General features: G+C 43.6%; 1 protein-coding gene across 1 annotated transcript; it reads right to left on the bottom strand.

Annotated features, from left to right (window-relative positions):
* Positions 1 to 84393: 84393 nt before the first annotated feature.
* On the bottom strand, positions 84394 to 376487 carry GPM6A (glycoprotein M6A). The gene is made up of 7 exons (XM_054989939.1): positions 376426 to 376487; positions 137258 to 137450; positions 116405 to 116561; positions 101719 to 101872; positions 100596 to 100672; positions 97703 to 97768; positions 84394 to 85312 (listed from the first exon to the last, which is right to left on the bottom strand). Exons 1-7 carry the CDS (start codon positions 376427 to 376429, stop codon positions 85160 to 85162), a joined length of 804 nt encoding a protein of 267 aa, XP_054845914.1. The 5' UTR covers positions 376430 to 376487; the 3' UTR covers positions 84394 to 85159.
* Between the last annotated feature and the right edge of the window lie 63425 nt (positions 376488 to 439912).

The following is a 439912-nucleotide window of genomic DNA, read 5'->3' on the forward strand; positions in this document are numbered from 1 at the left end:
AAGATCCTTTGATTGATGGCCCAGAATTGATACTGTGTTAGTGCCTCCCCACTGGTGTGCTGAAAGAAATATCCCAGGGTGTTGCACTGCTTCTCCAAATATCTTTCCTTGTCTTCAAAGGGCAAAGCTGGGGATTCCCCACAGCCCTTTGGACCATTTGATGCCCCTTGCCCTTCTTGGACCTCTCAATTACCACCCTCTCCTCCTCCAGCATAATCACAACTACAGAAACCTGCAGTGCCCTTTGTGATATCCCACTGAGCTCAAGCCAACAACTCGCTTGCTCACAAGGCAGCATAGAATGCCAGCAGGGCTGCTGCCCTAAAAAGCAGCTTCTTTTATTCCTTATCGCAGTGGAACCCTTGCCATAACAGGATCAACAAATCAGGAGTAAATGGTTGTCTCCTGTCCTGAGCCACCAGGGTCTCCATAAACCAACCCTCTAGAATCCTTCACACTCTGAAATCCCCTGAAAAAATCCCCTAATCTGACAACTTTGGCCTTAAAGGGTAAATTCATCAGATAAGGGCCATTTTCACACGTCTTTCCCCCTTGTGGAAAATCGTGCAGAATTTACAGAACGATAGCATCTTCGTGGCACAATTTCTCATCATGACTTCATTTCCTAGCGCGATGACATCATAAATTGTGCCATGAAATGGAGTCATGATGGGAAATCGTGCCATGAAGACGCCATCATTCCGTAAGTTTTGCGCAATTTTCTGCGAGGGAAAGACATGGAAAGCAGCCAGGATTTCAGAATTCTGACCACCAAGTGACTCTGCTTTAAATGAACCCAAAACTGCTGGGTGTGCCTGACAGGTAAAGGCCAAACCTCACCCAAACCTATCTTCTTCTGAAAAGTTTAATGAAATAAATAAAAAAAATAAACTGTCAGAGAAGCTCACTGAAGTGATGGCCTAAACCTATTAACAACAGTCCATTGGTTATTTATTTAATATAAGAATTACTAACAGGAATCTACATTGCTGCCTATAAATTACTGTGGTATATTTGAATGGGATAATCAGATAATCATTGTAGTTTTCTTGCTGGCACTATGTCACTGTGCTTGGCCTAGCTGTGCATATGTACTCACATACAATCCTCTCTTCTCCATATGACATCACCAGACCGGGATCTATGCACAAGCTAAGAAAGTTACAGTTTAGGGCCTCATACTATGAAAGGTCACTTCAAGTTGATGTAGTTCAAAGTTTCAGCAGATTTTAATCTTGCCCTGAACATCACAAGCTGTATGTCAAAGGGCCACAGATTTGATAGCAGTGAGTAGGGTTTCTAACTCCAAGTTGGGAAATTCTTGGAAATTTGGGGGTGGAGCCTAAGGAGGATGGGGTTTGGGGAGCAGATGGAAGGGGAGAGAGACCTCAACAGGGTATAATACCATAGAGTTCACCATCCACAATAGCCATTTTCTTCAGAGGAACTGATCTCTGTAGTCTGACAAACCTAGAAGTGACGGATCGGGGGGTTTATCATCTGAAGTATGAAGGGCTCATGTTTAAGGAGAAAATGTATTTTCCACTGTATTTTCCAGGTTATACATTAGAACTCTAGTGAACTTTCTTTCAGCTGTCCTGAACATTTGAACCATTTTTTTGTTTATTCAAAAATATCTTCAATTGTTCAAGGCAATTCATTACAATTGCCAAAGCAATGAAACAAAACAATTCCTTAAAATCAATAAGCAAAAATTTTTAAGCAGCAGTAAGATAAGTCCAACAGTCTTTATAAGGTATGCTCGAATGCACACTGGTTCATGTTCTGCTTGCCAATTATTAGCAGCAAGATAATATTTTGCTGGAGTGTTCACAAACAGTTTAGGTCAATTCATTGGATTACTTTAATGTGTTTAAACTCTTATACAACCAGACAGGAATTCTAGTTCCCCTCATCTCTCACACATCTGTCCTCATTGCTAACTGTCTGGCAGTCAATTGTGTAAATAAAAAAAATCAGCCAGTGATCATAAATTGAAACTCTTTTTTTTAAAGTCTTATTATTCAAGTGTTTATGTTAATGTTATTAAGGTTATTTTACATATACATGCTTTCGCATATCTTTATGAAAGTTGTAGTCTTCCATGTCTTGTAATTACCCAACCCTACCATACATGACCCTGGGAAAAAGTTATTTCATGTACAACACAGACTGAGTGGCTTACAAGGCAGAAAGAAAGGAACTGAAAAACCACTGCTACTGTGCAGTCGCATGGCTGTTTGTCATCTGTTCAAGCCAAATGGCAAAGTGGAAATATCTGAGACTCAGCTCATGAGTAGAGATGGGCATGAACACGAAAAAAATGAACATTATGTTGGTTGTTCATTGCCATCCATGAACAGGGACTCATGAACAACCATGAACATGGCCCTGTTCATGAACATGTTCGTGGTTAGCTGTTCATGAGGGCCAGCAGGCTCTCCTCCAGCCATCATCCAAGTTAAGATCCCTACTGGACCACTCCCAGAAACCTGACCTGAGCAGGCAGCAGGAACGGTACCAATAATAAATAGCTTGGCCCCAGAGCCTGGCAGCAGCCCTGGAACTTGAAGGGGTAGATCCCTACTTCACAACTCCCAGAAACCTTACCTGAGCAGGCAGCAGGAAAGGTACCAGTAATAAATAATAGCTTGGTCCAGAGCCTGGCAGCAGCCCTGGGACTTGAAGGGGTAGATCCCTATCCCACCACACACAAAGAAAATTCAAGCTCCAATGCATTCTCTTCTATCAAAATCACAACAGCCACTGTCTCTCCACTGTCTGCAAAGTCAGAGCTGGGAGCCCCCTCGTCCCTGCTCTTTGCTCCCTTGTTGTAGCAAATTTGGAGCTCCACACTTGAAGAGAAGACCTACCTATCAAGTTAAATTGGGCTTAGATTGGGGTTTCCAGGGCAACAGCAAGAGTTCAGACAGAGTTCAGACAATCCCTGCCTAAGTTGCCAAGGGAATTGATGGCAGGTGCCAGACTGTCTGGCTTGATGAACAGCAACGAACAGCAACGAACGAGGCTTGCAATGACCACCTGTTCGTTTAGAATGAGACCTCACGAACAGCTTGTTCGCAAACAGCAGATTGGGCTGTTCGTGGCTTTTGATCTTCCCTTTCTTAAATATTTTTTTTATTGAACCTCCTACATCCAGTTAAAACAACACTACTCCTTTTAAAGATGTAGCTTATTTGGATACCCATATAAATGTGTATCCATAACTGCATTCCATCTCACATCATGCAGATACTATAGACAGCTCAATGCTCCATCACCAAAACTAGTAGTAAAAAAGGAGAGAGACTGGTTTCCCTGAAAATTGCAGTTAGCTGTCAGGTTGCACCCTGGCTATTTTGAGACTGAACATAAAGCCTTTTACTTTTTCTGTTTATCTGTACTGCCCAAAGTTGCATCCATGTTTGCCAATGTGCCCTGAATGTCTGCTGATGATGAACGCACGGAGTTCATTTTCAAGAAATCAAACCACCTGTCTGCTATGAGCATCACAAATGAAGTTGTACTGTGGTTTGAAATGCAAGCCCCTAGAGTGGCTGCTAGAACTGTACTAATAAAACTAAGGTTGAGCAAAAACTTAAGTAAAAACATTAATGGCTGCAAGTTTCTAGTCCAATGAAAAAATGTCTCTGAATTTTTTTTTTAACAATTGGAATTTACCCAGTTCTGTTTGCATACATATGAATCACTGATTTTTTTCAAATGTTTGGTTTAATTAGGCTTTAGATGTCACAGATGGTGTTTTCCTTGAGACTGCATTCGATTATGAGTTTTGTAGTCTGGTCTTCTGGCACATAACAACAGAAGAAAGCCAACAAGTGATGTTCAAATCTTTAAAAGAGTTCTCTTAACTTGAAAATATAATATCGTGGTATTGTATTATAGTACAAAATATGATTTCTTAAAACCAGAAGTATTTTCTAGTAAAACTTCATTGATCGTGGATGATCTTGGATTTTTTTTCCTCCTCACTGCAGCCCCTGTCCTGCATGTCTTTTACGTCCATGAGCATCCCATGATCCTCACATAGTCCTTCTGAGCTATGCATAAAAGGGACCCCTTCCCTTTCGTGCCAGTAGAAAAGCTGATGGGTTCGAATCCCTTTTTTTAATGTTATGCTGTTTCAACATCGTTTCATCACGAAGGATATAAGATGAATATCGGCAGTAAAAACAGCCTTCTTACTAAGTGACTGTTTAAGAACAGGTTGATTCTCTGACCCATTTCCCAAGATTTTGCACTATATAGCTGGTGTACTGTCTTCATTGTTAATCATAATCCTCTTAATGTTTACAATTATCAAGTTATTTTTTTTCTCCTAAGGAGTTTGAGAATTTTGGATTGTAGTTTAAGTTGAAATATAAATATATTTATATTCAACAAGACTGCACTTCCCAGCATTCATTTACAGCCATTCACGGCACAAGGATCCATCAATTCCCAACTTTGAGAGAGGCCTGTTTGCACCAGTTTTCTACAAGGATATCATTTTGTTACAGTATGCAGCCTATAGTAGTCTTCTTTCATGATTGCTCTGTAACTCAGGTGCCTGTCAAGATAAATCCACAGAAGTACTGGCACCTCCCTGTAAATAATGGGGTAAAGAAAAATTGGTATGAAAGGTTAAAAAAGGCCTGTGCTGAATGAAAGTACTGAAACCCAGAGCCATTATTTTAAAACTAGACTATACTTCAGAAACATCAAAGAAAGAAATAATGTTATAATCTTGATCTTCTAATGATACCATTGCCATCTTTCAGAATTCATTACCTAGATGTAGTGATGGCTGTTACTGTAGTTGTTGTTGTTGTTGTTGTTGTTTTAAAGGAGTAGGTAAATTCCTGGAGAATAATAGCTTCATGTGGGTAGCCATGTTGGTTTGTAGTAGCAGAGCAAAATAACAACAACAACATTCAATTTATATACCACCTTTCAGGACAACTTAACACCCACTCAGAGCCATTTACAAAGTATGTTATTATCCTTACAACAAAACACCCTGTGAGGTGGGTGGGTTGAGAAAGCTCCGAGACCAATAGTACCTTCAAGACAAATGAAATTTTCCCAGGCATAAGCTTTCATCATGAGTCAAAGCTCACTTCATCAGCTACCTAGTTGATGTCTGGAATGATCTCAGTCCAGAGGAGCTGTAACTGGTTCTTGGATACCCTTTCACTTCCCCAGCCCCTTGCTCTGCATGGAGTGGTACCATAGTGGTGGCTGATGGGTTCAGGACCCATTCTTCAGTGAGGAATGACAACAGCCAGGAGTCATGAAAACAGCCAGGAGGATATCTTCTTCTCTCCCCACTCCATTGAGGGGTGTAGTGGGGCCTCCCAGTCTGCACCTGGGTGTATTCAATAACCATAGCCACTGATAAAGCTACTTTGGTTCCTGAAGTCAATAGACTGCAAAGATAAGTCATGTGCACTGATGAGAGAATTACTGTGTTTAATCAAGCCATCTTAGCTGGACATTCCCTAACTAACCACAGTAAGTGAAGTAGAAAAAGCAAGAGTCCAGTAGCACCTATAAGACTAACACAATTTGTGGTAGGGAATACGCTTTCGTGAGCCATAGCTCACTTATTTAGATACATCTGAAGTTAGTCTTATAGGTGCTATAGGACTCTTGCTCTTTTCTGCTGCTATAGACAGACTAACACGGCTACCCATCTTGATCTATCTCCATGGAAGACACAGTTAGTGAAGTGACACATATTCAGGTGGTTATACTAGCCATGATCAGTTTAATTAAACCATGTTTTCAGTTGATATCTGAATCAGGTCAGTGTATCTTTATTGATAAGCTGTGCTTCTCTTTACCTTATGTATAAATATTGAGTTAGAAATAGACATTACACAAGGGAACTGTGTTTCCCTTCGACAAAGAATTAATGGATATAAGTCTGACATCAGAAACGAAAACATTCGAAAATAAGTGGGGGGACATTTTAACCTTCCAGGACATTCAGTTGCTGACCTAAAAGTAGCAGTTATCTTGGGCCATTTCCACACGGCTTATTGCTGCTCATAATAACCCGGAAGATCGCGCAAAAAATGCGGAAGATCGCGTTTTCTCGTGCAAGATTTGCACGATGTCATGTGACATTGTGCAAATCTCGCGCGAGAAAACGCAATCTTCCGCGTTTTTTGCGCGATCTTCCGGGTTGTTACGAGCAATGGCAAGCCGTGTGGAAACGGGCCTGCAGAGGAATTTCAAATAGAGATTAGAAGAGAGACTGCTGAATTGCAAGTGATAACGAAGCTCAAGACAATGTACCCACCTGGACTGAATCGAGACACAGACTTCCTGGCTCATTACCAATGCTCATTTCTCCACAACCACTACCCCTCTGCATACCCCACCCTATTCAATCACTCCTGCCATTGTCATTCACTGGCTATTATCATTCAGCTTCTGTAACCACTCCAGTCTCCAAGATATAAGGACAGATGGACTCACATTCTAGCTGTATCTGAAGAAGTGAGCCGTGACTCGCAAAAGCTCATACCCTACCACAAATTTTGTTAGTCTTACAGGTGCTGCTGGACTCTTGCTCTTTTCTAGTCCTATAACACAACATAGTCATCTTTTAACATGGTTAGCAGAGACCCTATTAGCTCCAGCAAGCTTTTTCCATGGTTGCAAAAGGGAGGGGGGGATCCCCTTTGACAATGGGGCCTGAATGGGAGAACTATAGTAAGGAGGAGAAGTTAATATAATTGAGTGAAAAAGGTGTCTGGATCCAACCCATCTACTTTCCCCAGCTATGCATGGTAGAAAAAGGAGTAGGATGGAATTATTGGTACAAAGAAGAGTGCACAAAAGGAAGAACAGTCTCGGAAAGAGCAGGCTATTTTTTCCTTAAATCCCAATGCCAGCCAATGAAGGATGACTGCTTAGTTGTACTACATAGCCCAAATCCAGTAACATTGAGTACATATGTTCTTCTGACAAGAAAGCGAAAACAAATGAATCTGGACAGCCTCTTCTATTAGCGTAGCTTTAGGCTGTTGAAGGTTCTATAGATGCTGAAGCAGATTAAACTTTCTGATTTGTCTGCCAGATAATCGTTTACTTTGATGTTTGATGTGTGAACTATTCTTTCTTCTGATGGTTGAGAGAAAATGTGACTATTAAAGCTTAAAAAATCATAGCCCGGATAATACAATAGATGTCATTTGCAAGGACATCACCAGTCAATCTGAAAACACTTTCCTCATTTCTGCCATAACTATAATTTTACTGCATGCACAATCAGAAATCCTTTTTTTCTCCTTGACAGCTATTTTCCAGGTCTTGAGAACAGCTTAATGCAATAATATGCCACCATTTCACCTACCTGTCAACGGAACTGCAGCTTTTCACCTACCTATCAACTAAAGTGCATGCAAACTTCATAGCTTTTCAAGGTTGTGATAGTCATATATAATCATGGCGACAATCTTGATGAAAGCCACGAAACCAAAATTCTACCCTCCAAAAGTGGCCCAGATTTGAGAAGGCCATTCTGCACTCCTGACTTCTGCCCAACCAAGTGGAAGTGGAGAGAAGTAGGTTTGGCTGTGGCTGGTGGAAAGGGAGAGCCCGTTGAGCTGGTGCTACATGCCTTAGGCACATTAATGGAGGCTGCACAGAGGAAGGCCATAAAGGGGCCAAAATCTGCTCTGCTCCCCCTTGACCCAGTAAGCAGAGAAGACACAGCAAAAGCAAAGAACAGGGACAGAACAACCAAGTGGAAGTAGAATAAGTACAAGGGGAGCTCTCCTTAGGGCTTCAGTGGCTTCTTGCTCTTCTGGCTTGACACAACAGCATGTTCTGGCCAGGAAAAACGGGGGTCCTAAACAGCCTCCTGAGCATTGACCAACCAGCATCGGTGAGCCAAGCCTGCTCTGTCCCAGTCATCCCCCAACATGTCCCAGCCATCCCCCAACATGATCCTTGCTGGTCTCTCTTGCTGCAGATCTCGGGGGATCTATTTCTTACTTCTTATTTCTTTTTTCATCCTGGCTATATCTTACATTCATATTGGACCCAGTTACTCTGTGTTGTAGCTGGCTCCCCAAATGTTATTTTTTCACCTCTTTCAACCACAAGAGCTAGAAAGTTTCTCTCAAACAGTCAAACTTTCTAAAGTGTATGGAATGAAAAAGCAATCCATAGAAAAGATTGCCCAGATGAAGAGCTAGTTCACAGCTCAAAATACAGTTGGAAAGAGAGAAGTCTTCCTTGTTGCATACATTCTGCCCGTTTTCCTGGGACAATCTCTATTGTTTGACAATAATCTCTAGCGAGACAATTTCAGCTGAGTGCCCATGTTAGGCTGCATTAAGAGAACAATATTCATGTCCGCTAGCACCTAAGAGACCAACAACATTTTCTAAGGGTATAAGATTTTGTGAATTGAATAGAAATGAACTTTGACTCACAAAAACTAATACCCTGGAAAATTTTGTTGGTGTCTCAGGTGGTACTGGACATGAATTTTGTTCTGGCAAGACACTATCCTTATTTTATCTTCTGGGGAAATGCTGGGGATACAGTTTTTTAAAATGCTGCTATGATGCTCATATATGCAGAACTATCCAGGTTTGTTCGTCCTGCCTTAGAGGTTTAAAAGAGAATGTTGGAAGGGGGCATTTAGTACAGTTTACATGAATGGGAGAGGAATACACATGGATGCAAAAAAGCCAGTGCTATGCGTCCTTTTCTCCCATAGATGTATACTCAGGCAGTAAATATAGCCAAATAGGTTTGCATTGCATCTGTTCTGAAATGTACACACTGGGCTGGAGTGGCATCGTGAAATAAGATTCTGGGGTCCCCGGTCACCTTGGGGACATATGAAGCTGGGCAAGGTATGCAGTTTTCCATGTTAATTTGGATTGGGTCTAGATGGTCTGGGCAGAGGCAGAGATAATCTTGCTGATAATCCAGCACTGGCTCTGGCAGTACAACCAGATCTATTGTGAATAAATTTTCTATTCTATTCTATTCTATTCTATTCTATTCTATTCTATTCTATTCTTCAGTTGTTCTCTTTTTAAGAGAATATTGTTATGGTCAGTTTACTAATACACTCTGCTTTGGACAGGTTATTGCAGAGTAAATGAATATAAACACGAGAAGGCAATGTCAGATACTTTCCAGCATTTCACAGATGAAAATTCAACTATATAAAAGACTGTGTTCCAAAGAACTCACTTCCTAGCTTGGTGCACCTCTAGAGGGCGCTGCCATGGAGGTAAACCTAGAAGAGGCAGCCCATCCCTCAGAGAGCACACCGTGGTGGGAAGCCCAAGCCAGAATCAGGCACAGAGCAGGTGGCAAGGCCTGCCCTCTGCCTTCACCCAGCTGGGATCAGGAGCAGAGCAGGTGGTAATGCCTACATCCTGACCTCACCCAGCTGGGATCAGGCATGGAGCAGGTGGTAATGCCCGCCCCTGACTTTACTCAGCTGGGATCAGGCAGGTGGCCCACACCCTGACTTTACTCAGCTGGGATCAGGCGTGGAGCAGGTGGCAATGCCCGCCCCCACCTTCATCCAACTGGGATCAGGAGAGGAGCAGGTGAAAATGCCCACCTCCCACCTTCACCCAGCTGGGATTAGAAGCAGAGCAGGGGGCAATGCCCGCATCCCACCTTCACCTAGCTGATATCAGAAGTGGAGCAGGGGGTAATGCCCACCACCCTTCACCTGGAGGGAGTCAGGTGCAGAAAAGGAGGCAATGCCTGCCCTCCTTCACCCATCCAGGATCAGGTGTGGAGCAGGTGGCAATGCTTTCCCCCTGCCTTCACCCAGCCAGGATCAGCCCTGGAGCAGGAGGTAATGTCGAACCCCTCTTCATCTGGCCAGGATCAGAAGCAGAGCTGGCATCTATGCCCATCCCCTGACTTTACCTGGCCGGGAAGAGGCACGCAGCAGGAGGCAATGCCCACCCCCTTCACCTGGCCAGGAGCAGGCACAGAGCAGGTGGCAATGCCTGCCCCCTTCACCCTGCTGGAATCAGGTGTGTAGCAAGTGGCAATATCTGCCCCCCACCTTCACCTGGCTGGAGGAGGAGGCAATGCCCGCCTGCCCACCCTCCTCTTTCTAGAGCCCATTGTATTTTTTCCCAGAAAGGGCTTTGTTACTAGTAGGGACATGTTTGTAATTCCTTAATACTCATATCAAGGATCATGGTTCATTATTACCCACTGCTGATGGCTTTACTCCCGTTGCTGTAAGCTGCATTCATTTACTCTTGCCTTACACCAATCACTTGTCTTACTCTAGTTTAAAATCCAGGAGGGTGTCTGTTCTATTAACTAGATATACTTTTTTAAAAAAACCAAAATGGTCATACAATAGGTGCAGTTCAAAAATATATTCCGGCAGCTACAGTGTGAGAAATGGCAAGCTGTGCACTGCGAGGTGCCTTAGCGTTCATTTGCATGAATATGCATTTGCGACTCTGCATCCGCTGCCTACTCTGATACTGAACTTTTAGAAACATCATGGAAGGAGATGAATCCTGAAGAAAAATTGCTCTAGCACTGCACTAATTTCTTTTACAAAAGGAACAAATAGAGATTTATCTACAAAGGTAGCACAAAACAGGGGCTTTTACAGATAAACGGAGACTGTTGGAGAACATGGAGGATATTTTTCGGTGATATGTTAGTAAGTTAGTGAGGACCAGACTGCAATTCCATGCATATTTCTTTGGGTGTAAGTCTCATAGAACACAGTGAGTCTTATTTCTTGCTAAATTTGCGCAGAATAATGCTGCACCTGTTAGAAATATTTACATTCTCTATTTTTAAGAGTGAAATTTTAGAGAATTTGTTGGTGCTTCTTACTCTGTTTAATGTTTTGCCAGACAATACATTTTAAATCACACCAAACAAATACGCATACTTGGAAAAACTGTTCCTTATAAATATGTGAAAACCAGAATGAAAAGGTTTTCAGCAAATTAAAACCAATTACATTGGTTTTAAAAATAGCTGGTCCTGTAAAGTTTGGCTGTTTCCAGAAAAGATGGCAAAAAAACGGAAGCCAAACAGCCTGCAACCATTTTGAAAACAGAGACATCTGGAGTGAAGGGGGAAAGCCGGCAGCGTTCAGTGAGTGGGCCGTCCCTTTATGGATGTGTGGAAATGGCCTTTGAAAGGAAGTTACGAGGGAAAGAAGAACAGAATGAGGGGAGCTGAAGGGGTAAGCTCTTCTGCAAATAGAACAAGGGCTGTGATCATTTCTGCTGATTCTCTCTTGCTGCAGCCCTTTGTTCTGTGGCACATCTCATCTCACTCTCTTCCCAGAGGTGAATGCTGCAGGGGTCACAGGAGACTGCATAGGGAAGGAGGAAAGATCTATTCCTTAAATGCCCAATCCATTATAAAATGTAAGGGTTTCATTCAGCACTTCATTTAGCCCTGAATTCGAGACTATGTTTTTGCACTAAAACAATTCTGTTTAATATCTAGTGCTTATGGGCACATGATATCCCCCCTTAAGCAGTGCAAGCAGTTTACTAAAAAGTATTCATGCAGAAAATACGTAGTATTCAATTTCTGGATAGATGTTAATTAACAGAACTGGATTGCTTGCCAGAGCTAATGAGTTTTTCAAGGGCTTAGATATTCTGTTTCCAGTAGGTCTGATTAGAACAGATCCTCTCACAACACAGTACTTTAGCTTTTGAATTGTTTCCATCTCTTTATTTATTATACAGAAATACGGCTTAGGTACCCACCCACCCCCAACATCAGGTACACACAGCAAGAGTCATCATCATGCAAGCGCTGGAGCACATTGTGTGAATTGGAGCATGTGAGATACATGATGTACGTGCCAAGTCCCCTCCTTCCACTGGGCAGGTATAGGGACCTGGCAATCCTACTTCAGACTATAGTCATGAATAGTTCTCTAATATCCCGGGATAAGTTTCCATTCTGTATTCCTACCGAAATATAAAATGTCTTCAAATAGTTATTACATCTTGAAGAGGCCAGCACAGTATCATAAAGAGTTACTTCCATTTAGTATTTGAATAAAGGTATATATAGAACACAGTGCGGTTTCTTCTTTGGATGTGCTCAGCAGCATCTCTCTCTCTCTAAGAAACACTGTTGATGAAATATATAATCCAAGGAAAAATACATGTAAAAATAAGTCTTGTCCTGGAACATTAAAACCTTCCAGAATCATGTATAGTTCTGACTGAGTTTAGTGGAACCCTCAGTGCCTCGGGGGGGGGGGGGATCAAGTATGGGGTTGCTGTAAAGAGGGAAATTGGTGAAAATCCCTTTCCCTCTCTTTTGCAATTTCAAGAGCTTACTACAGGAAACAGCACTTAGGGTCTAAGCCTATATGATCAGGAAAAAAAATCTTCTTATTAAAAAGGCCATCCTCAAACAATCACTGCAGACAAAAAATTGAGCATGTGTCTCCACCAAGCTATCATTATATAAATATAATTTGTCATATATTCAAATCACTTGTGACAAGCGCATTAGGCAATGGACTTGTTGCAGAAGTTCTCCCTGTTTTCAATAAGATCTTGGGATTTCATGAGAGAGTAAAACACAATGTGCCCTAATCAGATTTTTTAGGAGGTGTGTCACTTTCCATAACTATTTGTCTAAGGAAAAATGCTCTCTATATCACATTTTTACCCCAGCATTCCTCCAATGATCTTCTCCATTGCCCTCACAACAAACCTGTGAGGTAGATTGGGTTCAGAAAATTTGACTGGCCCAAGATCACGTAACTTAGTTTCAAGGCAAGTGGTGATTTAAACCGCAATCTTTCAGGACCTAGTCTAAGTCTCTAACCACTATGCAATACTAGATCCCAGTGATTATTAATCAGCACTAGAAAAAACATTTTGACATTAGAAACTCAGGATCCCGGGTCGCTCTCCAACCCTCTGCCCCCCCCACTCACCTGGATGGATGTGGGGAAAGGCGGGGAAACAGGCCACCTAGACAAGTTCCCGGGGTGGGACTGATGTCATCACACTGCCCCATGAGTGCTCCCATGCTTCATAGTGGGCCGATTTGGGGCCCAAATTGGCCCTCTGTGAAGCACACATTTGCTCCCACCCCTGTGTGATGACATCACTTCCCAGCACACACACAAGGAGCAAAGAAAAGTTGAGTGCCAGGTTCCACCCCCTTCCACTGGGAGGGTAAGGGGGCCTGACAACCCCATTAGAAACATACCATGGTATGTTAAAAGCAAAACCACTACATAGTACCCTTTTCATGGGAAAATGAATTTATTTGTGTATATAGCTTTGTATATCAGTTTGCTGGAAGCTGTAATATAGAAATATACTGAGGCCTGGCTTCCATGTTCAATTGATCTATTATCCTTGCTAACACTTTCCTTGATAATGACAATTTTTGTTCTAAACTGTGACAATCTGAACATTAGCCAGACACATTATAAATATGTGTGACTTGAAAGATCTCATGCCGTTTGAAATTTTGTTTACTTATCTTTCAAAACCAGACAATCACTTAGCACCACGTATTTATATACAAACTGTATCTGTGCTAAGACAGTGCTGATTACAAAGGAAAAAAGGCATGAAGAAGATAGCTATGGGAAAAATACTTATTTAAAAGCACAGATATAACCTTAACTTTTACCCTTTGAAAGAATAACTGCAAGATAGTAGATTAACAGTGTACTCCTAAACAGAGTTATACTCTTCTAAGTCCACTGAAATCAATGGATTTATGTGGGTATAACTTTGTTTAAGACTGCACTGTAATAGCACAAATCTATGTAGTTACTCCAGTCTAAGCCTACTAAAATCAAAGAGCTTGGGGTGTATGTGTTGATTTTGCATAGGATTGCAATGTAAATTGAAGAAAAATGCATTTCAAAATAAGTGGATTAAAAAGTGTAAGGTAAAAGGTAAAGGTGCAAGCACCGAGTCATTACTAGACATGGGCACGAACAGCATTATGAATGGGGAAAACCTACGAATAGCCCGTTCATCTGTTCTCGAACAAGCCATTCGTGAGGCTCCATTCTAAACAAACAAGTGGTCATTGCAAGCCTTGTTTGTTGCCTTCGTTAGCCATTCGTCAAGCCAGACAGTCTGGGGCCTTTCAATCAATTCCCCTGGCAACGGCAGGAACTGAACTCTGTCTGAACTCCTTCTGTCTTTCCTTCTGGCTTTAACCCTTCAAAGTACTTCCAGCAGAGAGTCCTGTTTTTGCCACTGTGAAGAGAAAATGACAACAAAGGGAAGGACCCGTGTATCATGCCCTTCCCAGGGTGCAATCTCTCTGAAACTTGGGGGGGGGGGGTCTTTGGAGGACAGTGAGGACTATGTCCCCTGCAAGTTTGGTGGGTATTGGACATTGGGAAGGTCAGTTTGTAACCCCTCAAAGTAGCTGCCTTCCAGCAGGCAGTTCCGTTTTTGCCACTGTGAACAAAAAATGACATCAAAGGGACACATGGATCATGCCTTTCCCGGGGTGCAATCTCTCTGAAACTTGGGGTGGGGGTCTTCAGAGGACAGTGAGGGCTATGTCCCCTGCAAATTTGGTGGGCATTGGACATTGGGAATGTCAGTTTGTAACCCCTCATATAGCTTCCACCAGAGCGTCCCGTTTTTGCCACTGTGAAGAGAAAATGACAACAGAGGGAAGGACCCATGGATCATGCCTTTCCTGGGGTGCAATCTCTCTGAAACTTGAGGGGGTCTTTGGAAGACAGCGAGAACTATGTCCCCTGCAAATTTGATGGGTATTGTTTGTGGTTCAGTTTGTGGGGTGTTTAAAGGGCCCTGCTCCTTGCACATGGTAGGAAAGGGCCCTTTAAACTATCAGCTGGCCTACCCTGCCACCTGCCAGATGATAGTTTAAAGGGATCTTTAAGGGGCCATGAACAACGAACAATGAACATGTTTGTGAACATGGTCATGTTCATTACTGTTCATAGTTCATTGTTCATGGATGGCAATGAACAACAAACAGCTTGTTTGGGTTTTTTTTCCATTTGTGCCCATGTCTAATCATTACTGACCCATGGGGGAACATCACATCACGTTTTCTTGGCAGACTTTTTACTGGGTGGTTTGCCATTGCCTTCACAATCATCTATACTTTACCCCCAGGAACCTGGGTACTCATTTTACCAACCTTGGAAGGATGGAAGGCTGAGTCAACCTTGAGCCAGCTACCTGAACCCAGTAAAGGTAGTCCCCCTGTGCAAGCACCAAGTTATTTTTCTTGGCAGACTTTTTACAGGGTGGTTTGCCATTGTCTTCCCAGTCATCTATACTTTACCCCAGGAACCTGGGTACTCATTTTACCAACCTTGGAAGGATGGAAGGTTGAGTCAACCTTGAGACGGCTACCTGAACCCGGCTTCCTCCAGGATTGAACTCAGGTCATGAGCAGAGCTTGGGCTGCAGTACTGCAGTTTACCACTCTGCGCCACGGGGCTCCTTATAAAGTGTACTATTGCTGAATTTATAGCCAACGAATTTTCTCGCTAGTTTAAAATGACTTGCTTTCCTTTTTATATAAGCATGAGGTATTTACAAACTGTGCTGATACTGAAGGGCCTTCAGTACCTCTCCAACCAGGGTGAGGCTGTGTCAGTGTGGTACAGTGCATGTTATGTGTTGCATCTCTGGTTAAAAGTATCCTGGTGCTGGGAGCAACCTTCACCTGAAATTCCACAGAGCCACTGCCATTCAAAGTAGACAGTACTAATTTTAATAGACCCATAGGCTTAACTTGCACATGAGGCAACTTCATGTGTTCAGTGTTCTTATTTAGCCGCACATTGAATCTGGAGTGAATTTGGAAGATACAGCTGAGGGCCAAGCTACAAGTGACGAATGACACTTGAATGGCAAGTGGATTGAGTGGAGGGCAAGTGAACAGGGAGAAATACACTTGCCGTTCAAGTGTCATTCATCACTTGTAGCTTGGCCCTGAGGCAACCTATCTATAACCATTTTAACAAGTAAACGAATCTTGATAAGTTTCATCAGATTTCTCAAAAGGGAAGGAGACTATCGGACATCTTAGTGAATTTGCAGTTTTTAGAAGTCTTAAATTATTCCTATCATTCATGCAGTATGTGGGATTTCACTGCCTTCCAAAATGCTTGATAAGTACACTGGTTTTCTTTCCCACTGGAGAGTATTTGTTCTGGTTTTAATTTGTCTTTCCTCCATCATTTACTTTGGTATTTTGATATATAATTCTTTTCTCTCAATTTCTATTTTCTTCCTTTAACGGCAGCAGTAAAAAAAAATGCTGAACAGCCCCCCAAAAGACAATATTAGGATCTGCTTTTCACTAATAATGATTCTCATGAGAATACATAAATGCCTTCTGACAGTAGTTTGGTGGATTTGCTCTACAACCTCCCAGAAAACATATAACTCAAATAAAATTTCTCTCAGTAGTTCCAATCAATTGGTTCAAGTCAAGTTTATTATTACAGTCTGCGACCAGCACATATAAAACCATTTGCAAATCAGTTTAAAAACAGTTGAGACTGGATACGGGAGAAGAACAATGAATAAATATAAGAGTAGAAAAATAAGATCATCATAAATTAGTTGTTTAAAAGGTTAAAATACATTCAGTCTGCCTTACGTGATTTATGTTGCTTGTAGACCTGGGCACAGAATCTTCCTACTTGTTGTGTTTTCTGGTGATTCCGATCAGACAAAAGATAATCAAGTTTGATTTTATTTGAACTTCCAGGGAATCTTTCTAATGGACTGATGGTTTCTGCTCTAATTTTACTGTGACTTGGGCAGTTGAAGAAGATGTGCTCCATTGAGTCAATTTCTCTTAGGAGACAGGTCAGAGAGTAAGGGGCTGCTTTAAACTTTCCTTCCAGAATGGCAGAGGGTAGAGTCGAACTTCTAGCTAAAGTAAATGCCCTTCTGAAGTTACTGGATTCAAGAAAGTAAATATAGGCTGCAGGAGCAGCAATATATTTAGTAAATCAATTGGTTCCAATTTTGTTTTTTAAAAAACTGGCAAAACATTTGCATCCATTTATTGAGGGCAATCTTGTGTGTGTGTGTGATTTGCTACTAAAACACTAGTTGATGTTTGATGCTATTAAGGGATGCTGAGTCCCAGCAAGAACATGCCAGGTGCTCCTTTGGTTTGAGTCAGACAGCATTTGGGCAGGAGACAGCCTCTCGATGATTCTGCACCAGCTGGCTCCTAGCCCAAAGCCAGCCAGTCATTTGTGCCGGCTGCACTTTTGGGTATGTTGGGATCCTGGATAAAGGCAAGCTCTTCTCACTGACATACCTGTAGTGACAACAGTCCATCGACTCTTCTTACAACAGCATCACTTCTGGAAGATAAAATGATGCAGCACTCGGCCCAGCCCTATTTTCAGAATGGCCTTTGGGCAAATCTACTTGCTAACTTGTGGAAAAAAACAATCTGAACCACTCACATAGAACTATTTATAACATTTATATGCCACCTCTTCATAGGCCTGCTGAAGGTGGCTCACAACATAAAAGATAAAGTCATAAAACATAGAATTTTAAAAATCAACAACTTTAAAAACTGGCCAATAAACCCCCAAAATAGAAAAACACATAAAACATTTGGCAGCCTAAACAATCCATATAACAGTCCACAGGCTAGATGGAGATTACAAAACCAATCAGAGCAGGGTAGGCACCAGGCTAACCACGGCGGGTGGAGTGGGGGCTCATGTCACAGGAATAGTGCAACTGCTTAAAAAGCCCTAGAGAAGGAAATGTTTACCAATGAAAATTTAAAAAATTATTTCACTTCATGCATTCTGAAAAGTGATAGAAACAAGAAAAATGCCAGAAATAAAACATTGTTGCTTTTTTACACTAACCGCTTTCCTGCCTTAGCATGCTGGAGATAATAAAGGAGCACCAAAACTTTAAAAGCCAGCTATTAAGGTGATCTTTTAAAATAAGTGCATGTTGATAAATGTCTGGAGTTGTAATGAGCTGGTATGATTTTGATCTGTGATTTTTACAAATTTGAATCCAACACACTTTTAGAACAATTAAACGTTGAAGTTTAAGCAAATATTAGAACAAATAAGCACAGCCTGTTAAATATCTGGTGAAAATTTTAAAAAGCCTTTTACAATAACTTTTTAAATTTCGTTTTATTGGCTTGCTATGCAATGTCATAAGAATGCTAATTGCCTCCTATGGGACAGTTAATAGGACAAAACTACATAGAAGGCATCTCTGCAATTAACAGGGATTTATGAGGATATCTTGTATAAAATAAGTTTTTTAAAATGCAATAAAAGACTATTTTTGATAGCCCAAAAATCATTGTGTACTTTACCACTGACAGAGCACCAGTTTGGTGCAGGGAGCAGCCAGTTTGGTGTATTAGTTAAGAGCAGCAGGACTCTAATCTGGAGAACCGGGTTTGATTCCTCGCTCCTCCACTTGAAGCCAGCTGGGTGACCTTGGGTCAGTCACAGCTTCTAGGAGCTCTCTCAGCCCCACCCACCTCACAGGGTGATGGTCATGAGGATAATAACAACATACTCTGTAAACTGCTTTAAGTTGTCCTGAAGGGCAGTATATAAATCGAATGCTGCTGCTGCTGGTGGTGGTGGTAGATGATGATGATGATGATGATGATGATGATGATGATGATGATGATGATGATGATGATGATGATGATGATGATGATGATGATTCCCTAGCAAGAAGGAGAGGAAAAGAAAGCCCTATAGTGAAGAATGCATCATTTATGTCCCCTTCTGGATTCCTTTATGCCCCCCCCCCCACATTCTGAACAAGTATATTTACAGCGCAGTTTCCAGCACCATTGAATAGACCTCAGTAGGCTTCTTAGAATAACATTTGTTACACCAGATTCTGCTTCAGCAACTTATTGGGTAGCCCTCTCCAGACTAGGTACTGCTTCAGATTCACAGTTGGGCTCTTGAGTTTAATATTCAGAAGCTGTTTCCTCCTTACATCCAGCTTCTGCACAACACAACCATATAATATGTCCCGCACTTTTTCATTCCTGAAAAATAAAATGAAAAAACAGACCCATTTACAATCACCCAGAAGCAACAATAACATTTCTGTTAGTCTGAGCTGTAATGAGAAGTACTGACTTACTGTACGATGTCTGCAGTCACCCTGGAGAAAACAAAGTTTGCTATTAGCCTAATGAGGCCATAAGGGACAAGAGGAATGTCTCCCTGTCACTGATACATTTTTTTTACAAGTACTACAAGAAGATAGAGAAAATAACCACTAGGCAAAATCCCAAACTGGTTTAATGAATGGGATTCTGTGCAAGGGTATATCTTTGCTCTATGGGAAGAAAAGGGTCCATAGCACAGAATATAAAGTTCCTGGTGCTTAAAAAAAAAAGTTTGGTGCAGAGGTTAAGAGCAACGGGACTCTAATCTGGAGAGCCAGGTTTGATTCCCCCCTCCTCCACTTGAAGCCAGCTGGGTGACCTTGGGTCAGTCACAGCTCTTCCAGAGCTCTCTCAGCCACACCTGCCTCACAGGGTGATTGTTGTGGGGATAATAATAACATACTTTGTAAACTGCTCTGAGTAGGTGTTAAGCTGTCCTGAAAGGCGGTATATAAATCGAATGTTGTTGTTAAAACCTAAGTGGGCTGCAGCCAAAACGGCTATTGCTTCAGTGTGGAAGGACCCTAGACCTCCCTCTCTTCAACTGTGGTACGATAAAATTTGAGACCAATACTATATGGAGAAAATAACATATCAAATACAGTGTGCTGACTCACCTAATGTACAATCTGATTTCTGGGAGGACTGGTTACCAGTCTTAGATCATATGATCACGAAAGAAGCTGGCCCCACGAAGAAGTATCCGTTAGATCCATTTCTTTTTTAAGGCATTAACTATTACAAAACCTTTACATTCTTAACTCTGTATTGTGGTTATTAACTGCTTGAAAAAAAGAATAAATGTGAATGTTATAAGCTTTCCTGTACTGTACTGACTAGTTGTATGTTGTTTATAGTTTGTTGTAAATTTTGTTACAAAAGAAGAAAAATGAAAAATAAATAGTATATTAAAAAAAACTTGTGGGCCAACAAACAAGGTCATCTGCTGATATTACCCCCTAGCACTGTTATTTAGAGCTTTGCTGCTTTGGGATATGGAGGTTCCCTTTAGTCATCTTACAGTGGAATCCTAAGCAGAGTTACTCCAGTCTAAGCCTATTGATTTCAACAGACTTAGACTGGAGTAACTCTCTTTAGGATTTCACTGTTAGCCACTGATGGACCTATCCTTCATGAACCCATCTAATCACCTTTTAAAGCCATCTGTGCCTGTGTCTTGCACCTCATCCTCTGGTAGCAAATTCCACAGTGTAATTCCTCATTGAGGACAGAAATATTTCCCTTTGTCTCTCCTGAATCTACTGCTCACCAACTTTTTTGGGTGCCTCTGCGTTCTTGTATTAGGGGAGAGGAAGAAAAAGTTTTTTCTATCCACTTTATCCACCCCACACGTAACTTTATAAACTTCTATTATTTCCCTCCTTGCCTTTATTTTTACATAACACAAGAAGTCATGTAGAGGAAAGGTATAAGCACATCAGAATGTAAGATGGCCGCTGCTAATAAATGTCTGTAATTCATAGAATTACTAGGCTTTTAGGATAACACTTGGGAAACACAAATCCTTTCACATTTTAAGAATGTAGGCAATATTTAAAATAAAGGTTGCTAGTTTTCACCCAGATTGAATAAGTCCCATTGCAATCAGTAGGATTTCAGCAGCCAAACTGGACAGGGTTGCAGTTCCAATCCATATGCATTTTATTTATTTATTTAAAATTTATTTAAAATGTTTCTACTTCACAGCGCTCAAGGCAGCTTACAATGTAAAAACAACAATGATAAAAATACAGAAAAATAAAAAGAATCTGCCTCGGGAGGTAGAATGAGCACTAGGATGGATTCTCATAGGATTAGATGGTTCTGATGTCCTGAGGGGTAAGCAGGAAGAGGCCAGGTGCTGCCCTAGGGGCCAAGCTACAAGTGATGAATGACACTTGCCTGGCAAGTGAACAGATTCACGTGTATTCCTCCCTGTTCACTTGCCATTCACTTGATCAAGTGGAGTGCAAGAGAATGGCAAGTGAACAGAGAGGAATACATGTGAGGGCGAAGCTACAAGTGACGAATGACACTTGAACGGCAAGTGTATTTCCCCCTGTTCACTTGCCCTCCACTCAATCCACTTGCCATTCAAGTGTCATTCATCATGTGTAGCTTGGCCCTGAGTCTGTTCACTTGCCAGGCAAGTGTCATTCATCACTTGTAGCTTGGCTAGTCTCTGCAGCTAGACCAGATTGCACTGGCATTTGCCTAACCCCTTTTCTGTATTCCAACAGCTATTTTTATGTAGACAGTAGTTATATGGCTGGGAAAGGGGCACGTACACCGCAAACAGTGAGAAAGAAAGTGACAGACGGTTTCACATCTTCTGGCTTTATTACCTTGCTCACTTTAGATAACAGGTCTAGAGGTTATGAGATTGCTGGAGATAATGGCAAAGAAGGTTATTTCACTTCAGTAACCTGTAAACAGTGAAAATGCTGGAGAAACGAGTGTATTTTTGCTGGTTTATTTTGAAGAATAAAATGGAATTTTCCAGCTGAAACCTTTTCTGACCAGGCATTGCAGGCTGCCATATGAAACTCTGTCTTTGTTTTATAGTTCACTAATATACCAATCAAACGTATCTGTTTCTGTAATTGAACCCTGGGTACTTCTCACAAACCTAATGTGGCACTAGACCCATATGATATTTTAATTGGTAGTAGTTGAATTACCTACAGTGGTGATTTTCAGTGTAATATTGGTTCCATGTTTCAGTTTATGGCCATTTTCACAAGTCTTACCGGCCACGCAAAATCGCACAAAACTCCCGGAATGACAGCCTCTTCCTGGTGCAATTTCAGAGTCATGACAGGAAATCGCGCCAGGAAAATGCCGTCGTTCCAGGAGTTTTGTGAGATTTTGTGCAGCTGGTAAGACATGTGAAAACAGCCTACATTTTGTTCCTGCCTTGGCCCCCTTTAGTGGAGCAGAAGCTGCAAGCTGCATTCTTTTATTTATTACCTTCATTTATACCTCACCTTATTCCTCACAAGACAACCAAAGCAGCTTACATATATATACGAAGCTGAATCTGGTTCATTATTTAACCAGCCAGGAACAAGCAGACTGAAGGGCCCCCTGATATCCTGCTCCAGGGTGTCCCCTGTCCCCCAGGAGTAAGGAGGTGAGAAATTTGTATTCCATGAGGAAATATGCCACGGGATTCTAATCCTTAGGGTCCCCAAGGAAACAAGCAGTCAAAAACTAAAACAACTTGAAAAATACATTATATACAGGGCTTTTTTTCAGCTGGAACACAGTGGAACAGAGTTCCGGAACCTCTTGAAAATGGTCAAATGGCTGGTGGCCCTGCCCCCTGATCTCCAGACAGAGGGGAGATTAGATTGCCCTCCGTGCCACTCGGCGGCGCAGAGAGCAATCTAAACTCACCTCTGTCTGGAGATCGGGGGTGGGGCCACCAGCCATGTGACCATTTTCTCCTAGGGCAACCCACTGAGTTCCACCACCTCTTTTCCCAGAAAAAAGCCCTGATTATATATAACAATTTAAAACAATAAAACAAAATACATGAAGGAGGGTCAGTGAAGGAACACAAAAGAAAACAAATCTTCAGCCACTGGCTGAAAATCAAGAAGGATAGGCTGGGAGGAAATTCCTTAAATTTGATGCTATGACCAAAGGCCCTTTCTTTGGCCGTAGTGGCTGGGAAGGTTCATATGAGAACAGGCTGTCCTTAAGTCATGTTGACCCCAAGTACCTTGGCCCTGAAGCAGATTGGGAGTTGATGTAGATGGGACAAGATTGGAATGATATGGTCCTAAAGGATCCGCTCCAGTCATCATTCTTTTCACTCAGATGTGTGTGGGAGAAGGGTCTGTGTTGCATGTAGTTCTACACGGATAATTCCCCCCCCCCCCAAATGCCTGCTATGTTACCCATTGCAGGATACGTATGTCCCCTGAGGTAGTACATATGAAACATCTGCCTTTTCCTATCTACACAGCAACAGTGTTGCCTATCACTGGTTTGGGAGGAAGTATTTCCACCCTCTGTATCTCAGGGTATGTATCTTCCCTTTGGCTCTTGAGCAGCACTAAGCAAATAGAAGCCCCTGCTTATATAGAATCAAAACCCTGCTCAGGCCAGTAAGCTACCAATGTGATTGGTGTAAACACTTGGACAATCAGACCCATCTGCTCAGTTTCCTTCAATGGCAGGATTTGTATAAACCATAGACTTCACCACCATGTTGCCTTACATATTATCTGTTGTTTTAAATATGTGCTCCCACGAGCTACCTGTGCTTCATTTTGCCTAATATCAGCCCTAGAATGTTTCAGCATTTTTGTTCTGCATTGGATTCTTACTAATGCTATGTATTTGTAAATCTGAGTTTATTTACCCTATGGCATTGTTTATGGAAGTGTCCTTGAAATTGACTGTAATAGTCTCACACTGTGTAATCCGCCTTGATTCTCAATGAGAAATTACATGAAGAAGAAGAAAAAGAAGAAGAAGATCCTCAAATCCTTAGGAAATCCAGGCTGATCCAGAGGGATATTGAGTTTGGCCTAAGTTCAGCTGTGATGGCCAAAAGGAATCTTGCTTATATGGTACTTCAGCGATATAGTGAAGGCTATGGATGAACTTGCAGGTGAGAAGATACAGGCAGCATATCTTTGCTGGTGACAGGAATATAATAAAGTTGAAATGCAGAGTTGGTTTTGTAATGAATGAATGAAATAGCCTTTTATGTCCTTGTCCATGGTGATGAAAAAGGGATGGACAATTAAAAAGACTGCTTTGATAAGAATGTGATGGATAAGGAGGAAGTGTAATTGGACAATACTGGTCACTCTGATCCCTCGGAAGAAAATAATTGGATGGTAAATATTAATATTTGGATAAACCAAAAAGTTGTCACTACTACTACGAGTGGGAGGAGCTGCTTCTGATCAATGAGCAAAAAGCATAAAACAACAGAACAGATCATGGTCAGACCTTCCTCTATTGATTTCTCCAACTTTATTCCATCTTCAACCAGGGTTTCTTTCTGTCTCCTTCCCACCACAGTCATTCATCATAAAGTTTTCATATTATACAGGTGACTTGATGTGCCTGCAGATACATGCACTCTTCAAAGTAATATTTTCCTGATCACACATTTACACCTGCAATTCTGTAGGTGATACAGAGTTGCCTGTGTCACTGAATCTTCTGGTTGAGGATATGATATAGCATGTGGCTCTTGTACGGATGACTTGTTGGCAGAAGATCTTGTATTGCCATCATCCCCATTTGGTATCTCTGAGATTCCTCAGGTATCTCTGGAAGGATGGATTTCTGATTCCATCTATTTGTCCCTTAACCTAAGTGGCATGTGTGTCACAGATGTATTTGCCCCGTGCCAATAGACATGTCCTTTCTTGAGGAAATAACTGGGCATGGACACATGCTGAATCACCAGCATGACAGCTCTTTGTCCTGTCTATCATAGTAGTATTTAGCTTGACTGTATTTTCATTTCAGCCAATGTGTAACTCTTTCTGCAGCTTTAGGTTCTAATAATGCAAGGCCTGTAGGACTGTAGAACATGATCACAAAGAGGTTGGGATTTGTGTTGTCCTATGACATATTTTTTCTGTACTTTTATAATGTCTTTATTGTGAGATGAGAATCTCACTAGATGAATTCATTTCAGCTTCTACTGTAGCCCGTTAGCTTTGAATAAGCAGTGGCTCATCTGTCTGTTCACAACCAGTGGCAAGGCTCCCCAGGGCAGAAAAACAGCTATGTACATCCCATTTCTTTTCTGTACTGTGTATTTATTGACTAGTGTTGCAATCCATATAGCACATTGTTCCATTATTTTGATGGTGCACCTTGCCCAGTCTTAAACTGCAGATACATGCAGTGAGGGATCACTATAAGCTGTGCTTATCTGCTATGAGTTCATTTTATTTGTTTATTCATAACATCCCATCCATCCTCCAAAACTGCCATTAGACGTCCCGACTTCTAAAAACACTTCTTTTTAAAGTCACCTTATTCATCATAATCCAGTGACTTTTGCATAGCAATAATGTAAAACTTATCTTGAAGCCCATAATATACCAACATATAATAAAAGATATTTCTTGCAGTGAGTATACTTTCATTAGATTTGCTGTATAGCAATGATATTTTGAAAACTGTGATAGACATGATGTGACTGTTGAAATGATTCTAATCTGAAATGTGAGTAACTTACAGTAATGAAAGTGAGCAACTGGAAGCCAGTGATGTGGAATATGTGAGATGAGAAAATATTGCTTCAGTTATGGGAAGTGTTAGAATTTTATGCTCATTGCAGGATGATTGCAGGTGCATGGCCACTTCTGAGTCAATTAAATTCACTTAAAGCCTTTTAATTTTATTCTATATTGTCATGTGTGCTAAAGTCTCTCTTACAAGGTGCAGGAATTGTAGAAAGCACATAATAAAGGCAGGAAGCATAAAAGTAAACAAATAATGGGGGATTCCGCGTGATCGATTTTGATCGGACTTTCTGAGCAGTCGTGCTGCAGTGGAGTCGTACGAATCCACCGCTCCCCGATTCCACATTAAGGCTTTTGTTTCACATTGATATTTCATTTCATCATGCTCAAAGTCCATCATGCAGAATTTGCCAGTATAAAAATCGATTCCTCATTGCTTTTTGCAGGGGGAGTGTCAACGGACGTGCATCTTCTTCATTTCCGCTCCCCCGCAAAGAAAGTTGCTACATATAAACATTGCATCAAACAAACACATCTGATAGGTCAGAGCATTTCCCACCAATATCGTGGAATGAGTATTGGTTATTGACATTTGGAGGGAAAATGGTTACCGATGACCCCGCTTTCCCTGTGCCACAGAAGCTGTCAGCTGTCAGCAAGCAACATGTAACAAATTTGGCACGTTGAAAAATGGACCCGTTATTGGTCAGCTGTCGTTACATGACACAGGATGTTTCTGCATAGACTTGCAGAAACGTTGCAACGTTTTTTATAATTTTTGTTAAAAAAAACAAGAGGGGAAGGGAAAGGTAGTGGGTGTGGCTTAGAAAACATGATTGACCAATCAAATTAAGTTAATTCGAAGGGTGACAGAGAAGGGCAAGGGTGGGGAGAACATCGGATAAAGAATTTCGCATGATTAAAATCCCTAATCTGCTGTGAATGGACAAATAAGTCGGGGAAAAACAGGATGGAAAAAAAGCCAGACAAAACCTGCAGTGACTTTGAAGCTGCTGCTAGGATTGCCTTCCCACGTGTGGAAACATAAAGAAAAATCAAGGTCATTTGGAAGCTGAACAGCGGAAAACCACTAGTGTGGAATCACCCAATGAGTGGTTACAATCACTATAGTTAAAGATGTATTGAATTCCACAAAGGGGAATGTAAGAAGCATTCTGATACTTATAAACGTGTACCATACCAGAGCAGCAGACTTTGAATTTCCAATAAAATCTCTTTTTGAGAGTTGTGCGTGTCCAATGGCCACTATATAGAGTTGACAATATTCCCATCAACATAATCAGAAACTACCTATTATCCCTCCCTATGGATGCTTTGAAATTCTCCATAGCTAAATCTCTCCCCCGGAATTTAGAGGTTTGGATTACCTAACCTTGTTTCCATAATGGAACCAATGCATTTGGAATTTTCCATTCTCTTGTTTTCATTCCTAAATTTTATCCATAACACTGCATGTATGCAGCTTCCCACAGGTTTCAGTTTCCTTCAGTATCTTTCCTCCCTCAGTGTTACTGAGGCACATGTGTGCACAGAACAAATGCTGCAAAATTTTTGATGGATTTGTATGTACGATTGTATCAAGATTTTTTGTGTGAATTTGACATGTTTTACAAACATGCAGCAGTGTATGTCCAACATCACATTAAAAACTCTTAATGCAATCATATATGGTCACGTCAAGTTTTCACATGCAAAAACTAATAATAACATCAATAATAATAACATTCGATTAATATACCACCCTTCAGGATGACTTAACACCCACTCAGAGCAGTTTACAACGTATGTTGTTATTATCTGCATAACAAAACACTCTATGAGGTGGGTGGGGCTGAGAGAGCTCCAGAGAGCTGTGTGACTGACCCAAGGTCACCCAGCTGGCTTCAAGTGGAGGAGTGGGGAATCAAACCCATGCTCTTAACCACTACACCAAACTGGCTCTCAGAGCAGAATTCAAGCTATGCACCAAGTGCAAGCTATTTTAGCCCCTGAATATAATTGTCTTGAAGCATTGCAAATGTGTCTACAGGAATTATTGTTCAATAGAAAGAAATATGAATGCAAAATAAAATTGTCAAATGCTCCAAAACTGGGTGACTTCACTAGGATTTGTTGAAATAATACTAGTAGTAAAAATGTATTTGTTTCACTTGTTAACCATAATAAAGTAATAATTTAAACTCATAATACTAGTAGTAATAATACTAGTAGTAAACATTTATTTGTTTCAGTTGTTAACCATAATAAAGTAATAACATAAACCTATGGGACTCGTTTGTTGCTGTTCGTTGCTGTTTGTCAAGCCAGACAGTCTGGCACCTGCAATCAGTTCCCATGGCAACTCAGGCAGGGATTGTCTGGACTCTGTCTGAACTCCTGCTGTTGCCCTGGAAACCCCAATCTAAGCCCAACTTAGCTTGATAGGCAGGTCTTCCTTCGAAGTGTGAACAAGAGCTCCAAATTTGTTACAAGAGGAAAAGACCAGGGGGGAGGGGGCTCCCAGCGCTGGTTTTCAGGGAGAGACAGCTGCTGTTAGAGAGACATTGAGTGTATTGAGTGTATTGAGTGAGTGAGTGAGTGAGTGAGTGAGTGAGTGAGTGAGTGAGTGCGTGCGTGCGTGCGTGCGTGCGTGCATTGGAGCTTGAATTTTCTTTGTGTGGTGGGATAGGGATCTACCCCATCAAGTTCCAGGGCTGCTGCCAGGCTCTAGGGCCAAGCTATTATTTATTATTGGTACATTTCCTGCTGCCTGCTCAGGTAGGGTTTCTGGGAGTGGTGTAGGGATCTTGATGGCTGGAAGAGAGCCTGTTGCCCCCCATGAACAATGAACAATGAATATGTTCGTGACAGGATCATATTCGTCAGTGTTCATTGTTCATTGTTCGTGGATGGCAATGAACAACGAACACCATGTTCGGGGTTTTTTTTCCTGTTTGTGCCCATGTCTAGTCACCATTTCCTGGACCTAGTTTACCCATCTGCCTCAGAAGAATATTTGGCTACTGTATCTTGTGTCTACTCTAATCAATATTTAGATCTGAATATGACATCGTCAACCCCAAGGAACCTAATGGATCTGGTAACCCTAGTTGGAGAAGAACCAGACACTCTTACTAGTCAAATAAACGTTTTAATTTGTGTGTTTTTCCCTGATTACAGTGTGTCTTACATTTAGTGACCTGGGTAACATATAAGTAGAAGTTAAGCTGTCCTGGTGAATATAAATACTGGCCTTGTGAAGATCAGGTGGGCCAAAGAATACATCTTCACCACATGTCAGAGAGTCCTGAAAATTATAAAGAGAAGCTGTGGTCAGTAAGATGTCTCATCCTGAGGGACTTGGGTGGAGAATTTATTTATTTTTAAATAAGTGAAGGCCTATCTCCTTCAGTTTTACTGGAAGCAGCCTAGTCTGACAAAGGATTGGGTGCAATGCCTGTTATGCCATTACACTATTACAGCACAAAGAACTAGGGACAGGGGACATGAACAGTACTGGTAGAGGTTCAGCTATCAACTTCACTTGGAGTTTGAAACAGGAACATCCTGATCAGTGCGCTGGTACTCTTTCTGACTACTTGATGCTGCACAAAGGAGAAAAGGTGTAAAAATTATCTTCTCCGATTCTAGTAGGGCTTCACTCTTCAGGTAGCCCGTTGGTTCTTTTTACTCAGCTGGCTATAAAAGCTGCCAGGTGAGGTTTAACTCTCTGAGCAACAAACAGAATCTAACCTTGTTTGTAAAACATCCTTGTTCTCTTTAAGCATGTGCCTCACAGACTTCCAACTTTTTTGTCTTCCATTCTTTCTGCTTGCTGCCTGCTTGCATCCCTGTTCCAGTGGAACTCCTGTTCTTAGAACCTGGAATGCCTGCCTCTCACAAATGGCATTCTCCCATGTTGCTTTATGTTCCATCTTCATCCCAGCTCTGGTTCCATTGTTACCTAATGCTGGTATTTGCTTGTCTGGCAACATATATTGGTCCAGCTGTACTCAGTCAGTATTTGGGGATGAACTTTTTTAAAAAATGGGATAACAGCTGATAGGTGGCACAGCATACCAGTCAACTATACATTTCCTATCCACACAGTGCACACAACGTATAGGATGCAGGTGTTAGACCCCGAATTGTGAACTGCCAGAACAAAAGTCATTGTGTCCAGTAATGAGCAAGATAATATCTGTTTTGTGTTCTCTCCAGCCAGGTAAATTGCATACTCTTTCAGGATATTCATAAGGCTACTCATTATTCCACAAAGAAAAGCATTTCTTCTGCATTATTCATGAGAATCAGCAAACCTTCCACGCAACCACTGAGAGTGTACTATCACAGCTCTGCTTAAAATTCTCTGTCTTTCCCCATTTCTGCTAACTTCAGCTAACGCTTAATCTCCATGTCTAATGTAAGAATCTCTGACTAAACCAGGTATTGCTATGCAGAAGGGAAAATAAGTGGTTTATCTTACATCTGCTGAAGAGATGATAATGACGTTATTTCTGTGTTTGTATTTTTAGGGCATGTCTGTGTCTTTCTGATAAACACATTGTTGATATAATGGAATAGTTTATTTGATCTGCACTTCTGATTTCCTAAATCCCCAGGTTTCTCTAATGTTGATTTAAATTTACCTATTTTCACGTTCCTAATCAACTAGCAAGTAAAACTCCAGCAACACCTGCGAATCTTCCCCATTACCACCTTTTCAAGAGCAATTCAGGCTCTTATTTCTTTACATATTAGTGAGTAATTAAAAATTTATATATACACCATCACCTAGCATGCAAATGCTGATATAAGAGTCTTATATTCCTAAGGTTTACCTGGAATTGTGCCATTGAATTCAGTAGGACTTACTCTCCAATGAGTGTTCTGGAATTTGAACTTTGATATTTGGAATTCAATGGAAAGTCTGGAATGCAGAGCTTTGCAAAAAACGTTGGTCATCCTGACTGTTAAAAGACTATGTATGAAGAGAGGAGGATGCAGCTGCTTTCAGCTCTAGCTCACATAGGAAAAATCTGCTCCCTGGATTGCGTACAGCACTGATAATCTATTAGGCTGAAGGAAAGATGCTCTGAAGTCATTGATTGAATGAAAGTACCGTCCATGTCCACACCCCAGCAGGTATCCTCTTCCCCCAACTCCAACAGTTCACATTTGTATTACTCATAAAAACTGTTATCACTGTGATGATCAAGTAATGGGTTGAAGAGAGGCGAGGTCATCTCTGTCAACCAGCCCATTAAATTACCATTGCAGGGCTGTATAGAAACACTGATATGCGGGATCACACGTATTGTTACCAGAACTGCTCTTTATTATAATGGGGAATTAGCTTTAGCAGTCTGTAACTTAAAATTAGCGCGGATCTTAACCTATGTCTACGGAGGTCCCGATCCCAGACACTCAAGTGAAAAAGAGGCAGACTACAAATAGGTTCAAACACGTGTATTTTCTAATAGTGTGGCGTAAGCCTGAGCTTGCACATACATACAAGAAAACATACGAGGACTAGGAAATACAGAGTAGGAAATACAGAGACTTTCTCATTAGCTGGTTCCCAACGATGGTAGAGGGAATACTCACTTATCCTGAAGCGAAGCAGAGACACAACAGCAAGGGTGGCCCAATGCCAGCACTGGGACCACAGACGGACAGCGAGGGGTTCTGGATAGGATGGCACGAGCACCGAGTGGTCTGGGAGACCAGCTTAAATACCCCAAAACGTACCCTGGGGCTGGTGCTGTACTTGGTGGTTCTCACAGTTTAAAACAAAGGTTCTAATGGGCTACTGAATGGCTTGGATGGGCCACTTTGGTAATCAGATTGTGATAAGTGACACCTCAGGAAGAGGGGACAAAAGAGGGAGGGGGAAATCCAAGTGGGCTGAAAGGATGTTCCAGCGGACAGGGCTTGTCCTGATGTCATCAGCTCTGGAATGCGGAGGTTTCTTTGAGATGCATTCTCTAAGTGCTTGGGATGGTCGGCACTTAGTTCCTTCTCCAGGGCGGCTCCTAAGATATGCAGAGCGGGGCGAGGTACTCTCGCTGCGGACGTGGCGTGCCCGCTTCGCCGAAATGGCTCCCCAAAGCAGTCTTCTTCCCTGGGTCTTCTGGCTGCCTAAGAACATGGATGCCGGCTGGGCATAGCTGGGGCTGGTTTGCAGGCTGCCCGGTAGCGAGGGCAAGCTCGGGGACCGACCCGCGGGAGGCTCCAGGCGGGAACTGACCAGGGAGCGCCTAGCCAGGCTCGCTGGAGGTTTCCCCGGCAGGCGCCCGGCTGCTAGCAGCGGCTTGGGCCCATATGAGGCAGGCTTCCATGGAGGCAGGGGGAACAGCACATAAAACACAGTCCAAAGCAGGGAACAGGCACGGTCCGTGGCAGATGGCAATGCAGGCACGGGGCACACTTGTAATGAAGTCCAAACACACACTGGGAAGTCCAGATATAGGTCTGGGCAGGGCTGCCCAGGAAAAGAGTCCTTTGTGCAGTTATCCAAACATGGAGTCAGTAAACTACACAGTCTATTGCAGTAGCAAGGTAGTAAAACAGCAGACAGGAAACTGGCACGTGTACTAGAGCACACACGTGCAAGGCAGTCTTTGGTGCAGCAGTAAAACAGCAACGCAGGAAACTTTAACACAGTTCATGGCAGGCCTTAAAGCAGGAGAGGGGGCCTACTTGGCAACAGTATGAGCCTGTATACACACACACATACACACACACACACACACACACACACACACACACACACACACACACACACACATACACACCTCTCCTATGTGTGTCTGGCATTTTCAAGCTATGTCTGCATAATCCAGCAAAAGTGGTTTAGCAGGTTCTCAGTAGTCTTCTAGACCATTTTTAAAAAAATCTTTAAGAGAAAAGATGGTACTTCTTTGGCATGGGTTTATATGACTTACACAAACAGCTACCCCAGGTGGACAAGTTCCTCTGCTAGCTCATGAGGATTAAAATGCTACTTAGAATCTTCCACAGTAAAGCCTACAATCTCTTTAATTTGAAGAAACTGAATTTGTACTGAGTCTGGCCTATTAAACTCAGTGAATCTAGATTCCAGTAGTACTTTTTTAACTGAGACGAAAATCAGATAGTTTTTGTTCTCTCAGTAATCATTGACAGATGTCAGTATCTATGCCGTGGCTATCTCCTCCATGTGATTCAGGACTTCGTGGCAACTGTAACTGACAATCATGGTGATTTTGAGCTGTATCAATGGCCTCACTTCCATAGCTAGATTTGACTGCATGCCAGAACTGTTATGCAATTTTAATTGGGGTTATCAGTGGACCACCATTAGTAGGACAGATTGCAGTCTCTGGATTCTTTTGACCTCTCTGTGTTTGGGTGACCAATTAAAACATTCAGAAACTAATAGTTCAGTTAATTGACAAAATTTGCTTGTTGGTAACAGTCTTTCTCTCACTGGTCTAGTGAATCAATTGAATGAAAATCTTGCTCAGGCTACACCAAGATATAAAAGGTAAAGGTAGTCCCCTGTGCAAGCACCGAGTCATTACTGACCCATGGGGGGACGTCACATCACAACATTTTCTTGGCAGACTTTTTACGGGGTGGTTTGCCATTGCCTTCCCCAGTCATCTACACTTTACCCCCAGGAAACTGGGTACTCATTTTACTGACCTCGGAAGGATGGAAGGCCGAGTCAACCTTGAGCCGGCTACCTGAACCTGACTTCCACCAGGATCGAACTCAGGTCGAGAGCAGAGCTTGGACTGCAGTACTGCAGCTTACCACTCTGCGTCACAAGGCTCTTCTACACCAAGATATAGCTACACAAAAATTCATTTGGAATGTGGTGCTGGAGGAGAGTTTTACAGATACCATGGAAGGCCAAAAAGGCAAATAAGTGGGTTCTAGACTAAATCAAGCCTGAATTCTCCCTAGAAGCTAAAATTATGAGACTGAGGGCCAAGCTACACATGACGAATGACACTTGAACGGCAAGTGGATTGAGTGGAGGGCAAGTGAACAGGGAGAAATACACTTGCTGTTCAAGTGTCATTCGTCACTTGTAGCTTGGCCCTCAGGCTATCATACTTTGGCCACATCAAGAGAAGAAAAGACTCTCTGGAAAAGTATCCGAAGAAGTGAGCTGTGACTCGCGAAAGCTTATACCCTGCCACAAATTTTGTTAATCTTATAGGTGCTACTAGACTCTTGCTCTTTTCTACTGCTACAGACAGACTAACATGGCTACTCATCTTGAAAAAGTCAATAATACTAAGAAAAGGTGAAGGCAGAAGGAAAAAAGGAAGACCCAAAATGAAGTGACTATACAGGAAGCCGTGGCCTTCAGTTTGTGAGATCTGAGCAAGTCTGTTAGTAATAGGAGGTTTTGGAGGTCTTTCATAAATAGTTTCACCATATATCAGAAGCTGCTTGATAGCACATAACACACACCCACACCAAGATGCCTTCTTAAGAGGAAACAGCCTCCAGAGTCAACCTGGACTACTCAGAACTCTGTGATATGAAATCACAAGGGAAACGTCGAAGTGCAGATAGGGCAAACCTGGGGTCATACGTGACTAAGCTCAGCTTAAAGCATATTTTTAAAACCATTTTTCTCTGCTGCTGTGTGTCAGCAGCAGAGCATCTTCATGCAGTTCAAGCCCTATCACACTCAACAATTCAATGGAGGGAAACTCGCTCTGTGAGCAATTTGCTAAACATTTTGCAGGTAAAATCTTATCTGTCCTCTCTGACTCCCAGGTTGATGCGAGTCTGAAAGCGGTATCTGAATGAGAAATATTGCCTATATTTGGACGGAGGGATTATGATTCTGCTCATGTCCATAGACTTCTTCATAGTTTTGGATACAAAAGGCCATACAGTCTTTTAGTCCCTGTCATGTCACATGGCTATACCTTCTCAGGGCCACTAAAAGAAAGGAATTGGGAGGATAATTTTCTGGGGACCCTTCCCATTGGTGACTCAGAATGCCAGGAAAGGGATGTGCCTATAAGTTCAGCAGCCCTTTAATTGGGGTTGGTGGGGAAAGAGCAAGAGGAAGCCAAACTCTAGGCCAGTCACTCTCAGGATAAGATGGGAAGAACCATGTGGACTGCCTTGAATTCCCTGGAGGAAGGATGCGATGTAAACGTGAGGAAAGAAATTGGGGGAAAGTAAAAGTTAAAATGAGGGAATGCACATAAAAATAACCAGTGATGAGACTATTCTTTCCATCAGCAAGTCACACAATCTGTTTTCAGATAAAGTTTGGGTGGGATCTAGATAGTGTGAGGGGAGGGAAAGGAAATCTTTGTTCGGATTTTCATGGTAGCTTTTGGCAGTTCTGAAAATTCTCCAAAATACCTCCTCTGCAAACTATGACATATTTGTCTATCATTGCAAGCTTTCCAACAGTTTAAGAAGTTACTTTTTTAGAATGCTTTTATAGAAAGGGTTAGAGCCACACAACTGACCTTTTATCCAGATTTTTTTGGGGAGGTGTTCATTTTGACTATGCTGTTCTTTATTTCTGCTTTGTTCTCCCAGACTCCCAGACACACCTGGGGGCCCAGGTTGTGGGCGATGTGGGGTGATGCAAGCAGGGAGACGGCATGGTGGCCACCATGTTGTAGAGGGGCAGGGAATGACCGGGGGCCAGGGGGGCACAACCTGGCACATTTGGTGCAGGCCCCTGATCTGGGAAGCTGTCCCCTGTCCCTCAGCACTTGGCCCATGGCAACATCCCGCCCAACCCTCCCTTTCATCACAACTTTGGAATGAGTAGGCTGCATATTGGGCATTGGACACCAATCCGTTTGGGAGAAAACAGGGCCCTCAGGCTCAGTTGCCCTGTTATGGGGATCCCCATAAGGGCTCTGGGTAGTGAGGAATGGCTGGTGCATGCCCAGTCAGGGGCTGTCAGTCCGCCTTACTCCCAGGTGGCAGGGAATGATTCACACAGGGGTGTATACCCATGTGGCATCCCACTGACTATCATCCCATGGTTTCCCCCCTCAGCAGGGGTCTGAGGGGGCATGTAGGTCATCAGCTTGGCAGGCGGGTCAGCCAATGCTCGGATCCGTGCCCTATGTGCGCCTTTGCTCCCTGAGATGTAATCTCAATAAAGTTGTGGTCTCTTTACCTCCAACACAATGTCCATGTATTTTGTCACCGTGCCCCCTCCCCACTCTCCTCCCCCACTTAGCACTCACCTGCAAATGTATGTCACAACATTCAGTTGTATTTATTATTGTTTTGAATGGGTTTATAATTATAAGATGCTATTTTGAGGGTCAATAAATGTGGAATAGAGATTATACATACATACATACATACCTACATACATACATACATACATACATGTCTGCTATCCCAGAAAAATGAGACAATTTCAAAATTCCATAATTTCTGCTGTTTATCAGTTACTAAAACAGAAATTTTAGTAAGGCTCTTTAAGAGCCTCTGTTCTAGCTAGTGTCCTCTGTGTGGCAAGAACCAAAACGAAACAAACTTTTTGGTGGGGAAAGAGGATTTGTTACAGACCTGTTTCCCAATTTTGTTCTGCTATCCTGGAAGTCACTTTAACGAGCTAAACCAGTAGTTCCTCTATTTTCAGCTCTTTTTTTTCATTATGTACACCCCCTAGAAATTACCACAAGAATTCTTATTAAAATTACTCAAGAAAACAATAGTCATGTCAACTTCATGAACACAATTCACTTATACCAATAAAGTGTTCTGTGAAATCCAATATCCAGTTTCCCAGGAGAAAGAAAATCCATAATTCAAGTGACTAAAAATATGATAATCTACTGCCCTAAAGCCATTATAGTAAACAAAAATATTGACTTGCGGCTTGAATAATATGCATCGCTTAAGCTAAAATCACTTTTGTCTATTGTTTACTGGAAAAGGAAGATTTTCAACAATGTTATTGCAGTCCTGATTGTTTCTTTTTGCATTTTTTCTTTCTTTTATGACATTGTACTTAGTTTTACATTTTACATTAGACACTGTGCATTAAACAGCACTTGTACAACCATTTCTATGTAATTGACTAAAAACTGACAATTGTAGCCAAGAAATTATGGCCTCTTTCAGATCAAACCTGAGTAGCAATGGCTAGATTTGTTTAGCTCCTCTCCTCTCCTTGTCCTTTAGATTGCATTATCATTTCTCTGTGGTTGTTCTCAATTGTCTCTACAGCTGTTCATTGATCACTTGTTTGTTTATCAGTTTCATTACGTTTTCGATATTTTGTAAAATGACTTGAAAACTATATTATTGAGGTGAAATACAAATGTTTTAATGTTTAATGTATACATGGACTGAAAAAGCTGGATGCTCTTATTTATATAATTTATCTATTTCCTCAGGGATCGGCCAGGTCTCTTCAAATTTAGGATTTAAAAAAATAATAATCCTGAGGAATTTCTTTTACCCCATTTCATCCCTGGGAGCCCTTCTTGTGCTGTTGGGAAGGAAGAAAGATATTTATAATTTACCTTCCAAAGTTTATTAGAGGGTGGGACAGCATTTTCTGTCCATGAAATCATACAGAGCCGAACGGATTAAGCCCCTTCTCCTTCTCGGATATGGATTTCATGTTCCTAACATTGCTTTTTAAAATCTGGAAAGATCCAGGCATAGATCATCCAGCATTTTATCGTTTTGACCTTTATTTAGTGCCACATTATTTCATTCTTTACATTTGTTGAAATACATCTTAAAACACAGATCACCGTATGAGACAAGGTCAAGGAAGATCATGTCTAAAAATGAACATGTTCATAAATTTTATTCTCTTCACAGCCCTTCTAACTTCATATGATGTTAAAAGGCCATTCATCAAGTTGAGTTCTGTCGACATGCTGTCAGCATGAGGAACCTTCAATACAACATTTCAGAAGAAGGAGGCATATTATAGCATTTTTTTCATAAGTAGGATATTGTATTTATTGCACTACTTTTTGTCTGCACATTCAGTTTTAAGAGATTGTGTCATAAAGTGCTTTATTCTATCTGTTTCTAGTGTTCCTTAGCAAATGTCTCTCTCTCCATACAAGCTCTTGTGGCTTCTAAGTTAATCAGGACAAGGTCTACTTAGAGACCCTCACCATAGTAGATAGGGAGAGTCTCTGTTATGAGACATTCTTACAAGTCATGGTTATTTTTATCCTAGTTCTTCTACAAGGTCATTAGTTTTATTGTTTGTATATATGTTATTTTATGATTTTAGTATGTGTATTAAAAGTAAGAATTATAGGAAAGCTTAGTAATAAAACCACCTGCACCATGAGTGCTTGGAAATACTGCCTCCAATGAAGTAAATGGTGGCTGCATTGTATATATTTTAAAGCTCCATGCAAGTATTTTATAACTCCTTGTGTATGTATAATATAGGAACAGGGTTGATTAGAATTTTTTTGAATTTCTATTTTGTTATACTATTTAATGCCCTGACCTGGATAGCCCAGGTGAGCCCAGTCTCAGAAGCTAAGGCCTTGGTTAGTAATTGGATGGGAGACCTCCAACGAAGACCAGGGTTGCAGAAGCAGACAATGGCAAACCACCTCTGTTACTCTCTTGCCATGAAAACCCCACCAGGGTCATCATAAGCCAGCAGTCTCCATCACCATACTATTTAATGTGTTGTTATGTTGAGATTGAGCAGTGCTAGAAATTCATGTCTTGTATGAAACAATTAGGGAAATATTAGCATCTGTTTAGGCTAATAGTGAGGCTGGAGCCTAGGCGAGGAATACACAACACATGATATTGGGATAAAAAAGGGTGCATAACTTTATTGATTACAGCCATTGGAACATTGGCATAGGCAACAGATCCACTGCATTGAATGGCCCAGTCCTCATTGCTTAGTGGACTAGTGCTATCAAACTTCATGTAAGTACTAACCATTTGTTTGACTAGTGGTTTGGAACTGTTTACAAGATCATGTATATCCAGTTACTCCAAACTAGAGATGGGCACGATCCAAAAAAAATAAACGATCCAGCTGATCGTGGATCGGTGCCGGCGACGATCCCAAATTAACGATCCGCACTGATCATCTCCCGTTCCCGAGCCGTGGATCATGAATAGTGGATTATGAAGGCCAAAGTGGGGCTCACTGCTATTCCCAGCTATGTGGGAAGGTGGATGGTGGCGGCGGCCGTTGGCCTGGCGGGCACGGGGAGGTGATGATGAGCCGCCTCCCCTCAGGGGGCAGGGGGTCTGGCTGCTCACCGGCTGCTCCGTGGTTGGAAGGAAGCCCTGCTGATCAAGGAAAGCTGGGCTTCCAGTGGGGTTTCCAGGGTGACAGAAGGAGGGCAAACAGAGCTCAGGCATTCCCCTGGCTCCGTTACCTGGGGAATAGATTGCTGGTGCCTGAGTGTCTGGATCCCCGATCCGAGCCCGATCGCCCCGATCCAAGCCTCTCCCGATTGCTGGATTGTTGGCCGTGGCCAATCACGATCTGCCTTTTCATGATCGCGTGATCACCATTATTGTGGGTTTTTTTCTATTGTAATGCAGATCGTGCCCATCTCTACTCCAAACCCTTTATCAAAGAAACACAGCATGACCAATATCCAAACTGAAGCTCAGTGCACTGAATAAAAACATAGTAAAATGAAGTGTTCTGTGATTAGGTATCTAGGATTGCTAAAATAAGGAAGGCATTCTTTGCTTCATCAAAAACTTCATCAAACATACCAACCCGTTTATTCTTAGGTAGAAATGAGCAAACATTTAATCTGCATTGAATCAATGTTTATAGTCTCTTCCGTACACTGAAGAGGACATGCTCATTCATAAAATGTAAAGGCATTTACTTTTCATTCTGCCAAATCAAACATATGGCTGGGCTGATTTCCAATAAACATTGCATCTAGGTTAATACTAGACAGGAATACTGTCGTGGCAAAGCAAGCAGCACCTAACTACTCTTTTTATGTCTAAAGGCAAATGAATAGTAGAACTATAACAGCATTATTGTTATAACCTGAAATATAAAAATGTGCAGATTCTTTTGAAAATTTGAAGTGACATTTAAATGACTCTAGGTCAATTCTGGACAGTAATACCTTTCCCTTATGTTCAGCTACACAGGCTGCCAACCTGCCTTGTGCAATTACACAGTTGTGACCAAATTGATCTTTTGCACTATAGAAATTCAGCAGCAGTGGAGTACGATTGTGCACCTGCACATCTTGTACGATTGTGCACATATTGCATCTTGCAATCCTTTTTCATATACCTTATTATTGTGTACTGAGCCTGGAGCTCAGAATGATTGCAGCCCAGAGTGATTTCAGCTAAAACAATGTTCTTTATTGCAAGCCAGAACAGACACATGACAGCAGATACTACTCACTAGACACACACTCTGACAAGCTGAACAGAAGCCCTCATTATATACACAGAAATCCTGCCCCAATAATAGCCAGCAACCAATAAGAACACATATTTTAGGATGTCATCATTTGTATAAACTATATACAATGTAGTGTGCAGGCAGGCCACTGATTGGTCTTTATTTGAGAGGACCGATTGGCTGCTGCCCCTGGAAAGTAACCAATGAATGTGCTTGTGAATGTACCCAATGAGAGTTAAGTGCAGGCAATGTAACCAATGGGAATGAAGTGTGTTAGGAACCTTGATAAGTACTGAAGCTCAACACAGTGCATAACATTTAATATGAGACAGGAGAGGCCTTGTCCGGCCTAACTCAGCCCAATACATAACACTTATAGATATATTCATAAAATTAATACTTTGTTTTGAACATTTATGCGGGGTTCAACTACACTTCAGATTTCTTTGAAGTGGGTGTAACTTTCAATGAATGAAGGAGGATTTGGCTTCCTGGATCTTAGTGCCTAGCATCAAGCATATTTGTTAACATGTACAAATTATCGCTCCTCTCAAAAGTAAAGATAAAGGAAGCTGTGGATCGGATTTAATTATCCATTTGTATCAAGAGTGTTTTTAAATCACAACTGGGATGTGTATTGTGGTCACACTGTTGATGAAGGTGTTGCTGCAGGGGATTCTTGTTTTTGTTTTGATCTGGCTACCCTGGCTGGCCCTTGCCTTGTTAACATCTGCTGAATGGCATTGGCAATATTTACATTTGCAACATTGGTTGGTGTTAAAATACAGCCCAGTAGAATGAGTGCTTGATAATCTTCCCTACTTTTGGATATTTTTATTGAATCAATATAGAAAACAAAACCTACCATATTTGTATATAAATATTTGAGGTCGGTCAGTGAATATGCTACACAGTCTTAGAGATGAATGGAATTATGAGCTGGAGTGCCCAATTTTACTAAAACAATAGGATAATGCTTTAAGCCATATACCTGTTGCTGCTGTGGATCTTAAGTTGCAACTTAGCAAAAAAAATGTTTATTTATTTGTTTGTTTATTTGTTTGTTTATTTTTGATTTATATTCTGCCCTTCCCACACTAGCAGACTCAGGGTGGATTACAAACACATACACATTAAAATACATAAAAACATTAATGTAATTTAACAACCATAAAAACATCCAGAATTATACAATTTAAAATACATATAAACATGGACATAACAGCACAAAAATCCAACCTACCCAGCCTTAATCATCTCCAGAGCATCTTAGCAGTAAAGGAGATTACTAAATTGGAGTATTGGTAGTGGGGAGGGCCTATTCCACCATCAGCCTACCAGGAGTGCTCTGCCTAGGACTGCCCATATTCCTGGTGGAACAGCTCCGTCTTGCAGACCCGGCGGAAAGACAAAAATCCTGCTGGGACTTGATCTCATTAGACAGAGAATTCCACCAGGCTGGGGCCAGGACTGAAAAGGCCCTGGCCCTGGTCAATGCCAGGCGGGCCTCCTTGGGGCCAGGACCTTAGCAGATGTTTCTCACTAGAGCAAAGAGTCCTCTGGGGTTCATATGGGGAGGGGCGGTCTTGCACATATGCCAGTCCCAGTCCGCATAGGGCTTTATAGGTTAATACCAAAACCTTGAACCTGATTCAGTACTCCACCAGTAACCAGCGCAGCTGACACAGTGCCGGCGTTATATGCTTACACATCGGCAATCCTGTGATGACACACACTGCCACATTTTGCACCAGCTGTAACTGCCGGTTCAGGTTCAGGGGAAGCCCTGTGCAGAGTGCGTTACAGTAGTCTAACCTAGAGGTGACTGTTGCCTGGACCACTGTAGTCAAGTCGTGGGACAAAAGATACGTGGCAAGCTGCCTGGCCTGTCGAAGATAGAAAAACAAGGACCTAGCAACCACAGTGATCTGGGCCTCTATTGTCAAGGAGGCATACAGGATCACCCCCAGGCTCCTGACTCTCGGAGCCGGCGTAAGTACTGCCCCATTGAGTGCAGGGAGCCAGGGTCCCAAATCCATGGTTCCACGACTCAAGTACAGGATCTCCATCTTTGCAGGGTTTAACTTCAGCCGACTTTGCCGCAACTATCCAGCCACAGCTTCAAAAGCATGCTCCAGGACATCTGGGGCAGATCCAGGCCGGCCATCCATCAACAGCTATAGCTGAGTGTCATCTGCATATTGGTGTCACTCAAGCCTGAAACTCCGCACCATCCGGGTGAGGGGGCGCATATAGATATTGAACAATAATGGGGAGAGTATCACCCCCTGCAGCACACCACATACTAGAGCCAACGGGACAATAACTTATCCCCTAGTGCCACCCTCTGTCCCCGACTGTGAAGAAAAGAGATGAGCCACTGTAGTGCTGTCCCCTGAATTCCCACATCAGCGAAGCAGTGGGTCAAAAGGTCATAATCGACCATGTCAAACACTGCTGAACACTGGACACCACAGTGCCTTTTTATTAAAGGTTTAAGCACAGTGTCTAATTCACAAGAAGCTCTTAAACATATTCTCTGGACATGTTCAGTCATTCAGCCCTTCGGGGAACTATTTGCCTACTACATTGGAAAGACAGGAGCCCACTTCCTATAAATAATTGGATTGAAGAACTTATAAACTTATCAACATTTGAACGTATAGAAGGCAATTGTGTGAGGACTTACTTTTAGATATTTGGAAATCTTTTATAGATAGCTATGTATATATTTGCCAATAGAGTTTTTGTAGTCAGCATTGTTTTCCTTTTTCTTTCTTTTCTACTGTCTGCTTCTACAGGGAAGCAGCAATATCCAGGTCACACAAACAAAATGTAAAGGTGTTCTTGAGGTAAAAGTCTAGGTAAAGTAGATAACACCTGAAGCTCCATGTGAGCAGAATTTTTTTAAAGTGTTGGTTGTGACCAGAGCCCTCCTGAGGTATAAGCAGGGCTTTTTTTCAGCTGGAACGCGGTGGAACAGAGTTCCGGAACCTCTTGAAAATGATCACATGGCTAGTGGCCCCACCCCCTGATCTCCAGACAGAGGGGAGTTTAGAGTGCCCTCCGCGGCGCTCAGCGGCGCAGACGGCAATCTCAGCCATGTGACCATTTTCTCTGAGGGCAGCCCACTGAGTTCCATCACCTCTTTTCCCAGAAAAAAAGCCCTGGGTATAAGTTTAATGTCACATAAAAAGAAACTGAATTAAACATCCAAGGCAAGGTTTAAAACAAACAGCAAATCATTACATGTATCACATCTGGATTCAACTTCATGTCAATGACCCTCATGACTAAGGGCCAAGCTACAAGTGACTAATGACACTTGAACAGCAAGTGTATTTCTCCCTGTTCGCTTGCCCTCCACTCAATCCACTTGCTGTTCAAGTGTCATTCGTCACTTGTAGCTTGGCCCTCAGTCTTCCCAATCTACCAGCTAATAGTAAATGTAGAATTGTATGAGCAGCTCTGCTAATAACTATGTAATAGATTTGCTTTCATTGATTCAAGTTTTAATAAAGTGTTTTTCATTGCTCAGTTAACTAGGGCTCTAGAGGTAATGTTCCATACTTTTGTAGTACAAGATTAACCAGAATGTGACAGAAAGTATATGCTTAATTAAGCCATACTTGACAGATAAGCAAACATAGTGATGTATAAATTACATACTGCATGTATCCAAGCATTCATTAGTGTCTCTGAGAGCCTGCGAATTTGCAGAACAATATCTTTGATGGAGTTTCCTGCCAGAATGTGTTGCTTCCTAGCTATTTTGCAAAGCACCAGCGGATGCTTAACTATGCACAAAGACATATACAATGTTAAACACCAAAGAAATTGTTTCATTTTGTGAATCAGAGAAAGTAGATTTCATGATATAATTTTATGGGTTTGCATACAACCCATGAGTACAGGGCTCACCATGTACTTCTGTCGATTTGTGGCTGATAATGTATGCGAGTAAGGTTAATCGGCCTTTTGCTACCAGTCTATGGGCTCACTCTCAATGTGACCCTAACCCTTTAACAAATGTAGCAAACAGTAATTGCAAAAAATTAGCAAGTAAAGGCTAGTTATCCTAAAAGTGCTCTTTTCTAATGGCTGCTTAGCTATCAGGAAGACAGCTTCTTTTAATAACGATGGAGTCCTGGGAGCACTTGTGGAAGAATACAATTAAGATTACAACGTGCATGAATATTAAAGAAAATGTGTATAAGATGATATACAGATGGTACCTAACACCAAAAAAAAATGCGCTGGGGAATGCTAATATGTCAGACAAGTGCTGGAAATGTAAAAAGCACGAAGGATCACTATATCATATGTGGTGGACATGTGAAGTAGCTAAACAGTATTGGGGTGAAATAATTGAAGTAATAAATGAGATTTTACAAATACAAATAAATAAGAACCCAGAATTGTTGCTACTGAACTTGGGAATGGAGAATGTTCCAGTGCAGCACAGAACATTGTTATTTTACATGACAGCTGCAGCAAGATTATTGTATGCGCAGAAATGGAAAGTGCAAGAAGTACCTACTGTAGAGGACTGGATTTACAAATTGCTGTACATGGCAGAAATGGACAAAATGACAAGAAAACTTAAAGACCAAGACCCAGAACAATTTATGGCAGACTGGGCGAAAATGAAACAATATTTGGAGAAAAAATGGGATGTGAAAGGAGAACTGTGGCAGTTTGAGAACTTTTAAACTATGATACTACAAACAGAAGAGAGAAGTGACTTTACCAATAGAAGAAATGTGTGTTTATATTAATCTAAGCTAGGATTATAGTTAACCATAGGAGGGGTAGAATTTATAACTGATACTTAGAAGTGGGATTGATATACTAGAAAAAGTAATATAGCATACAATAAGGGAAGAGGAAATTACTTAGAGTAATAAATGTTATTAAGTTAGAATATTAACTTAACTATCATTAGGTTTGAATTATGGTTAAGTATAAGATATGAGAAGTATGCTGTTAATTATGGGAAGAAGTATTAGTAAAATTAATTTGATAAGTATGTTAATAATTTTGGGAAGAAATATCAGTAAAACTAATATAGTATGTATAGATTATAGAGTAATTAGGGCTTAGAGTAAGGATTGCTATGTAGGGATGCTTGATTGTCTAATATAGGATATGTTAAGTAATAAAGGGGGTAGAGGGTTGGAAAGCTGTTGGAAGTCAAGAAGGAGGGGGGGAAAGGGTGGGGATTAGGTTAGATTTAATCAGATAGGGTTTAATTGAAATATTGTTTGAAATTATGCTCACCAATAATTTTTTTTTTTAAGGAAGACAGCTTCTTTAAAAATGGCTTCTGAGCATTGGAAGGGGTCAGGGATAATGAGAGCTGCCAAAGCAAAAGGAACAAAGAAAACTTATTTGCAGTCTACCTAGGCTTACTTGAGCCCACTTAAATCAAGGGGCTAACATGTACTTAATTTCAGGAGCCATTATGGCCTGGAGATGCAAGGATTTGGGCTACTAGAGAGTTTGAGCTGTTCCAATTTATTTTAGAAGAATAATTTCCATTCTCCATTCTTTCCCTTGCACTCAAGCTTAAAAATCAATAAATGTTCATCTTGTGCCTGTAAGTCACATGTAGTGCTGTTGTGGGTACATAAAGTCATGATAACAGAAACAAAAGCAAACAAATATAAGTTATTTGTGAATGACTTTACCTTTTCCTCCATGCTCAAGACTAAAAGTTACTACTTTGGCAGAAAGATTGCTAGTTTTGGTTCAGCAGCAGACGAGAAATCTGAAAATTTTATTTTGGGTTAATAAATGATTATGAAATTTCTGAAGCTGTGATTGGACATCCCCTCCCATTACATTAAAGAATTATTCCTTCTTCCTCAATGGATTCTGAAAACAAGGACATGACTGAACACCTGGACTTTTGCACATACCTGAAAGAGGACGTTCCAGCCAAACAGCCACTTAAATAGAAAATATTTGCTGGAATGCCACCAATATCCAAGTTCATTGGCAGATAGATAGACCTGTGATAAGATATGGAGAGCCTTTTGTCCATCAATATGTCTATTTCCAAACCACAACAAAAAGAATATGATTGACAGAGCTGCAAATAGAGCTAGAGACAGACCTGGGGGGGAGGGGTCTAGAAACCGGGCAGAAAGAGTTACAGAAAAATATGAAAATTAAAAAAAAATGTAGGATTATACCTCCCCAAAAATAATTAAAAAAACAAAGCCTGTAGCTTCAAGAAAAGAATGTCCACTGAACTCTCAGTGGCTGATGAGGGTTCCTAGGCAACCACAATAATATTTCCAAGCCCTCAGAACCTTGGTTTCCGTACAGAAAAGCAATGGGGGAGGAAGCAGGAGTAGACATGGGTCAAAATTGTGATGTTCCCTTTTGCTTGCAAATCAGGAATACATACTCTCTCAGGTTCTTGATCGTAGGTTCACATAGAAGAGATGGATGTATTCAAAGCAACATCCAAGAAGATACAGGGACAGGAGCAACTGGTTTCAGGACAAGGGAACTCATACAATTCTAACAAACAAACAAAATTAAGGAGCAGGGACTCCACCTCATGAAACTAAACCAACACATACACAAATATCAGAGGGGGAAAACAGACTGTTTCATTTGCTTGAGGGCTGGTGACCTTTTCTTACATAGCATTGACAGTTCTTCTGTTACAGTTGGTACTCTCACTGTTAAAGACATTCTGTAAGATCAGCAGGTTCAAGGATATATTAATTTATCAAATGATGGGTATATTGTGGTTAATGTTAGCTGAATTAAGAATGTATAAATATGCAAATATTCACCAGCTATTGTAAAAAATGTGAATATACAATATAAACAAGGAATTCTGCAAATTGTCCAGTGTTGTGGCTTTCATGTTTCATGAGGAAATGTGTGCATCTTGAAAGTGAAAAAAAGGTATTTCATACATCATCTAGTCTATATGCATTTTCTCATAAAGCAATGTATGCAATGCATATTCCAACATCATTGCATGGCTATGAGTATTTCTGTCCTTATGTTTTAGGATGTTTAGAGAAAGGCAGATTATAAAGGAAGAAAATAAATAAAATTTCCGCAACATATTAACAGGTAATATATTCAATTTTCTATTAACATTGCTAATATGTGTACAGTGTCATCGATGTGCAATGAATTTGTACAATAGCTGGTATTTATTAACATTTTCTATATGTCATACTCCCCGTGAAGTAAAATTCCATACAACACAAATCTTAAACATCTGTAGTTTATCAAAAATATTTTAAAATAAATTCTGAGAGATCAACACTCTAGATGAAATTAATGTCTATGGAAATTAATGGGAAATTTGATAATAATTATACTCTATGTCATTCGAGAAATACCAAGACATTTGTTCTGAATTCTCAGACACCATTGCTCATTCTTACAGTATCAAGCTTATGATGACATCTTCTGGCCATGGCATATTAAAATAAACTGCCAAAATCTAGATATACATGTTCTTTTTTTAAAAATGGGTGTTGTAGTTGTTATCCTCGGCACCCCTTCTAATTGAGACTTATACATGGGACACCCCAGGATCCCTTGTTTTCATGCTGTCTCGGTGCAGGGAAAGATTTCCCAAATCTACTATCAAAAACTTGTCTTTTTGCAAGGCAGGAACTTCCCCAAGGCCTTAGGCATTTTCACAGACAAGCAGCCTAACTGCTTGATAGCTCTGGAGAACAGCAAACAATGGTATTTTGTCTGACATTTTCAGAACTGGCCACAGGAAATGACCCAAGTTTACAGGAAAACAACCAGAGCATCCCAAATCCTTTTCTCACACAAACATCTGTAATGATTCAATTATAACCCAAGAAGGGCCATCAAAACACATCTATGTCTTTGTCTACAATCAATAAGCCAATCTTCCCCTCATGTAAACCAATCACCTGGTGACTAGCAGCCCCCTCTTCTTCCATAGGACCATATTTGGGTATTTCTCACCTAACCCCAATTCACCAATAAGCAGCTCTGCCTGATACACTTGGTCCCAAACCTATGCAGAATTCTTATTGGACCCTAGTCAACTCAAAGATACAAAAATTCAAAATTCATTAAAGTGGCATCTCAAGCTATGAGGCTGCCTCGTCCTTAAACCGCAGAAGTGGCAACAGAGGCATTTTTAAAATTCAAAAATAACTAAGCAGTTTATTAAATTTAATGGGGAAAGGTTAGGTGAAGTCAGGAGTTGAACTTTTTTGAAGCAAAATTCAACCTACATACATCTAGATCACTGAGGTGACATTCAGAACATGCACAGACTTCAGTTTTTAGGCCCTTCACTGTTACTTAAGGCTTCTGTTAAGCTCTGTTTCTCTTGTTTCTTCCCCCAAGCACTTGAGTCTACCTTCCTTTTAGTATTCTCCTTCACTTATGGGATTAGGAATAGAGATGGGTATGAAACGGGAGGAAAAAAGAACCCTGGGTTTTGTGGTTTGTCACGTTCCACAAAACATGAACCAGGAACTTTCACGAAATTGCCCCATTTCATGAAACGATTCGTTAGGTTCGTGATTCATAAGATCCCGAGGATGGACCCCTTCATACCCAGAGATGCCAAACTCACAGAGAGATTTCAGCAGGCTCTCCTCCAGCCACCCTCCAAGTAGCTCTCTTTGCTGACTTTTCTCTCCTGTCCTCCCGCTTTCTGCTGCTGCTGGAAGAAAAGTCAAGTGGAGTGGATCTGCTTGGGTTTTTCTCTCTTCAGGTTCTCTTTGCTGACTTTCCTTCTTGTCCTCCTGCTGCTCTCACATGCCCTCTCCCCGCCTCCAAGTTCTCGAAGGAAAAGGTGAGTAGAACGTGTTAACTGACCTTCTACAGCCAAGTTAAACCCTGGCCTGCAAGAGAGTATCTTTACTAGTCTGGACTGGGAAGACACCTCCAATGGAGAAGAAAAGAAATAGCCAATTCATAAGGTTATAAAATTTATTCAGATCAAGGCTCTTCAAAAATCATGAAACAAGTCTCTCTGAAAAGTCATAATATGGAGCTCTAATAAGCCAGATTGTAACATAGGAGAAACATATGAATTACATAGAGTACAGCATAGCACAGCATAGTCTAGCCTAGCCTAGCAAAATATCTCACCAATCCAAGATGTCTGAATTGAGGAGAGAGTGTGTGTCACCTTTCTTTCTGGGCGGTGTACGTGCAAAATAGAGGTGAAGTGGAGAGGAAAGTGTAGTTTCTTTCCTTCCCCCCTTTCTTACCTCTGTCATGCTTCTCATGTCTATCTTTACACTCTTTTGGGCACATCTGCCCACCTCTCTCAACCGATCAGATCTCTTGGAGTCTACCTCATCTTTGGCAGGAAAATCCCGTACTTTTGCAAAATTTGCAAAATAACTGGGTCAATTTAACCTATTTCAGAATTTGCTGTTGTTGCTCAAATTATGACAACTCATTTCAAAATACAGCAGCAAAAATTCTCTGGGTTAATTTGACCTGTTCCTTAAGTCAATTGTGTTCCATTGCAATGTCCATTGCAACATATGACTGTATAAATACCCCATTATGACTCCCTTTAGTTATATAACTATATTGGCAGCTTATATGATTAAATATGACTAAATATGAATATACCTATATATGGATATATGATTATGATTCTGTATTAATAAGTATATATGCATATGCATATTTACATGTATATGTATATGAATGGTAGCACTTTACTTGTATTAATGAACATGACTACATAACTCTAAATGGAGTTTAGCAACCTATATTATAAATTCGGACTAAAATCAACTTTGCTTCGCTTTCCATCAGAAAGAGATGTTCTGTACAATTTTGGGGCTTTCCTTTTTAGCTATTCCACTCTTTTTCTGTGTATGTGCATGTCAGCAAACCAAACTTGGGGATTTCCACTGGAATAGATTTTGAGTACTCAATTTTAAAAAGTATAAATCTTAAAAATTGCAGAGAGGGAGAAAGCAAACTATTAAAATTGTCCCCAACTTCTTCTCAATCTAATTTTCTCAGTCACCATTTGAAGTCTCCCTCTAACTACTAAAGTAAGGTCTGGTTTCCAGAAATCATAAACTCCAGTTGGAGATTTAAGTGACCAAAGTTCTCCCAGGCAGTTCGCCAAAGCAAATTAAAGCCACTTCACATTTCAATTGTGACCTGGGTCTTTTTGTGACCTGGGTCTTTTGTCAATAATATTCACAACTATTTGCACAGAGTAAAGTTTGCTTACAGTTCCAGAGCAAAGTCTGCTTACAGAGCAAAAGTTGTTTATGCTGCGTTGTACAGAGACCGGCTCAAAACAACATGGCTACAGAGCAATATATTGAAGTCACATCTATAGGCTTTGTGTGTTAGGCCTTGTCCATAGAGTCTAATGAGCAGATCTGCTCAGGATCTGCTCTGGGGAGCTTGGGGGTGGGGTGGGTGGGAAAGCATGTCAGAGTAGCAGGAAGATGGGACGTAGAGAGTCAGGGAAGGGTTCCTGAAGCTGGCAAGCAGCGAGCAGAAACAGAAGGAGCTGCTGAGGCTGCTGCTGCTGCTACTCCACCATCTCATTCTTAAAAACGGAGAAGGGAAACAGAGAGGGGAAGGAGTCTCCAACTACAGTTTCCAGGTAAACTTGCCCAGGCCTGCATTGTTCAGCTGTCAGGTTGGCAGGGAGAGCTGCCTATCAGGGTTATGTGGGCTAAGATTGGGATTCCCTCGGCAACAAAAGGTCTGCAGACATTCCAGGACTATGTTGCCTAGGGAATCAATGGATCAGCACCAGCCTGTCTGGCATCATGAAGCATTCATGAATTGAACAAATTGGCCAAAAAAGTCATGGACTTCGTGAAAAATGTGTCCCCATGAAATGTATTTTCGCGATACACGAATCGGCCCAATTCATCACAAAATTTGATTTGTATTTCGATTCATGCCCATGTCTAGTTAGGAAGGCTGGTCCTTTCTTTTTAGCACTCCAATCCCCCTCTCTGTACACACCAGTGCTTTTCTTCAGTCCTCAACTGAATCTGGAAGTCTCAGGCAGTTATCCACCACACCCAACCAGGGATTTCTCCTCTCTCTCGAGCTGTTTTCCTGTTTCAACTGAAAAGAAACAATCTTCTCTCCTTTAGAAGATCTTTTGGTTTTGTCCCATTTGGGAGTCTACACTTACTACTCAAACCTCCTGCCAACTTTCCCAGTTCTCCTGCCGGTGTGGAAAACTGCTCTACCTGAGGACTCCATCTCTCAACTCTCCATACAGAATATTTCCCTCTTTCAGGACTCAAAACCCTCCTCTTTCAGCTCAGCTACCCAATCAGAGGCCCTAGAGCAGCCTGACACAAAGCTCTCTGATTCTGAGAGGGATTAACTCTTTAACAGTTCTGGAAATGTGTGTGTAACGAGTCCTTCCAGGCTTCTTTAAAACATGCAGTCTACCACACAAGTGTACCATCTTGGTAGTTGGTTCTGCATCTGGATCACCTAGCACCACAATTTCTGTGTGCTGCATTTCCTTCTCCAGGATAGGTGAAACATGTTTTCTTCTCTCCTGTTCTGCTTCCCTACCCCAGTTTGACTTCTTAACCATCCCATTCTAGGCTGTCCTGTCCTACTGACAACTAATTATTTCCCATATCACCTCATACTCATTTAGGGACTCCCTTTCTTTTATCCAAGACTCCTTCCTCATTTAACTCACTGCACGTTTGGGTTCCTCCTGAACAGCTTTTCACTTATCTCCTTTCTCTGGGTTTATTTACTCTGAACTAGCCAAGCTGGAAGAACATAATTTTGGTAAATTGCTTACTGTTCAGTAACTTTTGCCTTGACTTCACCCTTCTTTGACAAGGAGAATAAAGTTGCTTGCTGGGTAAGTGCTTGTTTTGCCAAGAGGCAAGAGATACTTTTCCTCTGAGGGATTCAAAGGCAACAAAACACACAAGTATTGAAGCAAAACATAGATTTTTTGAGGTTACCTTAGTGCTTCACAGAAAAGAAATGATCAGGCTATGAATAAAGTAGAGAATGCATGTTCATGCGTTTCATGCTCCTCCAGTTTTTTGGAACCCCAAAGAAAGATGGGTGTACCCTCACAGCTGGCTGGTTTGCCCAGTGATGCGCCACAATTTCAGCCTGCACTCAAGGCTCTATGTTTCTCTAGGATTTTTAAAAAGATGTTAATATTTTCTATGACTGAACTTGGGAGGGGAATTTACAGCCAAATCTAACTTACAAAAAATATTATGTGGCAGGCATTCAAGGTATGGAGTGACACTATCCACCCTATCCTCCCATGCCTCCCAAATGAGCTAACCAGGTCGCTGTGATTAGATTAAAAGAGAGAAAACATCTTCAAGCCTGTGAGGATTTATTTAGGCCTGACTTGCAAAGCAGTCTGGCAAAGATGGAGGAATCATGGTACACCACCACTCCTTGGATTTACACTGGTCTTCCACATGTGGCACTACATTCCTTCTTTCCACTCAGGGGGTTTATTGTGCTAAATTTAGACCCGTATCTATACTAACAAGGCCCAAACAATTCTGTCTTGCTCCTGAACTCATGTTTACAGTGTTTTCATGTGTAGAGTAAGCTCTCCACACGATGGATTTGGCTAACATAGTCAGGTGGCATTGAAGCAAAGGGAAGGCTGACACTTCCAGAGCCCTCACATACATACACATACACAAACCCCACACAGAAGACCATCCCTATACACACACTCTTTCCTTCCCCCTTTCAATTTTGTTTGAATAAAACTAAAATATTTTAAGTTTCATAACTAAACCAAATGGTTGATAGTTTTTTCTCCTTAGACCAGTAATAGGTTTTATAAACATATACGTTTGGCATATATAGTGCAATTTACTGAATTTCTGTTTGTTTGCATTTTCCAGAGAGGGAAAAGCTGTTTTTGCCTCCATGGCTTCGAAATTTCTGGAAAATTTACTCCACTAAACTGAATTTCCAACGCTTATTCCCATTATGATGTGCCATTATATCTGATGTAGCCTTTAAATAAAATGTAACAGTACAGTGAGAAGAGTACACTAGGGCTGAATCCACACACCCTTGGAGCGTCCCGGTGTTGTGCTACATGTTTGCTAAACACCCGGAAGTATAGTGTCTTTCTAGTGTGATTTCTGAATCGCTCTAGAAAGACGCTACACTTCCGGATGTTTAGTGAACATTTAGCACAACACCGGGATGCTCCGAGGGTGTGTGGATTCAGCCTAGGAAAGAGAGTCCTCAGATAGATTTACAGGATTGAATGTTTCTCAAAACAAGAAATTCCATGCCTAAAAAATAGATGTCTGAGCTGAGAGAACAACTTTGCCTGTGACTTTGACATTCAGCTGTCTATATGTGACATTTTTTTGTATGAATATGAAGGTTCATTCAGTCATCTGGGCCTCTATCTGAAATAGCACATCAGGTTGACCCTGGTGATATCTAAACTACAGATTAATGCTGTCAGACAGGAATTTTTAGCCATAATTTCTGTGGGCAACAGAAGCCAATGGACCATTTAATGAGAAATCAATACAGTGCAGCTATTTTGTTTTATTTGTGTACGTGAGTTATTGAGCAGGTAAATCTGAAAGGCCAATGCATCAAACTCTTTGTATGGAAATCAATGTAATATATTCATTTCAAATATTTCTTTCTCACCTTTCAACTCTGCAGTCTCCAAGGTGGCTACCTGAATTGATATGACCCAATCAAGGTTAAACCAGGGAATCCTATAAGATGGGACAAAGGGGGTGCAAAGAACTCTGTCTGTTCTCCATCATCCAAGTGACATACCTGTTCCGTATGGCAAGAGGACAGACCAGTCAGCTGTCTTGGATTCTACTGGTTGCATATTCAACAGCTATGGACTGGGTTCTCCTTGTTGCCATCAGGGAATAAGGAGTGTCTTCATGCCATTGCTGGGTTTATGGCAGTACATAATGCCCCAGACTGCTGCCAATGACCAGGCTACAAGTCATTTGTAGTGCAATCCTAAAAAGATTTGTACCAAACTGAGAGCCAGTTTGGTGTGGTGGTTAAGAGTGCAGGACTCTAATCTGGAGAGCTGGGTTTGATTCCTCACTCCTCCGCTTGAAGCCAGCTGGGTGACCTTGGGCTAGTCAGTTCTCTGGAGCTCTCTCAGCCCCACCCACCTCACAGGGTGTTTTGTTGTGGGGATAATAGTAACATACTTTGTAAACTGCTTTGAGTTAAGTTGTCCTGAAGGGTGGTATATACATCGAATGTTGTTGTTGTTGTTGTTATTGCTGTTACTTTTCTAAGCCCAAAAACTTGACTAAAATTAGAAAGGTATAACTAGAATAAGGATTCCACTGTTGTTTTGATAAGTTTACTTCATTTAAAGCTTCACCTTCCTAAGCTTAGATAATTTAAGGTTACCTAGTTGAGTGATACTCTGCACAGCCAAAATTTAATGCTGTCATGATTTATTTTACTGACAAATCCTTAAAATGACTGGCAAAAACCAATAGGAAAATTTGTCCTGCCATAGATATGTCATGATCTCTTGACCACTTGTGATACAGAAGTATTGATAGAGTGATTTGAAGGAAGGGAAAGAAAGATTTGTTTTCAGCATTTCAGCAAAGGAAATATAAAAGAACAATAATGTAAAATGTTTAAATCTTGGTTTGAAGTCAACACTGCAACAGCCCCACTGTGTGGAGATCTTTCGCTACTGTTCACTCACACAACAGTTATTAATGTTTTAAAAATATTTATTCTTTTCAGAAACCATTTTTAACTGATCTACTAAAACCTTTTGCGCCATGGCCTTATGGCCTCAATGTTTGCAAATGTTTTCATATTTCATTTTCTGTGCCTGCCAAGTTGACATTTCCAAAGTGGCCACTCATTCACGAAAACTTATACCATTATAAATCTATTTAGATGTCACAAAGATCCTGGTTGTTTTAAAATATATTGCCAATATTACACTCCGCAAATCACTCTCTCCAGATTAGTCCACCATTTCCTAAAACATTCCCGAAGTTCTTCTGCCAAGGATTTTGCAGGTGCAAAAGTTGGCTACAGAATGGATGAGTCAACTTCTATTTGTTTTCCTGAGTAACACTGCAATCCTAAAAAAGGGCTCTGGGGTCAATGAGCTTAGAAGGATATAATGCTGCTAGGTTTGGTGTGAAATACTAAGAAAAAATGTACAAGTCAGCTGTACATTTTTTCTTAGCAACTCCACTCCCCAGAGGTTATGTTTTTCCCCACTGGGAATTAACATGTAAAACACAAACACTAAGTGGAAAAATTATTGCCTTTTCTCCAGAGAAGGCTCCTCAGCAGTCAGGGTTCATTTGTAACTGAGGTTGCCAGCCTCTAGGAGGTAGCTGGAGATCTCCCAGAATTACAACTGATCTCCAGTCGACAGAGATCAGATCTCCTGGAGAAAATGGCTGCTTTGAAGGGTGGACTCTGTGGCATTATACCAGCTGAACCCCTATCCACCCCCAGCCTCCATTCCCTGTAATCTCCAGGAATTTCCCAATTTGGAGCTGACAACTGTCTTTACCACAGCTGACAGGTTTTTACCCAAGTACTACACTGCTCTTTTAAACATTCAGAGACCCTGGCGTCAGAACCAGTACCAGAAAAGTTAGATTTTGGACAGGCCCTTCATAGGGTTTTTGTTTACTTCCTTAGACACATTTCCTACTCTACCCATACCCCAAAATCCTAACTAAAAACCCTAAAGAAAAAGCTTAACTTAGCGTTTTCTCTTATCCAAAGCTGCAATTTCCTTGTCCAAGGGAAAATGTATCACTTCTCCCTATTTAAGCTGAGGCAGCTCACTTCCTCCCACCCAGTGACATTCCAGGGTCTCTGATTGGCTAGACAGTCTCTGGGTTTGCTTGATGGCAGAATGCCAGAATTGGTTCAGAGCCCTGCAGAACTTGGGGGCTTGGTTGCCACACTTTCCTTGAGCCATTTTTCTTTTGGATAAAATTTTTTAAGTGGCATAAATTTATAGGGTGGCGCTGGGGGAGACACTGTCTGCATGCCAACTGTTGGAGTGCAGCATCCCACAGGGGGCGATACTCTCTCCCCTGGGCGCCCCCTCGCCCATTTGGTGTGGAGTTTCGGACTGGGTTGTCATCAATATGCAGATGACACCCAGTTGTATCTGTTGATGGGTGGTCGACCTGACTCTGCCCCTAACTCTGCTCTGGAGGCTGTGTCTGGGTAGATAGAACAGAGCAGGCTGAAGTTAAATTCTGCAAAGATGGAGGTCTTGTACTTGGGCTGTGGACTGTTGGAGGCAGGGATCTTTCTCCCAACCTTTGGGGGGGGGGCACCACTTGTGCCCATACCATTGGTTAGGAGTTTGGGCATGATTCTGGATTCCTCCTTGTCTATGGAGGCCCAGATCGTGGCTGTGGCTTGGGTGGCCTTTTTCCACCTTTGGCAAGCCTGGCAACTGGTGCCCTACCTCTTGGCCCAGGACCTAACGACAGTGATCCATGCAATGGTCACCTCCAGGTTAGACTACTGTAACTTTCTGTATGCAGGGCTGCCCTTGGGCTTGATCCGGAAACTTCAGTGGGTCCAGAATGCTTCTGCACATGTCCTAACGGGAGCTTCATGTAGGACACACATTGTGCCTATCTTGCAGCAGCTTCACTGGCTCCCAACAAAATTCCAGATCCAGTTTAAGGTGTTGGTTTTGACCTATAAAGCCCTAAATGGACTGGGACCAGCATACCTAAGAGACCGTCTCTCCCTGTATGTGCCCCCAGAGAGCACTTAGTTCAACTGGAAAACATTTATTGGTGGTCCCTGGCCCTAGGGAGGCTTGGCTGGCCTCTTCCAGAGCCAGGGCCTTTTCGGTCCTGGACCCAACCTGGTAGAACTCTCTGTCTGAGGACACTTGGGCCCGCCAGGATCTTGTATCATTTAGGCGGGCCTGTAAGACAGAGATGTTCCACCAGGCATATGGTGGAGGCTAATTTTAGCCCATCATTGCCAAGTTTTCCACCGGTCTCCCTCTGCAAGGGGTATGGAGAGTCCACTCCCGCTGGTTGCCCCGAAAGGGGCACAGTATTTTATCTGTTTTTATAATTGATTTTAAGTTGTATTTTAATCAATGTTGTACCTCACCCTGAGCCCACTTGCAGGGAGGGTGGGTTAAAAACAAACAAACAGACAGACAGACAGACAAGGACTTTCTGGAGTTCAGCTCATTGCCTCCTGTAACCCACCCCCAACTATCTCCTCTTTCCTCTCCTAGGCACCCCACAGCTTCTCACCTTTTCCTTCTTCTCTTCTTCTCATCCAACAGCCAACCTATCTTTACCAGTTCTTATTTCAGCTTTCCTTCCCTCCCCAAGGACCCTGTCCTAGATAAAATCTGGCCAATTTGCATAGTAGCTGCCAGGCACAGGGCTGAGTTGCCCAGAGACTGACGACAGCAGACTGAGTTGTATGGTAGCTGCTGCTGCTGGGCTGAGTTGGGTAGAGTCCAGCACTGTAGTGGCATATGCAGAATAGTGTGCTTTTGAGGCATTTAGTGGTGTGCCACAGTTCCTCCACCTTATGCCCAATGTCTTCGTCAGATGCATCTGACGAAGAGAACTGTGATTCTCGAAAGCTGATGCTACAGTAAAGTTGGTTAGTCTTAAAGGTGCTACTGAACTCTTTTCTATTTTGCTACTACAGACTAACACGACTAACTCCTCTGGATCTATGACAGCTGGACAGCAATAATTCCAGTTGACTAAACAATAAGTAACTAAATAGTTGCCCTCAGAATCTGTTCTGCAATGACCATAGCATCTGTAGTTTTCTAGAAACCAGAGACAGAAGTGCAAATTAGCTGGTTAGTTGCCCTGGCTTGATTTCCTTTTTGGTCTTTCCTTCCATCAACTTCATGTCTCCCCCACTTATTGTTTCCTATCCTGCTTCCTTTAGCAGGTTTAGCCAACTTTCATGCCTGACCGGCATGCTTTTCTTTCTCTCTCCTTGCCAAAAACTAACAGCTGTTGGGAGGATTTCCATAGCCTCCTTTCCTCAACTGTCCTCTTCATTTTTCCTCCACTCAGACTGCCATGCGCTTTCAGGATGCTGCTTGTTGTTTCACTGCCTACTTTGCCCTCCCCTTGATCCCAAGGGCTGTACCCTTGAGAATGGAATTCCACATTGGGAAGGACTGGGAAGTCTCTCCTCCTGGGCCAAGCTTCATCATTTGATAAAGACCAAAACAAATCCCTGCTAAAATTCATAAAGCTAAATGGACTATGTAGTTCTGCCATTCGTTTCCAGCTACGCCAGGCCTCTAATTCTCCAGCCAAAGAACATTTTAACTCTCCTTATAGAAATTTGAATCTGAAAATGACAGCTGCATTCTTAAAGCACAGTTGTGATGGAAACTTTAGAAAGTTTTCAACTATTGCTCTTAAGGCTAAAGAGATGGATTCAGAGAAAACTGCAAACAAATCCTCCCAGTATTTAAAGAGTGCCAGTATGATGCAGTGGTTAAACCATTGGACTAGGATCTGGAAGTCCCAGTCACACACACTCAGCGTAACCTACCTCAGAGAGCTGGGAGAGTAAAATGGAGAAGAAGAATGTAAGCCACATTGAGTCCCCAGTGGAGAGACACAGAAAGAAAGAAAGAAAGAAAGAAAGAAAGAAAGAAAGAAAGAAAGAAAGAAAGAAAGAAAGAAAGAAAGAAAGAAAGAAAGAAAGAAAGAAAGAAAGAAAGAAAGAAAGAAAGAAAGAAAGAAAGGGTAGCTATGTAATCCCAGTTTGGATCAAGGTGATGATTTTAAATCTTCTCTACCCCAATCAAAACTCGCCCTGCACACACATTCCCTTGAAGAGGGAACAAATCCAAGGCACATCTCTTTATCTACCATTACACAGGAAGGAAGGCTTAAATACATCCCTCCAGCTCCAGCCTTGATCTGAATTTCTAGTGCCAGCAATCTCACAGAACTATCTAATAATTTACAAGACAAAGTTTAGTAACTTATAAGAAGAAAGAAAATAGCTATTATATTAGGGAAACTGGAGATCAGTCTGGAAAGCACGCTAGGGGCAGAGCCAGTGCAGCTCAGCTCAGTGCCATCAGTTACATAATCCATTATGACATTATTCTCTAAATGCAAGCTTTAATGTGTGATCCATCTTGTGGCCGCTAGATGTTGGTATTTTACAAGTTTGCATGTATCTCTCTCTCTCACACACACCCCGCTGCCACCCTTGTTTCTCTACTTCGTTCTGTTGTTAAGCCATTTTCCTGCCACCATTAACATTCAGAAAAATCTCCCTCTACAGAGACAGGAAGAATACCAAGCATGAATCCATTCTTCAATAGCTTTGTAATACCGTCAGTCTTCACATTTTACACTGATTAAGCACCAAAAGCAGCTGATATTTTTTTGAAGCATATATGCAGGGTTTTAAATCCAGGGGGATTCTGAAATACAATGCTGAATTATTCCTCCTGCCTTTTTCAGAGAGCAAGCATAGAACTGGTTTGCAAGAAAAAACGCCTTCTGAATTATAATTAGAGCACAGAAGTACATCAGACTGAAAACAACCTCGCAATTTATCATACTTATTGGAGAACACAATGCTGCAAAAGATATTGTCCATTTTAATTTTCTGTTTTGAGAAATAATAATAATATACACTTTGTATTTGGGATCAATATGCAAGTGTCTGCTTTAGGTTGCTCTTCATTTATTCCAACTGTTATAAATACCCAGACTCTAATGAGCATGTTCTACAGTCATTCAACAGCTGCTGTAACAATGGGTGGAAAATATATTGAAGTTCTGGGGTATAAATTTCATTCAGCGGCAAAAATGGTGTGCGATCTGACTAAAATCAAGCAATTTTTGGCTCATTATTTCAAAGGGCATTTTAAGCACAGACTTAACCCCCCACTGCAAGCCACTTTGATTATATGTGATGCCTCCATGTATTTAGTGTCCAGTCCAAAAACTGACTATAATTTGAAATTGGATCAAAGCCATTTATTGCACCAAGATTAAACAGAGTATATCACTCCCCAGGTATAATACATATATATTTCATGTTTGTTCTTAAACAGAAGTATGTGGAAGTCGCTAGGGTGTCACAGTGTTCTGCCAACTTCAAGAATATTTTGTATTCCATCAAGCATTTGAATCCATTTACAATAGGGAAACGGTGAGGAAGTTGGTGGAGTTAGCAACAGAGGAAGGAAGTGGGAATAGAAATTTAGTGCAGTATGGAATGGAATGCAGCTGGAATGCAGAATGGAATATTAGATACTAGATAAAGTGGAATTGGACCAGAACTGGACACATTTCTGTGTCTGGTCCATTCCTCAAATGTCTATTATTTCTCACATCGCCTACTAGTCTACCAAGAATATTGAAACAGCAGAGGTAGACTCCTAGAGTGGATTTTCTACAGCTGTTCTAGGACGCAATCTCAGATTCCTCGACTACTCTAGTCTAATCAGTTCCTGACTGCCCCAGTCATGAGAACATATGCTCTTGATACACTATCATCATGCCAGATGCAGAGGGGTGTCCTAAAGAAGGTCAGACCTGTCCTTGGACTGCATTAGCTCTCCGATTCTGAACTGATTATGCACAAAGAGATGAACTAAGCCTCTTTGCAGATAGTGGGACCTATTTCAGAGCCTGCTAAAATTTTGCACAGATGAACCATTTCATTCCATTCATCCCCAAGAGGGCATTCAGTTAGCTTGGATCCAAATATTCTTTGCTCGTTTGTCCAAAGAATAGTAAACAGTTTTATGGCCAGCTTGAGGCCTCTGTGTATCAGTTTAGCTTTCTTTCATAGTGATGGATCTAGGGAGCTAGATTTTCAATCTATTCAGACTTTCACTCTATGTTTGTGATTTTAAGGCCAATTTGAGCAGTGTGATGTAGTGGTTAGAATGTAGTAGTAGAATCTGGGTGACCCCCATTCTGCCAAGGAAGCTTGTTGGGTGACCTTGGGCCAGTCACATGCTCTTAGCCTAACCTACTTAACTATTGTTGTGAGAATAAAATGGAGAACACTGTAAGGCACGTTGAGTTCCCATTGGAGAGAAAGGTGGGGTATAAAAGAAGTAAATAAAGAAATGATTTTTTTAAAAAAAAATTGAGGCCCCAGTTAACAACAGTGATACGAAACCTAACGTACGGCAATTTGATCCTCTCCTGTACTTCTTTGTTTCACATAAAAAGAGAGGCCACTGCATGAAGGCCATATCCAATAACATACTCTCTAATAAGGTTGGCCATATCCACTTTATTTTCACAGTGGGCCTTTTTTTTTTTTTTTTGAAGTACCACAGCTGCAATTAATGTTCTGTGACATTTAGTGCAAGGAACTTGTAGCAATTGCACAATGGCCGATGATCTTTTTGGCTTTCCCCTCTCCATAGCAGCCTTTTCCAACTCTGAGGAAGTTTACACCCAGGGCCGTGGTACCTACATTTTATGAGGACCAGGAAGCTGCAGTGGAGAGGAGTAAAGTGGCAAAATCGCTTTGTTCTTCCTCGTATGTGAGCAAAGCTCAACTCATGCAAGAGGAGCTCGCTGTCTCACTGGCGGGCGGGGTTGTCACCACTGTGAAGGATGCAGTGGAGGCGGTCAGAGCCAGGATGGGGAGGAGCGCCCAGCCCACGTCTGGCAGCATCATGGTCGGTGCCATTCTTCCCAGGACTTCGGCAGGACCCGCACATTTCCCACCCACCCTCCGCTCAATGGAAGGGAGTGAGGACTGTCACAACTTTATGGGTTTGGTGGGTTTGTGGCATTGGGCTGGCTCCCAATAGGGTGAGTGGGCCAGGGGTCTGCTCACCCCGATGGATTGGAAGGAGAAGACCACCTGGCATGTGCTGGCGGGAGATGACACTTGCTGTGTTGGGCCAGCATGGGACTGGCGGAAGATGCATTGGTCCGCAGGATGGCCCTCCGATGCCAATGGGGATCCATGCCCAGATGCTGGGCCAATGTTCCATCTAGCTGTAATCAATAAAGTTGTGGCCATTTTCTAACCCAAGACAGGTGTCGTGTGAGTCATTTGAGCTGGAACGCAGACTGACATAACACATAGGTGACAAAAGACAGAACAGAATGACAATGCTACCTTCCCCCTCTCCATTGCAGTCTCTTGAACTGGATGGTTTTTACACTGTGCAGGTCCCATGACTCCAGGAGTAAACTTTCCCGGGTTCAGAAATGGCTGCTTGAGGGGAAGGAAATTCTGGAAAGATGAACAACCATCAATACCATCTTGTTACTGGTCATGGAATCCCACTCCATAGCTTTAGAAAACAAAATGAACGCCTCTTACTCAAGGGCAGAACACAGTAGGAATGCCTCGTTTCTAGGACTCAGAGCCCTACATAATGTATTACATCTGCATTTTCAGAGAATACGGTAGATATCTTCTGTGTCAGATTTCTCATAACCAAATATTATGAGGAACACTGCAAGGCTATTGGCAATGCTACTGATGCTACTATGATAAAAAAAAAACAAGAACAAAAGAGGGGAAATATTTTTACAAAGTATTATGCAAAAAGAATTATGGGAAGCCATTACTGTTTGCTTAGAAAAGAATGTAAAAGGAGTGAGCGAATATATTTCAAAAAGATCTGAATGGGAATGAGAGTGTTTGGAAACATTAACTGATGATTAATTACTTTCCTTTTTGATAAATGGTACTTGACTTTTCTGTCTTGTATAAGCAGAAGCTCCTTGAAGGTGATGCATGATGCTAGCATTTATACTAATTTGAAAAGCAACAGTTTAATAATTATAGCACATAATAATTATGCTGAATAGTAAAGAATGGAAGCTGCTGATGTATTCCCTGGTGTATTTTAGTTTTCCCTGTATGTGGTGTATGGAAGCATGTAGTATCAGATCATATTTGTATAAATGTCTCTCCGTTTCTTAAAGTTGCTCAGAATTGATTAAATAAAGGGAGAAAGGTTTTAGGGTAAGTCCTAATAAATGTCAGTATATGCATACCTGTACTGATCTAATCTCACGCGCTAGCAACATTATTAACTTCAGTTTGTCTTCCAGTCACCAACGGCAACCTCAAGGGGTCTGCATTATGAGATTACTCTCAAGATCATAAAGGCCTGAATGACAGTTACTATATCAAAGTCTGAAAAAAACATGACAGACCTTAAACCAAATGTCTCCTGCCATGAATAGTATTGGAATGGATCTAACACAACTTAAGGCTGCATCAAATCTGAATCCTATCAATGATGGGCTTTCCTATTCTCTCATTCATCCCTCGATCACTTGTGTTTGCCAACCATGATAGTAGCATTATCAAGATTTAGTATCAGTAAGCTAAACAGCATCTATTCTTCCACAAGCCTAGATATTAATTGCACACTGCTGGTTATACGGAAAAGAAACTAGAGATCATCAGTATGTTGATAGCACTGAATGTAATGTCGGAGAAAAGACTGAACTCTACAAGACCACCAGTTAGATGAGAGACAACCAGCAACTGACGTCTTCTAGGAGTTTCCAGAAAGAAATCAGCAAAATCCTCTGGAGTGGTCTTCAAATACTAGATCCTTATGTTCTATGGCAGTGGCAATCACCCCACAGTTCACAGAGAGCCACATTCATAATAACCAGCAATCAAAAGAGCCAACTGACTACTGTATGCTCTATGTGCTACCCCACCAAACACACACATACAATAATGTAAGATATAACTGTTTACATTACTGGAGTACCTCTGCATATGTAGGGCTATCTCACCCCACTAGTATTAAACCTTAGGTATCCCTTGGGTATCTGGAGTGAGGGGGGAAGGGCCTCCATCTCTGCGTTCCCAACAGCTCCTCAGCATGAAGCACAACAGCTCAGGTGAGAGAGCCAGATTGCCAAGGTGCTCAAAGGAGAGCAAGCTGGTAGTGGAGAAAACGGCATATAACCACCCCCGGTCCATCATGGCCAGCTTGCTCTTTCAGTGGTGTTGTGATTTTACAGTATTTTCTCTGAAGGCAGCTTGCTTTCCTCCTGGCTGTTGCCCATGTGACGGGGGAGAGAGATCTCTGTGACCCTCAATATGGGGCATATCCCATCACTCACCTGGTAAAGGAGATACCACCTTTCCCCACATGTGGATGTGGGTAGCAGAGCACACAGTGAAGTCCAGTGAGAAGAAATATAATTTAAGATAAGTTTGTTTAGCGAAAGAAGAGTTTCATTTCAGAACTATTTACAATAATATATACAACAAACTGAGAGAGACGCATATTCATCACTTATACAGGAGAGAGAGAGACAGTTTCTGTAACAGACATTTTACAACTGACTCAGGGCCAAGCTACAAGTGACGAATGACACTTGAACGGCAAGTGTATTTCTCCCTGTCCACTTGCACTACACTCAATCCACTTGCCATTCAAGTGTCATTCGTCACTTGTAGCTTGGCCCACAGACAGAATAGAATCTTCACTCACAGCAGGGAGGGGCTACATCAGGAGCTAAATATAAACAAACTATACAATATATCAAACCCATCACTCTGCAAGCACCCTGCACATTCAAATGAGGCCACATTGTTTTATTCCCAGGTACGGATCAAAAGGGGGGGCAGGGGGGGTAGTCTGCCCCCAGCGCTGCCAAAGCAGGGGTGTCAGGCACTGCTGCCAGCCGCCGGGAGCGTGCCAGAGCTGGCGGCGGCTGCAGGGACTGCTGAATGGAGGGTTGGGAGGCTGTCCTTGCCATTCACCTGCCCCACCGACGGGGTGGCTGGCTTGCCATGCACGCAGGACAGGGAGCACGCGGCAAGCTGGCCGCCCCATAAGCAGGGCAAGCAAATGGCATGGGCAGCCTTCCAGTTCTCCGCTCAGCCACTCGCGCTGCCGCCGCCAGCTCCACAGTGCACCCTGCGCCGGGGCGGCTGGCTTGCCGCATGGGCGACATGCCTCTGGGCCCTGCGTGATGATGTCACAGAAGTGACATCATCACATAGCCCAAGGAGCGCACGCGCACTGCGCATGTGCGAGGGGGGAGGCAGGACTTGGGTTGCCCTGGGCACCAGCAACCCTAGATCCGGCCCTGTTTATTCCTACCACCCAAGCATTGAGATAAGAACATAGAGGCTGCAGAGAAGGGGAGGGAGTGTTGGAGCAGACAGCCACTTTACTTCCATCCCTGGAAATGAGGTCCACAGTTAAGGGAGACTCACAATTTACACATCCTTCAGTCCTTCCAGAAATGACTGTTTTACACTGGGAACCACCTGCCACCAACAAGTCCTAATGGGGAAATTATTTTGCCTCGTTTTCTAATACATGGGAAGGGTCGCCACAGGTAACATGTCAAAGAGTTGTATGTGGTTTCCAAGCCACTTACTGCTATTCTGTGGTATTAAAGGCTTGTAGAATGGTTAAATTCATTCACCTTGTTATCCACCTCTGAACTGTAGACCAAGGTTGAAATATGGTTTCATTATCACAAGACTAACAGCAAAAGACTTGCAGGAATTCAAGAATTTAAAATCACCTGTTTACAACTCTCTTGCCCAAGAAGCTGAAGCTGGACAATAGGCCATACTAATCCAAGAAATTAATACTGAAATATTGTTTTCAGAACCACTGAATATTTAAATGTGTTAGATATATCCCGTTCCTAACTGAAGTGTTGACTATCCCAGTCAGTAAATATATCCCAACCAAGTATCTCCCACTAAGAAAATTCCTGTTTGAAAGTAATTAGCCAAGACCTCTACATCTTTGGTAACAGTAAATTACTGTGATCTATACAGTAAAACAATCCTAAATCCCTATAAATAAATCTTTTGCAGGAATTAGAACAGGCAGGCCTTTCTTGGGTTTAAGTTAGTACTAGTCCTCAGTTTAGCCAAATATGAACAATATTGGGCTGTAATACTGAAGCTTTTCTTCTACAGGTTAGCCAGGGCACTGGTAATATGTCCCTCAGGATCAGGAAGTATATCTTCCAGAATTCTGAGAACTCTACTGGCTCTTTCAGAGCGGGACCACAAGTGACGCCTGACACAGGTTGGACACTAGTCAGCTTCCCTCAAGTTTTGATGGGAAATGTAGGCATCCTGGTCTTGCAGCTTGACTATCTGACTGCTGTCCAATGGACTTTTCAACTGTCACTTGTCCAACATTCTGCCAAGCTGCCTACATTTCCCATCAAAACTTGAGGGAAGCTGACAAGTGTCCAACCTGTGCCTTTTGTCACTTGTGGTTCCACTCTCAGGGCCAAGCTGCACATGACGAATGACACTTGAACAGCAAGTGGATTGAGTGGAGGGCAAGTGAACAGGGAGAAATACATTTGCCGTTCAAGTGTCATTCGTCATGTGTAGCTTGGCCCTCAGTCTCCTGAGATCTAAGTAGGCTCGACACAGCAGTGTTAGGAATATAGGGATAATAGTGTCTTTCCAAAATCCCAATCACTGAAGGCAGTGTAAAGTATCATATCCAACATGTAATAGGTTCCTAATACAACCTTCATGCAAAAACTGTAAAACATTAGTATAAATATATATACCTAATTCTCAACATGATCAAATCTGCAGATGCATAAATCAAGAGATAGGAGCCACAAATAGACAAGATAGATTTTTCGCAAACCTTTAAAGGCCCAAGGTTTGCAGAAAAATCTGGAATCTGAAAAAAAAAAGTGCATGGGTGTTAATCCCCCTTCCCTGATAATAGAAGTAGCATTTGTAGCTTTAAGAAAATTAGTGGCCCTTGTGATTGTTGCTAGACAACCACAACAGTATTGTCAGTCTTCAGGCCTTGGTTTCTGCAAAAGGCAGAGGGAGGGGCACAGCCCTTTCCAGAGCTGTTTTGGTCTTTAAAGGAGGATTTACATGGCCAGGTCTGGCAGCAAATATAGGACGACTTTCTCAGGCCTTGCTGCTTGCTACTGTTCAACAGCAGCCACCCCCAAAAGCCAGAGTGGTATTGTAGCTAGAGTTTCAAAGTAGGTTCTGGAAGACTCATATCACTACTATGCCATGGAAGTTGACTGGGTGACCTTGTGCCAATTATACATTTTCAGCCTAATCTACTTCACAGGGCTGTTGTGGGGATAAAATGGGAGGGGAGGAGAATGATGTAAGCTGCTTTGGGTCCCCATTGTGAAGAAAGGCAGAGTTTAAATAATGTAAATAAATATAGCTGAAGATGGGGGCAGATAATGAGTAGGTGTTACGAGCCCCTTTATTTCTCAGACTTTTCCTTTAACTCTCTTCTTACACCCTCTGGGTAGATGGTGGCCACCAGGAATTATATTCCCAAATAAGTAATTTAAATTTCCCTTTTAATAATGTGCCCAAGCATCAGGCTCCTTCGTGGGACTATGTGACCCTGAGGAAAGGAATGGGATGTAGGAATAATATATACTCTGGGATGAAAAACAAAACCAAAATGAACTTTTATTTTTGCAAGAAGCGTATCAGTTTCACACTATTATTTAAGCATGATGGTTTCAAAGATTGTTCTCAGTTCTTTAAGTTTCTTTACATTGGCACAGTCACACAGATTTTCATAAACTTTCTGAGGTGCACACACCATTTGCCTGCTTCAAATAGATCAATCCCTCACTCAAATACACATAGATTTTCTCTCAGGCACACACACAGTTTGTCTGTCAAAACCAGAAAGCAGGATGAATGTTCTCTTACAGGCAAACACAGTTCAGGCTTCCACACAGATTGCCTAAATGAACTAGAATGAGAATCCCCTCAGGCTGCACACAAGTTGCTTGCTTTGCCCAGACTGAATCTTCTCTCTCTGCTCAGTAACTAAGCAGTTCACTCTGCACACACCCTTAGTCATCAACCAATCATCTCTCACTCATCCCTCTCTTTCACCCCCATTCATCTTATGTACCACACTAAATATTTAAATACACACACAAACACACTTAAAATCATTACAGTAGGGTTGTGGGTGGGAAGGAGAGAAGGATGCTGGGAAAGGTGAGGAGATTAGTGTTGCCAGGAGGAGGGAAAGAAGAAATAGTATCAAGAAGAGGATTCAAGGAAAGTGAAGTGCCTCCCACAAATCCCTACAGGTTCTCCACAGCACAACTGGGCCTGGATGGGCATCTGGCCCCACTCAACTGTGCCATAGTATTCTCATGTAGTGGCTGACAGGGGAGGGAACATATTTGCTTTATCTAGGGCCGGCGCCAACGTTTTTGGCCCCTGAGGCAGCTTCAGGAGTGTTGGTGTGTGTGTGCTTTGCACACATGCACACATGCACCTGGACTGCATGATGATGTCACTGCAGCTGTGTGTTGGTGGCGGCGGCAGCACAGAGCAACTGAGTGGGAGAGATGGGAGGCTGCCCGCTCAGCTGCCCCACACTGCTGCCACCAGCACATGCTCCTGGCCGGGCACAGCAGCTGTAAGCCAGGCATGACAGGTGGCCAAGGTGGCGCGCGTGCATCCTCCCTCCGGCTCAGTAGCTCCACATGCTTCCTCGGTCGCCTGCCACGCCTGGCCCGCAGCTGTGTGCCGCCGGCGGCGGCAGCAGCAGCAGTAGCACAGAGTTCCTGGCCGGGCACAGCAGCATGGGGCAATTGGGCTCTGTGGTGCATGCCCCCACCCCTGGCACCCCCTCCGGTGCCCCCTCAGCACCTTAATGATTGAGGTGGCTGCCAGCCTGGCCTCAATGGGTGCGCCGGTCCTGGCTTTATCTTATATGTTAAGGCAGGTCATGTGCTATTAATCTTTGATTAACATTGATGGACTTCCGGTTTGGGATCCATGGAGGTCTAACGCAGCTCTAAGTGCAGAGCTGACCGGGCTGCCGTTTCAGCGGCCGGAGGGGCACAAATAGCCCCCGGCCACCTGCTCTCAGGCGGAGAACAGGCAAAGAACGCTCAAAGACCTCAGGGCGTGTTGATCTCGGGCGAGGGGGGGTTCTGCGCTAAGGATTCTCTCTCGACCCTTGAGGTCCCACCCTTTGACAGGTCGGCATAGATCTCTGCGGCAGACCCGGGGCCAGTGCGGCTGGCATAAGACGTTCGTGCCCAAGCTTCAACAGGGGGAAAACAAACGGAAAGAGAACTTAAGATTGAAGCAGTGATTACAACCCAGAAAGACGTTTGAAAAGGTAAAGATCACTATCTCCTGAATTGGGATGGATTGTTAAAAGTAACGAAGTTTTAAAAGGACTTTTTAAACTGCAACAGACTTACTATAAGGAGGGGGAAACCCGGCAAGAAATAGATTCCAAAAAGGACTAAGTAAAAAGAAGTAATTTCAGAAAAGAGACATTTGTTTATCATACCTGTGGTTGAGAATCGATAGCAGGCTGTGGGAAAACTTCTACCATCGCGAGAGCTGCAGCGGAGAGTCGGGAAACAGGAAGTACGTAATAGTGATAGAGTCGCCAGAAGGAGACGGCCCCTACTGGAAGACAGGAAGAAGGGCATCGCCATTTTTGAACAGGGAAGGGCTTTGGCTTCAGCAAGGGCGGAAGTAGGACATCTTGGATTACAAAAGGGTACAGAGAAACCATAGAGAAAAGACGCCCGACATTTTGGATTTTTGAAGCGATTTTTGTTCATTTAAAGGACCGGGACTTTTAAATTAATTAAAAGGACTATCAATTTGGACGCCACGGAGCTAAGAAAACGTGCAGACTCGTGGGAGCGAGGTAAATCAAGCCCCACGATGTCGAAGAAAGAGTGGCAAGCAGCCATAGAGAACTTGGACAAAAAATTTTGTGAAATGCTAAAGGAGCTTAAAGAAACAAAATTGGAGTTGGTGAAAGAAGTCAAAGATGTCAAAGAGACAGTTAAAAATGAGCTGGCAGAAGTAAAAAAGGGAATGGAGACGATACAAACCGACCTGCAGGCAGCGCAGCAAAAAGTTAACGATGTGGAGAAGGCGATGGACAACCTTACAGAGACGCAGCGAACGGACATGAGAGTAATGAGGGGAAGAATGGCAGTTGCGGAGAGTAAATATATGGAAAAGCAGCTGAGGTTTCGAGGTTTGTTGGAAGTAGAAGGAAAGACAGCACAAGAACAGGTGACTGAAGTGTTAGCTGAATACCTGGAAAAGGAGGAGGAGGAGGTTGTGGCTTTCCTAGATGTGGTGTACCGAATAAATTCCAGATTTGCAACCCAGAGAAAGGTACCAAGGGATGTGATAGTGCAATTTACGACAAGGAATGTAAGGGAAATGATAGTGACTAAGCAATTTCAAGATCCATTGATAGTTGATGGCAAGACAATTATCATCATGAAGGAGTTACCCAGATCGGTGCTCTTGGACCGGAAAAAATACAAAGTGTTAGTCCAGACTTTGAAAGACATGAAAGTAAGATACAGATGGGAATTACCGGAAGGGATATCTTTTGAATTTGGAGGGGTAAGAAAGCGCATCAGATCTGAATTGGAAATGGAAAGGTTCATGATGGACAATGAAAAAGACTTACCAACAACAAGGCCTTGAATATGGAGTGCAAAGTTTTATCGTGGAATGTAAATGGACTTAACTCACCTAATAAGCGAAAAAGTATTTTCCACTGGCTATTAAAACAGAAATGTGATATAGTTTGCTTACAAGAGACTCATATTAGAAATCAGGATGTAAAATACCTTAAAGTAAGTAAATTGGGCATTGAATTTGTAGCAGCCTCAAAAAAGAAAAAAAGGGGAGTGGTACTATATATAAAAGAAGAGCTGCAACCAAAGGTGATAATTAGAGATGGGGAAGCCAGATTTATAGCAGTGGAATGCATTTGGAACTTAAAGAAAGTGTTGGTGATTGGAATATATGCGCCTAATGGAGCTAAAGAGTGCTTTTTTGAGGATTTAAAGAAGCAACTAGATGAACTTTCATATGATCAGATAATACTTGCAGGAGACTTCAATGGAGTTACGAATTTGGAACAGGACAAGAAATCAGCCACTACACAAAAGAAAAGAGGACTATTACCAAAGACTTTTTTTGGATTAATGCAACAGGAAGCGTTGGAAGATGTGTGGAGAACGCAGAATCCCACAAGCAGACAGTATACCTTTTTTTCTGCAAGACATTCTACCTTATCGCGTATTGATATGATCTGGGCCTCAAAGGACTTAGTACTTTGGACTAAGGAAGTAGAAATAATGCCTATGGTAGGCTCAGATCATAACCCAATTATGTGGAAATTTGGAAAAAGAACTAAGAGAAAAGGATGGAGAATAAATGAGGATTTGTTGCAAGAGGGAGAAAATATGGAAATGTTGAGAAGGGAGACTAAATTCTTCATACAGTACAACATGAATCAAGAACTACCAACCAACAAGGTATGGGACACGTACAAAGCAGTAATCAGAGGTGTATTAATGGACTTAAATGGAAGACTTCGAAGGAAAAAAGAGGAGAAGAGACAGGAGATTATGGAAAAAATAAAAGCCAAAGAAATCCAGTTGAAGAAAAGACCAGGGAAAAAGAAAATATATCAGGATATTAAAATCCTTCAGGAGCAGTTGACGGCCATGAATAATAAAGAACTGGAATGGAATCTTAAAAGACTGAATCAAAAGTCGTTTGAAGGGGCGAACAAACCTGGGAAATTTTTGGCATGGCAATTGAAGAAAAGAAAGGAGAAAAAGATAATAAATAAAATATGTGATGACAATAAAGTACACCTGGAACAGGTCGCTATTAGCAGAGCCTTTTATAAATTTTACGCTAAATTGTATGATAAGAAAGAAGTGAATAAAGATGCGATAGCCGCATATCTGGAGAAAATGAAGCTGCCAGTAATGTCCGAGGAGTGGAGAGTTAAACTAAACAGTGAAGTAACAGAAGAAGAGATAAGGAAGGCAATACAGTCAACAAACTTGGGAAAAGCGCCAGGGCCTGATGGACTCACAGCTAAGTTTTACAAGGCAATGGCCAATGAACTGGTACCGTTTTTAAAAGAGGTGATCAATGGTGTTATGAGGGACCAAAGGATCCCAGATACCTGGAGTGAAGCAAATATATCATTGATCCCGAAAGAAGGACAGGACTTGACCAATGTTAAAAACTACAGACCTATCTCTTTACTTAATAATGACTACAAGATTTTTGCAAAGATCTTGGCGGAGAGAATAAAGGGGTGGCTAGCCGAAGTTATTGGAGAAGAACAAGCAGGCTTTTTACCAAATAGACAAATTAGAGACAACCTAAGGACAGTCATAAACGCTATAGAATACTATGACAGGCGATGTGATAAGGAGGTTGGTTTCTTCTTTGTAGACGCTGAAAAAGCATTTGACAATTTGAACTGGGACTTTATGTTTGCCACCATGGAACAGCTACAAATGGGGGAAAGGTTCATAAGAGCAGTGAGAGAAATTTATAGAGACCAGAGTGCAGCAATTGTGGTGAATGACGAGCTGACTAAAAATCTGATTATTGGAAAGGGTACAAGACAAGGTTGCCCGCTATCCCCATTGTTGTTTATTTTGGTTCTTGAAATTTTGATGATGCAGATTAGAGAAGATAATGCAATCCGTGGTATAAAGATAAAAGACTTTTCCTATAAGGTCAGAGCGTTTGCAGATGATATAATGTTAATTGTGGAAGATCCAATTGAAAACATGCCTAAGGTAATAGAAAAAATAAAAGAGTTTGGAGACTTGGCAGGTTTCTATGTAAACAAAAAGAAATCAAAGATTTTATGTAAGAATATGATTAAACAAAAACAACAGTTATTAACGGAAATAACAGACTGTGAGGTAACAAGTAAGGTGAAGTACTTGGGAATTGAATTGACTGCAAAAAATATAGATCTATTTAAGAATAACTATGAGAAATTATGGACTCAAATAGAGCATGATTTGATCAAATGGAATAGGCTGAACTTGTCATGGTTGGGAAGAATTGCAGTAATCAAGATGAACGTGTTACCAAGAGTTATGTTTCTGTTACAGACGATACCAATCATTAGGGACTCCAAGCAATTTGATAAATGGCAGAGGAAAATATCAGAGTTTGTGTGGGCAGGCAGGAAGCCTCGAGTGAAAATGAAAGTGTTACAGGATGCAAAAGAAAGAGGGGGAATGCAACTGCCCAACTCGAGACTTTATTATGATGCAATCTGTCTGGTATGGTTGAAGGATTGGATCATGTTGAAAAATCGCAAACTGCTGGCCTTAGAGGGATACAAAAAATTATTTGGATGGCATGCATACCTATGGTATGATAAAGTAAAAGCAGATTCTATGTTTCTGCATCACTATATTCGGAGAGGCCTCTTCACAATTTGGAAGAAGTACAAAGAATACCTACAAGAAGGAATTCCCTCCTGGGTGGTTCCATATGAAGTAATAGATCCAAGAACGGTCGATAATGAACAACAGTGTTTAACGTATAAGGAGATAACTCAAATAGAATCCTCTAAAATAAGAATAAGAACGCAACAAGAGATGTCTCCAAACTACGACTGGTTTCAATATAGACAAGTTAGAGATCTTTATTACTCAGACTGTGCGAAGGGAGGGATAAGGATGGAAGACTCAGAATTAGAGAAAGTAATTTTACAAGAAGACCAAAAGGAAATTTCTAAGGTTTACAAAGTGTTGTTAAAATGGTATACTGAAGATGAGACAGTCAAAGTGCAAATGGTGAAGTGGGCTATAAACTTTAACAAAGAAATAACAATGGAGGCGTGGGAATACTTGTGGAAACATACATTGAAAATCACGACATGTACCAATATTAAAGAGAATATTTACAAAATGATTTACCGTTGGTATCTGACGCCAAAGAAGATTGCGCTAGGGAACTCGAATATGTCTAATAAATGCTGGAAATGTAAAAAACATGAGGGATCAATGTATCACATGTGGTGGACTTGCGAGGTAGCTAGGCAGTACTGGGGGGAAATAATAAGAGTAATGAGTGAGATTTTACAATTTCAAGTTAATAAGAACCCAGAACTCCTGCTACTGAACTTGGGAATGGAAGACATCCCAGCACAACATAGGACATTGATATTCTATATGACGGCAGCAGCCAGACTTTTGTATGCGCAGAAGTGGAAAGTACAAGAAGTGCCAACTACTGACGACTGGATTTACAAATTGCTGTACATGGCGGAGATGGACAAAATGACAAGAAAACCGAGAGACCTTGATCCATGGCAGTTTAACACGGACTGGGGAAAGCTGAAACAATATCTGGTGAAAAAATGGGAGGTGGGAGGAGAACTGTGGCAGTTTGAAAATTATTGAGGTACACAGGAGGAGAGAAGTGACTATACCGAGGGGGTGGAGAGTTAATGGAAAAATTCTAAGCAACTTTATATGATTTTTAAGTATTATATTAAGTAGCAATAGCGTTGATACTATGAGAATTATTGGGATAGAAATTAACTAATCTATATTTTTTGGAAAGATAACCGTATAACATAGAGTGAATATATACATACATACGTAAATTCAAAGACAGGTCTAATTGTTAGACTTATGGTATATGTATAGATAAAGAACAACATATAGAACAGAAGCCTAAGTAAATGACAATAAGTGTGTATAATAAGTATGTGTATAGAAGTATTGGAATTGATGTATAAAGGGGGGCAAATTGTTTGTCCCATATTGAAGAGAATAGAAGGAGTAAGATAAAACACAGGTTATCAAAATGAATATTATTAGTAGTTTTAATGAAGAAGATAGATTAAGAGGACTTTATTTATATGACAATTTATATGACAATTTATATGTGAAAGGAAGTGGAAATAGTGCTTAGAAGAATCTGAAAGTATATTATAATAAACAAATAAAATAAATATGAAGGAGCAGAGGGAAAGTGGATAGGGGGTTGGAAAACTGTTGGAAGTCAATAAAAAGGGGGGGAAGGGAGGGGGTTAGAATTAGAAAAAATTAAAGAATGTGATTATAATTGTTATTATATGTTTCTAATCCAATAAAAATTCTTTTTTAAAAAAAAATCTTTGATTAACATTAAGTGCATTCATATTATATCAATTTTTCAAAGCATATGAAAGTAACAAGCAAAAAACTTATAATAGAAAAAACTTGTTCTGAGTGTGCATCTTGCACATGTATGTGTGACCTAAAATCAGGACAAATGCAGATCAGAAAGTAGCTTTCACAGCAGATTTCAGTGTTTGACCAGTCATTTCTAGATCTTCCTAATGAGACACTCTGCCCAGGATGTATCTAGGACTCTATTATTTCTGGTCATTCTGCATCAGATGATTGCATAAAAAGGGTACTGGATTTGCTATGATAGCTCCAAAATAGTTATAACAGGATGATATTTTTAGTATTTTCTTAGTAGTATTTCCTTATAGTATTTTACTTCTCCTATAAATGGATTTTTTCTATAGATGGGATTTTGTTGAGAATTGAATTGTAACATGTCAGTTGTAGAATGACAGTTTTCAGAGGCCATCATACAAACCTGACAACTAGAGGTCCATGGAAATAAAAAAACCCTTCCCCTCCAATGGTGAGCAATGTATTCTTGTTTATATTAGTGAAGGGTATGGGTTCAAGAGTCACTTGTTCTCCTAAGAGATGACCATTGACAAAGCTAGTGCTTTGAGGAAATCAGACCTAGAACATGGTAAAGGACAGAAACCAGTGTGCCTTAAGAAGCCTGAATGCAAGATGGCCCAAACAGATTAAGAGGAATATTGACCCTGAACACAGAATGTACAAAAATAATGTGAATAGTCTATGAAATAACAATAGCAATTTCTTACTACTACTGAAAAATTGCAGTCCTTGTAACATTATAATTACTTTTCAACTTCACCGCCCTATGTAGAAATTCAACAAATTGTACAGACGTTGGCAAAACCCGAGGCTCTGAAACAGTTCTATACTCAAATACTTGTTCAATGAAGCAAGTAAGTGCAACTCTGAAAAATGTTTATGTATGGAACTAATAATTGGAAAATCAATTATTGGTAGTGAAGTTACTTCAAACTAAGATCTGTCTTCATATTGTTCAGTTTCTGACACAGAAAATAACTTTCAGAGGATCCATGACTGAAACATAAAACATTAAAAACTGGATACTGTACAGCCTTATCTACTATTTCCTTCGAAAGAAATAAAAAATAAAATGAATTCTACTGTTAAAAAAACATTAAAAATGAGTTCAGAGGCCAGATTTTTTTTAAAAAAAGTTTTCCACTATTCAACTTCTGCACCGAAAACAATTACCCAATTATTGAGCAATGACATGATATAACACGCTGTAAGTATATACTATATGTGAAGCATGAGTTACTTTCACATTTACTTCTGTCTGCTATATCATTTCTATACTGAGCGCATCTGTGTTTCAGCCACTGTCAATATATAGTACTAAAATTATTAGTGGAGTGCCACTGTCATTATTATTGAGTTTTCAAATGAAGCTGTATCCTCTGTAAATGTGCAGAAAAATAAATCCACAGAATACCGGAGAAATAACTGCCAAAGCTCTGTTTCCAGTTTATTGAAATAAGTATGTTTGAATTCTGAGCATGTCCTGTTGAAGCACACCAAAAAAGTTTCAAAGTAAAGGAAGCCTAGAATCTGAGCTGACAGCTGGGGTGTCAGTTAAATGAGATAGCACTGCGAATATGGAAGCTGGACCCTAGCTAGGTCTCAGAAAGAAGGAAATAAAGCAAGGGAAGACTCCTTCGGGAGGGATAAAGTACACAGACTTACTGTCAGCCGCCTCTCTGACCACCCTACTGGGCTGCCCCTTCGCCGTCCTGCTGGGTGCTCAGGGAGACTCACCCTAGGCTTCAGAATTGGGGAGGGGGTTGCTCCACCTGGTTCCCCCTCATACCTGCTGAGCAGTGACACACCTCCTGTCAGGTCATGCCAGCTACTTTCGTCCCGCCCTCACTGGGAGATTCCCCTTTTAAAGCACCTTGTTCCTTCCCCCTCACAGGGGGCACCCAATCCTCCGTGGCATTTAGCCTGCCCCTGTCCAGCTTCCTGGTGGATGGGGGAAGCGACAGGTTGGAATCCTCTTCCTCGAGCCTTGCTGGCCCCTCCTGCCAATCCAGCAACCACTGGGGCTTTATTGGGAGGTCCATCCTCCCTCCACTCCCAGAGGACTGCTCTGCAGCCCCGGCACACTCAGCCCAGATGCAATAGGCGTGGTTGTGTCTCAGCCACTGTACTGCTGGCAGAACACTAGAGGGACCTCCCCCAGTCATTGGGTGAGTTCTCAAGCTGCCACCTCCCCCGGTTCATCCTTGTGGGGCAGATGCTCTGGCTTTGGCCACTGCAGCACTGTCCTGCTCCTGGCACTGGGCATTGCCTCTCCGTCCAGGCCTGCAACAGATCCTCCGATGCTGCGGAAAACTGTGGCTCATGTCTGGCCTCTCCCTCCAGCCACTGCCCACAACTTTGCCTAGCTGCCACTCGGGACATCTCTGGGCTTGGTGGGGCCAAGGCTTCTCCGGGCTCATCAGGGACCCCAGGGCAGGGATGGGTGGCTGCTGGCTCTCCTTAGGCCGGGAGGGTAGAAACCACCCCAAGTTTTGGGGCTGGTGGACAGCACCCCTCCCCCAGGGTCTGGCATCTTGATAGGTGGTGGGTCCTCATAGAATCATGACATGTAATTTGCGTTCACATGGCACTGTCCTGGGAGCTGCTCGAGGGTGAAGCTGAAAGAATGAAGAGAGAGATACCAGCATAAGATGAGTGGGTTGTGCTCCTTCATCCTGGTCATGCACAGGAGCAGGACATGATCTGTAACTAGGGTAATGTGGTTGTGGGACAGATAGAACTTTATGGCCAGAGTTTCTTTCTCCATTGTGACATATTTGGTTTCAGCCGGTTGTAACTTCCTACTTATAAACAGTATTGGGTGTTCTTGTCCTTCTATGATCTGGGACAGGATGATTCCTAGTCCTGCAGAAGAGGTGTCTGTGTGGATCAGGAAGGATTTCCTGAAATCCAGATTATGTAACTTTAGTGAATGAGATAACATTATTCAGAGGACCTCAAAGTTCCATTGATGGTCGGGGGTCCACTATATGTCAGTGGGCTTGTCCTTTTTTAGGCCATCTGAGAGAGAGCTGGCCTGGCTGGAGAAGTGTAGGATGAATTTGTTGTAGTAGCCGATCAAACCCAAGAAGCGCCACATATGCCTTTTGGTTCACGGCAAGGGGCTCTGTTCCAAACATTGTCACTTTCTCAAGTGAATACCCCACCGATAAGTTAGGCTAAGCACATTAGTTCTTGGAAGCCTACCTGGCTCTTCTGGAGGTTGAATCACAATCTGGCAGCCTTCAGGGCCTGGAGTACCATTGTCAGATGTTGGAGGTGGGATGTCCTGTCCAGACTGAATATAATTACATCATCTGTGTAGGCCCATAAGAAGCCCTGACAGTGTGCTAGCACATGGTTGACCAGGCACTAGAAGTTGGCCATGGTCCCATGCAGGCCAAACAGCATTACCTTGAACTGAAAGAGACCTTGCGGGGGTGAAAAATGCCATTTTCTCCTTGTCGGCTGGAACCACAGGTACCCGCCAGCACCCCTTTCTGAGGTCCAGGGCTGATAGGTACTGCGTGGTGCCCAGGTAGTCTATGAGGATGTCTGCCCTAGGCATGGGGTAGACGTCAAACTGCTATCCTGTTGACCTGGCAATAGTCAACAAAGAACCCATCCAGCTTCAGCACCAATATGATGGCGCTCTGCCAAGCGCTGTGGGAGAGTGTGATTATGTCAAGTTGGAGCATGTCATCAATTTCTTTGGCCACTGCCTCCCACTGTCACTGTGTTAGGAGCTGCCAGAGGGTTTGTACCACTTGCCCTGGGGGCATGTTGATGGTGTGAGCTGTAACAGAAATATGGCCAGGTTTCCGGGAGAAAACTCCCGGGACTTGCTGCAGTACTCCCTGGAACTGGGCCCACTGGTCAGCTGTTAGCTCTTCATTTATCAACAACAGGTCCTCAGGTGCTTCCGGATTGGGATCCGGGGGCAATTCTTCTGCCGGGAGGTCCAATAGGTCTTCAGCCAGCTGGCAGGAGAGGGCCTCCCACTCCAGCCAGGTCTTGAAGTCATTAACGTGTAACCTCTTCCAGTGTTGCTTTTGTGGCCTACATTGCACCTCATATGAAAGAGGCCTGAGGAGTCTCGTGATGGTATAGGGGCCCTGCTAGGGGTCTCCGTAGCTTGTGACCATTACCTGCTGGTTTACCAGGACCTGGTCACTAACCCTCAGGATGTGGGCCCGTGTTCCCCTATCATAGTATGACTTTTAGGCTCTCTGCAAAGCCTCCAGGTACTGCCAGGCTTCCTCTCATGCTGCTTCTAGCCTCTCCTGCAAGTAACAGACAAAGTCAGATACTGGCTGGGGCTCTCCCTCCTCCCTGGGGTTCCACTATTCCTCCATCAGGTCCAGTAACCTGCAGGATTTGCACCCATCCAGCAGTTCAAACATGGTGAAACCTGTAGAGGCTTGGGACATCTCCCAGATTGTGAGCAGGAGGGGGTCTATGAAGAGGTGCCATTGGCTGGGCTTATTGTGGGCCAATTCATGCAGCATAGCCTTCAAGGTTTGATTAAAATGTTCCACAAGCCTGTCAGTCTGCAGGTGATAGATGCTCATGAAAATCTGGTGCACTGTGATTATCTAACCCAATTGCTTTTTCAGGATGTCTGTGAATGGCTTGCCACAATCTGTTAAAATTTCTCTCAAGGTGCCCACTTGTGAAAAGAAATGGAGCAGAGTGCAAGCCGCCCCTGTGGTCCTCATATTGCAGAACAGTGCTGCCTCTTGGTAACAAGGTAAAGGACCGAGTCATGAGCGACCCACTGGGGGACATTGCATAAAGACGTTTTCTTGGCAGACTTTTTGTTACAGGTTGGTATCAGGTGGTATAGTTCATCAGGATCAGGAAGTACCGGAACTCCCCATGGGGTTCCCCCTCATGGGGTTCACGGTAGAGGACCTATAAAGTTCATTGTGAACCGATCAAAGGGATCTTGCATTGCTGGGAGGGGGACCAAGGGGGCCCATAAGGGTGGCTGGAATGAGGCCAGCTAGCAAATGGGGTATGCCTGGCAGAACCGTCGGGTGTCCCACACTATGGTGGGCCACAAGAAGTGAATTCTTGGCCTCCTGATTTCTCACCCAAGCATGGTCATGGGATGAGGCTAGGACCTCCGCCCGATAGACCAAGGGCACCAATAGCTGCATAACACACACACACCCTGCTCCCTGGTTCCAAGCAATACCATACACCTCCTCTTGGAGCACCTGTAGAAAATGTTGGGCACGCAGGGCACCCAGGATTACTTCCACACCCACTGTCACAGTGTTGCATAGGAACTCCAAGGTTGCATCACGTGCTTGCTCCTCCACAAAGTGAGGGTCCACCTTCGACCTCATTTGATGGTTCCAGTTGCCCTAGCTGGCCTTCAGTCTCTCTGTTGCTTTCTCAGCCTCTGCCAGGGCCACCTCCAGCAGCTACCCTGGTACTGTTATCAGCTCCTGGATGATGGGCTGGAAATGTGGGGTATCCCACCACAGGAGAATTGGGTAGGGCACTACCTGGACTCAGACCAATTCTACCTTCTGGGTGTGACCACGGTAGGTCATCAGGGCCTGTACCACTGGGCACTCCTATGCATGCTGGAAACTCCACTATGCCTGGTGGAAACAGGCAATAGTGGCTTTCTGTACAACTGGAAGGGAAGGGGGCAACAAACAAGTCCAGATCACAAACACAGAGCTGCCACCATTCAGCAAGGCCATAAGGCAGCAGCCAGTCACACTCACCAATACCAGTAGTGGGGGGAAGTGCAGCTGTCTGGTTGTCACTTGCATGGCTGTGTCCCACCCTAGGTCATATTCCATCAAGGGGTACTCCTTCTTCCAATGGCCCCACTTCCCACAGGTGAAGCACAGGGCACTCTCTCCTGCTTCCCTGCCAAACCCCAGGTCCCTCCTGCCTGCCCTGGGGGGCCAGGGGCCAATGGCTGGGCTCCCCTGAGGGGGCTTCTGGGCTTACTCCATGGAATGTGGCAGAGTAGTGGTGGTTAGAATCCCTTCTGAGTGCATCCTCCTTGAAATCTGGCAGCAGCAGGGGCTACCCACATACACACACACACCAGGCAGTTGTTCCTGCAGCCAAGCTCCTTGATGGACTCCTTGGGCTCTGTAGCCAGAAAATTCTCACAGACGATGGTGGCATCCTGCAGGTTGGCAGGTGTGCTACAGGCTACCCAACTTTGTGCTTGAGCTGGTATCACCTGCAGAAGCTGCTCTAGCACCAGCTGGTCAACTATTTGTTGTCCTTCCTCAGTTCTGGGTTTCAACTACCGGTAGCCAGCATCACAGCATATGGTTACAAGGGCTCGCCGGTGATCAGATCTCCAGTATACTAGTGCCTGGAACTTCTGCCTGTATGTCTCAACCATTATTTCATATCAATCCAACATAGCCTCCATAGTTTGTCATAATCTGCCCTCTCCTCCTTCATAAGGGCTTTCAAGGCCATTTAAGCCTCTCCCATCAGTTAGGACCCCAGTATGAAGTCTTAATGCTCCTTCTGCCATTGTATGGTCTCCATGGTTCACTCAAAGGCTTCTAAGTACGTGTCCATGTCATCCTCCAATCCCAATTTGGTGAGATGAAAGGGAGGAATATGGCTGGATCCTGGAGGACCTCCACTGAGTCCCAGGCCTCTGGCCTCTACATTCAGGTCCACTCAGCTTGTTCCAGTACTTGGCATAGGTCCAAAAACAAGGCATCGTGCTGCCAGGGCATTGCGCTGCTGCTTGGCCACCTCATGGAGCAGCTGCCCCTCATGTTTTGCCAATCATTTCCCAAACTGAGTGAAGTCCATTTCAGGCATAAACTCAGTTGAGGCCTCCTCAATGGGTGGTTTGGTTGCCTGGACACCAGGGGCCTGTAGTGCCAGGGGACATAGTAGGGCCTGGCTGCTGGTCCACCCCGGTGATGGGGGAAGGTGTGGTAGATGGTGCTTCATAACAGTGCAATTGCTCACATTCTCCACTGCTTTGTGAGCCACCACTCTGACCGCCTTGCTGGGCTGTCCCTCTGCCGTCCTGCTGGGTGCTCAAGGAGAACTTCTCTAGGCCTCAGAATTGGGGAGGGGAGGCATTTGCTCCACCTGGTTCCTCCTCCTACCTCTTGAACAGCAAAAAATCTCCCACCAGGTCACACCAGTGACCTCCCCCAACTTCACTGGTAAGTTCCCCTTTTAAGCACCCTGTTCTCTCCCTTCCCAGTGGGCATCCAATCCCCCATGGCACCTAGCCCATCTCTGTCAAGGCACCCGGGGGGTGGAGGAAGCTGGAAGCCCATTGCTCAAGCCTCCTCCCCATCCAATGCCCACTGGTGCCCTGTTTGGAGGTGTTGGGCCCACCCACTCTCTAAAACCAGGGGACGGCCCTCTGGCCCGGAGCGGGTTCAGCCTGGCTGTGATGGGCATGGCTGCATCCTGGCCATTGCACTACTGGCAGAGGGCTGGGGCAGCCTCTCCTGGTTGTTGGACGAGAACCCAAGCACCCAGGATGGTGTTCCATTGGCTGCATGGCCCCGCCTCCCCATGCGGGGTAGGTGCTCCAGCCTTGGCCATGGCGGCGTTGTCCCACTCCTGGTGTTGGGCATTGCCTTTCCAGTCCAGACTTAGACCTACAGCCGGTCCTCTGGCACTGTGGGAAGCCGCAGCTCATATCTGACCTCTCCCTCCTGCAGCTGCCCACCCCTCTGCCTTGCTGCCACTTGGGGTATCTCCTGGTTGGGTAAGTGGACTTGGTGGAGCTGGGGATTTTCCAGGATCGTTGTGCCCCCTGAGGTGCGGATGGGTGGCTGCCAGCTCTCCTTGGGCCAGGAGGGTGGCAACCACTCCAAGTCCAGGGCGGGCAGCAGTCGCTCAGGACACCTACAATAAAAACAGCCCAAAAAAGCATGGTGGTGGAAATGCAGACAAAACACAATTCCGTAGCAGTTCCTGTGCCTCTGAAGTTGCTGCGTCCGCTCCAGAGTTCTGTCAGCACATTCCTGGAGGAGTGCATAAAGTGGTATTTTTCTAGATACTAAAACAAATGGCAAAACTTTTGCTTGCTCAAGATACCTATGTGAATAGGGAAACATATCTTTAAAATACAGCTGAAAAGGGTTATAACAGATTATTGGGTGAACAATTTCTCAAAAATGCCAGTTCAGAAAATACAAAAATAACAACTTAGAGTGTTGTTATTTCAAGAATAGAACAAATTTGCTCACTGGTTGTTTTTTTTTCAACAATAAGACATCCTTCTATGAGGGAAAAATGATGCAAGGACAACTAGTAAGTACACAAAGTACACAAGTGTATTTATTACATTTTTGCAAGCACTTGGGTCTACATTTCAAAAACGCCACCATCAAGCTGTTGGCACATTTATGTACAAAACAGATTAATTGTAATGCCTGCTACAAAGCATTCTTTGTGAAAATACAAACTCTAATATCAGAGAGAAGCCAAAAGCATCAACATCATTACATGAGTTTAAAAGACGTTGTTTTAAAAATCATCACAAACTGTTGTAAGACACATAACTGAAACACTACAATAGAGAATCAAAAGAGGTTCATAATACTTTCTGCAGAATTGTAAATACCGGTACTGCACATATCAGAATTTGTGATCCCTGTAAGACAGTAAAGTGTAAAAAATAAAAATAATAAAAAGAAAAGAAAAAGTCCAAATCAACTAATACTACTTGATGCATAAACATGCCACAAGTAACTATAGTATTACCCTCTACTTACTACAAGAATTGTTAAAAATTACCAATGATGCATGACTAGTAATAGTACAAAGAAGAGTTTTACTCAAGAACTTTTATTAGAAATGCACTTACACTGAAAGAGAATTCACAATGGTCCAATAAGTGCACAAAACTAGCTAGAATTTTTTTTAACACTGACAAAAATGTCTTGTCAGGATACATCACTTAAAAGACACTTTACAGCATTCTTGTAGCATTAGAAAGAGGCAAAAAAATTAAAAAAACACCAATTTTGGTCCAATAATACTGATTTTTTTCCTTTTTTGTCATTTTTTTTGTTTTATTTGATACAGGTACTTCCTTCAGATTAACATGTCTGACTTTTAATATTTTCTTACTCAAAATAAAAGTTCAAATATATTACTAACACTTCCAAACAATAGCTCCAGTAGCAGCCATTAACCTCACTTTAACATAATACAGGTAAACCAGATTGTGTGTAGGAAAGCTAAGAAGCCAAGCTATTACATTTATGGAAGCCTCTTTAAATATATCACGTACAGTTAATGTATAGTTCATACAGGTGCAATCCACTTAAATTTTTTAAAGCAGGTAAAAATACTTCTGACTCTTAAAGATTGCTGTGTTATAGATATATCACTTTCATAAATGTAGCTTAAGCAGCAATTGGTCACATCAGCACAGGAAAAGCTCCAATTCAGCATAACCATTGTGGAATTACAAGGAAATCATTCTGCAGAAACCTACGCATAGCTCTATGGAACATTTGTCTATACACTGTAAGTCTTGAAAGATCACTCTTGAAAGATCATATGTTTTGAAAAAGACAAATGGCCATGCATTACAAGCACCACTATCTGCATGCTCACAAGAGAAAATAGGAATAGCCACCAATGAAATTTTAAAAGAGAGAATACTCCGATAAGTACATCAAGAATCATACAATGTTAACAAAGATAAGAAGCACTTCTTTTTGTGTTTTTACCTACTCTTACAAATTTAGAAATTGCACCTTTGATTGTTTAAAATGTTCTCAGGACCCTTGGTCAAGATGCTCGCTGGTCCACCTGGCAAGATTTCCAAATCTGAAGGAATGTCAGCAGTGTGCCTCCTCGAGAAATTGTACATGGTGTATAGTGGTCCCTTTGAAGTATACCTGTAGTTAAAGTACTTACCGAAACTGAAACTAAAAAGTATAAAAAGCTATTTTCGTTTCAAAAACATATAAGAAACAATGCAAAAAGGTGTTATGCATAACACATACAAAGTGATTTTAAAAAATCAAACATATTTCCGTATTTGACAATAGTTAGTATTCTTGATTTAACAGAAAAGAATTGGTTTAGGATTCAGGAAAGGCTGTTTCAGGAGCTTTGTAGTAGAGACTGGTCACACAAGCTATTAACTAATTAGGAAACCAAGTGCTGGTCAACCAAGAATTGTACAGGGTGGTTTATGTGCCACCCAAACTACCTTTTGTGAGAAGCACTTTTCATTTTGTTTTAAAACTGAACAAATGGGGATGGCCTTTAGTTAAACAACAAAGCATTCAATGATAGAAAGGAAGAGAAGATTTTTCTTATGTGTATGCATTGAGTCGCTCTTTAGAACGGGTAGAATGGATATCGTGAAGCTCTTGTTCTTCCTTTGACTTAATATCCTCATACTTCTGCATTCTGCAAGCATCTTTCACATAGGCCCAGTTGGCAGACAGAACCATAAGGTAGTGAACCTGCAAAAGGGAGAGATACAAGAGATGTTACAGAGTGCCTATTTATGTCATATCCAGGGCTTTTTTTCTGGGAAAAGAGGTGGTGGAACTCAAGACCGCACAATGACATCACTTTGGTTCATCTGGAACAAGGGGGGAGTTTTTTAAAGTTTAAATCGCCCTTGGCGAAAATGGTCACATGGCTGGTGGCCCCGCCCCCTGACCTCCATACGCTGCTGCGCAGAAGACAATCTAAACTCCCCTCTGTCAGGAGGTCAGGGGGTGAGGCCACCTGCCATGGGACCATTTTCAAGAGGTGCCAGAACTCCGTTCCACCGCGTTCCTGCTGAAAAAAAGCCCTGGTCATATCATACCAAAAGTTATTCACAGTGTTTTTGATGCTATTAGTCTCTGCAGCTGGGGCTTCCCTTGCCTTCTTTGGTCTTTGCTTTGTTTTCAAATACTGATATTAAATACTATCGCCTGTGGTAACCCCTACTATTTTGTCATTAATAAAGTCAGTGTGCTGACATCACAGATACTCTTAAACCCAGGGCCGGTGCCAGAGGTTCTGGCGCCCGAGGCAGTTCACGCGCGAGCGCAGATGACATCATCACAGATGTCATCACTCACCGCAGGGGGGCTGGGCAGTTCGCGTAGCCCCAAGCAGAGAAGCTTCAAGCTGGTGCTGGGGCAGTGCGCGGAGGCTGCTCTGTGCACCGCCTCAGCAACAGCTCACGGCTTCTGCGCCCGGCTGGGGCAGAGGAGCGTGCAGCGGAGCTGGCGTGGCTGCTGCAGCCAGCCAGCCAGCTCCGTGCTGCCGCCGCCACGCACCCCAGCTGGGCGCACAAGCCGTGAGCCACTGCTGGGGTGGCGCCCGGAGGCTGCGGCCAGCTGGGGTGTGTGGTGGCGGCGGCAGCAGCACGGAGCTGGCTGGCTGGCTGCAGCAGTAGCTGCATCCCAGTCATGCCAGCTTCGCTGCTCACGCCTCCGCCCCCGACACCCCCTCCGGCGCCCCTCCAAAGCCTGCGCACCCGAGGCCACCGCCTACCTGGCCTCCATGGGCGCGCCGGCCCTGCTTAAACCAAATCACATGGATCATTACAGCCAATCAGATTGAACAGCTTCATGGCCAAATAGCAGCATTATAAGGGCAGTGTGGTGTTTATGACAACTCCATTCTTGACGCAAGGCAGTATTTTAGACTGTCCCAAGATAACCACAGGCAAATCTATTCAAAAACTTACAGTGAATGACAGAAAAGAGGAAGATCTAGAAGGAACTTATATTGTGGATTACTCTAAGTGTGCAGAGAAGGAACTTCATTAAATTTTTGAGCTTTTAAAACCATGCTGCCTCCTGAATTTCAAGCCTCGTCTTATGGATTCAGCAGGCAGAGAACAAGGAAAAGAGTACCAAGCAGCAGCCAGAGGTTCAAACTGGTGCCAAACAGCAGCAAAACCACACGAATGTTCTGCAAAATGAGTACTTTAAAAAAATGCAAAATTAGATAATATTTGATGCAGTTCTAGTCTCTTGTCATTTCCTCAACAAAGTTAGCTCTCCCTTTCCTCTTGCTTTGTGTCAAGTAAAGTAGCAGTAAGAATTATATAATCTGAATTATATAATCTGGGGCACACCTTATTTCATGAAATGTGGAGGTACACCATGAGCCAAATTTATAGGAAAGTGCCTGTCCTACAAGGAATTGTCATTCTTACAGCCTTTCCCATAAAAGGCAGAAAAGTGCAAGATCATGGAGCCGACTGCAGAAGAATGATCGCTCCTTTGAAGTCAGTGGTTTGTGGTTTGCAGACTGTCTATTCCAGTCTAATTCATTGGACATCATCACTGAACGACTCCTATGTAATTGAATTTTACACTTTGGTGAGTAGCTTTGAGCATTATGCCAAGACTTGTTGGGCTTGAGGCGGGGAGGGAGCTCCCTTCAGGAAGGTCCTAAATATAGACATTCACAAAGTAGAACTTTTTTCTTATTTTCAGAAATTCCCAAAGTTTAAACATCTGAACTTTTTTTCATATAAGAAATCTGTCTTCCCAGCCAGTAGTGATAATAACAACATACTTTGTAAACCACTCTGAGTGGGCTTTAAGTTGTCCTGAAAGGCGGTATATAAATCAAATGTTGTTGTTGTTGTTGTTGTTGTTATCCTGGAGATCTTTCTTTCTCCGGAACTGAATGTATACTGGTTATGTGCACTATTATTGTTTGTTTTTACCCCAGAAGGATTGGGTACCTTCCTTTTGTTGTAGGATAATTGCATTGCCCCAGCACAAAAGAGACAAGGCTGCATTACTAGAAAAATGTGGTTCTCTCCCAGCCAAATTCTTCTCTTGAGTTCTGGATTCTGTGTGGACTGGTGATGTGGGTTCCACAGGGATCAACTGGACAATGCTTGTGGCAAGCAGTACATCTCCTCATTCCCATGTCTGTACATTTCATATTATTTAGAGCATTTTAAAATATTTTGAGGTTGAAAGCTCGTCCATTGTAGCACCAGGTAGTGAAGCTGTTAAAGGGAAGATTGCAACACTAGCACAGCTACTCATAGTCAGTCCGTAACAATGTACCATCTTTCCTTCATAATGTTTACCTTGCTTTTTCAGGCTGGGCATTTTTCATCTCCATTCCTGAACTTCTAACTGATACCAAAGTTCTACATGATAAATCCTTGTCTGTCTCTTGTTTTACTTGAAGGGAAGTTTTCCTCTCCTACACTCAAATTCACAAATCCTAGATTTCTTATGCAATTATTTATGCACCCTGATTCCCCAGGAGCATTGATCTCAGTGAGCTCAGTACATCATTGCATTACTTCAGATCTTTGCCTGGAGTCTCATTCCCTGTGATGGTTGCAAAATGGACAAAAGATAAACACTGGCCATTCTGCAGAAAGCAGAACCATCCTCATATGCTGACCAGTCTCTCAAACTACCACATATGCAGAAGATCTTGGGTGGGGGTGGAGTGGCAGCATGAGAATCTGCTCCCCCTGCTGCCTCTTGTCCCTCACTGGCCTTGCACTGCTTTCCTTCCGTGATGCGGAGCCTCCACTCTGTTCTGGGCCAAGCAGCCAGTCCCAATGTGGGCATCTCCACCACTCCTTGCAGTTGTTTCTGAAGTACCTTCACTGCTTTCCATCTCCTCCACGGCCAGTAGCCCAATCCAGATGCATTGGGGAGAGGCACTGACCCCACTCACCTACCGCTTCCTGTCTTCCATAGGCTTTACGTCACTTTCCTGCCACAGCACAGAGCTTGCCTGTGGCCAAATAATTCGGCTGTCAAAGAGAGACTTCCCGAATGCAATACGTGAACCAGCATAGCCGGATTAGACAAGTTTGGCATAAATCCAACGATTTAGCCTGTTCATTTATCCTGGATTGCATATTCTTATAAAAGGCAAATAATATGTATGTGAAGAAAGACCATAAATAAATTAATGTCATATGACATCCCTTGTTAGCATATTAATTGCAGTACAAATAGCCCTTAGCCACAGGTGCACCCACAGTTTGCCTGATTAGACCGAATTGGGCTTTCAGTTTTCCACAAAGCTTGTCTGATTTAGCCATAATCCTTTCTCAGAAAAACACACAGACACTCTCAGGAACACACAGTTCCATTGAATTTAGCAGAATAAATACTTTTTCACAGAAGCACACAGTTCAGGCTCCACACAGGTTGCCTGAATCAACTAGAATAACCTTTATCGAAGGTATACAAAGGATGACTGGAAAACGTTTCTTGGGCACTGACTAAAAACTGCAGTTCACTCCATTCCCTATGGAATGGCTACCATCCAATCAGATTACACTCCACTCACCCATCCAGCCCCCCTTCTTTCCTCAGAGGCCTGTATTTTATCTAACAGCAACAACTTTAGAAAGCCCAATTTAGCAACTAGGATTACCAGGTGTCTGGTTTTCCCCCGGGCAGTCCATTTTTTATCAGGCTGTCTGGGGGAAATGCAGTTAAAACACTGGACATATAAATGTCTGGTATTTTTTCCCATGGGGGAGGAGCAGCTAGTGGCTAGCCTGGGGGAGTGGCTGACAGGCCCACCCAGCCTCCTACACTGCCCATACCGCCTCCCCCCTGCTTCCTCCTGAGTGCCAGAGAAGTATCCAGCCAGCCCAGTCTCTTCCTGTGCTTGGGAAGAGGTGGGCTTGCTCACCCCCTCAAGCACCAGAAAAGCTCCTGGACGGAAAAGTGCCCAGCTGCCCAAGCCTCCTGCACCTAGGAAGCGGTGGACCCATTCACCTCCCTGAGCGCCAGAGAAACATCCAGCGAGTGAAGTGGCCAGCAGGCATGCCTGTCCATCAGGGCAGCAATAACGTCAACAAAGTGACATCATCACGGAGGAGTAGGAAGCACGCACGTACAAAAAAAATATTTTTTGAGTGACGGGGCTCCTGTTCATTTTTGGGGAGAGACCGACTGGAAACCGTATGAGCAAGCAGAAATAAAATCCAAATTAAATACCTTACATGCAAAACATTACAGTGCTATCTAATTAATTAGCAAGGAAGTGGCATGTTTTAAACCACGAATCTTGCCCCTGCATCAGAATTCTATAGCATCTTGACAAAAATGGACATAGTGACCCTGAGAGATCTCTGTCTTTTGGTGCTACACCTCTAAAGATGCCAGTCACAGCTGCTGGCGAAACGTCAGGAACTACAATGCCCAGACCACGGCGATACAGCCCAGAAAATCCACAACAAATATCGTTCTCCGGCCGTGAAAGCCTTCGACAATATAAAAATGGAGGTATGTCACATTAGTGATGAGACTATGAAAGGCATTCTAAACTATGGTGTAAAGTGTCTATACACAAATCTTTTGCATACTAAGACATTTATTTTCAGAGCAAGAATGTGTCTCTGCTCTACTTCCACTACACATAGAAAATCTAGCTATCTTCATCCATAGAGTGATCAAGGACTAGGATCATAGACAAAGCCACCTGTAGATTCTGGAAATGGCATTTCCCCCAACCAGACCATGATGTTATTAAGGTCTCTGTGGCATTCTGGAGAGCTCATGTAGAATTCTGTAATTGGATATTTTCAGTCTGCTGATGATACTACTTTATAGTTGCCTGGTCGCCTCACCCTCCTGGCAGAAAGGAGGGACCCAGTACTCACCTTTCTTAGTGGGGAGGGGGCACAGCAACCACCGTTCTTGGTGTGTTTGTGTACGGGCAAAGCACACATGCTCCCAGGAAAGTGGCATCATTGCGCAGGGCCTAGGAGCACTCCCATGCTTTGCAGTGGGCCCATGAGGGCCCCAAATGGACCCAATTTGGCTCTTTTGGGGACCAAATCAGCCAGCTGCGAAGAGCAGGAATGCTCCTGGGGCAGCATGATAACGTTACTTTCTGGAAGTGACATTGTCATACCACCCTGGGACTGCGCCCATGGGGGCTGTTCCTCCACCTCCCCCCCCCGCTAGCTAGGTGAGCATTGGCATGGGGCGGAGGGTGGGAGTGGGGGATTCCCCTCCCCCACCGTAGGGACCTAGCAGCCCTATATAACTTCTGTGTTTCATTAACTGAGTATCCAGGAGCAGCTGTCACAATTCTAAACCAGTTCTTGGAAGTGCATAAAAATTAACAGTGAGATTAACTAGAGTCTTTACTCAGCCTCTGTTCCAGGCGCCTTCATTCTGTGATACTGAAGCAGCTGCTTCCAGGAACAGGGCCTGATAAATAGACTAGAGTCAACATTACTGGTGGTGTCTCAGGTGTACCTGGACCTGAGTTATAATTCTGTCCAAGAATAGATGATAATATTTCACTATTTATGGCTCAGGCATTTTCCCTCAGCTTTATAGGACTGATAATTTTAAAAATTATACAACAGTAGAATTAATCTAAATACAGCCTCAAAAGGCTTAAGATGAAGACTGGATTTGGGGGGTGGGGGGGATTCAGGTAAGATTAGAGAAAATGCAAAGTTGTTATAGGGGTGAGGAAACTGATAAAGGATTATCATACACAGGCCATTTCCACACACTCTTAAAATGCTGGTGGTTTTTCTCACTCACTCCACACATCTCCAATTTTAAAGTGGAAGCAGGCTGTTTGGCTTCCGTTTTTTCAGTACCTTTTCTGAGAATGCAATTTCCCACACTTTCTTGCACCCCTGAAAAGACACTGAAAAAATGGAAGCCAAACAGCCTGCTTCTGCTTTGAAATCAGAGACGTGTGGAGTGAGTGAGAAAAAAGTCTACATTCGGTGAGTGAGCCATTTCTTTAAGAGCATGTGGAAATGTCCAGAGTACAGAATCTAAATATGTCACATTTAATTCAGAACTATCAGTATATCCAACAGTCCACATAGCCCTATCACAGATACTTAGATCTGCTGATTAGAGCCATCTTAAGAAGATAGATTTCCCCCCCAAGAGAGATCCCCCCCCATAGATTTGCAGAAAAATCCATAATAAGATAGGGAGCCAGCCCTTCCTGCCAAAGCAGTTCTCTGTAACTCCCTCCAAATCAATGGTTTGGGAGGGTGGGGAAAGAGAACCACGAGCCTCCTCTGACAACCTCTGCCACTCTATCTCCCACATGCTGCTGACTTCCTACCTCCACCATCACCTGAAGGGGAAAAGGAGGAGCAGAATCCTCTGCCATGCCACCCCCTCACTTCTGCCACCATGGCAGCTGCCGCCACTGCCGCCACCACAACTTCGGTTGAGTGGGAAAGTACTATGTTGCATGTGTGTGTGTGTGTCATGCAGCTGCACAGATGAAACAGCAAAGAGGGGAGTGGCCAGGCAGGCAAGCTCAGTGGCAGTAAGGGTGGGCAAATGAGCCATATGCCCCCTCAGCACTGCTTCAAAGGGCAGGTGAGGAGGAGCAGTAGCATCTCCCCCCCCCATGCCCCCATTGTGCTGCTGTTCTGCTGCTGCAGAAGCTTCTGGCACAACATGAGCCAGACAGCTGGGCTGCTGGGTAAGTTGAATAGAGTGGCGGTGGGGCACATGGGCGGGCAGCCAGAGCAGAAGAGGGGGGGGGGCTGCACCAGCAAGCATGCACAGTGATGGGACAAGGACAAATGAGTGAGCCAGTCTGCCCAAACTCTGGCTGAGTGACAGAGAAAGTATGGGGGAGAAAGAAAGAAAGAGTGAGGAAAAGTAAGTGCGTGAGAGAGACAGAGTGATGGAGAGAAGAGGTGGAGGAGAGGGGAGGAGGCAAAGAGAGGGGTGGGATGGGATCCCTGCAAGTTCCTTGCAGTCTTTGCTTGTTGTCTGTAATAAGGAAGACATTTCTATAAAATATTGATGGTATCTAGCTACTAGTAAAATCAATCATATTTATCAAATTAATATCGGAAGAGGGAAATGTGGATCTCTAGATGCAGGCTTTTTCCATGGTTGATGGATATATTAAAAACCTTGGATGAAAATATTCAATGTAATAGCTGAGTTGACAGGTTATATATCTCCTATGGAAGATAACATAATTCTGTTCTGGTTTTTTATATGATGTGGTTAGGCCAGACTATCTGAAATTAGTTAGAAATATCCTAGCAATTGTATTATTGAAAATCAGTGCATGATGGAAGACTTCTGAAACCACATCAAGAGTGGAAACAATACAGAGAAAATTAAGAAGTATTATCTATCTTGAGTGCATGAAGATCGCCTTTGGCAATCCATGTTTGTCTGTTAATTATTCAAATCAATTTTGTATTCTATTTTTCACATCAAATGTCTTTCTTAATAGGTTTTTAGGATGGTGGTGGTGGCTGAATGGTGGAGGACATTCTTTGCATGCAGAGGGTTCTCGGTTCAGTCCCCAGCACTCCCAGTTAATGAATCTCAGGTAGCAGATGCTGTTAAAGACCTTTCAGTGCCTCGAATTCCTAGAGAGTAGAGATGGGCACGATCCAAAAAATTTTAACAATCCAGCGGATTGTGGATCGGCTCCAACGACGATCCCGAATTAACGATCCACGCCGATCATCTCCCATTCCCGAGCCGTGGATTGTGGATCATGGAGGCAAAAGTGGAGGGGCGCCCCGCTGTTCCCAGCGATACAGGAATGGTGGGTGATGCCAGCGGCATCTGTGTTTGTGTTTGGCTGTCTGTGTTTGGCCATCAGAGCTGCCTATCAGGGTTTGCAGGGATGAGATTGGAGTGCCCATGGCTACAGAACACCCCCTTCCCCCTCCCTCCCCTGCTTAAGATGTGTATAAAGCAGTGTTTCATGAACTTTTAAAAATGTCTTGATTAAACAATTATAACTATTTTCATTGTAATGCAAAGCAGCATCAGGAGGCTGCTGTTGTTCAGCAAATGAAAAGTGGGGAGGTTAACCCATGACTTTCCAGCTGTTACTCTGATCAAAGTTTTCCTGAAGCTTTTTTTGTCCCCTGCAGGAGAAAAGACAGGAGTCGCCATACCTTTTTCCTATAGAAAGAAAGCAGTTCATGCAGCAGTGTGGTCAACTTCCAGGTGGGACCTGGAGATCTCTCAGAACTACAAGTGATCTCCAAATGACAGAGATCCATCCCCTGGAGAAAACAGTAGCTTTGGAGGGTAAACTCTATGGCATTAATAAATCCCTCCCGCCCCCTTCCCCCTCCCTCCCCTGAGTGTCTTCTCCCAACTTGTGACTGCTTTGCTGCTCCATGGTTGGAAGGAAGCCCTACTGATCAAGGAAAGCTGGGCTTCCATTCAGGTTTCCAGGGCGACAGAAGGAGGGCAAACAGAGCTCAGGCTTTCCCCTGGCTCCATTGCCAGGGGAATAGATTGCTGGCGCCTGAGTGTCTGGATCCCCAGTCCGAGCCTGAACACAACGATCCAGGCCTCTCCCGATCGCGGGATCGTTGGCCGTGGCCGATCACGATCCGCTGGGCCATGATCGCGCGATCACCATTATCATGGGGTTTTTTCGATCATAATGTGATTCGTGCCCATCTCTACTAGAGAGCCTCTGCCAGTTAGAGCAGCCAATACAGAACTAGATGGACTGATTATCTTTCTCAGTATATTCAGCACTGTTGTAGCTAGTTTGGTGTAGTGGTTAAGAGCGCGGGACTCTAATCTGGAGAGCTGGGTTTGATTCCCCACTCCTCCTCTTGAAGCCAGCTGGGTGACCTTGGGCCAGTCACAGCTTCTTGGAGCTCTCTCAGCCCCACCCACCTCACAGGGTGTTTGTTGTGGGGATAATAATGACATACTTTGTAAACCGCTTTAAGTGGACATTAAGTTGTCCTGAAGGGTGGTATATAAATTAAATGTTATTGTTATTGTTATTGTTATTATTATTATTATTATTATTATTATTATTATATTTACTTTATGTTTATAAACAGCATTAGGTATATCTCTTATTCATTTATTTATTAAAATATTCCTATCACATCTTTCCATATAGTTCAGGGCAGCTTATAAAACAAAAGTTTGGTGAAGTGGTTAAGAGCGGCAGGACTCTAATCTGGAGAGCTGAGTTTGATTCCCCACTCCTCTGCTTGAAGCCCAGCTGGGTGACCTTGGGTCAGTCACAGCTCTCTCAGAGCTCTCTCAGCCCCACCCACCTCACAGGGTGATTGTTGTGGGGATAATAACATACTTTGTAAACCTCTCTGAATGGTTGTAAAGTTGTCCTGAAGGGTGATATATAAATTGAATGTTGTTGTTGTTTTGTTGTTGTTGTTGTTGTTATTAAAGCCCAATTTGCATTTGAGTGAAGTGTACTGAAGAAGAGATATCACAGGTATTCTGGGATTTCCAACTAACAGTTATAGTGTACTGGTGAGATTTTCAGTCTAGGAACCTGGGAAACCCTGGTTCAAATTCTGCCACAAAGTTGACTGGATGACCACAGGAAAGTCATTCTTGGAGGGCTTAGGGATGTGCAATTCAGGTTCAAAATTCAGCAAAATTATTGAACTTAAATATGCATTTCAGTTTATCGAATTTATTGGTAAAATTCGGTAAACTTCAGTAAGCGCAATAACGCTGTTCCTTTGCTAAGGAAAACACTGTTTTTAACCAGATTTTTTTTGGGGGGGGGCAAAGGGAGGAGGTGAGTCGGAGGCAGGAGAGGGAGAGGGAAGGGAGCAGAGAGTATGAGTGGCCTATCCTTGCAGCAGTTCTCCTTCTCTAGCCAATGGGATTTTCAAGAAGGACAGTGCCTTTTTAAAACTGCTGCAAGGAGTTAAATTAGGAGGCTTGCCTCAGTCAGCCTCCATCTTGCTCTGGCTTGGAGATTGAGAGAAGCTGCCTGCTTGCTGCTGCTAGCTGTCTCTCCAGGCCTGCTTTGGGCTGCGACTGGATTCTGCTGTCAAGTGAGCAGAGTGGAGTCCTGGGTGCTGTCTGGTTTGAGTCATAGACTCACTGGTCCAGAGGAGTTTGCCATGTGAGTCTGTAGTAGCAAAACGGCAAAGAGTCCAGTAGCACCTTCAAGGCTAACCAACTTTATTGTAGCATAAGCTTTTGAGAACCACAGTTCTCTTCATCAGATGTACTGGGTTTTTTCTCTCTTTGGGGAAAGGGGGTTGCCCTGGTTTCTGGGAGGGATAGGGGGAGGGGGAGAAAGGGTTTTTTTTTTTACTTTGCATTTTAAAAACTGCTTTTTTGCTGTGTTTGGGGGGGGTGGCACTTTGCTTGGGCTTTTGTGTAAGGGGGCTTTGATTTCTGGCATAGAAGTTTGGTTTGGTCAGATGCTCAATTGTTGTTGGTTGTTCTTCTGGGGGTGTTTGTTGGGCTGCTCGGTTCAGTTTGTTAACTTAATCTAGTGGTGTTTGACAGAGTTGTGAAGTGTGAACTTTTTAAAAGTGTTTTTAATATAGGCTAGTGGTAGTTTTCCTTATAAGGAATAATGGAGATTAGGGATGGCTGGGGGCACCTTCTTGGGGGGGACCATAAAATGGCTCTCCGGGGTCCGATCTTCATGAAAGTTGGGAGGAAGTTAGAGGACGATTAGGAGTCGGTCACCTGCTAATTAAGTGGATTTTGCTTTCAGAATGCCACCTCCAGCCTTCTGGATAGCCCCATAGTTTTCCCCATAGAGACTAATGGAGATTGAAGGTGGCTGGGGGCACTGTTTTTGGGGGAGGCAATAAAATGACCCTCCGGGGTCTAATCTTTATGAAACTTGAGGGGTCATTAGAGAAGAGTTAGAGAGTTAGAGAAGAGGTAGGTCTGTTGCAAATTTGGTGAAATTTGGTCAAAAAATTACCCCCCAGGCCACCAGAAATTTCTGAATTGAGTTTCCCATAGGAAACATTGGCTGAATTTTACTGAATTTGCTCTGTATTGCCAAACTGAACTGGAGAATGAATTTGGTGTTCCCCAAATTCTGATTTTTTTCCAGTTTGGTATTACTGAACCAAATCAACTGATTTTTCCCCCTTGCACACCCCTAGGGGGGCTGTTATAAGGATACAATGGGAGAACACAAGTCTGACACGCATTTTAAAAATGCAGAAAGTTCCATGGCATATACATACACATACATATGTTAAAAATTCATTCTTCTTCCTTCCAAAATATAGATGGTACCATAAACCATGGCTGGGATGTTTCTTTGCCCCTCTTGCTAAGCCTAAACGCTTCAGAGGGGAAAGGTAGTCATCTTTTCTTTGGTTCCAAAGCCTGGAACACAGAGGAGCCCTTTCTTTAACCCGTCAAAAGCCATCAGAAAAACCTTGCAGAGTTCCAAGGTAGTTTTATTCAAAAATTAAAAACTACTGCTTAGAAATATAATATCTTTATTAAATTATTAGTTAAACAAAAGCAATTAAAATCCAGTACAGTCTCAGCAACAAATCAATAAAGCTAGCTGTTCTAAATAATACAGCTTGTACCTGGAGCCCAAGTGTTAAATCACTCCACAACATACAGCAATTGGCTGAGCAGCAGCAAAGCATCCAGACCAATAGTACATAACTTTTGGTAGAGATGCAGGGGTGCTTCATAACAAGATTCACAGGCAACAACATAGTGGTAGGTAAGTTGCATACATTGCCTGCCTTTTTGGTCAGTTAGTTGCTTACAAACTGACTCCTGCTAAATTATAAGTTTCTAGCTGCTCTACCATATGACCGGTGTTAACCAATGGAACACCTTGCTTTAGAAAATTTTTCAGAATTGTCATATCAGTGCTCTTTCATTTCCCCTTCTTACCCTGAAATCAATTAGCGCAGTTATCCTAACTGGATGGCCTTGAGAAGATAACAGGGAACAAGAGAGCCTTATTCTTAAGTGAACTGAGCGCTTAGTTTCCAAATTAACCCTTACATAGAATAGGGCTCTATTGCATCATACTGGCACATTAGATTTTTTACCATTTAATATCAAGCACAAACATAAAGGTATTTTGTATTACTTGTGATTTGTACCATGAAGGTAAAGCTTTCTAAATCTTACCATGGCAATGACTGCTGCTCCAGCCCCGGCAAGTGCCACTATGAACAAATGGAATGTCATGTTCAGCTGCAAAAAGAACAAGGAAAGCAAGTTGCAGATTTAAAACACCCATAAAAATCTATGTACGTCAAGGACCACAGTGCACAGTTCGCCTTGTACAGTAACTCTTGCCTTAATGTTGCTGTTCTGAAGAATTAAATTATTAAACTAAATTAAATTAAAATTAAATTAAAAATTAAATTAAATTACTCATTATTGAAATGAGTAAGCATTTCCTATTTTCTTTGCATTATACTTGAAGACAATTCTTAAAAAATGTAACTTTGCAATGCAAAACTCCTAATATGGTTGTGACTAGAGATGGGCACAAACAGCATATGAACAAAAAGAAAGCCACAAACAGCCCAATCTGCTGTTCGCGATTTGAACAAGCTGTTCATGAGGCCCCATTCTAAACAAACAGGTGGTTGGCCGTTTCCACACACGTTGAATAATCCACTTTCAATAAGCTTTAGTTATCCTTTAGAAGTGGATTTTTTGTTCCACACATGGAAAATCAGTTACAAATGTTCACTAAAGCGTATTGAAAGTGGATTATTCAACGTGTGTGGAAACGGCCGTTGTTGCAAGCCTCGTTTGTTGCTGTTCGTTAAGCCAATCATTCTGGCACCTGCAATCAATTCCCTTGGCAACATAAGCAGGGATTGTCTGAACTCTGTTTGAACTCCTGCTGTTGCCCTGGAAATCCCAATCTAAGCCCAATTTAGCTTGATAGGCAAGTCTTCCTTCCAAGTGTGGAGCTCCAAATTTGTTACAAGAGAGCAAAAACCATGGGGGAGGGGGGGCTCCCATCTCTGGGTAGTCTTTGCAGACAGTAGAGAGGGAGAGACAGCTGCTGCTGGCATTTTGATAGGGAGAGTGCATTGGAGCTTGAATTTTATTTGTGTGTAGTGGGATATACATCTACCCACCCTCAGGTTCCAGGGCTGCTGCCAGGCTCTGGAGCCAAGCTGTTATTTATTATTGGTACTTTTCCTGGTTCCTGCTAAGATCAGGTTTCTGGGAATTGTGCAGTAAGGATCTTAACAAAACTTGGATGATGGCTGGAGGAGAGCCTGCTGGCCCCTACGAACAGCCAACCATGAACATGTTCATGAACAGGGCCATGTTCGTGGAATTGTTAACGGTATTGCTCTAAAAAAAAAGAGTAATTTTGGAAGTACAAATGACTTAATTAGGTGGTATCGTTCTAACCATGAGGGTGTAATCCTTCCCCATTTATGTAGATCTGCTTTAATTTGGTTGATTGTTTTGATGTGGTTTAGTTCCATCAATTGGTTAAGGTTATTAGGGATGGTTATGCCTAAATATGACATTTGCTTATGGTTCCAGTGGTACTGACTAGATTATTTGATATGTGTAACAGTGTTTGCGTGGAGAAATATTGGAAAGAGCTGTGACTTGGATTGATTGACTGTAAGGCCCGAAATTGAGCCGAATTCCAGTAGTTTATTTTGGAGTGGGTATAGAGAATCTATGGCATTTGTAATATATACAACCATGTCATCGGCAAAAAGGCTTAATTTATATTGATTGTTCTCTATGTTAATTCCTTGTATTTTGGGGTCTTCCCTAATAGCTATAGCTAACGGTTCGATAGCCAACGCAAATAAGATTGGTGAGAGAGGACACCCTTGTCTCGTGCCTCTTTGGATTAATATTTTGTGGGATAGATTATTGTTATTTGGGCAGTTGCTTGTGAGTATATAGCATTTATTATTTTGAGGAATGTCTCTCCAAATCCCATGCAGTGTAAAACTTGTTTTAAGTATGCTATTTCTAAAGAATCGAACGCTTTCTCTATGTCCAAAGATAGAAATATTGATTCTAATTGTTTTTTTTGACTGTGTGAAATTAAGTTGAGTGTCTTATAGATGTTATTAGTTAAATCTCTGTTTGGAATGAAACCTGATTGATCTTGGTGTATGTAATGTGTAATAAATGAATTCAACCTTTTAATTAGTATAGCTGTTAAAATTTTATAATCTTGATTTAGTAATGAGTCTTTAGTTGAGTCTTTACCTGGTTTAGGGATTACTATGATCGTTGCAGTGAGCCATGATGGGGGTATTTGTCCGGTATTTAAAACTGTGTTGCAAGCATGCATTAGTGGAGTAGGGCCATGTTCGTGGTTGTTCATGAGTCCCTGTTCGTGGTTGGCAATGAACAACGAACATCATGTTTGTTTGTTTTCTGTTCGTGCCCATCTCTAGTTGTGACCATTTGTTGTAGACCATAACTAAGAATTTCTTCAAGTATGTGATCCTTTCAGAAAAGGCTTGACATCAATAGATGTAATTATTTCCCTCACTTACGGATACTTGTATATAAAACTGACACTGGACAATTTAAAATTAGCAATGTGGTATGCCCCACTCCTTTCCCGTAATTCAAAGAACCCATAGCTCTGTCGTAATTCTTCATGGGAGTTGTTTGTGGTATCCTTTATTTCTTGTTAAGGAAAAGGAATCAGTCTGTGGTTGTAAATGTAACCAGAGAAGTGATGGCATTATGGGTGTGATCACCCAGAAACAATGTTGTCAATGGGACCAAGGTGGGATGCATTGTAGGTCACAAGACATGCCTGTCTCCTCCTCCCATGATGCTGTCCTCACTTTCTGATGTCATAAGCAGCAGCTAGTTCGTTCTCTTGTGTAGAGAGATGTCCCTGGTCTTTCATCTTTACAGCACTTAGGCTTCAAACTCTTTAGCAGGACTTGTGGTAAAAATGCTTTCAAAATTAGTCAATTAAAATATTCCCTTCGAGCGTTAACAAATTAGAAGTTCATTTCTTTTTATCTCCATTGGCCAAATCTTTAGCACTTTTACTCACCTCAGTAGATTCACACATTCTTACGAAATTTTCGGATGTGGAACAGATCTTCTTTTCTTCTCCAACTGTTACAATACCTAGAACAGACATACATTGAATACAATTGTTTAAACCAGTTAAATAGTTACAGCTATCTGCGCAACATTTTAAAAGAAAAATAGCAGCCTTGGGGACTCCAATTTGGATTGTTGTTAAACTCGTTACCGTTGCATGGTTTCACCTTGACATTCCCCTCCCCCAGTTGTTATTTGGGGATGGGGTAAAAAGAATATTTTAAAATGCTTGGCAAGATCCACCCACAGCACCTATCCAAATCTGACAGGTCCCATAATTATGGGGCAGCCACAAAGAACTCCTCTTAGTATGGTAACAAAACTTGCTATACGGTCAAGATGCTGCTGTCCAGGTTAGTGTAAAAGATGCAGTGGAGCTAATGCAGAAGATACACTGTGCGAAAAAATTAAGGATTTGGTGCATGAAAAACTGCCTCAAGAATTAAGCTTAAAAAGCAACACATACAAAGACTGTGAGATGTGGACCGGTTAAAAAATGATCAGATCAGATCAGATGTCGTCAGCAGTGGCCAACCTACCACTACACTGAGGGCCAAGCTGCAAGTGATGAATGACACTTAAACGGCAAGTGAACATACTCACAGACATTCCTCCCTGTTTGATCACGTAGTGACTGAGTGGGGGGCAAGTGGAGTGCAATTGAACAGGGAGGAATGCCTGTGAGTCTGTTCACTTGCCGTTCAAGTGTCATTTGTCACTTGTAGCGTGGCCCTGAGACCATCCAGCAACCAGCATCCTCAGACTGAGGCAGTAAAAGACCTACTTTGCAATCATAAGCAAAGTTATGCCTTTCTAACACCATTGAAATCAATGGAATTAGAAAGGTGCAACTCTGTTTACAATTCCACTGTTAGCTACTCCTCTCTGGCATTTACCTGCTAAGATGTTGCCTGTCCAAGCCACAAGCTGTTACTCTTACATCCTCAAGCACTATCTTGTGCACTGACAATTTACATTTATTGAGATGTGAAGCTACTCAAGGTTTATTATGGTAATTCAAGCATGTCAATGACTGCTTTATTGATGGATTTAAGAGATCTTTCACCTACCAAACTGACGGAGGTCCAAGCAGAGGGTTGCCCCATCCATTGCAGTGGTGTTTTTGCAAATAGTCCACAGGTTGAAGTACATGTAAACAGGCAGAGAGGTGAATGCTGTGACTCCCAGCCAGGCAAGCATGAAGATGTATGTCAGCATGATGAACTGTAAAAAAACCGGCACAAAATGAGAAAGTCACAAAACTGCCATTTGAAATCTTAAGAAAGAAAGGAAGTCACATTTTAAAATGTTGCAAACAGCCTTGGTGGCTGTCTAAGTGAATATTTCCTCCATATTAACTTCTTTTATTTTTCCTCCATATTAACATCTTTATTTCCTCCATATTAACTTCTTTTATTTTTATTGGAAAAAATACAAGGATATATCACAATTGCCTTAATGCAGTACGTCATGGTGAATTAAAGCAAGTAGACTTTTTGAAAAAAGAAAGTTGAAGCCAAATATATCTGAGATATATTCAAGTTACTTCATGACATAGCCACCTATTTCAGGTTTACTACTTATAAATAAATAAATAAATAAATAAATAAATAAATAAATAAATAAATAAATAAATAAATAAATACATACATACATACATACATACATACATACATACATACAGTTTGGGGACCTTCAAAAATAGACAGACGGTGTACAAAAGGGAGAAGAAAAAGTCCTTGCCCCTCTCCCCCATAACTGCTTCCCTGCTGGTCCTTGGTTACTTCCCCCCTCCTCAATGCCTTCTCTGACCTCATCTTGACTTCCTTTCCCATCAACTTCTCCACTCACTTTCCCCCCATCCCTTGCCCTAAAACCTGCATTCACCTTCCTCTTCCTTCTCCCCACTCTGTTCCTTTTCACCTCCCACTCAACCCCTTTACCTTCCCATCTCTCTCATATACATCAACCCCACCACCATTCGCCCTTAAAGGCTTTTCATCCAACCTCTTCTTGCTACCTGCCATCATGGTGAGCAGGAGTGCCCAGGCAACAGCCTCACTCTCAAAGCTCAGGATGAGGCTGCTGTCTTGTAGATTTTCTTATTGCTCAGTTGTTTCCTTCCGGTTTAGAGGAACATTAGTGAATAAGAACAGACGCCACTCTCCTACTGCAGAGGCTCCACTTCAAACTCAAGGATAAAGGGAAACAAGTGATGCGCCTGACTCTCATTCTCATTTGATCAAGGAGTCATGCTGGCATGCTGTTCCCTACTGCCAGGACTCACAGATGTTTTTTTGGGGGTAGTGTGTTGTTAAGATATTTAAAAATGTTTTTACAGTATATTCAGATCTACCTTAAACATATGAAGTTGCCTTATACAAAATCAGACTCTTGATCCCAGGGCTCATTTTGAAGTGGAACGTGCAGGAACGCAGTTCCAGTAGTTCTCCAAAGAGATCACATGTTGGGGGTGTGGCATATGCAAATCAGTTATGCTAATGACACACTTCTGGTGATGTCAAGGGGTGTGGCACATGCTTAAGAGTTATGCTAATGAGTTCCTGCAGCTCTTTTTCTACGAAATGACCCCTGCTTGATCCATTTCCCTCAGTGACATCTACTCTGACCAATAGGTCTTTGCTAATACCTGTCCTTAAGATTATTTAACCACAGATGCCCATGGGACCTTGAGCAAGAGAGGCAGATGCTGTGCCACAGGCCGTCTCCACAGACTCACTCCTGCTCCCTTCACTATTATTTCCCACTTACCTAGCATTTCTGCACATTGAACCGCCATTTTTCAAGCGTATGGAATGATTTGTTTCCATTAAGCCCTGTATTTTACTGGCACTCTAACTCTTAAACATCCTGTTGGTTAGTAAAACTTCTATTCACCTTATTATAAAAAAACATTGAATTTGGTTATGTAGTTGTGACAAAAATCTAATTAGGAGTGATCATTTGGACTGTAATTAGGTCATCAATTACAAATTTAAACAATACCTAATTATCAAGAATTTTAAATTGACTTGGGGAAGCTTGTGGAATGTGGTGGAAGAAGGATGTCTTGGCAACTGTGCAATGTTACCTTTCCTTCTGTATACTTTATGATTCACCATAATGTCTAGTCTAGGACTGCAAATCATGTGGGGACTGGAGATGTCCTGGAATTACAACTGACCTCAAGACTGCAGAAATCAGTTCTCCTAGAGAAAATGGCTGCTTTAGAGGGTGAATTCTACAGCATTATATCCCTCCACTCCCTCCGCTCAGCAAACCCCACTCCCCCCTGGCTCCATTCCCAAATCTCCAGGAATTTCTCGACCCAGAGTTGGCAATTCTAGTCTAGTCCCACACAGTTTACCAGCATACTACCATTTTTAGTGCACACTGCTAGGTGAGATAAATAGATCTTCCATAGCACATCACTCTTGCTCACACTTCTAATTCTTAGGATGTGTTTGAATTTATTTCTCACATTCCTAATTTCTGCTGCAAAGATGGCGCAACTGCAGCGGGAGGTGCGATGCATCCAAAGTCACAGTTTCTAAATTAGTTCATTCCTTCTTCTTCAGAAACTCATATATTCCTTGCTGCATTATTAATTAATGCCAATGTGATTGATTCTTCCTAGTTTGTTTTCCTGCCAGTGACTGATTTTCAGGAGTAAAAAAATGAGACTGATGGGTGCAGTGTGCTATTAATAATGAATCAGTACCTAGCTGTGCAATCTCTCACACACCTGTAGTATTGGTAATTAAATCCACAGCAAAATGTATACACCCTTTACAAAAACAGGAAGAAAATGATTTTTGAAAGCCCGCTCAAACACTTGCTTCAAAGGAGTGCAAGGCTATAGAAAGTTTGGTTTTTGTTCCTCTGGATGAGCTATCTCAAAGTTGCTAATATTCCATCCTAAGTATTTGCATAGGTATATCTGCCTATGATACTGATGTAATGTTTTTACTGATGTTATGTTTTATCTTATGCAAGGACCTAGTACTGGCACACAACATAGTATTCGGTTAGACAGTTAATGCATGTATTCATTTATTGCATTTATATGCCACCTCTCCAGGGTTCTGCTTAAGGTTAAAGTTTAAAAAATACCATTAAGATATAATACTATCATTATAAAAAACAAAATAAGTTGTCACAGGCAAACCATAATATAAGGACAGCTTTGCACATTGCAGCTTTCAGTAAACAGTGACTGCACTCATACGCTTTGGCTTTGGACTTCATGTTGCCATTCCTGAAGAAGGAACTGGAGCAACTTTCCTCTGGAAAGAAGTGGAGTTCATGACTATTAGCCAGAGACCAGTTTGCCTCAGAGCTAAACTACATGAGACAAATTACCCAAGGACACTCAAGTGAAAGGAGACGCAATGTTAGCGGAGAAGCATAGTTTGAATTTTACCTCTCACTACAGAGCCAGCAAAGATCACTCTTCAGAGAGTTTGTTAATTTCCTCTTTGCCTCCCCAAAGGCTCTGTTAATTATTAACAAATGCTCTGAAGAGTGATCTTTGCCAGCTCTGTAGTGAGAGGTGAAATACAAAATATGCTTCCCAGCTAACATTGTGTCTCACTAGAGCGTCCTCGTGTAATTTGTCTTGTGTGGTTTAGCTTTCAGCCCACATGAATGGAATATGGTATGAGGCTTGAAGGGTGGGGCTGAGGTGGCTCAGCCAATCAGAATGGGGCAGCAGAGGATGCATCTAGCTACCCCTTCCCTCAGCCAGCATTCGCCTGTCAGGGGAGGTGGATGAAGCTGGTTACCTCCTGGCATAGGAGGTTGTGTAGACTAAGATAAACAAGGCAGGTGAAAACTGCCAGCTAGATTTAGAGCCAGGGTGGACTTTCCAGGTGGGGACCTAAGGAGGGTGCCTAGTGCAGCCTGCCCTCAAAATAGGCAGCTTATGGTATACATGATTAATGGAAACCAGCAATTTAAAGTTAAAGGTTAATGAACAAACTAGTTGAACCCACATAATTTTCATATTTTTATTGCCTCGTGTCATATTGGAGTGCTGGAGCAACAAGCCCATGTTGCTGCATAATGCAACTTGTAAAGGCAGGCTAAAACCCATCTCCTGTTTACTAATGCTTTGCAATTATTTACCATGCTCCAGGATTTTGTGATCTATTACACCAAAACAAATATATCCCACAAGCCACATATTATGGCTTGCAAGCTGCTTGACAATCCATCCTTCTTTTCCAGATCCAAGACAAACAAATGGTTCATAAAGCCCAGGGGAGCCACCATATGTGGCTAGTGGATTGCATCTGACTTTGAAGATCACTTGTTAGGCAGGCCTAAAAAAGGTACTAATTCTCACTCTCTAATTCTAAAGGCTTTGTATGTTGCTTGATATAAGACACTGTTGTGGGATTCAAACCAGGGCACCAGCATGCTACTGCATCCCGCATAAAACCTCCTCAGATGCATTTTCCCTCCTGATCTGAGAGCCAATCTACAAGTGACGCCTGACACAGGTTGGACACTTGTCAGCTTCCCTCAAGTTTTGATGGGAAATGTAGGCATCCTGGTCTTGCAGCTGTAATGGAGAGCCAAGCAGTAAAACCAGGACACCTACATTTCCCATCAAAACTTAAGGGAAGCTGACAAGTGTCCAACCTGTGTAAGGCATCACTTGTAGCTTGGCTCCAAGATCTGGCACATAACTCAAGAAGCCAGGCCCAAGATCACAGGCCTTATAAGATCTAGGCTACCTCCTCAGTCTGGACAGCTTGCTGGCACGTAAGGACCTATCGAGACTGAGCCTAGCACACCTGACTCTTTTCTTTGCTTAGGCCAGTCTGTCTTCTGGGAATTAAAACCTGCATGCCTTGGATTCTGCTTCCTGCCTCTGCCCCTTGCACCTCTGAATGGAGGTTCTTGGCCCAATCTTGATTCTGCTTCCCACCTCTGACCAGGAACTCGGAGCTAAACTACAAGAGATGAATTACACAAGGACGTTCACATGAAGGGAGTCACAATGTTAGCTGGGAAGCTGAGTTTTAAAAGACAGATTGGAAGGTTCTGTCAATTTCCCCTCTCTAAAGAGTGGCAAAGATCACTCCTCAGAGGGTTTGTTTATTTCCTCTTTGCTTCCTAGAAGGGGAAGTGAAACTGGCAGAGCCTTCCAAAGGCAAAGAGGAAATTAACAAACCCTCTGAAGAAGGACCTTTGCTGGTTCTGTAGAGAGGGGAAATTGACAGTCTTCCGATCTGTCTTTTAAAACTCAGCTTCCTGGGTAACATAGCGAATCCCTTCACATGCGTGGCCTCGTGTAATTCATCTCTTGTAGTTTAGCTCTCAGACCCTGGACCTTCTCTGAGTTTTGCCTACTTCTTAAGGCACTGCTCTTACTTTTCTATTGATGACGAAAATTGATGTTAAGTGGGCACAGAACTCTGTGTTACCCATTTCAGCTATAAAGCACCATAACAGAGTCAGAGTCAGCCGCAGTCAGCTTAAATGCATTAAAAGCCTCTCACCTGCTATAAAACTGAGACGAGTCCTCCTAGTGCAATAGAGATATGCAAGTCTGCTAGGTTTGGAAGCTAGGGTGCCAACTGCCTGGAGAAAAATGTCCTGTCCCTTTAATAGAGGCTTAAGACAGAGCAATGGACAACTGAAGCTTTTTACAGCATAGAGGTAAATAACATCACCTGGTAAACAGCTTCCCCTTAAACCTCTATTAAAGGGACAGGACATTTTTCTCCAGGCAGTTTGGCAACCCTAATTACAACAATATAACAACATTAAAAAGTTACACTGCCTACTTAAGAGGCAATCATTAAATCATCAAAGAACTGAGCCTTGGGTAAATTAACTGAAACACTCCAAAAACACAACCCTGAAATGGCAGAGTGCTTACTCTCTAGTTGTGAGAACTACACTTAGCAGCTGAGCCTACGAGACTGCAGTCTACTTATTATAAGGATAATTACTCATAAGAGCAGCATTACCACAGTGACGAACAGCCCACTGGTAAGACAAAAATAGGCTTGCCAGCTGCGAGTGAATGTTTAGAATTATGCATTCATTCTATGAGCAGTGGAAATTTCACTCAGGCTGCTAATATGAAGAATCAGGACAGAATTCTCCCAGGAAAGGTGGAAGCTGAGAGTCAGTCAAAAGGGCCTCTCTGGTATGGGTTGTGTGCCTATCTTAGCCAGATTATTTCAGAGGTTCCTCACAGCTTTGTTCATATCTGTAGCTATCCTGGATTTCCCCCCATCATTTCCCTAATGTTTTTCAAAGCTCATTTGCACTGATGTTTCTCTTTGATACATATCAGAGGTGTGTTTTTTCCCCTTTCCATCAAGTATGGTCCACTTTACAAGGTGCCTCCCACCCCACCTCAGTGCCATTGTTTGCATGGACCTAGAGCAGAGAAACAGCAGCAGGGAGACAGCCAACAAGAAAAGGAGACTGTTTGCTAGAGCAATGGGGACAGAGCTGAGAAAAGCTCCTGTTCCTTCAGAAAGAGGGAAGAGTAGCAGCCAAGAGAATGTGCAGAGTTGTGCATCTGCACAGATTATGTGTGTTATGTGCCTTCGAGTTGCCTCTGACCTATGGCGACCCTATGAATGAAAGACTTCCAAAATGTCCTATAACAACAACAACATTCGATTTATATACTGCCCTTCAGGACAACTTAACGCCCCCTCAGAGTGGTTTACAAAGTATGTCATTATTATCCCCTATAGAGGTGGGTGGGGCTGAGAGAGCTCCAGAGAGCCATGACTAGACCAAGGTCACCCAGCTGGCTTCAAGCGGAGGACTGGAGGAATCAAACCCGGCTCTCCAGATTAGAGTCCCACACTCTTAACCACTACACCAAAATGGCAGTACACCAGACTTGCTCAGATCTTGCAAACTGGAGGACGTTGCTTCTTTTATTGAGTCAAGCCATCTCGGTTTAGGTCTTCCTCTTTTCCTACTGCCTTCCACTTTTCCTAACATTATTGACTTTTTCAGAGAATCTTGTCTTCTCATAATGTGACCAAAGTATGATAGCCTCAGTTTTGCCATTTTAGCTTCTAGGGAGAATTCAGGCTTGATTTGATCTAGAGCCCACTTATTTGTCTTTTTGGCCATCCATGGTAGCTGCAAAGCTCTCCTCCAGCACAGAGACCCATTAAGATTTGTTCCTTTTAAACCACAAAGACAAATACCCAGCAACAGTTTTTAAAACGCCAACATCCTCCTTCAGGGAGGAGAAGATAGAAGTTAGTGAATTGGTTTCCAGCCAATCTGTGCCAAGCAGAACAGATTTCTGCTGGACACATACAAAATTGTTTTCCCCTAAGTTCATCCAGGAGAGAAGACTGTATGTCTAAAGAAAATGTAGTGGTTACACTTCCACATATAGTCACATCCATTAGTGTAGACACTTAAAAATGTCAAGTTATCTCTGAGACACTTCTCTTAAAAAAATAATAGCACTTGCAAATTAAAGCAGCAATCTCTATTGTGCTAAAAAGTTTCGATTATTACTAACCTAGAGGATTTCATAGAGGACCTCTGCAGATGTTGTGAGAATCAGCCTGCTGCAGTGGTAAAAGTGTTAGAGTAGGGCAAGGAAATCCTAGATTCAAATTCCTATTCATAAAACTTGCTGGATGACTATGGCCATCTCTCAGCCTAACCTACCTTACAAGATTGCTGCAATAATGAAAAGGTAGAAATGACCCTGGAAGATAATTTCAATTGTATTCCATTCTCTAGTTACTTGTTGCATTAAGCTCTGGTTATCTTAACCATACCATTTGTTTAAATTGTTTGCTTAAGGAACATTCCAGCTAGCAATTATGGCATACACACAAGTACATTTGTATATTTCTTGACTATGCAATATCATGGCACATTCACAGCATCAAGAAAAATTGTGGCACGTGTTTAGTCTACTTATGTCCCACATGATGTTAATGTTCTTAATACGCATAATATGCCTCCCTACTTAGGACTCAACACTAGAGATGGGCATGAACCAGAAAAAAATGAACCATGTGGTTCATGGTTCGTCAAATTTAATGAACCATAAACTTTCACGAACCTGCCCCTGGTTCACGAACCATTTCATTTGGTTCGTGAAAACGCCACATCCAGGTCAGAAAATTGTCACTTCCGGGCCAGCAGATAGTCACTTCCGGGTCAGCAGAAGGTCTGCAGGAAGTCCATCCCCTGTTGCCTAGGAAACTGATTGATCAGCACCAGGCTGTCTGCAGTGATGAACCAAAAAAACAAACCAAATGAACAAGCCTAAAGTTTGTGATGGTTCATCAGAAATGGGATCTGACGAGCCGCTGGTTCGCGAACCACAAACCAGCCTGGTTCATCATGAATTTGGGTTCATATTTTGGTTCATGCCCATCTCTACTCAACACTCAACAACAGCATAGGACAGGATGGGGGAAATCCTAACTCGAGGACATTCAAGTATATTCTACATGTCCTTGGAGGCACCATGAGCCACCTGAAGCACACACATTTTATACACACACATTACCAGCACTGGTAATGTTATTTTAATAATCCACATTTATAGCCAAGCACCTATGAATCCCACAGACATCAGGAACAAATATATGTTCTTCCTGGACACCAAGGACATACAAGAACTCTATTTTAATAAGTGAATGTAACTGCAGTAGAAGTACTATGGAATTCTACATAATTGAATATGTTGCTGTACATATTCTAGGAGGTACACCAAAATCCAGAACAAATTCATTTCAAGATGATTCTGTGGTTATTCCTAATAAGATTGTAATAATAAACAAATAGTGGACATTTAAGGCATATTCTGGCTATGGTGAGCTCAAGTGATTAAAATATTCAAATTCTTACATAAGGGCAAAATCTAGCCAAAGAGAAACAGTTTTAAGTCTTAATGACATTCTTAGTCTTTAACGATTTTAGAGGAGCAAACCTAAGTAGAGCTACTGCAAAGTAAATGTCATGTAATTCAACGGGGCCTATTTTCAGGAAAGTCTACATAGCACTGCAGCTTAATGAAATCAACAGAAGTGAAATTTAAATGTGGCTGTAGCATTCCCTAATGTTGTCCTTAGTAATGCTGAGAAGTAAATCATTTTCCTCCCCTCCTGCCAAGGAAGGCTGCTGTGTAACTCGAAAGATATTCAAAGACCCTGGGTTGGCTCCAAAGCACTGCCACCAGAGTGAAGCTGGCATAATGGAGTCCACTGAACCCCTTTTTCCAATTCTGCTGGTGTGGAGGGGATGTCAAGGGGAGAGTGGAAGGGAGGGCAATTAAGACAATTGTCTTCTCCACCAACAGAAGACAGGTTGTTTTGCTGGACGAAATGCCATTACTCTTGTGGAATGACACCTTTCGATCCAAACCAATGTCCCATAGGAGACCAATTTCTTGTTTCAGATTTTTTTAAAAAATATGTTACAATTGTTCCTTTAAAAAAAAAAAGCTGAAAATTTAGATCCCATGAGACATTTAACTTTCTCCAGGAAAAATAAAACTTAATAAATGACAGATAGCAAATAAATATTTTCAAAGAACTAAGAACTTTGCTTCTAATGTTTTTTTTTAAAGGGGGAAATGCAATTTAGAAATGACTATGCAATATAATTCAAAGCTCTGAATAAAATATAGTCTAATCATTCACATTTGAACAAAAAATGTATTACACAATGCTTTTGAAAGGAAACCATAATTTAAAAATTAAAATTAGATCCCTGTTCACCAAGTTGTTGAGTAATATTCTCCAAAGCACCAAGAGAACATGCCTAAAACTTATCAACTTATCACATTTGATTGATGTGAATATCTCAAAGGAAGATAAATGTGACCTATTCAACGTTACACAGAGAGATTGCAATTTTATTAATCATCAAGAATTTCTGTGAACATATGTGAATAAGATAATTAATAACTCTGCAGTAAAAGCAACTCAATTAACTGGGAAAACTAGTAAGAGACCAAGGCACTGTCATTATTAACTGCAAGAGGAAGTCCAGATACCAGCAGAAAAATCCAGTGTTTATTTTGCAAATGGCATCTGGACCAAACACAATGAGTTATGTAGAAGTATGTTAATAAATGAGAGAATCATTGCGGAAAAATAAGAAAAATGAATGAAGCATTTGGAAACTTTAAAAAGTAAAATTTATGTGCAACTTATCTGTGAATGCACTATTCATGAATGAGTGCTTCCAGTGAATGCCTCAGGAAAATTACACTGCAGTTGTCTGTGAATACTAAAAAATACAGGATACTGATTTGCTTGTAAATCTTAAGACTAGTGAATAGACATGGGCACGAACAGGAAAAAACCAAACATGGTGTTTGTTGTTCATTACCATCCACGAACAACGAACAATGAACAATGACGAACATGACCTGTTCACGAACATGTTAGTTGTTTGTTGTTTGTGGGGGCCAGCAGGCCTTCCTCCAGCCATCAAGATCCCTACCACACCACTCCCAGAAACCCTACCTGAGCAGGCAGCAGGAAATGTACTAATAATAAATAATAGCTTGGCCCCAGAGCCTGGCAGCAGCCCTGGAATCTGAAGGGGTAGAACCCTACCGCACCATTCTCAGAAACTTTACCTGAGCAAGCAGCAGGAAAGGTACCAGTAATAAATAATAGCTTGGCCCAGAGCCTGGCAGCAGCCCTGGAACTTGAAGAGGTAGATCCCTACCCCACTACACAAGAAGAACATTCAAGCTCCAATGCCCTCTCCCTGTCTCTCTCTCAAAATGCCAACAGCAACTGTCTCTCCCTCACTGTCTGCAAAACCAGAGCTGGGAGCCCCCCTCCCCCCTGCTCTTTGCTTCCTTGTAACAAATTTGGAGCTCCACCCTTGAAAGGAAGACCTGCCTATCAAGCTAAATTGGGCTTAGATTGGGGTTTCCAGGGCAACAGAAGTTCAGACAGAATTCAGACAATCCCTACCTAAGTTGCCAAGGGAATTGATTGTAGGTGCCAGATTGTCTGGCTTGAGGAACAGCAAGGAACACGGCTTGCAACAACCACCTGTTCGTTTAGAATGGGGCCTCATGAACAGCTTGTTTGCGAACAGCTGATTGGGTTGTTCATGGCTTTTTTTAGTTCGTATTGCCGTTCGTGCCCATCTCTACTAGTGAACAGCTATATACCAACTGAAGCATTTTGATGCTTGTATACAAATATAATATTTTTGCAGTGCTGCTTCTCAAAATTATTTATTTATTTAGTACCTTTTTATCCTGCCCTTCCTCAGGAACTCAGAGCATATATGATAATTAGCACTCCTTTATTTTATCCTCACAACAACCCCATGAGTTAGGTTTGGCTGATAAAGAGTGACTGGCCCAAAGTGACTTGGTGAGTTTCAGGGTAGGTAGAGATTTGAACCTGGGTTTTCCAGGTCTTGTTCCAACACTCCAACTACTACACCACTCTCAATCACATTCATTATCTCCATTCCTGGGGAAATGCAGGTTAGGATAGCTATCTGACCAAAAGTAAAGCAGTATTAAGATGTTGGAACTGACAGACTTTAATATCATATGCTTAAGTTGAGGACATTGTATGGTTTCTGTTAGACCTTTCAATGACATGATTAAGATTCGACAGCAAGATAATAATAATTTTCATTACTTCATGACTACAGAACTGTCACAAAATTTGGGCTAGACATACAGATGTGAATTTTCATTATTTCTAACATCATCATAATTTGTAATAATCCATGAACCATGAACAGAACTTAATTTCAAATCATAATCCAAGTAAAACTCATAATGTTGGGTCCAGAGAGCATTTCCACTGCTGTGAAGGGAAGATTGGATCCCCTTTGACTACCCAAAAAGCTGTGTTGTGGTCATGGGACCTGTATGTACAGTAGCCATATGGAATGGGGGCTGTAGAAAAGATAACAGATGAAACTGAGTGAGAAAGCTGGTTGAATCTAACCCATAGGTCTATGTCTAAGTTAAAATGTTCAGAATCAGGCAGAAACCTTTCACATGGTTAGTTATTTCAGTTACCTGAATTTTTATGCTAACTAAAGGACAGACCTTCAATTGTTTTATTATTATCTCCATTAAACTACCAGGATGACGGACAAGTATGTCCACTTTCTTTCCCATACAAACATCAGTGTAATGTTAGTAGACTGAGGGATTGTTGCCTCTGTATCAAATTATGTTTTTCAGGTATACAGACATTAATGTCTACACCCAAATAGATTAATCAAGAAGTTTATTATTTTGGAGGCATGGTGTCGACGCGGAGGAGGAAGGACGCTTAATGCAAGAGCTCCATCTCCCCCACCCCAATTTCTCTTTTAAAATCATCACAACAAAAACAAACACACTAATTATGGGAAAGCAGATGTCCAAGAAAAAGAGGCACCAGGTAAAAGTGATAAAAAACTTACAGAGCTTTTTTCTGAGCTGGGAAACAGCATTGGAGTCAGGGAAACAGCAGGGAGAGGAAAACAAAATGGTGGGTGTAACTAAAACTGCCGAAATAAGCCCACCCTCCCAACAAGACAGTTTTACTGAGCTGATAAAACAAATGGAACAAAATGCGCTTGACAACATAAAAATGCTATCACAGCAATTTACAGCACAATTTGCTGAAATTAAAATAGAAATAAATAAGGCGACTCACAGTACAAATAAAGCGGTGGAAATAAATAACGCAGCTCAGATAAAAGTCAAGGCTTCAACGTAAAAATACTCATCATCAGGAAAGATCATTAAGATTGGAAATGGCTATAAGACAGAGGAATGTTAAATTTAGAGGATTTAAAGAAAATATTAATACAAATGAAGAGTTGCCAGTCTTTCTGGCCTCATGGCTAACAAAGCAGCTGCAGTGGAACAAAAATGAAGACGAGGCTCCAAAAATAGAAAATGCTCACAGAGTGGGATCAAGGAACAGTGGAAAGAATAAGTTCCCCAGAGACATCATAGCTACATTTCAGAAAGGGATCATTAAGAAAAAGATTCTTGTGACAGCCAGAGCAAGGGGAGCACTAGATTACAATGGAACCCCAATATTAGCCCTCACTGATCTACCACCAGAAGTACTGAGCAAAAGGAGAGAATTGAAAAGAATAACTGAAGCACTAAGGAAAACCCAAATAAACTATAAATGGAGCAATCTTGTTCATCTAGAGGTCACACATCAAGAACAAATCTACAGAGCTATTGATCAAGATTCTGGAGCACTTCTTAGAGCTGTTGGAATTGAGTCCACAATAGAAGTGGAGAGAAACACACAGAAAAGAAGAATGCTGTCTGCTTTATCTCGCATTAAGAACAGTAAAATACCAGTTCGTTTGAATTAGTGGATTGTTCTCAATGCTCAGGACATAATTTTTCATGTTGTGGAATAAAGAAGCATTTAATTAAGATATCATAGGGTACTGGGGTGGTGGGGGGGATAGGGGGGTATTGCATTTAACCATCATTGTCTTTTCCTGTTTTCGGAATTGTTTTTTTTTAATACCAATAACCTGTTAGGTAACTACCTGCAGGTCATCGAGTCAGGAGTGTCTGTATGTTGGGGTGGGGGGATGGGGGAAAGGGGGGTGGAGAGGGAGGGAATGGAAAGTCAGTAGTACTTTTGGTTGTTAACTATCTTTAGGGGGGAAAGAGGGAGGGGGAGGGAAGGAGGGTTTTTTCTAGTAAAGTTGTAGTGATCTAATGATAGTTACATATTATTGCCTTTTCTCTCATTATTTTTAAGTTCAAGTTTATGACTAAAGTTTGATTACCATGTTGTGAAACATTTTTTAGACTACTCACTAGACAGAAATCTTGTGCATTATACCACGAATATCTTACTATGAACATTTATCTATTAATATCTTGGAATTGATATTTTTAAAAGCTTTGTAACTGTTTGTATTTGTAAGCATTATTATATAAAAAATTTTATATATATATATATATATATATATATATATATATATATATATATATATATATATATTAAAAAAGAAGTTTATTATTTTATCAGGTAGCTCAGGAAAAAAAAATTTGTAGCAACTATATCTATATTATGTATTCCTTTAACTGGCACTTTCATTGATTTTAGTTCATAAAAATTGCTGGCTAACCCTATTTCTTTCCCTGGTCTGAAGAAATTTAATATTCTGAGGTGCACAATCCTAACACCCATGAACTAGGATAACTAGGAGAAATAAACAACCCCTTTACTTTTATAAAAGCTGGAGTGAGGATGGCTCGCCTGTGCAATCTGGGCATATTTTCTTCTTGTATTGCTTCCTTATTCATTATGTAACAGCTGATGTGATTGTGCATCTATTCTAACACCACAGTCAAAATGCATGCATAGCAAAACTTCCAAACGCAATCCCACAGAAAGAGACAAAAGAAGGGATATCCCCATGCTTTATCTTTAGCAGTCCATGCCTGAGTCCTTGTGATCTTGGTATGTATTTAATTAACTGCTTCAAGAAAGCAATATGCTATTAAGTAACAACTCGAGTGCAAAAAGAGATGAATGAGTTTTTGGTGATTGCTTTGAAGGGATGTTGATCACCTTCCCGGTGCGTACACATGTACCAAGCCTTTATGGTATATGTGTGAAATCTATACTTTTAGGGGAAAGATGTATATTCTTCAGAGACACACTTTTCTGTTCACGAAGACTTTCCAGCTTCGTATGAATAAGTTAAGTCACTCTCACCCAGCTGAAATTATCAAAAATATTCAATGCTGTCATATTAACATACCCAGGCACTGACACATCTGCCGCAGGTGGTGATTTTGAAATCCCCATAGAGATCCTTGATGGCTCCAGTTGTAAAGAATCCCTCCACCATCAGCAAAATGCCATAGACAAAGAAGGCAGCTGCTACTCCATAGATCACATACTTGAAGATGTCAATCCTGCATAAAAAGAGCAAAAGTTATTCAGATTAGCAGGGTTTTATTACTGATTCTGAAATCAGGTTTAGGAATCACACAACCAGTAAAATGCATGTGCAAGAAATGAGATGCTTCCCACTGAAAGTTAACAGAAACATTCCCTTAATATAGAAAAAGAAAAAAGTGTACTGCACTTGTTGGAGTGCTCTCCTACTTGGGAATGCCCTGGTGTTCTACCCAGCAACATTTTTCTACAGGTCCATCACTGTGTGTATCTTATTGCGCTTGAGGAAAAACTCAGTGGATCAATGGTTTAGACTAGGAGGGGGTCTAGTGGTTGATGCTGATTTTGGTTAAGTGTGAAAACAGCTACTCCAGAGCCTCTTTTCCTCACCCTGCCCTGAAAAGAACAGCGTGCATTTGTGCATGTGCAGCCAACATGTGTGCAATGGATCAAAACTCATAAAAATGGGGGGGGGGACCTAAAGGGATCAGTTCCAAGCCAGCATCAGCCAACCTGGAACAAACAAGTAATGAAACGGAATTATTACAGAGACTCCCTCAAAACTGAAATGGAAACTTTCTTGGTGTACACCCCTAGTTGCCAGCCCCCCACTACGTATAGGTGATTCCCGCCTCCATCTTTCACTCTACACCCCTGTTCACCTGGTCACAGGTGGTGAACCAGGATCCACCAGAGCATACAGTGGAATGGCATGCACATGCACTCTGGAGGCCAAAGTAGGGATCCCAGGTCCCCCAGTGAAGGCTGGCGATCCCCTGCTCCCCACCATCACTTACCAGGACAATGGTGAGAAGCACAGGAATGGGCTTTCCAGGCACACTCCTGGGGTGATGCAACAGACATTGCGCCACCACGGAACCACTCCATGCTTCACAGTGGGCCGATTTGGGCTCCAAACGGGGTAATTTGGGCCACAAACAGGCTGAAATCGTCCCACTGCAAAGTGCAGTAGTGCTCCCACCCTGCATGATGACATCACTTAGTGATGTCGTTGCGTGGCCCTGGGAGCACATGCATGCATGAAGACATCCTCAAAGGTGAGTGCTAGGTCCCCCACTCCTGCCCGGAGAGTAGGGGGACCTGGCAACCATATTCCAAAGGCAAGGTTACAATGCTCAGAAAGCCCTGCCTGCCTCTGGTCACCAAACACCTTATTTCTGCAACTTGGGGCTCAGATAGCAGAGCTTGAAAAATGGATTTCAACTGGTGAGCTGGACAACAGGGAGAATGTAGTCCTTCAAGCACCCAGGCCCCAAGCCATTTAGGCCCCAAGAACCATCATTTTGAATAGTGACTGGAAGCAGATGGGCAGCCAGCATAGATCTTTCAGTACAATACTACTTTCAGCAAAATGTGCTACACACCTTCGATTGTTGAAATATCTGCACTGATCTGGGGGAAACACACAACAATCTTTCAAGACATTCATCCAGTTGGCATGTTTGTCCCTATCAGGGTGACTGTACTCTTATGTCTGTAGAAATAGAGTAGACAGGATCTATATTCTCAAAGTCCGAGAGACCTGTAGGCCAGTCTTGTTTTGCTCATTCCTAACTGATGACTTGGGCCAACAGAAAGGAAACACAGGAGCCACCCCGTATTTTGCAAGGCTGTTTCAGTAAATGAAACTACTGCACAACCCAGGATTTTCCCAGGGACTCGGGGCTGACTTCAGCATACATCTTGGGGGGATGAGTGAATCCTTAATTCAAGACGGCAGAATGGCAAAGAAGCTTGGTTGATCACTCTGTCACTTGCTCAGCTTGCCTGTCAACATATAACGAAGTGAGTTTTTCCAAAGTACAAACCTTTCTGCATGAGCCAAGAACATAAACAAGCACGTACAGCACAGAACTCAAAGCCAATGCCTCATAGTGTTTGCAGCAAGTTTACTACACACCCCTTCTTTCCCTCCTACCCAGATGAACAATGTTTAAAGGAAAATGGAGTATATGAACATATGGGAAGCTTGTTCTCAACTATATTCCCAATTGTGAGGACACATGTTTACCATACATCTACATTACTCTTTAAAGTTATAATGTTCATAAAAGTGATGAGTCATTAGCAATGTGACATAACCCCACCCCCAGTACTTTTGGACTTTTTGGATTCAGATTTTAGGAAAGACATAAATACCAGTATTCAATGGCATTTGGTTCCTCTGATACCATTTCAGGATTCAAGTTTGGGTTTTTCCAGGATTCCACAATTATTCAGGTTCAATTATTCTCTATGAAGTGAACCTTCCTTGGGTGGGGGCAGGGGCCAAGCTACACATGACGAATTACACTTGAACAGCAAGTGAACAGACTCAGGGCCAAGCTACACATGACAAATGACACTTGAATGGCAAGTGGATTGAGTGGAGGGCAAGTGAACAGGGAGAAATACACTTGCTGTTTAAGCGTAATTCGTCATGTGTAGCTTGGCCCTTACTTGTATTCCTCCCTGTTCACTTGCGCTGCACTTGATCACTACGCAATCAACCAAGGACCAAGCTACACATGACGAATGACACTTGAACGGCAAGTGGATTGAGTGGAGGGCAAGCGAACAGGGAGAAATACACTTGCTGTTCAAGTGTCATTCGTCATGTGTAGCTTGGCCCCAAGCCTCACTACGTGATCAAGTGGAGTGCAAGTAGAGCGCAAGTGAACAGGGAGGAATACATGTGAGTCTGTTCAATTGCCGTTCAACTGTCATTTGTCACTTGTAGCTTGGCTCTAAGTTTCAAGCAAATTGGATCAAAGGGTCCAATTCTATGGGTCTTTGAACCAGGTGCTGCCAGTCATCCCACTTGCAGAGCTGTGAACTGGGAAAAGGAAACAGTCCTGAAAAATGTCCCTATCCCTACAAATGATGGAGGGAAGGAGAAGGAACCAGCTAGACTCATACCTCTGCATACATGAGAATACATTATTCTCTATGGTGAGTTACTGTTTTTCAACCAAATGCCAGGGACTGAACCTGGACCTTCTAAACGCCAAGCAAATACTCTACCACTGAGGTACAACCTCACCCTAAACTGGGAGATCTGTTAGGAAGACTGATGTCCTTTTTTTTTTGGAATGCTACATCATGGCATTTACATTCCTATTATCCACTACTGAACTATACAAAATTAAGCATTAGAAGTGTTTGAAGGTCTCTATTGCTATTTCTCCCCAAAATACTGCAATACTGTCTTGTCTTTTTAAAGTACCACTGGCATTTATTTTTAAAGTTTTCTCTACAGAACAGATGAAATAGAGATTTTTTAATATCCATCTGTACAAGATAAATGGAGCACAAATTCAATCAAGTTTTAAATTAGGGTTATGTATGCAAGGAAAAGGGGATTATACTATTTATTTATTTTAAAAAATTCTATGCAGCTTTCTTGCCAAATAAGGTCTCCATAGCAGCAAAAATTAAATTAAATTTAAAATAAATTCTTCAACAGTGATGGAAAGTGCCATCAAGTCATAGTTGAATTACAGTGACCCCTACAAGGCAATAGACTAACAGAGGTGGTTCGCCATTGCCTGGCTCTGCAACCCTGGTCTTCATTGGAAGTTGCCCATACAATTACTAACCAAGGACATCTCTGCTTAACTTCTAAGTTCTGATGAAATCAGGTTTGCCTAGGCTATCCAGGTCTGGGCAAACAATTCAATAAAACATATTTAAAAAGAAGCATGCATAATAATGCAATTAAAAAAGAGGAGCAAGATTTGAGTCCAGTAGCACCTCAAAGACCCAACAAGATTTTGGGGTTATAAGTTTTTGACAGTGATCTCAAAAAGGAGATTTCAGTGATCTCAGAAAGAGAGCTTTGTCTCTTAAAAGATTATACCTCAGAAATCTTGTTGGTCTTTAGAGTCCTATTGGACTTCTCCCCTGAAATTAAATGAAAAATTAGTGGGGGGTATACCAAGCAAAACAAAATGTCCTCGGTTGGCAGAAGATAACAATACATGTCTGTAAATTGCATCAAGAATATTCAAAAGAAGCAAAAACAAGTGATCGTTGAATGGGACTGATCCAAATGCTAGTAGGGTGAGAATGGACAGGGTATTTGTTTAAAAAGAACACAGAATCAGCTTATGTTGAACTTCCAGGAGACTGTAATGGTTGGCAGTGAACAGAGCAAGCCAGTGTCATTTTCAAATTATGTTTTAAGTGCTAAATTTCTTTATAGTTAATATTAAAATAATTTTTTTTAAAAAAAAATTTATTGGGTTAGAATCCGTTATTTTTACTTTACATTCAATTTTCCCCAAATTTTTCATTTCTAACCCCCTCCCTTTCCCCCCCTTTTGTTGACTTCCAACAGCTTTCCCACCCTTTGTCCCTTTTCCCTTACTTCTATTAAATTCCTCTATCTAAAACAGATATACATTCTCCATTATATTAAGCAGTACATCCTTAACTACTTTTCTTGTTATATACCCAAACTGTAAGTCTTTGTTTCCATCTTGGATAAACAATTTATCCCATTTTCCAGTTTTAAATATTTCTATATATCATAAACCTATATATCATAAACCATAAAAATCTTACATTTAAATCAAACAATTTGACTTATTCTCTATATATTACTCATTCTATCTTTTTATGGTAATTCTATATAGCTCATCACATAGTCAATCAATTTGACTCTTCTGTACATTCAGTTTGGTGCATTATATAAATCTTATCAAAGAAAGAAAATATTGTTGGTTACTCAATCCTTATATTTAAACCTTATCATTAATTATTTTCTATCCATATTCTATCTATTAACCTATATATATCTATATGTATATCAATCTGTTAATCTAACTGCTTATAAATTCACATTTATCTCTTCCTCCCCCGGTAAAGTCACCCCCCTCTATTATACTTTTGTTATACTTCAGTAGTTCTCAAACTGCCACAGTTTTCCTCCCACCTCCCATTTCTTCTCCAGATATTGTTTCAGCTTCTCCCAATCTGTGTTAAACTGCCCTGAGTCCAGATTTCTCAGTTTTCTTGTCATCTTGTCCATCTCTGCCATATACAGCAATTTGTAGATCCAATCTTCAATAGTTGGCACTTCTCGTACTTTCCATTTTTGCGCATACAAAAGTCTAGCTGCTGCTGTCATATAAAATATTAACGTCCTATGATGGGCTGGAATTCCCTCCATTCCCAAGTTTAGTAGCAGGAGTTCTGGGTTCTTATTTATTTGAAATTGTAAAATTTCACTCATTTCTCTTATTATTTCCCCCCAGTACTGCCTGGCTACCTCACATGACCACCACATATGATAGAGGGAGCCCTCATGCTTCTTACATTTCCAGCATTTATTAGAAGTGTTCAAATTCCCTAGCGCAATCTTCTTTGGTGTCATGTACCAACGATAGATCATTTTGTAAATGTTCTCTTTAATATTAGTACATGTCGTTATCTTCATTGTAGTTTTCCACAAGTATTCCCATGCCTCCATTGTTATTTCTTTATTAAAATTTATAGCCCATTTCACCATCTGTGTTTTAACTGTCTCGTCCTCGGTATACCATTTCAACAGTACTTGGTATACCTTGGATATTCTTTTCTTGTCTTCTTTTAGAAGGGTCTGCTCTAGTTCCGAATTCTCTGTTCGTATACCCCCCTTTACAGAGTCCGAGTTATATAAGTCTCTGATCTGTCTATACTGGAACCAGTCGTAGTTAGGTGATAGTTCCTCTTGCGTCTTTATTCTAAGTTTAGATGCTTCAGTTTTAGTTATTTCTTTATACGTTAAACATTGTTGTTCATTATCAACAGCTCTCGGATCTATCACCTCATATGGAACCACCCACAAGGGAGTTCCTTCTTGTAAATAATTTCTGTACTTCTTCCAGATTATATATAGACTTCTCCGTACAAAATGGTGCAGGAACATCGAGTTGACCTTTACTTTGTCATGCCATAGGTATGCGTGCCATCCAAATATTTTTTTATATCCCTCTAGGGCTAATAGTTTCTTGTTCTTTAATGTCATTCACTCTTTCAACCAAACTAGGCAGATTGCATCATGGTAAAGTCTCAGATTGGGCAGTTGCATTCCGCCTCTTTCCTTTGCATCTTGTAAAACTTAATATTAAAATAATTGATCACAGAGTTGCTTTATTATGTAACGTGCATCCTTAATGAAAGGTTAAAAGTGTCTCTTTGAATGGTTCAGAAGTGCCCTTTTGAGTGTATTTCCTCCCAGTGGAAATCCCTTTTTAAAGGGGCTCAGTTCCTAGCATGATAGCAGTGTAATCCTAAGTAGCATTACTCTAGTCTAAGACCACTGAAATTAATGGGCTTAGACTGCAGTAACTCTGCTTAGGATTGCACTGTAAGTGAAGTACACCTTTCAAATTATTTACTGTGACAATGAGAAAATGATTTATCGTTTCCACGATAAATGCTGTAGAATTCTCCTATTCTACAGCACTGAAACAAACAATCTGTAATCTTCTATGACATTTTCCAATTGAACCCATCATAGGTTGTGACTAGACATGGGCATGAACAGAAAAAAAATGAACATGGTGTTCATTGTATTGTCGAAGGCTTTCACAGCCGGAGAACGATGGTTGTTGTGGGTTTTCCGGGCTGTATTGCCGTGGTCTTGGCACTGTAGTTCCTGATGTTTCGCCAGCAGCTGTGGCTGGCATCCTCAGAGGTGTAGCACCAAAAGACAGTGAGTTTTTCCAAAACCTCTGAAGATGCCAGCCACAGCTGCTGGTGAAACGTCAGGAACTACAATGCCAAGACCATGGCAATACAGCCCGGAAAACCCACAACAACCATGGTGTTCATTGTTCATTGCCATCCATGCACAACGAACAACGAACATTGACGAACCTGATCCTGTTCATGAACATGTTTGTTGCTTGTTGTTTGTGGGGGCCAGCAGGCTCTCCTCCAGCCATTAAGATCCCTACCACACCACTTCCAGAAACCCTACCTGAGCAGGCAGCAGGAAAGTTACCAATAATAAATAATAGCTTGGCCCCAGAGCCTGGCAGCAGCCCTGGAACCTGAAGGGGTAGATTCCTAGCCCATCACACACAAAGAAAATTCAAGCTCCAACGCACTCACCCTGTCTCTCTAACAGCAGCTGTCTCTCCCTGAAAGCCAGAGCTGAGAGCCCCCCTCCCCCATGATCTTTGCTCTCTTGTAACAAATGTGAAGCTCCAGTCCACACTTGAAAGGAAGACCTGTCTATCAAGCTAAATTGGGCTTAGATTGGGGTTTCCAGGGCAACAGCAGGAGTTCAGACAGAGTTCAGACAATCCCTGCCTAAGTTACCAAGGGAATTGATTGCAGGTGCCAGACTGTCTGGCTTGATGAACAGCAGTGAAAAGGGCTTGCAACGACTGCCTGTTCGTTTAGAATGTGGCTTCACGAACAGCTTGTTCACGAACAGCAGATTGGGCTGTTCGTGAGTTTTTTTTAGTTCATATTGCTGTTCGTGCCCATCTCTAGTTGTGACCTGAAGAGTGAAAAAGTGCTTTACTGAATCAGGACAATTAGAAACAATAGCACTTATCTCTCAAATTAATAAGCTTGCAATAGGACTCACATCTCAGATTAAAAAGCTTCCTGATTATTAAAAAAATGCTGCTTCTACAACTATCAAGAAGAAAGGACACAGTAGTTTGATTCAAACAGCCATAACCATGATTTTTAAACTTATTTTTTACTAGTTTGTGAAACCAAGATTCAGCTTACAGACAATTATTCAAATCTTGGGCCATTTTCAGATGTCTTTAAAATAGCGCGATACTATGGAAGGCTGCCAGCTTCCTTTTGCGATTTCCTCAGCTGCATCATCACTGCCTGCCTCCATTTTGTAAATGGATGGCATCAAAAATCGCTCGAGGAAGCCGGCAGCATTCCATGAGTATCGCGCTATTTTAAAGATGTGAAAACGGCCTTGGTTTGCCTCCACAAGTACTGGTTTCTTGTTCTTCTCTTGCTGTCTGGAATGGTGATGCCAGAACAGAATGCAGGATTTAACCAGGATTAAGCTGGGACATTTCCATTTCAGACATCATGTAAAACCATACTGAAAGCAAATATGACTAATAAACCAATTTCAGGATCAGGTTTGATGGACCTAATTAACCACAGTTAGCAGAATGGCCTGCATTTGATCATACAAAGTTAGTTTAAGTAAACCATAGTTTCGTTCAATGTTTGTACTAATCCAGCTCCCCACCCTTACCATTAGTACTGAGCCTTTTCTGATTTTGCTATATCCTAGAGGATTAAAAGTTCAAACTATTGCATGGAATGGTTTTACTATTTTTCCAGTCACGGGCATTAAAAATTAGAAATCAGACAGCATGAAATTGGAAATTTTCAATGGAAACTGTGTTATATTTTTGATTGAGAATGTACCATATTCTAAAAAAAAAGAACAGAAGCTTAACATTTCAATAAAATACCCAGACTCTCCCACTTTTATGACATTCTAATTGCTAACAGGAAACAGTAAAAAAAACACGTCGTATGTCTTCATATCCTATACAGTGAAATGCAAGATATTACCAATATTTTATTATTATTATTATTATTATTATTTATTAAATTCATAGTCCACCCTCCCCACGAACAGGCTCAGGGCAGATTACAACATACAGATAAAAACACATTAATACATTGAATGTATATCGAATAATAATAAAAGCCAGATTTAGCAGCATAAAAACAAACTCTACACCATGTTCCTAATATCCCAGGATGGTATTCAATCCACCCTTCCCTGCCAACCATAAGGGGAAGAGAGGGGTGAAGACGTGAGTTGGGACAGATGACTCATATAGCCCCCATATGTGATGACTCATGTAGCTCATATTGAAACAAGAGAATTGCTCAAGTAAGACCTAATTTTCTCTGAAGTGATAAATCTGTGCGGGCTGTACTACTTCAGAATGCAGGTGAGGACTCACATGCTTACAGCCACCAACAATGATGAGTCCTTTTCTGTACAGAAACTTCTCTGTATTTTCAGCAGCCGCGGGCCAGGCACGGCAGGCGTCCAGGGAGGCATGCGGAACCTCCCCAGCCACCCACCGCACCCGACTGGGAGCGCAGGCAGCCTCCGCACACTGTCCCAGCCGCCCGACGGCCAATGGGGGTGGCTTGCTGCATGACGACGTCACATGCAGTGACATCGTCATGCAGTCCGGGGGCACATGCACACTCCATGCATGTGCACGTAGGGGCAGCCACGGGCACCAGAAACCCTGGCGCCGCCCCTGCCTATAGCAAAAGAACAATTTTAATTTGGCTATGAAGAAAAGCATGCTGGGATGAGCTTTGGCTGCTCCCTTCCCTTATTCTCCTTTTCCTCTACCATGAATTGGCCTTGTAACTTGCAAGACTAGCAGTTTAGCTGCAGACTGTGCCAGATAAGGGTGTTTCCGGGATCATGATTTATAACAGGCGATGGCCTCCACAGTGTGCCTTTGTTCTTCTAGTACTCTGCATGCTTTCTCAAGAATGTACCTCTTTTGGTATGTGAAAAGATAACAAGAGGTGCCCCAAGAGTGTCGAATGTAACATATAATGGACTAAAATGACCTGTCAATCTCTTAGAGTTTCTGAGTAGTTATTATCTTATTTGTGTAATGAGAAACTTGATTATTTTGAAGATCTTTGATTTGTTTGTAAGAACCTATATACGATAGCAGGCATGGCCTGCGTGACATGCATTGTTCGAAATTTATTTATTTTATTATTTTATTTTATTTTATTTATGTCATTTATAGTCTGGTTTTCTCACTGAGACTCATCTCTGCTTTGCATCAGCTTATTTGGGTCTGTTTACTCTAATAAACTTTTTCTTATTTTGCCGTGATTAGTGGGGTGCTGAAATCAGTTTTGGGGTCTCCGTGAACTGAGAAGTTGGTGAGTTCCCCTTACAGTAACATCCCCATCATGCATAAAATTGTCTTAGCTGGCTGCTTGCAGGGGCTTTATCTGTTAAGCCAAACTTAGGAGGTTTTATAAGGAGAGAGTTTTGGGGGAAAATCATTACAAACAGTGATGTATTTTCTACCAAAGCGATGGTAAGTCTTCCACAGAAGGATTGATTATTGAGACAAATCTGGCAATAAATGTTAGATAAACCACAACGTGATTAAATATATTATTGACCACAGTGAATTCTGTTATGTAATCAATTTTGTATTGCTGATACTGAGAGGCAAATGCTGTGCGGCAGAGAGAAACATTGTCTTAATTTTATTATATTTCTTTATTGTTCAGCCAACATCTAATGCTTTGTGTCATGTAGCATTCTCAGAAAGAATCAGTTCAAGTGCTTGGGTACAGATGTTTTCCCTTCAGAGAATAGGAATGGTCATGTGCACCCAAAGTTGATGTGGAAATCTGCACTGAAACAGCTGACTGCAGCTTCAGGGTTTATAGTCCATGCACATAAGGGATCTGTGAGAGCAGAACCACAAGTGACAAAAGGCACAGATTGGACACTTGTCAGCTTCCCTCAAGTTTTGATGGGAAATGTAGGCATCCTGGTCTCACAGCTTCGCTCTCTGACTGCTGTCCAATGGACTTTTCAACTGTCACTTGTCCAACATTCCATCAAGCTGCCTGCATTTCCCATCAAAACTTGAGGGAAGCTGACAAGTGTCCAATCTGTGCCTTTTGTCACTTGCGGTTCTGCTCTGAGTCTATAGAGAGTTTCCCTCCATTGCAGTAATTTTGAACACAAGTTACTTCCACAAGCCAACTAATAAATGTTTATAATATAAATTCAAACATGAACTATAATGGCAACTGTTACCTAAAAAGACTATCCCAAGCAATTCTAAACACATTTACACACTCCTAAACCCATTGAAGTCAATAGACTTGCAGGGGCATAACTCTTCTTAGGATTGAACATAAGAACATAAGAACATAAGCAAAGCCATGTTGGATCAGGCCAGTGGCCCATCCAGTCCAACATTCTGTCACACACAGTGGCTAGAAATCCAGTGCCATCTAAAGGACTGTCAGTGAGGCCAGGACACCAGAAGCCCTCCCACTGCCTTCCTTCCAGCACCAAGACAACAGAGCACCACCTCCCCACAAAGAGAATACCATCTATCTCCTGTGGCTAATAGCCACTGATGGACCTCTGCTCCATATATTTGTCCAGCCCCCTCTTGAAGCTGGCAATGCTTGTAGCTGCCACCACCTCCTGTGGCAACGAATTCCATGTGTTTATCACCCTTTGTGTAAAGTAGTATTTTCTTCTATCTGTTCTAACCCGACTGCTCAATAATTTCATAGAGTGCCCACGAGTTCTTGTATTGTGAGAAAGGGAGAAAAACACATCTTTCTCTACCTTCTCTAACCCGTGCATTATCTTGTAAACCTCTATCATGTCTCCCCTCAGTCGTCTTTTCTCCAGGCTAAAGAGCCCCAAGCGCCTCAATCTTTCCTCATAGGGAAAGTGTTCCAACCCTTTAATCATTTTAGTTGCCCTTCTCTGTACTTTTTCCAGTGCTATGATATCTTTTTTAAGGTGTGGCGACCAGAACTGTACACAGTACTCCAAATGAGGCCTCACCATCGATTTATACAGAGGCATTATGATACCGGCTGATTTGTTTTCAATCCCTTTCCTAATAACCCCTAGCATAGCATTAGCTTTTTTTATGGCAGTCGCACACTGTGCTGACGTTTTTAGTGAGTTATCTATCATGACTCCAAGATCTCTCTCTTGGTCAGTCTCCGCCAGTTCAGACCCCATCAACTTGTATTTATATTTTGGATTTTTGGTTCCAATGTGCATTACTTTGCACTTGGCTACATTGAACCTCATTTGCCACATGGATGCCCACTCTTCTAGCCTCGACAGATCCCTTTGGAGTGCCTCACAATCCTCTCTGGCTTTCACCACCCTGAACAATTTCGTGTCATCTGCAAATTTAGCCACTTCACTGCTTAATCCCAATTCCAAATCATTAATAAACAAGTTAAAAAGCATTGGACCCAATACCGACCCCTGTGGCACCCCACTGCTCACCACCCTCCACTGTGAGAAGTGCCCGTTTATACTCACTCTCTGTTTCCTATTAATTAGCCAGTTTTCGATCCACAAGAGGACTTGGGATTGGATGCATCTGTTTTGCAGGTCTGAATCTCAGAACATGTACCGTCTTTAGAACAACACCTTCAGAGTTACCACTTGAAATGAAGTTTTTGAATGTTTGTTTTAAAAGATAATTCTAAAACATGCAGAATAGTGAACAACTACTCAACATTTTATTTTTTTGTCATTCCCCATCCCCTGCTAAAAGAAGCGATACATTAACTCCCTGGGAATAGAAAGAACCACTGGACATGAACTGGATTTTAACAAATCAACTGAACTGAGAAAAAATTGTTATCCTTGATTCCTATCTATGAATTCTTCACATTTTAATCATGTCCCTTGCTTAATATTTCATATATAGTTCTTCTTACCCAGAAAAACTTCATAAGGATTGTTGCTCCCCACCCACCCACCCCCCATTGGTTCTGGCACCATACAGCTTCGATTTAGGCCCTGATTTCTGCACATCTTTTTTGTCTTTAGTTTGCTTTGGGTTTTCATCCCCCTCCCTTCTAGTTCTTTTAAGAACACTTTTACCCCAATCTTTTTCTGGAAGCAGATTTTGATTCAATTTCCCCCTTGTATGTATTGTTTCTTCCACTTTTGTTTGTCCTGCCAACTCCCATCCATCTCTAACCCACTTTTCAATTATTGAATGTTCTTCATCATCATGAAACCGCTCCTCCTCCCATATTATTTCCACCTGGTTGTTGTTTTAATTGTCATTTTCATAGTGTTATATTGACCTACTCATGTAATAATACATGCAGCAAATTATCTGAATCCACAGCATTCATTAAAAAAGAAAAAAAAATTAAGTCTCTAACTTGTTCCCCTGAGGAGATATGCAAGGGAAGGGGCTAGAGAGTTACTTTTTAAAGAAATGAAATCTGGGAATTCAGAGAATCTGCTGCATATATTGTTATAAAGGTAGTGGTGCAGTGGGTAAGAGTGCAGGACTCTAATCTGGATTCCCCACTCCTCCACTTGAAGCAAGCTGTGTGACCTTGGGTCAGTCAGAGCTCTTCCAGATCTCTTCCAGATCTCTCTCAGCCCTACCCACCTCACAGGGTGTTTGTTGTGGGGATAAGAATAACATACTTTGTAAACTGCTCTGAGTGGGTTTTAAGTTGTCCTGAAGGGCAGTATATAAATAGAATGTTGTTGTTGTTGTTGTTGTTATAATATGAAAATGATTTTTTTAAATGCAAAATCTGGGTGGGCCCAGGGGAGAGGGGTGGCCACTTCTGGCACCAAAAAAAGCAGCATGGTTTGAAAAGGTGGTGGAGCTCTTTTAGGCTCCCCGATGCAGACTTCCCCATGTGCTCCTTTTTAATCTTTTTAAAAAATCAACCCTTGTAACTACAAGTTGTTTAGGTTGGTTTTTAATTATAATAATAATAATGTTTATTGCTTTTCCAGCCGAAGCCATAAGCCATACAAACACCAACAAAATATGAACTGTACACTTGAACATACCCAATTCAATGTATTGTCGAAGGTTTTCACGGCCGGAGAACGATGGTTGTTGTGGGTTTTCCGGGCTGTATTGCCATGGTCTTGGCATAGTAGTTCCTGACACAAATATAACACGCAAGGAGAGAAATGCCATCAAGTCCCTCAATGCAGATCCAGACATCATCATTCTACCAGCTGATAAAGGCAATGCTACAGTGATCATGAAAACAGAGGAATACAAAAAGAAGATTAAGGAACTCCTGGACCCCTCCACCTACAAAAAACTAAAACGAGATCCCACCTGCAAAATCACCAGGCTAACAAATGCGCTGATCAAGAATTCCTCACTACATCCCGACACGCACAGAAAACTATGCAAGACAGAAGCACAGCCACCTAGACTATATGGACTCCCTAAAATACATAAGGATTCAGTCCCACTCTGACCCATTGTGAGTGCCATTGGCTCACCGACATATGAATTAGCTAGACATCTGGCCGATCTCCTGCAGGACCACATCGGGAAAACCTCGTCTTACATCAAAGATTCAGCAGATTTCATCAACAAAATCAGTTCTCTGAAACTCAATCCACAAGACATACTTGTCAGTTTTGATGTTGTATCCCTGTTTACCAAGGTTCCAGTAAAAGACACTATTGCACTTATTAATCAGAATTTCCCAGAGGATGTAACAGCCTTATTCCATCATTGTCTGACAACCAGTTACTTCCAATGGGATAACGAATTCTATGAACAGATGGATGGGGTGGCCATGGGGAGCCCTCTCAGCCCAGTTATAGCAAACTTCTACATGGAACATTTTGAAAAAACAGCTCTAGAATCAGCACCCCACAAACCTAGTGTATGGTTCCGGTTTGTGGATGATACATTCATCATTTGGAGCCATGGGGAGGAAGAATTGATGAGGTTTTTGAATCATCTCAACAACATCCACCTGAACATACAATTCACAATGGAGAAAGAAATCGAGGGAAAACTCCCACTCCTGGATACTTTGGTCACCCGCAAAGCAAACTTTCAGTTAGGTCACAAGGTCTACAGGAAACCAACTCACACTAATCGGTACTTACACAAAAACTCCAATCACCACCCCCGACAGAAAAGAGGCATAATGAAAACATTAGTGGATCGTGCAAGACGGATATGTGAGCCGCACTTTCTCAATGAGGAAATTAATCATCTAAACCACACACTTCAGGCAAATGGCTACTCCAGAAATGAAATCCGAAGAGCAATCAAACCCAGGATGAATCAAACAACCAAGGAAAAACAGTCTCCTACAGGAAAAGTGTTTTTGCCATATATCAAAGGAATTACTGATCAGATGGGAAAGCTTATGAAAAAGCATAACCTTCAAGCAGTATTCAGACCCACCCGAAAAATACAACAGATGCTACGATCAGCAAAAGACAGTAGAGACCCTCTCACGTCTGCAGGAGTATACTGTATACCCTGCAGCTGTGGACAAGTTTACATCGGGACCACAAAGCGTAGCATCCAGACAAGAATAAAAGAACATGAAAGACACTGCAGACTTGGACAACCTGAAAAATCAGCAGTGGCTGAACATAGCCTAACTCAAACAGGGCACAGTAACTTATTCCAGGACACCAAAATACTGGACAACACTTCCAACTACTTTGTCAGACTGCACAGGGAAGCCATTGAAATTCACAAGCATAAGCAAAACTTCAACATGAAAGAAGAAACCTTAAGAATGAACAGAGTATGGTTTCCAGTTCTGAAACACACCAGGCTAACAAAACACTCTATACCCGAAAATAGCCCTGTAGAGAAGATTAGCACATCAAGCACCAATCCATATGCAAAAGAACCTCCTCAGGATACAGTGAAGCCTCCCGCCATTAGCATTCCACACCCTGGGAAACTCTTACAGGATGACTCAGCTCAACCCCACCCCTCCTGAGTAGATATAAATGACCTGCCAACATCTTTTCCACACTGTGACACAGAGATCTCTGTCTTTCGGTGCTACACCTCTGAAGATGCCAGCCACAGCTGCTGGCGAAACGTCAGGAACTACAATGCCAAGACCACGGCAATACAGCCCGGAAACCCCACAACAACCATCAATACCCAAGTCACATAGACATAACTCGTCATTATCACTTTAAACTATCTAAACTCATGAAAATCTTGTTTTTTTATCACCGTGGCTAGAAAGGAAGCCACTATAGCTGAGGTTTGATTTGAAGGGAAGCTTTTCTTTTAACATAATAGGAATAATAAATCTCTCTCTTTCCTTACTCCACATAGGGCAAAAAACTATTATATGATCCAAGGTCTCTAACTTTCCTTGTCCACAGTCACAAACTCGTTCAGAATAAGGGAGTCCAGAGAAACTACCAGAAAGCACTTTAGAGGGGAAGGCGTTAAGTCTAGCCAATGTGAAGGCTCTGTGTTGAGCTGGAATCTTTAAAGAATAGCAATAAGATGGAATAGCCTCTGGGGGTGAAAGTCTATTCCGAACATGTACGTCTGGTTCTCTGAAGAGTACTGCTGTAATCGAGATCCTTTAGTTTTAATTTTATAACTCTTAGGGCCTCATTTGTCTGTAAAGATGTTATATCAATATCCAGAATTTTTAGTTTCTGGTTAATTAAATTAGTTCGGCTACTCTTATAGGTAACCTGCGAGATCAAATGTGCAAAACCTCCTTTCCCTGAATTGTCCTTGTAAATTTCCTTGTTTAAGAACAACTTAAAGGCTGTAATCCATGCTCTCTTCTCAATTGAGGGTTGGGCGAATTCCACCCTAAGTGCAGTACCTGCTACGCATCTTGGGACTGCCGCTATCTCCCTCAAAAATGTGTGTAGAGGGGTGTCCAGGTTGTCGGATACACCTTCAATCCACACTCCACACCCATAAAGTATCTGTGGGATAACCTTAGCATTAAAAATCCTAATAGCTGCTCGTATATGTTTTGCTCCTTTGGAGTAAAAGAATTTTTTAATTGCCATTGATGAAATGTTTGCGGCCTTCAGAGCAGCCTGAATATGTGGTTTCCATGACAGATTGTAATTAAAAGTGATACCAAGATAACTAAAGGAGGGGACTCTCTCCAAAGCCCCTCCCAGTACTCTTATCGATTTGGAGCCGTTATGGAAGGACCTGGAAAATCTCAGGACTTTTGATTTAGCATAATTAACTTTAAGTTCCTCATTATTACAATATGTGATAAATGCGTTAATTAGTGATTTTAAACCTAATTCTGTTTTGGAGATAAGGAGAGCATCGCCTGCGTATAAAAGAATCGAAATTGGAGTATTTGCTAGATAAGGGGGGTGTCTGGTATGTGATTTCACAAATGGAATCATATCATTAATGAATAGATTAAATAAGGATGGAGCCAGCAAACAACCTTGTTTCACACCTTTATCGGTTTGAAAACTTGGAGTTAATTGACCCTGCCAGTTGTACCTAATTTGGGCGGAAGTGTCAGTATATAAGTTCATAATTAAATATAAAAGTCTTTTATCTATTGTAGATTCTGACAATTTATGCCACAATCTACAACGATTAATAGAATCAAATGCGGTCTTCAAATCCATGAAGGCCGCATAGAGTTTACCGCCGGGGGGTGCCAAATATTTGCTTGCTAGATGGTGTAAAACCAAACAATGATCCATAGTCAAGGCCCCTGTATGGAAGCCTGTTTGTTCAGGGTAGAGTACTGCTTCTTGATCCATCCAATCCATTAACCTATCAAGAAGTTGTGCCGCAAAGATTTTCCCTGGAATAGAAAGTAGACTTATAGGACGATAGTTATGAGGGTCGGACCTATTACCTTTCTTATAAATTGGGAGTTTTTAATTATATAAAACAATTAATTAAAAAAATCAACCCTTGTATTGATATAATGTTATAACCATACGGAAAAAAATAAAAGAGGGAGGTGCAGTGACGTCACCTATGATGCCACCAAAGATGATGAAAATCCTGATTATTTAAGGCATGTGCAGAACACAATAAGCCACCTCCACAGCTATAAAAATGCAAACAAAGGCAGGCATGTGGAAGAACCATACCCAAACCAATTTCAGTGCTTGGGGATCAACTGCTAAGAAAATCAGGAATAAGTCAAGTGTGCAGAAAAGCCTAGAGTTCTAAGGTCCATGACTTCAGAAGGCGGTACACTTGCTTAGGACTGCAGTCCATGTCGCTGCACTAATTGCTTATCAGAGACTTATCAAGTTAACATTTACTTATAAATTTTCTATTGCAATATTTGTACCACTCCTAGCATTGCCAACTACAGCTTGGGAAATTCCTGGAAGTTCAGGCGTAGTGCCTGGGGAGGGTGAAGTCTGGGAATGGGAGGAAGGTCGGCAGGTTGTGATACCACAGAGTGCCTCCTCCGAAGCTGCCATTTCCTCCAGGGGAACTGATTTCTGAAGTCTGGAGATGAGCTGTAATTCCAAGAGAATTCCAGGCTCCACCTGGAAGTTAGCAATCCTAACCCCTCTTCTCCTCTTTGCTCAAGTGGAGTAAAGTAAAATGGGTTTGCTACAGGCATTATCTTAAATGCAGATATAACCCAACATTTTAACAACCGCAGTTCAAGCAAAAGTAAGAAGCACTGGTTAGGAAACAGCAAAGAGGCATGAATTCATCTTCTCTTCAGTTAAGCTGCTACTGTGCTGAGAGAACAGCACAACCAAATAAGGCACTTCAGTGGTTAACGAGGAACTAGTTCTTTATAAAACTATCTTTAAAATCCCGGAAAATATTAGAACATGTAAAAAAAAATACAAGAATGGTGATCAATTTCCAGTTATCCCTTTGAGGCCTAGTGTCTCGGTGTCTTTTATATGAAAATTGTAAACTGGCTACAACTGAAAGCAAGCTGTCTCTTACTGACTCTCAGATCTGCAAAACTGTTATAAAGCTGCATAAAGGACACTGCTGGAAAATGAAATAAGACAAATTACTGCATCAATTTTCTATTTCAGAAAACAGAAGATAAAGACTCTGTAACACAAAACTATGGTTTAGTATAACTTGAATTAGTTTGTGAAACCAGGATTCTGCTTGCAGATGATTGCTCAAATCCAAGTTTGCCTTTACAAATGTTGGTTTCATTACCTTTAATCTAGCCAGGCTTCTCCAAAGCTGGGAGTGAATGAGCTAACAGGGAGGAGTAAGACAGGTTTAAGCAAAGATGTCTACATTCACACATCACATGAAACCAACAGTGCTTCCTCTTCTTCCTGTACAAAATAGTCTTGTGCATATTCTGAGAACACTTTACAGTATAATTTATTCACACTAGGGCTGTGCATAACGGGAAAAAATGAGCCGAAAATACACACAGAACTCGCTGGTTCAGCACATTAAAGCAGCTTCTAGAATGCTGAACCAAAACTAGGAAACTAAATTGTAACAAGTCCCTCTCACCAAGATGTTTGTCTTTCATTTCAGTTCGTATCTTCCAGAAGCAAGCAGGCACTGGACTCACCTCGCAGGACAGCAGCTTGTTTTCCTGAACAGTGTCAATCAGATCCAAGGGGAGAGAAAACTTACGTACTTAATTAACTCTGTTGGTAGGAAGGGGGAATGAGACCAACGTGCTTGAGTGCATCTCTCCTCCCTCTGCCCCTGCCCTGTGTTGCTACCTAGGAAATGGCATTTTCTCTCTTCCTGACAATAAGGTCCCAATAAGGTCCATCCCCATATATCAAGTTTGTAAAAGTTTGGAAGGGAGACTTCGATCATAGGCTTCAGTTTGAAAGACACTTCCCTGGGAGTAAACACTATTGAATAACATGGGACACTACAGTATGCATGCAAAATATTATGTCTTCCTTATGCTGCCACCACACAATACAAAATGTCGCTATTTAAATGGTGTTTTAATATTTATACAGATGTAATGTTTTAAATTGTTTTTAAATGTTGTTAGCCACCCTGAGCCCGCTTGCGGGGAGGGGGGGAATATAAATATGAAACAATAACAATAACAATAATACTTACCTTTTTTAAATTGCTTCCATAGTCTTTCAGGGCTCTGTTTTTCTGAGCCAAATGGCAAATGCGTACTTACTCCGCTATTTCAAAAACAAGCCTGCCTGCCCCCAGAGCAAAAGGAAAATGTAAAGAGAAAACAGTTCTGTTTGGGAGGCAGGGGTTCAGCCAATCACACTGCCTGCCTGCACTTGGGCAATGGAGAAGACTGGCAACGAGAATGCCCTGTTGTGTAGCAGAGCAGAACACTGAGCATCAAAAGGAGGGATTTAGATTTGCCCCTACAAAGCACAAGGAAACTGCAGCAACAGGCAACAACAGAATGCAAAGATAAGAAGTTGTTGGCAATATAGAAAAAGGAAACATGTAGCAGGCTAGTCTTTAACGTTGCTGCACTGCACTAGTTGGAGCGCCCTCCTACTTGCGAATGCCCCACTTCTCCACCTGCCAACACTTGCCTTCTACAGGTCAGTTGTGTGTGTTTGTGCTCTTGCGTTTGAGGAAAAACTTAATGGATCAATGGTTAGACTAAGAGGAGGGCTATTGCTGATTTTGGTTAAGTGCGAAAACAGCTGCCCCAGAGCCTTGTTTCCCCACGTCCACCCCTTGAAAAGAACAGTGTGTATTCGTGCGTATGCGGCCAATGTGCATTCAATGAACCGGAACGGAAAAAAATAACTGGATCAGTTCAGCACCAGCTGACCCGGAACAAACTAGTAATGGAATGGAGCCGAAACGGATATGGAAACTTTCTTGGTGCCCACCCCTAATTGGCAGCTCTCTGGCCAACCAGTTGCCCTAGAGGAACAACAAACAGGTCTCAGAGACAAGGCCTTCCCTGACATTGCCTCTTACCACTGGCTTTCTGAGGTTTACTGCCTCTGGATATGGAGGTCCTGTTTACTAACTGCAGCTAGTAGCTTTCTATGTAAGTGCAAAGTTATTTGGGAATTACTAGAAATATTGATATTGATATAAATATATATTGAACGGTCATCTAATGGGTTCAGAAGAATTTCAAATAGTCTTTTATATTCACTCTGTCGTGATGAATTGGGAGAGAGAAGGGATATTTTCAGCTTCTTTCGTAGCAAGGTAAAAGCAAATTTTCAAGAGGTTAAGTTGGGACTTACATGGTAAAAACATCAATAGTGTCCCCAGCAGCTCTTGCCATATCAAAATAGGTTTGAAGGATGTTGACAGTTCCCGAGAGTGCTTCATGACCACAGCCGCAGAAGAGGGCGACTCCAGCGTACAGCAGGATGGTGGCGATCAGTGAGGCGTAGGGAATGCCCCCCAAGCACTTGATGCAACACTCAAAGCACCCTGCGCAAATGCAGAAAAGAAGAACACGTTAACACATTTTAATTTTTCCACTGTCCCAACACAAATTCACATTTTTTGTAGTCACAAGCACTACATATGCACTTTTTAAAACATGAGTCTGCAGGGTCCGTCTTAAGTGTGAGCAAGATTCTGAGCCTGAAGAAAACCCATGATATATAAAATGTGCATTTTGTTCCAATTCTATACGAATTACTATTATTTGATTCTTCTGATTTACATAGAAGTATTAAATATTGAACATGAGCCAGTTTTATCTTGTTCATTGCAGGGCAATGAGAGAAAAACAGGCAAAGTAAATTGGACACGAGTCTCTTGCTGTTTTCTGTAGACATGCAAAATATGGACAGCCATTACTGCCAATGGGGAAGAAGAGGGTTCACTTTATGCCTTGTAGGTAACTGCAGTACATACGCCTTTCTACCAGTAACAATCTAGTTGCTATCATTGGTCTACAGAGGAATAAAACATGCACTACTTAATGATAGTGGTGCAGAATGTACATGAAGCTTCTTTCTTATTGGCTGTCTTTTAGTGGGAGCAGAAAGGAAGTACAGTGTATGGCTATCACTCTGTGCTGGAGCACCTTGTCTGGGTGCTCTGCGCGCACGCATAATGCGCACGCGCTCCCAGAGCTGTGTGATAATGTCACTTTTGTGACGTCATCACGCAGGGGCAGGAGGCATGCCCGCCCGCATGGCAAGCCGGCCGCCCCAGTGCCTGGTGAGCCGTGGAACTGGCAGCGGCGCGGACATGCACTGGGGCAGCCGGCTGGCTTGCCACACGCGCAAGACCTCCCAGCCCTGTGCTCAGCCACCCACGTGGCAAGCCAGCTGCCCCAGCGCACGCCCTTGCCACCGCCAGCTCCATGGCTCACCAGGTGCTGGGGCGGCCGGCTTGCCACATGGCCAGCTGAGCGCAGGGCTAGGAGGCCCTCCGCATGGTTTGCGTGCCCCGCTGCCCTGTGCTGCCTGCGCGGCAAGCCGGCTGCCCCAGCGCCCGATGAGCCACAGAGCTGGCAGCGGTGGCAGTGGCGAGGGAGTGCGCTGGGGCAGCTGGCTTGCTGTGCTGGTGGGCTGGGAGTGCAGGGCTGGGAGGTCCTGCATGCACGGCAAGCCAGCCACCCCATCGGCGGGGCTCTCCAAACCCTGCACTCAGCCTCCTGGGCGGCTGGCAGCCGCACCCAGCGCCCCCTCTTTGGCAGCGCTGGGGACAGGCTACCCCCCCCCCCAAATCCAGCCCTGCTATCACTCCATTGTTTCCTACTTTTGTAATTCCATTTTCTGCTGAGCCTTTTTGGTTTGGGCACGGTTTCTAATTTTTGTAATCTAGTCCTATTGCGTTGTTCTTTGATTTCTCATGATGACATTGTTTTACACCATTTAATCAGCCTTGAGTCTCAGTCAGAAAGATGACCTATAAATACAGCAAGTAAGTAAATAAAAATGACAGGGCATGAAAATAAGGCTTATTCATTCTGTAATGCTCTTGAGTAAAAGGTAGTCCATTCAAAGGAGGATTTCTAGCAGTCTTCTATTGCACCTTTACAGATATATAAATAGACAAAAATTAGCAATGACAATGTTTTTCCAGATCTCACTGGATGGTTCCTGCTATTTAAAACATTTGTTGCAATGCTGAGAACTCAATTTATGGCACTGGGTCTACTCATGTGAAAACTTTGCCTTGAAGTCACTCTCTCACACAGAGAGAAATATCTGCCTTAGGTTCAGTTAAATGAAATATACTTGCACAGGATTGCTTAGTAGCCACCAGCCTTTCATTAGTCCCTCAGTATAAATATGTTAGTCCACTACTTTTCCTTCTATGAAACAGAGCAGTTACTACTACATCCTGAATTCTTGATGTCTACTCCCTGTCCATCCCATTCCCAGCCAGTTTGGTGTAGTGGTTAAGAGCAGCAGGACTCTAATCTGGAGAACCAGGTTTGATTCCCCACTCCTCCACTTGAAGCCAGCTGGGTAACCTTGGGTCAGTCACAGCTCTTTCAGAACTTTCTCAGCCCTACCCACCTCACAGGGAGATTGTCGTGAGGATAATAATAACACGCTTTGTAAACTGCTCTGAGTGAGCGTTAAGTTGTCCTGAAGGCAGGGCCGGCACACCCATAGAGGCCAGGTAGGCGGTGGCCTCAGGCGCGAGGGCCCTGGAGAGGTGCCGGAGGGGGTGTCGGGGGTGGAGGCACGTGCCGCGGAGCTGGTGTGGCTGGCCCTCAGCTGCTGCAGCCAGCCAGCCCCGTGCTGCTGCCTCCGCCATCACCACACGCCCCCAGCTGGGCACAGCAGCCACAAGCCACTGCCGGGGTGCCGCAGGCGCCAAAGACCCTGGCGCCGACAGTGCCTGAAGGGCAGTATATAAATTGAATGTGGTTGTTGTTGTTATCTTGCTTACATGTCTCTTACACACGTCCAGCTTCTTACTGTAGCTCTCACATCTTTTCCTCAGGTAAGATTTGCAGTAGTATTTGTGAGGTCCTGGAATTGATCCCAGAGCCCTAAATTCAGACTAATGTGATGAGGTGGGATTTACGTTGTTTCAACCTTCCTAGAGCTGTTAGCAGAAGGACATAATCCAGCTGTAATGGACTAAAGATGTACAAAGATGCCATTTTTTGTTTCTGTTCATTTCACATGCATTCACTCCATCTGTTTTCTTTGCTAGTTTCCCCATTTCATTCATTTATTTTACCCTGTTTTATCCCATTATCCCAGCATTTAAATGAAAAAAAACAGGTATCATTTTTTCTCTCGAATTCCATTACTTTGATTTGGGGAAAATGCAGTTTTATTGCGAGATTGCAGTTTCATCATCAGATCTGGGGTTTGATGTCATTCTGGTCATTTGTTTCAGAGTGTTCACATGCTTCACCTTTTTAAAACACACACACATATATCTCCAAAAGTGTAGTACAGCCAAGGTTTCCTAATTTATTGCAACTATAGTCTGTCCAGTGATATGGTTAGCAAGCCCAGGGGTTTTTGCATTTCTGTAACTTGAAGTCCATCATTCGGAATGAACATCAAAACCACACTGAAAGCAACATACTGGTAAGAACAGTGGTCCATCAACTACAGTCACTTGTGTTCAGCATCAACCAGTTGCAGGAACATAATCGAAATCATGCCTAAACCAATCTCAAGCCAAATGGAATCTGCCTTACTCCCAGCAGTATGCTAGAAAAAGAGCACGTCATATAGACATGATGGCCACAATTCAAAACACAGCAAAGAACACTTAATCCCATTGAAATCAATGAGTTTAAGTATGCATTTTGTTATTGGCAAGATGACTCCATGCTTTTAAATTTTATCGAATTCATATGTCCGACTAATATAACTTGGGTTTTTATACTGCACATGCCAGCTTGCATTCCAGAATTACTTCAGAGGAAATAAATCAACTATACATTAACAGTTGGAATGTTCCTTTCAATGTATAAACTACAGCACAGTGAATATATGGACGAAGACCATTTCTTTCTTTCTGTTCTCCAAAAGAGTATTGTAGCAAAAAAATTAAATCTTGCCTCTTTACTACTTTGGTGTCTCCCTGAGGATTTTCTGTCTCTGTCTCCCTGAAAGCAGTTAAATGATGAATACATCTGGACTGGGCTCAGGGCTGCCAAACTCTCCCTGGGTTGTAGGTTAATTCTCGGAAATGTGATTTCAGTGCTCTCTAATGATCTGAGCTCAATTTAGTCCTGCTAATTAAATGCCTAAAACAAATCAGAAACACACACATCAAAATCAAATCAGTTGGACTGAAGACTCCAAGTCAAAAACGAGGCACTTTCTCTTATCCTCGGTCTCAGTTGTTAAGGGGCATTCTGATAAATGGAATGGGTTGTTTCTTAACAGTTGGTGTTTGCTTATTTTCAAACATCTGTCACCGTTATGAAAATGTGTGAGAAATAAAATCTGAACTTTAAGGTTGTCTCATATCCTTAAAAAATAAATAGGAGAGAATTTTGATAGATTTATTACATATCACATTTATTGGCAGAATTCATATCCTGGGTTCAGGTCCATATTATGATTACATTAAGACGAATCACTGAATTGCCTTTTTCAATATGTTCCAAAATTATGAAAATATGTTTCAGCTCACATTAGGGTTGTCAAGGTCCCCTTATCCTCCCAGGGAAAGGAGGGGAACCTGGCACTCACCTGTTCTGATGTCTTTGGGGCAGCGCAATGATGTCACTCCTGTGAAGTGACATCATCATGCAAGTGCTGGAGGTGCTCCAAAGGCAGCATGATGATGTCATTTATGGGAAGTGACATCATCATGCAGGGGCTGGGAGAGCTCCCGGGGTGGTGCAATAATGTCACTTCTGGGAGTGACATTGTCACACCACCCAGGGAGCATACTTGGGAGGCCTATTCCCCCACCTTCCTTCCCACCAACCAGGTGAGTGTTGGTGAGGGGCAGAGAGTGGGAGTGATCCCCTGCCCCCTTATCCTCCCAGAGAGAAGAGGGGACTTGGGATTCTTAGCTCACATTCTCTAGGAACTTTCCCTACGATATTTTATTTCCATGATACATCTAAGTAGGTGTGTGTCAGATATGCCAACCCTAAAAGTCAATCAACTTACCTAGCATTAGTTCATGTAGATTATATCTGAGGCAATCAAAGGCTTCCCTGAACAACTCCCAGATCTCTCAATATCCTGAATTAATGGAACCTACCTGCCTAGGTTTTTTTTTTTTTATGTTTACCTCCATTTCCCAGGAAACAGCATTTCTTCCAGCCAATCTTAGCCCTGCAACCAATCAGGAGAGTTGCCTTGGCCAATCATGCAGTCTTTCTTGGAGGGGAGGGAAATTTTAAACTGCAGCCCTCCCTATACATTGGCCATTTGGTGGCACATGTGTGCTGTAGGCATTGCTTCTTGCATCTTGGAAGAGATGCCTCCCTTGGATTATGCTAGCTAGCCCAAGCTTTGCAACATACTGGACCAATTAATTTATATTACTACTAGCTAGCCTTTCATGTGAACTTTTCTCCTCAGGAATAAGGGGGGCAATATTTGGTTAATGGAGTAGGGAGTCTGAGAGAGATATTATTTTTGTTGTTTGGGGTTACTTGCAGTTTAAGATTTGATTTGTTCTTCTGCCTTTCCTATTCTGCGTTTCTGATGAGTTAATTTTTTTATTGCGGCTCATTTTTCTTGGTTTGTCGGCTTTTCTAGTTGCCGCCAGGGTTACCTATTTTCCATTTTTTAATATATTATTGATTTTGAATAACATCACATTTTCATTGCTTGGGTTCGGGCAGGAAGGCTCCCAATAAACCAATTTCAAAGCAACATCAGCTCGCATCAGTTAAAAACGCTTCTATTTCTCAGCAACCTAATTGGTGGGGTAAGTGGGCTGCCTCACTAAGCTGACACTCTGGAAGGACTACTTTTATTCACAGCTATTAAGTTTGGCTTTAAAAAAACACAACTGCTCTGGGAAAAAGGCAGCCATTTTCGCACTTTACTATGCAAAGAGGATGTCTGGGGGCAACTTATTCAAGGACCTGTAAAATCAGATCCCTTTGTCTAATTCACTTGGAACCAGTAAGTCTTTAGAAGAGAGAGTGGACTAGATATTTTGATACTGGCCGTTTTTACACGTCTTACCACCATGCAAAATCACGCAAAACTCCTGGGACAATGGCGTTTTCCTGGTGCAATTTCCCATCACGACTCCGAATCGCACCACAAACCGGAGTCATGACAGGAAATCACACCAGGAAGATGCTATCGTTCTGGGAGTTTCGCTTGATTTTGCACAGCCGGTAAGACGTGTGAAAACGGCCATTATTTGATGGGTGCCAACCTCACTGGAGATGGGGACGGGGAAGGGGGCCACTCTGCTCCTGCCCCCACCTGAGGCCCAGCAACAGTGGCCTGTCTTGTGCAGGGGGGCATTTTGAGGCAGCCCTGAAGCGCTGCGTCCCTTCCTGATGTAGGCACAGAACAAGCCAGCGCTTTGGTCATTGCTTGAGGCAGCGGAGTGAGGCAAAGGGCACTTGCCTGGGGCCCAAAGGCTCTGCAGGGGCAACATGTCTGTCATGAATTTCCCTCTTCTCTTTCCCGGGAGGGTGTGAATCTTCTTGTCTGGCTGCACTGCTGCACTAGGCCTCCCCCCCCCCCGCCACCACTGCCTCATTTTTTATCCTGACAGAGCAGCCTACGAGGTGGTCTTATTGTGCAGCTTTCATTATCCACATAGACATCAGCTAATTTAATACTAACTAGTGTCATCTGAGTTTATATACGCAAGTGAGTGTATCTCAGAGGTGCTATACATGTTAAATCTTTCTCTGTATAGACTTAATGAAAGAACTGTAGAACATAAAGTACTGACAGACATGAAATTATGTATTTTAATTTTAAAAATGTTAATGTGATTGGCGGTATGAGGTTTTCTTGTGATCAGAGCGTTATTCTTTTACACTATCCACTTATATCAATAAAATTCAGTCATGCATGGGCTTCGTGGAGATTGAAAAGGAAGAATCTAGGCATTTACATTTTCTTTGGTAGACTGTTCCATAATTAGACTAAATGTGTAATTTGCACATTAGTGATCCACTGACATTTAGTGGCTAAAACCATATATCTAGGAAGTCATTTCAGATGTTTGTGGTAGGGATCCCAGGTCCTGGCCGGTGTGGGGGGGAAGGCAGGGGAACAGGACTCTTGGGGTTGCTCCTGGGGTAGTGTGACATCACCATTCACCCCAGAATTGACATCATCATGTCGCCTCAGGTGAGTACTAGGTCCCTCCCTCCACCAAGTAAGGGGAACTGGCAATCCTAGTCTGTGGAGAGGGTGGAAAAAATTTACTGAGAGGAAGGCTTTTCAGCAAGTTATAAAGATATGCATTTTGATCTATTCAAATCTAAATGGCACTAAGCTATATAGTTTATTGTAATTGGTCTGATTACTTGTTTTACTTCCTCACCTCATATCCAGCACAATAACATTATGAAAACAGAGAAAATATTTGCTCTTCTTAAAACAAAATGAATCAGGTTTCTGACATGCATACCTAGAAACAGACCCATTTCATTGCTTATGGCTATAATCATTCAGTGTGAGGAACTGATGAATTGGCCATAAATACTGTGTATCTATGGAAACATCATATGTCTTCTAAAACACAGCTTCTTTTGCCCTTCCTAAATAGAATTCATCTCTGTCCCTTAGCATGAAGATGTTGTCAATTGATTGTTTAACAATATTACTTACACTTTAATATTTGGGGGGGGGGGTTGGCTAGATCATTAAGAGTGCTGAGAGACTTGACAAAAAATGTAAATGTTGAATATGCAACTTATTCACAGGAGTGGGGTTTGAGTTGGGTTTAAGCAGTATGCTGGTGTAACCCCCAAGAACTAGTTGGTTTACCCCAGAAGGGGTGGAATCAAAGTATGGAGCTTAGCAACAGAGAAAGGGCTGGTTGCTAGGTGGCTTGGAATGATTTTCTGGGCTTTTATCGCCTTGTATAAGGCGACTGCAAAATTTGTGTGAGAAAGTTAATTAGTAAAGGGGGAGATAAATTTAGTTTAACTGGTATTATTGTAGTAATTATGTTGTTACTAGCAACAAAGCCCATTGTGGGAAAAAATACAACGGTCTCTAGAAAGGGGAGGGCGGGCAGGCGGGCATTCTCTCCTCCTCTGTCACTGACCCCAGCCTGATGAATGCAGTGAGGTGGGCATGGCCACCTCCTCTGCACCTGATCCTGGCCGAATGAAGGGGGAGCAGGCATTGCCACCTGCTCTGCAAATGATCCTGGCTGAGTAAAGGGGGGGGGGCATTGCCACCTGCTCCACTCCTGTTCCTGACTGAGTGAAGGGCCAGGCATTGCCTGCTACTCTGTGCCTGATTCCGGCTGGGTGAAATGGGAGAGGCATTGCCACCTGCTCCGTGCCTGATTCTGGCAGGTTGAATGGGGGGAACATTGCCTCATGCTCTGTGCCTGATCCAAGCCTGGTGAAGGGGGTCGAGCATGGCCTCATGTTCCACTTCTGATCCCAGCTGGGTGAAGAGGGCAGGCATTGTCACCTTCTCATCGCCTGATCCTGGCCAGGTGAAGGGAGGTGGGCATTGCTACCTGCCCCACTCCTGATCCCTGCTGGGTGAAGTTGAGTGTGGGCATTGCCTCCTGCTCTGCTCCTGAACCCAGCTGGGTGAAGGCATGGGGTGGGCATTGCCACCTGCTCCACTCCTAATTTCAGCCAGGTGAAGGGAGGAGAGGGCATTGCCACCTGCTTTGCTTCTGCTTTGAGCTGGGCAAAGAGGGGAAGGGCATTTCCACCTGTTCTGAAGGCAGCGTGCAGGCATTGCCACCTGTTCCACTTCTGATCCCAGCTGGGTGAATGCGGGGGGTGGATATTGCCACCTTCTTTGCTCCTCATCCCAGCTGGGTAAAGGTGGGGGGGCAGGCATTGCCCCCTCTCTGCTCCTGATCTGAGCTGGGTGAAGACAGGGAGCAGGCATTACCACCTGCTCCACTCCTGATCCCAGCTGTGTGAAGGCAGGGGGCAGGCATTTCCACCTGCTCTGTGCCTGATTTTGGCCTGGGCTTCCTGCTGTGGCACGCTCTCTGGAGGTCTGGCTGCCTCATCTGGGCTTCCCTCCATAACAGCACCCTCTGGAGGCATATCAGGATAGGAAGTGTGTTGTCTTGAATACGGTTAGCCTTTTATATAGTAGGATTACAGGACTATATTTTTGAAGCTGCAGATTGCAGTCTAGTTACTGTGAGTCAAACTACATGTGCAAGTTTTTAAGGATTGTGTCTCGGTTCCCCAGAAGCTGTGCAGATTGGCTGTTAGAAAATAAAGGAGAGCCAAAATAAGCCTCAGAACACCACTGCATGAGGAGGAAGGGCTCCTGCCTCCCCCCTCAAGCCGTTTTCCAAAGTAGTGAGGGAGGTGCTCTCTTTTTGCTGCTCCACATGGAGTATGCTGTGCACATGGAATAGTAAACACAGGAAAATACTCTCCTCCGTGTGACTGTGTGTCTGTACGGAATTTGAGTTGTGTCTGTGGAACATGGACCCAATTCTTTAAAAATCTGCACATCTAGTTTGACCTTGTGTTATCCAATTTGCAGAAACTGAATCCTTCTGAAAGAGAAGAATCCTGCAGCTTGGTGCACTTGAGAAGTGGGACTGAACTCTCTGCAAAGTTCATTGCTATATTTATGCATTAGCTACATCAGTTTTGTTGCATGGCTCTGTGTTTTAAAATTTTGTTTTAAATCAATTTGTCTTGCAAGTTCTGTTCCTGTATTAGCCCCATAGAACCCAAAAAGAAAGAAGTTATACTGGCCAGAACTTACTCATGTGATCTTGCATGCACTCATTGTTTTGTTTAAACTGTGCTGCTGTTCATGCAATGCTGCTATGTATAGATAGCACAGGCTATACTAACGTTATACACAAAGTAGCCATGAGTTCAGTATAAACATGTAAGAAACAGTGGGTTTGCAACTTGCATTTGGACAAAATCAAGCAGAGTTTGTGGAGTTGACCAGAGATGAAACAACTGGAGGAGGGAGCGCTCTCTCTCAGAATTCACTGCCTGCTGACACAACATCTGTTCGCTTCCAAAATGCTCTGCTTGTTTATCTGTAAACAAGGCAACTATTACAAAGACATCATGAATCTCAGAGCTCTCATCCAACAATATTTAAATCCAATAGTGTTGCCTCTGCAATTTCCTGTCACTCATGGAATTGGGGGAGACATAGCAATGTAATGTAATTCTCATTAAATTACAGCTCTGCTTTAAAAAAAAACAGCAATTGAATCCTAAATGTGAATGATCATAACTTTTCTGCTGAAACAATGTGTACCCTTATATCGTAGAGTCTTTTTTTAAAAAAACAAAAACATCAATACATTCCTGCTATTACCTTAAGAAATGAACAAGGTGTGTGGGAATGACATGATCAAATAGTTTTCTGATTTTGAGTTTTCATCTGAAAACTGATGAAAGGTGGCTGTGCTTTCTTTTCCAGTTAAAAAAAAAAAACCTGCAACCAGGGCTTTTTTTCAGCAGGAACGCGGGGGAACGGAGTTCCAGAACCTCTTGAAAATGGTCACATGGCTGGTGGCCCCGCCCCCTGATCTCCAGACAGAGGGGAGTTGAGATTGCCCTCCGTGCCACCAAGTGGCGTGGAGGGCAATCTCAACTCCCCTCTGTCTGGAGATCAGGGGGAGGGGCCACCAGCCATGTGACCATTTTCTCTGAGGGCAACCCACTGAGTTCCACCACCTCTTCTCCCAGAAAAAAAGCCCTGCTGCAACTATCTTGCTGGAAATACATGCACCTTGATGCATTCTGAGGGGAGCTTTCTGGCTTCCAGCCACTGTATATTTTTTCCTGATATGAAAACCAATCTATTTTCAAAAAGACATACATTTTGAAGCTGGAATCGTTAGTAAAACAGAAGGAAGCTGTGTCTGCAAATGTATCCTAATGTACCTATTTTTAGCTTTTGTTTTGTATATAATATGCCCAAAGCACACCAAGAGTGGAAATAAATTAATCAATATAGTCAACAACTAATTGCACTGCATATATTTCATTAAACTGAGAACTCTCACTTATGGGGCATTAATGGTTATGAAAATGCACAGAAAATTGTGTTGTGATTAGCTTTTATGTGTTTGCAGTACATTAAGTTTTATTGCAATTTAAATGAGACATCCTACTCCCACAACTAACAAACGCACAAGATATGAACATTTGGCAATGTCTGCATGTAAGGTAGATTAGTCAGCCACAATGCAAACATCTTATGTACTAAGATCCAAGTCACCCTTGTCTGAGGATACTTAAATCCAGAGACTGGAGCCATAAACAGACAAGACAGATCTTCCTAAAGACCTGAAAAATGCCCCAGGTTAGTAGAAAAATCTGAAATATAAAAAAATACATTGGAGGTAAAAAAAAATCCAAAATGATAAAAGGAACACCTGTAGCTTTAACTAGATGCCTTTAGTAGCTGTTGCTAGGGAAAATAGGGTTGCACTTACCTGTAACCAATGTTCATCAAGTGGTCTTCTGTATGGGCACACATTAGGACTGCACAAGTGCAGGCCAGCCGTAGAAAAGATTTCCAGATCTTTCTAGAAGATTGGGAGCATTCTAGTCGCCATTGTGCTTTCCCACCAAAACCATCACATGACCAGAAGGAGGGATGTTATTCTCTCCGATGTCTCCATGCCGCCACTGGAGACCCACAGAAACTAAGGTTCCAGAGAGTTCACAGTGGGGCAGGAGGGAGGGATGTTTGCCGGCACAGAAGATCATTTGATGAACAACATTTACAGGTAAGTGCAACCCTGTTTCATCTTCATGGTTTCTGTGCAGTCCCGCTTTGGGAGAGCAGCAAGCTCACTGAAGCAGGTGTGCAGATCTCCAAGTAAGAGACCTTAGAGGACTGCCTTCCCAACATATCTTAGCATATCACTGACATTCACCCAGAGGTCCTTATAAAGATGCAGGGAGCTCTCTACAAGTATCTTTGCCAAAGTACAAATGTGGCAAGAAAAAACAACACTCTGATGGAAAGAGCTGCACTAGGCAAAGGGCACTGAATGTACACTCAAGACAGAGTGTGATATACTCTACCAACCACAAAAGGAAGGGTTGTGTGAGGATGCTGCCAGGTTGCTCTGGAAGCCTGAATGATTAATACAATAAATAGCATTTTGAGACATTAGGACTGAAAGCCAACCCCTGGTCGGGAATCCTAGTCAGGGCATTGGACACATTAAAGTTGAGAAACTTTATGAATGGGGGGGGGGGGCATAAGTTAGAGCCCACGGTGTCTTCATTCCACAGGTGGAAGTGCTACATACAAAAATGAAGCTCCGGGAAGGTACAAAAACTTAACAAGAAGTTACACTTCTATTTGAAATACCTTTGGAAATCCCATAAGGAAGACGAAAGTTTAGAGTATTTGAGTCCCAAATGTAATTAATAGCACAAGAAGCAGGGTCCAAATCCTGCTATTCAGAACATCATAGGAGTGACATAGTTGCGCTGCCCCAGGAGTGTGCCCAGGATGCCAGTCCCCACACCTCCTACCTCACCCCACCAGCCAATTGAGTGGTGCCAAGAGGCCAAGGGTGGGAGCAGGAAATCCTCCACCCCTCTGGGACCCAGGATCCCTAATTTTAATGCTGTGGAGTCTTTATCATGTTTTATGTCAGTCCCTGGGTACTAGAATCTGGGGTAAGTTCCACCAGGTTTTACTCATGTGTGTGTAAGCTGGCTGAAGGACTGCTAGGGAAGGCCTGTGCTAGGCCTTGTGTTCTTTTCTTTGTTTTTGTTGAATAAAGTTACACTGTGTTGACTAAAACAGACCCTCTGCACATTCCTAAATGACTGCTGAATCTTACAGCAATGAAACTGAGAACTCTGGGAAGAGCCAGCACCATTCCCTGATAGGCGAAAGGGAGTGTGGGCATACAGGGAAAGTATAGGAAAAACTGCCTTCAGAAAGGGTTGGGCTTAGAGGTACAAGTTTATCATCTCTGTTAAAACAGAAGCAGCCAAGAAGCCCCAGCCATCATATTGATGGTTCCAAGGCTGCTGTGCTACTGTGTTAGCTCTGTCAACCCTTGCCTCCAGAGACCTCACCTCAGAACCAAGGACAGGAGGGATTCCTTGAGTTAGTTTTGGCCTTTGAGGGAGGACTCACTGGGATCAGGCCCAAAAGCAACCACCAGAAGACTTAATACCACAAGACTGTTCAACTGTAAGACCCCTCTCTGCCGCCACAAAAGCCAGTGTTGTGTAGTAATTACATGGCAGCATGTAATTACTACACTGACTCTTTTTTGAAGAGTCAGTGAGGCAACAATATAAAGGTCATGAAAACAAAAAAGGGAAGGTGTTCTCATAGTAAAAGCCTAGGTAACATAGAGAATACCTTCAGCTTTGTGGAAGTAGAAATAAAAAGATTGTTGGTTGTGACCAGAGCCCTCTTGAGGTATAAGTGTAAGGCAATGTAAGGAGGAGCTGAATTGAAGGTCCAAAAGCAAAGATTTTAAAAGGTTATAAAATAAAATCATCACAATTCTCAATGCAAATTAATATTGGCATTAAAATAATCACCATGTTACAATCTCTCTCATGATGTACTTATCTGTAACTCTAATCTGGCCCTCTGGAATGGCCATCTACCCATCTCTTGACCACTATCAGCAGGTATGAGTCACACATGACACCAAAGGAACTCAATAATCTACAACCAATCCCATCCCTCCCTTCCAGTTTCATCACTTAGTTTTACCCTTCCCTGCTCATGGCCTGTAGCCAAGCCTGTCTTTCCCTATAGCATCTCCTCCTGGCTCGTGACTATGGGTGTGCAATCTGGGATTTGTGACCCAGCTAAATAGCTGGGTTTATGAGGCATAATTTGGCTATGCTGGATTACATCGGAGAATTCTGGACTGGATCTGGGAAGCTCAACTCTAATGGACCAGATTTAATCCCGAAAACTACTTCTCTGTGCTTTTTTTTCAGGCATGGGGAAAGGAAGGCAAGACCATCTCCTTCAGCCCATGCCCTAACAGCACCCCAGGCTCCTGGCTGGTTTCTCTCCCAGCCTCTCTGCCTGCTGCCTCCTGCCTGTCTTGCCCTACTGTCCTGCCATGGCACAGATCTTGCCACCACATCACACTGCTGCCCTCTCACTCGCTGCTGCTCCACCTCTGCTGCCTGCTTTTCTATGTGAGGCAAGGGCCACACAGTCCTCATCTTGCAGGGGAAAGCAGACAGCCACAGCAGGGGTGAAATAACAGCAACAGAGACGGTAGTGGAGGGAAGTGAAGGCCAGCAGGAGACAGGAGGCAGAGCGCTCCTCTACACCCCCACCTGAGCTCCAAAAGAGCCCTTCAAGCTACCACTGGTTACCTTTTAAATTCCGCAGCTCTGGTGAGTGTCAACCTCTCCCCCCGGCTTCAGTTTGGGATTCTCTGGTTCAGGATTCTCCAGAGTTCTCTAGTTTGACATTGGATCCCTTGCTGTAGTTTGGTTCTGTTGGGCTTTCTTGGTTCAGCTTGCACTGGAAGTGGGACTTGTATTGGGGCTGGCTTTTGGCCAGGAGTTGCCTTTGTTTCAGGTTTCTCTTTGCCTGGAAAACCTTGGAAAAGTTTCACGCATAGGAAACAATTGCGAGTGGCTGGGGGCACCACGTTCTGAGGCCCATAGAATTGGAACCGGGGTCCAATATTCCTGAAACTTGGATGGAGAGGCTTTAGTGGACAATCAGGGCCATTTCCACACAGCTTATCTTCCCTCAGAACGACCCAAAACATCGCACAAAAACATGGAAGATTGTGTTTTCTCGCGCAAGGTTTGTGCAACGTCGTGCAAATCTCGTGCAAGAAAACGCGATCTTCTGCATTTTTTGCGCGATGTTTCAGGTCGTTCCGAGGGAAGGTAAGCAGTGTGGAAACGGCCCAGGTGGGGTTTGCTTGAAAAATGCACACACCCCTCGGATAGTTTTCCCCATTGGGAATAATGTCCAAATAATTTGTGATTCTCTAATCCTACCAAATCAGATTAGGGAATCGACCCCAGATATCAGTGATACCAACAATTTTTATTTTTGGTGCACTTCCCTACTAGTGACACCTTCCCTTCTTATCCAGAAAGGTCTTCTTCACACATTCCATAACATCTTTTGGTCTCTTTATAAGCAACCCCTACACCTCTCTCTTTTCTCCTGATTGGTTTTTCTGAACTAGCTGTGTGGTAAGAACACGATTTCAATCAAAAGTAACTTTAATTGGGTATTTGCTTAAAGTTATACAACTGAACACTATGACTGTACAAAAGTGAATGGTTTTTATTGAATTGCTGCAAGTAAATTGCTACATGTTTTTTTCATTGAATAGTTCAGTCTCACTGTCTTATACTGTTACTGTTTTTTTCACTTTGTTATTCTGTAACTTGCTTATTTTCTGGTTAAATATCTCTCCCTTTCTCCCTTTCTTCTTCCCTGGGAACTGGGAAACTGCTGTTCCCTCAATAACTCTTTTTATTGTTGTTGTTGTTATATTTATATTTATATCCCGCCCTCCCCGCAAGCGGGCTCAGGGCAGGTTACAACAGAAGATAAAATATACAAGATAAAATCACAATAAATTAATACAGCTTTCTAATAAAACACCTGCTCACCGTATAAAAACCATATAACATCTGATGGAGGTGGAGGTGCAGCTTAACCATGCGTGATCGCTCATATATGGTAGATGGTCAATACCCCCTACAGATATAGATGAGACTGGGAGAGAGGCTTTTTTGGTGGAAACCCTGATGGCCTCAACCATACACCTGGCAGAACATCTCCATCTTACAGGCCCACTCGAAGGAGACAAGATCTTGGCAGGCCAGGGTGTCCTCAGAGAGAGAGTTCCACCAGGTTGGGGCCAAGACCGAAAAGGCCCTGGCCCTGGTTGAGGCCAACTGAGCCTCCCTGGGGCCAGGGACCACCAGTAGGTGCTTACTGGCTGATCTCAGCACCCTCCAGGGAGTAAATGGGAAGAGACAGTCCCTCAGGTAAGTTGGTCCCAGTCCATTTAGGGCTTTATAGGTTAATACCAAAAACTTAAACCTGATCCGGAACTCCATGGGAAGCCAGTGTAGCTGCTGCAGAACTGGAGTTACATGTGTCCTGAAAGGCACACCCATCAAGACACGGGCAGCAGTGTTCTGGACCCACTGTAATTTCCGGGTCAGACTCAAGGGAAGCCCTGCATAGAGCAAGTTACAGTAATCCAATCTGGAGATGGATCACTGCATGGATCACTGTTTCCAGGTCACGGGTCGAGAGATAGGGAGCAAGCTGCCTGGCCTGCCGAAGAGGGAAAAAAGCAGGCAACTGCCGCGACCTGGTTCTCCCTTGATAAAAAGGAGTCCAGCATCACACCAAGACTTCTGACCTACGAAACGGGCACAAGTGGTGCGCCATCGAAGGCTGGAAGCTGGATCCCCCCCTCCAACATCCCATGACCTATATACAGGACCTCTGTCTTCAGAGAGGCAGAGGGGGGACTGCCCTCCTTCCTATTTGTGCATTTCTATGTTTTTGTGTGATTATATTATGTTTTATTTAATTGTCTTAAATATTGTGCATGTATTTTAAAATGATTTCTAGTGTCTGAAAAGTTTTAATAATCACTGCCTTGGGGGCCTGGAATTGAATAGAAAGACAGCACAGAGATGTTTTAAATAAAGAAATCAAATAGACTCCATACCCAGAATCCATGTCCAGTTTTACAATCATAGAGGATGCTTTCAAATGCTCACCACAAAACGGGGACTGATTTGGATTGCAGTCCCTCTTCAGCCTCTCAGTCATATTTAGAGATGGGCACAAATTGAATTACAACTCAAAAAACCACATGGGCCAGATCAAAATTATAATACCAACCTCAATTTCATATCTGACTCATTGTACAATGCTGTACATATATCATACTGCACTGTGATAGATTTATTTTTCAGTGAACACTATAAATCAGATTGTATTTTGGCTTCACTGTAGCAATCTTGTGCCACTGCCATTAACGTCAATTTATCTTCTGCTGAAGAACTTTATAGTGGATTCCAGTTCTTTCACCAAGCTCTTAAAGGCTTATCTGCAATTGAACTTTACCTCAGATCAGTACTAACTGGAAAAAAAAAGTAACACATGTCCAATGTCCTTATGCGCTGCGGTTTCCCACAACTGATCTGACTCATCTACACTGATAATCTTCCCAACTACAAATGGGTGTGTGTATGACATCCGTGTAGTAGAACATATTGACTGTAGCCCCGGCCTTATTTCACCCATACCTGCTGCTCAGATTCTTGGTGCTATTACTTAAAACAAAAATGGAATGTGACATCTGTATTTTTCTTCCTGAGAGCAATAGCTTGGCTGATTCCCTCAGTCTGTAGCTACCATCACTGAAGAATTTTGGACCAGCTCCTACTACTAAGGTAAAGTGGATCACCTCATAACCAAAGAACATGCACTCCTTCGGTTTGTAAATTTACTTCCCAAGAACCTTTGCAGAGTACGCGCTCTCTACACCCACTGGTCTGCTCTAAAAAGTACATCTTTGGGTCCTTAAAGCATTTTATGTCTATTCCTGATTTTATTATACCTCCTGAATCTCCATGCTGCTTAAGAAAGCACACTTTAAAGCACACTATAGTTATGTCTGTAGTCCTTGTAGGGATGCCATGTGCCTCCAATATTGGACAAAGAGTAATGATTGGTAAACTCTTGCTAGCTTGCCCAATACTTAATTCATTTCCCCCTAGCTTTTCCTAGGAACTTTATATAGAATGTTCTGAATCTAAATGATCTGCCTCGGCCCTCCCTAACAATACTTGCCCTTTCAAAAAAACGCATGCTAGCAGAGAGGGAGAAAAGCCTTTCGAAGGCTTGAATACTTCTATGGGAGTGTACACTGGAGTCTAATGTCATCCTTCTTAATGGACTGAGCTGAGGACGATTGGGAACTCCATGTTCAGCCTCTGTAGCAGTAAAAATACACTCTCCATAAATATCCAAAATATAAATCAGAAGCCTTCCACACTAGACCTTCCTATCACTGCCCATCCTTCCAGAAGTTGTTCTGGGCATGAGAAAGACCAGAAGCAGGAAACAAAGCAGGGCAGGGGTCCCCAACTTTTTTGAGCCTGCAATTACCTTAGGAATTGTGTGGCAGGGTGGAGGGCAGGGCACCACTACAAAATGGCTGCCACAGGAGGCAGAGCCAAGTGCACACACATACACAAGAGGAAGGGAATGAGGAATATAAACACAGAGAGAGATACCAAAGAGCAAGATTCAGGTCCAGTAGCACCATAAATACCAACTAGACTTTGAGAGTCAGAGCTCCCTTGGGGGGGGGTGGAATAACACATGCACACAAAGATGGCCATTGGGGGGAAGGAAAGATAAAACACAGAGAGAGAGAGAAGACAACCACTGGAGGAAGGGAAGGGATATAACTCTCACATTCATGCACATACACAATCACATAGATTAGATGACCAAGGGAGGATAAACACACACACACAAGACTACCAAGGGCAGAAAGTGGGAGATAAAAACAGCAAGAGAGAGAGAGAAGGTGACAGAAAGGGATAAAACACACACTCTTACAGAAGGCTGCTGGGATGGTGGGGAGATAACACACACAAAGAGAAGACTAAGGAAGGTTAATGAACACAGAGACAGAAGACAACCAATGGGCGGAAGGAGGGATAAAACACACACAAAGACTGGGGGGAGGAGGAGGATAAAACACAAAATGGTTCTGCCTTCACAATGGCCTTGCATACTTTCCATGGTGGGCGTCTGGTGAAGTACCTGCAGATTCTATGGTACTCGTGGGTGCCATATTGGGGAGCCTTGGAGTCGAGAGTACCGGCATGCACCATTATGAGCCAGCCCTCCACTCTGAGGGCCAAGCTACAAGTGACGAATGACACTTGAACGGCAAGTGTATTTCTCCCTGTTCACTTGCCCTTCACTCAATCCACTTGCCGTTCAAGTGTCATTCGTCATGTGTAGCTTGGCCCTGAGAGTGTTTGGGCTCAGCTCATAATGACTTATCATTTTCCAAATTTTATTCCTGAAAGAAAATCATTCCAAAATGTCAGTGCTCTTAAGGTTTTTAGGTGTCAATGGTTTTCAGTAGTCCCTATGAGATCTTTCCAGATTTCCCTACTAAATTCACATGGTATGGTTTCCTCTATAGCTGTCAGGCAGTCCCCAAATCACAGCAGCTACCCTTAAAAGTGCAGTTGTCCTAAATGGAAACAGATTTTTTTTAAAGGAGAAAATGGGAGAGACCCAAACTAATAGAAACCCATTCATATCTATGCAGTCCTATTTCTATAGCACAGAGTATTTCTTACAGAGGAGCACAAAGGAGCAGGCAATTTGCTGTGAGGGCATTTTAAATGATATAAACAAACACTGAATCTAAAAGTCCATTTTCTTGGAGGCACAGATATTCCCCAAGGCTGTCCTTGTTTGTCCTATCCACTTCATAGAAGACCTACTGACATGGTACAACTAATGTAAGGAAACGCTGTCACTTTCAGAGAATGTGTACGCCAACATTGCTAAAATGTGCCATCAAATCACAAGTCACATGTACTGCAGACAACGTGATCTAATCTTCCGAGTGGATGTGCATGCTCTGAACTAACGCTCTGGCCAGGACAATTACAACAGACTCGAAGACATATATTTGCACTCCAAGTTTTGGGAAGACAAACAGGATAGAAGGAGTAGCCAAAGAATGAAAAGCATCGTTGCAGGGACAAAAGTTGACTGCAACAGAGCCATGGTGATCATCAGAGAGCAGAGCAGGGACCTTTTTTTGTCTGCACACCATGCAATTGCAAGCACAGTTACAGGACAGGGTTTTTGTGTGTTCACGTTGAATTCCGGAAGCCTTGAACTTCCTGCTTCTTTGTGGAATGTGTTGCCAAACGCAGCCACTGCAAAGTTGGCAATAGTGTTTAGCATTGCTAGGTTCCACATGGCAACCAGCAGCAACCAGGGGAAGACTTACTGTGTTTGGGAAAGGGCTTGCCAGCAATGGGCTGATGTCACTTCCAGAAGTTACATCATAATGTCTCTGGGCCTGCTGGAACTTGTCTAGTATTCTATAGTTTTTGATGTGATGTGATGATATCACTTCCAGATGCATGTGGAGTGATATCATCACATTGCCACATTGGCCGGCCTCCCATCATTTTCCCACTCTTTTTTTTCTCCCACTGGCCAGTGTATTGGCAGTGGGAAGCACAGGTTGAGAGTAGGGATTAGAGATGGGCACAAACAGAAAAAAAAATGAACATGATGCTCGTTGTTCATTGCCATCCACAAACAGGGACTCACAAACAACCACAAACTTGACCCTGTTCACAAACATGTTTGTAGTTAGCTGTTCATAGGGGCCAGCAAGCTCTCCTCCAGCCATCATCCAAGTTTGGTCAAGATCCCTACCGCACCACTCCCAGAAACCCTACCTGAGCAGGCAGCAGGAAAAGTACCAATAATAAAAAAAATAGCTTGGCCCCAGAGCCTGGCAGTAGCCCTGGAACTTGAAGTGGTAGATCCCTACCGCACCACTTCCAGAAACCGTACCTGAGCAGGCAGCAGGAAAGGTACCAATAGTACATTATAGCTTGGCCCCAGAGCCTGGCAGCAGCCCTGGAACCTGAAGGGGTAGATCCTTATCCCACCACACACAAAGATAATACAAGCTCCAATGCACTCTCCCTGTCTCTCTATCAAAATGCCAACAGCAGCTGTCTCTCCCTCTCCACTGTCTGCAAAGACTACCCAGGGCTGGGAGCCCTCCCCCTCCCCCATTGTCTTTGCTCTCTTGTAACAAATTTGGAGCTCCACACTTGGAAGGAAGAGCTGCCTATCAAGCTAAATTGAGCTTAGATTGGTGTTTCCAGGGCAACAGCAGGAGTTCAGACAGAGTTCAGACAATCCCTGCCTATGTTGCCAAGGGAATTGATTGCAGGTGCCAGACTGTCTGGCTTGATAAACAGTAACGAACGAGGCTTGCAACGACCACCTGTTCATTTAGAATGGGGCCTCACAAACAGCTTGTTCGCAAACAGCAGATTGGGCTGTTCATGGGGTTTTTTTTGTTCGTATTGCTGTTCATGCCCATCTCTAGTAGGAATCCCCCGTCACCCCGAGCTAGTAGGGACCTGCCAACCCTAATAGCGTTCCATCAGGTTTTCCTTTCTCAGGGCAAATAAGGCTGATGCTTTTTATGTATTTATACTGGTAAACTCTTCTGCATCCCAATCAGTGTAGACACCTTAAAAGGCTATGCAGCAAGTTGGCCAATGTATGGGTAACCTGACTTTGGTTGCTCCAAACACAATAACTTCCTTGCTAATACTTGCCAGTATATGGGGTGGGGAGTGGGGGACATTATTGGAAGTAAAGGCCTGCTTGAGAATAGGATGACTGTGAGAAGTGAGCATGGCCAGGAGGGGTATGAAACCTGGAGGAGGACAGCAAGGAAGACCTGGAGGCTTCACAACTTGGGCAAGGAAAGCAGACCAGGCTCAGTCTGAGACCATGAGTTAAGTTTACCAATTCCATCTTGGGAAATTTCAGGAGATTCGGGGGCAGTGCCTGGGGAAGGTGGGGTTTGGGAAGAGGAGAGATCTCAGTGGAGATGTCATTCAATAGAGTCTGCCCTCCGGAGCTGCTATTTCCTCCAGGGGAACTGATGGTGTTGCCAGGTGGCTGCAGGTGGCACTTTGCCTCTCTGCCCTCTGATGACTGGCAATTGACAGGAGGAGGGTGACCATCAGTAGAAGGCCCAGACAAACAGTCACCTGAACACTCCTGTGCCCATGCAGTGACATCACTTCCAGGTATGCTGGAAGAAATGGCATCTGAAAAACTGGCCCAAAACATCGTGTTTCTAGTCAAACAAGAAGTGATGTCACTGCTCAGGGTGCAGGAGCACAGCCCTCAGAGGGAGCTCTCTCAGCATCCAACCCTGAGATAATGGTGCTGTGGCCAGAAGTGGCGATAGCATCCCCTGGGATCTGTACTAAAGACCAGGCCTAGGCAGCCAAGAAAGACAACAAACACTGTTACATTACATCCTTGCTCTAATCCAGGAGCTCTGTTAAAGGGAGTTTACCAAAAGACGTTTATCTTATTCACCTGTGTCTGATTTGCATGATTATGTTTTATTTTGTAAGCCACCTTGGGCGATGGCTCCCTCGAATTAAAAAAATTCTCAGCAAATAAATAATTTATTGTTGGTATGGCAGAAGCAAACAGGTTCTACACACAGAGGACTACATTACATGCCCACACAAACATACATGCATAAAGTAGGGTTGCTGGCCATCTCACTCCTGGGAATCTCATATGTTGCTTGCTGGCACCTGAATGGCTGGTGTGAAGAAACCAGGGGAGTTGGGGGTGCAATGGTGTACTGCCAGTGTGCTAACATCGCGAGTGAAGGACTCTAGGATTTGCAAAAACGGTATGGTTTTATCATAGAGTTTTTGTAAATCCTGCCTCCCCAGACACACTGGGAGCCATTCTCAAAATTCCATTTGGGTCTCATTGGGCTTTTTCTGTTGCATTTTTCTGGGACTAGTATGCCCCTCTTTGGCTCTGGAAATTATATATGCAATAAGAACATTGTGCATATAACTAACATTTGTTTTTCCTTGGAAGAAATTAGCTGCACAGAAAATGGAAAAACAAGTGATTTTGGTAATAAGGACAGTATGTTTGATATACTAATAGAAAGAAGCAAGGGTGTGATTTTAGGGAGATACTGAGACAGCGTGGACAGCAATAAAAAATTGGCATTTGCCAAATATGGCTGCACAGTGCTTTCTTTGGTTACCAGTACAGCCCAGAAAACAAATTAGAAAATAATGGATTTGTAAGGGCTAATTACTTGAGGGACTGCAGAATGTTTATAAGTGTCTAAAGTAGCCAGTAGCACCTTTAAGACTAACCAATTTTATTTTAGCATAAGCTTTCGAGAATCAAGTTCTCTTCTTCAGATGCCTGATACAGAGACTGGTCAAACACAGAAGAGCAGAGGGAAGAGGCAATTAGGGGGGGAGGGGGAGGGAGCAATCAAAACATTCCTTTGCTAGTATATGTAAACATCTCCTTTTGGTGTGTGTATCAGTTGGCTTCAAAGGAGTTTGCCCTGTTAGTTTGTAGAAGCCAAACAGCTAGACCATCCAATTCCAATGCAGTATGGGCCTTCGATAGCCACAGCTCTCCCTGCCAGATGCATCTGACAAAGAGATCTGTGGTTCCCGAAAGCCCACGCCAGGTACCACTGAGCTCCCCCAGACCCCACCTCTGTAAAGGAAATCTGTTACCTGTGGTAATGTGATAACCATTCATAGTCCTTATTCAGTCCCAGCTTGACAGAGTCAAATTTGCATATGAATTCCAGTTCAGCAGCCTCCCGTTGGATTTTGTTTTTGAAAGGTTTCTGTTGAACTACAGCAACCTTTAAGTCTTTGATGGAATGTCCTGGTAGGTTGAAGTGTTCTCCCACTGGTTTCTGGACGTTTCCATTTCTAATGTCAGATTTGTGTCCATTTATTCTTTTGCGTAGAGGTTGGCTGGTTTGTCCAATGTACAGAGCAGAAGGACATTGTTGGCACATGAGGGCATATATCAGATTGGAGGATGAGCAGCTGTAAGAGCCAGAGACAGTGTAGTTGATGCCATTGGGTCCTGTAATTGTATTCCCTGTGCCACCAGCACACCCAGCTATTTACGGGACACCACTGACTTCCTCAGGAAAATACAGTCCATTGACAACCTACCTGATGACACCATCCTAGCAACCATGGATGTGGAGGCTTTATACACCAATATCCCACATGCGGATGGACTGCAAGCCATACGGAATATTATCCTGGACAAAACCACAGCACACCTCGCCACTGAACTTTGTCACTTCGTACTCACTCACAATTACTTCGAATTTGGTGACAACTTATATCTACAGATTAATGGCACAGCCATGGGCACACGCATGGCACCACAATATGCTAACATATTCATGGCGGACTTGGAACAACGCTTCCTCAGCTCCCATCCACTGGAACCACTACTATACTTAAGATTCCTGGATGACATCTTCATCATTTGGACCCATGGGAAGGAAGCTCTTGAGAGATTTCATCAAGACTTCAATAACTTTCACCCTACTATCAACCTAAGCCTGGACCACTCTACACAACAGGTACACTTCCTGGACACCACTGTACAACTATATAATGGACGAATAAATACCACTTTATACCGGAAACCAACAGACCGATACTCATATCTACATGCCTCCAGCTACCACCCTAAACATACCACTCGGTCTATTGTCTACAGCCAAGCCTTACGTTACAACCGTATCTGCTCCAATGCTCTCGACCGAGACTCACACTTAAGAGATTTACAACAAGCATTTTTGGGACTACAGTACCCACCAAATGAAGTGAAGAAACAAATCAACAGGGCCAGACTAGTACCCAGAAACAGCCTACTCCAGGACAAACCTAAAGGAACTAACAACAGAACACCACTGGTTGTCACCTATAGCTCCCAGCTCAAACCCATCCAACGTATCATCAGTGAGCTACAACCCATCCTGGAAAATGATACCTCTCTCTCAGAAGCCCTGGGTGGAAGACCTTTCCTTGCCTACAGACAGCCCCCCAACCTTAAACGACTTCTCACTCACAACCATGAATCAGCCAGCAGAGTCACCAGCACAGGTACCAGGCCCTGCAACAGACCCAGATGCCAGCTCTGCCCCTATATCTACCCAGGGAATACAATTACAGGACCCAATGGCATCAACTACACTGTCTCTGGCTCTTACAGCTGCTCATCCTCCAATCTGATATATGCCCTCATGTGCCAACAATGTCCTTCTGCTCTGTACATTGGACAAACCAGCCAACCTCTACGCAAAAGAATAAATGGACACAAATCTGACATTAGAAATGGAAACGTCCAGAAACCAGTGGGAGAACACTTCAACCTACCAGGACATTCCATCAAAGACTTAAAGGTCGCTGTAGTTCAACAGAAACCTTTCAAAAACAAAATCCAATGGGAGGCTGCTGAACTGGAATTCATATGCAAATTTGACTCTGTCAAGCTGGGACTGAATAGGGACTATGAATGGTTATCACATTACCACAGGTAACAGATTTCCTTTACAGAGGTGGGGTCTGGGGGAGCTCAGTGGTACCTGGCGTGGGCTTTCGGGAACCACAGATCTCTTTGTCAGATGCATCTGGCAGGGAGAGCTGTGGCTATCGAAGGCCCATACTGCATTGGAATTGGATGGTCTAGCTGTTTGGCTTCTACAAACTAACAGGGCAAACTCCTTTGAAGCCAACTGATACACACACCAAAAGGAGATGTTTACATATACTAGCAAAGGAATGTTTTGATTGCTCCCTCCCCCTCCCCCCCTAATTGCCTCTTCCCTCTGCTCTTCTGTGTTTGACCAGTCTCTGTATCAGGCATCTGAAGAAGAGAACTTGATTCTCGAAAGCTTATGCTAAAATAAAATTGGTTAGTCTTAAAGGTGCTACTGGCTACTTTAGACACTTATAAACATTCTGCAGTCCCTCAAGTAATTAGCCCTTACAAATCCATTATTTTCTAATTTGTTTTCTGGGCTGTACTGGTAACCAAAGAAAGCACTGTGCAGCCATATTTGGCAAATGCCAATTTTTTATTGCTGTCCACGCTGTCTCAGTATCTCCCTAAAATCACACCCTTGCTTCTTTCTATTAGTATATCAAACATACTGTCCTTATTACCAAAATCACTTGTTTTTCCATTTTCTGTGCAGCTAATTTCTTCCAAGGAAAAACAAATGTTAGTTATATGCACAATGTTCTTATTGCATATATAATTTCCAGAGCCAAAGAGGGGCATACTAGTCCCAGAAAAATGCAACAGAAAAAGCCCAATGAGACCCAAATGGAATTTTGAGAATGGCTCCCAGTGTGTCTGGGGAGGCAGGATTTACAAAAACTCTATGATAAAACCATACCGTTTTTGCAAATCCTAGAGTCCTTCACTCGCGATGTTAGCACACTGGCAGTACACCATTGCACCCCCAACTCCCCTGGTTTCTTCACACCAGCCATTCAGGTGCCAGCAAGCAACATATGAGATTCCCAGGAGTGAGATGGCCAGCAACCCTACTTTATGCATGTATGTTTGTGTGGGCATGTAATGTAGTCCTCTGTGTGTAGAACCTGTTTGCTTCTGCCATACCAACAATAAATTATTTATTTGCTGAGAATTTTTTTAATTCGAGGGAGCCATCGCCCAAGGTGGCTTACAAAATAAAACATAATCATGCAAATCAGACACAGGTGAATAAGATAAACGTCTTTTGGTAAACTCCCTTTAACAGAGCTCCTGGATTAGAGCAAGGATGTAATGTAACAGTGTTTGTTGTCTTTCTTGGCTGCCTAGGCCTGGTCTTTAGTACAGATCCCAGGGGATGCTATCGCCACTTCTGGCCACAGCACCATTATCTCAGGGTTGGATGCTGAGAGAGCTCCCTCTGAGGGCTGTGCTCCTGCACCCTGAGCAGTCTTAAAGGTGCTACTGGACTCTTTTTGATTTTGCTACCACAGACTAACACGGCTAACTTCTCTGCATCTATGTCTAAAGTAGCACTCACTAGGAATATGAGGAGGAAACAGAAGGATGTTGTACCTAAATATCTGGCTTTTTAAGAAATCTAGATTTTTCCCCATCTACTATAACAGACTTCCAATCAATAAACTGAGGTCAGAATATATCCCATTTCAGCAGTTTTCATTGAATTTTGCAAATTAACACGGCATCTTAAAAGAGGTAGACATACCACAGAAACATTCTGAAAGATTAAAGGATAGCAGTGAAAGTACCTGCTACTGGTAGAAATATAATCAAGGAATGTCACTTTTGGAGAAGAAAATGTGCTCAGTACTGTTATTTCCATTAGAGTTAAGGGTATGGAATATTATTAAATGAGAGAAGCAGAAAGATAGGATAACTTTACTAGACGGTAAACCACCTTCAGTTTTAGAGATTAAATGTCAGTTTAATAACAGTTAACTGTGAGTCGGAATCATTTGAGTGTAATCAAGGTACTACCACAATGAGGTCTAGAACCAGGGACTTGAGTCTGTTATAGTAATCTTCCCAACTACTAAGTAATAGGAAAGTATAAACCTGGTATATAGGTAAAAATAATTTCCATTCATCTTCTCCAACACCCTTTTAAAACACATTTTCCGTGGTGGGTAAATTGCATATTATGCTCCCTTTCTGCAGTAATTCCTTTTCTTTTGGCCATTTGGTGGTAATTTTTCACTGTGTTGGTGAAAGCCTTTGGGTTTTTTTCTAAATAGAAAGATTTTTTGTTTTTATTCTGTTTTATACAGGCCAATGATACTCTAAATCACCACTGCTGCTGTTTTATATTGTTACTCTTGCTAGTTTTACTTGTGTTTGTCTTTGTTTTATCACTGCACTATAGTGTTTTTAGGATTTTACTAGGTGTAAAGGTTTTTGGCACCCTGATGTGGAGAGCCCAGGCAAGCCTGATCTCATCAGATCTCGGAAGCTAAGCAGGGTCGACCTTGGTTAGTAATTGGATGGGAGACCTCCGACGAAGATCAAAGTTGTAGAGGCAGGCAACGGCAAACCACCTTTGATAGTCTTTTGCCATCGGGATCACTGTAAGTCAGCTAGGACTTGATGGCACCAAAGGTTCACAGCAAGCCTGCCTGGATCCCCAGCTGCAAGTCACCTATCCAAGGGCTGCTTCCAATCAAAAGGCAAAATTCCGAAATACTGGCAAGTGAAGCCTCACTAACCAGGATAGCAAACTGCCACCAGCTCTTTCTAACCCACAGCTTAAGTCCAAGAGGCAAGCCTTCTGAGTGCAGACAAGCAAAACCAACCCTGCAAGCTGCAGACTTGATTCAGAGAATAAATAAATAGGTGGCTTATGGCAAATCAGCCATAATAATAATTAGACATGGGCATGAACCAGAAAAAAACTTAACCATGGGTTCATGGTTCGTGGGGTTTCCACGAACCATGAACTGGCATGGAACTGGCCCAGTTATGAACCAGTTCGTGGTTCGTGGGGTTTAAATGCCCTTTTCTGGCAGGAAAAGGGGCTTTTAATCTTTTAAAGGGCCCTTTCCTGCCGCTTGCAAGGGGCAGGTCACTTTAAACTATCAGCTGGCAAGCGGCAGGGGGGACCCCCCCCTCACCAACTGCCAGCTGATAGTTTAAAAGGTCCTTTCCTGCCGCTTGCAAGTGGCAGGGCACTTTAAACAGCCGTGGCTGCCATTTGAGGGGCAGGAGGGCCCTTTTGGCAGCTGGCAGGTGCGCAGGACAGCAGAGGAAGCTGAAAACGGCCTTTTTGCCCCTCAAATGGCAGAAAGCTGATAGTTTAAAGGGACCTGCCACTTGCAAGTGGCAGGAAAAGTTTAAATGGCCATTTCCCCCAGGGAAATGGCCATTTAAACTGGCCCTTTAATACGAACCAAATGAACCAGTAGTCCAGTTCATGGAAGTTCGTGGAAACGAGCTTCCATGAACCCTGGTTCGCGAACCCCGAACCAGGCTGGTTCGTGGGTTTTTTGGGTTCGTATTTAGGTTCGTGCCCATCTCTAATAATAATCAGCCAATAGGTGGCTTATGGCAAATCAGGTACTGGATTCAGATTGAAGCTGCAACAGTTAATAACTCCACACCAATATAGGTAAGGGAAAATTATTAAAGAAAATGCAGAAGGCAAATTAAGCAAAAAGCAACAACAGGTTATTTAGATAGACTAGCATACAATTGCAAACCTATTCTAGATGTAACCTTTCAGCAAGTCTCAAAATCCAAATGAGAGCTTTAGGCTCTTGGGTCCAGAAATCCAGAGCCAAAAGCACAAAGATTGCTACTAACAGGAATCCACCAGTGGCACAGCATTCAGAAGCAGCAGCAAAAGGTTCCTCCAGGAAACTATGTTCCCAAGGAGGGGGAAAGATAGACTAAAAGTCAACTTTTTAAAGACCAGCCACTTGCACCAGGTCCAGATAACTTAGCCAGTCAAAAGGCACTTTACCTGTGACAACAAGCTCTGTAGTTACCTGCACTCAGAGGCGGAGCAGGAATTAATCACTTTACTCTCATAATGCCACACGTCCACAAGCAAGAAGGCTAATGCCAGCCTCCTTCAACCTTTGTCTTTGAGAGCTGGTACAACTTTCTACCTGTGGCTCGAGGCCTCTTATCTGGCTGGAACGGAGAGTGCCGACCAGCCAAATTCTCCCAAAAGAAAAAAAAAAAGCTCTTTCTCCAGGACTAATAAATCCACAGCTAGACCAAAAGCCTGAACTGAACAAGAAACCAATTAAATAAATGAGTTTCTTTGCAGTAGATATTTTATATTTTGTCTATATTAAAATGATGAAAATATGGCAGTATAAAAATAGTAACAGACAGACAGACACAGACAGATAAACAGATGCATAAAAGGATAGGCTGCAACCCTAGGAGAAATTTGTTCCCCATCAGACCTACAGTAAGTGGAGCCTTCCCAGACTCGCTGTATGTAAACCAGTTGCTGCTCTGGTCAGCTGCCAAACGGCAATGCTGGAGGGCAACAGCTGTTGAGCAGCTGCTTGGCCTGCCCTATTTTCATTTTATGCAGAGTAGGGTTTTATCCTAATTTCTGTTCCATGCAGCTGATGTTACTAGGCCTTTGGAAATCTTAGCTACGCCCATGAGAAAAGCAGAATTATTTCTAAAATTTGACAATACCAAGATTCAAAGGCCTTTTGTTCAAATTTAACTCCCTAAGCTTCTCTAAGGTGGCTTTGTAACTTGGTTAGGCTGCTGCAGACCACCCAGAGAACCATCAGGCCTGTTTCATTTTCAGAAAATAGGTGACGTGATTAGGCAGGCCCTCGTGAGGAGAGAATTAACACTGGATGCGAGAAAGCAATTTCAACAGAAGTCTAACATTCCTACTACCGATGCAAATATAACTATGGGTGTTATTTACACACACTTACTTTGCATGACATGCTCGGAATATCCCTTTTTATAATGTTGCACAGGAAACAAGAAAAAAAATGTTTGAATTGATAACATCTCTATTGATCCTCAACATAATGTACTTCTCAGAAGCAAGGGGCAAGCTGCTTCATTTGTTTGACCTAAGCATTCATCTCAATCTACTGCTCAATGAATATTGCTCCCTTCCGGGATGCCAGTGATACTCCGAACTTCATCAGTGCCAAAATGCAGAGAAACACATTCAACACTAGAGGTCAGCATGTTGTGGGAAATCATCTTCCTAGATCTATTATGATTGCAGTTCCCTGGGTCTCTCCATAAGAGGCCTCTTACAGGGGGATGCTCAAGTGAAAAGAGACACAAAGTTAGCCGGCAAGCTGAGTTCAGAAGGAGGGAGGCAGGTAGGAGGGGCTAGCAGAGATTAAGACAGAGGGGATGTTTCGGAACTAGGCTCTGTCAATTTCCCCCCTCTACAGAGCCAGCAAAGTTGCCTCTCAAGGGTTTATTTCCTTTTTGCTTCCCTCCCACCAAGGCTCTGTCAGTTTCACCTCCCCATTAGAATTTCCTCTCCCTTTGCTTCCCTCACGAATGCCTGTTGATCTCCGGAACAACATATATCAAGGATATTTGAAAAGGGTCAACAGCAAGGATGATAGGCTCAGCAAAGGGTTCTTGCAGATGGTGAGAAAGATCCTTTGGATGCTTTGAAGGGGACTGGATCTGGCACAAGGAAATTGGCTCAGGTCTCAGCAGTTGCCAGGTCCTCTTTTTTTATCTACGATGGACCAGGCAGCTTGTCCCTTACCTCTCAGTCAGCGACTTAACTACAGTAATCCAGGCAACGGTCATGTCTAGGCTGGACTACTGTAACTCACTCTATGCAGGGCTTCCCTTGAGCCTGACCCGGAAACTGCAGCTGGTTCAGAATGCAGCAGCACGTGTTATTGTAGGAGTGCCGACAGGAGTGCATATAACACCTATATTGCACCAGCTGCATTGGCTGCCAGTGGAGTACTGGATCAGGTTCAAGGTTTTGGTATTAACCTACAAAGCCCTATGCGGACTGGGACCGGCGTATCTGCAAGACCGCCTCTCCCCATACGTGCACCAGAGGATGCTCTGATCAGGAGAGAAGCATCTATTGGTGGTTCCTGGCCCCAAGGAGACCTGCATGACCTCAACCAGAGCCAGGGCATTCTCAGTCTTTGCTCCAGCCTGGTGGAGCGATCTGTCCACTGAGACCAGGTCCTGGCAGAATGTTGTCATTTTGCCGGGCCTGTAAGACAGAGATGTTCTGCAAGGCATATGGTTTAGCTTGGGCTTGGCCTCCACCGGCTGAAAAAATAGAGAAGAATAAAATCTGAATCCCTCCCTACTAGGGTTGTCCACCACCTTGTCTAGCTGTGCCTGCTGCTATTGATTGCCGCCATCTGAATGTATATATTATATGTGAAGTTTTAAAAAATCTATTTATGGTTTTAATTGTAAAACTTAATTTTAAATGTGTTTTAAAATGCTGTGATCTGCCCTGAGCCCTTCGTGGAGAGGATGGAATAGAAATCCAAATAAAATAAAATAAAATAAATAGCAGTTTCTCTCTCTCTCTCTCATTGGACTCTTTATTTAGCAGTTGTCTGCGAGTTGTCAGCTCGGCACAAGGGACGAAATGAAATAGAGATGCAAAGAGGAGAGGCGCTTGGCTTTCCTCCATGTTGCCCCTGTTTTGTCTGTCGGTGCTGTGCCAGGGAGACACTCTCTGCTCGCCCCTCCTGTCTGCCTCCCTCCTTCCAAACTCGGCTTCCCAGCTATCATTGCACCGCACTTCACTTGAGTGTCCTTGGGTAAGTCACCTCATTTAGAGAGGTTCTACAATTACTTTCAGGATGTCTTGGGAATACCTGCATTATAACTACCTTGTAATTAGAGATGGGCATGAACAGCAATACGAACAAAAAAAGCCACTAACAGCCCAATCTGCTGTTCGTGAACAAACTGTTCATGAGGCCCCATTCTAAACAAACAGGTGGTCATTGCAAGCCTTGTTCATTGCTGTTCGTTGCTGTTTATCAAGCCAGACAATCTGGCACCTACAATCAATTCCCTTGGCAACCAGAGGCAGGGACTGCCTGAACTCTGTCTGAACTCCTGCTGTTGCCCTGGAAACCCCAATCTAAGCCCAATTTAGCTTGATAGGCAGGTCTTCCTTTCAAGTGTAGAGCTCCAAATTTGTTACAACAAGGGAGCAAAGACCAGGAGGGAGGGGAGCTGCCAGTTCTGGCTTAGTTTGCAGACAGGGGAGAGAGAGAGACAGTTGCTGTTGGTATTTTGATAGACAGAGTGCATTGGAGCTTGAATTTTCTTTATGTGTGGTGGGATAGGGATCTACCTCTTCAAGTTCCAGGGCTGCTGCCAGGCTCTGGGCCAAGCTATTATTTGTTATTGGTACCTTTCCTGCTACCTGCTCAAGTAAGGTTTCTGGGAGTGGTGCGGTAGTTCCAGGGCTGCTGCCAGGCTCTGGGGCCAAGCTATTATTTATTATTGGTACCTTTCCTGTGTCCTGCTCAGGTCAGGTTTCTGGGAGTGGTGCAGTAGAGATCTTGACAAACTCGGATGATGGCTGGAGGAGAGCCTGCTGGCCACCATGAACAGCCAACCATGAATATGTTCGTGAACAGGGCCATGTTCATGGTTGTTTGTGAGTCCCTGTTCGTGGATGGCAACAAACAACGAACATCATGTTCGGGATTTTTTCTATTCGGCCCATCTCTACTTATAATAGCTGACCTATGGGTTAAGAAGTTGACACAACATTCCATCTCCATTAATACATTATATTAATGTATTCTTTATAATAACCACATAAACTGTAAAAGTTGTCCACATGGGAAAACAGATCAAGTAAACATTTTTTTTAATTAAGGCATTTTTGCCTTACTGTTGCACAAAATGTAGACAAAAATATTTTAAAAATGAAAAACTACTACAATGATTAGGAATAATCCTATTGAGTAAATATAAACCAGCATGTTGCTGAATACAATGGTTACCAAAGATGGTTATAACAATACTTCATCTCCTACCTTTCTCCTTGCTGTACTGTACTCTCTGTGGGGGAATTTTTAGGGTTTTCTAGCATGAAGAGGGCTCTCTTACAAGGGAAACAGATGCTTTTTTCTCAGAAGTTAGAAAATATTCTGTTGGTGCTGATAATTTGTCACAGGTTCTCACAATCTCTAACCTTTTATGTACAAGTTATTTGCCCCCATTTGGTACTATACGGTGCTGGATTTTTTTCTGATTTACGCACAGCATTTGATACTTTCAGTGGTAATGTCAACACTATGCTGGTGTTTGCTTGAGTTTAATGGATGCTGGTTTATTGCAATTTTTTTCTCAATGCAAGAACATGCCGTGTATACCTCCATGCAGATGTTTACATTCGCTTTCCCTCAACCCACCCTCGACCTGCCCCCTGGTCTGTTTGTCTCCTCTTATCCCTTTCCTCCTCCTCTCCCTTCCCCCCCCCCCAGCTCCTTCGGGGTGCTCAGTCTGTCCATCACGCACTGCAATTCTCTCACCTTGTTTTAGATATCCTAAGGAGTGTCTCTCCAATCAGCTCCTACATTCTACCTGTATATTAAGGTTCCCAAAGTCCAGGTGGGGCCCGAAGCTCTCCCAGAATTACAACTCCAAAGGGCAGAGATCTCCAGAGATCAGTCCCCCCAGGAAAATGGCTGCTCTGGAAGATGGACTTTATAGTATTATATCCTGTCGAAGTCCCTCACCTCCCCAAGTCCTGCCCTCACCAGGTTCTTCCCCTGCCCACCCAAATCTTCAGGAATCATTGTGGAGTTGACGACCCTACTATATACATGTAATCTAAAGGTTTCTGGATGAGTGGAAGCCCAAGTCATCTCTGCTACATAGATTACTCTGCTTCCAATCATAGCAATCAGGATCACTCAGAGCAAAAAATGCAAAATAGCAAAAAATGGCAACTATACCATGAGGAGATCTTGAATAAGCTAGAGTTGTGGGAGGAGAGAGAGGAGATGAGATTGTCAGGCAGGATGTTGGCAATTAGTTGTGTGGGTGTGCCTAATAGAAAAAACTAACCAAAACTACGGTATGCTGAATCGAACCCAGGAAATGAGGCTGTAACAACTCCCCCCCCCCCAAATTTTGTGTGTTTTATTTCAGTATTTACTGAGAAGATGCTGCATAGGCAGGCCAGGCAATCTGGGGCCATCTGGCACCATCTTGTTTTCCTTAATGGCAAGTCTGCCTCCACTCATCATGCAACCAATTGGCTCCAAAGAGGAGAGATGGCGCACTTTGCATTAACTTTGTTGGAGGGTGGGGTGTGTGCACAGAGCGCATGAGTGCATTTTTCCCAGCCCTTCCCAGGCAATGGCATTGACATTGAATGAGGAATAGGGATTAAAGTTTAAGTTTCCTACCATTATGTGTGCCAGCCAACACTTGCCTTCTTTGGGGTCCATTGTTGTGTGAATTTTCATGTGCTTGAGGAGAAACTCATTGGGTTTTTCCAATTAGAACTCTTTTTCCAATAGCAATGGCGGGGGGAGGGCTGTGTGGACAGTTTAATATCAGGAAGAAATCTGTCACAGAGGTGGAGGTGCATAATGCATCAAACAAAAACAGGCCAAATAAATGAGCTTTCAGTTCTGAAAAAATCAGGAGCAGGGTGAGAATGCAAAAAGAGTCTCTCCTAATCTTCAGTTATCTGTCTCTATTTTCATGACAAAAGGCAGGGAGGGGGAGATAATTTTCATTTGAAATAAGTCAACATAGTGGATTGCTTAGGAAACAACCATTTCATTATTTGGATATAGTTTTAGTACTAACGTGCTCAGATTTTTTAAACTGTCAAAACATTTCACAGAAAATACATTTAGAAGATTCCCCCCTTCACATAATTTTTCTTTGCAGAAAGTATATATTATAAATTTGCACTATGTGGCCGTTTTCACATGCACCCGTAAGCCTCCGGAAGATTGCACAAAACTCATGGCATGAAGCATCTTCCTAGCACAATTTTCTGACACTATTCCCTTTAATGTCACGATGATGTCAGAAATTGCACCATTAAAGGGGATCATGACAGGAAATAGCGCTAGGAAGATGCTTCGTGCCATGAGTTTCACGTGATCTTCTGGAGGCTTTGAATGTGTGAAAACGGCCAGTGTCTGCTCGTATGCACTGGTGTGAGGAACTGTGCTTGTCCCCATGCAAACAGGCCTGTTTAAGTCCCACAACCCTCGTGCCATATCTTGTGTATATAGACCTCGATCCCTATGGTTTTTAATCCATCATGGTTTGCCTGTAATAAGGTCCAGAATTTTAATTCCCACATGTGTCATATAAATATATCACACAGATTTCATTACAAAATAAGGACCAGGAGGTCGGATTGCTTTTATGCTTTAGTTATATAATCCACCGTACAGTGCATTTGTTGCTACTGGCAGCACTTTGTTTAAAGCATTCCTACTTCTAAAGCTTTAGGCCAGGGTAAAGAAAGGCTACTGAACAACCGAAGTGTAGAAGCAAAGATTAGTATCATCAAAATAAATGGAAATGCATTTTACTACACTATCAAGCAACTAATAAAATATTTACTACACTCCATCATATAACAATAATAGCTGCATACTTTAGCTACATCTAAATTATCAGCATAGCAATTCTTTGTGAAGAGTGTGTTCAGTTTTCAGCTACACATTTGCTAATAAGGAATACAACTTTAACAGATGCTATAAACTATCAGAACTACCTTTACCTTATAAATTTTATGTTAATACTTCCAAGGCATATATTTTCCACTGAATTCTGCCTTCATATGTTAAAATGGATAATGAGCCCCGTGGCACAGAGTGGTAAGCAGCGGTACTGCAGCCCAAGCTCTGCTCACGACCTGAGTTCGATCCCGGAGGAAGCTGGGTTCAGGTAGCCGGCTCAAGGTTGACTCAGCCTTCCATCCTTCCGAGGTCAGTAAAATTAGTACCCAGTTTTCTGGGAGTAAAGTGTAGATGACTGGGGAAGGCAATGGCAAACCACCCCATAAAAAGTCTGCCAAGAAAACGCCGTGATGCGACATCCCCCCATGGGTCAGTAATGACTTGGTGCTTGCTCAGGGGACTACCTTTACCTTTACCTATGTTAAAATGAAACCACTGAATCCAAAGGATATTGTTTGAATCTTTAAAAACTTTGGATTGCATTTTGAAAATTCTTAATTAAATAAAATATATTATTCCAACAAATTATAAATGGATTCTATTATTTCTCAAAATGGTACATTGTGAGAAATTCCTTTCTTAGTTTTTTTCCCACCTACATAAAAGGTAAAGTGAAGCTTTTCTTAACTACTCCAAGATTCTAGAAAAGATTATTTCTATTATTTGAGTTCAGTGCAAATGATTCATTTCAACTAAGTGATTATTTAGGGTTGCCAGGTCCCCTTACCCTCCCAGTGGAAAGGGGGGGGGGACCTGGCACTTACCTTCTTTCTTTCGCACATGATTTGGGCTTCAAACTGCCTAAACAGGTCCAGTACAAAGCACAGGAGTGCTCCCGGGACCTGTATGATGCATCTCTCTCAGGAGTTTTTCTTTCACAGAAAGAGAATTAGAGGGCGGATGGCCCTCTTTTTATCCACTGCTAAACAAGAGAGTCCCACTGCTGTACCCGATGTGGAGATACGAGGGACAGTCTTGCAGTGGGCTTTCTCTTTTCTCCATGGTCAAGGGCAGAGGGTGGCACCTGGGGACAAATTGTCATCCCACCACCCTTTGATGCACAGGGTTCCACAGGGAGCAATACTCTCCCCATTACTATTTAATGCTATATGTGCCCCCTTGCTCAGTTGGTGCAAAGTTGGTACCATCAGGTGCCATCAATAGGCAGATGACACCCAGTTGTATCTGATGATGGACGGCCGGCCCAACTCAGCCCCAGATGTCCTGGAACGTGCTTTTGCAGCTGTGACTGGCTGGTTGAAACAGAGTTGGCTGAAATTGAACCTGACAGAGACGGAGGTCCTGTACTTGAGCCACGGGGGGTTAGGTTCAGGAGCCAGGACTCCAGCTCCTGTCCCTTGATGGGGCACCACAAACACCAGTTCAGAGGGTTAAGAGCCTGGGGTGATCCTGGGTGACTCCCTGAAAATGGAGGCACAGGTCGTAGCAGTTGTTCATTTCCATCTGCGCCAGATCAGGCAACTTGTCCCATACCTGTCAACCCGTGATGTAACTACAGTGATCCAAGCAACAGTCATATAAGGGCCACAAGAGCCAAGCACTGGCTCATTCCTCCATGCACTCCCTCTCCTGATCTTTGTACATTCATATGGAGTCAAGAATCATCATAATTGTCAGATGACCAACTAGCCTCTTCTTAAATACCTGCAAGGAACGAAAGCCCACCACCTCCTGAGAAAGCCTGTTCCACTGAAGAACCTCTCTGTCATGAATTTGCTTTAATTTTAACCTGTTGTTTCTGATCCAACCTGCTGGGGCAACAGAAAACAACTCTGCTCTAACCTCTATGTGATAGCCCTTCAAATACTTGAAAAGTTTCACCTATCATATCACCTCTCAGTCACCTTCTCTCCAGGTTGAACACAGCCAGTTTCTTCAACCTTTCCTCATACGACTTGGTCTCCAGACCCTTCACGATCTTTGTTGCCCTCTTTTGGACACATTCCAGCTTGTCAACATCCTTCTTAAACTGTGTTGCCCAAAACTGAACACAATACTCCAGGTGAGGTCTAACCAGAGCAGAGTTAAGCTATACCATCACCTCACATGATCTGGACACTATACTGCTGCTGATACAGCCTAAAATAGCATTTGCCTTTTTAGCTACAGCAACAAATTGCTAACTTATGTTCTGTGTATGATCTACTAAGATCTCTAGATCCTTTTCACATGTATTACTGCCAAGACAAGTCCCCCCCATCCTATAAGTGTGCCTTTGATTTTTCCAACCTTAATGAAGAACTTAACATCTATCTTTGTTGAAATTCATTTTGTTGGTTTTAGCCCAGTTTTCCAGCCTGTCTTCTGTCTCCTACTGTGTTTGCAACCCCTCCCAATTTAGTATCATCTGCAAATTTAATGACCATCCCCTCTATTCATTCATCCAAATCTTCATCCAAATGCTGAACAACACAAGCCCCAGGACAGATCCCTGAGGAACTCCAGATGTCACTCGTCTCCAAGAAGACGAGGAACCATTTATATTACCTCTTTGGGTACAATCTGTCAACCAGTTACAAATCCATCTAACAGTAATAGGATCCAAACCACGTTACCAACTTCTCAACCAGGATATCATGTGGAACCTTATCAAAAGCCTTATTGAAATCAAGATAAACTATGTCCACAGAATTCCCCTGATCCAGCAAAGTAGTAACTCTCTCAAAAAAGGAGATTAGGTTAGTCTGGCATGACTGGTTCTTGTGGCTCATAGTAATCATAGCTGCCTTTTCTAAATGCTCAAGGACTGACTGTTCAGTGATTTGTCCAAAGACCTTTCCAGGTATGGACATCAAGCTGATGGGTTGATAATTACCTGGCTCCCTCTTTTCCCACTTTTTGAAGGGACCCATATTTCTATGGGCTGTCAGAGGCAGGGAGTTCTCTTCTTGGGCCAATAAAAAAGTAGAGTGTCAGCCAAAATCCCCACTAAAGCCAGATTTAGCCTATAAGCCCCTTTCCTTAGAATCCTAGAAAAACAATGTAAAAATGGCAGTGTGTACAAAAATAATGTGGGGTGCAAAACAAGAATTCAAAATAGGGAAATTCTTCATTGATCTTACACTGAGTTGACAGGGTACTAGGGCAGATGTCCAAGGTATGGTATATATATGCTGATTCTCACCTTCCCCCTCCTCCAGTACTTTTCTCTGCATAATGGAGTTTGTGGCTCAACTGAAAACTCAAAATAGGACATGCCTATTTTCTTTTGGAACTTAGAGGTCCATCCGCAGCAATATTCTCATACAACAAAAAAGGGTTTTGTTTATTTACTAGGAATTAAAATTCTAAGTCTTTTAGATGTGCACATTGTTATTTGGTCTCAAGCACACCACTGTAGAAGCAGTGTGTTAAAACTAGAAGGTTGTGTGACCATAGGTGATAACCACAGCAGAGGAACTCACGTTCTTCAACATCCACTCTAATATTTAAAATATTAGTGATATTTTGCTTTTCTTCTAGGGTAATATAGAATAATGATAACCCCATTTCGAGAACTTTTTAAAAGTTGAAAAGTGGCTGATAAATTTGCTAAATAAAATTATATAAAAATATGGGGGAAACTTCAAGTAGTCAAAACTCAAGAGTAATTGAGATGCAACTAGCCCAGAGCCTGGGTTTTCAGTTTGGTTATGTTTTGTACAGAATGAGTGTTAATTACTCACTATAGTCTTATATTAATCCAAGATACTCTGCATGTTATCTTTTGCAGAATGACTGACAGACACATCCTAATAGTGCCTCTCATATTCTCCCTATGTCCTTTATTTTCAAAATGCAAACCTGGGAGAAGTGCTTAAATATGATCAGAAAATTATCACTCTTTGAAACAGACGTATCTTCTAAACTGCTTGTGATGTGATTAAAAACATTAGAAGGGTAAATGCAAATTATTTTAATTCTGCTGCATCTGATGGATCAGCTGATTCTTCTGGCAAGACGGTGAAGAGCCCTTCTTGTTTGTAGATCAAAACCTGAAACTTTCCTTCTTGCTGAAACAGAAAAATGTGAAATTGACAATGCTATGGGGCTTACTGAATTAATTTTTGTTCAGAATAATTCTGCAAGATCAGTAGAAAGCTACTCATAGCTAGAAAGCTATGGAAGGGTTTGTAATTTAAAATGATACAGTTCCCCAAATGAACTTCCAATATGCCAATGGATTTCTACCAGATGACCCACAGAATTTTTTTCTCAGAAACACACACCATGCCAGGGAACTACTCCATCCCAACTAGGGCTAATTCAGATTATTACATACTGCTCTTTTCAGAACATCTCAGCCATTCCCAGGGATGCCGTAGGGAAGAGGAAGTACAAGCTCAACAAATGCAGCTCTGAATACAGTTGCTGTCTTTTATTAGGGATCGGCATGAGTGTGGCCACTGGAAAAGGTGATGCAATGCTCATATGATTTGCCTCTGGTAAACAGCAGCTACATTGAGAATATGGCAAAGATTAATCCTTTCATATGGCTGCTTCTTTAGGGATAGATGTACCACTCGGTGTGAAATTATGAGCACATGTCTGAATTGGCCACTGCCATTGCCCCATGTTAGTTACAGATCTGACAGTACCTATCATCTGTTTCCGCAGGATGATGGTCTTAAATCTTAAACCCATCCCGCCCCCCCACCCAATGCAGAATGGTGATTGTGATGTCAAAGCTGACAACACCAAACATTTTGTTCAAGCTTAGCATGTGTAGGTCTCAGCAACAAGGATGCATCCCAGAATAAAGAGATATGCATGTGCAGTAAACTTCTGCATGTGTGCTTTCTAGTCCAAATATGTGTGTGCATGGAAACCCTACTGAATTGGGGCAAAGGTGTTTTTAGGCCATGCAGGGTAAAAAAAACTTCTGGACAGATACAACACAGTAGTCATAGAGTTGTAAAAGTGAAGGGCTTTAACCTATTACCTAGAACACAAGGGCAGATAACTGTTCAGGCACAGACTAAGATAATGTCTCAGAATCAATAGCACTGTTATCCTTGGATAACCACAGTGTTATTCCCAATACTTTAAGGGTAGAGAGATAACTAGAGAAGAGGAATACATAAAGTAGCGTTGCCAGGTCCTTATACCCTCCCAGTGGAAGGTGGGGGACCTGGCACATTCCTCGTGCCACTGCCATGGCACGTGCATGATGATGTCACTTCCAGGAAGAGACATCATTGCACCAGCCGCAAGCATGCTCCCATGCTTTGGCTCCCATTTGGGGCCAAAACTGGCCGCAGCAAAGTGCAGTCAGCATGACAACATCACTTCTTATGACAACATCACTTCAGGAAGTGATGTCATCGCACCCCACTAGAAGAGTGCCTGATATGTGCTTTCCTGGGTTGCCTGCCAGTGGCAGGTGATCTCCAGGGAACATGCCACCTTCCGCGAAGCATCAGGGATCAGTGGACAAGGGGGCAAACCCCCAAGAGATCACCCGCCACCAGCAGGCACCTGGGAAGCTTAATATGAAGCAAGATGCAATATTTCCTTTTACTTTCTAAACAATGGGAATTGATGTAGCATAACAAATCATTTGTAAAATTGCAAAAAGCCGGCCGTAAGTTTCCAGCTTTTTTGTCATAAAGATTCCTATAGCTTTACAGTCTGCAATAATTGTGATGCCCAGCATCGAGGGTTTCCAAAGCTGTTACCATCCCTACCAACCTTCTGCAATTACCCATCAGATGTTCAACCAGACAACAGATGTAGTGATCTGAGCCAATGAAATGCCGTAGGGCAGCAACTTCAATTAGGACAACGACAAGGATCAATTTGTGATCTCCAGGTCCCGCTGGTGCTCCTGGGAAAAACTAGCAAGCTCTCAGAAGGCAGCAAACACTCTGATGTGGAGATATGACTAGAAAGACTATTTCTCTATTTGTATGTATACCTTCTCTTCATCTTCTAATGCATTCCCTTAGAATCTGGAATTTAGTCATAGACATTTTTAAATGCCAATAAACAACAATACATTAAAAAATTGTCTGGAACTGAAGAGACAAGTGACAGTATTACGGCTGAAAGCCAAAGAGCATTTTCACCATGGCAGAATGGCCATTAAAATTACAAGGATTCCTGTAATTACTTGAACAAACTTGATATTGAAGCTGCCTCAGTTTTCTAAGCCTATTAACAGTTTTGGATTCTTTCCGCTCTGAACAATTAAACAGAAGAGATTTAATAGACAATAAATATTGCATTAAAATTAGCTTTTCTGATATGGGAACATATAAATAATTTCAAAATAATGAGTGTTGCTATTTGAACACCAATGGTGATGTCAAAATACACCTATGCTAATTTTCAGAAATTTCGTACTGTAGGGTTGGGGGTGAGTGAAAAAGTACACTGTACACTGCAGATTCCAAGTGTAGGGTACAGGCAGATAGCAGGACCAGGTCACACACTGCAGAACCACGGAGGTTTCACAGAGAAGGCAGACGCTGGGTACTGTTTTGGGGGAAAACTGCAGCAAAGCCAACAATATCCATGTCAACAGGAAAGTCCAGATATTCCCAGTTCTGCCCACATTGGCATCATTTTCCCTGCCCCAATCCCCCACAGCAGCCATTTTGTCTCTGCTGCCAAGGGGATTTTTGTTTTTTTTAATTGCCTACTGAATATCATTACAGCATTATAATGTTATAATAATCTATGTTATAATGTTATAACAATCTGAGAGCCAGTTTAGTGTAGTGGTTAAGAGCGCAGGACTCTAATCTGGAGAACCGGGTTTGATTCCCCACTCCTCCACTTGAAGCCAGCTGGGTGACCTTGGGCTAGTCACAGCTCTTAGCTCTCTCAGCCTCACCCACCTCACAGGGTGTTTTGTTGTGGGGATAATGATAACATACTTTGTAAACCATTCTGAGTAGGTGTTAAGTCATCCTGAAGGGCGGTATATAAATCGAATGTTATTATTATTATTCATTGGGTCCTCTGAATCCCCACCTCTCATTTAAAATAAAAGAGTAAGTCTCTAGTCCCTTTCATTGTGGAGATATGTCTTTCCCCTTAAGAAAGCAAGCAAGCAACCAAGCTGGGAATTTAGAGTAAACAATAGACAAATTGTTATAATGTTACAATGATATTCTGTTCAGTTGCCAGTTTTAAAACAATTTAAAAGCTTCTGTGATGTGTGTGTGTGCGGGGGGGGGGGGGGTGCTGCTCCCGGGGGACTGGGGCAGGGAAAGTGTGGGGAAACCTACCATGTGGAAGCCCCATTGTCACTGCTCTGTATTAACTGCAGCAGCAACAGGGAAACCACAAAAGCCCATCCCCCTGAGGAAAATACTATCAACTCAACAGGGTCCAACACACAACTGAATGCTAAACTAAACATCATGATGAAGGCCAGCCACATCTGTCTTTTACCTTATGTCCTATTCATGAAGAAAGCAAGAAGTGGAGACTTATTTTAACCGCAGAAGGGGCATGAGAGTGAGGGAAGCTAAAACCATATCACTTCAAGCCTTAGATTCTGCCAACCCAACTGACTTCCCATATCTAAACTGCTGAAGCCTCGGATTATGCCATCCATCAAGGACCCCTGGAAAAGTAAACTTTTTTGGTTGAGAGCAGAGATTCATACTTCCCACTTGAAAGGTCTAAGAGCAGAAGAACAAGTCATAAACATGAGAATCCCACTGTAAACAAGACCCTCACATTGAGAGCCAAGCTACAAGTGACGAATTACACTAGTACCATGGTTCCCAGTTCCACAAACCCATCTCATTCAAATCACATTTGGATTTGTGTGTTTCCCTTCCTTTGGAAGTGACAGGTGAGGACAACAGGCCAAGATGCAAACACAATTGGATAGGAAGGGGGAAACTTGACACAGGTTACTGATGTTGGTGGCAGTCCTATGTTCTATGTAACATGTAAGTTCCTTTCTGAGGGCCAAGCTACAAGTGACGAATGACACTTGAATGGCAAGTGAACAGATTCACGTGTATTCCTCCCTGTTCACTTGCACTCCACTTGCGCTCCACTTGATCACTATGTGAAGCGCAAGTGGAGTGCAAGTGAATGGCAAGTGAATAGGGAGGAATATACATGAATCTGTTCACTTGCCAGGCAAGTGTCATTTGTCACTTGTAGCTTAGCCCTCAGTAGGCAGTGCAAGCAGGAGTGTAGGCAGGACACAGTTTCACTTCCCCTGCTAGAAACCTGCAGGCCACCATGGCCTACCAAGAACCTTGCAGAACCAGGCCACAACAACGCCCTGGGCCTAGTGGACAAGCACAGCTTTTAGTTGTTATATCTTTTCTTCCAAGCCAAGTTACCTTCCCTACAGTTATGGTTAATAAAGAAACCTTCAATTTTAAGGAAACTGGGTGTTTTGTTGTTTGCTCCACTAAACAATACAAAAGATCGTGGCTTGGGGTCTTCATCATAGGAGTGCCACTATGCATACATGTACCATCACATAACTGCACAATAATATAGCCAGGGCTTTTTTTCTGGGAAAAGAGGTGGTGGAACTCAGGGCAAAGCTACAAGTGACAAATGTCACTTGAACGGCAAGTGTATTTCTCCCTGTTCACTTGCCCTCCACTCAATCCACTTGCCGTTCAAGTGTCATTCGTCACTTGTAGCTTGGCCCTCAGTGGGTTGCCCTCGGAGAAAATGGTCGCACGGCGTGGAGGGCAATCTAAACTCCGCTCTGTCTGGAGATCAGGGGGCAGGGCCACCAACCATGTGACCATTTTCAAGAGGTTCCGGAACTCCATTCCACCGCATTCCAGCTAAAAAAAAGCCCTGAATATAGCTATTCACAAGCTGTACACTTAGATAAAATCTCTCACACATAAACCCCCTACCCCATTTTTTACATGGACAGAATCACACAGAAACATGCAATTACACTCCTGCAAACTTTCAGACTCTGAAAACTTAGCTGTGAGAAGTTGTAGGCCAAGAGAATGCTAGTCGCTTGCCATTTCAAATTCACAGTACAAAATGAATGAACTAGTCCATGATTGTTGCAAACCTATTTTTATTCCCATTTGTACAGACAAAAGAGAATTTTATCAGCTTTTGTTCAGGAAAACAGAGGAAGAATCCTGGAATTGGGGTTGCGAGCCTCGAGGTGGTGGCTGGAGATCTCTCGGAATTACAACTGATCTCCAAGTGACAGAGCTCCATTCCCTTGGAGAAAATGGATGCTTTGGAGGGTGGACTCTATGGTATTATATCTCACTAAGACCCCTCCCTCTCTGCAAACCGTGTGCTTCTCAGGCTCCACCCCCCCACCCCCCAATCTCCATGACTTTCCCAGCTCAGAGCTGGCAACCCTAACCTGAATGATGATCAATCTCAAGATGCCTCTGTCATTATGAACTATCATGAGATTTCTGTTCCTCCTGTAATAATACTTACTTTTACCATTCCCTTGTTAGATCTTTGAAAGTACTTTGCATTCCTCTTTTTGCTACCATCAGTCATAAGAACATAAGAACATAAGCAAAGCCATGTTGGATCAGGCCAGTGGCCCATCCAGTCCAACATTCTGTCACACACAGTGGCTAGAAATCCAGTGCCATCTAAAGGACTGTCAGTGAGGCCAGGACACCAGAAGCCCTCCCACTGCCTTCCTTCCAGCACCAAGACAACAGAGCACCACCTCCCCACAAAGAGAATACCATCTATCTCCTGTGGCTAATAGCCACTGATGGACCTCTGCTCCATATATTTGTCCAGTCCCCTCTTGAGGCTGGCAATGCTTGTAGCTGCCACCACCTCCTGTGGCAACGAATTCCATGTGTTTATCACCCTTTGTGTAAAGTAGTATTTTCTTCTATCTGTTCTAACCCGACTGCTCAATAATTTCATAGAGTGCCCACGAGTTCTTGTATTGTGAGAAAGGGAGAAAAACACATCTTTCTCGACCTTCTCTAACCCGTGCATTATCTTGTAAACCTCTATCATGTCTCCCCTCAGTCGTCTTTTCTCCAGGCTAAAGAGCCCCAAGCGCCTCAATCTTTCCTCATAGGGAAAGTGTTCCAACCCTTTAATCATTTTAGTTGCCCTTCTCTGTACTTTTTCCAGTGCTATGATATCTTTTTTAAGGTGTGGCGACCAGAACTGTACACAGTACTCCAAATGAGGCCTCACCATCGATTTATACAGAGGCATTATGATACCGGCTGATTTGTTTTCAATCCCTTTCCTAATAACCCCTAGCATAGCATTAGCTTTTTTTGGGCAGTCGCACACTGTGCTGACGTTTTTAGTGAGTTATCTATCATGACTCCAAGATCTCTCTCTTGGTCAGTCTCCGCCAGTTCAGACCCCATCAACTTGTATTTATATTTTGGATTTTTGGTTCCAATGTGCATTACTTTGCACTTGGCTACATTGAACCTCATTTGCCACATGGATGCCCACTCTTCTAGCCTCGACAGATCCCTTTGGAGTGCCTCACAATCCTCTCTGGCTTTCACCACCCTGAACAATTTCGTGTCATCTGCAAATTTAGCCACTTCACTGCTTAATCCCAATTCCAAATCATTAATAAACAAGTTAAAAAGCATTGGACCCAATACCGACCCCTGTGGCACCCCACTGCTCACCACCCTCACTGTGAGAAGTGCCCGTTTATGCTCACTCTCTGTTTCCTATTAATTAGCCAGTTTTCGATCCACAAGAGGACTTGGCCCTTTATCCCATAGCTACTGAGCTTACTTAGGAGCCTTTGATGAGGAACTTTGTCAAAAGCTTTCTGGAAGTCAAGATAAACAATATCTATCGGGTCTCCCTTGTCCACTTGTTTGTTCACTCCCTCAAAGAACTCTAACAGATTGGTGAGACAAGATCTTCCCTTACAGAACCCATGCTGAGTTTTCCTCATCAGCTTTTGGTCATCAATGTGCCCACTAATTTTATTTTTGATAATAGTTTCCACCAACTTACCCGGTGGCCTGTAATTTCCCGGATCTCCCCTGGAACCTTTTTTAAAGATGGGGACAACATTAGCTACCTTCCAGTCCTCAGGAACTGGAGGACTGTACTTCTCCTTCTCTCTCTTTCTTCTCCTGATTTTACCAGTTCTGTTGCCCTTAGGGTTGCCAGATCCAGGTTGAGAAATTCCTGGAGATTTGGGGAGTGGTGCCTGCAGAGGGTGGGTTTGGAGAGGAGATGGACCTTAGCAGGGTATAATGCCATAGCGTCCATCCACCAAAGCAGCCATTTTCTCCAGAGGAACTGATCTCTGTTGTCTGGAGATCAGCTGTAATTCCTGGAGATCTCCAGTCACCACCTGGAGGCTGGTAACCCTAGTTTCCCTGAACACCATCTGTTGCCCTACCCCCCAAACAGCTGATGTAAAACATTAGACAATAAAATCTATTATCCTCATACCGAGCATATCTCATGTAAAAACAAAATCCATGTAATACCTTTTATTAGGATCCAATTATGTGTCGATTTCGTTGGTCCTAATAAAAAGTATTATACAGATTTTGTTCTTGTCTTTGGATTTTGTGAGGACCAATTTTAGTGGTTTACATTGTTTTTTATACCATCAATGCCTGTGGGGGAAAGCCTTTATGCCACAATTTATTCTGTTTTCTGCTGATACAGAGAATAAGCTGTTCAATGTACAATAATTTGAAATAACGTCTTTATTTTCCACTATGTACTTGTTAGTAACATCTTTCGGGGGGGGGGTCTTCTAGGCAATTCTCATTAGGACTGCCAGTCCCTCAGTGCGGGCAGGGGATCCCCTGGTCCCAGATACCACCCCCCACCACTCAGCTGGCCAGTGGGGAAAAAAGGACCCGGAGAATGGGCCCAGGAGGCAAAAAACCTTCCACGCCAGCACTTCCAGAAGTGATGTCATCACGCCCGGCTGTGGGCATGCCCCTGCACTTGACAGGGGGAAAAATTGGCCCCCGTGAAGGGTGGGAGCATGCCCACCACCAGGTGCAATGATGGCACTTCCAGAAGTGACGTCATCGTGCCTGCCAGGAGCATGCATGCATGAGAACAGGAAGGTAAAATGCAAGGTTCCCGCCACTCTCGCCGGGAGGGTAAGGGGACCTGGCAACCCTAATTCCCATGCCTTGTAAATGTTTCAAAGGAGTCAGTGTAAGATCATGAAGAACTACATGGAGTGATACAGGATTTGTTGTTTCTGCTCGTCTTGCTATAGCCCCATGATTAATAGCAGTGACCAGAGAAAACAGAGGACTGGGAAGAATATCTAACCGGGAGTGGGGTTGCTTCTGTAACTGCCAAACAGAGGCTGGGCCACATTTTTATCAGCTATCAGGCAAGGAGAGGCCCTGCGCCCATGGAAGATCAGTATCCTGTAAAAGGGCAAGAGTACTGTAAATGTCAACAGCACTAAGCAAGCAGAGCTACTTTCTTCCAAGCCCACTGACTTTAATAATTGTGGTTTGGCTACGAATCAGCACTCTGCTGGTTCGAATCCCACAACTGCCATGAGCTCAGTAGGTGCCTTGGGTAAGCCACTCCTCTCAGCCCCAGCTCCCCAGCTGTATTGTGGGGATAATAATAACACTAACTTGTTCCCCGCTCTGAGTAAGGCACTAATTTGTCTAGAAGAGCGGTATATAAGCGCAGTTGTTGTTGTTGTTGTTATTTATAACTCTGTTTAGGACTGCACTTTTAGAGGCCTGGGGAGAAGAGCTGAATGCACAAATCTTAGTGCCTCCCTCTTCCTCCACATTTATTCTATTATTTTTAATTATGCATTGAGTGCAATTATGGCTGAAAGGCAGTCTATAAATACAGCAAATTAAAAAAGAACTTGCGTACACTTTAAAAGGACATGACCAGTATTTTATAAGCAGGCACAACTTAATATAATTTACCAATCTGCTAATAGGAAAACAGAGTATGAATGCAGATTTGATTCAGGGCCAAATCATAAAATTACTTTTCAGTTAGCAATACTGATGCTTTTGGTAGGGACCCTTGCCAGGAGAAGAATAACTTTCAATAGTACTAAAAGGTGATGTTATTTTCAGTTAAAAGACAACTGGAAACCAGATGGAAATATACGGGCAAATATGATTGTGGAGAGGATTACCAGGTCCTTTGGAAGCCAAAACAGGTGACGGAGGAGCTGTGGGCATTTACCACACACATGTACTCCCATGATATTAGAAAATGACATTTTTGGCACAACACAGAAGTGATAAAGGGACGATTCTCTAAAAAATGATTTTCGAGAATTATCTCCCATCATGACCCATGTCACATCAGAAATGATGTCATTTTCCAGTTACACAGAAGTGTGCATGCCTGTTTTGGCTGCATGCCTCCTGGGCAGACTGCACATGGTCAGCCAGCTGGGCATGCACAATACTCTTCTGACCAGATGAGCAGTGGTCAGGGCAGAAGCTGATGGTGTCTGGGGGCAGGGAACTGGCGACCCTGATTGTTGATGCCCATACGGGTCATCTAAGGATTCGATAGATCCTTCTCCCTCTCCTACAGCTCTGTCGTGGTAATGTGTGCAAGACTGGGCCATTCATTCAACTATGATCCATGCTTAAAGGCAGTAGTTAATGCCAATCTTCTCCCTCTCCTCACAGGAACAGAGATTACTATCAGCAAAGAAATGATATTGTCACTGCATCCCACCACATATACATGGTGGATGTTTTTGCTTGTTATTTTCTGCTGTCAAGAATGGTTTAATAAACTCTGTGGAGAGCTTCATCTATAATGGATAAGCAACTAAAGAGAAAATACCAGTGAGATACACCTCGACTTCTGGAATAGCTCCTCCAATAGAAGATGCATGAGTTGTCCCTACAGGAATGGAGCAAGTGAAAATGTGCAAATCTATCCTTCAGAAAGTGAGACACACTTGTATCTTCTCTTTTGACATTTCGCAGTTATAAGCAAACCTAAACTGACACCCAGTAATAGCGGGCCCAAGAATAAGCACTTCTAGGTGTAGCCTTACAGATATATTCCAGTAGTGAAGTTAATTACATAAAATTAACTTCTTGTTTGCAGCTGGCATTAAAATCTTGATGGCAGAATTTAAGCTGGAATTGATACCTTGAATTTACATAGCTCTCAAACAATTGCAGACTATTGCAGAACTTGTAGACTGTTATAGTAATTGATGGTTTAGGTGTAGACACTAGGAGTAGAAAGAGCAGAGACGACACAAAGCTACCAAAATACTACTATGGCACATATATAACAAATTCCACATGACTTGGTATACGGGTAACCGAGATGTATATTGTTAATCGTCAGCTATTGACCTGTTCCCTATTTGCACAGGAAGTGCCATTGGCAAGTGCTTTCTGTAACAGATCAATTAGGCCAGACGTTAGTTTCTCCATGCATCTGTATCCACAGACTTTTTAAAGTGGATTTTCTAGCATATGAGCTAGCAGTGTATGTCTGTACAAGAATTATTAGGCACTAGAGGTAAATCTTACTTCCCCAACTTGCAAAGAATTTATATAAACCATCTTTTATTTTATATTACAACACATATCCTCCAAATCTGCAGTTCTTCCTGGAAGGATGTGAATTTTCTTTATAGACAGTTTAATGGTAAAGATCAAGAGCTTTAGTCTGAGGCATCTCTGAAAGGCCCAATTCAATTGACTTCTCAGAGCTGGCAGATAAAAGGTGCTCATGCTGTGTGGAGGTGAACGTCTGACAGCAAATAAGAAAATTATTCCTGAATAAATATGCATGTTTATAGGAGAGGCAAAAGAAGTTTGTGTTTTGTGTAAAAAGTTATCCACCAGAATTACAAAGACCAGGGCATATTGTCAAATGCACAAGGAAAAAAAATACCAAAAAGCCAACTGTCCAGTTCTTTGATACACACACACATACGCTTCATTTCTTTTTAAATATTTAGAAATTTGGCACAAGATCAGCAATAACTGAAAAAATGCTGCTCCAGAAATTGTAAATATGCTCTTTATAAAATAGCATTTTAGAACTGTAAATGTATTTAAAGTTTACAGTTCTTAGACACAAATTAAGTATTTATACTTTTTTGCATAAACTTCACACAAAGATACTGACCAGTATTCATTTACTAATCCCTTTGAGACAGATAGTATAGGTTGATTTTTTAAATGAAATACATGAAAATAAATGCAGGTGGATAAAGAGAAAGTGATGTCATATTTCACAAGTGATGTCATATTTCAAAAGAGATAAAAATACATGCTGTTCATTGTACAAGTCATATGCTCAGAGCAACAGCAATTTGTTTTTTCCAGAAATGCTAATCTAAACCTTGGGAAGCCATTGGCTGGAATATGATCTGGGCCCCAAATCAGCCTACTATGAAGCACAGATCCTGTGCAATGATGTCACTTCCCAGAAATGATGTCATTGCTCCAAACCTGGGAGCACACACACTTTGCATGCATGCAAGGAATTTAAAAAGGTGAGTGCCGGGTCCCCCCTCTCACTGGGAGGGTAACGGGACCTGGCGGTACACTTGGTTGGCAAAGCAAACTGCATTGTGCTGAAGTTTTCTGGTGCAAATAAATGTGGGAAGAATTAGTTACTAAAAGGCAAAACCGGAAAAACCACTGCAAAGATCTTCAAACCTAGTCCAACCGATGAGAAAGCTATACTTTGCTCATTCACTACCTTGCCAAAAAGGAAATGTAAAGATGGGGGTAATCTTCTACTATATCTGGAATTCTAAGAAAAGGAAGAAATATCCTTCTAATACTCATACTGGGTGACACATATGGTGGAAAGGCCCAATGGATCTGTGGCCATTGATATACTTCAATAATTACTTTTTGATCAACTGAGGTATTATGCCAAAACTGAATTCAACATGGAGCACTGGATGCATGCAGCCTGTCCATAGGGTTACCAGGTTCCTATACCCATGCAGTGTGTGTGTGTGGGGGGGGGGTGACAGTTATCTCCTCATGCCAGGGACATGATATCTCTTCGTATGTGCCTGCACAACATCATTCCTTGAAGAGGTGTCATCACAGCAGCAATGGGAGTGCTCCCACACTCCGTGCAGGGTCAATTTGGCACAGTAGGGCCAAAATCAGCCCCAAATGAAGCACAGGAGTACTCCTGCAGCCGATGCAATGACTTCCCTTCTAGGTGTGACATCATCACGCCACCTGGAAACGTACGCGCTGCGCCTGTTCCGGGGGTGCCTGCTGGTGGTGGGCCACCTCTGGGGGCTTATCACCTCCTGCCAATCACTGGTGGATTGGCAGGCAAGGGGGCAAACCCTTGGGAGTTTGCCTGCCCCTGTCAGGCACCTGGGAACCCTACCTGCTCACGATGTGCAAACCAAAGGCAGTCCTTACAAGTAGTTTTCCAAGTCTTCCAAGTCTTGTGTTGTATAAAATATTGGGGAAGGGCAGGAAAGCTCAAGTGAATGGCACAAGTGAATTTAAACATATCCTACAACCATTGCTCAATACAAATGGCTCAATAATTCTAGTATTTTTTATAAAGGATGTTGCAAAATGTAAACAAACAATACTATAAAGCTATAGCAGAAATATGAAATGGATACATATTTTGACTAGAAATAATGAGATACTAAGAGAGAGCTCCGCTCTGCCAACAATAATCTTTACTCTTAGAACCAATTATCTGAATGACTTGAACTTGTCAAGGCTGGAAATGAGCAGCCATTATATAATTCCTTTCACCAAAAGTTTTGGATGACATATAGAGGCAACACTATATAAACACAACTGCTAATCTGCTTTTGAATAAAACGAATAGAATTAGTGAAGATAATTCATAAATTGGTTTTTCTGTCGAGGCTCTGAAAAGTTATTTTTAGAAGTTTTAATTTTTTAAAAATTATTCCCTATAGCATTAGAATCACTCTTTCAAACCTTCCAGTTTGACTTAAATGAATTGTATCTTTTAAAAACAGGTCCTCCTGGTTTAGTTCTTATACCGTGCATGTAGGAAGAGAATCTCTGCAAACCTGATACGTTAAAACCCACCATTCTAGGTGAGTTGTAGAAAACACTGTAATATCATTTATTCGTTTCGATGACCTATGTCCTTAGTAAGCAGAACATCTAATTCCAGGCACTGCACACAATTTTCCTAAAGACATTCTAGTGAATATTACTTGTGAAGGAGAACTGTCATTCATTTACAAAAAAATACATAAGGGGACCTGTCCAGTAAAGAGGCTATCTTGTCTCAATTATATTCATTTGTAAAACAGTCTCAGGGCCAAGCTACACATGACGAATGACACTTGAACAGCAAGTGGATTGAGTGGAGGGCAAGTGAACAGGGAGAAATACACTTGCTGTTCAAGTGTCATTCGTCATATGTAGCTTGGCCCTAAGATTCATGTAGAGCCCTGGGTGGAAGACCTCTCCTTGCCTACAGACAGCCCCCCAACCTTAAACGACTTCTCGCTTACAACTATGAATTGGCTAGCAGAGTCACCAGCACAGGTACCAAACCCTGCAACAGACCCAGATACCAGCTCTGCCCTCATATCTACCCTGGAAATATAATTACAGGACCCAATGGCATCAACTACACTATCTCTGGCTCTTACAGCTGCTCATACTCCCATGTGATATATGCCCTCATGTGCCAACAATGTCCATCTGCTCTGTACATTGGACAAACCAGCCAACCTCTGCGCAAAAGAATAAATGGACACAAATCTGACATTAAAAATGGCAACATCCAGAAACCAGTGGGAGAACACTTCAGTCTACCAGGACATTCCATCAAGGACTTAAAGGTCACTGTAGTTCAACAGAAGCCTTTCAAAAACAGAATCCAACGGGAAGCTGCTGAATTGGAATTCATATGTAAATTTGATTCAGTCAGGTTTGGATTGAATAGAGACTATGAATGGTTATCTCATTATCAGAAGTAACTGACTTCATTATCAGAAGCCAACTGATCCCATTGTCTGAAGCTACTGATTGCATCTACTCCCCCCTCCCCTCTCCACCTATATATCTGACCAGTTTCTTCTTACCCTCCATGCATCTGATGAAGAGAACTGTGGTTCTCAAAAGCTTATGCTACAGTAAAGTTGGTTAGTCTTAAAGGTGCTACTGGACTCTTTTCTATTTTGCTACTACAGACTAACACGGCTAACTCCTCTGGATCTAAGATTAATCTAATAAGAGATAAGAGATTTCAAAAGAGTCTCCCAGTATGCTCAATGACTCTCTAGCTCAAACGATGTAGTATTTATTTAAATATGTAATCCATACTCTATCTAAAGTTCATAACAGGTAAATCATTTAAAATGTACCAAACAGCCACTGGAAGTATTGTCAAAGGCTTTCACGGCCGGAGAACGATGGTTGTTGTGGGTTTTCCGGGCTGTATTGCCGTGGTCTTGGTCATGCCAAGACCACGGCAATACAGCCCGGAAAACCCACAACAACCATAGCCACTGGAAGGTAGTTCAGAGATACCGTAACTGACTGAACTATTTAATCAAACCTATACCTAAAAGCAACTCATTGGATAAGTTACTGTGCTTCTGTTCCCAGCACAGAATATCCCATACAGAAAGAATCACTGAACAAGTGCCTGTCAATAGTTTTCAGCCCAAACCATCATAAGTTATATACATCCATCAATAATCTTTAACCAGATGACAAAGGCGAGCTCCTGAAGAATGTAGCAATCAAATCCCCAAATTAAGGAGGCGTAGGCGTAGTTCTGTGCCAGGGCTGCAGCGCTTCAGCCACAAGGGAGAACCCACATGATGGATTGCTCCCACAGAGGGGAAAAAAATCCCACACAGAGAAAACTACCATATCTGGGACAATCCTAGGATACAACACTTCTTGACATCTAATTTTCTATAAGCACAATCATGAGGCCTCATTGTGCTGCCTGTGCCCATGCGCCTGTGTACCTGTGGTGCCCCTCATCTGCTCCCTAAGGACTTTTGTGCTATGCCAGCAGCTGAGCCCAGCAAGGCACGATGAGGCCACAGCAAGAAGCACCTTCCCCTGCCATTCCCCTGACAGCCCCGGCAGCATCCCCTAATGGCCGCACTGCCCCCATTGGCAAGCAAAGGCGCAGCCAATGCACAGTCCACGATTCCCACTGCCTGTCATCACCTCCACCCCTGCCAGAGAGTAGGCAGACAGGGACCCCATGCCCCCGCAGTCACGGCACCCACATAGAGGCACCCAGCTGAGGAGAAGCCATCCAGAGGGGAGCCACCCTCCAGAATCTCAGGCAGAGGATTTTTACCAGTCCTACTAACTGATATCCTTTAACAGAAAATGCCAGAGCGTGAATGTAAGACACTGAAGCATTAAAGCATGTGCTCTGCTGTGACTTCTCCTTCAGTGTATTTCAGGGAAATCTGTCATTCCGTACATCATGTGCGTTCTTTCTATTGCCACAGCACAAACATTGTGCCAGTGATCAACGCATACACAATCTCTCACACAGTACACAGAAGAATTTGTTTTCCAAATGAGCATTAGCGCTACTATGAGGTATGTGGTTTTATGGTCAAGTAATACTACAGTCTGAATACAGAACAGTGTAAGTTTGAGGAGCTCAGCAGGACATGGTTTCCATAGCAACCGAGCCACATAGAAAGGTGCGGTTAACTGAGTATATATAACCAAAGAAACAGACATCTTACATTCACCAAAATATTTAAAAATTTATTTTTCTAATATAATTAAGCTCTAGAACATACATTTTAAAGCAGACTAAAGGAGACTTACACAGGAAACTAAATGTTTGGAGTAAATAATCATAAAATTCAAGAAAAATGTAGTGCAGGAGACATGGATGTGGATAGGCTTTTAATATCAATGGCAGACATCTTTTCTCCCACCACGCTATGGCCATGGTGGCTATGTAGAAATTAGGTAGGTTACCCTGATAACATGCATGCCTCTCTTGGTGGCCGGCATCTGTCCACTGCTCTCTAAGCCTCAACTTAAAGGTGACTTACTCTAGCTGAAATAAATTCAGCACATGCAGGGTCTGGAATTCACTTGGATTACTTCTTAAACTTGTGAAGAAGATCTGCTCTGTTTACTAGCCATGGCAGCTAAAAATTCAGAGGAGGTATAGCTCTAATTAACAAATGCAGGTGACAGATAGTAACGGTTAGCTTCATAGAGGCACCTCGTTGAATTCTTAACTGGCTGCTGACACTGTAATGTTCTCTAAATTTATTCTTAGGTTATGATTTCCAGGTTAGGTTAGTAACACATATGTGCACACACTCCAGAATGTGCTTTCAATCATACCGAAGCAAAAATCCCTCGCACGCATTCATCCATTCGAGTGAGCAAATAAAACTCCTTTTCACTTCCTTGTAAATAGGCAAAAGATGCCTGGGAAATAAGAAGGAACCTTCCTTCGCACTCTCAGCACTTCTTCATTATGGAGTAAGCAGCAGGGATGAGCTGGTACTACTTAAGAGTTTTCACAAGTGTATGGTTGGCCATTACAGAAAACAGATTGCTTAGATGATTTGATCCAGACTAGCAATTTTTATGTTCTCTCAAACCTGACCTAACCACCTTTGTTCTGCGTACCATGTTTCTTTGGAATGCAGGTGCTTTTCACAGACCTATTTTCACAGCTCAGGTGTGTCTTCCAGCCTTTTTGCAATTGCCATACATGAACTGCTATGGCTAATGCCATGAATGAAATGCTATTAATGTAAGATACAATGCAGAAAAGAAACCTAATGCATATTATAACCAAAGTAGATCTGCACTGATATGATGTGCTAATTCATGCCAAAGCCAACGTAAGTTTCATATGAGGTAAGAATACCCGTAAGTTGGGGCTAGATCAAGCCATCAGAGGCATGCAGAAATTGACATTCACTTAACATGCAGGGTGTTTCTTTTTTAAAGCCCACCTATAACTTAATTGAAGATGAGGCAACTTATAGTATTTAAAAGGGTAGGTAAAGGTAGTCCCCTGTGCAAGCACTGAGTCATCACTAGAGATGGGCATGAACCGGAAAAAACCCGAACCATGCGGTTCGTGGTTCTTCAAATTTCACGAACCATGAACTTTCACGAACCTGCCCCTGGTTCACAAACCGGTTTGTTTGGCTTGCGAAAATGTCACATTCGGGTCAGAAAATCATCACTTCCAGGCCAGCAGAAGGTCACTTCTTGGTCATCTACATTTTACACCCAGGAAACTGGGTACTCATTTTACCGACCTTGGAAGGATGGAAGGCTGAGTCATCCTTGAGCCAGCTATCTGAACCCGGCTTCTGCCAGGATCGAACTCAGGTCATGAGCAGAGCTTGGACTGCAGTACTGCAGCTTATCACTCTACACCATGGGGCTCTTCATAGTATTTAAAAAGAATTTAAAATGCATAGTAAATTTATAAAATATATTTATGCAACAGGTTAGTTACCGTCTCATTCCTGGATCAAACTAATATGGACAGCTTTTAGAAATGGTCTTGAAGCGGTTTCTAGAAGCTGTCAGAATTATGCTCTGATGGACTTCCCCCAGGAATTTTGTGCCACAGCACCAGGTAAGCCACTAAGAAAGCCTGCTTCTTGCTGAAATTGTTCTGATCTCAATTATGGTACTTAAAACAGAGTACCCAACCCCAATCTTAGTTGACAAGCAAACAAATCAAGAGAGGCGGTCTCTGAAATATGTAGCTGCCAGGCCCTCAAAAGCTTTGAAGATCAAAGACCTCCAATAGATCCCAGCTAGATTGCCAGATGGAGTCTGAAACAATACCAGGCACTGGGAAGAGAGGGGCACACTAACCTTTCTGTAATATTTACATACACTGTGGTACATGCTCTTGGCCAGCACAATGATGTCACTACAGGAAGTGACATCACTGGTTGATTACTTCCACCCCTCCCTGCTGGCTGGCTACTCTTGTAGTGCAGGAGGCCAGCTAAGCGCCCGGGCTGGCCACTCCCAGGTGGTGCTGTGCAGCTGCAGGAGGCCGGACTGCCTGGCTGGGCACCCCACTCCTTTTGGCGCCATGCAAGAGGCTGGGCAACTGGGCAGCTGGCCACTTCCCAAGCCTGTGGCAACACTGCACACCTGCAGGCAGTATCTAAGGTATCTAAGAGTGCCTTTTTCAGTTGCATCTGGCTATGAAATATCTTCCTTCCTAGACTCAGCTCATCTGAACATGTTGCTCCATGCTACTGTAACCTTGAAGTTGGGTTACTGCAATAAGCTATACATAGGGCAGCCCTTGAAGAACTTAGAAGCGGATAAAAATGTACTTGCTTGTTTGTTGACTGGCTTGAGCTGATATGAATATCAACACTGAACCATGGTATATTTGCTGGTAATGTATTTCTGAGTTCATGTCAAGGTACAAGTAATATGCAATCTGGGGCCAACATACCTGAAGATCTGCCTTTCTAGGTATGTGTCTGTGTGCTCTTTTAGACTTCCTTTCATTCTCTGCTGAGAGTCCCTTCCTCTCACATTCTTTGTTTGGCCTCTACCTGGAATCCAGCACTTTCCTCCATTGCACCGCCACTTTGAAATGGCCTTCCAGCAGCACTGCTCCAGCTCCAGACCCCTTTCTTGCTATCCTTTAGACAGCATGCATGTTTCAGAGAGCTTACTGCTGATAATAGTACAATTTGTTAGAATGACGCTGCAAACTTGGAGGAAATTCTGAATGTGTTATTAGGATGAGCTTGTCTTTGTTTTTATGGCTACTGGTTTTACAATTTTAATTTGTTTTTGCATTAGTGTTTTATTGTTTTACACACTATTGTCAGTCACTGAGCCTCTTTATTAAAGTTGGGATAGAATTTTTAAAATAAATAAATCCTACAAACATAATATCTATGTCTCATCACAGATCTCATCTACAGGAATACAACACAGCACTTCATTCCTAAAGAGTAGTTCAGACAAAGAAGTGTATAGGATACAAATTCAGGCGGAGCAAGAGAAAAAAAAGAAAAATATGACTATACTTCAGAATAAATGGTTCAGAATGGAGGGAAATCAGACCTAGTTCCCAGAAAAGCCAGGTGCATATAATCTATAATATCTGGATAACATTTATGTATGGATCTACAAAGACAGTAGTATTTATATACACATACAACATTCTCCCCTCTATGAGACATGGTAGGTAAAAAAACTCTAACAGGTCCTCGTCCCATTTCTGTCTTTTCTGGGGAATCTCAGGATTGGGACCTATCCTGTAAACATAAGCCAGGTGCCTATATGGGAGGAAATTTCTGTTTCCGTGGGCAGCTTGCCCCAGCTGAATCAGGGTCATGATCAGGGGCACTTTCCTTCAGCAAATATTCTTTACAGTTGTGTTTCCTTTTCACCACCCTTGTATGAAAACAGCAGGAGTCAAACCTGCATCCTACATCTCCCAACTTACCCAAACTCTCATATCCCAAAGAAATTCCATGTGCTCTTCCTACGGGCTTGGAATGACTTGGATAAAAGTGATTCTTAGGCATCGTCAGGGCTTTTTTTCAGCTGGAACGCGGTGGAACGGAGTTCCAGAACCTCTTGAAAATGGTCACATGGCTGATGGCCCCACCTCCTGATCTCCAGACAGAGGGGAGTTTAGATTGCTCTCCATGCCACGGCGCAGAGGGCAATCTAAACTCCCCTCTGTCTGGGGATCAGGGGGCGGGGCCACCAGCCATGTGACCATTTTCTCCGCAGGCAACCCACTGAGTTCCACCACCTCTTTTCCCAGAAAAAAAGCCCTAGGCATCGTGACAGTCCCATGTATCGGACTGACTTCCCTGGTGCCCAGCCTAGAATTGAAAACTCCTAAGCTGCACAACAGCTCACAACAGGGTGTAGAATGGCAAATAGCGGTAATGAAAGCAGCATATTATTGACTAATGAGAACTTTACTTGTGCTACTGAAATACTGTACATAATAAATATGAGTGTTAACATTTAAGTAAATGTATGAGTCAAAGCATAGTCCCTATAGCAGTACACCCACATGCTCCACAGCCATTGAAGGTAAGTGTAAACAACGCTACTACCAACACATGCACATTGGATTCATACTTTTATGACAAAACAAATGAATAGGATCCCAGTGAGACTGGGAGAGCACAGACCACAGTGCGAAAGCACATTGGCACCAGACAAATACTAGATGTTTAGAAAATACTAAAGGACCTCAGAGAGGAAGACAGAGAGTCATACTATTTCACATATTTAACTGTACGGATCCCTAATATACTCATACTGAGAAATGCAGAGCACAGCTCCATCCTACATGTGAAATATGTAAGACAAGCTCATAATGGACCAGATGTCCGATTCCAAAGACAGACAGGAGACAGCAAAGAAGCAGTGGGGGGTAGTACTTAGCTTTTCCCCAATCACCACTTTTGCTAAAAAAAAATGTCTCTCCTCCACCACAATCACTTTTTCAAAGAGTATGCTTGTAAAATAAAATGCATGCTTGAAACTTTGGGGAGGGGGGGGGATAGCTTGAAGGGATTTGTAGAGGCAGAGCACCATTTCCCCCTAACAGTTCTCTAGTCCAAATCATCCCTTCCTCATCCTTTCTTGAATCTTGATCCTATAAACATGAAGTAGAGTTCATAATGCTGGCACAAACTGAAACAGGTTATTTCAGCTACTGAAGAGATTTTTACATTAAAGACTCTGTCATACTGCAGCATACACATAAAGCAAAAACCGAACCTTTTGTGAATGCATATGGACTGATGGCAGCTAATGGCCCCTCTGTGAGCCATTTCAGCATCTCAGCTGAAACTTGAGAAAACCATCTCGCTCTATCCAGATGCCTCTTCCAGCTCTCCAAGTTACAATGGCCTCCATTAGCAAGATAGATTTTTCTCCCCTTTGTCTTAACTCTGGCCTTCCCTTCTGCAAGAAAGCCCCCAGTCACATGCTTTTTGCAAGCAGATGGCAGCCTCCATTCAGTACACACAGCCTAGCCACCTGCTGCTCTGCCCTTAATCACGGCTGTGCCTCCAATGATGCCATCTTCCTCTGTGTGTGCAATTACCGACCAAAATCACAGTGTTTTAAGACCAACACAATACTGCAACAGAAATTGGCCAAGGCTTCATTGCAATGAACTGTATTAGCTGGAATAAACCCTCATTTATAGTCTTCCTGACATAAATATACTATTAAGGCCACTGTAGAAAGTAATATTTCCATGGTCTGCTCCATTTCAAGACCCTAGGAATACCTCCTTCTGAAAAGGTACAGACAGAGAAGCATATAATCTCAGTTATTCAGAAAAAGCTTGGTCCGTTTCAAAGCATTTAATCAAGGAGTGAAACAATGAACACTTTTCCATATTTGTTGCACGACTCTATAGCAGTGCAATCCTAAAGAGAGCTACTCCAGTCTAAGGCCATGGGTCTTAGGAGGATCTCTGCTTAGAATTAAAATTGCACTACATCAAGATGGGTAGCCGTGCTAGTCTGTCTGTAGCAGTAGAAAAGAGCAAGAGTCCAGTAGCACCTATAAGACTAACAAAATTTGTGGTAGGGTATGAGCTTTAATGAGCTACTGCTCAGTTCTTCATATTGAACTGCAAGTCAGTTAGGAGTACACAAGTCATATTTAAGGTTACATATTAAAATTATGGACATAAGTTTAAGGAGACTTATTTATTGGTGAATTCACTTGACTTCAATACATAACTGGTGACGCACTACCAGCTCCACCACTGAAGACTCAAAAAAGAAAGTTCAGTTTTGATCAAGAATTCTGTTAATCCCTTAGCATTAAGAGAGTCTGGACATACATAGATTTTTTACTTTTTTGAAAATGATAACAGGACAATTTTAAAAAGTTGCTTTCTATTTCTCATGAAGCTGGGGTGGGGGGAATTCAACATTGATCCCCAAAGCCTGGGTGCAGAATATATTCATTTCATGAGGGGGCTTTGAGGAGTGATTTTTTGAAAAATTTGGGTTGCTCACGGTAGCTAAACAGAGCAACAAAAAAGAAGCTAAAGCAGAGCTTTTTGAAATGTGTGACCAGACATAAAATGTAGATTTTATGTCAGGGTGGATGGAGTTCCAAAAGAACACATGTGCAGTTCAAAATCTCAAGTCATGTAAAAGTTGTAGTATATAACATTCTTCTGTGTTAGTGCTATTAGACTTGAAGTTCTCAAGATTTTCTCCAACTCAATGTATGTTCTAAATGCCATGAAATTGCCTGTAAACAAAAAAGAATGTGTACATACACAAGGAAAATGCACAGGTGTGTTGTAGCTGTGTAGGGTTACCAGTCCCCCAGTGGGAGTGGAGGATCCTCCGCTCCCAATCTCTGCCCTCCCCCCCTCCGCCACCACTCATCTGGCCTGTGGGAGGGAAGCATGGGGAATGGGCCCAGGAGCTGTTGCACCAGAAATGACATCATTCCTGGTGCAATAAGGAGGCGCTCTGGAGCATGTGTACAAAGTAAGTTCTCCCCTATGCACTCCCCACAACGCCCCTGTCCCCTGGGTTGGGCTCCAGCAGACATGGCAACCCTATGGCTGTGCATATTTTATGCTCAATTTATAGACAACACTCTGTTGTCTATAACTTTCCTTTTGAAATTCCTGATACAAAGCTTTGGTTAGACAAGCTCAGGAATTGCCCAGCTTCTTTTTTTTCCCCTCCCCATGGCTTGTTGACTATTCCATGGAACCTTAAAAATCACTCTAGTGCTAGAGTACTTTTGCAGAGTTAAAAATAATCTCAGGCTAACAGCATATTCTTTGATATCATTTTACATAGAACTTTTCTATGAATTAATAAGACAATAATAAGAATAGTCAGGGGTCATTTCTTAGAAAAAGAGCTGCAGGAACTTATTAGCTTAACTCATTAGCACAAATTTGCATATGCCATGCCCCTTGACATCACCTATCCTGGCTGTTTTGGACCCAATCCTGGTCATTCAGGGCCGAAATTGGGCCCAAAATGGCAAAAGGGGGCTGAAAATGGCTGAAACAGGGCCTAAAATGGTCAGGACTGGGCCACAGCTGAGCAGGAGAGTGATCCACCACCCGTCAGAAGCCCAATCCTGGCTGTTTGGGGCCTGATCCTGGCCATTTTGGGCCCCGATCCATGCCGAAACGGGCCCAAAAATGGCCAAATATCAGGTGGGCGGGGCCACCTGACATGTGACCTTTTTGGAGAACTACCAGAACTGTGTTCCTGCGCATTCCCCCTCAAAATGAGCCCTGAGAATAGTTCATTTGTATACTGCTGTATTAGTCAGATGACCACTCAGAGCAGTGAACAAAATCAGTGTCATCAGCCCAACAATACAGCTGGGGAGCAGGGGCCAAGAGGAGTGGCTGACCCAAGGGCATGTGGAGAATTCATGGCAGTAGTGGGATTCGAACTGACAATGTGCTGCATCACAGCTCAATTATTTAACCTCTGGGGACCAAGACCAAGATAATCCACTCTGGTATTCCCCATCACTATGTATGGATGTGAAAACTGGACAGTAAAGAAAACTGACAAGAAGAAAATTTATTCATTTGAAATGTGGTACTGGAGGAGAGTTTTGTGGATACCATGGACAGCTAAAAAGACAAATAAGAGGGCTGTAAATCAAGTCAAGCCTATCAAGATAGAAGGCAGGAGGAAAGGAGGACTTAAAATGAGATGGCTTGAAGCCATGTCCTCCAGTTTACAAGATCTGAGCAAGTCTGTTAATGATAGGCAGGGGTCATTTCATAGAAAAAGAGCTGGAGGAACTCATTAGCATAACTCATTAGCATATGCCACACCCTGTGACATCACCAGAAGTGTGTTATTAGCATAACTGATTTGCATATTCCACACCCCCTGACATCACCTATCCTGGCTGTTTTGGACCCAATCCTGGCCATTCAGGGCCAAAATTGGGCCCAAAATGGCAAAAAGGGGCTGAAAATGGCCAAAAAGAGGCCCAAAATGGTCAAGATCAGGCTGCTGTTGAGTAGGAGAGTGATTCACCACCCATCAGAGGCCCAATCCAGGCCAAGTCGACCCCAATCCAGGCTGAAACGGGCCGCAAATGGCTGAGAGTCAGGTGGGCAGGGCCACCTGACATGTGACCTCTTTGGGGAACTGCCGGAACTGTGTTCCTGCGCATTCCCCCTCGAAATGAGCCCTGATGATAGGACATTTTGAAGGTCTTTCATTCATAGAGTCGCCATAAATCAGAAGCAACTTGATGGCACATAACACAAACACACACATGATAATCTGACTCATATAAAGGTCATAGGAGTAAAGCAAATTTGTACTTTGAGCCAAGTAATTACAAAACTAGTTAGTGTCATTACAGAAAACAATCAGTTGAGAATGTTGCAGCCTGACCATTGGCGGAGACCAGGAAGTGATCCTGATATTACAGCCATTACACTGGCTATCACTCCTCCTGAGAACAATTCAAGATGCTTTTGTCCTTTAAAGTCCTTCATGGCTTGAGATCGGGGTATCTGAAGGACTGTCTTCTCCCTTACATTCTGCCCTGGGAAGTAAAATTGACCAGAGAGGACCTCCTGACAATCTCATCTGCTAAAGAAGCTCACTTGATGGTTACAAAAGAGAGGGCCTTCTCAGTGGCAGACCTATGATTAGAACAAGATCCCCAGGCAAGTAAGCCTGCCCCTTCACTATCAATCATCAGAAAGCAGCTAAAGACTTTTAAAATTTAGGACTGCTTTTAATTAACTCTGGTTTTATGTTATTGGCAGTCCTAAATGATGTTGTTTTTAAATTTGTGTTTATCTGTGATTGTTTTTTGGACCCCACCAATCCGTCCAGTTACCTCCCGGTTTCGAATCTCCCATTCCTGGGTAAGATAATTGAGCGGGCGGTGGCAGAGCAGCTGCAGGTATACCTGAATGACTCCTTGCTCCTGGATCCATTTCAGTCTGGCTTCTGCCCTGGCCACAGGGTGGGGATGGCGCTGGTCGCCCTCACAGATGATCTTTGTTGGCATCTGGATCAAGGTGGATTGGCACTGCTGATGTTATTGGATCTGATGGCAGTGTTTGACATGGTCAATTATGATGTCCTGACCTACTGCCTCAACAGTGTGGGAATACGTGGGGCCATCTTTAATGGCTGGTCTCTTTTCTCCGTGGTCAGGGACAGAGGGTGGTGCTTGAGGAGCAGATGTTGCTGAGGTACCCACTGGTATGTGGTGTTCCTCAAAGGTGTTCCTCTCCCCAATGCTATTTAATATCTATAAGCACCCCCTTGCCCAGTTAGCCCAAAGTTTCAGACTGTGATGTCATCAACATGCTGATGACACCCAGTTGTATCTGCTGATGGACAGCTGGCCGGATGCCACCTCGGATGTTTTGGCCAGGGCTTTGGACACTGTGACTGTGTAGATGAAGCAGAGTCAGCTGAAGTTGAACCCTGTGAAGACGGAGGTCCTGTATCTGGGTCGGGGGTTGTTGAACATAGGAATCTAGCTCCCAGCCTTAGATGGGATGCCTTTGATGCCTGCATTGATGGTGTGGATCCTGGGTGTGATTCTGGATGTCTCCTTGTCTATGGAGGCCCAGGTCTCGTTGGTTGCCAGAACTGCGTTTTTCTATCTTTGGCAGGTCAATGCCACTTGCTCCCTACCTCTCTGCCCATGACCCAGCTACAGTAATCCACACAATGGTCACCTCCAGATTGGACTACTGTAACTCACTCTACACAGGGCTACTCTTGAAACTGACCCAGAAATTGCAACTGGTCCAGAATGCGGTGACGCATGTCCTCATGGGAACTCCATTTAGGAAACATATCCAGCCTGTACTGTGCCAGCTGCACTGGCACCCAGTTGAATTTTGGGTCAAGTTCAAGGTGTTGGGGTTAACTTTTAGAGCCCTTAATGGACTGGGACCTACATATCTTTGGAACCGTCTCTCTGTCTCTCTCTCTCTGTATGTTCCCCAGAGGGCATTACGCTCTGTAGATAAACATCTGCTGGTGGTCTCTGGCTCCAAGGATGTTTGCTTGGCCTCAACCAGGGCCAGATCCTTTTCAGATCTGGTGGAACACTCTCCCAACTGAGACCTGGGCCTTGTGGGACTTATTACAGTTCCACCGAGCCTGTAAAACGGAGATGTCCTGCCAGGCCTATGAGAGTGGTTGAGGAGCTGGTGAATGCGAACTATCTTGCTGGTCCCTTGCCTGTTTTCCTTTGTCCGCTCCACTTTTTAATGAGATCAAATGTTTTAAATAAATAAATAACAGAGTTCAATTTGTGAAGCCCAATTCTGAATTAGGTGAAGGGGTATTCACCCAACATTTATTTTTACATTTTAGCAATCTGTCTATCACATCCTTTCCTTGCTTGCCTTAGCTTGCCCATACTATATTTTTATTCTCCTAATTGGACAGATTCTCCTATTTAAAGGAAGCCTTCTAAGGTTTCTTTGACATTATTTCCTATGGTTTCATTGACATTTCAGCCTAGCAAACTCTTGGACTTGTCTGTACTTCTGTCATTGGTAGCATATTTTATTTCAGTCTGTATTATGGCATCCTGAAGAGATCTGACCTTCCTGAGCTTCCCTTCAGCATCCTTTTAACTAACCTAATTTTTGAGAAAATCCACCTTTTCATTACATGTAGCTGTTGAACTTTCTAGATAATATTCCACTCAATTTTATACTCTGAACTTAATTGTGTTGCAGTCACTGTTCCTGAGCAGTTCAGTAATGATTACATCTTGCTTCCACAAAAGCTAGATAACAATTGGGATTTCCTCCTCTTCAGAGCTTTACAAAAACTGTGAAACTAGGGAGGCCCACTATCCTTCTTTGCAGTTGCTCTTGAAATTATAAAAAAGGTTGCGATACATCCAACAACTGAAAGAAATGTTTAAGAAGAGTTGGATTTATACCCCTCCCTTCACTCAGAGCGGTTTACAAAGTGAGGGGAGATAGAAACTTACTTAAGGCTAAAAAGGGGTATATTTTACTGTATTTTATTGGATTAGCATAGTATATTTACAGGGGAGTATAATTATGAGTAATAAGGTTATAGGGAGTATATGTTTTTTTTAAAAAAAAGAGGTTTACAAAGTGTGTTATTATTATCCCCACAACAATCACCCTGTGAGGTGGGTGGGGCTGATGGCCAAGCTACAAGTGACAAATGACACAGGTTGGACACTTGTCAGCTTCCCTCAAGTTTGGATGGGAAATGTAGGCATCCTGGTCTTGCAGCTTGGCTCTCCAACTGCTGTCCAATGGACTTTTCAACTGTCACTTGTCTAACATTCCGCCAAGCTGCCTACATTTCCCATCAAAACTTGAAGGAAGCTAACAAGTGTCCAACCTGTGTCATTTGTCACTTGTAGTTTGGCCCTGAGAGAGCTCTGAGAGAGCTGCGACTGACCCAAGGCCACCCAACTGGTTTCAAGCAGAGGAGTGGGGAATCAAACCCAGTTCTCCAGACTAGAGTACTGCCGCTCTTAACCACGATACCTAACTGGCTTCAGAATGCTCTCTAAAGGTCCAGAGAGGATCTTATTCCTTATATCCATCAATATTGGCGAGTTCAACTGAAGTTGCTGCACCAATTTTGGGGACCATTTTCCAGCCTTAACATTAGCAAAACATCCTCCCATATTGTTCGAACAAGAACAGACTGTTGACCACAAGTTCAATTCCATCCGTTAGGGTAGATGGCCACTATCAAAGGAGTTTCTCAACTAAAAAGACCTAATACAATCAGAGATAAAGGATGAAACCAAAAAACAAAAGGTTAATCAAACTACACCTCCTGCATGAAAGATAAGTAAAATCCCCTGCCTTATTGTATCTAGTGTCTCCATTTACAATGATTAAACACAATTTACTAGCTAACCAGATCAATTTATCACAGCATCTTTTGAAGACTGTGGGTGCAAGAAAGAGGAAAGTTTGATCCAATGACCAAAATTCTAAACCTTGAAAAACCTCCAAAGATGTGCCAATATTTGCATTTAAGTCCCTGCCCGGGATAACTGGAGTATTGGGACAAAGTATTTCTGCATGATGGCACGACATGGTAAGCTTATCTCTATAGAAGTTACAGTTTCTCAGGCAATGCTGCGGGTGGGGTGTAGGTTTCTCATTCCTCCACTGGGGGCAGGGGATCCCCTACTACTACCTCCTCACCCCCTCCCATACTTACTTGGCCAGTGGGGGGGCGCACCCCCCAGGGTGCCCCCCTGGTGGCGCAGTGCACCCCCAGGTGACATGGCACGCCCTCATGCCTCACCATGGCACACTCCTGTGCACTGCAACAGGCCCGTTTGGGGCCAAATCTGGCTCGTGGGGAAACGATTCAGCCCTTTACCAAGTGCAGGAGCACTCCTGGGCCACCCGTTAACACATGTGATGGCATCACTTCCTGGAGGGAAGAATGCAGCAGCCTCCAAGGGGTAAGTTCCAGGCTCCCAGACTCCCACCAGGGGACTCAAGGGACCTGGCTACCCTAGCGGCATGGGGGTACATAGGCATTATTAACAATGACTGCTGTGAACCCACATAAACTGAGTAAGTGAATGTAACTGAAGAACGAACAATTACTGGCTTAATATGGGTAACAACACTTTGTAGAAATAAACTCACCAACCCTCCCCCCCTTTTATCTTTAGCTGACATGGCCTGATAAACAGGCTAGGTTATTTACCCTGGTTGTTTAGCTGCTGGGACTACCCTAGTATGTTTGCATTTTGAACCTCCTCCTCTTTGTCCCACATTTCAGCAGCCACTTTAAACTTATTGAAGCATTGTTAAAACCTGGTTGTGGACAAAAGGTATAGTTCTACAGTTTCTACAGTTTGGGTTTTTTTAATGTTTAACTTTAGCTTTCTTTCGTAAATGTGTTACCCTGCTTTAGTTTTCAATACAAAAAAGATGTAAATACATGAGCAAACAGCACTTTGACTCCATAGAGTGAAACCAACTTTCACATTACCTTATTAGCATATGTTGCCATTAAGCGCTTTCTGCTTCAGATATGAAACTGCCTTAAACAGGGGCAGACCCAGGGCTTTTTTTCAGCGGGAACACAGTGGAATGGAGTTCCAGCATCTCTTGAAAATGGTCACATGGCCGGTGGCCCCGCCCCCTGATCTCCAGACAGAGGGGAGTTTAGATTGCCCTCCACACCACTGAGCAGCGTGGAGGGCAATCTAAACTCCCCTCTGTCTGGAGGTCAGGGGGCGGGGCCACCGGCCATGTGACCATTTTCGCTGAGGGTGATTTAAACTTTTAAAAACTCCCCTCTTGTTCCAGATTAACCAAAGTGATGTCATTGTGCGGTCCTGAGTTCCATAACTGAGTTCCACCACCTCTTTTCCCAGAAAAAAAGCCCTGGTCAGACTATTTGTCCACAAAGCTCTGTATTGTCTACTCTGGCATAAGCTCTCTAAGACTTCAATCAGAGGATCTTCCCAACCTAGCAATATGAGACCCTTGTAAGTGGTGATGCCAAGGACTAAATTGGGGACCCTGAAGATGCAAAGTGTAGCTCTGCCACTTAATTATGTACACTCTCTATTTACTTGGTAAAAAAATACATATTTTGATCCATCCTCCACAATTAAACTGATGCTTCATTCATTTAAGAAGCTATTCAATTAATGTCTCTGTAACATTGCATTAAAGAGCTGTTTTAGTCAGTGGAAAAACTGCCTGCTAAATGTGGAGTATGTCCTCTACTTGCCTTTTTAATACTATGATATGATTAAACAAATATCTAAAGACATCTTTGCATCCACAGGAATGAAGCTGGGTTCTTTAATGTTAAAAAGAAAACTCTTTTAAAGTACAGCCCTTAGGCAAGCTTTTCAAATGACAGGAGCTAAGAAAAAATGAATGACGTACCAGACTGTTACTTGACACAACGTACCAGGAAATAATGCTCTGCAGCCCACTGGAGGGAACAGGAACTGGCCAAGAGCAGAGTTTTGCATGGTTCCCATTCATTTCACTAAGGCTTGCACGGAACTTGCCTGTGGATTGTGAGTCCATTGTCTACAGCACTTCATCCTTCTGCTTTGGATATAGCTGCTAGGGGTATGCATCTAGAAACTTTCTTTTTCAGTTTCAGTGCTGAGGTTACGAACAATCGCATCTCATTACCGGTTTGTTCCAGCTGGACAGTGCCAGCTCAGAACTGATCCATGTGGGGTTTTTTATTTCATGAGTTTCGGCCCTTTGCAAGCATGTTGGCCGCACATGCACGAACGCACATTATTCTTTTCAAGGGGGTGAGGCTCTGGGGCAGCTGTTTGTGCACACAACAGCATCAAAATCACACTACAGCAATCAAAATCCTTCCTCTAAACCTTTGACCCACCGAGTTTGAGAGCACGCAACAATGAGGTTCTGTGTTTATGGACCCCAAGGAATGGGAAAGGAGTGTCAAGGCGAGTTTTGGGCAGCTGTGCATGCACGCACACACTGTACTTTTCACATCATCCAAAAACCTATTGATCCAATGAGTGTGTCCTCAAGCACATAAAAACTCACACAAAAATGGACCCCAAAGAAGATGAGTGTTGGCAGAGGCCGAGCGCACAAAATGGCAGGAAGCAAGCGGTGCCAACATGGAGCGCAAGCAAGGAGAGTGCTCCATTGCCAACAAGTCTGGCACAGCACAACAAATTTTTTAAAAAAATAATTCTTGCTTTAGTGACAATGTTACCTTTGAGTCCTGCAGATATGCCACATTTCCCTGTGCCTTTTAGTTTCATTCTAGGATGAGGGACCATTTGGGTAAGTTCTGCAGGAGCTCATGCTGGGACGGGATGCCCTGTTTAAACCTGTCAGTTGCCTGCCTTTTCTTGCATTGTGCGTAAAAGGGCACAGAAAGGGAGGGCTAGATGTTGGTTTTTCCTTCACAGGAAGGGAAGTAGAAGGACCATAGCCCTCTTTCCCTCCCTATTTTTTACTAGTAAAAGTAGGAGACTGGACAGGTTGCTGGTTAACTCAGAGTTGGTAGGTAAAGGTAAAGATAGTCCCCTGTGCAAGCACTGAGTCATTACTGACCCATGGGGGATGTCACATCATGACGTTTTCTTGGCAGACTTTTTACAGGGTGGTTTGCCATTGCCTTCCCCAGTCATCTACCCTTTACCCCCAGGAAACTGGGTACTCATTTTACTGACCTCAGAAGGATGGAAGGCTGAGTCAACCTTGAGCTGGCTACCTAAACCCAGCTTCTGCCAGGATCGAACTCAGGTCGTGAGCAGAGCTTGGGCTGCAGTACTGCAGCTTACCACTCTGGCCAATGGGATTAAAAAAGGAGGAATCGGAGAAACTGAACTAGAGAGTCCTCTTGTTGTGCCAAAAAAATTTAAAAAGCTAACTAGATTGGTCCTTCCACATGGAATACTGATCTGGAAAGACTTGAGTGTACGAGCCTGTGTGAGTGTGCAATACACACTACTGCCTCCTCATTATTTAACACTGGGTTAACAACAGTTTTCATCAGAGAAGCCCCAACAGCCTGCCAGAAAGCTTTCTGAGAAAGATGAAATTCCTTCTGGTGCTCCTCAACCCGCTATCTTTGGAGGTCTTCTTTAGTTACAGTGAGTGACCCTGGGGCACCATGGAACCTAAGTGAAGGCCAGCTGCAGCCCACTGAAAGGGCATGAACCAGCTCCATATGCCTGGAACATCATGGCTCTCCTAATTGCCTTTTCTTTCTAATTTACACCCTAATCTGCATAAAATGACTGGCAGCCAGGAATTCAGAGAATGAAAGAGACCCCACCCTTCTCAAACTCATGTGGATGTTGCCTGACCAGCCTTTCCTTGCATTGTGCATAAAAGCACACAGAAAGGGATGGCGATGATGGTGCCATGCCATCTGCTGCTCCCCTCCCCAGTGCAAAGCAAACCTTTGATCCCCACATGCCACTCAGTGCCAATGCCATAACCCCATTGTCTAGGAAGTGCTGAAAAAATGCACTCATTTGTGCCACGCGCATTCCCTTCCTGCCAATGGAATGATTGCTAAAGGCTCGGTGTCTCCTCTTTGGAGCCAACTGGATGCATGATGAGTGCAGGCAGACTTGCCATTAAGGAAAACAAGATGCTGGCAGACAGCCCACCCCACTGCCTGCTCTGCTTGTACAGCCTCTGCGCAATAAGCACTGAAACGAAACACACAAACTTTTTGGTGGAGAGGGGGTTGTTACAGCCTCGTTTTCTAGATTTGGTTCAGCCTTCCAGAAGCTGCTTTAATGAACCAGTAAGTTCTGTGTGCATTTTCAGCTTCCCCCCCCCCATTATATACACCCCTAATAGCTGCTGCTCCATTGCATTTTTAGGAGGTAATCACCCAAGAGGGCCAACATTTGTTTCCTCTTGTAAACTAACAATGTTAGGGTTTTTTTTAGATTTTTCCACTGTCAGCAAAAGCAATTATTTGGGGGGGGGGGGTAGAACTATAACATTGCAAAGAATAATATTTTCTAGAAGTATATAGAGAAGTCACAGGGAAAGGGCTGAGAAGAGGGAGAAAGGAGAGAAAGAGTTGAAAGGGTGGAGAACACACATGTGACAGTGTTATTTTGAAATCATGGGTCCGGACCACAGGAGAAGTGATTATAACAGAGTGCAACTCTATCCGCATTCCCAGACAAGAATATAATGCAAGTGATGCACAGGACAATACTGTGTGCTTCAACAATACCCAGGGTCTGTCTGCAATTCAGTGTATAGATAACTGTACCAAAAAACACTCAAGGTGTTCAGCCTGGCATGCATAATGCTGATGGAGTCCAGGTAGCCCCAGAGGCATAACGATTCCTAAATAATAAATGCATGTGGTGAAGATTAAAAGGAGGGACATTTATGAGGGTTGGCAGGGACCTGGAGTCCCTCAACAGGATCTCCTGGTGGAGTATTGAAAGCCAGTACTTACCCCAGTGCATGTGTGTGCTCCTGGCTCACATGATGACATCACTTCTGGAAGTGACATCATCACACGGGGTCAAAGGGTACCCCGGTCAAAGGGGGCCCTTGTCCCAGCCGGTGTGGGCTGTTCTTGCTGCGACTGCGGCCTGCTCTTGTTCAGTGCACAAAGGCCACTTTGGCAAGAGCAGCTGGCAGCAGTGGTGAGAGTGGGCGGTGGCAGCAAGACTAAGAGTGGCCTGCTCTTGCTGCCCATTCTCACCGCTGCTGCTGTGTGCTACCTGCTCTCACCACTGCCATCTGCTCGTGCCACCATGGCGCCTGTGTGTCCAACGAGAGTGGACCGCAACAGCAAGAGTGAGAGCAGCCTGCTCTTGCTGCTCTCACCACAGCAGTGGTGAGAGCGGCCTGCTCTTGCTGCCACTGCCCGCTCTCCCCGCTACCCGCTCTTGCTGTGCAGGAGTGCACCCCCTACCAGGGGGCGTGCTGCACCACCTGGGGAGCAAACACCCCAGGGAGCACACCCGCCATCAGCCAGGTAAGTGGGCATAGGGAGGAAAGGGTGGGATCGGGGGACAGCCCTAACATGTATAAAGAAACACATATGTAATCTTGGACAGTGTTTTCTTATCCATCTAGAAATTCTGGGCAACAGTGGAGGCATCACACACAACAGAGTCAGGGAAACTAAATTGATTCCATGTATTGATTCCATATTTCTTTCAGAAAAAAGAGCAGGGGCCACTGTCAGTTATAGATAGAACTGGACTTTGCTGATCACAGCTCTGACAGTGTACAAGACAATGTGCATATCACAATACACATGACAGCTGGAGGACATGTCAATTCTTGCATTGCAAGTTAAATCAAAATTAATAGAACGTTGTAAAATATCAAAGTTGCAATGACAAAGTTGCTGTTATCTGCCCTGAGCCTGCTTGCGGGGAGGGCGGAATATAAATATGATAAAATAAATAAATAAATAGAGCCAAACTACAAGTGACACCTGACACTAGTTGGACACTTGTCAGCTTCCCTCAAGCTTTGTTTGGAAATGTAGGCAGCTTGGTGGAATGTTGGACAAGTGACAGTTGAAAAGTCCATTGGACAGCAGTCAGAGAGCCAAGCTGCGAGACCAGGATGCCTACATTTCCCATCCAAACTTGAGGGAAGCTGACAAGCGTCCAACCTGTGTCAGACGTCACTTGTAGTTTGGCTCATAGTTAATCTACCTTTTTGCTAGTGCTTTAAAAAAATATCTGCCTAGCCTGCTTGCTCCTTCTACTAATTAATATGTACAAAAGATCTCAGACTAGGCCCAAACAACTTTTATTTTTATAACAATAGTTTATGGAAGGTTTCCATTATGCTAAAAAAATTTGCTCCCTCCAAGTTGTGCGTTTATGACCTAACAGGCTCAGGTAACCAGCAAAATCTGGAAGTATTTTATGTGCCTGGTGTGTGCAATAATCTCATGGTGGCCTTGGTTCAGCCTAAGAGGGGTAAAATGCTGAATAGACTAGACAAGTGTCTATACAGGAAGATTCCTGAGTGTAAAATACTTCTAGCTATTTTACAACAACACCCAAGACTGTTTCCATCAATATGGAAAGACAAGGGAAGTGCATTTCCAGCCATTTCTCCAACTCCATCCTCGGCTTCTCTTTCTTGTCACTCAGCTTATTGCCTTCGTTACAACATGAAGTGTAGGCTGATCAATTTTTCCAAATTTTGTTTTGAGTCATCATTTGACCTTTGTGTGGTTGGGTTCAGGCTCTTTTCTGCTGATTTTGATCAAGCGCTTGATTTTGTTTTAAGAGCAAGCTCATTCTTTTGTACATTCCTTAGAGTAGAGTCTAGGTAAAGACACGCGCCCCCAAGTTTATGCAATTTCCCCCAATCCTCTTCCAGTTCTGCATCTTTCATCCATCAACTTCGTGGACAGCAATGTCTCCCCCCAGGCTAGTTGTTCAAAGTCTGTCAGCTCCCTGTTACTTATCCCTGCACTGACTTTTTCACCCCCATCTCTGTTTTTATCTTTTCTCATCTCCCTACCAATCCCTTCACCTCCTTTGCCTGCCTCTCGCTTCGTTCTTCTCTGTGTTCCTAAATAGCTTTAACTCCCCTATCATACTTATAAAATTGTCTTTTCAAGGATGTTGATGTTTGTTTTCCAGAATGAAAAGTTATCACAGTCCAGGCCTGAAAGCGCTTCTTTCAGTTCTATTAGGTTGGTGAGGAAAAATACCCTGCATATGTTCTGAGACACTAGAACTTAAGTTTCAAAGATGTGTGATTTGGCACTGTGAAAACAAGTCTTGGAGCTGGATGGAGTGTATAATAACAATAACAACAACAACAACAACAACAACAACATTTAATTTATATACCGCCCTTCAGGACAACTTAATGCCCACTCAGAGCGGTTTACAAAGTATGTTATTATTTCCCCATAACAATCACCCTGTGAGGTGGGTGGGGCTGAGAGAACTCCAGAGAACTGTGTCTCAACCAAGGTCACCCAGCTGGCTTCAAGTGGATGAGTGGGGAATCAAACCTGGCTCTCCAGATTAGAGTCCCGTGCTCTTAACCACTACACTAAACTGGCTCTCAGTTGATTATTATATTCAATAATAATCAAATATCCCTATATGGTTAGAAAGACAAAGCCTGCTCTTTCCACATCCAGCTCCAAAGCTTGAATGGTTTGAAAAGTTTCTTCTTCAGGAGGCTTTCTGTACTACATCTGTTGTCTGCCTAAAGTATGAAGTAGGAATGCCATACATTTCGCAGTTGAACATACCCAGTTCAACAATTACAATCAGACTGTGAGCTAAGCAGAGAAACATTCACACTGAATAACCTGATCAGGTGCCTGTTGGTCAGAAGTAGGGGTGTGCAATTCGGGCATATGATACCCGAAAAAAACCCGAAACAACCTGTTTCGGGTTGTTTCGGGTTTTCCCAAAACTTTTCAGAAAACCCGAAAAGTTTCGGGTAATCCGAAACAGTGATTTCCGAAACGTTTCGGTATTTCAGCTTGTTTTAGTAATGCATTTCAATGGGAAAAAGCCTCCCCCAGGCTTCCCGGAAGCCTGGGGGAGGCATTTTCCCACCAAATCAGGCCAAACTTGGTGGGGACCTTCTTCTAACTCCCCTCTAACAACCCCCAAGTTTCAGAAAGATTGGACTTTGGGGGGCCAAGTTATGCCCCCCCAAAACAGGTCTCCCTATCCTCGTCTAAAAGGGAAAGGTTTTTGCTTGCTGCTGCTGATCTCTTAGGTTGTGGATGCTGCTGCTGATCTCCATGTTTCCTATGGGGGGAAAATGAAGAGGCAGGCTTGTCTTTCTGGGGGGGGCATTTTGCATGCAAAATGCCCCCAACCCTCAGGGGCCCTTCTCCTACCTTTCCTCCCACCCCCCACCAAGGCTCAGCCTGCTCCCACTTGGGGGGCCTCCCAAAGTAGGTTCTCTTCCTCCCCTTTCTTCACTATTTCCAGCTGGGAAATAACAGAGGCTTGTCTTGCCAGGGGTGGCATTTTGCATGCAAAATGCCTCCAACCCTCAGGGGCCCTTCTCCTACCTTTCCTCCCACCCCCCACCAAGGCTCAGCCCCAAGGCTCAGCCTGCTCCCGCTTGGGGGGCATTTCATGGCCTCCCAAAGTAGGTGCTCTCAGCCCCCAAAGTCCACCCCCTACAGTCCCACACATACCCAATTCTCCCCCAGCTACCACACACAGATCCAAATCCCCACAGTAGCTCCTCACAGGCCCAAATCCAGCCCCAGCAGCCCCACACAATCCCAGGAACAGGCTGGCCAGCCTTCTCCCTTTGTTTCCTATGCTGTGAACTATAACACTCTGTTTTCCAGAGCAAATGTGCACAGCCCAGGGATGCCACAATGGTGGACACACTTCTGAGTGCCAGCTTGTCCCTGTGAAAGAGCACCTGAACCACAGACACCCTCCCTCAAATTCCCCCACCACCTACAGAGATGGCTGGCCAGCCAACCCCATTGTTCTCTATGATGGGAACCAACTGGACAACAAAGGATAAAACACGAACAACACAATGTTTTTTTAAAAAAAAATTCTCACTTTCAAAGTACAAGTAGGCAAAGCATTATGACACATTACACCAGCAGTCCCCCACACAGAAAAATAACACAACTCACAACTCAGAGAATCACAAAAACACAATTCCTGTCAAAAACACTTTATTTCTTGAACAGCTTTAGGTTACATAGCAGGGGGGCGTACCAAAGGGCATGGCAGCAGTTTCTTACACAAAAATAACACAACTCACTTCACATTAAAGAATCACCCCCCCAAAATGCTGTCAAAAGCGCTTTATTTCTTTAACTGCTTTAGGTTACACAGTAGGAAGGCACAACAGGGCATAAAAGCAGTCTACTACACAAAAATAACACAACCCACTTCACATCAGAGAATCACTCAAACACAATTGTTGTCAAAAAAGGTGAAGTGGGCTGTATTATTTTGTGTAGTATGCTGCTTTCATGCCCTGTTGTGCCCTCCTACTGTGTAACCTAAAACAGTTAAAGAAATAAAGTGTTTTTTAAAGCAATTGTGTTTTCAGGTGATTCTTTAATGTGAAGTGAGTTGTGTTATTTTTGTGTAAGATACTTCTGGCATACCCTTTGGTATGCCCCCCTGCTGTGTAACGTAAAGCTGTTCAAGAAATAAAGTGTTTTTGACAGGAATTGTGTTGTGATTCTCTGATGTTAAGTGAGTCATGTTATTTTTCTGTGTGGGGGACTGCTGGTGTAATGTGTCATAATGATTTGCCTACTTGTACTTTGAAAGTGAGAAAATAATTTTTTTAAAAATTTATTTTGCGTTGTTTGTGTTTTATTCTTTGATGTGCAGTTGGTTCCCATCATAGGAAACAGTACAGCAGGCTGGCCAGGCTTCTCTGTAGGTGGTGGGGGTGTCAGGGGGTGGTTGTCTGTGTGTCAGGTCAGGTGCTCTTTCCCAGGGACAAGTTGGCACTCAGAAGTTTGCCCACCATTGTGGCACCCCTGGGCTGTGTGGAATTGCCCTGGGAAAGAGAGTTTAGAAGTTCCCAGCATAGGGAACAAAGGGGGAGGGCTGGCCTTTGCCAGCCTGTTCCTGGGGTTATGGGTGTGGGGCTGCTGGGGGTGGATTTGGGTCTGTGAGGGGCTAATGTGGGGAATCGGGATTTGAGTCTGTGTGTGGCTGCTGGGGGGGAATTGGGTTTGTGTGGGGTTGTGGGGGGTGGACTTTGGGGGCTGAGAGCACCTACTTGGGGAGGCCATGAAATGCCCCCCAAGTGGCAGCAGGCTGAGCCTTGGTGGGGAGTGGGAGTAGAGGTGGGAGAAGGGCCCCAGAGGGTTGGGGGGCATTTTGCATGCAAAATGCCACCCCTGGCAAGACAAGCCTCCCCCAGGTGGAATTGGTGGAGAAAAGAGCACCTACTTGGGGAGGCCATGAAATGCCCCCCCAAGTGGGAGCAGGCTGAGCCTTGGTGGCGGGTGGGAGGAAAGGTGGGAGAAGGGCCCCTGAGGGTTGGGGGGCATTTTGCATGCAAAATGCCACCCCTGGCAAGACAAGCCTGCCTCTTCATTTTTCCCCCATAGGAAATAATGAAGAATTTTAGCAGCAGCAAGCTAAAAATACGTTCACGTTTCAATTTTTTAGGCGAGGATAGGGGGACCTGGTTTGGCCCCCCAAAGTCCAATCGGTCTGAAACTTGGGAGGTTGTTAGAGAGGAGTTAGAGGAAGGTCTCCACCAATTTTGGCTTGATTCGGTGGGAAAATGCCTTCCCCAGGCGTCCGGGAAGACGGAGGCATTTTCCCATTGAAAAGAAACCCGAAACAACCCGAAACGATACCCAATCCACTAAACCCGAAACGGCTTGCCGTTTCGGATTTAGCTGTTGCCGAAACAGATTCTCGTTTTGGGTATACCCGAAATGAGAATCCCGAAACAGTGTGCCTTTGCACACCCCTAGTCAGAAGCCAACTCACAGTTGATTGGGGAATTAGCTGTATGCTGGGTTCTGATTCTCCCCCTCCCCCAGAAAAATAGCTATACAGTAAAGATAGATCAGAAGTGATCAGCTTCTGATCTCTTCATTGCAAAAGGGAGAGAAGAAAGATTATTTTTCTTCCTCTTCTCCAAGTTGGGAAAAGGCAGAAGCAATGTGATTGATCTAGTGATTATAAATGGGAGAGAAGAAAGATATCACTTCTCTCTTTTTATCTAAAGCCCAAGCAATCCACTCCATTTCTCTGCATCCCAAGCTGATATTTGGCATGGGAAACATCCGTTTCTTTCTCCCTATACCACACTGAGAGCTGGGGCAGCAAAGAACATTCAGATCAAAGTGAACGTAGTATGGTTCACCATTAGGATTCTAAATGGTTAAGGGACCAATCCTCAGAGTCAAGCTACAAGTGATGCCTGGCACAGGTTGGACACTTGTCAGCTTCCCTCAAGTTTTGATGGGAAATGTAGGCAGCTTGGCAGAATGTTGGACAAGTGACAGTTGAAAAGTCCATTGGACAGCAGTCAGAGAGCCAAGCTGCAAGACCAGGATGCCTACATTTCCCATCAAAACTTGAGGGAAGCTGACAAGTGTCCAACCTGTGTCAGACGTCACTTGTATCTTGGCTCTCAGTGAGTCTATTCAGAAGTAAAATAGAAAAGAGTCCAGCAGCACCTTTAAAACTAACCAACTTTACTGTAGCATAAGCTTTCGAGAATCACAGTTCTCTTCATCAGATGCATCTGATGAAGAGAACTGTAATTCTTGAAAGCTTATGCTACAGTAAAGTTGGTTAGTCTTAAAGATGCTACTGGACTCTTTTCTATTTTGCTACTACAGACTAACACGGCTAACTCCTCTGGATCTATTCAAAACTAAGTCACATTTTATTCAATGGGTCTTGTTCCCAAATGGCATCTTAAGGCTACAATGTTAAGGATAGCTGAAATGAAAGGGATAATGAAAGAGAGCCAGTTTGGTGTAGTGGTTAAGAGCACGGGGCTCTAATCTGGAGAGCTGGGTTTGATTTCCCACTCCTCCACTTGAAGCCAGATGGGTGACCTTGGGCTAGTCACAGCTCTCTGGAGCTCTCTCAGCCCCACCCACCTCACAGGGTGTTTTGTTGTGGGAATAATAATGGCATACTTTGTAAACTGCTCTGAGTGGGCATTAAGTTGTCTTGATGGACGGTATATAAATCGAATGTTGTTGTTGTTCTAAATAAGCCTTTCTAAGACTGGGCTCTTGAAGTGGAATTCTAATACTGCCTACTTTCTCGGCAGTAAGTCCCTTTAAAAACAACAGGGTTTTATGGCCTTCACAGAATTGTGCCTAAATCTGCTCTTAGGAGGATAGACAATTTTCATTCCAAACTAAAGCTAAATTGCAAAAGAGCAAATGTTGGGAACTCCCTAAGATTTGCAACCTGGAGTTCTGCATTGAGGAGAAGAGATAAAGGCAACTACTCCAAAGAAGACCAGGGTTGCAGAGGCAGGCAATGGCAAACCTCTCTTGCCTTGAAAAAACATAGCAAGGGTCACCTTGACTTGAGGGCACTTCCCAACACTACTGTTGGAACAGCTAAACCAAAGTCAGTAGACTACAGAAGCCTACTGTGTCTCTTCTGAACTTGCTTTACTGTACAATAATCAAGGCTGTGCAATGAGTTTTCTTCCCCACTTTATTTGCCAGTGGCAGACATAAAGTGGAGGAAATGTGTAATTAATGTGTTTATATAATAAGCACTGCATTCTGTCTGCAGAGTATATAAATAAGGCTGCCTGGATTTCGGGAAGTAGCCCTTGGATATGGCAACATATAAAAGGAAAAAAGGGCATGCTTTGAATGATAAAGAGGCTACCTCTGCCCTGAGAGTGGGTTGAATCTAACCAGCTTTTCCATTAGTGATGGAGGAAGGGGTTCCCTTTGAGCACCCAAAAAGCTATGCTAGGAATCATGGAATCTATGTGGACAAAAGACATAAGGAAGGGAATAAATTCAGACTGAGTGAAAAAGCCAATGAGGAGGGAAAGGAAGGATACCTGGAAAGAGGAGGGAACAAGGAAGGATTCTTGGAGTGAGAGCTGGAAAACTATCTTTGTTTTTGAGAAGGGGAAGAAACATAGAAGGATCTTTGGGGGGGAGCAACCAGAAGTATCCTTTGCAGGGGAGAAATGAAGGCAGGGGGACTGGGGGACTGGGAAAACAGCCTTGTTCCACCCCACATCAACACAATCCACAACATTTGGTTGCAAGGCCACCACTCAAAAAAAAAAAGAACGTTTGAGAATGAGATTGCCAACTATCCCAACCTGGCCATAATTGTGCACTTGCCTAATTAGCAAGACAGTTCTCACAATTATTTGCTTCATTTATAGTCTGCCTTTCTCAGTGAGACTCAAGGAGCATTACACTTCTAAAAGCAATGAATTAGGGCATTTGAAAACCACCTTTTGACCAAATTCTCATGTGGTTCCACAATCAAGTTAAATTAGTTTTCAGTTCTTATATCTCTATCACTTAAAGTTACTGTGATATCTATTATAGATTTCAAAAAATATTTCACATATTTATGTAGGTAGAACCACCAACGTACATGGCATGCATAGAGTATTGCAAGTTTTCAAAAAGTACAGCCACAAATGTCTTCATCCTGAAGACCTTATAGTCTAATTGTAACTGTGTGTAAATGAAAAAAAAAAAGATGGGTTAGGAGTAAAGATGGGCACGAACCGAAATACTAATGAAAGTTCATCATGAACCAAGCCAGTTCATGGTGCACGAACCAGCAGTTTGTCATAGCCCATTTCTGACAAACCGTGACAAACTTTAGGCCAGTTGTTTGGTTCATTTTTCAGTTTTTCACTTGAGGTGTGTACCCCCTCGGGTTTTCCACTCTGATTTTACCAAAAGCTCAAAGCAGCACTTTTCTTGCCATTTGCAAATGGCAAGAAAATTGTTGCTTTCAAATGCCTGCCATTTTTCAGCTGATGTGAGGGGGATCCCCCATCAGCTGAAAAAAGCTGCCAGCGTTTGAAAGCAGCAACACTTTTTTTGCGCAGTAAGAAAAGTGTTGCTGCTTTCAAATGCCTGCCGCCAATTTTTCAGCTGAGGGGAGGGGTCCTTCCTCCTCCCTTCAGCTGAAAAAAACTGTGGGCATTTGAAAGCAGCATTTTTTCAGCTGTCAGCTGAAAAAAGCTGCCAGTTTTGAAAGCAGCAACACTTTTCTTGCGACAAGAAAAGTGTTGCTGCTTTCAAATGCCCACAGTTTTTTCAGCTGAGGGGAGGGGGGAGGGACCTTCTCATCACCCTCCCCTCAGCTGAAAAAGTGGGATGTTTGAAAGCAGCATTTATTCAGCTGTTGGGATTCCTAGTTCACAAAACTGTTCGCAAACTGGGCAAATTCATGGTGGTTCGTGGTTTGTCGCTTTTCATGAACCACAAACCACCACAAACTGCCATTTTCCCAGTTCATGCCCAGCTCTAGTTAGGAGTGAAGGAACAAGAATAGTAAAGGTTGCATATAAGTAAATGCAGTTGTATAATTTGAGCTTAATTTCAGTTAAGATTCATTCATGGGTTAAACAAAATATTTCATAGAAGTGGGCTTTGAATTTCAAAAGCTTCTTTGATTGCAGCTATATGATTCATATAATACAGTTATGATCTAATGTAAAATTGCCATTGCTATGATTAACTATACCTTTAAATAACTCAAATAATATGTAAGGTGTACGATCATGGTGGACTAATTTTTTAAAGGTACTCTACAGCACTAAAAAAAGTCTTATCCTAGAACAGAACTTAACTAACATTACACTGGAGTTAAGAGGTATACAAGTAAAATACTACCTATCGAAAACGTAATTGCTTTTGTGAAACACCCCCAAATGAACTCCCTTCTCTATGAAGAGCAATCCATGAGAACAGAAAGCTTCTGCAGAAGAAATCCACACAGAGAACACCCAAGAGCAAGTACAGTGTACTAGTGTCAAACAGAAGAGATGTTTTTAAACATACCCAAGGCCAATGCCTGAACTGGTGCTAATGAAAGGAAAATCAGACCAGTCACTGGAAAAACTGTGTCAAATAAAAATCAAAAGTCTCTGATTGGTACAGCATGTTGTCAATCAACGTGCAACCAAATCAATTACATGGTCAGTGCATCCAACAATTTACAGCTAACTGATGCAGTTCAAAAATATAGATGACAAAATACATCAAAAATGAATCAATTAAGTGAACAGGGAAATAAATAGATGAAGAAGGTCTTGATTTTTATCCTCATTGTCAGAGGAGTGACTGGATTTGAAAGCTTTTATTTCCACTGTAATTATCAAATGGACTTGTCCTGCCTGTCTCTTAATACAGAAATGGTCAGTACAAGGAGTGTAAAATGCTATTTGGATCCCCATTGGAAGAAAAGCAGGAAATAATCCCTAAACAAATACAGGCACATGATGGCTTCTGAGAAATACACAGATAAGCTGATCTTAGATTCTACTCAACATGTTTTTGCATATAATCCCTTCCAAAACTACGTTAGATACAAAGAATATTTCTATGAATTTAAAATACAGCATTGTATATGTATCAGTACATCCTCAGCTTGTAATCCTGACTAGGGGTGTGCACCAGGAAACTTTCCATTTCAGTTTCGGTTCCAGAATAATTCTATTCCCTTAGTAGTTTGTTCCAGGTCAGCCCATGCCATCTTGGAACTGATCCATGGTTTTTTTGTTTCAATCTGTTACATGCACATTGTCCACATATATGCAAATACATGCTGTTCTTTTCATGGGGGTAGAGTGGGGTAACGAGCCTCTGGTGCAGCTGTTTTTGCATTTAACCAAAAACAGCATCAACTATTAGTCCCCCTCCTAGTGTAAACCATGGATCCACTGAGTTTTTCCTCAAGCACAATAACAAACACACGCAACAACGGACCTGAACAAGGTGAGTGTTGGTGGGTGGAGAAGCGGGGCATTCCCTAGTAGGAGACCACTGCAACAAATGCAAATCATTCTTGCTTCATGTTTACTTTTTTCTTTTTCTATAGTCCCAATAACATACCACCTTTGCATTCTGCAATTGCCTGTTACTGCCATGTTTCCTTGTGCTTTGTAGGTTTGTTCCCACAACGATGGGTGAATCTAAATCCTTCCTTTTGATGCTCAGCATTCCACTGCAAAACAGGGCGTTCTCGCTGCCAGGGGGAGGGGAAGATGCACTCATGCAGTGCACATTGATCTCATTCCCCCTTCCCAGCCACAGAGATCTGATTGGAGCTGTGCAGGAAAACCAGCTGCTGTCTTGCCAGATGAGCCCAATGCCTCTGTATTGTTGGAAGCTACAAACTGAAATGAAACACACAAACCTTTTGGTGGGAGAGACTCGTTACAAATTAGTTTCCCAGATTTGGTTCAGTGTTCTGGAAGCTGCTTTAACAAGCCAAGCCAGTGACTCCTGATTGTAATTTCAGCTTCCTTTTCCCATTATGCACACCCCAAATACCGACACGCAGATTCACTGTGGTAATCTGGGACCCAAGTCTTCCCGGGGTACTCAACAAGCAATTTGCTTCTCCATTTGCTTGAAGGAAGAGACCATTTTCTATGCTTGTCTCTTGGCAAACACAGGAGCTCTGTAACTCAAGATGGGTAGCCATGTTAGTCTGTTTGTAGCGATAGAAAAGACTAACAAAATTTGTGATAGGGAATGAGTACTACTGGACTCTTGCTCTTTTCTATTGCTACAGGAGCTCTATTTATGCCTGATGTGCACCTAGAGTAAGTGTGACAGTCTTCAACATTTCATCTGACTGGTATATTCGCACACTGAAGATATATACTGACAACAAATGACTTAGATGATAACAGTACGGGTAGTGCCACTGTTGTGAAGTGAAGCAGAGAAATGCCCATATGTGCAATGCAATGAATAATTGTATTTAACAAAATAATGTATAGCTGGCTGAGGGTGAGGTCAGGAACAATGCCAGGACTTCAGTACCCTTAAGCTCTAGAGATAAAGTGAATCAAAGCAGTTCCTGCTGGTATTTATTTATTGGTAGGAGCTAATGAAGATCACCGTGCAGAGGAGAGCAACACTGATCTTCATTAGCTCCTACCATCAAACAAGTCATGAAACTGTCTTTAGGGCACTCCTCAGAATGATCCGTTGAGATGGCTGAGAACATAAGTACAGGATGAAGAGAATCAAGAAATTCACTCAGAAATGGACCCCACTTAAGTTAAATTTTCCTTATAATACCGATCTGATTAGCCACTTAAGTGTGTTGGTGATTAAATCAGTAAGAAATGCAAAACCTCTAAGAGAAGACAGGAAATCTGACAGCTCAGTAAGCAAAGAACGGCATCGTTTTGGCATCTGAACAGAATATTTTAAATAAAGAGATACATGGAAGTGTCTCTTTCATACTCATATTATAAACATTTCTTAATTTGAATCTTGAAGTTTTCAACATCAAGTTTCATTCTTTCAGAGAAGTTCAATATTACTGCATTTGCATAAGCATCTACAAAATTGTAAAACCCAGGATTATCAAATAACAGAGGCTGGAAATTTACTAGACTGACCAGCAAACATTGTTGTGGTGAACCATTCTACAAAACAGTACCCATGAAACTCGTCAAGCCACAAATGCCCTCGTAGTTACTGGGAGATAATATTCTTCCTGATCTTCTTACATAAATTTAAATTTCATCAGCCATCAGTTGACGGACTGACTATCTGCAGTTACCCTTATGCTTTCTCTCCCATTTCCTTCTGGGTGAAAACTGCTGACCTTAAACTGCAAAGTTACATCAGTGATGTCAGCAGCAACATCTGCTGCAGCAATCTGAAGCATTTGGCTGGCCTCTGTTGGAACCAGAGATATAGGCCATTTCAACACATCCTTAAAGGGACAGCCCACTCACAGAACACCAGTGGCTTTTCTTCTTCACTCCACACTTCTCCGATTTCAAAGCATTAGGAGGCTGCTTGGCTTCCATTTTTTCGGCACCTTTTCGAGGACACAGGAAAGTGCAGGAAATTGTATTCTCATAAAAGGCGCCAAAAAAATGGAAGCCTAACAGCCTGCTACTGCTTTGAAATCAGAGACTGAGTAAAGAAGAAAAACCACCAGGGTTTCATGAGTGGGCTGTCCCTTTAAGGACGTGTGGAAACAGCCAGACTTTGGAGGAAGGCTTGGTATAATCTATCAAAGCTGTTTTATGTTCTTTGAATTGAAGTAGGAGGAGAAGAGGAAGGGGACGTACATCAGTATTAGGAGTAGACATGGGCACAAACTGAAAAAATTTAACGAACTGGCGGTTCATGGTTCGGTGCCAACAATGAACCCAAACCAGCAAACTGCAACGAACTTTTCCCATTGCCGAACCGGTTCGAGGTTCATGGTTCATGGGTGTCAGAACGGCCCCTGTTGGAATTAGAGAGCCCATATTCCCGGGGAGTGTTTAACAAGCTCTCCTCCAGCCATTACCCAAGTTTGGACAATATTGCAAGAGGGATCCAAGCTCCAATTAAACTCTCTCTGTCTCTCTCCCCAAAGGCTAGCAAGTAGCAAGCAACAGCTCTGTCACACTCCACTGCTCGCCGAATGTGAAACCCAGCCTGGGAGCCCACTGCTTTTTATAAGCTGAGGTCCCATTGAGCAACACAGGAGGTCTGTGGTAGGCTGTCAGAGCTGCCTATCAGGGTTTGCAGGGATGAAATTGGAGTGCTCATGGCTACAGAACACCCCCTTCCCCCTCCCTCCCCCGGGTGTCTTCTCCCAGGTTGTAACCACTTTGCAGCTCCATGGTTGGAAGGAAGACCTGCCAATCAAGGTAAGCTGGGCTTCCATTCGGGTTTCCAGGGCGACAGAAGGAGTGCAGACAGAGTTCAGGCATTCCCCCAGCTCCGTTTCCAAGGGAATTGATTGATGGTGCCTGACTGTCTGGCTTCACGAACTGCGGAAGAATGCACTGAACCGTGCCTCTAACGAATGCTGGTTTGTTGGCCATGGACGCTCACGAACCGCCAGATCACGAACGAAAGATTGGGCAATTCATGGGTTTTTTTGGTTCATAATGCAGTTCGTGCCCATGTCTAATTAGGAGCCAGCTGGATAGCAAGTCCTTCCTGGCGGGGAAGGGGCGATATTGTTGTTTTGCTGTTGCTATTCTGAAAGTGTGCATAATTATAATATATTCTCTGCAGGAGCACTCTTTCTTAAAATTGCCTCCTGATAGCAAGGTTCTTTCAGCTACTGTTGCCGGTGTACATGCACACACTAGGCACTTCTCCACGGCAGAAAATTTAGACATCAAGAGAGGTTTGGGGTCAAATAGCATTGTACCCCAAATAGCATTTTTAAAAATAAAATGTAAACCCTAACCACACCAAAGAGCTTCAAAGGAACAAAAAGATGAACCTTCACTCACTAAGAATCTACAAAGCTGCTTGGCAGAAAGTTTGTTACTCCCTTCACCACTCCAACTCAATCCACTGAACGGTGCTAGGTAGACCTCTACACCTTCAACAGAGGCTTAACTATGTTCTAATTCCCCTACCCCACACCAAAACCTACTGCTCTTTGTGTGGTTTCTACTTCTTAGGTGAGGGGGAACCCTACAGTCAAGCTGATTCTTTCCTGTGTTACTGTCCTACTTTCATACTGTATCAAATACAAGCGATTTTGCGGGCACTTAAATGTGGTTGCACATAGCATTTCCATTATCCATGTTATACACTCAAAATTTAAACAGAAGACACTTTCGGTCTTTTATCATACCTCTTGAATGAATTATTCACATCTCATTTATGAATACATTTATTAGCACAATATAAATAAATTACTATAAGGCAATGCATTCCAAAGGGACTTCAAATGAAGAATTTTGGTCCTGTTTTTTCAACTTCTCCCACTCTTTATTAAAAAATAATTTGACAATACAACCTTCTTTGAATTGATTGAAAGTGCCTGTATTCATTTCTCTAAGGGAAAAAATGTATTCAACCCTGCTTAGAGACCATTTTATAAGAATGGATGGGGGGAGGGGGTTGCCTTTCTACCTGAACTTCAGGAAGTTAGGAGCAAAAAAAAGTATTGTGACAATATAGAAAATTCAAGGGAAAATTTTATCTGAAATCTTGTGTGATTATCACAGTACAGCCAGAGAGGGCAGGACTTTCCAAATCCAATTGAATCCAAAAGGAACTGGAGAGTGGGACTATCCTATAAGGCAGGGAATCAGACTAAAGTAGAATAAGTTGTCAGATTGGTGAACAGGAAGAGCTGATTGACTTGTACAAAGTATAGGATTGGGGATCCTGATGAGTAGTGCTGAGGGGCAACCCTAAAAAGCGTTGGGCGGAAGCTCTTTGTCTGCTGGTAGCAGTCTTTCAGTGAAATCCTAAGCAGAGTTACTCCAACCCAAGTCCACTGAAATCAATGGGCTTAGGCTGGAGTAACTCTGCTTATTTCACTATTTTTGTTGTAAATCGCCTCCCATATTAAGCAAAAGTTTCGAAGTCAAGCAGTTGCCTGAGAAGTGGAGATCTCAGGCATGGAACTGTAGATTGATATTGCATCAGCAACTATTACAACTACTCTGTACAGACCAGAAGGTGTGCAGCTAAATCAGATATCATCATTTGGGCCTAGAAGCTCGATCATAGAATCATAGAATCATAGGGTTGGAAGGTATCTCTAGGGTCATCTAGCCCAACCCCCTGCACAATGCAGAAAACTCATAACTACTTCCCCTCCCCACACCCGCCGTGACCCCTGCTCCACATCCAGAAGATGATGTGATATTGCTGGGGATTGGCTTTCCGATACACTGCAGAGAGTCAACCAAACTAAGATAGGTTGCTGGAGCAGTCAAGCGCTCTTCCTTAGTTGCTGTCCTTGCAGCAGAGGGTGAAATACTAACAGGTGTGGACAGGGTCTAGGGGGGTATATTCAGATATGGTAGAGAAAGTCCAGATTGGCATATGGCATGTTTAATACCTGACAATTCTATATCAACAAGGTATTCGGAGCAACCTAAATTTATGATAGTTTTTGAGGATCATTGGATTCATGTCACCTCAGCAACAGCCTTTATTCTTCTGTGCATTCCAATAGGGAAACAGCATTAAACCCTTGAGGACCGGATTGAATTCTGAGGAAAGACTAAAATAACAAATGTACAGCTTACCTAAACGATGACAAGTGAGATGCATGTTAACCAAGCAGATTTCTTCCTCTCTCCCTGTCCTACTGCCCATATCTGAAAGGTGTAAACACCAAGTAGGCAGAAAAAAAATTAAGTATATGACTAATGCAGTGAAATTAAATAAACATGGGAAATGTATGGTTTAATATGGTTCAGTTTCCTGAATCTGTGGAATGTTCTCCTTTTAATAATGGCATGGAAGGGCCATAACTGGCATGATGAGAAAATTGCAGTCCACTTTACAAAACTGGGAAAACAAAAACTGTTGAGCAAAGATTTTCAGCCACTGGACTGTGTACCAAAATCCAGTTTATGTCCTATCACAGCCAGCAACCTTCTATAAATGTTCCACCATCCCCAAGCCCTTTTTTCCCTTCAATGCTCTAACATTACCTTCCTCCAATAGAAGGGAAATGGAATAGGAAACAAGTGCAAAACTTCCTCAAGATAATGGATAATGGCCAAGTCAGATTCATTCTGTCTGACAACACAAATAGAACTGACGTGGCCTTTATATAAAAAGAGAGTGTCATATTAAAAAGCCTCTTTCCGCTGTTCTTCCCCACCACAGGTTCAGGAACTCTTAGCACATGACAAATACTTTGAACTTGTTATACAGGAAATAATCCTGCACTTCAAACCACAGACAGGGATTATTTAGAGGCAACTATGGGAAATGTTTCAGGTATGAAGATAATATAATATTAGCTGGTGAATGGCAGCTAACTTGCAAATTGTAATTTACACAGTTTAGACAGAGAGACCAAAGGCAAAACCAAAATCCATGTAACAAGCAGAATGTGTGTAGACAAATTTATAAATTTAAACCATACAGATCATCACTCATTAAGGAAAACATAGGGATTCCAGGATCCATTAATCCATCTTCCGCCATAAAATATAATGCAGTGATTTTTTTAATGCTGTATCTGTAAGGTCAAGGAACAACAAAGCTGTTAAATTGACCTTGATTAATGCACAAAACATTGACTGAGAACTGGAGAGAATTCTTTTTAACACTGATTAATCCCCCATATGTTACCAACTCAAATATTAACGTATTGAAGGATCCCAAACCTCCAATGGTTACAGTATTCATAAAGAGGGTGGGGGAGACAACAGAGCTGCTTACAGACAAATATTAAAGCCCACACATACACTCAGTGAGGAAAAGTGGGATGGGTTACAAAGAATCTGTGAAAAACGGTGAAAATTAAAAACTGTGCATATGGTGTCATGCATCAAACCCAGAAGGTGATACCATGCATTGCCCTGACAGCCCTGGCGCCAATCAATTGCCCTGATATATATCTTATATGCAGGGCTTTTTTCAGCTGGAACGTGGTGGAACGGAGTTCCAGAACCTCTTGAAAATGGTCACATGGCTGGTGGCCCCACCCCCTGATCTCCAGACAGAGGGAGATCAGGGGGCAGGGCCACCAGCCATGTGACCATTTTCTCCAAGGGCAACCCACTGAGTTCCACCACCTCTTTTCCCAGAAAAAAAGCCCTGCCTATATGTAATGATGTAAGGTTGAACAGCATGTCTGAGACAGGTACCTCTTACAGTCGGTGGCCATCTTCTTCCAATTTGTGTATAAAGATTCTATGGCTTGTTCAGGAACAAGATAGCTTTCAGTCCAGAAATACCAGAAGTTCAGTTGATTAATCTAATGTGAAGTGTGTCACTATATGTAAAGTGGTGTGATCCTTTTCAGAATTCTGACCCAACGGTACACATAATTTTCTAAATACATGAAAAAAAAGAGGCATAACTATATAAAGGAAATGAATATGCATCTATGGCTAAACTAACTTCTTATGTATAACAGTTAACAGACCAACACTGGAATTTCAGGGGGAAATGAGAGAGTCCTTTGTATTTGCAAATTAAGAAAAATTAAGAATAGTTAATATGGACATAGACTAATTATAAAACTAAGGTTTTAAAAATGTTGAATATAAAATGAGAAGTATAAGGTTGAACAGAGAATGTTAAGCATAAAATTTTTGGCATAAGTTATTAAGGAGAAGGAGAAGAGTAATATTTTGTAATTTAGTTGTGCTGTTTATATATCTTGTCTATGCTTTTCTTTTACTATACTATATGTATATTATCTAAGCTTTTTATGCACATTCTGCTGTTTTTTTCTTTTTAAATACATTTTTAAAAGAAAATGAGAACAGTAAATATGCAAAATTGTCAGATTCATATAAACACAATTTACTCTCTCTTCTTTTCAAGATTACATAACGAGCTCTCCACAAAGAAGTGTCCATTTGCCATCTTTCTTCAAGCTTTCTTTTTAGTATACTTTGCTGCAGATATGTCAGCTACTATGAAAGAAACAAGGCACAAAAGCATAATGGAAAAGTGTTTTAAAGATGTAATGAATAATTCTTTTCTTGTATCAAAATGCTGCTTTTTCACAGATAGAGTGATTCATGAATATTCATGAATCAAACATCAGTCTACCACCACAATGGCAGAAACATTATTTTACATATGGGAAATCATAAATATATGGAGAGCTCAATCATAAATCTCAGACACTGATGCAGTGAATACTTGCTCAGTGCTGATACTACAGCAAAATCAACAATTGCCTGTACACATGCATTCTCTGCGGGGGCCCCACCTTATGGAATGGCCTGCCTGATGAGGTTATGAAGGTGAAATGTTGACCTTCTTGGCTTTCTGTAAACTGTGCAAACCTGAATTGACCTGGAGAGTTTTTTATACAAGTAATAGGGCTGTATTTTAATGAAATGGTCCAGAAATATGCTTTAATAACGGAATGGGGACTAGAGAGAGGCACAAACTGAAATACGAATAAAAGCTTGTGACAAACTGCTTTGTCAGAGGGGTCGTCAGAGCCCATTTCTGATGAACCACCACAAACTTTAGGCTGGTATGTTTGGTTCATTTTTTGATTTGTCACTGTGGACAGCCCTGGCACCAATCAATCAATTTCCTAGGCAAAAGGGGATGGACTTCCTACCGACCTTCTGCTGACCCAGAAGTGGCCTTCTGCTGGCCTGGAAGTGACAATTTGCTGACCTGGATATGACGTTTTCACAAACGAAACGAACCGGTTCATGAACCAGAGCAGGTTTGTGAAAGTTCGTGGTTCATGGTTCGTGAAATGCAATGAACCACGAACCGCACGGTTCAGTTTTTTTCCGGTTCATGCCCATCTCTAATAGGGACTGTTGACTATACTACTGCGTATAGTACTTACTGTTTGTTGCTGTAACTGTGCTTCTACTATGTAATTTCTACATTGTTTAACGTATTGTGTTTAAATGCTTATGCTTTATTTCAGCTTTGTTTCAGATCTGTTTCAGATTTCTGCAGTCCAAACCCTATTGCATTGTTTATGGGCTGTCCCAGCCTGTTGATCATATTGACTTACAGTGTGCAATCCACCTTGAGTCTCGGTGAGAAAGTAAGACTATCAGTAACATACATAAACAAACAAACTAGCACAGCATAGCTAGCTGGTATCTATAATCTCTCAGTAGAGAAAAGAGATGGCAAAAAATGCCCAGCTTCAAGGAGCCTGCAGGAACACTGCCAGTACTCATCAATCATGGAGCGGCATGCTGATGATGCGCCCAAACAAACAAACAAACAAATTAGCCCATCATAGCGATCTGGTATCTACACTCTCTCTGTAGAGAAAAGAAACAGCAAAAAATGCCTAGCTTCAAGGAGCCTGCAGGAACACTGCCAGTACCCATTAATCTTGGAATGACATATATGACATAAACCAGTGTGGTGTAGTGGCTACAGTGACAGACTAGGATGTGGGCAACCCAAGTTCAATTCCTCGCTCTGCCATGGAAACTGACTAGGTGACTTTGGGCAAGTCACACTCTCAGCCTAATTTTCCTCACAGAGTTGTTGTGAGGAAAAAAATGTGAGGATAATAATAACACTGACTTTGTTCACTACTCTGAGAGTGGCTCTAATCTTTATCTGCCCACCAACATTATTTATTATTTATTATTATTATTTATTTACTTAATGGATACCCCACCTTACTCCACAACGAGGAACCAAAAGCAACTTACATCACTCTCCTCCATTATATTCTCACATCAATCCTGTAAGGAAAATTAGGCTGAGAGTGGCCATTTCCACACATGTTGAATAATGCACTTTCAATGCACTTTCATAATTCTTTAAAAGTGGATTTTTTGTTCCACACATGGAAAATCAGTTTCACATGTTCACTAAAGAGTATTGAAAGTGGATTATCCAACGTGTGTGGAAGCAGCCAGTATGTGACTGGTACAAGGTCACCCAGAGTAGTGATTTGAACCTGGGCCTCTCAGATTCTTGTCTGAGACTCTAACCATTACACTACATTGAGTTTTGTGGGGTGGTTGCTGTTAAATAGTAGCAAGCAGCCAGTCCTGGATTGGTCATGCAAGTCACATGGTGGCAAATTATCCACTGGTTGCTGGTGCACCTGGCCCCAATGAGCCCTGCCTAAAAGGTCAAAACTGCTCTGACCTTTGGGACAGGCCTCTAGAAAGAGGCCTGCCCCCTTCCTCAGCTTTTTGATTTCTGGAATCTGCTTGGAAGCCTCGCAATATTGTGTGTACGCCTAGCAACAGCTACTGAGGACATTCCTTTCTTAAAGATAAATACATTGCTTTTAGTATAGGGGAGGAGTTGGGTTTCACAGAATCACAGAGTTGGAAGGGGCCATACAGACCTTCTAGTCCAACCCCCTGCCCAAAGCATCTCTGACAAATATTCATCCAGACTCTTCTTGAAAACTGCCAGTAGAGCTCACCACCTCCCTAGGCAGCTGATTCTACCTTTGAACTACTATGACTGTGAAAAGGTTTTTCCTAATATCCAGCCAGTACCTTTCTGCATGTAATTTAAGCCTGTTGTTTCAAGTCCTATCCTCTGCTGCCAACTGGAATAGCTCCTTGCCGTCCTCCAAACGACATCCTTTCAAATATTTAAGAGAGCCGTCATGTCCCCCCTCAATCTCCTTTTCTCCAAACTAAACATTCCCAAGGCCCCTAAGCCTTTCTTCGTAGGCCTCAGTCCCTAGACCCCTGATCATTCTTATTGCTCTCTTCTGCACCCTCTCAATTTTCTATGCATCCTTTTTGTAGTGAAGCCTCCAGAACTGGATACATTGGGTTTAACCCCCTAATGTGTTTTTTTTTTTAAGATTTCAAATTTGTCTGCAATCATGGGGATTTTTACAAGTTTGTAGGAAGATCTGTCTGGTCTGTTCATGGCCCCAGTTGCTGAATAAACATAGATGTGGCTGTGTTGAGAATTAGATATACTGATGATGGAGGAGATATGCTCTGTCTACAGAGACCCACTCCAGGCAGCATACAACTAAAATGATAGAAAAAAATATGCAACTAAAAATAGCTAAGACTGTTAAAGACTAGCCAGTGAATTAAAAAAAAAAATTCCTGAGCATCCTCATGATATTGATAAGAACGATTCTTAGGCCAAAAGCAGAAAATAAAGCAACTAAAAACAATAAACCCCCTAAGCTAAAAGCCTGGATAAAAGAAGCATTTTGGTGTGGTGCTCAAGTAAAGAAGTGAGATATGAGGTGGCTCAAAAAGAAGGGCATTCCAAAGGCAAGGTGCCACCACTGAACAAGTCCTGTCTCTAGTTGCCACATAGTTCATCTCTCCAGAGAGAGGCACCAAAGCAGGGCTTAAGAAAAGGCTCATAATTGGTCAACAGAAGAGGAGTAGTCCTTTAAATATTCTGGCCCCAAGCCGTTTAGCACTTAAAAGGTAAGAACCAGCACTCTGAATCGCACCTGGAAACAAATGGACAGCAAGTGTAGATCATTTCAGCATAAGGATGATATAACTGTAACCAAACACTGACTTTGCATTTTGGATAAATTGGAGATTTCATAACAGGTTTCAAAGGCCGTTCCATAAAACCTATATTACAGTAATCTAACTTGGATATGATCTGGGCATGGATCACTATGGCCAAACCATGTATTTCAAGAAACAGCTATAGCCAGCTTATCAGTGGAATATGATAAAAGGTGCTACATCCCACAGAGCTAACCATAAGCCAGGACCCAGTTTCTAACCATAAGCCAGGACCCAGAAGCAATCCCAGGCTATTAATTGACTTACTCCTATCGTCAAGTAGCTTCTCTTAGCCATGAGTGTGTGTATTTACGCAACAGTCCACAGTAAACTCTTAATATCTCAACTTCTCTAGATTTCTGAATTATTGGTAACTAGTTTAGGGTTTCCAGTCCCCCGGTGGGAGCAAGGGGTCCCTTGCTCCCAGCCCCCAGCCCCCACCTCCACTCACCTGGCTGTCAGGGGCAAAGCACAGGTAATGGGCCCAGGAGCTCTGGCGCACACTCCAGAGCTTTTCTTTGTTGCACCGTGAACAATGTCATTCCCAGCATGACAAGGAAGGGAAGGCCCCCGGGGAGGTTTGATTTGATGAAAATCGGTCCCCAAACCCCCCTGAGCCCCATCCCCACCCCATTTCCTGGGCTGAGCTCCAGGGGACCTGGCAACTCTAAACTAGCTTTATGTGTAATGAAGCTGATCTCTATAGGGACAAAGCATTTTTGGTATGTTTAATTCATAACTAGGATCTTGAGCTACACTGGAAATGGAAGCAGTATCATTTTGTTCCTTTTTTTCCTTTTACTGGCATTTGACACTATTAACCCATTTTATGTTCATTGTTTGTGATTACTAGTCTGACTAGTCATTTCTTTGACTAGTCCGACTAGTCATTTCTTTCGTTTCAGGATCAAAAGAAGTATCCAGATACGAATTGTTTTTGAGATACTTCATTTTTTCTGTTTACTTCATTTTTTGTGTACAAAGTCTTGTAGGTTTACAAGAAATATATATTGTATATTTAATTGTATATTCAATTAAAGCAATATTTGTCTTCTTTCTACCCTCTCTTTTGCTTCATTCGAGAACCACAGGCAGCTGACTCCTCTCTGCGCATGTTTAATCGACCACTATGGTTGTCATGCCAACCAGCAAAGAAAATTCTAAGCCTACACTTGGTATTTCAATGCAGTGACCCAATTACTGTCTGTCAACAAACTCACTGGGACAATAGCAAGTGTAAAACATTGCTGAGAATAAATCCCAGAGACTAAACTATAAAATGTCTGGAACCAAAATCTTAAGTCAAGTTTACAGGTCAAAAGACTATAAACAGAGTTAGTGGTAATGCTTCTTAATCCATCAAATGTAGTTGCTTTTTAAAGAGCATTCCTTCCTCCCCACCCTCTCCCCACACTAATAGTAATCTCTGTCCAATGTCTCTTTTGGAAGGTTCTCAGAAAGCAAAATGCCCCATAACTCAAATTTGCTATGATATGTTGAATTTACAACATTTGGTAAGCCCCTTTTGTTCTTGAAATCGGAGGACATTTATCAGCATCAATTCTCCACACAAATACGAAAGCTAGAAGTAAATGGTTGTGTTTGTGCTAGAGAAATAAAACCACAGACTCTGCCTAAGGTTGCCTGGGCAGTGTTTTCATTCTTGGTAATAAAGAACATTTGGTTTTGAAAAAAACTAGCGGCATGGCTATTTATAGTAATAGTTTGTTAACATTTTGATTCTAATGGATATGGGTAAAGCAGATTTTCCAAGCTGCAAACCATCACTGCTTTCATTTAGTGATCTTTTACAGCATCTATGTTCAACCTTACTCTTCCATTGTTAAAAATCTGCAGATGGATTATTCTAAATAATTCAGGTGAAAAATATCACGCTGGAAAATGAGTTCTACTTTGACTAAATCCAAATCCACAATCATAAACACATATGCCTCTCTCTCTCAAACTGTTTTGATGTAGAACAGAATAATCAAAAGCTTTGACAATGGCTCCTACCATATATGAGTAAGTGTCAGGGAGAGCTAGAAGTGGGAAGCATAGAGAGAGCTAGAAAGTTCCCAGCTGAATGGTTATCTCATACATGAGAATGGTTTTATGTGAGCAGCCATGTTGGTCTGCAGTAGAGGAGCAAGATTCAGGTCCCATAACTCCTCAATAGATGTCTTTACACAACCCTTCTCTTAGCATTACTCCTGCCACACACTTTTTCATTTGTAAAATGGGAATATGAAAGTTGATCAAAGTTGTATGTTTATGGAGATAACGTCAAGTGCTTTGGCGTCTCAAAGCACTATGTAAGAAGCTTAATATTACTTGATTTTCATTATAGTCATGAAATGTTGTCTGCTGGGGGTGGGGGAATGGTGCCCACTGCTTTACTCATGCCAACATAACAGGAAAGAAAGACTCAATGTTCTTCCAATTTTAATTTTATTTCATTGTTCAATCAGTCTCCTCAATGAAAACATCTTACCTCAGGATCACTCAACCAGAAAATCAGCCAATTAACATTGTAGAGACCTAGAAGTCACTGGCTGAATTAAGTAGTGTTCTGTCTTTCTAGCTTTTTTTCTGGCAAAGAAAAAATGGACTTAAAATCGCTTTGATTAAAATGCAGATAAGAAGTGTGTTATACCCTTGAAAACCTAGGTTATAGGTCCAAGAACACAGCAACTTGCGGAGAAGATAAACTAAAAATGTAATCATTCGAAATAAATTCGTCTGTCCTCTGCAGTGGATATCATTGTAGCAATGAATGATAGCAGATGAACAAATAACAAGATTTAAAACTAGATGACACAACACCAAAAATAAAAGGGACATTTAAATAGGATGTCTAAAGAATGCAAACAACTGGAATGTGGAGCTGTTGATTCATCATAACCAGTTAGATCAGCACCTATCATGAATGGAAGCAGGACTCCTGGACTCACCCAGAGGCCAGCTTGTGGCCCAGGGCAGAGGCTGGAAGAAGGCATGGGAGGTGTTCTCCTTTCTTCCCCTTCTTTCCTTCTAGTTGGCCTTGTGCAGTGGTGGCGTATGGGTGGGCTCCTCCACCCACATTTTTGGACCTCAAGGGCATGCTGGCCACTTCTAGGCCAATACCTGCAATACTCTGAGGGTGGGGTTACCCAAGCAGACCAGAGGGAGAAAGTTTTCCATGTAATCCACTAACAGACATGATAGTGAGGGCCTGTCACAGTGCATGAAGCAGTTCGCTCTGGCTTCCCCACCCTTGCTCTACTTATGGGCGTACATGGGTGCAAAGTGGTCTGCTGGTTCTCAGGTTGTTTGTCACAGCTTTTGGCAAGTAGTTTTGGGTTTGGGGCCCAATGCATATGGGGGGTACACAGCCTGTGTGCCATCTGTCTCTCATTTTGGGGGTCCCCTTAAGGGATCTTGTGGTGGAACTATTTGGAGACATGCCCATCCTGGGAGTCATCATCAGGCTTCATTCCCAGGTGGCAGGGAATCCACAAAGTGGCTTGTGCCCAGATGGGACCACATCCCCTGCCACCCCACGGTGGTCTCCCAGCAGGCAGGCTGGAAGGGGTGTCATCAGACAGCAGGTGAGTCATCAGTGCCTGGATCAATGGCCTATGCTGTACCAATGCTCCAGTGGCTGTAATCAATAATGTGGTGTTTCACTCCACATGGTGGTGATTTTGTTCTCCTTTGCCCCCACCCTCTTTGTCCCTGAGACTTCAATGGGAAACTTGACTCAGGGCCTTCAAAGCTGGAAGGGGATGTTGATATTAGCAGGGCTCATTCCGAGGGGGAACGTGCAGGAACACAGTTCCGGCATTTACCCAAAGAGGTCACTTTCAGGTGGCCCCACCCACCTGACTCTCGGCCATTTTGGGCCCATTTCAGCCTGGATTGGGGCTGAAACAGCCCGGATCGGGCCTCTGATGGGTGGTGGATCCCATTCAGCAGCGGCCCAATCCTGACCATTTGGGGCCCCTTTTTGGCCATTTTCCCCTTTTTGCCATTTTGGGCCCAATTTCGGCCCTGAATGGCCAGGATTGGGTCCAAAACAGCCAGGATAGGTGATGTCAGGGGGTGTGGCATATGCAAATCAATCATGCCAATAACACGTCCGGTGATGGCAAGGGGCATGGCATATGTTAATGGGTTATGCTAATGAGTTATGCTAATGAGTTCCTCCAGCTCTTTTTCTACGAAATGACCCCTGGGTATTAGGGGAACAATAGTTGGGTCTGAATGGTGCCAGGTGTACAGAGAACCTCTGTCTGGGGGACTGTGATGACTCTTGACAGCTGAGACCATATTGCTTTACCTACCCTCTTTCACTCCATACCACACCCCTTGGAGATCCATGAATGAAATAGAAGTTGTGCTTTGGGACTTTCCCACCTCCTACTGTAGCCACTGAGCCCCCCCCCCCCAATTCTGTTCCTGGGTGTCAGGGGAACCTGCTAGGTGACAAGTAGAGCCTGTAGCAGGAAGGAGAACTAAGTAAAACTATCATTTCCTTCTGACAAAAGAAGTGTCCCTTCATAATCAGAAATCATTACATCTATCTGATAAGCATATTCAGCAAATACAGCTTCACCTAGCATGAATATAGCAGTGATGTGAAAAACAACATTTATTGTGGGCTTTTAATGACTGCTTTTAATGACTGGTGTTGATCAGCCATTAAAAGCACAGTGATTAAAAGCAAGAACAAATATTTTATTTATTTATTTTCTTTATTTAAAACATTTCTTTGCTGCCTTTCTACCCAAACTAGGGTCTCCATAGCAGCAAGGGAGTTTGCCAAATATGCATGTTAGATTTTAGAAGGGCAAACTTTAATAAACTTAGAGATATGATAAGAGTTATTCCATGGACAAGAATGCTGGAAGGGAAAGGAATGAGTGAAGGGTGGGCTCAAACATTCACCATTCCAGCAAGATGGAAATGTGGCAGGGAATCTAAGAAGCCAATGTGGATGAACACAGAGCTCTGTGATGAGCTAAGGAAGAAAAAGGAGATGAACAGGCTGTCAATTAGGGGACGTGGGAGCCAGGACTTTTCAGGCCTGGCTTCCACCTCGTGGAACTCTCTGCTGACACGGGGACCTGCCAAGACCTTCTATCTTTTCGGCAGGCCTGTAAGACAGAGATGTTCTGCCAGGCATATGGTTGAGGCCATTTCTATTTCTATGCTATCTGCTGTGCCTCTCCTCCAGTCTCTGGTTGGAATGTTGTACCCCTCCCTCCCTCCTTTCCCCTCTCTCCTCCCTGTGTAGGCGGGGGAACTGTTGTTTGATGAAGACCATCATCTTGGGGATTAAAATCTGTATTTTATGACTGTATGTTTTTATCTGGATTTTAACTTATATATATATTTATGGCCAGATTTATTTGGTTGCAGGCAGCCACAGCAGAGGCAGAGCAGCAGAGAGCAAGAGGTCAGCCAGCAGTGTGAATGAGAGGGCAGCAGCAAACACAAGAGGGTAGTGGCACAAAGTGGAGGCAAGCTCCATGTTGTGGAAGGAAAGTGGCATGACGCTAGTGGGGAGAGGAGGCAGCAGGCAGAGTGGATTCCCATACCAGTCCTCAATCCCCACCCAAGCTCCAAAAGAGCCCTTCAAGCAGCTGCCTGCTGCCTTTAAGCTCTATGGCTCTGGTGAGCCTCCACCCCTCCCCCTTCAGTTTGGGAATCTCTTCTTTTCCATTGGGGTTCCCTGTTTAGACAATGGGATTCTCTCGTTGGGAGTCTCTAATTTGACATTACTTCCTCTCTTTCACTTTGGTAGTGTTGTGCTTTGTTGGTTCAGCTTGCATGGGACTTACGTTTGGACTAGGAGTTGCCTTTTGTTAAGGTTTTCCTTTGCCTGGAAAACCTTGGAAATGTTTCCCCCATAAGAAACAATGTAGAGTGTTTTGTTCATGGGCCCATAGAATTGGACCCTGGGATCCAATATTCCTGAAACTCAGGGGGTCTTTATTGGACAAGCAGAACTAGGTTTCCTGCAAATTTGGTGGAGTTTTCTTGAAAAATGACTCCCCTCAGCCCCTGGATAATTTTCTCATAGGGAATAATAGCCAGATAAATTGGGGATTCTCTAACCAGAGTAGAGAATCTGACCTGGATTTTAAGGATACCAAAAAAAAAATTGGTATCCCTGAAACCCTGATCTGGATCACCTAAATTTGGGAGGGATGCACACCTCTAGAATCTAACTTTTCTGCAGAACTAATTTGGCTGCAAAGGACATATTTAATAATTTTATAGATGAGACTGAGATACTGAATCATTTGCATATTATAATATCCTTAAGTGGCATATCAGATGAACAAATATAGAAATAAAGGTTAGGTAGAAGGAAGTTCTTTCTTTCCAAAAGTGATAACAACTCCAAGAAAATCTGTTACAGTACCGTCCTAAAGAGAGAGACACTTTTGTGTTGAAGTCAGTGGGCTTAGAAGGTCGTAATTCTGCTTAAGATTGCATTGCTAGTGCTCTTAATTAAAAAGTGTCATCATCATTGTCTGCATTGTAATTCAACCTGTGGTTGGATACATAACGAAATCCCCGTCTTAAGGAAAATACAGACATCAGGCTGCCAGGTCTAGAGCAAGAGGCCAGCATTCACATTTCCGTTCTCCATCTTCTTTCTATAGCTTTTAATTTTCCATTGATTTTCTTCCTTCCCTCTTGTTTTGTCTCACCTCTCTCCATTGATAAAAAGGTGCAGCTGTTCGCACCCCATGTCAAGCTATTTTATTAGTAATAATCTATTCAGTGCACTTAATCTGCAATGTGCCGTCTTGAGCTTGTCTCCATAGCAACCTTGTAAAACTGGTTACTGTTGAACATGTTTTACAGACGGGGAAAACGAGGATTAAAAACAGGTCACTACATGAATCCATGGCTGGGAGAGACTCCAAATCCAGGTCCAAGTCAAACTGTCTAATATACCAAGGCAGTCTTCCTTCTACTACAGAGCCAAAGTCCAGTCAGAGAACATTGATCCATACAGCTCAGCATTAATCATTCTGACTGGCAACAGCCAAGAGTATTGTAACCTGAATTCAAATCAGGGATATAATAGAGGAAAAACTCTCCCCTGCCTAGCATTGCTATTTCAATCTGAATTGCAGCTCTCAATGGCCATTAAAAAATTAAAATTAATTAAAAAATCAAACATGTCTTCTTTGTTTCCACCCTGTAATGTGTAGGTAGAATGGAAAGTATTTTATATGTAAATGGGACCTAGCTGGCAATAAGATGTTGAACTAGATGGCAAAATGATTCATTGAAGAACAGCCTGACAACCAACACGGGGTGTGATGCTGGCGATGTCACCAACATCACTAAATCATTTCCAGAAGCGACTACAGGTAGCTCTAAGTTTTACTATAGAGTCTCCAGTGATTCCTAAAGCTACCCATGATTACTTCTGGATTGTACCCAGAAGTGACATATCGGCACAGAGAACAGCAGAGTCGTTATTTTCATTGTTCTCCCACTACTGCTTGGAACAACAGCAGACAGCAGTGGTGATTGGCAGGAGCCCTCCCACCATATCAGGAGGCCTGACAACCCTACAGCCAATCTAGTGTCACATAGCCAGTGTGATAACACAACATCATCATATACCAATCAGATTTCAGTACATGATGCCATCAAAAAGTCAATCAAGTGTTCTGGCAATGCTTTCTGCCTTCAGTCTGAGCTGGCAAACCGTTGTTCATATTCACCTTCATTCATACACTCCCTCCCACCCCAAATCACCAAGAGGGAGAATATTTTTCTTAGCCACTGAAAGCATAAATCAAGAAGGTTCCTATCTTCCAGTTTAACCCTAGGCATACAAAACAAATGACAACATGGTGACAGTAAGCCATGAAGAAATTTAAAAATCAATAATAGTGTCAATCTCTTTGCATAAGCAATGACTTTGTTCTGCTAAGTCTTGTTCCAACAGAGAATGACTTCAGTCTAAGTTTTTCAAAGAGGAATTCTATCACCATCATAAGACTATGGAATGGACTAGCTAAGCCCACAAAGGGCTCTGGTTTAGTTTCTAACGCTGATGAATACACAGTCTAAAGAAATACAACTTAAAATTAATGTGGGTGTTGAATATAAATGGCTGTGCAGTTGATCCCAGCACTGTCCATAAGTTAGTTTTTGTAAAAGAAGGATATGCTATTCTAAAGGAACATGATTGGCTCAAACTCGGCTAGTGTGGCTCAACAGACTTGTGGACTGGGTTGTATCTCTTCTAGAGATGGGCACGAACAGCAATACGAACTAAAAAAAGCCACGAACAGCCAATCAGCTGTTCGTGAACAAGCTGTTCATGAGGCCCCCTTCTAAACGAACAAGTGGCTGTTGCAAGCCTCGTTCGTTGCTGTTAGTCAAGCCAGACAATCTGGTACCTGCAATCAATTCCCTTGGCAACCAGAGGCAGGGACTGCCTGAACTCTGTCTGAACTCCTGCTGTTGCCCTGGAAACCCCAATCTAAGCCCAATTTGGCTTGATAGGCAGGTTTTCCTTTCAAGTGTGAAGCTCCAAATTTGTTACAAAGAAGCAAAGAGCAGGGAGGAGGAGGCTCCTAGCTCTGATTTTGCAGACAGTGGGGGAGAGACAGTTGCTGTTGGCATTTTGAGAGAGAGACGGGGAGAGTGCATGGGAGTTTGAATTTTCTTTGTGTGTGTTGGAATAGGGATCTACCTCTTCAAGTTCCAGGGCTGTTGCCAGGCTCTGGGCCAAGCTATTATTTATTACTGGTACCTTTCCTCCTGCCTGCTCAGGTGAGGTTTCTGGGAGTGGTGCTATAGGGATCTACCCCTTCAGGTTCCAGGGCTGCTGCCAGGCTCTGGGGCCAAGCTATTATTTATTATTGATACATTTCCTGCTGCCTGCTCAGGTAGGGTTTCTGGGAGTGGTGTGGTAGGGATCTTGATCGCTGGAGGATAACCTGCTGGCCCCCATGAACAACGAACAACGAACATGTTCATGACAGGATCATGTTTGTCAGCGTTCATTGTTCGTTGTTCATGGATGGCAACAAACAACCAACACCATGTTCATTTTTTTTCCTGTTCGTGCCCATGTCTAATCTTGTCTATGCCATTTCTAAATAATACATATTTTCCAGCTTGTTTTAACCTGACTCTTATTGAAAGGCTCTTATGGTTTGTATAACTCCAGTCCAATTCAACTTAAAGCTGCAAGAAAGAATTTGAAAAGCACTGCCAGGGGCTAGTTGTGTTCACAGAGTTAGTTCAAAGGTTGCAAAAGCTTACTGCATTCTCAGGTCTCTTTTAATATTTATGAAGTTTTCACTGAATAGAAATTCAATCTAATTGCTTAATTCTTATGACAACAATCATTCAGGCAGCCTAATCAGTTGCAGGTTCAAGTACTTCTAAGATCAGCTGAAAAGATGGTCACAGCTCCAGCAGATGGCTTGGCTAGAAACAACTTTCTCCTCCTCCCACATATGGGTGGAGAACATTGTCAACATTTAGCATGATCCCTCACTGATATCAAGAACTGATTCAATGTCAATTTGCTAAAATTTGAACTTCATCAGTTACTAAAATGTAGAGCATTACTGTGCTGTTCAAGCACAGGTGCTGTCCGAAGAAAAAGCAAAATAGGGACCAAACAATGTTACATTTTGTAATGTAATGAATTGGATCTAGGTCCAGCTACACAGCCACAGCAGAGAATGGCATTTTAAAGATCGGCAGGGCCAAATCAGCTCAGGACAGTAGTATTATTCTTCAAGCTTCTCTACATTCTGAATTACAAATAATTGTCTTTAGTTTGTATGTTCCATCAAAACCTTCAGGTTCAAAAATTTTCACTATCACAGCAATAATGAAGCGGCAGAGTATCAAGATTTTTTTTAACTGAGCAAATACATTGTATAAGAGTGTCATAACATAGCTTTGTACGTCTATTATGTTACAAGCACAGGGTTGCCAGGTCCCCCCCCCTCAAGCTAAAATTGGGGAGTGTGGGGGCCGGGGTGACAGGGACTTACCTCTGCACATGTACAAAGCATGCCCATCCACACCCCCAGGCAATTACATCATTTGTGGCACAATGCAGAAGCAACAAGTCACACCAGGACTGATTCAGTAAATATTGACCCCAAAATAGTATTTGGGGGATGATTTTTAGGGAATTGATGCTGGCGTGATCTATCACATCCAAGCTATGCCGGAAATGACGTATTGCCTAGAGAAGTGGGAATACCTGTGCCTGCATCCTTAACCCGCTTTCCTCCATTTTTCCTCTGTTTCCCCCTGCTAGCCAGGTGAGCAGCATCCCTGTACAAGCATTTTCAAGCATTTCCATCCACTATTATAATATGTTTCAGTATTGTGACATCAGCCCATAGATTCTTGGTGTCACTCCTTTCTAAGGACTTTTCCCGTTCTAGTACTTCCCAGTACACATATCCCTTAGCATCATCGAGCGTACAAAGAACAGCAGCATCCCAAAAACCGCAGATGCAAACTGACACAATTTAAACTGACGTTTTTAGCAAAGAGGTTTATATCCCCTCTCCTTTGAAAAGCCACATACTTTGAAAAAGTCACCACAGGTATTAAAAACATTAGTTGTTTGGGTGGGGAAAAGACAGCTAGTCAACAACGGAGTAGAAAGAACAGATCTTAGAAACTTTCTGTTTTATTTCTTTTTAAAAATCATCTAAAGTACACTAATGTGCTTACAATAATGTTCACGTTCAGTAATTCTCAACAGACCAACACAATTTTCCTATTCTGTTTACGAAGTACTGTTTCCATTATATTAGGCTCACCCGTGTATGTCTTTTCCCATTTGTTGGGTTAATTTATTACTGAATTTATGACTCATTCCAATTTCAGGAAGCATTATTGTCCATGGAACCAATTTATTAGGTTTTACTCTACTGTAAGGAAAATTTTGGTGTGACAAACTCTATTATCTAAAGGCTACTTCTAATCCAAACAACTGGCTTTATGAGATGTTAAGAATCCCTCCTATCATTCACTTTAATGACTGGAACATTAAATATTTCTTGTAACATCCAGGCCATTGTATAATTCATTGTCCCAGAAGGATGAGAAAACAGGCTTGTAAAATTATCTCTTTAGCAATAAAGCCAAGCAATAATCTGCACTTTTTTGCCCTTGCCAAGTCATGAGGAAACAAAGGCTGGGTGATTCTGAAGCGCCAATGCTTGCAAATATCTTGAGGAAATAAATATGCCTTGTCCTCAGCTTTATGTACACCAACATGAAGAAATGTGAAACATCAAGAGAACAGGCAAGATGGAGAACAATGAAGTCTCAGGATGTTGAGCCAAATAAACAAAGACACATTTAAAATAGATCTGTTTGAACCTTTGACAAAAGACAACTGCAAAAATAAACCCATTGCAATGTTTAGATACAGGAGAAATAAATTTGGAAGAATGCCTTGGGAAGACTATGCATTCAGACATAGTTAGTCAATACACTCAGGGCTTTTGTTCAGTTGGAATGCAATGGAACGGAGTTCTGGCACCACTTGAAAATGATCACATGGCTGGTGGCCCCACCCCTGATCTCCAGACAGAGGGGAGTTTCGATTGCCCTCCGTGCCAGTGACACGGAGGGCAATCGAAACTCCCCTCTGTCTGGAGATCAGGGGTGGGGCCACCAGCCATGTGACCATTTTCACCCCTTGTTCCAGCTGACCCAAAGTGACATCATTCTGCAGTCTTGAGTTCCACCACTGAGTTCCACCACCTCTTTTCCCAGAAAAAAAGCCCTGAATACACTCAATTCATTTGCACCATATCTTTGTGTTTACACTAGGCCACATCTAACCTGTCAAGGCCTTGACCAACCTCATACAACCATCTCATGAATTACTGATAGGGTATTCATTGCAATTTTTTGTTCTCTGACCATAGATCATAATTACAGAAAAATTGTTAAAAGAGTTATATCAAACCCTTTATAAACCTATTTATAACTGATGACAATAGAGAATCTTCCTTCAGCATTATGTTATACAAAAAGTGACCATAAAAATAATTAATGGAAGACAGACATTTTATAATTATAGAGGTTGAAATTGCTCCCTTCTGTCTCTTCCATGTGAACAGCAGTATTTGCAAGATGCAGATGGGAGTGATTTTGCCCCCTTCTCCCTCCTCAATGCAGCTTCCCAGCACACATGACTATTACTCCATGCAAATCTTGCAATCATGGGAATCAAGTTTCGTGAGGTCTAATGGGGGAAGGGAAGAGCTGGGAAGATCCACAGCCACCATCACTTTTTGCTGATGGATCACTAAATCCAAGCCATGATCTTTCCACACTCCAAAGGTAGAAGAACAAAGCACCAAATATGTAAAAGACTTCATGTCCTTGGAATCTTTGGTGTAGTGGTTAAGAGTGGCAGGACTCTAATCTGGAGAATCAGGTTTGATTCCCCACTCCTCCACTTATAGCCAGCCGAGTGACCTTGGATAAGCCAGAGCTCTTCTAGAGCTTTCTCAGCTCCATCTATCTCACAGGGTGATTGTTGTGGGGATAATAATAACATACTTTGTAAACCACTCTGAGTGGGCATTAAGTTGTCCTGAAGGGCAGTATATAAATCTAATATTATTATTATTTACTATATTCAATGAGGCTTACTCTCAGGTGAGCATGTACATAACCACAACCTTTACCTGTTTAATAAACTATCCATTAATAGTGCAAGTGTGAGGAATGGGCTTATATCCAAAGTTCATTACTTTTGACTGACAGTAATTAATCTCTAATGATTCTGTTTACCATAAGTGCTCAGCATCCTGAACATCCTTATATAGTGCATTATCATCTGAGACATTAATACCATATCAATATATCTAATTCTCAACACAGCCTCATCTGTGGATACTTAAATGAAGCCACAGCAGACAAGATAGATCTTTCTATAAACCTGAGAAAAACCCCAGGTTTGCAGAAAAATTTCAAATCTAAAACAAAACAAAACACAATAGAAACTGTGCTCCAAAATAATAGAAGCTGTGCTCCTAGCTTTAAATCTGTAGGATTTTTGTTCAGAGGCACCTTAGAGAATAGCAAGATTTTCAGGGCATTAATTTTCAAGAGTCAATAATAATAACAAATAACAACAACAGCTGTGTTTTTGGCTCCCTTGTTCAGATATTAGCATTAAAGAGAGTCAATGCTCTTTTGTTCAGATACTAGTTTTATCTCCCTTTTTCAGATACAATCTTTAAAGAAACAGATGGCCTCAGTGGCTGTTGCTAGACAACCACAACAGCATTATCCTTCAAGCCTTGGTTTCTGTCAATAATTGGCTGGGGAAGGGGGCAGGGCTTTTCCCAGGGCTGTATTAGACTTTAAGGGAGAACTCATTGGGATTGGGCCTAGCAGCAACCATTGGACAGCTTCCTACTACATGACTTATATGACTTACCCAGGACTGGTTGCTTGCTACTATTCAGCAGTAGCTCTCCCTATGAAAGCCAGTGTGGTATAGTAGTTAGAGTTTCAGACTAGGATCTGGGAGACCCAGGTTTCAATCCCCATCCTGCCACAGAAGCTCACAGGAAGACCTTGGGACAGTCACTCTCTTTCAGCCTAACTTACCTCAAAGGACTGTTCTGAGGATAAAATGCAGGAGAGGAGAATGATGTAAAATGCTTTGGGTCCCTATTGGGAGAAAGGTGGGGTATAAATGAAGTAAATAGATAATAAATATAGCTGAAGACAGGAAGGTAGAAAAAGGTGGCTGGTTGGAGTGTAGGAAGGAGAGAAGGAAGCAGAGAAAGGTAAGAATATGATAGTTGAAGGGAAGTGGGAAAGACGTAATAGCTTGGGGGAAGGGATACAGGAGGAAATGTAGTGCCCCTCACAAGTCCTCATGGGTTCCACACTGTGATAGAGGGCACAGCCTGGTGGCTAGTACCATGTACCTGGGCCATAGTTTTTTCAGGCAAAGTCTGCTGGGGGAAGAGAAGGAAGGAAAACTGAAGACGGAGGAAAGATAAAGATATGTTGGCCGGTTAGAAGAAAAAAGTGAAGGAAGCAGGAAAAACAGTGAAGTGATAGAGGCTTTCAGGGAAGGGAAAGAGGAAATAGTGTGTGTGTTGGGGGAGGTCAGATGCTCTCCTTGGAAGTTCTTCTAGGTCCCCCTCTTGATATAACAATAATAATAATAATAGTATTTTCTGTCCCCCAGATAATCTGGGAAGAAGTAGTGGCTTCTGAAGAAAAGAAGGGGTCAGGATGAAAGTGAGCAGAAGTCATACACTGCCCACCAAAGAATGAGTCCATGTGGTAATGTTAATTTTTTATTATTTAAAAGAATTTATATTGGTTAATTGCATAAGATTCAGAAAGCTGCTTACAATTTAGCACTATGATTTTTTTATAAATAGTTTTTACAGATTGCTTATACATGTATAAATAATGTATTAATAAGGCAGATTGTTAAAAATTTTCCTATAAGACTGAAAACAATTAGGCAGACAATGCATACAATGATATGATATTTGCTGAAGGGGGAGGGTATGTGGCAATAAGGGAAGGTGTTATGTTGGAAGCGTAGGCAATACAGATGGTGCAGACAGCGCACAGCTGTTTAATGGAGGGAAAAAACACCCTGCATTCAAACAAATAAAAAGGCTCGGACATAATTTTCCAAGTGCCCATAGCAGCTTTTCTGCTGCCTTCAATTTTTAATGACTGGACCAGATGGGGGCAAGATCTAGGCTGAGTGACCCATTAATAAAAATATAGCTTGCTTGCCATTTGACTATAATCGTCTTGTGGCCTTGATGTGCAAACAGTTTTGTAAACTCATCACAAATTATGCAAGAATGGAGCATTCTTTCTTAACAAACACTACCAAAGATTACATCTAAATGTTCCTAGTAAAGAAGCAGAATAGTAATATTCAATATTAGCATCCCCATAAGGGACAAACTTAAAAGTAAAGGGACCGCCTCTTGGTTTTTAAAAATAAATAAATAGCTTTCTAAAATGCTGACATTATGGGTAGAAGAAGAGTGAGCGTTACTTAACCCTTTCTCCTCCGTGCCCACCCAAAATTATGTACTTCCTACCTATGGGGGGGGGAATCCTGTATATTTTTTTTTCTTAAGGAGAGAAAAGTATCTTGGGAAAGGCAAGCCGTGGAATGGATAAAGCAGCCCTTTCTCTGTCATTTCTCCACTCAAAAGACATCAGGAGACTGTTTCAGGCATAGCCCTAAATATACTACTATGGCCGTTTTCACACGCACTTGTAAGATCACGTGAAACTCATGGAACAAAGTGTCTTTCTAGCGTGATTTCCTGGCACGAACCCCTTTAATGGCACGGTGACTTCAGAAATCATGCCATTAAATGGGATTGTGCCGGGCAATTGCGCTAGGAAGATGCTTCGTTCCGTGAGTTTTGCGTGATCTTCCGGAGGCTTTGGCCGTGTGAAAACAGCCTATATCTAGCAAAAGTCTTTCTGTGATAATAGCATTGCCAGAATACAAGCCAAGTATCCTTTACCTAAAATCTTTGGATCAATATGTTCCAATTCTGCAAACCTATCAAAGCATCTTTGGGACAGTTCATATTTGCAGCATCATACATGCAAGATTATGGGACCATGCCAGACAAGGCAGTGTTTTCTAAGTGTTCATGTAGGAGCTGCCATTTCCAATGCAGCATCATTTCTGAGTTGAACCTTGAAGACAGCTGTATCTTAGCAGTAAAACACAAAACTCTCACATGGCTGACTATGACCACTAGTTCTCTGATTCTCCAGCTGGAACATCACAAGTAGCAAGAGAGAGGAAAATATCAGTCTAAACTGTTGGCAATCTGCTGCCAGTTAAAGTAGACTGTACTGTGCTAAATGGACCATTGGCTCACCTCCACCTGTGTGTACGGTAGCTCCTTATGCCCTCTGCTCCCTTTACCTTTGCTTGTGTGCTGCTTTACAATTAAAGAAGGACAGAAACCTTCACAATAAAATGAAAATGGGAAATATAGTAACCTACACTTTTAGGGTTGTAGCATATGATTAGACATGGGCATGAACAGCAATACGAACTAAAAAAAACCCAAGAACAGCCCAATCTGCTGTTCGTGAACAAGCTGTTCATGAGGCCCCATTCTAAGCGAACAGGTGGTCATTGCAAGCCTCGTTCATTGCTGTTCATCAAGCCAGACAGTCTGGCACATGCAATCAATTCCCATGGCAACTCAGGCAGGGTTTGTATGAACTCTTTCTGAACTCCTACTGTTGCCCAGGAAACCCCAATCTAAGCCCAATTTAGCTCGATAGGCAGGTCTTCCTTCCAAGTGTGGACTACAGCTCCAAATTTGTTACAAGAGGAAAAGACCAGGGGGGGCTCCCAGCTCTGGCTTTCAGGGAGAGACAGCTGCTGTTAGAGAGACAGGGTGAGTTCATTGGAGCTTGAATTTTCTTTGTGTGTGGTGAATAGGGATCTACCCCTTCAGGTTCCAGGGCTGCTGCCAGGCTCTGGGGGCAAGCTATTATTTATTATTGGTACCTTTCCTGCTGCCTGCTCAGGTAGGATTTCTGGGAGTGGTGCAGTAGGGATCTACCCCTTCAAGTTCCAGGGCTGCTGCCAGGCTCTGGGAACAAGCTATTATTTATTATTGATACATTTCCTGGTGCCTGCTCAGGTAGGGTTTCTGGGAGTAGTGCAGTAGGGATCTTGATGGCTGGAGGAGAGCCTGCTGGCCCCCACAAACAACAAACATGTTCGTGACAGGATCATGTTCGTCAGTGTTCATTGTTCGTTGTTCACAGATGGCAATGAACGAACACCATGTTCGGGTTTTTTTCTGTTTGTGCCCATGTCTACCTATGATTCCCTTCCACCAAATTTTCCTTGACTTCTTTCAAAGAAAGACTTCTCTTTGTCATAGGAAGTCTTTGTCTATTAGAAAATAGTCGTTCACCATTGGAAGAAGTCTTTCACTGTTGAAGGGGGATATAGTGGAAGAGAGTCATAGGATTCAACTTAGCAGAAGGTAGTCCTAGGATCCAACCCATTAATCCTTTTATAGATCCAGAGGAGTTAACCATGTTAGTTTGTAGTAGCAAAATAATAGAGTCCAGCAGCACCTTTAAGACTAACCCACTTTTTTGTAGCATAAGCTTTCGAGAGCCACAGCTGTCTTCGTCAGATGCATCTCATCTGACAAAGACAGCTGTGGCTCTCGAACGCTTATGCTACAATAAAGTTGGTTAGTCTTAAAGGTGCTGCTGGACTCTTTACTATTAATCCTTTTAGTTCCTGAAGCATTTTAAATTTAAGCGGCACATATTTATCACTCTCAACGGGAACAGGATTCAGAACAAGACCTAACCAGTGACTGTTCCTCCTCAAAGAAGACTATTTGTAATATACTATTCTGCAGAAGAGTTTTATTATGTGAGGTACTGTTCACAGCAACCTGACTCAGCATGCTGTTACCAGCAGCTCTCAAGTCGTTTCACTGACATAAGCCTCAATCACCATTCATTCCTTTCTCTTACTTCAGTGGAGTCAGAAGATGTCACCCAAGCTCATCACTTTTTTTAACATGAAAAAAGTACCATTTTATGAAAGGCTACAAAGCAAAGGAGGGTTCCAAATTTTCACAGCATTTAAACTACCAGGCTGTCCCTTACCGCAGTCCAGGGCTTTTTTTCAGCTGTAACGTGGGGGAACGGAGTTCCGGGACCTTTTGAAAATGGTCACATGGCTGGTGGCCCTGCCCCCTGATCTTCAGACAGAGGGGGGTTGAGATTGCCCTCTGCGCCACCGAGCGGCATGGAGGGCAATCTAAACTCCCCTCCATCTGGAGATCAGGGGGTGGGGCCACCAGCCATGTGAACATTTTCTCCGAGGGCAACCCACTGCGTTCCACCACCTCTTTTCCCAGAAAAAAAGCCCTGCAAAAATTTGGCACTTTTTGATCAATGAAGCTGTTTGTTTGTTTCTATGAAGCTTTGAAAGCTATGAAGCTTTCGAAAGTTGTAGCACTCAAAGTAAAAGCATTTCTATACCAGATTGCAGCTTATTGAATGAAACCACTTTTATATGGCACCAGGGCTTCATGATGATCTACTTCCCAGTGGGGAAAAAAATTCTGCCCTTCTCATCATATTCTGACTCCTCTGGGCAGTACATACATAGATTAAGAATGATTTATGTGGGGCGTGGCACTGCTTCAGATGAAGACAGCCGCAGAAACCTGAGCTCTGCTTCCTCCTTGAGCCAATTAGTATAAGAAAGCAACTCATTTAAGCAAGAACGCTCAAATAATGGGCAAGCACAATGCAGAAAAGAAAAATGCAAATGGCAAGTCAGCTAAAAAGCTCCAGGATTACTTTCCTGCACTGTTGCAGCCTGAGACTCAAAACAACGCTGGAGAAGAAGCACTCAAAATGGTGTCTGAGGCAAATGCAACAGGTAAAACTTTGTCTGAAACTAATCTGCCCTTGTTGCTGCAAAAAATGGAGCAAAGCATCTTGTATAAAATTACAAATTTAACCGACCAGATCTCAGATATAAAATTGGACATTACTAGAGCCATTCATAAAGCCGATTGTGCAATGGATATGAGTACTTCATTGCAAAATGAAATCCAAGCCTTGCAAAAGGACAATGACTTAATGAAAAGCAAAATTCAGTCCCTAGAACTTTCAAATCGCAAGCTTCATCTTAAGTTTAGAGGGATTGAAGAAAACGAAGCAATAAATGAAGATCCTGTAGCTTTCTTGAATAAATGGCTAACAAAAATTCTGAAACTCAGAGATCATACTGCCCCTCTAATTACCACAGCACATCGGCTTGGTTTGCCAAACAATCCACGAAGGAAAAGCCCCAGGGACATTTTAGCAACTTTTTCAGACGGGAGTTCAAGAAGAAAGATCTTAGAAATGGCCAGACAACAGAACTCACTTACTTATAATGGGTCTTATTGTCTTTGTTGATCTGCCGAAAGAAATCCTCAACAAAAGAAGAGAACTTAAACTGATCACAGAAACTCTTAGAGAAGCAGGAATTGAATACAGATGGTCAAACTTTACAAAGCTCCGAGTCACACACAAAGGGAACACTTATCTGGCAGAAGACCAAGAATCAGGTTTGACCCTGCTGAAGAATATCAGTCTGTTGATACCCATAGACCCAGAGACTATATCTCTTAAAAGGAAAAGATCTCAGCCTCCTACCCCCCAAAAGGGTAGTAAAATTCCAATCAGACATACTTAATAGTCATTTTCCTCATTGTAGCCTGCTTATAATTTTAACTTTTCTGCATAGAAGCCTCTGTATATATTCTAACAAATACAGTGTTCTAGTTTACTAATTAAGGTTCGGGGGTGGGAAAAGTTAAGCATTATGTTATTTCAGGTTCAGCTCCAGAAAGTATTATGGCTCTTCTACCTTGGTAAGTGATACCAAGTACCTGAGTGGGGTATATACCCACAAGGTATAGAGAGCTGTTTAAATAACATGATCAAGTGATTTAAGTTTAACTATAATTCTTCTTTTTTTCTTAGTGCATAACACTTGATAAGTGAATCTAGCGATTTGTATTTCTCTTTGTAGGGGTAGGGGGAGGTTAGGGAGGGAAGGTTTGTTAAGGATGGAGGGAGGGGATGGGCAATTTCAGCAGGAGGGAGGGCAGACGACTGTTTACATAAATGTTAAGGCATGTTGGTAACATTTTCCAAATTATTATTTTTCATAGCTCTAACTATAATTGCTTTTAGATGTAGAATCCTTGTGACAGTGTAATGCTAAAAATCTTTGTACAATATTTTATTTTGTTATTGAATAGCTTCCCTTTTGTTGTTATTGAAAAAGTTAAAAATATTTTTTTAAAAAAAAGAATGATGTATGTCTTTTCAGTCTAAGATACATTTTCTGATTCGGCTTTTTAAAAGAAGCTTGTAATTTTTCATCTACTGAAACTGCACATGAAGGAAAATCCACCAGTCATACTCAGGGCTCAATTCGGATAAGGTAGAAAATATAGCGGAACAGAACATGCACAACCAATTTAGGGCTGGCTTGCATACAACCGCAGTACATATGTTACATAAGATGATGACTAGGCATGCTAATATAAGCATGGTTGACCTGTGCTCTGGGTCATTAGCCATTGGATTGCAAGGTGGTTTTATTCTGAGATATTTTAAATGATTAATATGTATTTTAATTTCTTCAGTGAAAACTTACGGTAATATAAGCGGCAAGACACAGAAGACAATATTAGGCTTGTGCTGCCTCCTCCAACATTCATAAAAATGTGAACCAAATAAGACCACGAGCAGGCAATACTGAATTATCCATTGGCTACAAAAAAGGTCACAGATGGAACATGAGGCCATGTGGAGATTTAAATGCTCAGATACCAATTCACATTGACAGTTATCTGCATGAAAGGAGAGGGTGTATGAGAATGAAGTACACTTCCCCTGCCTAACTAAATGTATAACTTGCATACCAGTGTGCTACATGAATCAGTTCTAAACTAATATCTAAACTGGTACAATACAAAATACTTTTACTCTGTGGTGTTGCAATTAAGCCAAATTGCTACTATTGCAGCAGGTTCATTACACAATCACAGTTGCGCAAAAGCAGTTTGTCTTGCACCATTCACAATTTGACAACTTTTCTTTCCTAACAAATCAGTGAAAATGCATGGGATGGTTATGTGGCTGAATAAAGGACTGTTGTTTCCAATAGAGACAACAATTGTGACATGATGGATTTAGCATGTAAAAGGGTTGGATAGGAATTTTGCAGCACATATAGTAGAAACAACAGGGAAAATAGTAAAATGGTTATAGTCTCATGAAAGGAGTATTTAGTAGCTTAGGCAGTGCTCGATCATTGTCATATACAAAAAAGGAAGGATTCCTGTTTGTGGATTTAATTCTCTGCCAACTGCTTTCCCACAGTCAACTTTAGCATGGAGATTTCTTTTCTCTCAGCCCGTGCAGGAAGAGGAAGAAGCATGTCTCATGATAGCTGATATACACATGTCTGTGTGTGTGAGACTTTGAGGTAATGGGAAATGTTACATTAGCAGACCATTCACACAACAAATGGGTGTACTATCAATAGGAGGTGGTGATACAAGATAGATTACACTACCTCACACCATCCTTTGACCGCTGCTCATTTCTTTGAACGGTACACATGTGCATACAAATGTTACAGAGTACACATGTGCATACATTTCTTTGAACGGTACACGTGTGCATACAGATGTTACATGCATGTAGGATCTACAAGATTTGATGATCATATAGGGATGCTCATCCCCCGCCCAGAGCAGGGAATCTCCTGCTCCCAACCTCCACCCCCTGCCCCGCTTACCTGTCTAGCAGGAGGAACGTGCCTCCTGGAGGTATGCTCCTGGGTGGTGCAGCGCACTCCTGTACTCCGCTGTGGCCCAATTTGGGCTGAATTTGGCCCAAATCGGGCCGGAATTGGGCTGCTGTGGAGCTCTGGAGCACTCTCACACTCTACAGTGGCCTGATTTGTGACCTCTCCCCCCACAATGATGTCATTTCCCAGAAGTGAGGTCATTGCACACACCAGGAACAACGTCCCTGCAACGATGTCACTTCCCACAAGTGATGTCATCACACACACATGAAAGGGAACAACTCAAAGGTAAGTGCTGGGCCCCAGACCTCCCACTGGGGGAGGGTGTTGAGGGACTTGGCAACCCCATGAGCATACATGGGGAGAAGCAAGCAGAGCAATCCTACTCTCCCTTTCCACACATTGATTTGTTGCATGAACAGCCCAGGATGTTGACTGAAGTGGGATGTAGGGACTGTATCACTTCAGTCTTGGCCCAGCTACACTGGCTCCCAATCTGTTTCTGGGCACAAGTCAAGGTGCTGGTGCTGAACTTTAAAGCCCTCAATGGGTTTGGGACCAACATACCTGAAGGACCGCCTACTCCCTTATAAATCAAACTGACTTGCTTCCGATGTCTCCTTCTGAGATTCATCTTCAGAGGCCCTGCTTCAGTGCCCCCTCCTTCTGAAATTGGGCCACAGGTTGCGACTCAAGAGAGGGTCTTCTCTGTAGTGGCACCAAAACTCTCTCCTCAGGGAGACTCACCTGTCCCCTGTTGCCATCTTCTAAGACAATTTTGTTTCTTTTGCATCCCTCAGTGACCTTTCCTTCCTGCCCAGTGTTTTAATTGCTTTTTTTGGTTTTGTATGTATTTTACCTCTGGTTTTAATTGTTTTAATGATGTTATGTTTGATGTTTTTAAAGATGTGATTTTATTAAGTATGTTTTAATTTGTTAGTTGCCTTGGAGGCCCATATGAGGCCAGAAAGGCAGAGTACAAATTTTATAAAATAAATAGAATAAATTTGCAGACAGACCAAAAAAGTATTTGGGAACTTTCTTTACACAATCAGCATTAATTTCACAACTGAAGACAACAATCCAAAGAAAGAAATTCCTTACACTAATGAATGTTTTATGTAAAATATACTGTCAGATTATCTGCAATATATCCATGTGTTGTTTTGCAATGGATTTGTATTGCTGTTAACAACAGCAGAATTTATCCCATTCTATCACCAAGACAACAGTAGTACTTTTTTGCAGAAACATATGAGCAATGGTGAAGATGAAGAAGAAAAATGGAAAGGGAAAGACTAAGAAGAGAATTCATGACATTATCAAATGAAAAAAAGAAAGAAAAGCTCCTTTATGAATGCTTAGAGCAAAAATTATCAGAAGCATTCACATAGAAAATGGAGACAAATTAGGGGAAGTGTGGATCCCCTATGAAAAATTAATATGGACAGAGTGCTTATGAAGACATTTTCCCACCTGCCACTGTAATGCATTCACATGTAAATTTAAAAGCATTATTCTTGTCCTGCTGTCTGCTGTCTTGACTGTGTTGGGGGACTTTGGTCAGAGGACAGAAGGAGGAATAGCACTGGAACAACCACATAAATGAACCATCTGAATGCCATGACTATGATGGAGCGCCACTTATGCCGGTGTTGAGACTGAGGATCCTGGGTGTGGTCCTGGATGCTTCCCTGTCTATGGAGGCACAGGTCGCAGCGGTTGTTCGATACTCATTTTTCTATCAAAGACAGGCTCGACAACATGCCCCTTACTTATTGACCCTTGACCTTATGACAGTGATCCAGGCAATGGTCACCTCCAGATTAGACTACTGTAACTTGCTCTATGCAGGGCTTCCCTTGGGCTTGATCCAGAAACTGCAGCTGGTTCAGAATGCAGCTGCACAAGTGGTTGCCAGAGCTCCAATCATGGCTCATATAACACCTATCCTCCATCAGCTGCACTGGTTACCAGTTGAGTACTAGGTCCGGTTCAAGGTTCTGGTGTTGACCTATAAAGCCCTATGCGACTGGGCCCAGCATACCTTTGGGACCACCTCTCCCCATATGTTCCCCGGAGGTCACTTCGATTAGCTAATGGTCCCTGGCCTCAGTTGCTGATGGTCCCTGGCCTCAGGGAGGTCCGTCTGGCCTCTACCAGAGCCAGGGCCTTTTCAGTCTTGGCTCCGACCTGGTGGAACTCTCTGTCTGAGGAAACTAGGGCCTGGCAGGATTTGTTATCTTTCCGCTGGGCCTGCAAGATGGAGATGTTCTGCCAGGCATTTGGTGGGGACAAGACTGTCCTCTCGCCGGCCATACCACTGAAGACTGTCTACCACCTATGCAGGAGCTCATAAGTGTGATGCAGGGCTTGATGTAAGAGCCAAGCCCTGTGCCTAAAATGCTGTATTTTAATATTTATATCTGCCAATTGAGAAATTTTTATTGTATATGGAATAGTGTTTTCGTGTTTATTTATAATGTTTTTATTGTTTTTAAACTGTACATTATTAATTGTATGTTGTCATACCGCCCTGAGCCCGTCTGATGGGGAGGGAAGTCTAGAAATGCAATAAATAAATAGATAGATAAATAAATAAATGAACCTGTGAACTGTGGAAGTGATCAACAGTTTAAACAACCTACACTTTGCAGATATTCAGCAGTAGCTTTGCAGCTCCGAGCACCACTCATTTCTGCTATATTAAGATTAGCAGTTATTGCTTGCCACTACTTGGTATTTCTGCCATGGCTTAGAGCTGAGCTGAGCTCCCAAACACTGCATTTTATTCCCTCTTTGTCTGTAGCATTGAACAGCTTGCAGTTCAGCCTGCCAGTAGCTGTATTTGGTGACTGAGTCATCTTGCAAGGCATTCTCAGAATTACCTCATAGGGTTGACTTATAGGCCTAGACTTGGATTCTGCTGAAAATTTTTGCTGGCTGAAGGATTTCCATCAGTGAAGCATGATTTCCTTGCCACCTGCCGAAGCCCAAAATGCTGCTCCTGGGGATGAGTGGCCCATAAGAACAGCATGAGATGAGAGCTGGACATAGGGTTGCCAGCTCTGGGCGGGGAAATTTCTTGAGATTTGGGAGGTGGAGCCTGGAAAGGGTGGGGTTTGAGAAGGGGAGAGGCCTCAGCAGGACATAAAGCAATAGAGTCCACCCACCAAAGCAGCCATTGTCTCTAGGGGAATTCAGTACTGTTGCTTGGAGATCAGTTGCAATTCTGGGTGATCTCCAGCCACCACCTGGAGGCTGGCAACCCTAGCTGGATATCTGTAAAAAGGGGGGTCAGCAAATATTCCCCCACTCCATGCATTCCAACCCCAAGTTTTCTCCCCATGGCTTGCCATCGCCATGCATTAGAACAGGGACCGAGAACCCTCAACTCTCATGCCAATCAGTAGCACGGCTAACCTTTTAAATCTGGGGACAAACATGTACCCCTGAGGAGCTGGTAGTCCCACTATATTTTAGATTGTTTCCTGTGTGTCTAACCAAGTACAACCCTTTCGTCTCTCCCTCAGTCTTTCGTTTGCCAGCAGCTCAACATTTTAACAGGATAGGTCATGGGGGGCATTGCCTTTCAGGCCTGTACTAGTTCCCCACAGAACTGTCTCATCGTGATTATGGTTCAGATCCCCCAACATGCATGTGTTCATCACTATGGCAAGCTGCGTTGGTATCAATTGATGTCAATGCCAACAACAGTCTTGGATCCCAAAAGACACTTATACCATGTGGAGAGTCCTCCAATTTCTATCAGTCAACTCTACCCCCTCCATAACACAGACAGTATCATTCTGGAGGGACTTCAGAACCCACAAGAGAAATTTTACAGAAGTGATGTCACTCACTACACAAGGTGGGGGATGCACACATGCTTCACAGCAGGCTGGTTTGGGGTCCAAATAATCCGTTTCGAACAGCAGGAACACTCTCAAGGTGGTGCAATGATGTCAGTGATGTCATTGCACCGGACCCAGGAGTGCACCCAGGAAGTCTGTTCCTTGCCTTTCCCCCCTGCCAGCCAGGTAAGCTGTGGCAGGGGGGTGAAAGGTTGGAGCGGGGGATCCCCCATCCCCACTGGGGGAATGGGATTCCTACCAGTACCCCTCTGAAGAAGACACTTCACACATTTGTCAGAGTCTACTAACAAACAAGTATGTATGAATATGAGCTTTAGGATTTCAACATGCAATGGATTTTGATGCTACTGTGCTGCAAAAACTGCAGTGCAAAACTATTGTTTGCTTAAAGTGTGGTGTCAGAGTCCAGCACTGACACCTTCTGATCATTAAATGTTACAGATTCCAGCATGTGTTGCCTGAAAATCCTGATAAAGGAAAACACAGCCACATACTTCTAGTAGTATCAACACGTTGTGATAAACAATTGCCCTCAAAGTGAAGCCAAATAATTCAAAATTGTGCCCTGCATTCTAGTTAAGAGCAGTGCAGTATCATCATGACTGTGAATAATGAATGCTCCATATATCCACCAACACCAATCTTCAGGCTTAACTTAAGTAGGAGATAAAAATAGAGTTGTTTTTCCTTCTCCCTCCTATGAAACATCTTAAAGAAAAGACGCTGCTGACAGAAGGTTTGTGTAATGTTTTTTATTCTTCTGTTCCCAAAGTCCAGACACAACTGTGCCAGTTATCCTCATTCTACAAAAACCCAATATTTTATCTTTCAATTAATGGTTTATTTGAATTGTAACACTAAAGTACAATACATCCTTTACAGTACAATCCAAAACAGATTTGTATCCTTTCTAAGTCTGCCGAAGTCAATGGGTTTAGAAGGGTATAACTCTGTTTAGGATTGTACTGTTAAATAAATAATACAGGAAGGAATAATTCTCATACAAAATCAATATATAGGTTTACACACCTTCAGTATCTTGTGTTATACAAATGATTCATACAGAGCCCTCTATTAATTCGAATATATTCAAATTGTGTTAAAAAAATACTGGAAAGGAATCACAGAATCCTCCAAAAATACAAATTAAATCTATAGATTCAGTTAAAATATATCAGTTACAATGTTCTAATAATCTAAACATTCCTCTTTCAAACAAAATACTCTTGAAATGCTTGCCGTTGTTATTCATCATACTTTGCAAAAATGAATGGGGAACCAGTGAGCACGAAGAGTGTGTGTAGTGGTTACTAGGGGTGTGTGCTTCGGGTATCCGATTTGGGTAAAATACCCGAATTGGGCTTGATTCGGAAAGCTTCAGTATTTCCGAATTGGGGCCTGCATGCTGGCCCCAATTCGGAAATCCTGAATTAAAGCTTCCCAAAGCATTCATAATGCTTTGGGAAGTTTCAGAGCCCTGAAGGGTTAAGTTTAAAGGGCTCTTTTGCAACCATCAGGAAAGGGCCCTTTAAACTTTCCCATTCTCTACCTAACCCCCCTAACCCCCATTTACCTGGCACCATGTTGGAGGAGGCAGCCCTTCCGCCTCCCCGTTGGCCTCTGGTGGCAGCAGCAGCTGCCCTCTCTGCTCAACAGATGGCCGTGGAAGCCACGGCTGCAAGGCAGCTGCAGCGGGGAATGCCTTCTGCCCACATGGCTGTGCTGGTAGGCCACGGTGGTGGTTCCAGCCTTCTGCCCAGCTAGATAAGTGGGGTGGGGGATGGGGTTTAAGGGTGGAGTGGGAGTTTAAGGGTAGGGTGGACCTCCCCCTCCCCATCACTTCAGTATGCTCCTAACCTTTATGGAGCATGCCAAAGCAACTTAGAAACCCGGTTTTTCCAAAGCTTTTTCCCACTTTGGGTAAACCCAAAGCGGGAAACCCAAATATTTTTCAGATGCACACTCCTAGTGGTTACAGTGTTGAACTAGAACCTACGAGACTTGGGTCCAAATCCCTACTCTGCCATGACCTTATCAAGGTGACCTTGGGCCAGCACTCATGCTATCAAGTTATCTACTTGGCAGGGATGTTGTGGGAACCAAATGGGGAGGGAGAACCATATGCCACTCAGAACTTCCTGGAGGAGGGCACAAAAATGTGCAGACCAGTAAGAGTCAATAGATCTCTAAGTATGAAAATAGTTATGCAGCAATTGCATTTAGAATTACTGAGATAGCAATCAGTCAACTGACAAATTTATTTTATGTAGAGACTTCTTAAGCTTTCCCACTGGTGGAAAATGGAGGAAGGGATTCCCCTCCCCCTTTGACCATCAAAAAGGAGATCGTAGGAACTGCATGAACAAAAGCCATCTGGAATGAGAATTGGGTGAGATTCAGTGAGAAAACTAGTTGAATCCAATACAAAGAAGGAATATAGCTTTGATGTTTGTATTTGTTACTCAGGCTATAAACGTTGTACCCATAAAGTGGTAAAACTGGAGACCATTTCCAACTTGACAAAGAATTGTCTGCTTATTTCAGATTAATACATGAAGGTGATCAGCAGAGCCAGTTTGGTGTAGTGGTTAAGAGTGGCAGGACTCCAATCTGCAGCATCGGGTTTGATTCCCCAGTCCTCCGCTTTAAACCAGATGAGTGACCTTGGGTCAGTCACAGCTCCCTCAGAGCTCTCTCAGCCCCACTCACCTCACAGGGTAATTACTGTGGAGATAATAATAACATACCTTGTAAACCACTCTGAGTGGGTGTTAAGTTGTCCTGAATAGTGGTATATAAATCAAATGATATTATTATTATATTATCTCACTTCCTCAAATTCTGTGCCCATTGGCCCTGTTCAGCCTCAGTCCCCTTGTCTCCTTCCCATTTGTGGCACATAGCCTTTCTGTCCTAAGCTCTGCAAAAAATTTATCTCTCGACAAAGCATTCCAGCTCTGTCTTTCTGGTAAGGGCTCATTGGTGCTTGCCAGCCTATAGATATCCTCCTAAACTAAAACCCCAGATTCGATCAGGATTGGGATCAAAGTTTTGAGGAGCACCCAGATCTCAATATTTTAGAATTCATTTATGAGCTGCCTTCAATGGCCCATGTGGCTCAGTACTGCGTATTCTGACTAGAGATGGGCATGAACAGCAGTACAACAAAAAAAAAGCCATGAACAGCCTCATCTGCTGTTCATGAACAAGCTGTTTGTGAGGCCCCTTTCTAAATGAACAGGTGGTCATTGTAAGCCTCCTTCATTGCAGTTCGTTGCTGTTTGTCAAGCCAGACAGTCTGGCACCTGCAATCAATTCCCTTGGCAACTTAGGCAAGGATCGTCTGAACTCTGTCTGAACTCCTGCTGTTGCCCTGGAAACCCCAATCCAAGCCCAATTTAGCTTGATAGGCAGGTCTTCCTTTCAAGTGTGGAGCTCAAAACTTGTTACAACAAGGGAGCAAATAGCAGGGGGGAGGGGGGTTCCCAGCTCTGACTTTGCAGACAGTGGAGAGACAGTTGCTGTTGGCATTTTGATAGAGAGAGTGCATTGAAGCTTGAAATTTCTGTGTGTGTGGTGGGATAGGGATCTACCCCTTCAAGTTCCAAGGCTGCTGCCAGGCTCTGAGCCAAGCTATTATTTATTATTGGTACCTTTCCTGCTGCCTGCTCAGGTAAGGTTTCTGGGAGTGGTGATGGCTGGAGGACAGCCTGCTGGCCCCTACAAACAGCCAACCACAAACATATTCGTGAACAGGGCCATGTTTGTGGTTGTTTGTGAGTCCCCGTTCGTGGATGGCAACGAACAATGAACATCATGTTCATTTTTTTCCTGTTTGTGCTCATCTCTAATTCTGACCTGGAGAAGTTTTCCAGGATCAAAGGTAGAGAATTTCCAAGCCGCATTAGGATTCTTTTAACTGAAGACAGTAGAGAATGCATCTCAGACTTTAGGCACATAAAATAATACATTGCTATAGATGGAACTATTAATTTCAATAATCCAGTTGCACAGCAGCAGGAATTCAAAGCATTAGGTTGTATCCAGCCAGTTTTTTCACTGACTCTTACCCAATTTTCCTCCTCTCTACAGCCTCTCTCCTCACATGGGTTTTTGTTTGTGCAGGTCCCATGATCCCCGGCATAGCCTGTTTGGTGATCAAAGGCAACCCCTTCCTTCCTTTTCCAGCAGTGGGGGAACTGGTTGGATTCTTTGCGGGATTCTAACTTGGATTAGGTACAGGCTTGGGCCCGAAAAGAATCAGTTTTAATTTTGATACACAGCTTTTTTCTTCCTCTCCAAATCCAGATTTGGAATGGAAAGATCTATTGTGTAGATCCCGGATTGCTTCCTCTTCCCTTCCTTTATTAGGTAAAGCAAATATGAATGGCTTTATCTGAATAGAGATGGTCTGGTGGGAGGGGGGACTGTTAACTGTGAACAGATCGAATGCGCTGCAACCCAAAGGCAGTTAGGATGGAGTAGGATGATATAACCCATTTCAGTTTCACTGATGACTATAAGACTCAAGAAATGCATAATCACGAATCCTCCGTTTAGTAGGTTTATGGACCGTGAGAAGATCGTCCCATTTCTTTGAAGCATCATTCATGATTCTATTTAGGGAGGTACTTCATCTAGCTGTGACATATTGGGTGTGTGTAAGGAGGGGAGTTGCTGTCCTTTGGAACCTCCGATGCAGCTGTCCTGCTTCTTCTTCCTAGATTTCTTGCACTAATCTTATCCTTCGACATACAGATATTTGGTGCAATACTCCTTGCCACATCACTCTTGGCACTCAGCTATGGCTGGAATATAAAAAACCATTTTAGGCATGCTGAAGGGCTTACACTAGCGGAATTCATTTTTTTTAAAAAAATGGTTATTTTAAAGCCATATCCCAATGATACATGGTATCATTCAGCCTTCTAATCCATACTGTTCCAAAAGCCATTTCCTGTGCTGCCGTTCAAGGAACACCAGTCCAAAGTTCACTGGGGCATGCAGAACTAATTATAAAGTACTTTGGATTTTGGTCAACTCCCAAAATTGTATGGCCCTATTTATGTGGAGATACTTCCGCCTGCAAAAACGGAAATTTAGATAACGTTCTATGGAAGTCTTGTCAGATCCCCTGCTATAGTGACAAAGCATGCCCACGCCCACTAATCACACCAGGAAATGACGTTGTTTCCAACATGATGCAGAATTGACAGTTTGCATCAGGGGCCAGTTCTCTAAAAATCGGCCCGCACTACATTTGGGGCCGATTTTTAGAGAACAGGCACCCACTACAACCTGTCAATTCTACATCATGCTGAAAATGACATCATTTTCCAGTGTGAGGGGCACTGGAGTGCACATGAGAGAGATGTACCCCCACCTTCTCACCATCACCCCAGTTTGGCAATTCTGAAAATTGTGGGTTTTATTGTGACCTGTTTATTACAGACATTATATTTATTACAGATGTTATGTTTATTGCAGATACTTGTTACTTTCATGCATTGTGTTTACCTCTCTGAGTATACACACACACTCAAGAGAAAAAATGTATGTAGAAAGGTGAAAGAAAAGTACTCTAAACAAATAATGGTCTTACAGCTCTATTAACAGCATTTGTATTATCTGGTCTCCTGTGTTTGTAGCCTGTGCCAAATTGATATTTCTTTTAATATCAGCATAGAAGCCTCATCGCTATCTAGTATAACTCAATCAAGACCTAACAAAATGACATTGTAATCCTAAGCAGAGTTATTCAGTCTAAGCCAATTGAAATCAATGAGTTTAGACTGGAGTAACTCTGCTTAGGATTGTAATGTTAATTGCAATCAATAGGTTTAGGCTGGGTCAATGGGTTTCGACTGGAGTAACTGCTTAGGTTGCACTGTGAACAGCAAAACAGGAGGAGTGTGAGCTATCAGCAAATAAAAATGACAATAAATGCATCATTGATGGATTGATTTGCAACTCATTCAGACATGTACCCTTTAACTCATACTGATTCTTCTTACTTTAAACCAAGCTAGAATTATGCAGAAGAAATACATGGTGACTTAACACTATGACATATACTGCATAGGTAATTTTTAAACTGACTGTCTAATTCTTAGGTAAAATCACATCGCTAGACTAATTAAATTTAGTTTCACACTGAATGCCGTGATTGCATCCCTCCTTGTAAAAATGATCAATTAAAGATATGAGGCAGATAGCTAGTCATCAGTTTTTAAAACACAGCACATTATTTTAAGGCTTCATTTTTATTTGTCTCAGAAGAAAATATACAAGGACATCTTTTTCACATTTTTAAAAATGAGAGATAAAACTGAACCCTGAGGAACTCCATAGGATAAATCCTATAGGGAGGACCAATAAGCCACCCTGTATCACCTTCTCTCCAAGAACGAATGAAATCACTGCAAAGCAGTACTTCCCAGGGACAGAGAGACTAGAAGAATATCATGATAGTACTCAAAGGCTGCAGTCCTAACAACACCTTCCAGGGAGTAATCCCCTTTAACTAACAGTGCAGTTACTTCTTAGTAAACCCACATAGGATTGTTCCCAAAAGCTGCTGAAAGACCCAGGAGAATCACCAGGTTCACACTCCACACACACACACACACACACACACACACACACACACACACACACACACACGGCAAAGAATGACAACTGGGACAACCAAAGCAGTCCCAAAACAAGATCTGAGAATGAACTTCATTCAAAGATCAATGGCAGCCGACCTTTTACCATACACTCAAGTATCTTGCCCAATAAATTCAAGTTAAAAAACAGGATACAATTTCCTAATTCAGGCCTGAGCACCTTCAAGTAAGGAGGAACATTTTCCTCCATCAAAGTTTACAATTATACTCATTGGACGGGCTAGTTTCTCATGACTGATCATAACCTTTTCCAAAGGGTAGGTTTCAAGATAGCATAATGTGCCACAGACCAAGTATATTAATAGCATTCACAGTTAAATAATCTGAAATTCATCCATGCAACTGCAGCTAAAGCTTTCAAAGTGGAGAAGGGATTCAAAATAAGGAGTCCAGTGGCACCTTAAAAACCAGCATTTATTCCAATATTAGATTTCATGAGTCAGAGCTGAGTTTTTGGACGCTATGGAAAGGAAATCATTTTGGAGATATTTATAAGAAAAATCACGCTGTGTGTTGGGGCGGGGAACTCAGACAGATTTCATTACTAATGAAGCATCCAAGTCCAAACAGGTACAAATGATTTTATTTCCAATGTGCCTTGTAAATCAGCCAGAACTGGTTGTTGAGGGTTCCTGTAGGTAGTCTCATAAGAACCAGGAGGAGCTCTGTTAGATGGTGCTGTGCAGATGCAATGGTGGCAAAGCAGTAAGATTTCTTTGGCAACAGTCCACATAAAAGGTCCTGACACTGGCCTAAGCTGTGTTTGATTATGAATTTCTGCAACCTCCACTAAGTTTATTAAGCCTATCCTCTCTCAAATACCTCTTCAAAGTACCAAGGAGCTACCTTTATTCTCCAAAGGTGGTGTCTGGGAGCAACAGTGTCAATTGACCACACCAATTCTCAGTTCTAGACATAAATCCAACTCTGACAAGAAGGCTCATCAAGTCAGCTGATGACTTGTCAAGATCATCCTGAGAAACCTTAGTCTTTGAAGGCAGAGTGTTTGAGTAAGTCCCCCATCCCAACAGAAGCTGGCAAAAGCAGCTATTACAAACTTAACAACAGAATTGGCACTGGCTTCCCCATCCATAGATTTCCTTCCTCCATACCAGAGCAAAATATTAAGTCAAGTCTATATAGAGGTCAACATATACATTCTGATTACTGTCACATTGTCCATTAACATCAAACAAGGAGGCCTCAGTGTGAATTCTGAAGTCCTGCAGAACCTGAGACTGCCTCTGTAAGCCCTGCTAGGAAGTCTTAGACAATGGAGTGTGAAATAAGCTAGGAAAATCCCAGTCAGAGCCCACTTCCAGGTATATATGTGCAGAAAAGAGGTGGGCAAGGACTGGGAAAAATTCATGGGCCATAGAGCCGTGGTCCATCATGTTTCATGGACCTCAAACTTTTCATGGACCCACACTGGTTCACAGACCGGTTTGTGGGTCTATGCCTGCAAGTCAGCTGGATAAAAGGGGACCAGCCTGGTCCGTGTGAAATTTTGGTCCATTTTCCAGTCTGTGCCCACCTAGTGCAGAATAAACAGGTGATCATGGGAACTCCACCCTTCTTGCTGAACATGAAGGTGGATTACAGAATTATAACATAATGCAATAAAACTGGATTACACAGTTAAAGCACAATGCAATAAAGACACTATGATATATGAAATAACAATGCAGTATGAAGGGGAACAAAAAAGGAAACTGCTTAAAATGTTCATAGGCAATTAAAATGGTAAACCTTTTACTAGTGGGGCCAACTAGTTGGGATATTCCTGGAGATTTGGGGGCAAAACCTGGGGAGGCTATAGTTTGGCGAGGAGAGGATGCTCTATGGGGACTTGATATCATACAGTCCACGCTCTGAAGCTGCCATTTTCTCCAAAGTCTGGAGAACAGTTATAATTCTAGGAGAACTCCAAGGCCCAACTGGAGGCAGACAACCCTACCTATTCCCCTCACAAAATGTCTTCGCCTATACTAAATTGGACCAAGTGCTAATTCGTTAACCAATTCCAAATAATTTAATTTATTTTTATCCTACCCTTCATCCAAAGTACTCAAGATGGAATACATGTTTCTCCCCTCCATTTTTATGATCACATCAACTCTACGAGATAAGTTAGAGTCAGAACACACGAGACAACATACCTAGATTCAACTCGTGTTCTCTTACCTAAAGGTTTGCCGGGAAGTGTAGGCATCCTTGCAGCTTAAAGTTTAGCATTTACAGTGCAGGTGTCCTTGCAGCTTAAAGTTTAGCACTTACAGTGCAGGCGTCCTTGCAGCTTAAAGTTTAGCATTTACAGAGCAGCGAGGAGGGAAGTGCAGGTGTGGGGCGCCTTTCCTCCCACTCTCAAGGTGCATCACGGCATTTTCCCTTCCCTTCACCCGGCCTGGCCCTGCAGAGTGACGCCTGGCTGTACTGGGAGACTTTAAGCTGCAAGGACCCCCGCACATCCCTCTCTGCTGCTCTGTAAATGCTAAACTTTAAGCTGCAAGGACACCTGCACTTCTCCCTGCTGCTCTGTAAATGCTAAACTTTAAGCTGCAAGGATGCCTACACTTCCCGACAAACCTTTAGGTAAGAGAACACGAGTTGAACCTAGGTATTTCATCTCGTGTGGTTTGACTGTTAGGCTGAGGCTGTGAGATAAGTTAGGCTGAAACTGTTTCAAGGTCCGAACCAAGGGATTTCACCAAAAGTAAGAATCTGACGCTGGGTAGTCCCAGGACCAGTCCAACACTCTGAACACTACACTGGCTCTCCACAATGCCAGCTTGGTGTAGTGGTTAAGAGCGGCAGGACTCTAATCTGGAGAACTGGGTTGAGTACAGTGAAGGAAGCTACGCTACAGAAAGAAAGTCTATTCCCCACCCCCTCCAGTAGACAAGCATTCACAGTTATGGCAGGCTGGCATAACTGAGGTCAGCAAATATAGTACACTCAGTTCAGATTTTGATTATCTGCTGTCTAGACACATGTTCTTGTTGACTATCTCTGTATTTTGGACATAGACTGTAAAATAAATATATAAATTCTACCACACTAGATCCAGCAACTCTAGTGTGGATTATTTGTTGCTAGGCTTGCCAGTTCCCCAGCCTCTACATCTCCCTATTGTGATCTGTTACTTCTGTGTTGTGCTGGGAATGATGCCATTCCTGGATGGAAGCTTCAGAGCACACATGTGCTGTGCACACACAAAATAAGTGACCTCCCTGTGCTACTCATCCCTGCAACCCTCCCATCCCCTGCTTTCCCTTCCAGGGGACATGGTCACCCCATCTGTTGCAGATAATATGAAGTCTTGTTGAGGATAACAACAACAACAACAACAACAACAACATTCAATTTATATATTGCCCTTGAGGACAACTTAGCACCCACTCAGAGCGGTTTACAAAGTATGTCATTATTATCCCCACAAAAATCACCCTGTGAGGTGGGTGAGGCTGAGAGAGCTCCAAGAAGCTGTGAGCCTGTGACTGACCCAAGATCACTCACCTGGCTTCAACCAGAGGAGTGTTGGGTGGAAAAAACACAATGAATTGAATAAACCTAGCATGGTTTGTCTGTGGGGGCATAGGAAGGATGGGAAAAGATTGGAAGGAAATTTATGTCCAATGGCTCCATTGGGTAGAATTTAGTGGTCTATAAAACAGGGACCCTTTCTCCCTCTGTCTACAAATTGGAACCTTTATTCAAAGTCACTAACAACTTCTTTCCAATTCTGGGGAGCAGGGAAGATTACAAGTGAGAATGTAGGTTGGATAAAGAGTTGCCAAATCCAGTCTGGAAAATTCCTGGAGGTTTAGAGGCAGAGCCTGGGGGGGGGGGTCAGAACTGATGTGCCACAGAGTCCACCCTAGATATCAGGGTAACTGATATCTATCGACTGGAGATCAGTTGTAATTCTGGGACAACGCCAGGCCCACCTAGAGGTTGGCAGTCCTATTTAGATCCCATGTAGATTTCTGCAGGTGCAGATTATCCTCCTTCGATGGCCAGTGCCAAACACCTCCCAAAATTCTACTCCTGGGGGATAGGGGACCCCGCAGGAATAGCTTGCCGGGGGAAATCAGAGATCACTCATAGGGGGGAGACCAGCAAAAATCTCACCCTGTGCCTGTGGAAATTTATGTATGGTCCAACTCTGTACTCTCCATTGAAACCAATGTAAACATTACCCAATGTAATAACATGGGATATAACTAAGGCTGCCAACCTCCAGGTGGGGCCTGGAGTTCTCCCAGAATTGCAACTGATGTCCAGATGCCAGAGATGCCTGAATTCAACGGCTGCTTTGAAGGGTGGACCCTATGGCATGGAGTGAACTTATACCCCAGTGAGTTCCCCCCCCTAACCAAACCTTGCCCTTCCCAGGCACCACCCCCAATTTCCAGGCATTTACCAACCAAGAGCAGGCGACCATAGGCACAATGCATGGTGTAAAAATATTAAAGAACCTGAACACTTCTTAAACCAACAGAATGAGACAAAATAAAAGTTCAATTACTATCAGAAAGGGAATGCTAACAATTCTACACACGTTTATTGATTAACTGAAAATACATAATATGTGAATCAAAGTCTGGCATCTTAAAGATTCTATATATGAGTTACCATCCAAGCATTTAACTACTATGGAGATTTTTCTATCTCATGTTCTATGATTACATGATCTTTTCCAGTCTGAGCTTCTAATTGGTTAGGAGATTTCAGTTGGAGACAGATAATAGAGGAGATCAGATGACATTTAATAATAACAGTAATAACTGCACTTACATACTGCTCTTCTAGATAGATTGGTGCCTCACCTAGAGTGGTGAACAAGTTAGTGTTATCATTATTCCTCCAATACAGCTGGGGAGCTGGGGCTGAGAGGAGTTGCTTACCCAAGGCCACCTACTGAGCTCATGGCAGTAGTGGGAGTCAAACCAGTAGAGTACTGATTCGCAGCCGAATCACCAAACTCTGTGCTACAGCAGCTCAGTGCCTCGAGTCTCCCTTTAAACCTGAACTGAATGCTGCCTAGAACCTTGCTTCTTCCTCCTGTTCTTCCACCTGCAGTTCCAGAATGCAAATGCAAGCATCTCACAGCCAAAGAAGGAAATGGCAATAGTGGGCAGGAGAATGAAACAGCAGCAGAGAGCAAAGGAAACAGTAAGAAAGGACAGCATTCAGAATCTCTGGCCAACATTTAGTTTGGTGATATGTCTAGAGGTTCACATTTGAAGAAAGGCTGTGAATGCATTCTGAATATTAATTTTATCTTATATCTACCTCCTGATCAGAGACCTATTTTGGACTTTTTGTGGATTTCAGCAAATGAGAGCTTCCTAGGGTTGCCAGCTCTTACCTGTCAACCAATGGGAGACCAGGGGGCAGGGACATGGTGGTGAGCAGCCATCAGCAAAAGTGTCACTTCTGGGGGAAAACCTGGAAACTTGTCCTCTCTAGGAATTGCCAAAAGCTTTATGGTTTTGCCATAGAGTTTCCAGTGATTTCTATAGAGGTGAGATGTCATTTCCAGGTTTCCCCAGAAGTGACATCATGCCATCAGCCCATCAGTCATTTTATTTTATTATTCTCTTGCAACCCTTTGAGCAGCAGCAGGAAACAAGAAATGAGGGCAGGTAATCCAGAGGACAGACAACCCTAGGACTTTCTACTGCAATCTACCTGATGTTTCTTTTCCATCACAGCTGTCAGACTACATTACCATCTTATCTACTGCAGACCTGCATAATTTGTGACCACCCAAATTAAAAGTTGCACCCCCACAAGGGTTACAGCAGTAAATATCTTATCTTGGGCTGCCTGCTGAAGACTGATGGTTTCCTTCTTCTAACAAGAGGAACTGCTGGTTAGAAAGACTCCGGGGGACATCTTTGTGTCCCAAGAATTGCTGGAAAACAATCTTGAGCCTCTCCAGGATCCTCTCACCTGTTGTTTCCTGGGTGCCTCAGGGCAACATGAATTATTTTGTCACAGAACAATGGCTGTCTCTACCGCACCAATAGGATTCTGAGATGGAAAATCAGGTTGCATTGATATTCTCAGGCTTAAGGAAGAATGAAACAGAGGTCAAAAAGTACACATACACTCAGGTGCACATTTTCTAAGTATCATTCCCTTTCCTAGCAATCTTTTTGGGTATTAAAGGAACATCTTCACTTTATCACCAATCTGAGTCTTGGCAAGAATGGTTATGGAGACACAACCTAAATTTACTATGAAAAATGTTTGCTAGTCACTGTCTGAGAAACTAGTAAATCCTCATTCCATCAATGTCTTTTCATGGTTGAACCAACATGTTCTTTGTAGCTAAACTTGATCTGAATCCAGAATTCTATCTAGTTGCCACATCTATTCTTTGCCATGGTTCACAAAAAGGAGAGGTGAAATGTGATCAAGAAAGGAATAGGCTTTCTAACATTTAGATACAGAAAAATAAACTAAGCAAATTTGTCCACATAGCTTGGGGAAGTTCCTAGACATATGGATAATCAATCATTTTGTTAAATTAGATCATTATTCAGATACAATTAGATACAATTATTCAGATACAATGTTTCCCAACCTGTGGGTCAGGACACAAAAATGGGCCCTGAAGCCTCTGAAAGTGGATCGCAGGCCAGCCATCTATATTGGTGGCTCCTGCCCTTTGACCCTTTTCTTTCTCTCCTTCCTTGCCAGCCTCTCTCATTGCTGCTTTCCCCCCTCCCTCTTTGTGACAATAATGGAGGGGGAAGCTGTCTGGTAACTAGTAACTTTATAATAGTAACTGGAAGAAGGGCGATAAAAGACTGGAAAGTAGATGGGAGCTGTTTGGCACATGGGAAAGCAGGAGGAAGAGAGAAAGTAACATAGGCTCTGTCTTGGTGCTGCTCCCTTAGCAGCGCACCTCTTGCCCATCCCCCTGAAGTGCTTCACTGTCCCCTACCTGCTGTGGGAGATGTATTACACTGAGCCACTTGCATACTGAGCCACTCAGTGGCTCATGTATTACTTGAGCCTCTTTGCCAACATCTACCATCTTCCCACATCTCGTCAGCCTGTCACTCTCCCCTCCCCCAGCTCCTTCTCAATCTCTTGGGCCAGACCTGGATAAGTCAAACAAAGTAAATTTGGACTTGCGGGTCATCATACCAAGAAGTTTGGGAACTACTGATCTACAACACAGGGCTAAAAGACCTGATAACTTATAAATTATTATTAATGAAATACATTATTCTGTAAGCTACTAATGTAAACAATGTCATGGTCTGTAACTAGACATTGTTCTTTCTGTTTGGCATCAATATGTTAAACGGCTTTTGCAGAATTAATGTTAAACCATCAACATGCTGCAAAGCATATTTGAATCATTTCCATTATACAGGTGGAGGGAAAAAATAGGTATAACTCAAGCAAGGGTTTCTAATTCTAAGCCCTGTGTTTATTGGCTTATCTGGCTGCTACTTCTTCCACAGTTGAGGTCCCCAAAAATCAAAACAACAAAGGCACACTGTCAGATTAGGAAAATGCTAGTAAAACAACAAAAGGCTGTGGTTTGATTACTGGATTTCTGCCATAATATAAAGTGTACTATCCAAAGGAGTACAGACATAAGCAGTGGCCCATAAACTGAACTGAGCAGTGACATTCTTAATATCAGAATTCCAGCTGTACTGTTTTGTACAGTTTATTGCGAGCAAAAAATAATTGCTGGAGAAATAAAATGTCACATGTTGCATTATCAGCATCATATCTGGAAGCTTCGTCAACATAACACTAAATCATTTCCATGATGGCTGCAAGCAACTTCTATTGCTGTGGTGCGCAAGGGAAGCTCAAAGCATTCTGCTGGTGTGAGGAATGGAGGATGTGGTAGGCAGCAACACAATTTATACTTCAATTGATTTTCAGGGAAGAGGAGAAAGGAGGAAACAGTTCCAGCCAAGATGGCAGCAGGAGGGGGAAAAAACGGTATGATTCTGTCATGACTAACTGTTCAAGAACATTATGCAATGGAAAACAGAAGCAATTCAAGAGACCACAAAAAGGCATACCATACAGGCTCAAGGAAACAGAAAATAATACACACAGGCAGCTGTGCAAAAACTCTTCTAGAAAGAAATGGCACAAGGTTCTTGCCTCTTCCAATGCACAAGAGAGTCCTTAAATCATTGTAAAGACCTAGTAGCCAATATGGGATTGCCACAGAAGCATCTTTCCAGTACTGAACACATTTTTCATCTTCTCACTCAGACCCTCAGATAGATGTTTTTGCTTGATGAAAAAACGATAATCGGTAATCAAAAAGGGAAAGACTAGGCCATTTTTTTTGCTTCCCTATTCCTCAAGCAAGACCAAAGCAATGGTCTCCAGATAAAATTAAAATAAATGTTATCTGCTTGTGTTTGTGATCACAGCTGGACTTCACTAAAGAGAAAAGGGTTCTTAACACATGGCATATTGTGCATATGAAAAGAATCTGACATGTTAGTTCTTGCAACCACAGTATTAATCACACTATTTTGAGTAGACCAGTGGCTATTGCAAATGCCCCTCATTTGAAAAAGGATAATCTCATATTTGTCAACTTGTTAATAGAATCCATTAACTGATACACGTTGCTTGTTGTTTTTATGAGGATTCTCAAAGGCTTCCCTTAAGGTAAAGCATTTGGAATCTCTTTCATTGATGATCAGATAGAAACTCTTAAATCTAATTTTCTCTTAACAATAATCGTGTGCCATTTCATAACATGTGACAGATGTGACCCTTAAAAACTTAAAACAATTACCTCAGAAAATGTACTTATTTAAAAAAACGTGAACAAATTTTTCATGGCATGCCTTTGATTTTTTTTGTTAGCATAGATCACATGAAAATGATCAAATTGCTTATGCATAAAGAATAAGCAAACACATGTGGTTGTATCTGAGACACTGCAAATAAGCTTTCAAAAACATGGCGTTTTGGACATTTGGGGAAAAACCATGCAAGAAATTCCTGGTAGAAATTAGAAAAAAATTTTACACATACATATATATAAACGCATCTGTAATATTTTGCTGTGCTGAGACTTAGTAAACACTGAAAGGCTGTGTGCAGTCTAAATGGGTCAAGCCTAATGAGAGAAGCATGACATCTCCACATGTAGAGAGCAGATTGAACACAGATCTGAAACCTGGAACATGGAACCAACTGAGACACCAATTGTTTGTATGTAATTAATATAAAACATTTTCATCTGCTCCCAAAGCCATCATCAATTTCTGAAATCTATTTTATGATCAATTGTGTTTACAAAGCACACAGGCTTCAGCTGCGCTAGCATTACCACTATACTGGCTATACAGAATGTCCTCTTTCTTTAATATGTCTAAGTAATCCCAGTGTGCACATAGCAACCCAAAACCCACTGATGTTACAGCACAAGACTGTGGTGGAGAAGGCGGGGGAAAGGGAACTTCAAATGGTGTCAAAATTCAGGACTATCACCCCACAAGTCAGTAAGAATGGTATGCCCTTTGAAAGGTATCACACTCTGAAGTGCTAGGAATGTACAATACTCACTAGAGATTATATATGTAAAATAATATATAGGTTTTCTTTAGAAACAAAAGAAGATGTGCTTTGCATAATCCGAATGAAAGGAAATGTCAAACTGCAATCTTTCACCATTTCCAACCTTTTTTTCTCTCGCTACACACCATATAACAAGGCGCTTCCAACAGATAAGCAATGGAAAATAGGGAGAGAGAAAGAAATATAGGCAGCGCTGCCAGAAATTTACAAAATATACTCAGTGTCTTTGTTTAGACTGGACACCCATTCAGAGGTGCACATAATGGTCACTTTGTTAGCTTTCTAAATGCAACTAGGTACAAATGTGTGCGAGTAGCTCTCACATAGTTCACAGTGGGCTCCCTTGACCCAGCTAGACAAGCGTGAAAACGTGAAATAAATGAAGGTTAACAAAGACTGGTCTGAGAAACAGTTCACATTAAATGCTTGCAGCAATGTGAGGGTTTTACATACGGAGCTGTGCTGTGAATTCCTTAATCTGAAAACATTTGCGAGAATTTTGCAAATCTTCACAGCAGAGCTTGTTGCAAGAAGCAAAATGACATTTAAGGGGGGGAAGTGGAGAGAGAACCCATGTTTCCCATCGTCCTGAGGATTTCCAGCAGCATGCAGAGACAGAGAGAGTAAATAGGAGGTAAAGACCCACTCACAGAAAGCAAACAAACAGCAACTGCATCACAATACCTTTTTGTGTCTGTCCCTCTTCCATATTTTCTTCCATGGCTACCTTTCTTCGCTAGGAAATGCTGCACAGGTATAATCAAAAACCTCACTCAGATGGTGGGAAAACAGTGAATTTATTCCCCCGGAAAGCTCCAAGAGCAGTGCCTTAATGCAGGTCCTCAGATCTTAGCTAAGGCTCCCCTCACTCTACTTGCTTGCTTGGAGACAGGCTGTCAAGTGTAATTTCATTCAAATTACTCTTCCGTGAAGATTATCAATTTTTCTTCTCAAAGCTGTCCATTGTATACCACTGTAAGCAGGTATTCAAATGAAAAAGCCTGCGATTTGGGGGGAGGGGGAGAAATTTGGTAGGGGTCCCAGTAGTAGTAGAACTGTGATTCCTAAGGCTCGCTTTGCATATAAAACAGGGAGAAGAAATTGATGTTTGCATTGAAATCTGTGCTTTAAATTGGAAACAGGCTGCACTGCGAACAGATGGAGGGGTGTCTTCCTAACATGAAGCAGACCATGAACTCATAATTCCCCCTATTTGCTACCAAAGTGGGAAAGCCCAGATGCCTGTAGCTTTAGTTGCAGCAATACTGCAATTCTTGTTTCCCTGTTACACAGAATGCTAATATTTCTTTTCATTACCATGTCCTGCTGTGCCTTTTCATTAAAAGAATTTTGAAATAGACCAAAACAATTCAAATTTGAGAAAGGATTCTGCAGGGTTTTTTTTTTAAATGTGTCCACATTCACATACATATACACATTATGTGCTCACACACACACACACACACACACACACACCATCTCACCCCCCCTTCCGACCCCCCAGCAAATCTGGGCCCAAAAGTACACAGATATGAAAATATTAATACAATATTGTACATTAAAATCATCGTCATTTTGATGTAAAGATGGCATATATTTTAAATATAATGATTTTAATTAAAATAGTTAAAAACTTTCATCCTGCATAAAAACATTATATGATCTGTATGGTACAAGTCATTGAAGGTGGTCCCACTTCAGTGTGGCGTAAGAAAAACAGCCGTGGCGTGGACTGCTTACGAAAGGCAGAAGGTTACGTAGCTCATGGGGGTACCCCCTTGTTTGGGGAGGTCTGCAGTCTGATTTGGAACACAAATTGATGGAATTTTGCAATCAAAATGAATTTGCATTCGCTGTGTCATTGGCTGATACAGAAGCTCCTTGAATGAGAAAAAACAGAGCGAGGGACCCCTTGATGTTTATTTTATTAGATTTCCAGAAAGCACTGATAACTGCCTATGAAAAACATTTTGCAAAGATGAATAAAACATAACACATCCCAAAATGGTCTTTTAATCTAACGGTTTACACACTTTTCCTGTGGGAATAACAATGGCTACATTTAGATGCAACAACAAATGTTGGCTTGTTGTTATGAGAACAAGCCTTAGAAGTCCTTGGGTTTGGACACCTCCCTCCCTTCCTTCCTCCCTCCCCTTCCACACCTCATGGATTAAAGACTTCTTAATTCTCAACAGACGGTATGCTGGGACCAGCATATCTGCAGGACCATCTCTCACCACATATTCTCCGGAGGGTGCTCTGTTCAGTCGACAAACAGCTGCTGGTGGTCGCTGACCACAAGGATGCTCACCTGATCAGGACCAGGGCCAGGGCCTTTTCGGTCCTGGCATCAACCTGGCGGAACTCTCTGTCCACTGAAACAAGGGCCCGGAGGGATTTACTATCATTCCACTGGGCCTGCAAGACGGAGATGTAGCACCAAGCATGTGCGTGAGGCTGAGGTACAGATGGGCTCCCTTGCTGGTTTCCTGTTGGGGGAAGATTGGAAAACTCCCTCACACCAGTTTTCCACTGATATATTAATATTGCCTGCTCATTCCCATCTCATGGAATGTTTTTGGTTGGAGGTTGAGCTATATGTTTTTGCCACCCAAATGTGCTGTTGTATTGTATTTCATGCTCTGTATTGTATTGTATTTTATGCTCTGAGCCCAGTTGTGGGGAGAGCACATAATAAATCTAATAATTTTTTTTTTAAAAAATTATGTCTGAATCACAACCTATGGTTTCTTTCTTGCCTACATACTATGATTCTAAACCATGGCTGCTTCCACACACGTTGGATAATGCACTTTCAATGCTCTTTAGTGATCATTTGGAACTGGGTTTTCGTGTGTGGAACACAAAATCCCTCTTCTAAAGGATAAGTAAAGTGCATTGAAAGTGCATTATTCAACGTGTGTGGAAACGGCCCATGTTTCAATCCTGGTTTGGGATCCTGGCTTGTAGGCAATAAACCATCCACAGTATATGATTTATACATAATACATAAGCAAAATACTATTACTTGTTCTGAACCAGGAAATCTTCAATGTCCAAGAATGGCTAGAGAAGAAGGTGGTGGGTAGGAAGAATGAGAGTTTGAAGACTCCAAAAGTTCATTTTTGTAACAACAAATCATGGTTTGTCATTATGTCTGAATGTAGCCAATGAAGATAATTTCTGTAGCTGTACACAACAGAAGTAGGAGTCACTCACCTGATTTTTTAGAACAAATCTCTTCTATACTTATGCAGATAGGCTTTTAGGGTTGCCAACTCTGGGTAGAGAAAGTCCTGGAGATTTGGGGGTGGTGGGGTTTGTGGAGGGGAGAGACTTTAGCAGGTTATAGGCCATTGGCTCCACCCCCTAAAGCAGCAATTATCTCCAGGGTAACTGATCTTGTAGTCTGAAGGTCAGTTGTATTTCTGGGAGATCTCCAGGTCCTGCCTGGAGATTGACAACCCTAGGTATGATACAGGGCTGACCTCAAATACTAACAATAACTTCCACAAATCAACACAGCTGGTGCTGTGATCTGCCCCCTACTATAGGCATGTTCAACTATCACTATGCAACAACTTCATTTACTGTTTTGTTGGGACTCGAGACATATTACAGAATTATAAAAAATAATTCAAAACAGACCATAAAGGGTTCCCAAAAGTAGTGTATAATGCACCGATATGGAGGCAAAGTAAAAAAATAAATAAGTGGCACTGCCGTAAAGCAGATTTTACTTACCCCCTGTGTCGGGACAAGAATGCAGCAATAGCCAGGACCGGCTCCAGCATCGCTGGCACCTGAGGCAGCTTAAGGACTGCCAATGTGCACCCGCGCACGCGTGCTCCAGACTGTGTGATGATGTCACTGCATGTGACGTCATCACGCAGGGCTGGGTGCGTGTGGGGGGGGTTCCAGCCTTCCCATTCAGTTGCTCTGCGAGCCAGGCACAGCCGACCGCCCTGGCTGCCGGCTGCACCTGGCCCACAGAGCAACTGAACAGGAGGCTGCCCGCTCAGCTGCCCCACGCTGCCACCGCCAGCACACACTCCTGGCTGGTGGTGGTGGCGGCAGCTCCGTGGCACATGCCCCTGCCCCCGGGCCAGCACCCCTCCGGTGCCTTAGCACCCTGAGGCGGCTGCCAGGCCGGCCTCAATGGGCGGGCTGGCCCTGGCAATAGTACAAAAATCAGCAGCATGTTTGAATCAGATAATCTAGTTCCGGAACAGTCACTGTAGGGGACATACCAAACACACACTCACCAGTCCTTCACCCCACCCCTGTGACTAGCTTGCAAGTAAATTGTCATTTGGCAACAGCGCACTATATGGAATCAAAAGGACAAGTCTTGGTGGGTCAGGTACCACCCATGAGGTTTTTTGTTACCAACTCTGATTTCTAGATTACGAGCAATATGACGTTGTTTCTGCAAGTGACCTCCAATGAGCTTTCTACGTGTACCTTGAAGATACATGGCTTTTCAGGGAAATAAACTGGAATCTAGAGTTCTGCAAAAGGACACACCATTATGGGGGCGGGGGAGAGAGTTGTTTACCATTTCCCTTTCCGCACATCTTCCTTCCAAAATCTTGGGCCTGTTTGATTTTTAAGAAATACATCAGGAAGACAAATGCTGCACCTGCATGTTGTGCATGGTAATCTAAGGGTTGTGCCATCTTTAGGGGCTCAGATCTGTATCCAGGAGGCTGCCTAATTTACTTAAGCTTAATGCCAGCCTTGTGTGTCACTAATCCACAATGCGATTTTCAACAGTATGGATTGCTTCAGGAAAAACACATGTGAAGCCACAGGAGCAATAATGAAATTATTCCTTGTCACGGACTCTTATTAGTGTGCGGATGCACACTTCTTTTTCCTACGCAGATCTGAACTCCATAAGTAAACCATGATTCGCAGCTACTACCAGGCAGAAATAGGTAAAAATGTAGTGACATACTTGTTTCACTTATATAACAGTAATAATGAATAGTGAAACTAGCTTACATTGACCTTGTTCATTTTGTCTTTTAATAGGTTTCAAAACCGATCTGTATGATAAATAATAGGGGTGTGCAAAACGAAACAGGCAAGCCCGAAATCCATCCCAAAATTGCTGTTTCGTTCTGTTAAAGCAACTTCTAGAAAGGTGAACCAAATCTGGGAAACCAAATTGTAGTGACATCCTATCACAAAAAGGTTGTGTGTTTCATTTTGTTTCAGCTTTTATTTTGCAGCAGCAGCAGCAGACGGGCACTGGGCCCACATGGCAGCATCTTGTTTTCCTTAATGGCATTCACCCATTGGATCCCAAGGAGAGCAAGCCCTTACATTATTAATTCTGTTGGCAGAAAGGGGGAATATGTGCAATGTGCATGAGGGCATCTCCCCCCCATCACTTCCTGGACAATGGCATTGTCTCCTTGCCAATCAGTCCTCACCGGCGGAGACCCCTCCCCGGCCATCAGCTTTAGAAACATTTGGAAGAGGGAATGTGCAAACTTCAATCATAGACTGCAATTCTAAAGACATTTACCTGGGAGTATGCACAATTGAATAGGACTTACATCTGAGTAGACCTGTTTAGGATTGCTCCCTATCCCAACCGGTGAGCCATTCACCTACATTGGCCTTTCAAAAACAATCCTGCCTGCCCACAGCTAAAGGAAAACTTATGGGGAAAATGCAGGTCTCTTTAGTAGGGGTGAGGATTCATGCCGTCCTGCCTCCAGTTGCGTGATGGAGATTGGCGGTGATTGTTGCAAGAACACTCCCTCATTGTGGGAACAAAACTACAAAGCACAAGGAAACATGGCACCAACAGGCAACAGAAGGATACAAAGGTCATAATATATTGGCACTATAGAAATAGGAAAAAAATGAACAAAAAGACAGATTGTTTTTAACGCTGCCATTGCCAAGCTACCCCTTTGCTAGCCATTTCCCACCATAGTGTGCACCCATCAACACTCAACTTCTTAAAGATCTGTTGTTTTGTGCACACCCTCAATGAATACTCTTGCTACTTCTTAACCAGTGGTGCTCAGTCCACGGCTTGCAGAGAGTTCACATTGACAGTTAACGCCAACCCAAAGAGCCATATTTACTTGCATCCATAGTTTGAGGCCTGCACCTCAGGGAGGTTCCCAGTTTACCTGTTCTTCTGGCAGCAGCTGTTTCAGAGAAACCACATGCCAGTGATAAACCCCACCTGGCAAGGTACTTGCCCAGTTTCCTGAAACATGGGGCTAGTGGTGTCACACTGGGGAATAGTGCTCAGAAGAGCCACAACAATAATAGCCCACAAATACAATGCAAATGAATACAATGCAAAGTGCTTTGCAATTTTTTAAAAAGTCTAATACAGGGTAAGTGCAAAAGTAGGAAGCAGCACTGACCACCATTCCATTTTTATTTTATTTAAAACTTTTATTAGCTGCTTCTCCACTTTAAAGCATACAATCTAAAACAGAAACAAACATAAAAATACATCTGACACACAGTTAAAAACACCAGTACATTAAAAAGTGGCTAAACAGAACCCATTCTAAATAAAACATATGCACTCTTTATCTGGGCTCCTGGAAAGTGTCAGTGTTTGCTGGTAAACCACTGAACACACTCCCCAAAAAGAAAGGGCCAATGGGTGGGAACATTTTTGGGAGAGATACTACCTGTTGCGTTTACCTCCAGATCAACATCTTACAAAGAATCGGATACTTTTTTTTTGAGTTCATGCCATTTGCCCCTACCTAGGAGCTTTGTGATTTTTAAAGGCTTTTGGAAACACCAACCTCCAACCACCTGTTAATCTGCACAAAGAACTACAACATCATTTATTTGTGAAGTTAATTGCAATACTTTTTATTTGTGAAGTTAATTGCAATACTGAACATAATTCTAATGGGATTCATGGGGCCCCCAACCCCTAGATCATTTAAGACTATTGAACTGGAAGCACAGATAAACTGCAGACCTGTTGGCAAATTTTTTAAAAATGAAAGTTAACACGTGCCCTACAGATGCATGGCTAACATCCCGTGGCTTTTCTGTCTTGACTGAATAATTTGCTACAACTAAATTTATACAAGAGGAGGGTTGTAAAAAAGCTTGGTGGATCAAACAGAGGGAAGGAGATCGGGCATTTCTGCCTCCTGTTTTTTTCTCTCTCTCTCTCTCTCTCTCTCTCAAGACTAGGAACACATTCTTCAGTTCCTCACTGCTTTGTTCCTTAGAAATTATGGATGAATGGAATGGAGAAAGTATGGTATTCTCCTCCCTCTTTTGGAAGGGCCTGTCAGGTCCCTATGTACACAAAGCATGCAAGATGTATGGGCTGCAAATGCATGTATAACTAATTAAATCCTGCATCAGGTTGGAGAAGAAATCTGGAAAGTATGGACGGTATATTTTAGACTGCTACAGAACACTTTAAGTCCAAGGCAAACATGGAAAACGTATGTTAATATTATGTACTATATACTGTATCATGCCACTTAAGAGAATCTGACTTTTCTCCCTAGCAAATCGGAGCACCAAAAGTTAGTCGTTTAGAATGAGAGTGACTGAAAACTTGGCCTATGCATTGTTCAATTATTTAGTTCACTGAACTTTCCAATATAGCCTAATTCTTGTCTGATCTGAGCTGCAACCATTTCATCTTCATCCCCATACTGATCCCAGCCAGATACTCCGCAGAGCAATCAACCATGCTAGTAACCTTGATGAAAAAAGTGTCACAGAACTGACATAATGACATAGTCATCTGCAATCAGTGTTCAGAACTTGTTTCTCTCTGCCAGTTCGATTTGTACATATTATTATTTTGAGTTAAGACAAGCAACCAAGAAATCTAATTCCTCCCTCTTTGTCATTAAAGGCTTTTTTGTTTTTTGTTTTAAATTGATTTACCATTAAAATGTCAAAGACTTACATATCTACATTCAAGTTTTATAACCTCTGACACCGTTTCCTCTGGAATTTGCAGACAATTATTATTTTTATTTTGGTTTCCAGTCCTGAAAAACACCAGGCTAACAAAACACTCTACATCCTACAATAGCCCTGCAGAGAAGATTAGCATATCAAGAACCAATTCATATGCAAAATAATCTCTTCAGGATACAGTGAAACCTCCCTCCATTAGCATTCCACACCCTGGGAAACTCTTACAGGATGACTCAGCCCAAACCCACCTTCCTGAGTAAATATAAATTACCTGCCAACATCTTCTCCACACTGTGACACTGAGACATCTCTGTCTTTTGGTGCTACACCTCTGAAGATGCCAGTCACAGCTGCTGGAGAAACGTCAAGAACTACAATGCCAAGATCATGGCTATACAGCCCAGAAAATCCACAACCATTTTTATTTTGACTTACCAGAAAACAAGATGGAAGTGTTTTCAGGAAATGTTTCCTGCAACCTTTGTTGGGCCATTAAAAAGTCTTTACTTTTTAACCTTATTGGGTTCATAGATTTGCCCTCTCTGTTGTAATCTTATACAATGTACAAACAAAGGAAATTGGAAGTAAAATTATGAGAGCATCAACTTGCTCTGTCTTCTTGTGAAACTATTTTCTCCATTTGTATTCCAACTTTCTGCCAAGGGAGCTCACCTTTAAGCAATCAAATTAAAATCCTTAAAAAAAATAAACTTACAGTGCAATCCTAAGGAGAGTTACTCCAATCTAAGCCCATTGAAGTCAATGGGCTTAGACTGGAGTAACTCTCCTTAGGATTGCACTGCAAAAGTACAAAATTAAAACTAATCAAGAAATTAAAGCAATTAAACACTTCATGTCCTCCGGACATAAATTTTCTTACTCACTGCAATTTCTAATAGCTTTACAGGAACAACTTTTCAGAAATTTTATTTGGCTTTTCATATAATAACAACAGCAACATTCAATTTATATACTGCTTTTCAGGACAACTTAATGCCACACTCAGAATGGTAAATGAAGTATGTTGTTATTACCCTCACAACAATCACTGTGTGAGTTGAGTGGCGCTGAGAGAGCTCTGAGAGAGCTATGACTGACTGAAGGTTACCCAACTGGCTTCAAGTGGAGGAGTGGGGAATCAAACCTGGCTCTCCAAATTAGAGTCCTGCCTCTCTTAACCACTACCCCAAACTGGGTCATCTTTTATCAGACTATAATTTTGTACCAATATCAGTTAATTTCTTCACTTGGATTATTTCTCCCTGAATAGTTATTTACCCTGTTTATTTTACTTCATTATTTTGCTTATCTGTTCAAACCTCTGTCCTCTCTCATCATCTATGCTGTGTAACTGCTAATTCTTTTGATTTATGATAGGGTTCACACCTAATCTTTCTTCTTCAATTCTTCCTTTTTCCCTTACACAAATAATTTACACTTGAAAGGTTCATGACAGAATTCACACCAAACCTCTCTGCCTCAACTCTTCCTTCCCCCCACCCTGTACTCGTCTCCATAAGAAGAATCTCCAGTATGATCTCCCCTTCATAGATCTAAAGAATTGAGTTGCGGCTCATGAAAGCGCATATTGAAATAAAGTCTTTAAAGTGCCACTGGATTCAGTGTTATTTATGTTAATTGTTTCAAACACACTCAAAACAGCTTACAAAAGATATAAGCATTATTACTGAAAATAGATAATTAAAAAAACAAAACACAGAATCAAAAAGTCACCTGGTAGAATTTTTAGTCAGCTAAACTGAAAGGCAGACAAAAGTGGTACACCATGGAAGGGTGAAGAGACCAGACTCAAGAGGGCTTGTGGAAGAAGATGTGCATGCTCTCTACAAACGATACTAAAATACATTCTTATTACGACTCATGAAATCAGCTGTCTGTTTAATTTTTGCTGCCAGTTTTAAATTGCTTTTAGCTATATGTTATTTATTGTATATTGTGTTGTGTTTTAATCGGGTTGTGATCCACTCTGGGCCTGCATTGCAGGCAGAGCAGACTATAAGTCTAATAAATAAAAAATAAAATAATAAAATTCGCACTATTAACAAAGAAAAAATCTAAAATATTAATATTTCATTTGCATCTATTTATTACAATCAAAGATCAGACAACATCAACCTAACAATACACTCTGCACACAAATAAATATTAGTATCACAGATCTACATAGACTCATTGGTCCAGAATTGTAGCCTGCAGGTAGCTCCATACTGAAGGTATTCCAAACTAAACAAAAAAGTGTTCACCCACTGGCAGAACATGGCAGCAGAAGAAGACTGATGGATCTCCCTGGGGAGAGAGCCCCAGTGTTTCTAGTGCCACAACCGAGAAGGATCTCTCCTGGATTGCTCCCCATTTAATTTCAGAAAGCAGAAAATCATCTTGGGAATTAATTGGAAACACCCAGCCTCTCATTCAGAAATAGATCCCCTGGGGAAGATAATATTCTCCACCAAGCAAGGCACACGTAAGGGAAAGAACTTCCAGTTCTCTGCAGAGTTACTCCAGTCTAAGCCTACTGAAATCAACTGGCTGGAGTAACTCTGAATAGGATTGCAGTAAGAATCCTCTTTGTAACGCCCTCTTTTTCCATGACCCTGTGACAGAGGGGAATATGTGCAATAGGGAAATGTTTGCATTAGGTAGAAGATATCAAAATATGAGTTAGGGAAATTGATGCTACCAAAATCAGATAAAATTTGTAAATTTTGCAAAAATCAATGCAGCCTTCTATACGGCAGGAAAGTTGACATTTCAGTTCATTTTAGTGTGGCATTGCTGATTTAAAGTGCCACTGGCTAATGTAAAATGATCAATGGGAAGCAGGAGGAGCTGGCAAGGACCATTTAGACCAATAATTCTGTCTATAATCTATACTCTCATTAGCACAAGACAACCCCAGACAGCAGCCTGCATGCATTCTTCAGCAGTTCTGGTTATTTTACAAGCATGTGACACAGGAACTCAAGACTCCTCAATGTGTCTATGCCAAAACTATACATGGACTGCTCTTTAGATCTAAGGAATTCAGCTAAGGCAAGGGCCCCCAACTTTTAAAGTTCAAGAACACCTTTGTAATTCTGACACAGAGTGGCCACTGACATGAAGCCAGCTACAAAAATGGCTGTCATAAGAGGTGGTAGGTAAAAGGTAAAGGTAGTCCCCTGTGCAAGCCCCGAGTCATTACTGACCCATGGGGGGACGTCGCATCACAATGTTTTCTTGGTTTGCCATTGCCTTCCCTAGTCATCTACACTTTAACCCCAGGAAACTGGGTACTCATTTTACCGACCTTGGAAGGATGGAAGGCTGAGTCAACCTTGAGCTGGTTCTTTGAATTCGGCTTCCGCCGGGATCGAACTCAAATCGTGAGCAGAGCTTGGGCTGCAGTACTGCAGCTTACCACTCTGCACCACAAAATGTTGGGGAGTGAGGGTGCATATAACTCTAATAGTAACTCTTCTACATTTCAGGCAGAAGCTCTGTTTAACAGGATTCCTTTTTAAATCAACATATTGTTTTAAAATATTTTCTTGCATACACACAGCTTCCTTTCAGTCCTGCAGTGAAAATCCTTGTGCTGTGGTGGCAGCTGTTGCTAAAGCAACTTTTAAAAATCTGCCCAATCAGCTGTCCAATAGCCTCTCAGAAGCACTGCTGAGGAAAAGCCTCACCTGGCCTCACATACTTTCTAAAAACATTTGACAAGTGCCGAGGAAGGTGTTGGCAGGCACCACATTGGGGACCTCTGAGCTAAACTCTGGATAATTTCAACTACCACTAATACAGGCAGTGGCAAAATTTCCTTTTAAAGTTGTAATATTCCAAAATGAATGTATAAACTTTTCAAAATTATATGCAGCAGATACAGCCAATCACAGGAAGAGGCAGAGGAGCAGAGCATCTGCCTGGCATGCAGAACATCCCATATTCAATCCTGGCATCTCCAGTTTAAAAAGGACCAAGTAGAAGGTGATGTGAAGAACTTCCACCTGAGACCCTGGAGAGCTTTGATGTTCAAGCAGTCTGATGCAGTATAAGGCAGTGTCATGTGAGTGACACATGACTCTGCCTTCTTATGCTCCACCCATTTGGGGGGAAAATGGAAATAAGCGTAATGCTTTCTTTAATGTAAAACCAAACTAATTTTATCATCAAACATCAAAAAACACATTGTCATCATGCCATGTATCCATCTATCCACAGATCTATCCAGCCCCCCTTACCCAGCTGGGATCAGGCGTGGAGCAGGTGGCGATGCCTGCCCCTGCCTTCACCCAGCTGGGATCAGGCATGGAGCAGGTGGCGATGCCTGCCCCTGCCGTTACCCAGCTGGGATCATGAACGGAGCAGGTGGCAATGCCAGCCCCCCTTCAGCCACTGTATTCTTATGCTCCATTCATTTACTGTTCCACTGAAGGGAATGTGGATCCACCCTAATAATCTGTCCATTACAAATCATGAGATCTGTCCTCTCGTATCCTGAAAGGTTTGAGGGGCAGCACAGATAAGTCATCTCTCTGGGTCTAAGCTTTGAAACCACATCATAAAAAACTGTTCTGGATGTCTTTGGGGCTCATCTTTCCGAATGGATTTCTTCCCATCTTTTTCACTAGGGGACAAGTAAAGGTTTTTAGGTGAGCACAAAAGGGGAGGCTAAATGCAACATGGTATAAAGATCACTGCACAAAAGCCTGCTGGCTGAGCTGCTCCCAGGAGGGCTAAGAAGATTTGCAAACCAGCAGAGTCCATAAATGTTCAACGATTTTGAAAGTCAGCATTAGAGGATTGTGATTACAAACCTTTCATTGTAGAGAAGTTGTAAAAAAGAAAATCAAACTGTGTTCACAGCAATTTGCTACCAATCATTTTATACATTCTAGTAGTGCTGAAAGGGCAGTTTGTCTCTGTTTTTGAAGTGGGACGCTAAATGACAGCTGAAAGGTGTTTAGAAAAGCAGTTCTGGCTTCATTTTCCCTGCTGTAAAGGAATCCACCCAGGGGGGAAAGGGGGAGTATGGATGGGCAGTGCTGTCCACCCCTCCACATTTCTACAAAAATTGTATGTACTAAAATTTTTGTTCTAAAGTTATTATTATTTCTGCTCTCCCCGTGAATGGGCTCAGAGTGGAATACAACATATATAAAATACATAAACATGTTAATTTAAAACCAGATTAAAAACATCAATAAATACAACAATACAACTTTAGAACAGGACAGCAGCACACATACTGCCTGACCCAAACAGCAGTCTGTGGGGCCAGATGGCCAACTACTCGATGTTAACAGAACAAGGGGTAACCCCTCCCCCCATGGCAGGAGGCCAGTTTCACGGCCCACCTGCCTCAACCACCACATGCCCAGTATAATATCTTTGTCTTACAAACCCAGCAGAAAGATAACAATTCCTGTTGGGCCCGGGTTTCCACAGACAGAGAGTTCCACCAGATGGGAACCAGGGCCAAGAAGGCTCTGATCCTGGTTGAGGCAAGGCAGACCTTTTTGGGTCTCGGAACCACCAAGAGATTTTTCTTCATTGAATGGAGTGTCCTCCCAGGAACATAAGGTGAGAGGCAGTCCCGTAGATATGCTGGTCCCAGTCTGCTAAGGGCTTTAAATGTTAAGACCTTGAACCTGGTTCAGAATTCCACTGGGAGCCAGTGCAGCTGGCGCAATACTGGTGTTATATGTGACCCAAACATAGTCCCGGTGAAAACACATGCCGCTGCATTCTGGACCAGCTGTAACTGCCAGAGCAGATGCAAGGGTAGCCCAGCATAGAGTGACTTACAATAGTCCAACCTGAAGGTGACTGTTGCATGTACCACTATTGCTAGGTCGTGGATCTAGAGGTAGGGGGAAAGTTGCCAAACTTGGTGGAGATGGAAAAACACCAATCTGGCAACTGCTGTGACCTGGGTCACCATAGATAAGGAGGCATCCAGGACCACACCCAATCTTCTCACCACTGGCACAGGTACAAGCAGTGCCCCATCAAGGGCTGGGAGCTGGATTCCAGAACCTGACAACCCACAGTCCAGGTTCAGGACCTCCATTTTAGTAGGATTCTGTTGCAATTAGCTCTGCTTTAACCATCCATTAATAGCCTCCAAGGTCTTGGCCGAGTTATCTGGGATGGTACTCGGTCAGCCGTCCATCAACAGATAAAGTTGGGTGTCATTAGATTAGAGACTATATAGCCAAACCTGACTGCTTAGTGCCATGTTAGTTAACCTAATGCATTGATTTATCTTACGTAGTTTTTTCCACCCAAACAACAGCAAAAAAGACAACAGGATTTCACTCTGTGAGATGGTTCAGCATCAGATTGAGCTTCAGCTGAATGAAGTTATGTCTTTTGGAAGTACAGTAGTGCAATGTACAAGCGTGTTGCCCTCCTCATCCCGTAAAGCCTAGAAAAAGACAGCAGGAGAGCTACAACTGCAAATTTATTCCCTTATCAGAGAGTGACAGAGACTATATAAAAGAACAGTTTATAGACCTCACACAGGCTATTCACTCACAGAATGTGATAAGCCTTTTTTCTCCTCAAAAATCTTTGTTATTTACTTACTGCCTTTGAATGAATCAAAGTACTATAACAATAGCTTTACAATACAACAGCATCATTCATAAGTTCAAAGTAACTTTAGATGGAGGAAGGCCAAAAATAGCAGTTAGCTAAGTACTTTTTGGGACATATCCAAGCCCAGTTCCCTTTATTAACATGAATTGGAAATCTCTTAGTACAATGTGATTAAAAGAGCTTTCTAATCTGAAAAAACCAAATCACATAAATGGATTTAAGATCAGTTTTCAGAAGGTAAAATCTCCCTTTGCACATACATAGAAAGAGTAAGGCATGGGTAAATAAAATAAAATAAAATAAAAATAAATAAATAAATAAATAAAAACAGCATATTATGACAAATCATTTTTTAGAACTGTACTAACATAAGCCTACAACAAACTAGTATCTGTTAAAACATCTTCTCTTTCTTCTTATCTACCAGTGGTTGATAGGTACATGCTAAAAGTGTAGCTAAAACACTGTAGCCCAAATTCAGGCCTTCCCTTAATCCCTGGACACACTAATAATTGAGACCACTTTGGTGTAGTGGTTAAGAGCGGCCCAACACTAATCTGGAGAACCAGGTTTGATTCCCCACTCCTCCACTTGAAGCCAGCTGGGTGACCTTGGGTCAGTCACAGCTCTTCAGAGCTCTCTCAGCCCCACCCACCTCACAGGGTGATTTTATTTATTTGTTTGTTTGTTTGTTTATTTATACCCCGCCTTTCTCACTGAGACTCAAGGCGGATTACATAGTGTGAGATTAGTACAATCAGTAGCAAGGACAAGGGCTGTGAGACTAATAATAACACTTTGTAAACCGCTCTGAGTGTGGCATTAAGTTGTCCTGAAGGGTGGTATATAAATTGAATGTTGTTGTTAATTTTAAAAGCCTACAGTATTCAGGTGTACTTATAATAAAGATTAACAGGAGTGCCCAAATCTGTTGCAGGTCCTATTATTATGCCTTTATGACACTACTGCTGTTCAAACAACACAATTTCCTCTGTTTACTGTACAAATTGTGTTTTCTGCTTTCAACTTTGATTTTTTCCTACCTGTCTAGTAGTAAAAACTAATATACGTGCACTAAAATAGTATAGGATTCAGCAGTCTGTGGCTCTCTTTCTTTAATATGAAAGCCAAACTACAAGTGACGCCTGACACTAGTTGGACACTTGTCAGCCTCCCTCAAATTTTGATGGGAAATGTAGGCATCCTGGTCTTGCAGCTTGGCTCTCCGACTGCTGTTCAATGGACTTTTCAACTGTCACTTGTCTAACATTCTGCCAAGCTGCCTACATTTCCCATCAAAACTTGAGGGAAGCTGACAAGTGTCCAACCTGTGTCAGCCGTCACTTGTAGTTTGGGTCTGAGGGCCAAGCTACACATGATGAATGACACTTGAACGGCAAGTGTATTTCTCCCTGTTCACTTGCCCTCCACTCAATCCACTTGCCATTCAAGTGTCATTCGTCATGTGTAGCATGGCCCTGAGATGCATTTGTAATTTTGGTTGTAAAAACTGAGGTGTTTGTTTTAAAAGTAGGAATTCTTAAATTTCACAAATATACCGAATGCTATATGCTAACTAAGTACACATGATGGAATGTATCCAACCATGCAGTTCCTCTGGTAGAATGGCAATTCTTTTTGCAGAAGGGTTGTAGAGGTTTCCACTAATTCCTCCCTTCTGCCTCAGAACCCTCTTTGCCTTTAATGTTGTTCTTGAGGGCCCACTAACGGTTCGATATTAGGGGGATCAGTGAAGTGCTGAAGGAAGGGAAGTGGGAAACTCCAGTTCTTCAAGACGTGAATAGATGGATACATGCCAATGTGTTTTTTGTTGTTAAAGCAGTAAAATAAGTTTAGTTTTATAATAAGGAAGCGTTGAGTGTATTTCCATTTCCCCCCAAATGTCCACTTTTTATTTCCATAATGATTTCCACCCCATACTGAGGATATTGCCATCTGTGGCCATTTCCACATCGATTATCTGCCCCAAGTTCAATGCTTTTGGGAAGTGGGTACCCCCCACACACACACTTCCCCACAACATTGCGGTACATTCATGCAGCTCAAAGGATTTTTCTGGCTTTTCTCCAGTCTTTTTCAGACCTATTTTTCTCTAAAGTTTTGGGAAAGATCACTGTAAATCTTGGATGGCTGTTGTGTGAGTGGGAGATTTTGGATATTCCATACTATATAGTTAGGGTTGCCAGCTCCAGGTTGGGAAATTCCTGGAGATTTGGGGGTCATACCTGGGGAACAAAGTTTTGGGGAGGGGAGAAACTTCAGTAGGGTATAATGCCAAAGAGTCCACTTGCTAAAGAAGCCATTTTCTCTAGGGGAACTGATCTGTATGGCCTGGGATCAGTTGCAATTCCAGGAGGAGATCGCTAGGTTCCTCCTGGAGGACGGAAACCCTACACATGGCAGCTATTTGCCCTGGCCATGCCCCTGCAGCATTCATTTCCTCCCCCACCCATACCACTGAAGGGGTTAAAAATTTGTATTAGAATAGAGTTATATTGATATACCAATGTAATAATAGACAAAGCAGCTTCCTGGAATTCTCAGCTTTCATTTTTAAAAAGTCAGTCTTTAGTTCCTTTTCCTGTGGAGCTATAGGGAAGAAAGCATATCTCTGCAAGGGAAAGAGCTTGTTACCTTTTTAATAAAATAAAAGCTGGGAGTTCAGAGAACCTGCTACACCTATAGATGCAAGGGTATATTATCAATATAATAATATTCCAGCGTCATTTTTAAAAGAAATTGCAATTGCCCTGGTGGCCCAGGGGAGGGGGGGCACTTCTGGGGTATTGAGGCAGGGAAACTGTGTGGAAACCTGTCGTGTGGAAGCCCGGTTACTGCTGACCTTCATCTGTATTCTGAAGCTACACCAGCAATAGGGAAACCACAAAAGCCACTTCAGTTTCATTTATTTCCATTAAAAACATACAAGAAAATATGTAATAATCTTTCACAAAAAAGGAGGTAGGTTTGGCCTTCTAATAATAATGACCAGCTCTAGGATTTATTACCTGCCTCTAGAGATATGAGCTAGGATGTCCTTAGGAACATTATCCCCAGTTGTACAAAAAAACCACTTCATATGACCCTTATCTGCCCTGATGAACATCACATTAAATGTTTATTTTACAGCCTTAGCTGATAACTCAGCTCATCTTAGATAGTAACAGCCTAGGTAAACAAATTTCACAAGGGGAATCTACTTGGCTTCAAATAAACATTACAGTTCCCCTTTCTGTTTATCAAAAATGGTGAACATGCCAAAACTCATCTAGGCCAGCTGTTTCCCTTCCTAATATTTTCTGTTTATCAAGGGCAATCCCCATAATAGATATCTATAATCAGATTCATGCCCTGGAGTGCTCAGTCACATATTTTGTGATGTAGACGTGACTTCACCATTTTTTCCATCTAAATGTGCATACCAGAAGTAGGTGCAGATATTCATTTCTCAATGTTGCAAACATGTTTAAAAAACACAGCCTGTAACTATTCCCATGAAACTGATACAACTTCATATGTAAGTGTGGAGCAGACCACTACAATTTTAACAATCTGGAAATCATAATCTATATCCCAGAACACCTATAAAATCTGCTACTAAGTTGTCACCCCTAAAGACTATCCCAGAAGGTTTGGTTTTTTTTTTTATGATGTTATTTCAGATCAGGCCAGGACTTATATTCTCTTATACAGCCTTTCCTTTTCAATTTCTCTCCAGTATAAAGAGAAGTTGTTGAAAATGATTCACCCCTAAAAGATTATCTAAAATATATATGTTCAAGCAGATGTTGGTATTGTCAACAGCCTGGTGCAAATTTCATACAAATGTGGTAGAAATGTTCCCATGCTGCAGAATATTGGTCAAAAATCATTGATCTCTTGAAGTAAAGCTTAGGCATTGATATACAAGCCTCCACAGATGTATGGTTATTCAATAATTTTTAATCTGTTGCAAGAAGGTTTCAGGATATTTTTTTATATGCTGCTTCAGTAGCCAGAAGTAATTTTGCCCACTAATAGGGCTTTTTTTCAGCCGGAACACAGCAGAACTGCATTCCAGCAACTCTTTAAAATACCCACCACATAACTGGTGGGCATTCGGCTGTTTCGGCCATTTGGGGCCTGTTTTGGCCCAAAATTTATTTATTTATTTATATCATATTTGTATTCCGCCCTCCCCACAAGCGGGCTCAGGGCGGATAACAATCTTAAAATCATTTAATAACATTCCATATTAAAACATTAAAACATCACATAAAAATAGCAGCACTCTTTTGCCTGGCAGTAACAATACAACTAATAACCAACGATACAGCAGTACAACTGGATATAGCAGCACAGCAATAGCAGCTGAAAAACAAACAGTGGTGAGCAACTTTCACAGGGAGGGAGGTAGATGTTGCATCCTCTGGCCATTGGAGGCCCAACCTCAGCCATGAGCCTGGTGGAACAACTCTGTCTTACAGGCCAGGTGGAAAGATAGTAAATTCTGCCCAAACTAGCCCAAAATGGCCAGGATTGGGCCGCTGCTGGACAGGGGAGGGCTCTCCCACGCAGCAGCGGCCTGTTTCAGGCTGATTCATGCCCGATCCTGGCCATTTCAGGCTGGTTTCGGCGATTTTGGGCCCAATTCGGCCCGAAACAGCCAGGATCAGGCAGCTGCCAGGTGGGGAAGTGTTCCCACACATGGCAGCAGCACATTCGGGCCCAATCTTGGCCGTTTTGGTCCAGTTTCTGCCCAATGCGGGCCTGAAATGGCTAGGATTGGGCCACTGCCAGGCAGGGGAGGGTTCCCCTGTGTGGAAACAGCTCGTTCCAAGCTGATTCAGGCCTGATCCTGGCAGTTTGGGGCCTATTTTGGCACTTTGGGGCCTGTTTTGACCCAACTTGGGCCCAAAATGTCCAAGATCAGGCTGCTGCTGGGCAGGGAAGGGTTCCCCTTTGTGGCAGCATCTCGTTCCAGGCCAATTTGGGCCCAATCCAGGCTGTTTCAGCCATTTGGGGCCAATTTCAGCCCGAATCAGGCCCCATGTGGAGCATGGGAGCGCTCCTGGGGCGTCCACCGCCTGCGTAATGACATCACTTCCCAGAAATCAACATTTATTCTGATATAATTGGTTTATTATGGGTCTCAGTATTCTGTAAAAAAGCTAGGAAGACAGGATTCTTTTCATAACATAACACTTTAGTTTACTACGGCTGCTTGACAACGTACACTTCATAGCCCACTCTTTACAGTTATTCATACTGACTTAAAAAATGTTCCAGTGCTCTGATCTTTACGTAGTGCAATTAAATAAAAAAATCGATGTGTTCTACTGCCCTGCAATCCTTGAGTAGGCCCACACGTTCAACAGCTGGCACAGGTGAAAGTGATGATGCTGCAGAAATCTCTGACGGCAATCAAAAGTGAAACTCCATAATAGCTTGATTGATGGAACAGCTGGCATTGATTGGCTTCACTCTCACACAAGCTGCCAGGCTTGTAGATTTGGCATGTTCCCAGGTGCACTTTTGTGCTGAATCTTCAAGTGGCCAAAGAGCTGATCATCAGGGAAAGGTAACCCAGAGGTGGGCTAAGTCCATGAGTTTGATAAACAGCAGCGTAATTATCTGTAAGACTGCTAGATTTGAAGAACTAGGACTATACAACAACTTCCAGATAGCAAATGAGGGTTTTCTAATACACCTGGAAGCTCCACCCACCCTGGTGCATCAGTGAAGACCTGATCCTACAAGTATTTAATAATAATAATAATAATAATAATAATAATAATAATAGCAACAACGATGACGACGACAACAACATTTGATTTATATACCGCCCTTCAGGACAACTTAATGCACACAGAGTGGTTTACAAAGTATGTTATTACTAGCAACAAAGCCCGTTGTGTCAAAAAAATACAATGAGCTCTAGAAAGGGCAGGGTGGCCAGGTTGGGCATTGCCACCTCTCCCGTACCCCGATCCTGGCCAGTGAGGGCAGGGCACCTGGGCTGGGCATGGATGCTTTACCCGCCAGCTGGGCCCGATGGGGATGGGAAGGGCAGCACAGGGGCATGGGGTCTTCCTGCTGCCTGCAGGGGCGCAAAAATAAAAAGTGAGTAGTCACCCATATGGCTCACCTTTTATGAAGTAGGATTATCCCCAGAACAATCACCCTGTGAGGCAGGTGGGGCTGAGAGTGCACTGAGAGAACTGAGATTGACCCAAGGTCACCCAACTGGCTTCAAGTGGAGGAGTGGGGAATCAAACCTGGGCCGATTCCAGACGACTAAGCAGAAGGCGCTGCATGCCGCCATGTTCCGGATTGCGATGGGGGAAATGCAAAATATCGCATTTTCTCGTGCGAGTTTGGCGCGACGTCGCACCGAACTCGCGTGAGAAAACACGATATTTCGTATTTTCCCCGTCGCGATCCGGAACATGGCGGCATGCAGCGCCTTCTGCTTAGTCGTCTGGAAACGGCCCTGGTTCTCCAGATTGGAGTCTCTCTGCTCTTAACCATTACACCAAGCTGGCTCTCATCAGAAATCTTCTAGAGCTGAGCTAGAGTAATAGATGAGTTATGCTGCTAAACAAGCACACCATCATCTAAATGGAGCTTCTGTTTGGATTCACCAGACTTGTTCATAGTGTTCACAGGGAGATCATTGCAGTTCAATGAGCATGCAAGGAGTCAAAAAATAAATCTCAGAAAAGATTTTGTAGCCCTTGGATACAGTAAGGTTCAAATTGTTGCAAAGACCAACCCGTGACTCTCAGGCAAAAATAGTTATGCATTCTTTCAGAATATCTACTAGGAAGTGCTGTGTCCTTATAAGTCTGGGATGTACTAGTTTCTGTAGCAGGTTCCATCTCCTAATCCAAGGAGGCTCAGGTTCTGATACTGCTAGGGGAAACTGAAGATTTCATTGAAATTATTTGGATGTTTAATTGTTCATTAATGATCACTGTCTAGTTTTGATGTACTGTTTTTAGTGGTTTAAATTATTGGCAACTCCCATGGGAGCAAACCTGCCCAAGAGGTGAATGTCCTCCTTCTGCAATGGGATACGGGTTGCAGGGGAAATAAATAAAAATCAGATCACTGTTGTTGACATTTTAGAGAGGAAACTGAACATGAGAGATCATGAGATGTCCAAGGTCATAAAAGCAATCTGTGATAGAAATGTGGGACTTAACCTAAGGATACCCAGATCCTGCATGGGGACGGCAGAATGAAAATTGAAAATAATATAAATATTAAATAAATAAAGTGCAAATGTGCATGCAGTGGAACACATTGTTGAGTAAGTCACAGTGGTTTGGAATGGCTAAAACATGTTTGTTTCACTGCTGTTTTTTATACACCCCCAAAATTTGTCTTTCCATTCAGCCAGAAAACCTCCGTATAATAGTTAGAAAACCTCTGTGCTTTTGGAAAGTCTTTGTTCCACACTACGTTATATGTTCTGTAAGATGACCACAGGGACTTGCAGCCACACAACAGCTGTGAGTTCCCTGTGAGATCTCAATTTAGAAGAGCTGCAGGGGCCCAACCATGAGCCTGGTTGGGCCCCTGCATACTGGAGCCATGATGCAGAGGGAGGAGAGGGTCTGTCTCTCCACATGTCAATTTTCCCAATGCAAAACAGCCCCAGGAGAGTTATTTGCTACATGGGGGTGTCATTGGGTCAGGAAAAGAGCATGGAGGAAGTAGGAGCCTCTTCTCCCCCTGTGCCATTGTCCCAATCTAAATCAGGCCCCTGCGGTTCTTCTAAATAGAGTTCCTATGAAGAACTCGCAGCGGGCGATCAAGTGGTAGATGTAACGTGTAGTTTGACCCTTAATGAAATGTATTCCCTTTCCATGTTTTATGTCGTTTAAAGCAGCACTCTATACTAGAACATGTCCATCTAAAGAATAGAAGGAAGAATTTAGCTGTCCAGGCTTGTAATGACTGAAACTACACCTGCATAAGACAACACTGAGTGCAACAGACAGACAAGATTCCAAAAAATAACATAGGCTTAGATTATTTATAAGCATGTCTACCTTGGAAATACTACTTCCTTCCTCCGACAGAGTGAAGAGCTATGAGGATACCTGTGTGCATGTTGATGAAGCTCCTATATTACCCACAATGTAATAAGAATATGCTATGTGATTTTTTTTAAAAATTAAATCACTTCTCCACATACTCCTCTCCTATTCCCAGTGAACCAGTGAGTATTAGACATAACAGAGCCAAATTTGGAAAGGATTTTATTGCTGCAGGGCTGTGATGACTTATCTTACATAACCATACATGTTTGAAGTTTCTAGAGTAGACAGGTTAAAAAAAAAACTGCATGGGTTTCCACCCTTCAATATGACTCTCCAGTTAGCAATTTTGTGAAAGGCTACTCTGTTCAGTTGTACTTGTACTGGCACAGGTGAAGTTGAAATGTTTAAAAATACATTCCCCCTTAAAACTACATTGCCTTTTTTTCTCTATCATGAGGGAAAGCATTGTCATATAACCAGTTATGCTCCCATGCATTAAGATGTATCCCCTCTCTTCACCCCTCCCCCACCAACAAATCCTAATAGACATGAAATTGAAACAAGGGGGGTTGGTAAAGGAGGTATTTCTGTTCTTCTTGGTGTACAAGGATGCTGTCTAAAATGAACTTGCACCAAGAGCCTATAAAAGGCTTATATAAAAAGCAAAGCACAGCAGATCAACCTACTTGAAAATCTCCGTTGCCATGACAACAGAAGCACAGTATTAAAGGGACAGTGTACCATTTCAAAATCTGTTTGTCAAATCCGATGTCTTCTCTTTGTAGACATCTTTGTATAAAAATGAAGCCTTTTTTTTGCACAGTCCTTTTGCAGCATGTTGCATAAAACACCCCAGCATGTTTTTATACAAAAAGAGTGCATGTCTTCAGCAGCACAATGTATCTTATGAACAAAGAAGAAATACTGTCTTAGTCTTGAATGGGTTAATACATTTACTGTGTGTGGGAAAAACGAGTACTTGGAAATGAGAGAGAGATAAGCTGGATACCTAAAGACAAAAATCTAATATCTGTCTACTATTTACTGCTACATAATGTGTTAAAACATTTTGTGCTGATAATTCATTTTGTTGCAGGTGCATAATTGACACCAATTTTAACACATACATGTTTATATATACAAATACATGCAATACTTCATAGTCATGGCATTTATATTCTGCTTTTTGTAAACCTGGAGCTCTAAATGGGGGTACATCAGATTCCGTGCGTCTAATACCTGCTTAGCTTCAGCAAGACTGCTGTACCACGTGCCTTCTAAGTAAACCACAAGACCGTATGAATGTTTGAGATCAAGTCGGTTTAAGAAAGCACAGGCAATCCACATCCACCTGAAACTCTTTCCCAATTCCCCTCTTGTGGCTCAGTGTTTCCATAAGTTGACTTCCTCATTTCATAGCCCCACTAGCCATTCACACAGAACTCTGAATTTTTGACAAAGTGCTTTATTATCTTTTATTGTGCCCGCTATTGCCTCAACTCTGAAAGCTGCCTTGATATTTATTCAAGTACAAAATAGAATAGAGCCAAAAGGTGCAGTTCAGGTCGATTGTGAACATATACTGAAACTTTTTGAAATCCAAGATCCCTCTCCAGGGGGAACAATTCCTTCAAGGTAAAACAATACATTTCCTGGGCATATACACGCTGCTTGTTATGTTTTGTTTGCAAATTCTAACTAGAATATGTTTTTCTATATTGATTTCCCTTCACAATTTAGTCTCTTTTTGCAGATGAGAAAGAAAGCCAAAAGACAAGAAACTGGAAGTAAACGGGCCTGATCTGTGCCAAAATGGCCTCAAAACGAGCCCGATTTGGGCCAAAATTGGTGCGTTTTGGGCTGCTGTGGAGGGCAGGAGAACTCCCACGCTCTGCAGCAGCCCCGGTCCAAGCCCCTGGGGAAGTGTGGATGTACTCTAGGAGTCGCATGATGACGTCACTTCCCGGAAGTGGCATCATTGCACTTGTGGGAGAGCATGCACATACGCACGTGTGCACCCCCCACCATCACAGCTAAGTGCAAGGAGCCAGTCCCCCACCAGGAGGTTGAGAGGGCCCGGCAACCCTATCCAGTGGTGTGGTAGGGTTGCCAGGTCCAGGTTGGAAAATTCTTGGAGATTTGGAGGAGTGGAACTTGGAAAGGGTGTTGTTTGGAAAGGGGAGGGGCCTCAGTGGAGTATAATGCCATACAGCCCAGCCTCCAAAGCAGCCATTTTCTCCAGGGGAATTGATCTTTGTCAACTGGAGATCACTTGTAATTCCAAGAGCTCTCCAGCCACCACCTGGAGGCTGGCAACTAGAGGTGGGCACGATCCAAAAAAAAATACGGATCAAGCTGATCGTGGATCGGCGCCAGTGACAATCCCGAATTAACGATCCACACCGATCATCTCCCGTTTCCAATCCATGGATCGTGGATCGTGGATCGTGGAGGCAAAAGCGGAGGGGCGCCCCGCTGTTCCCAGTGATACAGGAATGGCGGCTGATGCCGGCGGCATCTGTGTTTGTCTTTGGCTGTCTGTGTTTCACAGTCAGAGCTGCCTATCAGGGTTTGCAGGGATGAAATTGGAGTGCCCATGGCTACAGAACACCCCCTTCCCCCTCCCTCCCTTGGGTGTCTTCTCCCAGCTGGTGACTGCTTTGCTGCTCCGTGGTTGGAAGGAAGCCCTGCTGATCAAGGCAAGCCGGGCTTCCATTTGGGTTTCCAGGGCAACAGAAGGAGGGCAAACACAGCTCAGGCGTTCCCCTGGCTCTATTGCCAGGGGAATAGATTGCTGGCACCTGAGTGTCTGGCTTCCCAATCTGAGCACAATCACCCCAATCAAGCCCCGATCCAGCCCCCTTCCCGACTGCTGGATCATTGGCTGTGCCCGAGCACGATCCACCAGGTCCTGATCGCGCGATCGTCTTTATCGTGGGTTTCTTCCTATCGTAATGCGGATCATGCCCATCTCTACTGGCAACACTACATGGCTGCCACCGCTAGGCATGCTTCCTTCTTTCCTTCCCATCCACCAATCAACCTACCTTTATTTCTCCCTGTGTCTTCAACTTTCGCTCTTTCCACCCTCCTAACAGTCTCTCTCCAGGAGAAGTCTGGCTAGGCTGTGTGATGGCTGGTAGTGGGCCAGGTTGCACAGTAGCCAGCGCTGGACCAGGCCAAGTGGGGAAAGTTGTGTAGGAGGCGAATGCCCTGTAGCAGCTGCTCAGCCTGTCCCTGATGAGTCCCCTTCTGCCAGAGCACATGTCAGTGGGAGGGCAGAGGGCTTTTTTAGAGCTGTTTTGGCTTCCCAGTCCACTCCTCCCTCCCCTACAGCTTTAATAACAACATAATAATAACATTTGATTTATACTGCCCTTCAGGACAACTTAACACCCACTCAGAGCAGTTTACAAACTGTATGCTATTATTATTCCCACAACAATCACCCTGTGATGTGGGTGGGGCTGAGAGAGCTCTGAGAGACCTGTGACTAACACGAGGTCACCCAGGCTTGGCAATAATGTTGTGGTGGTCAAGCGGCTCCCGTTAGCCCCTGAGAGTTCCGCGGGCATTCTTTTTTAAAAAGCTACAGACATTTCCCCCTCTGTTATTTTGGAGAGTTTAACCCTGTATTTTATTATTATTTTTAGATTCCAATTTTTCCTGCAACCCTAGGACTTTCTTCAGGTTTGTAGAGAAATCCTTCTAGTCTGTCCCTAGTTCCATTTTGCAGCTCTGAGCGGAACTACAAGTGACAAAAGGCACAGATTGGACACTTGTCAGCTTCCCTCAAGTTTTGATGGGAAATGTAGGCATCCTGGTCTTGCAGCTTGGCTCTCTGTCTGCTGTCCAATGGACTTTTCAACTGTAATTTGTCCGACATTCCACCAAGCTGCCTACATTTCCCATCAAAACTTGAGGGAAGCTGACAAGTGTCCAATCTGTGCCTTTTGTCACTTGTGGTTCCGCTCTCTGTCAATCATATCCTCTATGGTGCAGTTTGGAAACAGATATATTGATATGTTTTAGAATAATACTTTAATTTTATAGCATTACTATAATCTTTCTATTTACACATTTGGAACTATTAATCAAGTAAAGCTAGTTTATTCAAAGAAATTTATTAGTGATATTAACACATTATATAGATTAGTTAGATATGTCAGCCCTCTTCTAAGACAAATATTTGGAAGTTTTTCATAGTCTCTTCCCCCTCCCACCCCCAGTCTTGTACTAATATCATATTTCAAACTGATGTGAGGAAGAGAAAAAGTGCAGAGGTGAAACTGTACGATGCTACTTTTTCAAATTTATTAATGTAACAAAACAAACTGCCAATACAATCCTTAACTGTCTACTGAGAAGTAAATACCTCTGTGTTCAGTGGAACTTATTCCTAATATGCATGTTTAAGATTGCAACCTGTGTTCCATCACCTGTTTGAGGAGCCGGGGCCAGTTACCTATCTTTTTAATAGCTTTATTTGAAATTAACTATATATAACCAAATAAGTCCACAGTGTCTGTTCCATATGATTGCAATGCCTTGCCAAATTAAATCTATATGAGAAAAGTATTTTTAAAAGAGTTGTTAACTTCATGTTCAAATAAAGTCTTAACTTCATCCACAAATGACCTTTGTGTTGGAGTCCTTTTTATCTTCTATACCACAGCCAGCTGTAATTTAGCAGCAGTAACAATGTAAAAAAAGAAGAATCCAACATGTACTAGGGATCCCAGACCCCCAGTGGGGGCGGGGGATTCCCCGCTCCTGCTATCCCACCCCTGCCCCCACTTACCTAACTGGCAGAGGCGCGCACACCTTCCCTGCGGGCTCCCCCGCGGCACTGGGCACTCCTGTGTGCAGCAGCCACAGAGACCGGGCCTCAGTTGGCCCGGATCGGGTCCGCTGCACAGCACGGGAGTGCTCCTGCGTTCCACAGCGCCTGAAAACGGGCCCGAGCCATGGCAAAACAGGCCCATTTTCAGGCGCTGCAGAGCGCAGAAGCACTGCTGCGCTCCACAGCCCGTTTTGAGCCCCTGGAGAGCCTGGATGTGCTCCCAGGGGCTTTGCGATGATGTCACTTCTGACATGACATCACCACGCTTGTGGGGGCATGCACACATGCGCTTTGTGCGCATGCACCCCCTCTCCCCCAAGGTAAGTGCCAGGCCCCTATCCCCCACCCAGAGGTTAAGGGGGCCTGGCAACCCTAAGGTGTACACATCTTGCAATAGGAGAAGGAAGACAACTTCTCTCCATTAAACCACTGAAATCTTTCATAATCTACGTTGAAATGTTTTGCAGTTGTTAAAAAAAAATATTGATTTGTCAGTGGCTAGAGGGTTTTGTGATAAATTTCTGAGCAGCTGTTAGCATGGAGAGATTTGAGAGTTCTCACCATTTCCACCTCGTGCCTTATGCTCTTTGCACCTTTTCAAACTATACATGACATAAAGAGAGATTCTTGTTTTTTACCGTGCAAATGATTGCACGAGTTGTCATTTATGTGGGTGGTGCCCTCCGCAGTACACTATGCACAGAAAATATGCCTGTGTCATATGCATCTTGCAGGACTGCTGAACAGAGAAAGGTGAGCCCTGTGCCCAAGGTGCCATATAGCAGTGGTTTGAGCAGCCATGGTGTTTTGGAGAGGCCGTTTGGTCCTCCATCCTGTTGCTATGCTTGCTATCCTATCTGCCTGCAACCAACCTGGTTGAATGCTTGACCTGGTGGTTTCTACCAGGAGCAGCAGTTGGTGATGATCTAGTGGACGCTGGAGCCTTCATGTATGTTTGCCCCAGTGAATAGCAGCTGTCCAGGGCTGTTTCAGGTGGGCAAAGGCTTTAACCTCCCATCTCTTATGATGCTGTCCCAGTTGGGATTGGGTTCCTGAATTGTAAGACCCTCTGGGGGTCTGGCATCCCTACCACTGGACCTACCATGGCCCAGAGCTGCTGAAGGCCACCATGCCACTGGGCCCAGCCCAGCACTAGAGACTACCACTGCACAACTGGGTGAGACTTTTCCCACAAAAAGGATGCCAGGGAAAGGGTGGAAAGCTCAAGACAGGGGAGAGGAGATAAAGGCAGGTTGGCTAGTGAGTAGAATGGAGAAAAAGAAGCAGTAAAAGGAAAGAAGCTATCAGTATAGGGTTACCAGCCCCCGTGGGGATGGGGAATCCCTGCTCCCAGCCTCTTCCCTCACCACTTCTCACCTGGGGGAGGCATAGGAATGGGCCAAGAAACCCCCTACGTGCACTTTTGCACATTCTGGAACATTTCCACGTGACTCTGGGAACGACATCATTTCCAGCTTGACATGGGACGGCTCCAGAACAAGGTAGGTGCTCCTGTTGCACCCCCCACAACACTCTCTCCCATTCCCTGCTTTGAGCTGCAGGGGGACCTGGCAACCTTATAATCAGTGCTTTCAGGGAAGGGAAAGAAGAAATATTGGCGGAGGGGAGAAAGTGGAAAATTAGATGCCTTTGCAATTTCTTGCACATCTCCCACATGTTTTTTTACATGTGTGATTTATCATGTTGAGAAGTTATCATCTCATTAATATTAAGCTTTCTCGGAATTTCCATAACCATTTGGGCAAAAGACTGTAAAATTCATATTGCAATTATTGGCCTGTCAGCAATTCGATGAGTATTTTATTATATTTTTTATTTTATTTGTTTCATTTATACCTCACCTTTCTCTCCACTGAGAACCCCAAGCTATTTCCATCCCCTCTAATTTTTATTCACAATAATCCTATGAGGTAGGTTAGGGTGTGTGACTGACCCAAGGTCACCCAGCAAGCTAGCATGGCAAAGTGGGGATTTCAGCTATTTCCATCCCCTCTATTTTTTATTCACAATAATCCTATGAGGTAGGTTAGGGTCTCCCATTTCAGCCTGACTCTCTAACCACCACTATACCAGACTGGCTCTCTGGGCTATGACCCATTTTACAGATAGATAATTGTGGCTAAGACTGCACAATGTAAGGGCGCCAAATGATCCCCAAGTTTATGCTCCTAAGTTTGAATCACAAGTGCAGCCTTTGAGAAGCATTGTTACCACCTTTTCTTTCTCTTGGGTAGATTTTGCCTTTAATCTTTCTCTTACACCCTCTGGGTAGATTGCTGCCACCAAAAATATTATATTCCAAGATATTACATTTAAATTTCCCCTTTAGTAACATGCCCAAGGGTCAGGCTTTTTCGTGGTACTATGTGACCCTGAGGAAAGGAACGGGATATAGGAATGACAGATACTCTGGGATATAAAAAAACAAAACGTTAAGTGATTCCGCACATGCTGGATAATGCACTTCCAATCCTCTTTATAGATCATTTGGAATGGATCTTTTTGTGTGCGGAACAAAAAATCCACCTCAAACGATTGCCTGCTTTTGATATTATTTTCTCTCTCAATTACAAGTAAGACCTTTTCTCAGGCCCACACGCAGTTTGCCTGCTTTTCTTTTTCTTTTTGTTAACAATTTTTATTGGATGGGTCAATACAATCAAATTAAAATACATGTACAATTCATTTAATTTCCCACAGCTATATTTCCCCCTCCCCTCCCCCTTTTCCATGTTGACTTCCAACAGTACTCCAACCCCCCATTATTATTATCACAATATTTCTATACTATAGTTGTTCTTGTCTCATTATTGGTAAAGATCTTAACTATATCTTATCTTACTTAATATCTTTAAAACACTTCAAAAGACCATAATTGTCCCTTAACATCCCACCTCTTTTCCATATATATTTTTAGTTTTTTCCAATCTTCCAAAAACCTTTTCGGATCTTGATCTTCCAAATTTCTTGTTAACTTGTCCATTTCAGCCATGTACAATAATTTCCTTGTCCATTCTTCAATTTCAGGTATTTCTTCTTTCTTCCAGTATTGAGCATATAACATTCTTGCTGCTGTTATCATATAATATAACAATGTCTTATCATTTCTATTAACATCTTCTAAATGCAAAGATAATAACATTTCTGGGTTTTTAACAACATTATACTGGAGTATCAAAGACATCTCAACACAAATTTTAGTCCAAAAGTCTCTAACCTTTCGGCAAGTCCACCACATATGAAATAGAGAGCCCTCATGCTCCTTACATTTCCAACACTTATTGGATAGTTGTTTATTGGCTATGGCTAATTTTTTCAGTGTTAAATACCATCTATATAGCATTTTATAGCCATTCTCTCTTATACTGGTACATGTTGATATTTTTAACGTGTTTTTCCACAATTGTTCCCACGCTTCCATCGTTATTTCATTATTACAATTTATTGCCCACTTTACCATCTGTACCTTGACTGTTTCATCTTCTGTGAACCACTTCAATAACAATTTATACATTTTTGAAATTGCTTTAGTATTATCTCCTAACAAAGGTTCTTCAAATTTGAAGTTTGCCTGCTTTTCTTAACTGAATGTTCTTTCACACACAGTTCAGGCTTCCACACAGGTTATATTTCTCTCAGACAACATACACAAGCTCAGGCTGCACACAGCTTGCCTGCTTTCTCCTCACTCAATATTTCTCTCAGAACTGCTTAAAAATACTCAGGCTGCACACAGCTTGCCTGCTAATACCAAACTCAACACTTTTCTCAGAAATACTTAAACATGCTAAGGCTGCACACAGTTTGCCTCTCTTGCTCTGACTCAATACTTTTCTCCATTCTCAGGGCCAAGCTACAAGTGACGAATGACACTTGAACAGCAAGTGAACAGACTCACACATATATTCCTCCCTGTTCACTTGTGCTCCACCTGCGCTCTACTCGATCACATGATCGAGTGGAGCACAAGTGGAGTGCAAGTGAACAGGGAGGAATACATGTGAGGGCCAAACTACGAGTGACGCCTGACACTAGTTGGATACTTGTCAGCTTGCATCAAGTTTTGATGGGAAATGTAGGCAGCTTGGCGGAATGTTGGACAAGTGACAGTTGAAAAATCCACTGGACAGCAGTCGGAGAGCCAAGCTGCAAGACCAGGACTCCTACATTTCCCATCAAAACTTGAGGGAAGCTGACAAGTGTTCAACTAGTGTCAGGCGTCACTTGTAGTTTGGCCCTTAGTCTTCACTTGCCGTTAAAGTGTCATTTGTCACTTGTAGCTTGGCCCTCAATCTAAAACTGCATTCACTCCACCCACACTTTCAGTCATCAACCAATCATGTCACTCACTCATCCCTCTCTTTCACCCCCACTCTTCCTCTATACCACACCATGCATTTAAAGACACATACACACATTTACTTAAAATCATTACAAGCATCCAAAAGCAACACCATATGACTTTGTATCTAAAATACGGTTTTTTCAAGATTCAGTGGCTTCTGTTGCATTTTACATTCAAAAGCTTTTACCAAGTCTCATCCTCAAAGCATATCACTGAAAGCAAAAGAAATGGGGACACAGACTGAACTCCGATTCAACCCAGCTGGTAAGTAGAAGACAGGAGCAACAGAAGCCAGCAACAGGTGGGGCAAGAAGATATATTATACAATGCTTAATATCTAGAGTAGAGGAGCTGGAGTAGACTTGGAAACATCATCAGTTGAGCTAAAAACCCATTCCCTAATCTGAGACTGGGGGAAAATCTCCATAGTTATTCAGTAGTGAGGAAAACTAAACTCTGCGCTAGCTCAGGAACAATTACATCTATTCTTAATTTATGTTCTGCAGAACTGAATACTGGCACTGAAAACTGCTATCAGGGCAGAATGCTGGCATAAATAAAGCCCTTTTCTGATTAAATAAGATGTACGGAATCTGAGCACACTCTACTAAATAGAAACTGACTTCTAAATTGAGGGATAAATTGGATTGGAGCTCGTGGTTGAAAGGAGAAAGCGGAGGTGGAAACTAGTAAGCTCTTCTCAAGATCTTGTAAGCAGAAACCTGAGCAAGAAGCACTGTTGGGAACAATTTAAAACCACTCTTGGGGAACAGAACACCTTACCAGATCCATCACCATGCTACAACTTAGAGCCAAGCTACAAGTGATGCCTTACGCAGGTTGGACACTTGTCAGCTTCCCTCAAGTTTTGATAGGAAATGTAGGCATCCTGGTTTTACAGCTTGGCTCTCCATTACAGCCGTAAGACCAGGATGCCTACATTTCCCATCAAAACTTGAGGGAAGCTGACAAGTGTCCAACCTGTGTCAGGCGTCACTTGTAGCTTGGCTCTTAGGTAAACGTAATGAGCAAAAAGAAGGAAGGCAAGCAAGATACAAGGACAACTGGTAAGCAATACTTAGGGGCAGAAATGATCAATATTAACCCAACTGGAAAGGAAGAACACAACTAACTTGAAGTAGCCAATCCAGCTCCACTATAATGGGAGGGGGAGGTGTCAGTATTTTGCTAATCTTATGATCTTTCAAACTTGCAGAGTTATCTAAGAGTACATGGCATAAAATTTTATGGATTCTTATTGGATTTTCTCTCAGTCTACACAAAAGTGCTCCAGCACCTTCAACTGTTGCTACAGCAGTCTTCTGATCAGTGATCTATCACTACTACCACACAAAACACTCACTGTAAATGCTGCTGGGTTCATCTTGTATTATATATAAAAATAAGTTTCAGATGGGCAGCCAAGTTAGTCAGTAGGATAAGAGCAACATTCAGGTCTTAAAGACCAACTAGATTTCCAGAGTATGAGCTTTCAAGAGTCAAAGCTCCCTTGATCTTCAAAAGCTCATACCCTGGAAATCTAGTTGGTCTTTAAGGTGATATAGAACCTGAGCAGGGCTTTTTTTTCTGGGAAAAGAGGTGGCGGAACTCGGTGGGTTGCCCTCAGAGAAAATGGTCACATGGCGGGTGGCCCCGCCCCCTGATCTCCAGACAGAGGGGAGTTGAGATCGCCCTCCGCGCCGCTCGGCGGCGCGGAGGGCAATCTAAACTCCCCTCTGTCTGGAGATCAGGGGGCGGGGCCACCAGCCATGTGACCATTTTCAAGAGGTTCCATATATATATATATATATATATAAATGAAAACACTGAAATAGTGTATCAAACTTTAGTCATCATCACCTCCAACAAGGTTTAACTTTACTATAAGTAGCTGTTCGTCGTTGTATTGCTGTCAGGGTTTTGTCTTCCAAGCTAAACAATTATTTCATAAAACAGAACATCAAAGGATATGGTTACTTGAGGAGCAAAGCTTTGGAGCCTGAATTGGCTATCTCCTAGTACTGAACACACTTCCCTGATTGGCTGGCCCAGTACCTGTGTTGAGCTTTCCCAAGCGGCTGTCAAAATATGTTGATATAATGAGTTCAGCTCTAAAGTGGAAATTTGTGTAATGTTTGAAAAAACATAAATAATATATAATAATGGAAGATTTGCTGGCTGGCTTTGCTGGCTGGCTACTGCTGTGCAGAACATTAGTATGTCAAGTTATGTGGCTTTTTTATATTGTAAAGACATTGGTTCATTTCATTATACTCACAAACATTCTGTTCTTAGGTTATTATTTTTTCCTTCTAATGCTGAAAACCAAGAAAATAGGAAATGCTATTTGTGCCAAAGTTTATTTGTCAACTAACAACTTCGACTAATATTTAGGCTGCAATTCCATGCACATTAATTAGAAACATATCCGAGAGCACACATTCCTTCCAAATGAATATGCGCAATACTATTTTTTGTGTTAGCCATGATTAAAAATTTTCCATACTTGGATTAAACCATCAGGTGGATCAAGCTTGCCTCACATCAAAAATCTATTCAGCCAAATTTTTAACTTATTGTAATTAAAGTATGTTAGATATCCAGTGCATCATGTAAAACCAACATGCCTCCTAAATGGGTGTGGGCTGGTCTCCCTCTGTAATGATTGCCTGTTTAGATGTTTCAGGAAAATCATACCAGAACACACATCATTCTCCCATTCAGTGGATTATTCAGTCTAGACCCGAAATTTCTAAATTTTTCATTTTCCCTCTAAAGGGAAGCCACACAATACAAAAACATTAGTTAGGACACAGTTTGGAGCCTTTACTGTGGTCCCCACTTCAATTATTCATGAGCATCTTTATGAAGATCCATCTTATGCTGTGTATGATTACAGACACCCAGGGCTTTTTTTTCTGGGAAAAGAGGTGGCAGAACTCAGTGGGTTGCCCTCAGAGAAAATGGTCACATGGCTGGCGGCCCCACCCCCTGATCTCCAGACAGAGGGGAGTTTAGATTGCTCTCCGTGCTGCAGCGTGGAGGGCAATCTAAACTCCCCTCTGTCTGGAGATCAGGGGGCGGGGCCACCAGCCATGTGACCATTTTCAAGAGGTTCCGGAACTCTGTTCCACCACGTTCCTGCTGAAAAAAAGCCCTGCTTACACCAATACACCACCTGCATGGGCATGGGAGCAGTGGACACAAGGGAAGTTGTCCTTGCATGTTCATATCAGGCTCAGCATGGTCATAGCCTAGGCTAGGAAACCAACATTCATTTGTTTAAAATATTTGAGCCACAACTCAGAATTTAAGACTTACTGAGAACATGGAATTTAAGTGCCATGGACTATGGACTATGGTTGTTATAAAACAGCAATTTCACAGCAAGCATATAAAAGCCCAGTTGTAACATTGTACATAGCAAGATATCCCTAAGTGTCATTTTCCTCGTTTTGACAAAAGTATACATCTTGCTTATTACTATAGATTTTAGGACTGGCGAGAGGTGGTAATCAGTGAGATGCTATAGCAAACAGATGGAACATCTAATTTGAGATATCTCACCAGAAAAAAGTGCAAAGCTGGCAGGATAAGGGAGGGGAAGCACATACTCTCCAACTACGAAAACACTAATTATTAAGTGTAATTGGTCAAAGTCTAAGTACTGCTGAATGCCAAGGGATTTTTTTTCTCTTGGCTTATAAAACACCCTTCTTTGCACCATACAAATTGCTATTACCAAGTGAAAATTACGTTTTAATTTCTGGCTAGCAAGTATTTTCCAATTTGACACTCTGCTGCAATTTTGCCATTAATTAGATGTTTGTATAGGTTAGCAACACTAGAAGTTCTGCAATCCCAAAACATGGGCTTTGATAATAAACTGGCTAATTAAAATGATATCCTATATGCCAGAACTATGCTTTAGTTTTTATATTTTAAGGACAGCCTGGTTTTAAAATAAGCTTCATGAATTGTAAGGTGCTTTAAAAAATGAATAGCTGAGTTTTGTTGTTGTTGCATTTTTGTAATTCCTGTTCTTGCTCAGCCTTGTAGTATTTATATACCTAGTTGCCTTAGAAAATGAAATGGGAACCAAATCACATAATCACATCATCATTTGATAGATTTGCCTCCTTGGGTGCTGCAAAGGAGGTCATGCTTAAAAGATAATGGGCAACAGATTTTTTTTATGCAACCAAGTGAGCAGGAAATAGTTACCATTATTAGATGAGAAACATGGCTACATGAGTCAGTTGTTATGGTGAATTCACACTTAGAGAGTCAACATATGGTTGACTTATTAACTCTTAGCGAAGTCTGCTTTTGGGAGTTGTTTGAAGTGGCAAAACCTCATGAAAATTTAAATCCGCCCTGAGCCTGCTGGAAATGTGTGGAGGGCGGAATAAAAATTGGAAATTAATAAAAATAAATAAATAAATAAATAATATAATGGATTTTAATACTCCTTACTTTATGAAGGGATAATGACAACTATGAAAATGCACTCAAATCTCTTGTAAATGACCCGCTTTCAAGACATAAAACCAAGGGCAAAGTCTAGCCAAAGGTAAGCGCTTCTATTCCCCACTGAGTTCTGTAAATGGATGTTTAGCTTATGCTGTTATCCTAAAAACAATCCACGCAATTTATCTTCTGGCTTCCTAAGGGCAACAAGAATAATGTGTACCATAACACTGAACTACATACGTAGCAGTTTTTCTTCTAACAATCCAGTAACTGAACCACCACACATCTGTCAGATATTCATCCTGTCCCTCCTCCCAAGTGATTAGGACAACATGGCTTTTCTCTGTTTTATTGTCACAACAACCCTGTGAGATAAGTTAGGCTGAGAAAGAGAATCACCAAGATCACCCAATGAACCTCATGACTGACCAGAGGCTTGAACCTGGGAATCATTAATTCTAGTTAACCACTCTAACCACTACATAACAATAGTGGCTACTTGTCACAACCTAGCCAGAGGCAGCAGTCCAACTGAGGAACAGGCAGGCGAGTAGTCACAGCAAGCAGAGGGTCAGAGCCAAGGTGTCAGTCCAGCAGACAAACGGGAGTCCAACAAACAAGCCAGGGGTCAGAATCAAGGAGTCTGTCAGATGGAGGAGCAGCAAGAGTCTAGGAGGCAGGCCAAGGTCAGAGTCCAGTAAGTCATTCAGCAGGACAAGGTACAAGGAGCTTCCAGGCACAAAGCTCTGGTTGCAGGGAGTGGTGAGCAAACTTGCTTCCATGCTTGGCTTCTTCAATTCTCTCTCTTATACTGTCCTAGCAAGGAGCAGGTGTTGTCTCTTTGCCTGATAGCTCCAGCCGGTGTTGAGCCTGCAAATGAGCACTCCTTCTCCACTCCCATAGAGCTGCCTTCACTTTAGTCTTCTTCTTCTCTGCTGGCCCAGGGTGCTCAGGCTTCTCTTTTGCTCTGGGGGAGTCTTTGTTTCCACCAGCCTGCGCAGAGGTTTCTGGCTGCTCCTGCTGAGTTTCCTCTGGAGCAGCAGCTGGCTCTGGCTCCAGAGTAGACCCTGCTGGCTCTTCCATGGCTGGCTCTGGCTCCAGAGTAGACCCTGCTGGCTCTTCCATGGTTGGTTCTGGCTCTAGAGTAGCCTCTGCTGGCTCTTTCTGCTCATCTTCTGAGGAGGACTCTGGGGCAAGAGGTAAGGTGGCCAGTTGAAGCTGAGGCTGACTCATGACACTACTGACTATTTCACAAGGATATGTATGGTTGGATCCAAATCAAATTTTCCATTAGTGAAATGGAACTTTCATGCCACTACAACACCACTGACTTTCACAAAATGTTGATCCTGGCAGACAAGGGAGCCTGAAGGGTGATGTGAGGGCTGATAACTAAAAGGGGGGACCGGTGGAAATTGCCAGTTAAACCCGAATCCAACCCATAGCTCCTAAAGTGTGTGCACACGGGAAACATTTGTAAAACTTTCAACATATCTTTACAAACATAATCTGTATTTTTGAAAGGGTGAATGGATCCCACAGTAATATAATTTAATTATATTGAGATTCACCCCTCCCCCCCCAAAAAAATATTAGAGATAATAGAACATCAGCTTTGCATGAAGAATTTCCCAAGTTCAATCCCCAGCATCTTCAGTTTAGAAGATCAGGGAGATGATGTGAAAAAACTCTACCGGACTCCTAGGATAGTCATCGCTACTCAGAATAGACAACACTGATCTTAATAAATGGGCTGACTCTGTATGAAGCAGCTTCATGTGTTCAAAACACAAAATGCTTATTTAGACCCTGAGCATACCAAAACACGTCAAAATTCCACTTTTGTCTCAGAACATAAATGCCTCATTGTTTGGCTTTCCATAACTATGGCTGATTCCGCACACGTTGGATAATGCACTTTCAATGCACTTTAGCAATCGTTCAGAAGTGGATTTTTTCTTTCACACATGAAAAATTCAGTTCCAAATGATCTCTAAAGAGGATTGGAAGTGCATTATCCAATGTGTGCAGAATCAGCCAATGTATCATAGATCCAGAGGAGTCAGCCATGTTAGTCTGTAGTCGCAAAATGGTAGAGTCCAGTAGCACCTTTAAGATGAACCAACTTTATTGCAGCATAAACTTTCGAGAACCACAGCTCTCTTCATCAGATGATTCATAACAATGTAAAAATCAGAAGAAATAGCAATTTCATGTACAGAAGCAAAAGGCACCTCCATTTGTTTTATTTGGAATGCTTCTTGCTAGCCTTCCATTTCACCTTGATCTGTGAGAGCATTCTCTCAGGAATTTTGATTCCATGATAACATCCCCTGAATGATGCAACTAGCTTGATTTAAAGTAAATCCCATCAAGAAAAAATAAATTGTATTCTGTCACAAGCTTCAAAAAGCAAGAACTGGTTACAGAGAAAGCAACATCGTATTTTCTAATACCTAAATTCCAATCAGTCAAATGCCAAAGTTACCATTATACAATGTTACGACAACCTGCAATTCTTTTTCTAACAAAGGCTGTCTTTGGGCTGGTTCAGATGTTCTAAAACTCTACACCTGGAGGAAGAAACATACAATTTGCCACAAAAGCATAGATTGTCATGTCCTGGCAGCCGTTACTGGGAATACCAAGCAGAAGATATAAATCCTCCGTGAGAAACCAGTATCTACAATCCAGTATACAGATATATGAAAATATATTTTTAATTAATTTTTTCTTTAAAGTGTAAATTGCTTTCAGTGAATAAATAATACTATTACCTAAATATAATAAATACAATATCTACTTGATTGTAGATATTGATTTCCCATGGAGGATTTATATCTTCTTCTTGGTAACTCTACTCCGGGGAGCCCCTTTATTTTGGGTGTGTTACTGGGAATACAGCAGCCCTTTTTTATTTTACTCACTGGGAAGCAATTTCTGTCACTGAGGTTGTTCTGGGTTAGATGCTGTTTTCTCTGCACAGCTGCATATCAGCATATTCAAGAAGGATATTATATCTAAAGTCGCCCTTTAAATATCAGTTACTTGGTAAGGTAATAGAATACCTGAACAAGTAAGTAAGTCATCCATAGAAACAGACATTTCCCTTTCATTAATACTGTCATGCAAAAGGGGTGCCTGACCTGATCTTGACATCCACTGAAGCAGTGTCAACCTTCAGAATGTCAGCATGCTGTGTTTCAATGTCTCATACTTCACTCTGCATCACTGTGGACAGATACCCTACATTAACCTGACATTTAAGATATTTTGCTTCTCTTCTTCGAGGAAAAAAAATCCCTTTCCACCCATGTAACGCATTCTAAAATATATTGTATGGGGGTAGAACAATGGGACAATCCAAACTAATGTCTTTGCCATTGCTTTCAATGGGTTATGTAGGGGTTTACACTCAGATATAAGTTTAACCAAGCTGAAAATAAATCAGAAATCAGCTGTTTCGGGTTGGTTCGAGAACACTGAAAATGACCAAACAGACTCCCAAATTCTAGGAGTAACTACAATTTATCTCTCTGAATTTTGAAGTGTTACAGGTTTTGGTTGCTGGGTTCCAAGAGGGACAGAGAGGAAGCTAGTCCACCAAACAGCTGTTAGGTGATGTCTCCCTCTTTCTAAATTTTAAAGGGTTGTTATTTTCTAAGGGAAACCTGTCCTCCAAAATCAAAAGCCGGGCCTGCCCATAGAAAATAACGGTCCTTTAAAATTTAGAGGGAGACATCAGCAAACAGCTATTTGGTGAGACCAGCTTCTGCTCTCTCCCTCCCTCCATGCTCCTACTGCCTCTGAGGGATGATTGCTAAAGTCCAGAATTTTGGGGACCTGAAAAAAAACCTTGAAAAAAAATCCCCAAATGATAAGGAGAGTCCAAAAAATTCAGGATACTGAAAAGTCCCCAAATCCAGATCTGCAAAGTTTTCATGGGTACACACCTACGGACATGGTCACACGACTGACACAATTAGGCTATTTCAGGAACAAAGAGATTCATTTACAAGTTCTATGAACAATTTGGGGAGGGGAGGTGCCAAAAGGTTAATGCAAATGAAGCAGTGAGTGAAGGTGCAGACAGATGGTGTAATCTTCCTGTGAGAACTCAGATTCTAAAATTAACACTATTACACCCTCTTGCCTTATATGCCACGTTATTTATTGACTAATCCTCCAATATTTTTTCTGTAGTAAAAAACTGATAATGTTGTAGTAGTGGATAGCATACATTGGCTTTTGTCTCCAAAGGTCTTGCACTGTTTTGACAAAGTAGTTCAGAATGACTCTACTTTTCCTGCAAAAGTATGTTCTAATCTCCTTTTGTCAACAGCAGTAGCAGATCTCAGAGCACCTAAATATGCCATAATTTTTAATGAAAACGTGCCAAGGAATTAAAATGGAATGAGAAATTAAAAAGTTGGCCTTTATGGGGAGATTAGCATCTGAAAATGTGATCAACTTTCATATTTCATTTTTACTGTAACCAGGGCTTTTTTTTCTGGGAAAAGAGATGGTGGAACTCAGTGGGTTGCCCTCGGAGAAAATGGTCACATGGCTGGTGGCCCCACCCCCGATCTCCAGACAGAGGGGAAGTTAGATTGCTCTCTACGCCACTGAGAGCAGTCTAATCTCCCCTCTGTCTGGAGATCAGGGGGCGGGGCCACCAGCCATGTGACCATTTTCAAGAGGTTCTAGAACTCCATTCCACCCTGTTCCCGCTGAAAAAAAGCCCTGACTGTAACCATGACTTCACTAGAAGCTTACTACAGCTGGCTCCAGAATCCATTTGTAGTGCCAAGACTCAACCCCAGAACATGTGAAGTAAGTGCATAGTGCTTTTGTCTCACCACTTGATAACCATTCCCAACCCAGATACACCTAGGGATTAGAAAGAAGTACTTTCAGGACTTAATTCTATAAAACAAAATGTTATGCTGAAGACAATCTGCGTGGGAAAACAAGTTGGTTTTTCTCATCGCTTTATTTTAAAAATTCAGCATCAGTTAGACCAACAAAACTGAAGTAGCATCTTATATACTAATAGCCAACAGGACCTGATCTGTGGATACTTAAATCCAGACATTAACAACCTCCTTGTAGGGCCTGGAGTTCTCTCATTACTATAACTGATCTTCAGACTACAGAAATCAGTTCCCCTGGAGGAAATAGCAGCTTTGGATGGTGGACTCCGGCATTCTACTGACCTCCCTTCCCACCGCAAACTCTGCCTGCTTCAGGTACCTCCCTTTCAGCCTGTGCAGTAGCTGCTCATTCCAGTGCAGTTGTTATTTTTAAATTATTTTTTAAATTATTATTACACCTTACACTATTTCTACCATTAGGATATTTGTTTGTTTGTTTGTTTATGTCCGTCATTTATAGTCTGCCTTTCTCACTGAGACTCAAGGCGGATTACACAGTATGAGATTAGTATAATCAGTATCAAATACATTTCAACACCGTATCAAAGGCATTTCCATAAACAATACCATTGGTTAAATAAATACAAGTTCAAAGATATAGTATTAGTAAGAATCCAACACAGAGTAGAAAAAATACTGAAGTAGAACATAATCAATTCTAAGACTAACATTAGACAACATGGAGCACTGGTGGTACATAGGAGTATATATTTAAAGCAACATAATATGCAAGGCAATATAGTGTAAAAAGCCCTTTTGAATAGTTCAGTTTTGCATCGTTTACATAAAACCAGGAGAGTGGGGGCTCTTCTGACTTCCTCAGGAAGGTCATTCCACAGGATAGGGGCCACCACAGAGAAAGCCCATGTACGGGCTGCTGCTGACTTCACCCATGTGCAGCCTGGCACCTGCAGGAGACGTTGTTCAGATGAGTGAAGCTGCCATGGAGGAACATAGGGAGGGAGGCAGTCCTGTAGGTATGCCGGACCAAAGCCGTGAAGAATTTTGTATGTAATAACAAATGCCTTGAACTGAGCATGGTAATTGATGGGTAGCCAATGGAGCAACTTTACGATGGGAGTGATGTTCATGCTCCTACTCAGTCCTGTTAACAGTCAAGCTGCAGCATTTTGCACTAATTAGAGCCTTCTAGTTAATTTCGATGGGAGACCTATGTATAGAGCATTACAATAGTCAAGCCTTGATGTTACCATAGCATGGATCCAAGTGGCCAGGTCAGCCGTGTCAAGATAAGAAGCCATCTTCCAGGTTAGAGTGGGGTTGTAGTAAGCATTTTTTGCCACTGCCTTAACTTGTTTTTCTAGTAATAACATTGGATCCAGTATAACCCTGGCTCTTAACTGAGTTTGCAAGGGTCAGACGAACTCCACCGAAAGTGGGGAGTACAATATCCTTCAAGATCCCAACAAGCATCACTTCAGTCTTGTCTAGGTTCAATTTCTTTTTTTTCTTTTTTTTAATTTATTGGTGAGTATACTTGTCAAATTTAATACATACATTCCCTCAATATCTAATTAACCCTATCTCCCACCCTTTTCCTCCCCCCTCCCTATCGACTTCCAACAGCTTTCCAACCCTTAACCCCTCTTATTACTTAATAAAGTCCCTCACTCTAAGCACATTCTAATTTTTCCCCCAGATATTCTATCGTATATATCAAATATCCTGTCAATAAAGTATACTTCTATCAATTATACTATCAAATATTCTGTCAATTCTGGCTGGGTTCAATTTCAATGTGTTGTTTTTCAACCATTTCACCACGGCTCTCAGGCAGTGATCCAAGATTTCTACAGCATTCTGTGGGGACCTGGATAGTGAGATATAGAGTTGGGTGTCATTTGCATATTGATGACATCCAATTCCATAGCTGCGAATGAGTTCTCCTAAAGGTTTTACGTAGAGGTTGAATAACATGGGAGATAAGATTGCGCCCTGTGGAACCCCGCAAGCTAGTTCCCATTCTGGAGATAGTTGATCTCCAATGGCCACCCTTTGAGTCCGCTCCAAGAGAAACTATTTAAACCAGTCCAGGGCACATCCTTTGATGTCCACTTCTGTTTCTAAACTCCTCAACAGGATGGCATGGTCTACTGTGTCAAATGCTGCAGATAGATCCAATGGAAGCAATACGGAGGCATGGCCTTTGTCTATATTCAGATGGAGATCATCCACTAATGCTACTAGTGCTGTCTCTGTCCCATGCCCTGGTCTGAAACCTGACTAGAAAGCATCCAGAGCGCTAGAGTGATCCAAGAGTTGGTCAGCTACTGCTCTCACAATCACTTTGCCCAGAAAGAGCAGATTAGAGACTGGGCGATAATTGGCCACATAATTTTTTCTAGGAATGGTTTTTTAAGTAATCCTGGTGACGTGGTAAACTAGCACTAATTGGCACCAACTGAAAAAGGATTGCAGACATACAGTTCTGCCAACATCAGTAAAAAAAGGGGGTAGATGCAGGTTCAGGATGACAACGAGCAGAAACTAGAAGTGCACAGAGATCCCTAAATGGTAAGTCTTGATTCAAACAGAGTGTTTTCTTTTTTACTCTTTACTTTTTAAAAATTGGAGGCTATGGCAGATGAGGAAGGGGCAAATATTGCTGCAAAGAAATATGGTGCTGGAGACCTAATAGTGTCTCTCCTGTTAGTCCTAGGAGTGATGTCTACAGAAATATACCAACATCGTGTTTTTTTCTCCATGGAAACCAATTAACTAACTGAATATCCAGAAATCTCACAAGCCAGAGTAGGCTGCCCTACTGCTAACTTGAAAGCAACGCTGCCTAGGTAGGACTTTTCACAAGGATGACCTAGTTGGTCTATGCAGAACAGTCAGTGTTTGACATTAAATGCTCTTGAGCATGGTGTTAAAACCTCTAGCGCACTTTATATTACTATAATCTAAGATGATGTTATAAAAATGCCCTTGAGAGAATGTCCTTCTCCCCTCAGAAATCAGTCTTTAGCAATTTATAAGCCATAACTGTGTGTTTCTCCACACTGCTTTAACCACAAGACCCTCACACACAACTTTTTAAAAGTGTTATTAATGTGAGGTAGATTTTCTATTATAATGAAGTTAATGGCCACTCTCTCCACGTAAACCAATAAAAGAGCAACTATTTAAGTCTTGCGTGCTCTAATTTCATTTTTCAGTCAGGAGAAGAAACAGCTGGCATACATTAGTGCCTTCATGCATTCTAGACGTAAAAGCATTTAACAGAGAGGAAGGGGCTTATACTTTATTACTAAACACACAAGTCCCGAAGAACTGCTGTGGCATAAAACATCTATATCAGCACCCATTAACATGATGGTGAAGAGCCCCATGGCGCAGATAGCCGGCTGAAGGTTGACTCAGCCTTCCATCCTTCCGAGGTCGGTAAAATGAGTACCCAGGTTCGTGGGGGTACTGGGGAAGGCAATGGCAAACCATCCTGTAACAAAAAGTCTGCCAAGAAAACATCGTGATGCGACATCCCCCATGGGTCAGTAATGACTCAGTGCTTGCACAGGGGACTACCTTTACCTTTTACCATGATGGCAGGCTGAGAAGCAGTAGAATTTGGTGGATTGCCCCCTGCAGCATTTCTCACTAATGAAGGCAGCAGAATGGTTCCAAATAGCAATAACATTTGTTCAACCAGTTCTGTCACAAGGAAACTGAATCAGTAGGCCGAGCTCTGTGAATACTAAATTGAGCTCTTAGAAACTGCAGCAGTCACCCTTTGCCAACAGAAGAAGAATTTTAAAGTGTTTACAACTTACCATTGTACAGTTATCACTTCTGTAAATGCCCAGAGCACAAAACTATGCCAAACCGGCATTCATTTCCCAATAAATGTACATTAATGCATAGCATGAAAAGTACACTGTAATAAAAAAATCAAAGAATATATTGACTGTTATAACACCACCTTTTTATTTTTAGGTTAACTACACAAAGACAGATACAAACTGGGCAAACGTTCAGCTAACTTAATAGAGGACTGGTTCTGCAGGAAGACAGAAGCAGCAGTCACAGAGGTTCAGGGTGAATGCGAGCTTTCTTTCCCCTTCCTGCAACCAATGGAACATATCATTACCAAAGACTACAAGGTTACAGGCTGGGGTGGCACTAAATCAAGGCACAGGTGCTAAAACCTGATTGATCAGCATCCTCTTTAGCGCAGAGTCAAGCGAACCATTTGCTCTAAGAGTAACAGGCCACAAAGGGCCATGCAAACATAAAAAGTCTCACTGTTATGGCGCAACATTCTAATGTTACTGACGTCCCCCTTTCTTAAAAATTGTAAAGGGAAGAAGAGATCAAAAGAGCCTTAGGACAGGGGTGCTGCAGTGTTCTCTAGTGACATTAAAAACTAGTGGACAACCCAGCACCTCAGTAAGGCAGATTTCCAGCACAAAACCTGTTCCCCGTTGGCTTCAAAGTAAGGATCTCATTCCCCTGGTGGGGGCAGGGGACCCTCCACTCCCACCTTTCTCCCCCTGCTACTGCTTACCTGTCCGGCAGGGGGAAAGGCAGGGAACGGGCCTGCTGAGCGCACACCTGGGGCTGGCACGACGTTACTGATGTCATCGCGCTGCCCCAAGAGCACTCCTGTGCTTCTCAGCTAGCCGATTTGGGCCTCAAATGGGCCAAATCAGGCCCTTTTGGGGTCCAAATTGGCCTGCTGCAAAGCATGTACCCTCCCCCAACTTGCACAATGATGTCACTTTCCAGAAGTGATGTCATCTCGCAGGCATGGAAACGTGCGCACTTCATGCATGCGCGTGGAGCACGCCAGGGCCAAGAATAAGGTAAGCACCAGCTCCTCCACCTCCCACGGTGAGGGTAAGGGGACCTGGCAACCCTTTTTCAAAGTGTTCTATGTCACTGTGCCTTCATCAACAGTCTGATGTGGAGGAATTTGCAGGCAATAATGTATTTCTTTTCTATGCTGCAAAAAGCTCTGGCTACTGATATTTGCAATCAAACTGTGGTCAAAGGCAGAAATATAGGCCAAACCATTTTTTTACAGGTCATTTCAGAAACTGGACATCTATTTAACAGGACAAGAGAGCAGAGAAAATGAGACTAATAACAGGTTATGTGCACTGCACTGCAGTATATTGAAGGGAGGTGTAGTGAAGGGAGGTTTAGTGCAAGACATCGCAGCCATCATTCTAGGACTCAAGACACAGGCAGGGCAAGGAGGCAGTTAAAGAATGAAGAAAATAATACACAGTGATTACAGAGAGGCAAAGTTTTATGCTGGCGACAGAAATTCAGTGTTAAACGTAGGATGAATTACAAACATTGATTTAAAATAAATCTTTACCTGCGGGCCTCTGTTTCCACAGTAATTCATAAACCTTACCATGCCTTGGACTATATTACATAAGAAACCAGAGAATGGCCACAGCCAGAGATAACATGGGCACTTAATGACATCCTACAACCTCATCTCTACCCCACTTTCCTTCTCAGGTTTCGGATGATGAGCCCTCTTCAGATGACAAGGAGGTCATGGCGGCTAACCCTGAAGAGAACAAAATCCCAGAATACCCCTCTGTACCTGGGCCCTTAGACACCCAGGACTCAGGCCACCTTCTGAGATCATGGCTCATGAACAGGAACCAGACATGGAGGCCACAGGAGAACTCATCAGCAAAACCCACCCTTCACAATGAGTCCCACAAGCACCCCCAGAACTCTTGAAGCCGAGGAGACAGAAAGCCCAGGAGTACCCGGTTAGCTGCTCAGGACCTCTCCTCTACTAGACATGGCATGAAACGAAAAAACCCAAATCATCTGATTCGTGGTTCGTCACTGTTCCACGAACCACGAACTTTCACAAACTTTTATCAGTTCATGAATTGGTTCGTGGTTCATAGTTTGTGAATTCAAACACCCGGTGCCGGCTTCTGAAGCTGGTGTGGGGTGTTTGAAACTGACAGACCCCTTCTCCTGTCATCCCAAAGCAGCAGGAGAAGTCTGTCAGTTTCAAAACACCCCATGCAGGCTCCATCTGATTGGGTGAAGCCAGCAAGGAACATGTGAAACTGACAGCCCTGTTCTCCTGTCCCCTGAGTGGCAGGAGAACAGGGCTGTCAGCATCACTCACCCTGCACTGGCTTACGCCATCGGCTGAACCCAGCATGGGGTGAGTGAAACTGACAGTCCTGTCCCCCAAGTGGCATGAGAACAGGGCTGTCAGAATCACTCACCCCGTACTGGCTTCAGCCCATGGGCTGAACCTGGTGCAGCGTCTGTCAAACTGACAGCTCTTGTTCTCCTCCCACTCGGGTGGCACTCGGGGGAGAGGAGAACAGGGCTTTCAGCTTCACTCACCCCACACCGGCTTCAGCCCATTGGCTGAACCCAGCGTGGGGTGAGTGAAGCTGAAAGCCCCGTTCTCTTGCCACTCAGGGGACAGGAGAACAGGGCTGAACCCAGCGTGGGGTCTGTCAAACTAACAGGTCTTATTCTCCTCCCACTTGGGCAGCAGGAGAACACAGCTGTCAGCTTTACTCACCCTGCGCCGGCCTCAGCCCATGGGCTGAACCTGGCGCAGGATGAGTGAAGCTGACAGCCCCCATTCTCCTCCTGTTTGGGCGGCAGAAGAACAGGAGCTGTCAGCTTCACTCCCCCCATGCCAGCTTTAGCCCATGGGCTGAACCTGGCATGGGGTCTGTCAAACTAACAGCCCCTGTTTTCCTGCCTCCCAGGGTGGCAGGAGAACAGAGCTGTCAGCTTCACTTGCCCTGCGCCGGCCTCAGTCCATGGGCTGAACCCGGCTCAGGGTGTGTGAAACTGACAGCCCCCTGGGCTGAGAACAGGGCTGAGAATGGGGCTGTCAGTTTCCACACCCCTCAGCAGCGCCCGCCTGTCTGGGGTCACGAACCACTCATGAACGTGACAAACTGGGCCAAAAAGTCATGGGATTCGTGGGAAACGTGGGCCCATGAACTGCGTTTTCCCAAACCACAAACCAGCCCGATTCATGCATTTTTTTTGGTTTGTATTGCGGTTCGTGCCCACCTCTATCCTCTACCCACAAATCTTGTGATGACCAAGATCCATCATGAGCTTTAGCAGGATGCTAGATTAAGTCCAGATGTAAGTGCCTGCAAAATTCTGGCCTTGATGATATCTGTATGCTCTTGCCTCCATAAATAGGCTCCCTTCCTGGGTGTTTGGGATAATAGTTCCATTAGAGTGTGATATTGCCTATCGTGACTCTGGCTTGCCTGTGTGTGAAGAGCCCTGACCTGTTCAGCAAATCCCATTACACAATTCTGCCTTGTCATCTACCATGTCCATTCATTTCTCTAGTACTCAAAATGGCGTACAGACTAATTATCATCAATTTAGTAAGCCTCTGTCCAGTGGAGACTTACATGGTTGAATGCTCCTAATTTTTTAACAAATCCTTGCTCTTAGAAAACTACCATGGTAGGTAGAAGGCAGGATGCTACCAACTTCAACCAAATGTTTGGTTTTCAGTGTAAAAAGAATTTTGTGTATAGCTGTTACATGAATCCTCGACCTGCAGTCCTATATAATGCAGCTCTGTCATAGCTTTACCATCTCAGTGACAATTAGGTTTAGAGTTTCACATCGTACATTCCTAGTTCTCTCTGGCTACATTAAAGTGCCTGCAGAGAAGATCTCTTTCTTATAGGCTACTTAATTGCAGCATGGAAGACATGTTATTTGGTTTCTCTTCTAGATCTCGTGAAAGAATGAATCACAGAACATATGTAAAGCATTCCAAATGCTTGAAACATTAGAATTTATATTATTAAACAAATAAGACTGAGGTTCTTGATTTTATATATAAATATATTATATATATACTCTCTCTCTCTCTCTCTCTCTCTCTCACACACACACACACACACAATATTAAAATATATTTAATTAATATTGCCCTAAAGACCAAATTAACTGATGAACCCAGCTGATAATTAAAAGTTATGCATGCCAAACCCCAATCTGTGGCATTCCCAATATACCATTGTTAATTACCAAGGCTGTTATAGAAATGGATAAATTTTTGATAAGCATTAGAATTTAATATTCATCTGATATAAATTAATTAGTGTCTGTGTCCTGTTTAATTTGTGACAGAGGCCTAAAGCAGTTTAATATCATTATCACACATTCATAGAAACGCTCCCTTTTAAGTCCTGAAGTTGATTAAATACATTGATGCTTCTTTTTCTGAAACCTTTTGTAATCACTTGCTATGCATATATAAAATACGTTTATTAAATAAAAGACTGCTACCTTTTAATAATCTATTACCTTTGTCTTTAGGAATAAAGTGACAGGGGTAACATTTGCAAATTTATTACTTTTGTCTTTAGGAATAAAGTGACGGGTAAGATTTGCAAGACTCAAGTGATCGGTAAGATTTGCAAGTAAATTCCTAAACAGTTATTCTAGTCTAAGCCCATTGATTTCAGCAGGCTTAGACTAGAGTAACTCTACTTAGGATTTCACTGTCAGCTATCTGTGAAACTAGCATTGGTAGCTTTGTAATGTGGTACCAAAATGACCAGTTCTGACTCTCTTGGTTTGGAGAAACTGATCTTTGGAGTATTTGACAAAAAGAGCTAGTAAAGGTGAAAGGTTCCATGTTCAGAACCCACTAATTTAACTCACAATTTCTATCTTTACCCCTTTTGACTAAAGACTTATTCTACGAGCAAGAGACGGCTGATTATGGTGTCTTCTGTGAAGACAGTTTTAGGTGGGTAGTTGTGTTGGCCTGTAGTAGAAGAGCAACTACTACCAACCTGAAACTATCTTCATAGAAGGCACCACGTTCAGCCACCTCTTGCTCTTCTACTATAGACCAAAATTACTATTCTAAGTTATGCTTGAAGTTGAATGCATGAAACAGCTTCATACTGACTCAGGCCATTGGTCTATCAAGGTAATTATTGTCTATTGTGACTGGCAGCCACTCTCTCTAGCACTCTCTCTAGCATCATCTTTCACATTACCTGCTACCTGATCCTTTTAAATGGAGATGTCGAAGACTGACCCTTTTTTTCTTACACAGACACTCATTTGCCCACTTCCTTCATCCACGGAAATGGGCAAGCCCCATCTCCTGAATCTTAAGGCCCATGGAGGAGATGCCTACAATTGATAAAAGATATTGCCACTTTTTGACACAAAGAATAGACAGATCCACAGAAATCAGACTGTAAGCTTGTAGCATTATCTATGTTTTCCTTTTCTATATCATCCAGGGATAGGAATAATTATGCTGCTAATGAAGGAATTACTATAAAGAAATAAATAGAGCTGCCAGTTACTAATTGGAAAAATTATCCAAAAATAGGATTCTGGCTGTAAAGATGGTAGCCACTGTAGATAGCAATCCAAAACATATGTAATTCAAACATTTCCTTACTAAGCTCAAAGAGTGCCAATGAAAGTCTCATTAAGTGATTTTCTTGAGTGGCAACTAGTAAAAATGCCTGTCAAGCTATCATTTAAATTTAAAGATAGCCTAGAGAGCTAAATAGATGAAATAAGATATGATCAAAGGCAGGAAGAGTGGAGAAAGGAGTAATTAGACTCAGACCACAAACTGCAGTCTCATTCAAATAAATCTGAGAAGGTAACCTAGAGGAGTATAGCCATAACTCTTCAATTTAAGCAGCTCGTTTACAACCCTTTTTAGTTCCACCCCCTTTCCCCTTTCTCTGGGCTGGGAAAGCATGTTAGAAAATGGTTCCGCCTTAAGGGCTAACAAGATCAGGATTGGCCCACAATAATACTCCAAGTTTCCGACGACAAAGCAACAAAGCAAAAAGTAATCTGCCTTTAGGTTTCAGTGAACAGTGGAAACCACAATTTCACTGATCCTGCACTGGGCAGGGGGTTCGACTAGATGGTCTGTATGGCCCCTTCCAACTCTATAATTCTATGATTCTTTCTGCTATATGGTAGACTGATGTCATTCAGGTATTTATTTATTTATTTATTTATTTATTTATTTATAGTGTGCCTTTCTCACTGAGACTCAAGGTGGATTACACAGTGTGAGATTAGTACAGTCAATTTCAAGGCTATTTCCATAAGCAATGCCATAGGGTAAATAAACCCAATTTTACAAAGACATAGCATTAGTACGAATCCTAGACAGAGTTGAAGAAATGCTGAAACAGAACATAAGCAATTCTAGGGCTGACATTTGACCACATGAAGCACAAGCAGCTCATAGGAACACATATTTAAGACAAAGGGTAGTTTACAAGTAATAATATTATAAAAGTGATTGATAAACCATTAATAAAGAATACAAGGAAGTGAGAGATTGAATGGGCACTCATTCATATCAAAGAGATTCTGTGTGCAATTCCCCAGCCCACGCTGCAAATGTTTAGCTTGGTAAACAAAAATTTGAAAAGCCTGATTCCCCCCCCCCTCATATTTTTACCCAGACCTTCACACCTCTATTCTTGGCCCTTGAGTCTTTGCCTCAAGATCACAGCCTGGGGCCTCCAACAATCAAATCAGTGAATGAGGACCCTCACAGGGCTTGTGTGTGACTTGTCAACTGTACTGCTTGTCTGATTATTTGATTATATTGTTTTACCTGGAAATTTCTGTAAGCTGCTTTGAATCCCTTGGAAAGAAAAGCAGCGCAGAAACCTAAATAAATCAATAAACACCACCTGTTCCACAATACCTTCCTGTCAGAGGAACTTCATGGTTGGATAATGCCACTGTTATCTATAAATGTGCCCGGGAACAACATTTTTTTTTTAAAGGTACAAAAAAGGTTACAATTGTCACTGAAAGGTCCTGAGGGTTTGATGCCCATTGTCCACCAAAATACTGAAAAACAACACTGAATTTGTTTATTGGATTAACCACATCCTACCCAAAGCTTGGAAAATAAGACATTAGTGAAACTGCTTAGAAACATGCCTTGTCACAATCAAAATCTTCTGTATGGCTTATTACTCTCCATGTGCTTTCTAGGTACAATTTATGGGAAAGCCTTACTAAAAAACATTTTCATCTCAGGGTTATACAAAGGGACTTAAGAGCAATTCTGAACATTCCTTCCTTCCTTCCTTCAGAACCCTGCCTTGTAAATAGTTCTTCGACAGAGAATATAGCCTTGTGGTAGGAAACAGATTAGCACATTTATTTTCTTTCAAGAATATTTGCAAGGGGTTTTTAATATTCTCCTTTTGCAAACTACCATCTGTTTCATTCTAATCTAGCTACAAAGCTACAGAAGACAACCAATGTATGATGACCCTTTTCCTTGAAAGGGTAAGGCCCTCGGGCACAGTAGCCCAGCTGCTACTGCTCCAGTCATGTAAGGGTGAGTTTGCCATATTCCAAGACAGAGGATACTGTCTGTTAAGGGAAGGAACAAACAGGTCATAAAGTTTAAAAGAACACAACTTTAATAGGCTCTTAACACTAAGAGCCAAGCTACAAGTGACGAATGACACTTGAACAGCAAGTGAACAGACTCACGTGTATTCCTCCCTGTTCTCTTGTGCTCAACTTGCGCTCCGCTTGATCATGTAGTGATCAAGTGGAGTGCAAGTGGAGCACAAGCGAACAGGGAGGAATACACGTGAGTCTGTTCACTTGCCATTCAATTGTCATTCGTCACTTGTAGCTTGGCCCTAAGTTACAAGGGCATGTCATTAAACACTCAGTTTGGTTCAAACATATATTAAAGAGAAAAAGGTTCAGTGAAGACACCTATTACCACAGATAATCAATAATAAAATAAATTTCCAGGAATAATAAGCATAACCCCCTCGTGCTGTGATTCACCGAAGGCTGAAATCATTGTCCTGCACCAAAGAAGTCCAAGCAAAGTAGCACAGATTGTGAATTCTTAGAACCATTACAAGCAAGCTTTCTGCAATCTAGGGGACTGTGGATTGAGGCCACAGTTTCGAAGGCTCAGGTATCTTTAAAATCCATTACACATACTACAGTACTAAATAGAGTTACACCCTTCTAAGTACACTCAAGTCCATGGTTATACTGGCATGTTTTTTTTAAAAAAAACACAAAGTAATACAACAGAAAATTAATAAAACATAGAGATCATTCATGACACACTTTTGTTCTCAGACAAAAGGAGCTGTGGAAAATGTAGTTTCCGTGATGTTCAGTTTCAAAATACACGTATTTATTTATTTATTTATTTGTTTATTTATTTATTTTTATTTTGTTGGATTCATATCCCGTCCTTCCTGCAAGTGAGCTCAGGGTGGGTCACAACATCATAAAAACCACAATTTAAAATACAATAACTAGTTAAAATTATAAAAATAAAACCCACAGATTTCATTAAAAAGTGGAGTGGAACAAAGGAAAACAGGCAAGGGACTAGCAAGATAGTTCGCCAGCTCCTCAATCACTCTCATAGGCCTGGCAGGACATCTCCGTTTTACAGGCCCAGCAGAACTGTAATAAGCCCCGGAGGGCCTGGTTCTCAATTGGGAGAGCATTCCATAAAGCTGAAGCCAGAGCCGAAAGGGCTCAGGCCCTGGTTGAGTCCAAGCAAACATCCTTAGGGCCAGGGACCACAAGCAGATGTTGATCTACAGAGCATAACGCCCTCTTGGGGAACATACAAGGAGAGACGGTCTCAAAGATATGCAGGCCCCAGTCCTTTAAGGGCCTTAAAGGTTAACACCAACACCTTGAACTTTACCCAGAATTCAACCAGGAGCCAGTGCAGCTGGCGCAGTACAGGTCGAATATGTGTCCTAAGTGGGGTTCCCATGAAGACATGTGCCACCGCATTCTGGACCAGTTGCAATTTCCAGGTCAGTTTCAAGAGCAGTCCTGCATGGAGTGAATTACAGTAGTCCAATCTGGAGGTGACCGTTGTGTGGATCACTGTAGCTAGGTCATGGGCAGAGAAGTAGAGAGCAAGTTGCCTGACCTGCTGAAGATAGAAAAATGCTGTTCTGGCTACCAACAAGACCTGGGCCTCCATAGACATATTTCCCATGGAGTGACCGGACTTATGAAAAGTAAGCTTGCAAGAGGCAGTTCCTAGAGAAGACTCAAGGAAACCTGGAGGAAGTGGAAGCACATGAGAGACTTTGGCCCAACCCAAACTGGAAATAACTTGCAGGAGATAGCTACTCTTAGGACAGTAAGATCTTACTCAGACTTGAAGGATATGGCTACGAGTATGCTTAGCCAAGACAGGCTAGGGTAGGATAGCTGGGTAAGATAGCTGGGCTCCAATTATCTGTAAATTACTGGATTGCCCTCGAGCTCTTAATTTTGAGTTGTAAGGGTTTTTTCCTCTTTTCTGTGTAACACCTTTCAAGTTTAGCTATAATACAATTTCCTCCTTCAATACTAACAAATTTCAGAAATTCAAAATTCAATCAGCACTAGGAAAAGATGTAAGTTTTTCCACAGCAAAACAGACTTCATTCCAACGGAGCTGTTAAAGTAGGTAGGAAACACAAATAATTGGCACATATTGTGAACAAATCAATTAGCTTTCCTAGGAAATAAGTGCTTTCAATTATATTAAGAGGTATGCAAGTATTTCAGGGAGCGGGGGAGAAGAGATAAAATAGAATATGTCATAATAGATATATACCAACAGCCTGATTCAGCAAGCATCCACCTCTCCACCCATCAAATATATCTCAAAGCACAGCCTCACCTCCTAGAAACCATAGAAACAGCATGTTTGTAATGAGATAATTTTTCAGGTAAAATCCCTCTGAAATTCCAATGGATCAATCAGCCAAGGCAGTTGCAGTTTTTTCCTCCGAAAGTCAGAAAAGATAAATCGGGTAGATATTTATGTGAATGACACAGGGCGTGATTACGCACACGTTGGATAATGCACTTCCAATCTTCTTTATAGATCATTTGGAACGGATTTTTTTGTGCGCGGAACAAAAAATCCACCTCAAACAATTGATAAAGTGCATTGAAAGTGCATTATCCAATGTGTGCGGAATCAGCCATGAACGTAAGGACAGTCCTATTGGATCAAACTCAGCTTCCAGGCTAACATTGTGACTCCCTTCATGTGCACGTCCTCATTTAATTCATCTCTTGTAGTTTAGCTCTTAGTGTCATCTGCAAACTCAGCCACGACACTGCTCATCCCCAAACCATTCATGAACAAATTAACTAGCACTGGCTCCAGTACTGATCCTTGTGAGACCCCTTTGCTCACTCCCCTGAATTGCAAGAACTGTCCATTTATTCCTGCTCGTCATTTCCTGTTTTTTAACCAGTTTTTAATGCATAAAAGGAGCTGTCTTCTAATCCCATGTCTGTTCAACTTACTCAGGAGTGTTTGATGAGGTCCCCTGTTAAGTTTTTTGGACTAGTATCCTGTGGTTCCCTTATATCAATTGTGAAAATAGTTATTTTTCACTGATTTATAGGCTCCTATCTTGTTATTTATTATGTTAACTTTTTCTGATCACATAACTTCCTACAATTGATGGCTGAACCTTCTTTAGGTTACTGTACAAACAGCTTTTTAGATTTTTTTTTGCATCTTTCGTCAAGTGGTTTCCATTTCTAAGCCCGTCAATATCAGATTAGGTAAGAAACTAGAAATGTAATATTCTAATACTTAGGACAGGCAGAATCCTGCATACTTACATTAATGCTGAATTTTTCTCCATCACTGCTCTCCACCCAATGGATTGGGACCCCCCGATAGGTTACAGGGTCACAAGTGCCTGCACAGCTGCCATTTCTGACTGTCTTTGGGGAGAGTTTTGGAACGGCTGTGCAGCTGTTTTGGAATGGCTAGGGTGCCACGCCTCCAGCCTTTCTTTGTACATACGCTATGACGATCAGCAGAACAACGGTGCAAGTTGACTTAGCGCTAGAAAGGATCCTTTCCTAGCTCTTTCCCTTTGCACGCTCCTAACTACAGTACACCTCCTGGTGCTCAGCTTCTGTTTCTTGTTAGCTATTTTGGCCAGCTGCTCATTGCCCTGACTTGACACCAATGAAGTTATAAGCCTGGTTTTCTCTCTTCCTGTCATATGCTTGCAGTTCAGCACATCTTGTGGTCAGCAAGTCCCAAGTCTGGAAAGGCTGGTGGCAACACATGCACACACACGAGGCTTGCAATTGTTTAAACAACTACTAATATTGATAATATTAGAAACTGGCATCATCATATATATAGTAATAGCCACATGGAGCAAGCTGGCAGGAAGAAGAGGGAGACAGAACTGGGCCCCCTCTTCCTCCTGAGGCAGTTCAAAGTCTCAGCGGCAGAGATACAGTTGGTGACGAGTCGGGTAGGCGGCTCCCTGGACTCCCCCCACCCCCTTCTCCCTCTCAACACAGGAACCCATTTTACAGCCAAGTTTTACTCCTTAAAAATTGCCATGAGGCCCTGATCTGCATGGCTGATGTGCCTCAGGGCTTCATAGCAATTTTTAAACTTCTAAAATTGCCTGTAAAATGGCACTGGGGGCAGCAGCAGCAGGGAGAAGGCAAGCTCTGACTTACAGAAGGGAAGGAAGGAAGGAAGGAAGGTGGGTGGGTGGGTGGGGATATGTGTGGGAGAGTTACAGGCAAAGGTGGGAGCTCAAGAGAGTTGTGGGTAGGTGGCAGAGGTTACAGAGAAAGTTGGATGGGTAGCAGGGGGCACTTTGCCACCTCCCCCTTGCAAACACCTTTCCCCTTTTCCACCACCCCTCTTCCGAAACATCCGTCCCTCTTTACCCTCTCCCTCTCAAAGACCCTTTCCCTTTGCCCTGACAAAACACCCTTTTCTTTTGCCCCCCAACTGCCTTCCTCTTTAGAGAGAGGTGCAAAGGGGATTGGTGTTTGGAAGGGAGGTAGCAAAGGGGAAGGCTATCTGCAAGGGAGGGAAGCTGGAAGCCTGGCACGGGTCCCTGGAATCCCCATCCTAAAATTTTTGAGGGCTCATATTTGTCAATGTATCTAATTGTTAACATGGCCCCATCTGTGAATACTTAAATCCAGCAACTGGGGCCACGTACAGGCAATAGAACTTCCTACAAACCTGGGGAAATGCCCATGTTTGCATAAATATCTGAAATAAAAATACATTGGAAGGTTTAAAAAAACCAAAATAATACAATCAGTACCTGTAACTTTAAGAGAGAACTTAGCAGGTATGGGGGAGGGCAGGCTGCTAGGCAATCACAACCTTGCTTTCTCTCCCTAAAAGCAGAAGGCAGGTAAGGGGCTTTTCCAGGCCTATTTTGGCCTCCCAGTCCGAACAGCCTGCCTGAGGAGGTCAGGAGAGCTCCCACGCCCTTAGCTTCCAACAAACGATGCAAAACTGAATTATTCAAAAAGGCTTTTTCCTCACATAGGAGGGCGGTATTATAGGGAGGGGGTCTCGGATGTTTCGCCGATGAGTTGGGAACCGTGGGCTCCACCATTATGTTGCTTTACATATTATCTGTCGCTTTGAATATGTACTCATATATACTGCTTGTGCTTCATATTGTCTAATGTCAATCCTAGAATGGATTATGTTCTGTTTCAGCAGTCCTTCAACCCTGTATTGGATCCTTGCTAATGTTATGTCTCTGTAAATTTGTATTCATCTACCCTATGACATTGTTTACGGAAATGTCCTTGACACTGTGTGAAAATGCCTACCCTTGTCCTTGCTACTGATTGTACTGATCTCACACTATGCAATCTGCCTTGAGTCTCAGTGAGAAAGAGGGACTATAAATGGCATAAATAAAATAAAATAAATAAATACACTCTCCTTTATCATGCCGTGGAAAGAGGATTCACTGAGGCCAGGCCTAGCAGCTACCACCTGATAATTTGCACAACTCCCCCAAGGGGAGAGGTGACTATGGCTTGATACCACACAACATACCTAGGACATTTGGCAGCCTCCACACAACTTGTGGGGCTTGGCTGGGCCCAGCAGTGGCTACCACACAATTTATCTAAGTGACTTGCTACCACACTTTTGCAACTTAGTTAGACTTTTCCTGAGGAGAGGCTGCCAGGGGGTGGGAAAGAGAGAACGCTGAGAGGCAATGTTGTGTAGTGGTGTCAGACTAGGATATGGGAGACTCAAGTTCAAATCCACACTCTGCCATGGAAGCTTGCTAGGTGACCTTGGGCCAGTCACTCTCTCATCTACCTCACAGAGTTGTTGTGAGGATAAAATGGAGGAGAATGGTGTAAGTTGATCTGAGTCACCATGGGGAATAAAGGTGGGGTATAAATAACAAAGGTGAAGTCGGAGGGAGAGAAAAGAAAGTTTGGTTGGTGGAAGGAGTGAAGGAAGCAGGGAAAGAGATGACATGGGAACTCTCAGAAGACAGAAGAAAAAGAGAGAAGTTATTGTGAATGTTGCTAGGCTACCATAATATTGCCAGCCTTCAAGCCTTGGTTTCTTTCAATAAGTATTGGGGTGGGGGGGAGGAGGCAAGGACCTTTCCAAGGCTATTTTGGATTCCCAGACTAACACTGCTTCCCTCCCCTGTCCTCTGGAGGGAGAACTCATTGGGGCCAGGCCTAGCAGCAATCACCAGGTGACTCACTGCTACATGATTCAGCCAGGCCCAGCAGCAACTACATGGTAATTCAATTCTCTTCAAAAGTAGCCACTACAGAAAAGCCAACATGGGCTGTTTCCACATGGCCTTATTGTAATGCAAAACTCACACATACTTTCGCTATTCTTCCCCTAAAACCCGTGAATACCTGTATCATTACATTTATTCCACTTTGTTATGCTTTTTTAACTGTTTGTGGGAATGACTGGAGACAATTTAAAACGCTTCATCAGAGACTTCCCACTCAGCTCTTCCCCCGTTTTTTTGTCCAGAACCGTTGGGAGAGATTTTCCTGTGCAAGTCCAGGGGTCCCCCTAGCCTTTGCGGACTGCCAGTGACATTCTCTCTCACATTTTTTTTTTAAAAAAAGAAAAACCAGTTGTGCAATTGCAATGTTTCTCTGAACTAACAAAGCTGACCAGGTTCTTTTTTTAAAAAAGGGAAGTGATTTGCACAATTGCGCTGTTTCAAGGCAGCCAGGGGTATGGAAGAGCTCTGAACAGGACGGCGTGGAGCCAGAGCAGAGCAGGCTGCACTAGTAGGGGAAGGGGAAGGTCACCAGGTGGGGAAGAGCCTCCGGCCAGCCTGCCCACGGTCTCCAGGAAGCGCAGCGGTGCAAAGGACTAGTGCTCGGAACTTGCCTAATGAATGTTTGAAATAGCACATATCTTGGTTAATTTTTTTTTTTTGAAAAAATTTTTATTGGGTTAGTATCAATTATTTTCACATTACAATCAATTCTCCCATTTACCAATTTCTAACCCCCTCCCTTTCCCCCCCTTTTTATTGACTTCCAACAGTTTTCCAACCCTTTGTCCCTTTTCCCTTACTCTTTATATATTCCTCTATCTAATCAAATATATATTCTCCTTTTATTCTAAGCAATACTTCTTTGACTATTTTTAATACTCTGTACCCCTAATAGATAAACAATTTATCCCATAATTCCGTTTTCAAATATTTCTGGATAACATAAACTATATAAACTATATAAACCATACAATCATATATATCAACCAACTTAACTTATACTCTATATATTATTCATTCTATCTTCTTCTTTCTGTTTTAGTTATATTAGTTTACATTAATATTTTATATATGATATCAATCAATTTGACTCATATATACCTTCATATTACCATATTCAGTTTGGTACATTGTACAAAATCAAAAAGAAAATATTATTAGTTAGTCGATCCTTATAGTTAACCCTTGTAATTAGTTATTTTCTATCAATATTCTATTTATTATTCTATATATATCAATCTAATAACATAACTGCTTAGAGATTCATTTTTACCTCTTCTCCCCCCCAGTAGAGTCACCCCCCTCTGCTTTTATTATATTTCAATAGTTCTCAAACTGCCACAGTTCTCCTCCCACCTCCCATTTCTTCTCCAAATATTGTTTCAGCTTCTCCCAGTCTGTGTTAAACTGTCCTGAGTCCAGATTTCTCAGTTTTCTTGTCATTTTATCCATTTCTGCCATATGCAACAATTTGTAAATCCAATCTTCAATAGTTGGCACTTCTTGTACTTTCCATTTTTGCGCGTACAAAAGTCTAGCTGCAGCCGTCATGTAAAATATCAACGTCCTATGATGGGCTGGAATTCCCTCCATTCCCAAGTTTAGTAGCAGGAGTTCTGGGTTCTTATTTACTTGAAATTGTAAAATCTCACTCATTTCTCTTATTATTTCCCCCCAGTACTTCCTAGCTACCTCACAAGTCCACCACATATGATAGAGGGAGCCCTCGTGCTTCCTGCATTTCCAGCATTTATTAGAAGTATTCAAATTCCCTAGCGCAATCTTCTTTGGTGTCATGTACCAACGATAAATCATTTTGTAAATGTTCTCTTTAATGCTGGTGCATGTCGTTATCTTCATTGTAGTCTTCCACAAGTATTCCCATGTCTCCATTGTTATTTCTTTGTTGAAGTTTATGGCCCATTTCACCATTTGTACTTTAACTATTTCATCCTCAGTATACCATTTCAACAGTACTTGGTATACCTTGGATATTCTTTTCTTGTCCTCTTTAAGAAGGGTCTGCTCTAGTTCCGAATTCTCTATTCGTATACCTCCCTTTACAGAGTCCGAATTATATAAATCTCTAATCTGTCTGTACTGGAACCAGTCATAATGAGGTGATAGTTCCTCCTGAGTCTTTATTCTGAGTTTAGATGCTTCAGTTCTAGTTATTTCTTTGTAAGTTAAACATTGTTGCTCATTATCAACAGCTCTCGGGTCTATCACCTCATATGGAACTACCCACAAAGGGGTTCCTTCTTGTAAATAGATTCTGTACTTCTTCCAGATTATATATAAACTTCTCCGTATATAATGATGCAGGAACCTTGAATTCGCCTTTACTTTATCATGCCATAGGTATGCATGCCAACCAAATATTTTTTTATATCCCTCTAAAGCTAGTAATTTCTTATTCTTTAACGTCATCCACTCTTTCAACCACACTAGACAAATTGCGTCATGGTAAAGTCTTAGATTGGGCAGTTGCATTCCGCCTCTTTCTTTTGCATCTTGTAAAACTTTCATTTTCACTCGAGGCTTCTTGCCTGCCCATACAAAGTCTGATATTTTCCTCTGCCATTTTTCAAATTGCTTAGAGTCTCTGATGATTGGTATTGTCTGTAGCAAAAACATTACTCTTGGTAACACATTCATTTTCACTGCTGTTGGTTAATTTTTTTTTTAAAGGCAGAAAAAGCAGTCAGTATGGCCCTGACATCAACTGTGACGTACTACCCACTGTCACGTGATTTCTGAAGCAAGTGTGAACTACTGGGAGCGCTATGAAATGCAAGGAGGCACAAGAAAGCGGATTGCAGGTAAGCGAGTCGTTATGCAAATTTTGTCCTATTTTTGGCAGTGTGGAAATGGCCATGATGTAATGGTTATGAGAGTCAAACTAGGATCTGGGAGACCCTGGTTCAAATCCCCACTCTGCCAGAATGACCTTGGGTCAGTCCCTCACTGTCAGTGTAATCTACATCACAGGTTTGTGAGGATAAAATTCAGGAGGGGAGAATAATTCATTGTATAAATGAATTAAATAATAAACAAAGCAGAGTACTATAGGGCAGGGAAGGCTGGGGGGAGGGAGAAAGAAGCAGAAAAAGAGGAGAGGATATAGGGGCTACTGTGGGAGGGAAAGAGGACATAGTATGAGGACGGAAACATGGGCGGGGGATACACTTGAATAATGTGTATTAACCACTACTATGGCATGGTCCTGCAATCAGGAAGAATCTATGAACTGCATAAACAACTCATTTCCTATGCTTTAAGGAGTCCCCAGTGGCAACAGCCCTTGTTAAAGCAATCCTTACTCTCATCTTAGAACTATCTGTGTGCCTGCCAGTGCCAATCAGTACTTCACACCAAGGGCTGCCTCGTTTAGCAAGACTATAAGCAAGTAATGAATGTGGGAAGACCAAGAAGCATACAACTAGCACAGCTACTTCATTCTCATTTGATAGGTAGTATTCCGTTTTGCATTTTATACCCATTTTAAAATGTTACCTTCCGCTGTTACTGCAATACTGGCCGGGATCCAAAGTGCAATGCATGGCATTTTGTATACACAACAACAACATTTGATTTATGTACCACCCTTCAGAACAACTTAATGCCCACTCAGGGCAGTTTACAGTGTGTGTCATTATTGTCCTCACAACAAACACCCTGTGAGGTGGGTGGGGCTGAGAGCGCTCTGGAAGAGCTGTGACTGACCCAAGGCCACCCAGCTGGCTACAAGTGGAGGAGTGGAGAATCAAACCTGGTTCTCCAGATTAGAGTCCTGCCACTCTTAACCTATAAACTGATTCTCACACAGCTTTTCAACCTCCCCAGCCTAAACGTTAAAGACCCTCAAGGGCAGCACTCTATTAGGCATAAGAGGCTACCATCAGGACTTTCAGGAGCTAGGTGGAGCATGCATATCACTCCTATTCTGCACTCGCTCCACTGGCTACCCATCAGTTACCAAGCTCTATTCAAGGGCATGAGCAGCACATTCAAAGCCCTCTGTGGCCCTCTTCATATCTGCAGGACTTCCTCTCTCCCGATGTTCCACTATGGCAGCTTCACTCACCTGAACAGGGCCTTCTGCAGATACTACCTTGCAGTTGGACAAAATTGACACCTGCTCATACACGTTTTCTCTGTGGTAGTCTCCACTTTATGGAATTGCCTGCCTGAGGAGGTCAGGAAAGCTCCCACTCTCCTAGCTTTCTACAAACTATGCAAAACTGAATTATTCCAGAGGCCTTTCTGCTCAGATTAATGGGCTGTGTTGTAAGAAATAGTGCAGACAGATGCCTTAATTAGGGACAGGGTCTTAAGACTACATTATTGGGTACTGGGCCGATACAGATATGCTCCTACTAAAGTTTCCATATTGCTAGTTGATGTCATGTTAACTCGTTACACTTTGTTTTGGAAAGGTTTCATCTCTGTGTTTCAGCTTCATATTTGTTTTCAAATTTCCTGCTACCATCACCTATTATATCTGTTCATTAAATGCCCTATCTGCAGATCATATTGTATTTTGCTCAGTGAATGTCCTTGCTGTTGATTATATTGTATTCACTTTCACTGTGTAATCCACCTTGGGTCTCAGTGAGAAAGGCGGACTATAAACAAATATAAATCAGCCACCCTCTCGTATCCATGCACGTGCACTGGCCTATCTGGATCTCACTCATTTCTGAAAAGCAATACAAGGCATTCTTGCCCAGTAATGCACAAAGGTTATTTTTTTTAAGATAAACAAGGCAAGGCATGGCAACTTAAATTAGTGTTTATTTTCCCCTTCTCTTTTAGAAGACTGCATCTTATCCTAACAGCTTTCAAGGGCATGCAATACAAAGTCTGCAGTTACAAAATTTTGACAAGAGTGCAGGGAAGCATTCAGGAGCAAAATTGTTTTTATTCCAAGGATCAAAGGGTTACAATAATTAATAAAACAGGCTCACTCTTATGTTGGCTAAAAAACAAATTGTTCTTTCACTGACCCCATTTGTCTCCATTTATTGTGGCTTTGGGGTGGGAAAAGGAATTGTTTGGGTATTTACAAAAAAAGAGAGAGAGACTGGTGCTTGAAAAGTTAGCATAAAAGAGACAGCAAAGAAAATAACTCTGCACCCTTAGTCAATGGCAGCTCTTGTATCCACTGATTCTTGGCTTTATAAATACCTTCAGTACTGAGTAAGTGACAAGAATAATAAGTGCCAACGCTTCCGCTGGAAGAATAAAGCGTTTGCCTGGACTGTTACGGCTTTCCTGTGATCTTTTCAATTTTTTTACTTTAAAAATAGTATAGAAAACTTACACCGAACACTATGCTTCAAAAAGAATGTTGATATCTCTTTTCCCACATGCAATGCCATATAATAACACTTCCCATAAGGGTATTTCATTTCAAGAGCCTTACGTCCCTGGTGTAGAATACTAATTCTAAGGACATAGCAAATGTGACATCTTTATTTGCATGACTAATTACTGTACGTATTAAAATAATGCAAAAATTTCTTACAAGATTATCTGTCATTCCAAAATTCATTTGTACAGCAGCCCTGTTTAGTGCATACATCTGCATTTTTGCTTCAAGTAATGGAATTATAGTCACTTAACCACTTTCACTCTGCTGTGAATCTGGTTGCACAGAACTGATGTTAAAATATGCTTTCATGCTATGCTGCCTCGAAAAAAAGGATAAAATCCGGGCTTTTTTTCAGCAGGAACTTGGTGGAACGGAGTTCCAGCACCTCTTGAAAATGGTCACATGGTCGGTGGACCCGCCCCCTGATCTCCAGACAGAGAGGAGTTTAGATTGCCCTCCGTGCGGAGGGCAAGCTAAACTCCCCTCTGTCTGGAGATCAGGGGGTGGGGCCACCGGCTATGTGACCATTTTTGCCAAGGGCGATTTAAACTTTAAAAAACTACCCCCTTGTTCCAGCTGACCCAAAGTGACGTCATTGTGTGGTCCTGAGTTCCACCATTAAGTTCCACCACCTCTTTTCCCAGAAAAAAAAGCCCTGGATAAAATATATACAAACTAAAAAACTTGCCAACAGACAAATGCAGATGAAGATTTATTGAAATGGCTACACAGGAGTACACACCAAGAAAGTTGCCATTTCAGTTTCAGTTCTGGGGGGTTCTGGAATAATTTCATTCCATTACTAGTTTGTTCTGGATCAGCCAGTGCCAGCTTGGAACTGATTTGTTTGGATTTTTTGTATTGGTCCTTTGCTTACATGTTGTCCACGCATGTGCAAACACATGCTGTTCTTTTCAAGGGATGGGGATGGGGAAACGAGCCCCTGGGGCAGCTGTTTTTGTACTAAACAAAAAACAGCATCAACCATTAGTCCCCCTTCTAGTCTAAATCACTGATCCGCTGAGATTTTCCTCAAGCCAATAACACACACACATACAACAATGGACCTGGAGAAGGTGAGTGTCAGCAGTGGCAGCAGAGAGTTCCCAAGTAAGAGGGCACTCCAACAAGTGCAGTGCAGCAACATTAAAAACAAACCTGCTGCATGTTCACTTTATTCTTTTTCTATAGTGCCAGTAACTTATTAACTTTGCATTCTGCTGTTGCCTGTTGGTTTCATGTTCCCTTGTGCTTTGTTCCCACAATGAGGGACAAATCCAAATCCTTCCGCCTGATGCTCAGCATTTCACTGCAAAACAGGATGTTCTCGCTGCCAATCTTCCCCATCACCCAAGTGCAGGCAAGCAAGCAGAATGATTGGCTGAAGCCCGCGCTCCCTGCACAGAGATACGTTTTCCCCATAAGTTTTCCTTTTTCTGTGGGGGCAGACAGGATATTTGAAAGGGGGGAGTAGATACCACTTTGCCATTTGACTCAGAAAAAGAGAGAGCCCTGAAGCCGTTCTAAAGAGGTCTACTCAGATGTAAGTCCTATGTTATTCAACTGCTTACTCCCAGGGAAGTGTCTTTTGCATTGCAGCCTATGATTGAAATCTCCCTTCCAAATGTTTCCAAAGGTGATAGGAGGGGAGGGATCTCCCCTTGCGAGGACTGGATTGGCAGGGAATGCTATTTGCTGAGTAGCTACAGGTCGGGGTGGGGAGATGCACTCACGTCCATTGGTCTCATTCCCCCTTCCCGCCAACATAGTTGATTAATAACATAAGGTCTCTCTCTGCTTGGGATTTGATTGATGCTGTTCAGGAAGACAAACTGCTGCCCTGCTAGGCAAGCCCAGTGCCTGTCTGCTGCTGGAAGGTACAAACAAAAACACACACACTTCTGAGCAGGAGGGACACATTAAAATTTAGTTTCCCAGATTTGGTTCAGCTTTCTACAAGCTGCTTTAACGAACTGAGCCAGCAAGTTTTGTACACAATTTCAACTAATTTTTCTGTTATGCACACCCCTAGTATGCAACCTAGATATGGAATTTGTGGAGAAAGCCAGATTTTTGCTAATCTGGTTAAATCCATTTTTAAAACTCAATCAGAGAATACAGGACCTGATTTGGGAACCTGGATACAGATCCTTGGATATATCTGGGAAACATGGCTTCAGCCTCTGGCTGGCTCCTTCCTGGGCTTCTCCCACTTTTATCCCAGAGAGGAGAGGGAGGAGGGAGGTGGGAGTGAAGAAGAGGCAGGAGGGAGGGGAGGGAGGAAAGGAGGGGGGAGTAAATGGCCAATCCATGAAGGAGCTTTCCTTGTCTGCCTGACTTCTGTGTGTAACACTGGTTCAGTTGGGCTAAGCTGAAACAGTGTTCCTTGCCTCAATTTGGTTTGGGTGGAATTCTCTGTTTTGACATGATTCTCTGGTTTGATGTTGGCCCTCTTGATTCACCTTAGTTCTGGGAGGATTCTATCCATTCCCTTGCTTCAGTTTGGTTCTGCTGGTCTTCCTCTTGAATTTGGGAGTGTGCCTTTGGCTACTGGCAGCCTTCTGCAGTGAGCTTCTGCCTGACAGCCTGCTTGGGAATGTTTTCCCTACAGGAAACAGTAGAGAGTGGCTGGGGGCACCTTCTTCAGGGGCCCATAGAAATGGACCCCGGGGTCCAATCTTCCTGAAACTTTGGTGGTCTCTAAAGACAGTCAGGAGTAGGTTACCTGCAAATTTGGTGGAGTTTGCTGAAAAAAAGAACTCTTCAGTCCCCGGATAGCCCCCAAACAGTTTTCCACATAGGGAATAATAGTCAAATAAATCCAGGTTTCTCTGATCTGTCTTAAACAGATCAGAGAATCTTTCCTAGACTTCAGGAAACCCAGGATTTTTTTGAGATGCCTGAAACCTGAGTCTAGATTTCCCAGCTTCTCCCCAGATTTCCCAGCTTTCCAGGCCCAAACAAGTCCCTTAGCTGTATGAAACTCAGCACATCAGTCCTATGCCTTCACTAAACATTTAATCAGACTTGGGAAATATACACTTCCCTGGTCCTCTTTTGCAAGCAGCAATCTCTTACAGGTTGACAACTCGCCTCCCTATGCAGCTTTGTTATCTCAGAATCCCTGACCTCTGACTGATGAGAACAGGCTTGGCTGAAGTGGATCCTATCTTCCCTTTCGAAGCAACTTGAGCAAAGGTTGAACTCCTGCTTACTATTCACGAACAACAAAGAGAAAAGCAGCAGCACTTATATATACACACAGACATCCCTTAGGGCAGATTCAGCCTATTATTTTTATGTAAATAGGGTTCTTGATGGCTAATAATTTTTTCCACTAGCTAGTTTTAAAGTATAATCCAAAACACTTGTATAAAGTGTAATTAGAATCTCTCTACACAAGACTTCTGGCACATGTTTTTCACATGGGAAAACGCAATGTTAGCTGGGAAGGGTAGTTTTAAAAGATAGAGCTGATGGAGATCGCTCTGGAGAAGACAGACTCTCTCACGGCCCTCTGCCACCTCTGATGTTTCCCTTTCTGGAGCCTTTGGCTTTCTGAGGCTCAGTTAATTCAAAGTTTTAAGCAGTGAGGGCGGCAGGGCAAAGGCTCCAGAAGGGTAGACATTCCAGCATGTCAGAGGCGGCGAAGGGTTGTGAGAAAATCCATCCTCTCTGGAGCAAACTCCACCGGCTCTGTCTTTTAAAATTACACTTCCTAGCTAACATTGAGTCTCCTGGCATCTGACGAACACGCACTCAAGTGTCTCGTGTAGAGAGACTCTTAAATACATAAATTAGATTAAAAACATCATATGGTTCTACATATGCAGACTAAAACATCATTTTTGGTACACTACTGATGGTAGTTTGGTATGCTAAGGCACAGTGAGCCTTTAGTAACCATGGCTACCATTAATTGACCTATCCTCCATTTAATCTGTCTCCTCTCCATTTGAAGCTTTGCTTGCTAGTGGCTATCATTCCATCCAGCAGCAACCAATTCCACAATTTAAATACTCCTTGATTGAACAAGTACTTCCTTTTGTCTCTCCTGGATCTATTGTCCATCAACTTCATTGGTACCCCCAAGTTCTAGTACTAGAAGAGAGAAAGAAAAGGTTCTCTCTGTCCTCTTTCTCTGCAACTTAAATATTTTTATGAACTTTTATCAAGTCTCCTTTTATCTTTCTCCAAACTGAAAAGCTTCAGTACTTCATAGGAAAGGTACTTCAGCTCCTGCCTCTTCTGCACTTTCTCCAACTCAGTAATATAATTTTGGAAGTGCAGAAACCAGAACTGTACCTGGTAATCTATAAAGCCCTATGCGGACTGGGACCAGCATATGGGGAGGACCGCCTCTCCCCATATGAACCTGAGGACTCTTCGCTCTAGCGAGGCCCGCCTGGCATTGACCAGGGCCAGGGCTTTTTCGGTCCTGGACCCAGCCTGGTGGAACGCTCTGTCCAATGAGACCAGGGCCCAGAGAGACTTGTTAGCTTTTCACCGGGCCTGTAAGACAGAGCTGTTCCACCAGGCATTTGGTTGATGCGAGGCAGTGCCCCCTAGCCGGGGGAGTACAACATATGCCCTCCTTACTATACCTCCATCTCTCATATTTCCTTGCCAAAATGCTTCAGAGATGGCTAAAAAGTGATCATTTAGATTATGTGCCACAGTGTTATATATATACACATTTTAATCTGTGTATTTAAGATGTTTTATGGTTTTTAATTGTATATACTGTGGAATATGATTTTAAACTTGGTTGTAATCCGCCCTGAGCCTGCTGATGCGGGGAGGGCGGAATATAAATCGAATAAAATAAGCAAATAAATAAATATGCTACATGAGGCCACATCATTGATCCATACATGGATTTTACAATATTGGCTATTTGATTTCCAATCCCTTCCTTCATAATCCCAGGCAGTTTGCCATTTTCACTGGTGCTGCACACTGAGCCAGCATTTTCACTGAGCCATCCACTACAATCCCTAAATGTCTTTCCTTCTCAGTCAAGGTCAGTTCAAACCCCATCAACGAATATTTCAAGTTAGATTTTTTTTTGCATCAATGTACAATAGCTTACATTTGCCTACAATGAACTTCGCTTGCCATGCTGTTGCCTAGTCACCCAACTTGAAAAAGACTCTGTTGGAGCTCTTTACAGTCCATTCGGGTTTTCACAAACAACGTTGTTAGCATTCACAAACTCGATCACTACACTGCTCACTTCCAATTCCAAATCACTTACCAACAAATAAAATAGCACAGCCTTTAATACCATTCCTTGTGGGGCTCCACTGTTGGCTTTCCTCTACTGTGAGAACTATCCATTTACTCCTACTCTGTGCTTTTTGTTGTTTAACCAGTTTTTATCCATAAGAGAATCTGTTTGCTGTTTTCCCCATAAGGGGCACTTTTTTGTAATTGTTAAATAATCATTGCTGTAGTGCATTCCCTGGTCTCATCTAAATTAGATTACAGCTATATGTAGAGCTGTCCTTGAAGACTGTCCAGAAGCTACAGTTGGCACAGAATGCTTTGGAGAACACATGGTTATTCCCCTCCGCAACCTTGCCCCTCTGTGTGCTTAATAATTATTTCTTTAATAAGAGTGAAAGACATTAGCCTAATGGTTAGACAAACAAAAAAACCCCACAATAAATGTTTCTAAAGAACCCTAGATGTATGCCATCCAGTTGTCTGCTGCTTGAGAAGCATCTGGAGCTATTCAATACCCAAATAAATGGATCACACCGTGTATCGGTATGGCTCTCTGAGTCAATGGAACTGGGGCATTCAGTAGCTAGCTACACAATATCCATCCTAAACATAAACAAGCAAGACATTTAGCCAAGTGCTGATATCATGCAAATTCTTAGTAAGCTGAAAAGCCAACACATCAGTGGATTGATTTCTCCAATGCTGTGTCTGTAACCTGTGAGGAAAATAATTAAAAATTTGAGTAATCTGTTTGGTCTCGTGGATAAGAGCATGGGACTCTAATCTGGAGAATGGGGTTTGGTTCCCCACTCCTCCACTTGAAGCCAGCTGGGTGATCTTGGGCTAGTCACAGCTCTTTTTGAGCTCTCTCAGCCCCACCCACCTCACAGGGTAATTGTTATTGTGGAGATATTAATAACATACTTCGTAAACCGCTCTGAGTGGGCGTTAAGTTGTCCTTAAGGGTGGTATATAAATCGAATGTTATTACTATTATTATTATAAAATACTAACTGCAATTCAAGTGGAATCTCAGCTGCAGAGTGCTGCCATTATGCTGAAGCTTCAAGGCTGGGAACATCATCCCTTTGGATCATTGTCAAAATAATCCATTAACAGTCAAAAATGCAAATGACACTTTTTAATTAGGCATTCTATTATCAGCTAAGAAAGCACAGTATGAAGTCTAGCAGATGTATTCAGGTTTCTTTATCATTCGAATCATATTATTAAAATGAGAAAAAATATTTCTTTGTAAGATCTAACATGGTTAATATTATTTAAATAATAAAGACTGTGAGTTTCTTAGCCATCAGTCCCCAATTACTGCCTCAGCATTAGGTTTCCATGGGCAGATACTTTATTGTTTTAATTCCAGATTTGGAGGATTAATGAAACGTTTCCTGATGAAACTCAGCAGACTGCTTCTGATCTTTCAGTTTTTGCGTCGTGTCTGTTTTCGCTTCTATCCTAAGAGGTTCAGGTAACATGGAGATGCTGTTGCTGGATCTCACGGCAGTCATCGTCTTTGACTTGCCCAGAATGAGGCTGTCCTTTCTGATTTAGGGTCCGGGTTTCAGCATGGGGTTGCTTCTAGACTCAACACTGCTTTGGGCTGCATCTACGGCTCAAGCACCTCTTCCACAACTTCTGCCGCTTTGCCAGCTGCTTCCAGCCACTCCTGGAAAGAATGGTCTTGATAACTATCCATGCTCTTGTAAAAATGACACTCAGTTACCATAATATATCATACAAAGACTGCCTTCACAGAGTCTTCAGACACTTGAGCTGGTTAACTGAACTTGTCATAAACAGCGTGCTATTTATTAACTTCATTATACCCAGTCATTTTCCCATGGAGACCTAAAGCAGCTGACATTGTTCTCCTCTGTTCCATTTTATCCTCACAACAACCCTGTAAGGAAGGTTAGGCTGAAAGAACATGACTGTCCCAAGGTCACCTAGAGAGCTTCTGGTAAAACGGGGATTCAAACCCAGGTTTCACAGATCCTAGGTCCAATATTCTAACCACTGCATTACACTGGTTGTCGATACTATGCCTGTGTAAAAGAGTTACCAGGTCCTCTTACCCCCCCAGCAGGAGGGTGGGTAGCCAGCACTCACCTTCTCTGTGTCCCTCGTGGGCACACTCCTGTGCCTGCATGGTGACGTCACTTCCGGGTGACACCATCGTGCAGGCACATGAGCATGTGTGTGTTCTGCCATGGGCCAATTTTGACCACAAACAGGCCCAGTTTGGCCTGATTGGGGCCTAAATCAGCCTGCTGCAAAGCACGGGAGCACTCTTGGGGTGGCACAATGATGTCACTCCCAAGAAGTGATGTCATCATGCTGCCCTGGAACTGAGCCTGCCTCCCCCCCCTCCCCACCAGCCATGCGAGCGGTGGTATTGGGCGAAGGGTTGGGAAACCTAGTTAAAGACCTCTATTGACTTCCACTTCTTTTTCTAGGCACAGAACTAGCTTGACTCTTAAAGACCTATAAGAATTAAAAATAGGATACCTAAGGAACCATCTTCTCACATTTGAACCTACCTACCTGTAACAGGATACCCTAATCTTCTGAAATTAACCAGATAGCAACCAGACAGAGACTCTTTTCAAAGGCTGCATCCCATTTATGGACCTCCATGCCAAAGCAGATCAATCCGTCCACTTTTAGATACCAGCCAAAGTCAGCCCTGTTTGTCTTGGGTTTTACAATTCAAACATGTTCATGTTGTTTCCTTTCTTGCTTTCCAATTATAGATCACACCATGGCAACCTAGTTGTTGTGCTGTTCCTGGACAGATTTGAGACTCCTTTCCAATCACATAGTGGTGTGTTAAGTTTTTCAAGCGGCTTTTAATATTTTATTAACGATATATAAAGTGCATTGGATCCCAGATAGGGTGTCAAGTCACGCAGATGTTTTATTTCATTCGCTTTGATTCATTTGTGGACTTCGTAGTCTTTTCTTAACCAAATTCAACGTAACCTCTCTCCAACTCGTCAACCAGGCATATTAGGGGCATGCTTATAGTTTAGATCCCTCATTATACTTACCAACAACACTTCATGATTTTTAACACTTAGGATAATAGGCAGCCCTAGTAGAAAAACACACACACACTTACTCAAATCAGAGTACTTCCTGACAATTTCATCTTTCAGAAGCCATAGTGTTTCTGCAAGAAACAGGCACAACGAACCAGCATCCCCTGACACTTATAAACCAGAACAGAACCCATGCACTAAGAAGTAGTATTTTAATACAACGCTCAACAAATCCCAGGCAACAAGGAACCATGGGGCCTACAAGTTTTGTTGCAGCACCTAGAATTTTCAGCAATGATTTTATTGTAGTATAGCTTGGAGAACCACAAAAGTAGTACAAAGCTTGTTTTTCATTTCACATCAGAATACATTTTGTAGTATGACATAAACATGCATGTACATGAAGTTCTTGTCATTGCTTGTTTATATTTTAGCTTTATACCACTCAATAATAGTAGATACTAGGAGCCCTGTGGCACAGAGTGGTAAGCTGCAGTACTGCAGCCCAAGCTCTGCTCATGACCTGAGTTCAATCCTGATGGTAGCTGGCTCAAGGTTGACTCAGCCTTCCATCCTTCCGAGGCTGGTAAAATGAGTACCCAGTTTCCTGGGGGTAAAGTGTAAATGACTGAGGAAAGCAATGGCAAACCACCCTGTAACAAAAAGTCTGCCAAGAAAACATTGTGATGCAACGTCCCCCCATGGGTCAGTAACGATTCGGTGCTTGCACAGGGAACTATCTTTACCTAATGGGAGATCAAATCATTTCTTTACCAGTTTTCTGTACTTGCTCCAATACTCAACTAAATGGAGTGTAATAATAAAATGATGAGAAATCAGGGAGAAGTAAGGTTAGGATTAGGTCAGCTTTGTGTTGCAGTGAGGACAACCTGGGTGGGTTACTCTATATTTATTTATATACACAACACTTTTGTCAGAGCTTTAATAAAATTACAATTATCGAGACGCAACAATATAATAGATGTAAACACAGCAATGAAATAGACATAAACAGCTAAAATACCAGCAATCCAAGCAGTGAACTTATCCTAAACATCTAGCATACCTGAAGAATCCAGCATGTTGGTACGTTACTGACGAAAGAGGCAACAAGAGACTAACACATTCCATTCCAGTGATGCATTTATATCACAGCTGTTGCTAGTATTGTTTGTGTACACATGAAACTGCCCTATTCCAAGTAAGGCCATTGATCCATCTAGCTCAGTGTTATCTTCTCTGGTAGTCTCTCTCTCCAGGGTAACAGGCAGAAATCACATCTTTCCCAATGCCTGCTACAAAAGAAACATCTTTGGATCAGTCAGTCTATTCCAGTATCTCATTACCATAGTGGCTACTATTGCAACTTTTCAACTAAGAGCCAAGCTACAAGTGACACCTGACACAGGTTGGACACTTGTCAGTTTCCCTCAAGTTTTGATGGGAAATGTAGGTGTCCTGGTCTTGCAGCTTGGCTCTCCATTTAATTGAAGTTTACAGAGCTGCAGTCTATGGGAGGGAGAACATGCAGTCAGGAGGGGAGTGCAGGCATTGGGCTCTCGCCAGGCACTCCACTTCCCCTCTGCTGGGTGTGTGTGGGGGATTTCTGTAAACTTCAATTAAATTGAGAGCCAAGCTGTAAGACCAGGACACCTACATTTCCCATCAAAACTTGAGGGAAGCTGACAAGTGTCCAACCTGTGTCAGGCGTCACTTGTAGCTTAGCTCTAATATAGAGGAATATTGCCTCTGAGCATGAGGAATATTGTCTCTGTACATGCAGATTCCATTTAACTACCATGGCCAATAGCCCCCAAAGTTCCATAAAATTATCTAATCCCCTTTTTAAAATCACCTAAGCTACCAATCATCATTACAGCACATTTTAACAAGTTCCACAAGTTAATAAAGCGCTGCCTGGAGAAGTACTTCATTCTGATCTGTTTTGAATCTACTGCTGATCAATTTCACTGGGTACCTCCGAGTCCCAGTATTTTTGAAGGGAAACAAAAGCACTCCCACATATACTTACATAAAGTTGGAAATGCCTATCCTGTCCCACTCAGGCCCAAAATACACAGTATATTTAACACAGGTACTTGCAGTCAAACAGCACCTGTGAGTTCCCCACAAGAACTCAAATGTGAGGTGCTGAGGGGCACAATTCGGATTGAAATTATGGCAGAGGGAAGATGAAGCTTCGTTCTTCCCTCTGCATCATTTTCCAACCCTCACAGTCCCAGAGGGCTGTTCTTTGCCCCCTCAGAAGGCTGCATGTGCACCAAACACTTGAATAAGCAGCTCCCTTATGCGGCAGATAACATTACTCTGGGGCTGTTTGAGGGTGGGGAAACAGTACAAGTAGCAATGGTGTAGTGGTTAGCAATGGACTAGGATATGAGAGACTGAAGTTCAGTTCCTCTCTCTGCCAGTCACGTACTCTCTGCCTCTCAACATGTCACTGGACTGTTGTGAGAGAAAAAAGGGAGATAATTATATAAGCAGCTTTGGATTCCCTTTGAGAATGAAGGTGGGTATAAATGAAGTAAAATAAATAAAAATGGAGCAGGGGGAACACTCAAGCCCCTCCTTACCTATACCATAATAGTCCTGATATGAATTGGGCCCCTGTGGCACTTCAGAATTGAGAACCCAAAGGAAATTTTATTTTAAACAAAATTTTACATGCCCCCTTTGTCCTCAATAGCGTCCCTAAGGCGGCAAGCAAAAAATTCAAAACATTTTAAACAACTTAAATTTAAAACAGTATAAAAATGATTAAATAACAATCATGCACAAACACACAACTTCAAGAACAGGGAGGCTGGCCAATAACAATTATTTGGGGTATGCCAAATGAAACAGAAAAGTCTTCACTAGGGATGTGCGTTTCGGCATTCAGAATGCCGAAAGAATGCCGAAACAAAAGTGTTTCGGCTTCTTTCGGGGAATGCCGAAACGTTTCGGGAAATGCCGAAACGTTTCGGGTAGCCGAAAGAAAAAAGCCGAAACGTTTCGGGATTCTTTCGGCTTTCTTTCGGCTTTTCAATGGGAAAATGCCTCCGTCTTCCCGGACGTCTGGAGGAGGCATTTTCCCACCGAATAAGCCCAAAATTGGTGGGGACCTTCCTCTAACCCTTCTCTAACAACCACCCAAGTTTCAGACAGATTGGACTTTGGGGGGCCATGTTATGGCCCCCCAAAGCAGGTCCCCCCATCCTCCCATAAGAAAGCGAAGGAGCAGCATATTGTTAGCATGCTGCTGCTCATCTTTCTTCATTATTTCCTATGGGGAAAAAATGAAGAAGCAGGCTTCCTTTGCCAGGGGTGGCATTTTGCATGCAAAATGCCCCCTCACCCTCAGGGGCCCTTCTCCCACCCCTCCTCCCACCCCCCACCAAGGCTCAGCCTGCTCCCACTTGGGGGGGGGCATTTCATGGCCTCCCCAAGTAGGTGCTCTAATCTCTACCACTGACAGCTGGGGGAGGCTTGTGTTGCCAGGGGTGGCATTTTGCATGCAAAATGCCCCCAAGCCCTCAGGGGCCCTTCTCCCACCCTTCCCCCCACCCCCCACCCAGGCTCAGACTGCTCCCACTTGGGGGGGGCATTTCATGGCCTCCCCAAGTAGGTGCTCTTTTCTCTACCACTGACAGCTGGGGAAGACTTGTCTTGCCAGGGGTGGCATTTTGCATGCAAAATGCCCCCCAGCCCTCTGGGGCCCTTCTCCCACCCTTCCTCCCACCCCCCACCAAGGCTCAGACTGCTCCCACTTGGGGGGGCCATTTCATGGCCTCCCCAAGTAGGTCCTCTCAGCCCCTAAAGTCCACCCCTTACAGCCCCACACAAACCCAATTCCCCCCCAGCTGCCACACACAGACCCAAATCCCCACATTAGCCCCTCACAGACCCAAATCCACCCCCACCTGCCCCACACCCATAACCCCAGGAACAAGCTGGCAAAGGCCAGCCCTCTCCCTTTGTTCCCTATGCTGGGAACTTCTAAACTCTCTTTCCCTGGGCAATTCTGCACAGCCCAGGGGTGCCACAATGGTGGGCACACTTCTGAGTGCCAGCTGGTCCCTGTGAAAGAGCACCTGAACCACAGACACCCTCCCTCAAATTCCCCCACCACCTACAGAGATGGCTGGCCAGCCAGCCCCATTGTTCCCTATGATGGGAACCAACTGCACAACAAAGAATAAAACAAGAACAACACAAAATAAAGTTTTAAATTTTTTTTTCTCCCTTCCAAAGTACAAGTAGGCAAAGCATTATGACACATTACACCAGCAGTCCCCCACACAGAAAAATAACACAACTCACTTAACATCAGAGAATCACAAAGCATGATTCCTGTCAAAAACACTTTATTTCTTGAACAGCTTTAGGTTACACAGCAGGGGAGAACACCAAAGGGCATGGCAGCACTATCTTACACAAAAATAACACAACTCACTTAACATCAGAGAATCACAAAAACACAATTCCTGTCAAAAACACTTTATTTCTTGAACAGCTTTAGGTTACACAGCAGGGGGGAACACCAAAGGGCATGGCAGCACTATCTTACACAAAAATAACACAACTCACTTAACATCAGAGAATCACAAAAACACAATTCCTGGCAAAAACACTTTATTTCTTGAACAGCTTTAGGTTACACAGTAGGAGGGCACAACAGGGCATGATAGCAATGTACTACAAAAAATAATACAACCCACTTCACCGTTTTTGACAGCAATTGTGTTTGTGTGATTCTCTGATGTGAAGTGAGTTGTGTTATTTTTGCGTAGTACACTGCTTTCCTGCTCTGTGGTGCCTTCCTACTGTGTAACCTAAAGCAGTTACAGAAATAAAGTGCTTTTGACAGCAATTTTTTGGGGTGATTCTTTAATGTGAAGTGAGTTGTGTTATTTTTGTGTTAGATACTGCTTCCATGCCCTTTGGTGTCCCCCCCCCTGCTGTGTAGCCTAAAGCTGTTCAAGAAATAAAGTGTTTTTTGACAGGAATTGTGCTTTTGTGATTCTCTGATGTTAAGTGAGTTGTGTTATTTTTGTGTAAGATAGTGCTGCCATGCCCTTTGGTGTTCCCCCCTGCTGTGTAACCTAAAGCTGTTCAAGAAATAAAGTGTTTTTGACAGGAATCATGCTTTGTGATTCTCTGATGTTAAGTGAGTTTTGTTTTAATTTTTCTGTGTGGGGGACTGCTGGTGTAATGTGTCATAATGCTTTGCCTACTTGTACTTTGGAACGGAGAAAATAATTTTTTTAAAACTTTATTTTGTGTTGTTCTTGTTTTATTCTTTGTTGTGCAGTTGGTTCCCATCATAGGGAACAATGGGGCTGGCTGGCCAGCCATCTCTGTAGGTGGTGGGGGAGTTTGAGGGAGGGTGTCTGTGGTTCAGGTGCTCTTTCACAGGGACCAGCTGGCACTCAGAAGTGTGCCCACCATTGTGGCACCCCTGGGCTGTGCAGAATTGCCCAGGGAAAGAGAGTTTAGAAGTTCCCAGCATAGGGAACAAAGGGAGAGGGCTGGCCTTTGCCAGCCTGTTCCTGGGGTTATGGGTGTGGGGCAGGTGGGGGTGGATTTGGGTCTGTGAGGGGCTAATGTGGGGATTTGGGTCTGTGTGTGGCAGCTGGGGGGGAATTGGGTTTGTGTGGGGCTGTAAGGGGTGGACTTTAGGGGCTGAGAGGACCTACTTGGGGAGGCCATGAAATGGCCCCCCAAGTGGGAGCAGTCTGAGCCTTGGTGGGGGGTGGGAGGAAGGGTGGGAGAAGGGCCCCAGAGGGCTGGGGGGCATTTTGCATGCAAAATGCCACCCCTGGCAAGACAAGCCTCCCCCAGCTGTCAGTGGTAGAGATGAGAGCAGAGCACCTACTTGGGGAGGCCATGAAATGCCCCCCCAAGTGGGAGCAGGCTGAGCCTTGGTGGGGGGTGGGAGGAGGGGTGGGAGAAGGGCCCCAGAGGGTTGGGGGGCATTTTGCATGCAAAATGCCACCCCTGGCAACACAAGCCTCCCCCAGCTGTCAGTGGTAGAGATTAGAGCACCTACTTGGGGAGGCCATGAAATGCCCCCCCCAAGTGGGAGCAGGCTGAGCCTTGGTGGGGGGTGGGAGGAGGGGTGGGAGAAGGGCCCCTGAGGGTAAGGGGGCATTTTGCATGCAAAATGCCACCCCTGGCAAAGGAAGCCTGCCTCTTCATTTTTTCCCCATAGGAAATAATGAAGAAAGATGAGCAGCAGCATGCTAACAATATGCTGCTCCTTCGCTTTCTTATGGGAGGATGCTTTGGGGGGTCATAACATGGCCCCCCAAAGTCCAATCTGTCTGAAACTTGGGTGGTTGTTAGAGAAGGGTTAGAGGAAGGTCCCCACCAATTTTGGGCTTATTCGGTGGGAAAATGCCTCCTCCAGGCGTCCTGGAAGACGGAGGCATTTTCCCATAGAAAAAAGCCGAAATAATGCCGAAATAATGCCGAAAGAATCCCGAAAGCCGAAAGCCGAAAGAGATTCTTGTTTCGGCTTTTGGCTTTAACGATAGAGAATCTCCTTTCGGCTTTCTACTTTCGGCTATAGCCGAAAATTTTTGGCTTGCACACCCCTAGTCTTCACCCACAGGCAGAAGACAGCAATAGAGGAGGACAGACAAATCTCTCTGAGGAAGGAGTTTCAAAGTTTGGGGGCCACAACTGGGAAGGCCCTTTTTTTGGGTTGCCACTTATCTAGCCTCGGGGGGCGGGGGGGGAGGCACCTGCCATCCTGCTTCAAGTCCCTGTAATTTATAGTTTGCCTTCTTCACTGAAACTCAAAGTAGATCGCCTAGTGTAAGTCAAAACAATCAACAGGATGGGACATCAAATAAACACTGCAATAAGATTTGGACTGCAGAAATCTGAAACAGAGCTTAAAACAAAGCATAAGCATTAACATAATACATGTTAAAAGATGCAGAAATTACCTAGTAAATTTATATATATACAGCGACCGCCAGTACATACTATACACAGTCGTATAGTCTACAGTCCCCATCCCTTCACCAAAGCAACTTTCTAAACATTTTGGACCAGTACCTGTGTAGAAACACTCTCCTGAATAATTAAGTTTTGCATAGTTTGCAGAACGCCAGGAGAGTGGGACCCTACTTGACCTCATGAGGCAGGTAATTCCATAAAGTGGGGAACACAACAGAGACTACCCATGTATGGGCAGTTGTTGATCTTGCCTATTTGCAGGGTGGCACCTGCAGAAGGCCCGAGTCAGATGAGCAAAGCTGTCATGTAGAGCATGAGGGAGAGGCGATCCCACAGGTATGAGGGCCCAAGGCCATGAAGGGCTTTGTATGTGATAGCCGCTACTAGGAATTGAACCCAGTAACTGATGGGCAGCCAATGGAGTGACTGCAGAATTGAGAGTAACATGCATGCTCCGCCTAGCTCCCGATAATAACCAAGCTATAGCATTCTGCACCAACTGTAATCTGAGTTGACTCTGAGGGGAGACCTACATAGAGCGCATTACAATACTCTAGTCTAAATGTCACCATAGCATGGATTTAGGTGGCCAGATTGGCTGAGTCAAGGTAGGGAGCTAGTTTGGGGCTAAACGGAAGGAAGCATTTTTGGCATCTGTATTAGCTTGTTTCTCCAGCAAGAATGAGGGATCTAGTATAACCCTAAAGTTCTTATCTGAGTCAGCTGAACTCCATCAAAAGTAGGAAGCACAATGTCTTTCAAGATATCCACCTTCCCAACCAGCACTACCTCTGTCTTGTCAGGATTTAGTTTCAATTTGTCCACTCGGCAGACAGGCAGTGACAGACATACCATGTAGCCTGGCCCTTAGTTGCCTTTAAATGAAACTGAAAAGCCTCCCAGTGTTCCTTTATAGGACGGGTTGATCACGGGGTTGAAGCACTGGGTGTCCTCTTCTGTACCTTTCAAACTCCATGATACACTTTTTCAAATGGGGTTCTCAGAATCACAGAGAGGACTCCAAATGCAGCTGTACCGTGGATGGATAAAAAGGCATGACAGCCATTATTTCCAACCCCTTTTCTAAAAATTACCAACACAGAATATGCCCTTTTCACAGCTGCTGCATAGTCAACATTTATCCTCCAAGAATTCTTTCCTATTAGTTCAGTACCTGTTTAGACCCCCATCAGCATATATGTAACATTAGCATTTTTTTGGCCCCATCAAGAACCATTTTACAGTTACTTACATTGAACCACGTTAGCCACATGGTTTGCCCAATCATTTTGGACAGTTCAACCTGAAGCTCTTCAAAATCCACTTTGGTTTCCACAGACATGACTGATTTTATGTCATCAAGTTTGTATCCAACTTGGCTACTATACAACACAACCCCATTTTCAGGTTTTATTAATAAATTAAATAGAACTGGTTCTAGTACAGAACCTGAGGGGACCACATTGCTTATTTCCCTCCAGTGTGAGAGCTGTCTGTCTCTTACTCTTTGCTTCTCACTGCTTAACCAGTTCCAAATGATTAAAAGGACCTGTCCACATATCCCATGACTCCTAAAGTTTACAGAGAAGCTTTTCATAAGGACCTTATCAAACACTTTTTGGAACTATCCAGTGTCTACCCACTGTTATCCATATGTTTGCCAACAATTCTGTAGAGTTCTAAAAGGCTGGTGGGACAAGACTTCCCTTGACAGAAGTTATGCTTTCTCAGTAGGGCATAACCTGAGAAAGCTGGAGACACTAGAGATTTCACTTCCTGCTCTAAACTCCAAGAAAACTAACTCCCACCACCCTTTTTTTTCCTTAGTGGGGAATACACCTATTGAAATAAGTACGGAATGGTTCTGGAAGAAGCCATCTACACATAATTATCTAACACTCTCAAACATGGCTTCTCAGAAAGAAATTTCCCGTATCAGAAATTTTAAACATCGATATGTCTCAGAGTAATTTTATTTTCATTAAAATTCATAGATTAAATATCATGTGCTAATGCATTACTTCAGGATCGGAGGTAATAAAATGCCAAAGAACAAGCTACAAGCTGTTTGTGACTTAAGATACTCAAAGAATTAATTTTATGCTGGCATATAGCGTACTGTAATTAGAAATGGCTCTCTGCATTGTGATTAAGCTAGTAACTATGGTAACCAAAGCTGAAGAGAATGAGTAAAGGAAGACAAGCTGAATGAGCTAATGAAAATCCTCTATTAATGTGTATAAATATAAGCAGATATAAAATTTGAACTTAATAAAATAATGCACATTACTTTTTATTTCTTTATTATTAATGGTTTGAAACAGAAGAAAATACATCATTCCTCCAAAGGTATTATTCAGGTAGTTTCCATTTTTGAATCAAAATGTGGCAGCCCACACAATTTATACTTTAAAAATAAACAGCATTGCATTTTTATTAAATAGGTGGAATCCAGTGTTACACATTATTCTTTGCCTCTTCATAGGTAGAATAAACTTTAGTTCAAAGTACCATTTCAAATCCATCACATAAGCAGACTTGCTGTTTCTCCATAAAAAAGTAAAATTTATATTTACTAGAATAAGAAACTGGGATTTTTTGTTGAGAAAATTATTTTATTTCCAATAAAAATATAATAATAACATTCAATTTATATACCACCCTTCAGGCAACAATGCCCACTCAGAGCGGTTTACAAAGTATGTCATTATTATCCCCACAACAAAACACCCTGTGAGGTGGGTGGGGCTGAGAGAGCTCCTAGAAGTTGTGACTGACCCAAGGTCACCCAGCTGGCTTCAAGTGGAGGAGTGGGGAATCAAACCCAGCTCTCCAGATTAGAGTCCCACTGCTCTTAACCACTACACCAAACTTGCTCTCACATTAACACTGCACACTTGAATGACATCATGCCGTTATTCCCATTTCAAATTAATTGATTAATTAATTAGCTTTAAAATATTATTAACTATTCTAGGACCATAAAAAGGTTGGAATTAAGATAAGAGTTAAGCCATTTCCAAATTCAGCTGTGCTCTGAAATGCACAGAAACTGTAAGTAAAGGTACGGCTTTGTGAGAGCAGTAACCACATTGTTACATTTACTTCCCAGTTGGGGTTCATACAACAATACATAATTTTAGTCTTTCAGCTGAACATGTGTTTCAGGGGGAGGAAACCTAGACAAAAAATTAACAGGCATATCTTCTCTAATCCCTTCTTATAAATACATCTAATGAAATTCTTCTTGATACTTCTATACAATACCCTGACCTGTATAGCCCAGGTGAGCCTGATCTCATCAGTAGACATGGGCACAAAACAGTAAAAGCCCAAAATGAGAGTTTCGTGTTTCATCGTGATCCATGAATTGAGAATCACAAAACTTCACGAAATTGACACGTTTGCCAAAACAATTCATTAGTTTCATGATTTGTCAGAACCCGGGGCATTTCAACAGCCCCCTTCATACCCAGAGATGCCAAACAGGGAGACTTCAGCAGGCTATCCTCCACCCACCCTCCCAGTTTGCAATACATTGATTGGGAAGGGTGGGAAGTGCTGCCAGAGTGCCTGACTGAAATGGGGACCAGGAGTTGCTGGATCAGAGGAGGATGAAGGACATTGTGGAGCTGTGCTAACGAAGCTAATGAAACAGGCCAAAAAGTCATGAATTTTGTGTTAACCACGGCCCCACAAAACGCTGTTTTGCAGCTCACGAAACGGCCCATTTCATGACAAAATTTGCTTCATATTTCGATTCGTGCCCATGTCTACTCATCACATCTCAGAAGCTAAGCAGAGTTGGCCGTGGTTAGTAATTGGATGGGAGACCTCCAAGGAAGACCAGAGTTGCAGAAGCAGGCAATGGTAAACCACCTCTGATAGTCTCTTGCCATGAAAACCCCACCAAGGGTTGCCATAAGTCTGCTATTACTTGAGGGCACACCACATACACACACTTCTATACAATGCCTTCATAGCACAACACCAAGCATAATGAAAAAAAGTCCAGGAAGAAAATCAGCAGGGTTCATTTTCTTCAGATACTTGTTATTCTTACTAATGCTTTTTAGCTTGACACATTCATAAAAGGCTAATCGTCATTGCTCCTCTCTCTTCCTAACATTAAGTATAGCAAACAAAATTTGGTGGGTGAGGGATCCAAAATGCACAGTTACATATAAACCAACTGTATTTTTGCCTGATTCATCTGTATGAGATAACACAACTATGTTGGCTAGAGCTGGGCACGAACTGAAATATTAACCAAAGTTTGTGACGAACCAGGCCAGTTCATGGTTTGCAAACCAGGGGTTCGTGGGAGCGCATTTCTGATGAACTGTGACGCACTTTAGAGCAGTTCGTTTGGTTTGTGGCTCGTCACTTTGGGGCCCTCGACAGTCAGAGATGGCAAACTCACAGGAAGTCTTCAGCAGGCTCTCCTTCAGCCACCCTCCAAGTTTGGCGAAGATTGGATTTCGGATGTCCAAGTTATACACCCCCAAAGTGGCTGCCCCCAGGAAAATTCCATTGTCAATTGACTTGCATTGGCTCCATTGAAATACATTGTAGCACCAAAAGTTGCCATGAAAACATGGGATGGAGTTACAGAATCTTTCTCTGAAGAGGAAGTTACAGAATCTTCCTCTCCATCCCACTGAAGATGCTGAAGACTCTCTGTGAGTTTGGCATCTCTGACTGTTGGGAAGTGATGAACCATGAACCAAACGAACTGGTTCGTGAACTGGGTTAAGTTCGTGAAAGTTCGTGGTTTGTGAAACACGATGAAACACAGGCTGCTTCCACACTCGTTGGATAATCTACTTTCAATACTCTTTAGTGAACATTTGAAACTGATTTTCCATGTGTGGAACAAAAAATCCACTTCTAAAGGATTACAAAAGTGCATTGAAAGTGCATTATTCAACGCAGTTCATGGCATTTTCCTGGTGTTGGTACATGATCAGATAGTTAGTTGTATTGTTTTATAAAATCACACTGCACATTTATTTTCTAAGTAAATCATCAAGATTGTTGTTTGCTATAAGCTCATGCCCCATTCTGATATGATATGGTTCATATAATATATACCCCATGAGACAGAAACTGAAGGTTGCCTAATTTTGGGATTACTAAATATTTTCCCTATGTTATGCATGCATGGACATTTTATTTATTTCATTTATTTCCTTCATTTATACCCCACCTTTCTCCCCAACAAAAATCCAAAGCAGATTATGTCATTCTCCTCTCTTCCATTTTATCCTCACAACAACCCTGTGAGGTAGGTGAGGCTACGAGCAGGTGACTGACCCAAGGTAACCCAGAGAGTTTCTCGGGCAGAGCGAGGATTTGAGCCTGGGTCTTGCTTATTCATACAAAAATTAGGAAGTACATACTCGGTTGGAGAATCAAACTAAACACCAGTTTCCATCACAAGATGAACAGAATTAAGACTCCCTCCCCCTCGGAAAAAAAAAAATTACGTTTGATTTCCAGACCCATGGCGCAGAGCGGTAAGCTTCAGTACTGCTGCCCAAGCTCTGCTCACAACCTGAGTTCAATCCTGGCAGAAGTCGGGTTCAGGTAGCCAGCTCAAGGTTGACTTAGCCGTCCATCCTTTCGAGGTCCGTAAAATGAATACCCCGTTTCCTGGGAGTAAAGTGTAGATGACTGGGGAAGGCAATGGCAAACCACCCCCACAACAAAAAGTCTGCCAAGAAAACATCGTGATGTGACTCCCCCCATGGGTCAGTAATGACTCGGTGTTACTGGGTTCAAATCTTGCTCTTCTACTACAGATCAACATAGATTCTACCAACCTGAAACTCTTTAAAAGGTAACATACATGCTGCTTCAGAAGCCAATGCCAGGAAAGATATTGCTAAATTACCAGAAAGCTGGTGAGATGATCCTTTAGCAATCTGAAACAGTACGTGTGAATAGCATGCATACAGTGTGCTAAGAGTTCTCAAAGGGAAGGGGTGAAGAAATAGGGGTTAAAATCCCAGTCCTAGAACAACATTCCTGAACACAAGTGAGTGTAGGGCTGCCACCATTCCCCCAACTAAAAGCCAAGCTACAAGTGATGCCTTACACAAGTTGGACACTTGTCAGCTTCCCTCAAGTTTTGATGGGAAATGTAGGCGTCCTGGTTTTCCATTACAGCTGCAAGACCAGGATGCCTACATTTCCCATCAAAACTTGAGGGAAGCTGACAAGTGTCCAACTTGTGTCAGGCATCACTTGTAGCTTGGCTCTAATCCTACCACAAAGACCAAGCCTCTGGCCTTACTGGACATTATCTGGGAGTCAGCTGGACTGAGTCTCCCACAAAAGAGATACAAAGGTAGCTGGACCAATCCACCCTCAGCACTTTTTTATGCTGAAGCTAAAAATCAATGAGGCACCACAGAGGTACAAAGAATACTCAGTTTATTAAAATTGCACACAAAAGGTTATGTTTAAGGAAGTATGCAAAACAATAGGTAGAACAATAAAGCTAACTAAAATCCTATGCTATATACATTGGCAGAGTCTTTCCAAATTATTCCATGATGGTAATTTGCAGGTATCACACAACATTCTTAGTCAGCAAAGTTCAAAGCATCGAACATAGTTGTAATCTATAATGGTCTCAAAGAGGACCTACGGAACAGAGCGAAACGCTAAAAGAAAATCCATACTGACATTTCTATTTTTACGCCAAACTGCCTATCCACTTGGAGCAATTTCTTCAGCCAGTCCGAGCTCAGCAGTATCATGCAAAGTTGACATTCTACAGTTAAGTCCGCATTGCACTTCTAGAAGCACATACCACATACTCAAGAGAACCACAGGTGGGGCAAGATAAGTTTAATTGGCAGAGACGCTTTGGCCTTGCCTCCGCCTAACCTTGGAGGCTTTGGTAACAGAACCTGTGTTGAAAACTATAAAATCATTCTCACACTAGCAGATCTTACACATAATGCATAATCAAGAAGAGTCCAGTAGCACCTTTAAGACTAACCAATTTTATTGTAGCATAAGCTTTCGAGAATCAAGTTCTCTTCGTCAGATGCATGGTACAGAAACATCTGACGAAGAGAACTTGATTCTCGAAAGCTTATGCTACAATAAAATTGGTTAGTCTTAAAGGTGCTACTGGACTCTTTTTGATTTTGCTACTACAGACTAACACGGCTAACTCCTCTGGACATAATGCATACAGACTCTTCCCAACAGGCCTAAAACTTGTTTGGCCAAGCAAGCCAGTTTCTTTACACAGTGATTCTTAGAGCCAAGCTACAAGTGACGAATTACACTTGCCTGGAAAGTGAATAGACTTGACTGAAAGCGGAGAGCAAGTGAACAGCAAGTGAACAGGGAGGAATACACACGAGTCTGTTCACTTGCCAGGCAAGTGTAATTCGTCACTCGTAGCTTGGCTTTTAGTGTCAGTTCAGAGCCATTACAAATGAATGTGTACCCCCCCCGCCCCGTTTCCATCTGTGAAATTTATCCAACAGACCACAGGAAACTGTAGAGAACCAAATGGGATTATGGAAAGTTCCCCTGTGAATTCACATTTTACCACCTCTGAGAAAACAAACCTTGGAAATCAAAAACCTTTTACAAAATCTGTATTAAAAAGAAATGCAGGGCCATTTAAAACAAATTGACTATTCAGGATGCAATTTAAAACTGAGTGGCCTGCTCAGGATAAGTTTTTGAGATATGACTCAGATAGACTTCCTCACTTTGCTACAGAATTAACAGGCAGGCCTACCAGCAAAACAAACACTGATTTAAACCATCAGCCTTTCGCCTTCTTGTTAATTTCTTCCTCTTTAGTTTTCAAAAGAACGACGAAGTTTCTCACATCTAGATGATTGATAAAGAAGTGGTATCCTCTCAGAGCGGAACCACAAGTGACGCCTGACACAGGTTGGACACTTGCCAGCTTCCCTCAAGTTTTGATGGGAAATGTAGGCGGCTTGGCGGAATGTTGGACAAGTGACAGTTGAAAAGTCCATTGGACAGCAGTCGGAGAGCCAAGCTGCAAGACCAGGATGCCTACATTTCCCGTCAAAACTTGAGGGAAGCTGACAAGTGTGCAACCTGTGTCAGGCGTCACTTGTGGTCCCGCTCTCAGGCATGCAACAATAGGACGATTTGTGTCCTATTCCTATTCCAACTGAAGGAGGAGTTGGCAGCAGAACGAGTTGACAGTAAGTAAGGGAAGGAGGGAAAAGACAGATGGCTTACCTCAACATTCAAGTAAATTGGAGCTAGAGAGCATGCTGAATCATCTTTTTATACAGTCTGCACCCCAAAACAGGAGCATCTGGAAGGGACCAGAAGGTCTTCACCACCAATACCTTGTTTCAAGGCATGATTATACAACCCTATCAACCTATGTTGCCCAGGCCATACTGTACCAATAACTGCCCTACAGAAAAATACTTACAGAAGAAAGAATTTAGGATGACTTACAAGAAGATAAGCCAGATGCTGTAAGGAAAGGCAAACAATACCCCAAAAACCATTAAACTCACAAACAACATTAATTTGACGTTGTAATTTATACTGTAGTTTCAGAGCTTAAATTCTCCTTCAACTGAGATGCGTTAATTTTCTTCCATCCTCATTACATCTCTTGAGGTATTGTTCAACATCACTCTCATTTGCTCAGGAAAACTGGTTAAAAATTGAACTGTACCCATCTTGCTTTTAATTTCCCTTCATTCTATAAGCATAGACAAGTCTTCAAAATGAGGGAGTAAGAAAACCTCTCACGTGAGGGAAAGAAACTGAGAACCAGTATTCAGCATGCCAAGATCTGCATTTTTTTGTTCCTTTGCTTTTCTTTTATACCCAGGGCTTTTTTTCAGCAGGAACGCAGTGGAATGGAGTTCTGGCACCTCTTGAAAATGGTCACATGGTCGGTGGCCCCACCCCCTGATCTCCAGACAGAGAAGAGTTTAGATTGCCCTCTTGCGTGGAGGGCAATCTAAACTCTCCTCTGTCTGGAGATCAGGGGGTGGGGCCACCGACCATGTGACCATTTTCGCCGATGGCAATTTAAACTTAAGAAACTCCCCCCTTGTTCCAGCTGACCCAAAGTAACATCATTGTGTGGTTCTGAGTTCCACCACCTCTTTTCCCAGAAAAAAGCCCTGTTTGTACCCAAAGCAGTTTGGAGCAGGTTGTACCTGAGTGGAAGAACGAGTTCTGGAAGAGGTCGCTTACCTCTTTCTCCTCTTGAAAGTTAAAGCCACCCTCTTTAAGCTGAGTTCTCATCCATGCGAAACATATGCTTCAACATATTACAAATTTGAGAATGGGTTTCATGGGAATCCACAGATTGGTGTGGTATTCAGAAATTAATTTACATTTAATTGTACTCATTTAATTTTTGCTGTATCTGAAAATTCATTACAATTTTCAAAGATGATAAATGTTACAACATGTGTTTTGCTGAAATGTTACAACGTGTTTTGTTGGTTAAAAAAATGCCTTTTGCTTCTCTGATGGAAGGCTAATCCTAAGAATACAGAAAAGCAAGATTTGAGTCCACTAGCACCTTAAAGACCAACAAGATTTCCACGGTGTAAGCTTCTTTACAGAATCAGATAGAGATCTGCAATGCTTTCAAATTAAATGTCTGTAACCGTTTTTACCAAAGAAGATCTTAAAACGGGGTGCTTTTTAAATGTAACATGAGATTAGAAAGCGTAACTGTATGTAAAGGTATGCTGCCCTCTATTGGTTGGAATAATTATGGTATATTATTGCTTTATCTTTCTCTAGTCCTCACGTCATCTAGATGCATTTTAAAAGGTAAATGTAAAGAAAAACAGATTGCGACACTCTCCCACAAAAGCCAGCCACCGTCAGCATCTCTTGTTAGTATCCCATTTGTTCAATTTATATTCATCTTTATAACAACCTCAGTCTAGCCTGGAAGATGGACCCCTACTTTGACACAACTGGTTTGGCCACTTGGATCCATGCCATGGTAACATTGAGAGTTGATTACTGTAATGCACTCTACATAGGTCTCCCCTCTAAATTAACTTGGAAACTCCAACTGCTGCAGAATGCTGCAGCTCATTTATTATCAGGAGCTAAGAGAAGTTTGAATATTACTCCCCTTTTGCAGTCATTCCACTGGCTAGCTGTCAGCTACCGGGTTCCGTTCAAGGTATTGACTGTCACATACAAAGCTCTTCTTGGTCTTGGTCTTGCATATCTACAGGACCGCCTCTCTCTCTATGTTCCACCACAATTGCTTTGACCATCTGAACAGGGCCTTCTTCAGGGGCCACCTTGCACATAGGCAAAATCAACAGTGCCGATACACGTGTATTCTTTGTGGTTGCCCCACTTTATGGAACAGCCTACCTGGAGAGGTCTGGAAAGCTCCCACTGCCCTGGCTTTCCACAAACAATGCAAAATTGAATTTTTTAAGAGGACTTTTTATTCAGATAGGAAGGCAGTACTTTAAGGAAGCAGTCTCAAAGAAACGCATCAGTAAAAGTATAGAGATTATAGATTTTACTTCTGTGTACTGTCTGTTGCTGTAAGTGTGATCCTGCTGAAAAGTTTATATGTTGTTTAGTATGCCAGTCTTAGAATTGCTTACACTCTGTTAAGCCTTTCTTTAACTCTGTATCAGATTCCTGTTAGTTTTAAAGCTTTGCACATTTGCATGTATGTAGCCAATTACATTGTTTAGTGAATGACTTTGAAATTGACTGTACTGACTCACACTGTGAAATCTGCCTTGAGTCTCAGTGAAAAAGGCAGACTATAAATAATGTAAATAAATAAATAAACTGGCATGCTCAACGCAGCTAACAACATCACGTTGCAACAAAACAGTTCAGTACAAAGTCACAAAAAACACATTAAATCACCATGAAGATTATTTTTGGCAGAAACTTGGAAGCTACATTTGGCCATTGACTTGACTACTACTGGTCCAATAAAGGGCTACAGGTGACAGCAACAGTGAAGAAAAATGGGGGAGTGCTTTTTAACCCTTTCCTCTATTTATTTATCCATTTTTATTTATGTTGGGTAATCTGTAGCAAATGCAGCAATACAATAATCACTGCCTTGCACTAAGGCTCTATAGCCTCAGAAAAGTAAAAAGCCCTAATTTATCTGTCAAAAATATTTTATACTGCTTTTCTAAATCACACTCCAAGTAGTTTCCATATATAGAGAACCAAAAACACTAAAACCAGCAACAACAAATTAGTAGGCTACCAACATGACAACAGGCCAATTTCCAAAGGCCCTTCAAAAACTTTACATTTTTTCCTAGAAATCTTCAGAGATTGCACATTTCACTCTCCCTGAGACAGCCCAGCCCAAAGGGTTGAAAAATCCCAAGTATGAGCTGAATCCATCCTAACCTCTGAGGACCACAGGTATCCTCTTCTGTGAGAAGCGTAGTACTCTCAGGGCTCACACCAGGAGATGTGGTTCAGCAGTTATGTGGGTTCCAGGCCACTGAGAGCTTTAAAGGTTAAAACCAGCACTCTTGAAATGAACTTGGAAACAATCCAGAAGCCAATGTAGCTGTTTCAGGATCTTAACGATATGGCAAAATTTTCTAGCTGTAATTTTACTAACTGGAGTTTCCAAATGGTCTTCAAAAGCAGCCCCAATTATTAGCGTTCTGCCTGGACTGCAGTAAAGCAACTATTAACAGCTTTAGACTGCGATCCTAGGTATATTCTCAAGTAAGCCTCAATTAACTAAACGGAACTTCCTTCCAAGTAAATACGTAAAGAATTGCAACAACAGGCTCATAAGCTAGACTTCCTACTGGTATTGTGAGTTAATTTTACTAGTTATTTTTATATCACACAAAAATATTAAAATATTTTTAGGAATCCTGTAGGAACTATTCATTTTCCGCTGATGTGCTTACTCCTATGCTTCAACTAAAAATACATTGTTACAACATAACCTGTCAAAACTATCCAGTGCTGCAGGTTTGTGGTAAAAAATTCTGTGATTAAGTAACAAGCCAGATTGTAGGGAAGGCTGCAGAAAGTTGCGCTCATTCCATTCCAGATGCAATAGATAAATTGTGTTGCAAATGATTATACTTTATTTACATGTAAATTTAGTTGCTACCCATAAATTCTGCTGTTTGAGCAGTTCAGTGTCGTTATTTCAAAGGCTTTATTAGTCCAAGCAATTTTACACGACCATGACAGACTACATAAAACATATCTTTGTCGCTATTAAAATACAAGCAGCAGGCTTTATTGTTGTGTTTACTGCATACTAGGTCGTATTAAATCTCCTTAAAAGCAAATCAAGGGGGAAGGGAAGTATTGCCCTTCTTTAAAATTGTTATTTTTCAAACTGTTTTTAATAATGGGTTCATATTTGTTTTTATCAAGTACTGAATAAAAACAACATGCATGCAAAATCTCAATTTTCTACAGCAGAGTGACCTTCTAAAATTTGTTTTGACTGACTTTCTCCTTGGCCCTGACCTGGATAGCCCAGGTTAGCCTGATCTCATCAGACCTCAGAAGCTAAGCAGGGTCAGCCTAGATTAGTAATTGGATGGGAGACCACCAGCAAAGACCAGGGTTGCAGAGGCAGGCAATGGCAAACCACCTCTGTTAGTCTCTTGCCATGAAAACCTCACCTGGGGTCACCATAAGTCAGTTATGACTTGAGGGCACTCTCCACCACCACCAATTTTCTCTTCAATCCTATAATATAAGGTTTTACATGATACTGGACTGTATACACCAGCACTACGTTATACAAAACTATAGATACCTAGAACTCAGCAACTAAGGTTAATGGCATATCTTTTGGAATAAAAATATTTTACCTTCCTAGATCTTCATATCTCATAAACAAACTGCTGTCATTTAACGTTCAAACATGACTGTTTTGAGAATGATTTTAAATATTAAGAATGTTTTCAAGTTTAAGGTTACAAATTTCCTTTCACAAAAACCACTCAGAATGAATGGTTCAAAGTGATATTCTCTCTGTCTGTTGTAACAGCCACATTCAGGATTGGTTCCCAGGTAAGTGATCCTCACTGCAGAGGTTATATGTACACAGGGGTCATTTCATAGAAAAAGAGCTGGAGGAACTCATTAGCATAACTATTAGCATACCTCATTAGCATATGCCATGCCCCTTGACAGCATCAGAAGTATGTCATTAGCATAACTGATTTGCATATACCACACCCCCTGACATCGTCTATCCTGGCTGTTTTGGACCCAATCTTGGCCACTCAGGGCTGAAATTGGGCCCAAAATGGCAAAAGGGGGCTGAAAATGGCTGAAAAGGGGCCCAAAATGGTCAGGATTGGGCCACTGCTGAGCAGGAGAATGATCCACCACCCATCAGAGGCCCAATCCGGGCTGTTTCGGCCCCAATCCAGGCTGAAATGGGCCCAAATGGCCATCAGGTGGGCAGGGCCACCTGATATGTGACCTCTTTGGGGAACTGCCAGAACTGCATTCTTGCGCGTTCCCCCTCAAAATGAGCCCTGTATGTACATAACTGAAATTACATACTAACAATAACTTTCACAAATCAGCATATTGGGTGCTGTGATCTGCCCCCACTTTAGGCATGTCCCGCTTGCACTGATCTCTGTAATCTGAAGATTATTTGCAATTCTAGGAGATCTCCTACCTGAAATTGGCAACCCTAGTTATAGCTCAGAGTAGAAAATGATCTACGAAATGATCTAAAAAGGGAGCAAGGACAATTCAGTACTATATGAAATCATATTGATGCAGGAGACATCTGTCATGTTTGTCACCCATCCATGCAATTATTTTCAGCTGACATGTTGCTATAATCCCTTGCTCTGTGCTGAACCATTGTTCTATGCTGTGCCTTGATATCATATTGCTGATGCCATAACTTGACTTGTATTCACAGGCCTGCTGTATCCAGAGTGCCTTATCTCTTGTACTTTGAAGCTCAGTGTCTCTGACCTTGCAAAACCTGCTAGTTCTCAGGGGAAAGAAGAATACCATGTTTCATTCCAATCTATTGCCTCTCTCCTGTCTAGACGAAGCATGTAAAGTATTTAGAGAGTTCTCAGGACTGATTCGTGCTAAAAGTTGTGTTTTCCTGTTGGGAGGGGGGATGAGTACTTGGGACCTATATGAGCCACAGTTTTGCAGATTTTGTTATTCCTGTCAACCTTCTGATCAACCTGTGGACATATCTATGACTATGATTTGCTTCCTTGAATAAAGCCTTTTCAACCTGCAGCTGCTAGAGGAGGTAAGGGCTTTTTGCCTTTCTTGGCTGTGGTGGGTTAAGCTGAGAAGCTAAGGGTGGTCCTCTCTAGCTTTGGGGCTTTTTGTGTGTAGTTTTGTGTTGATTTGAGTGTAGTTTTGAGGCTGAGTGTGTTTGGGCTTGATTGTGTTTGAGGGTGAGTGTGTTTGTAAGGCTGCTGGGGGTTGCTGGAGTACAAGCCACACACCCCCTTTGTGCTCACCTCCTGTGCTTAGCAGGAAGTGACCTTTTGCATTGAAAAGGCAACTGCTGGGCAGGGGCGCGAGCCTTTGGCGCGAGCCGAAGGGCGAGAGCTAAAGGGCTCTTGGCCTGGGGCTCTTAGCCGGGGGATCATAGCCGTTTTCTTTCCTCTTAGTGTGTTATTCCTAAAACAGAATAATGAAGTCAGAATGCCAGCAGGGGGTTGGGGGCTTTCCAGTGTATTGCACTGAGTGTCACATGTATGACTATCTGCCTTCTGGTCAGAAGTCCTGGATGTGTGCTCGCTGCAAGGAGCTCCTGGTTCTCAGGGAACGAGTACGTACCCTTGAGGCCAAGGTGGCTGACCTGGAGAAGCGGAGACAGTTAGATAGGCACGAGGACAAGATTCTCAGGGACAGGATAGATGTGTCCCACTCTAAAAATGGCAGCGTTCTTGTTGTCAAGGAGAATGAGGATCTTGTGGAATCAGGGCACCGTACTGAGGATAAGGGGAACATGCCCTCAAAAGGGACCTCTTCTTCAGTTGGTGAGAAGGTTTCCTTTCGCATCAAGGAACCATCCCTGGGTGGGGCGGGAGGGAGGCTCTTGGTAGTTGGTGATTCGATCCTTAGACAAGTAGATAGCTGGGTGGCACAACCGCGTTCTGACCGTATGGTGACTTGCCTGCCTGGTGCGAAGGTAGCGGACATTACGCGTGTTATAGATAGGCTGGTAGATAGTGCTGGGGAAGAGTCAGCGGTCGTGGTCCATGTTGGAACCAACGATGTTGGGAAATGCAGTCGTGAGGTCTTGGAACAAAAATTTAGGCTGTTAGGCAGGAGACTCAAGGCCAGGACCTCCAAGGTAGCCTTCTCAGAAGTGCTACCTGTTCCACGCGCAGGGCCAGAGAGACAAACGCAGATCAGGAGTCTCAATGCGTGGATGAGACGATGGTGTAGGGAGGAAGGGTTCAAGTTTGTTAGGCACTGGGATTCTTTTTGGGACAAGCGGGAGCTGTACAAGAGAGACGGTCTCCACTTGTCCCGAGAAGGAACCCGGCTGCTGGCACTTAAAATCAAAAAGGTGACAGAGCAGTTTTTAAACTAAATGCTAGGGGAAAGCCGACAAGAGATAAAGTGTCTCTGGTTCAGGATGGTTCATCTCAGAGAGATGAAGGGCTAGGTATAACACTTCTACAGGGAGATAGATTAGAGTTGTCAACTGAGATGGAGACAAACAGTGCAGATGACCTAACTACGTCTCGAGGCAAAGTGTGCCGGGGAAGTTACAGGTGTTTATATACAAATGCTAGAAGTGTCCGAGGTAAAATTGGGGAGCTGGAATGTTTAGTGTTGGGCGAATCCATAGACATTGTGGGCATATCAGAAAGTTGGTGGGATGAGGAAAATCAGTGGGACACGGTGATTCCTGGATATAAATTATATCGGAAGGATAGGGAGGGAAGGGTTGGTGGTGGGGTGGCTCTATATGTCAGAGAAGGTATACATTCCAGTAAGATTGAGAAGGTAACTGAATTAGATTCACTTCTGGAAATGCTATGGGTTGAAATTACGGGCCCAAATGGAAACTTAACTGTGGGAGTTTGTTATCGCCCTCCAGATCAGAAAATAGAGGAGGATTATAAAATGATGACAGGATTAAAGATGGCTGCTAAACAAAAAAACTGTGTTGTAATGGGTGATTTTAACTACCCACACATTGACTGGGCCAATGGGTGTTCGAATCGGGGGAGAGAAAGTGAGTTTCTAGACTGTCTCAATGACTGTGCTATGGAACAGATGGTTACAGAACCTACTAGGGGAGAGGTGATCCTGGATTTGGTCCTCAGCAATGCTGAAGATCTGGTGAGAGATGTAAATGTGATTGCACCACTTGGGAACAGTGACCATAATGTTATTGAGTACAACATATGTATAAATAGGAAATTGCCAAATAAGACCAACACAGCCATGTTTAACTTCAAAAGGGGTAACTTTTCTGAGATGAGGGGGTACGTGAAGAAGAAACTGAAAGGGAAAGTAAAAAAGGTCAAAACACTTGGGGAATCTTGGAGACTATTTAAAACTACAATCCTGGAAGCTCAAATTAAATATATACCGCTGGTTAGGAAAGGCACAAATTGGTTTAGGAAAAGGCCAGCATGGTTAACAAGCAATGTAATAGAAGCTGTAAAAGGTAAAAAGGATTCTTTTAGGCAGTGGAAAACTAGTCGGAGTGAGGTTGATAAAAAGGAGCATAAGCTGTGGCAAAAAAAGTGCAAGTCTGTGATCAGACAGGCAAAAAGGGAATATGAGGAGCATATTGCAAAGAACATAAAGAAAAACAATAAACAATTCTTTAAATATATTAGAAGTAGGAAACCAGCTAGGGAGGCAGTGGGGCCCTTGGATGACCAAGGCGTAAAAGGATTACTAAAGGGTGATAGGGAAATGGCCGAGAAGCTGAATGCGTTCTTTGCTTCTTTCTTCACTGTGGAAGATAAGAAGTGCATGCCCACTCCGGAAGCACTGACTTTGGGAGGGGTTTTGAAAGACCTGAGTCACATTGAGGTGACGAGAGAGGAGGTTATGCGACTGCTAGATAATTTAAAAACTGATAAATCACCGGGCCCAGATGGCATACATCCAAGAGTTCTGAAAGAACTCAAGTGTGAACTTGTAGATCTCCTCACAAAAATATGTAATCTGTCATTAAACTCTGCATCTGTTCCTGAGGACTGGAAGGTAGCTAATGTTGTCCCCATCTTTAAAAAAGGTTCCAGGGGAGATCCGGGAAATTACAGGCCAGTCAGCCTGACGTCAATACCGGGTAAGTTGGTGGAAACTATTATCAAAAATAAAATTAGTGGGCACATTGATGACCAAAAGCTGATGAGGAAAACTCAGCATGGGTTCTGTAAGGGAAGATCTTGTCTCACCAATCTGTTAGAGTTCTTTGAGGGAGTGAACAAACAAGTGGACAAGGGAGACCCGATAGATATTGTTTATCTTGACTTCCAGAAAGCTTTTGACAAAGTTCCTCATCAAAGTAAGCTCAGTAGCTATGGGATAAAGGGCCAAGTCCTCTTGTGGATCGAAAACTGGCTAATTAATAGGAAACAGAGAGTGAGTATAAACGGGCACTTCTCACAGTGGAGGGTGGTGAGCAGTGGGGTGCCACAGGGGTCGGTATTGGATCCAGTGCTTTTTAACTTGTTTATTAATTATTTGGAATTGGGATTAAGCAGTGAAGTGGCTAAATTTGCAGATGACACGAAATTGTTCAGGGTGGTGAAAGCCAGAGAGGATTGTGAGGCACTCCAAAGGGATCTGTCGAGGCTAGAAGAGTGGGCATCCATGTGGCAAATGAGGTTCAATGTAGCCAAGTGCAAAGTAATGCACATTGGAACCAAAAATCCAAAATATAAATACAAGTTGATGGGGTCTGAACTGGCGGAGACTGACCAAGAGAGAGATCTTGGAGTCATGATAGATAACTCACTAAAAACGTCAGCACAGTGTGAGACTGCCATAAAAAAAGCTAATGCTATGCTAGGGGTTATTAGGAAAGGGATTGAAAACAAATCAGCCGGTATCATAATGCCTCTGTATAAATCGATGGTGAGGCCTCATTTGGAGTACTGTGTACAGTTCTGGTCGCCACACCTTAAAAAAGATATCATAGCACTGGAAAAAGTACAGAGAAGGGCAACTAAAATGATTAAAGGGTTGGAACACTTTCCCTATGAGGAAAGATTGAGGCGCTTGGGGCTCTTTAGCCTGGAGAAAAAACGACTGAGGGGAGACATGATAGAGGTTTACAAGATAATGCACGGGTTAGAAAAGGTAGAGAAAGATGTGTTTTTCTCCCTTTCTCACAATACAAGAACTCGTGGGCACTCTATGAAATTATTGAGCAGTCGGGTTAGAACAGATAGAAGAAAATACTACTTTACACAAAGGGTGATAAACACATGGAATTCGTTGCCACAGGAGGTAGTGGCAGCTACAAGCATTGCCAGCTTCAAGAGGGGACTGGACAAATATATGGAGCAGAGGTCCATCAGTGGCTATTAGCCACAGGAGATAGATGGTATTCTCTTTGTGGGGAGGTGGTGCTCTGTTGTCTTGGTGCTGGAAGGAAGGCAGTGGGAGGGCTTCTGGTGTCCTGGCCTCACTGACAGTCCTTTAGATGGCACTGGATTTCTAGCCACTGTGTGTGACAGAATGTTGGACTGGATGGGCCACTGGCCTGATCCAACATGGCTTTGCTTATGTTCTTATGTTCTTAACCAAGACCCTGAAGTGCTTGCTGTGAGGGTACAGGGATCTATATGCCATAGCCTGTCATCCATGGACCTGACACATCAAGCAAAACGGCAAAGCTTGAAAAAGTTACACTGTACAGATTCAGCAATTCTATACAGAATTACAACGTTCAAAGTCCACTGAAGAACAAGATTCGAGACCAGTAGAATCTTAAAGACCAATGCGATTTTCCAGGATATAAACTTTCAAGAATCAAGCTCCCTTCATCTGATACGGGTTTAGAAGGTTGAACTGTTTAGGATTGCTCTTTCACTAGTTTCTGTTGCATTGCATCAGAGAAGGTCCTTGAAAGAACTATGACCTCTAAAACAGAATGCACGCCTTTAACTAGAAAATTTCGGACACTTTAACTACTACACAACCATACAAAGATCTTTACTAACTATGCACTTACTTCCAGCTTGGTTGTTACCTATAAACCCCTTCACAATCTGGCACCTACATACTTGAAGCACTCATGTGGTTTCATTTGCCAGCCCAACTTTAAGGAATAACCTCCCAGGGAAAATTCTTAAGGCACCTTCTGTGACTCTTTCTTCTGTATAACATGCAAGACTTTTTTTTCTTTTTGTAAAGCATTCAGCAATTAATGGGTTTCAGTTTCTTTGCTGGGCACTGTAGTTCTGTGGGCTGGTTTGTATGTTGTTTTACTTGTTGTTATTGTACTTGAATGGTTTTATGTGCCATTTATTCTAAGCTGTTCTGAATGTAGCAGAAAATAGGGTATAATTTCTTAAGTGTTATTTTTATTACTTATTTCGGTTATTTCTAGTTTGCCTTTCTTACAGAGATTTACGAATATCAACCCAAATCTTTTATGTTGTAATGTGCTAATTTCTAGATGATATTTTAATTATGTCAAAAAACTGAACTGTGCCTGACATTATGATTCGGTGTTATTTTATTCATGCCATGCCATTTCATAAATAAATACATTTTCATTAGAGGAGGAACCATGTTGGCTACAAACAAGAAAGAAAAGAAGAAACCACATCTAATATGCAGTTTAAAATACAGAAAAGAAGCTATACTGAAGTAGGTAAGCTATTTTAAGGTACTTTTCAGAGTTACCCCCTTTTGCCCAGGGGGATGGGGGAAGTTCTCACAATGCAAACTTATACAATAAAACAAGCCCTTTATTATCTTGGCACACCATCAAGGTTCCCAAAGCTTTTAAATCAACTTATGATTGTTCTATGGTAATTTGGTAAATTAAAACCCAAAGGAGCCACGCTTATCTCGATGGCACAATTTGCATTTTCTATACTCAGTCCATTTTCAGCCACAGCAATGACAGTATATTATCTTGCCAAGTATGAATTACACTTATATTGCCTGCCCAATGGTACTTGGGAGCAGATCCTAGTCATTATGTTAATCTTCTTCTCTGAAGATTTAAATACTAAGAGAAGCAGAGGCATTTCATTTAGTGCGTAACTCTTAGTCCTGAGACATAAATATTTTAATAACTACAAGAGATTTTGCTGAATCACAATTTCAACACATGGCTGCCAATTTTCAATTGCAAAGAAAGTTCTTAATGAATGACATCTTCAAGGAGAAAATCTTGCATACTGTTGCCAACAATCATTAAAATTTAGAAACATCGTTTTAAGAATCAAAAGGAAAATTTTACTATGTGATGGCATAGCAGCACAATACGCAAATTACATAAATGAAATATACCTATTTAGTCCATCAATCTAGCAGTTTGTAGACGTTGGTGAAACAAAGTACAATAAATAATATTTTGTATGGCACTCAGAGGGCTCAAAGTGCTTTACATACATTCACTTGTCATGGTCCTTACAAACAATCCTTTAAACTGCATCAATATTATTAGCCCCATGTTGCAAGGATGGCTGAGCCTGAAAGAAAGCGGCTTGCCTAAGGCTATCTAGTGAGTTACAAACAGGGATTCAGACATCTAATTTAAAAAGAAATCAAAGCACATATACATTCCATTACAATACTGCAGCCCTTTTTTACAAACAGAACATGTGCCTGATATAAATTCAGGTTTCAAAAAAAATAACTAATAGAAAGGATTCTATTTGGTGATGGTGTCCAGACAGAGGAATTCTCTCCCTAGACATCTTCACGCACAGCTTTGTAAAGATTTTGGTACCAGGTGCAAAGTCCATCCTCCCATGTATCTCAAAAGCATCTGAGATACTTCTTTGGGATCTTGGTTTTGCTGTTTTTATTCTACAATCTACAGTACTAATTCTTATTGTTGTCTTTCTTTTTGGTTGAAAGGCTTTCTGTTGAAAGACAAAATTATCTAAATAGACACATAAAATTAAGAAACAGAATATATACATCGTCCCCTAGCACTAAAAGAGTGATAGAAGAATACAGGAGAAACAGCAAAACACCAATCAGAGGCTGATAGGAGTCCTTGCATTAAACACTAGACAGATTCCAGCTCTGACTATTTTCTAGTAATTGACATGAAAAGCTATTTAAGCTTTAGAGTTAGTGTACCTAACATCAGAAAAAACACTGTTGCTAAGGTAACACTAGTAATAATAATATTGCTACACTAAAATATACACGTTGCTGGTTTTCAGATAGTTGTGGAATATGGATTATCTGCAGACTTCACACTGACTATCATGATGAAAGAACTTCATTTCTGTTCTAATGCTATCTCCAGGCATATGTAAAACTACAGAATTAGAAGTGATATCTGCATCCTGTTAATATGGTTTCCAGACCCACGCCTAAAGTAGTCCTAGCAAATCCATGTTGAATTTCTTTTTTTAAAAAAAAAGCTAAAAGCAAAACTGGACTTACCCTAAAGTCTCCCCCCATTTAGTACAAAGGCACCAGGTAGGAAAGACTCAAGTCCTCTTCCAACCCAGGGCCAATTTGTCATCTTCTGAGTAAAGAGGCAGTCCAGCTGGTCTTCTATTCCCCTTTTGAGAGAACAGGCCCTCCCAGATCTCAGGTACTGTTAAATTGGTAGGAACCTGCTAGTATATAGTGCGAACCAGTACAATAAAAAAACAAGTCCTGTTCATAAAGGCCATTCTCTAACCCTCTTCTGGAATGCAGACAACATATAAGGAACACCCCAGAATACACTACACTAGATGGCTAGGAGCAGTGTAGAAATGCAAATCTTTCCCCCTAATCTCAATGGGAGCCTGCCTCTCTTGGGTGAGATTTGCCTGCTGTCCCATTATCAAACAGAAGGGAACTTCACAATAAGGCCCACTTCTCATTAATGCGAGGACAGCAGGCAAAAAAGCGATGTTCAAAAATTGTTTTGTATCCCAGCCTGAAAAGTCCATCCTTTTATCACCAAATTAAGCCAGCAACATTAAAGGGTGTTCAAAGGTAATGATTTAAAGTATGCAGCCGTAAAAACACTCAAAAGAACCTGTTCTTGTCTGTATAACTAAACACATCGCTTTGGTGTCCTTGCATCAAAATTCCTGCAGGTTTTGCACCCCAGAAGGCACCAGTCTCGTGTTAAATCTTCCATAGGGCTTTTAAGGGCATAAGGTTACTAATGTAGCCAGGTGCAAAAGGAGCAGGGCGCCTGTACATTTATGCATGTGCGGCTTATTATCTTGCCGCCTTATGGCAGAGGGGAGAAAAGCTAGAGTACTTTCCCAAACACATTTTTCTGCTAGGCACAGAAGATTGTCCTCCATTTCACACATGCATGTGGAAGGAGGGGGGTTCGTCACTGTAACAAGAAGTTAGTGGCCAATCAACCATTAACATGCCTCATAAGGGGTTACGAGATTCTGCTCTTGCCAGAGCTCCTTCTCCTAGACCAATGGGACAAATGCCTGGTCCCCGTTCCTCGGATAAGAAAAGATCTTATTGCCACTCTACTGGTAGCTGCAAAAAGTGAAATAGCTACTTTTTGGAAATCAAAATCCACCCCCTCAATGGATAATTGCTATAACAAAATTTGGGATCATTTTATGTCTGAGAAATTATACGATAAAATCTATCAAATAGAACACTTCCCGCAAACTACGAATTTTATTGAGAAATGGTTCCCATTCTTTGTTCACATAGAAAATAATAATTCTTTATCTGGTCTAATGGTCTTTAATATGTATATAAATGTATAAGCTATCTTCATATTATCACTGGAAATTTAGGTATTGAGTCATCAAATTAGATATACTCATACCTTTTCGGAAATAGAGAACCTGACTTCTTGTACTTTAAAAAGTTACATACTGTGTTATTGTTATATCTTGTTACATATTTTTTATTGTTATATGCTGTTATCTTGTAATTTTATGTGTTATACAGTTACGTGTTAAACAGTTTTAATAAAATTTTGAAGAAAAAAAACCCATTAACAAGCGAGTCTGTGAAACTCTCCCATAACGTCTCGTTGGCTCTAAGGGGGCTTTTCCTTGTTATACGCTCCAAAACAGGAAGGCCGACCCTTCCTCGCGCGTGTTCCTTCCCCACACTCACAACATCGCCTCAAGCCACGAAACCGGGGAGGGCTGCGCCCGTGAGCGGGAATCCGCCCAGCCCACGCCAACTCCGCTCAAAGTTTCCATGGGAGCCGGCGGAGCGCGACGCCGTTGCAACGAACGCACCGGGAAGGGCCCGGGGAAGGCGCCCCCTTCGCCCACGGACCGACTCACCCATTTCGCCCGGCTTCCCGCACTGCTCCGTCGCCCACGCCGGGAGACCGCTCCTTGGCGCCCAGCGGCAGGGCTCCCTCCAAAGTTCCCAGCCCCCTAAGTCGCCCTCTTCTCCCCCCCGCGGGAGAGAAGCGGAGGCGGGTCCAGAATCCCCTCCTCCTCCTCCTCCCCCGGCAGGACGCCCAGCGTTAGCCCCGCGCCAGTTCTCAGCGCAAAGTTCAACTGCGGAGCGTATTAAGTAATAATGGTACACAAGGAAGAGAGTATTCTTGAGCATGTGCAGAGTACCTTTTCCATCTGCCTTGGGGCCGCCTTCCCCTCTTGCTGGAGATTTACCTCGAGTCCCTTACTGTGCCTGACCAGAAGCCACTTCTTGCATTCTTCCGCCTTTAGCCATCTGCCAAGCAGCAGAAAACCCTAAACAGCACATTTTTATCCAAGAAACTTTGCTTTTCTATGACTCTGTTTCTCCTCTCCCCTATTTTATTCTCACAACCAGCCTGAAAAATAGCTTAGGCCGAGAGGGAGTGACTGATCCAAGGTTACTCTGAGCTTCATGGATGAGCCAGCTATAAAAAGCCCAGAGCCCCTGTCCAGTTGAAAACAGACTGCTTTTGACCTGGAATCCCTGCGGCTTCATCTCAGATGCCTAGATGCATGCATGCTGTAATAGTTTTCTGCTGAAGAAAAGGAATTCTGCGCAGACAGGATTCTTGTTGCTTTATCAACTCGACTTTATTCATGTTCACTAGGTAAGCTCCACTGATTTCAATGACTTTGCAACGAAGATGCACATAAGACTGAAGCCTACCTGTTCTGGTATAACGCGCTGCCATTTAAGGTGCAATCCTAAACAGAGCTACAGCCTTCCAAATCCCTCGAAGTCAATGATCTTAAAAGGGTAACTTTTAGGTTTGCACTGTTAGAGAATCTCTGGAACGAAGTACTATTGAAGCCTGTTTGAAATGCCGATCTGCGTTAATAGTTGGCTGTTTTAGTAAGCACTTAAATCTTACTGTGTCTGGAAGATTCATAATTTCATTCAGTGTTTTGGTGGTCTCTGGGAATCAGAATAAGGACTTATGTTATAGCACTTGTGCTGTGTATTGACAAGATGTTCTATGTCCAGTTATTTGTGGTCCAGGTCTAGCCTACAAAATCTTTTTAAAAGCTTCCAAAGATGCTACTACTCTTCTAGGGTTACAAACCTATATATTTATCAGAAAGCAGCACTGAACTCAGTATTTACTATGAAGTAAATTATTACTTATAACCAGGATAGGATTGTTCAATCAGTAGCTTAATCTATTTCAGAAATGCTATGAGCCAATGCTGTCTCTAATGCTTAATGATAGTCAGGGGTCATTTCGTAGAAAAGAGTTGGAGGAGATCATTAGCATAACTCATTAGCATGTGCTGCATCCCTTGCCATCACTGGAAGTGGTTCATTAGCATAACTGAGAGCCAAGCCAGAAGTGACGCCTGACACAGGTTGGACACTTATCAGCTTCCCTCAAGTTCTGATGGGAAATGTAGGCAGCTTGGTGGAATGTTGGTCAAGTGACAGTTGAAAAGTCCATTGGACAGCAGTCGGAGAGCCAAGCTGCAAGACCAGGACACCCATCAAAATTTGAGGGAAGCTGACAAGTGTCCAACCTGTGTCAGGCGTCACTTCTGGCTTGGTTCTGATTTGCATATGCCCCACCCCCTGACATCACCTATCCTGGCAGTTTTGGACCCAATCCTGGCCATTCAGAGCCGACATTGGGCCCAAAATGGCAAAAGGGGGCTGAAAATGGCCGAAAAGGGGCCCAAAATGGTCAGGATTGGGCCACTGCTGAGTGGAAGAGTGATCCACCACCTGTTAGAGGCCTGATCCGGGCTGTTTCAGCCCCAATCCAGGCTGAAACAAGCCCAAAATGGCCGAGAGTCAAGTGGGCGGGGTCACCTGACATGTGACCTCTTTGGGGAACTGCTCGAACTGCGTTCCTGCATGTTCCCCCTTGAAATGAGCCCTGATGATAGCCCAGGAGAGCCTGATCTCAAAACCTAAGCAGGGTCAGCCTTGGTTAGCAATTGGATGGGAAAACTCCAGCGAAGGCCAGGGTTGCAGAGGCAGGCAATAGCAAAGCACTTCTGTTAGTCTCTTGCCATGAAACCCCAGCAGGGGTTGCCGTAGGTCAGCTATGACTTGAGGGCACGATTTCATTCATTTGATATCTGTATTGGGAATTTGTAGTTTTATTCATTCATTTGAAAGCAACCACTATTCAAGAGAAATATAAGGAAACAAAGTTTGAGAAGTGACAAAGCACAAGCTGCAGAATGTTTTCAAATACATAACTGTGGTAGTGGAAAAAAGCCAGTGGCAACATTTGCCTTTTTCAGCTATCTGTGATTTACATAGCGTGCACACACTTCGAAAATAACAAAAAAAAATCAGAAAAGGAAATTCAGAGTTTACAGATGTGGTTCTTCAGAAACTTGGAGAATTATTTCAGCTAATGGAAACTAAATTCATAATGCTTATAAAATACAGCTAAATCAGAACACCTGTGTTTCGTTATGCCCAGTATTCCAACTATTTTAATTCTCAATTACTGTTGATATTTTTAAGCATTCTGTGAGAACTAGTGTGCTGTAGTGGTGGCAATGTTGGCCTAGGTCTGGGAAGATCCAGTTACCCACTTGTCATAACACTCACAGGTGACCTTGAGCCAGCCATTTTTTCTCCACCTAACCCATCTCAGAGGGTTGTTAGGGGGATAAAATGAAGGAGAGGAGAAGGATGTGTAAACGCATAGAAAGGTGGAGTATAAAATAATAAATAAATAAAGGATGAGAGAGGTCAGAAGCTTGAACAGATAAGCAAAAAGGTGAAGCAGGATAAATAGTTTATGTGAAAATTAACATATTGGCACAAGGTTATAGTGAGAGCCAGTTTGGTGTAGTGGCTAAGAGCACGGGACTCTAATCTGGAGAGCCGGGTTTGATTCCCCACTCCTCCGCTTGAAGCCAGTTGGGTGACCTTGGGCTAGTCACAGTTCTCTGGAGCTCTCTCAGCCCCACCTACCTCACAGGGTGATTGTTGTGGGGTAATAATAACACTTTGTAAACCGCTCTGAGTGGACATTAAGTTGTCCTGAAGGGTGGTATATAAATCTAATGTTATTGTTATTATTATTATTATAGTTTGATAAAACATAAGAGCAGCCCATTAAAATTTCTAAAATCGGAGTCTTATGGAGTTGTTATTAAAGACTGTAGTAAGTAAGAAAACCCAAGTGTGTATTTCAGGCAGGATGATATGTAGTGTTTAATTTCTTGTTAAATTTTAATTCAGCACTTTCACATTGTATATTCCCCTTGAAGATTTTTTTTAGAGGGGAGGGCAGAACAGAGACTTTAAGGTCTGCAGTATTGTGTCCAGACAGATTACAATGTTCCCCCATTGTAAATGTTATGATTGCTTATATCCCATTTGTGTTCTTTGATTCTTTCATGCAAAGACTGACACATTTGTCTAATATAGACAGTAAAAGGGTGTTGTTGGCATATCATTGCATTTATTAAATTGGATGATGTACAAGTGGAAGCAGCCAGAATGATATAGCTGATGTTATTTGGTTCTGTAACAATGACTTTGTCTGTTTACCCAAAAGTAAATTTTACTCTATCCAATGGAGTATATGTCCACAAACAAACAGGACTGCAGGCTTTAAAATGTTGCTTCTGTACTTTATGCATAAACTTTAACCTATGTAAAAATGATGGAATTTTTCCAGGTTTTTTTTATTCTCTGAAATGGGTACTAGTTAGCTTAGATAGGAGTTGCATGCTCGTGATGGAGAAGCAGGCTTAGAAAGTTCAGTGCACTATTATCAATCATTGACAGAAAGCAGTATTTTTCTTTATACTATTTCACCGTACTCAATTCATTTTGCCACCCTATGACTATATATTTAAGAACTAATGAAACTCCAATGATTTATGCAGTGTAAGCATGAACATGCTCTAATGCACAGCAACATTAATATGATATCTGGCCCAGTTTCTGTGCTGTGAAGCTAGCCCTCTAAAAAAATCTCCTAATACACAAAGTTAAATTACAGTCCTGCATTGTTTCAAATACAGCAAGACACAGTCTTTTGCTTATTGCTGACTCAATGCCTTACTATGCTTCTGGAGGAATGATCAATGTGGCTTGCTAACCATTGGTATTACTAAATTATATATCTAGGTAAAGTCCCAATTCAATAAAGCAACAAATGTACGATTGTTTATCTCTATTCAGCAAAACACATGGCATGTGGAAAAAAGGAAGAGTCCAGTAGCACCTATAAGACTAACAAAATTAGTGGTAGAGTATGAGGTTTCGTGAGCCACAGCTCACTTCTTCAGATACATGATATCTGAAGAAGTTAGTTATGGTTCACAAAAATTCATACCCTATCATTAATTTTTTTATAGGCATTACTGGACTCTTGCTCTTTTCCACTGCTACAGACATACTAATATGGCTACCCATCTTAATCTATCTACATAGGCATGAGTTGTACAATACAGTCTTGTGTATATTTACTTGTTAAGCATTATAGCTTAACAACTCAGTTCTTTCCTACAGCTAAGATGGCTGATACAAGAGCACAGCTGATTACTCATAAGCAAGCTTGCAGATGGCCCACCTGTCTTGTTCCATCCCATCCTTCATTCTGATCTGTTCCTCTTGAACTGGTGCTAGGTTTTTGTTATTTTCTGCTTTGCATGCGCTATTTTTACATTGCTTCAGTAAGGTAAATATGCTATCCATTCTAATCTTTGGAAGATTTTTTCCAGTATCTTGGTTTAGGAATGCATCATGGGGCAGCTATTCCCATACTAAATTTCACAGAAAGCTTTTTGTCGGAGCTAGTGGATAGGAGCGCTACCTTGTGTGGTTGAGTATTGCGGTGTTGGTCATATTCCTGTTTCATGTATGATAAAGAGCATTAATGCTGTTTGCTATATAGGAATCTACTCTACACTACTGTTAGTCACATTTTAACACATTGATGTTTATGAAGTGCAGCACTGGATGAATGTAAGAGGGAAATGACCAGGGCTGAATCCACATTACCTCGACGCATCCCGGTGTTGCACTAAATGTTCGCTAAACACCCAGAAGTATAGCGTCTTTCAAGCACAATTTCTGAATCGCGCTAGAAAGACACTATACTTCCGGGTGTTTAGAGAACATTTAGTGCAACACCAGGACGCGCCGAGGTAATGTGGATTCAGCCCAGGCATTATTTATAGAATGCTAACAGATATAGCTGCTTCCAAGCAATACACTTTCTTCCACTTAAGATTCTGTCCAGCATTCCACAACACATTGCATATGGATAGTTATTATACAAGTGCAACTAAGGCTCCTGAGTTTCTTTCATTGATGCAAGTGGTAGAACTTAGGTCTTAACTGAATAAATTGAAGAATAGCCCTTTGCTTCCGTGTACGCTCAGTTGAGTGCCATTCTATTTTTGTAAGTACTGGAGCATCTTATTTAAAGATACTTAAGTGATTGAATACCTTGACCTGGATAGCCCAGGTGAGCCTGGTCCCGTCAGAACTCAGAAGCTAAGCAAGGTCGGCCTTGGTTAGTAATTGGATGGGAAACCTCCAACGAAGACCAGGATTGCAGAGGCAGGCAATAGCAAACCACCTCTGTTATTCTCATGCCATGAGAACCCCACCAGGGGTCACCATAAGTCAGCTATGACTTGAGGGTGCTCTTCCCCACCAAGTGATTTAATAGGGAACCATTGTCATCAGCCAGGTATCCTCAGAAATTAAGACTGAGAAGAGTTCAATGCTCTGGCTTCCATCCAAAGGGCATTCCCCACTTAAATAATGGGGGAGGAGGATGGAAGTTGGCAGAGAGGTGGGTGGGAAATACATCACCCAATAGTGTTGTTGAAGAGTGGTGGAGGGAGTTATGTGAATACTGTTTCCCAAAAGGAGTGGCAGATAGTACACATAGCATTCCCCTCCTCCCCAAGCCAAAACAATAATATACACTTTTTTTAAATTTACTTAATTTATACCCCATCCTTCTCCCCAATGGGGATCCAAAGTGGTTTGCATCATTCACCTCTCCTCCATTTTATCTCACAACACCCCTGTGAGGTAGGTTAGGCTGAGATTGTGTGACTGGGCCAAAGTCACCCAGCAAGCTTCCTGGTAGAGTTGGGATTTGAACCCGAGTCTTCCACATCCTAGTCCAACACTAACTACACCACACTGACTCTCTCCATCCACATATACAAGTCATGAGGTTGGAGCCAGACAGCTTTTCAATCAATCTCCCCCAAATTCTCTCCTTACTACAACCGTCACTTCTTTACTCCGACCCTTCGGTCCACGATTCCCAGCATAGTGGTCAAAGGGAAACCTTCCTCGTTTGTTCATCAGTGAAAATGCTGATTAGAATCAACTCATGCGCTGGAAGTCCATATTTTATAAAGATCTTATTAACATATCACATCAGCTCCCACCAGAGGTCACTCAAATCACAAGAATATAATGAGTATCTGTAATCCAGTATATCAGTTTATATTATTTGACTCCTTTACATCACCATTTATGCCACACCTCAATTTAATTTAATGTTGATTGATAGAATAATAAGTATTTGTTAAAATAATTTATACCCCACCTTTCCCTTGTGACTCAAGGCAGCTTATAATTCCAAACAGAAACCACAGAGAATACAATAAAGTCCATTTAATCCCTTACCTTGCAATTCGCTTGCAATTACACTTGCAAATCAAATCCTATTAAAGGCCTTAGCAAATAAAATGGTCTTATGCCTTCTAAAAGCTTCTAAGTATAGAATGCTTCTCACCTTCTCAGGGAGCCCTTTTCCCAAGGTAGGAATCATCATTAGTGAAAAGGATCTGGCTCTAATATATGCCAGGTGGGCAACTTTAAACAGGAGAATCCAGAATTTATATTTAGCTGTGATTCACCCAGCAAGTTTGATAGCTGAAAGGGTATTAGAACCTGGATCTCTCAGACCCTAGTCTACTATTCTAATCACTATCATTGGTTAAAGCCTTAAGAACTGCTGGAGCCCATATCCGTTCTGCACTGCTCATGTTTGAAAACTTCAGGTAATATACAATGCAGAATATACAATGCAGCTCTTTTCCACGTCAGCACAAGAATGACAGCTGTGTGGGAAAAAGCTGTATCACCAGCTCCTCCAACATAATGACTTTACTAGAGCCAGATGATAAGGTCAGATACTGCTAAGGCAATATTGGAACAGGCCCTAGGTAAGAACCTTTCACCCTGACATCCTAGCTTTCCATGTGAAGGGTGTTTCTAATAAAGGCAGCTGCCCAAATGTGCAGTTCCCCACTTGCATTCTGATGGTACATTTCTGTGTACCGTTTAATTCCTGCCCCATTCATTTGGACTGAACCCTAGGCATTCTTATCTTATACAGGCTCTATAACATAACTACCTATGTATTTTATTTATAGAAGATGTATTCTGAAATATGCTTTTGCCCACTCTGGAAGTCAAAACAAAAAATTATGAATGTGTCTTTCTTTGACCAGGACTGATTATAATTGAGTTTTCCTCTAATTATAGAATATTATACAGTTTGCAAGCCAGTAGGAGTACCCTTTTTTCCTGTATACTCACCAGGACAATGCACACCAAAAACTGATGCCAGCTGCCACAAAATGTCTCTTGCTTCATCAAAATTGTCCAGGTCATGTAAAACACAGCAAAGATCCTTTTCAAGACTTTGAGGCCCGGTAAGTGAATATTCCAGACAGAAGCTGTGTTATCCTGTAGCAGCACAATAAATCAGGGGTCCTGTGACACTTTACAGACTAACACGTTTTTAAGCCAGTGTAAGCTTCTGTGACTCAGAGATCACTTTAAGAGTATTCATTTGATTCCTCCCCTCAATTGCATTCTGTGGTCAATGTCAACCCTCCCACCCCCTTTTTCAGGTCCTGCATACAGCCTCCTCTTTTCACATTTCATCAATTAATATAAATATGATTTCCAGAACACAACAACATATTATGTTCAGATTATTCTAAAACTTGTATCTTCTGCCTTTCTCCTTTTTGTTAGCATACGTTCATGAGATTGTCTTCTATCAGAAAATCCCGTTCTATAGTCTTGACTGTAATTCCAGACGTTATCGTGTAGCAGCAAAACAAAACAACATTCCTTCCAGCATAAACATGCAGGAGTCAAAATGCATAAGGCTGATTTATATACAAGGTGAACGAACTTCTCTTTCAAGATGTAGATGCTGTGTTAGTCTGTCTGTAGCAGTGGAAAAGAGCAAGAGTCCATAGCACCTATAAGACTAACAAAATTTGTGGTAATGGGAAACTGGAATGCCCATTGACTTGCATGGGCACCACTGAAACACATTAGAGCAAAAAAAGAGGTGCAAAGAAAATGTGGAATGGATTTTGAAGGAAAGTGTCTGGGCTCAGATAACCGGTTCTGGGACTGGATTGACAGGCCCCATGCTGGAATGAGGGCCCCTGGGTGTGCCAGAAGGGCTCTGGGACTGGAATGACAGGCCCCTGACTGGAATGACGGTCCCTGGGTGTGACAGAAGGGCTTGGGGACTGGAATGACAGGCCCCTGGCTGGAATGAAGGGCCCTGGGTGTGACAGAAGGGCTCGGGGACTGGAATGACAGGCCCCTGACTGGAATGAAGGACCCTGGGTGTGACAGAAGGCAGCCGCGACCCCCGGGGGCCCCCGGCCCGCCGCAGGCGGGGCGGGGGGCGTCGGGGGGAGCGGCGAAGCAAAGAAAATGTGGAATGGATTTTGAAGGAAAGTGTCTGGGCTCAGATAACCGGTTCTGGGACTGGATTGACAGGCCCCATGCTGGAATGAGGGCCCCTGGGTGTGCCAGAAGGGCTCTGGGACTGGAATGACAGGCCCCTGACTGGAATGAGGGCCCCTGGGTGTGCCAGAAGGGCTCTGGGACTGGAATGACAGGCCCCTGGCTGGAATGAAGGGCCCTGGGTGTGACAGAAGGGCTCGGGGACTGGAATGACAGGCCCCTGACTGGAATGAAGGACCCTGGGTGTGACAGAAGGCAGCCGCGACCCCCGGGGGCCCCCGGCCCGCCGCAGGCGGGGCGGGGGGCGTCGGGGGGAGCGGCGAAGCCGCGACCCCCGGGGGCCCCCGGCCCGCCGCAGGCGGGGCGGGGGGCGTCGGGGGGAGCGGCGAAGCCGCGACCCCCGGGGGCCCCCGGCCCGCCGCAGGCGGGGCGGGGGGCGTCGGGGGGAGCGGCGAAGCCGCGACCCCCGGGGGCCCCCGGCCCGCCGCAGGCGGGGCGGGGGGCGTCGGGGGGAGCGGCGAAGCCGCGACCCCCGGGGGCCCCCGGCCCGCCGCAGGCGGGGCGGGGGGCGTCGGGGGGAGCGGCGAAGCCGCGACCCCCGGGGGCCCCCGGCCCGCCGCAGGCGGGGCGGGGGGCGTCGGGGGGAGCGGCGAAGCCGCGACCCCCGGGGGCCCCCGGCCCGCCGCAGGCGGGGCGGGGGGCGTCGGGGGGAGCGGCGAAGCCGCGACCCCCGGGGGCCCCCGGCCCGCCGCAGGCGGGGCGGGGGGCGTCGGGGGGAGCGGCGAAGCCGCGACCCCCGGGGGGCCCGGCTGTCTTTGTCTTTGTCTTTGTCTTTGTCTTTGTCTTTGTCTTTGTCTTTGTCTTTGTCTTTGTCTTTGTCTTTGTCTTTGTCTTTGTCTTTGTCTTTGTCTTTGTCTTTGTCTTTGTCTTTGTCTTTGTCTTTGTCTTTGTCTTTGTCTTTGTCTTTGTCTTTGTCTTTGTCTTTGTCTTTGTCTTTGTCTTTGTCTTTGTCTTTGTCTTTGTCTTTGTCTTTGTCTTTGTCTTTGTCTTTGTCTTTGTCTTTGTCTTTGTCTTTGTCTTTGTCTTTGTCTTTGTCTTTGTCTTTGTCTTTGTCTTTGTCTTTGTCTTTGTCTTTGTCTTTGTCTTTGTCTTTGTCTTTGTCTTTGTCTTTGTCTTTGTCTTTGTCTTTGTCTTTGTCTTTGTCTTTGTCTTTGTCTTTGTCTTTGTCTTTGTCTTTGTCTTTGTCTTTGTCTTTGTCTTTGTCTTTGTCTTTGTCTTTGTCTTTGTCTTTGTCTTTGTCTTTGTCTTTGTCTTTGTCTTTGTCTTTGTCTTTGTCTTTGTCTTTGTCTTTGTCTTTGTCTTTGTCTTTGTCTTTGTCTTTGTCTTTGTCTTTGTCTTTGTCTTTGTCTTTGTCTTTGTCTTTGTCTTTGTCTTTGTCTTTGTCTTTGTCTTTGTCTTTGTCTTTGTCTTTGTCTTTGTCTTTGTCTTTGTCTTTGTCTTTGTCTTTGTCTTTGTCTTTGTCTTTGTCTTTGTCTTTGTCTTTGTCTTTGTCTTTGTCTTTGTCTTTGTCTTTGTCTTTGTCTTTGTCTTTGTCTTTGTCTTTGTCTTTGTCTTTGTCTTTGTCTTTGTCTTTGTCTTTGTCTTTGTCTTTGTCTTTGTCTTTGTCTTTGTCTTTGTCTTTGTCTTTGTCTTTGTCTTTGTCTTTGTCTTTGTCTTTGTCTTTGTCTTTGTCTTTGTCTTTGTCTTTGTCTTTGTCTTTGTCTTTGTCTTTGTCTTTGTCTTTGTCTTTGTCTTTGTCTTCGTCTTCGTCTTCGTCTTCGTCTTCGTCTTCGTCTTCGTCTTCGTCTTCGTCTTCGTCTTCGTCTTCGTCTTCGTCTTCGTCTTCGTCTTCGTCTTCGTCTTCGTCTTCGTCTTCGTCTTCGTCTTCGTCTTCGTCTTCGTCTTCGTCTTCGTCTTCGTCTTCGTCTTCGTCTTCGTCTTCGTCTTCGTCTTCGTCTTCGTCTTCGTCTTCGTCTTCGTCTTCGTCTTCGTCTTCGTCTTCGTCTTCGTCTTCGTCTTCGTCTTCGTCTTCGTCTTCGTCTTCGTCTTCGTCTTCGTCTTCGTCTTCGTCTTCGTCTTCGTCTTCGTCTTCGTCTTCGTCTTCGTCTTCGTCTTCGTCTTCGTCTTCGTCTTCGTCTTCGTCTTCGTCTTCGTCTTCGTCTTCGTCTTCGTCTTCGTCTTCGTCTTCGTCTTCGTCTTCGTCTTCGTCTTCGTCTTCGTCTTCGTCTTCGTCTTCGTCTTCGTCTTCGTCTTCGTCTTCGTCTTCGTCTTCGGGGACGGGGACGGGGACGGGGACGGGGACGGGGACGGGGACGGGGACGGGGACGGGGACGGGGACGGGGACGGGGACGGGGACGGGGACGGGGACGGGGACGGGGACGGGGACGGGGACGGGGACGGGGACGGGGACGGGGACGGGGACGGGGACGGGGACGGGGACGGGGACGGGGACGGGGACGGGGACGGGGACGGGGACGGGGACGGGGACGGGGACGGGGACGGGGACGGGGACGGGGACGGGGACGGGGACGGGGACGGGGACGGGGACGGGGACTTTTATTTTTGGCAACCTCTTCTACATGCAAAACGTTTTTTGGTACAAAGTTGTAATGTTATAAAATGGTCAAAAATTCATAAAACTGTAATTTTACTAACAATCCAACTCAAATAAGTTTATAGACAATTCAAACAGTATTGCTTTTATAATCATATTAGGCATAAATATTAAACATAACTTTTAAACATTAAGTAAAAAGTATTAAACACTCGGTAGAGATGGGTTGAAGGTTTTATCTTAAATCCTGAGCAGCTTGAAAACTTCAAGTGAGAACTGAAAACATGTTTCTCTGTTTTAGAGAAACTGCTTTTCAGTACAAAATAAACGGGATGTATGTTTTTGTTGCACTCTCCCAACCAGGAGACAGACTCCTCCTAAGAGTTTAATGAAAAGTAATGACAAGAAAAGTTACATGACCAGATCATCCTTGGTCTCTGCTAACAATTACAGAACATGTATCTGATACTGTTCACTATTTTTAATTGGCTGTCAAAGATAAAGAAGCACCAGTTATACACCATACTAGAAAAAGAACTACAGTGATGTTCATACAGTGTTATTTAGAATGCATATGTTTCACTAAGTATGTGTTCTAAACCATAATCAGCAGTCTACTGGTTTGAATCCCACTACTGACATGAGTTCAGTAGGTGGCCTTGGGACAGCCACTCCTCTCAGCCCCAGCTCCATTGTGGGGATAAGAATAACACTAACTTGTTCACTGCTCTGGGTGAGGCACTAATATGTGTAGAAGAGCGGTATATAAGCACGGTTATTATTATTATTTATATTTCCATGACACCATCCCTTGACATCTGAAATTAAGTATTTTGATAAATATGAAAGTGATACCAAATATAAATGCATTGCATAATGTGTGAGTGTACATATACAAACTTTAAAAATTGTATTGGATAATACCGCAAAGCATGATTACTGAGAAAGCTGCTTTCACTGCTTTCAGTGTGGAGAGCTGCTTGTAGATCAAAACAACCTGACGAGCTGTCTTCATGCAGAGTGTGCTTGATTCTCTTGGCTTTCAATTCTGCTTTCGTTCAACATGGGTAAATCGATGTGTCAGCAGTAAACATTTGTATCACTCCTCTCTGAATGACCTTTTAAATTTTACTGCCTATCGTGTCAAAGCAATTAAAATTAACAATACAGTTACTAAGCTGCTAAGATCAATTAATGGCCCTTAGGCTTTATTTATTGATCTAGTGACATCTTCAAAACCCACTGGTAACAGACTATACATACTTCTCTTCTGTCCACAATATATACACAAGGATTAATTACATATTCTTATCTTCTAAATTACATATTTAAATGACATATTCTTATCTCCTAAATTAATTAGTCAAACTCTTACATCAAGGATGGGTGACAAGTTGTGGACAGGCTACGCTTGGACCGAATGTACACTGAGAATAAATGACATCAAACAAATTGGAAACTAAATAAATCACTTCTATTTAACAAATAAATTTCTTCTGAAGTCTCTTTAGAAATTAAACGATAGAAACAAACTATGTGGCATTCCTCAAATCCACGTGTAGGATGCTATGGAAGTGGTACTTAGAGGGAAATTAATCTCCGTTGCCTCCTGTCATGAAGAGCAAAAAGAAAACATTAGAAATGAAATGATATCTAGAATAAGAAAACTAGAAGATGAACACAAAAAAGGCCACCCAATCTATAAACTTGCTTGCATGAAAATTAGAGGAAAAAACCTCCTCACATTAAGCTATTAAAGGCACCCAGGAAAAACTCAAACTAATTCTGTAAAATTAGCCGATGTGTTTGCTGAATACTACCAAACCATTTGTACATCAGACAATCCTGACACTAATCATATTTTAAATTATTTATCATCACAGGAAATTTGGAAAAAAACCTCACAAGAACATAAACAATATCTGGACCAACCAGTCACAATAGAAGATGTTACAGTCACTATCAAATCCTTGAAAAAAATAACAAAGCTTCAGACAGGGATGGATTCCCTGTCAAATTTTTACAAAAAAATACATTCACCTACTTTCAACTCCACTAACTGCCACGTGCAACTCTGTTATGTTAGGAGGTAGCATCCCTCTATCTTGGTCAGAGGCTGAAATAGTAGTTACTCCAAAAAAGGACAACCATATTACAAATACTAAATCTTCTCAACCAATACCCTTCCTGAATGAAGACCAAAAGATCTTTACAAGCATATTTGCCAAAACATTGTCTAAATTTAAATAACCAACTACATTCACCTTGACCAGACAATACACGTAACACTTTAACAACTATAATTAATTTCTGTGAAGCATACAAAACCCCTGCATTACTTCTGGCCTTTGATATAGAGAAGGCATTTGGTTAAGTGGAAATACCATATCTAAAACTTTTACTTCAAAAAATGGGTTTTCGCGACCAATTCTAAAATGCCATTAATGCTCTTTATCTTTCTCCAAAAGCTACAGTTAGGACTAACAATATACATTCAATAGATATACATATAGCAAGGGGAACTAGACAAGGCTGTCCCCTTTCCCCATTTCTGTTTGCCATAACTATAGACAGGGCCGGTGCTACCATTAGACCAACTAGGCAGCCGCCTTGGGCACAGACCTCAAGAGGGGCATAGTTTTATACAGATTACTTTCTTGAAAAAAATGCAACTAAGAAAACATCAAGCAGCTCAAAAGCTCACCGTAACTTTTTTATTTATTTATTTATTTGATGTATACCCTGCCCTCTCCACAGATGGGCTAAGGGTGGCTAACAACATTAAAAAATACATTAAAATCACAGAAACATAAAATCAATATTTATTTAAAAATGATTAAAATGGTCCAGGAGCAGGCTATATAAACAAATATTGGGAGTCCGTATACAGGCATGGCAGATGGCTGAGGGCAGCTCCAGAAGAAATGGTGGTCTTAGATGGAAGAAGAAGGACACTCGCTGGCACTCAGCCAAAGGCCCAGCAGTACATCTCCGTTTTACAAGCCCTGCAAAACTGTAACAGGTCCCACAGGACCCAGATCTCCAGCGGGAGAGCATTCCACCAGGCCAGGGCCAGGGCAGAAAAAGCCCTCGCCCTGATTGAGGCCAGATGGATGTCCTTTGGGCCAGGGACCACCAGGAGTTGCTTGTCTGCAGAGTGCAACACCCTGCAGGGGACGTAATGGAAGAGGCGGTTCGGCAGGTATGGAGGTCCCAGTCCATGAAGGGCTTTAAATACCAAGGTTAACACCTTGAACCGGATCTGGAACTCCACTGGAACCCAGTGCAGCTGGCACAGCACATGATGAATGTGCGCTTGGATGGGCGTTCCGGTAAGGACACATGCCGCTGCATTCTAGATCAGCTGTAACTTCCCGGTCAGACCCAAGGGCAGTCCAGGATAGAGTGAGTTGCAATAGTCTAGCCAGGAGGTGACCGTTGCATGGATTACTGTGGCCAGGTCCTGTGGTGAAAGATAGGGCGCCAGTTGCCTGCCCCGTCGAAGATGAAAAAAGGCAGACCTGGCAACAGTCATGACCTGGGCCTCCATTGAAAGTGTAGCATCCAAGGTCACACCCAGACTCCTCACCAACAGGGAAGGTTTCAATTGTACCCCATCAACAGCTGGGAGCCGGTTCCCAGCTCGATTGCCCTATGATCCAGACACAGAACCTCTGTCTTCAGGGGATTCAATTTCAGGTGACTCTGATGTAACCATACCGTCACAGCCTCAAGACCCTTGACCAAGGAATCCAAAGCAAGATCAGACTGGCCATCTGTAACGATTCCAAGTAAATGTGTGCATGTATCTTTAAATGCTTGATGAGATAGGTGAAGAGTGGGGGGTGAAGGAGAGGGATGAGTGAGTGATATGAGTCAGGCTATGGCATTCCATACTTGATAGTCTGTTTCACTCCCTTCTGCAAGAAGACAGGGTCTTTTGATTTCAAAAGGTTTATTGTGAAAGATAGCATTCAAGCCCAGACGTGCATATTCCAGGATTAGAGATCCTGGCCGAGCAAAGCATTGCTAGGAATGAATCATAGAGCAAAGGTTGTTACATTTCACACTCCCGGAGCCCAGCCCCCCCCCCAAGTTCATACAGCAAAACACTCTCAGAGGTGCACTGAGCTGGCCAAGGTCGAAACAGCCGATAAGACAGGATCCTTTCCCATGGAATCAGCTCCTTGCAGGTGTTGCCTGGAGGGAAAGAAGTCTAAACACTACACGATTAAATATGGCGTTACTTAGGTTAAAACAGTTTCTGACAATATGATTGGTTGAGGACTGAGAGGGTGGGTGGAGTGAATGCAGTTTGAGACGGAGAGTAGAGAGAAAATTTTTAGTCAGAAGAAAGCAGGCTAGCTGTGTGCTGCCTGAATATGTTGAAGTGTTTATGAGAGAAATATAACCTGTGTGGAACCTGAACTGAGCATGTTTGTGAAAGGACACTCAGTCAGGGAAAGAGGCCAGCTCTGTGAATGAGAGTAAATGAAGTAACTTTAAGAACCGAGAACTACGTTTATGAAACCGATACGCTTCTCGACTAAATAAAAGTTTATTTTTGTTTTGCTATATCCCAATGTAGCTGTCATTGCTATATCCCATTCTTATCTTCAGGATCACAAAGAACCACGAAGGAGCCTGACGCTTAGGAACGTTACCAAAGGGAAAATTTAAATAAAATATCTTGGAATAAAATATTCCGGGTGGCAGCAGACTACCCAGAGGGTTAAGGGATAGATTAAAAGAAAAATATACCCTAAAGAAAGTAAAGGTCATAACACCATCCATCAGCAGATAGAGCTGAGTGTCATCCGCATACCAGTGACAACCTAGCCCAAAGCTGTGGGCTAACGGGGCAAGGGGGCACATATAGATGTTAAATAGCATTGGGGAAAGAATCGCCCCCTGAGGGATGCCACATACCAAAGAATGGTAAGCAGACATCTGTTCCCTGAGTGCCACCCTCTGTCCTAGATTGTGAAGGAAGGAGTTCAGCCACTGCAGGGCTGTTCCATGAATCCCCACATTGGCAAGGGAATGGGTCAGAAGATTATGACTGACCATGTCAAATGCTGCTGTAAGATCTAAAAGTATCAGCAGTGCCGACCCACTCTGGTCCAGGTGTCGCCGCAGATCATCTGTGAGGGCAACCAGAGCCGTCTCTGTACCATGGCCAGGCCTGAAGCTGGACTGGAATGGATCCAGGATAGAGGCATCACCCAGGTATACCTGCAGCTGTTCCGCTACCCGCCCTCTCAATTACCTTACCCAGGAACAGAATATTCGAAACTGGGCGATAATTGGCCGGATCAGCAGGATCCAGTGATGGTTTCTTTAAGAAGGACCGCACCACTGCCTCTTTAAGTGAGTCTGTAAAAAAACCATAACTCAGAGAAAGATTAATGATGTCAGCTAACGGTGCCCAAATCCCATCACCACCACTTTTCACCAGCCATGATGGGCATGGGTCCAGTGAGCTCGTGGTAGGTTTCACAGCATGAAGGACCCTGCCCACCTCCTCCTGGGAGAGTGGCCTGAACTGATCTAATATCAACCCTGAGGATGACCAAGGGGCCTCCAGTACACATACTGCATCAACTGTGGTGGACAGATCCCAGCGGAGTGACAAGATATTATTCGCAAAATAGTCTCCAAAAGCCTCACAGCTTATTACCGAATTTACATTTTTATTTGTCCCATGTGTGAGGGACGTTAAAGACCAAATCACTCTGGAAAGTTGTACTGGGCAAGAACTAGTGGACGCAGTGGAAGCTGCATAGTAGTCTCTCTTTGCAGCTTTCAGTGCCATCTCATAGGCCTTCATAAACGTCCTATAAGATGTTCTTGTCATTTCATCATGGAGTCACCGCCACACTCGCTCTAGCCATCTCAGCTCCCATTTGATTTGTCGTAGCTCATCAGTATACCAAGGAGCTACTCTAGTTCGGGGGCGGAGAGAGCGATGGGGAGCGATCTCATCAATAGCTTCAGAGAAACGGACATTCCAGTCCTCTATCAGCTCATCCAATGAGCCACCAGGGGGCATCGGATCCTGCAGAGCATTCTGCAATTCAATTGGATCCATTTGACTCCACGGGTGAGCATAAATCAGCTCATCGCCCAAGCAGGAGGGGGTCATGGTGCCCAGACAAGCCCTCAGGATGAGGTGGTCTGACCATGGCACTGCTATAACTTCATCCAGATCCACCTGTATCCCGAACCCAAAGATCAAATCCTGTGTGTGTCTTGCTCGATGTGTGGGCATTGATACAAACTGGGAGAGTCCTAATGCTGCCATGGAGGCTATCATGTCCATGGCCTGTGAGAAGGTAGCATCATCAGCATGGACACTGATGTCCCCTAAGACCAGAAGCCTGGGGTACTCCAAGGCCCAGCCAGCCACTGCCTCTAACAGGCCAGGCACAGCATCTGCTGGTGCGCTGGGCAATCGGTACACCAGACAGACGGCTATACTCTCCTCGGCATCCCACACCAGGCCCACACAATCAATGCCAGCAATCTTTGGCAAAGGGAGCAGCCTGATGGAGAAAGACTCGAATGAGCACCACTACCTCAACAAGACATTTCCCAATATGTAAAACAAATATGAGAAACCTGTACCATAAATGTGTTGGAATATATGTGTGTTGCAAGGTCTGAGATTCAGTCATTATGGGGTTAATGTGTTTACCTACCATGCTATTGTTTAGATTGACCTGGAAGGGGAACCTGGCTCAAAGCCAATAATCTGCAAGCCCAGAAAACTTGAGTGTTTGTAAACTGTTATTGGTCAACAGGTCAGGTGATTTTCTTTCAGGGTCAAGAAGACAGAGGGAGAAGAAGATTCTCCATTCAGTTATCCCAGCTCTTTGTTTGTAACCAGTAGTGAGAATGTAGCTCCAGGCATTTGTTATTTGGTAGGCAATCCTGTTAACCTTTTTTCCTTTAGAAGTAAATGATTTTAAAAGCTAAACTTGTGTGCTGACTCTCTATTGATTCAAGATCCATTGCACCTCTGAAGAAAAGCTATTTTTTAACCTTTTCCCCCAACAAAGTGGACCAGTTGAAGTAATTATTAAGGTGAAAAAGATGCTAGCGATTCATGTATATTGTTCTTTGAATAACAGCAGTATGGTATGGCTTTGGATAGGCAATATGAGATCATTAACTCTCAAAAAAGGCAAACCTTATGAGTTATATCATCCTGCTTTCAGATAACACTGCCAGTCATTGCTGCATCTCAAAATAGCCTAGGAGACTCAAAATTATCTCAGAAGTCTCAGTCAACTTGAGAGGAACAATCCTTACTGAAACTACTCCTTTTTAGCTCTCCAGAGAGCCAGCTAAAAAGAAGAAAGCAAACAAACTAAGTAACTGCAGACAAAAGTATCTCCTTTTCAAGTACAACATAATTCTCTCTCTCATTGTCTCACAGCAAACATGAGAAGGGGGTGGGAGTGGAAGACAGTCTGTTGTGCCAGCCAGGAAAAAGGTGGGGAAATAGCTTCCAATGTAGCTGAAGGAAATACCAATTGTTTAATTACTAATAGATTGCAAATGCTGAGTGCCATTAATACTGAATGATTATAATGAAAAATAAACTTTGTTCTCACATTTTACAGTAGCCTGCATTCAAAGTGAAAGAGGAAGCTATGTAGAAATGCTTATCTAAAATAGCCTGCATTCAAAGTAAAAGCAGAAGCAATGTAGACATGTTCATCTAAAATGTCAGTTGAAGTGCCTTGCTGTTAGATGGGAAAACAGATACATTCTAGCTAAAATGAGCTTAGCTTACCTGACACCAACACCATGTGATGTGTCTATATGCTGTATGTATAAAATGAGGAACTGTGAATGAATCGGGAGCTCAGTTCTTTGTGGCACTAGTCATGCTGAGCTCTGCCGGCAATAAACATCATTCCTTCCTGAAGATTCTGTCTAGTCTCAATTCTTGGGAACACTGAACCCTGCTACATTTTGGGGGGCTTGTTCTTCCGGGATTGAGGGGACCCTTGGGGTACCCCCTTGACCCCCAGTCCGTGGCTGCTGGTTCTAGACTGGTAGTGGACCTGTGGGCGCCCCCTGAGTTTTTCAGGAGCAGGCCCTGCCTTCCTCGGGTGTCAGCGGTGCGCCACTGGGGCGTCAACAACCCGGTGACGGAATCAGGAACGAGTGATCCAGGAAAGTCCCGGGACATGTGAGTATGGAGTAATTGGGGTTACCGTTCCACTTTGGAGCGAAGAGGGGCTTGATCACCCCCTAGCACAGCCCAAGTAAGTGAGTCAGAGGGGCTCAACTGAACCCGCTGGTGCTTGTAGGAACTGGGATGGAAACTTGTCATGTGAATGACATGAATGGAACGCCTAGGGCGATTGGTGTGTGAATCTCCGAGACGCATTTCCTGGCTGGGCGACTTCGTCAGGTCGTCAAAGACGAGAAGCGAGTGCGTAGGGCCTCGTGAGAAGCAGACCCCTTACTGCTTTCTCACTGTTATTAATCCCTAGACTGTCTTGTCTTGTCTGGGCTCTGTGTTGATAATGGGTGGTTCATGCTCATCCCCAGAAACAACCCCCTTGAAATTGATGTTGAAACATTTCCAGGAGGTATATGGAGGATGGGTCCAGTCAGGGGAGAATCCAACCCCTGAGCTGTTGGAAATTTTCTGGCCTACATTTGATTTAGGCTGGCCAAAGGAAGGGACTTTTGACGAAACAACTGCCCTAAATGTTTATCACTTTACTCTTAAGTAACATGATGATCAGATTATATATGCACAGTCATGGTTTGATACTTGTTTGAATCCCCCTCCCTGGGTTAAGAACTGGCCGGGGTACCGGGCTAGGAAGAAAGAGGTGCAGCTTATGGCCCTAGGGAAAGGAAGGAGGATGAATCCATAGTCAAGAAGGCGATCACCAAAGGGAGGCATCTACCTGGTGGTGCCAGTAAAGCGAGATACTGCCTGCCCCACTGCCCCTCTAAAAGCTAGGCTCCAGCCGAAGTCTAAGCCTGTTCAACAAACCCAAGAAGAAGAGGTGCCCGCACCACCATATGCTCCCTCACTGCCTAGAGGAGGAGAGAGAGTGGAAGGGCCTGTAGAAGAGCAAGTAAGGGGAGCTGGGGGTGGACCAAGAAACCCCTCCAATGCTACCCCTGCCAAAACCAGATCTTAGACACGGAAAGAAAATGTAGAGGCAGAAGATGAGTATAAAGATATCCCAGAGCTAGAAAAAGAAGGGGAAGAGAGCAATGTCTATCCCTTGAAGAAAACTAAATCCTGTCCCTTAAGAGAGACAGTGGACCCTCGCTCAGGGACCTCGCATTTAATATATATACCCTTTCCAACTACTGATCTGTACAATTGGAAGACTCACACACCTCCATTCTCAGATCAGCCAGAACCGGTGACTACTTTGTTTCAGTCCATAATTAATAGCCATAAACCAACTTGGCAGGACTGTAACCAGCTCCTAATCACGTTCTTCAATACAGAGGAACGCAAACGTATTATACAAGGAGCTAGGAAATACCTAGCAAAGCTAGTGAAAGAAGGGGAGGATGCAGAAACAAAAGGTGAAAGAGGCATTTCCTATGGCAGATCTGAACTGGGATGCCAATGAAGAGGGAGGCATGGCTAAACTAACCGGGTACCAGCAGGCCCTGATGCAAGGGATAAAGGCTGCAGGAAAAAGGGCAACCGATTTGAGAAAAATACAAGAGTGTCGACAAGGACCAAATGAGCCTCCTGGTGTTTTCCTAGAAAGGGTCTACCAGACCTACCGTCAATACACTCCCTATGACCCAGAAGCAGAAGAAAATAGGAGAATGGTTTTGAACACTTTTGTCACTCAAGCAGCAGGGGACATTAGAAGGAAAATGCAGAAGCAAGAAGGGTTCCTGGGGATGAATACAGAGCAACTGCTTGAAATTGCCCATAAAGTTTTTTCTAATCATGAACAGGAAGCACAAAGAGAGACCGATAGAAAAATGAAAAAGAAGGCAGAATTGCTGGCTGTAGCACTGGCCCAGCAGCCCCAACAGGGACAGTACCCCCCTGGAAGGGGGCGTATGGGGGGCACCCTGAGAGAGAGGAGGCAGGCAGCCCCTAGATTTTGAAACATGTGCGTGGTGTTTTAAAAGCGGGCATTAGAAAGATGAGTGCAAAGAGAGACTACAGAGTATCAGGGGATGTGGAAGAAGACGAGATGATAGAAGAAGGAAAAGATGGGACCCCCAGAGCCGAGGGGAAGTCCGAGATGGAATGTATAAAAGATGAGGACCAGCCATGGAAGCAGCATTGAGAGAGGACAAATATGGATGGCAAATAGACTCTGAATGGGACGAAGAATGGGAGGCATAAGCCAGACTGAGCACCTTCAATCTTGGCCCCCAGGAGCCCATGGTTGAAATTTGCATGAGGAGCCAAAATATTTCTTTCTTAGTGGACACTAGAGCTGAATGTTCAGTAGTAACTCAGCCAGTAGTCCCCGTGACAGATAAAACAATCATTGTAAGGGGATTTGTTATGAGGCTACCCAGAAGTTGCTAAAGGTGCTATACAAAGCTGGCTACAAAGTGTCACAGAAGAAAGCACAGCTCTGTCAGCCCCAAGTAAAATATTTGGGATTTGAGATATCAGAAGGAATCAGGTCCCTAGGCCATGAATGTAAGGAAGCAGTCTGCTCCATTTCAGAGCCCACCTCCAGGAGGCGAGTGCGAGAATTTCTGGGGTCTGCAGGGTATTGCCAAATTTGGATTCCCAACTTTGCAAAAACAGCAAAGCCCCTTTATGAAGTTACAAAGGGGGGAGAACGGGATCCTTTTTCTGTGGGGAAAAGAGCAAGAAGCAAGCATTCCAGACTCTTAAAGGACAGTTGCTGGAAGCCCCTGCCCTGGGTCTGCCAGACCTTATGAAGCCTTTTTGCTCGTCTGTGCATAAGAGGAATGGCACAGCAGCTGGAGTATTAACCCAGCATCTGGGAAATTAGGAAAGGCCAGTAGCATACCTGTCTAAGCAGTTGGATGCTGTAGCAAAAGGCTGGCCAGCCTGTCTCCGTGCTGTAGCAGCCACAGCAGAGCTAGTCAAAGATTCGCAGAAGCTGACTTTGGGACAGAAGGTCTGTGTTAAAGTTCCACATTCTGTGCTCGCCCTGATGGACTACAGGGAAGAGATTCATTCACAAATGTATGCATGACCACATATCAGGGATTGCTGAAAACCCACAAGTGAAGCTAACTGTAATTAGTGCTCTCAACTCAGCATCCTTACTGCCAGTAGATGAGGAGAGCCCAACCCTTGATTGTCTCCGAACCATCGATGAAGTTTACTCTAGCCGAAAGGACCTGACTGATGTCCCCATGCCAAACCCAGACATTATTTTACTGACGGCAGCAGCTTTGTCGAAAATGGGGTTAGAAACGCAAGGTATGCAGTAGTAACTTGGACAAAGAATATAGAAGCTAAACCCTTGCCACTCAATACCTCTGCTCAGAAAGCTGAACTTACCGCTTTAACCAGAGCTCTTCAATTAGCAGAAGGATTAAAAGGTTAACATTTGGACAGATTCTAAATATGTATTTCTTACTCTGCATGCTCATGGAGTTTTATACAAAGAGAAAGGTCTCATCACTGCTTCATGAAAACGAATTAAAAATGGACCTGAGATTTTGCAATTGCTCCAAGGCTTTAAAAAGTAACTGTCATGCATTGCAGTGGCCAGAGAAGAATTTTTGCAGCCATCCCATTTTCAATGTCCTTTTCCAAGTCCAGATGTCTGATTGGACTCCAAAGTATTCCCATGAGGAGGAGGACTAGGCTAGTCCTCAGAATACCCAGAGACGTGATGGCTGGCTTCAGTTTCCAGATAGAAGACTCTTTGGGCCAGAATCAATTGCTCATGCAGTAGTAAAAGCTGCCCATGAAGCCACTCATTATGGAAAGTCAGCACTAGCAGAGTTACTAAACAAGGACTTGTACATTGCTAAACTACATGGACTGTGTGCATCTGTTTCCAGAAGCTGTGTCGTGTGTGCCAGAAACAACCCCCGACAAGGACCAGGTCCACCTCCTGGGTTCCAACCCCCGGGGTCTCTGCCATTTCAGTCAGCATCCTTACTGCCAGTAGATGAGGAGAGCCCAACCCTTGATTGTCTCCGAACCATCGATGAAGTTTACTCTAGCCGAAAGGACCTGACTGATGTCCCCATGCCAAACCCAGACATTATTTTACTGACGGCAGCAGCTTTGTCGAAAATGGGGTTAGAAACGCAAGGTATGCAGTAGTAACTTGGACAAAGAATATAGAAGCTAAACCCTTGCCACCCAATACCTCTGCTCAGAAAGCTGAACTTACCGCTTTAACCAGAGCTCTTCAATTAGCAGAAGGATTAAAAGGTTAACATTTGGACAGATTCTAAATATGTATTTCTTACTCTGCATGCTCATGGAGTTTTATACAAAGAGAAAGGTCTCATCACTGCTTCATGAAAACGAATTAAAAATGGACCTGAGATTTTGCAATTGCTCCAAGGCTTTAAAAAGTAACTGTCATGCATTGCAGTGGCCAGAGAAGAATTTTTGCAGCCATCCCATTTTCAATGTCCTTTTCCAAGTCCAGATGTCTGATTGGACTCCAAAGTATTCCCATGAGGAGGAGGACTAGGCTAGTCCTCAGAATACCCAGAGACGTGATGGCTGGCTTCAGTTTCCAGATAGAAGACTCTTTGGGCCAGAATCAATTGCTCATGCAGTAGTAAAAGCTGCCCATGAAGCCACTCATTATGGAAAGTCAGCACTAGCAGAGTTACTAAACAAGGACTTGTACATTGCTAAACTACATGGACTGTGTGCATCTGTTTCCAGAAGCTGTGTCGTGTGTGCCAGAAACAACCCCCGACAAGGACCAGGTCCACCTCCTGGGTTCCAACCCCCGGGGTCTCTGCCATTTCAGTCACTAGTTGTAGATTTTACTGAATTGCCACGGTACCAAGTATTCTGATACTTGTTAGTGTTTGTTAACTCATATTCTGGGTGAGTAGAAGCGTTTCCTTGTAAAACTGAAAAGGCCAGAGAGGTAGTTCGGTGTCTCTTAAAGGAAATTGTAGGACGGTGGGGTCTGCCAGCAGTTATTTTAAGTGAAAATGTCCCCATTTGAGTTAATGTTTGGTAGGCCACCTCCTATTTTACAAGGTGTTACAGGAAACCCTTGTCAGTTGGGAGATCTGAGACTCAGGGAACAAGTTGTGGGCCTGGGCAAGACTTTGCAGAAAATTCAAAAGTATGTAGGAGAACAATAGCTTTTGCCAGTGTTTAATCTAGTCCATAAGTTTCAGCCAGGAGCTGAGATTTGGGTAAAGGACTGGCAAGTAATTCTGCTAGGACCTAAATAGAAGGGCCCATACACTGTCCTGTTAGCAACTCCTACTGCTGTGAAGGTAAAAGGCATTGCAGTTTGGGTTCATTGGACTAATATTAAACCTGCTGCCACGCCTTGAGTTTCAGAGATCTGTCCAGACGATCCCCTCCGTTTCTGACTGAAGAAGCTACCCTCTGGATCTCAGCCTACCGGAAAAGGCTAAGATTCACAGGCAACAGTTCCAGGGCCTGGTACCTAAGCACTCCAGGAGGCTGTTCAGGTTTAAGGCTGAAGACGCTCTGGTCTAGCCACTCCTGGGCTGGCTAGTCTACCCACAGCTGAAGCTTCGATCATCGGTGGACTACAGTAACAGTTGATGTTTTTTCGCGTTTTCTCCTATACCTTTACTGGCTGTGCATTTTTCCTGTGTTTTGTTCTCCTTATCTGTTGTTTTTATAAGATCGGGACAGGCATCCAAGAGGTAGTTTGTCCTGACTGTGATCAACAACATTGTAGTAACGTACCCTGCCCCCAGTGTTTCTTATATACTCCTCCTACTCTCCCACTCCAGGGAGTGGTGCTACTTACCCACCGCTCTGAAATTATATCTAGATTAAGCTTTGCTTGACTATATTATAAGTGCTTTGATAAAAATCCTGGTCCAGGGAAAATGTGCTAGACTCAGGCTACAATTTAAAGTTAAGTTTTAAGAAGAGCTTCATGTCATACTCTGCCTTCATTATTATATCGGGGTGTGTGTTTGGGGTCTGGCTAACCTTTCTTTTCAGCTGCCTACTCAGGTGTATTTTGGGCAGACGACCATAAATAGAGACTTGTCCAGTCTGTAAGTGCCAACACTATGCTATTAAGACGTGCCCCAATTGTAGGCTGTCTTCTCCTCCTCCTTATACTCCTTCCAACACAGATGACGCTCCCACAGAGAGGATGGAGGTCTAACCATTGTTTTGGCTTGAAACGGTATATCCGAACTTTTCATGCCGTAACCACCCCTGTTATACAAAGTGTTATCACAGACATCTTGCAAAAGTTTGTTATCATGAAGGGAAAATGTATGCAATGGTCCAAAATATAGGGTGGTCCTGGTCTGGTACGGTGCAAGGTTGCCCAACCATACCATGGTTATGCATCCCAGCTGCGTGGGGGAAAGATCGTGTGGCCTACGCCCCCAGAGCAACTCAGCCACCAGAAACTGAGGCCACAACTAAGGCCCCGATTGTGGTATACTCCTCCTTGTATCAGGAGGTTGCCTCAGATGTTCCAATCCCCACCCCTGGTAGAAATCTCTTTTTGACTCTTGCTGAACAAATAGCCACCTCTTTAAATGTCTCAGATTGTTGGGTGTGTGGGGGACCCCTTATGAGTGAGCAATGGCCCTGGGTGGCAATGGAAGTGACCCCTGAAATATTAACCCAGTGAAACCATACAGTTCAGGCCCCCCAGCGTATAATAGAGTATTATGGCCCAGCCACCTGGGCACAGGATGGGTCTTGGGGCTGCCACACCCTATTCACATACTGAACCGCCTAATCCATCTTCAGGCTGTCCTTGAGATTATTACTAATCAAACAGCTGCGGCTCTTGAACTCTTGGCCCGGCAGCAGACCCAAATGAGAGCACCTATCTACCAAAATAGATTGGCTCTAGACTACCTGCTAGCCGAGGAAGGAGGAGTATGTAGAAAGTTTAATCTCTCGGATTGTTGTTTATCAATTGATGACAGTGGGCAAGCAGTTACAAACATAGCTTCCAATATACGCAAGCTAGCCCATGTCCCTGTGCAGACGTAGAAATCTGCTTGGGACACTACCTGGTGGGACTCCTTCTTAGGAGGAGGTTGGTGGAAGAAAGCTTTGTTTCTGATGGGGTGTGCTCTAGCCGGTATTATATTCCTCCCTTGTTGTATTCCCTGTGTTATTCACCTCATACAATCTAAAGTTTCAGGCATGACAATGATGGCCACACCGGTGGCGCCTCCACCCAGGGGAGCCCCACCCCTGACTCAGCTATATACTGTTACCTCTGTATCTCCTGAACGGGATTATTCAATTAAGATGCGGGCTCTGAGGTTCCCATCAGAGGATGAAAAGAAGGAGGGGGAGTATGTAGGGCTAAAGGCATAAATTGTACAGATAAAGTTTTGGGTCAGCCTCTTTGCTGCGCTAATCAGAGGCTGAAAGGGGGGGAAATGTAGCTGAAGGAAATACCAATTGTTTAATTACTAATAGATTGCAAATGCTGAGTGCCATTAATACTGAATGATTATAATGAAAAATAAACTTTGTTCTCACATTTTACAGTAGCCTGCATTCAAAGTGAAAGAGGAAGCTATGTAGACATGCTTATCTAAAATAGCCTGCATTCAAAGTAAAAGCCGAAGCAATGTAGACATGTTCATCTAAAATGTCAGTTGAAGTGCCTCGCGGTTAGATGGGAAAACAGATACATTCTAGCTAAAATGAGCTTAGCTTACCTGACACCAACACCATGTGATGTGTCTATATGCTGTATGTATAAAATGAGGAACTGTGAATGAATCGGGAGCTCAGTTCTTTGTGGCACTAGTCACGCTGAGCTCTGCCGGCAATAAACATCATTCCTTCCTGAAGATTCTGTCTAGTCTCAATTCTTGGGAACACTGAACCCTGCTACACCAATGCTACAAAAAGAAACTTTTCAGCAACTTGAGGAAGCCAAACAAGAAGTGAGAAGGAAAACAAAAGGGAAAAGGTGGGAAACTGCCTCCAGAGCTAAGAAAAAACCCACTTCATAGAGCAAACTGTATCCCAGCAACACCAAGAGAAGAGGCAGAGTGGAAAACACTAAAATCTTCACAACTATTCTGCTGTGTCTGGAAAGAAATGGGCAGAAAGTCAGCTTCATGGCTCCAATAAAAGGGAGGAAAGTAGGGAAATTCTGCTGTAGCAATGCGCAGAGCATACTTGCTGCAGAGGAACAAGTGCAGGGAAAAATACCTCTGCACTAGAACCTACAACTATATAGCCAAGCTTTTAAGGTTTCCTCAAAATCTGAAAATCCTTTAAAGAGTTATGATGACCTCATCCAATCCTTAAGGCCACTTTTGGTAGGTGCTTGAGAGGGAAAACTGGTCAAGACCAATTTGTCATCTAAACCTGGGTTTGATCAGAGCTGTATTTGTGCTAAAAATGCTTTAATCTATGCCTATAAGTTAGCACTGAGAGCTGATGAAAAGACCAGACAAGATGCATATTGTTCTCTTTCATTTTTTAAAAAGAAATATAAATCACTGGTTGCCCGCTGTAAGAAAGAACATACCAGAAAACTGTGGGCCAATATAATTGAAGCAGCTACGAGCAAAAACTCAGTGGTGTTCTGGAAACTAGTGTCAAACCGCGCCTCCACAGCCACCTCCCCCTTGGCTTCCTCTATCCCCCCCAGATAAATGGACTTCTTTTTTCCAAAAATGTATGATGATCCTATTCAACCCCCTCCTGCCCTAACAATAGAAAATCTGGCCAAATGCCCCCTAGTTCATGCCGAAGAGGTAAAAGCTTATATTAGCCAGTTAAAGAATGCAAAAGCCCCTGGGCTTGATGGAATATCTCCAGAATTACTAAAAACAAATAAGGACTGGTGGGAAACTTTCCTAGCCTCCCCATTTACTTATATTGAAACCAGCTACATCCCCAATGATTGGGGAATGGCTATAGTAGTCCCCTTCCATAAGAAGGGAAAGAAGGAGGATCCATCCAATTATAGACCAATCAGCTTACTAAGCATTGTAAGCAAGTTGTCTACAAAACATCTGCTGAAGAAATCTTTAGACTGGCTAGAACAGGAGGCAATAATTGCTGATGAGCAAGCTGGGTTTAGAGCTGGCAGGTCAACAATAGATCACTGCCTAATAATGCAACACCTTGTAGAGAAATACGCTACAGAAAACCAAGCATCACTTTACCGGGCATTTGTTGATTTAAAAGCAGCTTTTGACACAGTCTCTAGAAATAGACTTTGGAGGAAACTGCAGGCCTCCTCTATTGATAGGCAACTGATGTCCCTTTTGGGGGCTATGCACAAGCAAACTGCCTTGAGTAAGGTGCAGCTGAATTGGGCATTTGACTGACCCCATTCAAACATACAGGCAGGTGTGCCTTCTAGCCCCCTTTCTGTTTATCTTCTACATCAACAATTCGGTAAACCGTTTGAATGCCCCTGGATTGCATCCTCCCAAATTAGCAAATAGGCACATTCACGTACTGCTCTATGCAGATGATGCTGTATTACTTTCTAGGACCCCCATAGTGCTGAAACGAGCCCTAAAAAAATTCTCCCAATTCTGTGATACTGAACACCTTCTAACTAATCACCAAAAAACGAAGATCCTGGCTTTTGGTAAAAAATCCAAAGACCAGACGATGGGAGCTTCAGGGGCATCAGTTAGAACAACTTACCAGCTTCAAATATTTGGGTGTAGTTTTGCAAGCCTCAGGTACCAAAACAACACATAGCAGCTTCATTGCTGATGTGGGAGAAAAAACAGCACACGGTATACTGAAATTCTATCGATCACAAGGGGGGCAGTATGTACCGGCTGCGCTCAGATTGTTTAAAGCCAAACCATTGGCCCAATTAGTATACGGATCATTCTTGGGGCTGCCATCCTCCTCTTTCTCTCAACTTGAGAGAGTGCACTCCAAATTCCTTAGAGCTCTATTACAAGTGCCCAAATGCATGCCTAACTCATGGGTTAGACTGGAAACAGGAATGTTAAGGATAGAGGCCAGAATCACCATCCTTTCAATTTTCAAATGGCTGTCAGGGTGTCTAAACCCGCAACGTCTGCTCCCTCTGTTATTCCAAGACAAATTTCAATCTAATTGGCAAAAGACGACTCTGAAATCCCTGGGAAAATTGGGTCTTTCCCCTCAAAGTTTGCTAGTCATGGGGTTAGACCGAGAAAAATCACTCATTAAGCAGAGAGTGACAGACACTGAAAGACAAACATTTTCTTAGAGCACCAGGTTTTATTTCTTCAGATACTACTAAATAAATATATTGCCACTCCTGCAGCCTATTTTTACTTTCTTGAATCCAGTAACTCCAGAAGGGCATTTGCTTTAGCTAGAAGTTCAACTCTACCCTCTGCCGTTCTGGAAGGAAAGTTTAAAGCTGTCCATTACTCTCTTAGGCTTTGCTCCTATCCCCTAAGAGAAACTGACTCAATGAAGCACATCTTCTTCAACTGCCCAAGTCATAGTAAAATTAGAGCGGAAACCATTAGTCTATTAGTAGAAAGATTCCCTGGAAGTTCAAATAAAATCAAACTTGATTATCTTTTGTCTGATCAGAATCACCAGACACCATGTCAAGTAGCAAGATTCTGTGCCCAGGTCTACAAGCAACGTAAATCACATAAGGCAGCTTAAACAACTAATTTGTGATGATCTTATTTTTTTACTCTTATATTTATTCATCGTTCTTCCCCGGTTTCCAGTCTCAACGGCTTTTAAACTGATTTGCAAATGGTTTTATATGTACTGGTCGCAGACTGTAATAATAAACTTAACTTGACTACCTCTGCACTAAGAACAGCAGAAATACCTGAGCCTACTTCATGGGGTGAAATATCCTAGCTACCACCAGAAGAAGCTGAGAAATGGAGAAAAGCGGAGGGTGTGGTGTCGGTGTTGAAGAGAATGATAGCACTTTGAAAGAACTCCATCTCTCCCATGCCGGAAATTTAAAATTTATGTTGAAAGGGTAAAGTAAAAGTATTTACCCTTCCAATGTAAAAATACACTAAGAGATCTGAAAGGCAGATTCATATTTATTAAAGGCACTATAGAAAACCAAACTTACACATTTGGCTCAATTTATGCCCAAAAACAAGACAGCCTAATGAAATTCTAAAACAAAGTTCATTAGAATACACATGTATCACTTAGTATAATTTGCTCTAAACCATATTTTCATGACAAACCCAAAGAAACAGCAGCAACATAATCTAAGAGTATAATGGAGACCAACAAATAGAAACAGAAGGATTAAAAATATCATGCTCACTAGGTTGGAGGCAAGTTCTGACGACAACAGGGCCAACAACAAAGATTCTCAGGTCAAACTCCATGGTCAAGTAACAGATTCCAAAATCAAAGACTGACCCACCAAGGCTCAGGCAGCCAGAGCCTAAGAGCTCACCAACAGCCAAGTCGAGAATGCCACAATTCTGACTAGCTAATCCCATGCTAGCTGCAGCCTTATAAAGGGAGTTTCTCCTACAGGTGAGGCTGGGTTCATTAAGCTTCTTTCTCCAAGCTGGCTCATCTCTGCTATTCAGGAGGAGTAGATCAGATCCTGTACTGGCTCTCCTGACATTTCCTCAGCAGGGGGAAGGCTGTGGGCTGCCAGGCATGCGCTCCTGTGCTTGGCCCATGACTCTGCCCTTACCCTCAGCCTTCGCTGCTCCTGGGGTTCTGGCAGCAGGCAGGTCCATGCTAAGGCTGCCTGGCTTGATGACTCTGTGGTTGTCAACCCTCCTGGAGATCCCCACAAATTACAACTGATCTCCAAATGCCACTATCTCCCAAAGAACCCCAGGAGCAATGTAGATCGTAAAACTCTCCTTCGTTTGGAAGCCAAATGGATTTTTAATCTTAGGACTGTGGCACCCAGTGGTCTCAATCAGGAGATAGATTTTTCTCCATTTTTGGCATGATGGGACCTTTCACTGGCTTTGTTGATTTTTGGTTCCTGTCCAACTTCTTCATTAAGTTTTGTGCATTGGTGCTATGTGCCCTTTAATTTGTTGGGGCTGTCTCTATTAGGTATGCTGGGCATTCTATTTAGGTTACACCCACGTACTAGGGCTTGCAGATGGATGGGAGAAACTACAGCTGTTTTGAAACTGAGAAGAAACGTTTATTTCCTGTCTGCCAGCCAGCAACTTTTATTTGTTATGTAGAATCACATGCTGTAATGGTAAATATGTACACAAAATAATTTCAAGATGTTGTTATATTCTTACTGTTTAATTGAGGCTCACTATGTAAAGCATTGTGTTTTTTGTGTGCTTTCAGGAATTTATGATTTTGGCTGCTGAAGAAGCTTAATTTTGTGCGAAACGGGATAAAGTATAGCCTGGCAAGCCTGTTGCCATTTTCCCGTCGGGAGTAGCCGAGAAACCCCAGTGCTCTCCCTTTGTTTCTGTTCTCCTTACCTAATTCCTGTTGAAAGCAGCCGCCAAGTCGGGGCGCTTTATTTGGGAGTAGCTGAGAAATTTGAGTACTCTCCCTTTGTTGTTTTGTCCTCGCTTAATTGCTGTTGAGAGCAGCTGTGAAATCTGGGCGCTCTCCCTTCGTTTTCTTTGCCCAAGGCTGTTTGTGCCTCTATCACAAACACAATTGAAGCTGTTCTATACGGTCTGTTGACTTGTTTTTTACGTCTCTTTTTTTTGCTGTTTTGGACCGTTCCCCTCTTTTTTCTCCTCTCTTTCCCTGACTGAGTGTCCTTTCACAAACATGCTCAGTTCAGGTTCCACACAGGTTATATTTCTCTCATAAACACTTCAACATATTCAGGTAGCACACAGCTAGCCTGCTTTCTTCTGACTAAAAATTTTCTCTCTACTCTCTGTCTCAAACTGCATTCACTCCACCCACCCTCTCAGTCCTCAACCAATCATATTGTCAGAAACTGTTTTAACCTAAGTAACGCCATATTTAATCGTGTAGTGTTTAGACTTCTTTCCCTCCAGGCAACACCAGCAAGGAGCTGATTCCATGGGAAAGGATCCTGTCTTATCTGCTGTTTCGACCAGTTTTGCTGTATGAACTTGGGGGGGGGGGAGGCTGGGCTCCGGGAGTGTGAAATGTAACAACCTTTGCTCTATGATTCATTCCTAGCAATGCTTTGCTCGGCCAGGATCTCTAATCCTGGAATATGCACATCTGGGCTTGAATGCTGACTTTCACAATAAACCTTTTGAAATCAAAAGACCTCGTCTTCTTGCAGAAGGGAGTGAAACAGACTATCAAGTATGGAATGCCATAGCCTGACTCATATCACTCACTCATCCATCTCCTTCACCCCCCACTCTTCACCTATCTCACCAAGCATTTAAAGATACGTGCACACATTTACTTGGAATCATTACAGATGGCCAGTCCGATCTTGCTTTGGATTCCTTGGTCAAGGGTCTTAAGGCTGTGACGGTATGGTTACATCAGAGTCGCCTGAAATTGAATCCCCTGAAGACAGAGGTTCTGTGTCTGGATCATGGGGCAATCGAGCTGGGAACCGGCTCCCAGCTGTTGATCGAGTACAATTGAAACCTTCCCTGATGGTGAGGAGTCTGGGTGTGACCTTGGATGCTACACTTTCAATGGAGGCCCAGGTCATGACTGTTGCCAGGTCTGCCTTTTTTCATCTTCGACAGGGCAGGCAACTGGCGCCCTATCTTTCACCACAAGACCTGGCCACAGTAATCCATGCAACGGTCACCTCCAGGCTAGACTACTGCAACTCACTCTATCCTGGACTGCCCTTGGGTCTGACCCAGAAGTTACAGCTGATCCAGAATGCAGTGGCACGCATCCTTACCGGAACGCCCATCCAAGCACACATTCATCATGTGCTGTGCCAGCTGCACTGGCTTCCAGTGGAGTTCCAGATCTGGTTCAAGGTGTTAACCTTGGTATTTAAAGCCCTTCATGGACTGGGACCTTCATACCTGCCGAACCGCCTCTTCCATTACGTCCCCTGCAGGGTGTTGCGCTCTGCAGAAAAGCAACTCCTGGTGGTCCCTGGCCTAAAGGACATCCATCTGGCCTCAACCAGGGCGAGGGCTTTTTCTGCCCTGGCCCTGGCCTGGTGGAATGCTCTCCCGCTGGAGATCTGGGCCCTGTGGGACCTGTTACAGTTTTGCAGGGCTTGTAAAACGGAGATGTTCTGCTGGGCATTTGGCTGAGAGCCAGCGAGTGTCCTTCTTCTTCCATCTAAGACCACCATTTCTTCCAGAGCTGCCCTCAGCTATCTGCCATGCCTGTATACGGACTCCCAATATTTGTTTAAATAGCCTGCTCCTGGACCATTTTAATTATTTTTTATAAAAAATTATTGATTTTATGGTTGTTGTGGGTTTTCCGGGCTGTATTGCCGTGGTCTTGGTATTGTAGTTCCTGACGTCTCACTGAGAGATCTCTGTCTTTTGGTGCTACACCTCTGAAGATGCCAGCCACAGCTGCTGGCGAAACGTCAGGAACTACAATACCAAGACCACGGCAATACAGCCCGTAAAACCCACAACAACCATCGTTCTCCGGCCATGAAAGCCTTCGACAATATATTGATTTTATGTTTCTGTGATTTTAATGTATTTTTTAATGTTGTTAGCCACCCTTAGCCCATCTGTGGTGAGGGCAGGGTATACATCAAATAAATAAATAAATAAAAAAGTTACGGTGAGCTTTTGAGCTGCTTGATGTCTGTGGACAGGACCATTTAGGGGGTGCTCAATAGGTTTTCTCAGTTGCATTTTTTTCAAGAAAGTATTCTGTTTAAAACTATGCCCCTCTTGAGGTCTGTGCCCAAGGCGGCTGCCTAGTTGGTCTAATGGTAGCATTGGCACTGTCTATAGTTATGGCAAACAGAAATGGGGAAAGGGGACAGCCTTGTCTAGTTCCCCTTGCTATATGTATATCTATTGAATGTACATTGTTAGTCCTAACTGTAGCTTTTGGAGAAAGATAAAGAGCATTAATGGCATTTTAGAATTGGTCACCAAAACCCATTTTTTGAAGTAAAAGTTTTAGATATGGTATTTCCACTTAATCAAACGCCTTCTCTATATCAAAGGCCAGAAGTAATGCAGGGGCTTTGTATGCTTCACAGAAATTAATTATAGTTAAAGTGTTACGTGTATTGTCTGGTCAAGGTGAATGTAGTTGGTTATTTAAATTTAGACAATGTTTTGGCAAATATGCTTGTAAAGATCTTTTGGTCTTCATTCAGGAAGGGTATTGGTTGAGAAGATTTAGTATTTGTAATATGGTTGTCCTTTTTTGGAGTAACTACTATTTCAGCCTCTGACCAAGATAGAGGGATGCTACCTCCTAACATAACAGAGTTGCATGTGGCAGTTAGTGGAGTTGAAAGTAGGTGAATGTATTTTTTTGTAAAAATTTGGCAGGGAATCCATCCCTGTCTGAAGCTTTGTTATTTTTTTCAAGGATTTGATAATGACTGTAACATCTTCTGTTGTGACTGGTTGGTCCAGATATTGTTTATGTTCTTGTGAGGTTTTTTTCCAAATTTCCTGTGATGATAAATAATTTAAAATATGATTAGTGTCAGGATTGTCTGATGTACAAATGGTTTGGTAGTATTCAGCAAATACATCGGCTAATTTTACAGAATTAGTTTGAGTTTTTCCTGGGTGCCTTTAATAGCTTGTATAGAATGTGAGGAGGTTTTTTCCTCTAATTTTCATGCAAGCAAGTTTATAGATTGGGTGGCCTTTTTTGTGTTCATCTTCTAGTTTTCTTATTCTAGATATCATTTCATTTCCAATGTTTTCTTTTTGCTCTTCATGACAGGAGGCAACGGAGATTAATTTCCCTCTAAGTACCACTTCCATAGCATCCTACACGTGGATTTGAGGAATGCCACATAGTTTGTTTCTATTGTTTAATTTCTAAAGAGACTTCAGAAGAAATTTATTTGTTAAATAGAAGTGATTTATTTAGTATCCAATTTGTTTGATGTCATTTATTCTCAGTGTACATTCGGTCCAAGCGTAGCCTGTCCACAACTTGTCACCCATCCTTGATGTAAGAGTTTGACTAATTAATTTAGGAGATAAGAATGTCATTTAAATATGTAATTTAGAAGATAAGAATATGTAATTAATCCTTGTGTATATATTGTGGATAGAAGAGAAGTATGTATAGTCTGTTACCAGTGGGTTTTGAAGATGTCACTAGATCAATAGATAAAACCTAAGAGCCATTAATTGATCTTAGCAGCTTAGTAACTGTATTGTTAATTTTAATTGCTTTGACACGATAGGCAGTAAAATTTAAAAGGTCATTCAGAGAGGAGTGATACAAATGTTTACTGCTGACACATCGATTTACCCATGTTGAACGAAAGCAGAATTGAAAGCCAAGAGAATCAAGCACACTCTGCGTGAAGACAGCTCGTCAGGTTGTTCTGATCTACAAGCAGCTCTCCACACTGAAAGCAGTGAAAGCAGCTTTCTCAGTAATCATGCTTTGCGGTATTATCCAATACAATTTTTAAAGTTTGTATATGTACTCTCACACATTATGCAATGCATTTATATTTGGTATCACTTTCATATTTATCAAAATACTTAATTTCAGATGTCAAGGGATGGTGTCATGGAAATATAAATAATAATAATAACCGTGCTTATATACCGCTCTTCTACACATATTAGTGCCTCACCCAGAGTAGTGAACAAGTTAGTGTTATTCTTATCCCCACAATGGAGCTGGGGCTGAGAGGAGTGGCTGTCCCAAGGCCACCTACTGAACTCATGTCAGTAGTGGGATTCAAACCAGTAGACTGCTGATTATGGTTTAGAACACATACTTAGTGAAACATATGCATTCTAAATAACACTGTATGAACATCACTGTAGTTCTTTTTCTAGTATGGTGTATAACTGGTGCTTCTTTATCTTTGACAGCCAATTAAAAATAGTGAACAGTATCAGATACATGTTCTGTAATTGTTAGCAGAGACCAAGGATGATCTGGTCATGTAACTTTTCTTGTCACTTTTACTATCCATATCTCTTATCTTACAGCTGGGCATAGTGGTACTTTTGGCTAGGTAAAATGTCACATGATTGGAAATAGTAAAAAAGAATTAAATTATGATTGGTTTGATATTTATCTTTGTTATCATATGAAAAGATCTTAGATTTCTGCATAAGATAATATATAAAAATGGTAATCCAAATAGCAGATCAGGGTTTTGGCCAAAAGAAATCTCATGAAGATCTAGGCAGGAAACTTACCCTTGTAATATGTGCTACGGTAACTTGAATGCATTTCATCGTTAATCTGACTGAGTTAGATTTCATTAAGAAATGTTGGGAAACTTAATTCTTGTTGCGTTCATCTGTTCTATTTTTCTGTTTTATTTAAATAAACATTTATCTTTTGATACCTCACGTAATGAAAATGACTAGCGTTTGTTAATGAAAGAAGCCATTAAACTCTTAGGAGGAGTCTGTCTCCTGGTTGGGAGAGTGCAACAAAAACATACATCCCGTTTATTTTGTACTGAAAAGCAGTTTCTCTAAAACAGAGAAACATGTTTTCAGTTCTCGCTTGAAGGTTTCAAGCTGCTCAGGATTTAAGAGTAAACCTTCAACCCATCTCTACCGAGTGTTTAATACTTTTTACTTAATGTTTAAAAGTTATGTTTAATATTTATGCCTAATATGATTATAAAAGCAATACTGTTTGAATTGTCTATAAACTTATTTGAGTTGGATTGTTAGTAAAATTACAATTTTATGAAATTTTTACCATTTTATAACATTACAACTTTGTACCAAAAAAGTTTTGCATGTAGAAGAGGTTGCCAAAAATAAAATTGCCCATGCCCATGCCCATGCCCATGCCCAGGACGAGGACGAGGACAGCCGGGCCCCCGGGGGTCACGGCTGCACCGCTCCCCCCGACGCCCCCCGCCTCCGCCATCAGTTATCAAACTCAGTTCAAAGTCTTGACTGTGAGATGGCCTTGGCCTGGCATATTGGTAGGACAACCTCTTCCTCTATGTTCCACCACAGCAGCTTTGCTCACCTGATCAGGGCTGTCTTCAGATACCGTCGAGGAGGGAGGGAGAAAGCTGCCATTTGTCTACTGAATGTAAAGCTTTTGTCCTTCACATATGTGAGAAGCTGTTCTCTTCCACATATGTGACAGGGGGAGGTAACCCCCCCCCACCAATCCTTGCCTTTTGAGTGCTGACATCTACAATGGATGCCCTGGCTCCATTTTTTGGGGTTCACCAACCCACACTTTACAAACCAGTGGGTGAAGAAGACATCATTTGTGCATGTTATCTACCTACCTCTTTGTGGCTGCATGGCAGACAGATGTTTGGGATATAAACTTCCCTGTGTCCCAAATACCTGGTTCCAGGTCACAGCATTAGCAAATATGAATGCTGTGCTGTCACAGGATGGCATTGTCAACGATATCAAAAGGCACTAAGAAGTACAGGAAAACAAACAAGGATGCAGTTTCCAAATAAGAGGATCAGTGTAGGGCATTCATCAGGGCAACAAATGATCTTAGTCTGCCATGATGAGGGCAACAATCAGACTGAAATGGATCATCTTTATCACGTGGCAATGGGGGTAGACAGGGTTGCCAAAGAAGCCATGGAAAATGGTTCTTCACCATTGGTCCCATCCCTCTTCCATCAACACTGCCTCATCTGGAGGAGATCCAACAGATAATGGGCTAATATGCAAGTACAAGCAGGAGGCAGCACCACAGTGAAGCCAAGGACTATTGCTGCCTGTCTCCCTCGGCTTGTCTTTGCCTCACTTGCCTCATCATTGGTCATCTGTGGCTGGTGTCTCTGATCAAGAGGGATCACTGATGGGGCAACTGAGGCAAAGGCAAGCCAAGTGAGGAGGATAGGCAGCATCTGCAGCACCAGGCTTTTCTCCACCACTAGACCACTGGCTGATTCTTGCCTAGCCAGCCTTATTGGCCCTCCTGGCTGCCTGGGCACTGACGTGTGTGTGTGTTGTGTGCAGACAAGTGGTACCCCAGACCACCATCCTATAGGAAATTTTCTCCTAGAGGCCATAATGGCAAACCTGATCTTGCTTAGAAGCCCTTTATCTGTTACATTCTAGAGTATGATATTTGCTGCTTCACCATCCTCAGCCTCCCCAGTCTTACAGTTGCTGACTCCTGCTTGTGCCAGCAGATTTAGGGATAATATCAGAGGATGGTGTGGTTTAGGAAGGAAAGGAACCTCGGTGGCATATAATGTCATAGAGTCCTCCCTCCAAAGCAGCTATTCCAGGGGAGTTGATCTCTCTTATCTGGAGATCAGCTGTAATTCCAGGAGAACTCCAGGCTCTATCTGGAGGTTGCAACCTTACCCAGTCTCCTTCTCTTCAAATCAGCTCTGCTGTTCCCTCCTGTATGCTTGAACCGTCTCTCCAAGCACCTGCTGACGCTTTAGTCAAAACCCTCTTCAGATACCAATACTTCATGCAGCTTTCCAACCAAGCTGTCATGAATTTTTGCATCACTGATTTTGTTCACATTAATCCACTGTTCACTGTACAAACACACACCCTTCGCATCATTTTTGCACTCACCTTCATTTTGACCCTCTAACTGAATTGGTCTATGGGAAGCAATCCTTAAAGTGGATTCCTTTTTTTGGTTTATTATATATATTAATCGGACATCTCTTAATTTTTTTTCAAATAAATAAACAAATAACTGAAAAAATAGGACATATTTTTTGATTGTTACTTGGAGCATCCAGCCAGGTAACTCCTCTTCACCTGAGGCTAAGTCCCAGGCTACCAACAGATAATTGTTGGGGTGGAGGGAAGCGAAAAACATGGTCTGGGTGTGCTTTCAGTCCCGAGTCTGCAGAAAACTGCAGTCTGTTTTGTGTTGTTCCGTGAGCATATTGGCATAAAAAGGGTTAATTGAAGGGTGCCAGTCCAGAGTTTTCATTTCTAAAATATTGTTCTGGAGTGTCTCTAACACATCCCACTGTTTTTTGTGGCACTGGCGTTTCTTTAGTGCCCGTTCCGGGCTGTTTTGTGCTGTTCTGGGAGCTTTTTGGCATGTAACGGGTTAATAAAAGCGGGGCAGTCCAGAGTTTTCATTTCTAAAATATTGTTCTGGAGTGTCTCTAACACATCCCACTGTTTTTTTGTGGCACTGGCGTTTCTTTGGTGCCCGTTCTGGGCTGTTTTGTGCTGTTCCGGGAGCTTTTTGGCATGGAACGGGTTAATAAAAGCGGCGCAGTCCAGAGTTTTCATTTCTCATAGAATCATAGAATCAGAGTTGGAAGGGGCCATACAGACCATCTAGTCCAACCCCCTGCCCAGTGCAGGATCAGCCTAAAGCATCTTTGACAAGTATTCATCCAGCCTCTTCTTGAAAACTGCCAGTGAGGGGGAGCTCACCACCTCCCTAGGCAGCTGATTCCACTTTTGAACTACTCTGACGGTGAAAAAGTTTTTCCTAATATCCAGTCGGTACCTTTGTAGTTTTAGCCCATTGCTTCGCGTCCTACCCTCTGCTGCCAACTGGAACAGCTCCCTGCCCTCCTCCAAATGACAGCCTTTCAAATATTTAAAGAGAGCAGTCATGTCCCCCCTCAACCTCCTTTTCTCCAAACTAAACATTCCCAAGGCCCTCAGCCTTTCCTCTTAGGGCTCAGTCTCCGGACCCCTGATCATCCTCATCGCTCTCCTCTGCACCCCCTCGATTTTGTCCACATCCTTTTTGAAGTGAGGCCTCCAGAACTGCACACAGTACTCCAGGTGCGGCCTGACCAAGGCAGTATAGAGAGGGGCTATGACCTCCTGCGATTTCGATGCTATGGCCCCTTTGATACAACCCAGGATTGAATTAGCCTTTTTTGCCACCGCATCACACTGACTGCTCATATTCAGTTTACAGTCCACTCTTACCCCAAGATCCCTTTCACATATACTACTGCCCAGAAGTGTATCCCCCATCCAGTATTTGTGCTTCTCATTTTTGTGGCCCAGATGTAATACTGTGCACTTGTCTTTGTTGAATTGCATCCTATTCACAGCTGCCCACTTCTCCAGAGTATTCAGGTCTTGTTGAATTTTAATTCTATCTTCTTGGGTGTTTGCTACCCCTCCCACTTTGGTGTCATCAGCAAATTTAATGATCAGCCCTTCCACTACTTCATCCAGATCATTGATAAAAATATTGAAAAGTACCGGGCCCAAAACCGAGCCCTGTGGCACCCCACTCGACACCTCCCTCCAATCTGATGAAACGCCGTTGACCACCACTCTTTGAGTGCGGTCCTCCAACCAGTTCCCTATCCACCGAACTGTCCTATAGTCTACTCCACAGTCTTCCAGTTTGCCCATCAGAATGTCATGGGGGACCTTATCAAAAGCTTTACTGAAATCCAGATAAATCACATCAACAGAGTTCCCCCGATCCAGCAAGCTGGTCACTCGATCAAAGAAGGAAACCAGGTTGGTCTGGCAGGATCTGTTAGGAACAAAACCATGCTGACTTCCCCGGATCACTGAGCGGTCCTTCAGATGCTTACAGATTGATCCCTTTAAAATCTGTTCTAATATCTTCCCAGCAACAGAAGTCAGACTGACTGGCCTGTAGTTTCCCGGGTCATCCTTCCTCCCTTTCTTAAAGATTGGGATAACATTCGCTCTTCTCCAATCTTGTGGCACATCCCCAGTCCTCCAGGAGGCCTTGAAGATAATGGACAGGCCTTGAAGATGATGTTCTGGAGTGTCTCTAACACATGCCACTGTTTTTTGTGGCACTGGCGTTTCTTCAGTGCCCGTTACGGGCTGTTTTGTGCTGTTCCGGGAGCTTTTTGGCATAGAATGGGTTAATTAAAGGGTGCCAGTCCAGAGTTTTCATTTCTAAAACATTGTTCTGGAGTGTCTCTAACACATCCCCCTCTTTTTTGTGGCACTGGCCTATCTTTAGTGCCCGTTCCAGGCTGTTTAGTGCCGTTCCGGGCTTTTTAGCATGGAACGGGTTAATTGAAGGGTGCCAGTCCAGAGTTTTCATTTCTAAAATATTGTTCTGGAATGGCTCTAACACATCCCACTGTTTTTTGTAGCACTGGCATTTCTTTAGTGCCCGTTCCGGGCTGTTTTGTGCTGTTCCGGGAGCTTTTTGGCATGGAAAGGGTTAATTGAAGGGTGCTAGTCCAGAGTTTTCATTTCTAAAATATTGCTCTGGAGTGTCTCTAACACATCCCACTGGTTTTTGTGGCACTGGCATTTCTTTAGTGCCCGTTCCGGGCTGTTTTGTGCTGTTCCGGGATCTTTTTGTCATGGAAAGGGTTAATTGAAGGGTGCCAGTCCAAAGTTTTCATTTCTATAATATTGCTCTGGAGTGTCTCTAACACATCCCACTGTTTTTTGTGGCACTGGCATTTCTTTAGTGCCCGTTCCGGGCTGTTTTGTGCTGTTCCGGGAGCTTTTTGGCATGGAATGGGTTAATTAAAGGGTGCCAGTCCAGAGTTTTCATTTCTAAAATATTGTTCTGGAGTGTCTCTAACACATCCCACTGTTTTTTGTGGCACTGGCATTTCGTTAGTGCCCGTTCCGGGCTGTCTTGTGCTGTTCCGGGAGTTTTTTGGCATGGAACGGGTTAATAAAAGCGGGGCAGTCCAGAGTTTTCATTTCTAAAATATTGTTCTGGAGTGTCTCTAACACATCCCACTGTTTTTTGTGGCACTGGCATTTCGTTAGTGCCCGTTCCGGGCTGTTTTGTGCTGTTCCGGGAGCTTTTTGGCATGGAACGGGTTAATAAAAGCGGGACAGTCCGGAGTTTTCATTTCTAAAATATTGTTCTGGAGTGTCTCTAACACATCCCCCTCTTTTTTGTGGCACTGGCATTTCTTTTGTGCCCGTTCCGGCCTGTTCCGTCTCGTTCCGGCTGTTACCCTGTCCCGCCCACTTCGAAGCTCTTGCTGCCTGCGCTGCCCCAGGCCGAGAATGCGCGTCGCTCCAAATCCATGCGCAGATTCTCCCCTTGTTGAACTCCGAGCGGGCACCGCATGACTGCGAAAGGGGCGCAGCACAGGGCGGAAGAGGAAATGCCTGCCCCGCCTGCCCTGCCCTTTCTAGAGCCTGTTGGTTTTTCCCCCCCACAAGGGGCTTTGTTGCTAGTCCTACTTTATAATTCCCTTAGCAGGTTTCCGATGCACCAGTAAGTGCACCAGGCAGGCCGCTTCTGGAGGGTGCCGCTCGATGCCGCAGGTTTCGCAGCCCGTTCGGAGGGCGGTGGCAGCGGCACGGGAAGGGCGGCGCATCGGCAAGCCCTGGGGGAGCAATGGCGGGAGAGAAGCCCGCCACCCTCTGATCCATGCTGGAGCCAAGCCGCACCGCTTTTGGAAGGGACGGGGTGACAGGGCGAGGGCGAAGTGCTCACTGCTGCGTCAGCCCTGCCGGAGCCAGGTGTGCCACTCTGCAAAGATCTGGGGCTTTGCACGGCAGCAGCACTCCGCTCAGCCCTTACACCACAGCAGTGCCCCTCTCAGCCCATCCCGTGGTGGCGCAGGAAGGGCAGCAAGGGCGGCATGTCAGAAAGCCTCAGGGGAGCCGTGGCAGGAGAAAAGCCTGCTGCCCTCTGACCCCTGCCAGAACCGCGCCGCGCTGCTTTCGGCAGGGACAGGATGAGGGCAAAGCACCCGCTGCCATGTCAGCCCTGCCGGAGCCGGACACGCCACTCTGCAAAGACCCGGGGCCTTGCATGGCTGCGGTGCTCCTCTTGTGGTGTCTCGACCCGGGTTCGAGGAGAGCAGTGCACACGGTTCCTGGGGCCTCGCAGGGCAGCAGTTTTCCACTCTCCTTGGGCCCGGGGAAAGGCGGCGTGAGTGGAGTGCCACCGCCCTGCAAAGCCTCTGGAGCCACAGCACTCTGCTCTCCGATCCAAACCCCCATTGCCTCCCTCCCTGCCTTTCCTTTCCACACCCCACCTGCCTCTGACCCCTCCCGAAAACCCCATTGCCTCCCTACCTGCCTTTCCCCTCCACACCTCACCTGGCTCTCAGCCCTCCCCAAAACCCCATTGCCTACCTACCTGCCTTTCCCCTCCACACCCCACCTGGCTCTCAGCCCTCCCCAAAACCCCATTGCCTCCCTAACTGCCATTACTCTCCCCACCCCCACCTGCCTCTGACCCCTTCCCAAACACCCATTGCCTCCCTCCATGCATTTCCTTTCCACACCCCACCTGCCTCTGACCCCTTCCCAAACACCCATTGCCTCCCTACCTGCCTTTCCTCTCCACACCCCAACTGACTCTCAGACCTCCCCAAAACCTCGTTGCCTCCCTACCTGTCATTCCTCTCCACACCCCTCCTGCCTCTCAGCCCTCCCCAAACCTCCATTGCCTCCGTACCTGCCATCCCTCCCCAGACCCCTCCTGCTTCTCACCTCTCCCCAGACCCACGATGCCCGTCACCTGCCAGCCCTTTCTAACCACAACTTCCCACCAGCCCTCCGCAGCCCCAGCTTACTAGAGCCCATTGTATTTATTTGCACAACGGGCTCTGTTTCTAGTATAAAATAACAAAACTTCACCCCCTACCCACCACCCATTGAAAAGGCAATATAATGTTGATAACAAAAACTATTGAACTCAAATTAATAAGAAAGCAATTTTCATACCAAATGCTAAATCAAAAAACATGATATATGTACAGCCTCTGAGAGACCCTGTGGAAAGTGAACTCATTTGGGCCTGTTGAACAAAAGTGCAAAATCAAGGGCCTGTCTTTATTGGGAGCAAGAAAAAATGCCCCCCCCGAACCTCAATACTGCTGGGTAGCACAAACTGCTAGTGACATATTAAATTGGTTTTTTTTTAAAGTTTGGATTGTTTCCCCCCCTTCCCCACTTATACGGCTTGCAAGGAAATGGGGAAAAAAACAATTTCTTGACTCTGGAATGCTTTCCATTTTGTTGCTCAGTTGTTTCTTACTGGAATTAGTTCCTTTATGAGGAGTAGGGGCTGAATGAGTTAACTTTTTTGTGCAGATTTTGATAGGTCAGTGGAGGTAATGTTGAGTTTATACAGTAAAGCTTGTCCTGATACGAGTACCATACGGCAAATATTTTCAAGTTTAAAGAAATAGCATTAGCAAGGAGCCAAGACATAATTTAACGCACCCACGGGCCGTCATTCCAGTCAGGGGCCTGTTATTCCAGTCCCAGAGCCCTTCTGGCACACCCAGGGTCCGTCATTCCAGCATAGAGCCTGTCATTCCAGTCCAACAGCCCTTCTGTCACACCCAGGGCCAATCATTCCAGTCAGGGGCCTGTCTTTCCAGTCACAGAGCCCTTCTGGCCCACCCAGGGGCCGTCATTCCAGTCAGGGGCCTGTCATTCCAGTCCCCGAGCCCTTCTGGCACACCCAGGGCCCGTCATTCCAGGCAGGGGCCTGTCATTCCAGTCCCCGAGCCCTTCTGGCACACCCCAGGGCCCGTCATTCCAGGCAGGAGCCTGTAATTCCAGTCGCTGTGCCCGTCTGGCACACCCAGGGGCCGTCATTCCAGGCAGGGGCCTGTCATTCCAGTCCCGGAGCCCTTCTGGCACACCCAGAGGCAGTCATTCCAGCATGGGGCCTGTCAATCCAGTCCACGAGCCCTTCTGGCACACCCAGGTGCCGTCATTCCAGTCAGGGGCCTGTCATTCCAGTGCCCGAGCCCTTCTGGCACACCGAAGGCCCGTCATTCCAGTCAGGGGGCCTGTCATTCCAGTCCCAGAGCCCTTCTGGCACACCCAGGAGCCATCATTCCAGTCATGGGCCTGTCATTCCAGTCCCCAACCCCTTCTCTCACACCCAGGGCCCTTCATTCCAGTCAGGGGCCTGTCATTCCCAGTCCAGAGCCATTCTGGCACACCCAGGGCCCGTCGTTCCCAGTCAGGGGCCTGTCATTCCAGTCCACGAGCCCTTCTGGAACACCCAGGGGCCGTCATTCCAGTCTAGGGCCTGTCAATCGAGTCCCCGAGCCCTTCTGGCACACCCAGGGGCCATCATTCCAGTCAGGGGCCTGTCATTCCAGACCCCGAGCCCTTGTGTCACACCCAGGGGCCGTCATTCCAGTCAAGGGCCTGTCATTCCAATTTCAGCGCCCTTCTGTCACACCCAGGGCCCGTCATTCCAACCAGGGGGCCTTTCATTCGAGTCTCAGCGCCCTTCTCACACACCCAGGGGCCTTTATTCCAGTCAGGGGCCTGTCATTCCAGTCCCAGAGACCTTCTGGCACACCCAGGGCCTTTCATTCCAGTCAGGGGCCTGTCCTTCCAGTCCAAGAGACCTACTGGCACACCCAGGGGCCATCATTCCAGTCAGGGGCCTGTCATTCCAGACCCCGAGCCCTTGTGTCACACCCAGGGGCCGTCATTCCAGTCAAGGGCCTGTCATTCCAATCTCAGCGCCGTTCTGTCACACCCAGGGGCCCGTCATTCCAACCAGGGGCCTTTCATTCGAGTCTCAGCGCCCTTCTCACACACCCAGGGGCCTTTATTCCAGTCAGGGGCCTGTCATTCCAGTCCCAGAGCCCTTCTGGCACACACCCAGGGCCCTTTCATTCCAGTCAGGGGCCTGTCCCTTCCAGTCCCAGAGACCTACTGGCACACCCAGGGCCCGTCATTCCAGTCAGGGGCCTGTCGTTCCAGTCCCAGAGCCCTTCTGGCACACCAAGGGGTCGTCATTCCAGCATAGGGCCTGTCATTCCAGTCCCAGAGCCCTTCTGTCACACCCAGGGCCCGTCATTCCAGTCAGGGGGCCTGTCATTCCAGTCCCAGAGCCCTTCCGTCACTCCCAGAGGCTGTCCTTCAATCATGGGGCCTGTCATTCCAGTCCCAGAGCCCATCTGTCACACCCAGGAGTCATCATTCCAGTCAGGGGCCTGTCATTCCAGTCCCAGAGCCCTTCTGGCCCATTCAGGGGCCATCATTCCAGTCAGGGGCCTGTAATTCCAGTCCCCGAGCCCTTCTGGCACACCCAGGGCCCCGTCATTCCTGTCAGGGGCCTGTCATTCCAGTCCCTGAGCCCTTCTATCACACCTAGGGGCCTTCATTCCAGCACAGAGCCTGTCGTTCCAGTCCCCAGAGTCCTTCTGGCACACCAAGGGGTCGTCATTCCAGCATGGGGCCTGTCATTCCAGTCCCAGAGCCCTTCTGGCACACCGAGGGCCCGTCATTCCAGTCAGGGGCCTGTCATTCCAGTCCCCGAGCCCTTCTGGAACACCCAGGGGCCGTCATTCCAGCATGGGGCATGTCAATCCAGTCCCCGAGCCCTTCTGGAACACCAAGGGCCATAATTCCAGTCAGGGACCTGTCATTCCAGTCCCAGAGCCCTTCTGGCACACCCAGGAGCTGTCATTCCAGCACAGAGGCTGTCGTTCCAGTCCCAGAGCCCTTCTGGCACACCAAGGGGGTCGTCATTCCAGCATGGTGCCTGTCATTCCAGTCCCAGAGCCCTTCTGTCACACCCAGGGCCCGTCATTCCAGTCAGGGGCCTGTCATTCCAGTCCAGAGCCCTTCCGTCACCCCAGAGGCTGTCCTTCAATCATGGGGCCTGTCATTCCAGTCCCAGAGCCCATCTGTCACACCCAGGGGTCATCATTCCAGTCAGGGGCCTGTCGTTCCAATCCCAGAGCCCTTCTGGCACACCAAGGGGTCGTCATTCCAGCATGGGGGCCTGTCATTCCAGTCCCAGAGCCCTTCTGTCACACTCAGGGCCCGTCATTCCACTCAGGGGCCTGTCATTCCAGTCCCAGAGCCCTTCCGTCACCCCCAGAGGCTGTCCTTCAATCATGGGGGCCTGTCATTCCAGTCCCAGAGCCCATCTGTCACACCCAGGGGGTCATCATTCCAGTCAGGGGCCTGTCATTCCAGTCCCAGAGCCCTTCTGGCCCATTCAGGGGCCATCATTCCAGTCAGGGGCCTGTCATTCCAGTCCCCGAGCCCATCTGTCACACCCAGGGGTCATCATTCCAGTCAGGGGCCTGTCATTCCAGTCCCAGAGCCCTTCTGGCCCATTCAGGGGGCCATCATTCCAGTCAGGGGCCTGGCATTCCAGTCCCTGAGCCCTTCTATCACACCTAGGGGCCTTCATTCCAGAACAGAGCCTGTCGTTCCAGTCCCAGAGTCCTTCTGGCACACCAAGGGGTCGTCATTCCCAGCATGGGGACTGTCATTCCAGTCCCAGAGCCCTTCTGGCACACCGAGGGCCCGTCATTCCAGTCAGGGGCCTGTCATTCCAGTTCCCGAGCCCTTCTGGAACACCCAGGGGCCGTCATTCCAGCATGGGGCCTGTCAATCCAGTCCCCGAGCCCTTCTGGAACACCAAGGGGCCATAATTCCAGTCAGGGGCCTGTCATTCCAGTCCCAAAGCCCTTCTGGCACACCCAGGGGCTGTCATTCCAGCACAGAGCCTGTCGTTCCAGTCCCCGATCCCTTCTGGCACACCCAGGGGCCGTCATTCCAGCATGGGGCCTGTCAATCCAGTCCCCAAGCCCTTCTGGCACACCCAGGGGCCGTCATTCCAGTCTGGGGGCCTGTCATTCCAGTCCCAGAGCCCTTCTGGCACCCCCCAGGGCCCGTCATTCCAGTCAGGGGCCTGTCATTTCAGTCCCCGAGCCCTTCTGTCACACCCAGGGGTCACCATTCCAGTCAGGGGCCTGTCATTCCAGTCCCCGAGCCCTTCGGGCACACCCAGGGACCCGTCATTCCTGCCAGGGGCCTGTCATTCCAGTCCCTGAGCCCTTCTGTCACACCTAGGGGGCCATCATTCCAGCACAGAGCCTGTCGTTCCAGTCCCAGAGCCCTTCTGGCACACCGAGAGCCCGTCATTCCAGTCAGGGGCCTGTCATTCCAGTCCCCGAGCCCTTCTGGAACACCCAGGGGCCGTCATTCCACCATGGGGCCTGTCAATCCAGTCCCCGAGCCCTTCTGGAACACAAAGGGACCATAATTCCAGTCAGGGGCCTGTCATTCCAGTCCCAGAGGCCCTTCTGGCACACCCAGGGGCTCTCATTCCAGCACAGAGCCTGTCGTTCCAGTCCCAGAGCCCTTCTGGCACACCCAGGGGGCCGTCATTCCAGCATGGGGCCTGTCAATCCAGTCCGCAAGCCCTTCTGGCACACCCAGGGTCCGTCATTCCAGTCTGGGGCCTGTCATTCCAGTCCCAGAGCCCTTCTGGCACCCCCAGAGGCCGTCATTCCAGCATGGGGCCTGTCATTCCAGTCCCCGAGCCCTTCTGTCACACCCAGGGCCCGTCATTCCAGTCAGGGGGCCTGTCATTCCCAGTCCCCGAGCCCTTCTGTCACACCCAGGGCCCGTCATTCCAGTCAGGGGCCTGTCATTCCAGTCCCACAGCCCTTCTGGCACACCCAGGGGCCGTCATTCCAGCATGGGGCCTGCCAATCCAGTCCCCAAGCCCTTCTGGCACACCCAGGGGCCGTCATTCCAGTCTGGGGCCTGTCATTCCAGTCCCAGAGCCCTTTTGGCACCCCCAGAGGCCGTCATTCCAGCATGGGGCCTGTCATTCTAGTCTCCGAGCCCTTCTGTCACAGCCAGGGCCCGTCATTCCATTCAGGGGCCTGTCATTCCAGTCCCACAGCCCTTCCGTCACCCCCAGAGGCTGTCATTCCATCATAGGGCCTGTCATTCCAGTCCCCGAGCCCTTCTGTCACACCCAGGGCCCGTCATTCCAGTCAGGGGCCTGTCATTCCAGTCCCAGAGCACTTCTGTCACACCCAGGGTCCGTCATTCCAGCATAGAGCCTGTCATTCCAGTCCCAGAGCCCATCTGTCACACCCAGGGGTCGTCATTCCAGTCAGGGGCCTGTCATTCCAGTCCCCGAGCCCTTCTGGCACACCCAGGACCCGTCATTCCTGTCAGGGGCCTGTCATTCCAGTCCCTGAGCCCTTCTGTCACACCTAGGGGCCGTCATTCCAACACAGAGCCTGTCGTTCAAGTCCCAGCGCCCTTCTGGCACACCAAGGGGTCGTCATTCCAGCATGGGGCCTGTCATTCCAGTCCCAGAGCCCTTCTGTCACACCCAGGGCCCGTCATTCCAGTCAGGGGCCTGTCATTCCAGTCCCAGAGCCCTTCCGTCACCCCCAGAGGCTGTCCTTCTATCATGGGGCCTGTCATTCCAGTCCCAGAGCCCATCTGTCACACCCAGGGGTCGTCATTCCAGTCAGGGGCCTGTCATTCCAGTCCCAGAGCCCTTCTGGCCCACCCAGGGACCATCATTCCAGTCAGGGGCCTGTCATTCCAGTCCCCGAGCTCTTCTGGCACACCCTGGGCCCGTCATTCCTGTCAGGGGCCTGTCATTCCAGTCCCTGAGCCCTTCTATCACACCTAGGGGCCTTCATTCCAGCACAGAGCCTGTCCTTCCAGTCCCAGAGCCCTTCTGGCACACCAAGGGGTCGTCATTCTAGCATGGGGCCTGTCATTCCAGTCCCAGAGCCCTTCTGGCACACCGAGGGCCCGTCATTCCAGTCAGGGGCCTGTCATTCCAGTCCCCGAGCCCTTCTGGAACACCCAGGGGCCGTCATTCCAGCATGGGGCCTGTCAATCCAGTCCCCGAGCCCTTCTGGAACACCAAGGGGCCATAATTCCAGTCAGGGGCCTGTCATTCCAGTCCCAGAGCCCTTCTGGCACACCCAGGGGCTGACATTCCAGCACAGAGCCTGTTGTTCCAGTCCCAGAGCCCTTCTGGCACACCCAGGGGCCGTCATTCCAGCATGGGGCCTGTCAATCCAGTCCCCAAGCCCTTCTGGCACACCCAGGGTCCGTCATTCCAGTCTGGGGCCAGTCATTCCAGTCCCAGAGCCCTTGTGGCACCCCCAGAGGCCGTCATTCCAGCATGGGGCCTGTCATTCCAGTCCCCGAGCCCTTCTGTCACACCCAGGGCCCATCATTGCAGTCAGGGGCCTGTCATTCCAGTCCCCGAGCCCTTCTGTCACACCCAGGGCCTGTCATTCCAGTCAGGGGCCTGTCATTCCAGTCCCACAGCCCTTCCGTCACCCCCAGAGGCTGTCATTCCATCATAGGGCCTGTCATTCCAGTCTCCGAGCTCTTCTGTCACACCCAGGGCCCGTCATTCCAGTGAGGGGCCTCTCATTCCAGTCCCAGAGCCCTTCTGTCACACCCAGGGTCCGTCATTCCAGCATAGAGCCTGTCATTCCAGTCCCAGAGCCCTTCTGGCCCACCCAAGGGCCATCATTCCAGTCAGGGGCCTGTCATTCCAGTCCCCGAGCCCTTCTGGCACACCCAGGACCCGTCATTCCTGTCAGGGGCCTGTCATTCCAGTCCCTGAGCCCTTCTGTCACACCTAGGGGCCGTCATTCCAGCACAGAGCCTGTCGTTCCAGTCCCAGAGCCCTTCTGGCACACCAAGGGGTCGTCATTCCAGCATGGGGCCTGTCATTCCAGTCCCAGAGCCCTTCTGTCACACCCAGGGCCCGTCATTCCAGTCAGGGGCCTGTCATTCCAGTCCCCGAGCCTTTCTGGAACACCCAGGGGCCGTCATTCCAGCATGGGGCCTGTCATTCCAGTCCCAGAGCCCTTCTGGCCCACCTAGGGGCCATCTTTCCAGTCAGGGGCCTGTCATTCCAGTCCCAGAGCCCTTCTGGCACACCCAGGGGCTGTCATTCCAGCACAGAGCCTGTCGTTCCAGTCCCAGAGCCCTTCTGGCACACCCAGGGGCCGTCATTCCAGTCAGGGGCCTGTCATTCCAATCCCAGAGCCCTTCTGGCCCACCTAGGGGCCATCATTCCAGTCAGGGGCCTGTCATTCCAGTCCCCGAGCCCTTCTGGCACACCCAGGGCCCATCATTGCAGTCAGGGGCCTGTCATTCCAGTCCCCGAGGCCTTCTGTCACACCCAGGGCCTGTCATTCCAGTCAGGGGCCTGTCATTCCAGTCCCACAGCCCTTCCGTCACCCCCAGAGGCTGTCATTCCATCATAGGGCCTGTCATTCCAGTCCCCGAGCCCTTCTGTCACACCCAGGGCCCGTCATTCCAGTGAGGGGCCTCTCATTCCAGTCCCAGAGCCATTCTGTCACACCCAGGGGTCGTCATTCTAGTCAGGGGCCTTTCATTCCAGTCCCTGAGCCCTTCTGGCCCACCCAGGGGCCATCATTCCAGTCAGGGGCCTGTCATTCCAGTCCCCGAGCCCTTCTGGCACACCCAGGACCCGTCATTCCTGTCAGGGGCCTGTCATTCCAGTCCCTGAGCCCTTCTGTCACACCTAGGGGCCGTCATTCCAGCACAGAGCGTGTCGTTCCAGTCCCAGAGCCCTTCTGGCACACCCAGGGGTCGTCATTCCAGCATGGGGCCTGTCATTCCAGTCCCAGAGCCCTTCTGTCACACCCAGGGCCCGTCATTCCAGTCACGGGCCTGTCATTCCAGTCCCCGAGCCCTTCTGGAACACCCAGGGGCCGTCATTCCAGCATGGGGCCTGTCAATCCAGTCCCCGAGCCCTTCTGGAACACCAAGGGCCCATAATTCCAGTCAGGGGCCTGTCGTTCCAGTCCCAGAGCCCATCTGTCACACCCAGGGGTCGTCATTCCAGTCAGGGGCCTTTCATTCCAGTCCCCGAGCCCTTCTGGCACACCCAGGGCCCGTCATTCCTGTCAGGGGCCTGTCATTCCAGTCCCTGAGCCCTTCTATCACACCTAGGGGCCTTTCATTCCAGTCCCAGAGCCCATCTGTCACACCTAGGGGCCGTCATTCCAGCACAGAGCCTGTCGTTCCAGTCCCAGAGCGCTTCTGGCACACCAAGGGGTCGTCATACCAGCATGGGGCCTGTCACTCCAGTCCCAGAGCCCTTCTGTCACACCCAGGGCCCGTCATTCCAGTCAGGGGCCTGTTATTCTAGTCCCAGAGACCTTCCGCCACCCCCAGAGGCTGACATTCAATCATGGGGCCTGTCATTCCAGTCCCAGAGCCCATCTGTCACACCCAGGGGTCGTCATTCCAGTCAGGGGGCTGTCATTCCAGTCCCAGAGCCCTTCTGGCCCACCCAGGGGCCATCATTCCAGTCAGGGGCCTGTCATTCCTGTCCCCGAGCCCTTCTGGCACACCCAGGGCCCGTCATTCCTGTCAGGGGCCTGTCATTCCAGTCCCTGAGCCCTTCTTTCACACCTAGGGGCCTTCATTCCAGCACAGAGCCTGTCATTCCAGTCCCAGAGCCCTTCTGGCACACCAAGGGGTCGTCATTCCAGCATGGGGCCTGTCATTCCAGTCCCAGAGCCCTTCTGGCACAACGAGGGCCCGTCATTCCAGTCAGGGGGCTGTCATTCCAGTCCCCAAGCCCTTCTGGAACACCCAGGGGCCGTCATTTCAGCATGGGGCCTGTCAATCCAGTCCTCGAGCCCTTCTGGCACACCCAGGGGCTATAATTCCAGTCAGGGGCCTGTCATTCCAGTCCCAGAGCCATTCTGGCACACCCAAGGGCTGTCATTCCAGCACAGAGCCTGTCGTTCCAGTCCCAGAGCCTTTCTGGCACACCCAGGGGCCGTCATTCCAGCATGGGGCCTGTCAATCCAGTCCCCAAGCCCTTCTTGCACACCCAGGGGCCGTCATTCCAGACTGGGGCCTGTCATTCCAGTCCCAGAGCCCTTCTGGCACCCCCAGAGGCCGTCATTCCAGCATGGGGCCTGTCATTCCAGTCCCCGAGCCCTTCTGTCACACCCAGGGCCCGTCATTCCATTCAGGGGCCTGTCATTCCAGTCCCAGAGCCCATCTGTCACACCCAGGGGTCGTCATTCCAGTCAGGGTCCTGTCATTCCAGTCCCAGAGCCCTCCTGGCCCACCCAGGGGCCATCATTCCAGTCAGGGGCCTGTCATTCCAGTCCCAGAGCCCTTCCGTCACCCCCAGAGGCTGTCATTCCATCATAGGGCCTGTCATTCCAGTCCCCGAGCCCTTCTGTCACACCCAGGGCCCGTCATTCCAGTGAGGGGCCTCTCATTCCAGTCCCAGAGCCATTCTGTCACACCCAGGGGTCGTCATTCTAGTCAGGGGCCTTTCATTCCAGTCCCTGAGCCCTTCTGGCCCACCCAGGGGCCATCATTCCAGTCAGGGGCCTGTCATTCCAGTCCCCGAGCCCTTCTGGCACACCCAGGACCCGTCATTCCTGTCAGGGGCCTGTCATTCCAGTCCCTGAGCCCTTCTGTCACACCTAGGGGCCGTCATTCCAGCACAGAGCCTGTCGTTCCAGTCCCAGAGCCCTTCTGGCACACCAAGGGGTCGTCATTCCAGCATGGGGCCTGTCATTCCAGTCCCAGAGCCCTTCTGTCACACCCAGGGCCCGTCATTCCAGTCACGGGCCTCTCATTCCAGTCCCCGAGCCCTTCTGGAACACCCAGGGGCCGTCATTCCAGCATGGGGCCTGTCAATCCAGTCCCCGAGCCCTTCTGGAACACCAAGGGGCCATAATTCCAGTCAGGGGCCTGTCGTTCCAGTCCCAGAGCCCTTCTGGCACACCCAGGGGCCGTCATTCCAGTCAGGGGCCTGTCATTCCAGTCCCAGAGCCCTTCTGGCCCACCTAGGGGCCATCATTCCAGTCAGGGGCCTGTCATTCCAGTCCCCGAGCCCTTCTGGCACACCCAGGGCCCGTCATTCCTGTCAGGGGCCTGTCATTCCAGTCCCTGAGCCCTTCTATCACACCTAGGGGCCTTTCATTCCAGTCCCAGAGCCCATCTGTCACACCCAGGGGTCGTCATTCCAGTCAGGGACCTTTCATTCCAGTCCCCGAGCCCTTCTGGCACACCCAGGGCCCGTCATTCCTGTCAGGGGCCTGTCATTCCAGTCCCTGAGCCCTTCTATCACACCTAGGGGCCTTTCATTCCAGTCCCAGAGCCCATCTGTCACACCTAGGGGCCGTCATTCCAGCACAGAGCCTGTCGTTCCAGTCCCAGAGCGCTTCTGGCACACCAAGGGGTCGTCATTCCAGCATGGGGCCTGTCATTCCAGTCCCAGAGCCCTTCTGTCACACCCAGGGCCCGTCATTCCAGTCAGGGGCCTGTTATTCTAGTCCCAGAGACCTTCCGCCACCCCCAGAGGCTGACATTCAATCATGGGGCCTGTCATTCCAGTCCCAGAGCCCATCTGTCACACCCAGGGGTCGTCATTCCAGTCAGGGGGCTGTCATTCCAGTCCCAGAGCCCTTCTGGCCCACCCAGGGGCCATCATTCCAGTTAGGGGCCTGTCATTCCTGTCCCCGAGCCCTTCTGGCACACCCAGGGCCCGTCATTCCTGTCAGGGGCCTGTCATTCCAGTCCCTGAGCCCTTCTATCACACCTAGGGGCCTTCATTCCAGCACAGAGCCTGTCATTCCAGTCCCAGAGCCCTTCTGGCACACCAAGGGGTCGTCATTCCAGCATGGGGCCTGTCATTCCAGTCCCAGAGCCCTTCTGGCACAACGAGGGCCCGTCATTCCAGTCAGGGGTCTGTCATTCCAGTCCCCAAGCCCTTCTGGAACACCCAGGGGCCGTCATTTCAGCATGGGGCCTGTCAATCCAGTCCTCGAGCCCTTCTGGCACACCCAGGGGCTATAATTCCAGTCAGGGGCCTGTCATTCCAGTCCCAGAGCCATTCTGGCACACCCAGGGGCTGTCATTCCAGCACAGAGCCTGTCCTTCCAGTCCCAGAGCCCTTCTGGCACACCCAGGGGCCGTCATTCCAGCATGGGGCCTGTCAATCCAGTCCCCAAGCCCTTCTTGCACACCCAGGGGCCGTCATTCCAGACTGGGGCTTGTCATTCCAGTCCCAGAGCCCTTCTGGCACCCCCAGAGGCCGTCATTCCAGCATGGGGCCTGTCATTCCACTCCCCCAGCCCTTCTGTCACACCCAGGGCCCGTCATTCCATTCAGGGGCCTGTCATTCCAGTCCCAGAGCCCATCTGTCACACCCAGGGGTCGTCATTCCAGTCAGGGTCCTGTCATTCCAGTCCCAGAGCCCTCCTGGCCCACCCAGGGGCCATCATTCCAGTCAGGGGCCTGTCATTCCAGTCCCAGAGCCCTTCTGGCCCACCCAGGGGCAATCATTCCAGTCAGGGGCCTTTCATTCCAGTCCCCGAGCCCTTCTGGCACACCCAGGACCCGTCATTCCTGTCAGGGGCCTGTCATTCCAGTCCCTGAGCCCTTCTGTCACACCTAGGGGCCGTCATTCCAGCACAGAGCCTGTCGTTCCAGTCCCAGAGCGCTTCTGGAACACCAAGGGGTCGTCATTCCAGTCAGGGGCCTGTCATTCCAGTCCCAGAGCCCTTCTGGCCCACCTAGGGGCCATCATTCCAGTCAGGGGCCTGTCATTCCAGTCCCCGAGCCCTTCTGGCACACCCAGGGCCCGTCATTCCTGTCAGGGGCCTGTCATTCCAGTCCCTGAGCCCTTCTATCACACCTAGGGGCCTTTCATTCCAGTCCCAGAGCCCATCTGTCACACCCAGGGGTCGTCATTCCAGTCAGGGACCTTTCATTCCAGTCCCCGAGCCCTTCTGGCACACCCAGGGCCCGTCATTCCTGTCAGGGGCCTGTCATTCCAGTCCCTGAGCCCTTCTATCACACCTAGGGGCCTTTCATTCCAGTCCCAGAGCCCATCTGTCACACCTAGGGGCCGTCATTCCAGCACAGAGCCTGTCGTTCCAGTCCCAGAGCGCTTCTGGCACACCAAGGGGTCGTCATTCCAGCATGGGGCCTGTCATTCCAGTCCCAGAGCCCTTCTGTCACACCCAGGGCCCGTCATTCCAGTCAGGGGCCTGTTATTCTAGTCCCAGAGACCTTCCGCCACCCCCAGAGGCTGACATTCAATCATGGGGCCTGTCATTCCAGTCCCAGAGCCCATCTGTCACACCCAGGGGTCGTCATTCCAGTCAGGGGGCTGTCATTCCAGTCCCAGAGCCCTTCTGGCCCACCCAGGGGCCATCATTCCAGTTAGGGGCCTGTCATTCCTGTCCCCGAGCCCTTCTGGCACACCCAGGGCCCGTCATTCCTGTCAGGGGCCTGTCATTCCAGTCCCTGAGCCCTTCTATCACACCTAGGGGCCTTCATTCCAGCACAGAGCCTGTCATTCCAGTCCCAGAGCCCTTCTGGCACACCAAGGGGTCGTCATTCCAGCATGGGGCCTGTCATTCCAGTCCCAGAGCCCTTCTGGCACAACGAGGGCCCGTCATTCCAGTCAGGGGTCTGTCATTCCAGTCCCCAAGCCCTTCTGGAACACCCAGGGGCCGTCATTTCAGCATGGGGCCTGTCAATCCAGTCCTCGAGCCCTTCTGGCACACCCAGGGGCTATAATTCCAGTCAGGGGCCTGTCATTCCAGTCCCAGAGCCATTCTGGCACACCCAGGGGCTGTCATTCCAGCACAGAGCCTGTCGTTCCAGTCCCAGAGCCCTTCTGGCACACCCAGGGGCCGTCATTCCAGCATGGGGCCTGTCAATCCAGTCCCCAAGCCCTTCTTGCACACCCAGGGGCCGTCATTCCAGACTGGGGCCTGTCATTCCAGTCCCAGAGCCCTTCTGGCACCCCCAGAGGCCGTCATTCCAGCATGGGGCCTGTCATTCCAGTCTCCGAGCCCTTCTGTCACACCCAGGGCCCGTCATTCCATTCAGGGGCCTGTCATTCCAGTCCCAGAGCCCATCTGTCACACCTAGGGGCCTTTCATTCCAGTCCCAGAGCCCATCTGTCACACCCAGGGGTCGTCATTCCAGTCAGGGACCTTTCATTCCAGTCCCCGAGCCCTTCTGGCACACCCAGGGCCCGTCATTCCTGTCAGGGGCCTGTCATTCCAGTCCCTGAGCCCTTCTATCACACCTAGGGGCTTGTCATTCCAGTCCCAGAGCCCTTCTGGCACCCCCAGAGGCCGTCATTCCAGCATGGGGCCTGTCATTCCACTCCCCCAGCCCTTCTGTCACACCCAGGGCCCGTCATTCCATTCAGGGGCCTGTCATTCCAGTCCCAGAGCCCATCTGTCACACCCAGGGGTCGTCATTCCAGTCAGGGTCCTGTCATTCCAGTCCCAGAGCCCTCCTGGCCCACCCAGGGGCCATCATTCCAGTCAGGGGCCTGTCATTCCAGTCCCAGAGCCCTTCTGGCCCACCCAGGGGCAATCATTCCAGTCAGGGGCCTTTCATTCCAGTCCCCGAGCCCTTCTGGCACACCCAGGACCCGTCATTCCTGTCAGGGGCCTGTCATTCCAGTCCCTGAGCCCTTCTGTCACACCTAGGGGCCGTCATTCCAGCACAGAGCCTGTCGTTCCAGTCCCAGAGCGCTTCTGGAACACCAAGGGGTCGTCATTCCAGTCAGGGGCCTGTCATTCCAGTCCCAGAGCCCTTCTGGCCCACCTAGGGGCCATCATTCCAGTCAGGGGCCTGTCATTCCAGTCCCCGAGCCCTTCTGGCACACCCAGGGCCCGTCATTCCTGTCAGGGGCCTGTCATTCCAGTCCCTGAGCCCTTCTATCACACCTAGGGGCCTTTCATTCCAGTCCCAGAGCCCATCTGTCACACCCAGGGGTCGTCATTCCAGTCAGGGACCTTTCATTCCAGTCCCCGAGCCCTTCTGGCACACCCAGGGCCCGTCATTCCTGTCAGGGGCCTGTCATTCCAGTCCCTGAGCCCTTCTATCACACCTAGGGGCCTTTCATTCCAGTCCCAGAGCCCATCTGTCACACCTAGGGGCCGTCATTCCAGCACAGAGCCTGTCGTTCCAGTCCCAGAGCGCTTCTGGCACACCAAGGGGTCGTCATTCCAGCATGGGGCCTGTCATTCCAGTCCCAGAGCCCTTCTGTCACACCCAGGGCCCGTCATTCCAGTCAGGGGCCTGTTATTCTAGTCCCAGAGACCTTCCGCCACCCCCAGAGGCTGACATTCAATCATGGGGCCTGTCATTCCAGTCCCAGAGCCCATCTGTCACACCCAGGGGTCGTCATTCCAGTCAGGGGGCTGTCATTCCAGTCCCAGAGCCCTTCTGGCCCACCCAGGGGCCATCATTCCAGTTAGGGGCCTGTCATTCCTGTCCCCGAGCCCTTCTGGCACACCCAGGGCCCGTCATTCCTGTCAGGGGCCTGTCATTCCAGTCCCTGAGCCCTTCTATCACACCTAGGGGCCTTCATTCCAGCACAGAGCCTGTCATTCCAGTCCCAGAGCCCTTCTGGCACACCAAGGGGTCGTCATTCCAGCATGGGGCCTGTCATTCCAGTCCCAGAGCCCTTCTGGCACAACGAGGGCCCGTCATTCCAGTCAGGGGTCTGTCATTCCAGTCCCCAAGCCCTTCTGGAACACCCAGGGGCCGTCATTTCAGCATGGGGCCTGTCAATCCAGTCCTCGAGCCCTTCTGGCACACCCAGGGGCTATAATTCCAGTCAGGGGCCTGTCATTCCAGTCCCAGAGCCATTCTGGCACACCCAGGGGCTGTCATTCCAGCACAGAGCCTGTCGTTCCAGTCCCAGAGCCCTTCTGGCACACCCAGGGGCCGTCATTCCAGCATGGGGCCTGTCAATCCAGTCCCCAAGCCCTTCTTGCACACCCAGGGGCCGTCATTCCAGACTGGGGCCTGTCATTCCAGTCCCAGAGCCCTTCTGGCACCCCCAGAGGCCGTCATTCCAGCATGGGGCCTGTCATTCCAGTCCCCGAGCCCTTCTGTCACACCCAGGGCCCGTCATTCCATTCAGGGGCCTGTCATTCCAGTCCCAGAGCCCATCTGTCACACCCAGGGGTCGTCATTCCAGTCAGGGTCCTGTCATTCCAGTCCCAGAGCCCTCCTGGCCCACCCAGGGGCCATCATTCCAGTCAGGGGCCTGTCATTCCAGTCCCAGAGCCCTTCTGGCCCACCCAGGGGCAATCATTCCAGTCAGGGGCCTTTCATTCCAGTCCCCGAGCCCTTCTGGCACACCCAGGACCCGTCATTCCTGTCAGGGGCCTGTCATTCCAGTCCCTGAGCCCTTCTGTCACACCTAGGGGCCGTCATTCCAGCACAGAGCCTGTCGTTCCAGTCCCAGAGCGCTTCTGGAACACCAAGGGGTCGTCATTCCAGCATGGGGCCTGTCATTCCAGTCCCAGAGCCCTTCTGTCACACCCAGGGCCCGGCATTCCAGTCAGAGGCCTGTCATTCTAGACCCAGAGACCTTCCGCCACCCCCAGAGGCTGACATTCAATCATGGGGCCTGTCATTCCAGTCCCAGAGCCCTTCTGGCACACCGAGGGCCCGTCATTCCAGTCAGGGGCCTGTCATTCCAGTCCCCAAGCCCTTCTGGAACACCCAGGGGCCGTCATTTCAGCATGGGGCCTGTGAATCCAGTCCCCGAGCCCTTCTGGCACACCCAGGGGCCATAATTCCAGTCAGGGGCCTGTCATTCCAGTCCCAAAGCCATTCTGGCACACCCAGGGGCTGTCATTCCAGCACAGAGCCTGTCGTTCCAGTCCCAGAGCCCTTCAGGCACACCCAGGGGCCGTCATACCAGCATGGGGCCTGTCAATCCAGTCCCCAAGCCCTTCTTGCACACCCAGGGGCCGTCATTCCAGTCTGGGGCCTGTCATTCCAGTCCCAGAGCCCTTCTGGCACCCCCAGAGGCCGTCATTCCAGCATGGGGCCTCTCATTCCAGTCCCCGAGACCTTCTGTCACACCCAGGGCCCGTCATTCTATTCAGGGGCCTGTCATTCTAGTCCCCGAGCCCTTCTGTCACACCCAGGGCCCGTCATTCCAGTCAGGGGCCTGTCATTCCAGTCCCACAGCCCTTCCGTCACCCCCAGGGCCCGTCATTCCAGTCAGGGGCCTGTCATTCCAGTCCCAGAGCCCTTCTGTCACACCCAGGGTCTGTCATTCCAGCATAGAGCCTGTCATTCCAGTCCCAGAGCCCATCTGTCACACCCAGGGGTCGTCTTTCCAGTCAGGGGCCTTTCATTCCAGTCCCAGAGCCCTTCTGGCCCACCCAGGGGCCATCATTCCAGTCAGCGGCCTGTCATTCCAGTCCCCGAGCCCTTCTGGCACACATAGGACCCGTCATTCCTGTCAGGGGCCTGTCATTCCAGTCCCTGAGCTCTTCTGTCACACCTAGGGGCCGTCATTCCAGCATGTGGCCTGTCATTCCAGTCCCTGAGCCCTTCTGTCACACCTAGGGGCCGTCATTCCAGCACAGAGCCTGTCGTTCCAGTCCCAGAGCCCTTCTGGCACACCCAGGGGTCGTCATTCCAGCATGGGGCCTGTCATTCCAGTCCCAGAGCCCTTCTGGTACACCCAGGGCCCGTCATTCCAGTCAGGGGCCTGTCATTCCAGTCCCCGAGCCCTTCTGGCACACCCAGGGGCCGTCATTCCAGCATGGGGCCTGTCATTCCAGTCCCCTAGCCCTTCTGTCACACCCAGGGCCCGTCATTCCAGTCATGGGCCTGTCATTCCAGTCCCCGAGCTCTTCTGTCATACCCAGGGCCCGTCATTCCAGTCAGGGGCCTGTTATTCCAGTCCCAGAGCCCTTCTGTCACACCCAGGGTCCGTCATTCCAGAATAGAGCCTGTCATTCCTGTCCCAGAGCCCATCTGTCATACCCAGGGGTCATCATTCCAGTCAGGGGCCTGTCATTCCAATCCCAGAGCCCTTCTGGCCCACCCAGGGGCCATCATTCCAGTCAGGGGCCTGTCATTCCAGTCCCCGAGCCCTTCTGGCACACCCAGGGCCCGTCATTCCTGTCAGGGGCCTGTCATTCCAGTCCCTGAAGCCCTTCTGGCACACCCAGGGGTCGTCATTCCAGCATGGGGCCTGTCATTCCAGTCCCAGAGCCCTTCTGGTACACCCAGGGCCCGTCATTCCAGTCAGGGGCCTGTCATTCCAGTCCCCGAGCCCTTCTGGCACACCCAGGGGCCGTCATTCCAGCATGGGGCCTGTCATTCCAGTCCCAGAGCCCTTCTGGTACACCCAGGGCCCGTCATTCCAGTCAGGGGCCTGTCATTCCAGTCCCCGAGCCCTTCTGGCACACCCAGGGGCCGTCATTCCAGCATGGGGCCTGTCATTCCAGTCCCCGAGCCCTTCTGTCACACCCAGGGCCCGTCATTCCAGTCATGGGCCTGTCATTCCAGTCCCTGAGCTCTTCTGTCACACCCAGGGCCCGTCATTCCAGTCAGGGGCCTGTCATTCCAGTTCCAGAGTCCTTCCGGTACCCCCAGAGGCTGTCATTCCAGCATGGGGCCTGTCATTCCAGTCCCCGAGCCCTTCTGTCACACCCAGGGCCCGTCATTCCAGTCAGGGGCCTGTCATTCCAGTCCCAGAGCCCTTCTGTCACACCCAGGGTCCGTCATTCCAGAATAGAGCCTGTCATTCCCGTCCCAGACCCCATCTGTCATACCCAGGGGTCGTTATTCCAGTCAGGGGCCTGTCATTCCAGTCCCAGAGCCCTTCTGGCACCCCCAGAGGCCGTCATTCCAGCATGGGGCCTCTCATTCCAGTCCCCGAGACCTTCTGTCACACCCAGGGCCCGTCATTCTATTCAGGGGCCTGTCATTCTAGTCCCCGAGCCCTTCTGTCACACCCAGGGCCCGTCATTCCAGTCAGGGGCCTGTCATTCCAGTCCCACAGCCCTTCCGTCACCCCCAGGGCCCGTCATTCCAGTCAGGGGCCTGTCATTCCAGTCCCAGAGCCCTTCTGTCACACCCAGGGTCTGTCATTCCAGCATAGAGCCTGTCATTCCAGTCCCAGAGCCCATCTGTCACACCCAGGGGTCGTCTTTCCAGTCAGGGGCCTTTCATTCCACTCCCAGAGCCCTTCTGGCCCACCCAGGGGCCATCATTCCAGTCAGCGGCCTGTCATTCCAGTCCCCGAGCCCTTCTGGCACACATAGGACCCGTCATTCCTGTCAGGGGCCTGTCATTCCAGTCCCTGAGCTCTTCTGTCACACCTAGGGGCCGTCATTCCAGCACAGAGCCTGTCGTTCCAGTCCCAGAGCGCTTCTGGAACACCAAGGGGTCGTCATTCCAGCATGGGGCCTGTCATTCCAGTCCCAGAGCCCTTCTGTCACACCCAGGGCCCGGCATTCCAGTCAGAGGCCTGTCATTCTAGACCCAGAGACCTTCCGCCACCCCCAGAGGCTGACATTCAATCATGGGGCCTGTCATTCCAGTCCCAGAGCCCTTCTGGCACACCGAGGGCCCGTCATTCCAGTCAGGGGCCTGTCATTCCAGTCCCCAAGCCCTTCTGGAACACCCAGGGGCCGTCATTTCAGCATGGGGCCTGTGAATCCAGTCCCCGAGCCCTTCTGGCACACCCAGGGGCCATAATTCCAGTCAGGGGCCTGTCATTCCAGTCCCAAAGCCATTCTGGCACACCCAGGGGCTGTCATTCCAGCACAGAGCCTGTCGTTCCAGTCCCAGAGCCCTTCAGGCACACCCAGGGGCCGTCATACCAGCATGGGGCCTGTCAATCCAGTCCCCAAGCCCTTCTTGCACACCCAGGGGCCGTCATTCCAGTCTGGGGCCTGTCATTCCAGTCCCAGAGCCCTTCTGGCACCCCCAGAGGCCGTCATTCCAGCATGGGGCCTGTCATTCCAGTCCCACAGCCCTTCCGTCACCCCCAGGGCCCGTCATTCCAGTCAGGGGCCTGTCATTCCAGTCCCAGAGCCCTTCCGTCACCCCCAGGGCCCGTCATTCCAGTCAGGGGCCTGTCATTCCAGTCCCAGAGCCCTTCTGTCACACCCAGGGTCTGTCATTCCAGCATAGAGCCTGTCATTCCAGTCCCAGAGCCCATCTGTCACACCCAGGGGTCGTCTTTCCAGTCAGGGGCCTTTCATTCCAGTCCCAGAGCCCTTCTGGCCCACCCAGGGGCCATCATTCCAGTCAGCGGCCTGTCATTCCAGTCCCCGAGCCCTTCTGGCACACATAGGACCCGTCATTCC

This window comes from Eublepharis macularius, chromosome 10 (assembly GCF_028583425.1).
Source record: "Eublepharis macularius isolate TG4126 chromosome 10, MPM_Emac_v1.0, whole genome shotgun sequence".
Taxonomy (NCBI): Eukaryota; Metazoa; Chordata; class Lepidosauria; order Squamata; family Eublepharidae; genus Eublepharis; species Eublepharis macularius.

Bases quoted from the DNA above. Each gene is read 5' to 3' on its own strand.
- GPM6A (XM_054989939.1), bottom strand. The intron at 116,562-137,257 runs GTAAGTCCCAAC...CTTTTTATGCAG, and splicing joins ACTATTGATGTTTTTACCAT to GATTGACATCTTCAAGTATG. The intron at 101,873-116,404 runs GTATGTTAATAT...GTTTTTTTACAG, and splicing joins GCAGATGTGTCAGTGCCTGG to TTCATCATGCTGACATACAT.